The sequence below is a fragment of the Python bivittatus genome, unplaced genomic scaffold (assembly GCF_059951505.1).
Source record: "Python bivittatus isolate LINGU-HERP-01145 unplaced genomic scaffold, Pbiv_v1 ctg000090_np1212, whole genome shotgun sequence".
Taxonomy (NCBI): domain Eukaryota; kingdom Metazoa; phylum Chordata; class Lepidosauria; order Squamata; family Pythonidae; genus Python; species Python bivittatus.
In genome coordinates, this window is record NW_028277046.1 from 1823654 (window position 1) to 2368185 (window position 544532).

The 544532-nt window shown below is 43.9% G+C and overlaps 10 protein-coding genes and 2 long non-coding RNA genes across 26 annotated transcripts; 5 read left to right on the forward strand and 7 right to left on the reverse strand.

The window, feature by feature from the left end:
- Positions 1-10559: 10559 nt before the first annotated feature.
- PEX10 (peroxisomal biogenesis factor 10) lies at positions 10560-14828 on the forward strand. The gene is made up of 6 exons (XM_088136713.1): positions 10560-10756; positions 11182-11262; positions 11735-12141; positions 12599-12774; positions 13195-13327; positions 13768-14828. Exons 1-6 carry the CDS (start codon positions 10570-10572, stop codon positions 13834-13836), a joined length of 1053 nt encoding a protein of 350 aa, XP_087992839.1. The 5' UTR covers positions 10560-10569; the 3' UTR covers positions 13837-14828.
- Positions 14829-15379: 551 nt separating this feature from the next.
- RER1 (retention in endoplasmic reticulum sorting receptor 1) lies at positions 15380-25755 on the reverse strand. Of its 4 annotated transcripts, none has more exons than XM_007422558.4 (7): positions 25626-25755; positions 20590-20675; positions 20214-20318; positions 19274-19373; positions 17814-17892; positions 17046-17181; positions 15380-16439 (listed from the first exon to the last, which is right to left on the reverse strand). In XM_007422558.4, exons 2-7 carry the CDS (start codon positions 20668-20670, stop codon positions 16350-16352), a joined length of 591 nt encoding a protein of 196 aa, XP_007422620.2. In that variant the 5' UTR covers positions 20671-20675; positions 25626-25755; the 3' UTR covers positions 15380-16349. The 4 variants fall into 4 exon arrangements, with proteins under 4 accessions (XP_007422620.2, XP_025033524.2, XP_087992841.1 ...); XM_025177756.2 differs by lacking the exon at positions 25626-25755 and adding an exon at positions 25392-25410; XM_088136715.1 differs by lacking the exon at positions 25626-25755 and adding an exon at positions 24626-25009.
- A 99-nt stretch (positions 25756-25854) lies between these two features.
- On the forward strand, positions 25855-195526 carry MORN1 (MORN repeat containing 1). 7 transcript variants are annotated; one of them, XR_015795470.1, is made up of 17 exons: positions 25855-25988; positions 26966-27037; positions 28576-28674; positions 29770-29880; positions 31397-31487; positions 32585-32672; positions 45823-45919; positions 47407-47517; positions 50043-50166; positions 51663-51850; positions 67632-67762; positions 68272-68351; positions 84697-84770; positions 159648-159755; positions 188048-188305; positions 190083-190182; positions 195369-195526. XR_015795470.1 is itself a non-coding variant. In XM_088136711.1 (15 exons), exons 1-15 carry the CDS (start codon positions 25931-25933, stop codon positions 183176-183178), a joined length of 1488 nt encoding a protein of 495 aa, XP_087992837.1. In that variant the 5' UTR covers positions 25855-25930; the 3' UTR covers positions 183179-183325. The 7 variants fall into 7 exon arrangements, 4 of the variants coding, with proteins under 4 accessions (XP_087992837.1, XP_087992836.1, XP_025033522.2 ...); XR_015795469.1 differs by lacking the exon at positions 188048-188305 and having other exon boundaries at positions 195369-195523; XR_015795471.1 differs by lacking the exons at positions 159648-159755; positions 188048-188305 and having other exon boundaries at positions 195369-195523.
- LOC112543413 (uncharacterized) lies at positions 116874-132918 on the reverse strand. The gene is made up of 3 exons (XR_003086678.2): positions 132594-132918; positions 126321-126618; positions 116874-123792 (listed from the first exon to the last, which is right to left on the reverse strand). It is a non-coding gene; the product is annotated as an uncharacterized LOC112543413 (long non-coding RNA).
- Positions 166165-279486, reverse strand: SKI (SKI proto-oncogene). The gene is made up of 7 exons (XM_015891481.3): positions 277369-279486; positions 174435-174557; positions 173628-173743; positions 172583-172875; positions 171524-171831; positions 170244-170474; positions 166165-169175 (listed from the first exon to the last, which is right to left on the reverse strand). Exons 1-7 carry the CDS (start codon positions 278341-278343, stop codon positions 168987-168989), a joined length of 2235 nt encoding a protein of 744 aa, XP_015746967.2. The 5' UTR covers positions 278344-279486; the 3' UTR covers positions 166165-168986.
- Positions 279487-300227: 20741 nt separating this feature from the next.
- Positions 300228-306331, reverse strand: LOC112543415 (uncharacterized). The gene is made up of 3 exons (XR_015795472.1): positions 303493-306331; positions 302389-302466; positions 300228-300514 (listed from the first exon to the last, which is right to left on the reverse strand). It is a non-coding gene; the product is annotated as an uncharacterized LOC112543415 (long non-coding RNA).
- Positions 306332-310829: 4498 nt separating this feature from the next.
- On the reverse strand, positions 310830-373931 carry PRKCZ (protein kinase C zeta). 4 transcript variants are annotated; one of them, XM_025177757.2, is made up of 20 exons: positions 373855-373931; positions 373570-373632; positions 369936-370151; positions 366376-366497; positions 365649-365738; positions 364565-364615; positions 339295-339380; positions 333023-333154; positions 331132-331192; positions 329568-329620; positions 325507-325695; positions 325143-325240; positions 321795-321881; positions 320911-321046; positions 320223-320310; positions 319181-319300; positions 317787-317866; positions 317076-317165; positions 314323-314438; positions 310830-313438 (listed from the first exon to the last, which is right to left on the reverse strand). In XM_025177757.2, the coding sequence occupies exons 3-20, from the start codon at positions 370019-370021 to the stop codon at positions 313351-313353; spliced, it is 1773 nt and encodes a 590-aa protein (XP_025033525.1). In that variant the 5' UTR covers positions 370022-370151; positions 373570-373632; positions 373855-373931; the 3' UTR covers positions 310830-313350. The 4 variants fall into 4 exon arrangements, with proteins under 4 accessions (XP_025033525.1, XP_007422623.1, XP_087992834.1 ...); XM_007422561.4 differs by having other exon boundaries at positions 331132-331213; XM_088136708.1 differs by lacking the exon at positions 369936-370151 and having other exon boundaries at positions 331132-331213; positions 373855-373872.
- Positions 373932-383235: 9304 nt separating this feature from the next.
- Positions 383236-397214, reverse strand: GABRD (gamma-aminobutyric acid type A receptor subunit delta). The gene is given in 10 exon segments (XM_025177763.2): positions 383236-383535; positions 384256-384467; positions 385013-385168; positions 385800-385964; positions 387124-387206; positions 387469-387689; positions 388837-388904; positions 389234-389346; positions 396036-396239; positions 397162-397214. Coding segments are annotated over 10 exon segments (1575 nt in total).
- A 7708-nt stretch (positions 397215-404922) lies between these two features.
- Positions 404923-451729, forward strand: CFAP74 (cilia and flagella associated protein 74). Its single transcript, XM_025177758.2, has 40 exons — positions 404923-406010; positions 406506-406586; positions 408064-408231; positions 409351-409441; positions 409813-409956; positions 410811-410909; positions 414439-414543; positions 415917-416090; positions 416722-416832; positions 417662-417764; positions 418431-418588; positions 419474-419681; positions 420287-420457; positions 421317-421490; positions 422566-422684; positions 423455-423521; positions 424770-424859; positions 426009-426185; positions 427323-427497; positions 430275-430378; positions 430690-430812; positions 431638-431759; positions 434021-434149; positions 436514-436601; positions 437372-437545; positions 438101-438234; positions 439814-440090; positions 440710-440844; positions 441433-441569; positions 442080-442214; positions 443614-443723; positions 444526-444581; positions 445352-445471; positions 445572-445727; positions 447248-447374; positions 447933-448087; positions 448500-448635; positions 449200-449327; positions 451079-451213; positions 451344-451729. The coding sequence occupies exons 3-40, from the start codon at positions 408108-408110 to the stop codon at positions 451440-451442; spliced, it is 5070 nt and encodes a 1689-aa protein (XP_025033526.1). The 5' UTR covers positions 404923-406010; positions 406506-406586; positions 408064-408107; the 3' UTR covers positions 451443-451729.
- Positions 451730-464626: 12897 nt separating this feature from the next.
- On the forward strand, positions 464627-472211 carry TMEM52 (transmembrane protein 52). The gene is made up of 5 exons (XM_088136716.1): positions 464627-464855; positions 466172-466215; positions 466486-466530; positions 469818-469987; positions 470950-472211. Exons 1-5 carry the CDS (start codon positions 464790-464792, stop codon positions 471267-471269), a joined length of 645 nt encoding a protein of 214 aa, XP_087992842.1. The 5' UTR covers positions 464627-464789; the 3' UTR covers positions 471270-472211.
- Positions 472212-472368: 157 nt separating this feature from the next.
- Positions 472369-478561, reverse strand: CALML6 (calmodulin like 6). Of its 2 annotated transcripts, XM_025177761.2 has the most exons (5): positions 478052-478561; positions 476572-476746; positions 475244-475388; positions 475037-475137; positions 472369-473067 (listed from the first exon to the last, which is right to left on the reverse strand). In XM_025177761.2, exons 2-5 carry the CDS (start codon positions 476693-476695, stop codon positions 473021-473023), a joined length of 417 nt encoding a protein of 138 aa, XP_025033529.1. In that variant the 5' UTR covers positions 476696-476746; positions 478052-478561; the 3' UTR covers positions 472369-473020. The 2 variants fall into 2 exon arrangements, with proteins under 2 accessions (XP_025033529.1, XP_025033527.1); XM_025177759.2 differs by lacking the exon at positions 478052-478561 and having other exon boundaries at positions 476572-477071.
- A 17590-nt stretch (positions 478562-496151) lies between these two features.
- GNB1 (G protein subunit beta 1) lies at positions 496152-537822 on the forward strand. 2 transcript variants are annotated; one of them, XM_088136718.1, is made up of 11 exons: positions 496152-496731; positions 522799-522906; positions 525300-525338; positions 526959-527065; positions 528510-528573; positions 529489-529651; positions 533259-533325; positions 534353-534554; positions 534964-535180; positions 535568-535683; positions 536472-537822. In XM_088136718.1, the coding sequence occupies exons 2-10, from the start codon at positions 522850-522852 to the stop codon at positions 535672-535674; spliced, it is 1023 nt and encodes a 340-aa protein (XP_087992844.1). In that variant the 5' UTR covers positions 496152-496731; positions 522799-522849; the 3' UTR covers positions 535675-535683; positions 536472-537822. The 2 variants fall into 2 exon arrangements, with proteins under 2 accessions (XP_087992844.1, XP_087992843.1); XM_088136717.1 differs by having other exon boundaries at positions 535568-535679.
- Positions 537823-544532: the final 6710 nt, after the last annotated feature.

The following is a 544532-nucleotide window of genomic DNA, read 5'->3' on the forward strand; positions in this document are numbered from 1 at the left end:
CGTTTTCAGTTTCATCAGCCTGGGAGACCAATGGAATTAGATTGGCCTTTTGTTGCCTGAGTAAGATTTGCAGCCCTTTTTGCCTCAGATGAGATTGTGAGGAAAGGTTTTTAAAGTGCTTCTTGGAAGGCTAGCGTGTCCCTGACCGGCTGTGATTGTTCAGGTCAAAAATGAGGCCACTGGGACTTGCTTTGTTCAGACCTGATCCCCTGGAGAATCCAGTAAATCACCAACTGCTTGATTTAGTGGACTCTGTCTAGCTGAATGCTGCAATTCAGCTCCCAGTGGTGTACATAAACAAGGGATTAAGGTGTGCGTGAGAAGGGTAATTTGTCAGGAACACGGCTATTTGCAGATTATGGTACTGACATAACAATCATCTTACTATCTGTGACTTTCAGCAGTGAGTCATATGCAATGACAAACTGTTCCTCCCAAGTTCCAGATCGATGTCAAAATGTATAGATAGAACAAATTTAAGACATGGTTGTCTAAGGAAAAAAAGGTGCAAAGTCCACAGGCAGGCAAGGCCTTTATTAAGTCCAACTGCAATACTGTATAAACAAAACTATCTAACGGTAGCCTTTGAGATTTTTCTTATCAGGGGTTATTTTGTTTTATAAGCAACTTCAAAAATGGAATTCTACAGCTGGAAGAAAAGACATCCAATTTGGACTTTATTCCTTTTTTCCAACAACTAGCTAATGCAATTTTCTGATGTTAAATGCATTACTTAGAATTACTCTCCGGTTTTCACATGACCCAAGTTTGCTAATACAAAAGCTTCTGTCTCTGCCTACTCAGAATCTGTATCTAAGGGTGGAATGAAACCCATATAAAGCTACACTTTGCATCTGCAAAACTAAACCAGTTCCCTGGCTTTGCATGACACTCTGAACTACCAACTAACCAATTGTGCTTTAGCCTAATTTGTAATATGAACCAAAGTCTTTATATTTTCTAAACTGGGGGAATCAGCTACTGGGAGATTACTTCTGTTTGGAGTGCATTGGATAAAGTTGCTGAGTTTCTAAGAAGGTAGAACTGCCCTCAGGATGTTTTCTTCAATTGCCACCTTGCAGTCATAATGAAAAACCCCAATCAACGTAGTTCTAGACTTGATTATCTGGAAATCACTTCCTGCAAGTGAAGTGCGCTCTGTAAATGCAAGGGCTTAGCACTGCATCCTAGTCAGACTTCTCACTTTTATGCAAGGCTGAATAAAATTCTTTGGCATTTTATAAAAGAAGAAGAAAAATCCACTCCATTCATCGGGACTTCATTTCCATCTAATAAACATGCTGAGGACTACAGCCTAAAACATAAAGGAATCTTGTCCAAGCCTGGGAGTGCAAAGCAAGACTATTTACCAAGGGTAGTAATTTGGTCTATTCTTTTCTTAGCTTTGGGGACAAGTTGTGCCTGGTAGAGTTTTCCCCCTCTGTTGACTGTTCCTGCATTCCAATTCTAGGGACGTGCACTCAGATGTCTTACTGAACTGAAGTAAGCCAGCCTTAGCTCTCCTGTTTAAAAGACAGTTACTTGGTACAATTCCATTTTGCCTTTAGCCAGGATGTTAAGATATCTAGCTTTTAAATGCTTCAGCAGTGTCCTTCAGTTTTCTGCAACTTTCCCTGGATTGCTTTAAACCTCCAAAGGTCAAATTACTCATCTTGTATCTAAGAGTAATTGAACAGCTTTTTTTCCCCCCTCTCACAAGATAAAAAGGTACAAGAAAGGAGGAGGAGAACATAACTGCAAACGGTGAATCAGCTGGAAAGGATAATTAATTCAGCTATGGAAAGAAGCCTACAACATTTACTAACCTGCTTGTTTTTTTTTAAGGAAAAAAAAGTAACTTTCTTAGACGGGTAGGGAGAAGGCCAGGAGTTCTGCAGGCTATGACTGGTTTCTGTAACCCCTGTATTTAGTTGGGTTCCCATAATTGCTGATTTGTACCATAACATATGCTGAACAAACCATGATTTTATGGCTTGGTGTGGTGCATAGCCAGCCACCAAACCATTTGTGCAGGCTAAAGCATGGTTGGCTAATTTCTGACTCAATATGAATCCATGTAAAAGGTATAGTGTATCCAGGACCTGTAAAATATATTAAAAATCAAAGATATCATAACTAAGCTCCAGTAGAGAATATGGTTGAAATTGCTGAAGTTATGTGGATAATGCTGCAATAAATCTGCATTTGATGGGATACACCCAAGACAAGTGAATATAAAGTTACAATTTTTGAAGAGAATAAATGCTAATCAGCTCAGATGGACTTCTATGCAGAGTGATGGGGTGCGCCCAAGCAAAGAGGCTTGAACTGTGGTTTTGCGTGAATATGGAGCTGAAAGCTAGTTGCTAAATGTGATTGAATGGGATCAAAGTAAAATAGAACATCTGTGAAAATAAATGGAAGACTCCGGGAATGGTTTAGTACTGATGAGGGAATAAGACAAAGTTGCCCTTGGTTATCTAATGTATTTATGGATAAATGTATAAAGAATCCTCATGGTAAAGAGGTATTAGTTGAGGATCTGAAAGCGCATACAACTGAAGGCAGATGCTGCAGTGTTGTTAGCTAAGAACCAATGATTTGCAGCAGATACTAGATAGACTATAGGCTGCAACAAAGGGTATGGATCTGAAAATCTTTGCTGCCATCTAGTGGCTGTCAGCTTCCTGTAGTCAGATCTGGCACTGTTAAGTCCAAATCCTCCAGATATGTTGAAGTTCAATCTCCAAGCATGGACTTTTCATAAAATAGCAAGCAGAAATCTTACCAAAATCTGGAGGAGATTTCTCCTCAGACCTTCACCCAGATGAGCTTCCTTCATCACGGGGCAACAAAACACTTTGGCTGTAGTTATTTTTGTGTCTGTTTCTTTCTTCTACTGTTGCTGATCAACTGTGTTCCTGCTCCATCATTACGTATGCCTAATCAGGCTCAGATGAGAAATGGAAAGGCGAGGACATTTTCCAAATCAACTATTATTGTGAAAAGGTGAAGCTTGCTCAGTTACGCAGTTATTCAGAGGGAATATAAAATGGTTTCTGTAAACCATCCTGTAGTTTAATAAGTGCTCTGGAAGCCAATCTGGGACTGGTCACACTATGTTCTGCAGTGAGATGGGCAGTGACAATTTGGAATATGAATAAAATCAATAAAAATAAATGCTTATTTCTGGTTCATTGGACCATGGTTGCTATTATCATCATCTTCCATATTTTTTTTAGGTCCCTTCATGAGCTCCAGGTGGCTTCCATGGGGATTTTAGTCCTACAACAACCCTGCGAGGTCAGCTTGACTGCCAGAGAGCAATTGCCCCACCAGAGTTCCCCTTTGGTGACCTTCCAAGGATGAACTCTTGGACTTTTTCTTTTCTTTTGGTAATGCTTTGTATAGTTTCCATGTTTTATGTAATTTTGGATATATTTGTTGTTTTAACTGGTTTTGTGAGCCTCCCAGAGTCCCCCATTAGGGGGGGAGATGGGCGGAGAGAAATCTAATAAATAAAATAAAATAAAATTGTCAGAAAACGACAGACACGGGTTCGGTTATCCAGTAGACAGAAGTTTTTATTGGGCACGTTTGCAAAGGTGGGTCCCTCCCGCAGCAATGGAGGAACCCCGAAGCAAGGTCTGACAGGTTTTTATACCCCCTATCTGTCCTCCCCCTCCTACGAGGGCTTGGCTCACAATCTCACCTTTTTTACCGCCCCGGAGCGCCGCTAATTAACCGCAAAACCGCAGACATTCCACTTCCGAATCCAATCAGCGCAATACACATTGCAATCCCCACTTGACCCGACAGCCGCCCCCTGCCGCTTCTCTTCACTCTGGAGCGAACGTGCCTCTTGCCTGCAGTCTTTCCTCCCTCCTGCCGCCCCTCTCCACTCTGGTGCGAGTGTGCCTTCTGCCCATCCTCCCTCCTGCCGCCCCCCCAAGGCTGCCCCATGGTGCACAGCGCTCTCCCCTAGCAAACATGGTTCGTTTGAGGCCCTCACTTCTCCCTGCCTTCTCACAATCCCCCCTTTTTCTTTTCACGCCTCTGTTGGGCCTCAAACCTGGCTAACAGGATTGCTCCCTCGTCCCGGACCCGGGGCTTCACACACTGGGACAGGTAATTCCCACAAGCAGGGAGACATGCATTAAGCAACATACTAGGACCAGTAAGGCAATGAAACCAATGGCTAGTACAAAAAGTTGTTTTAACCAAGCAAAGTTAGGTAACCAACTAGTGAGCCACGACCAATTCCATCCCTCTGGATCCTCGGATATGCGAGAGGCTAAGGTCTTCAACTTGGCTAGTTTTGCTTCAATATAATTCTCATTGTTGGTTAGGTTAAAGCAACAAAGACCTTGAAAAGATTCACAGCCTTGTCCTGCCCTTAATAGGAGATAGTCTATAGCTATCCGATTTTGAATGACCGCCCTCCTGATCTCAGTGACTTCTTCAGTGAGGGCTGCAATGAGAGAGGATGTAAGGTTGACACTTTTAGCCAGGAGGCAGGCCACCTTCCTTAGGTCCAGATAAGTTCTTCCGCTTAGTGCAGGAACCCCTACTAAGGAGAGGGCCAGAGCCATGGCTTCTGTTTTGGACAAGAGTGTCACATCACTCTCACAATCAGATGGCAGCTCCCTTTTTCTTTTTTCTTTTGATGGGTGCGCTTGTATTGGAGGCAGGGCATATAGAGAGGTCAGGCGCCCTATGGCACAAGGGCCCCCTGAACTATAGGCTGGAACATAGGTGTAAGCTTCATGTCCACATAACAAAAAGAAACCTTTAGGTAGGTATAGAGGGGTTGAGGCGTAAGGGATATTATAGACCCCTCCACAAGTGAAAGCAGGACCTTTTGAGGGCAATGGGGGGTACGGTTCTGGGTATTGTTGAAATATACACATTGAGTTGCATTGGTTATCCCCAAGAGATTTAGAGCCATTTGCCTTTGATTAGTCCAGGGTCTTGGTATGGGAGAAGACCCAAAATGATAGAACATCCCCCCCCTCCCACGGGGATCATCCCCAGTGATCAAAGCTGTCTGTGCCAATTCTACGCCTTTATGTTGGTCATCTCCTCCCTGCCTTAGTTCAGTTCCTTTTAAGTTTTACTTTGAGTCCGTCTCCCGGTTGGGCAGTCCATGGTCGGGGGTCGGGAGCTCGCTTAACCCGATGGTAGTGGGTCCAACCCCCTGTCAGGTCCGAACCGCTGATTCAGTTGTCAGGAGAACTTGGTATGGTCCCTCCCAAGACGGCTTCAGCTTCTCATCCTTCCACGTCTTTATCAGGACCCAATCCTCTGGCTTGTGGGGGTGTTGGTCTTTCAGCAAGGGGGCCGTTGAGCGAGGAGTCCCTGTTTTCTTAGAGACAAGAGAGATTGTGACAGTACCAAGAGATACTTTCTCAGGAAGGCATCCTTTAGCTCGGGGATAGGCTCTCCCATTGGAGCCAGGAAAGGTCTTCCCATCATCAGCTCGAATGGGGAGACCCCCACATCCTTGCGAGGGGCTGTCCGCATTCGAAGCAGGGCAACCGGAAGTGTCTTTGTCCAAGGTAGCCCTGTTTCCAATCCCAGTTTGGTGAGATGTTGCTTCAACACCCCGTTGGCCCTTCCCACTTTCCCACTGGAGTCAGGATGCCAAGGGGTGTGGAGTTCCCATCGAACCCCCAGGCTCCAGTACCACGGCTTTACAGTGTCTATCAAAGCCTGCACCCCCCGTGAGACCCTTCGTGCAGTTTCTCCACCATCCCCCTCATGTCAGCACGGCTCACTACTGGGGTCCCCTCAATTGTAACCCAATGACCTGCTTCCTCCCTGCAACCTTCCCTTTCCAGCAGCTGTGAGTAAACCCCGTTCCAGCCAAATTTTCCCGAAAGTGTGCACTACTCCCCAGGCGTATCGCGAGTCTGTGTAGACAGTGAGGGACACTCCCTTTCCCAACTCTAGTGCCCGTTTCAAAGCGTGCACTTCACACAGCTGAGCCGACCAGTCCGCTGGTAGTGCCCCCTTCTCTATTGTCTCTCCCTCCGCCGTCACTATCGCATATCCTGACTTCCTTTGTCCCTGCTCTACTCGGCTAGACCCATCCACAAACCAGACCTCACCCTCCTCCAGCGGGACCGCCTGCAGGTCCTCCCGGGTCTTTGTTTGCAGCTGCAACAGGGTGGAGCACTCGTGCTCCGCCGGCTCCCATTCTTTCCGCTCCCCCGCAAGAAACTCCGCTGGGTTCAAATTCCTGTCTGTTCCTACCACCACATCAGGACTTATCCGGAGAACTGTCTCATATTTCAACATCCTTCCTTCTGTCATCCAAGCAGCCGCCTGCTGACTAAGCACACTTAAGATCTGATGGGTTGAATGGACAATCACGGGGCTCCCAAAAGTGAGTTTTTTCCCTTCTGTCACTAGCACAGCAGCGGCAGCCACTGCCTGCACACAAGTCGGCCATCCCCTCACCACTGGTTCTAGGGCTTTGCTCAGGAAGGCCACTGGTTGATATTTCCCAGCCCGTCTCTGAGTCAGCACTCCAATGGCGGTTCCCCCATGGGCTGTAACGTATAGGTGAAAGGGGGGGCCAAGTTCGGTAGAGCCAGAGCCGGGGCCGTCACCAGGCTCCTTCGTAATTCTCCCCACTTCTCTGTGTCCCCGTCTGTCCATTCTACCCTGTCAGATGATCCTTTCAACTTCTCATACAGAAACTGAGCCTTGCTCATGTACTCATCTATCCATAGCCGGCAATATCCTACTAGACCCAGAAACCGCCGCACCTCCGTTTTAGTATGAGGGGGCTTCAACTGCATTATCCCCTGTATCCGAGAAGGATCAATCAACTTCTCGCCCTTCCGGAGTACATGTTCTAAATACTTGACCTCCCTTTCCACAAATTGGACCTTCCCTTTTGACACCTTCAATCCTTCCTCAGCCAACCAGTTCAATAAAGCCACTGAGTCTTCTCTCACCTTTACTTCCTTCTCTCCAGACACCAACAAATCATCCACATACTGCAGCACCCGAGAACCCCCAGGGGCCCGGAACCCCTGGAGTTTCTCTTCCAATGCCTGTCCAAACAAGAGGGGGCTCTCGGTGTACCTCTGAGGCAGCACCGTCCATCTCAGTTGTTGCTTCAGCCCACGCCTCCCATCCCGGGACAGCGGGTATTGGGCTTGCCGCAAACCCGTCACCCCTGGTTTCAAGGGGATGCTAATTGGGGCGATGCGAAACCGACCCGCCCCCCCCTCCCCTGCCCATACCTCAGGGTTCACAACCTCCACATCCGCCTCTCGCAACAAACACATCCTTTCTGCCTGTTCCACATTCCACAGCTCCACTACTAGACTACCCATTAGATCCCTTCCCAGCAAGTTCACTCTCGCCTGTGGGATCAGTAACACATCTGCAGTTACCTCCTTCCCATTCCACTCCAGTCTCACTCCCTCCAGTACGTCTGCCTTGACCGGAGAGCCTCCCACCCCCATCCCCGATACCGACGTGCCCCGGGATTTTCGCAATCCCTGGGATCGGTTGGCACAGCGATGTTCGAGAGGCTCCGGTGTCCACGAGGAACTGCTGTTCCTCGCCAGTGGGACCCACCGTGATGTTTACCAAGGGTTCCCCGTGGGTCCCGGTTGGGGAACCATGACCCCCTAGTCGTACAGGGGGAAACTCCTCTCATGTTCTCCCGATGTTCAGCATTATTGGGATCCCAATTTGGGTCTGCCAGAGGGAATTTAGTATCTGCGGCCGGGGCATTTGGGACATTTGCATTCCTTTGCTCCCAAGCCCCGAGCGCAGCTCGCCAAATCTGGCCCCTCTCTTCTGGCGTATAGAGGTGGGCTAAAATGTAATTCAGTTCCCCCAGGAGTATTCCACCGGGCCGAGAAAAAGTTCCAATTGTTCGGCGGCGGTATGGGCGTTCTCTTGCATACGAGGGAGGGTCTTTTTTTTTTTAATTCCCTCAACTCACTGGGTTTGATGGGAACCGTTACGTAACTGGTGACGGTCACCCCCTGTGCATTCGTTCCGTTCGGGACTTCCCGGACGGGGAAGGCACTGGCCGACCTTAGAATAAAGGGCAAGTTCTGAATGTCTTGGTTCAGCTGGTCCAGCTCTTTCCGCAGCCCGGGATAGGGTGGGGGCGCCGGAGGGGGAGCGGTAGGAAGAGGAGGAGGAGGAGGAGGTGGCGGCCCCCATTGAGGTCTAGTCAGCCAGAGGTCCTCCTCCTCATCCTCCTGTTCTTTTTGGACAAAAATTTGGCTAACTTGGGTCGAGGCCCCTCCCAATGAACATGGAACCAGACTTCCACATAGGGTTCCTGTGTTAACATTTTATGCTCCACAATGTAGTCTTTTAGTTGGGTCACCCAGTAATTACTGGGGATTCCAAGAGTATCCCAATGGTAGGGGAATTCGGGGTCCACTAGTGGATATTTTGGCCATTCTTTAGTGCACAAAGTTATCATGGTCGGTTTTTCCAGACCCCTGGTGAATGGACACAACCAGGGTGTCTCCCATTGTTGCAACAATTGTCCTAATGGAGAATCCGTGGGGATTCCCCCTACTGCGTTTTTCCCACTGGCCCCTGGCCTTACACTCTTACTCTGCGCCTTACCCATCCTTCCTGACTACGTTTCCCACCTTACAGAAGGTCCCGGACTCTTCTGTCCCCTTGCGGCGTCCAACGCCTCGTAACCACGCTAATCTCCCCGAGATTATGGGTAGGCTGTACTCACCAGACCTCCCGGAGGTCTCCTCGTCGGCCGACTTCCTCTTTACTTCTGTCTGACTGGCGATTGGAGTCCCGTCCTGGACCCGACTCCGGGGAAAACGGGAGACACCTCAACGGGGTGTTACGGCCGATTACTCACCGGTTCCCCACAGTCCGGTCCACGTCGAGGACTCCTGGCTGGCTCGCCAATTTTGTCAGAAAACGACAGACACGGGTTCGGTTATCCAGTAGACAGAAGTTTTTATTGGGCACGTTTGCAAAGGTGGGTCCCTCCCGCAGCAATGGAGGAACCCCGAAGCACGGTCTGACAGGTTTTTATACCCCCTATCTGTCCTCCCCCTCCTACGAGGGCTTGGCTCACAATCTCACCTTTTTTACCGCCCCGGAGCGCCGCTAATTAACCGCAAAACCGCAGACATTCCACTTTCCGAATCCAATCAGCGCAATACACATTGCAATCCCCACTTGACCCGACAGCCGCCCCCTGCCGCTTCTCTTCACTCTGGAGCGAACGTGCCTCTTGCCTGCAGTCTTTCCTCCCTCCTGCCGCCCCTCTCCACTCTGGTGCGAGTGTGCCTTCTGCCCATCCTCCCTCCTGCCGCCCCCCCAAGGCTGCCCCATGGTGCACAGCGCTCTCCCCTAGCAAACATGGTTCGTTTGAGGCCCTCACTTCTCCCTGCCTTCTCACAAAATGAACTTGAACCCGAGTCTCCCTGCTCTTAAACCAGCATTTTTAGCCCCTACACCAAACAGGCTCTCAAGCTGACCCAACTCAGCCTATTTTTCTGGCTTCACAGGACTCTGAAGCCCAGAGAAGCTGCATTCGAAGCTGCCCTCCAACTAACCAGGGTTAGTTGGTAACCCAGTTTAGAGCATTGCACAAACTCAGCTCCACCTCCCTGGGGTGGGGTGGGGTGGGGTGGGGAACAAGGCTTTCTGCTTCAACCTGCCCTTCCTATTTACAAAATTCAAGGGCCAAAATGCCAGCCTCCCTCAGGCCTCTCATCCTCACAGGCCCTAAATCAATAAATCGATAAATAAATAGATAAGCCAGCGTTTGGCTGGCAGAGAGTAACACATATTTATGCTGTGCTGGTTAAGCTTCCCTGCTTCGTTACTTTTAAACGGCCCTCCTTTCTAAATGTATTCATTTACATTTACGAAAAGCGACAACCGACCAAGCAGCCGCCCGCCCTGAATTGGCGGGCGTTTTAAAAGCTGCCATGGCAATGACGCGAGTGCGCAAGCGCGAGGTTGCCATGGCGGCCAGGCTGACTCAGGGAAATAGTTTCGTGGGTTACGCTGGAGAGTGCGTCCTTTTCGTAAAGCCGACCGCAGCAGCCGCGGACTGCGTTCCGCTGACGTAATCGAGGATCATAGATTTACGAAATCTCTACAGAAATAGAGGAATTAGATTCCGAGGTCATTTATACAATTTATTTTTGTTACCATCCCGCATTTTTCGCGCTAGGACTAGTATACTAGCCTGCACGTTAGTCTAGTTAGTATAGTCTAAAGCTTCCGGAAGACAACCGTTGGGTCGTTGGAACGTGAGCCCGAGTGGTCTGAATTTAGCGGGCGTCTTTCGGAACGTATCTCTCTATGGGGTCGCCAAAAGTCGACATCGCCTTGCTGGCACGTAATCAATCCATCAATTTCCGAATAGGCAGGCGTACAATTGATCTACATTAGACGAACGCTAAAGGCCGTTCTTTGCCTTAGAGCGAGGTAGATTTCTAATTCCCGGAAGTCGCGTCTCTAACATTCGTAACTCTATAAAGGGAATCGCTTCCCTCTCGCGTTCTGATGACGCGAAGCCCTGCGCCGCGCCGGCACTTGATGACGCCCCAATCCGGCGACGATGAGAAGGGAAGAAGAACCCCGAGCGGCTGCGCCACTTCTTCCGCCGCGATGCCGCTGGCCGTGGAGGCCGGGCCGGCTCGCCTGGTCCGCTCCGCCCAGAAGGACGAGCTCTACCGGGGGGCGCTGAGGAACAGGGCCGGCGCCGCCGTGGCTGGCCTGGCGGGTGAGGCCCCTTCGCCTTCTCGCCCCCTTGACCCCCGGAGCCGTTTCTGGCACCCTTTTGCCTTAAATGGGACTTTAAATGTAAACAGATGCATAAATAAATATTCCTACAGTTCCTATCTGTCTAGAAGGCCAGATTTGCTTGCGAAGCAAGATGTTGGCCCTTCAAGCGAGAGGGAAGGAGCGAGCCCTGTTCAGTTTTAGAATTGCCTCTTTTGTCATTAATCAGGACCGTTAACCAGTATCATTTAATCAGTTCAATGTATAAAAAGTTCCATAACAAGCACCAGCAGTACACAGCAGGCTGCTATCCTTAATTTTGCATCGCTCATTGGAGGGGTGGCGGTGGTATTTCTTGAACACCCCATGTTGGTTGGAGAAACTGAACATTTTCTGGTAAGGTAATTCCATATTCTGGCTCCTTAGGTGCTAAAGTTTGGCTAGAATGGCAAAAAGAGATCGAGCTGCTCGCAGACGTCGCCTATTTCGCCCTTACTACCCTTTCAGGTAATGATCGTATCCAAATTGTTTGGCCTTGATGATCCGACTCAATATCTGACCGTTTGAAGTTTACTGAAAGTTGGAGGGGGCCATCAGGTCTAACCCTATACCCGGTACAGGAATCTAAATTAAAGAAGATGGCTGTCCAGCCTTTGTATGAAAGGGCGGCCTCTACCTCCCTGGAGAATTGGTTCCAGCCTCAAACCTTAACCCTCCCCATCCACCTTCTTTTCTCAAAGCTAAATACTCCAAATTCCTTCCCTCTCTCATCACGGGGTTTCAATTCCCGTCCCTCCGTCCTTGATTGCTTGTCAGAATCCTTTTTAAAATGCGTTCAAGGTGGGGTCTGACCAGCCCAAACTAAAGCTGATCAGATGCCCCACGATTAAGAGCTATGCTTCTGTTGATAGAGCCTAAACCTGCATTGGGAATAATCTCTTCAGGGTTTCCATTGTTTATTGCTTCCCCCCCCCCCCAGGTTATCAAACTCTTGGTGAAGAATATGTCAACGTTATCCAAGTAGATCCATCGAAGAGGAAAGTCCCTTCATTAACACGCAGGGCCATTTTGGTGTCTCTGCACACCGTCTTGCCTTACTTGTTAGACAAGGGATTGGCCCAACTCGAACAGGAGCTTGAGGCAAACTCCAGCGGGTTGCAAACTCTGCAGAGCAGGAACTTGGGTGGATTCCAAAGCCGGACATTGCTGCGAAGTTGGATGCAGAGACGGGTCAGCCGATTAATGGAGTGGCAGAGAGTATTTCTCGGTCGGGCTGTTCGTATCGTCAAGCAAAGTCTCCCAGTCCTCCGGAGGTTGCACTTAGCCGTCTTTTATATGAATGGCATCTTCTACCATTTGTCTAAAAGGACAACAGGAATCACATACGTGAGTGGTTCCCTATGCTTCTGTTTCTCAATTGGGCACGGTCACAAACGTACAGAATGGGGTGTTTACTCAGACACCGTTTTTCTTTCTGGAAGGTTCCTTAAATGACAAAACCGGGGATGTTACGTGTTCTAATGCTTACTTAAAAATACATTTTGCCTCGTTTTTCACTAGAAAAACCCCTAAATCACCAAATACCAGTAATGAAACGTTTGCATCTTCTGGCATAAAAATTATTGCAGTATGATTTCACTAACTGGGAGATACCCCACAAGATGAAAGCTAACACCTCAAAGCATTAATCTATTTGGGGGTAGCTGAAGCTCTAGAAAGGACTTGGTCTTTCCCACACACAAAACATTTGAACAGAGCCATTTCTGTGACAAAATCTCCCTAAAGTACTTAACTGTTAACTTACCATCAGTTGATGGCTTTGCTTGACTCTTCTGTTCTCCAGTTACGCTCTGTAGGATTCTCCGAAGATGACCAGGCCATTCGATCAAGTTACAAGCTACTTGGGATCATTTCACTCCTGCATCTGGGGCTGATGCTCAGCATCTACGCCTACAACTTCCAGCATCGACAGAGGGCGAGAAAAGAATGGAAGCTACACCATAACCTCTCCTATCAGATGTATAAAGTCTGGGCATTATTTGTAAAGGGGGAGGAGAATTGATAGCAATAGTGGCATCTAAGTCGCCTTTGAAATTCAGGGTTTGATCTTATAGTTGGGAGTTATGTAGTGTTAGAAATATAGACTTGTAGCCATTGTACTTTAAAATGTGTTATTCTAGAGGGCTTTTATTGTAGATGTAGAATCTGGATTTCCAGCCTATGGAATATTGAGTAATAAAATAGTAAAAATACATAACTAGAGTACATAATAAGACCAGAAGGAAGGCCTTGTTTGTAGATTCTGAGATTGCCTGGAAATAGCTTCCTAGTTCCCTGAAACTTTTCTCATTTCTTACACACACACCAACCACAGAATCCATCTCCCTTTCGGAGTTGCCCCAAAGGGGAAGAATAACTGTCTACCATCGTTTCCTTCAGACAACCTGAAGAGAGGATCCTTAACCGCAGCTCACGCTGCGCTCTGTGCTTAGAAGAACGCCGGCATGCCACGGCCACGCCATGCGGCCACCTCTTCTGCTGGGAATGTATTGCTGCATGGTGCAACACAAAGGTGTGTGCTGACTCCCTCAAGCATTGCCCAGAAGCACAATATACTTTTTCTTATTGTTGTAAATGTCTACAGCATGTATATACAGGCCTTAGTATTTCCCTTTTTCCTTGAGAGATAGAACTCTCTAGTACCTAGTGTCTTTGGTACAGGGAAAATAACTCAGTATTAGGTGATATTCTTTACAAGCAGAGAGTTACAAGTTTTGATCCCCAAATCTGCAGCTAAAAGTTGGAAATGTTTATCTGTAGCTCTGAAGAGCCACTGCTAGTCAGCTGTAGGACCACTGTTTTATAATGTAATATTACGTTTTAAATGGAAAGCCATACTGGTTTATGCTTTAAATCATGTGAAGAAGTAAATTCTTTACTGAAAGACCATGATGGTTTTTAAAGAAATTCAAGGGGTTTACATTTCCTAATACATTTTTTTTCTTCCCGCAGGCTGAGTGTCCTCTGTGTAGAGAGAAATTTCATCCCCAAAAGTTGATTTACTTACGACACTTCCGTTAAACTGCCGCCTGCCAGATTGCGAACTGCTAAGAGCCAACGAAAATACAAGCTTTGACCAAGCGCAAGACTTTATTTTGATATTAAATTGCTGTGACCGAACGGAAGCCAAACATTTGACTTGGGATACAAACCTATCCATTTATAACACAAACTGCTGTCGATCCACTTTTGTCTGAGAGGGTTTGAGGTCAGGGAGCGAGGAGCACCTGAGAAGCAGTTTGAAGTTCTTAGACCTTTACCCAGCCTAGGAAATTTGAATTCTGCAATTTTGCTTTAAGCATATTTTCAGAAACAATAGCAACCCCCCCAACCTTACACACTACCACATAACTAAATTCTACTTATGGTGGCGTTTAAAATGTTTCAAATCCAGAAGGGCTGTATAATGTAGCCATCTTGGATACCAGTCTTGTAAAACAGAGGCGTACAGGGCTTTGGATTCAATTCTACAGACACAGCTGCTTTTACAGTTCACAGATCTGGCTTCTGTAAGCACCTTTGGGGAATCGAATCTGAAGCACCGGACAGCTCTCTTGAAAAATCACTCTTCAAGCTTTGGTGCCCTTGTTGCATCTGCTGCTCAAAGTATACATGTTTGTGGGTCTTTCTCTATTGCTATCTTCTGAGTTTAATGCGCCTCGAGCTGGCAGAGGAGAATCTCTAAATTTGACACAGCAATCAGAGGAAATATCAATATTGATACCAAGAGACCATGAAATGCACCCTTCCTGGTACTTCCGACATACTGCCCCAGGCAGCAGGGAGGAATCTTGGAAGTCCAGCAACACCTGGAAGGCCACAGCTGATGTTCCCATCACCCAGGCTACCAAGCCTTAATTGTGTGGTTATGTCTGACTGGTTCCAATAGCATTTGCTTCTGAAAAGCTGATTAAAGATCCCATTTCTAAATGGAGGGGCACTGACACTTTGTCCCTTGTAGTCAAGCTGGAAAAAAGGACATGTTTCCTTTTTTTTTTTTTTTTACATAAGAAGCAAAATTTCCTATCGCATGAAGAGCCCACAACCTGCTTTTTTTAAAAAAATAATGCTGTAGGAGAAATCGACCTATATGGCACAGAAGATTTAAATATGTCATCACTCTGCCAAAATGCAATGTAAACATTTACTTTTGGAGTTGCCAGTAAGTTGCTACTTTACCTTTCAAGATAATATTTGTACAATAGTGCAAAGGGCTGTTTTTATTGAGACAGCTAAAATACAATATTCCACAAGATTAAATTATATGCGTTTAAGAAAGCAGGATGGAGAGAAAACTTTAAACGTAATACAGTTCTTTACATTGGTTTTATAAAGACTGCTGAACCCAAGAAAGGGACAATGTCTTTTAATAAAGTTTGGAATTTAAAAAGTCACTTAATAAAACCATTCATAGCTATATCACATCAAAAATGTTTTACATGCAGGTTGTTTATTTTTAGATTTCTCTCCATAGAAAATTAAAAGCTGGGTTAAAACCCCATAAAATTCAGTCTGCTGCGTCCAATCTAGATGCATCTTGGAAAGGGCTATGAAGCAAACTTTAAAAAAAAAAAAAACTCAAAGAAATGTGTCAAAATACTCTTTACCTAATATTATATATACATGTAATTATTATTCCAGGCCTTTTCCAAAATTTAAAAAAAAATCATGGTAGTTAAATTTTGAATAATTACAAAACAGCTGATGACTAAACAAAACCCCCCCAAAAACCACCCAACCCATCATCCACCTCTTCGCCCTAAAAGCCAAGTCCGATTCCTCCTCTCAGTCAATGAAGACAGGTTTATTTTAAATGCCCAAATTAAGTTATAATAGGCACAGGGGTATCAATTACCTCTCTAAATCCAAGGGATGTCAAAGTTGAACGTTTATCACTGCATCCCATTCTTGTATTCTGATTATCTCATTTCAGCAAGGTACAGGGTACGTACTGGATTGGAGAATAAAAAAGGACTCCCCCCCCCCAAAAAAAAACAACTCTCAGGATTCTTCCATTCCATACCAGCTGCAGACCTTCCAAAGAATATTCTGCTTCAAATTCCCTACCCACTTTGCTCTGCGTGCACGAACACACACGTTTGCAATACGCACAAGCGGCCCCTTCAAAAGCTTGCGAAACCACCAGCCAAACTTGGAAGTCCAAGATCCCAGGGCCCACACTGTGTGCTTCCTATGAAAGACACGCATGTGTGTAAATGTGCGATAGCTGCCTTTGCCGAACAAAGAAAATTGGGACGGGGGGGGAGAGCAGGCTGTGGACGGATAAAACAGCAGCTTGTTCCCACAGAGCAACACATTCAGAAGATGCAGTTAAAATGCAGAATTCTCCTGTGACACCGAAAGGAGTGAGAAACCAGACCCACAATCAACTGAAGAGACAGAAATGAATCTTCTTAATCACCGCCCTCTTATTGAAGACTTATTATGAAGGACAGAGGCATTGTTACAATGGCTCAAAACTGGTCTTTTAATTATAATGCAGGAAGTTGGTCAGCAGGTTCCAAATTGGATTTCTAGCTAGCAAAAGTCTTCCCCACGTCTTCTTTCCCTTTGTATTTCCTCTTGCCATGTGTGAAAGGTATATATCGATATTTTATCATATGCTGGAACAAAAAACACATTTCTTAGACACCCCCTACCTACCTCTCTATCTCCCTCCCTTCTCTCCTCCCATCTTCCACAATGCTAGAAGCACCTCCAAGTGCTGATCTATTAGACAAACAAGGGTTCTGTTCACACATTAAGCTACAGTTTTCTGTGCAGGACACACTTGATGAGGGTCATGAATTAAGCCACAATTTAAGATGCTCTATGAACTCAAGCCAATAAGGCTCACCCAACAGATCAGGGTGAAGCAATCTGCGACTTAGATTAATTTTGGCACAGTGCGATGCGCAGCCCCAAACAAGCTACGTTTTGGCAATGGGTGAAGCCAGCTAAATTTGCTTGGCATGAAAGGGGGTTCGAGAATTTTGTTACTTAGGATACGATCAGTCTCTGGCTGCGTTCACACATTCCTTAAACAGGAGGAGAACTTAGCAGCTGCGCTTGTCCAGCATGCAAAACCCTGTTAGGTATATTTATTTTGGTTCCAAATGCTGTGCCAGCCCCCCTATGGGCGAATTCAGTGATCACGTCCCCTGGCATTGCAGCCATGATGTCCCAACCATCTCCCCCTTGCTGCAGGGTCTAAAGCCTTCCGTCCTCACCTTGATTTGCCTCTTCATCGTGATGCAGAACAGCATAATGAAATACATCACAAGAATGGGCCAAAAAACTGGAACATTGAAAGCCTCGAAGAACGTGCACGTCATGGCAACAAGAATGCCTTTAGTGGCAGAATGCCTTTGGAAAAGAAATCAAGCCGGGGTTAGCACTTACAGGACATGTGCACCCCAAATCTTGCCTTGACACTTCTGGATCAGTAAGCTAACTTTAACCCCCACCAAAACCACTGTCCATAAGCAGATTTCAAACTGCTGTTCAGAAGTAGGAAAGAGCACATCCATTCAAAGAGGGCATTAAAATGAGCGGCCGCCACCAAGAAAGGGACAGCAATTTGATCAAAACTGTGGTTTGCTGATTAGTCACCGCAGGGCTTCCAAAGAGCTTCAACTCCATTAAATCTCACAACTGAAAGGTAACAGGAGAGAGACTGTGAACAGCCTCTTGTGTGTCAAGAAGCAATGCAAGGAATAACTGAGAGGGAGAGACGTTGACTAGGGCCCATGATGGAAGACATGAAGGGTGAGGTTGAGATCCAGCTGAGTGTCTCAACCTTGGTAACCTGAAGATGTATGGACTTCAACTCCCAGAATTCCCTAGCCAGCATGGCTGGCTGGGGAATTCTGGGAGTTGAAGTCCACATATCTTCAAGTCGCCAAGGTTGAAAAACAAAGCTCTATGGGAAGGTCAGAAGAGCACAAAAGGAAAAACCTATTCAAAAACCTATTTGAAACCTATTCAAATTCACTCACCAAAACTTGAATTCTGGCAGCCTGCGAATAAAGGGCCGAAATTCTTCGTTTTGTTTCGTGGGTAATGAAGGCCCTTCATCTGAAAAATGGAAACATAAGGATTTATAAACAGCAGCTCCCTCAAGGATTGATTTAATGACAACTAAGTTAGGATTTGTTCAAGATGACAACTTGGGGGGAGAGCCTGTTCAGCAGGCAAAGGTGGGTTCAGGACCTGAATTTTTTTTTGCACGATGTACGTTGCAAGTCCCAGGTTCCAGAACCCCAAATGGTATACCCATTTCACGTCCAAATAATGCTGGAATCTACAAAGCTTATTTAGAGAGCGGAGCGTCACAGGGATCAAGTCAAACAGTCAATGAGTTTTTTAGATTAGCATGTTGCATAAATACATCCTCCAGCAACAGAGATCTGAGCCCACAGACAGCTGTTTCCAATCTGATCCCCTAAGACTAGGCTATTAAATATACCATGATTGCCCTGAAGATAATGCCAGATCAATTTTATCCAAAATAAGGTACAAAGAATACAAAAGGATCAGCATGTTGCGTGGAAGGAAAACTGCAGTGCGGCTCCTTAGAAAACCCAAAACGTAAATTAGCCTCATCATTCAAAAGTGACAGAAAAGGGATTTTAATCCAATGGGGAGGTGGGGAGGAATAGAGAAATAAATAAATTAGGAATTCTAACAAAAGTTTGGTCAGCATTCTCCCTACTCATCCAATGATTAAAAATCAAATATGCAGTGGGACAGCGATAAACCAGTTCCTGTAGGGAACGTTACAATCCTGCCTTCCACAAAACATGCAGTGGGGCTGGCACAGAAAATAATCGAGTGACAACCCAAAAAAACACCACAATCATATCCCAAAAGTTGAATGTTCTAGGGCCAAATATATCCAGCTTCTCCACCTGGCGCTTCAACTACAACTTCCAGAACGTGCCCCTTGGTGAAGGCACCAAATTACCTTGGCCCACTTGGATTGTCCCAAGCTGTTTCATCTTGCTGGAAAAGCAGTTGGAGGGTGCCTGGCCTCCCATTGGAAGAGCTGAAGCACCAGAAGTTGAAGACAGAGCTCTTCTGAAGAGTCTTTAGGCCTGACACTTGTCTATTTTAGATGGTTCAAATACAATCAATCAATCATCTCCAGTCATCCACCACATTGAAGAAGGTTGCTGTAAAACTGCTGGGCTCCTCCACTACATTAAGCCATAGTCTGTGGAACTATGGTTTATAGAATCAAGCACAAGTTGCTGAGATTACACAGGACCCTAAGCCATAAACCATGGTTTAAAATCCAAGTGGAGGGGTACACACAAGATACTAAACCCAATGCCAAAGAAAAATCACTTTGTGGTTTATGTGAGGTGTACATCCAAACAACACAGTCCGGGAACAAACAAGATCAACCACAGCCATAGAAAATTTAAAAAAAATTGCCAATATTCTGGCTTTATACCTGAATCCTCCATGAGCGAGGGATCGACCTTTGGCGACAAGAAAGCTATGAACAGGTTTAGGTGGTAGATACCCAAGGCGTATGTCACAATATACCAACCCTGGGAACAAGAAGATGGATTTAAGAAGCAGGATGTCAGATGGGAACTTAGTTTCAAGGACAGAAGTCACAGACCCTGCCCCTACCCCAGAGAGTCCATAATTAGCAATGCACAAGGGTTCGTTGGAAGCAAGGAGCAGAGATCCTACAAGATCCCCAGCAGCACGGCTGATAGTACAGATTGTTGGAGTTGTACTCCAAAATATCTGGAGGCCCTTGAACCAGGAGGGAAGAATAATGGACATGAAGCAGGAGATAACAGAGGAACTATTAGTGCAGTGTTTCTCAACCTTGGCAACTTTAAGGTGTGTGGACTTCAACTCCCAGAATTCCCCAGCCAGCATAGAGTTGAAGTCCACACACCTTAAAGTGCCAAGGTTGAGAAACACTGCAACGGTGAGAATAATAATAATGAGGAACAGCCATTCTGATCACTGCGAGGGACAAAACGGCAAGGCTTTAACCCCAGAACTAAAGCAAGTAGATAAACAAGGAACAAAGCAAGGTAAGAATAAATGGCAGAAAAAGAAAGGATGTGATTTAGATTTCCATCCTCAAGCCTGCCTATTTCTGCCAGCAGATATATCTGCAGGTGAAATTCTCCAGAGCAAGATAAACAAATAAAAGCCTTTGTGTATCCCATAGCTACTTTTTCCAATTCCAAACAGGTTTCAGGGCTTGGAGGCAAGGTCCAAAGATTTAACCTGGGAAGCCAAGAACATGGGCAGAGAAACACATCTTGAACTGGCACAAAATGAAGCACGCCATGGATTAACCACCTGCTGGCCCTAATCAGCAACAGGGGTCTCAGATTAAGTCAGAGAGCCTCAGCTCTTCTTACCTGCAGTAGATAAACTCTAATCATGTAGATAAAACTTAAACCCAACGTTACGACCCATCGGACTGCAGTATATGGAGTAGATTTGTCTAGCCAGGACTGGTAAATCTAGGAGAAACACAGGTTAGATTTTCAGCACGTTCACTGATGGCTGAAAGTGGCATGTCAGTGTCTCAGCCTTACAAATCCCGCGACTGGGCCTAACCGTGGCTTGTGGAATAAGCCCCAGCTAGACAGATTCACCCAACGCGCTTCTTCCCACCTCCCGGCAGAGGCCAGAGAAGTCACTTCACTACTCTTTTTTTCTCTTTCTGCTTCAACTTATCGTTCAGGGGGTGCACCTTCCAGAGATATTTATGGATCTCTTTTGCCAACTCACCTGTCCAAGTCTTGTGAAAAATCTATAGACCACAGAAGGCTTGCCATGGATGGACTCACCGGTACTGTCCCCTTCTGACATTGTTGCTGTGGGAACAAAAACAAGAACATTTCAGCATATCACTCTTGCAATGCAAGTAGGGCATGCCCCTTTTTTGCTGCAATACACTTACTTGAATGGGCCTTCTCTAGAAGAGAGGGGTGAGTTTCTTATTTAGGCATGGCATGAGTTACCATTCTATAGCAAAATCTCTCTCTCTCTCTCTCTCTCTCTCTCTCTCTCTCTTTCTCTCTCTCTCCAGAGGAGAAGCTTGTATGCATGAGTAGTAAGCTAAGCTCCTCCTTGTGGCTTAAAGTATAAAGGGAATGGCACAGAATTAAAACCAGGGAGAGACAAGGAGAAAAACAAAGTCAGGTTTCCCGCCAGCTTCATAATATTTGCAAGGTTTTTAACCAGTTCCCAGTTTTTCTTGCAAATCACCCGCGGTAAGAAGAAATTCAGTTAACTCGGCGGAAGGGCTCACTGGCCTGTTTTTTTGGCAGAACGGAAAAATAGCCCCGCTTCTCTCCCCACTGGTTTCTGTGAAACCTTTCCCCACCGCTGTGATTTGGTTCATGAGCAAACTTTGCCCCACCCTGCCGGTGTAGAGAAGCTGTCTCCGATTTTAAAAACAGCACCTTGCCTAAAGCGAAGGCAACATGAGCAAAGAGGACATCAGAACATCCCTGCCTGAACTGCACGATGGCCCCGGCTTGATGCTTAAATGCCTACTTTTAGTCATGAAGAAAAAAGCTAATTGGCCCAGGGCAGTCATGCCAATCTAAAAGGCTTTACTGCTCTGTGTTGTGGTTTGATTCTGAGGAGGAAAGCCGTTCCGGAGACTGATCACAAGGCTGGGTGTGAAAACCTTTTAGAACCAATAAATCATGCATACTTCCCGCTTGGCTTTGCAGACCAGATGAAACACTAATACAATATCTCCTGTTCTTTTGACAGCTACATTTCACTCGGGGATGTGTCTGTAGAGTACTACAGTTCCTATCTGGAACACAACAGGCTTCAAAGCAAAATCCACTTTTCATTCAAAAGGGGAGAGATGAAACTTGATTGAAAACCTCTGATGGGCCCTAATCTTCTCTCCCAGACCAAAAAAAAAAAGTCTCCTGTGACTTGGTCTTGGACTGTAAATTAGCATTAAGACTTAGAAGAGTCTCCTATTCCTTAAAACCATTCTTTTGTAGCTTTGGGTTAGGAAAAGGGTGAAAAGCTGCATTTCTCTTTAAGCAACTCAGGGAATCTCTGTAGCCGCTGTGCCACATCAGCGAAAGCAATGATACAACTTCCTGGTATGTCATGCTTGGAGGGTGGAGCAAAAGGAAAACCAGTTTCATTCCAGGAATGCTAAAGCGACTGCCAATTTCACCAGTACAGTATGTTAAAAGCTGCATAACAGGGAAATATGACTGGGAAATCAAAGCGGAAAGAAACTTTGGCCCATAATTTGGAATCCGCTGGAACGTGAACCAGGGTACTCATGATTTCAGCTTGTAAATGGGGTAATTATAGCTTTTCAGTAAAGGTGAAAGGACCACCCAAGGAAAGAAGGCAAGTTATAGGACTATTAGGCAAACCAAAAATAATTCCCATGCCAGCCAGCAGTGAGAATATTCTCAGAATAGCTTAAAACAAAGAAGGAATCCATAATATGGCAATGAATAGAGAATTCCAAAAGGATAAACACCAATAAAGGTGAAGGTTAAATATAAAAGATCTTGGCTTGATACCAGGTTAAAAAAAAGGCTGAATTCACACATCACTCCAAATTGTAATTTAACTGTGACTATTGGTGGATCAACCATCAACTGTTATACGCTGGGTTTCACTCCACTCCACACAGCCAACAAACCATGTTTTACAACCAGAATAGCTGAGTTCATACATGTGAAACTGAAGTTACACCAATGGCAGAGAAAATTCTAGCCAGTGGGAAAGCGGTGAACTCAAGAGGATGAGAATAAAATGTGCATGCAATTTGTCACCTCCCAGCATACACTTTCTTGATTCAAGCTTAAAGACTTTTCTGGATGTTACTTTGAGCCCCTTGGAAAATGCAGCCATCTCAAATCCCAATATGACAAATGAGGGAGCTGTGTTAGGAAAAGAGTAGGAAGGAAACACATTAAAGCTATAATTCTACTAAAATGAGAGGATGCTGGATAAGGCTATAAAGTTTCTATAAACAGAGTTCCACTTTTAAAACAAATTAAACTGAGAAGTGCAACAGCTACGCTAGAGGAAGTATTCTCTTTCAAGGAGGCTGTCAAGCAAACTTGGCACTTCATAACAGTTCACACACAGTTCACTAAACATAGTCTTGAAATACTACCCTTTCCAGTCCAAAGCAGGTTTGGCTCTATCAATTTTGGAGGCCATTCAGGGCCAGTGATTAACTATTCCAGTTTCACTTTCCTTTAACTCTCTTCTTAGGCATTAACTGTTATAAACGTGCCAAGATTTTTCTTCCTACCAGGTACCTCAAGGCAAGCAAGTTGCAAAAGTTGTATGCAAGCCGTTGAACGTACCGATTCTCACCACCATCAAGCACTGCCCCAAAGTTGCACACGCTGTTCACCATTTTCCACCTGTGGACAAGTTAAGCTTGGACTAACGTAAGTGTTCTCGCCGCAAAGCCAGGGTTAGAATGTAGGTGCAAGCCCTTGTGTGTCCTACTCCTGAGCAACTACAGGAGCACTCACAAGAAAAGCAGAGGGGGGACTCTTAAGAATAATGGATTGGTGAAGATCACAGCAAAAAGATTCAGCCTGGCCCAGAGTTTCAACTTGATGTTCCGTTCACACACTACACCAAGCAATTATTTAAGGTTTATGAATCACAGCGGCTGCATTCTCACATAAAACTCATCCAAATGAACTTAATTATGGCTTAGGGTATCGTGTGAACCCAACCACCAATGTCTCCTAAGAGGAGACAAGCGGAAAGCATGATTTACAATCTATTAGCTGCAGGTTGTAGAAGAAACATTGAGAAAAAACTCCACAGGGTGTGAATTAAAGAAGTATCTCCCGGCTGATGGCTGTAGTTAGTTCATGCTCGATGTTCATACCATTCAGCAACCTGGCTGAAGGAAGAGTAATTCTTTTAAGATCACCCCCAGATTCAACCACCTCGACCAGCCACCTCCAAATTCCTTCCTCGAAACAGATGGCATCAATTGCTAGAAAATATGGATTAGCTCAAGCCATCTGTTATCAAGCCTGGCTGGTCAACTACTGTTGGCTGAGTTCCTCCCTTGGGCTAAGCCAAGATTGATGGATAAGGCACCCCTGGTTGGGCTAAAGCTTCACAGCTGGTTTTGTCGGCCAGAGGACTGGGCTTGAATGCCGGTTATCTTGGAATAAAAGATCCAGGTCACACGGGATGGAGCTCTCCTGGCGTTGCAGAAGGGAGAAAGAAAACTGCGCCACTTCGGCTAGCTGTGGAAGGGGGGGATAATGACAACCACCTCCAGCCCCCCATTAGAAACTTAGGGGGAGATCTGGGTGCAAATCTCCACGCCATCGTAAAGCTCACTGGGTGAGGCCAAGCCAGCTGCTCTCTCTCAGCCCGGCCTACCTCACAGGGTTGTGGGCTAACATGAGGTGGCCTTGAGGTCTCGGGTAAAAATGGGACACCCCTCATATAACATGAGGGACCAATATTCAGCTCCCTAATTCAAACCCAGCACTCAGAAACACCCCTCCCCATTTCTAGGCTGCAGTTCCCGCTGCCCCGGCCAATGCCGCTGGCTGGGGATGATGGAGGTCGGAGTCTAAGGGATTTGGTGGGAGAGAGTCTCCCCACCCCCCAAAAGGAGGACGCAGAGCCCCCCCGCTTGTCGGTGCGAGAGCCCCACTTTGGAAAACTGGGGAGGGGGCAGAAGCAGCCCAGCGCCCCCCCCCCGCTCCGGGGCATCAATGAAAGGCGGGTCCACTCAGCCCCCCCGCAAGCGCCCCGTATCTCCCCCGCCCCGGGAGACCTGGTTGCCAAGGCCGCGGCCGGGCCGAGCCGGGCCCGCGGGTAACTCACAAGGCCGCGCCGGGTGTCCCCTCCTTCCGCTTCCCGCCCCGCCTGACCAGGCAGAGGAGCCGCCGCCGATCCCGACTCCTCCTCCTCCTCCCGAGATGGCGGAGCCGCGCGGCCGGCGGAGGAGCTTCCGCTACCGGGGCGAAGAGGGGGTGGAGGGAGGCTGGCCAGGCAGCCGGGAGGCCGCCCACTGGGGCCCCTGCCCCGACAGGCGTCTCCGCGGGGAAGGGGAGGCAGGCCTGCTGGGCCAGAAGGAGCCTCGCCTCGGCTGGAAGGCCCTCACGCTCGGGGAACTACAAGTCCCAGAACGCCCCACTGCCCTTGCGGAGGCGCCGCACGGGTGGGAACTACCGCTCCCAGAGTGCCTCAGCCAGACAGGCCGGTTGAGGCATGCTGGGAGCGGTAGTCCCCAGCTCCCCGGAGAGGCCAATTGGGCCGCGGCCAGCCGGGTTCTATTTTCGACCCTTGGGACCGGCGCTCCCGCCGTCCCCGACCCTTGGCCCGGCCGGCGCGAGGGCGGAGCAGGGGGGTCCCCGCCCCGCCCCGGAAGCCGCGGCCGGCCCGCGCTCACGGGTTAGGACGGGCCAACCCAAGGCGATCGATCGACAGCCGGCCGTCCTCGGCCCGGGTCACCGCCGGGATCGAGGAGGCCCAGGCTCACGTGCTCGCTCCGCCGGGGAAGCGCTTTGGGCCGGTCGCGCTCTCTCCACCCGGCCTACCTCTCAGGGCGGTTGTGTCGACGAAGGGGAGGAGGAAAAGCGGAGAGAAGCGTTTCGAGCCGCTGCTGAGGACGCGCGGTTTAAGCGCTCGGCCGTCCAGCGCGTTTGCGGCCACGTGGCCCGCGAACGCGACTGGCGCTACGGGCGAGCCCGGCGCCCCCAGGCCAGCCCTTGTGGCTGGCTCCGCAAGCCAGGATGGTTTAGCGTGACGTGCAAACCCATCCTGCATTTTACCTGGGTTCTCTCTCAACCCGGGACCCTCCACACGGTTGGATTCCAACCTCCTCCACTCCCTGGACCATGCGGGATGGGGATTATGGGAGCTGCAGTCCCGCCCCGATGCCAAATTAAGGAAGGCATTAAGCCGCCCCTCTACTTCCTCCTCCCTTCTGGGCACACGGCCTCTCCGCGCACGCGCACCACGCGAAAGCCCCGGGCTTCTTCCCCCTCCCCTCCAGAAAAGGAAGCCCCGCCCCCTAGCAACGCGGCAACCAATCCGCGGCGGGATCCGGGCAGCGTCCCCTGAGGGAGACGGGCAAATGGCGGCTGAGCGGGCTGCCTCATACTATGGGGAAATGAAGGACCAGCGAAGGAATGGTGAGAGGGTCGCGGCTTCATGGAGGGTTATTGGTTCTGGAGGAGGCGAAGGAAAAGGAGGCCGGGAGGGGCGTCTCTCTGCGAAGGGCTCGGTCGGCTCTAAATGGAGCCTCCTTGGGCGGCAGCAGTCTACCAGGATGCGCGTCCGACGGCTGGAAGGGCAGGCCGTGGGCGGCAGGTGTCGGGCTGGGGGAATTACAATTCTCAGAATTCCCTGACGGGTTTTTAGTTTATTTAACGATTTGTTTGCTTGAAATTACGCGCTGAAGGCGTGCACGGGTTAGGGAAGCCTGCCATAGGATGCCAAGGGAGGCTGTTGGTGAGCTTCCCCGGGGGACATTTATTTATTCTTCATAAATATAAATAAATCTTTCTTCTCCTTCCTCGCTGTTTCCAAAAACCAGCCGTGCTGACGTACCTTTGAGGTTATTCCCTCAGCCGTTTTCAGGGGCCATCTTTAAGAAGAGTCTTTCTGAGGAACAAACACTTCCTAGCGGGGAAATGTTGGGCCGGGCCCTGTGGCAGGGGGAATTTTATAAACATTTTCAGCATTTCGTGATTTAGGATTCTAATTTGATATACACTCATGTCTAACTGCAGTACTTGTTTCCCCTCAGCACCACAACAACCCTGTGAGGTAGGTTAAGCTGAAAGAGAATGACTGGCCCCAAATCTCCCAGGGAGCTTCCATGGCTGAAGGGAGACTAGCACTTGTATCTCCCTGGTCCTAATCCAACATTTAACCACCATAATACAGTGTTTCTCCATTATAGCCCCTTGTGTACAGTAAAACACTTTTAGGTTGCCTCAACTGAACGTAAGGTTTATTTCCTTTTCTCCAACAACGCATTAGCCAAACTGGAGAACCAAAGCATTTCTATCAGCAGGTGTTGGGAAACTTGCTTGTTTATTTTATCCAAGTATCTGTGATAGTCCTGTCATTTTTGTATCTTTTATTTTACTTCTCTTGCCCTCAGGTTATGGACGTTACGTTTATCCCAACTCCTTTTTCAAGTACGAAGGACAGTGGAAGCGAGGGAAAAAACATGGTAAGGAATCAGAAGATTTCTTTCTCTCTGATTTATTCAGCAGGGAGCGTTAGACACGGCAAGTGTCTATAGCAACAAAAGTTGCTGTGTGAAGCATTTCTGCACAAGGTGCTAGTGCAAACCACAGAGACGTGAAAATGAAGAAAAGTGTGTTGTGAGGTCACCGTGCAAACTCCATCCTGTGCAGTGTCAGGATGCAAGTAGCTAAATTGGTGGAGTTTGAATCATGATACATCTTTTTTTATTTGCTCGCCCTTCTGCATACCCATGTTTCTGCATCAAGGTATCAGCTGGCCAGTCAGCCACCTGTGCCCTCTTCTGTAATACTCCACTGTACATACTTCCTCCCATTTTCCATTTCTCCTTCATCAAAAGAACTTCAGTATTTTGTGGCCACCGAGCTTTTTTTAAATACTTTTTAAGGTATGACCAAGAAATAGAGTCTCATCGGAGGTCAGCCAATACAGTGAATGGCTGAACACATTTCTGGAGTATCAGGTCTTTGAGTATTAATTGGCTGTACTGCATCTTTATTATTATTAAATATTTATTATTAATACACGTAGTCCCTGGGTTAAGAATGCCCAGGTTACAGATGACCCATAGGTAAGAACAGAGCCTACTGTAGCAAAATTTGAGTTAAATACACAACGGTTGGAGTTAATTACACAATGCTACTTAGACAGTATTATACAATAATTCTGTTCTGGCTTACATACAAATTTGACTTAAAGACCTCGGGAACGGAACTCGTTCTTAAACTGGGGACTACCTGTACATTTTAATTATTTATTCGATAGAAAATATGGTAAATGACTAGCAAGTTAAAAACAGTGAAAAGAGAATTAAAACATACTCTGGTTTCTCTTCAGATTATTTAAATTTTTCATCTTTAATATAGTCACTTTTTGCAGTTGATCAAGATTCCAAATTCCTGTTTTAACCTCAAAATAGAGTAAGGAATGGCCTTACCATTCAGTATTTCCAAAGAGAGATGTATTTGATGGAATATATTTATATTCTTGACCATTAGATGGCATCAGAGTGATAGCTTTTCACACCTACAGTATTTCATAATTTATTGCACTGCAATTGGTTAATCCTTAAGAAGCTGCAGAACTCCTTGGTTTTTTTGCCCCAATGGACTAATTTGACCCCTCACTGGAAATTTGATAAGCAGGTACCACACAGAACACAAGTATATTAATTTCTGTGTAAATTAAACTATTGACCACAGTGGTGTAAACTAAAAGGTGCAAGTTTTCTGTGAATCAACTTTATTAGTGACTTTATCACGTGCGAAATAGAACATTTCTGAAGACTGTCCGTCTTTGCAAAAAGAGTCCAATAAATTTAAGATTTCAAACCCCTGTCATGGCAAATGCCTTCTTTCAGAGAAGTGACATAGAATTGCACTGTTAATCTGAGTGTGTGTTTCTCTCTCTTCCTCATATTCTCCAATCCATTGAGTTCGTCAGTGTGTCAAGGCAACTTCTATTCTTTACCCAGAATGCATTTAAATGATCTTTGTTTTCCAGGACATGGGAAGTTACTGTTCAAAGATGGGAGTTATTATGAAGGCGAATTTGCGAATGGAGAAATTGTTGGCCACGGACTCAGATACTGGGCATCTACAGGTTAGAGTTGTGACTGGTGCCTATTATAAAACAAAAAAGATGGTGTGCAATCTGCTTCCATTAGTATTCCATTCAATATCCCCATTCCCAGATTTGGGATGTTTTGTTCCATTCTCCCTTTTCATGGATTTTCTATTTCTTACCCGCTTGGTCAGCCAACTAAACACCTTTAGTCCGCATTCAATATTTTGGAGCCTTTTCTGTTGAGTTTATTGTTGCTTTAAATTTTGGCATTCTTCCGAGCACGATGGGGGAAAAAATGCCTCTTTTATTGCCTCAAGTGTATTGGATTACGTACAATAAGAACCTCACGGCTGTCTGTGTCAGTCTCCAGGCGTGACACCATCGTTCCCATCATGTCAGCTAGAAATTGTAGGAGATGTGTCTTATACAAAAGGGCTCCCACGTAAGAAGTTGTGTTGCTGTGAGTTAATAAGCGCTCAAGCACACCTTCCTTCCCCAAGTATATGTGTTCAAAGCCGAAATGGAATGCTTTACAGCAAAGTCCTGCACAGCTACTGCCAGGCATTTCACACTGAAGCCCCAATTGTAATGGAATGTATGTTGCATAGTATGTGAAATGGCTAAAGCAACCCCGTGCTTAGCAGCATTATCTTGAGATAAGTCCCGCTATGTCCAAAAGGACTTGGGACTCTCCTTTAATTATATTCAGCATACCACCTTCTCCAAAATGGGGAATTTGAATGAACATGTGCCACTGAAAAGCTGTTAGGTTATCTATGAAATAAAAATATTTCTTCATCTCCTTAACCATAAAAAACAATCTTTGGATCTCTTTTATTCTGTTCCTTCTTTTTTTTAGCAGCACTAATGTCTTTTTAAGATACCTTGGTTGTAAAAACCTGACAGAATAGGGACTATGATTCCATTAGTTTGTAAGATAAAGACCCAATGAACACTTTCTTTGTTCTTGAAGCTGTCCTGATAATAAAAAAAGCAGCTGGTAATTACTCACTTGGAATGTCTCATGCTGAGAAAGGCACCATCAAAATCTTTATGGGAATAGCAAGGATTATTAAACTGCATTTGCCAGAACTTCCCCTGAGTTTTACTGTACTGTATTTTTGGTTCAAGGGAATACTTATTCCGGCCAATTCCTCTGTGGAGAACTTCACGGGCACGGGGTCTTTCGTTATGGAAATGGTGGAAAATATGAAGGAGAGTTCTCCTATGGGATACGAGAAGGTAAATTGGGCAGAATCCATGAAACCAGGGTGGGATTCATATATCATGCTAAGCTGTGCTTTATTTAAACATGGTTGCTCAACAAGCTGTGATGCCCACGTATGCACGCATGGTGAAGCCATCAAGAGATTTACGCACCATCTTTGGTGTGTTGCCAGCTCCAGCAGTGTGAACCCAAGCTAGCTGAATCCCTGGTGGTTGGAAAAGTGGGAGAGAAATCTCCCCCAGTGGCCTCTTGCACACATGTATTGGTGGGTTAGTTAATTAGCGGGGAAATGAGAACGTTCTTCTTCAGAATAGGTTTGAGTCTAGGAGCATTGCATTATCACTCCAGTCCGGTCAAGATACTGATTTGTAACCGGGGTGCAAGGAAACAAATATTTATGAAAAGCATATTTCCCAATTTGCTAATCCCTTCCACTGGCCATATCCCAGACTACAGCCAGGGTCCCACAGCTGTTAAAGAAAAGGCAGCAACATCTGTTACAAAGTGCAAAGGCACAAAAACAGTGACACACCCGCAATGCCTTGCTTGCATCATGACAACTGGCAAAGTACATAAGTCGTGGCCTTTGCCTGATGGTGTCGTCATGCGTATGTGACTCTTGGACCCACCTTTGCATAGTCCTGAGTGGAATAATGACTGCTTTCCGCCTGCGTCCGGTGTCAGTTCAGTCAGTAGTTAGTATCTTCCTGAGTCAGCAGCTGTCAGCCTTACTAGCTAGATCAGATAGGAAACAACCAGGTGAGCTAATTCTACTTTATGGTAAGGTTACATTAACAGAATCTTGCAAGTCTGAAAATACAGTTCTCCCCCGTCTCCTTTACAGCCTGAGAAACTAGGGAGGGTCCCTTCTGAGCCTCTTGCCCCACTCACTATCCAGCTGAGGGTTGTGCTGTCTCTTATCTGACCATTCCCTAAGCAGTGTCTCTTGGCCCAGTCTCCCAAGGTCTTTCCCACATACCATCACAGCAGCTTTCCTCTTGCACAAGTGCCTGTACTTCAGAAGAGAAAAAGTTGCTTTCTCCTAGTGGTCAAAGGATAAAACATAACAATCAGCAGGATTTTTCATTGGAGTCCTGTGAAGGAATGGTTGGGTGAAGGCCGCGCTCGAGGAGATAAGCATTCCCTTAGCCCTCAACAGGAGCGTGGGAAGTTTAAGAAGATGAGACTGGCACCACCCTAAGGAATTCACGGTGTTGTGGCTTGCTGGCTTGGGAAGTTAGATTCAGTCTGGACAGATTTCTGTCTTGAGGTAGAAGCTAAGAAACGCAACAGAACTGTATCTGCACTGTCTCGGGGAGTTCTTTGGGCTGAACCTGACAGGTCCTCTCCTTTCCTAAATAACTTTAGTTCTACCTTTCAAATCAGGTCCTTTAGAATAGCCAAGAAAATGTCAGCATTTATGCAGTAATTAGTGATATATTTTTTTAACCTTTGGCATTGTTTCTTTCTGTATAACATCTGCTTGTTTCAACCAGTTCCCTTTGTTTCCATGCAAAATCTTCTTCATAGGCTACGGATCACTGACTGGAAAGGACGGAGAGACTTACCAAGGATGCTTTCATAACAACAAAAAACACGGAGGAGGAAAAATGACTTTCCCGTGAGTTTTTCTGATTATTTTCTAGCCTGAAACCATTTAGCTGGTTTCAAGCTAGTGATTTTTCAGGAAGGGGCAGCAACCAAGATCCACAGCTAGTCACAGAACCCTGGAAGAGCAAGAACAGGAGAGAAGCTAGATGTGGCGTATAACCACTTAATATGAGTTAGTCTGATTTATTGAAGTGCGTTCTTTCCCTGGGTTCCCGTTGTGGGATTTGTGTCTGGCCTAGCACCGTGTGTGAGCCAAGCTAGAGAGACTCCGTTGTACATGTGAACAGGACCAGCATGACTTCAGAAGCCAAACAGAGCTAAAGAAACCTTTGCTTAATATTGTCTGCAAATGCTCCCAAGGTGTCAAAAAAGTAAATTCTCCTTCAGGTCAAGCTTCGCTCTTGACGACTTCGTGGAAGGGACCATTTGGTTTTCTGGGCGACGGTCTAGAAGTGGTTTGCCCTTGCTGTCTTCCAGAATATCTTTTCAACTTCTGGGTCAAGCTTATAGCCCTGGAATTTCCTGGCCGTGTCCCATCCAAGTGCTTAACCAGGCCTGATCCTGCTTGGCTTCTGAGCCCAGATAAGGCTGGGAGTTGCTGCTATCTATCTATTGAGGCAGCCAATGCGTGTGATGTGATGCTCAGTTTATTGCCAGCTGTTTTTCAGAATATATCACTGGTTATTTTTTAAATTTGTTTTGTTTAACGGCTCACTACTGTTTTAAGAAATCCACTCTAATTTCATTGATTGTGTTACAAAATCATAATGATCATGGGGTTTAGTTATATGATTTTCCTTATCTCTATCCTGTTTTTCCTCCAAGGAGGTCCGGGTTCATAGTTTTCCCCCTATTTTATTCTCATGGCAATCCTTTAGGGTAGAGTAGACAGAGAGTTGATGAGTAGGGCAACAGCGAAGGTAGAAATTTGAATCCAGATCTTTGTACTTCTAGGCTTCACCATTATATACCCAGCATTCATTTTTGTATGGTTCCCCCAGATGGAGGCCCTGGATACTTTTAGTCGGAGAAACGTGTGCATTTTTTTTCTTTAAAGTCCATGTACTGAGTCATCTAAAATAAATTCTCCTGGCTCTTCCTTTTTAGAAATGGGGATGAATTTGAAGGCGACTGGATCCTGGATCAGAGACAAGGCCATGGAATGCTTCACTGCCCTGATGGAACCCTGTATGAGGTATAAGAGAGAATGCAGTGGCATAAATTTGTTTCATAAACTGAATGAATTCCCTTTTCTAATCCTGTAGAAGTTGATGCCTTAGCTGTAATCCAATCTATCAGTTCTCTTACGCTTCTAATGATTACATTTAACTGGATTTGAATATTGTCTGGGTTGGAATACTGATGCCTCCCCTTGAATACAGGCAGCTTTCCCTATTGTAACCTCGGCTGTTTCAGGTTTTATGCAGAGTTTAGGCAACCCAATGTTTTAGCAAGGTTTTGGACTACAACACCCCATAATCCTGTGCCATTCATCCTGCTGGGTGGGACTGATGTGAACTGAAGGCCAAAGTTTCTGGCAGCACCCACGTTGCACACCCTTGTTTAGTGCCGAATCATCCAGAGATCGCTGCTTTTTGTGAGTTAAGCTGCCCTTTCTTTAGCATCCCCTTACAACACATGGCTTGTCTTGTCTCATTATTCAGAATATGCATAAATGGCATTCAGGCGTAATAATGCAGGAAATTAAAAAATAGGCCCCCGCTGATGATCTGTCTGCTAAGATGTCAGATGCTTTCAGACCAGCGCTCCCAAGGCCGGCTGAGTATCCGTCTATCTAAGCCGACAGAATTTCACAGCTTGTTGCAACGTTGGCCAAAACGGAAGGGCTTACTCAACGGATGTGTAGCCCTGCTCCAAATTGCCCCAAAGAACTGGATTTAACAGGATGCTGCTTTCTCCCTGCCTCCCTGAAGGACGGGGTGAACGTATAACAAGACGGCGGAGGCTTTCTGGAGAGTGACAAGACCAGGGGCCATTTTGCATTGTTCTCAAAGATGCAGGAAAAAAGGTCCATTGTACTCTTCCTTGGCATCTGATGCTGAGGTCATAATTCAGGCTCTGCCAAGGGCACCCCAAAAGTAACGCAGAAATTGGATTTTGTAAGGCCAAGTTGTCCTTTACCAACCAGCCCTCGGTTTTGGCAAGAGCGGCTGATTTTTCACCATGAGCATAATTGGCACGTTGAGTCATTCTCACTGCAAAGGTGAACATTGCCTATCTAGATCAGCATTTCATAGGGAAGCCCTGGGGTGCGCTCACACTGAGAGCCATTGTGGTGCAGTGGTAAAGGTGTTGGTTGGTCTAGGAGTAAGAAAACCAGGTTCTAGTTAGCTGGGGGACTTTGATTCAGTCTTTGTGTTACTCTAGCCTACCTCACAGGGATGTTGTTACAGTATAGGGGAAAATGGGAAGAGGGAGTGCTATGGCAATGCTGACTTATTAAATGTCTTCTATGAACCCAGCCAGCAGCTAAGGTTTCTATAAAAGTAGATACTTATTTTCTTCTGCCCTCCAAAATGGAGCCTGTTTGGTGCTTAAGGAAGAGTCTTCAGATTTTAGTTCAGAAAATCAGTATGTGGTAGCTATCAGAAATCTAAAGAGAGTGTTCTGGTCAGTTCCGGGTAGAATGTTTCCTAAATAATTTTTTGTATTTTGCCCCCAAATAATTCAGGGAATAGTTTTCAAGGTTGGAAGAAGTAGAACAGTGATGCTCAGTCTCACAAGTTTCATTTCATACTGTTTGTTGTTGTTGCTTTGGCTTAGCTCAATATCTGAATCAATGGGTTGTGGTCTGTAAGCCCTGATTTATGGCTCAGTGTGATATACCAAGCAAGGTGATTATAGTTTATTCAACAAACCATGGTTAAATGAATCCTGGCTTAGTGTGAAGTCTGAATGGGTGCCAGGAAGTTTCCACACAGAAGGGCAAATCAATTGCCCTCAAGTGTGACAATGAGAAAATATTATAATGCTCCTTATCAAGACTGCCTCTGCATCTGCTTAGACACTGAAGTTGACTCATATGCTCTTAAACTACCTTTTATATCCTGCCTGGCTTCCTGAACTTGTTGCACGTCTTGTAAATTCTCCGACCAAGCACCATCAGTAATTATAGATCAGCAATTGCAGGATCAATCTGCTGACAGTTCTAAAAAGGCTGCAAAATTTCTCATTGTTGCTCTTGCTGTCCTAAGCTGTTGGATATGCCTGAGAAGGAACTAAGTTTAGACTCTGTTTTGTACTTACCCTTATGTAAAACCTGAATGCTTTTGCCTTTGGGTTCTCTTTATCTTTTAATTTAATATAACGTTATCAAACCCTGCACGTGTTGTTGGTCTTTTCATGGCAATCTTTACTATAAGAAGTTAGATTGGTTCTATTTATAGTCGTGACTTGTTTCTTTGCTGGGGAGGTGGCCATGCTGTCTGAATGTTTCAATGTCATCTTTCATTTCATTTCATTTCAGTTTAGCGATAAATAAATAAAAGAGGCTGAGACCAGACATCAGGAGGCACTTCCTGATTGTACAGCCTGCTAGCCAGTGCCACAAGACATAGTGAGGCCTCCTGTGCTAGAAATCTTTAGCCAGAGGCGGGATGGACATCCATCAGAGATGTTCTAATAGATTCTGCACTAAGCAGGCAGATGACTTAGATGACCTCTGAGATCCCTTCCTATTCTATGACTGTGTACCTGTAAATCCCATTTTTCAATTTTTTTTGTTCCTAGTCGTTCAGATTTAACATGGTTTGGATGGGATTTTTGAAAGTGACGTTGTGTTTCTGATTTTTTAAAAACGCTTTCCTACATTCTTGTTTTCATGGCAGTCCTACTATTAGCAGATAGGGTTTTTTTCCCCCCTGCAGGCCTTGTCCTAGATATAATGTTTTGATTCAATAAGGATTAGTTATTCACCAACTTGAACTCTTGGGATGGCACACTAAAAATAGGTTTTTTTACAAATAAATCAAGGATAATGATCCTGTGAACATACTGGGGTGTTCATGTGTGGAACACGGCAATCGTGAAAACTTATTTACTGAAATACTGGTTTTGAAGCACTTCTAACTGGCAGTTGGGCAACAAGATTTAAAGTGTCCCACAGTGACTCTTTCTTGTTTTCTACCACTTGGTGGCTCCCTCATATTTGTTTAAAAGTTTTTGAACAGAGCAAAAAACGCCACATCTGAGATCCTGGAATCTCCCTGTATTTAAGCCTTAGACTGGAGGCAGGTAAGGCCAGGGAAAAAAAAAGAAAGAAGAATCCTCTTTTCAGAGAGCTGTCTTAAATTACGACTCGTACACTTCCAAACCAACATGACTGCTAATGGAGGAAACTTACAACATGGAAAAGGAGGATGTTGGGCAATGAATTTGTTTTTCCTCCAAGAAGCTCAGGAAGACAGAGAAAATCCTTCCCCCAGCATTTATTTGCTCCTCAAAACAATCCTGTGAAATAGGTTAGGCCAGTTCCAGGAGCAAAAAGGGGATTGGTCAAAAAGTCTTTTGAACTTTGCTTTCTCTGTCCGTTGAACGTCACCTTGAAAGGCTCTCCTCCCCCAAATGGGGTGAAGGCCACCAGGTCAGATGGTTTTTAAAAGGGTGAATTCCCATGAGAATTCCCTGATCTCTCTGTATTCCTAACCAAATGGAGCTTTCCATCTGCAGAGGCAATGCACCGTTGCTGCTGAGAGCGGGGTAGTAGTTGGGCACCCAATACCTCCATGCACTGCAGAGGCATTTGGTTGTCTGTTTTTGGAAAATGGAGGATGAATTTTTGGCAGATGGACTGACCGGGTAGGATTTGGAGGCAGAAATCCAGGCCTCCTTTGGCTGAATAAGCAAGGGGCCCGCTAAGCATAGCACAGCTGGCTTCGCACGTTTTGAATGTCATGCTCTGTCTACCTGAAGATTCCTTTCCCATAAACTACAACCTAAAGTGACCTGGGGGCCCCTCCAGATCCAGCAGATAAAGGGGGCACTGATGCTGGTAGGTAATAGCAGGAGACAACTGGACGATCAGTCAGAGAAAGAACGGTCAATTTAAAAACCACTGGAGAACCAGAATTCCCCAAGCCATTAGTCATCCTGTTGATGACTTCTACCACATCATAATGTATGTAAGCTAATGTTGGGTAACTCTGCCAACAGAAATACTTGGAGGATTGCTCAGGAGGAGGAGGAAGAAGGAGAGAAAGGTCTTATTCCTGTCTGTTCCCTGCATTTAAAGTCCATGGGAGGATGGGTAAGGGAGGACCCCAGCAAGACTGTCCCCTGGATGTATGTTCTAGCCCAAAACTTATAGTATTTTGAAATATAAGGTGTCCTACAAAAAGAAGCACTCTTTTTCTTTTTTCATGATCGAACTACCCTGATTCAGCCAGGCAGAGGTGCATAAGTTAAATTGCTCACAGCATCACTGTGATGTTTTTGGTACCTGAGAAAGGTCACCTTGCTATGTCATGTATTTGTTCCCCTGCGTAGCTCCCTGTCTTATCATGGCTTTTTTCAAACTCTCTGTTAAGCTACTCAGACCCAGACTCCTCACTATGTCATGGTGGGGCCTCTTTCTCCCCAGCTCCCAAAGTATCATATGTTGGGGGGAGCGTAGCATGAAAAGTGGGTACAGAAATTGTGTTTTCTTAGCCCCAGTTTAGGATTTGGCATGCTGTAGGAACCCTTGTTGGTGATGGCCAGGACATCTGGTCTGTGTGCAGAACCTCTCAAATTCCATTACATCTCCAGCTGACAGGAAAGGAACGGGGGTGGGAAAGGGGGATAGGTAATTTGATCTAACCCAAGGTTCCTAGGTTGGCTGAGTCTCTAGGAGTGCCCACAAGGATGCAGAATGGGCCACAAATGATGATTCCCATAGAATCCTAGTTGGAAGTAGATCTTGAGGGCATCATGTCCAGCCCCCTGCTTAATCCAGATTAAGGCATTCCAGGCAGATGGCAATCCAAACCCCGCCTGAATACATCAAGTGAAGAGGAACCCACCCCTTCTAAAGTTTCCTGGTTCCTTCAGACCCTCTTGGTAGGACTTATTTTCCAGTCTTTTGCTTATCCTGATGGCTGCTTATCTTGAAGGTTGAATCCTTCTGGAGATATGGCACCCAGAATAGGACGGGTGTGCTGGACTCAGAAGGGGGTCTTACCAATTCATTGGAAGTATAATTTCCCAATTGCCTTTGGCTTTGTTACAGCCATGTCTCGCTCCTGACCGATATTCAGCCTGTGATCAACCATAGTTCCCAGATCCTTTTTGCAACTCGCAGATAACATCACACCTACATCACATCATCTGTTTAGTTTTGCAGTTCCAACCTATTCATTCCAGTGCTTGTAGTCTACATAAAGTGTCACTGCTTCTATTATTATTATTAGCACATTTTCCAGATGTGTTTGAAGTGGCAGGACATTGCTCAGTTAGAATGTCGCCCTCGTTTGCATTTATTTATGTTTTTACAAATGTTGAGGATTGAGCATTTCTAGATCTGTTAGTCATGCTGTTGATGTCTTCCACTGTCTGTATGTATGATCTACAGCTCTGAAAGTCTGCCAAACACACTAGCTGTTTGGGATAACTGAGGGAGGCTACCACAGAAAATTCTTTCCTTTGGAAGTTAGTGTTCATTTTGCTGGACAGACTTGAGGAACAGAGCGAGGAGGACTCATCTCGTGTCTGAATTGCAGATTTAACTTCTTTGTGTGCTTAGCAGCTTGGAATCTGGTACAGGATAGAGACTTCCTGTGGGATGTTTATTTAAAAATATGTCTGGCATCTTTCTGATCCACATGGTGGGGGAGATGAGTGTTTTGAGTGCATCATTTTGAGCATAGCCGGGTGGTTTGGCATACAGAGAGTCCCAGGTTCAGTCTATAAGCATCTTCTGTTCAAAGCACTGGGAGCAGATGGCAAAGATCTTTCCCTGCTGAGACCATGATAGAAACTGAATCTAGCACTTTATACTTTCTCTCCTTTCTCCTCCAAGGATAATTGGAGGTGTTTATAGCTCACCTCTTCCATTTATCCTCCCAAAGACCCCTGAGATAGACTATGCTGGGCAGGGAAGGTTTGAGCAAGGCCACCAGGTTGAGGAGCATAAGGCTAGGTGGATTAATAATCTGAAGTATAACGTTGTTTGTTTGCCTTTAGCCTAGTGTAGCCCCTGAGTTTTTCTCTACTCTGTATCTGCAACTTGGTGATTTGAAGGAAACCAGCCAGTTTTGTCTCATTAAACCACAGTTTAATAAACCACAGTTGTAAAGATTTTTACCTTGCCTGAAATTAACCTTAATTATTGCGGCTTGTTTAACAAAGCAGGATCAAATCAATCAGGGATTAGCACAGTGCATGAACCAGCAATTTCCTACATTCCTGCTTTTCCACTAGCAGAATTTAAGAAGTGTTTCCAAAGCCTTTCCAGATTACCCTCGTTGCAGTGGCTGTTCCTTCAGAGCAAGTGGCAAGACATCCCCCGCCCCTTCCTGACAATATTTCTTTCCTTGCAGGTGGGGGAGAAGCCCATAAGGTGACCCACCTGTTTGGTGTTGTTAACAGGTGTCTCAAGCAGCAGGTCTTCCTCCAGGAAAGAAGACAAATGTGGCAATAGCCAAAATACACAAAGAAGCAACAAATAAGAAAAGGTGCCCTGGAGCATCTGCTAACTGAGAGTTGCGCTGAAGCCAGCGATTAGTGCAATAGTGTCAGGCAGGGGGACAGGGAGGTTGACAACCCCAACTATTTTTAGGAGAAGGGCACATGCTTCTGAATAAGGTTCCTGCTGTTTCCAGCCTCGAAGATCTCGGATAGTTGATCAGGGAAGAACTGGTGGTTGAAAAGTGAGGATGGAAATTATGGGGCTGTGGCTTCAACATGCAGAGGAGGCAGCAGGAGAAGGCAGGCTTTAGACCTTTCTGTTTGCCCCCTTGTCAGCACAGTTTGGGGGAAGGTGAAGGTGCATGGGTCACAGCCAGTTAATGGCGTTTGTTTGTGTGCAGGATCAATCAGACAGAAGCTTATGGAAATGATACGCTGTCAGAGGCTTCCACAATGCGCCTGAAGTATCCAAAATTAATTGCAATAAGAGGTATAATAGCTGCTCAGTTAGAAACAGAAACACTATCAATTAAGTGAAAATTGCTTCCTCAAAGTTAAATACATGTTTCTTGCCTTTAATTTCAAAACACCTTTTTCTTATTTATAAGCAAGAGACTCCCAAGCTGCTAGTCACACTGCACAGTTCTGAAAGATAGCAGTGAATATGTGTATACACACACATACACACACACACACATTTCACACGCATTTATCCATTTTGCATCAGAACCAGAAAAAAAATATCAATATAACTGCCCCAAATACAACACAATATAATACAACTGTCTCTCAAGAAGGTAGTATAGTAGTTTCCCATTCATAGCTCTTAATGCAGTTTAGTTGTAAATATATATTTATATCTCCATTTAAGGATTCGAAAGCTGAACTAACCAAGGCAGCTGGCCATCTTTTTTTTTTTTTAATGATTACATATATTTGAAACAAAGAAAAATGGCTGCTTTAAGAAAAACAGAAAAGAAAACTGGAGCAGAGGCAAGGAGCAGAGCAAATCGGCCCTAATTGTCTGAGGGACCACCTATCTCCATTTATTTCTGCCCATCCAGTAAGATTAGCCAGGGTTGGGTGTACTCCAGGTCCCCTCAATTCAATTATGACATGTATTGGCAAGCAGGCCTTTTCTTTCGCAGCACCTACCCTCTGGAATAGGATCTCCCCATAGTGGCTTCCACCCCGATGATCTTCCAAAAGGCTCTGAATCTTTGGCTGTTCTTCCAGGCCTTGGGATAGCATGGTTTTGAGTCCCTGTGGGTTTCTTTTTTTGCTGGAAGTGTATGTTTTTTTTCCCAGCTGGGCACACACGTTCTGTTTTTCTGTTTTATAGTTCCCTCCTTTCGAAAGCGTAAGCCACCTAGAGTCGTCCAGAATTAGGCAGCCTCTAAATCGTACAAATAAATAAAATCCTAAGAGTGAAACCAAGTGCCTGCTCAGATCAGACTATTTTCCACTGATGGCAGGTTACCTCAGCAATAGGACCAAGGAATTCTCTGGGGTGGGTGTTTGAAAGGCCAGAGACTTTCTCTGCCATTCCTTTCTTTGATGACCCTTGGTTTGGGATGAGACTGTAGAAGAGTCCTTCTCTTGTAGATCCCTTAAGGGAAGGCCAGATGGTGCTGCAGAAGCCCCCCTCCCCACTTTGCAGCCAATTTGTTTTCAGTGGAAGGAAGCTATTCAGGTGGGCTTTGCTGGGCAAGGGGCCCTGGCAATCCCCATTGCTTCTCTTGATTGTTTTGTATTCCTGTGCTCCCTGGAAGCTCTCAGAGATGGCTAAGTGCCTTTGTTTGTTTATTTCACAAGTTGATATGTCTCCTGATTCACTAGACTTTAGATGGCTTACATGGCTAGAGCAATAAGCTTAAATACATGTAAAAATGAAATAAAATCGCAGCATTGTGCCCCAAATGGCGCTCTCTGCAAGCAGAATCATCCTTGTCAAATGCTCTGCAAGAAAGGAATATTTTCACTGCTCTTCTGAAGAGTAACACAGTGGGTGACAGGCTGATCTTGAGGGGACAAAGCGTTGCATAGTGAGGGGACTGCCATGTCAAAGGTCATCCAAGTTCCTGCTCTCCCTGGGGCGCAAGTACTCGGAGCCTCCCCTCCCAGATGAATCTCATAAGGAGGGCAGATTCCACCTAGAGTAGATGGCTCCAAAGGTAGCAAGGACCCAAGCCATTTAGGTGATACATTCATGTATCTGAGTCACTGTTGTTTAACTATGGTTTATTGATTCAGCTGCAAATGACTGGATTCAAACGTCACTCTAAACCAGGAACTCTAATGGTGGGGTTCCCCTTGGGACTATCTTGGCTGATGCTCCTCCTGTTTGCTCCCAGAGGGAAGCAACCAAGCTGCTTCTTCATCTGGGTCAAGAGAGTGTTGTTTGAACATGATGAACTGGCCACTCGGTGGGTGGATCAGAGAAGCCCTGCAGCTCAGAAGAGCAGGTGAAGTTTTTCTCTGCTCTTCTGAGACCAGAAGGTCTTTCACTAGACCCAACGGCTAAGTGGAGACTAAGGCAGACGTATGCTTGGTGCGTGGTGTGATCCCCTGTATTCCTAACCGGCCATGTAGATTAACTTCATCAGCTTCCAGTGCACTTCTGGAGAAGTCCCTTTTGTTCTGGACACTATTCTGGACCAAGTGTCTTGTGTATTTTGGGATCTGTTAACACCTCTCTAAGTTGTCCCAGGCTTTCTAGACGATAGAGCTGAAGTTGGCCTTTGTATTGTGTGTTGTGGTCTCTCCTGGTCATGGAAAATGGCCTTGCCTTTGGATGGATGTGGCTTTATTTAAATCTCTCAAAGGCTCTTGGAGGAGAAAAGACAATATCTCATAGTCAGGAATGACAGGTCAAGAAATGGCAAGGTCATTGGATTAGCTGTGCCTAGTTGGTGCCGTCCCCAGAAGCATCTGACCCACAGCGGGGTTTGGCTCCCATGATTTAACATGGATCCCGGCTCATAGAGAAGAATGGATGGAGGATTTGCAAAACTAGTCTTCGGTAGTCCCCTTCTGACCAGCTTCATTGGTGTCTGTCACACTCCTACCCCTACTTCCTTGGGCCAGCTTATTTTATTAAGCTTCATACTAGCTTAACTACTACGGTCTTCCCTGTCCTTCCAAGCATGCTGGAAGTTGTGGTTTGAGGATGGCGCTGAGAAATTTGTACACCAGAGAACTTGCACCCTGTGGGCAGCCAGTGGCTGTACAGTTTGGTCCACTCTGTCCCAGGAAAGGCACTGAGAGTCCCAAACGAAAGGTGCTCCCTGGGATTTTCCTCCATGCACCAGCATGGTGGCCAGATGTCTGCAGCACTCCGGTGCTGCCATCGTAACAGCAGGAGAGGGAAGTGGGTCTGGTTGGTTCAGCCAAGCTGCATGGGGAAGCAGTGGGAGCTTAATTGAGCCTGTATAGTTCCTGTTCCCATAAGAGCTCCCGGATCCTCTCCCAGATGCAGAACCGGACCTCTTCTGAGACCTCCCCCTGCCCCCTCTCGTGCCTGTGGGGGTTTTTTGCTCCTTGGCTGCTTGATTAGACCAGGGGGATGTGCTTTGGAGCACAGCCCCAAGTGGATAGCAGTGTGCTTAGAGCCTTTGCTTGACCTTTAATTGGTGTTGGAAAAGACCAGATGGAAACCAAAGATTGATTGACTTTAATTGGAAATCCACAGCGTGAGATTGCCAGCTACCGAAAGGTTGTGGCGGCTGCTTCGCTGATTCTCCCCCCCACTCCTTTTTCTGTCTGGAGAGTGAGTGACTATACCATCACCCCGCCCTGTTCTCCCACCCTGCCCCAAGAGGCCTTCGTTAGCTCCGGTTGTTAGTATGTTTGGCGCTCTTTCCCCACACGCGACGAGCACAGAGGATGCTTACAGGAATGTCAGCATTTGCACACTTCTCCGTGTGTTACATTGCTAAGCAACTTTTAGAAACATTTACCCCCACTCTTCTCGCCATCTGGGAGAAGAAGAACTTGGTCTAGGCAGGCAACGGAGGGGGGGGCATTTAACAGAAAAAGGAGCCACGTTCTATGTTGGGGAACAGCCAGCGATTCGACTAATATATAAATGTGAGAAGAAGTGAAAAGCCAACACTGTTTTTTCGAAGGATGATGCAAATGCTTATGACAAAAGGAAAACTGATGATGCACCGACTGGCTCTTTTCCCACAGGCAGTCTGTCGCTTATGGGTGTTCGTCCTCCAGCCCAACTGGCTGGCTCCTGAGGATGCAACAGCTCTCCCTTTGGCGGGTTAAGAGCCCCCAAGCACCCATCTTCCCTTCTTTTTCTGCTGGGGGTGTCGCTGGCTAGAAGGAGGAGCCAAGGGTAGATTGGGATACAGTCCCCCAGGGTCTGTCACCCTCCTGGCCATTATTCCTGCTGGCCATCTCATTCCAGGATTGGCTCCCCTTAAAGGAGATCCTAAGCCTGTGTTGGACTACAGTTTCCCTTGTTCCCAGCCAAAAACCTCACCCCACAAGCCATCCTGGTCTGTGAGGCTTCCAGTCTGTGACAGCTGTCTGCTGTCTGACAGTATTGCCTCTTAAGGGGGTGGGAGGTTGTATGGGGAGGTTGGCTTCCATTTCTGATGTAAAAACCAGTTTCTAGGTACAAGGAATGTATTTTATTTCTGCACTGGGTCTGTTTCTTGTCTGATGAAAGCCACATCTGTTCACCTGGGTTCAGCATAAGCCATTCAGCCTGATTCCCGAACTAACCCACTTTGTGGGCTCGTCCAAGACGTTGAATCTTGAACTAGCCAAACAGCTTGAATCCACCCAACAGTCTTTAAGCTGCTAACCAGCATAGCAAAGGAGAATACTTACCAAGATTAGCACGTGCTTAAAGCCTCCCACCCCTTGGCAATTTTTAATTCATGGTATACCCATAGGTGGAGACTAACAAACTGACCAAAGGGAGCTACTTTATACCAGTGTTTCTCAGCCTTTTTTTGCCCATGGCCCCCTTCTGACCTTGTTTTTCTCCTAAGGCCACCCCCCGGCCAGGTCCCATTACCAGATGCAGGCATGGAATACTAACTGGTGCATTTTCTGGTGTCAGTAAAATAGTATTTGCAGTATAATACACTTTGATTTTTTGTGGCCCCCTCACAGATGCCACGGCCCCCCATTACATGTTTTTCCCCTGTGGCGCCCTTGAAATATTCTAGGACCCCCAGGGGGCTATATAGCCCGTGGTTGAGAACCGCTGCTTTATACCACATCAGGCATTGACTGGACTCCAAGATTATGCTAAGCCCTGTTTTGATTAAGCATGGTTTGTTGAATCAGTCGTGGTTAGCTGAGCTTATGTAACCTGGTCTGCCACCATAGTTCAGTTTGCAGTGATGTTCTCTGTGCAGTCCCTGGGACTCCTCCTAGAGAGGTATTAATAAGTGTGGCCTGGCAGGAATTAGTTAGCCTCTCCCAGTACCTGCAGAGAAGGAGAAGTGATGCACACACATGCACACGCGTGTGCATACTTGCACGGAACCCTCAGATCACTCTTGCCTTTTCATAACAGCCTCCTGAGTGAAAGTATTTTCCGTGGCATGCTGGGGAAGGAGTGATGGAAAAAGCAGAACAATCCCAGTTGCTGCAGCAACATGGTCCCCCCCTCTTCCCCCAGTGCCTGCTTTTCAGTGGCTTGGGCAGCTGCTCCCCTTCTCTCCCCACGTGTCCCCCTCCCCTCTATTTTGGAGACAAGTTGCTATGAGTGTAAAGAAGAGCTAGTGGCAGAATTGGAGTCTTTGGATCCATCTGGGATTTGCTGGCAGCTTGGATAAATTTAGAGTCATAGTAGCACTTTGTTCCACACGAGAGCCACCCTTCCGTCAGCCGTCAGCGCCTGGATCCCGGCTGTCACACACGTGCACCCACGCATGCGCAAGCCCGCCCGGTCGATCTGAATGGCCACGTGCAGCTGAAGCAGAGAACCAGTGGCTTGCGCTACCCTTCTGACTTGTGAAATGACTCACATGGTAGGCAAAGAGGGAATCACCTCCCACCCTCAGGTTTTCTAGCTCTGGTCTGCTCTCGGTTAGGGTTAGGGTGTGCGGTCACAAGCTCACAAGGGTCCGATTGTCTCTCTCCTCTAGACTTTTGCAGGTTGCAGTCCGGTCTTAGATCACCTGAGGCTGTGAAATGGGCACTGTTTTGTTGTTGTTGTTGTTGTTGTTGTTGTTGCAAGGACAAGCTCACCTTGGCAGACCCCAGGGGCTGAGAGTGCCCCAGCCACACCATGTTGCCGGGTCAAGCCAGGGGAGTCCTGAGACCTGCCCTGTCTGCACCTAAAGCAGGGCCATTCCTCAATGGGCCACATCCTGCCCCTTCCCTTCTGGACCACAGAAACGAGGTTCTCCCCAAATGTTCTCTTCACTGCTGTACTGCGTCATCTTGGGTTTTTCTTTGGACGGGCTTTCTCCACTGCCCCCTGCCTCACCTGCTGTTCCCACTTGAACACTTTCACAGCCCTTTTGGAAGCATGCTTCTAAAGAGCCCCAACCTGCCCCTCCCCTGGCCTGTCCATAGCCCCCCACTTGGCTCTTGGACACGTTTGACATAATCGTTTCTTTCTAGAGTCGCCCATGCTGCGATCTAAATTTGAAACCAATTCATATCTCTGCTCACTTTCTCTCTCTCTCTCTCTCTCTCTCTCTCTCTCTCTCTCTTTCATCCTTTTTCCCCCCTTCCTCTGTTTGAAGGGACAGTGGAGAAATGATACATTCAATGGACAAGGCTGTATGATCCATTGTTCGGGTGTCATCTACGATGGCCTCTGGCATAACGGCTCCCCTATGGGTACGTAGTCTTGTGCAATTTGGTCCATAATGAGACCCCGGAATAATGCCCTCCCTTTCACTTGATTGATTTGATTAGCATCGCCATCAATTCCATTCCCAGAACGTGTCAGGCCAAAGAGTTTAAAAGCACCAGTGAACCCAGGGTGGGGATTTCTCTAGGCCGGGGAATGGAATCTATTTTGAGCACAATTCTGAAGCCCCAGTTGAAACGCTGCTGGAGGAGTCCTCTTTTCATGCATCAGCCCCATTCTCGCCTCAGGAAAAGAAAAGGAAACTTTAGGAAAATTGCCAGGAGTTTGTGGTTATCCCAGCTAGGAATCCCTCTGGTGGGCAGTAATGCAGCACCTGCAAAAAATAAAAAACAAAGACTTCTCCCCAACGGGCAGCCATCACACTATGCCAAAGTTCAACAACCAGCCTTGGTGGAGAGAGAACTCCTTATTTTATTTCATACATATTTATTTATGTCTGAAAGGCTCCTGAGAATGGCTTGGTAAACAATTAATAAAAATAAGTTAGATTGGATCCCTCCTGTGGACACTGGGGACTCACACAGAGGGAAAAGGTAATAAGGGAGGTGGGGGAGGGGGTAAGAAAAGACCACCAGAAAATGCAGGCACCAGTTCTTAATGTAACAACCAAAGGAGCCAGAGTGAGTTTTGAGGGGGGGCCCAGTTGGTAAATTAACCCTCGCCCCGCAGATCCAGTGGTGGTTATTCCTACAAGGCAGTTGACTTCAGTCCAGCTAAAAACAGCAGCAGTGAACGGCAATGAAAGCGCCTTATTATCCGCAAGGATGCAGAACTAGTGATTTGTCAGATATACTGAGCTGTAACTCTCAGCGGTCCCAGGCAGCCTGGCTCGTGCTGAAGAATGCTGGGAGTTGTGGTTCCCAACATCTGGAGAGCCAGTGGTTCACCTTCCTTGAAGGAAGGATGGAATAGAAGAGAAAGGGTTTGTGAATTAAGGCTGCTACTCCAGAATGATGGGAATGTCAAGGACATCGGAGCTCGGCTTGAGAATGATACCATCTGAGTCTTAAAGCCTCACCTGGTGGAGTTACCATAAATACATAGGATGAGGTCTTCTGGTGCAAAAGGAATAAAACTGTGCAACACTGAGAACAGCATTTTTTAAAGGAAAGGTCATACCAGTACCCAGTAATGTTTGTCAAGGCATCCTCTGTCTAAAAAATTATTTCCACAACCAGTGGGAGCTGCTATCAAATTAATTTAATTTTTTCCATAAACTTTAGGAATTGTAGTTTTCTGTGAAAGAGACCAGATACATTCTTGAGGCAATGATGAGTACCACTTCAGTTGCTTCAAAATATTCGTTGTCTGCATTTGGAGGCTGCTTCTTGTGAGAAATGTTGCCCCAAAGTCCTGTCCCAGAACCCTAACTTTATGAAAAAAAATGATGTTTGAATGTCCTAGTTTGTTTTTTCAGAAGTGATAACCACCAAGGTTTGTTGAACATTTGCAGGGCAAGCAAAGACGATGGTGATTTTGGGACCAGAGGTGATGGATACAGGCCCAGGATCGGTTGTTACTTTTCATGTTCAACTGCAGACTGAAAAAGGAGAGATTTCTAAAAGTAAGAATGCTTTTCTGAAAGCTCTGCAGCACTCTGTAAAATAATTTCTCAGGATGGCCAGAAATATAGCCCTTTTTATTTCATAGGGTTAATGCCCGGTGTTCTTAGGGTTTTATGAGGATTTGAACTAAAAAAAATATGGTCCGTGCTGTTTTCATCTGCTGTGGACTCTTTTGGTTTTGATCAGGTGGAGATATCAAATGGTAGCCAATAACATTTGCAAATAAATATTCTCGCTTTCCTACAAATGTGAACAGAATCAAGCTAGTTTAGCATACAGCAGATGGCAGGATCAGACCTGGTTAATACTTCATGGGGAGCCCAGCAGAATATCCTAGGTCTAGACTCTGGCACTGAAAAAAGAAATACTAAAGAGGACAATGTCAGACTACTTCCATATTGTAAAGAGGAAATGAAAAGTTGAGCTCAACTCAGAGGAGACTTGACTTACCAACTTAATTTAATTTCTGATACCACAGTCTGGCAGTGTTGGAAGAGGGCTCGTAATTCTTTATTGGCAGCACCTACATGATGGTCTCTTGGATTTCTTGGCCAGGATTTATAATGAGTGAGTTTCAACCTGGTTTACATTTGCAGGGTGGGTGTATTTTTGGACTCGTACCAATCCATCACAAACTCATGTAATGAGTCTTGACAGCTTTGACTGTCTGAGAAGCGAGTGAGAAGATTCCCCATCATTTAGGGAATCTGATGATTTACCCCAAATACATACAGCCAACTTGCCCAGGGAAGCCCCAGCATGCTCAGAAGCCATAGAATTTTAACAGTGGCTTGAAAAAGTAAAGTAGGTTGATTGATTATATATCTTCAAAGTGGTGTCGACCCTTAGCTCCAAATAGATAGAGTTTCTCCAGGATGATCTTTCCCCAGGCTAGCCCCTCAGATCTTCCAGTGGTGAAATAAAGGAGACCAGAAAATAAATGTACTTTTTTGAGTATCTGTAACCACTTCTACATTCTGGAAGAGTCGGGGTAAGCCACGCTTACAGATTGACTGACATCCATTTCCAGGCAAGAAGGCATGAGGGTATTTTTTGTGGCTCCATCTTTTTCCCTGGCATGTTTTGCTGTTGAGCAGGAGACAACTGGGACATGGAGCTGCTATTTACATTTCTCCTAAGTGCTTCCTGCAAAGTTCTTCTAGGAGCATCATGGAAGTTTACAGCGGCAGTAATGTGGGCTGCCATTTTAATTTAACTTTTTACCATCCTCCAGACTGATGGAACCTTCAGGCCCAGGAGCACCCAGGTTTCCATGCACAAGGGTTTTCTTTCCTGTGTATTATTTCCTACCCAAGTTTCATTCTTCACAGATTAAGATTGCCCAGCCTTCTTCTTCCTGAAATAGGAATAACAACGGCCCTGTACAAACTAACACATTAGAAGTTGGGCAGTTCAAAGCCAAACTCAACCTAAATCATCTTTCTGTCTTTTTGTACTGTATACTGGTTCTAATTTTTCTTACTGGAGGCTCAAGAGAACCAGCACATATGCATCTCCCTTTCTTAAAGACTCTTTCTTTGGATCCAATGGCTGTTCTCCTTTGGGCTCCCTAGTCGTGCTTCTCTGTATTACTAATTTCCTCTTAATCCCAGATAACCACAGCCATTCTTGTTAGAAGATTCCTTCTTAGCCCTTTGCTAATTACTGATTGCTATTAAAAAACAGGAAGAAAAAAGAACAATTTTAATGAAGCAAGGGAAGCTCTGATTTAGAGAAAGAAAAGGAGAGGAAATTTTCTGTTGATCGCAGAAGAGGTGCTTGGACCTCCACGTTTTGTTTCAGATTATTGCAGGAGAAGTCAAGGCTGTCTGCGGCAGGTGGTGGTAATTAAATGACTGTACCTGCCTACGTTTTTCAGAAATGATGATGGTTCTGTTTGTGGGCTTGTTGTGAATGTGTTGTTTGTGTTATTTCTCTTCTCGCCTTCCCCTTCCCTGCAAAAAAATCTGGACCATGTTCTGATGCATCCCATGGGAAGAATGTCTTCTTCCATCCTTGGCTTTAGCGTTTGAATGGAAACATGCTTTGTTTTCTTTGACATAGAAATAGACCTTGTAGAAGCGTAGGGAGAAAGAAGATGTGCTGTCATAAAAGAACATTGAAAACAGGATGTTATATGATAGAAGATCATTCTGGGAACAGTAGAGTTCTTTCTGCCTATTGTTTGGGTTCTGTTGCATGTGGGTTCCAGACAGACCATGGCGAATGGAGTCTAAGAGAAGTCTTTTTCCTTCTTTCACAACATTAGTTCTTGGGAGCATCTGTTGAAACCAAATACAAGGAGATTCAGGACCAGTAAAAAGGTGGATTTCTTTACACAGTGCAGGTTGTTGGGAGGCAATTAATCTTCTACCCATGCTTGGGAGCTTCCCAAACATCTCTGGCTGAACTAGATGCTCCAGAAGTTTTTGCTTCTTTGTAGAACCCAACCTTAATCCTCAGAGCTGGCTGTAAGCAGCAGATTAAATAATGGCTTATTTTGCCTTGTTCTTTGATTGGTTAGGCGAAAGGGGTCGACTGCTGGAGATTACTGCTGAGATCAAAAAGTTCCAGTTTCCAGCAAGCTACAGAACCAGCTTCAATGAATTGCTTGAACCAACTGAGAAGCAGTTCTTCCAAAACTCTTTGTAAGTGACATGGAGAAAGTCATCATTTGGCTTTTCCTTGAGCCTCCAGTTTGGTTTCATTTTTTGTGGGCACGTTCTGGATCTCAAGGACTTCTAAGCCATGTTATGCTTAATCAGGGTTGGGTGAATATGACACAGATGGCTAATTCAGTGAAACCATGCCCCATAATTGACAAACCACAATGGGTGGGGTTAGCTAAATCCACAGCAACTCCTTCGGATTGGGAAAGACACCCATCTGAACCTCTGGAGCAGGCTAAGAATAGGTGGCCAGATCTCCTCCAACACTGATTCACACACCGTGTTAAGCTACTGCATTGTTTGTTCGAGTTTGGCTTAACACCATGGGCGAACCCAACATTATGGCTTATAAGCCCCAGTTTATGGTTTAGCTTATGTATGAACTAGGCTGCTACCAGTTTTTCAACAGGCCATCCTCAAAACCAACCATAGCTTTGCACAGGATAAGCAGCTTGGTGCCCACGAGCCTCAGTGTGCCCTCTGAAGCCTCATGGCCCATCAGTCCTTCTGCCCACCCAATTTTTGAAAAGATTTTTAAAATTAAAATAATTAAACAACTGGAACAGTCCACTATTCTCTGGCAATATTTGTTCCCAGGAATGCTTCCTAAGGGGTGGCTGGTAACTGTTTGTGCTCACGATGATGGATATTTTGTGAATAGAAACATCTCCCTTGGCAACCACTTTGTGACTGCCCTCACCTCATGCTTTCCAAATTCCAGATGTGCTCTCAGCCCAAAGGGTTGTCTACCTTGGCTCCGTCACCTTGGCTATTATTTGAAGTCTGCTTTGCCACAGCCAGCCCATGAATATCTTGTATGATTAGAGTCACTTTGGGTTGGCACCTCCTCCTTTGTCTCAGCTGAGTTTGGAAATCATCTCCCTGGTATCCAGATGTAGTGAATCAGAAAGCACAAAAGCCTGCACAGGCTGTAACACCGGAGAGGCATACGTTGATGCCTTCTGGCCTCCCGAAGAAGAGAATAAACCTGGCAGTCCATCAAGGCAGACTGTGTTTGAAAAACCCCGCACGAAAGGCAGTGCTCTACTCCATTAAGTAGAAGGCACTGACAGAACAAGAGGAATCATGTTTTTATGGGGAATTCCTGGAGGAGGGTTAGGCTGAACAAGGTTGTCACAACTGTTCCTTTAGCTGACAAAGCACTGAATCCTTACAAACAAGAGACAGGGTAGCCCAACCACCTTGTTAGAGCCACATGCCTTGTTTTCAAAAAGCCTGTTATCTGGCCTCAGTGTGTTTTGCCCATGAAGGGGCCACTGGCCAGTGAGAACTTTCTCCTACTTTGCACATGTCTCCTTTTGGAGAACAGTTCACTGTGAAAATCCTCTGGCCGGCCCCCCTCTTCCATCTCCGGCAGCGTGGATGTTCCACATCATATCACCCGCCTTGTGTTTATGGCTTCCAACCGTAACATCTGCGCCCAAGTCAGTCTTGGTTCTGTTTTCTTTTGGCAGGAAGTTTGGGAGCGTCGGCTATCCTTTGATGGCTGCTGTGTCTGGAAGCCTACCATTGCAAGACGCTCCACCAGTTGTCAGCAAATCTGGACACACTGGGCCTGAAGCACCAGCCTCCAAAGAAAGGAAGCCAGAACCCAAAACAAAGTTCCCGGCTGGTGCAGGAGGTGCCCTTAACAGCCGGAATAGTAAGTAGCAATAATGATGTTGGTTTGAGCATTTGCATTTCCACAATTAACCAAGAAAGGTTACAAACAAGTTAAGAAAGAAATCTGTTGTGGCTTTTGTATGCTAATGGACAGCTGTAAGAACATTTGATGGGGGGGGGGTGAAGTTTGTCACTGGCATCCTTCAGAAGAAATAAGAGTGGTTGATGGCTGAAGTTCTTGGATCAGTCCAAGCCTGCTTTTGAAACGGGATTCGGCAGAGACATGCTCGGTGGTAGCATTTCAGCAGCCCCTTTCCTTGTTGCTTTTGCCAAGCAAAGATGCCCATCTTTTGAAAGCAGAGAGAGAATAAAAATCACTTAGGGGAGAAAGCTGGTGTTTCTTGGTCGCTGACGCTTAAGTTGCAAGCTCAGGCATGACTGTCTGTAGGCCCAACCCTATCCTGTTTTGGCAGCTCCTAAGCTTTGCCTCACTCAAATGCTGCCGTGGCTAGGTCCTTGTCACTGAAGCAAGTGATATAAGAAGGCAACAAGTGAATGGATAATTCCTCTAACTCCCAAACTTCCTTTCATTCCACCTGCACCTCTGCCCCACTGAGAGACACTGAAGGCATTCTCAATTTCTGTTTCAGTGCCTGTTTTATAAGATCATGGAAAAGGAAACAATTGAGAAGGCACTGGTTTCTTAATTTGGGGGAACGTGAATCCAGAACAAAACCCAGGTTACTTGAAAGGCAGATCAGACTGTAGATTGGGGAAGAAGAATTCAACTTGTGCTAAAGGGGCTGATGAGCACAGCAGAGAGCTCTGCTTAGTTTTGTCCCCGAGTTTGAAGGCTACCTTTCATCAGGGGCCAAAGGAGCTTTTGTATTGTTAAAACAATTGTGCCCAACTGACTAGACTGTCAAGTCTGAGAGAGAGCTGATGGTCTAAACTGAGTCTAAACTAAATTCAACAGATGTGACTAAGCCTCCAACACTGTTTGGCTCTTTTGGGTAGCCAAACTGGATCTAACAAATTAACATTTTGTCCTTCCTCCAGAATGTTTTGGGCAACCTACTTAGGATAAGTCCACAGTCCTGTAAAATAAGATTAAGAGAAAGCCCTCCCTGCACCCTATGAATTTCTTGCCTGAGCCAGGATTTCCAACTGCATCTCTCTAGGGCAGTGTTTCTCAGCCTTGACAACTTTAAGATGTGTGGACTTTCACTCCCAGAATTCCCCAGCCAGCCATGGGGAATTCTGGGAGTTGAAGTCCACACGTCTTAAAATTGCCAAGGTTGAGAAACACTGCTTTAGGGTCTAATCTGACAGTCTGAGAAACTGGTTGTCGTACCTCCTAATGGTGCTTTAGGCCCTGATTCAAATTGCCCTCAGGATTTTGCCTGGAGAGAAAATGTTAATGCATGTGGGTGGAATGCAGCAAAAGAATTTCAGGAGAAAGCTGCAGCGATTTTGAAAAATGGAGGGAGCTTTCTTTGCCCATCATCCCTGGCTCGAGTTCCTCACCACCTTGCATGGGCCTCCCTTCCTTTCTCTCCAAATCCACCTACTCAGAATTGTGTCTCAAGGTTTATTATAATCCCCGTGAGTCAAAATTGCCAACTCATCTTTTATATAAATATACATTCACTACCTATATTGTTATTTTGGCTTCCTAAAGGGCTGAACTGACAGATGAGCTGACACTTTTCTTTATAAATACTCTGGTATTATTTTACAGGCCAGTTATTTCTGAAATTATTCATGGAAACCCGAACATTGAGATCTTGGGAGTTGAATCTGAGTTTAATCACTCTGGTTTATTGTGAGCCATAATATTAAATCCGCCCATATAACTTGATACATTGTAAATACATGATTTGAATCTTAATTCACTCGGCTCACTAGACAAATTAGGGAGAAGCTGAGCGGTTGTAAAAACAACCTCTATATTCGGGCTCAGGAAAGTTTATTTTGATAGCCCCAACATACGCAGAACGCTTTGCTTGTCCTTTTTTGCCGTTTCTGTTTTGGTCATATTAAATTTAGTTAGGCTTTGTTTCTACTCTCCAACCAAAATAAATGTTTATAAGGGCCTTATTTAACATCTGACCTCTGCTTTAAGTTACCGGAAGATTTAGAATAGTAAATAAACATGTCGTTTCTTGAGTCTTCCCTTTGGGGGAGTTTCTGGAGTAATATTCCTGATTTTGAACTGAAATATATTGAAGAAAAATAGGATGAAGCAACCCAAAGGGGGTAAGGTTCTCTTATCCAGCTGGTACAAGTAAATAACATTTGGGGCCCTGTAATTAATACTTGAGAGCCAATTGGTTGCAGTGGGGAAGTTGCTGGACAAGAAACAGGGTGAGTTATAGTCCTTCCTGAGGCATGAACGCCAGTGAGAGGACTTTGGGCCAGCCACTCTGTCTCAGCCCAAGCCACTTCACAGGGTTGCGGGGGAAAATAGGGGGAGGGAGCATTATGTACACTATTAAAGTCATGTATTCATCTAATAGTAATACTACTTAATAATAATAACAGCTCCAAAAATTTCAGCCAATATTGTTCGTAGTGGTCCTGGTCCAGAGCATCAGGTTGAAGAAGATGACTGCTGTGATTTTAGAATGAGACCTTAATTAGCTGGTAACATCTCTTCTTCCTTCCTTCCTTCCTTCCTTCCTCCCACCCACCCACCCACCCACCCATCCATCGGTTCTTTTTCCAGCAAGGTTTTGCAGCTGGCTGTTTGAGCAAAAGGTTGGCCCAGGATCAAAGCACCTCAGGAATAACTTCTGCTGATGGGTAAATTATGAGGTCCTTGAGGCTTTTGTTCACCCTGTTCTTTTAACATGGTGGTAATAACCTAGTGATAGAAATGTATCCAACCCTATGAACTATTGATGAACTGCCAACAAAATAGAATGCTGAAAGGTTCTGAGCGCAGGGCCTTTTTCCTTTAGAAGGGGGTGTGCTTGACTTTCTGGTTTTAAAGCAGTAATGACATCTGACACTGGATTAAAAGTCATTTCAGGGGAAGCTCCCCCTCCCTTAATAGCATTGACTACTTACCTTGACCGTGCTAGTTTCTTTCATCCCATACTGTGGAGGGAGATTTTCAGATGAACGTTACATCTACAGAATGAAATATATTATATGTTTCTCCAGGGAGCACAACACCCTACAGCAACCTGGTCCTCCTCTCTATTTTTTCTTTAGCATCTTCATAATCCCAGGAGAAATAGAAGAGGCCCAAGACCACTCATTGTCTAATTTAGCTTATTCCATCATCCTTGCCCATGAGGGTTATTCCTGGAGTTGGATTTAAGTTTGACTGAAATACCAATCCAGCTGGGATACACCACTTCATCTGTCCAGGGTGACCCATATACATCATTAGCCCTTGGCATTGTGGGATTGAAGGGACAGTGACAATGGCTTTAGTGCTGGGTTCTTTGGAGACTAGAGTTTTGGCAGGCACCCAAGGATGGTGATGCCCAGCCCAGTCATTCAGCCAACACATCTCCTCAGCTGCCCTAGTGCATGCTTCTGGCCATGTACATTGATGTATACTCAAGTTATTAAGAGTAGCATTATTCTGTTTTATCAGTTCCTTGTAAAGCTGCCCATAGTCTTATGGAGTTGGGCAGCCTCTAAATCAATCAATCAATCAATCAATCAATCAATCAATCAATCAAATAAATAAATAAATGGAAAAGAAAGGGGGCGTTTAATAAAGTCCACCCCAATTTTATCTGACTTCTTTTTCCTCTGCTCAAGTCCCAGCTGTCTCCTGTACACTTCTAAAATCCATAGTTGAACGAAAACATCACAGCAAATGAAGTGAGAACCTGGATCTGTCTGTCTTCCCGCTATTAATGGGAGAATTTGATCCCCAACATCCCCTTGGAGATAGAATAGCCTTTTGTAACATGGTAGAAGGGAGAATTATTAAGCAAATAGGAATCATATTAATTACCTTTTCATTGGATGCTACCAAATCTAGGTTTTTCCTGACTCCCAGCAGATTTTTTTGTCTTGCTCTCCTACATTTTTTTCAGGAATGTCTCCCTTGCTCTTCAATCCCCAAATGACTGTACATTTCTGCTGTAGTGTTATTAGAACCAGCGGTGTCATCCATTAAGATGACTGGCAGAAGTTTCAGACAGACCAATAGAAACCTTTCTGTGGAATTTACTATCATGAGATCAATTGGGATGGCTTTAGAAAGAGATGAGGTTGTCAGTGTCCCAGTTATCAGAGGTGGTAAGCTAGGGAGCCCAACTTACACTCATGTCCTGCTTTGAGGTTTCCATCCAAGTTCTTAAAGTTCTTAAGATGTGCTCATCAAACTCCTGCTTATCAAAGTTCCATCCATCTCAGGAGCAGAAGGAGATCAGCTGAGGGATGGGAATGCACTTCTGTTTTATCCACTCTGGTCACCAGGGAATTGCTTGCACGCCACCCAGAGTGAAAACAAAAATCTTGAACCCGATTGTCTCCTGTCACTTCTTCACAGGAAGAGAAGGTCTTTCTTTCTGGAATGCAAGTGAAGATGCCCAGAAATCGATATTGGAAATAATGAGACGACAACAAAAGCTGCCATTGTCTTCTGTATCAGAGAATAGCTTTAATTGGAAAAGAGACCTTTACCTGAAGGAAACCAAGATTTTTCTGTGGGCAAAGGTCATATTTTGAGCTTCAGTCTTTTTGTACTTGCATAGATGCCTTGCAAAAAAAACGTTCAGCCCGTGCTGGGGTATAAAGTCCCAGATTTCCCAGAATTTCTGCATCCTTTCTTACAAACTCTAACCATTGGCCCCTCTCCACCAATTTTAAGCACGGCCTTCCTGTCGTTCCCCCACAACTTGGAGAAAGCTGTCACCCACTAGCTTTGTGTTCCACTGGTGTGCTGTATACTTTGGTTCCCTATCTTAAAAAATGATTGTTTTTCAAGCATCCCCACCCCATTAATGCCTGGACTCCAAGCAACAATGCAGACGTATTTGTTTTAGCTTGACAATGCTCTTGTGGAATGAGACGCATGTTCCGTGAAGGACTCTTTCCCCATGCGGTCCTTGTGTTTTGTAAAGCAAAGTGCAACAACTCAGCCCGTTTCCAAGCACTGACAATAGCAACCTTGTGTTATTGACTGTCCAGTTCCTCCTAATCCATCTGTTTTAAAGTTTACTTTATATCATAGCGTTTTATGCCGCTTCAGCTAAAATGCTTCTCATTCTTCTGGACAGAAGATGGCTATTTTGTTACATGTCTTAAACTGTGTGGAATTTATGAGACGGGAAAATAAAAACTCAGCGGAAACCAGGCCTTCGAAACATGCGTATATTCAAAATCCACTTTGAGGTGGATTTTGTAGACGGTTTTAGATGCAGGCAGTTTGAGAAATGCTTCCAAAGAATGTAAAGCACTCCAGACAGTCCCTGACTCATGGCCGCCATGATGACAATTTGGTCCTTCTTTCTTCTTAAAGGCAAAAGACCGTGCTTCTTTACTTCTGCCCAGAGATTAAAAGGGTGACAGGAGGGCCAAGGGTATTTTTTCCTGTTCTCAAATTGAGTAATCAATGAACTCCACCACCCTACAAGCAGCTTGCAAAGTTTCAGAGGACATCTGGAATGCTGAGAGGTTTTGGTGGCTGTGAGGACTAGAGGAAAAGCCTTTTGCTTTGATCCAGTCTGGAACCTGCCCACCTTGACCAAACGAAACAATAGAACCAAAGGTGTTGACTTGCAAGCAAAGGAGACCAGATGGACAAAGGAGGACTCCCTTTTGTACTTTTTGGGGGCAGGGGCAACTCCTTGGAAAATATTCAAAGAGGACCAAAGAAGTCTTTGGGTAGCTGAGGGTTTTAAAACGGGAGGGATTCTTTAGAAAGCACTTGAGCGTTCTGTCCTTCTGCCCTGGAGGAATTCTTAGTAGGCATCAGCTGGTAGATTGAACATACGCTGCTCCCTGACTCTTTAATTTGGCATATGGAAGCTCTGCTAACTTTCATCGTGGTTGCTGTTCAGTGTTCGTCTTCCTGTGCTTTGGCCCATATTTAGAATATTCTTCCCCTCCCTCCCTCATTTTTCCCTCTCTCTCTCTTTATATGAAAGAAAGCTTAAATATTTGTGCAATTTACCCTGGGAATAGGATGGGCTATAAATCTGTAGCATAGAAATGCTATGCCTCATACAAATTGGCTTCAGGAATGCCTAGAAATACATTTAGCCTGCTGGTAAGGATTGCAGACTCGGAGAATGTAGGGCGATGAGACATTTGTTGCACCAAAGGGGGGCGGGGAGCACAGAACAAAAACTGAGACACAGTGGAGTATCTGCAGCTATCTCCAATATGTTTTGTTTAATCTGTGGGACAAAAATCTGGGCATTTGTTCTCTCCTGCCATTCATCTCATCAGATTTTGCAGTAATCAGCACAGAGGCTGCATTTGCTACAGATGTTGGTTTTTTAATATATACCTTTATTTATTTAAATTGTTTATTACTGCACTCTAGCCTGAAAGGCTCCCCGAGTGTCTTATAACATAATCATTCCATGTCTGTCTGTATAGTGCGGAACTGCCAAGAATAAAAAAGCAGAGAGCACATATGTTGAACAACCGTGGAATAACGGAATAGAATTTGCAACAGAAGTATTTCTCCCCCATCAGCCAACAAGCAGTAACGGCTAATAGTTTTGCAGAGTTAGGAAGTAGAGAGAGGATGTAAGACACAATTGGTATAAAAGGGTATCGGAGTAGCATTAAAGGAAGGTGAAGAATCCCTCAGGTCAAGCTCAGATGTTTCTGAGTAACATATTTTTGTAGGTAATTTGCCACTGTCTTCTTCCAAGATATCTGTTTGCTTTCCCAGGCTAGCCCACCCCTCTGATCTTCCCTGGTGGTCTCCCATTCAATTATAGACCAGACCTGATCCTGCTTAGTTTTCTGAGATCAACCAGGGCTGGCCAGGTGGGATGCAGTGGCTTAATCCACCGTATGGATTTAATGAATGAAACATCCCTTTGAAGGAAGATGTCTCTTACCCAGGACCAACTGGCTTTGTGTTCTCAATCCACACCCTATTCTTTCTCTTCCTTACTAATAGTAAACTGGAGATTTCTGATCTGAAGTGACCTTACAGTGACAGGCTCCACTTGGTCATAATAAGCAGAGAATCTGATGCTTTAGAAGGACTTCATCGCCTTCTAAGCTGAAAAAAGCAGGCTGGGTAGCTGCACCATATGTTTCGGGCTACGCTGCAATCTGGTGATTTTGAGGGTTGTCATCTCCCTGGTCATGTTCCTGTTTTGACACTGGGGCTGGGTTTTCCCAACAGGCTCAACCAGGTCAAGTAAAGAATAACTGGCAAGACTTGCGCAATATCCTGGGCTTAGCAAGCTTTAACCTTAGGTTGGACTTTTTGTAGTTTAGCCAGTTTGGTTAGTTGATGATTCAGTTTGTTCGGTGAGCCCATAAAGTAGGTGAGTTCAGGAACCTAGGCAAATGGAACCATAATGACTGATTTGCACATGGATTTTCGTTAACTCAGGCCTTGCTTCGCTGAGCCCTGCCCTCAGACTTGTGAAATGGTTGTCATCAGTTCAAATCCACAGGGTGGCCTCTCCATCAACTCCAGCATTAGCAGACTGTCCCTGGAAATTGTCCATCATGGACCACCAAAAGTGCTGAAATTCTTCTGGGAGCTACCCTGTCTAGGAGTCAATCAGGCATAGGTCTTTCAAGCTCACAGCAACTTTGGCAGGCAATCCAGGTCTGATTTCCAATCCATAAGGGAGTGGAACAAGAGTAGACTCACGATTTTTGAGCAGAGCCAAGGAAAGTCCATGAGTCAAGGCTACTGTGAGAACAAGGCAAAGACAAGTCAACTGAGCACATGCCAGGGATGGTGTGCTGGTCAACACCAAGAGTTTGCTGATTATTGAGAGTACTCATTGAATTCCTGGGACTCCTAAGACAAAACCAACTGGCCAGTGTTTCAAAGGCAGATGGAGATTTCTGTGTTTGGCCTCCTTCTCTTCCTTCTGAGGAGTCCTCAGTGGGGACCATGACAGGATCAGTTTCTGAAAACTTACAATGCTGGAATGGGAACATCTGGGTCACACACATACATGTGCACAATTACAACACGTGATTTCCTTCCCAGTTTGGTCACTTGAACCTCAAGAACTCCCACACCCACTTTTGCATTCAATTTAATTTGTGGCATGACCTAATATTCAATCCTCTGCCATTCATTTAACATTAATCTTTTGCAGTTGGAGGTCTGAAGCTGGTGCTGCCCTCATCACAGGTGGCCTTATTTCATCAGAGGGCTAATGCTTTTTTTCTCCCCATCCATCTGCATTTCTTCTGTTTCTTTTCCTTAAGCCTGTTCGAGGGTTAAGAAGTTCAGCTTCCATCTGTGGTTTACTTGGTCATAACATTTGTTTAAGTAAGGACAACGTAGTGCCGGGAAATCTCTGTAGCAGGCAAGCCATCTGCCCAAAGAGGAAGGGAGAACCCCAGCGTACAAGTTTCGGTCTTGAAAAGGCCAGAGGTCTTGGTGGCTTTGTCCTTCCCTTGCTGATCTGTCTGAAGGGATTAAACCTGTTGAGGCCCGGCGTGGTTTTCACAACACTGTGGTTGGGTTTGTCTTTATTTTCCCTTTGTTTGACACAATGTCCAAACAGGCTTGCAAGAGTTCCCCTGCCTACAGCCTTTGATGCGTTTTAGTAACCTCTTTTTCTCCACCAAAAAAATGTCACGGAGAGAAGAGGAATCTGTTTGCTCATTTTCATAATTAAGGTCATGTTGCTCAGACTGATTTTTTTTTTCTTTTAGCCTTACTTGACTCTCTTGCAGAGATATGTAAGAGGTTTGCAGGACCGAGAGTTAAAGATATAAGTGGGGCATTCACACAATATGCTAAACTTGGGTGGGGCTGGCAGTGTGCAGTGTTGGGTGAATCCAGCCTGTTTGGCTAGTTTATACTTCAAAAGCTGGGTGCCTATAGCTTAATCCTAAACTCAGGTTAGCAAAACAGTTGCTCTGTTCATACATATAAACCGAATGATGGCACTGCTCACAGAACATGCCAAGACAAGGGCTGGGTTTCCCATCACACACAAAACCACAAACTATCAAACCCTGTTTTACCCCTAGTCTAATGAACCCAGCCAAAATAGCCTGGGAAATCAGAAAATAGGTACTTAGAATACTAAAATAACCTCCTGGCTGAGTTAAAGCTTCTGGTGGGAACCCAGTTTTGGTCCTTCAGAGAGACATTTTCTTAGTTAGCACCATTTAATGAAGGGCTGTCTTTACTGGTAGCTTCCATCTAAAGCTCTCACTCAGCTTTTTGGGATTAGAACAGGGGTGTTGGTCAGTTCAGCTATTTCCTTTCTTCCTCTGGCCCACTTTTGGAACACACAGACTGAGTGTTCACAGTATGCTGAGCCAAAATGTAGTTTGGCTTAGTTGTGGTTTATTCACTAAACCATGGTTAAACAACCCAGAGCTTTAATGTGTTGTACATACATAGTCTGCTACCTGTGCTAGACTATGTCTGCTACCTGTGCTAGACCTAAAGCTCTCAGCTTGTTTGTTCTTAGCAGCAACCCCAGATCTCCTGCCCAAAGGACTCCCGGGGTTTACTTCTTGGGTTCTTCAAGACTGACCAGAATAATGCCGGGTCTGTGCTAATATCTCTGAGAAGATGTTGGAGAGTTGGAGAAGGTAGAGAAAAGAGAAAACTAAAATAATCCAGGAGGGTCAAGGGCCTTGTTAAAAAGTTGATAGGAACATCAGGGAGATTTACAAAATTATCCATAGCATGTAACAACCGAAAAATTCCTCTCCCCCCCCCTTTCCTCTTAAAACTAGAACCTAGATCTTAATCTGAGTAAGAAAGGATAGAGGTGGGGGTGAGGGCGGGTTTGCAATGCTTCTCTCTTCTTTGAGATGAGCGTTACAAGCACACATCTGGGCTGGAGCCCAGGGGATGTTGCCAGCATCTCTACAAAACACGCCTTTGGAATTTATGCATCGATGACTCCCTAATCTGGTGCAGATTGTGTGGGTGGGTTGGGGATTGGCGTGCAGTGAATATTTGTGCCCCCCTCAGCCTTATCCTGGGTCTCTTGTGCCTATCAGTGCACTTTGCTTGGTCTAAACACAGAGGAGTAAGTTAATGGTGCACCAATCAATTCCTCCTTTTCCAAGCAATCTTATTATAAAAGACATCAGAAAGTATCGGATGGATGATACATCCAGCATTAGGAAGAACCTCTACTAGAGAATCCTAAATAAACAGGATGTGATCTGATGATGATTAATTAGCTTATCTCCCCTCCCTCTCTCCCTTCCCACCCTACTTCCCTTTGGGCAGAGGTTCCCTGATTGGTTGTTCTCCATCTGGATCCTCTCCAGATATTTTAAAAACCCTATTTGGTTAAATTACAGTACCCAGTTTTTTCCTAACAAAACGCATTGATTTGATATTCAAAAACATTTTTATATTTAGTCTGTTAACCTTTTGTAATTCCCACCCACTGCTTTTAAACTGCAGAATGTGGTCGGGTTTTTTTTTTTTTTTTAATGCTAATTGTTGTCAGTAGGGTATCAGCCATGAGCCCTTAGCAATTTAAACGCATTGAATTGCAATGCAGGTGCTGATAATTGGAAGACTGCTATTGTTTTCCTGGCAATAGTGAATATGTTTCAAACAATTCCTTGCAAATTGGATTTGAGACCGTTTAAAAAAAAAAAAGAGCTTAAAGATAACTTTAGCTTCCAATTTAGCCTGGAGAGGGGGAGAAAGGGAGAAGTAAAACGCTGGGAAGCTTTGTCTTTCTCATTTAGGCTGAGTGAGCGTGTCAAAAAAGGACCTGCAGTGGCGTCTTTCAAACCACAAAGATGGTCCACGCGCACATGCAAATTTGCACGCTGTCAGAAGTACAGACCAATATCAGAACGGTTGGCGAAATCTCAGGCTAGTGTAGGTGGAGATGGGCACCGTAGTAAGAGATCCGTATCAGAAGCGTAGCACGCTCCCAGTAGAGTCACACCCCATGTTTCCACAAAATAGCGGAATGCTGTTTGGGGAATGACTAAGAATAATGAAATTCCATGGCTCCTTCAGATGCACACATCTTATGGCAAAAGCGTATGCCTTTTAGTTAAATGTGTTAGTCAGAAAAGGTGCTAGCAGACTTCTGATTTTTTGCCACCATGAGCTAACGCGGCTCTCCTCTGCCAGTGAAGCAGCCATGGAGGTCTAAAGCCTCAAACTTGAAATCATCTTGCTCAGAACTGGGGCCCTCCAGCGGCTTTAATGGTGGGAATTCAGGAGGATGTTTTTATACTCAAGTTACCCAAGGAGAAAAATGGCTTGGTTTGTAACCCCCTCTCCCAAGCTCATGGACTGGCATCCCAGTCCTACTTTGGAGATAAAGAAGAAACAGAAACCAGGGAAGCTAGGGTTTGCCAAATTCAGACTGGAAATGGGCACTCTAAAAATGGCAGGGGTTGCTATTTGCCGTAAAAGCTTCCACGGTGATGGAGCTGATTGGCCAAAAGTAAAAGGGCAAATTGAAAAATGGGAAGGAGAAGAAACAAAAATGATGCCTAAGTGATACTAATTGCCCGTTAGAAGAACTGAAAAGACTTGGCAATCTGATAGGCATTTGAGTAGCAAGCCGTTCCCTGGGAGTAAATCTTTTTAATAAATGGGAGGAAAGGTAAGGACCAAGTGGCTTTCAGAATAAAGTGGACTTTGGGGTTTTTTTGATAGTAATTTTATTAAAATTACAATTACAATTAAAAAGATAAAAACTAATACAAACTTTAAAAAAAAGAATAAAAAGAGAAAAAATGGTATTTTTTGGTGGTTGAACATGGAAAGTGTTGATCTGCTCTCTTCCCACCTTGCTCGCAGCCTGGCATGTTCCATATACCCCAAGCCAAGCTTTCCCATTTAATTCTGCCAGTTGTATATCCTTCACCTCTAATAGATTTCCTTTCCTCCCATGGTTTTCGATTTCCATATGTTCACTAAGATCCACGCAGACCAAACACTGTGAAGGTGGAACAGAAACATTAGCTGCTCTTGTTTTCTTGCTTTCAGCAAATGAGGCTGCTCCGAGCTCTGATACACCACTGGGGTTTCTTTTTAAGTTTATGGATGTTAGCTTGGATGGACCCGACTGAAGACAGCATTATAGAAGGAAGTTGGACTGACATCTTGCCTTCACTGCTTTATGCTTTTTTCAGCCAGCACTTAAAAGCCAAGGGTTTGTTAAATCCTTACTCTATATATTACAAAGAGGGGGAGGTTAGGATTTCCTATCTGGAAACCTGAATTTCCTTATGGAAAATGTAGCTGTTTTGCTTCAACAGTTCTGCATTAGAGGGATTACAGATGCAACCTGTAACCAAATGTTCTGGACGTCCTCCTGTCCTGAGAGTGATGCTCTCTGTTCATGGCTTCCCCGGGAAGTTCCATTCCATCCCTTTATCTTTTCTGTTCTTACAGGGGCTTTTACCCCCCCAATGGACACAAATATCCCATGGCTTCTGGTATGTCAGTTTCAGTTGAGCTAGGCAAACATGTTTGTGGGTTTGTGCATGTCTCCTTTGGCTGCATCAGAATCAGCATTATTTGAGGGAGTGCTAGAAGTTTAGGCTTGTCGTTGTTATTTTGATGTCAACATAAAATTTACCCAGCCTGGATATATATTGTGTTTACCTGTCCTCCTATAATATCAACTTAGCATTTTCCAGATTAGATGTATGTAGACAAAAAAGCAGCTGCCCCAATTTTTTTATTCCCTATTCTGAGAGAGAATGAGCCAGCACATTTTTTCACTTGTTTCTGCAGTTTGCTAAGGTGCTCTCCAATCTGCCTCATTTCCAGTTTTTCCAAAGCTTGGGGAGCTTTGAAATGTGCTGAGAATGGTCTACGGCTGGGGTTAATTTCTTGTTGATGGTTGTGACCTCCTGTAATGGTGTGTGGGAATGACCTTGGGAGACCGGTGGGGGCCAGGAAGAGATGCTGCCTAGGGAATGGTCAGATAAGAGGGGTCATAGCCCGTAGCTGCATAACGGCCAGAGAAAGACACTCAGAAAGGGACCTCCCTAAACTTATCAGGCTGTAAAAGAGACAGCGGGAGATTTGTACTTTCAGACTTGCAGGATTCTGTTAATGTAGCTTTACAATAAAGAAGTATTAGCACATCTGAAGCACATTGTGTTTCCTGCCTGGTCTACCTGGGAAGGCTGACACCTTCTGGCTCCTTTTGGACCTTTCGGACATTGTACAGTTTTACCCTTTCCGGCTGAGGATGATGCTGAGAGACGGAATAGGAACCATTTCCGAACGGTGCTGTTTTTTTTACATCTGCTCAGATTGGATTTTTTAGCATTATCTTAGAAAGAAAAGAACATCAGGCAATGGCAACTTTCTCCAGGTTCTGCTTATTCCAAGGGACGCATTTTATCTCAGTGGCATCACGTCATAATAAGGCCTGGAATGAAAGAGCCTCAAATGTGGCAGCTTCCAAGGAGCCGGAATGGCCCCACTGATCTCAGATAACAGATATCTCCCTCCCTTTGGGAAAAATTATTTGTAGGGCCTGGAGCCAAAGGACAAATCTGCCCTCCTTTGTGGAAGACAGGTTTTAAAAAGTGCTCAGACAGAGATCTGCTGCTCTGCCTCACTTCCTTTGCCCCCAGCTGATGTTCAAGGTTTAACTTCTTTGCTTTGAAGCTAGGAGAAGAAGAGGCCTGGTGCCACTTGATGTTCACCAGGACCCCGAGACCCAGGGCGGAAGCTTGTACAATCCAAATGGCCTCCGTTTCCTTCCTGTGGATGCTTGGTTGTGTTGAGGCCAGCCATCTCCTCCTTTCCCCACCTCCTACCTCGTTAATTACTGACATATATTGGTAATTGAATCAAGCATTAAAGGCTAATGAACGGTGTCTGGTCACCTTTAAAGGGAATACCTCTGCGGCTCTGAAGGACCCACCGATGAATCTTTTTCTTTCCCTCTTTTTTTCCGCCAGGAGAAGGCTGTATTTCGGCCTCGAGGTCAGCCCTGATCAGCCGGTAGCTCTTTATGCCGGTTAATAGAAACTGAGCCTGCAGCTTAACAATAATCACTCTTGTCATTCTCAGTTACAGGTGCTTATGGGTGATCCTGTTTCTCCCCTTTGGTTCCCTTCTTTTCCCTCCTCTTCTTTTCTTTTTAGTGCCCTACACAGGTGATTAGCATGTTGTAATTGAGTTGGTTGTAAAAAGGATAATTAATTGGCATTTCCCTCCTCCGGAGGTCAAACTGCCCCGTCTTCGGTCATTACCAAACTAGTCATCCTGCCCCTGACTGCACGCTCTTCCCCAAGGTGATGAGATGATCTTTATCTTGCTGATCAAGACATCGCTGTCATAATTAAAAGAGACATAGATGGAGGGTTTGAGGGGTGACACTTGGGCAGTAGGATTCTCCATGCTTGGTTGAATCATGGTGCCTGGGCTGAGCGATATTTAAAAAGGCCTGGTTGGCCATTGTATGGGAGAGCTTCCTTTGGAAACGTGGGGAAAAGGCATAGAAGCTACTGGAAAAGAAATCCATTTCTTACCCTTGAGCTGTGCAGTTTTGAGACTGGACCTTGGAGAACCTCAGCTGAACTGCCCATCTGAGGGACTGCGTTGCTGCACAAGCAGCCTGGAAGCCCTGGGTCGAAATGCACTTTCCCTGCCCCGCAGCTAACCAGGCAGGTCAGACATCAGCAGCTGCAGTGTCTTTATTGAAAACTATTAGTGCATTAAGAGATGGGAAATGATGCTATAAGCAATCTGGTTTCCATTCGTTGCTCAGAACATAAATGCGCCAGTGCAGCAAAAGCTAATGAAGAGAAATAGAGAGAGAGGTGTTAGAAATGGACGTCCTTGTAAAAAGCACAAGGCTAACTTTCTAAATGGAAGGCCATTTTCATGATCAGACAGAAGGCACCAGGGGGAAGAAGTCCAGCACTGAACAATGCCATTGTCTTTGTTTTAATGGGAGGAGACCTAGGAAAACGTTGAGTTTTCTGGAGAGAAGGTGCTGAAAGAAGAACCTGTGGTTTCTTTCAAAGGCCTGGGCCCTTTCCAACATAACTCTGAAAGTTTGCTTATTATGCATTCAGACCAACATATGGCAGGTCTTTGCCCCAAGGAGATTACAACTCTCCTGCTCTTCCTATTCAGAGACCACAAAGAGAAGGGGAGGGAAGGAAATGATAGGAGGAGATAAGAAAGTGTGAAGCAAACAGAAGCAGCCTATATTTGCAAGGCAGGCCCCATAGATATCTCCTCAGAAATGTGGCTTATTCACAAGTAAGGTTCTACAAAGTTGGCAGCCTTATGATTTGGAAATGAAGCTTTTGGACGTCTTGAGGCTCACTGGGCATCCTTCATTCAGTCCTACTCCTTGCAGATTAGGATAAAAGGAGGTGGGTGGGGGCAGGAAGGATAGGATATCAGGGTGTGGCAAGTAGATGACAAAGCCAACTGACCTGGCTGGAATGAACTATACTACTTGGGAAGCTGGTTAATTTTCCCCTGTCACCAAGATTATTCCAGGGGATTTTGATGAAGGAATCGAGCCCTGCGTTTGTACTTTGAGATTTACTGGGAAGGAGTACTTGTGGTAGGCCTCTGGTTTCCCCACCTCCCTGCAAGAAAGTTAACAAGATTTTGATTGTTGAATGGCCACTAAATAAAACAGGGTGTGAGAGGTGCCATCTTTAACTGTGGGTTGTTCTTCTTTATCCCACAGAAGGAAGCCATACCTACGGTTTTCCCCGTTTGCAAAGGAGCAAGCATGGCTGGGCCACTTTCAGAAACATCACCCTCGCCTCTCTTCTGGCCAGTCCGCACCCTGATCCACAGATGGGTGAACTGCTTGAAGTAAGAAAGACCAAATGTGCAGGGGGTAGGGCTGAGACCCAGATTGGAAAAAGGTTCCCCTTTTCTCCAAATCCCAGAATGCCCCCCCCCAGGATTTTCAACATGGGAGAGAGGAGTCCTCCCTCAACCCCTCTCTTTTCCTGGTTGTGTCCCTGCCAGCATCCTCTCTGCAAGCTGTGTGAATCTGCAGGAAGGTCAGATGGCCTGGCCAGCGCCCAAACCCAACATCCTCAAGGCTCTCAGTTGGGCTGGCTTTTGGCACCTGCCCTCGGTCCTCCTGTTTTAGGAAACAAAAAAAGAAATGGAAATCCATTGTTTTGCTCCAAGTGATGCCCGTTGGCCTAGGTACCATTTAAACTTTCCTCAGAACCATGCTTCTCCAGGATATCTCCAGAATTAATCTAATCAGTTAATCAATTGATGCTCCCTTTAAAAAAAAAACTCGGTATTGTAGTGCCTCTTTAATATTGATCTACTGTTTTTCATCCTCCCATCTCTCATCCCTGCAGAGAGAAGTTGAAAAGCAAAGTGCCCAGACCTCTACAGAGGAAATGGAAGCTTCTGCCTTGTTTATGGCCAGAAGTAGCAGGTATGTTCATCTTTCCTCTTTCTGAGAAATTGAAGCCGGCCCTGTTTTAAGGCAAACTGAGTTGGGGAGATGCAGATTTGGGTGAAATATGAAACTGCTGCACAAATGGGGCCAAAACATACTCGCTACCTGGAAAGGAGGCACTGGGTACCAAGCCCTTCTCTCCCTTACGATTTATTTCTGAAACTGCTTAGGTTACTTGCAGATTTATTTATTTTTTTATCTTCAGTGTGTCATAATGTGTTTATTGGTTTCTATAAGAAAATAGGTGTATTGTATCAATGTGACTTCCTGCAAAGGTCAAGTAGGATTCCTGTCAAGAGTGTTTGTGAAATTTCTCCATCTTTACAATCTTTCTCCCTCTCTCCCTCCTACAGTTTTTGTGGATAAGCTTGTAGTGACTCCATAATATTTATTCTCTATTTAAATACTTGGTATGCTGTTGTTGACATGTTAACCTGAAATCTCAGCTTTTGTGCACAAAGGCAACCTTCACCTATTCTTCTCCATGAAACCTTTTGTGCTTCTCATTATGAGAGTGCTGAAATTTGCCATAAATCTAGAGGAATTGTATAGGGAAAGGGTCAAACAACACGATGATAGCAAAATGGATTCACTTAACTTTGGTTCTCAACAGGCAAACATGTGACACAAAGCACTTGGCAGCAGCATAATTAAGTTCTGGAGACACCTTTGCAGAAGCAATATAGTTAGATCCTTGACCCACCTAGGATCTTCTGCATGACAGAATTCTTTCACTAACCATGATATCTTCATAGTCAACAGAGGAACCTGGCTTGTTCCAGAACAGAATTACCTGTTTGGTTTGGCTGCAATTTCCCAGTATTTCAGGGAAAGAATTTTCCCATCCTTCTAACTTAAAATGTCTGGACTGGAGCTCAGGAGCTTCAGCTGGCATGGTGACTTTGACTCAAGGCCCAGCTGTAGGTCGTGCTCTAAACCCTTTGTTTTATAGGCCTCTGCAAGCCCACCCATCCTTACAAATTTAGTTTTCCAAGACTCTGGCTCGTCGGTATAGAGATGCTCAGTTTTGGATTACATAGTCAAGATGTAATGTGATGGAAGATCCTTCTTTTTTGTTTATAGTTTTGCATATAGAGACATCAGGAAGAAGTCTAGTCTCACATCTTCCTCCTGGGGAGTTAATAATCTAAATGGAGGGTGATTCATTAATTTATTATAGGGAGAAGCATTCTGCCTGGGGGGGCCTGCAGCAGGTTGAGCCCTCTTGAGACCATGGAGTAGGAAAGATCTGCCTCCACCAATTTTTCACTGAGCTCTGTCGCACACTACCACAAGCATCCGACTGAACCAAGAACACAGAAGCGAGCGTTTTATAGTACCACTTTTAAGTCTTGTTTTTGATCCTGATATCCACTGGAATAACAGCTCATGGCCCTACGGCAGTGCCAGCCAATATTGAGACCAACTGGTTTAGAGGAGCAAGGTAACAGCAGGAAGATTAGTCATTACAGTTCTCTTCAGGAGGAAGAGAATGAGTGACTGGTGTGGCTCCAATTATGTTCCTGCTGGAAGAAAGGAAGGAAAATCACCAGGGAGATCTAATTGGTATCTCATCTGAGTGACAGAAGTGATTGGAGAGGCCTCCCTTTGGCACAAGCGTCCCGGTGATTTGGGCTCTGCGTGTCAGGCAGAAGAGAGCCCTCACCGTCTCTGCTGGGGTAAAGTGAAGAGTGGTTTCCCCTGTTTTGTTGGACAATCCAACCCCATCTGAAGGAGCTGTGTAATTTATGACCTGCTTCCCTCTCCATAAGGGATTCTCCACATTCATCATCTCAATAGTACCACGAAGCAGATCATCATTGCCTGTTTTGAGGAGGGAAAGGTTGTTAGCATCCTCCGTCCCTGAGGTACTCACACCGGTGAGAAAAATGAGGCAGGCTGATTTACTTTGCCGTATGACAAACTTCTGCAAACCAGTGCTACCTTTTTTCCAATCCTCACTGCTGCCTCCTGACTCAAGTCCCCATCATCCTTAGCAAGGATGGGCTGACGGGAGTTGCAAGCCACCATATCTGGAAGGCACCAAGTAGAAATATCAAATAATTCCAAAGTGATCCTCTCCAAGCGTGATCTGCATTCTTAATTTTTTATATTCTTATGTATAACACATGGGCAGCTGGACCAGAGGAAGGGAAATTCAACTGAACTGGCAACCCTTAAACTTCCTGGTCAGGGTGAAACGCCATAGTTACTTTGAAGGTTACAAAGTAACCCGGGTTTGTTTATTGGCTTATTTGTGTTCTATTGTAAATTATTATTATTATTATTATTATTATTATTATTATTATTATTATTATTCAACACCATCATGCAAATAAAACAGCCAACGATTTAAAAAACAAACAAAGCAAAAAAGGGCATGAGAGCAAAACCAGAAATCAACAAAACTATCGGTGATATCCTTCTCTCCGCACTTCCCCTTTGCTAGAAATTGACTGTGATGGAGGATTACACACAGTTCCAAGTTTCCTGCCTTCCAAATGGGATCACAAAAGCAAACCAGTGGAACATCAAACATCTCACATTCTGGTCGTCTCCATGTAACCAGTGGGAAAACAACCAAAGATTGTAGAGTTCTGAAACTTCTGTTCAGGGTTCCAGCCAGCCTATGCCCTTTTCCAAGATACTTGATTCCCATTTCCCCTCCTCCTGGTTTTCCATTTGCTTTCCACTCCAACTAACCTTTGGTATTCTCTGGCTCCTAAGCACTAGAATTTTTGAGGATTCTTGTTTCTTGTTATATTTTTTTCCCTAAGGTTTCTGCAATTGTTGTGATTCCACCAAGCCTAGGGTGGCCTCCCTTTGCTCTTTTGGTGGCCCGTTTTGGTTATAGCCTTTTTGGCCCTCACTGACAGAAAGAGGAAATATTCGAATATACAGGGTTTTTTATTGGGCACAACTCAGTTTGACACCTCTGCTTTTGTTGTGTAAGCTTTACTGCACATTTACATTATCTAATGTATAGTTATATTATCTTTGCTCCTTCTACTAAGCCATAATTTCTTAACTATGGTCTGTTAAAGAAGTAACATCTTGCATGGTTCATCGTCTTGTGTGAATTAAGCTACTTGTGGCCCACTACCCTCATTGTTTTTTGCATTTGACAACTGCACTCACTGTGCAGACTTCTCCTGAGCTCTTCATGGGGTGGAGGATCTGCAGAACATCAGACAGAGTTGTGTTTTGAAGAGTAGAGGGACTGCTGGAATAGATTGCTGTCCTGCTTCCCAATATATTAAATGAACAATAAGGAATAAGCCCCAATTTGAGTCTGTAATTTGTGCTGAGTTGAGGTAGTGCTCAAGTTGGAGAAGAAATGGAGAAGGACCATGAGGGGGAATGAAGGAATCCATGACCTCCGGACGATAACAGGGAGGAAGAAATCAACTTGCAATGGAATGTGGTCAGGAAGGCAAAAATCACTGGAAGAGTGATTGCCTGCTTAAAAGAAATCTACACGTAGATTATCCCAAAATGGTTTAAAAGCATAAAATGCACACACATACACAGGTTGGAAGATGAATGGGGAGAGCATAAATAAATGAGAAAGGCAGAAATGTCAATAGCAGCAGGAATGCTATTTAAACCATTTTTTGAAAAGGAGGAATGTCAAACATTAGGAAGTTTAGACAGGCTTGAGTCAACTTTCTTCTCTCTCAAGGGCCCGCTCTGATTTGGTTTAACCTCTCTGGGTGCACTTCTGGGTTCATCAGGTCCAGGGCTGATGTGAAGCAGCACCCTCAGACAACAGGTTTAATTTAATGAGGCATCTTGTCATAACTTAAAGCCCCTGCCCCAATCTCTCAAAGACACATCAGTTTCTCAGAGTCACTAGTTCAGCAAGATGTATTGTTGAGGAGGCTTGGAAGTGTTGCTAGCAAAAGTAGCTATAGCTATATCCAGATATGCAGGATGTGCCAGGCATAGGGGTGAAGGCCAGATTTGTGATAGTTATAAGTCCAGCCCGTGCAAGAGTTTAATTCCACCTCCCCGTTGCAGCATCCGAAATCACAAAGTTTCTCCCAAGTCTTGGCCAGTCTAAGTCTTCCATCTGCCTGCCAGCCACACCAACCCAGACACATCCTTTGGAAGACTTTCCAAAATGTTCCTGTGAAATCACAAGGACTCATGCATGGCCAGAGAAAGTCAGCTTCACCTGCTGGATCAATGTTTCCCCCAGGGCCATTCTTCACTTATCACCTGCTAGATTTCAAACAATGCAGGAGGCTTGGAACAGGAATTCCCACATTTCTGGCAAGATTAAGAGTGGCATACCACCATGCCATTTGGGGAGCCGTGTCATGACTCGATTGATTTGCATTAGAAGAGTTGGATTGTGCTGTGTTCTTCCACAGTGTAAGAAATGTAGATATAGAAGGTAATAAAGGGAAAAGCACACATTTCTGTGAAGCTCTGGAGCCTAATTTTAGATATAGTAAATTCCTTCTTTCCAAAATTAAACAGGATTATTTCAGCATTCCAGGCCAGGTTAAGGCACATGGGTTGGAACAACTGCTTTGAAAGTTACTACTTCCCAGATTAATTTCTCCGTGTACTAGCAGCATTGACTTTAAAAAAAAAATCTGTGATTGTTAAACACTGGCTTAACATTATGGGGGTTGTAATCTAGCCCATCTCCCCCTCAGTGGGGTTGGGGAAAACTTGATGGGAGATAAGCAGATAGATATGAAGCCTCAGATCTGGGTGCATGGTTCAGAAAAAATAGAGGGTTTAACAGAACAGAATCCAAATGAGAAGATAGACCTCTAAATGAGCTGTATTTATACCATAGCAGAAGGCCGAGGCCTGGTTTAGTGCAGTCCGTGAATATAAGTGTTAGGACCTCTCTGCAGAAAGAGACAGTTAAAATCAATTAATTTCGGCAACTGCTGTGCCACTTCCATCAAAAATGAATGTAAGTAGCTTACAAGTCCTATAACATAACACTGTGAGCGCATTAGTAATACTTGATTACAAGTTCGAAATGAAAGAATTTTCAGTAAATAAAATAAATCCTCATGCCCCAGTGCCCATCACTCATCTCAGGCTGACCGGTTGATAATTTATTAACTATATTCATTTGTTCAGATTGGCTCCAGAAATCAGGACAAGAAAAATTAGGTTTAAGTTTCAAGGAAATAGAGAGGTGAATATGTGTAGCTCAGGGTTGAACTGTGGAGTCCTTGGGGTTCTCTGAGCTTGGTTCAGCCTTGGTTTGCAAGAAAAGAACCAAGCTCAGAGAACCCCAAGGACTCCACAAGGAAATAGATTTCAGGAAGACTTTTCTAATGGGAAGAGCCGTTTCATAATGGAAGAGGCTACCTTGGGAAGTGGTGGCCCATCCTTCACAGGAGATGTTTAAACAGTGTCTGGATGGCCATTTATTGGGAATGCTGTTGTAATTCAATTTGGTTGGATCCATACATTAAGAAGAAGTTGAGTAGATGACCTCTAAGGTCCCTTCCAGCCCTTATATTCTCTGATCTATGGACTTACAAAGAAGCTGATTTTGGTTGGACATCAAGAAAAATATCCTCGTTGTAAAAGCTATCCAATAACAGAAGAAACTCTTTGGCCGTGGTGGCTCCTCCTTCACTTGGAGGTAAATAGATAAATTCACTTGGATGGCTACCAGGTAGAAATGCTGTGGTTCTGGATTCCTGCACTGGGCAAAGAGTATGGAATATATGATCTCCAAAGTCTCTTTCACTCATCTGTACTGTGATTTTCTGAAACTACAAGGAAGTTGATATTGGTTGGAAACTAGGAAGAATTTTCAAACAGAAGAGTTTGCCTCAGGAGAGGTGGCCTTTCCTTTACTGGAAGTGTTAAACAGGCTGGACAGCCAGGGATGCTGTACAAATGGCTTCCTAGAGCGGTCAGGGGTGGGACCAGATGATCTTCAAGGTCCCCTTTATTCTATGGATTCTATGACAGATTGCCTCACCATGGTCCTGCCCACATCAGCTTGTGGTTACTCTCGACAGGCCTTAGTGGTAGCTCTTCTGTCCTGGAATGTTCTCCTCAATTTCCATGAGCCTCTCCTTTTACTGCTTTCGGTCCTCTCTTAAAGACCCAAGGCACCTCCACGGAAGCATTCTACATGTGGCTTTGCTCTCCCTTCTGCTTTCTTTCACCATGTAATCAAAGGTCTCCTTTTATATTGCTTTATTCTCTTGATTGCATTGTGCATCATAGCTGATTGCCCATTGCCGGGAACCAACTACAAATATTTGAAAGAAATACAAGAAGTCCTTTAGGAGCAGGACCATGGGGACAATTTGCAGGAGAAGTCAATTAAAAAAAACTCACTTGGCTTGAATTGATGGCCTCAATAAGGTCAAGGATCCCAACTGAGAAAGGGAAAGACGCAGCCTTTGAAAGTGGCCTGGCTTCACAAACAAGCTTGCTTTCAGCACACCCATAACGTTTTTTCAGCCTCGCGGGGCGCCGTTCGAAAAGCAGGCATGGTTTTGACGTAAGTCACAGATGACTGGAACGTTGGCATGGTAGGTTCCCCAAGACATCTTTTCCCCATCGGCTCTTCAAAAATATATGTATTTCTGGAGCGGGGGGGAATTGGGGAATTCCCATCCCACTTTTTCCCCCCCATATATTGTTTTAAGAAAATTGGATTCAGCTGTGGCAGCTGAGGGCATTTGTTGTTTTTCCATTGCAACGATGGCTAAGCATCAGCCCTGCAAAATGTGGAGCCAATAACAGCTTGAGCCATCTCGCTCAGCTTTACGCTGCCATCTTATTTTGCTTTTTCAAATGTGATGTCTCCCTCCTTCCCTCTCACACATATATTCACATACACACACACACACTCACACACAACCAAGCACTCTGGAATTTTTGAAACATGATCAAGATCCCAGCAAGTTCCCAAATGATGTTCGTGGAGCAGCTGCTGCGGCTGTTCGAAGTTGATTTAATGAGCGCAGACTTGGGGAGTGGGGGGAGATGGCAGCACTTTCCCCTGGCTATCAAACCATGCACCTGCATTTGATCCCAGGCCAGGCTACGATCAGGGCGACCTGGGTTTCTTTCTGCCTCCTCTCAGCCCTGATCTTCCCTGGTTGACTCTGCTGCCTTCAGCTTCTCCTAAGGGCCAAACAGGACATCTTGTGATTGCTCTTGAGGTGGCTTTTGTGAGAGGTGACAAGGTGTGGATCATGCTGCCTTTTACTGTGCTTGGTGATGCTCCTGGAAGTAAAGGAGGAGGCACGTAAAGCCAGGATGAACGTGAGCATCCTGAGAGATGCTGGGCAGTTGCCAAGATTCAAAAGAGGTCCTCTTGTCAATTCCAGGGCCCCTTTGGCCTCTGCATCGTCATCTTCATGGTTATTCCTCCTTTTCGGTTGCTCTTTCTAAGGAATCTACGGTGAGCTTTATTTTCATGACTTATTTTAATCCTCTCGACACATTCGCCCCTTTCCTGAGCGTGCAGGACACCCTGAAGTATCAATTTATCAAAGCAGCCAGGTTCCCTTCGCATGCTGGGCCCCACACATCTCATCCTCACTCTCACAAAGCTTTGCTTGTCCTGCCAGTGCTGAACCCTAATCCTGACCTGTTAAGCATGTTGTGTGAACACAGCCAGAGAGGGGGATTTTGAAGATAACTCACCCAACGGCACCTCATATCTTTTCTGGGCCTCCTGTTAGCTTCATTTCAACCCTTTGGCAGGGACACCCTTCCTTCCCAAGGTTGCAGGCCCAGCTGGCTGTTGACAACGACATAGGATTTGCTTGTTCTCGGTGGCCTCTGATTACCTGTTTTTTTGCGGGGGTGAATGTTGTCCCTTGCAGAACCCCCTTGAGATCCAGAGTCTAATCCAATCAGCCTGCTGATCTATGCCCCCTCGCCTGTTAAAATACAGAAAATGACCTTGCAAGTAATTACTCATTTGATGACTGTTAGCGAATGACACCAACAAAATCTGACACGCGGTATAAGGCATTAATAGATGCTTTCCTCTTCCTCGTCCCTTTCACCCCTCCCCCATGCGCTTCTTGCTCAGAAAAAAAAATTAATTAAGACTTCCTTGATTAGTCATTTAATCAGTCTTTAAACCAATACAGATGGAGTCAATTAATTTTTTTTTTTTTTTGAACAGTTGAATAGATACTTGATGCCACTATGAAATGATGCATTCCCTTTCTTTCGTTGGTTCTGCTTGAATCTCGGCCGTTGGACTGAAAGAAACGGAACAAGATTCACTTCTGCTCCAAACTGCTGAACTGGAGTCTTGGACTAGAGCGGCCAGATTCTGTTGCTACATCTGAAACAGGATCAGTTGATGTATTTACGTTAATGGCCTCCCCCTAATGGGCTTTTATCTTCAGAACAACCCCTGCTATTGCTGCTCTACGTTCCCTGCACTTATTGGCCAGCTCTTCCTTTCGGGAGGCTTTCACTGGTCCAGCTTGTCCAAGAAGGCAGTGCATATAAACAGGGCAAATAATCAACAAACTTTTTGAGAAAAAGTCAGTTTCAAGTGGTTATTCAGACCTACCTTTTTTCTGCAGTGCAAGGGAAAGGTTTATTGAAAGAAAACCCTGCCGTATAAGAATTTGGAGAAGCCTTGGAAAAAGAACATTCGGATAAACCCAAGTTATTTTGCAGCCTGAACTAGAGCAGTAAATAATTCCTCATTATATCAAGGTGCATCACACCAAAGTGAGCCAAGTTATTTGGACACGTGAGGCAGAAGAAAACCCCAAAAGAGCTTCCTCACCTTCCCGCCAGTCAAGATATAACCATAATATCTTCATTTCAACAATGACAAAGATAATACTTTCATTTTTTGCCCTTTCACGGCCACTGAAGCAGTTGCCTCATGGTAGGGCTGGGATGAAACACACACACAAACACAAACACGCACCGGTCGAACAGGGCTGAGCTTGGCAAAAGAAACCTTCCAGAAGGAAAGCACGATGCGTACTTCTCATCTTTCTTATTGGGATGAAGGAGAAAGGATTGAAAATGTCAAGGGAAAAAAATGCTGCTAAAAAAAGTGATCATAATGACTGTGGACAGTGCCAGTTGCCACAACGGAAGTGTACAAAAAAGTAGCCAGTCATTCTTTTCTCCATTTGTTCACCCATGAGCAACGCATGTTGTTTGCGGATACCCATCTGCCGTGTTCTTGTTTCTGAACAAAAAATACTTTTTAAAAAAGTTGGATTTTTTGGTTGCCCAATTGTTTGGGATCTACACACGCAGCATCCTTTCCTTTTCCTTTTTCAGTTTTTTTAGGAGGAGGAAGAAGAAAAAAATCAATCTTTAGTTACCTTCTCCCTTTCTACCCCCATCATTGCCGTTCACTGCCAGCTTTTCCAGCACTGACACCAGCAAATCCTTAATAGAAGTGGTTTTGAACCAAACTTGTTTCTTCTACATGTGAAACATTATATCACAACTACTTTATTATACTTAGGGTGATTTATTCTTTACCATTAAAAAAAATCTTCCAGTTGGTTTACATACTATAGGCATCCATATTTTATTGTATACTGTTCCTTTTTTTCCCTGGATTTTGCTAATTGGTTTCAGAGGATAACTGCTAATCCAAAGGGTCTTGTATTTAGGATTAGGGAGGTTAATCCAAGGCCATGCCTTTGATCTTTTCCAAATTTAAGCTTGAGATGTATTTTTAAATAATGTATGGGGGGGGTTGTCTTCTAAATATATGGTTTAGATCAGGTTGCAGATATCTAGCCTGCAGAAATTATTGGCTCCAAATCCCATCAGCTCCAAACATGGTTAATGGTCAGCCACCTTCTGAAGAACTACAGAAAATCTTGAGAGCTAACCTACTTAATGGTCAGCAACCACCTGGGGAGCTGCAGAAACAACTGGAGAGTCAACATGGTTAATGGTCAGCAGCCATTTGAAGAGATACAAGAACGTCTTCAGAACCATGGTCAGAGAATATATGAAGGGTCCCAGATTTCTAACCTCCTTGGTTCTGATCAAGGAGATACTTCTTTCTAGATCTGTTCTTCTCTTCAGAACAAGATAATCTGTCATCACTTTGTAGGGAAAAAACTGCTAACCTCACACCTTGTAAATCATTAGAACAATTAGCTTCCTCATGTGCCAGCTCCAAGCAGAGCCCCTAGGGGAAATCCTTGGTAACCATTCCCAAGACATGGAGTTCCCTGGACTCCAAAAGAGAATGGAAGTCCACTCTTCTTCAGAGCACGGTTCCTTAAACTTGGAACTAGTTTTCTTGACATCAAGATTCCCTGGGGAATGGCTTCAGACAAAGGAAGTGGCTAGCAACGCTTAACTCTTGCATCTGTTGCCCATGAAGATCTGCCTTGGTAGCAGAACAAGGATAGTTGTGACTTCAGCTGGGATGCAGTGACTCAACCCACTCTAAAAAGGCACCCGAAGGAGTGATTTCTGCCACTTCTCACTGGATCTGAGATCCTGTCGTGTCAATAATTTTTAAAATCTCTTCTTGGGAGTTTCATCTTCAGAATGAGGCTGAAGAGAGCTGAAAGAATAGATGATAATGATCTTTTTTTTAAAAAAAAAAATCCCTGCTTCTATATACTTTTCTTAAGGAAAAAAAGGTTGAAAAATGAGCCCTGTCTTGTCTAAGCAAGGAATAATAAATAAAAGCAGGTGTGAAAGGTTGGAATCGAAAACAGATGGGTATGACGGATATGATCCGACTTCCCCACAGCTTCAGTCTTTAATCCCTGTGGCTTAGTGCGAATGCTTCCCCCCTGACGCAATGCAGAAATAATAAATGGAGCAGAGCATGTGGAGTGGGGTTCTCTTAATGGTGGCTGCTTGAGGGGTAGGGATTATTTGGGGGGGGGAGATTGGACTCAGTTGACCAGCTGCTCAACTCCCCTCGTTCACATAGTCATTTTTCCACCATACCTCTGGCTTCAGTCTCCCAGTCCTTGGTGGCACACAAGGTGAGGAAATGAAGGAGCAAGGATCCTTCTCAGGAAATCAAGAGCATTGCGGGGGATTTCTCCTTTTGTTGTGGTTGGTGTTTCCTGATTGGAAATCGGTCCCAATGGATGGAAACCCTCCTCCTTGATGGGAAGCACCGGAGGGGTGCTGTGGTTAGAATATTGCACATAGCTGAGATCAATCCAGCTTTGAACTCTAGTTACCTGTGAAGACCAATGCTTAGGCTAATGTTCCTTGTTGGCTTAGAACATAATTAGAGTCCTGAGGGTGAAGGCCCATCTAGTCTAACATCTCAGGAGCTCACAAGAATGGATTGGAGGGCAACAGCCTTCTTCCTCTGCAACTTCCCAGCAATCATTGTGGCATTGGATTCAGGGGGTTGCAAACACCCATCAAAACTAGTAGCCACTGGATAGCCTGATCCTCCAGAAATACCCCCATCTGAATTTGCCCCATCCAATGGCAGCAAATATTCCCCATTAGCTCTGCACCATCTATCTTCCAAAGGTGTTGTGAGGCTGCTAGCTGGAAATTCTGGCAGCGCACCAGGGAAGGAGGATGGGTCTGGGGCATGCCTGCTACACAAAAAGCCAGCCTGGCGTGACTCCTTCCAGGTTAATATAGGATTTCAGTTTAACGCAAATAAATTCAGTGAGATTTACTTCTGGGCCACATAGAAATGCAGTGTCTGACAGTCGATCGGTTCCAGGTGCATGAATTTTTAGATGAGATATTTTTGCCAATCCAAAGGAAGTAGCAATTAAGGCCAGTCCTCTGTGCTCTTCCTTAAGGTGAACCCTTTTGAATTTAAGGGGTGGCTTCGCACAACATGTGGATTAGGCTAAAATAACGGTTAGTTTGTAGTTCAGTGGATTGCAGGAACCTAACCATGCATTTTGCATGTCAACTAAACTGGACTATGGTGTGAAGCATAATATATTTCGTATGGTTATATCTTGTGGTTCAATAACTTGGGTTTAAGGCTATGGGTGTTGGATGAACTCAACCAGGAAGTTTTACTCCTGAGTAAACTTGTATGACACCCGTGGCCTCTGCTAGCCTGACCATTTAACTGGGGGCTTTATAATGCCCCAAACCTTAGTATTTTTCTGTAAAATGCCTCTGGATTTGAATCTGGAATGGTTTCACTAAAAGGAAAAGTTGGCTTTGCATATAAAATAAGTACTGTACTTGGATAACTCTCTGAAAGGAAAGCAATTTAGTTTCTTTAAAAGTTCTTTTTAAGGGAGTTGAAGAATGAGTGGTATAGCGTAATGAAGCCCTGTATTAATCCTGCATGTAAGTATGATTCAGGCAGCTAATATTCCCATTGCTGTCATCTCCGCCCGGAAGGGACCACTCCTTTCTGAATGCTATCCAGGGTAATGGAAAGAATAAGCCTGCCTTGGAAGAAAAGTTAATCTCAGGAAAGGGAAAATGCAACATTACATCACGGGAGAGGCAGAATTTATCCTATAGGCCTAACTGATTCCTGGATTGCAGAATTTTGTTTTGTTTTATTTATGCAATTTCTATAGCCACCCATCTCAGTCCATGTGACTATGTAATAGGCTTCAAAAGTTACTGAATTATAATGCAGCAGAATGAGTTGGTGGGATTTACCAAGATCAAAACCATTTCCTGTAGTACTCATCCAGCTTCCTTTTTGTTTCTTGGTGTTTTTACATTCTGACCTATCCCATAAAAACTTATCAAGTAACTTCCAACAGATCCAACAGAACCCTGTATATTGTCTGATTTGAACACTCGCTGAGCGCTAAACAAGTTATCCAGTTAAAGTCCAGTTATAATTCAGCCTCTGTGTTCCCAAAGTTGGATACATTCAACAGCAACTAATAAATAGTGCAGTCTTGGGAAGTCCTATAGTTAAAAGAATGCTTGTTCCAAATATTAATATTTATTGGATATAAGACCTCTACTTCCATACATTATTTATTTATGTCATTTCCCTCTCACTTTCCATTGACAAATATCAAAACAATTGCCCATAGAGTTTTACTTTCTAATAAATAGGAAGGCTGATCCAAACAAGCCAACTAACAGTGAATAAATGGCTGAGCTAAAGGATACAATTGCTTACATTAATTTAAATAATTTACAGTAGAAACACTCCACCTTGGAGATCCAGCTAAATTCCCAGGGATGGATGCTCCACACATGGTCTGCTACCAGAGAGAAGGCCACTTTTGAATATGGGCCACCACTGTGATCTGGTCAGCAGGACATCATCTCCAGAACATGAACATTTGAGTAGGCCTACAGAGGAAGAAGAAATTTCCTGGTCCCAAACTGTTTCCAACCTTAATGACCTACAGTAGTATCTTGAAAAAAGCTCAGCATCGAGACTTTCCCAGATATCAGCATTTAAATTATGGTGGAATGGCAGTTGAATATATTGTGAGTGGCTCAGAAGGTAAGTGTGGACATTATTTTCCATGCACATCAGTACAGTTGTACAGCACATGGGGTGATGGCAACCTACCATACGTTGTTAAAACTTGGACAGAGGTCATCACTATCCTGTTTGAAATTCAGAGAAGAGAAGGTTCCAGTGGTCCATATTCTAAGGAAACACCCAAACTCCTGACCGAGATGACATTCTTCCTTCAAAATGGCCCAGGCAGAGCCATGCATTTTTTTTTTAAACCTCTTGACTTCAAGAGTGTTTGTATGGAGAGCTTGAAAACCATCTTCTGCGGCTTCATTTGGTTCTGTGCAGGTCTCAGAGAGGGACCTCAAAACCCACAGTGGCTGGAACAAAATGGCGGGTGACGAAGAGAGGTCATGGTGGAATTTAAATCCAAGAGAGGGAGGGTGGGGGACACGTGCTCCCGGGGAGAAAGAATTTGCCCAGGAGGAAGAGTTAAAAGTGGAAGGCAGATATTTTGTATGTTTTCATAAGGGAATTGGGGATTTACTCAGATGAGTTAAGGCAGTATTATTTGGAGATTTAGAAGCAGTTGCTGGACAAACATTGCGAAAGCAGTTAAATATCTAAAAGGGGCCCAATTAAGTTGTTTTGATATTAGACAATGCTCGTTCATGGCAGGTGGTTAAGTCCATCTTAAAAGTTAGACATTCTTTTGAACAGTCTAAATAAAGCTTTAGGGTTTCTAGACCAGCCATACAAATAACCATTTATGTTCGTCTGTGTCCTTGCTGTAACTCAGAAGGAAAGCTTTGCGCTTAAGCAAAGAAAGGTTTCCAGAGGTCAACATTTTCCAAATTTCTGAAAATAATTTTTTGAATTTCTTTTCTCTTTCCCCCTCTCTCAACCTACACCGACGTGAGATCATCCATTGAACCTGGGGAGTATTGAAAATAGAGGAAGAGGTTAACTTTCTTGGTAAACACGCCATCATAATTTTCGGCATCTCCGAAAATTCAAAAGCAAGCAAAACAATCAAGCTAGATACTAATAAAATGTCCCCGTTCCATTTATAAGAGTGTGTCTGCCAGTGCCTCCAGTAAGCACCACTGAAATCATTTGTTTATGTTCCCGAAGTGGAGAGACTTGGGACTTTTAATGAAATACGTCAGCAGTGTTGCAAAAAAAGGGGGGTTACTACTTAAACTCTTAGGAAAAGAAGCAGATGCTTTGCTTAATTCTTCTCCTCATTCTTTGGCTTTTCATAAATAACATTTGAAAGCCTCATTATCGTTTGATGCAAGTACCAGAATATGGGCCCTCAGTCACTGCTGGGGGGGGGAGTTCTAAAGCCACTACAATCTGAGATTCAGTTTTATCTCCTTTATAAATAGACAAGAAACAATGAGGCCAACAGTTACGACTCTTCTATTATCTCAGTGAGTGTGTCTGAACCAGTCTCGGTCTTTCAGTGAGTCTCTTTCACAGGATTGTGGTGAAGATTAAAAATAGAAAAACTCATATCGCTGTGAGATAGATAAATAGATGCAGTACCAAGCAACTTGGAGCGCCTTGGTTTTTAGCTAATGGAATTCAACCATCCTAAGGATTTCATCTTCTAATCCTTCCCTTTATACTCCACTAATTCACATTACTTTTGAACTCTCTTTTTGTTTTGTATTTATTATTTTTAGCCCCCCAAAGGTTCTGTTTAAAAAAAAAAAAAAAAGCAGTTTCGTATAACTTTATTTCTTCTAATGCTGGCAAGCTATGAAGCTTTGGTTATTCTTAGCGCTAAATTATTTATCTTTGTTCCTCTTCTAGGCATGATTTCTGATTCTTTTATTTGTCCCCTGGGAGACAACCAGAGCCTGTTCCTCACCTCCTGGTTACCCTCTCCACCTTTTTAAAAATCGGGCAAAGGGTTGTGCAAAGAAAAGCAGAATAAATATTCAGTATTTCCTCCCAACAAGCAAGCGAGCAAGCAAAACACACAGCTCCGTCATGGACATGGCTATTTAAAAAGAAGTCCCAATGGGGTCATCGCATTTACTGTCCAGTAAGCAAGACTGTCACCTTATAACCATTACCTGGAGATAATTTCCATTGACCTTAATGGGATTACTTCAAAGTAGACCTGTGGAGCTTTATATACCAGTATCTCCACATAGAGTGCACAGATTGTTAGAAGCAAATCCACACCAATGGGGTGCGCTCTCTGTGAGATCCAGCTTCCCTTCTTGCAGAGGTTACTGTTACATTGGAATGCCGTGTCTGGTTGATTCTGCTATTTTTATCAATTATTTGTTTTGTATTTACCCATTGGCCTTTTGTCTGCGGTGTCAGGGGTTCCTTTAATCAAAGGAGGGAGCTCTCATTAGCCGCAAGTCCAGACTGCTTTCCAGGATACCTCCTGGAGGTTGGATGATGTCATGGACTGGGCCCCACCCTTGAAGTCTATTCCTTCCCCTCAAGAATATGTCTGTGGAGAAAAGGACTAGATTTCTTCCTTGATTGCCAAACCATTATGATTCTCCCTTTCTCTGAATATGGAAAGACATGGAGGAATCCCACCCACCCAGGTGGAACACGGGGAAGAGGGCCAGGTGGAGAGGTTTCCTGGGCCAAATTAGCCTGCAGGATCGATGTTCCCTACATCTTCTGGAAATTGCTGTCTTATTTTATTCTAGACTGAGGGAGAAGTCAGGAAATCCCCATTTGAATCTAGCGTCATCCGTGAACTCATTCAGTCACCTCAAATGAGCTGCCATGAATTCAATCAGGTGCAATGCAGATTCATTTGGCAGAGAAATAAACGTCTTGAAATGCTTTGCGTTCTTGGAAGCCTAGGGTTATGTATGACAGTGGTCTTTCTGTACTGATTTTCCAAGCAGTAACACCTTAAAAGCAATGCAACTGATTGATCTTAGTCCCTCACTTAAAATATCCTTTCTTTGTCTCTTCTAGATCAGGAATGGCCATTGAAGGATGGAAATCCAGGGCGAATGAAACTCCTCTGAACGTCACACCACCTCCACCAGGTAAGATTTCCCAGGCTTTGCCTCGTCATCTTGGGCAGATCGTTTTTTGTACCTGCAGCTGTTGAGCACAAAGTTACGAAGATCTGAATGCTCCTTGGGCGAAAAACTTATTTTCCTCAACGCACAGACTCTCTAGGGGTTTTGTATCCCAACACCTCTGTTCGCTGTCTCAATAAGGTGTTAGATTTGTCTTTCTGAGTTAATTTTAAGACATCAGGTTGGGAATCGTGCTTCTTGAATTGTTGCTTCGTCGTTCTCTCTGAAACCAATTTTTCTCTTCTTGGATTTGAGGAAGGCTTTTGGTGCATTTGAACTTTGGCATTTGTACGGCAAACAGTCGACGGGGCGGGCCATGGAAAAGGGCTAAAGCTACAGGGAGGGGGAATAATCTGGAAATCCCAGCAACTTTATCCAGGTTTCTAAACCATTCTCCCAAGCAAAGGGGAATATGTCTCCTCTTGGATAGAGGATATGCTTTCTGATCCTCCCACAATCTTACTTGCCTTTACCTCCATGTACATCCTCAACAAGAATGATTCTAGTTACCCATTACTCTGCTTTCCACAGTCCTCAGTAATAGGATTAATACATATCTCCCCACCCCCTCCATACACAGCTTCCCTAAGAATCCCTTAAGGTGAATAAATGCAATAAAAAAGCAGCATCTGGAACGGTGGAGCCGGACAGAATAGACAGGTCAGAATTGGAATAATTCCTCTTGAAATCCGTACCCGCACAGGAGGTATCTGTGTGGAGCGCATTCACTGAGGCGGCATAGTTCAGTGGAAGAGTAGTGGCATGCGTGCATAGGGACCCAGGTTTAGTTTGGGTGTCTCCAGCTAAAAGTGACAGGAAAATCCACTGCCAAAGAGACAGAGTCAACGGAACCCATTTCTGCCCCGGTTGGTCATCTCTGCAAATGCAGAAAGTCCCAGAATTCTCCCAGCCCATATGGCCATTGATGAGAATTCTGGGAATTGAATTCCATGCATTAGGAGGAGGCTGCCAGCTTGGGTAAGGTCTGAGTAAACCATTTGGGGCTCAGAGGAGTGGGAGATTATGCTCTGCAGGGCTTCTTGTCTCTCCCTGGGCTTGTAGAGACAAATATACAACAAACACACACTCACCAGATTTGCCCACAGAGCATTCTTCTATTCTCTTTGGGGAGAGCTCCTACAGTGCTTCTCCAGATCAGAGCAAAGGAAGGCTTATTCTGTTTGAGAGATTTCTCTTTCCTGTTTAATGACATCTAATAATACCTTCTCCCATCACTCCATAAGTGACCTTTGATGGTTCCTGCATCTCTCAAAATGTCATTAGCAAAAGAGAGGCCATATTCCATCTACCCTTCAGATTCTTGGTGATAGCAAATTTCATAAATGGTTTTTCCCTTCAACTGCAGCCATTTTTCCCTTTATGTTGCCTTTATCATTATTAACTATCTACCAGAGGGGTTCATTGTAGGGGAGGGAAGAAGGAGGGAGAAAAGGACATTGGATGTGGAATCTGTAGACCATTTTAATGTCTTCCTTATTAGGGGCTTACAAGAGTTTTCTTGTACAGTAAAATGGTGTGAATCTGCCAATATGGGCTCTCTTGCAGTTTCGGGGGACAGCGTTACATGGAGCCGGGTAGCCCCTGGCATTCTCAGCAAAACAAGTGTTGTACAAAATGGAGTATGTGAGAGAAAGTCACATACAGACTGGCATGTATATTACAGAGAATTGCATTAAAATGGCATATTTGATGGTTGGGGCTAAGCAGGCCTCTGTGACGATATGTGGAGTGTGCGTTCCTCTTTTGAAATCCCATCTTCTTACATGTCTTTGCTTTGGCAAATGTTTAAAAAGTCATATTGTCCTCCCTCCCTCCCTCCCTCCCTCCCTCCCTCCCTCCCTCCCTCCCTCCCTCCCTCTTCCTTTCTTTCTTTCTTTCTTTCTTTCTTTCTTTCTTTCTTTCTTTCTTTCTTTCTTTCTTTCTTTCTTTCTTTCTTTCTTTCTTTCTTTCTTTCCTGGTTCCTATAGACTTGAAGCCCAGGCTGGGTATGGATAGCTGTGACTTGACATTCTTTCTCTCCCTGTTATTTAAATGTCATCCTGTTTTTGGAACAGATGGGTGGGGAAGTAAGGGAGAGGAAGGCTTACTGCAAAATGGGAGGTGAAACAGCTGATAAGAAAGACAGATAGACAGACAGACACAGTCAGATTGCACTATCTCTCTACTCCAGGGCTTGTTCCAAGAGTAGGGTTTGGCCATTGAGAGGGAAACAGAGAGAGCAAGAATGCTTGTTATCAAAAGACAAGGATCTTCCATGTTCAGATGAAGTATATATTCTCCTGAAGGTGCGAAGCAAAGAAACTAACAGATCTCCTGCCTCCATTGCTCGGCTTGGACCAATGGGGTTTTCAGCCCAGTTGGCCCACCCATGGGCTAACTCAGCTCCATCTTTGCCATAGATAGCTCAGCCCGTGGTCTCATTCTCCTTAGCAGAGGGAGCAGACCTGTTCTCCCTCTGGTCCACTTGGCCAGTAAAAATGTGTCTCCTCTAAACTTCTCTGTCTCTTTCTCTCCTCCGCCCTCCACCTGTTGCAGGAATCCATCTGCAGGGTTAATCTGGGGCTGTACAGGAGGGGGGCTCTGAGTCTTGTGTTGCATTGGCCCCCTCAATTCCTTAAACCGGCAAACGCCCGGGGACTCCCTAGTGTTAGTTCTGGAACCTTAGTCTCCAGAATTCCAACTGAGGCAGTATAAACAGTGGAGGGTGTTGGTTTTGCTCCCGGTTTGTGATTTTCTTCTGAAGCAACTGGAATGGCCAATGCTGGAAAGGAGATGCTGGGACTCCTTTGTGTTCTTTTTATATTTGTGTTATTCAGGGCACTCAGTGTTCAGGGTGTCCGTGAAAAAAGACTCCGGGGGCTACTGATTCCAATGTTCTTTTGATTTAATCAGATTCCTAGTTTCCAAAAACTTTAGCTATCCTTCAAAGAAGGAAAAAAAGGCACTCTTTTCAGATTTCTTTTTTTTGGGGGGGTCTGCATAAAAAGACCATGCTAACCACCCTCGGACACCATCATCAACCGGAGGAAATGGTTTCAAACTGTTAGCCGCTCTTTGCCCCCTCTCCCCCATTAACAGAAGCAAAATAAATGCACGCAGATGCAATACACACACACACACACACACACACACACACAGCCTGTTTTCACCGGGGGGGGGGGTTAGCTCCTTTTGCATCAATTGTGAATTGCTTTTTGCCTCCCCTTCTTTTTAGAGAATTGTGATAAGGAGGAGAATGTCTGTCTGAGTTGCCCATTTGTGATTTCTTAAACCTTTCCTGGAATGAGGCCTTCCTCCCCCCCGCCCCCCCCCCCCCGTCGCCATTGACTGTATCTTTGGACTTTGATTTAGGCTACGGATTATAGTAGATGATATTAGCATGGGCCCATAGAAGTTGGATCTGATGCTTTGTAAGCCCCCTTACAACTAAGAAGTCTATGATTCCTCCAGTCTGGCTATGGAGAAAGCTTATATTTTCTGGTGCTTAGCACAGAAAGCTGAGGGGTTACCGGAAAAAGGAAAACCCACATGGGTTGCCTCTTATCTCCTGAGTGGTTCCGAAAACAAGGCTGTTCATGGGACAAAGTATCTACTGAATATTGATTGATTCCATCAAGTTAGTGTCAACTCTTGTGACTGGATAGATAGATTTCTTCCGTGATGATCTACCCCTAACCTGGTCTTTCAGATCTGCCAATGGTGCACTCATCGCCGCTGTAATTGAGTCCCTCCACCTTGCTGCTGGTCGTCTCTTCTTCTCTTTCCTTCCACCTTCCCCGGCATTAGAGCCTTCTCTAGAGAGCTTGGTCTTCACATCATGTATCTGAAGTTGGATCATTTGAGCCTGGTCATTTGTGCCTCAAGTGAGAACTCTGGGTTGATTTGTTTGATGATCCATTTGTTGTTTTCTTGACTGTCCATGGTCTTCTCAGGAGTCTTCTCCAACACCAAAGTTCAGAAGTGTATCTACTGAATATACTGCACAGCAAATCCATCTGTACAGGTAACAATGTCATCAGTTCACAGTGGGTCTTCTGGTGCAGATATTTACCTTCCCAAAGCACAATGAGCTGAACTCTCCCCACATTCCTTGGAAATACAGACCTTCCTCTGAAAATCAGAGCACTTTGGCTGCAGCCAAAGCATGTTCCTCCCTATTAAGACTAATCTCTATTGAGCAACTTCATGTACACTTTCCTCTGTTCATTCTGGGCATTGTGTCAGGCTGGTGCTTCATTTGAAGCACAATGGCAATATGTTCCCAACTTTTCCTACAGTTGCAGAGGTGTCTCCTTGTGCAATTTAGCCCTAGACTAAATAAGAAAAATCTTCTTGAATATTTCCCCTTTGAATTCAGGGGCTGCTAACCCAGGTGTCCTGGCCCCAGTCCAGCTCCATAATAACACGCTCATCATGTTAATCCTCTGAAATATTGATTGCGTGTTCTATTTTTGACTGCCAGGTTGAGAACCTTCCATAATGTTGCGTTTTGCAGCAGAGGAGTCCTTGTTTCATCCAAGTTTCACCCTGTACTTAAACCTTTTGTCAAACACGTTGACAACCTTCAGCAGAACGGCCATTGATATCTCTGGAGTTCCTGGTTCCCTCTGTGCTGGTTGGCAGCTTTGAGACCTGCATGGCTTTGCTTGACAAAGCACCTGGCAGTTTTCATCCTAGCGTGACTTCCAACAGAATAGGCTGTGGGCTGCAGAGTGACTATGTTGTCATGCAAGCACCACAACACTAATGTGGCGAGGTATTATTATGCAATTCCTTAATATACAAGCACGTGGCTGAAACCGGTGTGGTTGAATGAAGCCAAGTAATTATTGGACTGCTATCAGGTCAAGCGACAGGTGTGAAATTGCACTTTAGTGCTGGGGGGGGAGGTATCTGAGTGTGTCCCAGCTGCCAGTCAAGCAGAGGCAGAGGCAGGTTGTATAGCCGAAGGAGGAAGAGCTCAGATTCCCCACATGCTGACCAAGACCAGAAAGACCAGGAAAGAGGAGGTAATCCAAAAGAGACATAAATTTGTAGAATTGTGAGCAGCATGGGGAGCAACACCATACTCTCATATTCTCCCTCAAGATCCCTCTCTGAGACTGGTTTGGTAGAACTGGATGGGTTCCTTTGGCCAGTTGAAAATGTTAGGGAGAAGCACCTTATTCGCTCTTCAAGACCAGGTTTCGATCAAGTCTCCTGCATCTGGATTGGTTCCAGGCCCCAGAAACAAAGTCGGGGAGAAATATCATGCTCCGAATGAAAACGAGTGTCCAAAACCGGGTTTGGTGGAACTGGATTGGTTTCTTGGACCAGGAGGCGAAGTTAGCAGAGAATTACCATGTTCCAAATAATAATCTTTCTCCAAGACCAGGTTTAAATTCAACTTGCTGGAACTGGATTGGTTTCCTCTGGCCAGATGCCAAAGTTAAGGATGTGTTGAGCTCAGTGGAAAAGCAACTCCTTTGCATGCAGGAGGTCTTGGGTTCACTCCCTAGCATTTCCATCTGAAACTATTAGGATGAGTCAGTAATGGGAGAAATCCCCTCTCTGTCTAAAACAGAGTGGAATAAAATGGACCAGTAATCCAAGTTTATAGAAGTGGCGTTATAGCATAGGAAAGAACATCTTTGGAAGAAAGTGTTGGGATTTGTTTCTTCATCAGGGGAACAAACAGCAACTCAGATGGTCAAATGCCCATCAGGATCGACACTGAGCAGGGCTGAACAGATAGCAGCAATTTGTTTGTAACATTTGCTTTAAAAAAGCCATGAACTCCAGTAAGCGCCTAGCCAGGAGTGAGGATGTTGAATGACCCCCACAAAGCGTTGTCTTGGTCAATGGTGGTGATGAATGCTTAAATGAAAAGAAATGGGCTGGCGTAAGGCCTTGGTTGACGTCCTCCAGACTTCTGTTCTCAAAGTGTGTGGGACTTCAATCCCATTCTGGCTGTGGATGATGAGAAGTGCTCCAAATCATCTGGAAGACATCAGATTGGGGAAGTCTGCCTTAGAAACAGTGATACACTGGAGGAGACCAGGTCTGTCTCTCCGCAACTCCAAACAGGAGCATTCTTGGTGCTGCACTTTCTTCCCCTCTAACAAACTGACAATATCTTGGAAAGCATAATGGGAAAAGGGCAGTCTTTTCCTTTTTCAAAAGGCTGCTTTTGAAGAAGACTCTTCATGTGCCATCAAGTTCTGGGGACCTGCTCCAAGGTCAGAGCCCCAGAAGGCCCAGCAACATTAACCATTTTGAGTTGCAACCTTCCCCAAAGTGGTAGGGTCTCCCCCCCCCACCCGGCTGTGAAATCCCAGATTTAGTGTGAGGTTGTGTATATGTTTCTGGTGCCAAAAGATGTATGGGTCACAAAGGGACACTAATGGGAGCAGAGCCATTTCTAGGGCAACCAAACATTTCTCCCCCTCCTGCCCTTTTTTGTTTTAAGTCGTCTTTTCTCTTTTGTATTCTAACAATCCCTGTCGCTTTGAACCTTGCCAGTTACGTTGGAACCCATAAAAGGGGCAAAAATATTTCTTTCCTGAAGACTCTGCTGTCAGGCCTCCCTATCTAAACCAGGATGTTTCCACTTTCCATCAACAGAGGGGGCTTCCTCAGCACCTAGACAATTCTCTTAAAATCCATACTCCTTGGGGTTTTTAAAAACCTAACTTCTTCATCGCAATTTATGCAGTATGCTTTCATTTTGCACAGTCCTTTTTATTCCCAATTTTCTTTACAATGCTGGGGGGAGAGAGAGAAACTGGATGCTCGTCCAGCTACACATTCCTCGAACTTCAAACGTGACCTGGTCACGTTGGGCCAGTTGTCCTCTCTCTGAGCCCAACCTGTTCCCCAGGATTGTTGCTGTTGCGAGAGAAATGAAAGACAGAGTGCGACGCCTGCCAAGTTGACTTTTGACACATATTTCAATATATATGAGTAAGAACCTGAGCCTCCTTTCTCCAGGACATGCTAAGTTATCTATGTCCAAATACTTCGAGTTGTCTGGGTGTGATTTTGCCTGCCCGTGGTGTGAGCGCTTCAAGGGGAATGAAATCCTTTGCAAACCCAGTTGGAGCAGAAAATCTTATTTTACTAGTCAAGGGGTATATAACCTTGCAGGCTGCATGCAGAGGGTGGCCTTTAGCCTGCCATTCAAAGCCAAAAGGCCGCCTTCACTCTGAAAAAAGTCGACAGCGAAGAAGCGCCTTGTTTTTTCCCCTTGCCTTTGGGTCGCCTTGCCTTTTGAATGTTGCCAGCATCCCATTTTGTGGCAGGGCAGAGAGGCGGAATTGATTTCTGTCTCCCAGAGCACGCAGGAGAGCTAGCTTCGTGGAGACTGTTTGGAAACCAAGCGTCGGATTTGCCTTGTTGATGCAAAATATCTACTTGGCCATTACATTTGAAAATGAGTAGGCGGTTAAGCATGAGAGGCTGCGCTTTGAGCCCCCTGCCCTTGGCACATTTCTTCAATTAAAATACATGGATTTTCTATAATCAATTAGCAGGGCAGAGGAGTTTAGATTTTAACTCAGTTGGGGAAACACATTCCAGCCACCGGCCCTGGAAAGACATATGATCCGTGCTGCTTATGTAGGCCTTGCGGAGTCAGTCCACCATGTCAAAACCCTGGGAATTGTCCTCCAGGGCCCTATTCTGTAGCATGCTTAGGGTAACAGTTAATCCAGACCCGTCTGCTAATTCCCAGCTTTCCTTTATATCTTTCAGGAGAGTATGTAATTATGGTTCGTGAAGTGACATCACCTCCATTTCTAGGCCAACTTCTCCCACCTGTTTTCAAGCTTTTGAGAGTTCTGCCAAAGAAAGACATAGTTATTGGTTCCAGTAAAGAAATTCAGAAAGATCTTGGCAGTTAAAGGGGGAGGAAATCGATGGACCGCAACCAGGCTCCCACCTGAATTTAAGGGGAGATATATGCCCTTCACTGACATGGGAATCATTCATGCAACTTCACCTCTCAGTAATTTCTCTCTTTCTCTTAAAAAGGATCTACAGCATGGGAAACAAAATAGCAAAGAAACAAAATACAGCCACCTGCTTTATCTTTTCTTCTAGCCAATATTAATTTAGATGAACTGTAGATATTTAATCTTGCGTCGCGTTTGCAAGCGAGCGAGTTGGGGCAACAGTTTGGCCAGATGTCCAGAGATTGTCGAAGTCGATGAATCAGCTGGTCATCTAATCGCTGAAAACGCACATCACAAATTAAATGTATATCTGCTGGGCTTGTTTCGTTGATAGTCCATTTGTGACTGGATCATTTGGCTTGTTATAAAAAAGGAGCTCATCTTCATCCAGTACATTAAGAAAGAAAATAAAATACATTTAACAATCACCCACCGCAAGATGGCAAGCAGAAAAACAGCCAACAGTCTTGAAAAGTGCCTCCTGAAGCTAAGTTAATTATTTGCAAATAAAGCCCAAGTGGAACAGGCCAGCAACAGAGCAAAGCTGGAATGGTGGAGGAGGAAGGGTGGGCAGATCTGTTGGAAACATACTTCTGTCTGGCAGCAGTTGCTGTTGAAGATGCAGTGTGCTCCACCATGTGGGTTGAACAGCTTAAGGCGCAGGAGTGGCAAAGATAAGCTGTTTGAGAAAGCACTGGGAGGATAGATTTCTCCCAAGCTATTCCTCCCTAGATAGGTTGGACTTCTTTTCCTAGAATCCCTTAGCATTGCTGACTAGGGGGATTCTGGGAAAAGAAGTTGAATCTCCTTGAAGGGTACGTTCTTTTGGGAGCCCTGTGTCCATGAGTCGGATACCCCAGTTTGCAGAAGTGGCCCTCTCTTGTCTTCCTTTGTAGGCTAAAAAAGATGTGGTACACCGTTTATACGTGAAATAAATGCCAATAAATATATCACTTTACCCAGTGATAGGTCAATCAAACCTTTGCGTTTGGTCGCAGGCTGTCTCTGAATGCAGCCACAGGGAAAGCAGGAGCACATCTTGGTTATGGGCTCTTCAGAAACATCTTGCTAGCCACAGTGGGAAATTGGATGTCCAGATAGATGAACCTTTAGCTTCAGGGAGCCAGATTCTTCTTACATTCTTATATCACGTTCACGGCTACCTATGTAATTTTCCTTCCTTCCTTCCTTCCTTCCTTCCTTCCTTCCTTCCTTCCTTCCTTCCTTCCTTCCTTCCTTCCTTCCTTCCTTCCTTCCTTCCTTCCTTCCTTCCTCATCTTTAGTAATCCACAACTGTTCATATTTCCTTTTGTGTTGGGGCTATTTTTAAAATTTAAATGATCATAAAAGATGTGTTAGTTTTACAAGACTTCTGCAGGATTAAAGAATGCAGAAGTGAAGCCAAATCCATCCACACCCTTCAGTGCCACAAAAGAATAGCTGATAAAACAGCAAACCTCACTTGGCATGAGTTTATTCCACCTCCCCCCGAGCCTCACCTCCCATAATGGCCTGTGGCAACCTGCAGGTTGCGAGCCTTAACAGGTGGGCTTGTCTTTGTGGTCCCCCTCCCTAATGAGTTATTTGTGAGGGGTGTTTTGGGAGAAAGGAACAGCTACGATATTGCCTTGGTAGATATACATGTTTTCAAATTCTCTTGGCAACCAGGATTGTGTGGTTCTCTTTTGTTAATGTCTGCTGTCGGAATATGCAATGGAGGTTTTAAGGGGAGGAAACTTAAAACCCCTAACTACAAAATGGAAGCTGGAGGCCAAAATGATGCTGAAAAAACATGGGGGAGACCGGCAAAAGGTCTGGAACATGGCCTAGTCCATATTTTTTCTTGACAACGTCAGTGTAGACTCTGCAATGTTATTTATTGATTTGCTCTTAATAAGGGAGATTAACACACACACAAACACACACACACACACACACACACAGAGCAGTGCTCCAAAATTATTATTTGCTTCTATTTATTTATCTCTGCCATTTATATACCACTCAATTCTCCAAAGGCTCTGAGTGGCTTACAATAGTATAAAAATGAGGGAGGGAGGGAGGAAGCCCCCATTTTAATGACCCTCAATTTCCTAAGCATTAACACATACGCACCCCAGAAAAACATTTCTAGTAGCTCAGTCACCTCTTACTTCAATTTAGATTCCTGCACTGAGTAGAGTTAGACTGTGTGCCATAAGGACTCCTTCTAAATACTTCCGTGCAAGAACAACCCGCACTCAACCTCAAGATTTTAAGCAACATTTGATTTTGATTTGAAAATTAAATCTGGCCCCACTGTAATCCCTCTTTATGTAGTACAATGGGAGAGGCTGATGAAATTAGGACGTACGGTCTTACAGATTTTACTCAGATATTTTATGATCTTTATCCTGAAAGCTTGCTTGGGATGGTTTCTCCTAGACCTGGGGGGAATATGTTTGGGAAAGTAAAGCGGGCAAGGCACAGAAAATAACATCCATGCAGAAAGAAAACAGATGCCCTAGAAATGTTTTCATGTTACTGAATATTCCTCTGGATTGTCCTTCACATTCTTTCCCTTTCACCTCTCTTGGTCCTTAGATTGCTCTTCTCCCCCAGGTTTTCAGCCTCCCCCCTCGATAACACTGATCCGTATCTTGCCTTAGCTCTGCTTTCTCAATACAATAAGGACTCTCTTTGGACATTAGCCTAAGTGATCTGTCCCACATCCTAATAAGCTGCTGCTTTCCCGTGGACCCATGGAAGTCCCAGAATTCTGCTATGACGGATAACAGCCACTCTCTTGCTGGGGTTAGAATGCAGATCTACTGGCAGTGGTCACTCAGGAAATCACAGCTGAGATCTCTCTGATATTTTTGAAACAGTGCCATCATCGCTAAAACACAATTCTGTCTTCCATGCATGTCCCTCTTGGTCAGAAGGCTTTGCTTGTTCCCACTTTTTCCAACAAGATAGGATACAAATGGGGGTACGTCTTTTATTCTCTGACATACACACAAAGCCATTGCTGATGGTGCCTTTCTAAAAGATGGGTGCCAGGAGAGATTGTCTTCTCCTGTAAATAATGCTTGGGGAGAAGATTGCCATCCTGCTACCAAAACAAGCTCAAAGTTTTGGTTCCAATCTGTAAAGCTATCAACAACTTGGGCTATCTTCAATATAAATTGGCCCGACTCTTCTGATCATCAGTGGAGACCTTCTTGAGTATGTCATACCCTCCAAAGATGTGTCAACCAGCGCAAGAGGCTTGGTGGAACATGTTCCACCTAGGGAGGAAGCTCGTTCTAATCTTACTCTGTTTTAAGGGAATGCTGAGGGAAAAAAATCTGTATTCTCCCTGGCCTCTAGTCTCTGATGATGGTATTGTTCAACTATTCCTGGCCACTGATTTATACATGGAAAAAGAGAAATGTGGAGGAAAAGAGGTAGAAAAGAGAAGATACCTTAATGTTGTATGGAGAGGATTACATAGTGAAAGACATTATAATCGCACAAACCTTGTCCACTTCATCATGAAATCAGTGCAGAGATGCCAGATTCCTTTCTGAGAATTTCACCAACATTCTTGGGGGGGGGGGGACGTTTCCAAGCCAATGCCTTTTCCCCAAACTGAATGAGAATTTTTTGGTATGTGCTTAAAGAGGTAAAGGCTTGCCACAGAGAACAAGAATAGATAAATAAGGGGCACTGATTAATAAGAAGAGAAGGGATATTTAGAAACTGGTAAACAAGGTGTTCCAAAAGCAAGAACTGATACTCAGTGTGTGTGTGTGTGTATGTGTGTGTGTTTCCTACATGGCAAAGCTTTTTGTCTCTTAGGTAGCACATGGACACTGTGGTTGCCATGGTAAGGTACATGGGCTTTTTTTTTTTTTTTTAATTATAAGCACTATAAATAGGCATCTCTTTTCTTGGCCAAGAACATAAGTGAGAAATTTTAGTCAGGCAGGTGCTCCAGCAGTCAGAATTATGAAAGGTTACACGGCTGTTTACTGAAGCCGGTGATATTGGATGATGTGTTTGTCAGCTGATGCTCTGGTAGAAGGGCCTGGCCATTCCTGGATGAACATCACCAAGGCAATTGTCAGCGCAATGAACAAGGGTTGTGCTCACAAACAGGTGAAAGATGATTTTTCCTGCGGTTTCTCAGACAAGCAGGAAACAACCCAGAATTGGTATTGCAGACAAGCAGAAGAAGCCTAGTGGGTAGGGGCATTTCTTGCTTTGCTTCCCTTCCTCCATTTTTGGCCTTTGCACCTTGCTCTTCTGTGGTATGGTTAGAGGCTCCGTTGGGACATTAGAACACAGGAATAAGTTAGGAAGCCGCTATCCGTACTTCTGCACAGCACGGTCAAACAGCATTCCAGATGGGAAGCGGACAGCAAAGATGGATTTCAGATTGCTTTACTGCTCTAAAAAAGTGGTTCGCTCGTTCACTACACTTCACCATCACCAGTCACACAATGTGCTGAGCTGAAAACTAAGTGCACTGAGGCTTAGTGGGGCATGCAAACCCAACCAACAGTGGGCTCACAAAAAAACCATAAGGGTGATTCAGCATGTTCTGCTGGTGGTTTACAATTTGATGAATTGGTACGAATGCTGGACGCAGATCCAATATGGCAGACCAAGCCAGTTGGTTGACTTCTACTTTTCCTCCCTATAAAGACACATAAAAGCCAATCATAACCATATTGTTCATGGAATCATAGAGTTGAAAGGATCTCAGGAGTCACGTAATCCAGCTCCCTGCTCAGGGCAAGATTGCTAATACAAGGTTCATGGGGAAGGAAAAATAACCTCAAGATCCATATCAAGAAGCATTGTTAGGCACCATGTCATGACTCTCATTGATAAATCTCTCTTAAATCCATTTGGACTTCATCCCTGTTGGATTTGACTTTATCCTTGGTCTGTTCCTTATTAATGTTCAGATCTCCCTTTCCTGCATTTGCATCCTGTTGCAATAAGGTAAGACTTTTTCAGCTGTAAGTCCTGGCCTTAGTCCAGCTCATTCTATCTGACATGGCGATGTTCTGAAGTTCTTCGTCAGCTAATTCAAATCTCCGTGTAGCAGATAGGGTCTGGGTGACATCGAAGCAAAAGTAAAAAATTCCCCCAGGGACCACACTTTGGGTTATAACTGAATTGCGTCAGCCAACTCAAAAAAAGACAGGGGAATGTAATCAACTCCCACAATCCTGGTGCTTGTTCCAGTACCCAAGCAGAGATTTTGGAATGTAATTCTTCTGGTATCACTCTGAGACTGTTTCAGACTTGCCTCACTGTAAATCACATCCAAGCTGCAGCAACATCTGTAGAAAATTTGACAAAACTATTTGCTACAGAAACATTGGCCTAAATCATTCCCTCTCTCTTTCTCTTTCTCTTCCCACTGTTGGAGAAATTTATGAAAGCAGCTTGCCTCAGAGCATGATGCTGGGGGGGGGAGCATGAAAGGGGCACAGTCGCAAGATGGGTTGGAGTCCTGCAAGAAAAACATGTGGTGCATTTCATCCATGAGAAGTTGAAGCCAAAAACACCCTCAGCTTTAGAAGGTTGAATGACGCTTCCCCAAGGTTGATGCTAGCATACATCTCTTGCGCCAAGACCAAAGTTAGGCCCCAAGAATATGACATTGCCTTAAACCAAGTCAGACTGATCAACTGGCTTGACTCATGTGTAAGGTTTAAGCAGTAATGTGGTTGGTTTGCTTTTGGCTTAGCCTGATGTGTGATCTCCACTCATTCTGGCATAGCCTTGTGTGTGAACCAGGCTGCTCTGGTGTCTTCCATTACCCAATTTATAAAGTGAACCAGCCATGTTGGCTTATTCAACCGATTGTGCCAGAACAAACCATAGCCTGTGGCAGTATGTGACCCTAGCCACAATTAGAGGCTCACCGCCATGTTAAGTTAAATGTTCCATCTGCAACGCATTCAGCCCTCAACTAGGGTGTTTCCTGATGATTTGGCTCCACTAGCTTTTGACTAGTTTCCTTTAAAAAAAAAAGAAATCAATTACAGCCCAACGGAATTATTAGTTGCATATTTTGTCCTCTTGAACTTTTTTTGTGCCAGTGTAAATTTCCCAAGAAAAATCTCAAAACAAGCAGGAGGTGGAGATTTATGCGAAGGGAAAAATCTCCTCCTTTGGAGCACCATGATCGTTTTCCTACTTTCTTACTTTTTTACAATTTTTTCATTTGTTCTGAACAAATAGCTTTAGTGTGAATCAACAGGCTATAGTGGGGTTTTTTATTATTATTATTATTATTATTATCAGACTATGTTCCTGGAAAGGTTGGCAACAGTTTGTTTTCTTTTTATTCTTTCGTAACTGTTTTGGCTCACCAAGAAATGTTGTTAGAAAGGATAGTATAATATTAACATTTTAAATCAAATAGATGGTTATATATAATAAAACATATTCTCCAGCATATATGATTATATATTAATTATAACCGTATATAAGAACACCTGCAGAAGACAACAGGTTTGGGAAAAGCTTTGCAACCTATGTGTCTTTGGGGGGGGGGAAATCCCCTCCTCATCTTTTGTCTTCTAAATACTTCAAAAAATACGAGAGGGAGTAAAGGAAGAGTGGGAAGCATAATGATGCTTCCAAGAACCCATAAAGGAACATGACGTTCCTTTCTCTATATTCATCCCTTCCCCAGCTTTTTTCTGGACTTGGTTCTCAAGGTGGGAGCAAAACGCATTCCTTTTCTTTTGGCACTTGCTCCCACTTGTCCTGCTTGAAACAAAGAAATTGTATAGAACCAGCACTGCTTGCCAAAGTCAACCCTCCATTGTGTGCAGTCTGGTTTGGAGAGGCGAGAGCAGAAACTTGGAGGGGAAATTCTGACATCTGATCCCGTGGTTGGAGATCTCCATTCACATGGACCGAAGGGAAGCATTAGTAGAACAGTACTAACAACTTCATTAGGGAGTGTGAAGGTGGGACTTCTACTGCGTTAAAAAAAAAGGAAGTTAACCCTTTGCAAAGAATATGGAGCCAATTAAGTTCCTGTACCAGCCGTACCACGCTAGCAGATACAGAATCTCTTGTACATTGTTCCACACTAAATTTGGGGTCTTCACCTGTGAGAATGTGTGCTGGTCTGTGGGAATGGCCTTGGGAGACAGGGGGAAGCGCCTCAGCCAGGGGAACAGTCGGATAAGAGGCAGCTGAGCCCACAGCAGGAATGGGGCATGGAGAGCATCTCAGAAGGGAACCTTCCTAGTTTCTTGGACTGTAAAGGTGACAGGAGAGAAACGTACTTTCAGGCTTGCCAGATTGATGTCAGCGTTATGATGAACTAATTCTACTTTATTGGCAGACTACAGTAACAGAATCTTGCAAGTCTGAACGTACATTGGTTGTCCTTTACGCAGTCCATGCATGATTAAAAGAGGTTAGGCTTCAATTACATGGTTGTACCCACTGTCTTGACCTTGTGGAACAACCCCCGCCCCCCCCCTTCCCTGACCATTGGCTAATTCTTCCTGGATCAGGTTTGAATCGTTTTGGCATTCGCATGGAAGTTTCTTTATTTACTCTTCAGTTCAAATAACTGATAATCCCTACCCAAGGGCACACTTTTAGCCAGTCCTGACTATTTGCCTGAAAGGCAGAAAATAACTAGGAAGACCAATTTGTCCTGCAATTCTGTGTTCGCTCGGGGGAATGGCTTTCAAGCAGACCAATGCAGGGATTTTGTTGCGAGGGGGACGTCATTCATTCCAGCATTAAGAATTAACCCAGATGCATGTAAAGAAGAGGCAGATGTCTGGCCCCCTGACAAATATGTGCATATTTTTATTAATTTGCAGGATAGATGCCAGAATCCATGCTCCTTGCTTTTTTTTTCCTCCTCCGCATCTTGGTACAGCCCTTTTCTCTTCTAGTCCCCTGTCTGTTTAGCCTGAACTGAATAAAAAACCGAAGGGTGAGTTGTGAGCCGTTGTGGTTTTGTCCATGCCTGATTTCTTGATGCTATATTCCCTGACCTTGATGGGCTAATATATGGTCTGTTACTAGGTGAGCTCCCTTTCTGGAATTCCCCTCTTGGCACTTTCTCTTTCCAAATGGAGTCTTTGATTTCCCCCCCAGATCAGAGATCCTCAGTGTTCCCATCTGTGAAATGGGAAGCCACGAAGAGGGAGGCATATTTCCTCAATGCTTATCAAGCACCGTCTGGCTTCTTTTTGCCTCTTGATAGCTTCTCTTTTTCCTTCCCCTTTATTCTCATAGGTCCTGCTACCCAACTGTTCTTCCCGAGCACTAGGAAGAAAAGCGAAGTGGGATTTATGCCAGGATTAAAGACTTGTGGGCCTGCTTGTTTGAATCATCCTATTTAGCCAGCAAAAATTAGGGCAGGATGAAGGAAATTTAAAGGAAGCGGGCCTCCCTCCAGCTGCATTGGGTTTGCTAAATGCTTGCCGTTGGATTTTCACGTACCCCAAAACATTGTTCAGCTGTCTAGATTCGCAGTCTGAAGAACGGATCATTCTCCACATTCTGCCTCCTCTGTCCTGTTGTACTTCCTACCGAGATCTGGGCTTAGCGGATCTTTATGCGTTTAGGAGGTGTCCTTGCGTAAAGAGCAGAAGGGAAACCAGCAGTGTAAGGTTGCGGTTTTTCGAAGGAACACTCAAGTTGCAGCATGAATTAAAGGCCCAGGAGAAGATATGGTGGCTCGGATTTCTTTTATTCCCTTTGCCCACCTGAAAAACCCACTTACTTACTTATCAAAGCGGGTGAGCCGAAAGCATGGGGCAGTCCCAAACGGAGTAAACTATTGTACTTACCACATTCAGTGATAACCTGCTACTTTTATTCTTTGACCTCTGTTTTTCTTTCTCCAAGGATGGGTTTCCTCCCCACTGCAACCCCATTTTTCTGTTCACAACAGCCTTGCAAAGTAGGTTACGGGGGGAAATGTGGATTTGAAGCTGGGTCTCGGCACACAATATCCTAACCTTGGGCTGTGTTTGGATGGGGGAATAGAAGGACAGGCAGAGAGCCAGCTCTTAACCTTACAGCTCCTTTATTAGCTTTTTTGGAGCTGGGGTTTAAACATTTAAATTTATGTGAACTTTATTCTTGCCTTTCGTTCCCCGCTCCCCAATTTCATGCTTCTCGACCTCTCGAAGGCCATTTGCACATAAAGCCACGCCAGCAAAAATGAGAAGCCAAGAGCAAGCAGCGTGGATTTCTTCCCCTTTTCGGGAGTGTCATTAAGCCAAACCCATTTTTTTGGGCCCGACCCTGATGGCATTTGCAGGTTGAGGCCACTGGTTAGCATTCAGAAGAGGCGGTGGTTATGCAACGCATCTTTTTCTTTCGTGGAATTTTACTGGGGTAGCAAAGGAGGGAGAGTTGGAACGACATTGATGTCATCATCTGCCATTGATAGGCCTCCTGCGCTTTCTCATGGCTTCTCCATCTTCTTTCCATGCACAAAAAGGAACCGATCAGCTGCACAGGGCATTCAAGCTGGCAGGGCCCAGAGCCTTCCCTGCCTCCCCCCCACCCCGTCCTCCCCCCACCCCCGGAAGGCCCTCCACAATAGCACAGCAAAACAGCAGCTGGGTATATTGTATAATAGGTTTTGCAGAGCAATAAACTCCCAGTGACTCAGATGAGCTTAGCCATTCACTAGAAGAGAAAGCAAGATGGTTTGGGGGGAAGAACAATATTTTATTTGGATGTCGCTGAGGGTGGTTTTGGGGGGGGGGGGGGCTGCAGTAATTTCCCATTACTTGCAAAGCACACAGAGTTTCCACCTTACCGCAGTAAAGCTGCGGTTATTGACGATGCTTCGAGCATAGAGCAGCTGCAAGGGGCAGTTTGGGGTATGAAATTGCCTGGGGAAGGAAAAAAGATCAGCCTCCTTCTTCATGCTTCCCTAATACTAGCTGGACTCTTCTATTGAGATTAGCTAGGGTACTCTGAGGATGCAATTGATGTTTTCTTGATCTGCGCATTGCTGCAAAGTGTTATGTTTTTGAAAGAGGCAGATAAGGGGGAGAGAGAGAGAGAGAGAGAGAGAGAGAGAAGGTTTCTGGATTTTATTTGAATCCCGTACTTTTGCACACACCAATTTATTCTTTGATTATTGCATACCAAACTGTCATCAACTTTGGGGCTGGCTGGTGGACGGTTTGCCTCAAGGCTGGATTGGTGAAAACAGAAATGCCACCACCAGCGCCACGCTGTTTCTCTACCCAGATTATACGGGCACAAGCAACCCATACTTTGCGGATGAATTTTTAGAAAAGTGTCTCCATTTCTTAACTAACGGGACGCCATCAAAACAATTCACAAAATGACCGCTTTGCTTTAGCTGGGTACTTATTTGTCACGCTCAAACACACGCGCACAAAAGGAATGCCGATTCAGGGACTATAATTTGAGACTGATTGGCAGTGTTTTTGACTCTGTAATCTGGAACGTAAGGAAAAGCTGTTGCCTGGTTTGTTAGCTTATTAAAATGTTTCTTGGCTTTTCCTATTTTTTTAAAAGACACCCCCTTTATATTTCTCCAAAAGGTATAAGGCATCTTCTAAAATCTCAAGTCTAAAATCCCCATCTGATACTTTTTTTGAGTTGCCATGGATATTAATGGTTTTCTTGCATGTGGATATGTATTTTTTCCCAAAAAGTAGTAGGAAGAGAGGATGGGCGGGAGGGAAAAAGAGGAAGGAAGGAAGGAAGGAAGGAAGGAAGGAAGGAAGGAAGGAAGGAAGGAAGGAAGGAAGGAAGGAAGGAAGGAAGGAAGGAAGGAAGGGAATCTTGCATGTCACTGTTCTTATGCAACACGGTCTTGGATCCCTCTCTCCCTCTCTTTCTGTTTTTCTTTGCCATTGGCAGCAGAATTGTGTGTATATTTGTGTGTGCAAATCTGCGCGTTGGGAAAGCTTGTTGAGAAAATATCTCATTCACATCCGGCTTGGCTTTTTTCCTTCGGCCATGTTATATAAGCTCAAATATGGAAAAAGGCATTTTGCTTGCCATCACTGACTGACATCTTTTAACCTTTCCTACTCAGTTGCACGGGGTTGTGTATGTGTGTGTGTGTGTGTGTGGAATGGACCAGAGCAGAGGAGACGTGTTCCGTCATGTTTCAAACATCCTCGGATTGTTCCCGTGTATCGCTCTGACGAAGCACGCCCTGGTTTTCATTAAGAACCCAATTTGCTTACAAACCTGCTATTTTGGAGTGTTTTTCTTCCTGAATCCTCCTGCTTGTGGTTCTGATTTTTAAAAGCTGTTCCTCTGCATTCTTACTCACCTGCGGTGAAACGCTGAGGCTGGTGGAAGGGGGGAAAGTCACTTTTCACTTTATCAGCGGGAGATTCTTCCTTGGGGGGGGAAGAATTCAAGGACATCTGCCAAAGTCCTGTCCTCCCACCATTCTCTCTGCTTCTAATTGAAACTCAGTTTTCATCAGTCTTACTGGTTGAGAAACAGAGGTAGACAGAAGAAGGATCTTCTCCTTTCAAAATAAGGGATGAGACCATCCAGGATCCTTATACAGTATTATGACTTCTGTGTTTCCTTTCCAACGATATGTGAGAAGATCAACCAAAAGGAAAATTCCAATGCTCTGTTAGTTGTACTGTTAGTTGTTCCCCTACAACATAAATAGGTTGGACATTCTTTGAAAATACTAATTTCAATAGAAATACAATCCCCCCCCCCCCGCAAGAGCATGACACCTACTTCGCTGAATGCAGGAAGACTTAAAAATTGGAGTTGGGTGGTACATGTACCCTTCAGAAGACATGGTTGAAGGTGTGGGAGAGAGAATATGGTGGCTCTTTTTAAGGACCTGAAAGGGTTTCATTGGACAGTTGAGCATGACATTCAGCATCTCGAGGACTTATGTGAAAAAGAAGAACCTAATTTTCAAATCTGTTAAGATGCTTCATGAAAGGAGGGTCATATTAAGTTGGAACTTATAGTGACTGAAGGAATGCTGGTCTAGAGCTTACAGATGCTTACAGTAATAACCCTTCTGATTTGTATCCTGAGACGAGGATGAGCAGGTACAACAATTGGTCCAAGACCTGGGTTGGGACACTCCAGAAATCCCTCTACTTAGCTCCAAACCTGGAAAAAAATGAGGGAGTCTCTTGGGAAAATCTGAACTGGCTCCCCCCACAATCCAAGAGAGAAGGTACACACAGCCTAGCTTCACCATGTCAAGGAAGGCTGCTCTTTTCTTCCTCATTTGGATGTTTATTAGTAGTTGGATGGGAGACCACCAGGAGAAGCCGGAGCTGCCCGCTAGCTTGCAAACTTCCAAAAGCCTCCAGGAGTAAGCAGTGGGAAAGCATTGCCAAGAAACTACACCGGTGAAGGTATGAAGAGGAAACCAGCTCTACCTTTACAACAGAGGGCAGAACTATGGCATTCCAGAGGGGGGGTGTTGTAAGAAGCCAAGCCAGTAGTGGTGGATTTCTGGTTCAGGAACATTCAAAATCCTGGGGTAGAAGGTTGTGAGTCAGCAACAGAGTTGAGAGTGTTGCTTGGATCCCATCGTGAAAGCCACACCATAGGAGATGCATTTTATTTTATTTTATTTTATTTTATTTTATTTTATTTTATTTTATTTTATTTTATTTTATTTTATTTTATTTACTATTAAATTTGTTATTAAAGTTATATGCCGCCCATCTCCCCCATTTTATGCACTATGGCTAACGATGTTTGGAGGGGGGGACCGCAAAGCATCCTTAACTTTCTCTCTTCCTTCTATTTACCATTTAAAAATAGTTCCACCCGAAAGGCTTCCCGAGATTTAAACGGGGGTTGGGGGGGGAGGGAAAAAAAACTCAACCAACATCTGCCAGGCAGAAGTCCTGTGTCAGCAGACAGCACCAATTAAGTGCAGCCCGCACAACAGCTTAATTACTGATGAGACGGCTCTCCTGACAAAAGGGAGCCGCTGCGTGCCGTACCAGATCTCCAGCCCTTTGGAAGGCGGGCGGAGAGAAGCGTTTCTGCAATCCAGTGGCAACCATCTCTCTCGCCTTGGGCCTCTGGAAGTGGAGCCCAACGACAGAGACGCCCCCAGTCTGAAAGGGATGGGACCGGTGAGGATAAAACAGCTGGTGCCCCACTTACGAGAGACAAGGACATGGGAATTTCATACGGTCCAAAAGCCTTTGCATGTTAGCCATGAGTCTCCCGTAATTCACCCCTGGCCTGTGCACCATCATCTCAGCTCTGCTGTTAAGCTCCTGAGATAGCCCAACTCAGGCCCTCCATCCAGTAATAGAGAGGCTGGAAAAGCTGCTGTTTTTCACTCCAGGAGAAAACTTCTGAAAGGAAGGGGTAACTTCAGGGGCAGGGTGCCATCCCCTCATCTATTTGGGTCTTGAGGCACCGGGACAACCAAGACTTGCTGCCAAAGGAGGCTTCCCTGCCAGCGGGCTAACCACGAATGTCAGGATTTCGAGTCGAGCAATTTTGTGGAGAACGCAAAGACACTGCGGTTTCTAAGATCAGGAATCAAGCTTGCCCTGTTTTCTGGACGCCTTGCTTGAAGTGGACTTGCAGGAGAAATGGGAAAACTCTTTAGCCATCAACACAAGGCAACTTTCTCCAAGCCCTCCAACTGAATGAGAATTCTGGGACTCTCCAGCTAAGACAGATTTCTATTCCCAGAATCCTTTGCTAGTACAGTCATTGGCCAACCCAGTTTCCATGTTGCATCCCCTTCACTACATGGGCTTTAAGGCATTTGGACACTGGGAACCTAGGAGCTGGCCAGCTTTTCATTCATTCATTCATTCATTCATTCATTCATTCATTCATTCATTCATTGTAATTTTTTGATTACAAAAAGAAGAAAAGAAATACATAAAGAGGTTTAACAAAAAAGTGGGAAAAAACAAAGAGAAAAAAAGTGTTAATATATCATTATAACAATAAACAATTTCAATTCTATATATACTTACCTAATACAAATGTTGTTCAAGTACATATATATTTCTAATAGATTTATATGACTTTTTTTTTTAACCTAACTGTATTTTGTATAAATGAGCTGGCCAACTTTGTGGCTCTTCCTAACTTTGGAACTCCTTTTCAGTAGAACTTGCCCTGTTTCTATTCTTGTTGATCTCTGCCATTGGTCGTAGTTTGAAGTTTTACCTGCTTTGTTTTTAGTTGTTAGTGTATATGTTTTGGGTTTGTTCTGGTGTTCATGTTATATTTTATCATACTTTATTATACTGCTGTTACTAGCCACATTGAGCCCTGCTGGAAGGAGATCAGGATACCCCTTTAACAAAGGAAGAGAGGAGAGTTAGATTTGTAACTAAATAAGGAAGGCTTCAAGTGGGCTCCTCTCCATCTTCTTTTTAAATAGTTGTCTAATGTGAAAGCACACCATTTCTGCAAACAAATTGATAATCCATCTCTGGAAGAGGATAGAGACAAGAAAGTCAATATCTTAAGCAGCCAAATTTATGCTAGTCCTAAAACACTCAAGCACTCTTCATCCTCTCATGAACATAGCAAAATGCCCCCCTTTCTCTTTGGCTAATCCTCTCAGCAGCAATTACTCCTGGGTAGATACAGATCAGATGGCGTTGTAAGGTTGTGTTCATTAACTGAAACACAACTGACCGGTTTAACATTCTGTGTGTATTGTTTGAACATAGCCTAAAACATAGTTCTTTCTATATTTTATTTTATTTTATTTTATTTTATTTTATTTTATTTTATTTTATTTTATTTTATTTTATTTTATTTATTTTTTGTGCCTTTGAGTCAGTGTTGACTCCTGGCGACTGCCTGGATAAGTCCCTGCAGTTTTCTTGGCAAGATTTAGGAAGCGGTTTGCCATTGCCTCCTTCCTAGGGCTGAGAGAGAGGGACTGGCCTAAAGTCACCCAGCTGGCTTTGTGCCTAAGGTGGGACTAGAACTCACAGTCTCCCACTTTCTAGCTTCATGCCTTAAAAACTACACCAAACTGGCTCTTGGATGTATTTTATTTATATTTATTAATAATTTAGATTTTTTTAAAGCCACCCAACTCATCACTGACTCTGGGTGGCATCAAGTTAAAACCACCTAATGCAATGCAGTAAAAACTGAATATAAAAAAGAAATTAAAAAGGCCCATAATAGAGAGAATTGAGCATTGATGTGAGCTGGTTCTTTGTCAGCAGATGAAAACAACCTGACAGCAGATCTAATTGTGGCTAAAACAAAGGACAGGTGGAAAGTGGCCCCCATCCAAAAGAGGAATCTGTGCAGCCCATTACATAAGACAAGCAAGAGAAAGAAGCTCCACAGGTTTTGAATATTGATCTTATAAATAGGGCTTGCTCTTGAAACACAGCAGTCCCTAGAATTCTTTCACTATACCTTCTTAACTTTTCTTCAGTAACAACTCCTTATCAGAAATTCCTGAATTCCTGTGAGCTTGCCAGATAAATTCTAGTCCTACCTGCTGGTTGAACCCAGTAAGTGATGACTATGGGCAGTCCCTAGTGTTGACATGGTGCTGTGGTTGAAGTACCAAACTTGGTAAGACCTGTGAAGATGCCGCTGTTCACTTGTGGAGCTCACCAGCTATTTGGACCAGTCCCCTCTCCCAACTTACCTCCCAGGGCTGCAGTAGAGATAAAATCAGAGGAGAATCCAAGATAAGCTGCCTTGAGAGGATTCAAAGAAGAGGCAAGATGTGAACACAACCAAGCCCATCCTTATCCTCATCTTGCCAGATTCTTCCCATAGGTAAGTCTTGTTTGGAGGAAACAAGAAGCCTGTTTGAAGCCTGTCCTTCCCTTGTAAAAAGGAAAGAGGGATAGAACCGCAAACTGGCCACAAACACTGCTCCTTCCACAGCCGCACAGGACAATTATCTCATAAGGAGCAGCAATCAAGACAATTCAAACAGCTGGCACACCGCCTAGTTTCCGGATTCCGGCATCTGAGTCATTAACATTATGGATGGAGGGCGAGGATGCTGGACAAAGGGAGGGGGAGGAAGAGGAAGGGCAGCCCTTCTGAGGAAAAACCCATCCAGCAGAAAGAGAACATTGACTTTGAGGCCCTCTGGGAAGCTTGAAGAATCCATAGGGGGAGAGAGCCTTGGCAAGTCTCAGATCACCATTCAGTTTCCTCTCCCAACTCAAGAGTCAGCATCTCTAGAATGAAATCACCAAAGGGATGCTGGGTCTTTGGATGTTTCTAAAAAAAGGAAGACAGCTTGGGTTGCCAAGGGTGGAAATGGCAGTAGAAGAAAGATTCTTTCAAGAGAGAAAGAGGGAGAGAGGGAGGAGGTTGGGCAGACTGCCACATGTTGACTTTCATCATGGACAAGAGAATCGTACAAGCTCTGCTGGATAAGGAAAGACAGTGCAGCGGGGAGAAGCCTCTGCTTGGTAGCAGGGTGCATGGTTCCAGATTGAGTTCCTGGCATTTTCACTTAAAAGGATCAGGTCAAAAAGGGCGGCAAGAGCTCTTTCTGTGTAAAGCTCCAGAGAGTCACTGCCGGGCTGAGCTGGAAACTCCTGGCCCAAATGGAGAAATGGATCTGAAGAGAAGGCAGTTTCCAGTATTCTGTTGGATCTGTTCATGGAGAGGAGCCAAGGATCAATGGTTGAGCATCTGCTCTGCCTGCAGGAGCTCCCAGCTTCCTGGCTAAAATCACTGAGCGTCTTGTAGAGCCAGGCTAAGGGAAGTGCGAGGCTGGGAAGTGGCGTGGCGAGAGAAGCTGGCAGAACATCTGCTCCGAGAAAAGCAGCAGGAGGACTCAAGGCACACAGCCTCCTTGGCTAAGCCACAAAAGAGCCAGCTGAAATCCTGGCCCGATCAGGGCTTTCGAGCTCTGGATCCCACCCCAGGGACAAGATTCTCCAGCCTGCGTCGGACTGGCCAGCCTCATCCACAGGTTGCAGAGCTATTGAAAATCCCAAGGGGGAAGACGTTGGTACTGCGACTGAACTTTTGGAACCAGGCAGGGCTGGGTTCAGACACCTCTGCTTAAGCCCTCAAGAATACGACCAAGAGTGGAAATATTCTAGTTGGCTTTGGGCTTAAAGAACAATATCAGCATGAGCATCGTCATCAACCCCCCAAAGTGCTCAAGCCAGACTATTAAGTCTATGAAACCACAGTGCCAAAATATGAAATAATACAACAAAAGGATCAGAAGAAAATTAAGAGTTAAGAAGCTTTACAGCATGGTTCCTCTCACCGTGCTAATTCTGGATTGTTTCTTTGTTTTGGCTTGTCGGCTCGGGTGAACCAAGGTATTGGAGTTTTTAAATCTGTGGTTTAATATTTTCCAGCTTTTGTGAGTCCAACACAATAATTTAAGTTCATTGCAGTTTATTCCATAAACCATGGGTAAACAAATCATGGCTTAACATGAAACATGGAGGTGCCATCTGCTCCTGTGGAGGACCAAAATATTTACAATTACGTCTCCCTCGAGTTGAACTGAACTTCTGGTGATTTTATGGGCACATCCGAATAGTGTTCTTGGCAGTATTATGGGGTGCTTTCCCACCTTCTCAATCTAGCCTACAGCCCAGGGATTTCTGAGTACAGTAATCTCCATTCCAAGTACTAATCAGATCCAATCTTGCTTAGCTTTTTGAGGTCACTGAAGGTCGTATGGCTGGGCAAACGCTTACTCTTTAAAAGGCTTCACACGACTTTGGAGGAATAGAACTTGAATATACTTGCTGGAATTGGAAAGGAATCGTCACCACGGAACTCAAAGGCTGTGGTTCTGCTATTGATTCCCCCCCCCCCTTTCTGTTTTGTTTTGAACAAAACCATGTTGGCTGTGCTCATGACACACATGTACAATCTGTTGGCATCCAAGACTCATGGATATGTGCGAAACCCATCAGAACTGCAAAGGGGGGATGAGGGGAGCCAAGAAACTCTCCATTGACCATGAGTTGCACCAGAGGTGGGATCCTGATCAGACTTTGGGTTATTTGATTTAAGCTGCATTTGGAGTATCCACTGAAGTGACAGCAATAGCAAAAGGCCATCCCCTTCCTCACCCTAAATTAAACCCTTGAAACGAGGAAGGCTTGAGTAATTGAAAGGGAATCCTTGTGCAGAAAGATAATGAACAAGCTTCCTGAGATGACTGTTCAGCCCGATTTCAGAAGAGCTTTGCAGGTGACTGGGTGAAATGCCTGGCAAACAGAAAAGGGAAGGAAGGAAGGAAGGAAGGAAGGAAGGAAGGAAGGAAGGAAGGAAGGAAGGAAGGAAGGAAGGAAGGAAGGAAGGAAGGAAGGAAGGAAGGGAGGGAGGGAGGGAGGGAGGGAGGGAGGGAGGGAGGGAGGGAGGGAGGGAGGGAGGGAGGGAGGGAGCACTAATTTCTGACTCTGGTTCTGCTCACTGCTGTCCCTACTGGCTTCTCCTGCTTGATGAGGCCACCAACCAATTATTCCTGAATACCTTGGGGGATGGATAGAAGAGATTCCAGAGAATGAACTTGAACTCAGGATCATTCCAGTTCTCTTGTCCAGGCACCACTGATTTTCTTCCCCTTACCTGGATTTCTTTGCTTTAGCCAAGGCCCTTTGATGTGAGCTAACCCTGTCCATAATCACTCAGTATTGTGAGCTCTGCCTCCAATAGGCATCGTCCCTTCTGCACCTGAGCCTCTCCCAGTGGGCTTACTCAGAGACAACACTAAGGGTGGGGATCAGAAGGAGGTGGGTTCTTGGTGATGTTTCACTACCAGGCTACGTAACGTCATCAGTCTCAAGATACGACTGAGGATATTATCTACCCTGATAATGAACACCAGCAATTCAACCCTGAGGTGCATCTGTTCTCCGCTATCGCAGGAGAGTGGCCAGCCGCCTTCAGTGCTCCATTGTAGTTGTCCTCTAGTGGGTACATGGGCACTGCAGCCTCTTTAATTTCCCACAATGCCTTGCTGCAGGGCATTGTGGGAAAGATAAATGGTAGTCTGGCACAAGGAGGTGACATATTTAAGAATGGGGGGAATGTCAGAATTAAGCAACTCAGGACAGAACGTGGCATATAAGAGTTGCATAATTTGCCACCAAGCCATATTCCTCCTAATACATTGCTGTGTTCAATGTTGCATCACCGGGCTGCGTGTCTCTTTGTCTCCTCTGCCTCTGTTGTAAGGGAAGGGTAGTATATAAGATAGCAAATGACATTAAAGACTCTGCTGTTTTCAGGAAAAACATACCTACACAGCATTTTTAAATTTCTTGGCCTCCTTTCCGGTCGGAATCACCTCACTGTCCCTGCTTCTGCCCGTTTGTTCATTTGCAGGTAGAACTATCAGAACGAGAAAACGTAGATACGTTTTTTGCCTTTGAATGTTGGCATTACCGTTCCCCCTCTGCAAATGAGAAACATATGGCCTTGCAACTAGAATTAGCAATATTTGGAAGGAAATAGCTGAAGTCCTAAGACAAACAATATCTGTATGAATTCTACGAAATCCAATAATTTTCTTATTAGGATGCATGAATACCCGAGTGCCAATAAAAAGAATTTTGATATGGCAGTTCATTTCCGCATAGCAAAAGTTAACCAAATTTGCAAGCCAACAAGGTCGTCAATCTCGGCGTCAGTTAAACCAGAGCTGGAACACTATGAGTTCCTCGGATAAATTCATGTATTTAGAATGAAGAAAAGGGAAGGAATTTCTTGGCATAGAGTTTCAACTAGAATCTGTAAAAATTTGGGACCCCTTCTTCCTGTCAAAAATCCTGCTTTGTTGATTTGAGATTATTAACGATTCAATGTGAGAAGATACACTGTGACTGCTATGTTAATATGGCAGTCTTTAATGTTTAAAAAAGCGAATAAAAATTTGGGACTGTTCCTAGAGTCTAGGCAATTGTTCAATCTCTTCACCCTCCCCTCGAAAACTTTCTTCTTGGTTTGGGTCCAGTTTTCTCTCTCCAGTCATTCGTCCTTCCTTGCACTGGTACTCTCTTGCAGGGGAGGCTCATTGGGAGGGTCAAGAGAGCAATTTGTGACCCCTTAAATCTGAGCCTTGTGAGATAAGGGAGGTGCTCTTCCGGTATCCAACTGCTGTGGAGATATTGGAGCTGAGGATCTCATTTCTCTCCCCCCTCCCCAATGAAAAGTTCCATTGTCTGCAGCCCAGCCTGTGAAATATCTACTTGGTGAATGACAGTGAGTGGATGAACAGCTGGGAGAAAGAGGAGGAAGGGCCTCGTATTAAATTCCACCCCCCCCCACAAATACACGCACATATATGCACCGAAGCAGCAAGGTGGAAGAAGACTCAAGATCTCATTGGAAAGATCTCTACGTGGCCAGCTAAGAAAAAAAGCTAAGGCAGGGCACATCCCTCCTCCTAAACCATTGCTTGTTTAATCCATTGTTTATTAAATGCACTGCCGTTTGGCTGGCTTCACACGAGGCATGAAACTGAGATAAAAGGAGGCTTAGTGTAATTTGTGGGAACCTTGCTTGTGCCAAAGGTTTTATCCTGCTAGCATAATTTATGGTGAGAAAAGAGGCACTTCGTTTTCAAATAAGTTAGTATTACTGTTTATTTTGTCGGTATCCTGGAGGCAGATGAGTTGTTCCTCCTCGTCTTCCTTCTCTTAACATTCTTGTGATTGCAGATGGATAGGCAGCCTCCAGAGTTTTGAAGCAAGGTGCCCATACACCCCCTCACCTCAGCCATCCTGGCAAATGGTTGTCGTAGTTCAAACGGTCTGAAGAGCACCAAGTTACCTGTGCCTGGGATGGACAGAATTTCTGTCAGCCTTGCGAAATAGTCCAGACAAGAAGCACATCCAGCGTATCTATCTTTATTGTAAGGTTACATTAACAGATCTTGCAAGTCTGAAAGGACCTCTCTCCCCCCTCACCTTTACAGTCCAAGAAACTAGGGAAGGTCCCTTTTGAGATGCTTTCCACACTCCCATTCCTTCTGTGGGCTCAGCTGCCTCTTATCTGACCATTGCCTAGCCTGTGGCTCTTCCTCCTGTCTCCCGAGGTCATTCCCACAGACCATTACAATTTCTCACTGTTTAATTGCTATACTTCTCCTAGTAACATCTTCATGTACAAGTGTGGCGTGTGTTTGCTCTTTTTACCCCATTTCATTTCATATCATTGCCTAAGAGAAGCCCAGTTGACTAGCTTCTAACAGAGGCTCTTCAAGTAATTAGACAGGGAACCTTGTTCTTAATTTTTGGAGGTGCCAGCATCAGCTTGAGGGCTTTGTGCCCGCAGGATAAAGCTGCTGGATTGGGACTGGAAAAATCCAGATGATCCCTAGAGGGCTACAGAGAGAGATTTCGGTATCTGTGCCCTGTCATCTGTAACCATCTGGATTTTTCTGGTAGAGCTACCCCAGAATATATGTTCTGCCATCAAAGCCCATGCCCTCCCACAAGTCTTCATTAGTCTTTGAAAAATAGCAGGGTGGACTGTTGGTCCCACTACTTTGGAGCAATCCCTGGAGTGAATGTACTGCTCAGATAGACTGCCCTTACTCTTAAAGGAGGCAGAGGAAAAGCTTTATTATTACCACCATCTTGGAGGCAGGAGATGCAACCTATTTGTAGTCTTGGTGCCCTAGCCAGAGGATGTAGTATTTATTCCAAATGGTGTGTAATTTGCCCTTCCTTCCTTCCTTCCTTCCTTCCTTCCTTCCTTCCTTCCTTCCTTCCTTCCTTCCTTCCTTCCTTCTCTTCTCTTCTCTTCTCTTCTCTTCTCTTCTCTTCTCTTCTCTTCTCTTCTCTTCTCTTCTCTTCTCTCATTTTCTTTTCTCTTTCTCTCCTTCCTTCTGATTTCCTCCCTTTTCTCTTTTTACTTTTCCTCTCCATTTCTTTTTTCTTTCTTCTCCTTTCCCATTCCTTCCTTCTTTTTAATTTTTTGTTATGTTTTGCGGCCAGCAGCATTTCCCCATGACACCCCCGAGCTGAATGCACCCAACTTTCCGTAGGAGGAGAAAGAACAGCAAATTGACTGACACTGGTGTGATTTCTATGAATGAATAATAAATGGCGGGGGGTGGAGGGGAACCTCTAATAATGAAATTGAAATGAGTACCAAAACAAGCAGGCCAGATTTCCTCTCTTTCTAGCTGTTCACTGGTGGCAAATAGCCGGAGCCCTTCCCAAATCACCCCTTTGGCGTTGGGCTTCCAGGCACCTTGCTGTACGTCCTAGAATTCAGCAAGAGGGAACAAGTTGTGGTTTACAAGTTCCAGCAGGTAGGCAGAAGTGTATCTGGGGGGAAAACTGCCGAGAGGAGCCCCGTGTGTGCTTCTCCTTTTCATTTTAGGGTATTTTGAAGTTTTTCCTCTCTGTCGGTCCTGAGTTATGATGAGCTCAGAATAAAGTTAATTAACAGAAAGAGTGGTAATGAAGCTTCCTAATTGATTGGCAGCTGGTGCCCCATCTTGTAAAAGCAGGCACGGAGCAAAAACTAGAAAAAAAAGAGGACCGGCAGGCAAATGGGTAGAGCTTTGTGATCTCATAGGCCTCACTCTGACATGCACCCGAGCACGCATCTGCATGTGCGCGCACACACATACATCCTTGTCTATTGCGTTCTTGGAAAAGATCTGCCCTTTGGGCGATATGCAGTTTTTGCCCCTAAGGATGCAAACTTAGAAAAAAGGTCTTCCTCCCTCCCTCCCTCCCCCTTCCCCTTCCCTAAAATCAGTGTCTGCAGCTATGTTTCTCTAGAGAAAACCAAAATTAAAAAGCGCCCTCAAGAAGTATAAATATTCACCTGTAAATTCACAGGAACACTCTGTTATGAATAATGTAAAGGCTAAATATTTGTTATAAATGTTTGTCTTCTCTAAATGCCTATGGCCCCTCTGACTATTCAAAATGTCAGGAAATCCAATCATGGGATATGCCATCCATGGAGAAATGCAGAGATGCCCAACGGAGTAGGTAAGATAAACCTGTACACCTGCTTCAAGGAGGGCTCACTTTTGTCTCTGAATGGCCCCATCATCTGATTCACTTGAGCGCTCTCTCTCTCTCTCTCTCTAGGTTCATAATTAACCCGTAACCAATCCATGTTGTGTCTCCTTTGCATTGGATGTTCTTTTGGCAATAGGCAGCAGAGATTTGCCACTCCCCCTTCTGAGATTTTCCCCCCCCAATATCCCAGACGAGCAGCCATGGGATTTCCTAGTGGCCTCCCAAGTACAAACCCGGCCAAACTCTGTTAGGCTTTCTGAGATCAGACCAAGTTGGCTTGATGCTGCCATCTGCTGTGATGACCCTGGTAATGCATCCTTAGTTCAGAAAGTAGGATTGGGTTGAGGAACCTGTGGATGAATTGCAACTCCCAGCATCTCTCACCTTCTGGAGGGTCACGGAATCCTTCCCCCTAAAGCCGTGCAGAATCAGGCCAGCATCCACCTGGTCTCTTGAGAAATTTGAGCCCATTGCCAACCTCTCATTGCTGGCCACCAGAGGTCGATGAGGAGGCCAATTTTGCTCCACCCTTTCCCCAAGTTGATATCTTACAGATGTGTTGGGGCTACCACTTCCATAATTCATAGCCAACCATCATACTGGCTGGAATTTGGACTGCTGAAACCTTAATGCACATGGAAAGCTTCATCTTAAGGAAGGCCTTAAGTTGTCCTCCTCTTCTCCTCCTCCTCCTCCTCCTCCTCCTTTCTTTGATTTTCCTCCAGTGCGCTTTTAAGAATTAAGAAAAAAGTGTGCGTATTGTTGTGGGGGGTGGAAAGAAACTCAGATATTCTCCACCGCCTGGCCTGCCTCTCCTTTTCATGTGGCTAAATTGCTTGATTAAGCCAGCCCTCCAAAGAGAAAGGAAGAGGACGAAAGAAGTGGGATTAGCTTTTATTCCAGCTCCCCCTAGGTAAATCTCTGGGGATCTATTATGGCACAGAATGAGCAACTGCCTCTCATTTTGGGTTTGTTTGAAGCCATAATCCATTAATCTTCATCGTGAGTTGGTTGTTTTGCCTCCCACGGTACTCCCTCCCTCCCTCCCAGGTGTGCTCTGCTGAACCGGGCCTGCCAATGATAGCTCTCTGGGTGGCCAGCGGACCACAAAAGAGGCAGCCATGTTTTTTCCACACGATCTAATCCCGCCCCCCCCCTTAGACTTAATCTTTTTATATTTAATATTTTCCTGTGCAAATAATGCAGTTCCACGACAGTCCTTCCCGGGTAACAGAACCCAATCGTGACTTATTTCGGAATGCGTCACAACGGATCAGTCTTTGTGGGTCGATTTTGGGGAATGTCCTGTTTTGTTTGTGCCTGTGTGTGTGTGTGTGTTTCTGGTTCCTCTCTGGCAACTTTCTTTTGCTCTTCCTTGGGAAAAAGAAACGGCGTTATTGTTACTGCTGTCATTATTACTTTTATTTGTGCCTGTTGATCTGCATCATCCGAAAGCTAGGATTAGGCTGTGCTTTAGGGGTTGCGAAGCGGAAAATTTTGGAGCTCACAAGCAGAACAGGAAACAAACAAAGGAAAAAAAGTTGGCATAAATGTCAGTTTCTTGTACATGCGGGGGGGGAGAAGTAACAGTAACTTCCTGACTGCATAATGGGGGGGGGATTTTGAGTGGCCAAGTTGGGGGGCGCTACAGGCCGCAGTGGGCATGATGAGGAAACATGAGGTCTGGATGGGGAGGGACTTCTCATTTAGAAGAGGGTGTTTTCAATTTTTTGTCTTTTATGTTAACTGTGTTATGGCTGCATTCGGCATTCCTAATGCTTCCCGTGTGTGCCCCTGACTCAAAACATTTGGGGAACAGCAGCCACGGTTTCCAGCAAGTGCAGTTGGGGGGCCAGAGGGGAAGATGATGAAGATGATGATGATGATTTATGAAATTTCTAGGCCACAGAACCATCCAAGTCATGGCAGTTTACAACCACCTCAGTTACCATAAAACAGCCATGCTCAAAACAGTTAACTGACCTCCTCTATGACACCATAACAGAAGATAAACTTAGAGCAGATCAGAACCCCAAAGATCAAGTACAAGGCAAGATCAAAAGCATAAAAGACCAGCTGAAAGAGTCGTATCTTAAAGCCCCTTCCAAAACCTCTAGAAGGCCATTTCCAAATGTGGCGTTACAGACGGTCATCCTTCAGGGTTGTCTTCAGGTTAGGAAACAGACATCACAAGAATCACAAGAAATGCTACTTTCTTGTTGTAGGATATAATAACAGAATTTTAAAAGCCTATCCGAGTTTCCCTCTGCCCCCTCTTATACCAAACAGAATGCGGGAGGGGGTGTTTTGAGTCTCTTTGTCCACATTCCCTCCTATATTCTCATTTCCATTTTCCTTTATTACCCCTTAACGATTCTGTGAATGGTTCTTACATTCCTTTATAAGAGGATACGGGATGAGTGTTATGTTACATCACATCACATTATATTATGTTTCATTTTTCCCATGATGCCCCTTCTCAACTTGTTCATCTCCAAGGTGCCACAGGACAATTGCATTGGTTTCCTTTCTTTCAATTTTCCGATGGTATCTCAGAGGTGCCATGTCATATATCATCCAGCTGAAATCCCTGTATGATGACACACCAGTTCTCCCACGCAAAGTCCTTGCTGGCTTGGCGCCATCCTGGAGGCTGTTCTCGGAGGGAGCGTTAATAGGGTGGCCGTAAGGAGATTTTTTTTTCTTTAAGATTTGGTTTCATGGTGGGGGAAAAACACAGCTCCATTCAAATAGGACCTAATAACTGTTCAAGTGCCACATAAAATAACAGCACACCAGAGTGGAAAGGAGGAAGTGTATAAAAGTGGGAACTGCTGAAGATGACAAGCTGAAACCATATAAAGAATTCACATAATAAAGAACATGTGGCTGTGATTGTTACAAGACCTTAGCATCCTTTGCTTCTCTAAAGGAACCTCCATACAATGGTAGGCAAGCTATCTCAGTTTAAGCTGTAAGTGGTGGAAAGCACACCAGGTCAAGTTTGCCCTCTCCTCCCCAAAGAAAGCAATGAGATGGAATCCTGTGGGGATCTTAGAGCATAAATGCCACACAAGCCCACCTTGAAATCTCCCCAGCATCTTTCTGGAAAGGGATCCATTGCAAATATGGACATCTGCTCAGCTAGGAAGTCCCTCACATATGTAGAAATGGGAATTTCGGGGCAGCCTGTTTGCTTTTGTGGTGAAAGACATTCAATAGCCTGAGAAGCAGAGGGAAGGCAAAGTGATAGAAATTAAGCTGTTGTCCACGTCCAGGATACAAGCTTGGACAATGATGCTGAGGATTGCCAGATTCATAGACCTTTTCATCTTTGGATGTGACAACCACAGTTTCCCCGGATCTGTTGTACAGAGCTGGAAACCAATAGCCATTGGAACTTTTCCATCAGTGTCATGGCCCAGACTGAATTACTTTGAATTTCTGCAGAAGAAAAAGGAATTCTCCAAACATTTCTCAAGGACAGGATTCCTTCTGCTACTGAAAAACGTCTTGTGGGAAGTGTTCCTTTTAGGAAGCCAGAGCCTGCAAGCCTTAAGAGAAATGATTGACATTCCTCTTGACAAATAAGACATTCACCCCTACACACTTTGGCCATCTTGCCTCTCAGCAACACCAAGAATTCCACTTTCCATCCAAGGGAATTTATCCATAATGCTCTTTCCTTTGGACATCAATTTCTAAAGCAAATTCTCTTTCTTCAGATTGAAGGAGGATAGGTTGGGAAATTCCATGTTTGACTTCTACACAACTTCTTTTTTGCAGGCGTGAAGGAGACAGGTGCTCCATTCTCCTTTCAGCCTGCTCCCTCTGCCAGATTTCTTTTGCATGCACATATGGGCACCCCTATTCTGATATGCTGGAAGAAGCTCTTTTGAAGACTTGTGGTAACAGTTGATTTCATGGAAAATCTCAGCATGGGGCAGGCAGGGTTTTGAAGACAATAGAAAGCTGGGTCGTTCTTGAAGTCTTTGCAGTTACCCAGGCCTGTCTGCATATTAAACGCTTGCTCGAATCACTAAAGCAACAATCTGGATTCCAGGGAAGACCACACCAGCAAAGATGGGAAATCTGAATATATCCACTCTGCTTCTTTCTGAAGCTTTGGGTGTGGTCCAGATGGTAAACCAGTTATTTGGTGAAGAGTGGGGGACTCCAGTGGCCAATCCCAAATCTTGAGGAAGCACTCTTTCTCTGGCCTAGAGGGGAGCGCTCTGCTTTTCCTGGCCCCCGTCCCCCAGATTCTTAGGTTACCGGAATGAAGAACCCGAGGCCCTTTAAACTGAATTACAGTTCCCAGTATCCCTCCTGTGTGACCCAATTGCAGATTGTTTTTCAGCAGCATCCGGAGGGGCTGCGGGTTCCCCTGCTTGCTGTAAGGAAGTGAATTGGGAGGCCCAAAATATGAAGGCCATATTTAATTTCCAAAGAGGAGCCATACAACTCTGCCTGTGGTCTCTGTTCGCCATCCGCCAGGGACAATCTGAAAAAAGGCCTCCAAACCAAGTTGTGATAACTTCCTTTGAGTCAAGGGCCACGTTAGACCTTTGGGAAACAATAAGTACTGTAGATGCCTGCTTTAATTAAGTAAATCCGATACACCCGTATCTTCGAAAGCACCGTTGACATGGCTTCTCCGGCATCTTTTGTTCATTTCTGCCTTCCATCATATTAAAACGTATATTCTCAGCAACATTTGAAGAAGCTCTTGGGGGATACATTTGGCCCTGGGGCTCAAATTGCAAAGCTCTGATCCAGCCCATGTTGGAGAGCATGCCTGGTGCCAAGTTAATTTCTGCCCCGGACATACACAGAGAAGGGTTCAAAGTTATGCAGCAGAATTTCTGTGCTGTGAACCAGCAAGGTACAGATTCTGCAAAATGAGAAGTTCAGGCATTTCGCCATCTTTTCCCAACTGACAGCAAGTCCACTGCACATTTATTCTGAAGCAAGCCTTGTTCTGTTCAACAGGGTTTGCTGCCAGTAAGTGCACATAGGATGACTTCTGAGCAGATGTAGATAAGCTGTAATCTCAAATACTCTCCAGAGTGCTGATCTTAAAATCCCCTTCAATGTGTGCCCAGGAAATTGGAAAGTCTCCGGGCTTCACCCATCAGCTTGGCCAGTCTTTCACAATCCAAACCAGGCTTCAACCATTTCCCTCCTCAGTGGGAAGAGAGCAGCAGCATGATTTCTGCTCATTAAAAAGAGATGCTCCGTTTGCATATTGGGACAGTCCTGATAATTATAGTGAGTCCAGGACATAGCTGGATTTGTGTCTTTTTGGTTTGAAAATTTATGCTCCTGCAGAGCTTATATCTGGCACTCTAAACTCTCAAGTTTAGAAATATCCACCCGGATTGGTATATATTTCTATAAAAAGGAACCGTGTTTGCTCTGTATTTGGGGGAGGCGGAAGGGGGGGAAAAGGTATGCCCCCTTTGCTGAATTTTTAGTTCTGTACAAATTGCACAAGGTCCCCAATTTTGCATCATTTATGTTGGTTTCTGCCATTGTGGGCAGGGTATGCAGTCTCTCTAGATCAGTGTTTTTCAAACTTGGGAACTTTAAGAGGTGTGGGCTTCAGTTCCCAGAATTCCCCAGCCAGCATTGCCAAGTTTGAAAAATACTGATCTAGATTCTGGCCCTAAAGGCTAAGGAATTTTTTTAAAAACAAAAATGAGGAGATCTGGAATGTTGTGCCTTGAGGAATGATTTCTGAAGGGATACCAAGCATTGGTAAAATGCTGCTTGAAACTTCTCAGCTTTTGGAGAAGTGAGCAACCATAGGAATCCATGGAAAACTGAAATCATTCAGAAAGGCTTTTATATTTTATTAATGCAGCTTTCATAGTCCTCTGTGCATAGAAAGGAAAATCAACACACTGAAAGTAATGTTTCTAGTTGGAAAATCCGTGTTTGCAAAACCTTGGGATATTTTATAAACTTTTGTACTTCTGCAAAAATTATATTATTACAATGATATCCTGCTTTTTCCCTTGAGAGTACACAACAGTACACATGGGGGTCTTCTCTCCTTTTACCCTACAACCACCCTGTAAAGTTGGTTCAGCTGAGAGAGAGATTGGCTCAGAGTCATCAATTTATGGCTTCCCGATCAAATGGCAACTTGAACATGAGTGCAAAGTCAAACATCTTTCTCACAATACTACATTATAGTGGCTTGCAGGAATTTGCACTGCATTTAACCCACCACCAAGGACAGACTGGCAACATGGGGCCTGGGGTTGCCATATCCATCTTCCTCTAAAATCGCCTCTGAATCCCTCAGAATGATTTCTTTTTTCCCAAACCCCAAAAAACAGCTGAAATGTTATATAATCTCCATATTTTGCCCGACTTTGATAAGACTCATAAGAGATCAGCTGGTGTAAGCAGTAGGGATGTTTCTTTGATGAGAAAGCTCTGGCAATGCTTACTCAGGCCTTGCTCAGCTCCCGTTTGGTTCACCACAGTTTGCTTTAGGTGGGCAGAAGTGACTCTCTGTGCAAAATACACCCACTTGCTGATCGCTACAACCGATCAATATGGAGATATTGGGGCTTCAATCTCTTCAAGAGCAGGACATTCTACCCTCCAGATTTGTGTGGGATGAGATGTTCTAAAGAGCAGGAGCGGAGGTAGGCCTTCTCAGTTTGAAATAGTCCTGAAGTTAGAGCCACTCTTCGAATCATGTAGGGAGACGGTGAAGGCAGTGTGTGTTAGGAGCCTCTGGAGCCGAGGACAACACGACTGGTTGCTCAGGGTAGGGAGAAGTTGACTCGTCTTCAGTCAATGTTTTTGTTGGCAATGTTGTTTCGTTGGCTTTATTTCACTGTGCACGTAAAATAAACCAAATCATCCAGCCCAATTAGATGAGGGGGAACACCACTAAATGCTAAGAAAGCAAGAAAATATCAGCGTTCTTATATCATTCACAGGAGCTCTCAGGCAAGTTAGTGAAATTTTGCGAACTTTGAATCAACCCAGGCTATCATACAAGATCTCACTGCAACCTCGATATAGATCAACACTTGCTTGTTAGATGGAAGCTCGGGATGGCCCAAGGTACGTACCTGCTTGTCCGACCAGGCGGCCTGGCTTAGAACGAGAAGGGAATGTACGGTTACCTGCAAATTCTTTAAGTAACAACCACAAGAAGAGTTGAATCAGACGCTCTGCTCCGAGCATCTCTCCTCTCTCCCTGATAGCTTCACACTTAGTGCTCTTGGCAGCCGCCCTGTTTAGAAAATTATCTCAAACTGGGGACACAACGCAGACATTGCAGAGAGCTCTGTTTACATTCCTGCTGAGAGAGTTGCCACAAAAACTGCCAGAATGCACCGTACACTCGGATGGATGAGACGCTTGAGGTTCGCGGGTTTTTAAATATATTGCAGGGAGGTGGGGGGTTGGCTTTCTCCCCCTTCCCATTTTTTCTGGGGTTGCCTTTTTCCTACTGTTCGTCAGATGTGGTCAGATGCTGACGCCGGTGCTCAACATTTAGACCACAGTGTTGTTCTCCTGTGATCCGTGATGGAGAAAACTAACCCCTGTTGTGGTTTCTTAGGTCAGTGTTGGGCAACTGCAGGGATTATGTTTCTCATGTTTTAGATTTGAGAGATGAGAGATTTGGTGGCCGAGGAGACCAGACAAGATAAAGATCTGTTCCTTTTCTGCCTACGGGGGGACTATGAAGGATTTTTTGCATGAGAGAGTTGAATTTATTCCCCTCCTTTTCCTCCTCTTTATCACCTTGCTTGACTGCAAAGCACCCTCAAGAGCCTGAAAGCTAGACCACCATTTTTTGACATTCTGAGTCAACCTAATAAAGAGGGTGACGGTGGCTGTTGTAACATGAGGATTTGTTTCTGGCCCATTTGTGTTCAGCGGTCTGAAACAAATTATAGTCTTACCATCCTGCTCTTGTCCTATTAGCCCAAAGGTGGGTTTGAATTCTGGGATTTCTTGTCTTTCAGCCAGAGTTGGATGTGAGTATGATCCCCTCCAGATCTCTCAAAGAATCCGCTGGATTTTAAGCTGTGAAAATCAGAAGGAAAACAATCCTATTGATTATGGGGAGGGACACAGTCAAGCTTCCTATCACAGTTGCAGAATTGCTCCAGGCAAAGAATAGGGGCTGCTGCCAGCTTCCCCATTCTGCACGTTGCTTGTGGGTCGATCGGAAATCTCCCTGACTCTTAGAAGCGTACGGCTACTCAACTGCAACCAAGTCCGTAACCTTGTTCTAATTTCAGTTTGATTGCCTATTGAGAGCGTCTGATTATTCTTTAAGAGTCACTTTGGAACGGAGCCTGAAGGTACAATATAAAATAATTGAAGGGAGTGTAAAATCCCCAGCTGGCAGTCCTGTCAGTCAGCGGAGTGGAGGACTTGTCTCCATAAATTCAGAGAGCCACAGATGTGGAATGGAGTCCACCAACCCTGCTAATACACTCCTGTCCTCCCTGTTCCAACTTGTTCTCCTTCTGAACAAGCTCACTTTTGATCAAATCAGCGTATTGGTGGAATCCACTGACTCAAACAGCTACTTTGCCACTGGGATTTCATTTACTTCTCACATAATCACAGTGTGAATTTGAAGAAATACATTTCAGGAGATTAACTGGCTCATTATGCGAAACCATAGCCACCATGATGACAAACGGAGGAATGGATTTTCTTCCCGTCCCAACAGTCCTGCATTTATTATTTATTTATTTCGGGGGGCTGTTGAATTGGGTTTGATTTCTGACAGCTGCAAGGAAATGCTTTCCATCTTGGCTTATCTCTAATAATAACTTGGAGCTTTTCCAGGGAGAGTCTTGTACTCCTTAATCCCCCCTCAATCACCTTATCCATTATTTTTCCCTACTTTCCTCAACCTTGTCAAGCACGGTAGTTGTTCTAGCCCATCATTTGCTCATATCACACACTCCAAGTATGCGAGTTTTTACTGGTAGACCACAACCGCCAAGAGATATCACTCTTTATTTGGTCCAGGTCCAATTGATTGGTGGTTCTTGCAGTTCAGGGTAGTAACCACCTCCAGATCTGCAATTCAGAGATATCCTAATTCTTTCTCAATATTCAGTTCTCACCACCATATATTGCCACTGGGTAGATCTTTGCTTTAACTATCCTGATCTTTCCTAGAAATATCCTTATTTCTCATGAGACGTTAAGTTTATCATTGCCTTTCCCCTGGCCTTACTCTACTTCTCCAGCACATTGTCCGTCTTTATCTCTCCCATACCTTTCTCCGCTATCAATTGTGAAATTACTAGGCGTGCTGTTAGACATTCTCTTCTTCTTCTTAAATATTAACCCAGATTTTTCACTGTCCATTTTTGCTTTCATAATGAGCTCTTCTGAGTCATTGTTACTTTTAGCCCACAAAGCATCATCGTCCACATATCTCCAATTGCTTGCATTTTAGCCTCCAGTTTTGATTCCAGGAGTCATCTCTTGCAAAGTTGTCAGTTGTACAATGTAGTGCATTTTGTAATATATTCCCTGTAGAATTTAAACTTTTAAATTACACTCAGTTACATTGGCGATGAGTACACCTTTGGAAGACCTGAAGGACCAGGTTGGGGACAGATCGTCGTGGAGAAAATCTATGTGGTCGCTAATAATCGACACAGAATCAGTCGATCAATAAACAGATATGGGGATAATATGCATCCATGGCTTACCCCCTTTCCTATTCAGAACCACTCCAAATTCAGTTCTTACAATAACTTCTTGTTCATTTTCAGTGTTCCACAGAAGAAGAATCAGATGTGCCACACATAGAAATAGATCTGTTGACACAGAACTGTTAGCACTTTAACTGTCTCTTTCCCTGTAAACTTAAACAATTCAGTGCGTATTTCTTCTGTGTCTCATCCTTTCTTATTTGACAGCTGGCCTATTGCTTGTCATACTTCACTTTCTAATGGGATCTGTCCCTGAAGATATTCTCTGTCTGCAAATGTTTCTGTAATACCGCTCGTAAAGAGTTTCAGCCTGGTCTTTCCATTTGTATTTAACCTTCTTTCAGGTCTCTTTTTGTGATTACCCTTAAGAAGTCCTTCCTTAGCAGTAGATGTTCTGTTGATTTTTCTGATCATCTGAAAACATCTCTCATTATCCCTTTTGTTTTGTTTTTTGTCTAAGTCGGTGTTCTGTTGTCATACACCTTTCTTGCTACCCAATGTTTTCACCCTCTGTCTTTCTTTGATAAACTTGATAGTTTATTCTGAAACCCATTAGGTGCTTTCCTCTTTGAATTTTCCCCACTTTACAATGTCTTCTGGTCTTTTCCCCCTTAAGCTAAGCATATTGAATCCTGGTCAGTTCTTTGTGGGACACTTCATCTCATTTTTCTAAGCTTCATTTGTATCTTCAACTCTAGTAATTCAGGGCCTGTTCCTGAATACTCAGCTCTTAGGAGTTTCCTGTCTGGCTGGATTGCTTTTCCTCGTCTTCTCTTTCCTATTTGATACCAATATTTTGCTTCTGGTGATGATCGTGTATAAAGTCTGCCTTTACATCTCTTTTTAACCTATTTTCTGCATTCTTACCTTTATTCCAGCTCTCTCCATCTCTCCAGCTTCTGTATTCCAGTCCCTCTGTAGTGTGTCTTTGTTCTTTCATCTCCTGCATTCCTCAAGCAGTCTGTTTAAAGGCATACTTAAATATATATATAACCTTGATGTTCGCTTGGTCGTCTTCTGAACACGTATTTAGTGATGCCCTTTCTGAGTACCATCAACACTCCATGCCTTCATATGCCTTCCAAAAACATGCCATTTAGTATGCTTCATTTCCACTTTGACCATTTCAAGTTTTCCTCCGTTCGTTCTTCTCATATTCCAAGTCCTTGTAAAACAAAAAAGAAATCTTCTTTCAACACTGAAACCATCAGTAACTTTAGAGGGAGAGAGGGAGGGAGAGAGAGAGAGAAATTGATCCAAACATGTAAATAATAAAAGTTTTCTGCAATCCATGGGTCAAACAGTATGTTACTATGGTGTTTTTGGATGCCTCCTTATTTAGTAAAACGTTTTGTGGGTTGCTAAGATGCAGAACCGAAACACAGAAACAACTGGCCTGGTTGGGCTGGCAGAAACAAGGTCTGCAAATGCAAAATAGGAAGTAAGTGGGTGCGAGAAAGAATAAGAGAATTTTGCCACGAAATCGCCCCTCCACGAGAAGAAAGTTCTCCTCCTTTCCTGCCCCCCAGTTTAGTTTTTTGACTCTTTCCTTCTCTTCCCCTTCAAAAACCAAAACCACCAAACACATGTACAAATGCTCCCGTGAAAAAAGGAACATTCTGTTTTTACGCAGAGATCGAAGCGTTCACTGGCCACCCTCTGCTCTTCCAACCCAGGGCACAACATCAGCTGTGATTTGTACTTCTGAGTTTCCATGGAACGGGTTGGCCATTTTTTGCCTTCTCTTTGATGCCTCCCTCTATTCTATTCTATTCTATTCTATTCTATTCTATTCTATTCTATTCTATTCTATTCTATTCTATTCTATTCTATTCTATTCTATTCTATTCTATTCTATTCTATTCTATTCTATTCCTCTCTCGGTTCTTCCATCCCATTTACGGCAGGTTTCTGCAGCCTGGGGAGGTCCAAGTGACTAATCCAAGAGGGCTGAGAAGAAAGACATCCAATATCTGTACCAAGCTATATCAAGGCCTATGGGAGCTAAAATTACTTGGCTGAACTGTCCTACCTCCCTCCCTCTCTTCCTACCTATCTCCCTTTAATTAAAAAGAATTGGCAGCTACTTTTTTTCTCCTTCTAAGCGACTGTGGATATAGAAAGAATTGTCAAATAAGCAGGGGAAAGGCAGAAGAGAAATTGCAACTGGAAGAATACCATAGAGAGAGGCAAAGTTGTCTCTTGGCTTTCAGAGCGGCCCTTTTGGTCAAAGTCAGACCCACCCCAGTCGTTTCCTGTGTCCCGCTGACCCAAAGATGGGCAACATCAAGGAATCTCGTTCCAATTTCATTTTAACACCACCTCAGCTGGCCAGCTCCAGCACGACAGTCGAAGCCACAGAGGATACAGCTCTGAAGTCTTCTTCAGGCCAAACTCTGCTCCTGGGGATCTGCATGGTCTGTGCCATGTTCCCGGCAGCCTTGGTTTTTCATTGTCTGCTTCAAGGACGCCTTTCCCAGCCTACAGCCCTGGACAAGCAGAGAGTTTCCACATGAACCCCTTCAACCTTCTTCCATTGATCCATGATGGTTTTAGGAAGTTCTCAGCTGGGAGCCCTCCTCCCAAGCAGCGGCCACCTTGGATTCTTCCTTGCTTTGCTGGTCTCCCACCAGCTCCGCCGCCTTTTGCGGACCCCCTTTGAGGCAACGGCTGCTAGACATTCCCATTGATGCTGTTAAAACCATCTCCCCCATGATAGCCCCAGCTGGTACTTCTTGGAACTCTGCCCTGGGATGTCTGCCATGTATTCTTTGTGCCACTGCCATTTGCGATTCCTTCCACAAACCATTTCCATTAGTGCCTATTGTTATTCCTTGCTATTGTTAATTCCAGCTTGTTGGCTGCTTTTCTCCTCTGCCGGCTTGCTTCTTCCTCCCCTCCCCTCCCCTCCCCTCCCCTCCCCTTGAACTGTCTTCTGCAAAGGTGCACTTCCTTTGCTACTTCGCAATGTTCCTCTCACAAAGATCTCTTTGCCGTCGGGCTCAGACTGGGGGCCCTGCAGCCCCAGGGGAGCCCGCATTCAGCAGACACCTATCTTTAAAACAAAGGCAAAGAGCAAAGACCTTGCTCTTCCTTGTCACACTTTTCAGGAGAAACGAAAGAGGGAGGGAAAGGTGCTAACGCAAGGTAGTGGAGGGGGGGGAAAAAAAGAAATCAAGATCAACAGAGAGAGGTGGGAGACTGTGGAAGAGAGCAAGCCTTAAGAGATGGGAATTGGCAGGAAGAGAAACAGAGTATATAGGTTAAGACTCCCAAGGTATATGGATCATGACCTTCTCAATCTGGTAGCACCCCAGTTTCTGAATTAATTTGCATGCTGTGCTAAGCGTTTGCACATGGCACCCAACACACCCGTTGCCCAAGCTTGCTTCCCTTTGTTCCTTCATAATTGCTGTGCATCGAGTGCCTGACAGCTGGAGGTAGCCAGAGAAGCAAGCTTTTCTGCTGCTTTCTAAGACAGAGGGACCCCTCCAGAGTCTGGAGCCTGGAAAAGCCCTCTGCTCCCTCCTGGCCCATCCGTTTCCAGCTGAAGCCCCAGAGAGAGTTTCTAGCGCCAGCGAGGGATGAGCATTAACAATGTCTTAAGGGTGGTGAAATAGAGTAAAAGACACGGTGAAAACATCTGGAGGAGGGGGAGGGGGAGGAGATGATGTTTGCAAGGGTGAAAGGAGGCTGAAGAGAAGAACACCAGTAACTCCCTAGTGAGTCATGAAGTACAAGTTCCGTTAAAGAAGGAAAGCTCAAAGAAAGAGCAGCTGTTCTTTAAAAGAGTTTTTGGAAATTCCACCACCTGCTCTCCTTCTTTTCGGCCATGCAAAAGGCCTTCTCTTTGCCGCTTTGGTGGGGTGGTGATGGCTTGGCCTCATGGTCCTGGGAAAAAGGAAAACTGGAAGAGCTTCCAAAATGTGAATCAGTCTTCTAGGGGCATAGGATGCATCCTTTTCTTTTACTACTTTTACAGCCTCCAGACAGCTGCCTGTTAAAAAATGGGTTGGACCTGCTGTCTTTGTCAACCCCTGATTATTTAATCCAGGTTCATTGTGGATTGAAACTACTACTTCCATGGGGAAAGAAGGTGTCCAGCCACTATTCTTTCCTTAAAAAGTTAGAAAATGCTGGGACGTAGTGCTCTTGCAAGACCGCCATGGTTTTTCATAATCAGAGATTGGAGAATTGGGCCCTCAAAACTAAATGCAAATGTGTGGCTCTGTTCCCACGTGATGCAAAGCGGTGGTGTCTTTCATCATGGTTTCCTGATGGCTTGGTTTGCGCGGCATACTAAGCCAGAGCCCCAAAAAGCCGTGTTAGGTTTAGCATGGCATGGGGGCCCAGCCTCTGTGTACACGTTTTCCTCTGCAGATGGGTGAGAAAATTGGATGGAAAAGATGCACGGCAAAACAGTCAATTCATACATCCCCTTAAGATGTTTCTCCACCCCTTGGACTCTGGATGGCTCTCACCTGGCATCTGAAGCAGGTGGCTCTTTTTAAGCTCTCTGGCTTCCAAGCCTGAAAGCTTTGCCTGGGGAGGCAAAAGGAGGTGGGATACCCCTGGAATTACAAACTCAGTTGGTGGCCAGTAACCTGGCCCCAGCTACTCCCAAATTCCCAGATTCCTTTCAAAGGCAGCCCTGAACATAAAGTAACAATTCTTATTCTTGTGAAAGGCCGTGCCATGCTTAATGGAACTAAGGAAAGTGGTAGGGAGGGACGATGGTCCATGTTTAGCATTTCCAATAGGAATTTGTGACAGTTTTATGATTAACCCAGTGTTTCTCAAACTTGTCAAGGCTGGCTGGGGAATTCTGGGAGTTGAAGTCCACCCGTCTTAAAGTTGACAAGTTTGAGAAACACTGGGTTAACCAGTTAGTGAAAGAATGAAGTTGGCTTGTTTTCCTCCAAGGTGCCCGAGTGAGAGCTGGCAGACAGAAGGGGAACCACTCAGGCCCTTGGCTTTTCTGCCTTAATCCCATTTCTGGCTCTGTTAGGACCCTAACGCCAATTTGCAGTGGATATTATTGGATGGCTCGTCGTTGAAAGCAAGGCTGGAGGTCTTTCCTTTCACAGCCCCCTTGATGCTGGAGAAGGACGGGGCGTGGCAGCTTGGCATGCCATCCTAGGGCAATGCTGGGTTGCTTTTCCGGTGAGAACAGGGAGCCCTTCCTTCTCCCCTGCTTGGAGACCATACGCTGCTCTTCACTTCCAACCGATTGCATCTTTTCTATCTGGAGAGAAATGTATTGTGTGAACCCAACGCAGCCTGTCCCTCTGGCACCCCTTACCAGCTCCGGAAGTCGGTGCTTTTTTTTTCTCCCCCACCCCCCCACTTTCCCCTTCCAACCATGAGCGATCTTCGTGCTTTGGCAGGCCCCGAAATGCCAACAGATGCACTGGATGGCGAGAGACAGGTGGTACCGGTGCGTCAGGGACTTCCTCCAGAAACATGGCGCGAGCAGAGGCATGTGGGCTGCCCCAGCTTTCTGACATCTCTCCATCTTCTTGGAAGATGATTCTCCCTGCTCTTTTCCACAGGTGGTGGCTTTCAGAGGAGCAAAATAGATCGGTCTGTTTGCCTGGTGTTTCCAAGCCTCTTCCAACCCAACAGATTGAGGTTTTGTTTTCTGTTTTTCCTCCCTCTTTTATGACCGAGGCAACACGGTTTGTATTTGAACGCATCCCCTTTTTCAGAACAGGTCCTGTCGGGGGGGACACGATCCGGGAATGCTGAACGTTGGCCACACAGGTTACAGTTCGGGCTCCAGATTGGGCAGTTCAGAGCCTCCGGTTGAGAGACTGGCTGCATTGACCCTGGATACGGAATTAACCCATTTTCAGATTTTGCACCACCCGTCGAACCAGGCACTAGCCCGACAAACTGGGTTTGCGCAGCCCTCGAAGCCAGAAAAAAATCTGTCCAGGTTAAGAGGTTTGCCACTGACTTGACTGCAGGAACCCCTCTCTGTTGTCCAGAGGAAGAGTATAGAGCAGTGTTTCTCAACCTTGGCAACTTTGGCTGGCTGGAGAATTCTGGGAGTTGTAGTCCAGACAACATAAAGTTGCCAAGGTTGAGAAACACTGGTATAGAGCGTTGTAGCTCAGCCATCTCTCTGCAGCAGGAGGTTCCCCATGTCTGTTCAAGGTGGGCGGGCTTTGCGATTCCTATAGGGCTGAGCTAGGCTGCAAGTTGGCATATCAGGGCACCCTCCACTCTCCCTCCCTATTGCCCTGAGACTTGGAGGAATAGGAAAGGGAAGGCTTTGCCCTTCATTTTGATCAAGAGCCTGGCCTGGCCCATGCAGCCAACTCCTGGCAATCCCCACCATGCCAGGGGATCTCTGAAGCTATCATCATCATCATCATCTCCTCCTCCTCCTCCTCCTCTCCCAAGCCTTTGCTCACCCTCCTCCTCCACCACCGTCCCTGGAAGGGGCTGCTTCTGCCCCAGCTGCTCCCGGCTCTGCTTTGCAAAGCCCACCAGCTCTTGTGGCCTTGAAAGGTTCCAGGAACTGTAATTAACAGCAGAAGATCGTCTCCTGGAGCTTTCTGAGCAGTAAAGAGCACTCTGCCCCCCTTTCTTTCCCCAAAGCTCTCCATTCTTTTTCCCATAAAGATTTTTAATCGGTTGCTAAGGCAGAGGCTGGGCTGAAAAACACGGTGTTCTTTCTCTTTGGCTCTCACTTATTGTGTTTATGAGTAGGTGGGGTGGAAAGAGCTTGTTTTCCACACAAATAGGTAACAGGAGAGGGCTGAAAGGGAAATGAGGAGGTGGGGAAGAGAGAGGAGCCCCCTGCAACACGGGGGGGGGGGAGTGGTCCTCAAGTTGTAAGAACATCCCGGAACTTAAATGGCAGCTCCAGGAACGCTCGGACAGGGGACAGCTGAGGTGTGGCAGCCAGACGAGGGAAAGAAGAAAGGATCTGCGGCAGTAGGAAGGACAACCAATTACTAACAGGGCTTCTTTCGAAGGTCAGAGCCGTGCGGCGGTGAGGAAGAACAAGACACGTCGTCGGCGAGGTCCTTTTCTCTAATCGAACAAGGCCAGCCCAAGCCAACACAAGCTGTCTCCCCCCCCCCGCCATCCGCCCGAGTCCTCTCGCTTCTCTGCCAACGACGTCATTACCTTGACATCCGTGTGTGTTCCCAACAGCTCGACAAGCTGACGTTTGGCACGGCGTGTTTTCGCCATGTATTAGACACATTGCGCTGCGGAGGAAAACAAAAGCAGCTGAGGCGTGTGGGAGGAAAATGAATCACTGGGGGGGGGAGTGGGTGCATGTTTGTGTGTGTGTGAGTGTGTGTGTCAGGAGGCTCACTCGAGAATGGAGAAGAGCGTTGCTTTTCAAAAGATAAGATTATCCAGGAGCTAGGAACAAGATCACACTGCTTCGCAAGGTGGCTTTGTTTGGGTCATGTGGAAAGTGAGCCTTCTTTATTCTCGTCCCCTTAATTGTAGGAATTTCTTTTTCTCCCAGCTTGGTCAGAAAAGAGAAGCTGCCTTTTACCCCTAAGCAAAGCAGTTTTCTGCCCTCTTCTGTTGAAGAGTTGGGTGGGGGTTATCTTGGGTTTGAGCTGCTCTCTCCCCTCCCCTTAAAAAAGTAAGAACTCAAATAGTTTTCTTGGAATTTGGAGAGGAAGTTGAAGGCGTTTGTGCCAAGTTGCTGTGGGACAAGCCTGCAATAACCCCCACCCCCTTGATCAATCGCAAACCATTGAGGTTATTCCCAAACCACACTCGGTCTGTCTTTTTCGGTAGGAGGTGGCCATAATTTCCAGCAAAGTCATACACTTTGATACTGACCATTTTTGTGAGACTCCTGAGAATACTGTGGACAGCCACGAAAACAAACTGATGGATCATTGAACAAATCAACCCAGAGTTCTCACTCAAGGCGCAAATGACCAGGCTTAAATGATCCTACTTCAGACACATGATGTGAAGACCCAACTCCCTGGAGAAGGCTCTAGTGCTGGGAAAGGTGGAAGGAAAAAGAAGAGGACAACCTGCTCCAAGGAGGAGGGATTCAGTTACAGTGGCAATGAGGGCAGTGTTGGAAGGTCTGAAAGACACAGTTGGGGGCAGAGCCTCCTGGAGAAAATCTATCTGTGTGGTCACAAAGAGTTGACGTGGACTTGGTGGCACACGATCAATCAATGAATACAAAGACCCAACTCTCCAGAGAAGGCTCCGGTGCTGGGAAAGGTGGAAGGAAAGAGAAGAAGAGGATGACCAGCTGCAAGGTGGATGGACTCAGTTACAGTGGTGATGGGGGCACCGTTGGAAGATCTGGAAGACCATGTTGGGGACAGGTTGTCATGGAGGAAATCTATGTGGCCATTAAGAGTCGACAACCACTTGATGGCACATAATCAATCAAGCATGCCTTTGAGTGTCCACGGTCATTCTCACGTGATTCAGGAGGCTGATATTGAGCTTTGGAGCATGTTATTTTCCTGTTCTTTTTAAAATTTATCTAAAACTCACAAAGCAGATGGTGTAGGAAGTTTTGTGCAGAAGGGCCATCGTTACCTTGCTATTCAAGGACATTGGGTTGCATATCTCTTTTCACCTTAACACACACAAACACATACATGTACACCCATTGGCTACATGTTCTCTCTTCATCCAGAATGCCTGATATGCATCTGGTGATGAAGCTTTAAGGAAGCGCAACCCGCAGTAAAAGGGTAAAAGAGTGGGAACTCTTGGAAAACACCGTGCAGCTTTGTGATACACCTTCTTCTGAAGTCTCTACTGGACTTTAGTTGTTGTAGTCCTGGTTCCTGGTGAATAAATAAGAAAAACGGTCTTGGGGCCTGGGGATTCACAGTTAGGGAAGGCTTTTCATATAGCTGTGGGTCTTCAGCATTGTGTTGTGAGATTCATATTTCCAGAACCCCAGTTTAATCTTACTGTTTGCAGGAAAGTAGCAAGAGAGTCTCTACTGAATCGCAGACTTCATTATTTATTTATTTATTTAATTCACACAGCGGTTTTTGTTAATTAGCCTCTCCAAAGAGAATGCAAACTTTAAAAGCAAGCTGCTAGCCCTTATGATAGTCAGTGAAAAACCAAACCATGGCCCTTCCTTTTGAAGTGATTACATAGAATCACCTTCCCACCAGGAGCCCAAAGGGATCTCCCTTCAGATTATTCCCGTGACAACAGTCCTATGAAGTGGGTCGATTTGAGGGAGAGTGACTGACTCCTAATCTTCCAGGGAATTCCCATGTCTGAGGGTAGATTTGAACCTGGGTCTCTCCAGTGCTATTCTGACCTCTTAACCTCTTTGAAGTAGGCTAGCTTAGAAAACAGGAGCTGCTAGAATATACTTTAATGCAATTGCAATACTGTAATAGGTCTTGAAACCCTGTCAAAGTTCTTTCTCTACTCCAACTTATACCTAACCGATCAAGCTGAAGTTGTTCTCTCACACTTTCTGTTTTCTTAGGACACAAGAATCTTTTCGGTAACTGCTTGGCGTTCCCCTCCTGTTTCTCTGGGTTCCCATCTTTGTACACAGGGAGTTTTGCAATAAGGTTGTCTAATACTTTGAGGGCCGGGTAACAAGAAGATCTATCTTCTGGCTGCCTAAGGAACATCACCTATTAACTACCTTCTATCAACAAGCTCAGTCAGGAATATGTGAACCAGCAAATATGTCACAGAACCTGCTGTGATGTTGTTGTTTTTTTAAAAAAAATTATTTGGTAAAGAATACATTTTTACATGCTGATAAATGTTAAATTCTCTCATGCCATAAAGTTGCTGGAAGCTGCTTTGTTTGATACGTGATACACAAATTGTTCTACGCGATTCTCAAAAGGAAGGCCCATGGTTTGGTTTTTCACTGGCTGTCATAAGGGCTAGCAGCTTGCTTTCAAAGTTTGCATTCTCTTTGGAGAGGCTCATTAATGAAAACCTCTGTGTGAATTAAACTGGGGGAGAAAGAGAGTGGGAACTCCAGTTCCTGTTGTTAGAAGGCCATGAGATGAATTATTGGGGTAGAATTAAAGGGAACTAGGGATAAGGTTTGTGAATTTTATTAACCTCCCCTACTTCTGTAATTTTAGCACTCTGCTAGTAAGCTATTTCCAAGGAGAATAATCCATTTTAAAGTGCAATGTCTTGGCTGAGGCATAAAAACCCTTTCTGAGGTACCTTTTTTATTATTATTATTGCTTGCAATTTTCAAAGACAGGAGGGTGCTTCTTTCTGTACATCACCTCAGCTCAGAGAGGAAGTCTTTGTTACATTTTACTCTTGCAAATTAGAAAACTGTTTCTGAGAGTGTGCAACCTTCAATTTTTTAAAAAAAAGAGACATGGGAAAATGAATAAGAAAAACATTCCACTTCTTCCCTTCTACCTGTTCAAAAAACGGAAAAGAGGAAATTGGTGCCTTCAAGTCAGTTTTGACTCCTGGTGAGTCAAAGCAGAATTATTATTTTTTTTATTATTATTATACCTGGAGAAAGACCTCGAGCCCAAAGGGGTGATTTAGAGATACCTGAACTTGATATCAATGTGTTACCAAAGCTTTTCAGCCGCTCTCAGGAAATGCAATGATGGGCTTTGCTTTTCTTACATGGCAAAACAGCTAAGTGTGGTGTAATGACTGGTCCAAAATATCAGAATCTGGGTTGCTATATCTGGGTTAAAGATCTCCAGATAACACAAACAGGGAGAATGATCTGCATCTCTCTGCTGGCCACCTGGGCTTTTGGAGCCCAGACTTGGTCACCCTAATGCAGTGTTTCTCAACCTTGTCAACTTTAAGATGTGTGGACTTCAACTCCCAGAATTCCCCAGCCAGCCTGGGTTGGAATCCCATATAATGTTGGTGATTGAGACACAGTGGCACAGCAGTTAAGTTGAGAGCAATGCTAGTTTCTGATTTTCCCTTTTATTTAAAGAAATGTGCATTTTCTAGCTGGGTTCAGTGAACATGCCTCTGCTGAATTAATCTCTTTTCTGGGCTTGCAGAAAACGTGGAACCAAGGACATTTAAGGCCCCCACGGTTAATCCTGACCAAATTTCTTATGTCAGTTTTCTTAGTTTCTACCTAAGAGACCAGGTTTACATGCAAGGTTAGTGATCCCTGGTAAGTTCCCTGGGAAAAATAGCTCCTAATGTTTAAATAGTGCTTGAAATCTCCTTGAGCTTATAGAAGGATCAGTGGAAGTGAGGTATGGAAACTGCCAAGATGATGGTTTTTTAACACTTACATGAAGCAGACTGTTGGCTTTTGAATTGGCAAGCAACAGCGCTTGGGTGAATTGCTTCATGAAGTTAGAAGGAGTTTTTTAAGAAGGGAATCTCAAGTTGTGGGGAAGGGGTGGGAACCCAGCAGATTGTAAAGGGGGAAACACACCATGGTTTAGGGTGATGAATGAGAATGAGGCCAAGTGATTGCAGTGGGGATGGAAGTCCGTTTGGGGAAGCATCTACTGCCTTCTGACCACTGCTGGCTTCCAGTTGGTTGAGAAGTCCAAGCTGAAAAGGCACGAAAGAAGGGAATTTGGGAAAAGGAAGATGAGAGATCAGTGCTTTAAGGTGGCTTTTTTGAGAGGCCATATATACCCTGTTTGGGTTGCCCTTGCTGTTCTTTGCTAGACCAGCTCTCAGATAGCTTTGTAAACCAGGAGAGATCACCTTTGGGTGGCCTGAGGGCTTCAGCCAGGTTTGCCCTGAGTATCAAGAGTGACCCTTCAGAATTGCGGGGGGGGGGGGGGGCAGAGAATGCGATTCAGGGGTGTTATAGGATGAAATTGCTGTTTAATCTGGAAGTAGCTCCCGAGCTAAAGAAAGCTGGTTAATAGTAGTGTAGGTGAGGGGAAAAGAAGTACAGAGTTCTGATGATGTGATAAGTTTTTAAAAATGAATTTTAAATTAATTATAATGTATAAATGCAATAAAACATAATTTAAATTAATGGTTTAATTAAAGGAGGGATCTTGTTTTCTTAGCTTATTATTTTTTTCCTCAATAAGCCTTGAGGAGGTTGCTTGGCTTCAACCCATGTAAATAGCAGCCTCTCATGTGCTTCCCAAAATATTAATTTAGCTCTGACTGACTGTCTAACCATGATTGCAAGGAGGAGGCAAGTTTGGTGTGTGCTTGTGTGTTCTGATTAGGTGAATTTCTAGTTCTGCTGGGGGAGTGGAAATGGGTGGGAAGGCTAATAAATCACCTTTTCCCTATAGGGAATAGAGAAAACAATCCTGCCCAAAGCTAGCTTTTGCTATATTTCACTGCAACTTTATTACTTAAAAGAAAAAAGCCCTTCAGTTTTGGGAGGCTTATTTCTGGCTTTTCTTTTTCATTTGTTCCTAGATCTTTCCAACGTCAAGCTATCTCTCTGAGAAGATTTAAGCCAGAAGCTGTCTTTGACCAAGTTAACTTATTTCATATGTTAAGATAAAGTAAGGGTTCGCCACCAAGCAAAGTGGCAGTGTTATTTGATTGGTATTTAGGCTATTCTATAACTCTAGCTGTAGTTTATTCAACAAGCCATAATTAACAATAAGTAGCAGGAAATGGGACCCCATCCCATAGGCAGTTAGTTGGGTTGTAGCTTGGCATGTTTGGTGAATTTAGCAATTGTGGTTTTTTAAACCACAGTTGATGGCTTAGGGTGGGTAAAGTAAGCTAGTGTGGCTTATTCAGCAAGTCATGACTTGGAGCAGTGTGAGAAATGAGCCGGTGAACTTTTCTTTCCGTACCATTTGCTTGGCAACAACAACAGAGGTGGCTTGCCCTTGTTTTCCTCTGGCAGGTCGCTCGAACTTCCCGGTTCTGCTTATAGTCCTGGCATCGCTTGGTGGTCTCCCATCCAGATCGGACCTTGCTTAGCATTTTCCCAGCCCCGCCAAGGTTGGCTGGGTGCTGTTTCCTGCCGGGATAGCCGAAAACCCTCCCTCAAGTTGAACTAGGCTCCTGGGGGCATTGCAGCCTGGTTTGCTCTTCGCTTGCCTACAGTCCTGGAATTCTGTGCCTCTCCCAGGCAATCCTGGGGAAAACACGTCTCATAGCTAGAGAGCCATCACATTGTTTAAGCAAGGCAGCTTCCAGGCCGGAACAGAGGCAGCTCCTACGAGGCCTGGCTGGCTGGCTGGCCGGCCTCCATCAAATCAGTCGCCCTTGCTTTCCGAGGCTAAATTTACAGCTATCGGATTCCCCCAGGAATGTTAACCGTGCTGGCCACGACGTTGATCGTCCGAGCTACGCCCACAATACCAGTTATGTCTCGGCGGGTGAGAGAGTGTTTGGCACCACCAAGATTTGTGCAGCAAAGGAACCCTTGCAGTAAAAATAAGCTTTTTCTAAAAATGACCCCCAGCTATTTTAGAAGCCTGGAATAGCTCTCCCTGCTGCTGTGTTATCTCAAGCTATTTTTAAGACTCAACAGAGAAATTGTCTCTGGACTGTTTTGCAATTGGCCATTCATGGTCATTGATGAGCTGGTATCAGGGTTGACTTCTTTAATCGGCCTCTGTTCTGCACAGTAAGTGAAACTGGTGCGTGTTGATTTGGCGGTTGATTTTCCAGTGTTTGCTACATACCTGGAAGAAATTAGGTACTGTAAGGAGGAGGTACAGTATGGAGGTACTGAATCTCTTCTCTGCAGATCCCCTGTCCACTTGCATAGTTCTACAGATGTCCCTCCAGATTTCCAGAGTCTGCTTTTTCGGAATCATTTCCCCTCCAGCTGTAGAGTAATCCTCATAGTTCTTGGTGCTAATATTTTAACTTGCTTTTTTTCCCCCTCCTCCATCCCCTTCGTTCATTTCTTGCACGTTGTACTTGTTAGATCCTAACCCTGATGAGAAGAACAATCCTCCGGAGTTGTGGAGGTTTTCAAGAAAAGATTGGACAACCGTTTGTCCAGGATGGTCTGAGGACTCCTGCCTGGGGCAGGGGGGTGAACTAGAAGACCCCAAAGTCCCTCCCAACCCTGTGATTCTTGACGTTTGTCAGCCGCTGTGGCAGCTTCTTTCCCAAAAGACCCAGAATTGCAGAGAATTGCAGTAGATGAATTCTAATACTCCACTATGGCAATGCCACAGGTCAAGGAGTAAAACAAAAACCTCACTGACATTTCTTGCTCCCTTTCTGTCTCAACCAGCTTCCCTTTCGGATGTTCCTTCCTGCCCCGCCTTCCCAACCTGTTGGCTGCTTTCATACAATCCACCGAACCTGCCCAAATCAATCCATTGTCTGGGCTGGGAAAAGACATGGAATCACGGGCTTGCGGAACGAACCGGCTTGGCATAGCACATGTCAAACCACATAGAAAACGAAGTTAACATTAGCCAAGTTCAGCGTGTCATGCACCAGAACAGGTGTCCGGCTCTTTCAACAGGGAGCTTCTGGGGAATCAAAGAAGATTGGACGGGACTTCTGCTGAATTATTCTTTTGAAATTGGCAGGTGTCTCACCTTAAGGACACAGGTTACCAGACCTGGGGCCAGTGGTCCAAGCTGGTGGCACTAATATGAGGAAAGGGGTCCTTTCCAGCTCTAAGAATAAGAAAGCAAGGTGGGAAAGAAGTAAGTGATGCTGTTGTTACAACTGGGAAAAAATGCTGATTAGGGGCGGCGAGGCTAGAACAGGATTTCTGCTAAAGTGGTTAAAAACTAGTTAAAAAACAAACCCCAGCCCTGAATTTGCCCCACCTCTCCAGGCTGATGATTTCCTGGTGGTTTCCCATCCAAGTCCTAATCAAGTCTGTCCCTCCTTGCTTTTGCTGAGCTTCCTCTGTATTCCCTGGCCCGTTGTTAGAAAAGTCACTGTCAATTTGCTTGGTGACTCATATTCCTTAGTTGCATATATCTGTATCTTTCTCCTAAGGTGCCCTGTTCTGGAGTGACCCCAGTCGGAAGACAGCATAGAAAACTTGAATTGGCGAATCCCTTGTCCCAAGCAGAACTTCCTGCCCCACTGGCTGCGCACCGCTTTCCCAGTCCGCCCTGCTCGCTCGGCTTCATGTTGCGCGTGGGGCTAATGATGGACCCCCTTTTTGCCTCGGGGCACTTTCCTTCCCCCTTCCAGTTAAATTCCCACTGAGGCCACGTCGGTGCCCAAACCGTGGGGGCGTTTCTGGGCTCAGCAAGGGCTGCCCAGAAGATCTTCCCCGCCCGGCTCTTGCCGCCCCCGCGTGGCCTCGGTGTCCCAAATTGGCACTCGTGGCTTCCCTTCTACCTGCCCGGCTGCCGATTCCCACTTCTTCAGCGCACGAACAGATTGGATGTCATTAGGCACAGCTGAGGCTCAGTGGGGGAAGACAGACGCATATGCGTGAGTGCACACATGCGCGCGCGCACACACACACATTCTCAGTAAGAGAAGGGAGAACAGCAGACCGGAGTTAGGAAAAAATAGCTTTCTGCGCATTGGAAGAGACACTGCTCCTCTCTTCCCAACTCCAGGCGCCCTCCTTTAGTTGCCCCATCGGCCAAGAGGGTTGGGGATGAAAAGCCCATTCCGTTCGGAAGGTGGGGAAGAACTGGTTAAAAGTCTTCCTCCCTGCCCCTGTCAGGAGAAAGGGATGAAAAATGGCCCCTGCCAATATCAGACCAGTGTAGGAAGCGGTTCTGATTTGGGGCTGGGAGCCCCCCAACTTACCAAGGTGGCTTATGGGTCTCTCTCTGCTCCTGGATTCTAGTGGCTGGTGTGAGTCTCTGGCTCGCTGTGTGCCTAGTTAACTAAAATGTCAAACATCCGTGCCTGGCAGCTGTCACCCAATACCTGTCCTTGTCTCCCCCAGCCCATGCCCCAAAATGTCCAGCCGATCAACAGCCCTTCTGTCCAGCCTCGCAAAGCGTTTGACCCGAGCAGCGCAGGTTGCCAGTCGAAACCTTCACGGGCATCGATTCCGTCCCCCGAACCCTTAATAAACCTCAGGTTTTGCTACGTCAGAAGCCACAGAGCAGCCCCCTTTCCTTGGGGAAGGCCAAACGCCCACCGCGCTGTTCCCAGGGCGAAGTATTGAGAAAGGCTTCTGCAGGAAAATGGGACATTGGAGTTTGCAAGTTGCTTCCCCTGTAAACAATTCCAGCTTTGCTTTCTTTGTCCACCATTATTCTGAGAAGCGTACTTGATGCAAGAATAGCTTGGCTGCTTTGCCATTAAGATGAATTCCATTCTCCATCCCCTCTCTCTCTCTCTCTCTCTGTCCCAGGAGGGTTTTCCAGGCAGCAGGGCAGGAAGAAGGACCGAGGAACAGACTTCCAGCAAAGCAGCAGAACACAGTCCTCTGCGGCTAACCGTCAGGGGACTGTGCCCGGGTTTTCCGTCGCTAGCTTTTCCTTGGCTCCCATCCAGGGGTGAACTTGCAGCCAACTGTTGTCCAAGGGTCCTGAGACAAGTTCCTTTTCCCACAGTCCTTGTCGTTTGGGGGGGGTCAAAGGTCGGTGCTTTCAATTAGACGGAGTGGCTGGCCAGCCCTCCGTTTCATTTTTTGCTGGCCTCTTCCTCTGAGCCCCTGTGCCTTTGGAGAGAAATGCTTGGGTTGCTCCACGTGGGATTCCAAAGGGAAATGACGTCGTAGGGTCTGTTTCTCCCCGTTGTCTGTATGATTGCTAGGAAATGGGACCCGAAGCCCAGTGAGTGAGTCCTGTCCTTTTGCTGTCATGATCAGTTCCCATAATGCCCTGTAGGTAATAATTAAATTATTAATTTTCCTTGTGGGAAAATTAAAAGGACAGTTTCAAGAAGCTGCTCTCCAGCTTTGTACATTTCATGGAAGCAATCACAGATTCTTTCCATGCTCCCCCTTGTCCCTTTTCCTTTTTTTTGGAGGGTTTGCTTTTGAGTTTCAGAACTGCCCTTTCATTCTTCATAAAAATATATTGAACACGAGTGACGCCATGTAAACCATCTGAACAAAACCGAAGAAATGCCCTGTTTTAAGTCAGCCATGAGTGGGTCCACATAGTGCATTAAGCTGTAATGTTGGCTGGTTTGGTTTTGGCTTAAGGTGGAGCATGAACCCAAGCATTGTAGTTTGATTCACAATTTAGTGTTCCATGTCCTTTCAGACTTGCAAGATTCTGTTAATGTAGCTTTACAATAAAGTAGAATTAGTTCATTCGGTTGTGTTTCCTCTCTGGTCTACTTCATAAGGTTGGCGTGTGTGGACTTCAACTCCTAGAATTGCTGGCTGGGGAATTCTGGGAGTTGAAGTCCACCCATCTTAAGTTGCTGAGGGTGAGAAACACTAGCCTAAACCCTGGTTATTTGGTAAATGGCTGGAGATTATGCAAATTCTAGTCCAACCCTATCTAAAGGATGGCAGGTGGACATTTTCTTCCTCCACTGATTTTTTTAAATTGTTAAAAACACACACACGCACACACACACACACACTTTGGAAATCACTATATGAGCCATTGTTGCATTGTGGGAAATGAATAATATCAAATGCTTTTAAGGAGCCTGTGACAAGAGACAGGTAATTAACAAAACAATGGAGGGTGCTTGCTGAAGGAAGTCTGATCAAGAAAAGACAGAGAGAGAAATCATCTTTTGGAAGGAATGACTCATTTGAAAGGGCTCACGGAGATCCAGAAAGATGCTGTTTCTCGTGAAGTCTGTAACAAATGACTCTTCCATCACACCAGTGCTGGAGTCTGTGACACTGGCTAAATTTAGACCGAGGTTGAGCAAACAAACCAAATCCTTAGCCAAGGGTTGCTTGTCTCTCTAAATGTCTCTTTCCCGTTTTGTCCCACCTGTTCTGTGGTGATCCTGACGCTATGTCATTGGCACGGACCCAGGAGGATACCAACCTGAGCTTGGTGGCACCAGATCAAAAATGCACAGAAGCTTCTCCCACTACTATTCCATCCTGGGTCACCTCCATGCTGCTAACGAAACGCCCCTTACCCTTTCCAGACTCTATTTTATTTTCTAAATATGGGAGAACTCTAGGATCTCCAGAATCCTACAGTTGGAATTTGCTTGGAACAACCAACCCCAAAAATGGGGGGGACTAAGACGTTCATTGTTAAGTGCCTTCTCCCTTTTCCATCACCCTTTTAGGAAGCTTTCAGATGGAAGGAATTGCTGATGAGAGTTGAACAGCAGCTGCTGGATTGTTCCCACTAGGCCATCTACTAAATTGCAAAAAACAAAAAACAAAAAAACCCAAAAACCTGAAGCTCAGCCAACGTAATATACAAAATTGCATAGAAATCATGGCAGTTAATAAGCTAAATGGGTAAATTTTGCTTCTCTGAAAGCAGTATTCTTCTGGTTGGGGCTCCCGTAGGATTTTGGCGTAGGAGAATAAGTGAAAGGAACCCCAGGTGATGCCGGTTTCTCACACCTCAAAGTAATATTCATTACTGTCCCGAAATAGGGCCATGCCTTGGCGCTTAGTATCGCTGGGACGTTGCCCAGAAGGCCCATCAAGACAATTAAAAAAAAGAGAGAGAAAATTGAAAAATCGGAAAACAGATTAGGGCTGGTGTCATGTGTCCTACATGGGAGGGAACTTGTTCCCCTAATGGGATATACCCCCGACATAAATCATCTCTTAGGTATTAAATGAAGCAAGGCGTTCAAAACAATTAAATTGTTAAAGCTTATGCTGCTCCATGTAGCTTGGTGGTGTTGATGTCCGCGGGTGGCAGATTTCCCCTGTTCCAGACCGAAAATATTCCGGCCTTATTGGAAATATTGGGGACTGAGTCTTGAACTTTTTGCATTCTCAGCATCTGCTCATCCACTGAACCGGTCTAAACTGTCCTCCATTTCAAGACGCCTCCGGGTCCCTCTTATTTAAAATTAACTACTTGGTTCTCTGCCAATCCCCACTAGAGAAATAATGGTAGCAAATCGGGGGTGTTGCGATGCGTTTCGTGGTGTGGGGTTTTGTGCCTTCCTTTTTTCTTTTTTAAGTCCCTCCTTCTGTTTAGTGCTGAAATAAAATTCACCCATTTTGGGGAAGGGCGGGGGGAGAGGTTGGAAGGCGAAATATATTTAATCCCTTTAATATTTTAAAATTTAATTATTTCCAAATTGGGTTAGCGAGCCTGACAAGCATGCTGCATTCAAAATACGGAGCCCAGAGGCAGCTTTAGAAATTAGATGAGAAGAGAGAGAGAAATATGACTTTTTGCTTTAAGGCGGGGAGGTTGAAGGACTGACATTCCATTACTCCATCCGTCTGCTGAATTCATTTAACATCTGTGGCTTAAATGGAATAGCTCTAAAGAGACCGTCTGCAGGCTGCGCTTGGCTTGTTAAGGGATTTCTCAACCTGATCGGGCTGTTGCAATGGAAATAATGCCAGCTCACTGCTACCACAGCAAGGGAATCCAAACAAAAGGTTCCCAAGCTGAGTTTGCGCTCATCTGCTTGGTTTGTTTGGAACTAGGAAGCCTAACTTTGGGGTTTGTCAACCATGATTTATGGCTTAGCGTGTTCATAGAATCAGAGTCCGAAGGGAGCTCAGAGGACGTCTAGGCCAGCCTCCTGCTCTGTGCCGAATCTGCTGAAGCATTTCAGGCAGAAGGAGAATGCGCCACTTCACGTGGCAGCCTGCTGCACTGTCTCCCAGCTTATACAGCCCGGATGTTCCTCCTGAAGTCTAGCCTGGATGTCCTTCCTTGAGGTTTTAATCCATTGGTTCTAGTCCTGGCTTCTGGAGCAGCGGTTAAGAAGTGCACAGCAACCCTTCAAGATCACTGTCATCTCTCTCCTCCGTTGTCTCTTCTGTAGGCTAAAAGATACCCAGATCCTTTAACCATTCCTCCTAGGGCTTGCTTTCCAGATTCCTCATCACCTTGGTAGCCCACCCCTGAACTTGCTCTACTTGGGCACTGTTTTTCTTGAATTGTGGTGCTCGGAACTGGACAGATCTCCAAATTGGGTCTGACTGGGCAAGGAAGAGGGGGACACTAACTCATGTTGAGTAACTTCTTGATCGAGGGTGTATTTTCCATTGCTTTAGTAATCACAAAAACCTTTTAAGTGCTACACTGATGTAATGGCAAACCAGCAATGTCTACTAGAGGGAGTGGAACTAGAGTTTGTGTCCCATTTTAGGTTGGGAGGGTTTAGGCAATCAAATACTCCGTTTTAAGGGTTTTCCATCTCAGGAGAAGATGGGAGTGGAAACCTGTTGGGCTTCCTTTGTGGGAAAGAGACAGTCCCAAATTAAGTCCTTTGCATCTTCAGATAGGCTCGAAGATCCTGAAGAGGAAGGTTGGAACCAGCAAGATTTGGATGAATTGATGCTCTGACTCTGTATATGAGAGCTTCAGAAGTTCCTCATTCACATTGTCTTGAAAGGCAGGCAAACCTGGGTTTTAACTCAACACCCGTCCCCGTTGCAAGAGAGCAAAGGAGAGAATTATGATTCTTCTCTGTGTGCTCTCATATACTTTAATAGTGGTTTCTGTTGTCTGTTGATAAACCTTGGGAGAGCAGCCAGCGGAGATTGGTGGAGGAAGCTGGGCACGCTTGATCTTGGTGGGAGGTACTGCTGGTTATCTTTCATCTCCAGATGTTGCTGAAAATGCCCAGAAGTGAAACATTTGTAATTAAGTATGAATCTTTCTCTTCCCCACCCCCTGTTTTCCCACCCCCTTCCTTCCAATTGTCTGCCTTGTGTTTACAGGAGACTAAGGAAGGAAGAGCCTTCCAAGCCTTTTGTAATGTTTTGATGGCCCCAAATTGCCAACAATTTAAGCCAGGCTGAAACGGAACAATATTTGACAATCTCCAGTGGACTAAAAAAAATCAACCAGAGGTAGCAAGGAGGGAAGCTGAATTCTGGTCATGAGTTCTACGCTCCATCCCTGTTGAAAAAGTAATTATCTTTTTGAAGACAAGTCAACTCTTGGAGACTTCATGGGTGCAAACGGGTTTGAAGGGCAAGAATATAGAAACTGTTGTTGTTGCCTTTTGGAGTGTTGGCCTGGGCTTTCTTTCTCCAGGGTTGTTTAGCTTTTCTGAAATCAGCCAAGGTTGGCTTAGTGTGGTCACCTGAGCTGGGTGTCTGTCTGTATTAAGTGTACGTTAACTTTACAAAGCACCATGTCTTGAAAAAAGGCCTCATCCAGAGGCAGTCAGAGATTTCTTTGCGGCTTCTAGAGCCCTACCAAGATTGCAGTAGCCAAACTGGGTTTTTGAATCATTTTTTTTACAAGAATTAATGAGCTGCAGGATAGAAGCAACACCTGCTTTGAATAAGGACAGTGTGGAAGGGTGTGGCAGGAGAAAAGCAAACTTGGATTGCGCCGTGGAGGAAGTTAAAATGGTGCCTCTGTCTTCTCCGCAGTCAAAGCTGGCACGGCTGGCGAAGTGGCACGCCGGTGGGGGCTCGCGGGTGCCGAAACTTTGCAAAGGCACAGTGTGAAACGTGGAATGTAAGCTGACGCAGTGTTTCTAGAAGGATGAAGTCAGCTCGCAGCTGTACATTTCATGGATCCTAGTGTTTCCCCAGCCTTGTTGTCATCTAGCAAACCACAGGTGGTACGCACCCTGGAAAAAAACCAAAGTGGGCCACAGATGGTAGGAAAGGAAAGAAGGAGAGCTGCCTGCATTGTTTGGGGATTCTGAAAGGCAGGGATGGCAGCCGCTGCAGCTGTAGCTCAGGCCATCAAGGCCCGTGTTGTGTCGCTCCCAAAAGGTTTAATTTCATCCGTAGCTGGGAACTCCTCTGAGATCAAGTACAGGAATCTTAGCTAGGTGACCTATATAGGGTCATCTGCCTGGCTACTGCCTCACCTGCGCCATTTGTATTTCTCGATCCATCTCTCTTGCACTCTCCTGAGCGCCAACCCGTGTGTATCTGGGTGTGTTTCTGCTGTGCAGCTGAGATGTGCCACCGTGAGGTTGCCAAAAGGTCTGTGTCACTTCTGAGTGTAGATGTAACAGCCTGTGGGGATGGCCTTGGGAGACAGGAGGAAGAGCTGCAGACTAGGTAATGGTCGGATAAGAGGCAGCTGAGCCCACAGCAGGAATGGGACGTGGGAAGCATCTCAGAAGGGGCCCTCTCTGTAAAGGGGAGGGGGAGAGAGGTACTGAAAGTTTCTGTTCATGTCATTGTACCATAAAGATGGCGCTAGGGCTGTTGGGTGTGCTTCTTGGCTGGACTACCTCGCAAGGCTGACAGCCGTTATCAAAAAGGCTTTTTTGTGGGAGGGGGAAAGGTGTGTTCAGGCTATAGCAGTGCTCCTTCACCAAGTGTCTTTCTGGCTTTGCAACCTCTTTTCATTTCGGAAGGGGGAAAAGCAGCAGTATTTTTCCCCGCGTATATCGCTTTGAGCAGCCTGTTGCAATTCTCCTGCGCCTGGTATAATCCTGCAAAGCTTCCTTGAGAAGCCTGGTTTGTCCTAATTTCATAGGCTTTTCCAGCAGGTTTTTTGGCTGGCCAAAGCTTTTTTGGGAGCTGTCTGTTTCTGTGGTTGGTTTTACCTATCGTGGCCATCATCATCACTATCATCATCTATTCATCCAGTGAATATCAAGATCTTTAGACTGAGCCTTTTCTAATAATTCAGGTTCTAACCAAGAGCCTAGGCTGATTACTGTTATTATTATTACAACTATTACTAATCCACTATTGTATAGGATTGATGCTCAGTTGGTTTGCTGTAGCTTTGTTCTGTTTTGTTTTAAAACTTGTCTGCGAGTGATATTGATTTCCTTTTTATATACCTGTAAAGAAAACCAACCGATAAAATTTGAAAAATATTCAGGAAAGTAAAGCTGAGCGTGGCCACCCACCTCTTCCAGCCTTAATCGATGGTTCGCTTTGAGTTTGCATCAATAAATTGATTTAAATTTGAGACCAGTGGCTTAACTGTTCTTGCATAAGGCTTTGAATGTTCAGCTGAATTCACCTGAGTTGGCCCAATGCTTTGAACCATAAACTAACCAAATGGGTTGAATTCTTCCTGCAGCTAACCAAGATTAAAACTGGTCAAGTTTAACAAAGGCAGCTGCTTGGGTTTTAACTGACTTGGTTCAGTGTGTTGTGTGAACCCGGTTCTGGGGCTAAAAGGGGAGCAGCAGCCCCACCACCCATCATTAAACAACCCCATATCAGTCATGGAAATACCGCTCTATTTGCAAGGAAGTTGTTATTGCTATGATTAAGATTTAGTCCTAGCTGGCTAAATTAGATCCATGTAAAGTGGACTGTGGTCAGATTAATCTGGAGTAAGTTCAGGCTTCAAAGATAGGCATCATTGGTGCTATCGATCTCAATTTAGCCACAACCTGGATATCCAAGTGTAATCTGAAAGTATCCCCCCCCCCAGTGCAAAACTGCAAACTGAATTCTTCAAGAGAAAGCCTGCAAGAGGGTTACAACCCCAATTTCAATCTCTTTCCCAGCCTCAAAAGTAAGAGTCCCCCTGTCTAAATTTCTTTCCTAGATCTGCCACCTGAAGCCTTAACCTAATGCGAGAGAGGAGGAGTTCTTAAACTCCAAATAAAAGAGACCGTATAACCACTGTGTTGATTCTGGTGCGGGCACCGGGCAGGGGGTTGGACTAGACGGCCTCTGATTCTAAAACTTGCATTTCACCTGTGCCTAAGAGGAGCCTTTTAAGGTCCAGCCCTGTGTGTATCAGGGTCCAGAGTCCACAAACCCAGATCACATCCTTCTGCTATTCCCTGGCCCAGCCCCTTGCTGGATTGTAAGCTTTGCTACCGGGAGTTCTGCAAATAGGTTGCACTAACCAGGACTCATTTCCTTTGATTGTCCCCCCCCTTTCACACATTCCCTCAGTCCCCTTTGAAAAACCGCCCCAGTTGGTGGCGAATTCCCCATTGTAACTCTGGGTTCCCGCCGTTGTCCATGTGTCTAATGCAGGAAGCTTACTTATACGGTATATTTATTTGGTGTTGCGCGCCTGTTTATGCCCAACTGTGTTTTTATTTGAGTAAAGCAAACACCGCAAAAGACGCCACGCACGCACCTAATTTGATTGCTCACAGATGTCAGGTAAGAGTTCTCATTTACAAAAACGGTTGCTCTTTAAATGCAGGCGGTTGTTGGATGTAATCTCAATAGCTGCTAATCTTTTCAGGGAGGCTCTAAAGGTGTTTCCCCCTGGTTTTATTTTATTTGCTTAGAGACAAGGAAATTGCCTCGAAGGGTATAGAAAGGTAGAGGCTGATGTTGGCGGCCAGCCCACCAACCGCATCCTTGCAGCGGGCTAACCCTGGTTTATCTTAACCTTGATTCACGGGAGCGGGTGGGTTGCACGATCCCAAGCTTTGAGGCAAAGGTAGCCTTCAGTGCCTCGTGGTGGAAATTGGGTGGTTTTTGACAGCTCGAATCTGCCTTCCCCTCCTTCTGATGCCATTCGACTGGTCGCTGCCAGAATTCGAAACCCGACCCGACCAGATCTGGGAGCTGCAATCCCAGTTTGGAGGGTCACGGCTGGCGAAGCCGGCCTCTAATCCAGAAATGCCACCGGTTGTGTGGCCCAATATCTCCTGAAAGCCTTCCCCCCCATCTTCCAAATGACGATCCCAGATGTCGGATGGGCCCCCAGGGACCCCGTTGCTTTTGATATATGGTGCTCCTGAAATCTAGGCCTTAGTTTCTTCTCTTGGGCCTTGCTCCGCTCCGGCTCTATAATTCAAGAAAGCTCTGCAGATGCTCGCCAGATGTGGATGTCTTACGACGTTTCGGCATGTTTCCCCCATGGTGTTACTATGGTGATAACAGATTCACTAGAGGGATGAATTAATCGAGCAGGGTTGTCTGTTCAGATCTGCATGGTTACCATAGTGTTCATTCAAACAAACACACTGTTGCACGTGTGTGTGTGCGTGTGTGCGTTTCCACCCCACTTTTAGTTTCTAATGACCTAACTGATTATTTTACCACTGGGCCGTCTCCTTTTTCACCTGGATGGTATTTTGCCATCTGAGCACATCGAATCAAATTAGTAGATTTGTCCTGGGAGAGGCGGTGGGAGAATTGCTCCATCTTGCCTCTCTTCTGCCGTGGCGCTGGAACATCTGGCCGCATAATGGCGTGGCCGTTTCGGTGTTCAGGTGACAAGCCACTTCTGTACTCTTCCCAGCTTCGTCATCCCGGTAGCTGGATTCCCAGTCTCAACCCAGCTCAGCACGGTAGGCCCCGCATCAGACACAGCACCCTTCCAAATCAAGCTGATTACGGCTTAACATTAAGGGTGGAGTCACCCAACCCACTCACTGGCCCCTCAGTGTGAATGCAGGCATTTATTCACGTATTAAATCAATTGATGCTTTCTTAACCAGGATTAATGGTTTAGTGTGCCACATGAACACAGCCGCTGACTAACAAGCAGTCCAAAAAGCCTCTATTTTAATGCTGTCTCAGTGCCCCGCTTCCCAGCTCCTCAACAGCCCCACTTTTCTGTTCCCATTCTCAGCTGCCCCCCAAACCCCTCCTGGCCAGCCAGCTACAAAGCCCTAATCTTTTTTGATCTGCTCCTGTTTGCCTTCCAATCTCCTAGCCCCTCTTCCTTCAGCTTCGATCCCCTGCCCACAGAGGGCATTTGCTGCACGACATCATCAGCCGTCAGTGTCTAAACAAGCACCTATGATAGGAATCGCCGAGTTGCGGGTCATTTTCCTCTTTGTTGAGGGGGGGGACAAAAACTGGCCACGGCGGCATCTTATTTCAGCGCGAGCCAAGTGGGCATGTGGATGTTGCATTCCTTTACTTTGCACCCCCTTACTGCGCCAGCAAATGGGTGCCAACGGCAGAGGCCCTGGCCTTTTCAAGCCAGTACGGTGTCATTGCCAATTGCAGACGCTGGCTGGAAACGAAGGGGACAGCATGGACCCATCTGGAGGGCACCAGGTTGGAGAAGGTCCAGGTCCAAAGCAAGAGGCAAAAAGAGCCAAAGCAATGAACTGTTGCCAATATCTTTTGGCTTCCTCTGTTACAATTCCAAAACAAGCTGTTGGTGCTTCCCCCCCCTTTAAGTCACCCCCCTGCCCCAGCCCCTCCTCGCCCTTCTGCGATAACCATAATTGCCCCCTAGCTGGATGTGTGTCATTCATTTTGCCAGGCCCGGCCGGCGGCCCCTGGCAGACGCTTCATTGGTATTCTGAGCACCGCTGCGTCTGTCGCTGCTCTGCACGCTCCGGGTCCAAGATCCTCAGGGAGTTGTGCAGCTGTCAAATTGACTTCCATCATCCCCTCCCGGAGCCGAGAGACAAATTATCCAGCCGGCTGTCAGACGAGACTCTGCGATCAAACCTGCAATTTCTAAGTGATTTTTTTTTTCCAAAGCGCAAAGGAGAGCAGAGGAGAATCCAGCCTCCACGTGGCAGAACCAGGCCCGGTGGCACATTGCAAGAGGGCCTTTGTGGAGGACCGGGAGATATCTCAATCCCCGTTTTTAGAAAAGAATGATTTGGGGGCGGGAGGTAGGAAGAACAGTTTGGCAGAAAGTCCGGCTGATTCACCATCACCTGCTGGGAGACTTTTCTCTCTTGGAGGGATTTTCGGGGCTCACAGCCACAGGCTAATGGGGGGGAGCAGGTTTATTGCCCTCCAATCCCTGACCCTCTTTCAAGCCAGTGTGCACCGTATCTTCCCACTTGACCCCTTTCCACCCGTAAAGGAAGCTTTTTTTGTAAAGTGTACGTGGCAGGATAAACCTCTCCTTCCTCTTCACAACAGCCCTGTGAGGTGGTGGGTTTGACTGAAGGTTGGCCTCTGGCCTAAAGGCACCCGGTGATTTTCCCAGGTGAGTAGAGATTTGACGGCGGATCAGTCGAACCCCAAACTTTGTTCCCAAATCCGGAGTTTGGATTCTAAAGGAAAAAGAGAGCAGAAGTCCCGAAGGGCGCAGGTCACGTGTGGCTCTCCTGAACCTCAGGCGGGGAGATGGGAAAGGTGACATTCAAGTAGGGCGATCCGAGGGCTGTCCAGGCGCTCACCCCTGGTTCCCTTGGCTCTTCTGGCTTCCTGCCTTGTCCTCTGATTTGGGCTGAACGGCCTGTGTTTGGCCTTGGGTTTGGGACAGATATTTGTTGCTGCTGTCAGAGGGAAGGGAGTTGTAACGCCAGCCTCACGAGAATCCATAGATGGTTGCGGGCAAGTCGCTAATTCTCAGACTACCCTACCTCGCAGGGCTCTGGGGGGGATGATTAGAGGTAGCAGGTATCTGAATATCATTTGGAGTGGGGGAGGAGGAGCAGGAGGTTGTTCCCAGACTTGCGTTCTGCTTGCAGGTGCCAGACTAGTTTGGCTGAGTTGGATCCAGGCAGGAGAACTTTTCTCAGAAGTTTACAGTTGTGGAAGAGCTTGTAAAGCATCAAAGGAGAGAGTCATTCATTCATTCATTCATTCATTCATTCATTCATTCATTCATTCATTCATGGGAGAGCACAGAAATATTGCCTGCTTCAGCATTTGCAAGGAAGGTGGTGGAAAAACATGACTTTAGAGTCGAAATGATCTCTTTGTGTGTGGGGGGGTTGTCTAAAGGCATAACTGTGCTGTCTGTGGCAACATGTGGCTTAAAGCCCTGCACCAAGGGAGTCAGAGCAAAGATGTCCCCTTCTGAATCAGCTAAAGCAGGAAAGTTCTCTGCACATGCTCAGAGGGACTGGCAGCCTTTCCTTTGGAGACAGAAGCCAATGCAGACCCCCCCCACACACACACGGCCCTTGCAGAGCAAAGTATTAGACTGGTGTTTCTCAGCCTCGGCAATTTGAAGATGCGTGGACTTTGACTCCCAGAATTCCTCAGCCGGCATGCAGATTGGGGAATTCTGGGAGTTGCTGGCTGAGGATTTCTGGGAGTTGAAGTCCACGCATCTTAAAGTTGCCGAGGCTGAGAAACGCTGCATTGGGCCCTGCTGATTCCAGAATTACATCCCCGCCCGCAGCTCCCACTTTGCAAAGATTTCCCAAACGGCAGGAAATATTTTCCCTGGAGAGGAAGGGCGGGCGAGGTTGGGGGAAGCACGGCAGGGAGAAGGGAGAAGGGAAGCCCAGCCCTGCCTTCCCGCCCTGCTTCCCAAGGTTGCAGTTAACGCGCTCGAGTTGTCGGGGGCTGCCTCTCCCCAGAGAGGGGGCAGAGGAAGCGTCGGCTGCAGACACACGTGCACACCGGCTTTGTTCGTTCTTCCTCTTGGGGAGAAAGAATGAAAATCGGAACCGGGGACTTGCGGGGAGAGCCTTCAGCATCGGCTGTCCCAGCCTGTACGGGCCACTGAGACGCGGTTCTGCTGGCCCAGCTCTGTATGGCGTCCACCCTCTTTCTCTTTTCCAACTCGCGGGCCGCCGGTGCGACTTGAAATCCTGTGGCTGAGGGCAGGGGCTTCCTCCAGGTGACCCACCAGTGGGAGCAGGGACTGGAGGAGCCCTTCCTCTCGAGCACCCCCCGCCGCCGTCCCCTCCTCCCCTCGATTCCCCTTCTCCCGGCTGGCCGGCTGGCTTCCTCCTGCGTGTCTTGTGAAAAGTAGGTCAGAGCGATCGGAGCCACAGAGAACTTGAACTCGCTGTCTGTTTCGCTGCAGCCGCCATCTGGCACGGAAAGCAGCCAGTCCACCCGCTGCTTCCTTGCGGCAGGAAGAACCAAAACATTGATGCTTCCGTCGTGCTCACGAGTCTGCAGTCGGCCACCCCGCAAGACTGCATGCCGTCAGGAGAGGAAATGTGGGCACCGGGGAGGCCCTGTTGCGATGCGAAGGAATAGGCACTGACTTCCAAAGAGAGGATCCCTTTAACACAGACCCAGAGGCCGACTAAGGGCCCTGTTGAGGGTGCTCTGGGGCAGGTGACGCCTCGGTCCCCCTTGTGCTCTTTTCCTGCGATCCATGGTTGAAATCGGCTGTCTGAAATGTTTAAGAACCGGCAGCAAAGAGACTCAGGTCGTACTGATTGGATGGGGAGGCTCTTGTGGTTTGGGATCACCAAAAACAAGCTTGTTGTCTGACATTCTCTTGTGTGCACAGGGGTACACTGACCCCGTAAAGTCTAAACCAGTGTTTCTCAACCTCGTCAACTTTAAGATGGGTAGACTTCAACCCCCAGAATTCCCCAGCCAGCATGCTGACTGGGCAATTCTGGGATTGCTGACTGGGGAATTCTGGGAATTGAAGTCCACTCATCTCAAAGTTGCCGAGGTTGAGAAACCTTAAACCAGTCCAGGAAAAAGAGCTGGATGGAAAGAGTGTTTGAAAAAGTAATCCTCTCTCTCTATTGGCAGCCCGGAACACCCCTTCCAACACCAATTGGCTGCAGGGGCAAAGCCACGCCCACTGGGCCTCCCCTCCTCCAATGGAAAGGCAAAGGTGGTGCTTTCTAGTGCCAGGGCTCAAAGATGTTGATACAGGTCCAGTGAAGAGGAGACTGAATAGTCTTCAATTACAAAAGGCAGACTGTGAGCAAAAGTTTGCCCTTTTTGAATTTATCTACTTTCTGGAGCAGATTATATTCCCAAATCACCTCTTTAGACCTTTTTTTAAGTTGGTGCCAACGAGCCGATTACTGAGGCCGCTTTGCAGTGTTGCTACAGATGAGTAAATTAGGTCTTCTGTGCGCAAGAATCAATAACAATTCAATACCCACCTATCCAGTTTTAAACCAGTTTATTACTATTGATTGCCTCTTCACCTCCCCTCCCCTTTTCCCAGCACTGTTTAGGCTGAGAATTAATTAAAGAAGTCCATCTTCTCCGAGGCTGGTGCTCTTTTTTTGGAAAACGGCTTCTTGCCAGTTTGGAAAAGTCGGAGAAGGTGTCAGAAAGAGAGGGGGCCGGAACTGATGTCAGTTTTCGGACATGGCAATTGCCTCGCCCAAATCATGGTGACATGTTCTTGCCTTCTCTTGCTGGGGGAGGCGCTCTTGGGTGAGGTGGGAAGCAGGCGTGGGGACATGCTGCTCCGTGGAAAAAGACAGTGAACATTAGCTAATGGGAAAAGGGGAGAAGAGATGGGGTTGCATGCAAAAAACCTGGAAGAAATACAGCCTCCGTGCAGAGTTGGCAACTCATCTGTGCCAGTGCACAGGCTACGGTGGGCTAATGTGCCACCGATTAATTCTCTAATCAGGGATCATAAGCGGGAGGGGGATCAGATGGTATTTGCTCAGTGGGAGGGGAGAATTGATATTTTCGTTTCTTGGGGGGCGGTTGCAGCCCAAAACAGCCATTACGAACCAGAGGACCAAAGAGTCAAGTTGGTGTGGGGTCCAGATCAAAGGTGGTGCTTCCTCATGCAGCTGTGACTGCATTTAGCAGATGGAAAGAACAGCATTAAAACTCAGAATCATCTACTTTTATATTAGGAGGGGGTCTTGCATTCGCTGAAGGTGCAGTAAAAGAGGTAAACACTTAGTATCCTTCAGGAAATGGGGATCTTGTTGAAATCAGGTTTATCTTCTCTTTGGATATTTATGGCAAGGAATTCTGGGTGCTGTGGTTGAAAACATCTGGATGAGGCCTGATTTGTCTATCCCTGAAGAAGCATTTATGTCCCCTTTATGAGTGCCAAAAGCATCTCCTTTTTGTCACTGTTGAGCAGTTATTTATTTATTTTTTTAATATCCCACCTTCCTTCTGAAAGCAATAATCTTGTCAGGTAGGCTGTTTCAAGTTGCCCAGAGAGTTACATTTTTATCTTCCTAATCCTAGTCAAATGCTTCTCTGTTAAAGCATCTATTAGAGCAGTGTTTCTCAATCTCGGTAACTTTAAGATGTGTGGAGTTGAAGTCCACACATCTTAAAGTTGTCTAGGTTGAGAAATGCTGTGTTAGAGTAAAGGGGTTAGAGTTACAGAGTATGGCAACAATTTTTGATGCTCCCTTGATTGTTCAACCAATTTGGGGATAAATATATAGGACATTTTGCAATGATATTTGAGTTCCTTTTTCTTAATGCTTTGCACAGCGTGGCTAATCCCGAAAAGGCGTTGTGGATGATGGGTAAGGATGCATGTCTGTTATCCTCTGCTTATAAATTGCATCCTAGCTTTCCCATTCGATGCTCAGAGGCCTAGAATATTTCAGATCCTTCGCCGGTGTTTAATCATCTTACACCACACTTTCTCAAGGTAGCCGAACCGTTCCTGCCATTCTAAAAGCTAGACTGTTAAGTTGAAAAGACGTATCTTTCCACCGCTGGTGTTTTTCACGTTTATTGCTTTGGGCCGGTTTTGATGCGACAGTCTCCTTGGAACCCAAAATGGGGGAGATTGAAAGGCAGGAACAAGGTCATTAAAAAAGAGCTCCTTGCTTGCAGGGGTAAGGATGCCATAGCGTCCAGCTGTCCCACTACAACTCCCAGCATGCCTCACACTGGCTTTGCTGGCACTGCTGGGAATTGCAGATGTTCATCCACAAATTGCCTAGACATTTCCTCAAAGTTTTGTTTTCCCCCAGTATTTAGACGGAACAAAACCTTTCTGTGCCGCTGCAGCCCTTCCATATGTGAAATAATTCTGATGACAGTATTTTCACGGTCAACGGAATAATATTTTTATTAGAAAGCTGTGAGCCCTGGTTGTCGCCCGCTCCGCTCTTTTCCATCTTCTTGATCTTTGTCATCTTGGCATCCACCAAATATTTTTTCAGTCCACCCTCCCCACCCCAACAATTTTGCCCGGCTCCGTCTACAGCCTTACCAGAATTTTTCATTTGCTTTACTCATACTTCCATGGCCACATCAGCTTGGCAACCAACACTATTTCTTCTAAGTTAAATGGTGGCTGCAGATTTTTTTTTCCTCCAGCAGCTGAAGTTCTGAGCTTGCTCAACAAAGGCCTGGCAACAGAGCGGCCGAGGCCTCTTCATCCCATCCCACTGTTCGCCATTGGGAGTTAGTTTTCTTGCACCAAAGGCTGGAGGGAAATTCAACCGATGTAGTGTTTTGCTTCCCATCCCCCAGTGGGGAAAATAGCTGGGCTGAACCTTCCCCAGAGACCAGTCAAGACTGGAACCTATTAACCTGTGCAAAATCTATATTTTTGGCGTGGCAGTTGAGATTTGGAAATAATAATATATGTTTGGAAGAGAGGTTCTTGCCAAGAGACGCCCCAGGAAATCAGAAAAAGGGATTGTCTTCATAGCTGTGGCAGGATGAGAAATCTTTCCTTCTTAGGGAAACAGCAGTTAGGAAATAGGTACCTGGTGAACTCGAGAGACATTTGAGCAGAAGGATGACACCAGTGTCGTATTATGTCATTGAAAGTTTGAAGAGAGAGAAAGAAGTTGTATTCCCATGTCATGCGAAACTCTGGTGTGTTTTCACCCTGGTTAACAGAAGAAGCCAGAAACAAGGCAGAATTGGTTTCTGATAGAGAAGCAATGTAACCACGGCTTGTTTGGGTCACTCTACTAGTTTTCCTCACTGCTTTAGTGGTCATTTCCCCCCATGTCCCCACCTTCGATTCTGCATTTTTGGAAATGAATCAGCGGCTTTTTTTTTTCAATCAGGTTTTTCCCATTTGAATGAGTTAAAAGAGTGATTTTGAATCAGGGTTTAACTGTGGATGTGTGTTTTTGAATGGCTAGCCCCAGGGTCCTCTGGAAAGGGGGGCGTGATATAAGGAATGACGATGGCGATGATGATAACTTTTGAAAAAGAAAAAAGAAAACCCCGTAGGAGCATCACTGTTAAAAGGGAAGGAGAGCATATAGTTGGTTTGGTTTTTCAGGCCCCCACATCACTCAAATGTAGTTTTTACATCAAATATGAAGGCTTCTGTGGAGAAAAAAATGCAGAAGTCAAGCTGGGGTTAATGCTGCTTTTTAAAATATTCTTCCTCTTTTCTGAAAGACAGAAAAGCTGACGGGATGACCTCCCTTCCTCCCTCCCTCCCTCCTTCTGTACTCCCTTCCTTCCTTCCTTCCTTCCTTCCTTCCTTCCTTCCTTCCTTCCTTCCTTCCTTCCTTCCTTCCTTCCTTCCTTCCTTCCTTCCTTCCCAAACCCACGATTTTCCCCACTCCGGAGGACCCTGTGAGCAGCAGTGTTAAAAACTGAGAGATTTGTAAGAAGCCATCAAACATGGTACTCACAGGATCTCTCTCCTGGCAAAATTTTGCTGGGGTTTTCATAAATCAAATAGCTGGAATATTTGTGGCTTGTCCCTCTGAGGTATATGCAGGTGGGAGATTAGAACCAGTCGGTCGAAAAGCACACACACACACACACACACACACATCTACAGATGCAAACACACACTTGCTAGCGGGAGGCGAGACTGGAAAGGGGGGAGGGATGTGTATGCAGGCAAGCAGAAAGAGCAAAGAATTGATTTATAATAATATCCAAAGGTTATTTAGAAGTTCCAGAGAGGAATCATAAGGGAAGGGGAGAAGAAGTATTTTTGTCCCTTTGCTGCAAATTTGGAGTCTTTAGCTTACAAATGGGTGCATGGAGCATTTATCAAAACATGGTAGCTCTTGGGGTATCCCCTTGTCGAATCAGAAAGACCCTTTTGGGCACCGAGCAGTGTTTCTCAACCTCAGTAACTTTAAGATGTATGGACGTCAACTCCCAGAATTCAGTTGACGTCCACACATCTTAAAGTTGTCTAGATTGAGAAACACTGGCATAGAGGCTGACTGGTGTATTGGGACTGGTTAGGGGTAACCTACGGCACCCTTTATGACTAGCCTCAGGTTTGAAATGTCGGAAGAGCCCTTTGCTTTTTGCATAGCCTTTGGGAGCGTTTTCAGCGGCTGTCCCCAACCTTAGAACGACCTGCCAGTGAATTCATCACGGAGCGCAGCCATCACGGGTGTCGAACTAACCTCAGTAGCCGTCCAAAATAACTTAAAAGGGTATGCGAGCTTTTGAGTTCTCTGGACCTCTGCGTCAGGCAGGAGGTAACAAAACAAAACCAGGATGAAGAAGGAGTGTCCAAAAATGAACGTAAAGAGAAACCAGTTAATCCTTTGTCCAGGTGATCAAAATAGGTTATCATCTGTAACCGGAGCATCGCCATGGAAAACACCTTGTGCTCAAAGGAAGCAACGAGAGAGCAGGGTTTTTTGACAGACATTTGTACGTGAGAATCTTTTACCCCCAGCATCATCCTTTTGCAAAGAATGTCTTGTTTTGTCCCAAAGCAAACGACGACAACAACCTTTATACAAGTCTGACTGGAATAGCAGCAAATGTAGTTTTATAAGCAAAAGTTGCCATTTGATTCCAGAGAGATCTATAAGATTTTTCTTTTTTTCCTCTAGCAGTTAAAGTCAAGTCAGGACGGAAGGACGGAAGGAAGGAAGGAAGGAAGGAAGGAAGGAAGGAAGGAAGGAAGGAAGGAAGGAAGGACCCCTTAGCTTTCAGATGCAGTAAGTAAAATTTCCCTCTTTAACATCCAGCAAAGCTTTAGTTAATTAATTTACCAGCAGTCTGTATATCCCACATGAAGAAAAAGAAAAGGCTAAATCTTCAGAAGAATCAGCCCATATGAGGGATCCAATCTTTAGGAAAAGGAAAAAGAAAGAAATTACCTCTGCATTAGCTTTTCCATTTTTCTTTTTTCTGCTCCTTTGGCACCTTCCCCCTTAAAGACCTTCCCGGGTCTCGAGCAATTAAACAATTTAGTCCTCCCTTTAAGCCTTAAACACGCTGTGCAATTATGACTCATTTGGAACTTTTTTGTACTTTGTTTGAAGTTTTCACCCACTTCTGAGTCTTGGGCCAAATATCTCATTGGGACACTGATGTTGGCTGGGGGGGGGGGGGAGAGAAGGAGATGAATCCGCAGCCACGTGCCGTTCAGGCCCTTTTCCTGTCTCTGATTGTGCGGCTAGTTTGCCAGAGAGGTGATCATCACCCCCCACAGCACAAAAATGTTAATTTTAGCAGGAAGCATCCAAGATAAACGGGCAATTAAGCGTCTAGCAGACGGCCCACTCGGCAGGGCTCAGCGTGTCTCACCTTCCTTTAGCCTAATAAAGATATTGATTTTAGACCCCCTCCATCAGAATTTGCTGTTTAGCTGAATCAGGAACTGGAAACTACACTCCCCTGTGGATCACCATAGGTAACCCCCCCCCCCAAGTCCCCTGTCAATCTTCTCTGCGCCCCCATCACTCTGGGGGAAGTTGAAGAGGGTGTGAGATTGGAAGAACACCGAGTTTCAGGGACAATTTTTATTTTATCGAGCCTGCTCTCGTAGGAGGAATTGCCAAGATGATTTAAGGATTGTTGTTTTATTTGGCTGGTTTATAATCTGATAAATTCACGGAGCCTCAGGAGTGCTCGAGAGCCAGGCGAACCTGCCTCTCTGTGTATTTTGGTTCACACCTAGGCAAGACTTGGCATAAATCCTAACGCATTTGCTGGAGGAGCCCGGGTGTCGTAAAGGTGTCTGCTAAACAGATGTTAGACTGTCTGCAAATGCTGCGCAACTATGCATCTTTCAAAGCAGGAAGTGGAGGTAAATGGAAGTGCCAAGTCTTTGACTGCCAGCCCCGGGAGTTTAAATCAGAAAAAAATGGCCAGGAGGTTCTCAGCGCCTCCGAGAGATGCTTAGTGGATGAAGATCCTGCCCCACTCCTTTTTATGACTCCCCCCCCCTCCGCTCTGCTGAATCTTCTATGTCTCAAGCCTTTGGCATCACCACCCTGCTCTACCCCCCAAATTGTACACGTGCCCTGGGGTGACTCCCAACCCTCCTTTTCAGCGCAGAAGGAATTTGGATGTGGGTCTCTGCTCTCGAGTCAAATCTCAACCCCGTGTTGAGCTGAGAACGAGAACCATCCAAAATATAGGTCACTCGTCTTGAAGAGCTGTAATGGTACGATGAACGATGAGAGATGTGGTTTCGGATAGGTGTTTACTCACGTCCTCTTTCACAGAAAATTAGCTGCAAAGCTTTGCGCTGTCTTTCTCAACCCTGCCTGGAGCTCTCTCTTCCACCCCAAAACGCCTTAATAATTTCCATTTAGGTTGACAGAACTGAGGGCTTATTTAAGCGAAGCCCGCTTAACTTACGGAACTCCCTGCCACAAGGTTTTTAAAAAGAACCAGGCGGATCCCTGGGTGCCAAGCAGGATAGTGTCATGAGAACCTCTGTGGGATAATTTTGTGCCAATGTGATGAAAATGCTAAGGCCAGGCAGTCGGGCGATCTCTGGCCCCTTGTCAGATTTATAGGGCTGGATGATGTGAAATTTTACTCTGTTCCTCCATGGCTCTTCTTAGACGAATCAAGATTTCAAAAAGGTTAGTGAGAAAAACAAGGTACCTTTGCTTTGATTTCCCGTTCCGTTTTCTGAGGAAGGATGACCAGGGAGTAAAATCTCCAAATATCTTAAGTGTGGTCTGTGGTTCATGGAAGGGTTTTTCTTGAAATATATTAATCTTCAGTCATTTCCTTCGAACCACAAAGGCTCTTCCTACCTTGGGAAGTTTTAATTGATTGCGCAGGGTGATTAAGCAATCGAAAGATGCATCGGCAGATTAGAACAGGTCCTGGCGAGATGGAATTGAAGCTTCTGTTGATTCACCTCCATTGGGGATCCCATTCTCAGGCAAGGGATGCTGGGCGCTGTTTCTTTCTTCCCACGGAAGGCATTAGAGGTTGCCTCGTTCACCCCATCCTAATTCCATCCATAAAAAAAACTCTGCCCTTCCGGATGCAGACGTCAGCTTCCCCAACAGGCGGGTGCCCCAAATGCCCTTGAGTCAATTCAGCAAACTTGCTCTTCATTCAGACACATTTCTCCTAGTCCTTGGCCCGAATCCGCCCCCCCCCCCCCGGCAAAAGAACCTCATTTTCCATCAGAGAAGCACGGTCCTTGTTCTTTCTTTCTTTTTTCCCACCCTTGTTAATCCGATTGGGGTTTGATTCCTGCATCTGGGGCAGTATTGAGTCATTCACGTGATGCTTTTGCAGAACGTAAAACCCTGAATAGGTCACCCTCTTAACTTTCCCCAGATCAAGGGCGTTTTTCTCCCTTGGTTTGGGGCTAATTCACCTGACGGTAAATGGGCAGTTAGGAAAAATGGTCACCTCTCCTTCTGCAGCCTCCCCCCCCAAAATAAATAAATGAATAAATGAAAATGGGTTTGCCATAGATTGTGCGCAGTCTGTACGCGTGGTTGAAAATTGGATGGGTTACCTTACTTCAAAGCAGCAGAGAAGGTGACGAGAGCCAGGCCAGGGACAGAGCGGGGGTCCTAAAAAGTTTGTCCTATGATATTGGTATATGGGGAAGATGTTGGTTTGATCGATTAGGTTAGTCAGTTGTGCACTGCCTGGCTATCTTCAACCAAAAGGAAGGCATAGCAATAATGCAGAAATTAAACAAGCATTTGGAAATTCAAGGAAGAGGTTGGGGTGTCAGAAGCACCTTTGAACCCCCTTTAACTTGAGCAGCAACAAAGTTGTCACATTCACAAAACGCATTTAATCTGGATACTGAATTCTGGCTTGTTTGCACAATGCAGTGAACTGTAAACTAACCAAACAAGTTGGGTTGACATGAATATACGAAGTCAGACAAAACTAGCCAAACAGCAAACTGAAAACTAGCCCAGTTTAGTATACCGGAGATACAGGTTTGTGATGGGTCTGGTCATAAGTGTGGTGTGAACGTAACCGTCGCTCCCAGCTGTACTGGTGCTAAGCACGTTTAAGCAGAAGTATATTTTTGTGAGTCTGGATTGGGAAGTCAGTTCAGTTCCAATAGATACATTTGTGGGTGTAATTGAAAATGGGGATTTTGAGGTTACGTCGAACTACAAACCCAGGTTTGCTTGCCTCTGCCAGAACGTTCACAACACTAACCAACAGGTATCCGCTGAAATTAACATTGGTGTTTGGATTTCATTCTGCCCCATGCATTAGCAGTTGAAATCAGACTGGTCAAACATACTAGCAGGATCTCCGGTTTAAAGGAGGATCAAGCTGAACTTCACTTTAGAAGTTTATTTTTTTAAAAAAATGTGTTTTTATTTTAATTGTTTGCATGTAGCAGAAGCAGGAAACTGGGAATCAAGTGCAGTTTCATTTTTTCAATAGTATTTAGAGCTATTAACTCATTCTGGAGCGGGATGTAAGTTTCTGGAATGAACTTCCTTTCCATATTTTCAGAATAGACTTTTCTTCCATGGTGCCTTTCCTTAACACCCTTTTATTGTTAACCCCAACTAGGCATCTTATACCCCCAAACTGGTTTTTCTTAATCACGTTATGCAAAATAGTAGTAGTAAGTCTTTTAATAGTAAAATAAGATACTTTTACTGGGTTTGGACTTATTTTTCTGGACAATTTTATTTGAGATAATGAGTCTATACACTGTACATTCAGTCACTGTGATGTATATATAAGCATAGCTATTTTCATACATAATTTGATAAAAGTCCTTTATATTACAATATTATCTGTTTCCAGGTTGAAAAAAAGATGTGGGAAAGAGGACAAAGGATTTTCATTCTCCCCCCCGCCCTTTTCTCTAACTCAGGCATTTGTAAACAAGAAAGCACATTTAATTACATAAAAATAGTTCTAAAATAGGGAAATTATCAAATTGTTAGCAGCGGGGGGGGGTGAACAAAAAAGGCGCTGAAATGATTTTTAGCTGTTCTAAAAATGCAGCTTGATTCCCTCTGTTGAAAATTGAACTATTTTGTTTCTTCCAAAAGAGCTCCTCTCTCGTACACAGGCTGCTTGAGTCAGAAAAGGAAATGTCCATTTTATTTATTTTTGAACAATAAAATACTTTACAACGGAGAACAAAAATAAGATGCCAATAACGGGGCGAAAGAAAGATTTTAACCGACCATGAAACTCCGAAGAAAAGAATTTTGTATTTCTTTGTGGGGATTTTTTTCCCTAACAAACTTTCAATCTTTCTTCGTTTCAAAGCATAAGTTGTAAAACAAAACAGCCACAAATAATAATTAAAAAAAGACCTCAAAAAGTAAACCCCATATACACTTATTATACAGCTATAAAATGAAAAGAAGTATTTACAATGTTTTTTTTTTTTTTTACATTGGCTAGTTCCATTTGAAAAAGCAGATGATTATTATTATTATTTATAATTCTTAGCTGCTCCATAGATATCAATGTCTTATTGCTGTTGGTATTTCTTTTATACCCCGCCCTTGTTAAAATTTAGTTGAATATTTCTTTAAAAATTGAATTAAACTGAATATACAATTTATCTAGATTATATATATATATATATATATATATATATATATATAGTTATATATAGTTATATATATATATGTATATATATGTATATTTATTTATAGGTATATATAGTTATATATATATTTTTGATATAGAGGGAGAGGCAGTTGCCTGTGTAATAAACCCCCTTTCTCCCTTTTCAAAGACAGCTTTGTAAGGAAATGGGAGAGGAACAAGTTGTAGTGGGTAGGTAGTCACGTCGATAGCCCCCCTCCCCAAAATAAACCAGGTAGCTAAGAGAGCAAAACAAGAGGATGATTTAGACTTCAGTGTTTTTCAACCTTGGCAACTTTGTGATGGGTGGACTTCAACTCCCAGAATTCCCCAGCCAGCCATGCTGGCTGGGGAATTCTGGGAGTTGAAGTCCAGGCTTAAGTTGCCAAGAATGAGGAAGACTGCTCTAGGGAGACGCGGTGCCCTTTGCTCCTCTCTCCAGCAGTTGCTCTTCTCCATCTCGGCTGGCAGTTGGCACCGATGGCGGCACACGGGCCAGGGCAGAAGTTGGGGGCACTCAAAACGGCGGCGCTTCCAAGCAGATCGCAGCCCCCCGGGATGCTCCGGCTATGGTGGAATGGGAGTCTTTGCCACGTCTCCTCCGGAAGGCTGGTTGGGCCCCCTGGAGCCACTTCCGAGCGAGCGAGCGAGCGAGCGAGCCTGGGATTGCCGTTTTGAAGCTGTCTCCGGAACACACATGTGCACACCCCCACGGCCCATTTCGGAAGCTAGGCCTTTCGTTTTACCCAGGCAGGGCGAGGCTGCTGCTGCTGCTGAGCTCTGGAAGGGAAACGCAGGAGGGGGGGCGGTGCTGCGAAACTGAAAGGACCGTCCAAAGTGCAGGGGTGGGGGCCGGCCACCCCCGCCCCCATGTTTTTAAATTTGGAGGGGAAATGAGGACCTGGGAGCAATGAACAGAGAAAGATGTGAGACTGGAATTGTTTAAATTGCAAGAGTTTTTCTTCCTCAAAGCTAGGTTGCTGTGGAAGACCAGACCCTGTTTTGCTTTTAATTTTACTCCCCCCCGCAAAGGCTTAATTTGCATGTACAGCATTGCACTTCTGTGCCGTGGAGAAGATTTTAGAAATAGCAGCATGCAAAAGATGAGGAGGTCTGTCAACTGCCCACCCGCGGGACCCCGGGGGGGTGGGGAACACTGGCAGTCGCGCCCATCGCACCCTCAAGGGAACGGTGAATACCACCGGCACCGAGGACGAAACCGTTTCCTCGTTGACATGAGCATAAATTCTTGAATCTGCTTGAAGTCCCTTGGGGGGGGGATCCATGGGGAGTTTCCTCCCTGTTGAAACCCAACCAGAGAAGAGAAGACGAACTGGGCGTTGATGGAACCACCATCGGTTTGTGCCAAGAGGGGATCTTCCCCCTTCGTGAGTTTGAACAGCCAAAGGCAGCGCTGGAGTTAAACTGGAGCTAAGTCCTGTGCCGTTACCACAAAGCGATGCTGAAGGTGAAAATCCAGACAGCTAAGGGGTGAGGGGGGTGGGGGGGAAACCTTTATGCACTTTTACATAAGACACTAATAATGCCCATTAATTAATATATGTATGGTAAAAATTTTAATTCCATGCATATGTTCTTTTAATAACTGCAGAAAAAAACATACAAAGAAGCCATTTTTTAAAAAAAACCTCACATTAAAAAAATAACTGCATAAACACAATCAATATTCCTTTTTTTTTTTTTTGCATTGCACTTTAGAGCTGAACCCATTCATTGCAAATGAAGAAGGCCAGAAACCTCAAACTTAGACAACGTTGTATCATGCAAGCTAGTTCACGGAGCCGTTTCGTGCTTTTCATTTTTGCCTAAGTAACCTGATTCCTCCTCTAATAAATCTTCCTTTGTATTTATATGGTTTCTTAACCAGTCTCCCTCCCACTCCCATAAATGTACTTTCCTCCTTTTCAACATTCATGCTTACAATGGCTATTAGAATGGATAATAACAGCTTTTTTTAAAAAAAAATTAATACATTTTTTTCCTTTAGTGTACTGCAAATTAATACTTTAATTTTAGGACAGGCTGCCGCAATATGGATATGGGGAGGGGGACACGTTTCCCTCCGTGTTTGGGAACAGCGAGTGGAAATGGGAAGGAGGAGAATTTGGAGGAGGCTTGGTAAGTCGTAACGTGGTTGGTTAGATTTGGTTTTGGCATCATGCAATGTGCAAGCAGTGAAAAACCAAGGTTTGGCTAGGACAGTAAGCTTCAGCTTGAAACCCCCGTTTGTGGTCAGCTTCTCAGCTGCAGATATGGCTTTATGCAACGTGCAAATGAGAATGCAAATGACGTCTCGGCCTTCCTAGCTTAGTCCTGGTCTGTTTCTTTCTCCCGCCCCCGTCTGTAGTCAGACCAGAAGCGCAAGGGCAAGATCCGCAAAAATGGAGGGGAAGCAAACTAAACAAGCTAGGAGTGCGTTGCTCACTTGCACAGCTAATCCTTGCTTGTTCCACAAGCAGGTTGGGGTTAATGGGATGTGTGAATGCAGATCCTCCATCCTGGTCTAGACCGGTCCTTACAAAGCAGCTGTCGCTCCTCAGAACTGACCCCAGCAAGGCAAGCTGGTAAACGGGAAAAATGGCTCAGCGTCTTGGTGCTCTGAGCGCAAGCCGGGGTCGACGGCTGGCTTCGGAGCGTTTGTCGCCGATTCCTACGTTAGGGCCACCAACCTTTCAGGTATCCTCAGGAGCTTCCTGGCCGCCGGAGAGCCGACTCTAAGGAGCTCCAGACCCATCAGTGCTGTGCTTCTAACCCGTGACAATCTTGGAACATTGCAGCCAAGACGGGCTCCGGTCCGCTGCGGGGCTGAGTTACACGTGTCCCTTGCACCCCGACGGCTGCCAGGCATGGCAAACTCACGGGGGGCACTTGGTGGACGTGTCTCTCTACGTGGCGGTAGAAGAGGGGCCAGAGGACCAAGCGGCGGGACTTTACATGCTCCCCAAAAAGAAAATCCGGGGGGGGGACTTAAGATGGGGGCTCTGGCCAGGTAGGAGCAAAGCACCCCGAGTGTGTTACTCGCTGCATACTTACATGTCCGCTGCAGGGAAGGGGGAAGGCGGCGCCGTCGATCCCAAGATTAAAGTATTTGTCACATTAAAACAAACAAAACCACCCCGTGACCAAAAATATCCCTAAAGAATAAACAAAAGTAGGCTTATTCACAGCAGCAAAAGTCTTTTGTCTCTCTAATACCATGGCGAGTCTTCTTCGCAGGGGCACCAGACACTCACACGTGGCGGCAGGTAAGGAGTCCGTCCAACGCGGCAATTTCGGAGGCGTCGATCGAACTGGAATGAATTCGCGGAGCCAAACGGAAGGCAGGGTTTCTTTCCCAACACGTGCGCGCCATTCACTCTTTCCTGCTTCTTGTTCACAAGCAACTGGGCGATCCAGCTGTTTCTTTCAGGTTAAACTTGTTCCTTCTCTCTTTCTCTTTTTTTTTTTTCATTTTCGGTTTTGTTTACTAAAGCCGGAAGTGCTCTGGAGTAGAAGTGAGTCTTTGAAAGATGTATTTGTGATGAACAAACACTGAATTTCATAAGGCTGGGTTTATTTAGGAGATAGAGCTATTCCTAAATGTACAAACATCCTTTTTCCCCCCGCTGACTTTCTCTTTTTTTATGATCAAACATAGGAAAAACAAAGATGCTTAAACCTGGAGAAGGGGGAAAAAAATCCTAAATTTGAAATTCTCATAAAAATCACTTGATTTGAAATCATTCATGGCTATTTTCTTTCCTGCAACACTTTCCAACACCTGTACCAATTTACACATTAGGCATCAAAAGTACCCCCCCCACACATTTATATATAATATATTTTATTTTTTATTTTTAAAAAATCTTGTCAATGGTTTTAATACGTCGTCTTGACTAAATTGTTTGCATTTTGAAATAGCTTATAACAAAAGGGCTTGTTGGTGTGTGTGTATGTGTGTGTACACACACACACACACACACACGTATATTCGTAGCAGCCCTCGGTGCTTGTCCCTAATTTCCATGAATGCTGCTGACCGGACAAGTTTTCCCAGTACAAAAGAAAAATACATTTTTTTAATCCTTTTTTTTTTTTTTTTTGCTGCAGACTCAAAAGAGTAGTTTAGATTTATAAACACTTTTCACGTTATAGGCACAGGAAAATGTTGTGCTATACGGATTAAAAAAGAGGCAGAATTCAGTGCTTTTGTTATAAAGAGTAACATTTGCCCTCCAATTAATAACAAAATCCATGTTTAGCCACATGCAGGGGCGGGGAGTGCCTCTTCCCACACATTCTCGCTTACTACGCACGCATCGGCAACCTGGCCCACAGGCAAGAGCGCATTACTCCCTTGGTCTTCAGCCCGGCCCTTAGTTCTCTGGGTCGTTGGGGGGGTGTGCGCTGGTGGACAGGTCGTTATGCTTTGACCAGAGTTGCTCTTGAAGTTCCTTGACGGCTTTTTCCAAGTTCTCTCGCGCTTCACGCTCGTGCAATAGGTCGGCGCGCAGCTGTTCTCGATCCGCCTCTGCGTGTTGCAGCTTCACCTGCAGATCTTCGATCTAGGGCAAAGAGGTGACAGCAGGTGGGTTAGCAGCGTCCCCAGCCCAGGAGGGCAGCTCTCTTCCCCGTGAGCTACAATCCACAGGGTTCGGGCTCAGGCCCAGCACTAAACCGTAGGGCTTAGAGCAATCTGTGCATGTGCGCGGGCCCCCCGCTCTTCCTAGACTTTTGCAGGCTGTCTCTCTTAACAGGAGCAGACACGCTGTGGGTTTTGGTAAATTAGCAACCGGGGAATGAGACGCATCGTCACATTTGAGCACAGGCTTCCTCTGTTGGCGCAGCAGTTGGCCGCTGAGGCAGAAGGACTCGGAGCGTCATTTGTGCAGCCCCCAAACCGAGCCCCTTCCTCCTGTCCCTGCAACCGTGAAAAACTTAAAAACGGACCGAGCCAACTGCCAAGGCCCTGCCAAGGCAGCTGAGGCCCTGAGCAGGCAAAGGCCAGACGATGCCATCTGGGGGCTCCTGTCTGCCCCATCCCAGCTGCGCCAGTGGGAGCTGACACCTGGCGCACCAAGCCACCGTCTAACGCTTTGCGGCAGAGACGCCCTGCTCGGAGGGCAGTGCCTGCGTCGCTTCCTGCTTCGGCTCTCCTGAAGTCGGCAGGCCTCTCAAGAGGGACTTTTTCACCCGCGCCCCTTTCTGATAACCAGACCAGGTGAGGCTGGGAAAGAAATCCTGCTGGGGACAGGAGCCTCCAGCAGGGCGGATTCACGGTCTGACTCAACCCAGGAGAGTTTTCAGAGTCCGGAGACTCGGGAGAAGGAGATCCGCTAATTTGAACGTGAGATGCTCAGAGCCACCCTGAGCGCTTCTGCCAAGGCTCCGCCTGACCTTGTGAGGGCTGCCTCGACCGGTCTGGAACGCAGTGCTGCTTTTCTCAGTCGCTTCCTTGATTTTTCATTTTTTCGGCTTTTGCCCACTGGCAGAGAGGGTGGACACGAGGACCTCGCCTCTTGCGATCCCTCGCTTCCTCTTTGCCAGGGACTCCAAAGCCAAGGTGATCAGGAAGCCAAAGTGAAAAGTGACGCTCTGCAGCAGGGAGCAGGCCTCGCGGCTCCCACACTCACCTGGGCTGAGTATTTGGCTCGCAGACGGCCGGCTTCACACCCCTTGTCGCACACCCGGACCTGTCGGGCCTGCTCCAGTTCCCGCTTGAGGCGTATCCGGGACTCGTTGGCCTCTCTCATTTTCTTCTCATTCTCCGCGCGGAGGCGCTCAATCTCCTTCCTCAGGTTGCGCTTGGCTTCCGTCGCCTCCCTCAGCTTCTCCTTCTTGGCCACGCGTAGGAACTCGAGCTCCTGCAACAAGATGGCGTCTTAAGAGCGGAAGAAGCTCCGGGAGGGAAGAAGGGTGTTCGGGGAGCGGGAGCCGTGGGGAACGCTGCCTGTGCCGATCTACGCACGAGCCCAGGCTCCTTTTGGGGTGGCATTGATGGAATATTCCAGAGGGGAGGCGGAACTGGCAAGGAAGTGCTCAGGCCAACCGCCCCCTTTGGCTTATGCCGGTTTGGCTGGATAACCACCACGTGCTCAATTTTCTGGCCAGCTTTTAATTGAAGAGCAACGCTGATTGGCTTCTTGGAGGACTTGCCACCTCGCCTCAATGAAAACAGCCTTTGGACAAAAACCGGACCCCAACGGCGCCATCATCACTTTTTGCGGCGTTTTAAAGCCTGTGATTTCACGTGACATTTATAGCTGGCTTGTCCGATCCAACCCAGCCACTCAGGGCGACGTAATCTAACTTTGGATTCAGTGGCTATTATTTCTACCCATCCCCTCCTCAAAGCACGACCCCCTTTCCCCTTTCTTTCCCATATAAATTATCCTTACATCGATCCTAGCAGAAAGTGTGCTTCTCAATTTAGAGACATAAAAGATGGCTGCGAGCATGCCCAGTGTAACTGAGTATAACCTCCTAGGCACGTTCTTTGCATTACGCACATGATGCTAACCTTTGAGTCTCTCGAACTAAACAGCAGCAAGCCACACAGGGAACGCGCCCCTTGTTTTCGTGGCACATTTTCAAAGCAAACAGGAGCGTCCCTGCTTCAGCTACAGCCTTCTCCCCGTATGGAAATAAAGCAACTCCTACAAACTCCTACAATCAACATTCCTTTTGTGCGACTGCACCCTTTGGGAAGTTTACTTTCCAGACCTATGACTAATAATAATAAGGCAACATGAGGAAGTGGAGGGTGGCCCAGCCAGCCAATCTGAGCTTCAAACATCCAGGGGACCGTTAGAGGCAGCAAAGGGTTAAATGTGAGCACTGCCTAGACTTTTCACGCCGGTCTAGTGCCCCAGGGTCCACTCTATGGCGCTGGGCCGTGGCTGCACCCCATTACCTGGTGGAGACTGCGTTTGGCCTGCAAGGCAGCGTTGAGTTTTTCTTCCTGCTTCACCCTCATCTTCACGACTTCATGGAGGAATTTCTCTTTGGCTTCTTTTGTGTCCAGACCACCATCCAAGGCCTGCCTCAGATGCTCCAGCTCGGCTTCCAGCCCGTTGGGGCCATTCTGAGGCTCGGCGTGACTTGACGCTTCAAACACGTTGCTGGCGGCAGGCTGGACTTGCATGCTGGGGGAATTCATGTCCTTGGCTGAACTCGAAGAGGTGAAGGACGGGGAGGAGAGCGAGGAAAGGGAGGAAGTGACTGGAAGGAGAAGAAACGAAGCAGTGGTAACAGGCCATCCGCCCCCAGACGTTGTGTTAGAAAGCACAGCCTAGCCTGGATAGCAATATGACTTGTTTTGGGGGGGGGGGGAGTTTCCAGAGTTCATTCATCTAAGGTGTGGCAGGGCTGATGCATCATGCTAAGTGGAATTCATGCTGTTCGAGCCACGACGGCTGGATTCGCCTAAGTCCTCATTTGGGCTTCAGGCACGAGGCAACTCCAACCAGCAATTCCTCAGGCCAGATCCTGTCCCCTCACCTCAAAGCCCGCCTTCCTGTTTGTGGGGAGCCTGCCGGGGGTATACTGCTGAGTGGTGCAGCACGGGAAACCTTATTAAAACATGGTTTGTTCATCGTAATGCCCCATTACAGTAAAGGCGGGGTGTGTGTGTGAAAAGAAACGTAGGTCTTTCAAGCATTTGGGAAGCGCGTCCTGCACTTCAGAGCAGGGTATATTTTGTCTGTGTGAAAGCAAGACAAGAATTCCTTCAAGCTTACAGAACTGCGGGCATTTGACAACGCTCAAGAAGAACTGGCGGGGCCTCCAGAGACTCCTGAAGCACCAGGACTTCTTTCCAAAACCGAGCAGTTTGCTGAAGGAAGGCTTCAGCCAGTTGGAAGAACCGCTTTAACGCAAGGTTATTTGACCATGAATCGACTTCTCTGAACAGAGGAGGCCCAAAGCTCTCCTCTGCTGGGTCCCCAGAAAAGACCGGGCAAGTCACACTTACATTCTTCTCGTGTTTCCACTTCTATTTCTGCTTCGGATTCCTTGTCTTCTTCTGTGGCAGGGGCGGGAGCGGTGGTGGCGGGCACGGCGGCGGCGGTGGGCGGCGGTTCGGGGACGGCTGGATTTTCGGAGACGTGTTTCCTTTTCCTTAGCTGGGGAGGGCTGCTCAGGGGCTCGCTGCTCCGCAAGGCGGCTGGGGCGCACAGTGGGTGGCTCACGATCTTTGGCTGAGGAGGGGGGGCCAACGCCACGTTGGGAGCGACGGCATTCTCAAAACTTTTGTACGAATAGAAACTAGCAAACGGAAGGGCATAAAGAACATTTGGTTACCTTGCAGCCCCCACAGTGCTATTTTGGGGTGACTCACCCGCTCCACTTTGCAGGGTTTGAGAAGACGGCTCCTTGGGTGGATTTCCGTGCCACTTCTCATTAACGCAATGAATCATCTAAAGGCTTAATTGCCAGATTTGAAAAGTTCACCTCTTCATTGGGCAAGGTAATCTTATTTTTATGCTCCAGGTTTTAAGGAAGCAAAGCACTTGGGGAGATGGTGTTTTTTTTTAAATGTAGAAAATATACATCCTTTAGTACGCATATACAAATCATCAAGGAACTGCTAACCAGTAATTAACTAAATAATAAACGGTACTGTAGAGCTTCAAGTGGCTGAAGAGCAAAGGGAAGATTCAGGTCTAGAACTGGTCTAGACCCATCAACTGCCCAGCTCAACAACATGATTAGAAAACTACCTTCTCCTATACACAAAAGGTTTAATTTAATTTGTCACCGTGGGGTGACTCTGGGCAGCTCTTCACCTTTATACCCTGTTCTCTATATATTTTCTGAATGTTTGGGCATAGCCTACACACCCTGGTTGTGTATTTGGGGTTTTATTTCTGGCAGATTTGAAGATTTTGGGGTGTTGATACCTCCTATAGAATGCTTTTCAGAGCTCGTGTGCCAGATGACAGCCTGAACGTGCCTTGGTCTCCTGTTGGAATTAATGGCCTTAAAATTCAGGCTGGCGAAACTCCGGTTCTCCTTACCTGTCTCTGATCAACGTGGGGATGTGGTTGGAGACATCCTTCTCATTGGCTGAAACGGCGGGGGACCAGGGCCGGAACGCTGAAAGACGCTGCCGGGGATGGAGGCACCCGATGTTCTGCTCAAGAAAGGAAGGGAAAGGAAGGGTGAGAGACAAGCGGATGGAAGAGGAGCCGTGACAAGCTAGAAATAGGGCAACTGCTTGGGAGTGAGTTGGGAAGCGGGAAGGTGCCCAAAGCTGTGTGAGAGAGAGGTGGCTGACTCTGGAAGGAGAACTGGAAAGGGGTTGAGTTCTGCAGATTCAGGCTTCTGAAAAGTCGGTGAGCGTTGTGATCCGACGCACCAGACAGAAGCCAGGGTGCCTCCCCAGGTACAGATGCTGCTGGGTGGGCTGGACCCACCTCCACACTCTGTACGAAGCCAATCTCATAATCTTAACCCAGTGATCAAAGAAGCCTGCCTGTCTTTGTGCTGGAGCTGTCTCTTGCGGGAAAAGATTTCAACTGATTTTAGGAGAGATGCAGCTGCATCTCGGTAACAGGAGCCCTACACCTCAAATGACTAAAACAGAAGTTGGGGATTTACCGGGCAAAACTAAAAACAGTCACTGTGCCCCAAAGGCAGAGACTGCGTTCACTCAGCCAGTCTTGCTGGCTAAACTGTCAAATCCAAGCGCAGGCCATCCAGGGCTTCATCCACCCAACACGGTCAGGAGAGGGAGAACTTTGGGGTCCTGTGCGTTGCACCCTCTGGCCTTCTTCGAAACTTGAGACCATTCTTGTGCAGAGCCTCCATCACCAAAAACTCACCTTATTGGATGAATTAGACAAGGATCGTAACCAGCTGGACTGTTTCTCTTTATCGCCAAGTAGGGGAGACTGTAGGGCATCATCTACTTTGGGTTTCTTGGGGACAGGAGGATCGGATGGGACCTGAAAGAGAAGAGGGGACATTTTGATTTGGGCCATTTTCCACTGCATTAAAAAAAAAAAAAAAGTGTGTCAAAGGTCCCCAACATGGGATCCAGTTGTAGCCTCTTCTGCAAGCTCATTAAAGCTGCCCTTTCCTTATTTATTTCTGCTCAGAATGAATTTTGTCATTTACGAAAATACTAAATAGCTGGGCTGGGCTGTAACAGATTCGGTGTTATATATCTATTCTATACAGATGTTTGAGAGTCGCTTTTCCTAGCCCTGGCATGAGCCCTTCCAGAACCCAGATGAAGCCTGTTTCCCTCCCCCTGGCATTTTACTTTATTTATCATACTTTTGCTGGTGGTTTTAAGGTGATTTTAACTAGTGTTATTTGTGCACTGCCCGGGGAACGCAGATAAATGTCCCCAAGGAAGCCAGCCAGCTTTTGCCTTCACCAAAGATGTTAAAACAGGGAACAAGGAAGAGGAAGTTGGGCCTGACATTAAAACTCCAGCGTCTACCAGAATGTAAGCCTCTTAAAATGGTAGCTGTGCAGGCTTCATTAGTCCCTGCAGGGCGTTGAACAGACCATTTATGTTCATCAGCTTCCAAAAGCCTTGTTACCAAAAGCCTGTGTTCAATGTGAGGGATTCATCCACAACTTGAAGTCCAAACTTGTATCGATGCTGGAATATAGAAATTTCTCTCCCCTGGCAGGCAAAGTCCATTTTGAGTGCAAAGGAATTAAGGAATTAAATAAACCAGTTGCAGTTAGTCATATGGAAAAACCCAACCCACCCTTCCTTATTTCTAAAGGTGCTAAACTCTAGCCAATCCTGGATTATTGTTGTTCTTTTAAATCCCAGGACTGAAGGCTAGACTCGGAATTTTAAAAAAAATTGCAGGAAACAGTGATGACAAATCCATGGACATGTGTGCGCGAAGTCACCTGCAACTGTGTCCAGCTCAAAGAGGAGATTTATTTCCTTGCATTTCAGCAGAAACTTGTACCAGCTTGGGAGTTTCAAGTCCCCTCAAATTTTGGGAAATCTATTAAAATGATCATGCAGCTAGGTCTGATTGGGAGGTATTCAGTATCATTGAACAAAAGCACATCAGAGTTTCCCAAAACTAAATAGTTCTCAAAGATGCAATAATAAAATCATCCTCCTCCTCACTGCATGAGAGAAAGCGAGAGAGATTTTCCAAAAAATGCCTGCTAGAAAGCAGGCCATTCTTGAAGGATGACATTAACGAGAGAAAGGAAGGAAAAACGACACAGCCCAAGAATTTGCAAACTGCCTCGGCTAATTGGATGTGGAAAGGTAAGCCTTTAAAACGGTGGTTTTGGAATTGGAAAGAGGATCCGATGTGCGAACAGGCCAGACTTTGTTATTCTGTTTGCAGCGGTTGTTAGGGCAATGACTTCACAATGCCGCAGCTGCAGCAGATCCTGCTGGCCGGCTGCCGAGATTCTGCTTTGCCTTTTGCACAAGTCGCTCCTCTCGGCCTATAAATCACCCGCCAGGATAAGAAAGCGCTCTTGGCCACCTCCAACCTTTTCCAGGGCCAGCGGAGTTGAATTCCAAGGGCCCCAGCCTGACTGGGTATCTCTCGGGGCAGGAATAAAAAGCCCGTCTGTGCAAACGAGAATGCCGGGGAACGGAAGGAGGCCTGAGGAATCCAGCGGGCCTAAAACGCTCCATTTTCATTGTTCTCCTTTCCGTTTCAAGACAACCTGCTGGCTTCTCTGGATTCTGAGTGTGATCTATGAATGGATCCGGAGGCAAAAGATGCCACCCTGGATTCTGAGGGATCTACCACCACCACCCTCTCCTGGCTCGTGGGAGCGTGCCAGCCAAGAGATTGCATTTTCCAAGGTCACCTCCCAGACTCATCCTGTGCCCCCAGAGCGCGGTTCTAGGTTCCTCTTCCACAAAGAACAGCCAAAGCCAGATGCTTTGGGCCGGCAACTGCAGGCACAGAACTCATTTTCTGGAATACTGTGCCAAGTGCCGGCATGCTTGGCTTTGCAAAAGAGCAGTCCTCAAGGATGGCACTTTTAAACACTGCTTTTATTAAACAAACATGGTTTGTGTTTGGCTTCCTCGCCCCCCAGGGTTAATGCGGATCTCGGAGGAGGAGGAGGAGGAGAAGAGAGAGGAGTGCTGCTTTTGCATAGGAAAAAGGAAACCGTGACAACATCCGAATGATATTTGGCAAGTGCCGCAGATCCCAGCCCAGTCTGTTGGGGATGGCAAGCTGGGCGGGGGGAACGGGAGGCGGACAAGCAGGTGGCGGAGCTCAGAACAGGGGCCTGTTCTTTCTTTCCTCCCCGTTTCCCCTTTTGGGGTCTGATCCTCCCTCTTTTCCTCCACCTCTGTTCTGCAGAAAGGATATTTGGTGCAGATGGGAGTTTTGGGTTTTGTTTTTTGGGGTTTTTTTGGTGGGGGGAGTAGATGGCAACCCCGTGCCCTAGACAAAATACCCCAACAGCTCCTGCTGAAATTTTTCCTCACTGAAGTTTGGCCATTGTCTTTTGCCACCTTGAATGCCAACCAGGCTTTCCACTTAAGATTTTTTTTTTAAATCTTCTCGTAATTGTTTCTTTTTACTTTGTTACATCCTGTAACAAAGTGAAGTTTGTGGAAAATTCAGGCTCGGGAAGCTCGACCAATAAACAGGCCACCAACTAATTTATGTAAATAACCCACCAGCCAGAACGGATGTTCGAGGCCCCTTTTTACGAAGTAGAGTCTCCCCCATCAGAGGGGCCTGACGGTTGGCCACACGCGTGACGCAAACAGGCAGATGCGTTTCCAACACGACGCAAGATCAACGGCAGGGTCTACTGTCCAACACGCTACAGTCCTCATAATGCAGCCAAGGACAAGCACCTCTTGCGCACCTCCCCAAATGACACCGTCACCTACCCCGTCTGCATCATCCAGATAAAGGCTTCAACCCACCGTAATGCCACTGGGTGGGGGTCCAGAGGCCCCCTAGGTCCAAGGGTGTCCCTGCCACCCGGCTACAGGTGAGACCATGCTCGAACCCAGAAGGGTTACAGGAGAGAGCTGGAGCTGGAGCTGGAGCTGGAGCTGGAGCTGGAAGGAAGGAAGGAAGGAAGGAAGGAAGGAAGGAAGGAAGGAAGGAAGGAAGGAAGGAAGGAAGGAAGGAAGGAAGGAAGGAAGGAAGGAAGGAAGGAAGGAAGGAAGGAAAGGGTGTACTCAGAAACCCCATGAGGGTCTGCAGTGTCCTTGCCATCCAGTTGTTCCCATTCTAGTTCCAAGCAGATGTTCACTGGAATGCAGGGGCTGTTCATCGGAAGGTCACTCCCAGCACGCTGCTCTTAATGGGGCTAATTTCACCCCTCGTCAGCGCAGGTCCGCGCTTGACACGTCTGGCCAAACACGCTGGCTGGCCCCGTGCTGCGACGGCAAAGCTGAGCATGGCTGGAGGGAAGAGACGTTTCACCCTCCACCTCGTAGAACCACCTCGCCGTCTTCAGGCCGAGGCGTAATAATAAAATCAGCAGGCAAGGTGATAAGAGAGTTGGCACGAGCCAGCGCTTGGATTCTTTTCAAACAAACGCATCAGCAGAAATCTCAAGGCCTGGGCAGAGACTGCCACGCTCAGGGATTCGGTTGCAAGGCGGCATCTCGCCAACCCACCCCCTTCTGAAAGGTCTGGGACTACAGCATGGCCCTGGGCAGCTCCATGGGGCAGTGCCTCTGAACCAGACACGCCCCTTCTGGTAAAGCCCTGCAAACACTAGAGGTGTGAGGGCGAAGGGGGCTTCTGCATATGTATGCCTTGAAGCCCACACAACAAAAGAGAAGTGAGAAAGTGTCGAGCTTCATCTGGCCTGCTCACAGAAAGACGGCTGGTTTATGTGCCGGGCTGCATCTCAGCCAGGATCGAACTCTGGCCTCCCCTGGGTACAACTCCCCTTAACCTCCAAACTGAAGCAAGAGAAGAATCCAAGATTATCTGGAGGGCTGTACCTTCCCCACATCCACTTTAGGTCAAGCACCATTCCTCTCCCTGGAAGAACTACAATTCTGGTTTACGTGAACTATCTTCTGCCCTGACTTCCTTGTTATTCATACCCCAGGCGTTTCCTTTTCTCTCCTAACTCAACCCTCCCCTTGGCAGGTCTCCTCCTGGGCTGCTCAATCTATTCCTTTGTTTCTCCAGCAACTGTTATTCACATTTTTTCCTGTGCTCCCAAGTTCAGGTTCCTTGAAAATGCCTCCACGCCCCAGGGCTCAGGTAGGCTTTCTGAATCATGCAGGTAGCTCTGGCTATTGGCTGGCTAAAGGACTGTCCAGCTGCTTAACTTCAGACAATCTTTATGCATTTTTCTTTGCTTAAGGGGTGAAATGCTACAGGGGTCACCCATTACCCGTCTCTGCCCCTCTCTCATTTTCTGAAAGCACCTTTCCCACTTTCCTCTCCCCCAAAGAGGCAAAAATGTGAAAGGCCAGACGGGTAGACAAATCCCCCTTGCTTCCCAACTGGAGCGATTCCAGGGGTGCCCAAAACTTGCTTGACCTCTAGAGTGTTTTCCAATCCATGAAAGCATAAAGTAATTACTTTGCAAACATGCAAATAAATCACGCTTTCTGCAGTTGATGTCTGGCTGAGAATATGGACTTCCCAGCGCGAAAGTGACTCTTGCAAGCTGGCAAGAAGTATGTTGGAGAGACGGAGACGGAGAACGAAGCAGCCCACACTTGTGCCTTTGAAAACATCTGACAAACCAAGCAGGTGCAGCAACCACAAAATATGAGATTTTACTGGCTCAACTTTTCCGTAGCAACCGGGCTGTGAGAGTGAAGCAAAACACACACGCTGCAAAATCCTAGCCCTTTTCCACCCAAACTTTGGGCAGAGATTTTTGACTGAAGCCTGGGAGTCCACAACTGGTCGTGTCGCTGAGCCAGGTTTCCCCGGGAACAATGCACTAACATGGCAAAGCCGTTGGGAAGACGCAAGAAGCATTTCATTATCGACAGGAGGCCCTTCCTCTGCTTTGTGAAAAGAACTGGCGCTACTGGATTTCAATCCATGGTCTCTCCAGCACAGAAATACATTTTCAGCCGATTCTGAAATGCAGAAACTTTTAGACCCCATTTTATGGGAATATTTGAAATCAGCGGGGTTCCATCATTCACCGATTTGGGGATAATGAGAATACTTAAACAGGATGGTCAAGATAGTGGCCTGGTGGTGGTTCTGTCATAGAAGAGCATTTTATTGTCTATTCTTCAGACTCTGGGCCATTTTAATAATGGGGATGGGAGCATCAGCCCACCTTTCTCCAATGGAAATTCAACAGAATGTGGAATTCAAGAGTAGCAGGAAAAAAAACCGTCCAAGAATTAATCAATGAGCAATGGAAACAGCAACAAATAAAATAAAAGCTGGTATGTTGGTAGTTCGATTATCATCCCAATATCTGAGGGTTGGAAATCCCAAATGCTGGTGGTGCCATTTCCAAAAAGACTTTGCCATCTCTCTCTCTCTTTCTCGCGCACGCACACAGCCCTGTGCCACGCTCTGACAGTTGTGAGGCCCACAACCAACACACCATAGTCGATGACCTCAATGGGTAAGCCAAAGTAGACCCTGTTAATGAGGAACTGTGAGGTCCTGCTCAAGTTGCGCCCAATATGATTTACCAGCCTTGAGGATGGCTTTCCCTGATCCACCATGCGCACACATGCTCTTCTACACACAATGTTCAAAGTCAACTTGGTACAGCCAGGCAAACTCCTCCTCCACTGTTGCCAGTCAGTGCAACACTAGACTGGGTTGGACCAAGGATCTGACCCTGTTAAGGCAGACTTCTATACTCTTCCGTTTGCATACTGGGGAAAAGAGGGTGAAAACCGACCGGCGCAACCATAGCTCAACTCTACCCAAACGCATCGCAGGATCGCTGCGTTCTGACTGAATATATTCCCTGCCAAGGAATATATTCCTTTCATTCAAACAATCAGCCCTAGGAAATGCTTTGCTTCAACCTCGGGCAGCTTTGAACATGGCTCAGGTGACAGGGATCCAGATTCTTAGAGAGCAGCTCTTCTGAATTGGAACGGCCTTCCAGTATTGGCCTCTGCGTGATAATCTCAGGCACACATTGCTTTATATTAACAATATTACAACGGTGTGTTTTTTTTTAATGTTCTTCAGAAATGACGCCTAGGTGGTATCGTAACTTTATTGACAAGTTATGATGGAAAGGACATGACGAACCATGATGTACAAAGTGTGGGCTGCCTTGCGCAAGCTTGGTTTGCTATATTTACCCAACTGCTTTGAAACTCTCCCTTCCTCCCAACCTCTCAGACGTCCTAATCTCATTTCCCCTGCAAAATGTTTTCTGTGAAGTCTGCACAAGGAAGCAAAATTCATCTGCTTCGCTGGAAAAATCACAGCTGCGGCTCCAAATTCCAGACCTGGAGGAAACTTCTGTTTTTTGTTCTCTATCTCATTGCGACATTTGGCTCGGTTTCGGCCAACGGTGGACCGTAATCACACAACAGAAGAATGAGATTCAGGCATTGTATTTTAATGATTTCCCACACTATTACTTCACACGTTTGTTCCTTTAAACAATCTCATCTCCCCCGCCCACAAATGGTTCCAAGAGAGTGATTTCAGGTCATCCCACAACTAAAAGTCTCAACATTAAAACAAGGTATTTTCTTGGTTTTGCTTCTATGAAAAGTGCCTTTGTCTATTCTAGAGAGATTCTGATTTTTAAAAACAAAAACAAACCGGGATCTTGCATCACTAAGGAACATAACATAAAACCTGGAACTGCTTCCATTTGCTGGAAGGAAAGGGGAAAATATATTTATTGTGATAAACTCAGCTGAGATAATCCACAGAAGCGGTCCAGATTATGTTGCTCGTTACCACACCGAGTGCCACCCTTCTGAGATGGAGGGGCAGCAGGGCCTGGGGGAGGGCAACAGTTACTGGGGCTGTGGCCGAGCCGAGGCTGCAGGAATTAGGTTTGGCCAGCTAACGGTGAAGCTGGAGTGTCTCATCTTCACCTTGGTGGGTTTTTTTGCACCCGCTTCCCTCAAGTTCCTGTACTGTCATCATCTCCCCCCTTGACTGATGGGGAGAAGCACCCCACCCCTGTGCAGAGGCTGGCAATGCAGGGGAAGCCCCAGTTTCGACTGCAAGGCAGCTTCGGTGCCTGGCACAGCTGTGGTCTCAAACGTCTGCAATTAGGCGATCATCGAAGGGAGACTGGGCCAAGGGCGGAATGGTGGCCTGTCCCCCTTAATTCTCTCGCAAGAGCAAAGCGTCCTTTCTCTAACTTTCTCTCCCTGTCCTGGGGGAAACTATTAAGCCGTGCTCGGGAAGAAGGGAAAACGTTCCCTTCCTCTCCGTCCTTCAAAACAATGTGGCCTCCGCCGCCCCCCTCCATGCGGGCGGGCGGGCGGCCAGGGAGCGCAGCTACTCGGAAGCAGGAGAAGGGCCCAGGCAGGAAAGTGTCCCCCTTTCCTCTGGCAATTATCTTTGGCAACAGTTGTGTGGGAACTCTCTGAATGGGACCGCCAATGGGGATGCCGCGGAGCACGTGCGGGGGAATATTTGCTTGTAAGTTTGGAACAGGGAAGCGCCTGGAAACCATCTCGAGGACTGAAGGGGGCTCTGAATAGACCCGGAACTTGAACGGAGCCTTTGCGCACTCGCTCATATGCCAAGGAAGCCTCTGCTCGCTTGTTCACGTTTTTCCTTCCCTTCGCGTCCCAAGGGTTTAAGAGTGTCAGGGAGGCCTGGGAGCGGCAGCTAGAATCTCCAAGCCAAGTTTTCTGGCTGGGAATCATGGGAGCTGAAGTCCCACTTTCCTGATGAGCGCCTATGAAACTATGTCTAGGGCAGTGTTTCTCAACCTGAGCAACTTTAACGTGTGTGGACTTCAGCTCCCAGAATCCCATTGGTGAGGCCTTGCGCTACAAGTTTATTTGGGGACAGTTCAGAGTGCGCAGCTCATTTTCCATGGGTTCTTGTGGTTGGTTGGGCTTTTTTTGGGAGGGGGGAATAGTAGCGATCCATAATCCATGGATAATCCAAAATCCATAATCCATGAAACGTACACACAAATTGCTTTCAATTCAGAGCGGCTAACAAGGACACAAACTGGCAATCATCTGCCCACACTACCTGGAGGAATTAACCAGTCTCCAGGATTTTGTTTCACACAGTTGACTGCCAACTTATCTCCCTGGCTACCAAAAAATGTTGAGTTCAGAACATCCAGAGTTGCTTTAAAGGCCCAAAATTTCACAGTGGGGATGTCAAGTCAGCTGTTAAACTGGTAAGAGGCATCAAAAGAGGAGGGAAAAGGAGCATGGTGAGCAGGAAAGAAAAAGGTAATTCTAGCCTTTCTTTGACAAAAGAAAAAAAAAGGCCATGGCAATAAATTACAAGCAAAACAGAAGGAAGAATTGTATTTCGGAAAAGGATGAAAGTCAGAAAAGGTATACTCAAACTTTCAAAGCCACTGACCAATCTAAGTTTGAGATCTTTCCTTTTTCTTAAATGCAGCCTTACACGCTCCGGTAGATGGCCTGAAGATGCCGGGAGCTGTTTTAATTTTGCTGAGTTAAGCAGGCGGGGAATTGCTACCTGGATGGGAGCGCCTGAATTCCAGCATGGGAGATCATTCCTTCCATCAGCAACGGACAACGGCAAATGCCAAACCCGGGAAAGCCCCAGCGGCACCATCCGTTCACAAGGAGGAAGGAGGGTCCCCATGTTTGCAGAAGTACAACGAAATCCAAGATCCTCATGAAGAAGAAAACAAAACCGGATCTCTGGCCAGCGAGGCCTCTGCATCTTGAGTGTTGGAGTCGGGCATGGTATGGGAGATGCGAAAGGAGGACGTGGCCGGCCGGCCGGCCGCTATCCTGAACAGAAGCACTCAATGCTGAATCGTCCTGTTGGCAAAACTGACACACGCGCAAAAGCCTTTCTTCAAAAGCCACAGGAACGGAGTTATCTTGTGCTATCTGGCTACTGGATGTGCCTCGCTCACCACTCTTGATCTCAAGAATGTCTTACTTGAAGGTACCCAAACTGAACGCAGGGACTTCCTTCACACAGTACGCAAGCTGGGCTCGCCTCTGGAAGCCCCAGTCTCTTAAATGCTGTAGGATTAGAGCCGCCCCCGCCCCCCCCCCCCCACTTTATAGCACCACAGAAAGATGCCTGTCAAGTCTGCTGGTATCACAACCTTCCCTTTCTCAATGGTATCCAAGGTCAAGGGAGCTGCAGAGCAGGCTGAAGCAGGAATCAAGCTGACCACAGCCATTTTCAGATTCCTACCCCGGCATCATTCTCTTGCAGGGTTTTTGCTTCTAGCAGCCTTGATGGCTGCTGGGGCCTATCCAGATCTGCCGGACTAGAGCCCCCATAATTCCCAGTGACTGATGGTGGCAGTCCGACAGAATTGGGACGCACCTCGTTGGGGAAGGCTGGATTTCTAGCAGAGAGAAGTGGAATGGAACGGAGAATATTTGACTATAATGAGGGCGGTGGGATTTTTTTTCCTAGCAAGGGTTTTACATTCAAGAGCAAAAAGACTGCAAGGGACAGGAACAGCCCTTTGTGTGGTGTGCTCAATTCGGCCGGATCTCATCCAACCCTGCAGCCAAGGAAACTCTGCTCAGAGCAGAGAGGAAGGGTGCTTAGCTGTCCCTCATGTCTCCCCAGAATTTCTCTTCTGAAAACTATGAGCATTTCTCTGGCTTGGGAATCCAGACAGCACCCCCAGACAGAAATCAGAGTGAGCAAGCGTGTGTGACTGGCTTTGGAACCTTGCTGCTGAACAACCAAAGAAAAATCAAGGAAGGCGCTTTTAAATAAAATTCCCAGTGGGCTTCTGAAAATTTTTCAGGGATCCTGGGAGAAAGCCCATCAACAGGTGCTACTTTCAGTCTGGCCTGCGCCGCCTTTAAAAATCAGGGCTGTGCTCTTGCAACAGCAGGAACATCTGGAGAAGGAAGGCAAGGCAGAGGAGAGGCAGGGCAACTCACCTTCCATTGAAATTTCAACACACCTGATTCAAGGACTTTAAAAGGAGGGGGGGAACTACTCATAATGAGGAAGTTGCCCAGAAGACTGAGTTGAACTAAAAGGGGGGGAAATCAAGTTCCTCATTAGTGCTTTATCCCTGAGACTCCGGGATAGGTTTTCACTTTCACCGAGACTGGATTCAAAAGAGTGAAAATACAAGAACGCAGGGCAGGGCAGATGTAATGCTGGGGGTGAAGATGAACAAAGGTTGCAGTCTTGTGCACACGGGGAGGGCCAGAACGCTTTTTAAAAACAAATTCTAGATTTAGATGAAGTTGTGGGAGGGAACTTTTTTTTTTTTAAACTGTCTGACACCTTTAGGGCCTTACAGTTTTGCCTGTTCTCCATCTCCAAAAAGTGGTTGTGGAGGGAGATGGCTCCAAGGACATTCAGAGATCAGAAAAGCAGAGAGGGAACCTCCGGGTAATACTGGGTTGCAGAACTAGGCCAAAATCTCCTGGTCAGAACAGATCTTGTCCCCAATAACAGCCTATCGTAGCACAAAGTCTTCCTATTTTCAGTGTCCCTGGAAAGGAGCCCATTTGTCTGAGCCAAATGGGCAAACTGGCCAACAGGGAGAATTTGGACAGTCTGTTGGGGAAGAGGGGGGAGCAATCCCGGCTCTCTTCAGTCCTAAAATTCTAAAAAAAAAACCAACGCTGAGCTTCATCCTCCCATTTCTCACCAGACAGCATGTATATATTTTTTAAAAATAATAATAGGGGAAGCTGAAAATATTACAGCTGGCTGCTCCAACCTCCGGAATGCATGTGTTATCGTTTCAAGGAAGAGGTGTTTTAATAATAACCGAAATTCTTTTTAAAAAGGTGGGGGGGAGACAGGCCTGGCAGGAAGAAACTGGGCCCCATCTTTCGGCTCTCGTGTAACATGATGGATATGAAGCCTAGAGGGGGAGAACAGGGCGAGCATTACTTCAGTGCAGCGTGACTAAACAGCCACATGGAGTCTGTTCCTGCTCTATTAATAGGATAAAGCTGAGTCCAGAAAGGAAGGGCCGTCTGGCTGTACAAGCCACTCGCATCAGGAGGAATGAGGCGTTTCGGATCCCCCCCACCCCCCCGGCGGTCACATCCAGGGACCAGAGCTTCGATGTGCCACCCGGGGGACTCAAAGAGCAGGAGGTACTCTGGCGAGTGGGCAAGTGGCAGTGTGAAAAGAGGAAAGGCCCCCAAATGGATCGGGCCAGGACAAAACCTCGGCTTTGCCCAGAGATTTCGTTAAAGCCAAACGCAACGCACTCAGTGTGGTTCCGCACGACTGTTCCTCAAGTGGGGATTTGTCGTCTCCTTTTGCTGTATTAAAAATGACAATTTGAGAGACACCGGGGGGCGGGGGGCGGCAAATTGGGGATCCCAGAATGTCGAGCAGGGATGTACGTAGACAGACCAAGTCCCAAGCGGCTGCAGGCGCAGGGGGCACTGAGGACGGCGCACGGCAGCTGCCAGCACTGCCAGATTTGGGAGGGCTGCAGACCCAACAGATCTGGACGCTAGTGGGTGTGGAGGAACCTGGTTTGGGAGGACCATATTGCCCTGACTCCTGTTATTCAGAGAGAAACATTCCACACTCGGCTCCCTCTTCTTGCCTTGGCAAGCCTCAGCTTCCCAGGGGAAGCCGTCTCTTGCCCTGCTCAATTCAGAGCCGATCTGGACGGTCCTCACGCTGGCTGAGGAAAGGCCCAGCTCATGCCCCCCCTTCCCCGACCAGGGCTATTGTGGTTGTCCGAGCGCTCCAGCTACGTAGAGGCCCGTCCTTTATATGCAACTTGGCCCAACTAATTAGCAATGAAAATGGTAATTGTCTTGGACGGACCACAGTGTAGTCAGAGGTCTCCCCATCAAGACCTTGAGGTCACAGAGAGCGAAGCATCCATTTTGACGCCGAAATCCATGCATCTAATGGCTGCTGCTCCTATCGCTTTATTTCTGCAACTTGTTTCCTTGCCTCCCACCACAATCTCAAAAACAGGGATTCTCTATTTTATATAGGCGGGTGTATAAAATTTCTCTCTCTCTCTCTTTCCTGCTCTCTCCTGGTCTCGTACAAAGTTTGTCAAATAAATATCTGGTGACTGGAAAAAAATGTTTCAAATGATATGACCTCAAGGGCTTTGGCAATATCTATCCATTATTTTTAACTGCCTGAAAAATTCACGTTTATGTTTATTTTAAAAATGAGGCGGTGCTTTTTAGGTGAAAAGGCTTATTTTTGGCCTCCCCTGCTTCCCCCTTCAACAAAGACCCTAGTGACATGATCAGAAGGTCTGTTCCCCATCCTCCTGAAGGGGGAACTGAACTAAAGTTTTTGGTAACAGGAACCGATTCCACTGGATCTTGTGGGGCTGTCAGGTCCGGCTTCCTTCTACGTTTATTTGGGCTTGGAAATGAGATGGCCATTTAGGTTAGTCCAGAAACGTGCAGGACTGTCCCCTCCTTTTGGTTTGAATCACAAGAGATTACAAGCTGCATCTTGCCATCAACACTCAGGGACCCTCCTTGCTAATTTTTTTTCAAATTATCCTTTTTTATCTCCTCCCTTCCCATAAAAGGAGATCATCTCATCTGGATTCCACAAAAGAATCGATTCAATCTAAACGTCAACATTACATTAGCAATTTTCCACACAGATTGGGCCTCTTGGAATTACACTCTCATATGACAATGCTGAGAGGCTGAGGAGTGTGTGTTTGTGAGGGGGGGGTGTTTATTAATGATGGGGAAAAGGGGACCCATTCACTTTTCACCCTTAATCACTTTTAATTTAATTCTGAAAATAGCTTTGCTTAACCTATTCTCATAATAGGGCGTCCATCTTCTGCCCTTCCAAACGTTCTTGCCTGGACATCTTACTGTCATCTGCGCCACCCACATCTGTGCCTAAAAGTTTGCACTGCCTGTTAGAAATGCAGTTGAGAATCCACACTGCATTCTTCCAGCTAAGAAGAGAACATTTAAAAACGCTTGCAGAGAAAAAGAGCCCTGATGACATTTTTTTGCCTTTCGGGAGCTGCCGACGCTCCCATTTTGTTTGCTTCGGTGCTCCTCCTTGACACCAGACCTGCTAAACCAACAGTAGCCAGAACAGCCTTGTCACCTTGGCCCAGACGGTCTTGCTGGGACGTCCATCAAGGGGCCAAAGGTTGCGAGGGAGACCAAAAAAACAGCGAGCGCGTCAGGGGAAGAGTTTAGAAAAGGACAAAAAGATCAATTCACCGTCATCCTGGTTTTGTATGCCACAAAGCTCAGCCTTGCATCCTTCACGCAGGCGCCCGTACAATTAGCATGGGGAGCAGGGCACGGTCTCCAACAATAACTGCATCTGTTGCAATTGAGAGAGAAATGCCAGTCTCATAAATCACATCTGTCTGATCATGCCAACAGATCGCGTAATGTTCGCATAATCTGGGGAATATGAACAATCCGTTCCGTTCTGGAGAAAAACAGCAAAGGGGTAGTTGGTGGCTTGGATGAGGAGCGTCTGAAGGACAACTGCGTCTCTTCCACTGCGGTGGCAGGTCAGGGAGAGCGGTGTTCAGTTTAGCACAATGTTTGGACAGAGCTGCTCTGCCTCACCTCAACAAACCACGAGTCAAACAAGCCATCTCCCCCATTTCATCTCTGGAACAGCAACCCTGTGAGGTAGGACTGAGCTGAGAGAATGTGGGGACCATCCACACCCAACACCTTAAACCGCCATTTTGTTACAATGAGAAAGAGTGAGACGCCGTTGTTATTTCGATCAACTAGATTTAAGAAAACAAAAAAATGAGTTGCTTTTGAGGGCCTCCTTTTTAGTTGAGCCCCTTTGACAATTTGACAATTTGAGATAGAGCGTGTCTAAACAGTGCCACAATTTGCCTCCAGCTTTTTTTAAAATACACCCAGGTATTTTTCAGGAACAAGCAGCAATGCTGGCAACTAAGAAATGAGCCACTTCTCATCTGCTCTTTTGAAGGCGGGTGTTGTAGGAATGACGGGCACAAGATAAAAGATTAACTCCGCTAAGAAAAACTTGTATTCCCCTACAGAACCCTAAGAACCCTCCTTTAAGTCGAGGTCTTAGCAGGAAGAGATTTTTCTCGGTTACCTGTTTCCTGAGCATTTTCATTGGAGATGTTGAGGGTTGGGTCCCACAGGTACCCAATAAATACAACTTTATTTGTAAAAGGATTTGCTCTCCCCCACCCACCCACCCCCGCCTTGGTTTTCTGCCTTGTTGCCATCAGGATATTTATTTATTAACCTGGTTTATAAGGCCACCCAACTCAAACAATGTGACTCTGGGCAGCACACAGCACAAAAACAAAACCTTATAATATTAAAACATACATAAAACAAAAAATGGTTACCAAGCCGCACTGCATAACAACCAAAAGGGGACTCCACTGAACTGGCCCCTAGTGCCTGGGGAAGCTTGGGGGATCTGAGCCTGCCAGAAACTCCTAACGTGCTGAATACAATTAAATGTTTACTTCTGACTTCCTTTGGCCTGCAAAGATTTGCAGGATATGATCTGCAAATTAATATATCTTTTTTCTCCAATAAACTGGTCTATGTGCCTTAATATCTTAGCTTAACAGGCCAAAAGTGCCCTCCCAGGAACTAAGATGGAAAACCTTCCATCGAGAGTTTTAAGAATGTTATAAAAAAGTCATCTAAAAACTTTCAAAAGAAGGCGGGGAGAGGAAAAATGCTTGGAAATTCCAGGCTGTCCTCATTGCACCCACTAGCAACTGGCTAATCAAGGCCATCAGATCGGTCACGTGGGGCATTTCTACCACAGCAGGGCAAGGTGAGATGACACGAGGGCCACCGGGACGCTCACCCAATGCCCTGCTTCGCAATTTCCCAGGAAGGGTGGCTGGCACAATCGGATTATGAAGTTTCCTGCTTCCTCTTCCCCTTTCTTCCGGCACCCTGGTTTGTTCAGGGTTTTACTTCAAGGGGACTAATGGCCTAAAAGAACCAAACGTCAAACCTAGGAGGATTTTTTTTTTTTTAAGTGGGGGGGGGGATAGCCAAGCAGGAAGATAAGGTGTTTGACCCGAAAGGCTCTCTGGATTATTTACAACCCGCCAGATGCTGAAAAGCCAGGCACTTTTCAAGAAGTAAACAGAAGAGATGTAAAACTGGTCCAAAGCTAGAAACAAGCAGAAAGGTATTTCTTTAACCCAGAAGGTGGGCTACAGAATGAAACCCAGACACGTTACTCTCTAAGTTCTTATAGATGAGAGCTGGGCCAGATGGTTTTTACAGTTGTTTTTTTTTAAACCTTCAAGTTGACAGAAAAGAATAGCTTCTGTATCCACCATGTGGGTGCAGTTCCTTGGCCTTACACTCAAAAGGTCTAGAGGCTTCCAGGGAATCTCTAGGGAATTCCCATCCTAAGAGATTTCTCTCCCTTTTTCCACCCCAGATCAGAAAAACCAAGCTGCCCAGAAGCCTGCAGAATGATGGAGGCCCATAACAGAAAAAGAAAAACCGAAACCACGCTCCCCACCACTGGCAACGTTCAGGTAAGCTCAAACTCACTGCAGAAGTCTGAAAGGAATTTTAAAGTGAAAAATTTAAAGTGAAAAAGAGAAGCCTATGGGGAGCGGGGGAGAGTCTTTCAGGAAACAGGAAGATGGGTATCAAGACTGTATCAGCAGACAATTCCAGCCTATCTAGTTGAGCTGGATGAAAGCTGGACCTATGTTGGCGAGAAGGAAAACCTTAGCACATCTCTAGACTGCAGTACACAATGCTTTAATAGCATCTTTAGCTAACTGCAACTCCTTTGCTGATGGCAAAAGAGCTGGGCTCCCCAGTGGGATTCCACCAATGCCTTTTCATTTCTAAGGGTCTGGCTTCCTACGGGCTGTGAAGCAACCCAGATCTGAAAGGGAAAGGGAGGAACACTTTCCTTACCCCTGTTGTGGCAACTGCCTGAAAGCAGCTTCATCTGCTCCTCAGCTCATGGCTGTCAATCCCAGGAAAGATGCCACTTTTCCCACATTTTCTTTCAGAGCAATGAACATTATGGGTCCAGCAAAGCCAACATCAACACTAGGCTGAATGGTTTCATGGAGAAACCATGTTCTGGGTTGTGAATGACATCTGAAATGAAATCAGATGAAACGCAAGAGGGCAAGATATAAATGTTGGCTGAACTAAGAGGAAGCCAAGCTAAATGTCTACAAGAGGAGAAGATATTTTGAGAAAACAGCCCTGGTTCCTTGTAGAAACTACTCCGACTCTTCTATTTTTGAGCTGGCTGGCCTGCACAGGTCCTTCTCACCATGTCATACCAATTTCCCTGCAGCAAATATGTAGATGGAAGAGCCCGGACTGAACATTCAGTTCTCAAGCAAAAAGATCAAGTGACAGAAATAGAGTGGAAGAAGAAAAGCTGCTCTTAGCTCATTGCAGTTGAGAAGGGACCATTTTAGGAGTTGTTTCCTGAAACTTTTAGGGCTGGGGTCCTTGCTGTGGACCCCCCCCCCAATTCTTTACTCAAGCCTCACTTTTTATTATTTTATTGCTTTTAATTTTTTTATCAATTTGGAAGCTGTTCTGCTTCAAAGCAAAGTGTTTGCCCACTGGACCCTTGAAATGCCTCCTTTTGGGGGCCTATAAGCACTGTATAAACATGGTGCACCCCAAAGCATTGTTTGGAAACACCCCCAGATGCTAAGAAAAGAGAATTCAGTTGATAGGAGTTAAAATCTCCCTGGGGCTTTCGGAAGTGCTAAGAAGCAATCATGACTTTTTGGTAGCTCCACCAACCTGACCATCACCTAAGCAGAGTTGGTCCTAGTTAGAATTTGGAGTGGAGGGGGGCACCTGGGAATCCCAAGGATGGTGTCTAGACTGGGGAGTTGAAAAATTATCCCATAAAAATTATCCCAGTGTTATCACTTCTATAACACTGTCACAAAAACAGCATGGATGCAGGGAGTTGAACCTGGCCCAAAAATATCATGAAGGTGAACAAGTATTTCACAATTGTTCATGCCATGACCTCATTGTTTCAATGGCCCAAAGACCAATCATGATGGTAACTCCAATTTCAACCACTGTTTCTCAAGGAGGGACATTTCTCAAGGGCAGTCACTGTGGCTCTGTTGGACCAGGAGTGGGGAGACCCAGGTTCAAAACCACCCTGGGAGCTTTGGGCCAGTCCCTCTCTCTCAGCCCAACCTACTTCACTGACTTCCTCCTGTGAGAAAAACTTTAAGAAGACAATGCTATATATGCCACCTTGAGCTCCTGGAAGATATACTGTGAATCTAGCCTCAAAAATGAGAATAAAGAAAGAGGTGTGCTGTTTGGAGGGGAAAAAATGAATATTCCTGTCCCATCAGTATCAATAAAATAAAAGCTTGGGAAAGTACTTAGATACAATAAACTGTTTTTCATCTTTCCCTTGTCTGCTTGCAAGAATTATTATCTCGTGGACTCCAATACATTAAACGAAGGAACCTCAGGGTGGTAAGAGAGAGGCAGGGAAATGTCAGAATGGCCTAAGATTGTAAGAACTGGACAGAAGTGTTTTGGGCTAATGCAAAAGAGTCTAAATTTTTCTTGGAGTTGAAATTTGTGTATGTGAGAGTTGATACCTTACCGTAAGAGAAAAATTCACCTTGTTTTATATCTACCCTTCTTCCTATTTGATACGAATTCTGAACAGTTTGATCTCATTGGCCATTTGTGGCAGACTTTTGTTCAATATTAATGTTTTCAGTTAATAGTTAAAAGCCTTTATAATTTTTCTGCCATGTCCTGATTCTGAATTAGCCATCCTTCTGCAGGAAACACTTCAATATGTACTATGGAAAAGACGTCCACCCTAACAGGGAAACTTCTCCAAGGTAGCTCAATCTAAGCATGACACTTAATAGATTAATCTACAAAAAAATACATTTTAGCTCCAGGGGAAAAAAGGGGAATGAGGGGGATAGAAACCAATTAAAGGATCAAGAACCTACTGACACAATGGGCAAAGGACTTATGAATTAAGGAAAAGGGTGAATGCTTTTCAAAAGGAGTTCTCCAGCATAAGCCCTTACGAAACCAGGATAAAAATGAACAGGGGATCCTGCCTCAGGAAAACGACCAATTGTCCAATCTGTCTGAATGCCACAGGGAGTTATGCTAGGCAAAATCTTCCAAGGCAAGAGCTTCTAACCTATCTCATATTGTTCAGGCTATCAGATGTATTGAAATTCACATATACATACCAAATTTGGCATGGAGAAGGGGAAAAAAACCTATTAATTTTTTATGCAAGTTAGGCAAATTATATCAATATACACATATTTTCTGTACAAGAAATACATTTTGGTTAGATCGTTGCTTTCTGCTTCTGCTTTACTGGATCAGGTTAAGATTGAGTTGGTGCACAAGTGGGGTGGTGGTTTTGTTCTAATAGTTAATAGCTCATTGTGCAAATCCAGAAAAAGGGTGAATTCAGTAGCTAGGGTAACTGTGTTGTGTGAAGACAGCCTCAGGGGTCCCCTCTGTGCTGGAATATGCACCCTGGAGTTTCCCAAGGGAACCAAATGAAAGGCAGGAAGGGCGGTAAAGAAAACGGAACAACCGGGCCCACGTGGCTCACGTTCCAGTGCTCAAGGCAGCATCTCTGCTTCGGGGGCTCATTCCAGGTAGGGCTGACCTTGGCTGGAAGGAGGCAACCCCGTGCCCCTCCAGATCCTGGAAAGAACATTTCCACAGGCCCTTAGAAATGGCTCAACCTGGTTACTGGATGACCGCATTGTTTGAGTTTGCCCAACACGCTGAGCCATCAAGTAACTCTACAGGCTGGGTTTGTGCAACGCATGAAGCCGCGCATAAACAGATGAGAGTGAAGCTCACTAAGCCGAGCATGAGAGACAAATGTGGCCACTAAGTCTTTACCTGGGCAGGTTAAGCGTGTGTGTGAATTCAGCTCAGGAAAAAAAGATCCACGAGGGCCCCAACCTGTTCGTAATTCCCCTGCCGGAGTCCAGGCTGAAGGAACAAAATGTGGTTCATGCAGCGAGTCCTCCATTCTAATGTTCTTTTTCACCAGGTTTCTTTCTGGGGGGGAGAGACACACCTCAACCCACCAAGGCGAGATTTCAGCTTTCCCCCCAGCAACATAATCAGTTTCCAAGCAGATGGGGGACCTTCTCAAATAAAGACAGGCCCCATTAATCAGGATGGGGAGGAGGGGAACGGATTTGACAATGGGAAGCTTTGCTGCCCTTTCTGCTGTATATTATGGGGGGAGAGGGGGAAGGCCCTGAAATGCTTTGGGGGTGGCTCAGCTGTTTGGTGTGGCAGGTGTCCCAAAGCGTTCACCAGGCAATGATGGGAGTCACGGCTATTTAGCCCGCAGGACAGAAACAATGGCCCAGGAGCCTTTGTTAACCATTTCCATCCCCACACGTCATCTGCACTGGGCAAGAGGAGCAGGGGAGGGCTGGGTGGGGAGGCCTGCCTTTCCCCAACCTCGTGGGGCCTTTTACCAAAAGTGTAAAGAGAGCCAACGCCACCCCCACCCCAACCTCTCGGCTGCTTTGTCTAGTTTTGTCCCCAAGACTCTCAGTTGACAAGACTGGCTGCGGGAGGCCACTGTTTGCCAGTCACAAGGGCAAAATAACTGACCTCGACCCCAGGACTGACTTTTGGGATGGCGTTTTCTTTGCACTGCCCTTTGTCCGTTCATTCCCAGGGGTGGGATGGGGGGAGCAGGCTCCCGAACTCTTTCTCACTGCCGCTGTGACTTCGCACCACTTTGCGCTCCCATCTCAGGAACGGCAATCACGACAAAGGCGGCCAGAAAACACAGTGAGATAGATGATAGATAGATGATTGATTGATTGATTGATTGATTGATTGATTGACTGACAGACAGACAGACAGACAGACAGACAGACAGACAGACAGACAGATAGATAGCTATCTCCCCCAAATAATGCCAAAAATAATCTAACCACAATGACCACAGGCATTGCCTCTAAGAATACAACCTTTATGGCTCCTAAAACTCTCCCTTAGCAACTTCTGATCATCTATCCATCTTACAACTATAATAATCCAGACGCTTGTAGCTGCAAACATCCAGCAGTTTTGGAAATGCACATCCCAGAATTTCAAGCATGCTGGCAGGAACCCCTCAAGTTGTAGCCCCAGCATATCCACAAGTCACTATTGTGGGGAAGGCAGCTTTAGAGGCGCACCTGGGTGGTGACTCATTCCCCAGTATTGGTCTAAATTAATGGGAGTGCCTTTTAAGCAAGGCCTCTTAGACCCAGTAGCTGTTAACTATTTCCCTCGGCCAGACAAGCTGACTGATCATTTGGGACTTATTGATATGTCAGTGTTAGCTTGGAAGCTAAGCAGGATTAGGCCTGGCTAGTATTTGGATAGACACCTCCAAAAAGTCCCAGGGCTGTAGGCTATCCTGGAAGGAGGGAATGGCAAACTGCTTCCAGAGCGTTGTCAAAAAATGAAAACCCTACCTGCAGTCAACAGGAGCTGAACTCTACCAAAAAGAGACTGTGTTTATTATATTGCAGGTACATCTTAAGGGCCTGAAAGTCTGTCTGATGCCCAGCGAACAGCCTTCTGGTGCATCTCAAAAGCCTGCAATGATCCTGCAACCTTGTTTTATGCATGCATATAGGCTGCCTGATATCATCTGTTCTTAATCTCAGCCAATCTCATTTTTCTGCAGGGCAGCTTGTCAGAAGCCATCCGGCTGAGCTTATGCATCTGAGAAGTTGCATCTTCAGAAGAAGCCTGAATTAGCATGAAGACAGATGAGTTGGAGGTAGATTAAAACTTCCTTTCCACCAATCTGTCAGATCAAATTTTTCCTTTCTTTCGTCCCATGCGGCATCACCCAAACTTACCCACTTGCTCTGGGGCGGTGGGAATCACCAACACTCCATCCCACAGGTTGCAATCAGCATTTTGGGTTTCAATGTTCTCCTTCTCTGCAGTGAAGGAAAGCAGACAAACAAAGCTCCTTTTCCCACCTGGCTTACAGAGGCCTTAGAAATCACCTGCCAGGGAAGGAGCCAGGAGGCATCATGTAACAAGTGCATGGGGGGGGGGGAAAGTTCTGTAGGAAATTATACATGGCTCCTCCCTCGTAAGAGATATATGGAATATTCAGCAGCAGCAGCAGCAGCAGCAGCAGCAGCAGCAGCAGCAGCAGCAGCAGCAGCATCGAGGCCCGGGAAAGGAAGGAGGCAGATCAACTGAAGGAATAAAGGGGATAACATTGGGAGAAAATTCCATTCAGGAGGCCGCTACGTTATGGAGACTTTCTAAACATACATGCATCTCGAACTAGTTCACGCTACCGCCCACATTCTGCAACAAACCCCTCCCTGCCTCCTTGGATTTCTCTTTCCCCATCTGAGCTTGCGTGCAGGTGCAGCTTAAAAGTTTGTAGCCAGATTAATTTCCCATGCCCTGTGGCAGTACTGCATTCCCCAAACAAGGTCAGCTTCGGCAGTTTTAACGCCATGTAGCTGTGATGGATGCCAGACAGCCTGAGAAGGCCCATCCACACTCCAAAACTTGGTTAATTCAGTGAGCAAGTGGGCCATCCAGTGGGCCATCAATTCAGCCCCTATTTCGAGCCTCACTCCACCACTGACTCAGGGCAGCAAGATCAGCCCACCCTGCTGGTTGAAGGTCAGGCCTGGATTTAATTGGTTTCTTGTATGTCTTATGGGGGGGGGGCAAGCCCCATTGAGTTTTAGAATAAAATAATCTATTTTGAAAAATCCAAATAATGCAGTTTAGCATTTGTATTAGAGCTACTGCTCGGTGAATATAACAGGGTTTTGTCCAAACCAGGCTAAGCCATGGCATGTCACAGCGGCCCAGATACTGACACTCAATCTGTCAATTCAGGATCACCAGCCACTATCTGGGTGGTCATTTGGATCCCCCCCCCCTTAGCTGTGGGGTGCTGGATTTCTTCCAGAATTCCCTCCCTCGCTACTCTCTTTCACATAAAGGCATTCTTCTTTCAACAATGGCTAGCGGGGCAGCGCTTGTTCAAAAGCCGCTGGCCCCTAGAAAAGCAGGGGGAGGAAAGAGGAGAAAAATCCTGCCAGCAGCCGCAGGGCTTTTATGGAGGGAGGGTCGGAAGCGCGGCTGTCTCAAGAGCACGGTAGGTGCGAGGTCATTGGCAACGAAGGGCGGAAGGTGGGTGAAGGTGGAACAGCATCTCCAAGTTGATGCTTTCCATGCTGGCTGAAGCAAACGGGAACTGCCCCGCCAGGCGTGTGGGAAGCACAAAGTTGGGGAAAGCCGAGGAGCTGGCTGAAGTATGGACCCCAAGCAGGATGTTCAAACTAGTCCTTTTGGGGGGAGCTTTTTTATATATTTGGCACTCGCCCCATGGTTCGCTGACCGTGCTTTCAGAAGGGAGCGGAAACAAGGCCTCGCTTCCAGGTAACTCAGCCCACCGTGCCGAATATGTTAAGTTGCCTGAGTGAAGAAGGGGAACAATGAACAAAGATGCCTCTCTCGTACCAGCGCTCTTTCAGGGAGAGAGTTTTCCAGGAGGACTGACGTGAAGTATTTCCCAGTCTGGGGGAGAGTTCGTAACAATGCAGGACTTCTTGCTCCACACAAAGCTCACTCCCAGCGCTATCTGGGCTGCTTTAGACACAGCCCTTTTCCCGAATGTCTTGGAGGTCGTCTGCATTCACCTCCTGAATCTCCAGGGAAAAAAAAAGGGGGGGTGTCTTTCTGGTGCTTTTGTGAGATCCACAAGGCTCATACGAATCCCCTAATCCCAGTGGGTCAGCACGTCCTGCAACTGCTGCACCTCGCTGCCTTGCTCAAGGCTCTGGCCAAGCACCTCCTGTCCCAGTTGGTCTTCACGAATGAGCTGGAAGCTACCACTGGAGTCTGGTCAAACCAATCTTGTGTGGGTTATCTGTTTAAAGCTGCCTTTAAAGGGCCATGAGCAACTTTCTGTACTGCTTTTGGCTCTGCCTGTTCTAACAAGGCAAGATGCAAATGCAGAAACACACGGAGGATGCAGGTGTTTCACGCATCCTTCTCTACCCCAGCGCCCTCTCGATGGGACAAATGCGGCCGTCCTCCAAAATCTGGAGCGTGCATATATTCCATCGCTCGGTGAGCATCGGGCTAACCTTTTGCCCCTTAGAGTCTGAGCAAGCAATATAAACAAAAGTTTCATTTCAGAATTATTCCTTTTGACACTGCAAGGCTTTCCGTCCTCCAAGTGCCTAGGAAAAAAACAGCCAATGGCAAATGCGTCACACCTGGACGGGGTCAGCAATGCTTTCTGAAACGTCAGAAAATCTTAGAGGACGACAGCAGACGAGCCCTCACAAAAACTGCCGACACCCTGCTTCTTAAGATTAGGAGCCTAACGGCGAAATCTGCCCTGCCATTTTCAAGGGAAGAGTACGCAGTATCAAGAGGACAGTTAAACTGCGAGTGCTCTGGGATCGCTTGGATAAAGCTCAGTGACATGTCTGGTTTCCCAGTGCAATGGCGAGTGACCCTAAGAGAGGAGATGCTCAGAAGAAACAAGGTGTGGATGACCTTGTTCTCGTTAAGGAGAAGCAGAAAGACGGAGGATACCCAAAAGTATTGTTGCCGTCTCATGCTTGACCAACTTCCCATTGTCCTGGAAAGGATCCTGTGACATCCGCCTCCGAGAGAAATGGGGCAGCCACCCATTCTCAAGTGTCGGGGCCTGAATAATGCGATGCTGAGGTGCTCTCCCCCAAAGTCAAATTGGGTTAAACTAACAGCCCTTTCCTCTGCCTCCCCTCCTCTCCTTCCAACTTCCAGTGTTTAGGAAGAACTGGCCTCCTGCCAGGGATTCATCAACAGATCGGCCCCATCCATCCAACTGACTAACTTGGTGAGACAATATTCCCCCACCCTGGCACTTTCCTTTTTCTGTTGGCCAAACTCACATCGGCTGACATGGACTGTAGGTGCACCCAGAGAAAGAGAGGGGAGTGCAAACGCTCACCAAGAGGCTTACTTGTTTTTGGCAAGAAGACCGTCCTCCGAAAAAGGATCTACAGGAATGGCTAAGCCTAAAGTGGCAGGTCTCTGTACAGCTAACAGGACCGTGGAATCAAAGCTGATATTGACACACCCTAAAAGGGGGAAAAGCCCACATGGGCACATGAGGACCGCAAGGGAGAAAATGCTGTGCTTTCTCTCCAGCAAGCCTGCAGCCATTTTTAATCCTTCAAAGAAGCCTCGTGCATAATCCTTGTCAGAAACCACTTAACTCCCATCATGAGAATATTAAACCTTTGCTGACTTCCATAAGGAAAACCATCTCTCTAGAAAAATAAAACATGAATGGAGAGCCCGCTTTTTTAAAATCAAGTTGAGACAAAAGGTCAGAGAGGACAAGGGGGGCAGCAGTGTCAGTCCAAAAGAGAAACAGGATTAGACCAACCAGGGAAATAATGTTTGTTAATTCCCTGGGAAGCAGAGTAGAAAGTTGTGATTCAGAAAGAAATTAAAGCTAAAACCTAAAGGCATTACAATAAGAGCAGGGGGTGATAAAAAGTTTGGCTTATTTCAACAAGATTCTTTTTTTCCTTCCCTCCCTATGAAGAACTTATTTATCTCAAATGGAGGCAAATAAGCAAGCTGTTTGTAGCAAAGGAAAATGGGCAAATATTAAAATATTAAATGGGTTTTCACGGCTTCAGCACCAGCTTATTTTCTCCTAAGCAACTCCTTCGAGGAGAAACCTCAAAAGGAGCTGGATATAATTCGTCGTAGTTTGTACCATCCGAACAGGAGCCGGTCCCCTTTCCTGTGAAAGGCAGGAAGGTGTGCAGAAGCAATTAAGAAATGGGTAATTAATCCTGAATGGCAGCCCGGTCCTTAAAATTACTTTTAAGCAACTAGTGGTAGGTGGTCAAATTATACCTTTCCATCACATTTGGCGCTGCTGTAGATCACTTTTTCACATCGAAGGCAGAAAGGACTCAGAACAATTAAACCAAAGTACTGAGTAATTCCACCTACTTTGCGGGAGGGGGAAGTGAAACGGTATGCAATCATTCCTTAAGCAAGGCATTGAAATGCTTTGGAAAGGAAGGAAGGAAGGAAGGAAGGAAGGAAGGAAGGAAGGAAGGAAGGAAGGAAGGAAGGAAGGAAGGAAGGAAGGAAGGAAGGAAGGAAGGAAGGAAGGAAGGAAGGAAGGAAGGAAGGAAGGAAGGAAAGATTTCCAATATGTACTAAGTCAGACAACTTGTGTTTTTGGTTTTAGGAAGTTTTAAGGTAGCAGATCGTTTAAATTTCTCCCACACAAATAATACAGGAAATAGCAGGAAAAAAACTAGGGATAGTCAATAATTAAACAAAGTTTGGTTGAAGTTTTGTGTGTATGGGGGGGGGAGATTTCTAATCAGTGCAAGATTTTTAGCTGAGATCCCTTCGCTGTGATTGATCACTCATTTGCCTGTCCTTAAAATCGGGAGGCTGATGGCTGCCTCTGTCCCACCACTCTCAAACTTGGTAAACAGGTAGTGGACACCAAAGGGAAGATGGAATGATGATGATAATGATGATCGAAAAAATGGGAATATCCTTCATTATTTTCAAGGAGACACCAATGTTCTCCCATACCCTAAAATATTTCACGTGAATGGACGATGCCAGCTTTCTCAACTTGATTTCCTTCCCTACCATAGCCAGTATTGGAGAAACCAGGTCAGGAAGACTCATCCACCCTGAATGACAACACAATTCTCCCCAAAGTATCAGGCAAGATTCTTTCTCAGCTCTATCCAAAGAGGCCAGGGAGTCCTTTGCATGCAAAGCACCAACCTGCAACCCTTCCGTAATGCAGAGGGGGATTAATACATATCCTCATTGTATTGTGTCCTTACAGCAGCTCAGTGAGTCATGCTAAAGTAGAACACCTTGCATAAAGCTACCTAAACTTGCTTCATAGTTGGCTGGAACTTGAACCCATGCCCATGTTCAACCCTTGACTGAGAAACACACACCTGCCCCATCCCTATCACCCTTCTCTTTCGGTGAGATGGTGTGTGTGTGTGTTCTCTCACTCACTCATTCACTGATTCATTCCTCCAGACATTCATTCATTCCACGACTGGGGAAACCAACAGGTGAAGTCTCTTCCTGGAGTTTCTTGAGGTTCTTGGCAACTGTATGGATCGGCTACCTTTGCCTTCTTCCACCATGTTCTTCACCTTCTGCATCCAGGTCCTATCTTCGTGGCCTCCCACTGAAGTATTAACCCCACTTAGCTTCCAAGCCCAGACACTGTCCGCCAAGGGCTGCCTTTTGCTATGAGGAGGATCTGTGTGGATTTTATTTTTCATCACAAATCAAAACTTCCTGGCCTATACCTCAGCCCTCAAAGCTGTGTTTGAGATTTGCTCTCTTGAGAAATACTGAATAGGGGGGATTGGCTGCCATCTCCTAAACCCGACAGAGTGATGCAAAACATTCCAAAGATATGACTAGTCAGATATTGGGGGCAGTATGTGTGTCACACATGAGCTATGTGCGCTGGGTTCTTCGCCTGTTATCACAGTGGATCGATACAATGAGAGCAAACTTTTCCGCCCTAAATTGAGAGGAAACGTTTCAGGACAGCTGAAGGGGAGAAATGTAACGTTTTAACAATGATCTCCCCCCCCCCCACGCACACACACTCATGCACACAAATACAGGATGTTGTGGTTGTATTTGGAAAGTATATTTACTAAGGAATCTGAGTTAATTAAAAAGGAATGCCTTTTTTTTATACAAGGGGAAGACTACATATATAGCTGCTTGGTTTCTACCTGGAGCTTCTGAAAATCAAAAGGAGAGAGGAGAGGAGAGGAGAGGAGAGGAGAGGAGAGGAGAGGAGAGGAGAGGAGAGGAGAGGAGAGGAGAGGAGAGGAGAGGAGAGGTCAACTGCGGAGGGCGCTGGGCCCTTCTTTAGAGTTTATTTCATAAGTGAATTTGGAGCAGCATGTAATTGTAAAGTTTTGTTCCAATGTTTCTCTCCCAAGCAGCCCCTTTGGAATGAGGAGCTTTCATTTATAATTCTTAGAATGAGCTGAGAGGACAGATCTAAATGTGGATATTGTCTTGTTAAAGTATCTTGTTTTTTAAATATTTTTTTCCTAATCTGTACGTATGTGTGTGACTATGATAATTGTATGCATGGAGAGGTGAAATATACATTAGATAAATATGAATGAGAAAAATAAATGGCATTTTATTCCCATTTTGACCTAGGGATTTCATTGCTACACACAGCTCACAGTTCACCACCATAACCAATTACTTGGATCAGGAAAAAAAAAAAAAAAGATATTTTTGCCTCCTGGGAAAATGTTAGACTGAAGAGATCTAAACACCATGTGGTTCAAAAATGATGACTGGTTTAAGTTCTGTCCAGGCAAAGCATGTTTACCCTCAAAAACAGAGCCATTTATTTCAACTTTCCTGCTTCTCAATGGCTTCATCATTCAATGCAATTTGATGAATTATACGTTACAGTTTCGATCAGGATGAAATGTGCTGTGAGGAAACCAGAATCAAAAGCACATGGAGTGGGGGAAGGAATGAAGTATATGCAAGAGAGAAGAAGGTGAAGCAAAGAAAGAAAATGGGAGCATCTGAGAATACACTCAAGCAAAACTGAAGACATTTAAAATGTTGTAGATGTTACTGTTTTACTTCTGGGCTGAGACTAAGAGAACGACATACAACACCCACATTAGGGGCAAATAAGGCCACAGAGGATTTTATCCCTATTGTGACACCGATTAGAAAGGATTATGAATATGACTAGATCAGGTTCTTCGATAAGACTGGATTGTGCAATTAGCAAGAGAACAGGCAGAACGCCAAGGAAATACCAAGAGGGAGGGTGCTCCTAGTCTCTGCGGGCAAGGAAATATCGATCCAAAAAAAAAAAAAAAAAGGCAACCACATTGAATGCACAGGAGCGGAGGAACGATACTTTGAACCTGAGCCCTTTCACAGAAAATTGGACTAAAATCAAACACAGCAGCTTAAGCAGGGTGTGGGTCGTCAGATGTAGAGGGTGTTAAACCCTTCCTGCTTCTCCTGCAGGTAAGACAGGGCGTGAGCCTTACGTTCACATCCAAAGCACAACATCAAAAGAGGCAAGATTGTTATTAAGCGCTGCTGGGTTGGGGGCACTAGCAAGCAAGTTAGTTATAACAGAGAAGCAAAAATATGGCACCAGCGGGATGGGAATCCTATAAGAATAGGGTTTTATCGGATGCCAAAGTAATGTTCCGCTGAGAGAAGAGCTTGCCCAACTCTTGAGGAGAAGGCATGGCACCCCATCAACTTCTCTTCTGCACACCAAGCAACAATCGTATTTTAGAAATCTATGGCCAACATAACACTTAACACATTGACACTGATCTACTGCAGTTCCTGCCTGGAACCCTACACATCTCCTCTGTGAGCAAAGGTGCAGAAAAGCACACTTGGACTTAATTTCTGTAGTTGCAAAACATACTTTCTTTATGATGAGCTCAAAGGTTTTAACATTTATTTTAGATATCTAGTGTCCTTTCAGAGTTTTATCCCAAGGTCTTCCAAGGTATGTGCTAGGATAACAATGAACCCCTTAGAACATTTGGCTTCCCTAGGCAATTGTTTTAAATCTGCCTTACTCACTATATAATTTACTAACTTTTTTGATCAGAGACTTGAATGAACTTGTTTGCTATTCACTGGTATCACTCTTTTAGTTAGCGCACTGGTCCAGCATTGTTTCCTAACACAACAGGCACTAAACTACTGCAAAATACCATTGCCATTCCCAGCTAAATGGTAATACTTCGATGATTTCAAAAAATAAAGCAGGGACAGATCTGGTTAGTACATGCCACCATAAATTCTCAGGGTGGTAAGCTAGACCAAGAAGTCAAGATTCATGGTCCTGCTAAGAAAACCCCATGGATAGGTCTTTAAGAACTGCCAAGAATCAAGATCGATTTGAAGGAGCTTTTCCTACCCCAGCAGGTAAACGCTACAGTGAAGTACAAGGCTTGTCCTAAAATCATTACCAAGAATGGAAGTAAAAAGTAGTAAAGAAACCTGCCTTTATTTTTGCCTATGTAAAATCCAACATTGTCCTCCAAGTTAACACTGAAGGTGGGATTGCAAGCAGGCAAATATTCACTTGGTGGGTTCTTTTACTAAATGCATTTTCTAAGTGGGGGGGGAGCTCTCTGGAATATCTGTTAGACAAAACAGAAGCATTATTACCGGGAGACACCCGATAACACATCAGAAGTAGTTCCTTCACTGTCAAGGTTGGGCCATGTACAGCCAGATGGCTCTTGTGCCTGTGGTGTATTAGCTGTCCCAATATGTACAAGGAACAAATCGCGAGGCCTCCTCAATTCCCGAGCCATGTAAGGCGACGCATCTCGGGGGCAACAGAATGTCCTTTTTTACAGTTATCTAGAAACCCACGCTACTTCCAGTAACAAGTTACACCAAAGGGAAGACTCTGAAGAGCAACAAGTTGCTCAATTTGAACCAGATCGCTGGTCAAGTTCAGAGTATCAAAGCCAAAGAAACAAGCTAGGAAAAACATTTTATATAAAGTAGTCTTTTCTCTCTCTCTCTCTCTCTCACACACATCACTGATTAGCCCACTTTCCCAGACTACGTGCTGTCTGCAGTGACGACTTAAGACCTTGAAAAGAGTGAATATTCCAGACACAGAGACAAAATAAACTAAACCTTGCCGCCCAAACATTTGACACAATTAGACTAAATTGTTGATCATTCCAAAAGGGCTTGGAAAGGGGAATGGAGCCAAGGAAGAAACAACTTTAGAAAGAAGACTGAAGCCAGATGAGGCTTTGTAGCTTGTGGTCTCCAGAAAACCCTCCAAGGGAGGATCCTTCCCGTACCTCATGCGCATTTGCAAAGACAGGAACACTGAACCCTGGTCCACTGTTTAGATTGGGCCTAACGTTTAGTGTCCCCACCACAAAATTCATCCAGGAGCTACGCCAAGTCGTTTGTTTTTAGCTGCTTCCTTCAGCTCTGAAACACAACAGCAGTTTTCAAAACTGACGTTTTATTTAGGAATTCGGGAAAAACACACACATACATATACAAATCAACTCCAAACCATCAGTCTCTGCCTGGCTGGGCGCATTTAACAGGAAATTCACCTCCAAAATCTCACTGGTCACTGGGATAACTGGCCTAATTCAAGAAGTGGACGGGAAGAAAGTTTGGGAGAGTTCTGCCTCCTCCTCCCATCACTTTGGTTGCCAACTCTGGACAAGATACTGCATGATTATAACCCCACCTCTTTGCTTCCAAAAGTACAAACAATTTTAGATTAAGCATACGAGCCACATCCAGCCATGTTCCCCCATCCCCACCATGCTTCTTCATCTGCCCTGTGGGCAAGGTGGCAATGGGAAGAATGCAACCCTTGTGTCAACTGTGGAAAGCAAGGGTGACACCAAACGGGTTATGCTCTGTTCCAGATCCATCAGGATGTCTATAATATATTGCTTTTCCTGCAAGAACTCAAGGCACAATACTCCCTTCATCATTTTCCCCGGTTAATCAGAGGGGACTGAAAAAGAGTGGCTGGCCCCAAGTCAGTCAGGGCAGGTCCATGGCTCAAGGTAGACGTCAAGGTGGGTCTTCCACAATCCCAGGCCAACATCTGAAGTGTAAGGCATGTCCCCAAAACAGTCATGGAGGGAGGGGGCCCACCCCTCTCTCTGCATCCCCTTACATATAGTCTTTGGAGTCATTTCATAGTCATCTTTTTAAGACCTTACTCGTTATGAACAAGAATGAGTAACCCCATTGGCAAAAGGAGATCAACTCCCATGTCGCTTTATTCTTCCAGCTTATTTGCTTATAGGGCAGGGGGTAAACTGTCCCTCCCGCCTCTCTTCCGGTTCTTCAGCGCAAGCCAAAGCCTCTTTGAACTGCAAGCCAAAACCAAATCATCGCTCTTAAGCGCCTAGCTCTTCAGCAAAGTCTGTATAATTAGGCAGGGGAAAAAGAGTCAAATGTTCTTTAATTCTAAATATACCATATATTTAGTACCTTCAAAGTTGCACAACCATGACCTTTGTAACCACGTCAACTTACTCTCTAACTCTTTGCTTTCCCCTCACCCTTTCCCTCCCTTTGTTTATCTCAGTTACTGAGTCATATCTCAAAAGAGAATTTGTTTGCTTGATTTTTTTTTTAAAAAAAGAACAGCCTATTCCCTAGGCAATACGTTCTTCCTACATCCAGAAAGCTAGAAACAAGGAATATCGCTGCTTCCTGTGGAAAAGAGCATTTGCTGGCAAAAGCTGCCACGAAAAGCCAGCGGATAACATCTGTTCCATCAAGCAGGATGCAAGGCTGGAGTAATCCTTGCTTTGGCATACTGTATGTACAGTGCCACTGGCTGATGGAAAGCCACTCTTGAAAAATGAGGAACAGACGATTCGGGGATAGAGCCGCTTCTCCGTGGGGCAAGAATCTCTTCCCTGAGATTCCAGGGCTTTATGCTGGTTTGTTTGCTTTGCTCCATGTGGGAGAATGAGCGCCTCAAGCATGCTGGTTGGGGGATTCTGGGAGTTGAAGTCCACACAACTCAAAGTTGCCAAGGTTGAGAAACACTGCTTTACACGCTGAACGTACATAGTGTACTTTCTGAAATGGAGCCCAAACAATGAACACAGGCATGCTATGTTCCTGGCTTGAAGCAGCTGGTTTATTTTAGGGCAGTAGTCCCTGCAAAGGACTCCCAACTGATGGCCAGGGATGTGGAGACATCAGCTGATGGAATCTGGACAGTTCCTAGAAATCCAGAAGCTTCAGACTGCCCAGCCATGTTGCCATTCAAATAGCTCACTGATCAGGCAGCTTCCTTAGAGGCTCAAAAAATGGAAGATAACATTCAGGTCAACCATATCACAGGAATCAGGCCTCCAACGCTGGAAGCTTGGTATTAGCAAAAGAAGGATTCTTCCTCCTGCTATAGGAAACTTGGCCAAAGCTTCATCAAAGAATATCTGTGCTGGATTGAGTTGGAGATTTTAAATGCCTTGCTTTGTTTCTTCCGTCCACTGTCTGAACTGTGGTATAAACAGAGGGGAGGAAAGAAGGAAGGGAGAGCAAGGGAAAGAATCTTTGCTCTGTAATATTTCTGGAAAGCTTGAAAGACAATAAAAGGAAAATTAACTGGCCAGATTCCCCTACGGGCATAGTTTAGGTAGGAAAAGACAGGACAGCTAAGGCATTAGTTTTCACTCTGCAACTTTGTTGGGAGACGTGTGTAACAAGGTTTTCTTGTTAATGTCAGTGGATGTATTCCTTTCATGCTCCCTTACAGCAACGTCCGTAATTTGAAGTTACAGCAAGGGTGTTTTCATCCTGTAATGCTTACAGTGGGTTATGGCAGCAAATGGGGGCCCAGGCACAAATTTGGAAATGACTGCCTTACTTTGAGCATCTTTCAAGGGCTTGGTGAGGTCTGGCTGCTTAGGCATCTCTTGGTGGTGAGAATTCTTTCCAATGGTCAGCAAGGGCCCTGAAGGCTAGAAATCCCAGAGCCACCAAAATTGGGGAAGGCTACTTTATGAAGGCTAGAATTGGGAGCCCTCCATTCCATCTCGTCAATCTGGCAGTGTTTAAAGAAGGCCTTCAGGAGGTTTCTTGAAGGAGGTGCTATCTCTAGAGTGGTATTCCTCAACCATGGCAACTTGAAGACGTGTGGACTTCAACTCCCAGAATTCCTCAGTCAGCATGCTCTTGACAAGTATGCAGGGCCAGGCACGCTAGGATGGGAGATCGCCAGGGCTGGAAACTAGACTGGGAAGTTGAAAAAAAAAAAATCCCAGAAAAAGGGTCTAGGAAATCACTTTTATACTGTTGCCAGTAAACAAACAAGCGAACAAACATGCTTGTGAAGTCGAAATTCAGTTCAACTTGGAGACTTTACCTTTCAACTGAAAAGTCACAATGCTTCGGATAGAACAGAAACAACTGCATTCATACATACCAGACCAAAAGGGTGTCAAAAGGATGACCCACAATCAGGTTGCAGAACAGCAGCAATTAAATCAGAAACCAACATTTCCTGATTCCTAGTTCTCCGCCCCTCTTTGACCCCTCCATCGTCTGTCCCCTCCTCCCGGCAGCTAAGAATGCTGATGTATGTGTCTTTCGAAAGTTAACATTTAACAGCCATTTCTACTGAATTCCAAGAAATAAAAATAACTCTTGTCCTATTTAGCTGCCAACTGAGGCCAATGTTTGCAGGAAGGATCAGAGAGAACTGTTAGGGTGGAAATGTTCTAGAAGAGCGGCTACTTCACAACTCTCTCTCCACCTGACCTGCCCCCCCCCCCGAATTTCAGCCCTGACTTCCCCACTGTAGCCTTAACTGGCACCAGTCCCACTCTCCCCAGATTTAATTTTTGCTACTTCAAGTAATTTCTGAGCCAAAAAAAAATATATCACAAATTGGTCAACAGTTTGGCATGATTTAAAGTGTTTATCCTTTATTTTTGTTTGCCAGCACTATGGGTAGAAAGGCAGGGTAGAATGTAAATGATCCAATCCATGTCCATATTTTTTACAAGTCCCTAAACCACCCTTCCCTTCACTGTCACCCCCTTCTGATATGGGCAGATGTTATCTCCCAAATTCCCAGCATGGCAATGGATCAAGATAAAAATCCAACAGGCTAAGATAGAGATCTTGTTTCTGCTGTATTGTCTGCTTTTGATCCTAAGCTGCTGGCCACTGTAAAAATGGATATAAATTAAGTATCCTCAAGAACAGCAATATCTCTTTCCCCAGCTACAGAATATCAACATTCCCCATAATTGTCCATTATCATAGTCGCTACTGTGGTTTATTCCTTCTGGAAGGCAGTGATTTCACCACAATTCAGTCAACTCAAGAGCTGTACACCCATCCCCAACATTTGAGAGCCTGGCCTCATATGTACCAGGAGCGACACAGCTTGGCACAGCCATATGAAAAACCCAAGAAATATAAGAGGGAAATTTTGGAAACTATATTCCTACCTCTCCTAAGAGAAAGCCCTTGGATGCCTGGCATTAATCAAATGTATATTAAGCAGAAGCCAGATAGGATTATTAAAGGACAGAATGGATAGAAGTATGATGATGATGATTTACGATAAGAACGAAGAAATAAAGTCAAAAGGCACTGGGAAGGACGCTGGGTGTTAATTCCAAGTTGAAGAAGCAAATATACTTGAATCTGCTTCAGGCACCAAAGCGTCTCTGCCTCCCTTTTAGGAGGCCCAGGGGATTTTCTTTTCGAAAGAAGGCTTCTGCATCTGTGATGCTGGTATTTTTACTCCAGGGCACAGAATAGTAGGTAAAGGTGTACAAGCCTAATGGAGGGGGCCTAGAGATTGGCTCCCAGCCTATGGAAAGTGAACTTTTAACCTTTGCTCAAACAGCAGGCAGGCTTCCCCTTTCTCCGGATGGAACTGGAAATGTATTTGATGGCTGGCAATTTTTCTTGATTTAAGAAACCTTCAGGAGGGAATGGTTGATGAAGGACTTTTGGAATGACCTTCAGATGGCAACATGGCATTCCTTAAACAAGAACCCAACTAGTGATGGGGCGACTTCCAGAAAAATGCATCTCACAGGATTTGCATCTTTTCCAAAAGGAGTGAATTTCGGCCTTAAAATGAGGGAAACCATTTAGAATAGGAAATAAGCAAGGAGCTCAGCCCTTTCCTCCTTTCCTAGCTTCCTGATTTTACTAGAAGAAAGGGGGAAAAACACCCTTGTAAAAACAGCCTTTAGCCACAGAATTTTCCCTGGTTTCTGCCCAAGGAGAATCATAACAAAATCCCAGGCTGTAGGCTCAATTTAAGAAAAGAGAATGAACACTTCATCCAAGGTTTTGGAATTATAATGAAATCTAATATCTGGCAATGCATTTCTGGTTTAGCCTTTTGTTCCAGTTATATTCGACCCCCTTTTTTTTTTTCATCAAGCCTCTAAAGCGTTTCAGGAGGGATGTAAAGTCCTGGCTTCTAATAGAAGAGCTTCAAGTTTGGAGTTGTAAGCAAAACAAGGGCGTGGAGAACTGATATCCTGTTGGACAGCAGCCCGAAAGAACAAGAGAAGGAGTTGGATGCCAACCAAACTTGCAAAGAATTAAATAGGAGCATTTTGAAGATCAGTGGGCTTAGTAGCTGCAGATAGGTCATCTTTCCCTGATTTCCAGATTCTGTCTTAGAAGAAATCTTTCCGTTACCTTCCCATGTTCTTTTTATTAAATTCGTTCCCAGGAAGGCAGTACTATTTAAAAAAAAAAAAGAACAACCGTGAAAGAAAAAGTCAGTTTCATTAAATGTGGGTTCGACCTCCCACCCTCCAGCACACAGCTGCCATGGGAAGGGAGTAACCTAAAAACTGGGCAGCTATCTCAAGAAGGGAGGTGGAAACGGGGGACACTGAAACTTTTCTCCTGCAATCCAACCAATAACCCATATTTTGCCTTCAGAGTACAGTGGAATCATATTTCCCCTTTTTTTCCTTCCCCCTTCTCCTCTTCTCTGCTTTCATTTTTTTAAAAAAAATATTATTCCAGGCCTGGCAGACTTGTGTTTTCTTTCTTCCATAGAAACCGACAAAACAGCGAGTCTTAGCCAGGCCCCAGCAATACAAACAGTGAAGGGAAGGAGAGAAAGGACGCAGAAAGATCCAGAATGTGGCAAAATGCCGGGAGGGGGTGAAAACCACTTTGGTTTTCCTATCAAGACTCAATTAAAGTAATAAAAGAAACCTTCCATAAAAACCTGGGGGGGGGGGAGAAGAATGGCAAGTACAGAAGGAAACCGAAGGACTCATCCACCCACACCAGACCAAAAGTCACAGTTATATCAAAATTTCTTGCTTTTTTTCCCCCCTGGTGGTTGAAAATTTGAGGAACTGCAGTCCCACTGTAATCTAAAGGGCGTCAGGTTGTGGACAGCCCTTGAACCTACAATCTCATGTTAATAATGTACGATCGTGTGCTAACAAAGCTAAGAGGAGCTGCACCATTGCACTGCTCCCCTGCTTTGGAGGGTCCCGCTCTGAAAATCAGAGAAAATTAGCACTGTCAATGGCTCCTTAATCATCCAAACTTGATCATCCCACTTTTTTACTACTAGGGGGATTTAAAAAGCACATATAGGGGAGAAAAAAAGGTTGGAAGTGCCAAGATATTTCTTTTCTGTCTCTTAATGCTTTTTAGAGACAGCAGACAGGGAAGAAGCATAGAAGCAGCTCTGGGCGCAGATACGTGACCCTGTTTGCCTGTGGCCTGTAATATTGTTCTTTCATTCCCCTTTCTGTGAGAGCTGTAATGCCGTGATTGAAAGCAGCTGAAATGACAAGGAAAGAGGGGGTGTTTTTGAAGGGGGTGAGAAAAGATGCCAAAATCATCATTTCCCCCTGAGATCCTATATGCTCCACCAAGATCATCCAAGCGTACAGCTCCACGTCTGCTGTAAGAGCACATTTTTGCTTACACAAATGTCCTGGGTTCAAGAGAAGCATTTCTGAAACCCAACTGAATTTAGGCTGAAGGAAAATTTGGGACAACGCTTCAAATACTTTGAGTCTCAATCCCACTTGGCCGCAGAGAATTCTTCACACAGTGGTGCGCAAATGATTCCCACTCCAAGCTTGTTCTAAGGCTGTCGCAAGGGGTGGGCAACCATTTTTCTGTTTAAAGGCCACCCTCGTTCTGCAGGGCTACACCCAGGTTAGCCGAGTGAAAGCAGCAATAGGAGGGGTCTCTCTCTCTTTCAAACACTTCCTTTCCTTCCTTCCTCGCTCTACTGAAAAGCTAAATGCTCATTCCAGAAGTCTGAAATGACGAAATAGGGTTGTGGTCAAGAAGCCACAGGCTTCTCATCCTGAGCCTGTGCATGGCTTCACTCATTATTTACTTTCCTTGTTTAATAAATATACATACCACTGCTTGTACAAATCATGTCTCAAAGCAGTTTGCAATGAAAAACAAAAAACATCCAAATTGCATAAACTATCTAAGAATGATATCATAACCACCACGCCCACTGCTCTCTGAGATTTTATTCAAGCCATGTATTTCCCTGTTAAGAGTAAATTGAGGATTCGTTCAATTTGGTTTCTGGCCTGGTTTGAGACCTGAAATAGCCTCAATCACCCCAAAGCAGCCTTCCTTGACCTGAGGCTGCCCAGATGTTGCAATATTCACCCCAAACATCTGGAAGGTACCAGGCTCCGAGAGGCTGCGTTACTGGACAATGAAATCTTTTACATACTGTTTTCCTGAGAACTCAAAAGTGGGTTCCTTCAAACAGTGGCTAGATTTACCACAGTGAACTGCTAACTCTGATGTCTTGAATAAAATTATTTTGGCTTGGTTCACATGGCTATGCCCACATCTTGGTTGACAAATAATGACAGGATTCACTTAACCATGGGAAGCCAGAACCCAACCAACCACATTATGGCTCTGTGCAATGTGTGATACCAAAGAATTAGTTTATACTACAGACAAGCCAACAGTCAAGCCTCTGTGGATCAGAGATAGACTAAATAACATAGTTTATGATGAGGCAGGTAGACAGCCACGTTGCACCTTTCCATATTTTAAGGATAACCATTTCTTAATGATCTTCTAAACTGATCACACTTAAAAACATCCTAAAATAAATCTGCAACTGGTCTGGGGGAAAGAAATCTGGAGCAAGAAAGAGAGGGGTGGGGTGGGGAGAGGTCTTATCCTGTATTATTCCTGTTTTTCTTCAAATGTTTAAAAAGTGCCCAAGGAGAAAATGCTGGACTGCTTTCAGGACTTCCTCCCCCACCCTAAACATTATTCCAGCAGTTGCAGCTGGGGTATCACAAAGGCTATTTGTTTCTTTCTCCTTCTCTCTGCTTTCAAAACTCCCCTATATTTAGCAGAAAGGGGCAAAGGCAACACACCCATTTTAAGCTGGGTTCTAAGGCTCAAAACCCAGTTACATTCCAAGTCTTTCTTGGAAATCACAACAACCACATCCTTTTGAGACAAGTTGCAGGGGAATGGCTACATCACTTAAAAAAAAAAATCAAAATCTTTTTGAGGTTACCTCCAGGTTGTACTGGGCTATTCCCTCTGGTCCGTATAGCTGTATATAAAGTCACAATCAGCAATGCACTTGCTCCCTGCCAGAAATTCTCCATCCACCAGTGAACATGGAAATGACACTAAACAGACTGAATTCTTAATCCAAAGTGTCAGGTTTAGTCACCACTTACTGTCAAGGTAAAGTGCCCTTCGAGTTCAGCCTGGTTCTTGGTGACTTCCTGGACACTTACACACACACACACACACACACTACTTGGGAACTGTGGCCCTGGCAAGTAGCTGTTTGGAGCGGTCCTCATGAAAAGTGCCCCTTTCCCGTGCTCTCTAGAAAGGCTCACCTGGTGTTTATTTGATTATCATTGTAGCTCCAGCAAAAATATCTCTGACTTCTTCTCAAGCTTTTAATTTTCAGCCTCCATCCCTGCTGCAATGTGGTCCCCTAATTAATTTGATTTCTGCCATCCAGCACCTACTTTAATCAACCATATAACATTATCGTTCCAGTAGGTTGACACAGACCATCGCTGGTTGCTGCTGTTGGTCTTCAGTTGTAAAGGCTGTGTAGATACTGGCTTCAAAATATTTCATTTAGTTATTTAAATAATGTATTTCAATGTGCTTATTTATGTCATTATTAATTAATTTAATTAGTTAAAGTATCATTTATTTTAGCCTGCCTTGGGAAAACCTTTGTTCTGAAAAGTTACTGTATCTACTAAATAAACAGCATGAAAGTAAGACATACAGTCTCCTTCATTTTCAAGTCCTTTTTAACTCCTCCACAGCAAGGCTGATCAAAACTTACGCTGAAAACCCTTCATTTTGCTAAGATAGGCCTAGGTAACAGAGGATGTAGCCTTACGAGATGCACCGAGATGGTTGGGTTCAGATAACGTTCTCCTGCTATGTTCACATAACGGACTATGCCAAACCAGCTGATGACATAGTGGCTTACAGCAACAGTGTGGCTCCCACACTCTTGAAGACAACAGCTATGTTTCCCCAACAGACTATCCAATCCCCATTTTAGCCTTGTCCAAACCCAGCCCCAGACGCACGTTCATTCCTTTGCCAATGTCATGCATGAAAAGTCCCAAGGATACTATCCCAATTATTTCCATGTCAGCAGTGATGTTGGGTGGAAAGTATGCGGAAATACAACTCAGACAGAGAAAGTTGCGCCAGACGGTCTGTAGAGGAGAATGATAAAAATGCAACTAAGGCCTTGCCAATTTGGGCCAGTGCTGCTTCATTCATTTTCTAAGCCAAAGCAGCACTGTAGCGTCGAGCTGTCGGAAACCCACCCCAAATTTAAAAAGGCTCTCCGGGCGAAGGCACACCACTCCACTAGGAAGCCATTAAAAAGCCATCAGGGACAAGGAGCGCCCAGCCCAAAGCCAGGCGCTTTCTGCCTCCTGTCCTCTCCCTAACCCCATTCTGGGCCATTCCTTTCCAGATAAATATCTTGCACAAACAAAATTACCTTTGATTGCACCAGCCGCTGAACTTCTCCGGAGAAGTTCCCACTGCAGGGAGTGGCGTTGCCTTGCCACACAGACGTAAACAAAGGGGAGCAGACGAGAAAAACAAGTTTTAATTAAAGCCACTTTGGCATAATCAATTTTCCCTTTCTTCTCGTCGACACAATTTCTAATACACCTCTGAAGCCACGGTACAATACTATACTGATGAGGAAGAAAACGGGTGGACAACCTTGTATTTCCAAAGGGGAACTTCAGGATTTTCCTTTTAAGAAGAAACAAACAAACAGCCTCCAATCCCACACAGACAGCAGTGTGCTGGAGGGGAAAGTTTATTATTGAAAAGGGAGAAACATAGTTGGAGGTACAAAAATAAAAAAGTAGACAGCTACGTTACTCAGACAAAAACAAACACCACGATCCAGGATTAGGTATTAGAAGGAAGCTAAATGCATGCATTCTAAATAACTGCAGATCACATAGACCGACATCAGCCTTTTTTTTTCCTTAACCTTCCCACAATCTTTTGTTTTCTTCACTATTTTGCCTAATGAACAGTTCCAAATGTCTTCTTTGGGGACCCTAAACTGCTCCCCCGAGATGTTTGTATTTGGAATTCAGAAGCACAGCTCCATCATAATCCCAATTCCAAATAAAGTATTCTTCTTTTAAAAAGAAATTGAAAAGGAAGTCATTTGTACAATATGCTAGGCTGGGGAAGAAAGCCATATCATCAAAGAAACATGCTCAGCAAAAAAATGGGATTGGATCTTCTCCCGTCCACTTTAAAATTGGCAAAGCTTAATATGTTTGCGTGATATCAGACATGTATGTTGCCATGATCTATACTAGCTGGGGCTGCTGGAAGTTGACATCCCCCCCAGACACATATGGTTCCAAACTCACATTTTATCCGTGTTGTTAAAAAAACAACAATCCTGAATTAGCAAGGAAGGGAAGATTCCCATCTCTGAGTTTCTTTCTCTCCCACACCCCCAATTTCTTTACCCTGACTAACAATACCAACCCCAGACCATCGAGCCCCCATTCTCCTTCCATCTGCACCAGGTTTCCCAATGCAAGATGCCTGTATGACTTCCCTGTGTGCCACTTGCAGGCAAGATCACCGCGGAAGAGCATGACAAAACCAAAAATCTACTTCCACTTTCTCCCCCACCCGCCCCCGCTTTCCTAACATGCTGCATGCTAACAAGGTGGAGAGTAAGAAGTTTTGAAGTCTAGTCAAGAGGTGAAAAGCGCAGACTGGCTGTTCTGTCCTCAGAGCTCCCTCCCTCCCCTTCCTTGCAGCCACGGCCTCTGCTATCTTCATCTTCTTGGCCCGTCTGACGCCTTGCACTGACTCATTTTGCAGGCATTCTTAAAGTCACAGTGAGACATCTTGGAAGAAAAGCCATGCGTGCATGCATGCAGCCTTCCCCAGTAATGCACCTAGTACACACATGGGCACACGGGTGTCACCTATGCAAAACGGCAGAGTGAAATCAAATAAATCAATTTAGAAAACCTGTCCCCTTAACAGTCCTAGGTGGCTCTGAACATAAAGTAAGTACAAAAGCTAACAGGGGGACTGAAGTCCTGGGAAAACATATCTGTTTGAGCTCTCTCCTAAAAAGTCGTAAGGATGGGGGCATACTTCAACTCCAGAGGCAATTTATTCCATCCTAAGAATGGGTCCACCACGGAAAAGGCTGAACTGGACACTAAGGTCACGTGGGAGCCCAACAGGATTTGCAAAGATGACCTAAGAACGTGGGACGGATCGTACAGAAGCAAGCATTTGTGGGCAGCTAGGGAAGAAGGCACGGAGCAGATCCATACAAGGTTTCCATGAAGAAGATGCAAAATGGAGAACATTGTGGTGTGTTTTTAAAATCTGACGTTGTAACACCCAACGTATGTCAATTCATAGGGACAAGGCTATTGCTGCTGTCAGAACACACACGGAGGTGAGTATGTGAGCACTTGTCATTAAGTTCTTTTAGAGATACAGACACAGATCACTGCCAAAGTTTGCAACAAATTCTGGAATATGTTTTGGGGCCCTTGGAAATATGCAATGGGTTTGTGGGGCATCAGCTTTCATGCACTGGGCTCCACGCCAACAGATGTTGGAAGAATCTGATGCCACCGTCAAGCCCACTGTCCAATTTTTGACAGCCACAGATTTCTTTGGACTGCTCACCCCACTTTCTCCAACTCCCGTGCCCTCTGAGGGTGCTGGGACACAGCAATTCCCAAACTTTCCAGCCTTCACAGCTATACCTCTGGAGGGCAGCAAGCTGGGGAAAGCTGTGCAAAAACATACAGCAATTCTTCAACCTTTGCCAGCTAAATCTCTGAATTTTAAAGCTCTTCTCTCATGCTTGTCTGTGCCAGGAAACAACTGCTTGAAAAAAGCAAGTTGGATCTTGCAGGGATTCAGAAAGCAGCCTGCTGCCACCCATAACTACAACTCCCATAAATCCTTGCCAGATTGACATCCTCCCATGTTTATTTAGCTGGACCCTACAAACTTCAGAGGACTTTTTATCACCTTCTCCAAGGCAAGTAACCAGAAGAGAGAGGGCTTATCTTATGGACTTTTCAACTCCAGATGAAGATATTTTCAGTTTCCTAAGTATTTTAGAAATTACTGACTACAGCAGAGCTGATAAATACAGCAAAAAGAATCACAGTAAAGTTATTATCACAATTGTTGTCATGCCATTCGTTTTTATCTCTACTACGCAGCTATTTTGATTGCTTAATGTACAGTAGTTTCATTTTATAGCACATGGCTTTAACAGACTTGCACACCCAGCTGCCAGGAACACTAGTTGAGAAATATAACCAGAGAAATATAACCAACAAATGGAGTAATTTGGCTGAAGCTGATGGGTGTTATAGGCCAGAATGTCTGGAGTGTGTCAGGCTGCTGGACCAACTTTATGGGAAACCTAGCAATTGAGGCAGAAACACGGGTGTGTACAAAAACAGAGTGGAATAACTACCCTACCCCAACAAGAGTAAGAACAGTAGTAATCAGAAACTGAGCTCAACCTGAGGGAGTCTTTAGAGATGTGGCAGGTGGCAACTTAGCGTGCTGTGGCTGATCATGAAAAACCTAAGCAGGGTTGGACATGATCATGACCTGGATGGGAAACCACCAGGAATCTCAGAGCTAAAGTCTAGATGGGAAAGTGGGGAAAAAACCAACAAAATCCATGTTACTGCCATGCAAACTGCTTGAATGTGTTCATACAATTACCAGGAAGCTTGATTCAAGGAACTTTTGATATTTGACTTTTCTAAACAAATTGACTTGGAAAACTGAATTTATGCCAAATGAGAAAGTCAACTGCCCAGGGATGCATCAACACCGTGCCCTAGAGCTCAGAAAAGGATATTGTAGTTCAATCTTCTCCTACTTGGTACTCTCTACAAATCTAAAATTTCCATTCCCAGTGGCCAAAGTCAAGTCAATCCCCTTAAACCATGGCTTCAACCAGCCTTTGAGCACTAATGCTGTTGGAGACTTTTGCACAATCCGTATTTGCAAGCAACTGAGGCAACTCACTCTTCTATAGCATGTAAAATGAGAAACCGTCCTCTGTGAGATTCCGAGGTTCTGGATTTTGTGATGCAGTTCTTGGCTCAAAACCTATGCGCGAAGGGAAAGCTGAATGCACACGGGATCTTCTTGTGTTTTCCTTTGCATTCTAATTTGCAGGGTGGCGCTGGCAGCTGATGGCCCAGCTTGTATGGCTGAGGACACAAAAAATCTGTACTGGGCTATTCATTGGCGTGCACTTCCCTTGCAAGAAAACTCCAGGATTAAATCCAGAAGATCCTCCCCTCTGCATCTGTAATCCAGATGTGAGAATTAACTGTAGGAACACAGAGGCCAGAGGGTGGGATTCTCTGCCTGAGAAAGGGAAAGAGGCATGGACGAAACAAGACCAACACAGAAAAAGGACACTGGATTTTACCCTGGCATCCTAAGACCAGAGTTGCACCCCAAAAACATCTCCTCCAATTTTAATTGTAGAGCCTTAGCATTGCTCAGCTTGCGGGCAAAAAAAAAAAAAAAAAAGGCAGCCGCTGTTGCCAGCACAGAAAGCCACCCTAGAGACAACTCTGCCATGCCAGCCGGAGGAAGTGATTAAAAATTAAAGCAAGCTGGGAGATACAGAAAGCTGGAAGGGCGGGACTACCGAGCACTACTTTCAACTTCAGCTTTGTAAATGAATCTCTCCCTCTCCCCTCACCACACCAATCTCATGGAAAGCAACTGGGGGATGATCCCCCCTCCCCTGTTCTCAAAACCCACAGCCCTGGGCCTTCCATTCCCCACAATAAAGGGCTGAAAGCAAGAAGCAAGCACCGGACCCATCTTAAAAGGTGTTTTAGATTTCCTTCCAGGTTCATAGCTGGGGGCGGTGATTACAGGCCTTGGGCCCTGAAACAGCTTAACAATTATACTGCCAAACGTACTGGGGCGGAGAGGGGGGAGGCCCATCTTGAATCCAATTCTGAGAGCTCTCATTCTTCCTCTAACCCTGACCTTTTTTTTCTACTCGATTATCTGAAATACATCATTAAACCCCACTGAAAAGAAAGCTACAAGTCTCAAGGTTTTCCCTTCTCTGGCCGGGCAGCTGGGGTGTGCAGAAGAGAATGCAGAGGCGCAGCAGGGAAAGTGGGAAGGAGGCCTTGCACAGCTTGGCAGAAATAAAAAGAAAGGTTGTAGAGCCTCTCTACCCCCCCCTTTTCTTCAATGCAGCTAATTCTGTGGTAATAAAGCATTAACAATGACCGTGCCTCTCTCTGCCTCAAGCATCTGAGATTTAAGAGTTTCAGTGGCTGGAGTCACCCGCCCACACACCTCTTTCACTCTCCGTTACCTTTCTGAGGGCATTTCTTGGTGCCTTTACCTGCCCGTTTTTTTAAATATATATCAAGCTAAGCAAAGAGGAGGACAAGCAACCCACTCCACGCAACACACAGGTTTAGGTACTCTGCAAATGTCGCCACTGCGGTTTGTAAACTTTGTTTTATGTTTAGGGTTTTGTGCAAACGCAGCCAATTACAACTTCTTCAACAAGCCATGCTTAGCAGGATACAGAAACCCAGTCAGGAGGCGAGACCAAACACAATGCTTATCGCTTAACCTCAATATTCACACTCTAAAATGGAAAACAAAAACACGGTAACAAATGTTACTATGGTTTCTATAAAACAACAACAAGCGTTTTCTCTGATTTTCTTTTTTCCTCCCCCTTCCGGATAATTAGCAATTGGACCATACGGGGGCCATTTTCCAAGATCGTTTTACCCAAAGCCAGCTTTGCAAAATGAGTCTCAATTTGTTCTATGATGCTTAAAAAAAAAAAAAATTTTTTTTTGCCCTTCTAACTTGCATCAGGGTCACTTAAGCTGAAAGATGACTAATCTAAGGTTAACCACAGACACTATGCCACACCCTCTATCCACCATGGTATCATGCCAAAAAGGACTGCATTTTTGTTCCTCCTGACAGGGAGGAAAAATTTAAAAAGAAACAGACTCCTTCAGATGTCACTAGCACTTTGGGATTCTACATCCCTCACCACCTCCTTTTCTCCTATCTCCTCCCAAGGGGGCTTTTTTTTTTTAAAAAAAAACCATCATCCATTACAGTCATTTCCCTAACGAGTCAAAGCCGCTTCTGTTCGGCCTGCAGAAAGGTCTTGACCTGTGACCTTTGCCCCCCTCAAATCCCTCAGCAAACCCCCTCTTCCAGTATTTTATGGGGCTGCGTACTCTGGCGGGTAATAAAATTGCCGATAGGCTGGAGGCTTGCTCCGCTGTGAACGAGGGAGAAGTGCAGAGTGGATTCCCACATAAGAAAAGGCAAAGCTGGAGGGGCTTGTGGGGTTCAGACCCAGCAGAAAGTTTTAATGGAGCTCAGGAAAAGAAGAACCAAACGCTAACTGGCAAGATCCCCAGCCCAATTCTCACATGCGCAAAAATTCTCCTCTAAGCAAGAACCTCCCTTCAACGATACCCTGCTTACCTTGGCATATCAACCACAGCAGCTGGTAACCCCAATATCATATATTTAATTCTGCTTCTTCGCGCCCGGAACATTTAGCCTACAAAGGACTAGCAGAAATACTGCAGACCGTCTTATTGGGTAACATGGCGCAGGGTGCAAATCCTTTTTAAGAAGCGTCTTGCGTAAGTATCCGAAAGTTGCCATTCAAACAGCAGATGTTGTTAAAGCCAATCCCCAATAACCTTCTGTCCTCCTTCAATGCAATGGCTGTGTTTTATTTCATATTTATTGAAATATTTATACACTGCCTCAATCTACATGGTTATCCATGGTTTGCTTAGGCATGGATTATTCCATTAATCCAATTTTCTGGGTTTCTGCTGTACAGGGAACTCTAAAGTAACATACAGGCCAGGGATTCCTGCAGCCTTATAGTGGTTTCCCAACTTAAGCTGTCTCCCGCATGATCCCATCTTAATATGTCTTGTTTTTCGTTCTTTTAATTCCAGAAACGTTGTGCACGTGCTTTTCCCTCTACAAAAGAGAGAATTTGGTGGCGTCTTCCAGAATATATGCAGTGACATAGAACAGGCTGTTCAGTTTTCTTCCCATTTTGCCTCATCCTGCTTCCTTGCGCTAGCCAATGATTCACCAAAATCTCTAGCTGGCTATTTCCCACCCCTACTTCCGAATCCTTTTTTAGCGGCATGCCATTTTCTTCTGCAGGAAGAGCCTACCTGCTAAAATTGACCTGCGGTCTTTTCCTGATTATTTCAACCCATTGCTTTGGGGACGAGGACAACAGCTGGCGTTGTAGACAAAGTTCATCTGACAAGCATCAACTGCTGAGAAGCACTGTCTACTTAGACTATGCATCTTTATGAAGGGGGACTGACAATCCCCCTTCAATCTTCCTCCAAAGCCACTTTTGGAAAAGTGATTTGCAGCAATTATCAAACATTGCACCAAAGCTTCCATTGGGTTTTAGAGGAAAAATCTCACGGGCACTTGTTCATTCATTTGATTTTGATCCCACTTTCTTGTTCAGGAGCTCACAGAGGGATACATGAAGCTCCCTTCTTCCATTTTTCCCACAAGAACCCTGCAAGGTAGGCAGGGCTAAGAAAATGTGACTGGCTCCAAGTCATCCATGGAGTTTCTGTAGCTGAGGCAGATGTGAACCACTCAAGTCATTTTAATCAGGTCTGGATTACTGACACAATCCTGGAATAGCAACTAGGGTTTTTTCATAGCTGGCCAAAGCAGCTGCTTTTAAGGAAAAGTAGGGCTCTTTTTAATGGCTTGTGGATTCTTTTTCCATAATACGGTACAGGTTTTAATGTTGATACCAGAAAAGCGATTGAAAAACGTTTTGATTTGTAAAGGAACGAATGTTTATCAAGTGCACCTCCAAGCCCTCCAGAAAATTTTCAAGTGGTCTTGCAAAAGAAGTTTCAAGAACTGCTCAGGCAGTATTGTTTCACCACTCAGCTGGTGTAAATGTTCAAAAAGCGCACATTTTGCTAAATTAATTCAAACACGCTTTCCAATTCAAACATGAACTCGGCTTAATTGTTTATTGCCTAGTGTAGCACACCACTTAATTACTTCATGCCACTTTGAAATATTCATTTATTTTCAAGGATTTTAACAGCCCATTTATTTCTCTTTTTTCAGGTTTTAAAGACATACAACACAGGCGCACAAAAAGCAAATACGGGAAAATTTACTTTCCTCTCTCGGTGTGGGTCACCGGTGGAGTGTGACATCGTATCTGGTTCATGGTGATCTGTGCCATCAGCATTTGTCCTTTTTTTGCCTTCCTTACCTGGGACTTTATACTCAGGGCAACTATAAAGTGCAATCCCGTCTGTAACTTTTAATAAGACTTCGCAGAATTCCCTCCTGGTTGGTCAACAATTTCTTCGTTAACAACCCCCGCTTTGCTGGAAATGATCTTTTCATTTAACTTAATCATCTGTGAAATTCTCCTCTATCCCTTCCACTAACCAAATCCCAAGAGAAGAAAACGATGGTTCCCTTTGACCACATGTGAAGCCATTGGTTAAACCTGCCAAGGATTTCCTACATCCAAATCAATTCTGGACTCGAGTTTTGCAAAAAGAAACTGCTTCATGCAAGTCAGCCTATTTCCCGTCTAGCACAGGAAAGGCGCCTTTCAGATGTTTCAGTCTGCAATTCCTGTAAGACTTAGCCAATATGGCTGTGGTAAAGGCTTGCAGGAGTTCTTAACCACACCTTTTGTGACTGTTCTAGATATATCCCCATGCTGCAGAGATGGGAAACTTGAAATCTTCCAGATATTGTTCAACTACATCTTCCAGCTTCCTTCACCTTTGGCTAAGCTATTTGGGGCTGCTGGGAGTTGCAGTCCAGCAATCTTTCTAGGACTGTGGCCCTCTGCCCCTGCTTGCCTTCCCTTGGCATCTTCTTACCAAAGTCACTGGTCAAGGTGTGCATTTCTTACCATGTTGCAGATCAAGCTTCCTACTGTCTGTTTCTGGTTGGGCGGGGTCTTACAGCTGCTTCTGCCCCAGATATGCGGTGGCTGGGAATGGTGTTGCTCCAACATGGCAGAGGCAGAGCCGCACCAGCTAATCCCAGGGCCTTTTGCATGCAAAGAAGGGGTTTGCAGCTGTTTTTTTTTCTATCTCAGCTTGGAAGACCAAGACTAGCTGCAAAGGGCTGATACTGTTTGCTAAGATGATCTCGCTAAAAGACCACAAAACACGTCCCATATAAATCTGTCTCCCTCGAGGCCCAAATGCTTTGCCTTTAACCCCGATGTGCACATTACAGGCTTCAGAGTCTCACTGCCTTGCTCCCCATCCCCAGGGAACCATGTGTGATCCAAGCGGCGCATAGCCTGACAAGTTACTGCTGGAGCATGGCTGATTTCCCAGGAGGGAGCTGTTCTCAGAGGTATCCCTTTGGCAGCTGTGCAGGGCACTCCGGCAACCTAACAGCTGTTCTCTGCTCTAAAGTGATTTTGTGACTGTATAACGCAGTTGCATTGATCATATTTTGCCATAGCTTTTTTTTTTTTTTTTTAATCAGGGTATGCTGTACCATAAGCTCAGGGACAGGGCATCCAAAAATAGAATCACATTGGAATAAATCAAAGAAATTCTCCCCACTTAGAAATCTGGGCAGTTTCCACCATAAAGCTGGGATACTAGCTTTATACTTTATGAGAAAAAGGACCTCAGTTCAATCTGCAACATACTGTGTTTGCACTCTTAACCACCATTAGTTAAAAACCTAGCAGCTGTAATTGCCCGCTGTGTGTGACGCTGGGGTACTATTAAATTTGGTTGCTTTTTCGTGGTTTTATCCGATATTCAAAACTCAGCCTACCTGGTTACTCTAAGGTTTGTGGGATCTGCAAATTAGGAAATGGAATAACCAAGTTAACAAGGGCAAACACAGTCCTCCGGGTAGAGCACAAGTGGGAAACCCATTGACCACATGCCCACACATCGGGCCCCGTTTCATTTGCTATCAAAATTCTGCTAGAAAATACACATGGCAATAGGGAAGGTATTTGTAAAGGCGCTGTCCAAGTAATCTGGCCTTTACTGATCAATCAGTCCTCTACTAGCTGAAGCCCAACATATCTAGAAGACCAACTTGGAGAAAGCTGGAATAGACCACACTGGGCTGAAAACAGCCCATCAAGTCACACTGTCCAACCAGAGGCCTCTTCAGTCAATTCAAATAATTCTGGCTCATGTATAGATGTTTTTCCCAATTTCAAATCAAAGTGATGTTTATAATTCTGACTCTACCATTCAACTTGGATTTGGTGTAAATGGCGCACTCTCAATACCTACAACATACTGGAAGTTGCACTTGTTTACCATTTTGCTTGGGACAGCCCCCCAAGGCACATGCACAAAGGCAGATGAAAAGCTACCAATTCTGAAGTTGTAAATGGAGGAGTGGCTGACCAACCAACACTAAGGATCTTGTTTGGGTAACTTGCCTTTCCAAAGACCCCTAGGTCTCTGCAGGTTTCCAAAGAGCCCTAGGTCACATTCACAAGGGTAAGCAAAAGCCTATGCTAGGGGTGTGTGCATATCTACTGTCTGATCCCCCATTATTTTAGACAGTTACACCATTCTTGCAGACACCATGAACTTTCCCATGAAGTTCAGGAGCTCCAATTGTAAATGCATCACTTCTTCACCAGCACTGCAAACACCTCAAGTGCGAACTACAAACCAGTCTCTCATTATTTCAGCAAATCTAAGTTTCTGCCAAAATGCAGGCATTATTTCAAGACAATTTTTATTTTTTGCTCTCTAAGACAGTGATTCTCAAAGTGCGGTCTGGGAATCCCTGTGGGTGGGGGGTCCTCAAAGTTAAATAAATAATTTTTTTTAAATTTCTCAGTTTTAATTTCTCATACCGTAAATACTGATCATTATAACCCACATCAACCAAAGCTCTTTGGGGTCCTCAATCATTTTTAAGAATGTAAAGGGGTCCTGAGACCAAAATGTTTGAGAACTGCTGCTCTAGGAGAAACAAAAATGGCCTGTTTGGGACATACAGCACATGTTTTATTACTGCGAAGTGAGGGATACTACAGATTTGCTACAAAGTACTTTATGCAAATGATGTTAAACATAGGGTAACATCCACGGAGGTCCTGTATATAAGAATGACTGACATTAGATTTATTTGCAGGTAAGTGTACAATAACATGCTTTGCTTTCCATGACCTGGTGAATTCAGCTGTGTTAGTTTATAAACATAAATTGTCAATTCAATGACTTAAATCACAATTTATTCACCAATTGCTCTTTTAGCAGAATCGCTCAGATTAACTGTCATAAAAATGGAGGATGATCTTAGTACCAAGGAAGAAGATTTAACCCATCAGGATAGCACTGGTAGGGAAAGCTGACCAATTGGATTGCAACCTGCCAAAAGGCATTATCCAATGGAAAACAAAAGATGTTGATCAGAGAAGACAGGAGTCAAATAAACACAGTGCAGGCTTACAATGACACTTACCTGTGTGAGATCCAGCAGTCCAAAGAGAAGGAAAACACCATAGGCACATGGAGACAAAAAGAAGGGAGGAGGAAAGAGAAAGAAAACAAACTGAGTTATCTGGACAATGCAGGGTTCTATCAAGGACATCATTTTAACAGTGCAATCTATGTTACAGCAATTTTAGATCCACGAAGATTTGCAAAATCCCAGGCAATTGTGGGGAGTTTCTAGGAACTAATTAAACAAGAGTTCTTGGAAACTCCTGGTGCTGCATATCTTACTTCAATCCTGGGTTTGCTTAACAAAACCACTGATTAATAGGTAGGTGGATCTGGTTGTTTCTCAAGACCTCTATGGCCATGATCCATAGCGCCTACTCTTTTACTATTTTAAATAACCCAGGATACCAAACCAGCAATGAACCCTTCAGTCCATTGGATGGGCATGATGCAAAAATACTCAGAAGAAACCCAAGGTACTTATGAAACAATTTTTTCACGGGGTGGGGTGTTCTTACTTTTTCTTGCAAGTTATTTTTTAAATTAAAGAGAAATTTAAAAATTAGACTTAGGGCTTGGAAGCTAACGGAGCCAGATCTGAGACCACTGGGGAATGCCAGCATTTAAACTTTATTTAAACTCAGGGAGGCAGTGAAGGACAGGAAGGCCTGGCGCAATATGGTTCATGGGGTCACAAAGAGTCAGACACGACTTAACGACTGCACAACAACAACAACAAACTTTATCCAGGTTTCAAGAAGTTCTATTTCTTTATTGACAATATTTTTATATTGCTCACTCCAAAGATCTGTGTTTGGAACCCACATTTTAAAATAAAGACACCTCCATAATGCAGAGCAAACCAGCTTGCTACAGTGTGACTGCATTTTAAAAACTGCACTTATTGGAACAGCGACAGCAGATCTGGTCTCCCCCCATTCCCTCTGGAAGGTTTGGGAGGATGGGAGCCCCAATCCCTTGTTCCCTTGTCATTCTCTTTTGCTCCTGCTCCTTTAACTCGAGAGAAGGGGGGCTTAAAATCCAAGAACAATAGGTTTCAGGAGACTGTAACCCTCTTTTTTTTTCTTTCTTTCCTTCTTTCCTATCATCTCAGTTCTGAAGCACTTGGGCAAATAAGCAGCTCTCTCGCTTAAGTAACCCACAAATATGTCAAAGGCTGAGAGCTATTTAACCATACCAGGGAGGGTTGTAAAAAGAGAGAGAAAACACAGGGCCCATCTCTGACCCGTCTGGATGATGGTAATGAAATGCAAGATCCAAAACCCCAAGAGAAAGCAATAAAAGTAGAAGGGGAGAGCACGCAAAGGCTGTGACCTCCTGAACTTTGGGGGGCACTTTACAATGGCAGGAGTTGGGCAAGAGCATCTGACGGGCAAAAGGGGAGGCTCTGAGTGAAAGGGGGACGCTCCGAATGGATGGGAAACTCTAGCGTTCAAACAGGCATTGGGGATTGTTTCTCTCACCTCCCACCCTTTCGCACGTTTGATGTTTCTGGGGCATGCATCAAGGAAGGGGTGCTTTGTTGGATACTGAAAAGGCTTCTTTCAGGGGCTCTGGATAAAAAAAAAAGAGGGGAAAAAATCAGCATCATTCCAAGCTCCACTTGGAAAAAAAAAATGGGGGGGATTTTGCACGTGAACACGACAGGAAAAATCCTTTGGGTAGGCAATATCCTTTTTTTCTGTCATTTTGAGATCTTGATTTATGCTTGTCAAACCAAAACATCAGCTTGACAGCATACACCGCTTTCAAATTTTCTACCGTCAGCCAGAGAAATATGGTTTCTTACGCATGGTTGTTGATCACAAGTGGCAAGAGGTTTTAAAGGCCCACTCCCCAAGCAAAAGCAAGCATGGGGACTTTGGATGGCACATTTTCTACCCTAACAGCCGCACAGGATCGGACACCATAATAATGCTGACATTAACGCCTGTTTGTGGGATTTTAGCCTGCACCATGAGGACTATAAACTTAAGGGAGTGTTTAGTTTGGGCTTTTTTTTCCTTTTGGCAAAACTGACCATTGAAATTTTAAGGGGGTGGGGGGAGAAACTCTATCCACTAATTAAACAGCCAGAGCTCACACCAGTTCAAACCAGGAGCAGGAAGTAGCACCAGTGAGTTTGGGCGCTATAATTCACACGTTCCCCGAACCCTAACAAGGTCCTGCTGGATCAGAACAAAGGCCTATCTAGTTCAGCATCCTGTTCTCACAAGTGGCCCACCAGATGCCCAAGTGGGAAGACCGTTAATAGTGCCGTCTCACTGGGCTGCCTTTGAAAAAGGATGCGTCAAAGAAGTGCTGTGACTTCTGAATCAGAAGCAGATTAAGAAGTTTAGTGCTGACTCTCAGGCCCATCAAGGTGTGTTCTCATGTTATATAACGACACCTTTCCACTTTGGACCCACCATCTCTACCTACTCTTATAAACCTACATCGCATTCCCCTTGAACTTTTTTTTTAAATTTCTACTAAGCTAAAAAGGAGGGACGCCAGTATCATGCTTGAAAACAAGGCTGGCCTTGGAGATCCCATGTTTGCCTGTTGTTGGCCAAGCCAGATAATATCAGACTTCTCTGAAACAAAAAAAACACGCTGGTGGTTGACGCGGAAGGGTGAACTTTGTTCTGTTCATCAGGCTCTGAGACAGCACCTTTAGTCAGCAAAGGACTGCCTGCTCCTTTCAAGATTTTATTAACAAGAAACAAGCTGCCACAATAAAGGAAAGAGGGCAAATCACCTAGTCCCCTGGCTGTCAAGGCCATTTAATTATGTGTATTAAGGGGGGAACTGCATCGTTTGAGGTTTTTTACAGATCATAAGACCAATGGCCTGCTGTCTTGCAATGCCAGGCAAATTTCCTACCAGGTGCAATTGGTAAATCGCTAACTGAGTTTTGTGTACCTGTAGAAAAAAAGAGAAAGAGGGAGAGTGTGCAAGCAGGTCCAAGAAGAGCCATTAGCAGAGTCTTCAGCTAGATCATTCAAATGGAGCCACACATTTTTGAATATAAATAGGGCTGTTCAATCCCTCAAGAGAAAGAGTAGAAATCAGTTGTCATCAGCAAGAAAAAACTCAAGTCGCTTTAGAAATGCTTCAAGAGGAAAGGAACAGGGTGGCTTAAGACCAGCCTTCCCCATCCTTAATTCAGTCTCACACCTGGGGGGAGTCTTGGGGGGTGCTTTGGGGGAAACTACCCCAGACAGATGGCAATCTGCAATGTCCTTACTTCACAAAAAGTTTCTCACCTACAATGCATGTCATAAATAAATGCAAATGAAATGGCCAGTGATGCAAAATGTATCTATGGGGACTATATTAAAACTACAGAGCAATTTGAATTCTGACTCCCATTCTGAAAACGTTTTGTTTTCCCTGCTATTGGTTCCAAGCATCTATTGGCTGAGTAGGATCTTTCCTTGCAACCCTTGGCTAACAAAGCAGAATATGGGCAACCACTAGATGGCAGCCAAGAGTTGGTGTATTCTTTACTTCTTCACTGCCTTCTGGTGGTCATCCAGATGGTTACAGCCCAGATCTGGTAGCCTTATTACATGCCAAAGGATGCACGAATAGAGAAATTTGTGTACAGTATATCACCCTGCAAAAGTATGGGAACCAAAGTGGGGTTCGTTCAATTCCTTGATGCTTCACAGGACAATCGCAAACCCACTACTAGCCTAGCTTAATTGCTGTAGCAAATTTGAAAGACTGCTCGCTGTTTCCATACAATGGAACTCATTCAGAGTCCAAATGCCCAAACTTCTAACTTTTACAGAAATTTGGAAGGTCCAAGGATCTTAAGAAATTGACGCAGATCCGCAGAACGGCAAGAAGTCTAAAATGATTGTCCCCTTGATCATCTACAGGAAATCCCACAAACAAGTATATGATTTTCCACATTCTCTGGAGCCCTGTCATTAGGATACAGAAGCATAGGAGCCACCCCAGCATGGTGAAAAGGACTCATCCTCAAGGCCTCCAAGAGGTGGCCTTGGAGACCAACAGAACCTAGAAGCCAGCAGGACACACTGAGAACAACTCAGCAAGTCCAGACTGGGATTCCAATTCCTGCATGCATCTTCCAAGCCTCAGAGAGCAAGGACAAACTGACAGTCCAAAGACTGAGAGGAAGAGAAATGCTTCTTGGTAGTCCGTTACTCCTGAGTAGGCCTGTACGCTGAACAGAAACCAACGCAATCCAGCTAGGCTAAGGCAGGAAGCTTACAAAGGCCTCCCTGCCTGTCCAGCAGAAGCTTGGCCATAGAAAGAGGACCATTTACATCACTACTCATTTATTTCTTTGCAATATTTCTATACCGCTGACTTCATACAGACTCCTGGCGACGGTCTCGCACATAAAAATCCATACAATCATAAAACCATCCCCCGCCCCCAACAAAACAAACGCTGGCATCAAGAGTGACTTTTACATTCCTTCACGGTTAGAGGCTCAATGGAAGAGCTCTCTCAAGCCCCAACCGTGTGGGAAGTTCCTGCCATAGCTTCTCTCTGTCTCGGACTGCCTGTTTCCAGGAAATGTCCTTGCTTGAGCCACCAAAGTTGGCTTCTCCCCCACTCTTGCTGGGGCTCTTCATGTTATTTGGTTGTTTGGAAAGAAGAGAACCTGCACAACACTCACAGAACCAGAGAAGGTGAGGCAATGAATAGAGATATGGGGTGAAATGGACAGAACTGCACCATCTCTCACCGAGGAAATTCCATCTGCATCTTGTACCCTCTATTTCAGTGTTTCCTCAGTCTCAGCAACTTTCAGCTATGGGGATTTCAACTCCCAGAATTCTGTCTGAGGAATTCTGGGAGTTGAAGTCCACACAGCTTAAAGTTGCTGAGGTTGAGAAATACTGCTCTAGTCCATTGCAATCTGCCTTTGAGACTCTTTGCAGAATGCTTTGGTGAGTATGTTACGAGGGAGCCTTCCTGAAAGCACACTAGTGGGGCTTGCTTCAAAGAAAGCAACTGCAGATTCATACTGGAAGTCTCAAAAGCTATTGGGCATTGTTGTGTGGTGAGGGGGGAATGGTTTTGAAGAGGCAAAACATGTCAAATGCTCCCATTGGATCCCTGGCTCCAGATTCGGAGCGTTCTGGATTCCATCCGTTCTATGCTATCCTCCCCGCATCTCTACCCCAGTGTTCTTTTGGAGTACAGTACCTTATGCATTTCTTGGTCCTTGGTGCACCTTAAAGAAAGCACCTCAAAATGAACTGAAGGAAAGGAGGAGTCAGCAGAGTCTGGAAGGAGGCATGAACATGGATATGAGGGTGCTATAAAGGTTGGTCCACTGTTGACCTCCAGGAAGATGCCAGCTATGCTTTCTCCTCTTAGGCAGGCACATAAGAGAGCAGTGATTAGAAGCATCCTCTGGCACACTTTCTGGGACGTGTGGATTAGGATCAAAGAGATACTATAAACCCCAGAGAAGGGAGGGACTGTGGGGAAATAGCACATTCTCCATCCCAAACCCACTTATTCCTGTCTGTTCTTCTCATTCTCACCCTATCCAATGGTGCTGTCTCCTTTGTGTCAAACTCTAGACTGTAAACTCCCTGGGGGGCAGGGACCTGTCCATTAGTACTCTGGAAAGCTCCTTATTATGTGTCATGAATCATTAAATAATAACAATTTTGCTCAAGAGCCTCTCCACAAATCAAGAGTCACCGCTGAGGGTAAGAGCTGTGCCAAACCACTCAACGCTAAGGTATCAATCAATTCACACTCTCTTAAAGGCGTTGTTTCCTTCAAAAAAAATGGATCAAGTGAAGAATTTGGGGATTCAAGGACAGCCTCTCCACCATTCCTCTTTATGGCTCCTTTTCCCCTGCTAAAAGGCGGGAGGAGGTGGCAACAACAGCAGCAGAGACGTTGCCCAAATATGGCTCCTTGCTTCATCTTGGCTCCCATCGGGCCTGCATGTAGGCCATGTAACCACAGGCTGGAGACTTTCATTGCTCAGGTGTTCTTGCTCCAAACCAGGACCACACCTACACTCTCTGCCCAGCCTTGCCCTCTTCTGGGATGTGGCCAAAGATAGGCACACCTGGAAGACCACACTCCTTCCCCACCTAGACTCACCTGGTGTCTGGAGAAGCAAGAGCTCACACCTGGAGAAAACAAAACAAAACGCTAGGGCAGTTGGAACCTGGAGGAAATGTTTCCCACAAGTTTTCCTGAGAAGCAAAACCACAGAAGGGAGTTTCGCAGTGCTTCTAATTAAATGGAGGCCAGAAGGCCTGATGCCAACTTGGGGCTTGATGCATCTAAGTTTCCCCCGCCTAGCCAAGCCCATGCTAATGTACTTCTGCTGTGACCTGAAAGGAACTCCTTCTGCAAGCAAAGGAGTTGCCAAGCTTCTATAGTCCCAACTCCTCCAGCAGAGCACGCAAGGGGTGGGGAAAGCCAGCTACCCCACGAAGCAGAAGGGAAAGCGGCCATTGGCAAAGACGGAAGGAAACAGTCGGACGGGAAGCTGTCTCTTGGGCAAGAACGAAGCCCGTGTTGTGACTGGAGGTCTAAATGGAGAGATTAAGGCAGGGGTTTCTGTGGTTTCCGGCAGACAGTTGTGACTGACACAATGCAAAGAAAGCCAGCCAGCCCTCTTCCTTTTCCTGCTTTGCTAAGTTTCTACAGCAGTGTGGAAAGTGCCCTGCTTAAAAAGAAGACAGGGAATGGAAGAAAAAATATTCTGCTCCAGACTTCAGCCTGCAAAACTCCAACCTTGTGCTGCTTCTCCTAAAACCCCAGCCCTGCTTCCATAGAAAAGGAAACCAGGAGCAAAAGGCACTGAAAGAGATGGATCCAAACAAGGGCATGTCCACAGGGGAACTTGCATGGGGTATCTCAGGGTGGAAATGTCATGGCTGCTTCTCTCACCCACCTGCATTAAAATCCTCAAGACCTCAGGAACCAACCTGAGGTGTGCAAAAACGTTCTAACCACGCAGAAATCGAAGGTCTGTTTGTACCTCACTGCAGAGTTGCACTCAGAGGGAAAGCACAGCTCTACTGTCAGAAAGCAGAAAAAGATCCTTTCATAGAAAGTTGTTTTCTCTCTATGAACTTCACAACAAAAATTGCTTGCTGAGAGCCACCTTACCCCAACTTTTTCCTGCAGCCACACCAGAAGGCCTGGAAAATTTGCCTGGGCCTTGGGCTGATTCCTCCTGGGTAAAAAATGGATTTTGCGGTCCAGCTGAGGCATGAGGTCTGAATCCAACACATCTGGAGGCCCTGATTTAGGGAAGGCTGGTGTGAATTTTGACTGCAGTACACACACCCTTTTTCTCTCCCCATTCATACCTGAGCTACCTTTGTGTTGCCAAAGATTAACACGATTAAAATATCAGCTTGAAAACGTGCCTAGAGTCAGCTATCTCGGCCCATTAGAGAAAAAGGCGGGGTATCAGTTAGTGGAACAAATACCAGTAGATGAAATAAACTATCAATTTCCAAGTTGATGCAACAAACTGGAATTTATAGTTAAAAAACAAACAGAGTTATAGCCTCCTCTGCTTGGAGCAATCAGGTTTTCACCCTTGCTCTTTCTCGTGATGAGGGTGGGGAAAGCAGACTGAGATTATTGTAGAATCTTTACTATCAACCCCTTTAAAAAAAAAAAAAAAAACAATCAGCAGAAATTGTCTAATCCTCTGGGTACAGGAGTTTCTAACTTTCAATGGAATATGTCCTAGGTTGATTCTGCAGCCTAAGTCAGAACCATAGCATAGGAAACTCCAGCAGTTCACTTCGCTCCCCCCAAAGCCAGTCACATTTATTTGTGATTTTGCTTTCCTTTACAAAAAACTGCAGCAAAAGACAGAGATTTGTTTTTGTTTTACCAAAAAGGATTTTGATCCTGCTCTTCAGCAGAAAAAGTCCCTCAAGGCAATTTACAAAGATTCAAAAGAATAAAAAATGTGGCAACTCTACCTTCGAGTTGAAAGCCTCTGGAAACACAGCAATAGGACAAATTTTTAAAGCCATATTTATGTTGAGTTTAAGATATTAGACGTTTCCTCAACTACTCCCCCACCCTCCTTTCCTGCAAAATGTCTGAAACCACAAAAAAGGTGTGGTACTTAAATATTAATTTAAAGTCTAATGTAACAGTCACCTTCTGCTTAGTTTAGCTTCAGACCACTCTCAGAAACTGGGGACTGCTCTGAATTTTACATGGCCTTTTGAGAGTTCTTTCTCCATTATAAAGCACGAAGCACAAACAGTCTCTTTTAATAAAGATTGCTTGGCAACGGGATTTTGTGTATATTGCAAACATTTCAGTACGAAAACCCAAGGTGGCTCTCTGGGCAATTATGATAGAGGCCTGCAATAATGAAGTCCAGATGTGCAGCTGCACATTCCAGAAAAGACACACTGGAAAACCGGCATTTGCAAATAAAAACACTTGCCCAAATTTATGTTGCCAAAGTACTTGGGCTAGGTTGGCTCTAGGCACTTGTACAGCCACAGAAAAACATCACACCATTTACTTGATTTTGATTTTCGGGCAGCCTCTGAGAGGGTTGGGCACTACAGTTTCCAGGATTCCTAGCCAGGCTGGGAGTACTGTCTAGGAACACTGGTTTTTGTACAGCCAACACAGCTGGAGGAGAATAGGGCTTTTTACAGAAGAAATAACAACAACAAGATTGGCTCCAAGCACAGAAAACAGAGATTGTTGACTAACTTTAATTTGCAAAAGGAAGTTGAAACCTATCACCCGGAAGAAAGTGTTTATCCTTGCCAGGTTCTGCATGGGAATTTTTGCATCAAATCTGGACTTCTGAGAACTCCATGTTGTTGCGTTTGGTCTTTTCAACCTGCACATGCTCTGATCTAAACTTTCAAGAAAGAAACACAGTGGCCAGTGCTATAAACAGCCAGCTGGAGAATATCGGGAGGGATTTAGACAAGAAAATGGGGAGAGACAGGTAAAAGGGTCTTTGGGCTGGATTCAAACTCTGGGTTACCAACTGAAAAAGTATTTGTAAGCATTGTGAAAGGAGGGGAAGCAACGCTCAGTATCCTTTCACAACTTTCAGCATCTCTCACTACTGGCCATCTTGACTGAGGGCCACTGTGAGTTGTGGAAAAAGCATCTGGAGAACCACAAGTTCTCCAGATTTATGTCCCACACTATTGCAAATATCCCTTTGCACTATAAAACGGCAATGAAATTCCTGATCCTTTGATAAAGTTTCCTTTTTAAAAATCAAACTACAAATCTGCAGGAGAAAAACTAAAAGTTCCAGAGGACTGGCAATTTCCAGAGTCTTACCAGGGAGGCCAGATTTCTGGAACCTAGTGGGGGAGGACAATCCCCCCCCAAACACATTGTCAAGAGCTGAACCGTCTTGTTATACTTTAATAGTTGTGCACAAAACTGGGAGGAAAAGCTTACAAACAAAAATGTTGAACTTGCCAACTCATTGTTTTTAAAAGGAGGATGAGTTGGCTACTTTGGCAAATGGGTACATTTCAGATGTTCAAGGTATAGGTGTGTGTACATGTGCGTGTACATAAATAAAACTTTGTTCTCCAAGATTTTAACAATCAGATCTCTTCCTGAGTCTGACCTCCACCCATGTGTGAAGGAAGGAAAAGTCAAAGGAGCTGAGTGAAATCAGACTTGTTTGCATTCTGTCACCCTCCACCCCAGACGCATCAGTCCAACTCAGATCTTTTTTTTTCTTGTTTTTGGAGAGGGGTTTACAAAAAAATGGAAGGATTTAGCTGGACAGTGTGAACTTTTGACCCTCATTGTAAGACATCCCAGCCAGGGAAGAGAAAAAAGAATTCCAACCAAAAAAAAAAGGCGTCTGCCTGCTGTCTTGGAGTGCTCTTCTTGCCATTCCTCCCTCTTTAAAATGTGGATTGCCACTTTTACAATAGCCAGATGGTCTGGCCTCGTCAACTGCAAACCTTCTATCATCTTTGCTGACCGTTCGACCTTCCAACCCATAAAACTAGGAACTTGCTCTCGCTTGCTCCCCCCCCCCGCCGCCATCAAGCTACCCATTCTAATCTGGCAACAAAGCATGATATGAGACAAGATTGGCCATCAGAAGATAGATCAGGCCACCTGGATTTTAAAAATGGAAAGAAGTCACCACCTTGAGCTTGGAAACCAAGGGCCCCCATTTTTATGCCCTTAGTAACAGCTTCCCCCAAAGACACATAACATTCCGAAGAGCTACACAGCAAAGATATTGTACCGTTGCAAATATCCCTGAACTACAACTACCAGCATTCCCCATCCCTGGCTGGGGCAGCTGTGAGTGGAACTGCGGCAACATGGGGAGAGGGGCAGTCCCCACCTTTCAGCTACAGTGGAAGAGTTTTAAGTTTGCTATGTGGGAAGTTATGTGGAAAGTCCAAATTCATATCCTGGTGTTTCCAGTTAGAGTTAGAAAAGCCAACCAATCTATAAGACTAGATGAATGTTACTAATAGGGTTGCTACTTGTTCTGTTATTTATTTACTTGATCCAAAGCAGCATTGTTTCAATCCATACAAACAACATAGAATGCACCAAATCAAAGCAAATAAACCAAACCCAGCCAATAAAACCAGTGACTTGCCAAAGAGACAGCCCCTCAGATAGGCAGGCCCTTAGCCACTGAAAGGTTGAAAAGTCAGAACTAATACTATCTACTGTTCCTGGAAAGCAACTCATCTGGGGCAATTTTTCACCATAAGCAGGGTCACCTGCCTAGCCCTAATATCAACTTTTAGTGCAAGGTAGTCTCCTAAAGCAGATGAATTCCTTCCCTTCCCAGAGAAGAATCACTGAAAGACGCTGTAACACTGGAAATGAATCTTTTCTCCCCCACCCCCAAATTAGGGAAGCTCATGTTCAGACATCCAGAGGGCACCTGACCAACTCCAGCCTCCTCCCATTTTGGGCTCCTCCAGCTGTGTTGGGTTTCAGCTTCCACAAGTCTTAGGCAACATAGTCAGTGATGCTTTTGGTTGGGAAGTGCAGAAGTAGAAGTAGCAAGACATCTGGAGAACACCAGGTTGAGGAAGAATGCTCGAAATTAACTGCACAGAAAAATCCAGCCCATTAAAAGAATCCAGTGCAGCCCACCCAACTCTGAAAACCTTCTCTAAACTTCCTTCCCCCATGCACATTTCATTTATAGGAACCTTTTTTTGAATCCCTTTTCAATATGTCATCTCAGTTCAGAACACCAGCAAACCAACTCGCCTTTGCCAGCATAAATTCCTTTCCCTTGACTGCTTCTGAGTCAGTGCAAAATCAGCCGTCCCCATTCATTTTCTGTCATACTTGGCTTTCTTTCTCCCTGAAGCAGCCATTTTTTAAAATGAAAGTTAATCGCCTATTCTTCTCCCACCCAGGATGAAACCCCCTTTCTCAGAGGCACTAGACAGAGGGGTGATTTACAGCACAGTTTAATTGTACGTCTCCCCTTTCTTCCTCCGCACACAAACATACCAACAAGCCATAAAGTTTAGTCTGCCCCCTCCCCTTTGCAGGGGAGGAAGGGAAAGGTAGATGTTTACAGCCCAAACTGGTCGTAGCTTCTGTCTTGAACAGCAATCAAGGAGGACAGTTACACCCAACTGCTTTGAGCCATTCCCTAATGATGCCATTCCTTGTCTTTTTAATGGCTGCTTGCAGGGAAGGGAAAGAAGGATAAAGGGAACGAAAAAGGGGCAAAGGGGGAAATAACCCAGACTTGACTCTGTCTTTCTGAAGAAGATCCTCAAAATCTAAAGCCGAGTTTCCAAATTGACAGTGAAAAATATGAAGTTGGCCACCTGAGGAATTGGCTGGATACCTTTCAGCTTTTAAGATATTCTGAAAGGGTCTGGATTATTCTTCCACTCACAGAAAAATAATGGGGACTACTCACCCAGAATTGCTTGCAATGCCCAGTGAGATGGACACTGGGTCTGCTAGCTCTCAGTAGAGCTCTCTGCCTGACTAAATAGTACGGGTCAATTTATATAGATACTCTACATTAAGGACACTCCTATGCGTAACAGTTGACTGCATTCTGAAGCAAAGGTTCAAACTGATCTGCACTTGGAGACTAAAACTTCTCATGTCCTTGAAGGTGGCCACTACAGAAAGATTTGGGCCTCAATTACCAGCCAGGGAACAGGTAACCAATTCTACTGTGAGCACCCACTGAGCCATGGATGGCCTTCACACATCACTTACAGAAAAACCCATATTTGTCTTTTGCTCAGCTTCCAACAAAACCAAATCTGGGTGAGTTCTCTTGTGTTGCGCAACACCCCCATGTCTCCAGATGGTATGGCATTAATTGACTCTGCTTGCAATCAAGGGAAAGTAAGAGAAAGGGAAAGAAGGGGAACTAAACCAGAGCCAATGGCTTCTAACAAAATTATGGTGCACTTGGTAAACAGAGACCTGCATGGTTACATAGGCAACTTGAGAAGTAACTCCAGAAACCAGGCAAAGGATCTTTACCCAAACAGATCCTTTTGTTTCTTTTTTTTACAGAAACATGCAAAGCCTAATATTCCTGTTCATTTTTTTTTCCTAACCACCCTGTGGGATAGTCCAGCAGTTTTCTGGAAGCTCAATTCTTGAAGCGGTTCACTGTGCCCCAGACATGGTCCATCTCCAGAGCAGGCTAGTTTCATCCAGAACACCATGTCTGGAACACCGCAAACTGCTTCTGGTTCAGAAGATCAATTTCCGGAAAGCAGTAAAAGGTCATCTTCCCGGAAAGGTTCGTTTTGAAAATTTCTACTTATGTAACTGAAACAGGGTCCTTCTGTCCCTCCCCTCAATTTCTTTCTGTAGCTTGTTTTTCTTTCTTGCCATCATCTAACATCTGGTTAACAGAAGGGCTGGCTATCTACCACTTACTGGCCGAGCTTATATAATTCAGGTCTTTGCACTAAATCAAAACAGTGCCAAAGAGTCTAATACCCTTCAAAATTCTTATTAAAAACACAGGAAATTGTTTACTGATTTTAATATGCAGGTCAGCTTATAAATAAGTTAGCACCAGGGAGGGGGAAGCAGGGACTCCTTGTTAATTAAAACTTCACAGGCAATCTTTTCTGAAGACAGTTGAACAAAGTCTCCAGTACATTTTATGATGGTGCCTGTCAGATTCGCTTTCATTTCTAGCCACAGCCAATATTTGATTTTCAAATGCTATTTTGTCCTTTTCCTCTTTAGTTCCTCCAGAAAATAAGTTGCCCTAATGATGGCCAGGTGAAAAATGTGGCTTTCTTGCCAACTCTTTACTTTCTGATAAACTTGGGAACTGTCTGCTTAAAAGTCCTGGCCTTAATTCTTTTTGCCAGAAGGCCATTTTGGGAGTGAGCCAAAAGAGTTCAGTAATTCTCAGTGGGCTAGCTGCCAGTTCTGCCCTCTGCCCTCACCTTCATTTTGCCACTGTGAGGGCAACAGGAAGGAGAAAGGGCAAAAAACAGTTCCTAACTGCTCAAAGCTGGGATTAAATACATTCCACTAAGCTATCCCCCTGTCTGGGCCTCTCCCATTTCTAGCCTTGGTGATTTTGGAGAAGCATGGAGTGGAGACCTAAGAAAGTAGCGGCACAATCCTATAGGTGCCTACCTGAGTTAAGTCCTTCTGAGTGTGGGTGGCTTATGCTAAACTAAATGGGCCTGGGAATTAGAGCTTAAAAATAACCAAACGGCTGATACAGAACAAGGGAAGATCTTATAGGATGTAATCTATTTAAAAGTCCTAGTTATCCCTTATTTAAACAATGTGGATTGTTTCTTTGTCTTTCAAGTCAAGGTTTTAGAAGCAATTTTATCTTTGGGACAAACAAAGCAAGCATTTTGTGACTTGATTATTGTTGCAAATGTATACTCTTATCTCTTTTTGTCTTCTTAAAAGACTGCCTAGTAGCTGCCACATTTTCTAATTATGTTCTTCTCACTTCCACCTACCTGTTCTTCATCTTCAACTTCTGCCTAGACTCTCAGTCTAAAACAAGGAAGAAAACAAAGCAGTTCTACCCCAAACCCAATTCAAAGTAACTTCACTCGCAAGTAACTTTGCTCACAGTTACCACAGATCATTGACTGCACTAAACAATCATTATCAGGACCCAACAATAATAATCAATCAATAATAAAGTAAATTAGACACACAGTAAATTAAACTAAGGCCAAACACATGCTGGAACAAAGCTGCATTGGTTTGTTTGTGAAATAGCAGCAGGGACCAGCCTTGCTTTTGGAAGAGCCAGTGTTTTAAAGAGTGGGGAGGGGATACCACTAAGAAGGCTGACTGCTTGGTCCACATCCCACATTCCTGCAACAGGCCCTCTCTTTATGACCTGGCCAGAGAGGCAGATTTAATTCTGCAAGGCATTGCCTGTTATATTCTGGTAAAATGAGAAGTGTAAAGACTTCTGTGCAATAGATACTGTTAAAAATGGAGCTGTCTTTGATGATTAACCACAGTTGGTTGAATAAGCCATTAAGGCCTAATTGAGGCTTAATTCATGCTAAGTTGAAACCAAGCCTTATTATAACTTGACATGGTGTACGATCCTGTCACTCAGAAGGACTACGTTACTAGTACATAAGATACCAAGAGCTGGGCGGCTATAGAAATTGCATAATAAATTTTTAAAAATTGCTAAGAGGTTTCCTCTTTTTGCCATCTCCTTGCCCTGTGTAGTACTTTCTGACCTCTGACAGTTCAAGGTGTCGGGAACAAGCCTTTGTGATTACAAGTGTTCCTGTTTACACACACACATGTACTAATCAGCATCTCAAGGAGACAAACTGACAAGACAGGGAAACTTGACTAGATAGCATCCGCTCTGCACCTGTTAAATGGGATCTGTGATATAGCATGTGGAAGCAGTATTTTAGCTTTCTATGAGACAGAGCATATGGAAAATGGCTAGATTTCCTTGAGGACATACAAGTATGAAACATGCAAACATGCATGCAATATTACATGCACACACATATCACGCATGCACGTGCTCCATATAAACATTTCAAAAGGGCTATAGAGAAATTGAATCCCACAATTTGGAACTTCGAAATGCAAAACATTGCCCTGAGGAAAATTGTTTGCAAAAAGAAAAAAACAATTGTATCAACTATGCAAAATTTGCATGGCATGTCCTGAACCAAAACCAAGCAATTACTTTTCTCTCTCTTCCTCCCCCCCCCGCCCCGCCACACTTACAGAGAAGAAAAAGAAAAAGAAAAAGGAAGGGGACAAGAGAAATGGGAGTTCAGTGAGGAAGAATAACGAAGAGTATTCTTAACAGTTAGCAGATTTGCAAAAGACACAGAATTAGGACTCTTGCATGGAAGTTTCATTTTACTTCTGAATTTTCATTTTTTTAATAAATCCTCATAGCTCTCGGTTGCTTCTTGTGCAATACTGTTCACAGCCTGGGATTGATGGGACTGATAGTTTAATATATTTGGATAGTATCAAATCAGGGAAAATTGCTTTAGATGTACTGTTGGCCATGAACTTGGATGGTCTGAAACGATGATTAGACAAACTCAGGGAGATATGTCCAACTGACTACTCAACATGCTATTCATTACATTCAGTATTAAGAGTCTGTTTTTCTTTAAAAGAGGGTGCAACTGAGTCAGTGTCAACTAGATCAGGTAGGGACTACTTTTAAGGGGTTACGGGAACACAATTCACCCTCCCAACCTTTTGAAAGATCCCATACAGGTATTATGATATCAGAGAAGGGGCAAGACTGAAATTTTCCAGCCTGGAATGGAAGGTCTTTGGGAGGGAAAGCAATACCACTCCCATTCTTAAAACACCCCCAAATGGTTAATGAATTCTGATGTTATAGTCTCAAAGTACTAGAGAAGAATCTCCACTTTGCTTAGGGTTAAGCAGTCTGGGCTGCAAACATTCAGACAGCCACCAGATAGCAATAATTAGGATTTTCTGTCCAATGTCCAATTCTGTCCACCATATTGGTGGTCCAATGTCTTGCAAGAATATGCTGGTAATATTGGGATCTAATGAAGCCAACTAAAACTAACAAGCACATATAGAAAAGAGATGTAGCAGATGGAGTGAAATTAGTGAAACAGTGTCTAGAAAGAAAGAAAAAAGAGAGAGGGAGAGAGAGAGAAAGGTCACTGTTAAGGCTTAAACTATCTATTCATGCATGTACTGACTCACATAAGTGGGGGAGGAAAAAATGACAACCTGCCACATCCTGGAAAGAAAACTCATGATGAGCAAGATTTCACTTTCCCCAGAGATTGCAAGCAACTGTTTTTTTAAATATGCCTAAAAGCAACATCCCATTCTCTCTGTTATTCATAATTTGGAAATTCTGAATATGTGGAAGCTCTGCTCTACAAAAGGCCAAGAACCTGAGCAGCTGATTTCCCATGCAGAAAGTCTGCCTTTTCCACCCAAGTGACAACCCAAAGTTCATCCATCTCTTTGAAGTGGCCTTCAGTAGAGTTTCCCTACCTTGGCAACTTACTCCCAGGATTCTAATCAATGGCCATGCTGGCTGTGGAATTCTGGGATCTGAAGTCCACACACCTGGAAACTGTTGCGGTTGGGAAACACTGCCTTATAGGGATCTCCCAGGTACACCTGAAGAAAAATGGCATTGCTCTGTTGGAACCTTAATCTCTGATTAATGCTTAAATAGCACCCACATCTTTCACATGAGCAAGGAACTTTGAGGAAAAGGAAGCACCACTTTTCAATGTCTTTTGGAACTGGCTCTTGCACAACCTGGGTCTCTAGACATGCTGAGACCAGTTTTCAGGTTTCCCTACCACCATAGCCAAAGAAGAGAGTTCTAACCCCTCCCAATGGCACCAGGTGAGGAAGGGTGGCTTAACAACACATTTATAAGAAACATTATTTTAAAAGGGTAGGCTCTCTTATAAATAAAATAAATAAAAATCTGCAAATTTGTTGCAATGCCACATATGTTTCTAAGCTGTAAGAGAAATGAAATCAAAATGAAAGCTAGCATATTTTTTCAAGCTGCCCCAGACAGGTTTTTGGATCAGCCATGGAAGATCTACAAAGTGAATAAATAAACCCTGTGTACCTACTGTACTACTAGCAGTGAGGTATGGGTGTAGTAGTTCAGAGACGGCCTTGAAGAAGAAATTCAATGGTGGTTAAGTAAACACCAGCCTTGCCCTGGAAGGGAGAAGGGAGTGAGAAAGAAAGTCAAGGCTGCTTCACCTTGATTCTTTTTGATATAAGAGGGGGAAAGAGATTCTGCCAGGCTTTCAAAATTTTGTTATTATACCTTTAGTAATAAAATAGAGTTCCAGTAGTCCTAATGGAATCTGTTTCCAGAGCTGGCCTACTTTAAATGGCTGAAAATGGGTAAGTTTTAATTTAAATTTAAGAATTAATGTAAGTCTTTAACTTTTAATTTAGGAATTAAGGACCAAAGAAGAGAGAAGTTATTTCCTTTGATGGCAAACCAAACATGCTGAAGAAGTCTTCATAACCATCTCTACCGCCTGCCTTTGAGATTTGTTATATGGCCACATTTATCTAACACACTTGCCTTGGTTTGGTTTTGGTAAGCCACAAAACAAACAAAAAAATCTCCAACCAAGTTAACATTGACCAAGTTTAGTATGCTGGTGTATACGCAGCAGGTAGGTCTTTATCAAATCTGGTTAAACATGAGTGAACTGAACTATTCTCTATTCAATACCCCCACGCTAATCTGTAAAGTAGTTCCTTTTTTAATGACAGTCCCTCACTCCAAACTTCCTTCCTGATTTTCATAGCTAGCAAACACTAAGTCTGAACTAATCTGGCACAGGTAAGAACTTGAATCTGCAACCAACAGTAGCGAAGCTACATATGGGAGCAATCCCTTTGGGGTTTCCAGCCTGAGGCTGTTGACCCATGACTAAGTGGGAACCAACTGGTAAACATCTAGAGAGAAGTTCAGCAGTAGCTCTAAGCAAAATATATCTATTTTAAGATTTTGTTCTGATACCAGAGCAGATTTACAGAGAAAGAATCAACCTTGCTCCTCATTCCTCCTTCCCCTCTCTCTTCAGACTGTTTAACCACAGTTCCCCACCCACTGCACAGCAGAGGAAACTGGGAAAAAGCACTGTAAAAGAGGCAATGCTGATATAGCTATGCAGAAAAAGATAAAAGTCATCCTGCATCATAAGCTTATGGCAGTTCCGCTACATGCAATGGGAAAAGGGGGTGGATCAGCTAAGTGCCAAGAGCGTGGGAAGAGCTGAGAAGCCATGAAAACAGAGCTGCAGGGAGAGTGGGTGGGGCTTCAGAAGAGGATGAAGGCCAGATGGGGAAGCTTGGTAGGCCACATCTGGCCCATGGCTGGAAGTTTCCCTCTTTTGACACATATACCACCCCCCCACACACTAAGTTGGGGATGACTGCAGCAGATTAATCCATCAGTTCGCTAAAATCTATCTAAATAAGCCACCAGAAGTTAATTACATCAGCCCTCCCCTTGTATATGGGTAAGGAAAGGCCCCCAACTCAAGCATCACCAAAGGTTTAGATGGGTTTGAACATGGGAAAATAGCAAAGCGCACGGGTAGTGCTGTGGAACCAAAATGTGGGCCATGCTGAATGCATGTCAGCTTGACCTCCTCTCTTGAAAAGAAAAACTTCATAAACCTTCCCAGACATCATCAAGGGAGGAGACACAACACAAGAGGCAGCTCATCTAAGTTGCCTGAGATGAACCTTCCTTGGTTTCAGAGGCAGTTGTGCAAGTCCCTACAAGAAATCGAGAGCCAAGGCAGCAAAACTAAGGCTCCTTTCACATGAGCGAAAGTAAAAATAGCTTATTCTGTGTGGGGTTCAGGGTCAAGTGGCTCCAGTCTGTTTTGTGTTCTCTTTTCTTCATACATCTCTATTTTTTTTAGGAAGGAAGTTGCTTAAATGGAGAACATTTTCCTACAATTACTTCTCCCTAATTCCAGAAGAAATAAAAAGAGTACAACCTCTTCCCAAATAAGCCATATTCCGGACTCAGGCAGAAAAATAAGTCATTGTTAAGCAACCTAACATCCATAAACCACCAAAAAATTATGGTTCTAAATGGTGGTTCACTTCATAATTCTAAGAGAGAAAAATGTGATTATATGCAGAGCAGGCCTGTCATTTTTTCCTCTAATGAATTCCCAAGCAAGAAAGACTTTTTTTTCCTATCCCCCACTCCTTGGAGATGAAGATAGAATTTGGGACTCTTCATGTACAAAGCAAGAGTTTCTACCTCTGAGCTATGGTTCTTTCCCCTCACGCTGAAATCCCTACACAGGAGAGAAATTCAGAAAGGTTTTGCCTTTCTATCTTCTGATCTACCTTCTGAAGGTAGAGGCCAATTCATCCATCTGGAGGCCACCTTGCAACGTGTTCCAGGGAGATGCAGCCTTCTTGTCCTATCTGAAACTACAAGGGAGCAGAATTTTTGCCATATTCTGAAAAATGTCTTCCTCTGCTGCTCCACCCTCTCCAACCAGCCCAGCCGAAACAAGAGGCTGCCTCCCTGCCTGCCTGCTGTGTTTTATGGAGTATGCAGAGCTGTTAAAAGCCAGGAGGTTCAAAGCGAGGGTTACTATTCACAGGGACATGCTGTGAGTAAATCCCACCCCCCTGCCCAAGTCTCAAGCCCCTGCACGCCAGAGTGGCCACAAAATGCATTCCCATTCAGGCTTGACCTTAATTGCAAGCTACTTCCAGAAGATGCTGGGACACAGATGTGGGGAAATGCCTTTTTAAGGATTTCAGCGGGGGGAGAGAGAGCGAGAGCACGCAAGCACTGCTCTGTGGGTAATTAAATTAATGGTTTAGCCTCCAATGTGATGTTTTAATTCTTTCCTCTCATCAGGTTCAGACTTCGCAGAAATCCAAGGGAAGGAGGAGGAGATGGGGAAAAAGAATCCGCACCCATTGTTTATTGCCCCTAGTGTTTACTGCCCTATCTGTACGCAAGGTCAGAAACAGGCATGTTTTCCCTACCTTTTAAGCTTCCATTCCCCCCCACAACAAAACAAAATAAAACAAAACCAAACCAGATGTAGCAGCCTGAGCTCTTGATCTTATACAACATATAATGCCACAGCACTTACTCTACCAGTGATAATTTAGGTGCCAATAAGATGTTAAAAATAGGACACTGCTTTCAAGAAGTTAGCTCCACTTAAGGGACTGCAAAAAAAAAAAAAAAAACCCACTCTTGATCCAGATGGCATTTCAATCTTGCCCAGAGATTCTCTCCTCTGATGGAGAGATTACAGAGAAAGCTCTACTAAACACCAAGGTTGTCTACAGATAAAAATATGGGACCAACTGAGAAGATTCCAGGATCCTTGAGATTACATAATGAACTGGTCATTATTCCATTGCAGGAACAAAGTGATCACCACTTTCTGACCGACAGCCCAAAGCTCTCTTTAGCCTTTATGATGGGCAAAAGGGCAGGGAGGACTACACAGAAGGCCTGATTCAGCACAATAATTCTCTGATCCTGACCATCAACCATTTATCTGATAATCCTAAAAATCTACACCAACCAATTTCCCCTGGCATCAGAATAAAGAGAGGCCAAGCTACTTTTTGCTTCATCTCACAATGAAGAGACATGATTTAGCAACAGAAAAATGTGTCAATATTCCAGGTTGGATTTCCCTGTCAGGATAAGAGCAAATGTTGAAAAAATGGTATTGCTTCTAAATCCCTTTATAGATGTGTTATTAACTGACAGTTAATACATAGGGACACAAATCCACATTTGTGCTCAAACCCACATCTGGAGAATTGACTACTGCTGGATGCTTTGCAGAACAAACCACCTGAGCTAGTAATTGGTAAGCCAAGACCTGCAAATGGGCCTTCTTGGTGCCCCCCTGCCCTTCTGCGTTAGGCCAATAATACCATCCTGCTTTGCAGAGCCATTGTGCAGATTACCAGACTACACTGCCAATACAGCACCTTCTGTACATCAGTGTGTTTGCTATACGGATTTTAACTGTTCTTAATTTGGAGAGTGAGGCCAAAAACTGCTCCCACTGTTTTCCAACCTCAAAGAAAGCTGCCATGTGTAATTACGCAGCTTTCGGTTCTCTTTAAAGGGAAGACGTCTTCCCATGCATGCTCCGTCTCTCTCTCTCTCTCACACACACACACAACACACTTCAACCTCATTTCCATCTGGCTAATGCGGTATTAATACTGAAACCTCCAGCTGGATCCAGAGCCAGCGTCTGCTCAGAGGTCTGCTCAGAGGGCTTTCGTCTCCTTGCAAAAAGCTTAATGGCTCGGCTAAAAGCAAACCCTGAATGCACAAAACAGAAGCTTTTGTGTGGGGGGTGGGGGTGAGGCCAGCAGAATGCCCCAGAAACCAGGAGAGAGACACCCCGCCATGCTGTACCCTTGGTTTTGGTTCCTTCAAGAAAAGAACAAGGAGACTTTTTTTGGCTCAACTACAAATCATGTCACTGCTAAGGAAGTACACTGCTGCACCGGCTATTCCAAGCTAGTGCCAGACTATAATTACCATCCTCCCTGACCACTGGGGCGGATGCAAATTGAAGTCCAGGTCTCAGGCAGGAAGCCTTTCACATCAGTCGACCTTTCAAGGAGAGCGACAACTCCACCTCCCCTTTCCAGACTCTTGCATAATTCTTGCTCATTTCAACCCAACACGCTCAACAAAAGATTCCACCCAGGCTACTCACAAAAAAAGACATCCTGGGTTCCGTCCTGACAAACAAGGTTTTAAACAGGGACATTGACTTAGACACAACCAAGTCTTTTCAACAATAATTGTCTGATTGCACCAATACAGTGTAGCTTTCTGCATTTCCAGATCTTTCCAATATGGTGCCTACCAGATGCTTCAAGACTGGGACCTGCCATTCAATTACACTTGAGAGTGGCATGACAGGGCAGGAGGATATATTTCATTGACTTAAAGAAAAAGTTCAAAGAAAAAGTGGTCCTACCACCTGTCATGGAAAAGCAAGAATACTTCTGATTAAAGAGAGGCAAGTTTGTTGTGGATGCTGTCAAGAAGCCGAAAGGAGTTTACAGAGTTGTTGTAGTGCTTGACCCTTTTTTGTAAAATTACTTTGTAAATTTCATGGACATCTGAATTCTTGGGGGAGAAGAGGAACAAGTCTTGTTTATATTGTCAGCTGCTTTGATGGAAAAGCGTGGCAGAAATAAAATTAAAAAAAAATAGGGCAAAGACGCTGGGGTTTGTTTCTGCTGAACATCTCCTTCCCATTATGAACAAGGTGCATGTTCATTCATGATGTTTGGGAAGCAAGGGAAGAGATCACTGGAGCAAGAACTGCACAATCAAAGGGGATTCACAAACACACCTAGGCTGCAGGATCACATAGACAAATACACGCAAGAGGACCGCCATCTATTTATGAACATTTCATTGAAATATTCAGGGAAGGGGGAAGAGAATCCAAGGAAATTTACAGCAAAGCGCTATTCTTGTTACTTACTATATGGAGATGCCAAGGACTGAATCTGGGACATTTTGGAACCCATAGACGTAAGCTATCTATGGGTTCTACTAACTGAGGCATAGAGACTTCTCCAAGTTATACCAAGACTGTCCTTACATCCAGAGTTCTCACAGAGTTGGATGGCCTTGTAAATATAATAAATTAAATTAATAAAATGGTTTTTTTAATAACATCTGCATTGAGAATATCTGTAGAAACTGTGAACAACCCTGCATTCTTGACTTACAGTATGACGTTTCAAAAGAAAGAAGTGAATTCCAAAATACCTGTCCCTTATACTTTCAAGGCCACAGCTAAAGAAATAACTGCCCCTTCTCACCAACTGCAGCCTTCAGACATGAACATGATTACCCCCATCATATCAGCCCACTCAGAAGTTACAGCTCGCTGCAAGCAGCTTGCACGGGGTTAAAAAAAAAAAGCAGTTATGGTACAGAACAAGGCTGTCTTATTGACAGCAGGAGTCTTCTGGGACTTGTAACCTTTGCAATAAGTTACTACTTCTGGTAGGAAATCTCAACCTGGCTAGGAGGCAGCATGTCCACCTCACACTAGAGACAAATGACCCACTTCTGAGTTTCACTGACCCACTTATCTGATGTCAGGAGCTCAGTTCTTATAATGCCTGTTTTATCCTCTACAAAATCAGAAAGTTATCTGGCGAACATTTCTACTCAAACGTCCTCCAGCACAAGGTAGAACCCCATTACTGACAGTTTCATGTAGGTGCAATCTTCATAAATACATCCTGAGAACAATTGCATCCTGTTTTCCTTTGAGCAATTCTTTTGTATTAAGAAAATTCTTGGAAGAGCAGTAGAAGCAAACACAGGAAGGCCACAGTCAAGAAAGTGAAGAAGAGAGATAAAATGTTATTATTTTATCTTTGATAACCTTTATTTAAAGGTGATCATAATGCCCAATGCATTTTGGAAGAGAACTGGGATGCAGGAGAGAACAGAGGGAACTAAAATATGTCAAGAGCATCATTAAAGGGTATATTTTTTGCTTTTGTTAATGAAGCACAGCCCCACTTTCTGAGGCAATCTGTTCTAAATATTCTTTCCAATATTTAGCCCAGTTATTTCCATGTGTGTCGGACTTCACCTCCCATAATCCTTTGGCAACCTTGGCTAGGGACAAAAGAAGCTGAAGTCAAAAAAACAGGGGGCGGAGGCACCAGGCTGGAAAAGGGTGGCCCAGACAATACACTGAAAGCCTACAAATTTAAAGCAAGCTCAGCTGAGTCAGCTGCACTTGTGGCTGCGCGGTTCACACATGAGGATTCTGCAAAAGTTATCCATCTAGCTCAGCCATGTTGCAAAAGGCATGTGCCCCATGCAATCCTCCTGACACATACCTTTTCTTGTTCTTGTTCTTCAGTTGCTTTTTACTTTTTATTTTAAAAGAGGAAGTTTTTCCTCTGGCGCCTCTGAGGCAATTGTTGCGCCTTGTATAAGCACTCCGTGGGACTGTTTTCAGTTCTTCTAGCCAATTTGTCTCCTGCCAGGGCACCAATGAATAAAAACAGAAAGTACAACTTTCTATATTAGCAATACCTTCATGTCTTTGGAGAGGCACTACTGCTCAACCATCAGGCAGATGCCTTGCATAGAGGATTGTGGGTTCAAGCTATGCTATTCCCACTTAGAAGGAAATGACCAGGCCTCAATCAAAGCAGACAATTCCAAACTAACAACCATCTGGCACAAGGCTACTTCCTATGTTCTCTCCTTTGTCAGACATTTTTCTGAAAATTATTTTCAGAAAAGTGGATGAACTGGATTCCCATGCGGTTAAAAGCTGAGTGCACCTTGCCAAGGGCAATCCTGCAGATGGAACATAAAAGTTTACCATCCCAACTTGTCAAAGGACCCCAAAAAAATCCACCAAAGCTTTTTGTAAAGCGATCATGTAGTCTATCACTGTCCACTTCTCTCTCCTGCCACAGAAATCCAGATCAAATTAAAAACTGTAGAAGAAGCTGATGAAGGATCAGGGCTTAACCCTAAAGGCTTTTAAATATTGTTCCAGGGAGAACCCTGGGGTTACTTGGAACCTTATCAGGGATTCCTCTAACAGAAGATCAATAGGAGCAGACAAGATTCCAAGAAGAGACAGCTTGTCCACAATTACTGATTGCCCACAAAATGTACTGCCCGGGACATTCAGGGTCAGTTTGAGATTCAACAGGTCCACTCAACACTCATTTTGTCCAAAACTACAAAATCATGTGCCATTTGAAACAGGCCTATCACTGCGCAGACCTCTCAGATACGAAGCTTGAAATCCAAAACTACTAATACAAATGCAATGGATGACCTGAGCATGTAATGTATTATAGGGAAAGAGTTGTTCCTTCAACATTTTCTCAAAATCACCTTTTGTTTGGGTATATGTGTGTGTTGCTTCAACATCATTTCCCCAAAGCTAAGCATTATTATTTGATCCTTAAAACACTTGCTTTGAGCTGTAATTGTATATCAAGGTGGTCTCGCAACAATGAGTTTTCTTAAAAATAACACAGGAACAGGGATGTCCCTTTCGTGCCAGGTTAAATTTCAAGATGGGAGTGAGGGAATTAACTAAACTACTGACTTTGATCCTGCCTAGACATGAAAGTCAGCACAGGAATTCTTGGGTTTTAGTACACAGGTTGCCTACATGCACGTGCAAACTGAAACATACAGCAAAACACTGAATGTTTTTTAAAAATCCCTTGTCCCTAGAAAAATTGAGCTGCCTCTGAAGAGACACGCATGCTCTTCAAATCCTGTATTGCAGCAAAGAACTCGAAGAGTCATGCCCACAAGCTACAAGAGCAAGAAGAGACTTGATCTCCAAAGTACCTCAAGATGCCTTTCAAAAAAGAAGGCCTGCATGTTTGAGCTGCTTTTTTTTTTTCATTTGTAGTAAACCCCTACCTTTCAGTCTGAGTTTTCACCCTTTTCCAAGCCTTTGCAACCCAATGTGCAAAAATTCGAGTTGGGAAAACTTTCTTAGCAGTAAAATGCAACAAATGGGCCAAGTGACATCCAACAAACTTCCACTAAAAACATATTAAAGCTTAAGAAAGGGCAATTTTACCCAGTCAGTTTTACTGCTAAAATGATGGCATTTTACAAAAATACATACGTATACTTCCAAATGAGTCTCCACTTCTGGGGCCCATTCATTCCCTTGTAATTTCTTGCCACTTGATTTGAACACCCTGCTCTGTGCTTTTGAGACTGAGAAGCACCTTGGCATCTCTAAACCACTGAAAGATCAATGACCCATTCTGTAGAAGAGGAAAATTTCTCATACAAATTGCCATGCCCACCCAGGCTTCCTTGGGAATATAAAAATGCTTAGTGAAGTCCAAATGTATCTTCCCTTGCTCAATTCAACTTCACACAACTATTCCAGCAAAGATCAAACTCTCCCTAACCACCTACATCATTCATTCATTCATTTATTAGATTTATATAGCCGCCCATCTGATGCAACATAACCCTGGACAGCTCACAAACAATAAAAACAGTAACAACATTTTAAAAAACCCACACAGAAACTCCTGACACCCCAAAACACAATACATCCCCACACATCCGCCAACAACTTTACTGAGCTCTAGCCTTACACTATCCCAACTACCCTTATCTCTTTCCTTCTTCCCAACTGCTAAAGCCCAACTACAATTTTTCTCAAATAGCTGGCCTGAATGAAGCACCAGTTGATTCTTCCCCTAAGGTTAAGTTTGGAACATACTTGACATTCCCAGAGAAAATTTGTTAACATTATTGTTACAAACAGTATTTCTATAACACTGTGACAGCATTTAAAAAGAATAAGGTGGCACATCTCTGCCCCAAGAAGTCTACAAGTTGGAAAATAGACACCAACAGGGAATATTGATGTCTATTTTCTAGCCTTTTAATAAAATGTGTTAGTCTGAAAAGCTGCGACCAGACTCCTCCTGATTTTCAACAGGGGAAGGAATGTGTAAATTGAAGAAGTGAATGGAAACTATACAGTTATTTCTTTATTGCCTGCCTTTCTGCTCTGAGGAGCACTCAATCCATCAAACAAAATTTTGAAAATGCAATATAAAAGATTAAACCAAAATATTGGGAATACTAAAATGAATGGAATTTTCTCCAAATCAGGAAACATCAAAGGTTCAAATGAGGTGTACCAAAAAGTGTGACAGGGAGGGCTGCGGATCTGACCCTGCAACTGAAGTGAAGAAATTTTAGAACTCTAGAGCTTATTTAAATTAATCCCCTCCCACTGTGAGCAGTGGGAAGGATTCGGGTTTTTTTTCAACAGACACCAGAAAGATAGCAAATGCTGTATCTACTTCACTTCTGCCCTGCCTGGTCTGTTGCAGTTCAGAATTGGGGCAAGTTGGAAGGCTCTAACATGGCAAAGGGTTGCTCTGTGCAGTTTACAAACCCAGGAGTCAGATCACCTGAGTGGGAGTCACTGAGAATCACTATAGCTCCCCTGACTGTTTCTAATTTTGCCTGAAAATCTCAAACAAAATTTTGAAAATGCAATATAAAAGATTAAACCAAAATATTGGGAATACTAAAATGAATGGAATTTTCTCCAAATCAGGAAACATCAAAGCTTTCCTTCAAAACAAAGTAAAAAAACAAGTGTTCTCCAAGTCGAGCTCAACTTCTGGTGACCTCATAGAGTTCTCCTGGTCACGATACAAAAATGTTTTACTGTTGTCTTCTTTTGGGACTGTTCTTCGACTTCCCAACCTAGTTCATATTTCAAGGCAATCTCCTATCTGAATACTATTTAGGTCCAACTGTATTTAAACTTTTTGAGATCAACCCGGATCAGCCAGCACTGTCACCAAGAAACAAATCTTCAATTTGGAAAAGACTCGGGCAAGTGGAAACAGGCAACTTTTGTTCAGAAAACTCTTACATTTGATGAAATTGCTACGGCAATAGTCCTCCCTACCTCCAAAGGCTAAATCATGCTTTTTATAATAAATATTCAAGGGAAGAAAAAAGGTAACAGCCTTCTACAATCTGGGGCACTCCAGATGTGTTAGTTGAGAATTCTAGTTGCCAATTTTCACAGCAGTCACCAGCTTGGGAAGATTTAAAATCCCACTGGCCTGACTCACATCTTAGGGCTGAATGTCTGAATGTATTGTTCAAACCAGGCAGCTGCTGCTTATCCAATGAGCCACAATTAAACAAACCAGAGCTTAGTGCTATGTGTGAAGCCTGCCATTCTGCCTACCAAGTGTGGATGACAGTATCAGCTGCTTTAATGGAAAAAAATAATTTGAGAGGCTAACCACTTTTATCAGATAGTCTTAAACTAACAGATTAGCAGCCACTGCTTGGCACCCAACTGAACACTTTCCATTTGGCCTGTTTGCCCTAGCACTTCCCTTCTCTTTGGAAACCTAATATTCTTGTATGATGCTTAATTTTTATTTTTTCCTTTTAAGCTCTAGGACTTTCTATTCTTGTTATAAAACTTCTCAGAGGCATCTCTAAAGCCTGCTAGAGTTTGGAATAGCATAAAATCTGCAGATGAAAAAGAGAGAGAGGGCTGCATTATTTCTTTAAATCTCTATCCAAGCTGACATTTAACCCAACTGTTACCAGGGCTTGGAGCTGGCAATCTAAGGAAGAACTCCATTGATAAAAATAAAAAAAGAAAAGCTCCCCTGTTTGAGAGTGAGATTCGAAACTTGCATCCTGATCAGCATATTCTCATTCCTACCGCCACGCCAGCATTAATATTCAGCAGTTTGACACAATGTAGAAACAAAGAACGGGCAACCCCAGTTCCCAGCAACTGCATTAATCTTTCTAAATACCACCAGCCTAGCCTCTCAACTTCAGTCAAGTGGAGGGAGAGGGGAGATTTAGAATTCAACTTTCTAGTTCAAGGGACAATCATTTTTTTAAAGCCAACCACTCCACTTGGTCTGGGATCAGACATCCAACCAAAATTAGTAGGGCCAGGAAAAAAATATATTTAACTTCACTGACATTAATCAAAACTGTAAGTAGTTATGATTATTCCCCAGTTAAGAATTTCCTCCTTCCATCACTTTAAAAACTGCAATTGACTGGCAATTTCTTAAGTCTCTGGAAGATGTTTACAAGCCATGAGTACTTTGGAATGTGAATATGTATCCCTCTGCTTTAGTTTGACACACTGGGCAACAGAAAACTTATTTATCTGGGCATTGCAACACAGACTTTTTTTTTGTAAACCTAGGTTTAGGAGATTGAAGCAAGCCATATATAGCTCTGCACAACATAAGGACCTCTCAGGACACTATGACCTCCCTTCCATTATCTCCCCAGGACAGCAACAACTACCACACATTAATTTCATGCCTTTCATCAGAGGAACCCACGCATGAAGACAGGCCACACCCAGAGATCTTTCAGGACTGAAACTCAATTGCCTCTGGGGTTCAGGTGCAAGAATCCATATTCCATTTTGCTAAGGTTAGTGGCAGCAGTAAAGAGACCCACTTTAATGCAAATTTGGGTCATTTATTCATTTAAAGAAAACCAGACAAGAATAAAAAGCAGCCAGAAAAAGAGGAATAATATATTTACCCTCATGGAAAAGGATGATTTGGACTAGTGCATGTGGCAAGCTTGTTTGCAAATCAAGGTTAGGGGTTTCTTGGTTCTGCAGAGAAATCTTTCCAACAGTCATGCACCTTATATCTCATCTTCCCACCAACTTTTCCTTTGTCCAGTCACCATCTTGGATACTTAGGGATATTTCTATTTCGCGGAATAGTAATTGTTTTAACCAGACACCCGCAGCTTCCACTTAGTGGTCCAATGTGCAAGGCATGAGCTCCTCAGGAGGTCCATGAGACGAACCAATTTGGGCTTACTGAGCTTTTGGAGAATGCCACTGCTACCTCATGCCAAGATGCCCATGGAATCCCTCTGTAGGCAGCAATTCACTTGGGACGTCAAAAGGAGGAGCCTGCACAGCAACAGCCAAATGGAATGTGAAAATTCAGGCAGCAAATCTTCAAAGATCTACCCAAGTCAATTCATAGTCTGTGGAGGTTGGCTGAGGACGATGACAACTGTAGCCAAGTACCTTTGGAGGGCATGAGTCAGAGAAGGGTGCTCTCTGGTACCATAAAAATAATTGTTAGCCACAGCATCTTGGAGACAAACCAGCTTTTTGCTAGGGAAGCACTACTTTCTTTAGGTATGAAAGTCACTAAGGGAAGGGAAGCTGGGTAGAGCTGTTGGAAAGGTGTCCTGTGTATTCTCTTGTCCCATAAGAACGAATGATCCTTTCTTCCCCTTGCTTTTGGTTCTAGCTTGATTTTTTTTAAGAGTAACAAACCCAACCTTGCATTAAAAATGCAGTCAAGACCTAGCTCTGCCAACTGGCATGGGGCGCAAAAAAGGGCAACCAACCCTAGGGATGGCTAGCACCTTGAAGATGCTCCCATATGTTAACATCTTACTGACCATCAACATCTTGGAAGTTATTGCGTGTTGGGTTTTATTCTATTTTTACTGCATTTTATATTGTTTTATTGTATTTTAATATTTCTTGCTGTTTTATTGTGAACCGCCCAGAGTCACTTTTTGTGAGATGGGCGGCATCTAAATTTGAAATATAAATAAATAAAATAAAAAGAGGTGAAAAAATAACCCAAGGTCAGCTATAGCTTCTTCCACCTTCAAAACAGATGCTGTGTTAATAATAAGGCAAGTATTTGCAGTATAGGAACTAAAAGAATCAATTCACAAGGTAAGTTACCTCTTGTTGTGATGTTTGCATGAACAATAAGGCCACCCTTCAACAAATCACTCATACTTGTTACTAATCTAACATTACTGGTGTTGTGTAAGATGAGTGGGAGACATAAGGTTCAGAGGTGGCCCAAGTCTCCTTTTTTTTGTAATCCTCAAGAGCTTCCTCAAACTATGATTGCTGAAAAATGAAGGCATGGCTTCCCACCATTGTTAAGCAGGAAACTCGTAAAGACTGCAGCATAAACCAAATTTTTTTTTTAAAGAACCCAAGCTTCTGTAAAATAAAATCTCTGAACGCATTTTTAAGCATCATCTTTCCTTTTGGAGCAAAACTCACAAACGAAACATGACTGCTTCAGTGCAGGAGCAGATTTCTTCTTTAAACAAACGGGGAAGTCAGAGAGAGAACACATGCACGCACACACGCGGACAGGCAATGCTTAAGGTGTGCCTGAGAAACAGGGAAGACAAAGCCTCTGCCCCCCCCCCTTCACTTCCCATTCTTGTTTACCATCTGGGCTCTGAAAAGACAAGTGATGGGTGGCTGCGTGACAGCTCTGGCAGGAGAAGGGTATTCAAGATTTGGGAAGGGGAGGGAACACAGAGATGGCGTCCTTTGACCAAGCATGAGAACCACGCTCCAGGAGGGCTGATGACAAAAGGTCTTGTCCCCTTCAACTCAGCCAAAAATGTTGCCCTGGAAGGTGCTGGCACCAAAGTGCCTGTCCTTACTTTCAGAATGTAGTGCTTGTTTCAGTTCATACTGGATATTAAAGAAAGCTAGACAGGCAGTGGACTCAAGATAACAAAAACCAACTGGAAAGAAGGCTGTGAGTATAATTTATTTGGGGAAAGAGTTGGATTTTATTTACATAAGCTTGTTTTAAGAAGCAAAACTTGGACAACCCACGTGTAGGCCAGCAAATCCATTATTCTTCAGCGAATAGTTCCAATTATGTAATATTTACTTGGCTTTGAAGCCCCCCCCCATTTTTTCTCTCCTTTTTTTTTCTGTGTATCCAAATTATTCTGACATTATATTCTAGGAGCAAACTTTCTTAGAGAACATTTTGGTCCATTCTTCATATAATGACAAATTTTGACTAAGAGATAAAGTTAATTCTTTTAGTTGAAGAGAATCAAGATTTTAACTCAGTCTTTTTCTCTCACTTGCTTATTTGGTCTCTCCAGGAATTGAGTCCTACATTCCAAATTTTGGGTGCACATGAGAATTGGAGGGTTTTTTAAAATGTTAAGAAATCACCATGTAGCAACCTACCCAAACTGGGGCAAAGAAAACCACTTCACAGTCCAAACAGAAAGTAGCGTAATGTTGACAGTTACATCAAATATGGGAATTGACATCCATTGCATCTAGAAAGCCACCAGGTTCAGAAATCAGGAGCAAGCACACTGATTCATTTACAGTAAGCCAGAAAATCTGGTTTTTGGTAATATGTGAAACTGACCTGTGGTTTTTCCCTCAGTTCCTTTTCTCTTTCCCTTGTGTGATTCAAAATATGCTCTGAAAAATCAGACTGAGGTTCCGCTATGGAATTTGGTCCTGACTTAGCATATTCTGAGAACCTGGCTTTTCCTGGCTTGGTCAACAAACCGCACTAAAATAAATCACAGCTTAGCAGAAAGGACCCTGATCGCAAACTGTTCCATCTACCATCTTACTTCTACTGGGAAAGGGAACCTGCACAGCCCAGCTTCTCGAGATTTTTTCAATTACTCTCATGATTTCCCAGGATGAGACTGACTCACTGCTCCTGAGCACTAATGGCTGCAGAGAGACAGAGAGAGGGTGAGAGAAACCGTGGGCAGAGAAACTCAATTATCAAGCAAGGTTTTGAAGAAGTTCCCTCTTCCCATTTCTCTTTCGTTCTTAGGTGGCCTTCTTGAGAACTGAGACTCTTACCCACTGTGGAGAGCTACTGTAACTCTTTTAAACAGGATCCCTTCACCCAAATGACATGACGGGAGATTGAATACAAGCTTGTCATTCTTTTGGCCAGACTGTCTGTCTGCTGGTTGAGCGTTTCCTGCTCTCGGTTGCTGCAGACGCCACTCTCTGCATTGGTTAAATTATTTAAAATCCATAGCTGTGCAACTGTGCTGCGGGGGGGGGGGTTGCTAGCAGAATGAATGCCAAGAGTATCTCTTCCCCTTAGCTCTTCCACTCTTTCCTTTTTTTATTTTATCCACATGTTCCCTCAAGCACACTGCTCATCAAAGCCAACTTCATTCAGACTAAAAGCTTTTCTTTCTTTTTTTTCTTTTTTTAATTATTGGCATACCTATCCAATGCAGTGAAAGTTAATGGAGGTTTGCATATGGGGAGTTGGGGGAGGATGTTTTCAGGAGCGGTGGCAAAAGCTACGAAGGACAATCCCAGCTCAAATCACTGCTACCTCTTGGCAAGTTTCAACTTCACAGACATCTCTTCTTGCAATGTAGAACAACCCCCCATCCCATGGTAGGTACAACCAAGTTTCAACCAAGTCAACCAAAACCGTGAACTTTTATGAGAAAACAGATCTAGGCTGACAGTTCTGCGCAACTTTCTGATGTGGACTGGCTTAAGTTTAGCTGCACACGGTGTGCAAACACAGTGTGGTGGTTTGAACACCATGCTTTCTGGCTCAGGGCAATGAGTGCACACAACCACCTGGGGGTTATTCCCCAAACCATGGATAAACTAATGGTGGCACTGTGCAGTGTATGAACCCAAGTCTCCTTTGTTCTCCCCAAGCTGGTGAGTGGGTTCTATGCTTCTGAACTTTTAAAAATCCAGACCCTTCCACCGTTTATTGGGATTAAAATGAAAGCTGATGCTTGTTAAAGTCAGCATACAGAGACACACCAGCAAGAACATTTGATGTATTGTCAGTATAACACATATATCAAAAGGAGCTTCTTTCCCTCCCCCACTTTGGGAATTATAGTCAGCAAGGCATGGAAGAAAATAAAAGAGTCTTGTGAGGCCATCTGCTGTAGAGGACCAGGGTGAGGTCAGGTCACACAATTAAACCTGTCCTGGGACACATTTAAATAAAGACGGTATTTACATTTTTTTCCAAAGCAGGGAGATATAAAGCATACAAAACATTGTTCTCTTCTCCACCATCTGCCCCTCGCCCAATTTTATTTTATTTTTTTGCACGGGGGCATGCTTAGCAACTACGATTTCTAAAAAGCAAAAACAGACTGTTGTCTACAAGAAAAAAACACTTGATCTCATGGCACTAGCGGACTGCTTTCTCTACATTTTTATTTTTTAAAAAAAGTTTGATAAAATATGTACGGCAAACTTCTTCAAGAAGTTTGAGTTTGGCAGAGATGAAGATGATAGTACTTCTATCAAATACTATTAATTTGGCAGCTCTTTAAAGATTTAACCTCATCAAGATGCACTTTCTTTAATATCTAAGATTCCGTCAAACTATAAATTTGGGTGGAGGGAGAACTCAGTCCTTCTCCTGGAAGTTGCTTCATAATTTCTACAACTCCAGCACAAAATCAGAAATATCCCAAATATTTCTATTGCTAAAATACTCCAAAACTGTATTCATCTACATTTTCTATCTGCATATTTATTATACTTCCCATGTCTTTGCATGTCTCTATAAGGTCACTGTATCCTTTATTCTAACCACCATGGAATGAGCAAAGAAATGCTTCAAGTACTGTCTAAAAAAGCAATATGAGCTTTTATGTTCGCTTGTGAACAGCAACTCACCCAACTTTGTTCAGCCAAGAGTGAGCCACTAAAAAGGTGATGCCTTTATAAATAATGAGAACATTGGTTTTATTTTATTCATTTTGGGACATCAAATACAATACAAACAATCAACAGAAACCTGCATGGAATGAAAATATATGTGAACTTATTGACAAAGATGGCTAGCGACTTGAATGTTGGCTGTGAATCTTGGGAATAGCAGATATTAATGTATCTCATTTTATATTTGTGATACTATCAATCCAAGATGACATAAAAGAAATGTATGTGCTTTTGGGTCTACCAGAACTCTCCATCAGGCAAGGTGTCATAAAAAACAAGGGATATGGCAAAATTCAAGTGAAGCCAGGTATTTCAGCCATGAGCTTTGCAGGTGCTCTGTGGGATGGCACATCACTTTGGATAAACTTGGAACAGGACTTCATTCCTGTTCTGTCAGCTTTAGCAGATAAACAAGAGGACTTCCTTCCTTAAGTTCTACTCAGTTAATATAAATTCCCCTTCCTTTTTGAAGGAGGATAGATCACAGTAAGGACAAAATCTGACAGGTGAGCTAGGGAACATTTGTGGACCCCTGCATATATTACTTCCCCACATCTTCTTAAGTGCTTGGTTTCTGCAGCAATTTCAATGGAATTGCTGTGATTTTACTTGTAATGGGACAAAGCAGGAAGTCTGACCATTTGCACCCAGATTAACTGCAAATTATGGCTAAATGGAGCTGGCAGATGTCCTCTCATTTTCATAGGCAACACCAAATTCAAAATGGGGGAGGCAGAAGGATTTTATTTAAAAGATGTCATTTTTTTATATGGGACATACATAAAATCAACTCCAGCAGTATTTCCAGAGACAAAGCAATGGGATTTCCCATTGTAAATGCAACTTTAAAAAATAAGAAAAAAATTACACAAGGCATGTTCCCCCCAATGAACAGTTATCAGTTTAAAGCAGGACACAGCACTTTTCAAAATCCATCAGTCTGATCAATTACCTGCTGCGGTTCAAGCTAAGAACAAGAAGTTTCTTCTGCCAATGTGTCCTAAATGAACAGTGGATAGAAATTTCATTTTTATATTTCCCAAGAAGTAAGAAAGGAAAGAAGCTGGGGCATCAATAAATCCTCTCTTCTCCTAAGTGTCTTCAGCCCAAAGCGAAATAAAACAGATGGGGAGATAAAGCCCTCCAAAGGAGGGGAGTCACAGCTGTGTTTTCTTTTGTTTCTTAATGGGAAAAGCAACTGAGCTTTAACTATAATTAAGCTGCTGGACACCATTTTAATGATGACTTGAAGTTAAAATGATCTGGAAAAGATAGCTTCTGATCATAGCAAGAGAGGTCCTGGAATGATGGTGGAAGCTCCTAACTGCCATGAGAGAGAAAGAAAGAAAGAGATAAGAGAGTTTGACATCTTGGATACGCGACTTGGATGTGCGACTTGGAAAGGACCAGACAGCATGTAGCATAGCATGACTTGGCTACTTAGGCCTGCAGGTCCATCACTTAAGGCAATGAAAGGGTGGGGTAAGGAAGATGTCCCTGTCCCAATTTCACCTTGCTTTTAGCAGCAATTTGCAACAGAAATCAACCTCCTAAAGAAGAACTTCCTACAGAAGATTCTCTGGAAGTCAGGTGATGTACAAATTCAATAATAAAATAACATGTGGAAGTTGCCACTGGCTCAACAGAAACACCCTATATCAGCCTGGCCCAAGCTGGCCAGAGATGATGGGAGCCGGCATCCAGCACACCTAGCAGAGCCATTCCGGATGATACCATCAACACATAAGAGCAAATTCTATCACTCTATTATATTTAAAAGGTCTTACTAAACCAAGAAAGTTTCTTGGGTTTAGACTTCAGTGTGCCAGGGAGGCGTGGACTAAATGTGAATCAGCCCCTCAAAAAAAGCTGTTTCCATTTCTGACTTCAGCCAGATGGTCACCTGACCGAAGACCTTCTTAGGAATGACCCCAAATCAAGGGTCCCTTCAGGGGATTTCACTTCTGTGCTAGGAGGAATGCAACATGCCTCTCACTTTTAATATACTGAAGACCTTTATGTCTCTTTTAATTGTGGAGTAATGGCTTAATCTGATCTCTACTTCAAGATGATTTGGCAATGCTCAATTGCAAGTTACTGAGCCACACAATTAAATAAGGAACATGTATCCTAAAAGGACGTTCAAAAGTTCTGCAGCACAGAAAACAAAACATTGCTTTCCCATTTGGAAATCTTGGAGAGCTGAGTGGGTAGCCTGATGGGAATTTTTCCTCAATGATGCCAAGAACTGAACTACGTGATAATTTTCCAGCAGTGCATTTCTTTAGTTAATGCTACCCAATCTTTGTCCTAGGAATGCTGGTTTTATCATCATCACCAATCACTATTATTAAGCTATCATGATATAATGGATAGTGTTTGACTAGGACCCAGGAAATCTGTATTCAAGTTCACAGTCCTTCTTAGAAACTCACCAGCAGATACTGAGCCAGTCACTTTCTCTCAGCTCAGCCTACCTCCCAAGATTGTTTTACTCTGTATGGCAAACTGAACTCCTGAAGAAAAGGTGAGCTGTAATTCCAATAAATGTATAAATATAAACCAAAAATCTGCAGCATTGCAAATTTCACCAAATGGTGTTACCCCATTAGGTCAATCCAAACCAAGTTACACTGGACACTAGTACCTCAAAATGCTGGTCAAAATGAGTGAAAGCAATGCAGTTCTGTAGTATAAAAACCGTGGGGGAGGAGGAATTTGATACACCTAAGCCCTCCATTAATTCTAAAAAGAGAATGAAAGCAATATTTTAATTAGAGGCAATTAACAGGCACAATTTACCTCTTCTGCACAGTTTTGAAAGAGCTTTATGAATGGAGAAACAGAAGCAGGAAGGTCAAATGCACAGAGTGATTCTCAAGGAATTTAACAATGTTACTAAAAAAATCACAGTTTTGATAGTTGAGTTGGAGGGGGACTTCACAAATTTACAACAAAACTGTCAAGCAATTAAGGCAAGATACTTTGCACATGAACTTTAACTGCTAATTAAAACCCCCTTGCTTAATTGACTGCATTTGCATAGCATTCAACTGAAATGCATAAACGGTTTGGGTAACACTCAATATGCCTCCCAGCATCAAGTAAGGCTGCAGGTAAAAAAACAAACAGGAGGCATGGAGCAAGAGGAAAACCTTCCCAAGGGAAAGGAAGGTGTTGTAATCTTGTATATTCATAATTTTTTCTTCAACAGCAAGAGGGATGTCTCTAACATTAAGATACTGGCAATACTGCTTTTGAAAAGAAAAAAAAAAAAGTGGAATAAACTTCATAAAAAGCCGCTAAAGCCACTAACATACCCAGCTGTGTATGCCTATTCACAACCTCCTTTGTCATCATACAATGTCTTTCTACTAGGAAGGTTTATTTTTCCTTCCCTCCCACAAGGATCTCCTTAATTCTGCATTGCAGAACATCTTTCCTCATCCAACTATCCCGCAGATGGACTACAAATCCCATCACCCTGAACAAGTATGTCCAATAAAAGAGACACAGTTAACAATCTCAGTAATCACATTTATTTCTAATTTAGATTTCTAGGGTCTCCCAACTCAACAGTGGGCAGCCTACAAATGAAAAACAAACCCACAGTATATTAACCCCCCCAATAAGATTTACGTATTTATTTATAAATCATAAAGCCTCCTGTCTCCAGATGACTCTAGGCAGTGAACAACAATAAGTATAAACCATCAACCAGGAGGATCAAACATACACCATGAACAAACCCAACATAATTCAGGCAGATACACCTCCCTGAGGACAATTTTTCTGATTCCAGTTTACATTCCCTTCCTTCCAAGCAATTCAAGGTGGTGCATTTAGGACAATCCTGCTTATTCTTGTGGAAGTCCTAAAAGTAGATTAGGTCAAAGAGCTTTTTATTCACTTGGGTATCTCAAAGTGAAGCCTTCTATCTGCTCTAACTGGAGATTCGTGCTAATGGTTCAAGAAAAACACATGACAAATGCAAATACATTTTCACCAGATCATTATGTGTTGGAGAGAAATAAAAAGATAAACATCTCCTTCAAGTTCACCTCAACATCCGTGCAGGCTTTGGCAACGATGAACAGTTTGCTACTGCCTACTTCCAAGTCTATATAGCCCTGGGGCTTTCTGATGGTCTCCCATCTAAAGGCTCATCCTTTAAAATAATTTAGCAATGTACTGCCACTTACAGAATGTTCTCAGCCTAGTATGAGGAAGACTAGAAATTTGAGCACATTCACACTCACAGACCACATAAATGTCTACAACTGAGGAGGGCCAAGGATTCAGCAAAAAAACAAACAAACCCTCAAAAACATTATTGCACATCTAACTCCAGAGTTGCATAAATGGCTTCTAATTGTCCCAGCTGGAGCAAAGGAACGGCAAAAGCCACATGAAAAGGGCAAGATTGCATCTGAAGCCCTGATTCAGCCATTGTTCCAATGTAAATCAAGAGAGTTTTGTTTGAAGTTGACAGCATTGCACCATCCCAAATCAAACATTCTGAAGATTGGGGTTAGGGTCTGTGGTTTCCAATTTAACATTTTGTCTTTTCATCTCTCAACAGGCATAAACATGCCTTCTCTTCCAAGTGTTCTAGGTGCAACTAGTTTTCCAGCAACTGCCAGGCTAATGAACGAGCTCTGGGGCACCAGAGAACTAGTGGTAAATGCTAGTGTTTGGCCCAAACATTCTTGGGTATTAAAAAAACCAAACCATTCTCCCCCAGTGAGATGGGAAACAAATTTCCCTCAAAGCAAGAAAAAGGTTGAAATTCTGCCACTCAGCTATGAGATGTCCAAGTACAGTTATGTTTAATGGCTTGTCTTATATTGTATCCATAGTGTCCATTAAATCCCAAAGACAGACCTGATGGGGAATTCTTCCTCTGGAGCTCAGGAAGCATGGACAATCAGGGAATCTCCAAAGGAAAAAAGAAATGCAATAGCATTTGGTCAGTTTGCCACAATAAAGTGAGCCCAAAACCATCACTGAAAGGAATTCCCTCAGAATGAGGAAGAAAAACAGCAGAGTCTTTGCAGCAGAGGCAGAAAACTCTCTAAGGAAATTGGAAGACTGGTTTGGCACAGAATTTGTAAAAAAAAAAAAAAAAACTGCTGCAGTCTCTGTGCAAGGCAGGATGCCCCTTCAATAACACGCCTCTCTCATCTTGTTCTGCCTTTGCTCTCCTCTTTCCTAGCTCCTCTCCAACAGACTTTGCTTCCACTCCCTTTTATAAACAGCTCATTCAGCAAAAGGGAAATCCCAGGATGCACCAAGCTGCGCTCCATGCAGAGCCTGGAAGGGGAAAGAGGAGGCTGGCGGGGGGAGGCAAACTTTAAGACTGAGTCCAGATGAGCAGGAAGAGAACAGAGGAGACAACTGAAATTGGCAACTGAACCTCACAGTTTTCAGAGGGATTGCTGATGCCGAGCTATTGTTAAAAAAATAAAATAAAATTAAGTGGAGAAATGCTGGTGGCTGGGAGAGAGAAAAAGCTTTCCAAGGAAACAAATTCTGGTTTGTGACTGACCACAAAATATTTAACAGCAGCCTCTCTCCATGGCAAATGGTGCCAAAGCTGAAACAGACCCTAAAAGCATCTTCCGTTATAATGAACAGTCCAAATTTGGCAAGCCACTGTATGTTGTGGCAGATCATCACAAGAATCTAATACAAGGAATTTCATCCACTGGCACCTCCTGGGGGAAGGAAAAAACAAAGCATTGGGGGGAAGCTGAATTCTCTCCTCCTCTCTATTTACTCCTCCCAAGCTATGACATCCCAAGCCTTAAGCAACTCAGGAAGATATTGTACTGGAAAAAGCCCTTTTGCCATTCCATCTGCCTCTTTCTTCTTGCCTTGTGACATCACAATGGTTTCTGAGCGAACTAATTGTGATGTCACAGGGGATTATGCTCAGAGGCAGGGAAATCCAGAGGGTTGGGGTTAATAAAAGGAGCTGTTTTCATGCAAATATCGCTGCACAAAGTAGAAGGTGCCTCTTTTCACAGCCTGTGAATGACAGGCATGAACTACCCCTGAAGAGCCAAGACAGTTAAATGTACAACTCTCTAGCAGTCCTTATAGGAAACCACACCTCTCCTTGTGTGAAAATCTCTCCTCTTGGACCAACTTTAGTTAGGCTCCATTCATGAATTCTCAACGACTGGAACAGACAGCTGCTCAACTTTCCCTTATGTAATACCAGTTTACCAGTGTGTTCTTTTGGGGCATCACTAGATTCACAGCCCAGGCTTAGGAGAAAGAGATTCAACTCAAACTGCATAGATTTTATTGGGAGAACAGAAAGGGGCTTTCCAATGAATGTGTTTAAAAGAGATACTGTCAGTCTTCACACCAGACTGGGCTGTAAATCAGCTCTCCAAACACTTAACCCCTTATCAGAAATTGGCTGACTTGGTAGAAGGCTCTCAGACACAATTCAGCAAGATTAGTCACCTTACTGAAGACAAGAATGACATCATATTTGCAGAAGGGTTGCAAACTGCAGCACTGGGAAATCAAAGCTTTTACTATAGGTCTGTGCTCCAAGGTTTCAATTATCTGCTTTTTTCTTCTCTCTCTCTCTCTCCTGCTTTTCCAAGTCAGTGGGCCCTTGGCCATTCTTTGGACTGTCTTGGAAGGCCCCTGATCTAAATCGACAGAATAGTTCTCTCTAGCCTGGGATGCGGAGCACTGGTTCCTGTCTCACTAGATTCATTCCTTACAGAGACACTTTTATTTTGCCTGGTATTACCTTATTTTCGTAAACGTTTTGATGGCAAGGGAATGCCACTACAAGATGCTCTACAAATGGAAAAGAAACTCAAAACAAAACAGAACAAAAGTTGCAAGGCCTGGTTTCCAAAAACAAATTTATAATTCCTGTATAGGACTTCTTACCAAACCACTGAAAATGGTAGTCAAATATTGCAGCAATGGTATAAAACAAAAGGCTATAAACACTGAATCTACTAGTGCTAGCAAAATGGTTTTGCCAATGCCTTCGGTCAGGATTTTTTTAAAAAATCCAGTCTATAAAGTATAAGCCAGCCCAATTTACATTTCTGGGCACGTTCTCCCCATTTTCTGACCCAGCTGGAGAGAATGTCTAAACTTTGTCCTTCTTGTAATTTTTTTTAAACAACCCTAAACTGCATCTTTTACAATTGAAAACCACACCAGAGGAACTGCGTGCGGCAATCTCAAGTTTGATTTTTGTGCACTGCTCTTCAAAACCAGCTTACAACACTCTAAAAATCACCAAATGCAGACAATGACATTTTCCAGAAAAAAAGAAAGCAATGTATTTCATCACACTGACTTCACAGAAGGCAAGCTTAACCCCTATTAGCCCTCATTCAGAACCACGCACACTCTCCAGTAAATGTTTTATGTGCAGTATAGTATTTTCCAACATTGCTTAAAAGACTCCATCATGTATAAAGGCAGAGCACGCAAAATAAGAACTTGTAGCTAAAAATCTGGGTGATTAAAAAAGCACTGGAAAAACAGCAAAACTGAGATCAGTTGAAGCTCCCTGAAGAATGGGGGGGGGGGCGCTGTCATTCAGAAGCAGGGCACCCACTCTGCACATCAATAGTCCCAGATTTAATCTGGCTTTTTAGCACAGGGCTAGAAAAAAAATTCCTGAAACTCTGGAAAGCCAGTCAGTATCAACAATACTGATTCCATGTAAGATAGCTTCCTATTTAGTTATGTGTTTGCATTTTTAATAAAAATTGTTTGACTTGCTGGAAAAGTAGCTTCCACTTTTTGCCCAAAGAGAAAAAGTGCTGACATTCCCATTATTAGGGTGTCACTCCTCTAACTCCTTTAGTCATTAAGTGACTAAGAGCGATGGGTGAGCATCCTGTGTTTCTCTGAAAAATCCTCTTTCCTTGGTCTCTACAGCTTCCGATGGTTTCTCATCCTTCCGCTAAATCTTAAGGGAAGATCACGGAAATCCTCAAGTAGATGGTTTTTTCCCCCAGATCAGAAAGCAAGGGCAGCCAGTGTGGTTCTTTTGGTGGGGAACAGAAAAAATAGCAATACCTCAACTCAGAAGCACTACCCAACAAAGCTTCTTTCTCAACAGGAAACAACATCCAGGAAGTTGGAGGATAGGTTTCAGCACACCGTAAGTTCCTGCCTCACTTCAGATGGCAGAAAGGTCTGCAAAAGTGGGTCTCCAAAGAGAATTTGAATCCTCTGCTGATTTATGTAGGAAATGGACATACCTCCAAACCTTCATCCATTCTGAAAATGTGCACACACTTATCAATAGCCCAAAGGAAGCCCTGTAACTAACCAAACAAAAAAGGATTCTATTAACCCCACTGGAAGCAGAGTGCAGCTTGACTGATTAAGTGCCATCTTGTCAGTGTCAACTCTTAGCAACCACACAGACACTTTCTCCAAGATGATCTGTCCTCACCCTGGCCCTTTAGGACTCTCAATGGTGCATTCATTGCTGCTGTAATTGAGTCCATCCGCCTTGCTGCTGGTTGCCCTCTTCTCCTTCCTTCCACTTTTCCCAGCATTATGGGAACTGGGTATTCGCATAATGTGTCCAAAATATGATAGTCTGAGCCTGGTCATTTGTGCTTCAAGTGAGAACTCAGGACTGATTTGTTCTATCTGCATGTTTTCCTGGCTATCCATGGTATTCTTAAGAGTCTTCTCCAACACCAAATTCAAAGGTGTTAATGCTCTTTCTATCCTGCTTTTTCAAAATCCACGTTTTGCCTCCACAGAGTGTCACAGAGAAACCCAATGTCTACAGTATAGCTAACCAGAAGAAAGGGTTTCTAATAATCTCACCAGAGGCAGGAAGTGGGCTTGCCCACAACTCAGTTGCATAGTTATAGGGCTTCAAACTAGGGTTTTTCTCAGAGATTTGCTCCCACTATGCGGGAAAACTCAAACTTCATGCTTGCTGGTTTTACCACATTAATTTTCTCAATAACAGGCCCTGCTTAGAGGGCAGTGACAAAGATGAGAACTGAGAGAGAGGAAGACAGAGTGTATCTTATTGCTACAGCCTATTAATTAAGGGTATATTGCATGATTATAAAGGGGATGCAGAAAATGCTACAATAGCATTTGCTGTTGCTACTTTTCCTATTTATACATACAAACTTAGGAATTTACATCTGAAGGTGAGATTAGGGCTATCAGACCTGGGGTGCAAAAATCCACATAGCTATTAGATGGCAGTGAACAAATACTGTACAGAAAAAATCTAACTCATTATTGTTCTCTAGGATTATAGATTATTGCAGATCAGAACAGATCGCTCTGGGTAAGGTATAAAGAAAAGAATACAGGTAAGTACTGAAGAGGCACATACTACCATGGCTATTTTCCCTTTGAACTCTTCCAAACCTCTCCACTCAAAATCTTTAAAGTCTCAGTACAATGCTTCTAAAAAGTAATTCATATAGCAAAGAGCGTATTTGACATCTGAAGACACTCAGAATCTACAATGTGCTACATCTGGGTTATCAGTGTATCTGAAACACTGCCCAGGGTGCTAGACTTTGCTTTCAACTTTCAGAAAAATAATAAATTAAATGGGAAGCAGCAGCATTTTATTTCCATAAAGGCCTCTGGGCACCCACAGAAAATAAAAATACTGAGTGGCTGTGGCCCATGTCTGTATCTGGAAGTTTCCCCACCTGCCCAGAAAAATAAGGTAAGCTGGGTGTGGCAGAGAATATCCTGGGACAGAGGGCTTATTGACAGGAAATTTGCCAACCTTGCTATCGCAGGTCTCCATATTATACTGCTTACAATTATTTTTGATGCTCTTCTGAATTTCAAAACAACTAGCTGAGATTCACAACAGGAGCCATAACCCTAGTTTACAAAGTACAATGGCTGGGTTGATTCAAGCCAAACCCAAACAAACATACTATAGCCTAATGTGAAATCCTAGCTACCACAATAAACCAGTTAAAGCATACTGTCTGTGTCTTTAATTCACTCATGACAATCAACCTGTCCCTTATAAAATTACATGAGGAGACATGAATATTAAACAGAATAGAATGCAAGTGAATCAGATTTTTAAATCTTCTGCTGCTTGCAAAGCCAAAATGCAGCTTCAGCTTTACAGTTTAAACCCATGACATCCACAAAATGCCAAAAAGCAGTGTACTGTTTATTTTGGTTTAAAGTTTCCATCATTTAACAATGAAAGAGGTGGAAGCAAATGATGCAAGCCTTAAGAAAATGAGAAGGTTGTTACAGTTTATGCAACCATTTCAGTGAACAGAGGAGGAAAAGAAGGGAAAATAAGAGTGATAGAGACCCCAGAAATCAAAATTGGAAAGCTGGCCTAAAATTAGTCATTCCAAAATTCTAAGGCAGCTAACCTGCACCTGAAACTGGAAGGGTTAGTCCTGTACCCTTCAACATACTGGATCTTCTGTTATATTCCACCCAGACTTCCTAACACTTAATATCCTGTCTGCTGCTTCAATGCCCTTACTCAACTTTTTCAGACAGACATTACACAAACTGGCTGGCCAAAAAAAGGGGTTGGGAAACCAAGAGGCAATTAAGAGTCCATGACCTTATCCTTTTAACATGATACCACTGACTTGAGCAGAACTTTGCAGAACAAACAGGAGGAGGAGGAGGAGGAGGAGGAGGAAAGGAAGGAAGGAAGGAAGGAAGGAAGGAAGGAAGGAAGGAAGGAAGGAAGGAAGGAAGGAAGGAAGGAAGGAAGGAAGGAAGGAAGGAAGGAAGGAAGGAAGGAAGGAAGGAAGGAAATTTGATCTGATTGCCAGTGGAATCCAACACACTATTTTTCTTGTGTCTTCTTAACTGTTATTTTATAATTATTTATTGGTGACCGATGCTGATTATTCAATTCAAAAGACACAAGCAAAAAAATTCTGTCATTCCATCTGGGCATTTTTCCACACCTCAATCATAAAAATGCAAGAGATCCCTAACCGTTTCCTTTGAACCTTTTGGAAAGAAAGCCATGCTTCAGACATTAAAACAAATGCTTATATTCTATTATATTCTCTGAACAAGGTCCTTGGAAGTAAAATAGAATATCCTGACAGGTAAGTACTAATTTTCCCTGTATATTTGGATATAAGCATAAATGTTTCCAATGCTCTATGGACCTTCTTTACTCTGACACTTTCCCATTAAGAATTCTAGGAGCTGCAGTCCAAACTATCCAAAGGGCATCAAATTGGATAAATTTAGTCAAATCAGGGATGCGTCTCAGCTAAAGAAATAGTAATTGATTGACCATCTTAATCACGCTAAATTGTTTATTAAATCTACATATGGGTAAAAAAAAACATTCTCCCAAGCTGGTTTATTTAGGGATTATTAATGGAAATAAATGGCACCTCTGGAAGAGACTTTTTTATTCACAAAGAGAAAATTCTGGATTTCTGAAACAAGAAGTTTACTTCCTCTATCCTTAATCTGATAAACTAATGTTCTAGGAGATATTCCATCCACCGTAACAGAGAATGTCTCTTTCATGATAGTGCCATTTTTAAATGCACTTAGATCACATTTATTCATTAGATTAAATGTTGCATTCCTGCATATAAAATGATCACAGTATTCAGGCTTCTCTATAACATTCATTCAAATGCAAAATAAAATGATGCTAAGTAAGACCAGGGATGCACCCTTCAACAATAGCTTGTACTTTCACAATTTGAAAACCAAGTTATTTTTTTTTTAACTTGATGCTCTCCAGATATACTGACTCTGGTACAGGGTACATTGGCTAGAGATTCAAAGACTTGCAATCCTGACATTTGGAGAGTGCCAGATTGGAGAAGGGTGCATGGGTTCGCATCTCACACCAAGCACAAACACGGGTTGTCTGTCAATAGCCTCATTAAAAAAAACACGCAGTCAATACACACCAGTAAAGCACAGGGTGAGCATCCTGCATTTTAAGGTAACTTGCTCATCAAAATGCATGAGCTTTCCACTCCAGTCACCATCCACTGAAACTTTTTTCTGAAAAACCATCTACCATGTTGTACTGGAAGACTTTTCTTCAAAAGACAGGCCCTCCTTTAAGGCGTATGCTACATATAAATGTGCACTCACCTTTGGCAATGCATGGAGCAGCTCCAAGGTTATACTGGGTGTAAGCTTGTGGTGCACTCTGGTTTTTTTCCCTCCCTCCACCAACATTAATTTCCAGGTGGCCGGATAACTGCTACTACTACAAAAAATGCAAACAGTCTCTGTCTCACAAGATCACTCCAAAAACTACATTCCCTCCAGCAGGAATTGGTTTCCGCTCTTTGATCTCTCACAGACTCCTTCCCTTAGCGAAGAGAGGATGGGCTATTGGTATGAATCAGAAACAAAATTTCTTGGCTGTACTTGTTTGTATAGGACAATCCAGCACATTCCTCCTCTGGAGATACTGAAATGTGTAGACAATTTCTTATTTTTCCTTATGAATGCCGCCATATAGAACTTTTCTCCATATGGTTACATACATAAAATGGAATAAATGTATTCAGCTGCAACCCTTACCCACAGGAAAAGATTATACATGTAATTACTTGATCATACAACTTGACCTAGGGCAATGCATTTTCAAGAAGAATACATCGATATTTCCCACCTGGTAGCCTCTGGATGCATGGGGACTGCACTTCCCATGATTCTCCATCAATATGGCCATGGGAATTCTGAGAACTGCAATCCCAGTATGCCTGAAATGTGCCAGGTTGAGGGAGGATTATACATACATACAAAAGTAATCTGACTGTGATCGTCATACGTTACTCTCTACCAGCTATTGTCCTTCTTGCAGACCCATGTAGGACAATTAAAGCCTGTAAAAAGAGCCATCTTGGGTCTTGAAAGTTTTGCTAAGCAGGCACATTCTGAAAAAAGGGGAGGCAAGAAGAAAAATTAACTTGCAAAAGAGGGAATTCCAATAGTATGGTCCTTACTGTATACATGCAAAGCCACAAACATATGTTTTGGTTTAACACAATGGCACACCATTACAGCTTGACAGAGTAAACCAAGCTGGAGTTGCACATTCCATTCAGTCCAAATAGCCTGGTTTATACATAACTAAGCTATAAATCATGGCTTACAAAACATAATGACCAAGTTTGCACAATACACTAAGCCAAACCTCATTACAGCTCAGTGCAAAATAAATCCCAGCCTAGTGTTGTTCAACAAGCTATAGTTAAAAAGTATCCTGGCTTAGTGTTAGATGCAGATTCAGTATGGCCTGGTGATCAGTCAGCACCCATAAGGCTTCAGAGTTCTTATGGTGATGTAGGTTGCAGGAAAGCACATACAGATTAGTTCAAAAGTAGACAGCCTGGGATCTTTTTGATGTCTTAGACATCCACTTTAAACTCCCTTAGCCAGCATGCCCAATGACAAAAGATTGTAAAGCCAAAATAATTTAACATATCTAGAAACTGCTGACTGTTCCACAACAGAGGGTTTTTTTCATATACATCAAACAAATACAAAGTAGGAACCAGACAGCTCTTGTCTGCATTTGGTCATCATTACACCTACCTTCCTGAGAAAAAGTAAGCATATTATGGGAAGGGGAGAAAAACCAAGAAAAAGAGGCAGGGGGAAAAGAAATGTACAATGCATTTTTTTGTGGGGAGGGGGAACCACAGAAGAACACAGTCCAGAAGATGAAGTGGCTTTGAGAGATTTGTAAAGTCCATATAGGAAAGATTAATGCCAAGAAAAATAAAGAAATAAAATGTTAAAACAGGGGTAGGAAGTGCCAAGAAAAATGGACGTGCCTCCAACGATCGATAGACAGACAGACAGACAGACATGAGTTTCTAAGTACCACTGAATGAAGGAGAGCAGGGAAACCAGATACGCCTAGGCTGCTATTCCCTTCTTTCCTGATCACTGGCCATAATGGCTGAGACTGATAGGTACTGGACTCCACTAACTTCTAGCAGGCCACCAACTCCCCACTTTGGCATCCAGAAAGATAATTTATATATGATTTTTATCATCTGGCACACAACAATACATACTGTCCATGAATATGGAAAGAAGATGAAATTATAAGCTGTGTCAGCTTCTGTGTCATGCAAGCAGAAGTAAAAGGGAGCAAATGTTGATCCAGAAAAGAAAGCTCCTTCCCAAAACTTGCCAAGGAGACATTACCACCCATTCTATCTTTGCCACATCCAGTTAGCATTACCAACCTCCCACTATCCAGCCCCAGTTAACCACACAGATCCCTTGCCAAAAAAACCCACGACATGCCATCTGCTTGTCACAAAACATGTTCTCCATATCCATTGAAGCAGTTAAGAATTGCTTCAAAGAGGCAGCCCCAGCACAATGCAACCCCCCCCCCCCCAGAAGCACATGTGGCTTTGCAGACAGTCACAAGCAATACAACAGCACTTAGCTAGGGGTAAAACAGAAAACAGAAGTTAGCAGAGCCAAAACTCAGGCAGCCCAATGCAAGATTGAGTGGGATTTTCCCCCCTGCCCCGCCCACCACCATTTCCTCTCTAGCAGACCTCAACTTTATTTCAATGTTATTTGTCTCTAGCCACAACCTTACACACAGGTTTATTCTCTAGATGGTTGCTTGCTGCAATAAAAACAACTGTAACAAATATTCTCTTGGCTCTGTTGGATAGAAACAGGATTTGAGTGAGCAGAAGGAGAAAATCATGGAAGATGGTAAGCAGGTGTCAAGGTCTTCCCAAAATACACGCATTTACAGCCGAATTCAAGCGTTTGAACAAAGCCCGGCTCTGCAGAGGAACAAGCTAAAGCTAGCCTTTAAAGGCCACTTAAATTCTGGGGTCCACCTGTCTCACTTTTACTTCTGCAAACCAAAACAAATGCTATCAATTCTAGAATCACAGGAGGGACAGTACTTCTAGCAATGTTCACGGACACTTCCTAAAAGAGAAAGATCCACAAGCTTTATTGCACATAGAGAGAAAATGAGAGAGGGGAAATGGTTTTAAATGCTACAAAGATCCCCAGGCCTCAAAAAATACTGCTTGCTTTTTATCTGAAATAAGAGTACACATGTTGGATTAGATGACCTCACAGATACTTCCAGTGATATTGGTTCATTTTCAAACCCCAAGTCATTCCCACCATTTTTGGATTTATTTTGCAGCTCAAAAACCTCTTTAAAAAGCTAGCCCTGGCAAGGTAGTCTCTGAAAGCGATGGCTTATGTGGCAGAGCTAGAAATATATTACAGCTAGGATTCATATGATGCTACATAATGCTTATTCAAAAGTTTGGACTCAGGGTCCTAGGTCACCAAAGAGATTTCTGGCAACCCCACCCACTTTCAAAAAAATGCTCAGACTTAAAATGAAAGTACCCCCCCCACACACACACACTCATTTTCACTGTTCCTCCTCTTCCTATTCATACCCAGGAAGGGCACTCGGCAACTGCTACTTTTAGCACATGATTAGCCAAAGAGAGACAGGCTATTAACACTGCATCCAGCCTGGTCTATGAGAGATAATGTGCAGTCTTTAGACTCCAATGTTCCAACAATAGCTCTCACATTGAAGCTCTGGGGGATGGGGGTGGAGGAAAGGAAAAGAAGGGGGGGAAGCCCCCAGAAAATGGCTTCCTCTTCTTCAAAAAGTGGAAATTGAAGAGCAAACACAAGGAGGAAGCAAGGAAAATTTTAATTTGTCCCTTTGTTCTGCCTTTTTAAATTTATTTGGCTCCTTTGTGGTACATGCATTCAGCAGGCTAGTTGCCTGAAAGGAAAAGTTGTGGGTGGGTGTGCATTTTTCTCCAAAATAGATGTGTAGGAATTTAAAGAGAAAAAGCCTTCACTGAACATTTCCCCACCTCCACCTGTGAGCATTCAGTGATTTTCAGATTTGTAAATCCCCATGATTCAGAGGCAACTCAATAATCCTGCACAATTATGGAGCTAACTTAAGATTTCTCACATTTAGCACCACATTACATTTTGCTGTTGTTTTTAAGGCAATAGGGTTACAGACTGAACTGCTGGACCATCCACCATTTTTTCAAGAGGCCCATAACCTTTCTACTTTATCCACCAGGCCTGGTGCCAAGGCATGGCTTCCGCACCGCACCACTTTCTCACCCAACCACCAACCCCAGGGATTCTGGGAACTGAACACGGCTGCAGATTAAATAAAGAGGATATTGTACCAATGTACTCTCAAGCTGTCTGGCTGGGCAGACTCCCCAGTTGCCTGGCATGGTTGAAAAGTAACTGCAGCAGCATAGACTAGGGCACATTGATTTCCTGAGTGTATATATAACCCATGCACAAACATTGTTGGCACGGCTGAAGGGAAAGGACAGCTACAACCAGACAATACTGGGCATCAAAAACAAACAGTCTGTGCACACATCCTAAACACCAATACTATTTACAAGCGCACTGAATTAGTACAATCGGAATCGCTCTGATTATATGTTTGTTTATTGATGGTTAAATTTTCTTCCTATGTGAAATTCCAAGGAGACAGCCTACAGGAGGAAAAAACACCTTGGATTTCTTCAAATCAGCAATCATGTATAGTGTGGCAATACCCCCCACCCCCGCTTACTGTTTGGCAAGGTGGGAGGGCAAGCAATTAATTAACTACTTCTTTCTTTTAAAGTTCATGCACTTTATAGAGTCACTGAGATTTACTACAGATCAATGAAAACTACAGACAGAACACATCATGCAACATAATTCTCCATTTTTAAGAAATGCCACTGCAGCAGGGCAGACCTTTCTGTGTGCCCTATGTAAATTTAACCATAAAATACAACATAAAGAGAGAGAACTGCCCAGAAACAAGAAAGGCAAGTGCATGTAAGAATGCAGAAAGACAGAATGGCTAATCACATATCTTTCTTTGATCCAAGGACACAGGCACAACTGATTCCAGTTTTGAGAATCCTGCTACATTTCCTAAATTAAAGAAGATAAAGGATTTATTTTGATAGAAAAAGTCACCACATTCAGTTGACTACCGAAGATGGACAAAACACCCTATGTAGAGCCCCACAAATCTGTATCTTTCCATTTAATGTTTTATTCCGAACCTCATCCAGAGTTCTGATGCATCCTTTTTTGCACATCTGTAAACCCCATTTACACACCAAGAGTTATGCTTCACCCACGCTACTGCAAACTGAGTTTTGGCATGATATAAGCATCTGCTATGTGCACAAAGCCAGTTTTTGAGATTCACACACACAGACACAAGCCTCGTCCAAGAGGTACAGCTGCACACTTACTTAAAAATCAGCCCTTCCCATACCAAGCAAAGGCGTCTATGTTGGATTTATACTCCATCTTTCTACTCAAGCAAGTACTCAAGGCAACTTGCTTCCAAATGGAAAAGAGACCATCTGGCGGCACAGTTCCTTAAGCAGATCCAAGAATATTATCTATGTATTTCTTTCAAGATACATTCACAGTCCTCACACAAGTCATGTTAACTCCAGAGAGGTTGGATTCCCACAATCCCCAACCAGGTAGCAGGCTACAAAATTTGACCTAAGCGTGATTACTTAGAAGCTTGACTGACTGGATATATCACCTGTGCCAAGATGTAAACCAACTGTGTCCCAAGCACAAGCAACCTCACCCCTTCCAGGGGTTTGGGGTTACAGCTCCTAATATCTCTTTGACTTCAGCCACGCCAGCCCCAACTGAGGACTGCTGAAACCCCAGTCACCTGGCATCCCCTGAGTCTCCAGTCATCAGCAAAGCTGGCCTCCTCCTTTGAAGGAGCAACCTGGACCAACTCCAGTACAAGTCCCAACCAACCAGGGCCCCTTGCCTCCCACAGGGCACAGCCCAAGCCCTTGCTCACCCTGGGCGCCTTCCTCTTGTACCGATGGCTGTAGTCAAACTTCTCCTTCATCTCGTCCAGGCACTGGCTCAGCCTGGCTTTCTCCTCCTTGCCGGCATAATCCTGGCTAAGGAGGATGTACGCTCGCCAGTTGGCAGAGTCGAAGCCCCAGTGGCAAGTTCGGTTCTCCAGGGCTTTGTGCGAATGGATGACAAACTTGTGCGGCGGGTACATGAGCCGGCAGTCGAGGCACTGGATGCAGGGGGCGCTGGGGTTGCTGTAGAGCTCGGGCACCAGGAGGCCCTTACACTTGCCAAAGCACTCGTGGTAGACTTTGAAGCTCCGCTCGGTCAGCTCCAGCTCCAGTTCCAGCGCGCCGCCGCCAGCGCCGGCCAGCTCCTTCTTGCAACGGCCGGGAGGGAAGGCGCCACCGTAGAGTAAGGCGTTGCAGAGGCGCTCGGCGTCGGTCTTGGTGATGAGGCCGCAGGAGGGCGCCGAGAAGGGCAGGATGCCCATGACTTTGAGGATTTCCAGCTGGTCGGCGGTGCAGCGGGAGCAGTAGACGTGAAGCTCGTCGCAGACGGCGTTGATCTGCTGTAGCGAGAAGTCGCGCAGGACCGAGTTGAGGATCTGGGGCAGGCAGAGCCGCTTCTCGCCGCCCACCACGAAGCACGAGATGGTCTCGCCTTCCAGGACGGTCTCGCAGCGCTCCGTCGAGCGGTCCGACGGCATGAAGAACGGGCCGGGCATCACCGGCGGCGGGGGCGGCGGGATGGGCGGTAGGGGCGGCAGCGGCGGCTCGGCGGGCACGGCCGCGGCGGACGAGGCCGCCGCCGCCGCCTCCTTGGCACTCTCGCGCTTGTACAGCTCCTGCGCCCAGCGCGCCGAGAAGGCGGCCGGCCCGCCCAGCGAGCTCATGGAGCTGAGATGAAACTGCTCCAAGGTTTTCTGCAGCCCCGGGTGAGGCTGGAAGCCGCTCCGAGGCACCGTCTCCATCTTAGGCGGCTTGCCGGCCCCCCCGCGTCCCTGGTTCCTGCGGCGCCGAATCTTTCCTTTCGCCTTTGGCCCCCCCGGAAAACGCGCCTGAATTCCAGCCTCGGGGAAGACCGTCTTCTCGGGGCTTGCTCCTTCAAGGAGGGGAGGAAGGCGAGCGAAAGGTAGAGGGGGGGGAAAGGAAGCTCAAAAGCCGCCCTCCTTTTCAGATGGGACGCCGCTGTCCTCTAACGCCGGAGGGGAGAGCGCCACCAAATCTCATATTTCCCGTCTTTCTTCCTCTGGATGCGCGGCGCTTCTTTCGATCCGCTCTTCCCCAACGCCCCTTTTCTACAAGTTTCTTAAAAGAATTTTTCTTTCGGCCCCGGAGCCAAAAAAGAAAAAGAGCCAAAACAGGGGAGGGGAAAGTGAGAGAACTAGATCTTCAGGGAAGGGGCGGGGGGAAAAGTTATAAAAAGAAGGGAAGAGAGAAAGCGCACCGCTTGCTCCCGGCCAAGCCCCCGGGCGAGCTAGCAAGGTTCACGACGCGGGGGACGCGCACTCGCTCCCGCTGCCCCCGCGGAAAAACCCTCTCCCCCCACCCCCCAAAAGTAAGGATGAGGGTAGTAATCGCGAACCAATTTGGAACCCCGAAACGGGAGGAAAAGAAGAGGCTGGAGAAAGGCAGTTAGCAACCCTGGGGCGCGTCGTCCGAGGTCCAAGCAGCAACTCCTGGCGGCGGGGAAGCCGGCTCCTCTCTGTCCATGTCCGCCAACCCGGCCCCCTCCCAAAGGAGGAAAGGAGAGCTTGGGAGGGGGAGGCAGCGGGGCGAAGAGCCGCGGCGGGACTGTCCCCTTCCCCGGCCGCGGAGCAGCGAGAGCTTCCTCCGCCGGCCGCCGCCTCCGAGGGGTCTCCGAAAAGCAAGGAGCGCGCGGCTGTCTGGCGCGGACGAGGTGGCCTTTGATCGCGGCTGCGCCTTCCGCCCCTCCGCCTTGGCGACCGTGCGAACCGCGTCCGGCCCTGCTCACCTTCGCTAGTCTGCCCGCTCCAGCCCGGACTGAGGACGCTTGGGCGCTGAGCTCATGCAGGCGGGCTGGCGGGGCGCTGCTGCTGCTGCTCCTGCTGCTGCTCCTGCTGCCGCCGCCGCCGCCGCTGCTCCTCCTCCTCCTCGTCCGCCGCCGCCGCCGCCTCCGCCTCCTCTCTGTTTGTTGGTGTCTGCTCAGCTCTTGAATGCCAGCCAAGAATGTGACCAACTCCCCAGGCTGGGCTCTTCCAGGAACCGGCGCCGCCTCCCCCGGCTCGCTTCTCCTCCTCCTCCTCCTCGCCGTTCTGCAAAAGGCGAGCGAAGCCACGCACATGCGCGCGGGCGCACACAGACAGAGCGAAAGGGGAGGGGGGAGCAGCCCGACTGGCCTGCGAAAGCTGCCAGAGGGCGGGTAAAGCGTGTGGTTCCCAGACCTCAGGGCTGCGCAGAAAGACGGGCGGCAGGGCAGGCTTTGGGCTTGACTTCCTAAAGGCAGATTTGAAAGGAAGTCTTTGCGAGCGGAGGTGGAAACATCTGGGGCCCCAAGTTGGACGATAAGGCATCCAGGCCCAGGGGACTGCCCACAGCCCAGTTGTGACGGGGACAGGTGGGTAACCCCAGGCCCCTCGGCTGACTGGCCAAGGCTAGCCCAGGGTGGTATTGTGCACATGATATCCTTTGGCAGGGTATTCATCCTGGCCCTTACTCAGAACCTCCCCCGGGCGGGAAAGAAATCCAGAAGGAAGAAAGACCAAATATCTGCTGCTCTTTCAGGATGGATGCCAAAGCAGCTACCGTGTGGCAGAGCCGGTTCTACAACTGACACATACATACAGATGTAGGCATCCTAACAGCCACCTTTGAAAAAGGTGCTGGGGGCAGGAAGGGATGGCTGGGGGAGCGGATGGGAAATCAGTCGCAAATATCTGGTCAAGGCCAGCCAAGCACTACTTGGGAGTAGCAAGGCGTAGTGGTTAGACACAGGTCCAGGTCCCCGCTCAGCCACAGAAAACTCCTTGGAGGGCTCTGATGCCTTTCAACCTACCTCACAGGGCTGTTGCTGAATAGCTCACTCACGAGCATTGCCTTGAGTTCCTGGAGAAAAAGCAAACCAGGAATGAATGGCCGATGAATGAATGAATGAATGAATGAATGAATGAATGAATGAATGAACTGCAGGATATATACGGTGGAGCATAACTCGACACAGCGGGTATATATTATGAACCGCATTGCAACGTGCCTCTAGCCTTACTCGTACTACTGGAACTCAATTCAGGAAGGGCAATGTGTGAAAGAGAACCCACAGAGGATAGTCTGTGAATTGCTAAGATCTCTGATGCCTATTTCTCCCTCCAGCCCAGATTTTTGGGCAGAAATTTTGGGCAGAAATTCAAGACGCAGAGAGCTCTTGAATTCGCCTGGTTTGTCATAGGCAGACTTTAGAAGTGACCCGCTACAGTTCTTATACTGGCTATTTCTGCAATATTTCTAAGGATCAAAGAGCAATGAATATCCATCGGTGTAAAACGTCCATAAAATCAAGTGCAGGCTGTCTTGATTTCCAGTGCTGGAGCCAAACACTTCCTTGAAAGAGCCATATACAGGCATAAATTTGGTTCACAGGATACCCCAAGATGTAACAAGGGTGACTTGATTTGGTTTGCCATCTTGTGTGGCCAGCCATGATGGTTCGTGACCCATGTGTCGTATACGGCACAGGAAAACCAACTTCAGCTTGGCACAGGGTTATCTTATAAAGTCAGTGCTGTAAAGCTTTAAATTTACTAACTTATTCATCAGATCAAGATGTTTTAATCCATTAATCCAGCTACATGTTGTCTGTTACAGCCTCAAAAAAGCACAGCCACAGTTTCAGCATAACATCATTATAGTATAGTTTTATCATGTATCATTGTCTCACCAAAAAAAAAGCAACATTTTATGTTCTGTAGGAACTTTCTTGGCCCCAGATAAACAAACTCTACATATTCTTTTTAAATGTTACACTGACAACTATTTATTTATTAGGCAGCTATAAAAAACAAATGCAAAGATTTTGTTGTTTGTTAAAGGCTAGGCAAAACGGGAGCAAAACATTTGTAGATGAAATTTGCCACGGGGGAAGAGGATTAAGGTAGTAAACTGAACATTCTTTTTTAAGGTAATGTAATTAATTTTCCCATTCTCCCAATATTTAATATTAAGAGATGCTCACCTTTCTTATCTCAATTTATATGATACTCATAGGAAAGATCACCCCCTACTGGTGTGGGTTTCAAATTGTGAGTTTCTGCGTGTATTTATATCTTTTCTTCCTCTTCCTTCTGGAAATACAAATCAGTTACATGATATAATTATTTAATGCCGATACTATTTAACAATGTTTTAATCACCTAGTGGAATTTTTATCTTTCTTTGGTTCATATCCAAGGAAAAGCCATAATGCTAGTTTCTGAAATCTTCAAAACTTAAAACATCAACAACCAGTGGAGAAAAAAGATGAAAACCTAGCCTCAGAGAAACTGCTTTAAATGATCTTTTAAGAGGCTGGAATTTTGCATAATTCCATTTTATCAGATAACGAAGATCCATGACTCCAACCCAACTTTCTTTTTGCCACTTAAACTTGACTTTCAACATCTGGTGTGCCAAGAAACCACAAATGTACAAATATACCACAATTCAATGAGATAAACAGTCCCAATATCTGGACCTACAAATCCAACTATTGGATTTAAGAACAGACTCTCTGGATCAGAAGAAATAGAATGAAGGTTTCAATCCACATTTTCTGTTGTCTTTGAACCAAGTGGCATTCATTTGAATTGAGAGCACAAAACATCTGAACTCACAGATACCACAATGCGGTTTTTGTTTTGATAACAATCCCAAACTGAAGTCCAGGAGGAAAACAACAGATATTTTTTCCCAACACAAATTTAATGCCCTGAAGAAACTGCAGCAATTGATGGAAAAGATATTTGTAGCCTAGCAAACTGATTTTAGGAGGGGCATCTCAGTTAATGTCATTGAGCAAACAGGGCCCATCCATCCAGCTTTAAAACTTTGCTCAAACGAGAAGCTAAAATAACACGGAATCTGCCCCACATTTGGGAATGTTTATTCTCAAAGCTATCCAGATTTCAATGACTTGGAGGCAGCAACACTTTGGAGGATTTATGGAGGTAGCCACAACTACAGCCATATTTAAGTCTTTCCACACTCAATTCCTGTTATTAAAAAGTCTAATCTTCCATTTCCAGCACTCTGCAATTAAGCTAAATGTGATGCACTTTCTGCACAGGACATGATCAAATGCAACAGCTGGAGAGGTATGCGCTTCCCCCCTTCTTTTTGGCACAAAACTTTCTCAACATGGCTTACAGACATGCACAGGGAAGTGGCCCTTGCTTTTCACCTTAAAATCCGAAAGATATGACACACAAGGAAATAGTAAAGGGTAGGGAGAAGGAGAAGGCACAAATAATTAAAGCTGCCATTACAGCTGGTTAGGATGAGAATGAGGGAATGGCTACCCACAACAGAAAAGCAGACAAACAAACAGACTTCACTTGTCTATCTCTGCTGCACAGAAAGTTGGAAGAGCTGCTGCTAAATGGGCCAGAGGGACCCATTTCTCAAAAGTACCCCTCCTGTGGGGTTCAGCACCATACTCATAAATCCCATGACATCTAGTCTGGTGGACAGAATGCACCACTTTGTGAAAGAGCACCTATTCTTAAAGAAATGTCAAGACTTCAGTTGGAACCTTCATGCCTCCTCTTCCTTTCTCTTGATTATTATTCATGTATCTTGAATTAAAAAAAAAAAAAAGAAGGATGCCTTGGAGGAAGGGTTCTAGCACCAGAATACTATTATCTTTCCTCCTTCTTGGCTCCATAGCCAACCACTTCTGGCACACAAACAGTCTAGTAAACTTCTGAACTATTCAACCTTGTGGTTGGTGGGTGCTCTCTCTCTGCCTGCCAGCTCCAGTCCACCCACAGATTCCTAAAAGCCCAGAACAAAACAAAGCCAGAAAGACTCATTTTTCCCGTATCTAACAAGCTGTTTGTTTCTTGGGTTCTTCATTTCCCTTGTTTGCCGGCAAAACAACAAGCTCTACCCTGGAACGTCTGCAACCCCTTGCCCCTTCCGTACCTCCAATGAGGAAAATGAACATATTTCTATAGGCCTTGTCTTGTTTAAAGGACGTGGGTGGGGCGGGGTGGGAGCATTCTCTCAAGCTGACCTTCTGCTCTACCAGATGTTCAAAGTGATGAGAAGGGCTGACAAGATGATTGGGCTGTTTTTTGCGATTACCCTGCAGAGCAGAGGGAGGCAGGAAAAATATCTGGGAAATAAGGGGCAACATTCTGCCATCCCTCCCTTTAAGAAAGACTTTAACCCACAGAGTGGTCATGTTTGAAAAGCCAACAAATGTATCGGTAGAGCATTCCAATTTCATGCATGTTTACTCAAAAATAGCTCCCATATATTTTATGTTCCACAGGCTGCAGTCCTATGATTTAGAAGTCCAACCCCACCTGAGCTCAGGGGATCTCCTTCTGAAGTGCAACCCAGCATAAGACTGCACAGTAAAGAAGTAACTGCAGCATTGTTCCCACATACAGTTCAAAATAAGTCAGAGTTTGGCTGCCTTCACAGAAGACAGCAAACCTTAAATTAGCCAAGCGTATTTTACATAGCATGGTGAGCAAACACAGACTCTGTGAGACCAGGTACGTACATGGATGGACTAAGGATAGAAGGAGGCAAAATCAAATCCTTGCTAGATTATGTTGGCTAGTCACTATTTCTCACAGCAGAACGGTTGTGAGAATGACACAGTAGTGAACGTTAACCAAATCTAGAAGACCATGAATAGCCAAGTGTATTTAAGTCTACAGCATTTTGAAAGCCCAGCATATACAGTTAGTGGTTCAGTATGTCATGCAAACCCAGAAATTTGGTTAAATGAGCAAGCTATGGTTTAAGTTAATCAAGGGTAAGTGTGTTACAGGATTGCAGCCAGAGGCAGCAAAAGAGCACTGACTTAATCTCAGTATTAATAGAGATTAATAGAATAATAGAAACATATGCCTATCTAACAGAATTAAATCATCTGCTACAGGGCACTATCATCTTTTTTTAAAACATGTATCTATTTTTCACCTTAAAAGCGTTTCTGGAAGAAAAAAGAAATAAGTCATATAGGCTTTACTACTTAAAAGATGAGTTTGATTTAAAGGAGAGCTTTACTGCTCGCAAGGTGAGCTTTATTCAAGGGAAAGCTGTATTATTTACAAGCCCTCTGCTAGTCATTTTGTGATTTTGGACATGATCGGGGCAAAAATATCTAAAAAAAGAAACTATACAGAATAGGGTTGTCATTGTTCACAACTAGGAGGAACGTTCTCCCTCCAGAGATCAGGTTGGCCCCAACCCTGCTGGCCTGGGGCCCTGAATGTATGAAGGGACCCATCTCCTGTCAATGAGGATGATTATTCTGGTTTTCTCAACTGCAGTGTAGTTTAATTTGTTGTATATGTATCTGTTTTTATTTTTTAGCACTGTTTGCTGCCCAGAGTAATTTGTTGAAATGGGTGGCTATATAAATAGATTAAATTTAAAAAACGATTAAATAAATAAATAAAGTGGTTTCTTAAAAAGAAAATATTGGGGCCACAATGAAGCATTGTGAAGAAATAGGCTGGCTAATTATCAAGGTCATGAAGTGCTCTGCAAGAAAAGCCGAAGTCTAACTTCTATCATTAAAAAAGGTAAAGGTGCCTTGAGCCAAATTTTGACTTTTGTGATTTCATGGAGACACCCATGCAGTTTTCTTGGCAACTGTACAGAAGTGGTTTGCCATTGATTTCAACCTTTTTTTTTTTTTTTTTGATAACCCAGTTTTCTGGCCTCATGGTTGTAATAAATGATTTTCTTTTCTTTTGATTTGATTTGATTATGCAGTCTAGCCTATAGTCCTGGGGTTTCCTGGTTGGTTTCTCATCCCAGAACTAACCTTACTTAGCTTTTAAGCCAAGACAAGGTTCACTAGATCTCACCACCCGCTTTCTGGCTTAAAAAATGATCAGGCAGGAGAAGATGGGAAACATTTATGACTAAAGCTCTGAGAATGGCTACAAATCAAAACAAGAAACATTGGATTAGATAGCTACAAAAAAAAGTATCTGATCTGGTCTCAAGTGCCTTCCTGTTGTGGCTACAGCCTCTAAAGCAGCTGTTATGGTTTCAGAGATTTCCAATCCAAGAGGCATAGTAACCCCTGGTGGAGGAGACTTTTCTCAGCATGGCCATTCCATGTCACTTGCTTGCCTAAATTTCTGAGCAGCTGGCCCCTTCTTTTAACAATATGCCCGGGGAGAGAAAGTCATCGCCATTTGGTCCTTCTCTAACCACCGAGAACATACAGCTGCTGCTGGGAAGACTGGAGGGGAATTTCCAAAACGTATCTGCAACTTGCAGTTGCAGATAGCTGTGTCACAGTCACCTGGAGCCTTCTAGCTGCAGCCCTCCCCAAGATTTAGTTATCTGAAGCATTTTTACCCTGCTTTTGGAATCCAGAAAGCTCCCACATCACCCACCCAGCAGCTTTCTGAGGGAAGACAGATCCTGCCTCAGGCTAACCATTCTGGAGACAGGAGCACCCCAGGAAAGCGGATGGGGAGGGAAAAGGAAGACAACAAGCGCCAGGACAGCTTCTCCTCTTGGAGGCTCCTTGCAAACTGGGCCCTCTCATCACTGCTTTGGGAACCATCTCATTTCGCTGCAACATTTCCAGAATAGCTGTCATTAGAAGAGAGGAGCAACTGCACCTTTTCCACCTCTCCGACTGACCCCATTCTGTGCTCAGGGTACCTTTTAGTGTGTCTATAACTAGTAGGCATATTGCATTTATGATATAGTCGGCATCTGAGTGACATGCTTATCCATGGTTAACCAAGTCATGGTTTCCTCAGCCCAACCACCTGGATTCACACCGCAAAGTCAGCTCTAAGTTAACTGCATGGACTGGGTCTAACCAATGAAACAACTTCCTGGATGTCTGGCTAGATAACTTTCTTTCAGCCCTTCCTCCCTTGTTAACTGCCCATCTGGCCTGCTTTGCTGATCACTTTGTTGCTGATGTGACCAGGTGACTCCTAGGGCTACTGCAGGCTGATATGATCCGTCCCCTCCTTTCCAGTCCCAGGGTACTGGTCCTTCAGGGCAGCCGAAAGAAGGCTGTGTGGCAAAGCAGAAGAAGAGCCGGGCTACTTTTGAACATGGTTGTCAAGAATAACATTTGTCCCGTGTTCAGTTCCTTTTCAATGTGGGTTTAGTGGTTTTCTGGAATAGCAGTAATTCCATATCCAAAAGGAGACCCTTTGGATGAACCCACACAAAACACAAATCAGAGTAAGTTTTGAAAGATTATGACTAAAGCTGGCAGTCGAGCCGTTTGTCAAAATTCACCTCCTCCATAGCCCTAGACCAAGCCCCATCCTACATCACAGGGTGCTGCTGATGTACACTTTCCCACTGGCTACAGATGTTGGATGGGAGGGGAGGGAAACAAAGCCAGGCGAATACACCCCTCTCCTTAATATGCCCTAAGGACACCCCTATTTGCCGGAAACATGCCTGTGACAAAATAGGGATCACATCTTTTATAATCTTCCAGCTCAAGGACTGGTAGGTAGCATTTTAACTTGGCCGTGAGGAATAGCTCTCTTCCTAACCCCAGCCCCCCATCAGCCAGCAAGGGGCAAAAGCCCAGATTTGCTAAATTAACTTAAATTAACACCAAAATAACCTCAATTTTCCTCTGTCTTCCACCTGAGGCTTTATAGTAGGATCACTTGATGGTTTGTTTTTAAGCTCATGACAGGTGACCCAATGCCTTGGCTCTACCTACATGTGCAAGTCCGTTTTCTTGCAAGGCTTCAGTCTATTTATTTGCAAAATGATTCAGCACGACTTTTCATCTCTAAAACAGGGCCTCTGAAGGGACTGACATAAAAATGAAAAGTATAATAAAAACGAGTTCATGCACAATAAAACTGAAAAATGGGGTAACTAAGAAAGGGAGACCACCATTTATAACTGGAAAGTTAGCCTTACTTTTTAAAAAATGCCTTAATTTAACATTATTAAATTAATTTAAAATTAGCAATGGTAGGAAATCTTCAGCCCTCCAAATATAGAAGAACTACATAACTTCCACTGCAATCCCATCCGGCATGGAACTGGGATGTTGGGAGATGGTTAACATCTGTTGAGCTGTAGTTTTCCTACTCTGGCCTGAAGTTTAAAAGGGAGGGAGCAAACCATATCACTATGGGGAACGAATTCCCTTAAGAGAAAAAAAAATCCTCCTTTGTATCTCATCAACTGCACCATAAGTTATATTTGGTTCTTTTCTTATGGTTCCATTTGATTTCATTATACTACAAGACCCTAACAGAAGTAACAATTCACATTCAGAAAACTATAAACTGCCCTTAATGAAGGAGACAGCCTGAGATATAACTCACAGGGACATAATATGGAGAATATTCAATCACTATGCAGGAATATGCTATGAGAAGATGTAATCTCTCCCTTCTCAGGCTGTCTCTCCTTATCATGGAGAAGACCACTTTCTATTCCGAAAGTTTTTGGAAAAGTCTTTGAACATGGCCTTTCTGACATGGAAAAAGTACATATTGCAGAACTAGCTTTAGCAGCTCCAAGAGGATTGTAACCAGCACTGGACTTCAACTTTCTTCTCCCCACCTCTGCTTTCTCTTGCTGGCTAGTAGAAAACCCTGCGGGCTGATATTAAATTATTCAGGTCCTTTGCTAATGAATGCAACTTGAAATGAATGTAGCAATTTTTGTAAAGCCAGTAGGCCAATATTTCACATTTCTCACCATAAATCTGCATAACACTTTATTTTAATTACAATGATATTATTACAAAAAAACGTTTACTGTTTCTGGCAGAGCCCTACAAAATAAGCTCATTCATTTTAAAAAAAGGTGTGTAAGCAATTTAGCAATTTCTTTGGGATACACAGCAGACCAACAGTCCAGAAATGGAGACAGTTCTGTGTACTTTTAACATCCCTATTCTCATACTGTCTGACCACATGCCTCACCCAGCTCGGATTTTAACTACGACAAAAGCTCTGTTGTGTTTTTCTCTTTCTCTCTAAAATTGCTTGCTGTACACTGTCTTTTGAAACAGATTGTATTGGTTAAAACTAGCCTTAATGGAGTTTTATTTTTTCCTTTTAAAGGTAGTGTTTGAATTCCACGATGGATCTGGTGCACCTTTTATGGATTAACAGTGATTTTGAGGCTTAGGTTTCCAGGACACTCTGGGCCACAAAGCAGACAACTATATTTTAGCCTTAGCGTGTCCTGGTTAAGCGTGCATAAGTAGATTGTGCAAACAGAGCCCAAATTACCAGTGATGTTTACTATCTGGATAAAATTGCTGCAGCAAAGAAAGGAAGTGCAAAATAACCAATGTTTAACTGCGGCTTTTACAAGGTATCCTCAACAATGGGAAGTTAGCATTAGGAAAAAAAAAGTCTCCTGTACAGCAAGCTTAGCTCCTGATGACCTTATGGACAGTCCTTGTAGCTTTGTTGCCTACTTTTGGGATGGTCAGCTGAGCCTCCAGCCCTAGGATCTCCTGGTCGTTTTCCATCCAAGTGCTAACAAGGTTCTGCTTAGCTTTTCAAGAACCAGCCAAAATCCTCTGAATTCTGCCTCCTAGCTGGATGACTACTGTGTTTTCTGTTGAAACATGTCAGGTGCGCACACGTTTAAATCTACTAGTAAGGGGTGCCAAACTGGCTGCGTTCACATCTCCCAACACAAGTCATGTGGCTTGCTTTATTCTGGCTTAGTGTGTTGTGTGAACACAGCACACTAAACCACAAACGAACTTAATTTTGACATGGCACAATGCTGGAACCCAGTCGGAAAACTGAAAAGGGACCTGCGAGTGGTCTAACTTTTGACTCACTGCAAGAATCACAGAGCTGCAAGAGGGCACTGGGGACATCTAGTCCAGCCCCCCGTTCAGTGCGGGACCCCAACTAAAGCATCTCTGACAGATTGCAGTCCAGCTTCTGCTTGGAAATATCCATGATTCAGCAAGGAGATGCTAAACCCAAACTGTTCTGATCATAAGAGGGAGAAGGATTGACCTCCAAGGTACATGGCAGTTCCAGCTTGGATCAAGGCATCTTGCAAACGCAGTCCAGAAAAAAGAGAAGGAGTAAAAATTCCATCCAGAAGATTTAAGGATACATTGAGAACCAGCATCTCATGCTGCTTGATGCCCTTGATTCACACAGCTAGGGTCCCTTTGAAAATACTGGCCTCTGACCCAGTGAAACTTTAATGCAAACAGATTCCTAATTGAAAATCCACGCAAATTCTACTCTGGCATATTCCAGAACTCACAAACGGTGTTTTTGCTCAAGAGGGAGTGGAATGCTGAGCAAAAATTTAAAAATGGAATTTTTTAGTAACACCCATGACGATATGTTACCATCTGTTCCAGTTTTACACACGCACACACACACAAACACACATACATAGACAGCTTAAATTACTGTGGTATAAAAGCTTCCTTGGTTTATATATGAAGTGCGAGCTTGTGGACTGGAAGTATAGAACACAAAGAGACCCATTTTTTCTCCACTGACCTGCGCATTTAGCAGAATGTGAAAAAAGCAGACATTAAATGATTTTTAAAAAAAATCTTTCATTTTATATGATCCAGACAGGAGAAGGAAAAGCATGGGGAAAGTTTTCAAGAAGTTAGCCTGAGCAGTTTCTAAAGGATATGCAAAGTTCCAAGGTGTTTTGAGAAGTTATGATGTGACCAAATCTGCATTCTTTTTCTCTTTCTTGGAACCAAGCCATTAACTAGTCAGATAGCATGCTCACTGCAACAAATGTACACTTCCCCATGTTTAATTTGGAGGAAACGAAAAAACAACAACAGTTGTTCTATCCCACTGCCATCCTTGTGCAAAGCACATATCCCCAAACACACACACACAGAGCATATTTTCTTTAAATTTCTTCAGCCTCTGCCCTTTTCTTTATTTAAAAAAAAATGCCAGGAAAGAGTGACTTTTCTGCTGGGATTTTTCTGCAATAAGCTCCATTATTTGGACTGGAAAGCTAAGTAAGGTCAATCCACGTAAGTACTTGGAAGGGAGATTATCAGAAAATAATAGGGATGTAGGAGAGACAGAGACATAAAAAAAAATCACAGAAGAAGGAAATGGCATTATATCATTGCAAACAATATTATATGGATGTGTCTATGAAGTCTCCAAGAGTGAAGCTCAACTCAAACAAGACTTAAGAACATAAGACCTGCTAAATTAACTCAAAGACCAATCTAATACATCATCTGATTTCTCACTATGGTCAGTAAGATGCTGTCTCCCAATAGCTGATCTTGACTAGTAACCACTAAAGATTTTTGTGGCTGGACCTAATCCACATTCAAAGCCATCCATCGCTACATCTCATGGCAGCAAATTCCACAGGTCAGCTCTGTCCTCTCAATTCTTTATTTTATCTGGCCTGAAAATCCCACAGCCAAGCCTTGTAAGACTAGGTTCTAAAATCTGGAGAGGGAAGAAAATTATTCTTCTCATCATGCAGGATTTTAGCGTGCTGTAGCATGCCTCTCCCCCTATTACTGTTCTAAAATGAAAAAGCCCAAATGTGGTAAGCTCTGTACCCACCCTGTGCCTTTCTGTTTCCATGGAGTTTCATCAAAACATTGGATTTCAGTTCCTAATGACATAATTGTCCTATTTTCCTTCCTGCACTCAATTTTCCACTTACTCTCCAAGATTTCAGTAACATTTTTCCTCCCTCCTTTAATGTTTTTCTCATCTTTTTTTCTTCTTTGCTCTCTGTTTGCAATGCTGCTGGGATATAGTTCACATTCCTGAACAGTCCTATTTGTCAAAAATCAGATAGATCAAGTCTATCTAAAACAAGAATGCATGTAGTGGGTAGAAATGTCGTGATCATGATGGACATGGTCAGTTCTCCATTACCAGCAGGTACTCTTTCGCAACCCATGCAAAACATTGTGCAGCTCACAGTGCTTGTGCAGTAAGGAAGATATCTCTGAAGTTATGGTAATTCAGGACATCATCTTTTCCAGTTCATTGGGAAGGTAGAATGGAGCTCAGTTAAGTACTGTTGAAAGGCATCTCCACTGAGTTCAACGCAGAATGTTTTGATCATGGGGCGTTACGTGCAGTCATATGAATTTTTCAGCACCGTCTTTTATTACGCCATATGCATGGTGTGTCAGTTGACCAAATATTGTGGTTTTCTATCCTGGATACTTCATAGGGTTGTGAGATGTACTGGATGAGGGTCCTGGCAGGTCCCATGAGTAGCAGTCTGGCAAGCAACTCTGCCAGGTTCTCTCAGTTTGTTGTTGTTGTTCTAGATGGTGGCTGGGAGTAGTCTAAACTTTCCTCTTCAAGTGTCTCAAATTGGCCCCAGTTGCTGACCCCTACACAAGTTCTCCTACACAGATATAGTGTAGCGATGAGAATGCTGGACATGGAGGAGACAACTCGAATTCCAATCTCTTGTTGGCTTTCCTCTGCTTATCCACAAAGCTTATTGAATACTGTTCTGAACAGAACCTGATGTTCCCATTGTGTTACCAACCACAACATTGGCAGAAGGGCCACAAAGTCCAGTCAATTCATTTCTAGGAAACACCTAAGTGTATCATGCAGAGATGTTTTCTCTTAAAAAGACGGCATGCGCATACTTTAAGCAGTATTGAAACAGTCAGCATTTTTTGTGATCTCAAAGCATCATCTCATGTGTGCTGTGAACTCCATGCCCTTCTGCCTTGCCAAAACTGCTCAACCCAGCATTGTTTTTCAGGTCTGGCTAAACAAACATACTGTGAAAATACAGCAGAAACCATCACCAGCTGGATCTCTCTAGTCCTCACATTTGGTCATGACCATCACCCCTTAATGGACATTTCTCTCTCTCTTTTTTTTCACCTTCAGCCAGAAGCAAGTGCCAAGCATGCTCTAATTTCCATCTGCAGTGTTTTAGTTGGAAAAGATCAGTGACAACTGCAAGGCAGAAGCGAACAACCAGCTTCAATTGCTTTGAGCGAGCCAGTGCCAGGAGTTGTAGGTAGAAAGGGAAGAAGGGAATCTTACAAAAGTCAAGCCAAGAGAGTGAAAAATGTAATTAAAGAAATGGAGAGATGAAAACAGCTAGGGCTTCAGTGCAACCCCACCTTTGAGGCCCAGAAGTCCTCTCCTTCCCCAAATTAAAAAGAAATCAGTAAAAGTGATTCTTTACTTTTTAAAGTGAGCACTCTTTAAAAAATAGATGTTGCCTTCCAAGAGTTGCAGGAGTTATGATAGAAGCTTAATAATATATATTTGGGGGGGGGGCTTATATTTTTGGTATTTTCATCCTGGCTTTTAGGGTGTCTGACACAGTGACTGTTTCTTACCCCTAGAAAAAATCATGCCACTGAACTGTAATATGTTCCAGCAACCACAAATATGGGCTGGTTGTGGCATGTGGGCTGCTCACTTCTCATGGCAGATGTCAAAGACGGATTTCAGAACCAAAATATAAAAGTACCCAACAACTAATTAGTCAGTCTGATTCAGACAAAAACTCCCTGTTGAAAATAGATTGATCTTATTGTGACACAAAATAAGAACAGATCTTCACCATAACTTCGGCCCAAAGAGTTTGTAAGGGGGCCCACATTTGCTTTCAGTGACTAATGTCACACGGATGCCACCTCATATAGAGAAAACTGGCATAATTCACTCTATTGAAATTTACTCTATTGAAACAGCCAGCTCACCCTCAAAGAGGATGCCCTAAGAGCATCAAACTGGGAAGACAACATTGTTTTTCGTGGAGTGGGTCTTATTTCCAAAGTTAATGAAGCAAACATGTTCCTGGTTTTGTTATCCTTTGCTTCCAAAAGGGAACCTTAAATTGGGTCAGTGCTCATAGAAAAAAGATTTGGTAAGAATTGCACTTTTGCAACTACTTTAAGAGTATCAATTTTATTTTTCATTGGCTGTTGCGTATGACAGGGAATGTTAAACTTAGATCTCAACTTATGGTGACATATCACTTCAAAGCAGTATAAAGATGGACAAGTGCCAATTTAGATTCACTCTGCCACTTCCTTAAGTCACATTTTCATACAGGAAGCTAGGTTTTGCAGTTTCCTGTTCTCACACCCATCTAATTTTTGTCTTTTTTTTTTTTCAGATAAAGTGATGGGAAAAAAACACTCTCTTCACATGGCACTGTTACTGGACTTCCTTGAAAATTCATTTGGGTTGGTCCTAATGGATTTATTGCTCTTCTTATGGATGTAAATAAGATTTATTTCCTGCTGCATAAGGTTCTTGTCTCATTCTCCCTTCTTAAAGCAGCAATATATTCCCAGTTGTTTGTGAGACTGTAGAGTAAAGGACATTTACTTAAAATACATTTACAGCACTGGCTGAGAATTGCATTCCCCCTCTGTGGTGGGATTAGATCAGATTTCAAATCATTCCCAAGGTAGGTCATATGGCAAGCATGTTACTGTCTCTTCAAATCAGTTTCCCACTGATGAGTGACAATCAGACTCTGTGTGCTTCACTTAGAAGTCATATGGTGAAAATCAGTTATTTTTTGTTATTGTTCAGTTTCCATATAAAAAGATGAAGTTTCTTTCAAGTCAGCCTTCACGGACTGTATAATTTTCTTGCCAACATTATGGAAGTGCTTTGCCATTGCATCCCCTTAATATTTTTTTCCCCTTGCTAATGTAATCTACAGTCCAGGGATCCCTGAAATCCCCCATCTAAGTACTAACCAGGCCTGGCCCTGCTTAGCTTCTGAGCCAAGACATCCAGTTAATTAAAAGTGGAGAACATAATATTTCAGGTACAGAAATATCATTTGATCATTAAAAACCTTGGGGAAAAGAACACCAGTCATTGTTCAAATATCGGTTTGTAATGGGAAGAAGGAATAACCTTGAGGGACAGGAGGAAGAGCCACAACCAAGACAAAAGTCAGATAAAAGAAATCTGAGTCTGGGGAAGAAATGTAATTTGAGAAAGCATCTCAGACATGACCCTCCCTAGTTCTAAAGGGAGAGAGGGGGAAGTGCATTCCGACTTGCAAGATTCTGTTACTACTGTATAACCTTATAATAAAAGTAGTATTAGCTTGCGCGTCTTTGGTTTCCAAGTTTAGTCTACTTTGGAGGGCTGGCATGGTTAAAATGCTTGGTATTCAAAAAACAGGATAGTGAATATTTCTTCTAGCAGACTGGAATGTAGATGTATATTTATTCAAATGCTAATGGTATATTTTCTGAAAAATAAGATTCATATCAGTTTTCAGCCATGACCAGTTAAGTGGCTCTGATGTCAATTAATCATAGTTTAGCATAATAAATTGCAATTCACTGACTCAACCACGGTTTAATGTTATATGAGAATGCAGCTTGTGTGTTGTTAGGCCAAAGCGCTCATTAAACAGTGTGTAGCAGACACAGAGCATCAACTGGATCTAGCCAGGACCCCAACCTTTATTGCCAGTGAATCCAACAGGCTCTCTGCCTCCCCATACTTAACTAAACTTGAAGTACCTAAACACTCCAGGGCCTTTACTCTGGCACAAGGTCGTGTCCCCCCCTCAGATATCCTTGAAGGCTGATACAAGAAGTTTCCTTACCCAGAGTGACAATGCCCCTGTGACTCTAGACACCCAGAAACCACAGAGCATGTGCTTCTCCATCGCCTGTATTACAGAGACATTCGTACTAGCCTTATCTCACCATTACTGCAAAAATACCCAGGGTGCACAGGACAACTGTACACCTCCCGGCTACTTTCAGATACTAACCCTGCTACAACATACAATGTTGCCAGGTTCCATGCAGCAGTGCTTAAAATTCATCAGATGACGACCTGTGCCATAAACTAGACTTAATGAGCATCTAGTTTGCCATACTAGAGTGCTCTGTAATTTGATAGTCTTCCACGCATTAACCTTTATGCCTACACCCCTACACCCATCTAATGCTTCTACCCCTCCTTTTAGACTCTCGTTTTTTGTATATACTTTCTGTTTTAATACATACATTTGTATATCTTCTAGCTTTTCATATTTTTTAAGAGTCTGATGTATCTTCTATGCTTTTTAATTGACTGTACCCTGCCCTCCTTATGCTGGTCTATGATCATAATAAAGATTTGATTGATTGTTAGTCCTTTGTTCAGCTGTTTATATGCTGTTTTTTTGGATCTGAAAGCATAGATGGAAACTTCTAGGCAAAAATAACAAAGTAGGTATGATCTTTGTTTCTGTTCTTGATCAATTTTACTGACTGCAACTTTGCAGACTGATACCTTTTCTAAAAATAAGAGACAGATTCCACTGAGCTAGTGGAATGAAACATTTGCTATTTACCTTTTTCTATTCAAGTTCATGTTAAGGATGCTATTTTTTAATTGAAGGAGAGAAATTCTTTCCTATTTCCCTCAGCTGTGCTCTTTGTTAACGAAATGATCCTATTTCCCCATGCACAGACTGGACAAAGGTGCCTTTTAATAGGTTTGGGAATATGCTATAGGTCTTAAGAATTGTGCATTAACTATGAGAGGTGAAGTTGTTGCATGTAGCAATAAACAATCATTTAGCATTTATACGTCCATTTGTACACAGCTGTAAAATCAAACAAGTTCATTTCCTAGCTGTATAAGGGCGATGTTCTGAGCAGGTGCAAAGATCTTATTCAAACTAAAAGCTAAGCAATTTTGCCCCATATCGAATTCAAGAGATGTGAAGATGGGAAACGTGTCTTCGTTATCTTGAAGATTCCAAAAGCTCAGACATGCTGTGGGGCTGGTAGATAAGAGAACCATGATGATTCATATTTAGAATCAGTATAAAGCCACACTCTGGGTTCACCTGACAAACTGAATCACAAAATAGCTAACTAGATTTTAGCTTACAGTGTTGCCCCAGACTATGTGGATTATAGTCCAGAATGTGCAGAGCCAGAAAACAGAACAAACAGAGTAAATCAGGGTATGATGTGCAAAAACATCAAGAAGTTACTAAACTGATTACGAAAGGGGAACAGCCAGCTTAACATTCCAGAAACTTCATATGGATGTAGACAGAGATTTAAATAACCTGATCACAAATCATTAAGGGCATAAAAAGATCAGTAACTCTATTGTGAACTGCTTGTGAAGCTTATGCAGAATTACCCTATTATAGTCCACAGAGTTAATTACCATTAGTCACGTCCCTGCATTCTCAACCAGGTAAAATTGTTGAACTTAAATGCGGCGTTGTTTGTATTCAGCACACAAAATAACAAAAAGTAGTATTTGTTGCAAAATATAAGTAGTCAATGTGTTTGGCCTTCATTCCCACCCAACATGGCTTCAATCCTGACAACTGGGAGATAAAGAAGAATGTACTCCAAGATCTCAAAAGTGTTCAGTTGTTTTGCAACATAAATTACTTCTGGGATTTTAAACTGGATGAATGGTTCTAGCAGCTTAAAAGCATAAAGGAAACAAGGAGGAGGGGAAAAATTGAATCATTTTTAGCCTGTGAGTGGTTAATTATTGTCAGCAATGCATGTATTTATTATTTCTACAGAAAATTATATCAAGGTATGTCTTATCAAGTACAAACACTCAAAAACCTGGGCACTTTCCCCCCACTTTCTTCCAAATCTAATGCTAACTTACCTGCCAGAAACGAGCTAGGTGAGCTTTTCATTTCAGACAGATTTTAATTAAGAGGGTGCCAGGTTAGTGATTTTACTCTCACTATTTTGGGGAAAACAGCCTGATGGAATGGGCTGACTTGAAATAATACAATCTGTGCTTTTTATTTTTCTCATAGTTTAATCATTCTTTCTAAGATTGAGGATTGTTTAAAAAAGGTTTTATTTTATGTGCCATTGAGAAAACATTGTTCTTTGAAAGCCAGCTTATAAAACCCTCATAGAAACTTGCATTCCAACAAGCTTGGGAGAAAGAAGGAAAAGGCCCATGTAGTAATGTCAGAGGGAGATAGATATACAGGCGACTGTCTCTGGAATTTTTCAGTCCAAATCAGACAAGCCCAAGATGATTTATGAGACTGATACTTACTGCTAACACATGCAAAATGCATTAGATGGCTATTCTAACAGATGGAAGGTAAAAGCCGCATGTAGCTAAGTGTATGCTTGCTGTTAGGAACACTGTTGTGGTGCCAAGGCACGTTTCCCAGACTGCGTTTTGTTTGCTATCACCCACTGATACCCTTTACTAGCCAGGCGATACTTGGAGAAGGCATGACAAATCACGCAATTCCCCACCTTGAGAAAGAACAAAATCAGGGTTTAAAAGTCTGAAGAAGAGAGAGAAGATATGCAAAACAATGGTAAATGTATGGCCTTCGGGAACACTCACAAGAACTAAGTTCCGTTTACAGTCAGCAAAGGAATGTGAAAACAGATGGTTTGACTGGAGCATCCCACAATTGGTTTATATGCAGCCAGAGAACTTCAGCTGGAGGTTCAGATATTTGTGGCTCTTGAGACCATCTATGACTCAGCCACCCATGCCAAGCATGGTTACTCAGAACATTTTCATTTCATTTCAATTCCTCTTCAGCTGTTACAACTCTAATCTGGATTCAGCTTTTGCTTATCTGTCTGGATGATTCCAATTTTTATGACCACTGGGAATGTTGCTAAGTTTCTAGGTACTGTTAGTAAGGCAAGACTGCTAACAGCAACTTGGAATTTGTTCACTTTGCACTGCTGGTGATGGGCTAAAAAACCCTGACAGATTCTTGACTTTTGCACACCATGTTGTATTTCATCTGTTAACAGAACATATGTACCTGTGTTCATGTAAAACAAAAATAATTCCAAGTGCCATTCATGGAAACAACTGGCAGAGAAACAATCTACACAAACATAGCTGAATCAAAGTTAACAAGGTTTGTTATTTTAATTTCGCAAGCTCCACTATCAGCACATTTGACTTCAAAGGAACAAAATCTGTATAACATTTCATGATTTCATCCCTATGCTTTTAAAAACCAAGACCTCTAAACTAGCTTACGCTGATTTTTAGGAAGCAATCCAATGCAAACTAATTGGGGACTATTTGCACTATTAATATCCTCCTCCCCAATAGATAAAGCTATCTATGCATTAGGTAAGTTAGCATCCTCAAATTACATTAGCCAATCCCTTGAGAAATAGTAAAACCTTATTTGCAGTTCAATCTTTTGCATATTTTTGCATCTCTGGAGGAGATGGGTGGCATATCAATTTAATAAATAAATGAATAAATAAATTTACTCAGAAATAAATCCTACTGAGGCTAAAGGACCTTACTCCTAAGTAAGCAAGCACAGAAAAGCAACCATTGATTTCCCTGATGGATAAAACAAATTTGGGTCATGAATCCAAAGGACACCCTGAAAATTAGTGTCTAGAAGTTAAAAAGCTGCTTGCAGTGTTTATACTATTGTAAAAGAACAATGATTTCCATATCTCTTTTGCACACATAGAGAAAACTGAATCTAACCCTTCGTATAAAATTAGGATCTCAGTTATAAGGCCCAGGTGGCACAAGCTTTAGAGATTTATTCATATTATTTAGAAGCTTTGTCTATTTTTGTTTTAATATTCTAGTTACAACTGAAGGTCCCAACTGCCATTGTTAAAGACAAGCTTAGTGGACAGAAAGAAAACAGTCTGCTTTTTCAGATTTCAATCATCTCAGAACAACAGGTACAGTGGGGCAAAAAAGTATTTAGTCAGCCACCAATTGTGCAAGTTCTCCCACTTAAAAAGATGAGAGAGGCCTGTAATTTTCATCATAGGTATACCTCAACTATGAGAGACAAAATGGGGGAAAAAATCCAGAAAATCACATTGTCTGATTTTTAAAGAATTTATTTGCAAATCATGGTGGAAAATAAGTATTTGGTCAATATCAAAAGTTCATCTCAATACTTTGTTATATATCCTTTGTTGGCAATGACAGAGGTCAAACGTTTTCTGTAAGTCTTCACAAGGTTTTCACACACTGTTGCTGGTATTTTGGCCCATTCCTCCATGCAGATCTCCTCTAGAGCAGTGATGTTTTGGGGCTGTCGCTGGGCAACACGGACTTTCAACTCCCTCCAAAGGTTTTCCATGGGGTTGAGATCTGGAGACTGGCTAGGCCACTCCAGGACCTTGAAATGCTTCTTACGAAGCCACTCCTTCGTTGCCCGGGCGGTGTGTTTGGGATCATTGTCATGCTGAAAGACCCAGCCACGTTTCATCTTCAATGCCCTTGCTGATGGAAGGAGGTGTTCACTCAAAATCTCACGATACATGGCCCCATTCATTCTTTCCTTTACACGGATCAGTCGTCCTGGTCCCTTTGCAGAAAAACAGCCCCAAAGCATGATGTTTCCACCCCCATGCTTCACAGTAGGTATGGTGTTCTTTGGATGCAACTCAGCATTCTCTCTCCTCCAAACACAACGAGTTGAGCTTAGACCAAAACGTTCTACTTTGGTTTCATCTGACCATATGACATTCTCCCAATCCTCTTCTGGATCATCCAAATGCTCTCTAGCAAACTTCAGATGGGCCCGGACATGTACTGGCTTAAGCAGGGGGACACATCTGGCACTGCAGGATTTGAGTCCCTGGCGGCATAGTGTGTTACTGATGGTAGCCTTTGTTACTTTGGTCCCGGCTCTCTGCAGGTCATTCACTAGGTCCCCCCGTGTGGTTCTGGGATTTTTGCTCACTGTTCTTGTGATCATTTTGACCCCACAGGGTGAGATCTTGCGTGGAGCCCCAGATCGAGGGAGATTATCAGTGGTCTTGTATGTCTTCCATTTTCTAATTATTGCTCCCACAGTTGATTTCTTCACACCAAGCTGCTTGCCTATTGCAGATTCAGTCTTCCCAGCCTGGTGCAGGTCTACAATTTTGTTTCTGGTGTCCTTCAACAGCTCTTTGATCTTGGCCATAGTGGAGTTTGGAGTGTGACTGTTTGAGGTTGTGGACAGGTGTCTTTTATACTGATAACAAAGTCAAACAGGTGCCATTACTACAGGTAACAAGTGGAGGACAGAGGAGCCTCTTAAAGAAGTAGTTACAGGTCTGTGAGAGCCAGACATCTTGCTTGTTTGTAGGTGACCAAATACTTATTTTCCACCATGATTTGCAAATAAATTCTTTAAAAATCAGACAATGTGATTTTCTGGATTTTTTCCACCATTTTGTCTTTCATAGTTGAGGTATACCTATGATGAAAATTACAGGCCTCTCTCATCTTTTTAAGTGGGAGAACTTGCACAATTGGTGGCTGACTAAATACTTTTTTGTCCCACTGTATGGGGCTCTGTGGATATCAGCTATGTAGACATGTGTTTTTAAAGCAACATATGGCAATTTTAATCAGCAACTTTAATTTTTAAGTGTGTGTGTGATCTTTATTTTGATGGAGCACAAGCTGCACATAATGGATGCTGCTTTTGATGTGTAAAGCTATCAAAAAATAGAAGCAGGCTGGCATTTAGAAAAAAGGTTCTTTCTTCAGGTAGTCCCCTATAATGCTTTTGTTCACCTGCTCAGCTTCCCTGATTCATTGCAAGATTATCATATTTAACTTGACTACCAGTATTGTAGTTATAAAATAAAATCCCACTGCTTCAGACTTCAGGTCAGTGTTGAAATCACTGTGTGAACTCTCCTTAATGTTTATCTCCAGGTTTGGGGTTTTCTTTCAGCTTCAGTATAACGCCAGCAACAGTGTTGAAGGCATCTGTCTTCAACTGAAATAACCTCTATCCTGCCAAGAGCTTATTCTGATAAATAGAATTATATAACACTACTCTGAAGCCCAGTCAGTGTCCTTCTCAGCAATAAAGGCAAGAGTACAACAGGCCTATATGCTAAATGTGAATTAGGCAATTCTTTGCACTCTTTCTCTAGAGTAAGCTCTATTTTAGCCTTCCCCAACTTGCTCAGCTTAAGGCAGGGGTCCTTTTCTTCTTACTACTTGCATAGTAGTAACTTGCAGGTTGCAGATACTTGACTTAAATGTGAATATTAGATAACAGTGCTGTGTAATGGTTAAATGTTGGACTACAACTGGGGAGAACCAGGTTCAAATCCACCCTCTGCCTGGAAGGCCAATGAGTAACTTTGGGCCAATTGCTTTCTTGCAGCCCAGTCTACCTCACAGGGTTGTCATTCTAAGGAAGAATTGAAGGAGGAAATGTGATATATGCCATGCTGAGCTTCTGGAGGAAAGATGGGACATAAATCTAACAAATTAATAACAAAAATTAAACATGTTCTAGGAAATGTCAATTTATTTTCTTTCTTGCTAACAACAAAATAGGCTCAAACAAATCAAGAGAATTGAGCACCACTGATCTTAGCTATGATTCTTTCCATGGTTTATTGAATAAGCCATAAATTGGCTGGATTCATTCAACATGGGAAGGCCAAACCAAATTATGGCCTCATTAGATGGGGGCACCTGGCCAATCTTTCTTACAATCTTACCAGGATTGTAAGCTAGACTGGGTGTCTCAAAACTCCCCAGAAAAAGACTAGGTTAAACCACTTTCATGCTGTTTCCAAGAAAAAAAACTGCCTGGCTCCATCTGTGATGTCATATAAGTCAAGCAAAACATGAGAGAGACATCGCACGTTGTCTTCTGTCATCATAAAACTGAGCCCTTGTGCTCTGAAACACTTCCAGGAAAAAAAGGACTACTTTGGCATGTGTATTTAAAAAATAAAATTCAACCCCCAACCTTTGCAATGAGCTACGTATACCTTTTGATAAATTAGTCAACTCATTATTTTTCACCTGGACATGTTTCCTATTAAACACTTTAACAGTTTCTTTTATTACAGAAAATATACTACCTTACCTTACCTCCTATTATTAGAACTTCCATTTATGTTTTCTTCATTTTTGTGCCGTCTGTAGATATAAAATTGCTTTTTCTTCCACCTTGACAAGAAAGAAAAATGATTGTTTATACAGGCTGGAATATATCACTCATCTTTGAGTTTTACAATCTTCAAACAGAAGTATTTTTCCAGTATAGTTTCCTCCACCCTTCAACATCAGAGATACACAAATTATGCAATGTATTATAGACATAAAAGTGATGTGCTCATTATTACTGTAAATGTACATTGTAACAATAGAAAGGTAAAAAAAAGACTTCATTTTTGCAAGCTTTCTAAGGGGATTTATTTGCCCACATGTTGCATATGGTTCCATAAACACATACTGCAATGATTCAATTTTGTGCAACACTATCACAAAATATTCTAAAGAACTATTTACAGTTCAGGCAAACATAACTGTTCCTAATCATGATCATGTATGATTATACACATGGAAAAGCCTCCAGATGTTTGACTCCCAGTTAAAAACACAAAATAAAAAAGTTTAAAATGTATTTTTGGTGCCCCCAAGTGGTAAGGAGTAACATCCCAATTTAAAGGGGATCTACTGTGAAAACATGGTGGGAGCTAGAAGTGAAACACTTGCTTTTGTTTTCACAGCTGTAACTTTAAGGCAATGAAACAATTATTTTCTGATGTCAAGTTTTCCTTCTATGCTTTCTTTTTCTTCTTGCCATGTCTAGACTTTTCTCTTTTTCTCTAGCCTTACACAAGAAAGTGTTTTTCAGCTGCAAAAATCAAACTTAAAAACCTAATAATCTTTAGAATAGTATTCCCAGTGGCCCGATAAGAGCTATGATTTAAAAAATGGCAAGAGGCAGGGTTTTTTTCATTCATAAAAGCAACTGCTTCAGTATCCTGTTAATTTACCACATCATGTGTGAATTGAAATGCTTAAAAAATTGAATATTCTTAAAACATATTGTGTGCAGAGGTTTTATTTCTTATTCTTACTAATGTTCTTAAAATATTCTTTTTCCTCTGGCAATATTACTATCCATCTAGATTGTAAGATTATTTGAACAAGTTGTATGTATTTAAACAAAGCAAGATATGAACTAACCTCACAGAATATATGAGACCATCAGTACTAGTAATCAACGTGCAGGCATGTTGTCTGCCCATGTCAATGAGAAACAAGGCCTCAAACTGTCTTCCAGTTTCCAGAATCCAAAGATCCCCTAAAACATAAAAGAGGTCATTTAACAAGATGTTCAGATAAGGAGGGGAATCAATATAGTGTATCTGAAAAGCTACATGGTTGTACTGTACTAATTCACAGAACATGCTTTAGCATAGCTTTAGTGTAGAATCATACAGTCTAAGGAAAGGCCTTGAAGATCATCTAGCCCAACCTTCTGGGCAGTCTAGGTGTCCATCACTACATCATCCCTCATAAACGACCAGCCAACCTATTCAAACACTTCTGAGAATCCAACACCTCCTGAGGCAATCTGTTCCATTATGTAACCTGGTTGGTTTTATCTTTGCTTAGCACATTGTATGACTCCATTCCCGTGTTTTGTATAGCTATGTTGTGCAAACCAAGCCAATTCAATAAACCATGACTAATGAAGGAATAGCCAAGTCATTGAAAATAACAAATATCTGCCTTATTAGCAATACAGGTACTGAATTTTTTAAAAAATACATTGATTCCATCGGTTTTCTAAGCAGTTTTGTAGTAAAATTAGGATCGGCCTTCCTCTTGACGTACCCTATAAATAAATTCAATGTTTGAACTGTGCTCAAACAGTTACTCATGGCTCCCTGAACCACAATTTGGTCAATCAAGTCAATATTCTGGGTTTGCCCAGCATCAAATCCCAGCTATCACTCAGGCTGGATTCTCACAACTTGACTAAATTTGGTTGGCTCATTTAGGCATCACATGTCATGTGAACAATTAAGATAAAAATTAAGGGGCGACTGATTTCCTTCTCCAGTTGCACCAAGGCCAAATCTTCCTTTAAGCAATATGAATTTGCACACAGAAGGCAGACCAGTCAGATAGGCATACTGCTTGTTTCTAAGCAGCCATCCTTGAAAGACTGTCAGATACTGGCTGTGTTCAAGGATAGACTGAACCATAAAAGCTGATCAGATTTTAGCCTAGCATGTCAGGCAAATCAAGCTGCCAGGTTTAGTTCTGTTTCAGTGAATCTGTTGGGAAAAACTGGGTTGATTGAACAAACCACAGGTAAGAATCAGGAGAAAATATACCTTAGCACCAAAATCCTACAATTATTCACTTAGAAATAAATTATGCTATAAATTTGCATGCTGTCTGCAAGACAACCAAAGTAAAAAATACTTTTTGTTGCTTCTGCTGTGTTAAACATAGAATAATGATAATAATAATCTTTAACACCATCAAACAACATCTGCCTATCCCAGATCCTTGGGAAGGCTCGATAGGTGGATAAAAATGCGAAATCCAGTCTAAACATCTGGCTGACTGTACAGCCAATGCTGCTGCTGCTGCTACTATTACTACTACTACTACTACTAATAGTAATAATAATAATAAGCTTGGGGGTCTCAAAGCAGTGGTAAATTAACGATTAGCCATAACAATAATTTTCTCTGCTACTCCATTATTAGTAACTTCCATTGTGTTTTAATTGTTGAATTTTTAATTGTTAGTTTTTACAATTGTCTTTTTTATTGTACGCTGCCCAAAGTCACAAATCTGTGAAATGGGCAGCTATATAAATATGATCTATAAATAAATTAATAAACACATAATGTCATATCAATATATTAAATATGTTACTTTCATATTATTGATCTGCAATCATTATTTTAAGGTGGAGTAGATTTGGTAGTATGTACATGGAATAAATAAATATAAATATGATTAAGAGCAACTTCTTAAGCACAAGTAGACTAATCTTTAATGCAAAAGCAAAAGGCTGTACTTATTTCCTTTCAGCCTCTCCAGGTAGGCTGCCTGGATCATAACGACAGGCCTGATGATTACCTATTTATTTTAAATGTACTGATAGATAATATTATTATTAACTATTAACAAGGAGGCTGTTAGGGCTGCTGCTGTCAAACCAAATGTTGACCAGCCAATGCTATGCACGTTTTACACAGGTCTGTTTATCATACCACGTTGTATTTCGTATCTAGTATAATATTGAATATCATAGATATTATATATAATATGATATTTTGTGGGTTTTAGTCCTTTGTGTATTTTTATTTTTATTGTACCTTTACGTGGCTAATTGTGAAGGTTACCAATCTAATAAATGAATGGAATAGAATTTAGTTTGGCTTTCTGCATGTTTTTGTACTTTCATTTCTGTATTTTTTATTGTACCTATAAGCCACCGAGAACCTGTTGGAAAGTGGTGGGATGAAAAAAAACCCAGAGAGGAAACAAAATGCAAGATAAACCCATGTTACCATAAAATTTAAAATAAAATCAAAGTTAAAATGATTTCTAAGCTCTTTTGGTTTTATTGTACCTGTACCCAGAACCTGTAAGACTACAGCAGGGTAAAAGTCTAATAAATTTATGACAACATATGGTACTCTATATCACATCCTACCATACCCTGTAATAATATAATAATAATCACATCATATATATAATATTTTGTACTGTAATACAATATATACTATAACACCACATAGAACAATAAATACGAAGATGAAGCTGAGGTAAATTCCCGCCCAGGGCACCCCCCCCCCCCCGTGCTCAGCGCCGTCAGCAGTCCGAGGCCCGCCCGGGGGCGGGGGACTCCAGCCCCATCCTCCCCGGCCCCTTCCCGCCACCGTAGCGGAGAGGAGGCGCGGCCCGGCGGAGGATGGCCGGGCCGCAGGCGGGCGGCGGGAAGCTGAGCCTCAAGCGGCGGCGGGGAGACCGCGTGGGCGGCGCGGGGTGAGGCGGCGTCTCGGCGGGCGCGGGAGGGGCGGCGCGGGGGGCGCGCGGGCCTCGCGGCTCGTCTGGTTACGCCAGCCCGCCTCTCGCCCGGGCACTGGAGAGGGCCTCGGCCTCGTCCCTCCTCTTCCTCTCGCTAGTTCTTCCCTCCTTTCTCCCCCGCCATTCCTTTCTCTTTCTCTCTCTCTCTGCCTCTATTTTCCTTTCTCTCACACACTTCCTATTTCTCTTTTCCTTTCTCTCTCTCTCTCCAACTGTTTTTCTTTCTCTTTTACACTGATTCTCTCTCCATTTTTTTCTCTTTCACTGCATTCCTTTCTCCTTCCCTAGTTCGTTTCCTTCCCTCCTTTCTTTCTCCTTCCTTCCTCCCTCCCTTCTTCTGCCTTTCTTCCTCCCTCCCTCCCCCTTTTCCTTCCTTCCTTCCTTCCTTCCTTCCCTCTTTCCTTCCTCTTCTGCCTTTCTCCTTCGTTCCTTCCTGTCTCTTTCCTTCCTTCCTTCCCTCCCTTTCACTTTTCCTTCCTCCCTCCCTCCCTGCCTGTATCTGTCTCTCCTTCCTCCCTCCCTCCACTGCTCCCACAATACACACCCTGTAGTACAACCCTGCAAAAGAGCCATCCTGGGAGGGGCATCCAGTTGCCAGTCCCTGCTTTGCAGAGTTTAGAGTGCCATTTGAGATCTTCAGACTGGCACTGACGTTTGCATCAGGCAAAGCCCTTGTAAGTTTGGATCAGCAATAGCTAGCGGTGGAACCCCGGGGGCTTTGGCCCGTGCTGAGTAGAGGGGAAGGAGACGCATCCATTTGAAATCCAGAGCTTTCCTGATCCAAAAGACACTTTTGATCCCAGGTAAAACACTACACAGAGAACCTCGAACACTGTTCAGGTGTTTAAAATTTATGGTTTATTTTGTGGATTGCAAGTCATCTGTAACCTAGAAAAAACTGGGTGGAATACAAGATTATGCCATAAATAAGTTATGTAAAGTCTCTCCAGCCAGTCTAGCTTTTCTCTTGGTGGATTCTTGGAAACATCTATGCAGGTTTTTTGGCAATAAAATGGGAGTGGGTTGCGATTGACTTCTTCCAAGATGTTTTTTCAACATCCCAGCCTAGTCTGCAATCCTGGAGCTTATTGGTAGTCTCCCATCCAAGTACCATCCAGACCTAGCCCTGCTTAGCCAACATCAGGCAACCCTTTATTCAGTTCTTTTTCTATAGCAGATGAATGACTACTGCGTACCCTGATCACCCAAAAGGAAGATTCTTTCTACTGTGTATAGGGTAATTCGATATTTGGGTTATGTTTGATTCTAGAATTTCTAAACAGCTAGACTCCTTGTTGTACAATTAGAATTCCACAAAGAAGGGAATGAAGAACTCTCTTTTACAAGCTTTTTATATTGGCTTTGCTCTGACAAGATGGAACAGTTAAAATTGTGCTTTTCTATTCTGTAGAACATTTTCCACCAAAGCTTCCTGGTTTGAAAATCAAGATCTAAGTGATGCTGAAACTTCATGGATTATGTTACTCAGGGCTGTGGATCCACATCTGAATTGCTCGAGTTTAGAAAAGTTTGTCAACCTCCCAGAATTCCTTCCAAAGGTATTAGAAAAAGGCAACTGACACTGTCTCAAAGAGAATCTTTATAAAATGAAGTCTTCCTTTTGCTGAATATCATCAGGTTTAAATTTCCAGTTAGTTAAAGTTTATTTGTAGTCGAAAGTTTAAATATCAAATGCTTTACAACAAGTAGATAAAAATGGGGGGGGGGGGACTAGGACATTAATAAAGTTTCAGACAATCTAGTTAAAACCAAATCTTTCCTCAAAACAGTCGTAATCAAAGATAAAGTGACTACTATTCCAGAATATTAGTTTTTACTGGTGATGTCACCCCATTTCATAGGTGGAGGTTGGCCAAGGATCAGAATGTTTTTTATGTTCACTGCAAGCAAGGCAGGTTAAAATGAGAAAAAGGAAATTTAAACTCATTTTTTCCCTAACTTTGGGAGTAATGTCTGATACACACACACACACACACAGTATTTATATACATACATACATACTACATACATACACATACATTGTATAATTTCACTTTGAGAAACGGAATTTCCTCTACCTTCCAAACTGCCTCCTTTAACATCATTCTTGCTAAGGGCACATTCCTATCATCCAGAAGCCTTGGAGGCCAGTAACTTACCAATGTCCTCAATGAGATTTCTATTTATTGATACATATATGGTTGCCCAACCCCATAATGACTCTTTTTCTGCTACTTCGCCTTGCATGTCTGACATTGAAATCCTAGTATCATAATAGCCCTTCTTATAAAGCGCTGACCTCTTTGTTTCTTCTCTGTTACAGAGCTCTCAGACTGCAAATCCACAACCACAACTCGAAACATTTAATAGTGGAACGAAGACATTTGAATGGGTTCCATTTCCAGCTTATTGCAGAGATGACGCCACAGATTCAGGAAGGCGTCAAAACTCTGCCCCTGAAAAAATCAGTTCAGCAGGAGAAAATGATGAAGGTGAGGCACTCAAACCCATTTCCTTGCTTCCTAAGCAAAAATCTCAAACAGCCAAGGAATATACTGCTGAAGATGCAAACTGTAGCCTGAGACATTCTATTAAGCTGGAAGATGAAGCAGGGTTTGAGATGTGTTAGCCCACGAGACATTCTTCACTAACAGATGTTCTGAACTATCCCAAAAAGTTTGAGTTTCAAAGTTATGGAAAAGAACTCCTATGCAGAGTGAAAGAACCGCTAGAAGAAAAAAATGAAAGGTAGCCCATCAACAGTTGGATGATACAAGATTACTTTAATTAACAAGGCCTCATCTGTGTTATCTCCACAAGAGACACCTGCTGTTTCTCCCATCAGCGGCCAAGCGGATCGGAGTGGCAAGTCCAAGTCGTCCAATGTTACGGAAGTTAATCTTTCAGCGTAATCTGATTTTAAGAAAGAAATGGGAGCTATGTGCATCATCAATAAATTTGGGGAGGGGGGCAGACATAAAAGAGGAATTAATACTATAATTGAGTGACCACTGCTCATGCTAGGGTGTTAAACAACATAGTAAATAGAAAATCAGTGATTTCCCCTGACAAAGGCACCCAATACTGAAACGTCTTGGGAATTATTTTATAACATTGGGAGCTTTTCAAGACCATGAAAACATGTCCATGTACCCACTGACTGGGTTTTTTCCCCTCATTTAAATGTGAAGTCCAAAGCTATCCCTCCATATATAAATGTGAATGAATCATCAACCAGATAAATAGAAAAGAAAAACCTGGAAATAATTTATATAAATAATAGATTGACATTAAGCGCCAGCTTCAAAAGCAGGAGGAGGAGCTGACTCACATTCTTGGATAATCTTTGCAAAGGAATAAATTGAAACACTCAAATTTTTGTAATATTAATGGTTAGAAACTAGGTAAAAAAATAATTAACCAAGGTTTTATAGCCAACAACATATTCAGAAATTATGCAACTCCATTTGGCTCCGTTAAAAATTTAATGAGACATCACAGTAAGGATTTTTCTTTTAGGTATTAAACTAGGTGAAGAACATGGCAGAGAATTAGTGGTTACCTAGACATATAATAGATTTTTGTATTGGTACGTACTGGTTTTATCTGCAGGTCAAATTACGTTAATTGTTTCCGATTCATAGATACTCCAAACTGGATCTTGATAGTTGTTTTGCTAAGCAAAGATGATGGGATTTGATAACCAAGAATAAATGAATAATATAAACAGGCAATGAGTAATGGCATTTGCAAAAAAGCTACAAAAAACTCTTGAAGCAGGTCTTAAAGTTTCATTATTCTTTAGCTATTCTTCCTAGACTCAAAGGATACATTATAATTCTAACACAATATATAGTGAAATCTAGACTGGTATTTGATTATATAGGCCTGTGTAATTAAAGTACTGCTGAAGAATTCCTATCTAAAAGAAAATTTCCATGGAGTATTCCATAAAATCCAGCAAAGGAAAGAGAGGGTTTTTTTTTAATGTATTTCAGTAACTGGAGGAATGGAGTTCCATATGATCAGCTTGTTGGAAATGAAATAGGGCAAGTGTATTGAATTGTCAGGAAGAGCTTTAAATAAACATTTGGAAATACTGTACCGTAATTTTCTTGTGTTTATGCAAAATGCTCTCATGTTCTTTAATGTGCACTTCATTCAGATAGTCAAACAATTTTAAAATATAGCAAAATGAACACAAGTGCACCAACAGCTGGAACTTCAAGCAGACTGAACTTAGCCACCTTTGCACAGTTGCAGATACAGGTTCTTGTAAAGTAACAAAGAGTTCAAATTTGAACTGTGTTTTTGTGATAACAGAGTTCTTTTTTGAAGAGATCAAATGCAACAAATCCATTTGGTACGTGGAATGTATGGAACCGAACACATTAGTAGAACATTGTAATTCCATCTGAAGAAAGTAAATTACATTATTTTTGCTTAGTGAAACAGTCAGAACATTTTCATTAAAGTCTTTAATAGATGTGCAAGAATATAAATGATCTTAGCTGTTTAACTGGTTAGGATACCATCTTTTGCACAAATAAAACTGGCCAAAGATCTCAACTAGTTAATTATACAAAACTACAAGAACATATTTACTGTTTTACAATCATTAAATTAGCTAGAGTGTTTTCATTTACATTTCATTTACATACTAAGACAATTATATCATTACCAGCTCCATTTGCAATATATTAGGATTTTTTTTTAAACCACACATTTAATTACATCCTTCATTTTTCTTTAATTTATAAAACAAGAACTTTATATAAAAAAATTTCCCCTTCGTCATGGACAGAACATTATACATTGCACACGAGCAGCAACCAACTTGTAACCAGTAACTTATTTGGCAACACAGCAACATTGTAAATGCCTTAAATTGTAAATAAATCAAGGACTTGTTTTTTATGCCTGTTGATCAAGTGTGTATCCACGTCCTAGTCCTGCTCTGATGTTCTGACAGTATACAAGTTCAGAGCAAAGTATTCTTTCTCACGGTTTTGGCAAACCCTTTGCCCCAGAATCAGATGGCATTTGGTGGTCACATGGCCCTGCAAAACCAGCTGCTCGGCTGTAAATCCAAGGGGAAGAGAGAGACAAGTCAGGGAATACTGAATTGGTCGCTGAGAAGGGGGAAAAAAAATAGGATACTCAAAAGTATTTTCAGGGATTGCTTAAAAGCAAAGAACTTCTCAACTAGGTATCTTGGTTATTTAAACCCCAAGCATTTGAGGAAAGTAACTGACTGAATTACTAAGTGCTGGTTAGAATAGAACTAAGAACCTTGCTCAAAATAAAACAGCGAGTTTCAAGAACTCTGCATGGGAGTGCTAACATTTTGTTATCATACATGTGCTTTAATTAGTGGCCAAGGGAAGGGAAGAGTCCAAAACAAAATTGCAATCAATGGTTCTTTGCCAGATTTATCAGTCTTTCAGATTTGGCCGTCTTATCCTAGCATCTCACGGCTGCAAACGCAACTAAGGTTTCCTGTGCAGCAGCCAATGCAGGGTTATATTCTGAGAAACCCAGACGAGAGAAGCAGCGTAGAAATGGTTGCAAGTCATTTGACGTCTACCAAATCGTGACATGTGGCATTTTTCTACCTGCTGCAGAATGTTGTTCTCCAAAACTGCAACTGACCCAATCGAATTTGGAAAGGGTTACTGTATTAGATTAGCAATATGCACTAGTTCAATCTGAAATGCACTGAATTTTCTTTAAATTCCAAAAACTGACAAGCAATTAGCCTGATGAAACACCCCACAGTTCTCCAAAGAGGAAATATGGACATTTTTATATCCATATAGCATTTATATCTGTGGTCCCTTTTCCCATCACGAAGTTGCTGCTTTGATAGTGTTTCATTTATCAAGACGATCTCTGGGAGAGCTAATCGGTGATACACGGCAAACATTTCAAAGCAGTCATTTTTAAGTAGGAGGTGTGCTTTATCAGAAAAAAAATGTAGTATGTTGATGGATATCCTAGAATTCTTTTAAGGCTAAGATCTATTACGTTCCTATTGTTCCTTTTGAATATTGCATTGATAAAAATATTATTCAAAAATCTAGTATACAACATAAGTCATTGTAGGCACTGCTCAAGTATTTTCATAAATCCACCATGTGCAAATTTAAATTTTCGGATGAGATTTTCATAGTATTTTTTTTCTCCCACATTCAGCATAATCCAAATTTTTTAGATGCTAAATTCTAATTTGGAATTGTTATTGCTAAGATTCCTGTCCATTCTGAAAGTTCTATGCAGACAATTATGAATATTAGATAGCAGCTGTTAGTTGTAGGTTCCATGTGTAAAATACTTTTCCTTTTTTTAAATAACCAGAACTTACAGGGTTCATCAAATGTTCCAAATATGGAATATTTTAATGTAGTTTATCCATTTAGGCACTTAAACACTGTACCCAAATTTGTTATCATTGCTAATAAAACACAACTCCTTTCTATTTATTTACCAAGTGTGTGTATCCGTGTGTGCATACATAGATATGTATGTACACACACACGTGCATACCCACGCACACACACAGACGTTTAGGATAGGTACCACTTGTGAAAAAAGGCATCTAAAGAAAGCTTCAACATCACTAGCAATTGTATTCTGGATGTTCCACCATTCTAGGAGGCTGTTGCATGGAAATGTCCATTAAAAGTGAGTTACTTTCAAAGCCGTCTGGAATCTCTCCCCAGGATGCAACAACCGTTACTGACCCCTTGTTGAAGCAGGCACGAAGTGCGGCATTCTTCATGAAGCCAGCTCTGCCAGTTCCCCCAGACTTAAAAAAAAGAGAGGAAGCCACCCACCCAAATCATGTGTTTTGATTTTTCTCAGCGGCCGTTTTATCATTGGTCTCCATTCAGAACCTTATGGTTACCCCCAGCCTTGCATGCATATACTGTAGTTCAGGATTAAATGTCCAAGTGCATTCACATTTTTCTCTGTGCCTCTTTCTCATACTGTTTCCTCAGTTGATAGCATCAACGGGTTAATATATTCAAATCCTTCAAACTCCGACTGGTCTATTCTTTTTATTACATCTCTGGAGACAGAAGGAGAGAAAGACATACACACAAAATTAACTCTTGTCTGCAACTGTTTTATCGGAGGCCTACAAACTGAATACTCGGCTGAGTGGACAAGCCTGATCAAAACTGATGAAGCCTGTGCAGAAGAACTTGTTCTCCTTGAAATAAAGGGTGCTTGTGTGTCTGTGCGCTTCCAGTTTGTGGGTAAGCAGTGAAACTGGAGGAAAACACAACCCAGGAAGTACAGAGAGAGGCACGTTAGGAAAACTGTTTCCAAAACAAGGAATAGGAACTTCTCTATTCCAATCTTTACAGTTAGGACAGCACAGCCTGCATCTGACGCAGTGGGTCGACCTCAGGAACAATTCCTTATGGCTGAACAGAAGAACACTGCCAAGCAGTTTCCTTTTGCTTTACAAATCCTCTCAGATCTGAGTTTGAGCACTCTTCTGCATTATATAGACAGGCAGAAGATAGGGCAGAATGATTTAGAATTGTTCTAGAACAGGGTTCCTCAACCTCAGCAACTTTAAGATGGGTGGACTTCAACTCCCAGAATTCCCCAGCCAGCCATGCTGGCTGGGGAATTCTGGGAGCTGAAGTCCACCCATCTTAAAGTTGCTAAGGTTGAGGAACCCTGTTCTTGAAGACAAAGCGAGAAGCCAGGGGCTTCAATGGCAAGGAAGCATAACCAATTTCCTGCAATTTTTCAGGAAAGAAGTCCCAACCGGCATAGTTCTTTCACAATGGAAGAGGTGGTCTTGCGGGGGGGGCATTCCTTCAGTTTAAGTGGGGAATCCTGCATTGAGAAAAAGTCGGACGAGATCTCTCCAAGGTCCTTTCCCACCTCTGACTGAATGCTACATTTCTTAACCACGTATTTAACAATGACACATACTCATCATCTGGAGTCAGCTGCACCGGTTCACTGGTGAACTGGGTGTCAAAGTTATCCAAGCCATAATCATCTGTGATCTGAGGCTGAAATGGTGGGGTGGCTTGCTTCTTTTCCAGCTGAGTCGAGAGCAGGGCGAAAAGGAGAGAAAGAGTGGAGATGATGTATTACGAAAAAGACACTAAATTAACCCCCAGCTAGTTAACATCCTATAGCCAGCGAAACAGGCATTCCAAGGTCAGCATTGGGAGTCTTCTAACACTGCAGTGCAGCATATTTTGTCCATGTCTTCTGAGGACCCTTTCTGCTTCTGATCAATACCGAGGGGAGCCAGGAACAGGCTGTGTCTGTCAAAACCTAGAAATCAGGTCTAGAAATCTATTTTTATTATTTTCATTTATTATTAAGTTGATATGCCGTCCATCTCCCCCAGAGGGTAACGCTGGGCGGCTTACAATTAAAATGAAGAATTCATCTGGGCAAGAGAGAATTTTGATACCACCCAGTCTTGGGATTCACATTACTTTACTCCTTCCTACAACACATTTTGAGAAAGTACAAATTTGCCCTTATAAACGTTTCAGTCATTCTAAAAGAGAAAATGTTCCCCAGATATTATAATTCATAGGCTTCCCTGTGTTACTTTGCAAGTTTGGTTTTCTCCACTAAAGGCTTCACATCTTTAGTGCTGCATCTATGAGGTGAACTCTAACCTCAACAAGCGTATAACTGAATTGAGGCATTCATTTTTAAGGAGCCAAAAATGTTCCTATCATTTTTGCCTCAACGCACTGACACAGATATTCTTTCTGGAACATCATCATCTTTTGCAAAGAGTTTTCCATCATCCTCATCCTCATTTGTTCCCTAATAGCCAGTCTAATGTTATCTAATATCTGCAATTATGGGAGGTAATAAAAATAAAATAGATACATCTGAAAATGGTTTAAATAATTTCTGAAGCACATCAAACTTGCAGGAAATAATGCTAGCTGTTAAACAAAAAGAATGTACTTCAGGAGCCAAGCAAAAATCTCTTGTGTCTTTGTCATGTAAACACAGCCTTCAAAATGAAGTATTTTCTCAGGTTCTTGGCCATTTTTTGGAGCGGGGGGAGAATCCCTGTGGCATGTAATATCTCAAACTCCTCTTTTCAACCACCAAAATAAAAAAAGGGGGGGGGCAAACCAATAATTATTTAACAATTATACCATCCAAAAGCTAAAAAGGCACTAAGTTAAGAATTTTCATTAGCAGACCTGGATCATCAGAGTTAAACATTCATATATATATAGTCTGCAAGCCTGTCAGATGTATCATACTGACTCTCCCATCCTCTCAATGGTGGCTGAGGATTATGGAGTTGTAGTTCAAAACATCCAAGGAGCCCAGGTTGCTTGCCTAGAGTGAAGTCAGAGAATCACATCCCTCAAAACAACAGCTTTTTTTTTAAAGCTGGTTATCTGCCTTGACTTTTTATGGATAACAAACACTGAATTTAACAAGCAAGGAAAAAGCTACTTGGATTAATTCTGAACTTGTAAGCGATCAAAGTGGTGAGAAGTGAAATCAAACGCTATCTGACAAGAGAGATCTCCATCTCTCCTTTATAATCTCAAGCTTCTTCCCTGGGCGTCAGGCAGCAGAATGAATGTCCTGGTTCCTTGCGCATTTCTGGAGAACTTACAGAGCGTGCAGGACATGTACACATTCTCTGCATTGAAACTAGTTGTTCAGACTTGGAACTAAGGTCGCACGTCTGTCGGTGCTGCTGTGTAATTTGAGCAAGTGAGAAAGCCTTCATGACCATTTGTCATTTAACACCTGCTGACTCTGTCTTTCTCCAAGGGACCTGTGGCCGTCCCATTTTATCCTTGAAATACAGTGACAGATTCAGGGTCATCCAAGGAGTTCCACAGCTGAGCGCGGATCTGAAACCATGGATGTCTTCTAAGCCCATCTAGCCACCTGACAACAGCTCCTTGTTGACAACCTCCCGTCAAATTGGCTTTGAAAGAGAACAGGGGAATTTTGCTCCTCCTCATTCTTTGACTCACAGAATCAAAGAATAGGCAAATGTATCAACTGAGGACTGGATAGCTTAACAATGGTTTGATGTCCCATCTCAGGTGACAATGGAGGCTTCTGCACATCAGCAAACAAAACAGAATCAGACTCTATAATTCTGATTCTGCATCCACCCAACACCCTTCCAGCACCAACTTAGATCTTGCCAAACACTGGGTTCTCCTAGTTGTCCTTAAAAGCTCAGGCACCATCCCCAAGCAGATCTGAGGGGAGTGTGGAAAGATGGGGAGAAGAGAAAGAGAAACTCCCACAAAATGAAGAAGAACTAGGTTTGCCCAATGTGGGAGCTAGTCCTTTGACTGAAGGGTTTTGCAAAGCTTTAGGCTGATTTATAGTGGGTCTAACTGAATAACCAGAATGATAAAAACAGCCTGACCATTCTATACTATTATTCCTCACTCATTCTGCTAGGTCACCGGTGTTTGTAGTAAATTATAATATCACATGATCCTTGATGTTCTCACACAAATGACACAAATGATCTTAGCAGATGGCATTATGATACATGTGACATCACTGGCCCATCCTTCCCCCTCCCGTAAGTGACACGCCCCCTTTTTGAAAGAATTGCCCATTTGCAAAAGTGACTTCTACCAAGATTATTTAGCAGGTGCACAAGAATGGCTCATATACACATGCATACAACTGAAGAAAAAAAAATACTTTACCAGATCCCAGTCTATGCTGCGGAAAAATGTGTGTGACTTGATCTCAGAAAATCCTGTTTGGGGTTGGCATCCAAGCCTCTCTTTGGGATCCTAAGAAGAAGAAGAAAATTAATTTTCCCCTTACTAAATGACAGACGTGTGAGGCCAAAGTGTGAAGACAAGATTTTTTAAAAACAAACAAACTTTCCTTCTTCTAAGCTTATCTAGCAACTCTATCTCCCTATTTACGCTTTGCAAATTTTCTTAGCGTGTTTTGCTCTGGTTCACACACTGTTCAAAACAAGGTTTAATGAATAAACCACAGTCACACAACAAATCAGCTACAACAAAATGAACTGCATTATAGCTTAGCATGGCCTGTGAATTCAGCCAGAGGACACATTCTGCTGAATTCATCTGCAATTACTTATGAGTCAACAAGGTTTATGACAATATATCATATTTCACTATAAAAGTTCAAATGTATATAATTGATACAAATTAAATAAAAAGAGAAAGATTTAGACAATTTATTGTACCCTTCATGCCTTAATAAATGAACCAACCACAACTTGTGTTTGCTCCTAAAAAACTGTTTTCTTAAAAACAGAAATATTTAACAAGCTCAGACAGCAGCAGTGGCAGCATGGCTAACAGAGGGGGCAGAGAGCCAAAAAGTGGTTTTGTGCTTAATTGGTGAGAAAACCAAAAGACAAAATATTATAGACCTACCTTATTTAAAAATCCTTTCAAAACATGAGAGGCCTTAACAGAAAGGAATCGTGGAATTCGGATTGGTTTTTCAAGGATAACTGTTAAAAGGAGTTTTGGAAAGAGAACACATTATATTCTCCAATATATCAGTACATTAAACCCCTGGTTTAGCGGACTTCAAACACAACACAATTTCCTCTCCAGCTTCACCCTCATTTAACAGACTATTAAATGGAGGGTTTTGCCTGTTAAATCGAGGTTACTGCAAATGATGCCATTTATGTCACTTGCATAATTACTCAAATTATAGAAATTGTCACAGATGACAAATTCCCATTTAACAGACATTTGGATTTAACGGACGCTGAGGTTTTACTACCTATGAAAATTTGTACTAACATGGACCATATAGATGGACTAACTGAAGACTATGTAGGGATGGAGGCAGGGCTGTAATTGGTGAAGAGATATTACCGGATCAAATAAGGAAAGAACCATGGTGAGCTACAGTTTTTAAACTAAAGCTGAATAGAAAGAGATTCAGTGTTTTAGACACCTTTAATTAATGAGTGCCGAACTGCTGGCACACTCAGATAAGACCTATATGGCAACAATACAGTCAAGAAGGATATTTAAAAATCTGATGCAGCCCCAGAATTTCAAGAAGCAGCCTTAACAAGAATGCCTTCTACCAACATCAGCTAGTATTTCAACAGGAGGTGCTTCCTAGTGTATGAACATCTGACCCCTTTGGTAGATCTTTCAGGACTCCGTAAGCTGAACTTATGTCAAGCACTTCGTATTAGGCTCCCTTTGAAGTCTATGCAGAAACCAAAAACTAAACCACAACCTGATACCTCTTTTAATTAATGGGATTGTGCTAATATCAGCATGGTAATTGTGGTGCTGAAGTAACTACAGTACATGGGCTCCCTGTTCACTCCTTGGCACAATTCAAAAGCCAATTCTACCCAGAGCGATCCTTTTCACCTTTTAGAAATTAGCAAAATCTGGAGGAAGGATGTACTGAATAATCTTCCATATTAAATAAAGAAATCTTCAGTCCTAAATAAAGAATATGAAGTATTAAAAAATCAGTAGCTGGTGTGTAAAAGTTCAAGATGAAGTCTGCTAGCCCCAGCAGACAATTCTTGGCTAGATAAATATTGAATAGAGCATTTTTCTATCTGTCCTACATTTTCATTTCAAGAAGCATTAGGAAAGCCAGCTGGATATATGATTTTGACCCAGTTCAGGATTTCTTAGCAACTATATAAGAGGTTGAATTTTGTTTTCAAAATAATTTTGATTTTGATCTTAAGTGAAACCTTATTCTGGATCTGAACACTCTAGCAAGCGTACCAGACCATCTTGTTGGGTACAAATCTGTCAGTCTCATTAGATAAAAATACCTTGGAAGAGGTAATCTTCAGTGTTCATATCTGGATTGTCGGTAATAATATCAAAGGGAGATCTTCCTGCCATCATTTCAAACATGAGGACCCCAAGGGCCCACCAATCCACACTGAATCCTGTAAAAATATTAGAAAATCATGCTTTCAATAAAAAATTTCAGGTTAAGGATCTGACTCTTTCTGCCTTGATATGCAGAACAGCCCTCAAGGACTGGGGACTCTCCAGAGGAGATTCTAGTGGTGTAAAAGCGGGGTGTAACGTGGAACAGGAAGGCAAACGCATACAAACACTCAGGACAAAAAATTAATTCAGATTCCCTGGGCTGTTACTTTGCAACAATGCAATGAACAATTGGATCAAAGTAACAGGATAAAATTAAGGATTTCTGGAATTATTAACTGCTAAAAATTTAAACACAACAGCAAATGTTAATGCCATAAGCATTGTGGCTATTAGAAGTGCCCCAGACCAAATTTCTAATCCCGCTTTCCAACACTCAAGTTTGGCTTGTGAAAGGACATTTTCTAGAACATCCAAAAAGAATACATACAAAAGGGGATGTGATGTACTCCATACAATGGAATTAAATACAGAAGCGCTTTATCTCTGAAGCCTTTTACAATGAAAATGTGATAGCAACTGTATGAAATTCCATAAAATACGATTAGGCTTAGTGAGCAATAATTCATCTGACAAGGACATTCAACAACACTGACCAATGTTCCAAAGTTCATTATTTGAGGTTCCCTCAAAATTGATTCAAGGGTGCCTTGAAGCAAACGACCACCTGACCTCCATCACTAAGTACAGATGAGGGCCAGTTTCTCCATTCTTCTCCATGAAGCACATTTTCAACACTACTCAACTGTTTTCTGCTCAGCATAATAAGGAATGCACAGATTCTTCCCTTTAGTCTGACCTCTGCTTAATGGCATAAAAATATTAACATAAATAAGCAGCACATCCGTAATCGCTCTAGATTAGAACACTAATGCTCTGCAGTCACTACATAATTACACGCTCTATATAGCAACTCACCATATTCTTCTCCTCGGAGGATCTCCGGGGCAATGTAATTTGGCGTTCCACAGAAAGTGCTTGTAGTATCACCAGGGCCCAATCCTTCCTACAAAAATGAAACACTGCAGTGCATCTATGAAAGAGAAAAATGGCTTGCAGGAGTTCCCCTTCAGGCTTAACAGGGGACACCCCAAAGCCTGCCAAAATCTACCCTTTCAGGGTTTAGAAATACACCCCTTGTTAATTCAGGTCATCTTACAGCTCTCAGGAACTAAGCAACATTACTAACTCAACTATACAGTAAAAATACAGTTGCTAGAAGCATGGCAATGGTGTCCCTGATGCTCTGGTTATCCTTTTTTGTCCTTGAAGTCATATATAGGACTTGTCCTTGACTAACTATGGACCCTCTCTGTCCTCGTCAATATTCTATAAGTCTCCTTCCAATCTGGGCCAATTTTCTTCTCTTCATCTTCCATCACACTCTAAAGAACAGGGAACCTCTCCTGTCCGTCGGCTCCCCAACAGAGGAGACTCCTTTCAATACCAGAGTGAGAATCTCTTCAGTGAGGCAAACGGGAAGGATGAGCTCTTTTGATTCCAGAAAAGGAAGAAGTGAATCTTCGGACTTGCCCCACGCATAATCAGATTCTGATCCTCAGGGAGAAATGTCAAGAGGATCTATTAATCTGGAAAGCAAATTTACCTTACACATGCCATAGTCTGTTAGCTTGATATGACCCTCTGTATCCAGGAGAACATTATCCAGTTTTAAATCTCTGTAGATGATGCCTCTCTCATGGAGGAAGTTGAGAGCAATACAGATTTCAGCAGCATAAAACCTTAAAGGAAAATGTAATTTCGCTCCGTTAGCAGCAGGGCCATTTAACAGCTGCTATTAATTTCATTTGTTTGCAGGCTTTCAATGTCCCCACATAACCAACCTTCTCTGGACAGCATGCATACTAATACACTCACATTTTCTAGCCCAGCTAGAATACAGGCATTCTCCGAGTACTGTACAGTAAACCTGCCTCATTCCTCTATGCTAATGTGAGATAATATGCCTTTGATCACACTTAAAATAAGACATAGTAATCTCTTGCTACCTTCTTATATTTATTTATTTATTTATATTTCAAATTTGTCACCATCCATCTCACTGTAGAGCGACTCTGGGCGATTTACAATAAAAAGAATAAACAGTAATTAAAATAGAATAAGCATTCATGAAAATACAATTAAAACACCACAAGATTCCACTATAAAAATAAATAAATAGCTTCCAAGGAACTGACGTTAACTATTAGACTGCATATATGCTAGGAAACTGTCTTCAGATGTGCTCACAGCAATAACTTGGCTATATTTAAACCAAATAAAAGGCAGTATGCCACAGAGACAGAGCAGCAGAGGACAAAGGAGAGCAATCCCGTCTCTGCAGTTGCGAGATTAGCACTGTGTATGCTAAGGAAGAAAAAAAATAAGGAAAATTAGAAAACGTTTTGGCTGGCATCGCCTGCTTTTAAGAGAGCTAGACTGATTCCACCACAGAGAGAAAGAGAGACTTAGATCAAAGGATCACTATACCTTGCGTGTTCTTCTGGGAGTTTTCTTTGCCGTTGCATATGAAACATGAGGTCACCCCCATTCACATATTCTATAACAAGAAACAACCTGCAAGTAAAATAACAAGTTCCGTTATTCAGCTGGGGGAGGGGGGACTATACACAAATACAAGCCCGACAGTGTCCACGGAGGGAGGGCAGGGGCAAACGGACAAAAATCGTGCCAGTGCCAACGTAATGTAAACGCCACCCCTGTGGTATGTTCATCATAATATCGCACACTCGTATAAATGAGGCGGAGCTTGTGTGAGGATGCTGTAATGTTGCCTTTGTCATTTTGACAGAAGTACTGAATCCTGCAGACGGTTCTGCACCAACCAGTCCACATGAAGTTGTCACACGGGCGGCTGCTGGCATGATCACTTTTTTCCCAGGACACCAGGTTGGGCGGGAGGGTGGGAAGAAACAGCAAAAGGAAGGTTTTTCCATTCATGGAGCCAAGATGATCTTTTAACCTCTACATAAGTCCAATTGGGAGCTGGATCCAGCTTGGGAACAGAACTTGTTCTTAAGCTGGGGACTACCTGTACTTTTGAATTCCTGGATTAGATCAGGAAATGCAAATTGGGCATTAGAAAGAAGGCCTTTGGGGTTTTCCTTGGGGGAAGAACGGCTGCCCCCAAAACTGTATGACTTTTGAAAGCATTTTTTGGAGCATGAAATACTGCGATATCAGCCCTCCCAAAGAGAAAGCACGGCTGAGAAGGAAGCTTTTTGAAAACAGAACTCCACAAAAACAGTCCAGTTAACAAGTAGTCTTTAGCAGGGTGCCAAGACCAATCTCAAGGCTATTTACATTCATTTCCAAATTAGCTATTTGGGGAAGGATTTTCTAAGCCTCAGAAGCTAGACAATGTGAATTAACTAAGGCACGCTCACGTTCACGTGCTTCATTTTCAAAACATTTAAAGTCTCTTATGGGGCTGGTACACAGACGTGCTTCATTCTGCCAAGCTAATCAATGACTGAAAGAGCTCTTCCATGGATCAAAAAGGCAGTGCTTTTCCTGACCAAAGGGATACCAGTAGCAAATTAAGCAGCTTGACCTCTTTATGGGGAAAATGTCACTTGAGAAACAAAAAAATCCACTTGGACATTCCTATTTTTCTAACTAAGAAGACATTTTGCTTGGAATGTTATGATTAGATGGCTAAAAGAAAAACCTGAAGTATTTCAGCTACTGCAGACAAAGGGGAAAATCCATTAGTACATAAAAGCAGCTTAAATTTACTACACTCCTAAAAGAGCCAAAATTGTTTATCAATCTAGATCGTGTGCAATGATGCTATCCTGATGTAATAGAAGGCACCATTAATAAATAAACACTCTCACACTCATGCCAATATAGCCTCTAAAAGAGAAATAACTAAGAGCCGTTTAATTGTCTGCATTACTATCCTCTTTGGTGATTTGTTAAACGCGCACAATGGGTTTTAAAGTCTTTGTTTTGGGATCAACAGATCAATCATCGAGTTACTGCTAGCCGCCCTCAGGCCAGAAGCAGAAAAGTTCCAAATATCCTCCTCCTCTTTCAGGAACAGAGATTAAAGGGGGGGGGGGTGGCTGTTGTCCCACCACTGGTTTCTGGAGACAGTTATGCAAAATGACATTGGGCTTCATCCCCTTCATGGAGAGAGACTTAGCCCTTCTGGCTACTTCTGCAGTGTTTCTGCTCCTTATTCGGATGTCTAGTGGACCATGGCTGATACCAACAAGAAAAGCAGGGCCAGACAGGATTAGTACTTGGAATGGAAGGCCACCAAAAACTCAACTTGACTTGAAGGGGACCTTCTCACCTCCTTTAAATAGGACTAAAGTGGTAGAGGCTCTTCCCACTAGAGAAGGCACTGTGCATGGAGTCCTTGGCATAGCCCTGCCTCCAAAGTGACTGAGAGCAGTAGCTCATCTTTGGATCATCTCCAGGACAGAAGGACAGCCAGAAGCTCTTGAAGATGATGTCATCCCAGACATAAGCATTGTTTTCCAGAGAAAACCCTACATAAAAGATCACAAATTCTCTTTGGACCTACTAGCCTTCCTGACCAGGAATTGCTTATGACTCTGTCAGTTCACTAATTAATGAAGTCTTTCCCAATCTGGGACCTTCTGGATGTACTGAGACTTTGACTCTAGAAGCACTCTTGGAGAGACCCAGGTGGAAGAAAGAGATCCGATGAAGAAAGGAAGCTTTGTTAATTCCAATCCTGCGATCCTATACCTTTATGTTAGCTGTACTCAAGACCATTTGAACCCACCACACTGTTGATGAACCCCTCAAGACATTTCCACAAAAGGGAACAACAAATCTTACTCTGCTGCCATCAATTATGGCGACTGGGCCAGAATTCATGGTTCTGGTCTTTCATTCCTCCAGTCACCATTTTCCCCTCTCCATCATCTGTAAATGCTAGCAAATTAGGACAGGATTCATGTATAGCGGTGTTTCTTAAACATTTTTCTCTCACCCCTATCTACTACTAAAAATTACGGAGGATCCCAAAAGAGCTTTTGTTTGTATGAGTTATATTTATCAATATTTACCATATTAAAAATTAAAACTGATGCATTCGCTGCCACCTCCACTTCTCATGTTTGAAGGGATTTTAATATTACATTATTTTTCAGCACATGCTGGCAAATAATTTTGATTTCTCAGACCACTGAGAGGGTCTTGGGGGAGCCCCATGGGTCCTAGGACCACACTTTAAGAAACACTGATCTATGGGATACACTAACATCTTTGATTGTCATGGAAAAACAAGAGTGTCTCAGCCTGCAGAACACTCGGAAGGGGGAAAAGCTAAATCTTCCCTTTATAATCTAGTCAAGGCAATCCCCTGAGCTCCAAGCACTTGAAGGGCTGTTATGCAGAAGACAGGGCAGAAATGTTCAGAATTGTCCCAGAAGACAAGACAAGAAATCAGGGTTTAAGACTACATCAGGAAGAATTTCTTAACGGTAAGAGCTGTTCCATACTGAACAGCCTGTCTTTGGAGGTGCAGACTTCCCTTTGCTGGAGGTGTTTAAACAGAAGATGAGGGCCATCTGCTGGGGTTGCTTTGGTGGTGGGGTTGCACTGGGCAGGGTGTTGAACAAGATCCCTTTCAAACCTAGCATGCTATGATTCACTGATAGTAAGCTCAGAGCAAGCAGTGCAGATACATGGCTTCTTGCACTCAAAAAAAGCATACATTCTTCACTGGCCTCCATGGTTTGGACGCTGCTATGAAGCAGGCAGAAACAGGCATGTCCATTAAGATCCAGGCAAACAGTATCTGAGTTTCTAAAAAAGAAGGATCTGCTTACTTACCGACTTGTTGTTTGAAAGCAGGAATGTAAGCCAACTAGGAAAGGGTTACTGGATGCCTGTTCAAACACATGCTTTTCGGTTTGCACCCAATCAATATCCTGAAAGAGAGTAATTGGAGAATCCAAAGGGATGCTGTAGAACAGGCTGCGGACAAGAAAAGCCAGACACAAACGCAAACACGCACACACACACACACACACTTGCACACATACAAATCCTCTAAAATGTTAATAAACATTCACAAAGACTGTTGGGCTTTGGCAAAGGCTGGAAGTTTTAATCATATTAATATAGATTTCCCCCCCCTTAGAATCCATGATGCTCAACAAGATTAGGCTTGTAATGTGTTGAACCAGCTTCTTACCTCATCATCATGAACTAATTCCTTCTTTACAACTTTCATTGCATAAATTTGATCATTCTTTTTTAACCGCACTAAAAGAACTTTGGCATAGCTTCCTCGCCCAATAACTCTGATCAGATCAAAGTCCTGTAGGCCAAGCCCCTGAGAGATCTTGATCCCATCCATTCCATCAATAACTGGCTTGAGTTCCTATATGAAGAAATATGGAAGACATCACATCATATTTCAGAGAGTTCCAAAAAACACCCACTTTGCAATCAGAAAAGGAGATTGACCCCAACAGTTATAAAACAATTTGAGAAACTACCTGAGTAACTAGAAACCATCTTTGGAATAGAAATTGGTACTGAAGACAGAAGCAAAGTGGGCAACTCTACCAAAGATTTGGGTGAACGTTTCTTCCCTGGGTCATTCCATTGAAAAACATTTATGACCTACTGAGCTCTTTGGGTACAAGTTTAACTTCTAAACTAAGCTTCCTTTGGTACTCTCAGAAGCAGAGATTTCCAAGATTGATGCAGGACATCCCCATTTGGGAAGCTAAAGAAGAGGATCAGGCTGAAAAACACACAATTGTCATGATGCTGACATAGCCTAACAGGCCAGCAATTGTAACCACAGCAGCTAAATCTATTCAGATCTATTCCTGCTTTCTGTCACTTTCTAAGTAGCTATGACATCTCTATAGTTAAATAGAAGCGTGCAAGGCATTCTGTCAGGGCAGCCTGAAGGTTTTCAAAGTCATCCAATTATGAAAGAGGACTTCTCTATGTTTTCCAGAAATAAGCTGATCTTGGAATCGCTTTTGGAATTGCCCTGTTTTGAAGGTGGGCTACTTCAAATTTGGCACAACCCATTTCAAGATCGGCATAATCTGTCAAATCTCTTGCACACCCCCTACCACTGAAGTTCACTATGTTGCCTTCTTTCTGAGCTCTTAGGTATAATTAGTTTTCTAAAAATCGGTGAATCTGGCAAATACCCGCTGTGTTATGAAGTGCAATGGTATGGAATGCACTTATTGAAAATGGAATTCAATACCAGGTCAATACCAACATCACCCAACCCAATCATGTAATTGTGATACTGTGCACAATAGATTCATAATTTTCTAGCTTAATTTATAGTGATGGAGATGACCTTTAAATCCTTGAGCATTTTAGTGTCAGAATCTCAGGATGTCTTCCTTCAAACACACTTGATTGCTACTATTAGCTTCAGGGGTCTGGTTTCCTGATCCATTATTACTACAGGTAGTCCTTGACTTATGACCACAATAGGGACCAGAAACTCATCGTTAAGCGGTGCGATGTGAGGCAATGCCTCACATGACTACACCTGATTTTATTACCTTTTTTGCCATGGTCATTAAGCAAATCACTGCAATCATTAAGCGAGGCATCACATAACAATTTCCAAAGTTCCCTGCCAGCTTCCCCATTGACTCTGCTTGTCAGAAGCCAACTGGGAAGATTGTAAATGGCAACCACATGACCGCAGGATGCTGCAACCATTGTAAATGCAGGATGGTACCAAGTGCCCAAATCATGATCATGTGACCACAGGGACACTGCGATGGTCGTAAGTCGAGGACTACCTATGCATAGCTAGGCAGCTAAGAATAGCGCCTTTTCCATGACAAAGCCCACACCCCAAAACTCCTTGTCTAGAGAAATCCACTGGCTACCTTTTCTTAGCTTTTAGGTGACCTGAAGACACATTTATTTAAAAGAAGTTTTAATCATTTAATGCCCTGCTATATATGTTTTATCACAAACATTCCTGCTTAAAATATATGTGTCCTGAACTTGAGTTCAAGTATAATTCCTAATGGAAAAACACATCATTATTAATAACAATACACCACACTTACTTATGACTCATTCTGATGTGGGGTAACCATTCAGTTCTGAAACTAAGCCAGTTTCAGAACTTAGCACGCTGCCCAAGATCACCACAGATGAAAAAGACAGCATTTGTCCCACAAGAAAGGATTCTCCTCTCTGGACGGAATCCGAAAGCGGTTACACAATTGGGTGCATGGTTTGTTTTGCCCACCAAGTCCAGTTTGTGACTTTCATTTTCTTTTCCAACTATGCAGAATGTTCAACAGCTTATCCCTCTCGCTTTGTTTGATCTCGTGAGACCACCGTTCTCACCAGATCAAAGCGGAAAGAGGGAAAGCTCTGACGGACGGACTCCTGATCTGGGATTGATATCTATTTACAGGCGAATGAGTGGAGCTTAAACAGTCCAGCAAATGGGGCAATCAACTGATCAGGACATATTGTTTCAATGGCTGGGAAATGAGAATCACCCGTGGTCAGAACAGTAACAGAACAATTAATGTCTGAATATGAGATCCACTGGACATCAAGCTGATTTTTTTCCACTGCAAGTATTTGCATGTATCAAAGCCACCTTTGCATTTCAGCTCAAGACTGCAGAAATAATCTTCACGTAAGACAACTAACATGGAAGCAGAAAACAAAAACAATCTGCTCAACTGCAGAAGTCATTCGTCCTTGCAATATTAGAGCTGTTGGCAAAGACAGAAGAAATGTTAAGGTGCCACTTCCGGTAGGGTTTCTAGGCATTCAAGATTTTTCCAGCCTCTTTTTGTTCTTTAAAATCATGGTTTTGAAAAACCCTTGCGGATCATTTGAAGCATTTCAGGATTGATCAAGCTAATGCCAGAGGGGAAGAAGAACTGCTTTGGTTTGCTGAAATGACCTCTACAAAAGAGCAATGAAATAACTTACAATACTCTACATTGATTTCCTTGGGGGCCAAAACAATTGAGGTTATAGCATTTATTTACATACCTCTAAGACTCCCAGTTTACAAAGAGAAAAAACAAGAAACTAATATGACAGTCCTGTGGGTGTTCACATGATCAAATCCCATTGAATACGAGGGTATTTAACCCCAAATAAATGAATGGAGGATTGCATCCTAAGATTTTAAATCCTTCAACATTTGACAAGTGAAAAAACAGATGTACTTGGTCCAAAATTCCTATTCCTACAGCAACAGTTAATGACTGATCTCTACCCACCCTGCTCCATATAAATGAAGTCAGTTTATTATTCTGAGTAGAAAAGTTTAGCTTTTTAAAAAAGAAAAAAATTAAATGATTAATTAAATTAAATAATTAATTAAATGACATTAAATGATAGAATCAATATTAACACCATGCTCATTCATTCATGAAGATTTTGAATGAAGATCTTAGGGAGGAGAATGACACCATATTTCTAGAATCATGTTATAAAGATTTTTATGGAAACGTATTAGGGTCAAGATGGAGCTACTTCTCACTCAGAGAGTGACTTCTGAGAGATCCAGCATCCTCCCCGAAACAGTGCTTGACCCAGAGACAGAAAGTAAATTTTTATCCTCAATAAATGAGGCCAGTTAATGTGCAATTATGTTATTACCAGGTGTGCATATTTGCAGAAAAGGGATTTTTGGAGGCAAAAGATTCCACAAAGCTGGAAAGGAGGGTCAACCTCACTCAACAACCATCTCAATCAAGTCCTTCCAACAACTATCACTTTGCAGGAGCCGCTGGCAGAAACTGCTCTACAGTCAGCTTGAAATAATGGCTGAAGCCAATGGGAAGTGGGCTCCCTCTTTTGACTTCTGCTCCCCCTCAACTCTTTCCCCTCCAGCTCATCACTTTAAGAACTTTTTAAGTAAGAATTGGTATTTTTGCTGCTTTCTTCTAGGCCCTTTTCCGATTATCTCATGTTTTCCAGACTGGGCAGCCAATCAAGGGATTTTTAAATGAGACACACTGAGTTTTTTTTTCAGAAAAGAGTACAAATATAAAGGAAGAATGGAGAGAATATGCTCTAAACCAATGTTTCTCAACCTCATGAACATTACGAGGCATGTACTTCACCTCCCAGGATTTCCCAACCAGCATGCTTGGGAATTCTGCGAGTTGAAGTCTATGCATAACAGTGAGGAGAATCTAAACCTTACTTTGTCTAGTGGACCTGTTACAACTAAAATAAATGGTTCTATTAACTGTTGTACTGAAAAAAGAGACCTACCTCAGAATCATCTTTAATATTATCATGTTTCCGAGTTGAAGAAATGTAAGATACTGCAGGATAAAACAAAGCAGAATCACAAAACAATCAATCAGCGTTTTTGATATAAAAATAGCAGCAAAGATATGAGACCTTACATTTAGCCAGCCAACTGGCCAATCTAACCACCTGGTGTCAAATGAACAATGGAATTTTGAAAATAGTTTAATTCTACCGTATAATTTTCCTGGGAAGGAAAATCTTTAAAACACATTTTAGTTCACTTACCCAATGTTTTTCCACAAATTATTTCTTCTTCTCCGTGGCAAATGGCCAGCTAGATATCCAAAATTAAGTCATTGGGTCACCTTAACTCTACCCCAGAAAAAGTCCTGAGCAGTGTAAAATTAACGGAATACACACAAGAGGGCATTCTGTCATGGTATTTTCCTAGGCACTTTCTAATATAGCCTGAGTAGAAAAGTTTTGCTATTCTCAGACAAAAGTCCCTGAAACATACCTATTCTTTATTGAGGCCATTATTGTTGTCGTTGTTTTTTAAATGTGCAAGTTCAATTTTCTTAATGCTCAGGGCAGCTAACAATCTAACAGTCCAAGAGAAAATCAAATCATTGAGCAGGCTTAATTTCTTTCAGACAACCAGGAGAAAGAAAGAAAGAAAGAAAGAAAGAAAGAAAGAAAGAAAGAAAGAAAGAAAGAAAGAAAGAAAGAAAGAAAGAAAGAAAGAAAGAAAGAAAGAAAGAAAGAAAGAAAGAAAGAAAGAAAGAAAGAAAGAAAGAAAGAAAGAAAGAAAGACGGACACCAGACATCTTCCACCAAGAATATCGAAAATAACCTGGTTGTGAGCCAGAACACAGACCCACCAAGGTCTGTAATATCAAAAACTTGTCCTGTTCAAGCCTTTTTTGACAGAGGACACATTGCTGTATTTCCTGAAGCCTTGATCCCTTCTCCTTCTCCCTGCCTCTAAATTATAAACCAACAGCTGGATCCAAAATTGGAAAGTTACAATCTGAAGTTAATCCAGCAGCCAGAGATAAGATCAGTGTTGCTGATTCTCACTGTATCTCATTGATCCTAGGGGTCAAAGAGCCCCAGTTAAAGAAACTGGCCTATGTTAATTTCTTCATTCGATTTGATAACCCACCTTTGATACAGGAGCTCAAGGCAGTGTATATAAGGTTCCCTCCTCCTATTTCTCCCCACAACAGCATCCCTCACCCAAAGTTGCCTGTGGCTGAGGCTGGACTAGACCCTTGGTCTCCCCATGCCTAGTCCTACACCTTAACTGCTACACCACATTGACTAATAGTCCTTGAATATACTCAGGAATAAACCAGGGAGCTTCCTGTATTATAAATAATTGATCCTTCCACTGGGCTATGGCTTGGCAAATGGTACCTCAGCTGTTCTTTCTTCTGCATGGCCCCCTTGAGAAACCTAACAGTCATTTTCCTTAGGGATGTTTGAAGTTTAAGAATAGTGTATGGGGATACCTGAACTGGCATCCTCCCACCTCCCAACACCTTTCCCAAGTTTAGATTCAGAAGGAAATAACACGCACTTCCATCAGTTTCTTCTGTAGGGACGTCAGCTTCATCATTCTTATCATCTAATTGAGGTTCCTGGGAAGGCATCACAGAATCCTGTAAGAATATGGATCAGGGAAAACTCAAAGGACACGTTTTGCATAACTGGCCAGTTTCCTTGAAGACCAAACAGGAAATTGACCAAGAATTGACTTGCCAACTAACTAGAATGGGGTTAACATGACTGTACCGCCAGTACAGTCACAGCATAAACCAAATTTCTGACTATAAATTACCATTTAAAAGTAAAATCAACACATTTTGCTTTATTTCACATACAAGTGCAAGCAGAAAGAAAGGTTTCTAAGGCTTTGTGAGGCAAACAGTCACAACCCAGGGCAATCAAAAGTACGTAAGGATGGACCGTTTATGTGGGAAGAGCTTAAGAGAAAAATGGCTGCAATCCATCCATCCAACTAACTAACTATCAAGGCAAAAATGAGCAATTTTCAGTCCCAGGAAACATCTAAAGGATGTCAGGGGAGGGTTTTTAAATTCTTCTATATTCTAGATATCTGCATTTTTGTATTGAACATTTTAAATTTACATTTAGAAACCAGTTAAATAATTATTGAACAATTTCAATCCAGGAGTTCTAGAGATCACTTGACCATGGATAAGCACACTTGTTACTGAAACATCTATCCAAGACCTGGGAATAATAGTAACTGCTAGTTCATGTTTATATACTTTCATTTAAGGAATCTTGAAAATTGCCCCTTGAAATTGTTCAGAGAGAAGATATGAGTGGGCAGTTTTTCACTGGATGACTAAGTTATAATACTCTCTGAAAAAAGAGTTGCCACCCGTGATAAAAATGGTTCAGAGGTACGAAAGAATTCCACATTGCCTGAAGAAGATAGGACAATATCCTCAAGGAATTCTTCTGGAGGAGTTCCATCAATGTGAGTACAATTTGCACAAAAGCATAGATTTAAGGATGGGTAGGAAAAGCTAATTTTTCTGAAGAGTTCAATGCCTCAGACCGAAATCTGATGTGAGGTCAATCTCAGCAGAAAAGACTGATTCCCTAGAATAACTGTGCAAGATAGATTTATCTACACTATGGCTGGGTTTGCAGTACTCATTTAATTTGGTGACTGAAACAACTCAACATCTACATCGTAAACTAAGCAAAAGAGTTGAGTTCGCACAGCATGTAAAGACCCACTCAAAGCATCCTGACCCAAATGAAGTCTTCACAACTGTGGAACACAACCTACCAAGGGCTCACTGCAACACTATTATTACATGGCATGAAAAAATAGATCCACCACATTAAAGGAAAAGGTTCTTTTTTAAACCATATGTTTTGTCAAATGCCAGTTCAGCTCAATACTGAAAGGAATACCTTTACAATTCATCTTTAGTAGAGATGTTTTCTCCAAACAACAGGGATTATACATAGATTTTGTTTAAAAAAAAATAGCTAAATGTCAATTGTACAGATGCTCTGTGTTGAAATATTAGCCAACTGCTCTTTGTAACAGAATCCCCAAATCTGCTCAGAGGGGCTCGATGATTGGGAACTATTTGAAATAGACAAAACATTACATGTAGCATTGGGGGAAATCTAAGGACAGAAGTGACTCTAAGGCCAGAACAATAAGTACATACATTGTTTAACTTTGGAATTCTGGTTGGTTGTTTTTGTAGTTTTCCCAAAATTAGAATACAAATTCAGTTCTTCCTCATCAGTAAAAAAGAATTAAGTTGTGACAGAGCCCATTGATTTAATCTATCTCTCACAAATCAGCGGATGTTGGGGAGAAAACCTTGAAAGCTGTATATCTCGACCAACATCATTACGTTATGCTCTCATTCTAACACAGTCTAGTTAAAGCTTCTTGCAAGAACCCAACTTACCATATGCCTTTTGCAGGTCAGTGGGACAAGAATGTGACAGCGTTTATGGACCAACAACTTGCAGTTGATGCACTTGTATCCTTGCCTTCCCAGACCCCATATCCTTTCACTGCACTGGCCACAGTATGCTCTCTAGAACAGAAATGGAACCACTTCTGAAGTTACACCCAGTCCTCCAGATCAACAAAACAGCATTTTGAAAGTGAAAGTGAAAAACACCCAAACACTTTCTTACAGGACTGATACAAGGGTCCCCTTGTGCATCTATGTCAGTGTTGTCCAAACTTGGCCACTTTAAGATGAGTGGACTTCAACCCCCATGCTGGCTGGGGAATTCTGGGAGTTGAAAGCTGTATATCTTTCACTTCTGAAAGTTCACAGCTGTATATCCGCTCATCTTAAAGTGGCCAAGTTTGGACAACACTGATCTATGTTGTCTCCCTGATGGCCAGGATAGCCCTTTAATTTCAGGCTGGATCGTTTGTTAACCTACCATCATTTTGTCTGAGAATGACAGAAAGAATTCCCCCCTCATCGGCTATTTAAGCCTTTGAACTAGAAATACCAACATCAAATCTAGCGTCTTTTGCATAGGAAGCAGATACAGTAGTAGTGGATTGTAAGTCCACCTAAAAGGTTGTGTCGTCATCCATTCTCATATTCAACATGCTGAAGAAGACGCTTCCATTTTCATCACTACAGTACCCTGAATCTGAGAATTCAGGACAACAAATACTTTTGAGTGGACCGGCAACTCTCTAGTACAACATGGTGACCCACTGTTCTGCTTTTTTAAATCCACCTGGCTTGTTAAGTAAACCAACTCCTTTTAATTTTTGTTACCCAGTATTATATCCATTACATGTACGTTTGCAACGCCAGCTGAAAAATGCTAATTAAAAATGAATTCTTCGGCACCCCAACTCCTAGTTTCCATACAAAGAAACCAGAATTGTTCACTCGCTCACATTAAAGCCAAGGAAGGAGTTCATTTATTTTCCCTTGCCAAACACAGAGATAGAAAAAATGGAACAAGTTCTGCATTAGCAGATAGAAATTACCCTCTGAAGCGATTGCAAAAGATAAAGAACATAGTTTGCAATCAGAAAGGAAAGAGTAGGTCACCCTAAGAACAGAGGCGTGTGTTAGATCAAATTGTAATCACGGAGAACCTCTTTGCCTGAAAGGGAGATTTTTTTTTTCCAGGTCACTGGACGAAGTAAATGCCTTCCCACTGTTAGATTGTGAGATGCTGAAGAAAAATGTGCATCTCTACAGACGTGTGCTGGCAGACTACGATGAGGGTTATTAGCTTTTAAAGCAAATAATGCGATTTCCACTCTGGGGTGTCCCTCAGATTCCGTTGGTTAGGAGCAGCATATAGGCCCTAGTAAATCAATAAATTTTAAAAAGCTAGTGTTTTTTTCTTCCGACATACACTGAGTTTTGAGCTGCTACATTAAAATATTCCTTGGTTTCATTTGCCCAATGAACACTGAGGCAAACAAGATGACCCTTTTCCAGGTTTTGCAGACTAACACAGCTCTCCCTCTGGGAAGCCCTGAAAAAAACCCTTGGTAGATGTTATGGGCTCTTGAGTAGCACCATGACAGCTCCTCTGGCAACAATGGTTCTAAATCCTAAGGGTTTGCAATCCAAAGCTGAAGTATTTAAAAAAAAAAAAGGCAAACATGTTGATATTCTCGCACATCAAATGCTGAAGAATTCCCACTGAGGTGCATTAAGAATCAAAAGGATCTGATTACCGTGGAGATTTTTAACTTAGCAGGGACACTTTATAAGGCAAGAGACCTCAGAGCGAGAAGCTCAGCACTGGGTTTATGATGTTAGGGCCAGAAAGCATACACTCATTAATCCTGGAATATTTTTTAAGGAGTTTGGCAAACCAAAAGCCTCTAATCTTTCACTGGTTGGGCTTACAGTCCTAAAACTTGACTTTCAAACCCAAGTCAAGTCGTTACAGACAAGAACAAAATATTACACGATCTCAAAGAGAAGCTTAACTGTTAAGGGTTTGTTTTAAGCCGAGCATGCAAAGATGGCTTCCCTGCTTTTTTTTTTTTTTTAAAGAGAATATTTTTTAAATCATCGCTTCGCAAAGATTACTGTCAGTGTTCTGATTGTTTTCAGGCCTAAACTGTCCATTGCTTTTTGAATCCAAAACACTAACACGTTTTTCCAAGTCATGCAATTAGAATTTCATCCCCTCTGAGGCTTTCTGCAAAAAAAAAAAAAAACCCAGAAAGAAGCTTTCCAGCAGACAAGCTTTTCAGAAACAGCTGTCCAAACATTCTGGTTGGCATGAACTGATGCTACCCACCACCTATAATCACTGAGTTAAACTTTATTTTCTTCTGGTCGTTTTCTGGTCATGGACTATCCTGCAAGGAAATCTGGCTACAGAACTAAACTGTAGTAACTGACATAATTAAATGTAATGGCATTTGGTTTTAGAGCAAAGTAGTCTTCTCCTTTAAAATAGGCACATGGAATGACTTGGAAATAAAAGATGCAACAGCATTATGGAAACTAAGCTGGTATGAACTGGATATGTTTCATATATAAATATAAACTTGATTTAGTTATGGTCCCAGATCAGTATAAATAGCAAAATCTATAGCTAAGAGTTTGGTTACAATAATCTAACCCTTCCTCCATCCCACAGGGAAGCCTCCAAAGTCCATGCTTCTCTGACAGATAAATCTTGCAGAGCTTTTGAAATGTTTCACAATTCAAATTCCTTTTGGGGGGCAAAAATATTACTTTAATCTTGCTGCGATCTTCGTACTGTTCCGGAAAGTGAAAGTTTAAGTTCTTTCGATTCTTCTCTTTTTTAATTTGTCAGCAGAGTCACCCTACTTTGCTTTCTCCAGAAGGCAAAGTGAGCAGAGTCAGGACTGAATTCTCCATTGTAACTTACTCTGAAAGAGAGCAGTGTTCGAATCTACTGAACCCAACTTGACTTTGCTTACAACTTTGCCCTTGTAAATCCAGCTTCATTTTACATCCATTTTTCAAAGTTCCAGGTCAGATTGTTTTTGATGGTGTAAATCATTAATGGCGTTATACGATGACTTGGGATTTATAAACAATCCTACCCAATGCTTAAATTGCAGGCAAAGAGATAAAGGCCCATTAATGAATTCTACAGTTCTTGCCCAATTTTAACTGAATTATATCCCTGCATACCCTTCTTAAGCTATGAGCTAATGGGATCAGGACCCTTCTGGCTCTTTTCCCAAACAAAATAACATACTCACAATGGGAAAAAATGAACCGCTTATAAAGCGAGACTGAAAAAAATGTCAACGGTTCCGCTATAATAGCCCAGCGATGAGATTTGCTCCAGTAAGACTACTGCTGAAAATGACGGGTAGATTATCAAGAATTTCAGCTTTGTATTTGGGGGGCTGTCACTCTTCTACGTGAATAAAGAAGTTTACAATATACCAGATTTCATTATTTTTGAATCCCCCGGGAAGAGAATGAAGGCCAATTGACAGAACGGAAAATTATATATAATTGAGACCGCTGTAGAATTGTAGCTAAGCTACCCAGCACAAAAAGTGTTTTTGTTTCTTTGCAAAAACCTTAATTTTCAGGCTGCAGTAGCAATCACAGGAACAGAAGCGCCTGGCTGAGTACCCCCGAACGTCTTAGCAGAAGTTACGATGGCCCAGTTCACACATTCTTCATACCACGTGGGAGGCCGTTTGAAATGGAATTGAGTGGGAGCAAGTATTTTCAGCAAGCCATTTGTGTGAAAGCTGTTCCCCGTGTGGTCTGGACAATGCCATCAGCGCAGCGCCCCTGCAGCCAACTGAAATGACCCACGCTTTGTGGAAAGCGGTTTTGCATCAAGAACTTGCACCGTGGAAAGGCACCCAAGTGCTTTCGCTTAAAAAAAAATAAAAACACGCCTGGGCGATCAGGAGTCTGGAGTGCTCTTAAGGGCAAAGTCATGCGTAGAGTGTTTAGATCGCCAGCACGTCTCACCAGTCCCCACGAGCATCTGCATCACGAGATGTGGCTTGGTTTGGCAACAGGCTGCAGCTGAGCAAGGGAGTGTAAAAGTGTAGGACTTAATGCAGCATTTTACAGTGTTCCCCTCCAATGTTGTGTGAGTGCCCCTATGCAAAGCATATGATTTCACTGGCATTAGGGCTGGGCAAAAAATAAATATATCATTGATTTTCAATGACGGTGTTTAAATTTCTAGATCATAAAGGGATGTAAAATGCAGGAGGAGCCCAACTCAGAGGGAGCTTTGAAACTGTTTCTGCTCTGCCCCCACAAGCCTTTTAGCTTGTTTAAAAAACTGTGACACCCCCAAGTTGTTTGCAACCCCCCCATAGATGCCAAGCCATAACTTGAGAATAATATTAAAGCCCTAAGACTTTTGTTAGTCTTTTTAAAGTATTATGAGACTCTGTTTTTGCTGCAACAAACTCTTCTTTTCAAAATCTTGTTTTATGCACTCAAATAGAAAAGGGGTGTTTTTAAAAAAAAAATAGCCCTTAAAGCTGACAAGATACAGAAGGATAAACCGAAACAGAAGACCTCACTGCCAGATGTAGGCAGGCTTTAACAACATACGTGATCTAAGCAGACTGTGCAGGCCCAATCTTTCTGAAATTTAATTATGAAACTGTTGTGATGCTGATTTAATTTCTTAATTGCTACTGTAGCAGATCTTTGAATCAAACATGCACAGCAGTGTCATTATAGGGTTTATTAAAATGAATAAACAGATGAATCCACAAGTATGTATTTGTTCTGTAGGGCAAAATACTTGTAATGTACACATTTTATGCAGAACTTTTATTTTTCTGAGATGTGCAATTTGACTTGTCCCGGTTGGATTAACGTTCAGCTTAATGTTCTAGACTTCTAAGTCTAGTTTCCTTAGGCACACATAATTAGTTGCATTTTTAAGCCTACCAACATTATTAAAGAAACACATTTTTAAACATCTTTGTACCTAGTAATCTGATATAGATGCATGAGAGGTTTGCAAAACAGAGAACTTTTCTTTAAAAAAATTGACACTCTGAAGCTAGGGAATGACAAGAGCTATGCATTCCAATAAATATAACTCAGAATACATCAGGAATAGCTTTTTCTTGACTGTTTTAACCAACCCCCCATTTTCTGTTGAAAAACACTGTTAAAATCCATGTGTTTTAATAACACTGCACACCGTCCAGGTCCAGCGTTTGTGGTTCATGAAACTATCAAAAATTGCTAATTCAAACCTTCTGCCTTAATTGCTTCCTAAAATACCATGGTAATATTAAAACAAAGGCATATCAACATGTGACAATTCTCAGGAACCTGTACAGCTGTCTATATCGAGACTAGAATCAGGAAAGATTTTGATCACCGGGAATGAGATTAAAAGATGTGACCTGCCATCAAAAATCTAATTTTCCTCTGAACCCCTTCAGCTGATGGAGACCGAGAAGTCTCTTGCATGCGAGATAACAAGTGTGCATTTGTTGAGGGCACCCACAACCAGCATACCAACCTCCTCCTGTATCAAGAAGTAGTGACAGCTGTATCGTCCTGATAGTTAAATAAACCTTTAATCCAACCTTTCCTCCATTTATCAAAATGCACAAATCTTTACCAAAAAATGGATTATGTACTGATTACATTCTGCAGCATTAAAGGGCTGGGTTAAGAAAGGAGGGGGAGCTTGCTTTATAGATGAAGTCAGATCCTTAACACAGCTGTACCTCCAACACACGCGGCCGTTCAACAGATAAAAATATTTATGGTGTCGTTAATTAGGTCAGATCTATTTCGCTCCTGTGCATTTTAAAAGCATTCTAAGCATTTTGACGCTAATCCAGACAAACCATAAGGAAAAAAAGGAAGCAGGAAAAGACAATCTGTGTGTTCAGGGAGAGTATTCCCATCAATGCAGATGAGCTGGGAAGCCAGCATGAAAAAAATATCCCTCTGCACACACACACACACACACACAAATGCACACACACACACGCATTTGAGGGGGAAACCGCGCTTGTATTTTCCCTCTCCAGAGTGCACGATTTCAAGCTTGTTATTCAATAATCGTGCTGCATAAACTGAATCGACTCTTTCTTTTTTCCCTTCCAGGGTAGGAAAAGGATCACCTGGGAGAAAAGGAGCTACTCATTTTCTTTCCTCCCCACCCATCCGTGTACCCATCACACCTCTCCCCTGCCTCGGGCCCCTCTGGCGTCTCTTTCGGCCACAGTACTCACTCTGTTAAAGCGTTTGGCTTGAAACAGATGCCCGTTCACTCGGTACAGCTTCCTCCATCTTCTGGCTCCCCGCCGGTAGATTGATTCTGAGAAGGATATTAAAAAGGTGTAAAGCAGGAGCATATTAATCCTGGGGCCTCTCTACGAGCAAGTGGCGATTGGACCGGGCTTTTCTGAACGTCCACGCATCGCTGGGAAGCTCTGCCGGCACCTGCTGTCAAAATGCATCTGAAGGATGCGTTTCCCCATCACCCCTGCCTCTCCCATCCCTCCGTCTCCCCCCCCCCGGCTCAATTCCCCCTCACATGATTGTGATCTCGTTACAGGTCTCTGGCTGCAGGCGGCTTCCAGCTCAGGTGAGATGGAGGGAGGCCACAGGGCTCAAGGAATGGCATCTGTCTTTGAGCCGGGGTGGCACGTGCAGACCCACGCCAACGAGGCAAGTTAGCTGGGAAGCACCGCAGACAATACACAGTTGCACAATTATGGTTCCCATTCTCATTTTCTCCCTCCTGTAAGATGATGTCACCAGGATCCTTCTGAGTCAAGAGGAAACAGTTCTAGGGGGCTTTCAGCAGCCGTCGAGAAAAGACAAATATTCTAACTCAGGAACTTGGTCCAAATGGAATTCAGACCCCGGTTAAGAACATTCCCAGACCACATTCATTTTTTTTTTTTTAATTATTTCACTTGGTTTTCAAAGCGTGCCCTAAAGCTATTTCAACAGAAGCACTGTAGCTTTCCTAATATGAGTATTTTTCAGAACCAGGCTTGGCTGCAGGCGGGGAGCGTAATGTGGGGTCCCCTTTTCCAGAATCAATTTCCCCTCTCTCGAGGAAGAAGATAAAGTAGGGGAATCCAGGTTACAAAAGAAATACAAACAGATCAAACTTATCATTTACTCAGAAATCACCAAACACCATTTCTTCTTTCGGAAACATAGCCCTCTATCCAAATATGCATCGGGAATCAAAGAACTCCCCAAAATGGCTGAGTTCTACCCAATCGGCTTTTCCTTGAATACGATTCCCCCGTTTCCAAAAAACCCTTCCATTTCATTATCATCTTGTTGAGCTGCACAAGCTTTACTATGTGAGATGCAAAAGTCCTACATTGCCTTGAGTCCAGAGAACTCATTGTGTGATCTCTGGGCTCCTAAGAATTTCAATGTATGCAGCTGGAGAAAAAGGATTTATATGATCTGAAGAGAAACCAGAGCATAAAAAGGATTTTTTTTATCAAACCAAAAGCATACCAAGCTTTATTTTAAATACATGCAATATTTCAGCTTGGAAAACTCCCAGGGGAGTTGAAAAGCTAAAGACAGAATAAAGATCAATAAAAGATTAAATTAGAAGAATGAAAGATCTGGGGGGGGGGGGAACTATCAATTCTATAAATAAAAGCAGATTAAGGGTCTTGCACCACTTAGGAATCAGATACTTATTGGAATTGGATTCAGAACTTTTTTATCACCAATTGCTACCTAATTTATGAATGATTTGATGTAAGGTCTTTTTGCAGGTATCTTCTAAGGAGCAAGGTAGGAACCAAAGAGAGAGGACTTCCCACCAATGATGTTTGAGACTAGAAAAAAAGGACACAGAATGGACATCTCAGAGGAACCTAATGTACCTACAGGTCCAACAATTCACATCTGTCACAGTGCAGACATATCTCAAATAATCTAATCAAGGCTAGACGGAGGTCAACCAAGTCAATACCTTCAAGGGTTCTTAACAAAGGTTTCAATGGATCTTTGGTGCAAGAGCTGTTCTCTAGAGATTCTACTTTTCCATACTGATGCCTTGACAAAGATTGTCCATGTAACAGTTTAGGCTGAGAGGACTTTCCACGTGTGAAAAATCATTACTGCTTTGCAGAAATAAGCCCTTTCTCCACATTCACAAGAACCAGCCAAGTCAACCTTATCAGTCAGAAGCTGAAGGTTCCAACAAGACCAAAAGATCTTGAGGTAGACTTTTATTTCAGTGGTTTTTATTAGAGAACATGGAAAGGAATGTCACTGTTTCTATGACAACTGGATGCCCAAAACACATTCAAGACTTGAAATAAATAAAGTACGTGAGACATACACATAAACACACATGCACAGAGAACACCTGGAAGACAATCCTAAAATTAAAATCGCTATCCAAATAGATGATTTGTACTCAAAGTCAAAGAGCAAAAAGCCCCAAAATCATTTGCTTGCCTATCAATTCTTCAGAGCATTCTTCAGAAGCCATTTTCGGTTCTTAAAATCTCTACCATATTGTTGCACAGCGTAGGACTGTTGCTGCATTTGTATCCTTCAGAGAATCAGACCTCAGAAGTCCATGACAGCTTAACCCATGACACCCTAGCCAAACTGTCTCGCTTCCTCTCTCAGAAAATCTCTTCTAATGTTTTTAGTAGGCGGGAAAAGCTCCAATACATCAAAGAACACACCTTCCTCTAGCTATTCTTGTACATTTCAATATAAGCAGTGAGTTAATAAACTTTTTGAGATAAGAATCCTGCACATTTCTCTCCTTCATAGAGTTTGTAATTTTATCCAGAGTTGTGGAGCATTAGAATGAAACTGCAATCTAACATTGTAGCATGAAAAAACAGAGTAGAATATAAGAATCCTGTAGGATATTCATTATTATACTCCTACTGAAGTTGGAGGACTATACTGTATAGAGAAAATATTCACAGCAGCCCTACAATGAATCCATGGTTACTATTCCTGATCAAAAACAGGGATGAGATTGATTTGGATTCCTGGTCAGTTACAACTTAATACTTCTCTGATCAGAAGTTGTGCTATTAAATCTTAGAAGTACTGAAATACATTTTAAACTTAATGGAAGGTCCAATTAAGTCCAAGCTCTACACCATTCCATATAATAATGGTGCCCATCAAGGTGCTTTTGAAAGGAAAGGGAGAGTTTGGTACAGTGGTTACGGTGCTGGACTACAAACCAGACCATGAGTTCTAGTCCTCCCAACTGGATGACCCTGGGCCAGTCACTCTCTCTTAGCCCACCCATCTCACAGGATTGTTGTTCTGGGGACAATACAAGGAGGGAGCACTATGGACCTAACCCTAACCCTTGAGCTGTACAAAAAAGGTGGGATACATATCAAATAAATAAATACATTGTGATGGGGATTTCACACATACACACACCTCTAAAGCAGAATGCTTCCAATCTACCAATTGTATAGACGTATGTCCCCGCATGTAAGGAAGATACTATGGAGTTCGTCTGATGCTTATGAGTCTCTCAAAGGCTGTTCCATAATCATTGTAAAAGAAGAAATCTGGAGTGCATAATGACACCTTTCTCATGTTCTTGCAGAATATATGATTACCTCCACAAACCTTTTAGAATTTCTATCCATAAGAAAGCAATTCTCAAGTACGTATTCTTACCTGCTCTTCAATACATTCTACTTTAGAAATAATTTGATAGCGTGTCCTTGCTAATGGTTCCTGATAAATCATTCCTCTATACAACTGTTCAATACCATGTTCTACTTAATTTTCTTCAGGACCCTTAATTCTTTAAAAGCAAGCTTCTCTGAGATAACTATTCGCTATTTACACAGTCTAGAAATGAACCTGTTAATAGTTGCAAAGGGAAAAGAAAATTAAATTCATTCTGGTCTCTAAATAGCAAGAAAGATTTAAACAAGTTATAAATGATACCATCAGAGATTCTGGAATCTGATCTTGAAACTTGAGACTTACTCCAACAAGTTATCCAGGACTGGGAATAGAAGCATATACTGTAATGCCAATTACTGCAAACGAAGCTGATTGATTTTGACACTAAGGGACATGTTATTGCCTTGAGAAGATAGTCAGTCAACAGCAGTAGTAAAGCGTAAGATTTTGGATTGGAGTTTGCCACTGGCTGGTACTAACTGTGGCAGTTATATTGGCCGTGCTGGACGTTTTTTGTAGATCAGCTTTCCAGGCAGATGTAGATGCTCTGAATTAAAGGACTAAGAGAAAAGGGAGATTAATCCATTGACAGGCATGTCTGCAGTAAAAGATCACCACTGAAAGGAACCATAAGCCAGGCTAGAAGGCACCACAGCCAATGAAAAAGCAGCACATTTATGAGGACAGTGCCGCAAAACACACGCAGCTATGCTCCAAACCGAGATTTAAACAAGCTTTCCACTGAGTTTTAGAACAAAGATCTGACTCATGCTCGATAGACCTAATCCCTCCCACAATTGAATCTTCCACTCTGGAATATTTGCTGAGTCGTAATTCCACTTGGAGCCTGGCCTCAAATAGTAACACCCCTCCAACATCTACAGTTAGCCTTCAAAGCAAGCTGGAAAAATGAGGAGCTAAAATGAAATTTGCCTTAAAAAAAAAAAAGAAAATCAGTACAATAGTATTGTAACACTGCTAACTTTCCTCTCCTGCACACAGGTAAACCCAAAACTTCCCATCAGAGGAACATCTGGCAAACCCTTGAGAAGTGAATATGGATAAGGCCTCTCAAGTCAAATTACAAGGCTTGGTGATAGTACGAGAGGAGAACCATATTAGTCTATGGGAGCTGATGATCAGAAGGAGTCTGGGGGCCCTTTTTCCAACTCACAAATTTTATTCAAAGGCAGAAGCCTTTATGAGCTGCAGCTCAGTTCATCAGATGCAGAGAGTGGCTAGACTGATGCAGGATCTGGCCTGGCATGATAGTGTAAGAGTTTCCAAATCCACTCCCTGTTGCCACGTAATGGATAACCACAGGCTGTAGTTGCGAGTCAGGAGTCAAAGGATTCACCCATAAAAAAGGACAGGGGTGAACAAATACGTAGGAGAAAGAAAAGTTTACCAAGCATTCTGAACAACGCAACCAAGCTCAACTTTAAGAATAAATTGCTCTTTAATCCTTCCGTAGCCAACCTCTCGTCAGGTAATTACTCTGCTTCAGTCAACATCCAAGATCAGTGGCAATCCATTCATGTTGCTACCAAGAAAAAAAAGCCCTTCTAGGGTTTTCCTGTCATGCTGAACCCAGAGAAACTTTATAACATTTTCTAAAAATAGGACATTTGCTGATCAGATGCTCTCCTGCTGGCTGTGATTTTATAAACCCGCAGGGCATCCCCGTGCATTACATACAACCTTGTCTTCCAGCACTCTGTTTATGCCCTGCAATGCTTTTAACTAAACATCATAAAATAGCATTGTTCTTCCCTTTCAAACACAGAGAAGACAATAGCTTTAAAAGCTATAGCTGACAGGGCCGTGTGGTGCTTCAGAAAGAAAAGGTGCTATGGAGCATATAGGAAGGCAAACACTGCCCATGTCTACAGCTTTCCAAGGCAGCCACATCTTTCCCTGGAATCGTATGGCAGCTCCCCAGGGCAGCCATGCTGAACTTGGAAAAGTTGCGGCTGCCCTCAAGAGCTGCAGATGGTTGAACTGCAAAGCAGCTTTGGTTAACCAGATGCAGAGGACCGCACAGCCCTCACAGCTGACCTAAAAGAGGGCCCACATTCAAATTGCGGTTCAGAAAAAGATGAGGATGGAGTGGCATACTGACTTTTTCACCGCTTTCCCGTTGGAATGGGCTTTCATGCTGAATGCTTTTTCACACCAGTTGGTGAAAAGGCATGAAATGCTTCACAGAGGGGCTATGTTACAGGACAGAAAGAATGTCTCTTCTGCCCAGATGCTGTTGAGCAGAGTGTAAATTATAAATATTTTTGTTTGTGTAGAGTGCAGCCCCCATCTAGTCATGATTCTTTGCCCCCATCTAGTCATACACTGTTGCTTTGCTGAGCAGAGAATGCAGGGATGGACATGTGAATGCACTTCCACGTTCTGACCCAAAGAATGGCTTGTATTCACATGTTCTGCTGCACAACAGAGAATATCAGTTTGGCTCCCAAAGAAACAGGGATACACATCCTTTACGCCTCACCCCTCAGTAAAGGCAATGGGAGAACTTCTCAGGCCAAACAGGATCTGCTACAGAGTGCTAAGGTCAAAAAGTTCACTTCAGGATCCCTGTCTTGGGGAGATGAGACCATGATGAAGCCCTTCCAGATGACAACAGCACCAGAAAAAGAAATGCAGACCTGGTAAGATAAGGATTTCTAAGCAGAAGCTTGCCTGTTTCAATCAAAACTGCAACTTTCTTATTAAAAGTTGAACATCTCTTGAAATATATACAGTTCAAATCTCTAAAATTGTTTTAAGAAATAATCATGACAGACATGGGTTCTGTCTTCTCAAAAAAGAATAGGAAACCACACCCAGTCTTCTCCAAGTTTTTTCAGACTAACTTCTATCATCCCCAGACACTACAATCATTCAACTTCCTAGAAATCTAAAACCCTAAGGAATAAGGGATTGCAAGTCAGCCATTCTTGCTGGCTGAAAATGATGGAAGATATCATCTAACCCTTCTTGAGGGCATAATATTCACAGGCCCAGATAAGACATTTGAGACTCAATTACAAGTGTTGTAGTTCCTTCTTCACTCTTGAAATCATACATTAAGGAGAACAGGATACTTATCTGTGCTGGGAGTGTTTTATGAGAGAGTTATTGTATTCAAAAACATTGAGAAGTTTAGCTGTCCAGAATTACGCTAGTGGAGTTCAACGACTAAATGCCTTCTTCTTGCCATCAACAAATCACTGGACAATACAGCTTTGAATGGGCCCATAAAATATCAGGAACCAAGTTCAATCAATTCTTAATCTTCTTGAATATGCTTGACAATTGTCACTGCATGCTTAGCTTCAGGAAAGCAGTGTGCCAGCCTGCAAGTTTTTAAAAAAAGATAAGCTAATGCATCTTCTCACAAGTGATCTGGAATACTTCCACTGCTTAAACAACGTAACAAGCAACAGAGAACAAATTAGAAAAGAGGCACCTAGAGAGGAAAAATCAGCTTCAGAACCACTTTGAGGGAAAACACACACTTGCTAAAATATTTTAATTTACCTCTTTCTCCTTCTAGCAAAACGACACCATAAAAATGCTCTTAAGTTATCTTGAAGGAACTGTATTTTAGGAGAACACTTGGTTTATTCTATGGAGGACCAGAAAAGCTGTTGACTGAATGGGAGTTGGGGCAGGTGTTCTCTTGAATTAGCCAAAACTAGTAAGTGTTATTTCCAAGTACCGAAACACATGAAGAGAAATTGCTGAATGCTGTTCATTAAACTATTGATATAGGCTAAGTAAAAACCAGCCCAACCATGGTAGGAAATCCTGCTGTCAGATTTCTGTAAGGAAAAATAATGATAAGGCAAGATGTAAACTTAGCACCTCATCAAAACCTTCCCTACTCAATTCAGAAATATTACACATGATTTTGACTTGTTTCCATCCTTCCCTTTACTCCCCCAACTCCAAATTGTCATGGTCAGCTGATCTTTTCTTCTTCTTAGCATCCCTCTTTGCAAACAAAACCCAAAGTTGTTCTTATTATAGTTTTAGACAGGTCAGATTTTCATTCCCAAAGCTTCATTCATATTCTTATCAGGTTTTTTCCCCCTGACATTTAATTGTAAACAAAGAGGAGACAGTGAAACAATGTGGATAATTTTCATTGTGCTATGTATCCAAAATTGCTTTCAATTATCAACAAATGCTGTAATAGGTAGGCATGGAAAGTCCCTACAAGGTAAAGACATTGGGGGGGGGGGTTCTTAATGAATTCCTTTTCAGATCTTTCAACAAAATTTTCCAGGGTGATTCATGTTGTGTCATAAGATAAACAAAACAATCAACGAAACTGTAAAATAAATATTATACCTTAAAAAAATAAATGCCTAGAAAAATAAAGTTCTTTTTAGCTTCACACCAGAGACACTAATATGGGACACTAGGCAAACTCCAACTTTTTTCTCCCAAAGAACAGATTTAGTTGGCGGTTTAGCATCTACATTTTGAAATAACAGCAATACCCAATTTTCAAAGGAAGCTCTGAACAACACATAGTAGTAATCCAACAAGGTGATTAGTGGCAGGTCGGTAAACTTTTCAAATTATCTTCTATACTGCAAAATGGGATGTTGAAGGGACGGGGAGAAGGCAACCTTTTTACGAGCTCTTACATTTCTAACTTTCAGAAAGTTCCACATAGTAGTCAGAGCAGAAGCTAAAAAGGGAAGAAAGAGAAGGAGAGAAGAAGACGGAGTTCCCATGTCTCTGAGTTTTAGCAATTACAACTGACGCACAACACTCCGAATGTAAAAGGAAGGCCACACAAACATGACCAATACTGGTGAAACGGGGTCATGCAAATACAACTTCTTTACTAGTTGAAGCTTAAGGGCTTCTCTGTGTTCAGTAAACTACGGGAATTAAATTCAAAGGTTACCGAGGACCGAGTGAGTTACAAGAAACCAAAACCTGGTTCCTGTATTTGCACTAATCCAAAATGTGAACCGTTAGGTTTTGGCTTAGCACCCAGATATTTGGGTTTATTGCTCAATAAACTGTGGTTAAGCAAATCATGGCTTGAGCATGCTGTCTGAGTCTAGCAGCTGCTTTCTCCCACCAAAGAAAAGGAGCCACAGCATCCATCTGAAATTTCAACACTGCCTCAAAAGCATCTTTATCCTGTGTCCTGGACGCAGGTATTTCAAGCCCTGCCAAACACTCATCTCTGGATCTTCAGAAGGACCAGCCACCATTACAGGCTAGGAAGTGCTCAGTGCCCAATTATAACCAACCACTGGAAGTGAAGACTTTCAAGGAGAAACATCTCTCATAGTTTCAGATAGCATTCCCTATACTGATGGTTGAGATAGTATTTATGTGAGACTGATCTTATACATTCCATCCACTGATGTTTCGTTTCATTTGCTTGGCCTTATGCGACTGGTTCTCCTGGGACCACTTTTAAGATGCTGTTTCACAATTTACTATTTTATTTCTGTTTACTTCTTGACATTTTCCTGCTGTTTTCTCTCATTATACTGAGTCTTTGAAAAGCTGAATACACATAATATTGAGAGATGCTGGTGAGCAAGTTCTGAAAATAAAGGAGACATGCTAAAAATGGTATTGCAACCCTAATCTTCCCAGGATTTCATTCAGGGACTTCATGTATACTGTAAAGCCACAGAGGATCCTGATGAGAAACCACTACACGTCCCATCGAAGAGACTTATTGGAGCTTAGTTTTGCAAATAGTCACAATACCAGGCTTCTGTTTCATTAGCCTCACTTGATGACTTGGTTCTAAAAAGCTGAAAAGGTCCAGTAAGATCAGACAGATACAATTTCCACCACTTACAACATGGCCAACAAATCAAAACTTAATTCTGAGTACAGAGCATTTCATTGTGAGAGCAAGGAAAAGACAGCCAACCATTTGTGGACTGGAAGTGATCCATGAAACATTCCATCTCCAACAGCACTGAGAAAATATCAATTTGTTTTTAAAAAGAGCCCTTTTTGCTCAGTTACTGAGAATTGTTTTGAGCAGTTAAGAATATAATGTTACAACTGTGTCTTTTGCATATAAGACTACTTGCCTTAGAAGTAGTCAGAGACTTTACAGTACTACAGATATGCTCAAACATCCATCTGGGAGTCAACCCAAGCTTGCTTGGCTGCCAGACCACTAACTGAAATTCCCTTCAAGACTACTGAAATTTGTAAGCCTAAATATAAACTGTAAATATTTATGAAAACTAAAGCTCAAGCTCATCAACTACACAGTGTTTGAAGAACATACAGTATACAACTCCATACTTCCAGTTACAATGACCACAAAGTCCAATCAGTAACTCTTAAATTTGTGTGGCAACTTCAGCATTAAAACACTGACCAGAATAGCTTTGGGAAATCCGAAACAGTGTTAAGGGGAATCAAGATCAGAACCTCTTTCAAGCAAGTTTCCAAAACAGTGAGGCTGAAAGGTCTAGCAATCTCCATGGTGGGCAGTAGGCAATTTTTTCTCATGTGTTCTTTCTAACCACACCCATCTTGAAAACAGGGCACAGCAATCACGCTTAGTTTTACAGCCAATCATACATAAACATTTCAAGTCAATCTCCCACTACATCCACATGAGATGGGACGAAATGTCAATGTCTGGGAGGGCACAGGGGTCCTGCACCCTTTAAGTTGGTCCACATTGCTCATGAATCGTTGAAGGCACTGTTCTCTTGACAGTGCTGAGGACACAACTGCAATGGGAAGAGGCAGAGATGGGAATTTTGTTCTTCGCTTCAGGACAGAAAATGTCTTGGTTTGGCCCGGGCGGGGAATGAAAGCTGAAATCATAAATGAAAAACTATGTTTGGGTACCACATCCTTGGAAAAGTCACTTTTTAGGATCTGTCCAAGGAAGCACCCCAGAACAGCAACCTTTGTTAAAAGGCTAAAATCCAAATGTTGGACACAAGAGAATATGAGAAATGTAACAGAATCTCTCCCTTCCATGCTCAATCCCTTCCAGACGAATCATTTGACAGGGAACATTCTTAAACTGCCACATGTGCCTTGCTATGCCTTAAAGGAGGTGCTTAGCTAGATAAACTACCTTCTTCCCTTAAATTACCATCGTTACCCATTTCTTACATTTATATTCCTCTGTCTTGTACAGTGATCAAGGAGCAACCACAGATGTTGATGATAAAAATGAGATCTAACATTCTTCACAGCAGTTACCAAAGTGATGATGATGTACAAAGGGCATTAGAGAATCAATGCTTCATTATCCAAGAGGGAAATATTAGACAATTCGCAGTTGAAAGGAATTAATCGCATGCCTTTAATGGAGTCACATCTCGTCTTCTTAGCCAGATCTCTCTATTACTAATCTCCAAGTTGGCCACTTTTGTTCTTTGCTGTTCTTGTATTACTCTAAAGGCCACCACATTCATTAATCAAAGCTAACTATTAGTACAAAGTTTGATGCCCTGTAGGACATGCATTATAGACATGCTGCTCGGTATTTCCCAACATATCACTTAGCTAAATGTACATACCACATCTTAGTTGACAAATTAGCATTCTTATCAATTGTTTCACACGGGCTGACTAATCAATTTGCCATTTCGAATATAACTGCAGATTATAATTTGCCCCACATCAAGAAAGAGCTAAGTAGAACATACGTTAACATCAAGTCAAATCAAATCAAACCTTTATTATGGCCTATGGGCCAGAAAGCACAACAATAAAATACATAGACCTGTAGTCATTAATAAGACTTTCCAAAAAATGCAATAAAATTACATAAAGATACATTATTATAGTAGCTGTAGTATAAATAGCAGTGGCAATCACCAAAATTTGTGCTAAACTTCAGCCGTAGGTCTGACGGATGCAACGAAATTGGGCAACCTGGAAAGATATGTCAGGGTCCTGGTCAGATAAAAGCAGTGAAAGATAGACATTTTGCTCTCTACCAGGCTGGTTCTTTAAAATAGGATAAATTTATATCTTCCTTGATTCCCTATATAGAGAGCAACAAAGGAGCATATGGCTTAGGGATTCCACAGAGCCATCTCCGCGTGGACATAAGCGCTCCTGAAAAGGGATGTTTTTATAGCATTCCCACAGAACTGCAGAGGGTAGAGTATCCAACCTGGCAAGGTGAAAGCCCAATGAAATTTCAGAATTAGAACTGAAGAGAGATAAGATGACGGCACATGTCCATTTGAGAAGAATCTATCAACTGTAGGGTTGGATATTAGGCTTAAACTGGTTTGAAAATCAATATCCCAGATACGTTGTTTAAGTTGACTCCTGGCATTTTCAAGCCCTAATGGATAGAGACTTTCCAAAGAAAGTCCTAAGGACTGGAATTTGCTATTAGCTTTCATTGGCCAGGTTGATTTAAAACCATCTCTGAGAACCAGTGGAGCCAAACCCACAGGAGCAAAAATCAATTTCAACCAGAAATTAAGGAGATAAAACCAGGCTCTTGCACCCACAGAAACCAAACCTGTCTCTAACTGTCTAACAGCATTCGTGACACATCTTGGAACTGCAAGTATTGCTCTTATAAATTTGAACTGGACAGCTTTCAGGATATTCAACTTTGTAAAAATGCAAATTGGAACCCCGTAAAGAAGCTGAGAGATTACCTTAGCAACAAAAACCTTGCAAGCTGCAGGAATAAAATGTGCCCTCTTTGAATAGAAGAATCTTAAGACAGCCGTGGGCCACACTAGCCCGATAAGAGAAATGTGGACTCCAAGATAAGGAAGCCTTGAACTGCACCCCAAGATATTTATAAGTACGTACCTCCTCTATTGGGGTCCCATTAATTTGCCATTTATGTAACCTACTATTGCATCGTCACTTTAGTTTTTTGATAATTTACTACAAGTTGTTCTTTTAGACAAAAGGAAGCCAGTGCCCTCAATGCTCTTCTCATTCCCACCTGGGAGACAGACAAAATTACTACATCGTCTGCATATAACAAGGCTAGAATTGCACGATCTACCAACACTGGAGTGTGATGATTAGAAGATGAGGGAGCCCGAAGTACTGAACTGACGTACAAATTAAAAAGTAAAGGGGCTAGAATATACCCTTGCCTTACCCTTCTTTTGGTGGAAACAGCTCCAGAAAGGTGCCCCCAAGGGGAACATCTGACTCTCAATGAAGTGTTAGAATAAAGAGTCTGAGTAAGGAGAAGAAATCTTTTGTCCACTGAGGATTCCTGAAGTTTTTGCCATAGCCTCTCCCTTGGGATCAGATCAAAAGCTGATTTAAAATCCCCAAAAGCTGCCAAAGGGGGACCTTTGGGTGGTGAAGTGTTAGTATCAAACTCGCTCTTGTCATACCACTCACCATTTGGCTTTTACTACTCATAATATTACGGACCTTGTAATACATTTGTTAGCTCTTTGGTAAGACTAACTAAGAAGTTTCTTCCATCATCTTTTGGTCTTGGACACATTACTATGATGATATACCTCGACAACTAAATCTCTTTTTGCAGATGCTTGAGACATCTTACGTGTTGTAAGGCAAGATACAAATGCAAGATAAAATAAATCTCTCCACTAGCAGAGCCTCCTTGGACAAGTATATCTAATATAGTCCTATCTCCAAGACAACAAGAGGTAATATGGTCTTTTGTCCTCCAGGGAAAGAATTCCAAAATAACCCTTCATGAGTTCTAATCTACACAAAGTGGCAGCAGAATAATTTGCCACTGTTAACTTTTCAAAAGGTATGCATAATTAGAAATGCTTTGTGAATATTCTGAAACTACGAGTGGGTGAGTCAGTCCTTCCACATACATGCCCAGAGTCTCTGACTGAGGGTACCTATCCCATTTTGAATCTTAGGTAAAAAGCAAGAGAATTTTTCACTTGTTTTCACTGAAAAAAGTTTACGTGATGAATTAAAAGATTTCCTGATAACCACTGAACAAATAAAGACTGCTTTATTACCATGGGCATTAACCTGAAGTCTCATGCGTGGTTATTTTGAACTGTCTTCTCAGTTACAGGGCTAATGAAAATATAATACTTTTCTCTTATTCAAGATCATGGGGAGCCATTCTTCTCAACCCTTTTTTCACTTGCCTTAAACCCAGCTATAGATTAAGCCAGGGTTCACTCCCAATGAGACTGAAGCCAGCATCTAATTTTAGTTAGGAGCAAAACCTTATCTGGGTTATGTTTGTATACCAAACGGGAATGCTGAAAACAGATCATGAAAAATAACGTCCAGGAATATAACAGAAAGGCCTCAAAGCTATGTGGATATTCTTTAGGAGGGTCAGGAAAAGACACACAAACACAAATCGTATGAACCAGGCCAAATCCCGAGCAGAGTTTATCACCTGCATTTCAGTCATTCCATCTCCCTTTAAGCTTATCTGTTACTGTTAAATCTCTCCTGTAATTATTCTTGAGCATTCCTAGCTTAGTGGTACATTTTCAGTGATTTTTCTAATCTCTCATCTCCTCTTTCCTTTCCCGATTACCTTCTTGAATGAGCTACCTTGTCTTCTCCTTGACACTAGACGTCTGCATTGAGTCATTGTATATCCTTCTTGTCATCTAAGGCCTTCCTTTTCCATCTTTCTTCAGCTATTATGAAAGCTTATTCTAAAAGCCACTTGGATCTTTTCCTCTTTGAAATTTTAGGATTCTTTTTTCCATCTGGATTTTGTGTCTCTTATCTCTTTCCTTAGCTTCCCAGTTTCTCTTTCACGTAAGTTATGTATGATGAATCTGTTTGACCTTATATTCTGACTGCATGTCCTGCAGGTCAAATCTTTCTGGCCCATCTACTCTCATAATGTTTTTCTAAGTATTTCTATGGATTTAAAACTATCAGGGTCTGTTCCATAATCTGCAACTGGAAGCATCTTAGCTGCTGGATCGCATTTTTCCATTGTCCACTTCCTCACATACATTCCCACTCATTCCCATGTTAGATACCTGCAGATGTCCATGGATTGCTTGAAGCAGATGCTGACAAAAAATGAAGAATTCTCCTCACAAAATTCTATTAACTTACTTCCAACATTACTGTATTTATCTAATCCATATCTTCTTTCCAATCACAAATTAGCAGTCTCTTCTTGATGTTGCATTTTGCACCTCTTTCAACTTGCTAAATAATTCCTGATATATATTGCATGTCCATGATGTTCAATGGATATCCATCTCTTCATTGTAATTGATATGATCCTCTGTTTACTGGGTAAAACCCAAGTACATACTTAACAATGTCTCTGTATGGCCTCAAGTCTTGAATCACGTAATCATGTAATTTAAAGTGGCCTACGCTGGTCCCTCTGTGTTCACTTATTCTAATACATTCAGTTCAATATATTTCGTTTCCATTTTGTATTCTTGCTGAAAGTTCTATTAATCTTTCACGCTTACAACTACCCACGCTTTTGCACTATCACAGTATTTGCATTTGTTTAACCATGTCAATACTGGCTTCCCAGAACATAGTTTCTCCCCCTGAGTAATTCACATATGCATCAGATTTCCCTGGAATATTCAAGGTCTGCTTCAGTCATACCCTGAATACATATAAAAGCAAGAATTACAGATGTTAATAGTCATGCATCACTCTCGTGTTGCACAATACTAGTTTGTTCATCTGAAGGTTCACCTCATGCAGGAAAGCCTATTGTATTGCTAAGTTCCTTCTTTGGGGTAACACAAGATCAGAACGCTACCCCAAAGTAATTTCTCTTAATGACTTACATCAATGCATCTGTAGCAAAGCAACACACCTTACATGTTACATCACACAAATGGGTTATGCAGTGACTCATGGGATGTTTTCTAAAGAAGCAACAATAGAGATGGGCAGTTTTTAGGTCACACTTTTAGACAACTGATTTTCACACCTGTTTCTTCCACTCCAGAAGCGCAGAGCCCACTGCCTCTGCTTCTCCTGACTTCACAGAACTCTCAAAACTGTGTAGGATGAATTAGAGATGGGCCATCAGATTTACCCTTATCACCCTTTTACAACTATGGCAAGTAACCTTGAGATTCCGATTCATTTCCAGAGCAGAGCGTTCATGATTCTACTGCATATAAAGGAAAAAGACTTTAAAAAAAAAAAGGAGATTCAACATAGCTACCAGTTGAAATAACTGACAATCTAGCGAGTTATGATCAAATTTGACAAAAGGGCATTCAAGAAACAATGGAAACCTAAAAATGAGAGAGCTGTATAATCTTTAACAGAGCTGACTTAGAAGCTCAGATGGGAACATAAGAGTCACAATACAACACAGATGTAACAATCCTGTTTCCCTAACCATGATTTGAAAGATGGAGAATGTTATATGCCTGTAAGGATCGCCACTCATGAACACCTCATGAACACCTAACCTGTTCATCAATGAAAAGTGGAGCTGAAATGTAATAAGGAAACCAATTCCTCTTTCTTACGATCAGCACCAAAGTTAACCAGAGTTGGCATAACTAGGATTTCACTCTCAACCAGGCTTGGAAACCAACCCCTGCCAGTTAAAGTTAAAAGGAATAATTAAACATCAGAAAAAGTTATTTACATCCTGGGCCCTGGAAGACAGAACTAACATGCTTGGAATTTTAAAAAACCATTATGCAGCTTTAGCACCTAATTGTACATAGCGGGGTTTATAAAAGCCACACCCCAAGACATGCTAGAACTAACCATACTGCCTCCATACCATTGCTCTAAGTTCAAAGTGTAAAAATTGGGATAGATGTGTCCTCTGAAAATTCGAAACCAACAATGGTCCTTTCAAGAACCAACCACACACATTCCAGGGTCCAAAAAGCTTGGGCTTGATTAGTGCTATTTTTTTCCTTCTCTCATGTCACGATCACTGTCCAGTTCTGAAAGCCCTTGGGATTCCAAAAGCAGATATCCTTGGGGAAGAAATCCAGTCGTTTGGGGGGAAAGAGGGAAAAAGAATGACAGCCATTTCACTTTTGCCCCAAACCTAAACAATTCTAACCAGGTAACCAGACCCAGACACAAATATCTGAGGAAATTATCCTCTTAAAAGCCTGCCTTTCTTTTTCAGATCAAAGAGTGTGTTTCAATGAGGGGGAAAGCAGACTTGGAATTACAAGCACTCCTGAGAAGCTGCAATACCGCTAGTAAATATGCATTTTTTATTTATTTTTTTACAAAGATGCCGGTTCAATTTCCCTTGCACACTCAGTCACACCAATCACAACCTCTTGCCTTCCTAGTTGTAGTACAAAAGATTTACTCTCTGCAAGCAAAGCTCCATCTCCAGAGTTGCCTCATCATCACTCACACTCCTTCCTTTCTTCAGGGGGATGGGCTTCATTCACATGCTCTGAATAACCTAAGCGTTGCTGCTAATACAGCAACAAATGAAGGAAAAACCTATGAGTTGCACAATATTTACAGGCCACCAGCCGAGAGACAATTCATACACTGTACTGTGCTATTACTTTCTTCCCTCTGAGATAACAATGCATAGCGTCCTCTGTAAGATACAACCAAAATTCCCGGGGGAAAATAATGACTAAACACCAGAAAAGCATGCAAGGACCTATGATTTCATTTTCACTCAAAGCAATCTGAAAAAAGGGATACAGATTACTGACGCGGTCACCTAAGGCAAATATCAAACGTAAAACTGTATCCGACAAAGCAAGACAGACTCAGAAACACATAAACAGGCCAAAGACTTCTGCCAACGGATCCAGTTAGATTCCCTGATCGCATTCAGCGAGCCAATGTCTACAAAGGACATTAGTCAGAAAACCCTGCTATACCCAGCAAACAGCAGCCCAAAGCATCTCCCCTTCGGCTTCTCGGCTGAAAAATAAGCCGGATAAAACCGTGGCTGTGGGTTAGCACCAGTTCCCGCACAAGATCCAATCTGTCCACTAAACATATTGATTCAGCCTGATGTAGCAATGCAGTACCATCCTATTTCTCCTTGACGTGACGATGGAACACACCGGTTCCTTTTCAGGCTGCTTGGGGAATGTAAGAAATCCAACCAGAACGAAAATGATCCCCTCTCGCCATAAACAGGCCCCAGCACACACATACCGTCAGGTTTTTTGGGGTACATATCCTTCATTAGCCCTGCTGAGCAGCATCACTCCGCATACGCCTCTGTCTGATCTCTCCCCCCTCCCCAAAGCCCGTCACCTGGCAAGAGCACGTCTTTTCAGGGCAAATCCCCCCGCCCCCCGACCCCCACCCCCGTATTTCTCAGAGCTCTCTCAGCCACATCCCAGGACGCCTGCAAGAGAGAGCGGCGAAAATTTGTGTCGGTCGCAACCGCGGTGGCCAGAGTGGGCTGGCGAGTCGGGCACTCGACCACCCAGATGCATGACTGCTTCTATTATCGCTCACCCTGCGTGCCCAGACAGACTGCATCACCGGCCTCGGCTCGTAACAATTGCAGTAAAAGCACGGAAAATCTCGGGGGGGGGAGGCATTACTCACTGGATTTTAGTCTTTTCCTTCCTCCGCATGTAAGTCGTTATGTTTTACAATGCAGCAGGGATGCAGCGAGGCTCCCCCTTGCCCTCTAATTCATTGATGCTGCTCTCTGACTGGTTCTAGACACCAAAAAGGACGGCAGGCAGAGCGAGCCGGAATATTAAGCGCCAATATTTTAATGGAAGGCTGGTTATCCTGTTCTCTCCCTTTCGCATCTCTGCCTCATGTATCCAGGCACGGGTTGGACTGGCCCCCTTGGGAGGCTGTAGCTCTCAGCCGAGGCACAAACTAAAACACGGCATGGATGCTGAGGAGGTGAGGAGAGAAAGCGCAAATCTGTTCCCCAAATATTACAGAGACGTTCCTTAGGAAGTATACGCTAACCAGGCCGCGGCGAGAGGGGAGGACAGGGGAGGATTGTTTCGGTTCTGGGGAGACGAGGCGTCAGACGCGCTGCCAGCCAGCTCAAGACTGCATTTAGAAGTGATCTGTAGAGCAGGCTGTCAAGGGCTCTCTCTCCTCTCTCCAATGCACGGGGCGGAAAACACCCAGATAAAACACTGCATACGTCTGACATGCCTCGGTATACAGATTTCCCAAATTTTCAGTCTCCATCCCTGGCTCTTAGGCCCCCGTAGGTAAGCAGGTGATCCTGACTCTGCCTGAGACAGACCGTTCTGCCTTCCATCCAATGAACCCAACGGCGGCCATGAGCCCATTCCCAGGAAGCCCCCCCCCTTATTCTAGTACAGTCTTATCCTAAAAATCAGAATGTGCATTTTCGTCTGCATACTTATCATCCTCAGCTCTGATTAAGGGAACTTGTGGTCATGCACAGAACCTTGGAGGAAAGAGCATCTTCACACACTTGAGAAGCCAAACAGGAAGTGGAAGGGAGGGAATACAGACAGGATCACAGGGAGTCCGGGGGCTGAGCAACTGGGAACTCTGCTTTACCTGAGGACAGCATCGCTGCAAATGTATTGCCCCAAGGACAAAAAGAAAGCCCTGAAAACAACAACAATAAAATGGGGGGGTTTTTTTAGTCTCTGAAGCACAAGGCAATTCATAAAATTTTACAGTACAAGCACAGCCTGGGACATCAGTTGACCAATGTCTGAGAATGCCCTGGAAATATGGCATGCATTTAAAGCCGAGTTGTATCTTTTGCCATGCAGCCCTATCAAAAGAAAACCACTGGTCTGTATTCAAAAATCACACTACAGGTAGTCCTCGCTTAACGAATGTTCACTTAGCAACCTTTCAAAGTTATGATGGCACTAAAAAGCGACTTATGCCCAGTGCCTGAAGTTACAAGCGTCACAGTGCCCCCGCGATCATGTGATCACAATCTGGGTGCTTGGCAACCAGCTTGCACTTATGACGGTTGCAGCGTCCTGGGTTCATGCGATCACTGTTTGCACCCTTCCCAGCAAGCAAAATCAATGGGGAACCGCGTGATTCACTTAACACCCATGTGATCCACTTAATGACCATGCCAATTTGCTTAACAACTGCTGCCAAAAAAGTTTGTAAAATCAGGTCTGGTCACATGATTCATTTAATGACCGCATCGCTTAGCAACCTAAATTCCAGTCCCAGTTGTGGTTGTTAAGCAAGGACTACCTGTATGGCGAGGATCACTGTTCTTTCCGTGCATTCAAAGGTCTGCAAGAAATTTAGATGAAGTGACCCTTAAAAATGCAACCAGAAAAGATTGTTTACTTCACAAAGCAGTAAATGTAAGCATTGTGTTACGGCCTAATACAAACAAGATGTGCTTTCATGATAAAGAGGGGAGGGACAATTAACCAAATACTGTCTATTCAATTCATTCCAGAATGTCCATATTTTCTGCAATTGTAGAAAATTAGCATGTACTAACAGATTGCTAATTTAAGTGGCAGCCTATTTTGAGTGAACAGAGAATTGAAATTTCTCACTCTTGTCTCTGAAAATAATTTCCAGGCACAGAAATTTAAATATGGCTCATTGTAAACACCAGACAGAAGAATGAGTGAGAATTTTAGGATCAATTAAAACAAGGTTTACAAAAGGTTTTCAAAGCCTCAAGTTATTTTCAGTGAGAGCTGAATGATTGAGCACAAACTATTCCATAGACGGATATATAGGGCATACAGGAGGAGATTATTTGGATGTTTAAAAGCCTCTAGTGACACGAATTGAAACAAACTGATTCATATGCAACCACTGCAGATATTAGCTGCTAATAGTTAAAAATTAATGCCATTTATCAGTTGATTCCTGAATATAGCTACCTTTCTCAGTATCAGAGGAAGATGAAATATATGGGATTCATTCAGTGAATCTCAAAGACATTCATCAACTGTCTTCTTCCAAGCAGGCTTTTCGAATATCTCATGTGTAATTCAGCCTGACCACTAAAACAGCAGGAGAGCATGCATTCTACATATCAGTGAGGAATTAGGTCAACCGAGTTACACTAATCTATACAAATCCATAATTTATAATGTGACTGTCAAATCGGGAGACTTTATGAGTTAATAATATGGAGATATCTTTAATAAGTGTAGTCGATCTACTGTGACTGCCGCAGTATGCTAGCGTTTCAACTCTAGACTAGGTTGGTCAACCTGTGGCTGTAAAGCCCTCTTTACAGACCTGATTCTTTTTTCACTATTCCTACTGAAAGCTGGTATCACAATTCCTCACCATCCTGTGGCAAGACGCACATCCAAACTGTAGCACAACATCTACCACAGGCTCAACAGATGTTTAAAAACCCAGACCTCTTCAAAATCATGCCACGCCCTTTGGATCATTGAATGGTTTCTTTAAATATATTAAATGTGGTCCCCAGAGGTTGCTTATCCCTGCCCTAGAGCAGTGAGAACCTTGCCTATCCTTGAGATGAACATTTGAAAATGACTAAAGTACTCATACATTGAGATTATTCTAAAAGCTGCGACTGCTGTAACTATCTGTTTGAAGAAGCCAAATTTGGTTGGCTTTGACTCGACAGTGGAAAGGATGGCTTGTAACAAGCCACAAAGCCATTGGTTTCAGTGTTTTAAATCTATGTAGCTGCAGATTTATAGAAGCATATTTTACATTTAGCTGTTGGAAGTGTTTCCTTCCATTTATTTCTGAGCAGAGCACAAAAACAGTTCTCCATCTACAGTCATTAATAAAGATTCATAGTATATAATATGTACTACAAGAATAAAGCTGTAAAAGCTTTCGTAGTTCATTTATTATTATATAACCCTATAAATAAACTATGGAAGCAAGAAGCTCCTTGCTATGCATTTGTTGCAAAATATAGACATTCAGGGTTTTTACTGTAAACTTTGTCGTAAGACAGTGACATGTTGAAAAACCATACCAAGATGGCCTGCCTGCCTCTATAGAGTTGTACCTCCAGTTTTTTGGGCAGAAGGAGCATACTTATATGCAAAAACATAGTTGTTTTACAATATAAACTTGCAATCTCTCATTTTGGAGGGCTAATTCAAGGTAATCTCAAGATATCATCAAAGGAACCAAAGGATGGAAGGTAGACTTCAACCCAACCAAGGTTCATGCAGATGTCTGAATTTCATCCCAAATTTCATCTAGTTCAATACAAGTATTAGCAATGGTTCGTGTGAAGAGGCACAAGCTTAGTATTGCATCTCGTGAAGCATCCACCACAGGCCAACTTCCACTGGAGATCCTGCACAAGTGATAACCAATCAGGCATATTTAAGTATTCAAGATATTGATAATTTTCACCGATGATAATTCACTTCTTTTTCATGTAGTTATCTACCTTGGTACAGTATGTGGCTGAATTACAACTTATTTAAGGGAATTCCAAGTCAAACCAGAGTTTCAACTAGATCTTCACTGCACTGTCACTCAGGAACAGCACAATTGCTTACAAACGCTAGAGAGAGATATACTGTATATGTTTACTGAATTACCCTTTCTTTCACACACCATATAGTAATCTGCTTTGGAACTCAGGAGGAAAAGGAATAGTATCTTTAATCATACAAGCATAACTTTTCAAATGTCCCTAAATGTTTTTGTGAAAAGTATCAATGTCGCATCATGGTCAGATATGAACACAGAAAAACTCCATTATATATCTTTCAAAGTGCTAAATACCATGGAAGGCTGTAAAACAGTCTTATTTTTACACCCTAGGAGTCAATCTAAGCATCAAAGCTGGACAAAAGATCAACTTGTCAAGTGAGTTTTTTTCCTGCAGATCACTTATCCAATACCACCCCAGTAGCTCAAATAAAATTGTATATTTGTCCCACTTACCTTTATTCTATTTGTCAATGACACTGCTTTATGTATTAGTAATGACATTTTCCCAGCCAAATTATGTGAGAAAAATCAGTCCTTTCTCCTTGGTGCCAAGGACATGTTTGATATCTCTTATACCCAAGTTGGATTGTGTAGTCTTTTAGACAAAGATTCCCCCCAAACTCACTAGCTAACACAGTAAAGCTAAAATTATTAGTATTGGTCAAAAGTCTTTGAAACATAAGCAGAAAACTGTCCCATATCACAGAGCAGTTTCTTGTTTCATATCACTTGGAAGAGCCATTTTATGCACATGACACCTCTATAATCAATCTCAACAATTCATTTGGTTTTTTTAATACATACTAAATACAAATACAGTCACTGCATGTTTTTCCTTCCATGAGAAAGAATTGGGACTAAAAGTCTCCTCAAACGTTGAATATTTTCAAAACAAATTGCTGGGGATAATTCTGGGGGAATCCAGCTCCCCCCCCCCCCATTCGTTTCTCCATGCTGAAGCTAGTCTTATACCAATTAGATTTACATGATAATCAGATTATTCAATTTTTGGCTGAAGCTGTTTTTCCGCCAGACATTAGATTAGCTAACCTCTGTTTCCTGCAGCAAGCAAGATTTACACCAGTAAAATACTTGGCAGTTCCAGAAGTGAGTATTTCATATCTAGCATTACAGCTTCCCCTTAGAGATTTTTTTCCCTTTGAGTTCTTCTCCTGCCAACAAATGTTAAAGATTGGATCTACAGCATTTCCGTCCAATCTGGTTTAAGTGCTCTTGCAAATGGATTGACCATTGCAAGGAGTGAACACAGGTCTGAATGCGAATATTATTAGGGGCCTATTCCCATTCCTACTCTTAGAACTTCTTTAACTTGACTAAGGAAGCAGGAGAGCCCCGCGGCAATTTTGGGAAGCTGATTTAAGAAAATGCCACATGACTTCTGACTCTATCTAGGTGGCAGTGGTTGAAAGAAGATATGCTGTATTAACAGTTTTAATTGACCTGATTTTTTTCTGGCATATGATCCAAGCTTTAGATTTAGGTCTTAAGGGAAAACTTACTGGCCAGAGTATGTAATCTTACATACAAAATAAACTTTGGCCTGTTAGCCTGGGCTAAATTATTAGAGTCCCAGTACATTAACAAATTAAATAGGATTAAAGTATTGCGGACACTTTTTCTCATATAATCCTTTAGTCCTTTTGTAAGGTATGATAACCCTCTTTCCTTCCTTTTTCTTGCAACTTGCGATTGAAACAATAGCGTTCAACGATAGCTGAAAGTAAAGAACACTTCCAAACAACTGCTCCACAAAATCAGTGGATGCAATTCGGAACTATTTCGTCTCACCAAAAATTGCTTGGGTTTTTTGTTTTTTGTTTTTATTTATTTCCATGCTGCTCCTAATGAAAAGCAAATGGAAATTAGGACAGAGCTATAAGCAATATCTTGTCAAGTATTCTCTCGCAGGAATTACCTCGAGAGGGAAGATTTACATACATTGGATTCTCTTTCCTCATTTTAATCCATAATTTATTAATATAGATATGTGTGGAGGGGTTGGCTAGCTAGTTACAAAATAGGCTGGAACATCTTCAATCGAATCTATAGATATCTACTCAAGCAAGGTGACCTTATAGCTTGACAAAAGTTCTGCGTAACTCACAAAACTACACAATAGACCGCACTGGGTATGATGTAACTGCAGAACTAATCTGTTTCTGTGGAAAATACTGCAGAATAGCCTGAGAGTTTATTTATTCACTCAGAATGGTGAACTCCTCTACATGGACTGTGACAAATGATTTAAAAACCTCCCCTTGGCTTTAAAACTTGTCATATGGCAGCTGAATCTGCTCTTTCAGAAATATACCAAAAACACCCATGGATGCTAAAGCAGTTATTTTGACCCAGGCCAAAATTTTGACAAGTTCTGAGATGCTACACTTTTTTGTGTGTATCTATCGCTACCAACACATGTTCTTTTTTTGTATATATTTATCAGACAAACAAAATGTGTGTCCCGGAATAAAATTACTCAGCAACTTCATTGCGTGGTAGAAATCCACAGTTAGTTGTTTCTATGCAATCAGTACAGGCAGATAAAATGGGTAAGGCCCAGATTAAATTGGAATTAATTCCCAATGAAATTAAAGGCTATATTTGAACAAAGCAGATTGCTAAGCTTCAAAACAATTCAGTCTGACTCACCAAAACTGAAAGTAGGAAAGTGTTGTTTAATACAGGAATCATAAACAGCCTGGGGAACTGTTTATGAATCAAAATTGCAACCTGTAAGAGGGGTGCCCTACGCCAGGTCTCTTAATTTGAATGACACATTAACAGGGTTGTCAGACTAGCGTTAGTGACCATGCAATTGAAGCCCTGTCTTTTCTGTTCATGTATCAACATTACACACATGTACAAAGGGATGTGGCTTTGATCACACAGCGGTGACCAACATCTTTACTTTTCTGGCCCTCCCCCACGGATGCCACTGTATACCCAGCTTTCTGCTTCCAATTACATTAGGAGCTATCAAACAGGAGCAAAATAATCTAAAATGAATAACAGCCTGCTTGCCTTTCCAAGTTTGAGGCTGTTAGTATTCATCTTCACTGAGATAAATCCATAGTTGGGAAAATAAGGTATGCAAATAAAGATGAAGGCATTGTATTAATACTGAATAAGAGTCTGCAGTTCTTTGGAGCCAAAGGCAAAAGGGTACTTCAGAGAACGCAGACACAACGCGCCTCTCTGCATCTTTTCCTAGAATCTCACTATCATGGTGTAAACAACCACACACTCGAGTGAAAAAAAAAATGCTGCTTTAAAGAAATGCAGACAAATGCTACAGTAATGCCTTGATATAATTTAAATAAAACATTGTACTATTTAAATATTATTTTCATATGAGAGGATTTCTGCCTAGCAATACATCACAACTACACTGCAGTTCTCCTTTGCAGACCAGTAATATTTTGAAGGAAAATAAGAAGGGAGGATGTGCTAAATTTTTTTAAAACCCAAATCCTGTCCCCCAATACTTACGATCTTCTCCTGGGCACGGCATGCCTGGTTGTTCTGGAATGCTGGGGAAGACTGCATCAAAACATAAAATATGCATAATAAATATATATTTCCTACAGCGGTCTTTCTAGCTGTTCAGTCTTTCGAATAAATCGCCAGTGGCAGGTTACTTCCGTAATCACAAATTTTGGGACTGTTGTGTTTTAAGCAGTTCCTTGCAGGCTTTATTGCAAGACTAGGGTCTCTAAAGACACCCAAATTACTGAAAGTAAAGTCAAGTTCAGGGTGACCATTTGCCAAAGCAAATGTACAAAAGGACACATTTATAGTGTGAATAATCCTTGAAAAAGGGAAGGATGTGCAAGGAATGCTGTAATACAAGAAGCACACATTCAAGAGAAGAAATATAAAAAAGATCCAGGTGAGCTTGCAAATCAGAACAATACTGTTAATGGGCAGAAGTTGCAGAAGATAAATTCCTGTGATCTTTTTTGTTTTCAAACCACAGCTTATAATTATAACTACATCTCATTTATTTATCATTTAAGACATTTATATACCACTTCTGCTTAATCAAAGTGTGACGTGGCTTATATCAAGACAGAAAGCTGTGAGACAAGAAAACAGCAATGAAACACTCCAGGGACAATTAACAAGCATTGAAAGCTCATAAAAGAGTAATCTGATTAAAACGAGCAAGACAGTCCTACACTGAAGACCCTCCCCCAAAAGTGAAAATCTTCACCAAGTTCTTGAAGAGAGTTTATAGCAAAAAAGGCCTTCTCAGAAAAATGTTCCAGAGCTTTTCCAGAGGGAAAAGAAATATCACCAATGGCTTCAGTACCAAAGAGCCAGTAAAGTAGATCTTCTGGTTATTTGTTGCTGTATGTAGACAGGATTATGTTATGGTAAATGTAAAATGGGTAAGGATCAGACCCTTGTTGTCCAGAACCAACCCAGAGAAGAGGCCGGATCACGCCTCCAAACCGCATTTTGAGTTTGCTTCAGAAAGAAGACAGAAAGGAAGAAAAGGAGGATCTCTGATCTGAGAAGATACAGTTCAAACGATTGCTAAACTACAATTCCCAGATAGCACAAAACTTGCCATGAATAATAAGCCCTTCATCCCTGTATTGACAATACAAACGGAAGGCTTCTTCCAGTTCCATCTGAGATGAAATGGTACATGGATCACCTATTTAAAAAAAAAAAAAGGAAAGAAATAAGGTCATTTATGGAAGCAACCTGTGTATACAACTCTCTGATTTAAAGTTTTTTTTTTTCTGTCTGATTTTCAAACAGTGCAGCTTGGAGATCAAGTGAATTCATTTATACATTTCAGAACAGTGAAGACAAGAATTATTCTTATGACTGAGGCTGGGATCCAGAGACCCTTCCATTCATAAATGTGAGTGTAGCTCAATCTCACAGCTGTTATTCACTGGATGGGCTATGGGAAGATGGTAGCCCTGTGTTTCACCCCGGCATAAAAATAAAACACTGAAAATCAGAATAGCACACAGTAGAGCCGGATGTAAATTGCATCTGTCAGAATTTTTTCCCTCTAATTAGCAGAGTAAACCTTCAAAAGAATGGCAAGTACTCCATTATTAAGTCTTCATTAGTTGGTGAACGCCCTTTCCCTACAGCAAATTCTCAACAGACGATTGATGGATCCTGTGTCTGTTTACTCAGAAAAGGCCACTTAGTTCAATTTCGCTTATTCCAAGGGAAGTATGGGATGAGATCTCCAAAAGAATATGGTGAATTTATAGTGTGAAACCAACAAAAGTTCGGGTTCTTGCTAACACGGTTACAAAAGCCTGAAATACCTTCATTATCAATCCACTTCAGGGTAATTGGTTGTTCCTGTGATAAAATGCACATTTTTCTCACTTCATCACAAAGTTCATCATAGTTCATTGATGCACCCAAGTTTGTGATAAGGATGTCCCTGAAAGAGATGAATTCACAAATTAAGTAAGTGCATGCTTAAACTGCCTGGTGTTTGTAAAGACAGACTATCTCAGTCAGGATCCTCAGCAGCTTCCTCGTTCAAGATATTGGAAGTAAGCTTTGAAACTATGCAACATTTGTCCACAGGTAAATAAATATAAGTAAATAATACTTGGCTTGAAAAAGGATTGATCCCTCAGAATGTAATTGGGCAGCTAAAGTGAACGAATGTACTGAACCCACGAAAAGAAGTTAGAGCAAGATGGATACATTTTCCTAATAACCTTGCTTAGCTGTTTAGCTTACTGCAATGCAAAGTTCCCTTACTCTGAATATTTACTTACTCCTTCAAACTGCAGTGGAGCAGGATCATACACTGCCACAACAGCTTGATACACACATACACTAAGACAGAATGTGACTCAGGTCTAGTTTATTAAATTGTGTGAACCTAACCAATGGTGAGATCCAACAAATCGCATGTAAGTGGAATGCATGAATTCTGTCAATATATAGGTTGTTTGTACAACAGGGCAAAGGAACAAGTTCATTCCTGCATGTGGACACAGGCCTGTCAAATAAAAAACTACAGAAAGCTCCTTAAAATCTATCCCCTCATCCTTTCTACAGGAAGATAGACTGTAGGAACCAACTAATACACATTAGCCTCATTCAAAGTGCTAAATGTACTGGAAGGCTGTAAAATAGTCTCATTTTTATACCTGACCAGCTACACAACCTAAGCACCTAATCTCTTCCCATTTCAAAAACAAGAAGATCTTAAGGGAGTAATCCGAGAAGCGTCCTAAGATACGCAAAAGTCAGATATAATTCCAGAAATTTCTAGACAAACAAATTACTATATGGCAATTAGCTACATATGCACATTACACGTTCATCCTTTACATTTTAGATGGCTACTGGATGCCTCAGAAAAGTATAAAATGTATCATATCTCAAAGCCAAATTATTACTCAATGTTACCCTAATTTCTGCCATTTACTGATAAATAAAAATATTGGATATTTTGCACTCAGGTCACTGAATGACCATCTTGGTGATTCTGTTTGCTGACATTTACTGGCCTATCTCAAGAGCCATCAAATTTCTTGAGGAATTTCTTGAGGAAAAAGCAGCATCCTTATTTTCAGTTGCAAAACAGTGAAATGGAAACTCTCATTCCCATTTTTGGTTAAGAAAGTATAAACTGGGTGGGGGTAGGGGGGGTGGGATTATTCAATTTGGAAACAATGAATCAAGAAGAAATAATCACTCAAACATAACATAGCAGCTACAACAAAGCAGTTTTAAAAACTAGCATTAAACAGCAGCAATCTAGATCAAATGTACACTACAGAAAGGACAGGTAATGAGTTTTCAAGTTATGGAAATGAATAACTGTTAAGAAAGATTTGAGATGTTGCAGGAGATGAGAGAAAAGGCCTCATACTTAGAAGAACTGCCTTTTACTCAAAATTTCGAATTATTCCATCATGAAGTGTCGTCTTTGGCAAATTTAATTAAAACACCACACTCAACAGATTTCATTCCTAAAGGAAGATTATATTACTGCAACCTGTACTTTAGTCATTCAGCACGAACACTTATGCTACTTTAAGCAATTAATTTGTCACACCCAAGATGTACAAATACCCACCTTTTAAGCATCCAAGGATACACATTAGCAAACATGAATAGTACAACTTCCTCATGCTTATATTACAAGACTTCAATTTAGTCATACTATCAAAGGTGTTGTGTACCAGAAATAGACACCTTAAATAATTTAGCACCTTCCCGAATAATTCTTGACACTAATTTTATATTTTGATGATCTGCATTTTCACAGATCGTATAAAAATAGGAATCCTTCGCACATACCGGCAATCTTTCATTCTATGTTTTATACCGTGATTTGATAAATTATTATTTATACAACTCTTTGCGTGTGATCCATAAATCCAGACTGAGTAATTAAAGACTTCTACACTCCAAGCGTCAGCTTAAACCCCTTCCCATTGAAGGTGGTAGTAAACAAAGCTTCCAGTGTTGGTGGGTGAGGATTTTCACCAAATCCATTTTACAATATGCGAAACTAAGAGAAGGGTGAAACTTGGATTTGCCCCAAATTATCATTACATGAGGACATGAAGGAGATCCAGAAATGCTGTCCGAATGCCATTTATTAACAGCCACCAAAAGCCCATGCCACGGAAGAGTAAGAGGCCGCTGACAATTCAGTTAAGCCTAAATCACTCTGAGAGGAAGCTAAGGGATTTTTTTTTTCATGCAAACCTTACAGCGTTACCCAAACTGGTTAGGAGTGGGCCCAAAACTGCACTTCTAAAAACTGTTTTTCTCATTATGATAAACTGCGTTTTAAAGCTGCTGTCCTTTAATCTCTCTCCCACATTATTTGTATCTTATAAATGTGTTCTTAATGTGAAGATGGGCTTAAATGTTCTTTTAAGGTTAAGGTTTTTTATTATATTCCCCATGCACTATAACAGCAATGAGGTATTTCATTCACAGGTATACCAATAAAGGTATAAAATAACATTACACTACCTTTACAAGCAAATCTGCCAACATGTCTGATTGCCGGTGTCATTAAAACTAATAAGGCCAAATCTGATATTCAAGCAGCCTATGGCTGAGTTATGGGATGATTCTAAGCTAGATGTACACTGTCAAAAGAGGTACACACAATGGCAATTCTCGAAGGGGCTTTAAATGAAACTTTCACCAATCTCCCTTAGTGCCTGTACATCTTTTTTAAAAATATATTTTTGGAATCCAAAAAAACAGTTTGCTATGTAACATTTGAGAGAATCTATAGTTCAAAAGTAGCCAGACAATTCCACTAAGACAGCTCGGATACATCTGAATGAACATTATTTGAGATCTTAAACCATGTTCAGAGACAGCAATGTAACCCCTGGCCTGACAGGGTTAGGATTTCTGCAATTCCCTCCCTTGCCCCCCTTCCAGGCTCAAGTACCAAAATTGTTTCCAAAGTTCAAGTTTCCAAAACTGGGAACCACAAATGCACACAAGGAGAGGTGGCCGAAGTAGTCTAGATTAAATTATCTCTCTTCATTCCTATGTCCATTCTGCCAGGCTATCACAAGCAGTTCAGTCTGACTTTTAGTTCATCTTCCACAGTCCATCTTCCACTTTAGTCCATCTTCCACAGTCTAGATTCTGCAATTCCTCTTTATTGCTCCCTAAAAGAGCTTCAGTCACATTGGTGATGTTTAAGAAAGCAAGACAGCTGAAGGATGCAAACCACACCTCCAAAATTTCATTAGGCCAACTACAATTGGTACAAGGCAATTCCATTTGCAATGAAAAAAAAGGGGAATACAAAAATGACCTGAACAAAATGAACAGACAAAGAAGAATGCAGTGCATAAAAACTCTTAATATAACTTACCCATTGTAATGAGTTTTTACTCTAATGAAGTCTCTCCTCATGTTCATTTTCGATCCCATTCTGCTAGGCATGATACTATGCAACATTCAAATTGGGAAACAACGTCCTGCTTTTTTTTATAGACTTGTCTTCCAAATCATTCAGAGAGAGATGGGGGGTTGTAATAAATGAACAGGCAACATTTTTATGCTTCTTCCCAGTAAAAACTTCATTAGACTGCATGCACACAAAAGTATAAATAGACAAAAAAACAGCAAACAAATGAATGGAAAACAACAAATATTGTGTTAACCTAGTACATGCCCTAAAAAGACATGTGAAGTCAAACAAATCAACAAAACAATTCATGCTCATCTTTCCCCAGCACCTTACCTTTCCTTGTTACAACATTAAAGTTCTATAAAGTTGCTTAAAGTCACCCCCTAAGAATAAAGACCAACTTTGTAAAATGCAGGTGCAATCACATTTAAATTGTTTACATTCTAGAATAGAAGTTGCGTCGGCCAAAACATTGGATTTCTGCGCAAATGCAACCCTAGAACGACACGTTCTGCAGTGCTGTTAGGCTCTCTCTCAGCTCCAGAATATGCATTTGGCTACCTGTCACTCAATTACATGAAATGGTCTTCTTTTCACACACCAGGCAGCTCAGTTTTCCCAGAAATTATCTCTACAACTCCCCCCACCCCTTTAAAAGAATATTGTTCTGTTCCTGGATCTCCCAAAGTAGCAATGCAATTGATGTATATTTATTTAGAAATGAACTCCTCCCTGTTCAAAAACTCTTATTTTTAAGCGTGCAAAGGGCTACAGCCCTTCCCATTTTCTGTGCGCTGCCTCTAACTTCAGCCATCCTGTAATTTCCAGGCTGACAGACAGACATGCATTCTTCACATACCACCTATGCCCTCTTCAGATTACAATTCAAGACACGGCAAAACACACCCTTCTCACCTTCTACTCCCAATACCTCATCCACTTATCGCACATGCTCACCTTCTTAAAAAGGCTTCCTGTTCCTACAGCATCAACTTTACCTCTTGGCCCAATATCCCAATACTATAATTTAGCCCAATTATATTTAATTGAAATCCCTGCATCTTTTTCATTACCCATGGTACCAATTCCTCTATTTTCTTAGTTGTAATGCTCATGGTGGGACAAAGACTCCTCCCCTCCAGCCTGACAACCCTGAACACAGATGGCACCATATTAATTAATACAGGACCAGCTCACTTTTTTCCAGCCCTGGCTTCCCAACACCTTCAATTCACACAAATAGGGTATGCCTTTGTTTGTGCCACACACTAAATTACAAACCAACCAACCATAGGTAGCCTATCTGGAGGCTGAGTCATGGCAACTGGACTTCTTTTCTTCTGGTTAGATACGTTTCACTGCTTGTCCAAGCAGCTTCTTCAGTCTAGAAAGTTGGTTAGGGAGGACCCCATAAATGTCTTCCAGGGTGGCTGCATTTCTCACTAACATGACGGGCTTGTTGAAGGGACAACAGGAGATGTTCACAAGTTCACCAGGGAGGCAGCACTTAAAGACCCACTTGGGGATGAGTGAGGGATTAGGAGTAAGACATCCACATCCCAAAGACTCTACTAATCACACCTCCTATTGTCCCTTCCCTTCAGTCCCAAGCTAGACTGAAGAAGCTGCTTGGACAAGCAGCGAAACGTATCTAACCAACAGAAAAGAAGTCCAGTTGCCATGACTCAGCCTCCAGATAATTCCACCTCAATGACTGAGAATCTTCATCAACATAGGTAGCCTACCAAACCAGACTCTCAGACTGAAGTCCACATTCAGCCAAGAAAGCTCGCTGTTATTGTAGGAGAAAATGGCTTCAAGGACCACAATTTAAGCCAAAGGTGGGATACAAATCAAATCAATCAGTAAACAAACTCTCAACTATTCTTTCCTTCTACTCCTTCCCAGCAAAGTAGACCCCATACATCTTTTCCATTAATACTGTCAACCCCTCAAAAAAGGGATCTAGTTATATTTGCTGCAAAACTGCCAGGTAAGATGCAATTACAACAGACTGCTACGTATGATGGTGATGATAATACATTCATCCTCTCTCAAGCCTGTCCTTTGACACTTTAAACTTGTGTGTGGGTGTCTACATGCAGGGACACTGGTGGGTCTTTCTTATGATACAGCACTCCCCCAGTCCCACTTGGTACAAATCCTTGATAGCAGCTGGTGGATTGCAAGGTGTCATGTCAGAGGGAAGTACTGCAAGAAGTATTAACAAATAACATTTATGCCTTTCACTGTGGAATAATATAACGTAACTATATGAATTATTAATATAATCTAACAGTAAACTGATCTAATAATATACATCTAAAAGCTATGTTAATAAAGTTCATACACATAAACAGTATAGACAATATTAACATTCATGATAATATACAGCTAAACAGCACACTGCATATCATCACAATAATGGCGATATACATATACATATGTGTACATATATCTAAATATAATTGTAACACTATTCCTAGTCATTGGCTTTCTACCACTTTAACACCTCTCTATTTAAATGCAGAATCATATGGTAACTCCCGGCACACAGAACTTGTTTTTCCACACCACAGTTTGGAAGCAATTCAATGCCAATGGGGTATTTCACTGCCTTCCCAGGCAAGCCCAGAGCCCTAACATTTCAAGGTGGTCTCCCATCCCACTAGTAACTGGCTCCAAATCTTAGTCTTTTAAGGTTAGCCCAGGTCAGCTAAATTCTAACACCTGCTGTGGCAAGTACAGAATGACTCTGTGTATATGTGTGAAAGTCTGTGTGTATACACTGTGATAAAATATTAGATTTACCATACTTTTATGTATATGTTATGGTTTGCCATCATTTGCTACTGTTGTTCTTCGTGCGCTCCTCAGAGCTGTAAGCCTGAAGGAGTTTATATGTAATAGAGAGTATAATAATAATAAAAACCAACAGTAACTCCCACAGTCTTTGTATCCTCTCCATCCATTCTCTGCCACTCTAATCTCTCTAGCTAAAGAATATGATCTAATTATGTACAATACATATATACGCACAAACACACAATAATTACTGCAACTTATATGCCTCAAAAGTAGTGGAGCAGAAATAGACTTTAAGCAGCTTATGGGGTTACCATAATAAAATTAAACACAAATCAATACACTGAGAGAATTCTAATAGTAACTAGTAATAGTAAACAGAGGCTACACTCTCTCCTAGCCTGTTGGCTCTGTCCCACGTGAACCTCTACTAAATGTCGATTAATTAATCTATATTCAACTAAAGAATATGATTTAGTTAGATATGTGGAGAGAGAGAACCCTAATAATATTGATGATAGGGGAAAGTCCCTCTCCTATCCTTCTCTGTCGACTCTAACAACAGAATGTTGTTGTCGCTGCTGTTGTTACGGCCCTTCGAGTCTATCCTGACTCCTGGTGACGACAGGAACAAATCCACGGAGCTTTCTGGCCAACATTGTTCAGAAGCGGCTTGCCAATACTTCATTGTTCAGAAGCGGCTTGCCAATACTTTCTCCCAGAGAAGAGAAAGAGCCACCGGCGGGAAGCCGCCCAGCTGGCTTTCGGCCGAGGGAGGATTAGAACTCACCTCTTCCAGCTTTGAATCCAGCACCTGACAACCAACTGGGTCTCAGCTATAAAATAATACGACCTAATTAGAGAGAGAGAAAGAGAATATTAATAAAACCAGCAATGGCCTGGCCCACCTCTCCCTGGGGTCCCCACTAGTTTAGCTTCCTTGAGTGACAGGGGGGCTGTTTGGGGGTCTTTTCTGCCTTGCCCACTCCCCTCCCCCCATCCCAGGCCTCCTGTTTGCCCCCTTCCCTCCCTCTCCTCCCCACTCCCAGCCTCCTGGTCCCCCCAGGAAGCTCACCTGCTTCGGGGTTTCCCCCCTACAGGTTTCTCCCCGCTGCCAGGCTCAAGGTGAGGTGAGGGGGGGCGACTCCACACTTGGCGCCAGAGTCTCTCTCCTGCGAGGCTCGCACTCCGCGGAAGTTTGGCTCTAACTTCCCGAAGGAGGAGGCAGATGGACGGGCTCAAAGTCGCATTTCGCGTCCGCCCCTTTCTGAGAGGGTTTTCTTTCGTTTCGGGTTTCCCCCCCGCGGGGAAAAAGGCGCGCTCGTGTGTGCGCGGGCGCACGCAGGTAGAGGTGGCGCGCTCCCGCTACCTCCCTCACCCCTCAGCGCCCCCCAGCCGTCCTCTGCGCAGCCGCTCTCTGGCCTCCCAACATGGCGGCCGCCACCCCACCACGGAATGAGTCCCTCTCTGCCCCGACCGCTCCGCCACCTCCGCGCGCGCCCGCCTCCAACCCCTGCCAGCCAATGGCTTGTTCCTCAGCTCCCGCCTCTCTGCACCTGCCCGACCTATCGGAAGCCAGGATCGGGCTGGCTTTTCACCTGGAGCCATTGCCCTCCCCCCGGAGCAGGGATGGGCCAATCAGGGCTCGGCAGGATGTCCTTACCTGGCGACAAGTAGAGGGCGGGATTGCGGCGAGCCAATGGCGGGAGCGGGACCCGAGAAGGGGTGGAGAAGGCTCACCTGTCACCAATGGGGATTGCAAATGGAGCTAATTCCCCTAGCAACGAGGTGGACAGGGGCTGAGGTAAAAAGAAGCGCGGGCGAGAGTCCAAGTCCAAGTCTCCAGGTTGGCGGAGGCGGCTCTGTGTGACGCTTTTACTTCAAAAGTGTATGTTAAGCCTCTGATAAAGGAGGGTGGAGTTTATGAGAGGTTATCCATTAAAAAAAAGTTAGCCTGCAGGGCGCCACATCGCTGACTCACGTAATTATTCAGACCCAAGTCGACTATGTCACATATTTACTTAACTTAAGCTTATTTTACCGTATTTTTAGTTTAAACTGAAGCATCGGTACCGAGACACTTTATGTGTCCTTAGTCTGGTGGGATAAAACTTACAGCATAGAAGGAAGAAAGGATGGGGAGGGAAGAAGAAAAAAAATTGTTCCTTATGTTTTTATCCCACTGACTAGGTCAGAGTAGCAAAAAGCAAAAGCTATGAAATGGCTCTCTTTTCTCTGGGCTGTGTTCCCACAATATGCTTAACCGAGTTGGCTGCCTTTGCATGACTTGCTAAACTTGGTTAATGCTGACCTTAGTTAACTTTTTTAGTGGTTATTGTGCAAATGCAGAGATTGGGATTAATTCAGGAACCAGATTAAGAATCTTTGCAACCAATAGCCAGATAAAACATGCTGCCCTCTTTCCCTGTCTATTTCCTGTTTGAATGGATGGTTAGGCAGACCAAGATACAGTGGTACCTCTAGTTACGAACTTAATCCATTCCATGACTCTGGTTGCAACTCGAGTTGGTCTCAAGTCGAGGTAAAGTTTCCCATAAGGTTCAATGTAAATACGGTTAATCCATTCCGCCCTCCGAATTTGGTCGCACCACGAGGCAAATTTTCCCATAAGGTTCAATGTAAATATGGCTAATCCGCCCTCCGAATTTGGTCGCACCCCGAGGTAAATTTCCCCCGTAAGGTTCAATGTAAATACGGCTAAACAGTTCTGAAACATATGCATTTTATTTTTAAACCTCAAAAACCTTCCAAACGCCACAAAAACCTTCCAAACGCCACAAAACACACCACAAGCCTCATCAAACGTCTCCTTGCTACCGCGATCTCACCCACAGGAAGCCGCAACCGCGTGGCAGTAGGGAAAATGGCCGTGGATCTGGTTCGTAAGTAGAGGCGGAGTTCACAAGTAGAGGTGAATTTTTGGGGCCGGAGCTGGTCGTATCTTGAAAAATTCGTAAGGAGGGGCGTTCGTAACTAGACGTACCACTGTATATATAAATATATTTATCAAAACTGGTTCAATCAGAATTTTCAACCAGTTTCTACTGATAAATCTTACATTTTACCTTTATTTTCTGCTTTATTTCGTTCTGGTTCAATTTCCTTGCCTCTCTAGAAAAGTGTCTCATATTTACATGTACATTAATGTATTTTATTTTTTCTTCCATAAAAGTTGCAGATTCTTCAAGGTTAACTTCTTTGTATTCTTTGTACTCTTACAAGATAATTGGAGACATCAAAATACAACCATGTGCAAAAGAAGCTTCTTTTCAGCTTGAGTCGCATGTTGCACTAAGCTTTAGGAAAGGTTTGTATAACAGATATAAGAACTGAACTATGGTTTACTGAATTAACCCAGGTTCATGCAACACACTAAAACATAAAATAATCACCTTATCTAGATTTGCATAACACATTGGGCCATAAAGCAGCCAACCACAGTTTAGCCTTGCATTCTGTAATCCCAGCCATCGTGTGATTTGCTTTGGTTAATCATGTGAACACAATAAATGTGGCTTATAAACAAACCATGGTTTAGCACAATGCACAAGTCTGATCATATTTTTACAGTACAAAAGCATCATTTTAAGGCACCTTCAAAAGTAAAGATTTATGGTAGAACGAGCTACAAAAATGTAGTCTGTGGCTTTATTTTAGGCCAAACACAATACCAGGTTTCTGTACAGAAGGAACCTATACATTATTGTTTTCTTCCAGCAGAGGGCAAGAGAACATTAGCTAAATTTTAGTGAAAAAAAATATTTCAGCCAATCATCTGATTTGATTCTGTTTTTGAATTTCAGAGACTATTATGAAAAAAGCAAAAGAAAAGACAAATGTAAGTGACCTTTGGACAACAGAGTATTCATGGTTTTGTAAGGGGGTATCTCTGTATTTGCAAATATTAGAGAATAAGCCTTAATAGTGACAAGGGAGTCTAATTTTGTTGCTGTAGCGAAAATGTGTTGTACTGCTACTGGAAAAGTGCAAGTATGCCAGTTTGCTCTGTTGCAAAAAATAAAAATAGAGGTTAAAACAAGGAATGGATTTAAATCCAGTATTTTATTAACCCAGTATTTTATTAAGCAGACAGCCAGTCTGGTATAGTGGTTAAGGCAGCAGGCTAGAAAGTGGGAGACTGTGAGTTCTGTTTTCGCCTTAGGCACAAAACCAGATGGGTGACCTTGGGCCAGTCACTCTTTCTCAGTCCTAGGAAGCAGGCAATGGCAAACCACTTCCGAAATCTTGCCAAGAGAAACGTCAGGGACTTGTCTAGGCAGTCGCCAGGAGTCAACACTGACTCAAAGGCACAAATAAAAATAAAAATGTTATTAACCAGTGTGTTTGGTTTGTCCTAAAGTGTAGTGAAATGTAATCCCACCCAGTTGCTGTCCTCTATCTGTCCATGTCATTTTGTGAGGAACAAGTCCTTAGAATATTGGAGGATGGTTTTTAAAGGGCAAGTCTGACAGATACTATTTGATGCAGAGATTCAGTTTGAATCTCTCATTCAAACTGGATTTTTGAATGTAATCAGCAAAATCCAATGAATCATTCTATCAGATGCCTTTGAATCAATCAACCATCATCAGGCAGATAATCTGGATGGTTTCTGTTCATGTACAGAATTTTTCTTTAATTAAGATATCTGAACTGAATCAGATTGATTTTCTGAATCCTATTGGGACTTTGAGTCAGGTAGCAAATAAAATTATACCTGATTTGTATACCATAGAGCCAGTTTGGTGTAGTGGTTAAAGTATAATGCTAGAAACTGGGAGACCATGAGTTCTAGCCCCACCTTAGGTTACAAAACCAGCTGGGTGACCTTGGACCAGTCACTCTCTCTCTCTCAGCCCTGGGAAGCAGGCAATGGCAAATCACTTCCGAAATCTTGCCAAGAGAAACGGCAGGGACTTGTCTAGGCAGTCTCCAGAAATCAAAAACTGATTCGAAGGCAAAAAAAAATTGTATGCTCCAGTGTCCGAATAGCAGAGTACATCTATTGCAAAGCATGCCCTTCTCTTGCCACCCCTGTACGGTATACATTCTTTCTAGGTATTGACAATATAATCATTTGTTCTGTTCAGATAACACGCAAAGCCTTTAATGTAGTTGATGTGCTTATGGCTTAATATTTGGTGTGAACCAGGCCAGTGTGATTTGTAAAGGATGCTTTAGAGCTGACCATGTTAAGGCATGGTTTGTATAAAAATTGGCAGATCTGGCTTAACATAGTATCTGTGCATGTTATGTGAACCCAGCCAATGAACTTAGTACAGAAAACCCCAATTGGCATGTTGTGTGAATATTTCTATCAAATAAAATTGCCCTGTTAATAGCATTAAGCCATTTCTCTTCATCAGTTGGAATTCTCTAAATAAAAAAGCCACATTATTTCCAAAGATTTAAAAGCAACCAAGGTTTATTTTGATAACTGAGGCAGAAAAGTGCAAAAGTACTTCTCCGCTCCCTTGCTATACAGGTAGTTCTTGTTTAGCAACTGCCTCATACAGTGACCGTTTGCAATTATGACAAAGATGAAAAAGTAACTTTGTGACTAATCCTCGCATTTATGACCTTCACAGGTCTGTAAAGCAAAGGAAATCTGAAGTAAGATAATAAGCATAGTTGTGGTTTCACTTAGTGACCACTTCACTTAGCGACCAAGTAGCTGGTCCCAATTGTGGTCACTAAATGAGGACTACCTGTATATTACAGTCATAGCAAATTATCATTTGCTGCCTTTTTAAGACTATCACTTGTGTCTAGAAGGCTATTTTGTGTTAATGGACAGAGCTTTTTGAACTGACTATTTTTGGCTTGTGATTAATATGTTATAAAAAGGCTTCAGGCTAATTTGTTCTTCTAAACATGTACCTTATTTCTGAGCATTTTATCCTGAATGTCATGTCATTCCCCATGTATTCTGTTGGATTCCTTTTTCTAGATAGAAGGGACGTGGCTGGTCATATGATTAATTATTAAGCGCTTTAGTATTTTGGAAAAAGAGATGTCCTGAATTTTTTTTAAGGAAAGAAAGGTTTACGTACTTTCAGGTTTGAAGGTCAGTGCAACCATGGACAGAAAGTAGAGAGAGCAGATTCTCACTTAGTGTACCAAAAACTGGATGTGAGCCAATCTGGCATAGAGACCATAAACTAACGATGTATGAAAAAAAACTGATCTCCATGGTAATTCCTTTGCAACTAAGCATGATAGATGGCACACCGATATTATTTAGCTGCTGCTTAATATAGACTGCATCTATGTTTAACACTTACAGGAAGAAATCTTTTCTCCAAAGAGAAATGTTAAAGTATTGTTCAGTTCCGTGACCTGTGTATATTAGAAACTCAGGTGAGCCACAATCATTTAATGTACTACTAATGGAAAAAAATTGCCTCATTTTCCAGGAATTATTGAGTCCAGGACATTTCTTCACAGCTTCTACCAATCTAGAATTTGGCCTCTAAAAATAAGGACAAGGTAGGTTTAGTTCGTATTTGAAGATATGTTCTAATTTCATGATAAGCCTAATTACTTTCAGTTTTTGAAATAATCCACAAATCAAAGATATCTTTCAAAATGCACAGTTTTCCTAAGTAATGTAATTCACTAGAAAAAAGCAATATATATATTGGAGTAAGGGCTGCACAAAAATATTTTACAGTGTACAAAATATATTACAGTTGGGAAAATTAGGTTAGGCAGTCCTGCATACACAATGTGTACATTTGAAGGAACATGTGTAAAAATATGGATGGATTTGGATACAGACTGCTAGGAAGCCAAGTTGTGTGATTGACCAAATTTATAACTGGGAAAATGGGAAACTGAAGTTGATACTGTAGGAGGAGAGCTGTGTTACTCTATGGTAGCAAAAAATCAGGTGGTGTCTGGGAGCATCTTTTCTGACTAACAAATTTTATTAAAAGGAATAAGAGTTCATGAAAGCTTCAGAATATGTACTAAGACTTCTTCTGAAACTGACAGAATTGCAACCATGAAAAACTAAGAGGAAAGTTAAGCCAGTAGATGGATCTTTAACATGAACCATTCATTGCTACTCCTGAGCATGTTTAGATATATAAAATGTAGAGTTTTTTATGCAGATTGAGGGCACCTCTATACATCCGGTGATATGTTTCTGGTGGAGAAGACGCATCCGTGCATTTCTCACCCTCCATGAGAGGAAAAGGCCGAGCTGAACCAAGCTACAGCACCAGATGTCTTACAGATTGTACTCAGTTGGCCAACTGTCTTTGCTTAATCTCTCTGACTGTTGGGACTCTTACAAATACCACAAAATACAGTTTTCCCCACCTCCTACAGTATCTACACCAGATGGGGTGTGAGTGGGGGAAGAAAACTATCTTTCCTACATTTAGCATCAACAGACTCCCTGTCCTTCCAGCACAGTTGTTCAGGATCCATTCAGGCAGAGTCAAAACAATCTTATTTCCTTACAACTAAATAAAGATTTGATGTCACCAAATCCAAGATATGTTTCTTTTGAGGTAGGAAAGAAAGAAAAAGGAGCCACATAAGACAGACAGGGCTCCTGTGATGTTATTTAACACTGTTTTTAAGTCCTGGAGTTATATGTGTGCTGTCATGTATTCCTATTAGCTTTTTCTTAAAATTCTTTTTTAAGAATGGGGTGTGGGTGAGGAATTACTAAACACTTTAAATGCACACATAAATTACACTCTTTGGCACGCATTCAGCTATCTAACAGACTTTCCTGCTACCCCGATTGTCCTTCAAAATCAGTTAAACAGGTAGGCAAATAATAACATTGAAAGCAAGCAGAGATGTGCTCAGTGCCTAGTGTTGTAAAATGTAACATGAGATCTCCATACATCATGCCAAACCCAAACCCGTTCAAGCCACATTATCACTTAGCGGTGGTGCCCCACACTCACTTGTTCACTGAGTTCATAGATCTAAGCCAAAACAGGGTTTTAAATGGTATGGATATCCAGCCAATTGCGTTAGTTATCCTAGGATGTAGGAGAGATCTAAGGTTTGCAGACCAGCCCTTTAACAAATGTGTATGTTAATTTGAAAAAAAAAACAATCTAGACAGAACAAAAATGGGAAAGCAACAAGAAAAAAAATTAGGACATTGGAAATCCCTAGGATTAATGATTCTTAGGAGAAGTTGACTGGCAATATCACTTATCCCCTAGGGCCCTCCAAGGGAGGGGTAAAAAAAAGTCAAGGTGGCTGGTTCAATAATCTGGGTCAGGAAAACAATCTGGTACAATAAAACTGGTTCCCTAATCAGGCAGCAGCTGATAGCAAGAGACAGAAGAAAATGCAGCAGGAAAAAAAAGGGGGGGGGGGAGAGCAGAATAGACAGAGCATGGGTGGCTGGCCCCAAAAACATCTTGTGTGCAATCTTTGGGGAGGTTCCATTGATTAATTCCTCCCCACTCCATTTAATTGTGCTGGCACAGAGGAAAGACAGACAACGGGGTGGATGTTAGTTCTTGCTTCTAACATAAAAAGTGTTTCAATTCCTTTGCCTAACAACAGAAGCTATTAGCTGTAAGCAGCTCAAGGATTGAATAGAGCCTGGTGCTCCTGGAGAAGGAGACTTACTGGATCGGCACTGATATTTTGTTAAGTTCATTATCTGCTGGTAGAAAACAATTCCCTTTAAGGACCAAAGAGGGACTCTTTTCAAGGCCCATCTTCATCAGCTTCAGTGAGCCCACTTTCCCCTCGCCTCACATTTTTTCTGTCTGAGATCCAACGGTGTAGTTCATACCACCATCCCCTTCGTCAAGGACATCTCGTGCTAGCCAGGTTCTGTTCTTTAACCAGAAATAGAAAAGGAACCTCTGCACCCCTCTCTTTTTCACCTGCTCTGGTTTTGTTCCAGCCAGGTTAGCATCTAGGCTCCCTGCCATGGTCTTTGACACTGAGACAGGCAATTCTATATTTTTCTGCCTGGCCCTACTTCTTTTTCAGCTGATCAAAAGTCTTGTGTTCTTCCACTGTCTAAAAACTCACTGGAAGAATATTGCACAAATATTCATGCCTGTTTCCTCCTTGCTTCTCCTGACACCCTCATTTTTATACAGACCTTCACTTATCTATTGTGCACGAGCACTTATCTATATATATATCTATATATATAACCTATGCTGTATGCATTTTTGTGTCAACTGCATATGTTTGCTATTAAAGGGAAACGCGTGCAACTCACTGTTTGCAAATTAATCGCAGTAATAAGTCATAATATAACCGGACTCCCAATTGCAAAGGAAATGCTTTTGAAACAATGTGCACTTCTCGATTTTAGGTAAGGCATTCAGGCTAGAAATTTCAGACATCCTTACATGTCTCCAGTAAAAAAACGATTACTTGTGATATGAATAAGATTCAATTGTCTTGTTATCATAGTGTATTTAAAAATAATTGCAACACATGATTTTACAGTGTTAAAAGAATTGTCAGGATTTTGATTCTTGCAGTGAACTACATTTCAGTAGGCTTTGTTTCATATTCTCTGCTAGATTTTTTTAAAGTGTTCGAAATCCTTTATCCAAGGCAAAACGTACATGAAAAAATACAAAACCCCAAATCAGAACATTATCTTTGCTGCTCAAATTCAAAAGTAATTTAGAACTAATAAATAATTAAGGATGGGGAAACAATTTGTTAGCCAACGTATACATGCCCTATCCCCCCAGCCTTCAAAATTACCAAATATAAATTATAATTCCATTCATGGTATGGTAACTGTGTAGCCAAGGGGGGGAAAGACCATGGCAATGCTGCAGATAAAAAAAATAAAGATAAATTCTCCAAAATGCCAACCAGCCAACCTTTGAGTAGCTGAACCTGTAAATGATCAAGGCTTTAAAATCTGGCAAAATCCAGAGCAGCCGCTCCAAGCTCCAGCCCATTCATCTTGAAAATTGCTTCATTTCATCCCATGCATGTTGTCCCACCTGCCTTCTGAAGAAATTGTGTCCTACTGTCAGAACAAATCATTTCAGATGTATTCCTGATATATCAGATGCTCCAAGAGCATTCTTCTTAATTCAGAAATTGGCATAATTAATGGAGAAGCAAAAGACAGTCTTGCTACACAGGCTTAGGTGCTGATAAAACCTTGGCAGAGCTGTCTTGCCGTTCTGGGGAAAATACCGTCATTTGGGTTCTCCGAGAAAGCTAAAGCAAACAAAATCAAATTATAAAGTGAACCGTCCTTCCGTTGCTTTCGTCGTTAACACAACTTTTTCCCGTCGGTGGTAGAAAAGGCAGAAAGACAAACATTTGTGTCCATGAAAGATCAGTTTGGCTTTGGAACAGCTGTGCTGAAAAAGTGCTCCCAAGCTTGGCTCACTCCTGCGATGTTCCCTAGGTTGTCCTCAAGCTTTTCAGGGAATAAAGAATTGGCTGCTATTTGGAATCTTCACATTGTGTAGGCCACCCAGTAGATGACGTTGACTGCCGCAAAGGCAGCTGGGAAAACTGCCCTTGCATAGATGTCGATGGTATCGGCATCAATAGGTTTGAAGAGAGACTTGAGGCCATTTTTCGGCTTGGATTCCACCCCCTGTTGCTTCTTGGTCTCCCCTGCTTCTACTTCAGCTGAGCCAAACAAGCCAGGCAGGTTGGGGGGGGCTCGGCGGTGCCTACTGGACACAGCGAGCTCCTGGTTGACTCCAGCTATCGAAAGGGAGAACATAACTATAGCGTTTTTCACATTGACCTGAAAGGGGAAAGAGAGCAGGTAGAATTGGGAAGATGATCAACAGGAGGTCCAGCCTCCCCCAGACTGGGTTCTTCCAGATGTTTTGGCCTACAAATTAGACCTGGAACACATGGAACAATATGGCTGCGTGAATAGTTTAGCAGAAAGTTACAGAAAGAGAAATAGAGGCTGAGTTCACACACTAGCTTATGCCGTGTGCATAAGCCGGAATGGCTGAGTTCATACACCCTCCCGAAACCAAGCTTTATTTTACCAATGACTTGCCCCACACAACACATACCACGTTAAGCCACATACCATGTTAAACAAACTACGGCATTCTTTTTAGCAACATTGTTTGGAAGAAGAAAACAGTCAGACTAGGAGGAATTAAACATCCTTTCTGGTCAGCTCTACAGATCTACAAGGAAATTCAGGCTGATCTTATTTCTGCCAAATTAAGCCACACCTTTTGCTGTAACACACCTTGGCTGGCTTCACACATCACCTGAAGTCATGCAGTGGTGTGTTGTGTGGACTTGGCCATTGGGGCTTGTCGGGCTGAGTTTAGGGTTTGTGCATGTTGTACAACTAGGCATTAGTCTAATGAACAGTCTGTACGGCTAACTGAGCGTGGTATGTGAACTCCATCAAAAGCTAGAGCATCTCTTTTAGCTGTGTGCCCCATTCAAGCTAACTGATGGATCTCGGCCAGGACCCACCAAAGATTGTACTGACCTCTTCTGCCTGTCTGTGGGTCTTCAGCTTGTCTTTTTGTTTCTTCATATAGTCAGCATTGAAATGGGCAAAGGCGTATTCCACCAGCGCAGCAAAGACAAAGACATAACAGATCCAGAAGTAGACATCCAAAGCTTTTATGGCCGAAGCCCTGGGAAGGGAAGAACGAGCGCTCACCATCAGGGTGGTCATGGTAAGGACTGTGGTTATGCCTGCAAGAAACAAGGAAAATGTTATTGCACACAAAAAATAATAACAACGTGCAGAAATTCTTTCCGCTTGGAGCAGTGAGAATAACCTTATTTATGTCAGTTCCTCAAAATGTGTAGAACTTCACATGGCCTGTGTGCTAATCTAGATGAACTAACAGCCTGACTTGCTGTAAGACATTTTGTCTGGGTTCAAACACCATGGTTTATTTAACCAATTTGCAGTTGGTTCATGATGTCTTTGCATGTGGTATAAACCCCCATCTTTGATCTACTGCTGACTAATGCTAGCCCAAGAACACAGAAGATTACTTAGTTGCTTTTCCACCCTTGGATTCTCAGGAGCTTAAGGTAGCTCACACATCACACTCACTCTCCTCACAACAAGCTGTGAGGCAGGTGGCCCTAAGGTACTCTATGAGCTTCATGGCTGAGTGAAGTTTCAACTCAAGCCTCCAGTGTCTAATCTTGCATTCTAATCCCTATGCCACGCCAGCTCCAAGGGGTTCACTCTGTTTTTGTAAAGATTGGGCAAGGTCCTCTTTTACCTAGAGAGACCCGGGCAGGCACAGCTGACTGGCTGATCCAGAAGGAAACCCATGACATGGCCACCAAGAGGATCGAAGGCACGTAGGACTGTATGATGTAGACACCTCGGTTCCGCCGCAGGTGGAAATGGAGACTCAGGCGGGGGAACTGGCCAGCTGCAGGATGGAGATTTTTTAAAAGAAAGTATCTTTTTTAGTTGACCTGGTTACCCTGTCCCCAGTATGGCTTCCATCATCCCCCTTCCCCACCCCTGCATTTTTTTCAGCCACTTACTTTGACCTCGCAACCTCTTCCCCGCCTGTGTGAAGGAGCAGAACGAGGCTTCTGAGCAGGTTTCATATTTCCTTGTGCTTTTTTAATTCCTCCACTTTTAAACAGAGAATTCATATGCCACACTAACTCATGGATTGTTTTAACCATGGTTTGTTAACATGCTCAGTTGGGTTCGCTAACACACCAACCCACAAACCGTGAATTACAAACCACAGTAGAACGATTCAGGTCACGCTAACCCATCATAGAGTTAAATTTCTGCTTACCACAGTGTGAAACCCCACTTTTATACTTTGTAAATCATTGCTTGCACCTTAGTGTATTATGTGAACTTAGCTAAATAAAGAACAATCCATGATTAAAACTTATTTATCACAATGAGTGAGCCCCAGCCCAAGATTTATCTTTTAAAATGCAAGCTTACCCCTCTGGGTGAATTGGGCCCTCATAGCTCAATTAACCCAGTTAGTTTCCTGTCTCCTTAAGAAAATATGTCACCGGTAACTATCCAACCATTAAACAGCCAATTGCTTCATTTACCAGATTTGAAGTTCATGAGTTCAGTAGCGAATCGATAATTGATGATGGTGAACTGAGCCAGCTGCAGCTTGTCCAAGCCGTGAATTTGCTCTTGATTCTCAGACCAGTGGTAGACAATGTCCTCGGAGGAGTAACCATCTATTTAAAAAAATCCTGAATAAATACAGGTGGATAAGGAGCAAGGTAAAGATCTGGGTTCACATAATAGGCTAAGCTGGCTTTGTTTTAAATAAACCATTGCAAGTAAAAGTAAAGTTTCTGTGATGGAATGGTTTGATGAAGGCCGTGCTCGGGGAGATAAGCATTTCCTTAGCCCCCAGCAGCAGCCTGGGAAGATTAAGAAGATGAGACTGGCACCACCCTAAGGAATTCACGGTGTTTTGGCTTGCTGGCTTGGGAAGTTTAGATTGAGTCGGGAGGGTCAGGTTCAGCCCAAAGAACTCCACGAGACAGTACAGATACAGTTCTGTTGCATTTATTAGCTTCCACCTCCAAGACAAAATCTCTCCAGACTGAATCTAAACATCCCAAGCCAGCAAGCCAAAACACCGTGAATTCCTTAGGGTGGTGCCAGTCTCATCTTCTTAACCTTCCCACGCTCCTGCTGGGGGCTAAGGAAATACTTATCTCCCTGAGCGCGGCCTTCATCAAACCATTCCATCACAGTTTCCTTCAAGTCAGGCCCAACTCCTGGTGACTGCCTGGACATCTCCATGTTGTTTTCTTGGCTGCTATCCAAAAATGGTTGGCTCTTAATGACTTTGATGGTTCTTCCACTTCCCAGACTCAGGCTGAGTCTGACTCTTCCACTCTTGGCCCTGGTCTGTAAGCTGTCTGCCACTGCCCTCTTCCAGGATTTCCCTTCCCATTTCCCTCCTTAGCCTACAAACCTGGGATCTTCCATCCTATTCCTAATCAGATCCAGAAATCAGTCCTTAAAAATCCTGTGGATGAGATTCACAGATCATGTGAAGTCATGATTTGGTTAACTCTGATTTGTTGGGAAAACTACAAGGCCTGGGACCCGTACCGCACATTAAAGCCCCAATCCATGATTGAGAAACTACCAAGGTGAGATTCACCAAATTAACCACCATTAATCCAAACCCAACCGAACCCCATTAGATTTTAGCATAATGTGTCAACCTGGCCCTGTTTTCTTTTCCCCTTTCTAGGTTTTCCTAATAAACTTGATTCAACAACATGGCAAAAGCATATGAAGTCATATCCCTCCCTTCTTTCCTCCAAACTTCCTATTTGAGATTGCTCCTTACAGTCATCCCAGGGTTAAACTCACAGCTCTCCAAGTCCAGCATGCATTCCTGCTCATCCATTGGATACTTGGTCAGGTCCATGTCACAGGCCACTGTAGAAGTAACCCTACTCCAAATGAAGAGAGCAAAAAAACACAACTCTTACATTCAAGCACCTTTCTGCTTACCCTGCACCACTTAGGGCAATTTTTCCCAACCTTGGCAATTTCTAGGGATGTGGACTTCAAACCCTAGAATTCCACAGCCAGCATGGCCATTAATGAAGACATTGGCAAGGTTGGGAAACACTGGTATAGAGGAAGTGCCTGCTGTTTTACTGCCTGGTGAATGCAGCTGAATGCACCTCTGGCCACGAAATTGCCGTTTACCTGATACTGTAAAGAATGACTCCATCCGGCTGCAACCTGATGAGCTTATTCTCCACTGTCACATCATGAAACCAGGCTGACTTAGCATTGACTATAAATGTATCTGGCAGCCAGAGTTTGTCCACAAAACGGCTATCCAAACCCAGAGTTTCATTGGTCCGGTTGTACGACAGCCGGTCATCCCGCCAGCTTTGATGCAGAAAGACAGTCATTGTATATTCCTAAGGACAGGAATAGAATTAGCAGAGCAGATTTTTAAACAATTCTGACACCAAAAGGGTAGCTGTGACAACTCTGAACCTAACAGGAGCATTTTCCATTTCTTCTCCATTCTGTCGTATTCCTAACAGCTTATTCTTAAATTAGATTTGCAGTTTATTTGTCACAACTTAAGAGTCATGATCTAGGTATGCATATTAAACAACATTTTGCATGTTATCCGTCCATAGTCACACAGGGATAGTTTATTTAGAATCAGGCTGGTGTGGCAGTTAGAAGCAAACTGCAGTCACAGCAACCTCTTCTGCAATCACACGTTATACCAAACCATGTTAGTTTGTTTCTGGCTAAATGTGTTATCCTAGCTACTGGAAATTATTCAGCCATCCTTGGTTTAATTTAACATGTGAACTTGGCTCCAGTTTTAAATCTCCACTGAATGATGGTTGCTGTTCAACCACTTTTTCTTGCTACTTCCCAAAATTGTTGTGAAAATAAAGGGGGAGGTATAATTGAGCTCTTAGGTCAACAAATAGGATATCAATATATTAATTGTTAAATGACAACACGGTGAAGAATGTATTTTTGCTTTACCTTTTGAATGTATGAGCCCCTGTCAGTAGTGGCCTCGCTATCTGCACTGAAACCCAGCCATACCAACCGCTTTGAAATCTTACTGCTTGGGAACACATTATCGGCAGGAAGTGTTCCAGCAAACCTTGCTTTCTTCAGGCCCACTGATCCCAGCTTCTCAGGAGCACCATTTTGACTGCATTTAGTGCTTCTCAGTGGTCTGCAGCCATATCTGCAGTTTCCCACAGCCAAAGCAGAGTGGAAGGTTGGTAGCATGCTAAGGCTGTTGAGTAATTCCTTTCGGGAGGTCAGATCAGAGCCTCTGTCTCCCCTTAATTGCAAGCAAGTCTCATAAAACCCCAAAATCTAGTCAAAATCAGTAGAACGTATTCCCAGATTATCGGTTGCATAGAGGACAGACTCTTAAAATACTGAGATGGAAGCTTTAAAAAACATTAAAATGCTGGTCACTCTTGTTGGCAACTCTGTGCAATCTAAAAACAATTACTACTCGCCCCATCAGTAGAACAAAGGCTTGGGGTCACAATGTCTGTCTTAGCTCTAGTGCTCACTTACCATGTTGACTTCTGAGATGTGGTCGATGCTAGCCACTTCAATAGCCAAAGCGACATTAACAGGAGGCCCTGGATTGAAAAGAGGCAGAGAGAGAGGTTAAAACAGAGGCACTGAAATTTACTTTGATCCTAGGCCAGTCTATTTCTCTGTCTACATGAATTAGTACAAAAAGTTATACTGAGGCCTCGAACCAGATCAGATTAGCACTGGCTCATCTCAAAGTGCTTATTTTAATGTGTTTTTTATCAATTTTATTTGTCAAATTTCTATCTCAACACCATTTTTATGACTCTTCCCTGACAAAAGTAGGTGATGGGAAGGAATTAAAAAGTGCAACCCAACATTATATATATATAAGTCACACATCCTTTAGTTGCTCTGTGCTGAAGAGCCTTACCTCCAACTCCTGGCCTAAAATTCCGGGCGTATCCTTTCATCAAGTCATCCAAGTTGGGCAACCAAGATATTTCTATGTTTGACCCGATATAATCTCCAATGTCATTCAGGGCTCTCCATTAAAAGAAAGAAAGAGACAAGAGGGAAGGCATTGGAAAGAAAACCAAACAGAAACATTTTATTTATTGTTAACAGATTTCAAAACAGCAGCTTTCTGTTATAAAGATTAAAGCTTGGCTGGATATTTAGGAATTACTGTTAACTGACTTTAATTGAAATTAAACCCAAAGGCCAATTTAGTGATGGGGGAGGACCAAAGGGAGTTAAGAAAACATTAAATTGATGAACAAGATGTTAAAAAGCAGGACAAGAGCACAAGGTCTCTGCCCAAAAACTCTTACAATCTTAGTTTCAGTTAATGTTGGAAGAGAATAGAGGGGAGGGAAGAGACATTTGTCAGCCTTTGACAAAGGGTCCGGATTAGAGTTATGGCTGGGGAGTTCTGGAGATTGTCAAAGATTGATCTGGGAACAGCTTACAGCAGAACCAAGCAACCTTTTTGAGCTGGGGCAATGTTTTAAATTTTGAGTGCCTGTGGTGGCTACTCTTACAAAATAGCAGCCGTAGGCCCCATTAAATTATAATTCTAACATAATGAAAAGGGACTGATTAGTCAAGAAATATGTAGTGAGCAATCGTATTTCCTGACAGCACATCGTTATAATCAAGTACGGCTCTTCTTCTCCCTCCCACCCCTTCCAATTACACAGCCTAACATACCCTTTTGCCCTCACATTCAAGTAAGGCTGTTCCATTTCCCACCTTTTTATTCATGGTTGGTCTCACTTCTCCCACCTCCACCCCCTTTCGGGACTTGCTCCAACTGATGGTGTTAAACTGGAACCTCCTTGGGACAGGGACCTGTCTGGGACTCTTGATGTAAAATAATCATAAAATCTATAACCACGCTAAGAGGGAGAAAAAGAGAAAACAAGATCTGCAGCCCACCTCCTTTTGCAAAACACATATTGCAAGCATAAGTTAAAACTGTATCTGAGGAAAAATGACTCATCTCTACTCAATTACTGTATCAGGGTTTAATAAGTCACTGTGTGAAGAGCTGCCAGAAACCATGGAGTCATTTGGGGGGGTGGTTTAGGAGGAGGAAAAGAGAGAGGCAGAGAAACACCCCTTTGTTTTTTGCTCTGGCATGTGTTTTCCTCCTTTTAAAAGGCTTGGGGAATCTCTCATTTCTTCACAGGCAAACTTATCCACATGTTAGTATCCAACAGGCACGCTCCCCACCGAAGCCAAGCAATGCAATCAGTTGGTGGGTAGAGCTGCATCTGAAAAGAATTCCGGTCCACAACATCTAAGGTGGGGATTTTTTTTTTTAAATCTCCTTCCCCATCTATAGAACAATCAATAAATACCGGGGAGTATCATCAGAAATTGCAAACAGGTGATGGTCAACATTTGGTGGCAGAAGGAGACGAGAGGGTCTCTCTTTTTCTCTCACCTGCACACACCTGTCACGTAAAATAATCCAATGCAATGGACTGCAGTCCACAAAGGTTTATGCTGAAACACATTTATTTATTTATTTGTCACATTTATATAGCCACCCATCTCACAGAACGTGACAGCGTACCATAAAAACACATAATAAAAACAAATTAAAAAGCATTCTACAATTAAAAACACCAGTCAAAGTTACCAACGACAGGGTGGCAGAGAGAGGTATCGTGATAGGCAATACAGCCACCTCACTAATTCACCACTTCCTTGAGATCCCCAAGCCTGATGACACAACCATGTGTTAAGGGACTTCTGGAAGGGTGTCAGGGCAGGGACAGTCTCACCTTGGGGGGGGGGAGCCATGACAGAAAAGGCCTGTCTCCAAGGTCCCGCCAGGTGTAACTCCTTCACAGACGGGACCCAGACCATACCTCTTCTGCCAGACCTAATGAGACAGGCACATGTAATCAGGTAGAGGTGGTCCCTCAAGTAACCTGGCCCCATGCCATGAAGAGCTTTAAAGGTCAAAACCAGCACCTTGAATTGGACCCAGAAGCAAACTGGCAGCCAATGCAGCTCACGGAGCAGAGGTGTAACGTGTGCCATTCTAGAGGCGCACATAACTGCCTGCGCTGCCACATTTTCTACCAGCTGAAGCTTCCAAGTACTCTTCAAGGGCAGCCCCATGTAGACCACATTGCAATAGTCTATCCGGGCGGTGACCAGGGCATGAGTGACTGTGGGGAGAGCCTCCCTCCCAGTCCAGGAACGGGCACAACTGGCGCACGACATGAAGCTGTGCAAGGCCCTCCTAGGGCCTCTTTGAGCAGGAGTTGAGAGTCCCGGAGGACCCCCAGAATGGGCACCTGGTCTGTTTGGGCAGCACAACCCCATCCAGGACCAAAGATGGCACAGTCCCTGAACCAGAGGGCCCCAAACCCAGAGCACTAATTATGACGAATGGGCTCACTTTGCACTAAAACCAGGTCAGCATCTTCTGTGTGAAAAACTTTTCTTTAGGAAGTTTTGAGAGATGTCACCTGACATTTCATCAAGGCCCATAACTTGCTTTAAAAAAAAAATAGAGTTAGAAGAGGGCATTTTAAGCCACTAATCTGTCCAATCCTCTCTATCCCCCACCATTCATATTAAAGCATCTTTGATCAGTGTCTATCCAGATCCGCTTGAAGGCATTTAACAAAGAGAAGACAACCCCCCGCCTCTATGCAGGAAGAGCAAAGCCCGCGTGTTTGCCCCAGTTTCCTTCCTCCTCTGTTCGTTTCCTTTTCTGTGGTGCCTTTTAGACTGCCATCCCAAGGGAATGGATTGTCTAATTCTGGAGTTTTTAAAAACTGCTCTTGGAGCCTGTTTGATTGAAGAGTTGGGTATCAATGTTTTATATGAGGGAACCAAGGCAGAAGGGTGCTGTAGAAACACTGTAAGCAGTGGAGCCTGAACTAAATGACATGCAAGAAACTAAGGCCCTAACAACCACTGATTGATTATGTGCTATCAAGTCACTGTCGACTCCTAGCAACCACACAGATATTCTCCATGATGATCTGTCCCTAACCTGTTCTTTCAAGTCTCCCAACAGCGTGCTCATTGCCACTGTAAAGTTTAAGGTAAGTTACAGTGAAAAATTACATCTGGATTAGCCGAACTCTGGTTCACAAACCACATTGTGTGTTAAGACCTCACAAAAAGCCAAAATGTGGCTTGCCTGCTTGTAACTGAACATTGGTTGATGGCTGAATGTTGTATGAATCCCAAATTGGGGTTTATTTAGGAAACCTTTTAATGCATACCCACACGACATGCCAAAGCCACCAACAAGGAAGCCACATTTTAATTTAGAGTGGCGTCTAAGCCCAGCTACAGTCTGACATTGTGCTAAACCATGATTGGCTTAGCCATAACTGAATAAACTGCCATTGGCTGAGTTCATCTTTTGTATTAAGTCATGACTTGTTAAGCCCTGGCTTACTAGATACAAAACCACAGTGATTGAGACTGCTCAGTCCACTAAAACATTATAGGGTCTGAACTCAAAACCATGAGTGATGTTCAGAATTGTTATTTTAAAAAAAGATATCAGTCCCCTTTGAAATATAATTATTTGTAACAACTCATTGGCCGGGACCTAGTTACTGAAGCCTCAGGTGTCACCTACACAGCCCCTACAGAAAAAAATCAAAACAGTAATCGTGATTATGTCAAAAGGGGGAAATTGTTAAATATATGGGGGCAATTATTGTGTTTAATAAAATTGCCTTTATACCAGTCAAGCCCAATTTTTTACATGTGGCTTCCAGCAGGTCATTCAAAAGCCAAAGGCTTTAAAAGATTTGTAGAGTTGCTTGAGCAATCATCAGAATGATATAACATGGCAAAGTTCTGCTCTACAAATGTTCCTTCGTTGCAATCGTTGTTTTCTTAGCTGCAAGCAGAGAAGGGCCAAAATGTTTAGATCCATCTTTCAGAATCTGAAAAAGTAGAATCGTTCCTTGTTTACATCTAGAATGTAAATTGGTATTCTATCAAACTGCAGAGTAGACCAAGAGATTGGTGAAGGGTTTTGCAAAAGTACTTTTGACTGCATTTTTGTAGGGTATTGATACTGTTTCTTACATTGCTTAGTTGCTGAGTAAAAGTCTAAAACAGTATTAGAAGTGAAAAAGATATGCTTAGCAATTAATCCAGATTCCTTTTCGTTTTCTTTTTAAATAAAATGCCAACATGATGATGTTACCATAGTGCTATAGCAGGGAAAGAGGGAGATTTGGGGTCTGGAAAAGAACAGAATCTTGTGCCACCTTAAAGGCTGATAGATTTGATATCTCATTAGCTTTTGAGGACTGTATCCACTTCATCAGAACATTTGGTGCATCTGTTCAAGAGATTGCCAGACCTGTTAGTTCTTAAGGGCTCGAAGACTCTGAAGCTGGGTCCGCAAAACTCACCAAGCCATCACGGCCACATCTTGGCGGTTGGTTGACCATGTTGTGTGAACCCATTCCTTGTGCCCACAGTTTACTCTTTCCTGTACTGTGGAAGACCAGCTAATCATGGCTTATTCCACAAGCCATGATCAAACAACAGTGGTTAAACAATGTGTGAACCAAGGCTTTGTTGTTTTTAAAGCAACAAGCTGCAAGGTTCCTCTCTCCAAAGTGCAGGTAGCTGTTTGTGAGCATTTAATGGCAAACCTTTGAGAATGCCGCAACATAGCTTCCAGTGGGATGGAGACTGTAAAACTTAGAACACCTCCATCCGTCTGGAAACGTTGGAAATCCTTTACAGGGCAGTTCATCCTGTAAAGCTGGAGTTCAGGGGAAAAGTATTGCTAGGAGAATCGCTCCCCCCTTCCCAGTTTAAACTTTCAGAATGTTGCCCGCATGCCGAAGAGAGAGAAAAAGCTTGACTGAAGTTGAAACGATGTGTTCAGTGCCAGAGGCTGAGCTTGTCCCAGTTTACTCAGAAGCAAATGCCTAAACCCAGTTGGGAGGGGAATCGTATCCCCCTCCCCAGGAAAAAAAGAACCTGTTTAACTCAAGGAAGAGGCCTCTCTCGCTCTTCCCATTTCGTATCACCCAGTGCCTCCAAAAGTGATGGAGAGAAAGGAAGTGCACCGTTGCCTCATTTGAAACCACCCCCTAAGGATGTTCAGCTTGTTATTAAGGGTCCCTCTGGAATAATAGCAAGTAGGACATCATATATTTTGGTTCTCCAGCAAGAAACTCTTCTGCCTTGCCCTTTGTCAGCATAACCCACATTCTTTAGACCAAGCAGAAGGAAAACCATGGCATTTTGCTGTCAGCAGAGGCAGTGATGACCGCCTATTTAAAAGGGGGCTAGACCACTCCATGGGCAATCAAGCTCTCATAGCATTCAATCACAGAGACCATGCCTGAATACCAACAGCTGCTGAGGAGCCACAGGAAAAAGAGCATCCCTGATGCATCTGGTTAGCAACTAGACGGGCCCTTGGCCTGATCCAGCCTCAGGGGGTGGCCTTAATGCACCACCATTCCAAGTGAAGCAGTGAGTTTCAGGACAAAGACCTTACAACACTGGAGGCCCTGTTCAAATCCCAAGCTGAACGCCTTTTTAAAAAGCCAGAGCAAAGAAGCCAACTTTTCCTCTTTTTCCAAACAAAAAGGGGTCAGTTCTCTATGTGTGTGTTCAGAGCCACACATACAGTTTCACAAATGCTGGCCTGCGGTTAAAAAGTGCAAAGAGTCCCACCAGATGCCTAGTGCCCCCAGCAAAACACCCCAAGTGGTTGCAATGCAAGTGGGGACGCCAGCAGATCCCTTTCTAAACGGGATGAAGCTCTGGTTTGGGCTCCAGTTCTTCTGAGTAAACCTGCAGGCTGCATCGCCTGGAAGAAAGGCTGTCAGGAGATGAAACCCCTTCCCCAAGGTATACAGATCGTGGCTGCCCTTTGTGCATGTTCAGAGGAAACCTGTTAGAGGGAAATTGGGGGGATCCAGGGTTTAGATTGGTTTGAATCCAGTACCCCCAGTAACCCTTGCCACTTGGCCAGGCCACCCTCTTGTGCCAAAAGTAAAAAACGGGGGATTTCAGAGCAGATGCGGGGCTGATGTCTTGGGGAGGCCAGCCCCTTCTTCCAGAAACAGCCGAGGCCAGGATCCCGACGTCCCCTCCTTTCTACACTAAGCCCTTGGCTCCTTTCCAACAAGCGAGCGCCGGGCTCTTCCAAAGCTTCCTTGGCTCCGGAAAGCTGGCTGCGCCGCGAAACTGGAACGAGGACCCGGCTCGACATTTCCCGCCTGTGATGCCAGCAAGGTCTGGCTTCCGAATAGCCCCGTGCGGGGTGATTGCGCCAGAAGCGCTGCGCACCCCGATCCTCCTGCTTGTCCGCGCGTCAGGAGGCTTCCTCCCACGGCGGATTGGATCCGAGGCTAGGGAGGGACGGGCCGGTAATCTTCGCCCCTGCTGAAATGTCGCCCCCCAAACGTAGCTTTCGCCCGGGAGCGCAGGGTGGCGCGCAAAGGGACTCCTTCCTTTTATCGTCCAGCCCCCGGAGATAGTGCCTGGCTCGAAACCAGGACGGTTCGCAGCGGGACCGCTCTCCCTTCCAACGGCCCGCTCCAGCGGCTGCCTTTTGCAAGCCAGATAGCACCTGGGGCGCACACGCAGGACGAGGCCAGCCTCGGCCGCGACAGTAGCCCACGCGCACCAGGCAGGCGCGGAAAGCGTGCCCAGGCGCAGGCTAGGATAGCCCCGGAGGCTGCTCTCGCTCGCTCGCTCGCTCTTACCTGGTCCAGGTGTGCTGCTGGGCGCAGAGCAGCAGCAACGAGGGGAAAACCCAGGTGAGCGATTCCATCTTTGGCCGAGAGGCAGAGTCAGGGACATTGACTGAAGGGGCGAGAGAGCGATGTAGGGCAGGGAGTTCTCGAGAGTCCCTTCGGGTGCGGGGCGACGGGTGCAGCTCGGAGGGCAGCGCGGCGCGAAGGTCGGTCCTGCTCCGCACAACGAAAGTAAAGGGAGGGGGGAAGGGGGGGAGCCCCCGAGAAGTTGCAGGCTCCGCTGCCTCTCCAAGCGACGTGGCTCCGCAGCAAGCAGAGGCGCGCACGTTCGCAAACTGGAAGTGAAGCGGAGTAGGAAGGGAGAGGGAGAGAAGGGCCGGGCGCTACCCCGGGCGGCCTCCTCTCCCTCCCGCGTGCCTGCCAAGGGCACCCTCGGGAGCGCCAAATAAAATTCGAGGGCAGTTGTTCCTCCTCCTCCTCCTCTCCTAGCTCTCCATCCCTCCCTCGCTGGTTCGGCCACTCCGGAAAACGAGGCAGCGGCTGCCGCTTTAAATAAGGAAAAAAAGAAAGAAGCTAGGCACAGAACTGCACAAAGCTGGTGGCCGAAAATAAACCCCTTCGGAAATTACAGATTTTGAGTGTTACCAAAGGAGCGCAACAGCTGGAGGAGGAGGAAGAGAGGAGGAGGAAGCACGTTTACACGTGTTCACTGAGAGCCTAGATTGAGATGGAGAGACCCAAGCGGGGGGTGGGGAGAGAAAGGAAAAAGGGAGAATGATGGAAAGACTGAAAAGGAAGGGAGGGAGGAAAAGTGCAAGAGAAAGGGAAGGAAGATCAGCCAACAGAGGTGAAACAAAACAGTTGCATTTGGAAAAAAGAAACGAGGAGGGTGAACTGCAGAGAAGAAGGTTCTGAAGAGCAAAAAGCAGGGACAGGCTGAGGACAAGCCGTGAAAACCCAGGATGAGCTTTTTCCTTCTTTCCCAGAAGATGGCAAGCTGTTTTAGGCATGCTGGCCGGCATGGAGGTGAAATACAATGCTTCTCTTCCCCTCCTCTCCCCCCATTTTCTTTCAACTCCCAAAGTCGGCTGGAGGGGGGCAGGAATAACTCAGAATGCCCAATCGCATTTTCTACCAAATCTCTAACTCAACCTTTGGCAGCTGCCGTTCAATGACATGCTGAGCCATGCTTCATAGAGCTGGGGTTGGTTCAATCTAATTTTCTGGGTGCACAGGCTCCCCTGAACTATAAACTAGCTTTCTAGACCAGGTTCCCACAAATTGTGATGGGTTAGTTTGTAGCTTTGAGGTATGGGACCTGCGTGGCATACCTGCCGGACAAGAAATGGGCAGTCTGGGTGCTTAGGAAAAAGGGGCAGGGCTGAGAAATTCCTGCAGAAGTCTTGACCCGCCTAACCTTTGAAAACAATTACCCCAAAGGTATTAACCTGTTTTTTGTTTGTTTGTTTTTAATAATCCTGGAAAGATTCATGGGACAATCACTTTCAGACAAACTACTTCATAGGATTGTGGTTATGAGGAAAAATAGAGGGAACATAGTGTATGCTGTGCCTCTTAGCATGGTTTCAGAAGTTGATAGGGTGCATTCTGTGTCTTTTCCAAAAATCTGTCGTGTGTATAAAAAGGCAGTGTCAGAAACCCAAATGTCAAAATGTGATGGCCAAGTTCATAGGCTGTGTTAAGCCATAGCTTGATTTAGCCATGGGGACCTCCATTCACATATTACATCAAGCCATAAACCTTGGTTTGCACATTACAGCTTATAAATTCTACTATTGCAATACTCCAAAACTTGGCAAAAGGCCTAATAATTTAGCATGATGTATGAATAGCCTGAGATATCCCATCTCTCACTTGGTTTGAACTCACCCACCTATTAGCAAGTAGCCCCCAATGAGAGAATCCTGGCTCTATGAAGAAAGGGTTTCGATCCCCAATTTAGGCTCAGCTAACCCAACATCCTGAGCTGTGATTAACATATGGTTCAGTGGGCCAGGCAGATCCAGAAAAGTGGCTTGAGAACACAGATAAAAGATTGGGCAGTCTAGTTTGTTGTTTTAAGAAGAGCACATTCTGACTGATGTGCCTATCCTGTTTTTTGGGGGTTTTTTGGTCTAGCTTTTGTAACGGGAGGAAATGTTGCATCGACTGAGGAGTTCGTGTGAATGTTTGGAAATTTAGAGCAGATGTGAGCTCACTGGATAAAATAAATTAATAAGGAGGATGAATTACATCTGGCAGAAGCTGGGAGGAACTCATGGGCCCCTGGGGTGTCCTTTGTTTCAGCCAAGTAAACCGGAGTCACACCTCATAAGTCATTTTTGGGCCCTAGAGTCAAATCTCTTTCAGTTCATTGTTTTCTAAATCTTTAAGAAGCTATGGGGATTGGTTTACTATTCTCTTTTCAGCCAGATGGCCGGTATCTTTGGAACCAGCATTTGCAGGATAAAACCTGCCCCATCCTGGATGCATTTACTACTAACCAAATGCCTGAGAATTTCATTTAATTATTTATCAGACAACTTCTCTTTCGAAGTGGTGCACAGGACCGTTGCCACATGGCTGAGAATGCTTCCCTTGGAGCCAGGCTTCCTAACTTACCTGATGAAACATTTTTAAAGTTTCCTTTAATTAAAAATTTCAATAAATGGAAACAGAATTCTGCACAGCCAAGCATCTGTCCCCAGCATCATCTTGATTTCCAAGAATGCCTCAGGGCCCCATGCTGGCCTCATAGATCTTTTGAGAACATAAAAATAGTGTCTAGTGCTTAGTTTGAAAGTCTGACCTCTTGCCCCCTCTCCCCAAAAGACTGAGCTGGCACACTGGAGGTCATTCTGAGGGCTCGGTGTCATAGCCTGAGAGAAGATATTGCCAGCCAGATGTAGAATATGATGAATGCCAGGTTCTCTTTACGTGCCCTTTGGAGAGCTCAGACAATGACTCTTCTGTAGGCCTTTGGAGTTCCCCAGCCACACATGAGTCAGCGATATCAGAAATGGCCAAGGGCATTTGAAATGTAGGATCATTAGAAGTAGAGCTGAAGAACCAACTTCCAATTTTTATTTTTATTTTTTAGCCCTCCTTGGCTACAAGCCCTGCTGGAGCAACTCTTCCATTCTTCAGAGAGTGAAGGCAGGCTTGGGAACTATGTGTGGTGAGCTCTCCAGGGTCCTGAAAGGCTACAGTCCAGACCTGTTGGCGCGTTGTCCACTCTGCGGCTGGCTTTGCCTAGCACACTTAGCTCGGCTATTGAATTAACCCATTTTCTGGGTTCACAGAGTACATGGACCTACAGATGAAGCAAATGGGCTGGCTTCATACAATGCACTAAGCCTCCTCCTCCCCTCTCCCCAAAGTCACTAACCACATATAGCATGATGGACAATATAATATAAATAATGGATAGCAGCCGTTGGGTTTCCAACTAATTTGTATAAATGTGGAGTTAGCTTTCTTGAAGTCTTCAGGGTGGCCAGAAGGAGGGTGGGAATGACCATGGCTGGCAGATTACATGGACACACGCGTGCAGTTCTGTTGCCAACAGTACAGAAGTGGTCTGCCATTGTCTTCCTTTAGGGTGTTTTTCAAATTTGCCATCTAGTTGACAACTCTGGATCTTCTGATGGTCTCCTATCCAAGTACTAGCCAGATCTGACCCCAATTAGCTTTTTTCTCAAATCAGCTGTGGTTGACTATGGGTTGCCACTTAGCTGAGCAGCGTGCAATTTCGTTCCTAATTATCGGACAACTCTTGTAGAATTCCATTCCATTGCAGGACATATGCTTTCTTCATCTGAGAAGATGTTTCCAAAGGCTTGAGGATTTCTGAGATAGGTTTCAGAAGGCTTTGCCTCTTTTTTATTGAAATATAAAAGTCTACTGCAGCTGTTTTAGCTTTTGCTAATGGAGCATTTTCCAAGAAGTGCCTTCCTCTTGACATCCTGACAGCCAATCCAGTGAGGAAATAAATTAAATACCTCCTTCTGCCCACTCAATGCAGACCATCAATAATTAGTGTTGCTCTATAGATGCCCAAGTGGGTGATTGCTGTGTGGCAGTGTCTCCAAATGCCTGTGAACACTGAACCCTCATGCCTATTTTTATATGCCAAGCTGGAGAGATCAATAGGGCTTTCTCTCCCAGACAGAGGATTTAGATCCCTTTCAGGAGAGGATGTCTCCAGAGGGAATTGCCTCCAATTTTACATTTAAGATCAGCATCCCTTGAAGAATATTTCCATGAACCTGTCCTTTTAATCATGGTCAGGAATGCCAAGAGGAATGGAGTCAAAATTAGGATATTGAGGGGGAAAAAAAAGAATCCCAACACTTGGCAGAACCTTGAAGCTCGCAGATGTACAAAATATCTTTGCTATTTTTAAGTTGGCTCATAAAACAGCTCTGTAAAAATTAAGAGCAAAGTCAAAATGTGCAATTGTGGTCAAAGTGACTGTTGCTATGAAGGCATTGCCTGAATTTATTGTCTAATTATGGCAAAGAAATGGCTGTGCTTTCTAGTTACAGCAGCACCTGACAAGAACCTAGGACTTGATGAAAGTATGTTAATGGTTGGGTGGGTTCTCACCCTACATTAAGCCATTATTTAAAAATAGCTTTCTGAATACATCATAATTGGCCATGTTCACCCCAAAGCCATAAGCCATGATTGAGAAACCAACAGTAGGTTCACATATTGCACTCAGCAAAAAGCAAACAAACCACTTTATAGCTTAGCATTGGCACTTTATGCTAAGTGTAAGCACAACCGTAGCACTGTGCTTTGTAATCCGTGGTTTATAGCTGAGTGAGTTGTGTGAACCCAGGCGATAATGGTTTAGTCAGTGGGCCCCAACCACACCATAGCTTAGCAGAGTGCAGGAGTGAATCCTGGGATTATATTGCAATCATCCAGAGAAGTAGTTCAGGCCACACTTTGAGACACTCTACCTGCCGTTAAAAAGCCAACTCTACGTTGCAATTTTCCTTCCTAAACTGCCCAAAACGTGCCATTCTAAGAATGGAAGCAGCATGCAACGATATTCCATATTTGTAATGGCATTGAACAGTATCACCCTCCCTCGCAGGGTCGCTGTGTGGATGCAAAAACTTGGAAGTGTTTTTTTTAAAAGTGCACCAAAGGACAGGCACACTGGAATTAAAGGCCATAGAGAGCAGGAGGCAGTTTTTTGACTTCGTAATAGTACTGTATATAGCTGTATATATAATACCACTGTTTACAGATATATGTTCTCTCTTCCTTTCAGCGTTTCCAAGGTGACAGCTACTCAAATAAGCTAAAAATTTCTATCCCTGGCAGAAAGGAGGGGGTGTAATAAAGATCCAACTAGTGTTTTGTTGTTATTGTCCTTGCTGTTCCCCTAGGGTGAGCTGTCTTAAACAGAAGGTTAACCTCTCTTGCCCTTGGCCAGCACAAGCCAACTACCATGACATTCCTCTTTAAAATTTGAGGGCGGGAATAAAAGAGAGAAAAGGAGAGCAGATCCTTAAAATAAAAGAACAATAAAGCTTGATTAACACTTTTTCAGGCATTTCTACTAAGGTGTTACAAAGTGAAATAGGAGAGAAGTTCCCCCTCATTTATGGCTTCCAGATATAAAAGGTCCCCGTGTGGTGGGAGAGGGGGCAAAAACATAGTTTGTAGATGACCCATCCTTGTATCAATTCTTCTCCTTTATCTCCTCCAGTACTTGATTTATTTTGCCCTTATGTGCACTAAGCCACAGTTTGTTGAATCATGGTTTATCATATCAACCACAATTGGCTGAGGCCACATAACCTCTTAACCCTAAAGCAAACAGAGCACGTCCTGGCTTAGGACAATGGGCAAACCTAGCCAACGGTGGCTAATGTGAGAAATCACAATGAACCCTACATTGTCAGTCTTAAACCCTGGTTTATGGCTTTGTGCCTTATGCAATCCCAGCCAATGGCGGTTTACTCAATCCATTAACCGAACCATGGTTTAGCAGGATGTGGACATAATCGGAGAGCAGCCTGGGTTCAGGCTTGGGTCTTTCCTAGCCCTGCTTAGAGGCCAAGAAACAGGAGCTTGTACGCTGGAGTTTTAGCTGCTCTTCTCCCAACTAGGCCTTTACATAACATTTCTTTTATGCAATGCTTACCACCTCCACAAAGCAGAAAGCCATCTTTATAGCGTTCCAATTATTTCAGTTATTCCCACCCCACATACACCTCCCAGCAATCCTTTTAATAGCTGCTTTGCTCTCAGCACTCCTGGGAAATCTGTGACACTTCTAGCAAGAGATTTGTAGGCTTTTGCGGAGTTCCTCCCTCTTCTCTGAAAGTTGTTTGCCTGTTTACCTGCATGGTTTCTCTTCCAAGCCCCCTCTCTTTCCACTGCTGGTTCCAAAACGCGTGAAGGGGCTGGTAGGCACGACGAACAGAGCACGAGAGAAATGAAATAAGACTGAACACCAGGTCAGCTGCAGAATTAGGTCCATGAACATTCACAAGGGCATCTTTGCCATTTCAGAATCTTACCGTGCTTGGGATAATGTCACTACTACAGATTCCATAAAATCTTTCATTTGAACCAAACAAGTCTAGTGTGAAATATAGCAGGGGCAAGCAAGTGGGATTTAGTGTGGAGCTAGTATGTTCAGAATTATGCTGTTACTCTAAAAATGTTCAAAGTCTTTTAAATGTTCCCTGCCATATATAGCATTGGTAATATAAGACATGTAATTTAGTATTAATCTCGCATACATCCAAGAGTGGGTGTGAGTGATGTGGCTAGAATAACCCTTGTCTCACAGGAAGATCTGAATCTCTGATCTGTGAGGCAGCTGAGCAGAGCTAGGTCAATAGAAAACGTTGCAACAAGTAATTAATCAGAATATGAACATTCTTCTGGAGTCTTGAAAGGACCAGAAAATTACGTTTCCCTGCTGATTTGCAGGCGTGCGCGTTGAGAATGTGGGAAGAATGAAAGCAATCGCATTACTTTTTTGGGGGGGGCATAATGCTTGGAGAAGGGTGCAGTATTTTACCCCAGTTTTGAATTTTTGATGTGGGTCATGGATATTCTCAGAAAATGGCAGCTGGGATGGCAATGGCCAATCCCCAAATAGCCCTTTATTAAAAGACAGGCTGGTGCAGTAGTTCTCTGCTACCCATTTAGCCTCCCATGATGCTGGAAGTCCTTTTTTCCTTCCAAGTCTTTTTTTTGGAATGGGGGGGATAAATGGTTCCATTCATTTCCAAGTAAGTCCTTTGTTGCTGACATTTTCTAGGAGCATCTCCTTGAGGTATTTTTAACAAAATGAACCAAGATATTGGCTGTGGTTAAAGGTGGTTACTTCTGTTGTTTGAATGCAAGTCAGATAGAGCTTAATACCCATGGACCCAACACTATCTATAGATGCAACCATGTCCAGCTGTACACACCCCACAGTGCTCTCCACTCCATTTGCAAGTGAGACACTTATACCAGCGATCTCCATTTTCTGCCTCCGCGTAGCCTGTGGCAAACAGGAAAAATGAGCTAGGAACCTTCTGAGTCGAACACTTGATTTGACTCCTCCAGGATTGTGCCCAGGTGCGTTGAGAGACACTAAACCACAAACTAGCCAGCCTTGTTTTGTCTGAGTGTATTGTGCAGAGTCAGTTTGTGTCATTTCTAGTTCAGGGTGTCCTTTAGACCCCAACAACTGGGTTAATTGAATCAAATTATTCCCTTCTTGAAAGTGCCAAAGGCTGAACCAGTGTGCTCTGGCAGTCCAAGTAAGTGTTCCACCACTGTCTTCTTATTAGCAGCATTTAAAACAGAATAGTTTCTTCTGGTAGGAAGTGAAACAGCAACCAGTGAAGATTAGGCCAGGCTGGCCTTCTCCTTGCCATGAAGGTCCTCCACGGAAGCAGGATGATCACTTCCAGGTCTCCCTTCCCTCCCGTTGATGTCCCACAGTTGTTCACACATTGCATCTAAATCAGATACTGTAGATCAAAGAGCCACTCAGGAGAAGTAAGCAGACAAACAACTGGAGTCAGATTTGTGCATGCAGGCTTAATCTCTAGATGTAATAAGTATGTTATATATTGATCTTCAGATCCTCTGATTTACCCCTCTCTGAGGAGGGTTGAACCAAAAAGGTCCTTGCTCCGTACTGCTGACTTTAAGGCTAAAACTGCAATTTTTAGGATGTTGTCACTGAGCTGAGCTGTGAAAAGTACTTCTTCTTAGTATAGTGATAGTACCATAAATCCTTAAGAGAGGGCAAACAGTATTAACACCAGTGCAATAACGTCTTAGAAGGTAAATAAAATGGTTGCATTTGAGGAAGCACTTTGAAGAAGAGAATATATTTACTCATAGAAGATGGTCTGTTAGAACTGATCGTATATGAAGGTAATAAGAAATAAAATCACTAAGTTCCATAGAGTGGAGGGGAAAATGTTTTGCCCCCTGCTTGTGTGGGTGGAGGTGTAGGGAATGCGAAATCCAACTTAAAACGATCACAAAAGAACTGTCATTCAGCTGAAACACAAGAATTAATTTTTAGAGGCGCTGCCAACTCTAAAAATAGAAAAGGGGAAGAAGGAGCCAAAAGGAACAGCTTAGAGAATTAGAGCAACTGGAGTCCTCTAAATAAGAATTTATCTGAATGTTTTGAATCAGGCATATTTCTTAGTAACTGGCAGGCGGTTCCTTGCCAGCCGGTTGGCAGACGAATGAAAAACGTCTTCATACTGTTGAGAAAATTACTGGTGACCAGGTTATTTGCTTGTTCCTGCCATACTGTACGGATGTCATTATCCTCAAGATATTCCAGTTTGTCCTTGAGCAAAATTCAAACCTTGTTGTTGTCATTCAGAACTCTGAAGGCCTCGCATTAGGGCATCTAAAGAGTCACTTTGTGGTAGTGAGGAAGAGCAAGTGAATGAAAACTGGTGCCTTCCCTTTGCTTTGGACTATCGCTCCCACAAGCCTCCCACGCCGGCTGGTGCAGATGGGAGTGGTGGTCCAAAACATCTGGCGGAGCACTGGATTGCTTATCTTGGCTAGGGCTGCAACAATTGAGCCAACCCCAAGATGGCAGCAAAGAATTAACTTTTTTTTTTTAATTTCTACCCTGCCCACTAGCGGTCACCTGTATTTTTGCTCCCAGATCTGATACCCTCAACTTCTGCATTACGCTGGCTGCAGCTGTCTTCAACTGGGGCTTGAAACCCCCACTAGCCAGCATCCCGTGGAGCCCAACCCAAACTGCAGAATGGCTGACCAGGATGAGTCAACCAGGCCGCTCTTAGCCTTGCCTACCTCAAAGGGCCGGGGAGAGAAATATGCATTGAATTGGACTTCAAGGGAGAATCAGGCACTCTGCCGGAGAATCTTGTGCCAACATCAGGCCTCACAGCAGACCCGCAACCCTTTTTTCCCCACGTGGCTCACACAGCAGAAGACGGCCAGCCACGTGAGCATCTCTATTGGAGGTTGGAGCCCCAACGCCGGCAGTGACTTCAGGGCTTCGATCCACGCGCCCGAGATTAAACTCTTCCCTTCCTGCCATTCCAAGTGAATGGATCCGTGGCAGTTTCTATGCCGGCTTCGGCAGCTCAGACCTGTTTACCTGTTCTTTCCAGGCCTTTTTTCTTTTTTTCCCCCAGATAACCCATCATCTGAAATAACACGAAGTTAAATAACATGGGCCCTGAGTGCTTGGGCCAAGAAGCGGTTCTCTTCCTGCCCTTAGCAGTCATAGAGGTGGTGATCATGAGCAACAGTCATCAGGAACTGTAACTCTGATTTCTTCTGCTGCGACTTGAAGGTTAAATCATCTGATTTTAGCCCAACGGTTCTCCTCGCTGGGGGTCTTCGGCCAGCCTTCCCGCGGCTAAGCTGCTCGACGTTTGGCACTGGAGGAAATCCTTCAAGAACAGCTCCGCAGAACTCTGGACCTGGCCAGCACCCCCCTCCCAGGTAGGCCTGCTAGAGGCTGATTTTTGCACACACACACCCCTTGGATGGCTAGTGGGGTGGTGAGAAACAGTTGAGGCTTTGCGCAGGGTGGAAGCAACCTAGGCTTTATTTGGTGGGCCTGTCTGTTGATTCGGCTTTGCTGTCTGCCCTCTGCAATTCTGCTTTTCTTGCACGACTGTGGCAACGGCAACCCAGCAGGTTTCCGAAAGAGGCGCCTGCTCCTTTAAGAGCTACCTGGCCGGAAATTTAGACCGGCCGCCGCCTCTCGTGAGCCTCCATCGAGAGACGACTAGAATTGCTTGGAATGTACCATTCGCTCCCTAGAAGAGGGGAGCGAGAGCGCTTTTTCCCCGGCATCTCGCAAATTAAGCGAGCGGGCGGACGCTTTCCGCTCTGCAGACGTCAAGGGAGGGGGCAGACGCCCTTATTTTCCCTCCTTTCGAAAAAGCTGGGTCACCCGCTTCTCTCTCAAATTGGTTGTCTCCGTTGCCTTAGGAGCTATCCCAAACGGACGCCCGGAGACGGGGAGGAAAAGTTGCGAAGCGAGTTTGCTGGACGCCTTCCCGAGTTGATACCGTAAGCGGAAGGGAATGGGGTGATCCGACGGGACGGTGGTGTGAATGTAGGGCGCTGACCTGCCCAAAGCGTGCATTGGCGCTATAATAACTAGGATGGTTATTCTGCCTTAAGTGGAAGCACTCAGGTTCGTGATGATGCCCCTGACGTTCAACAGAGAGCGTTTGCCCTGATAACCTGGATAAAAGAAGAGCAATGCAATAGAGTATGGCTGAGTTGCACAACCTGGTGACTGAATTCATCCAGTTTTTATTAATGAATCCGATGCACAATACACCCGCCCTAAAAAGAAGCCTCACGAACTTAGCCTGTTGGGCAAATGTAATTACTAAGATTGTAACTGACTGTTAGGTGAGTACCAGCTCATGCATTAAGCCTGGAAGCGGCTTGCTTAGTTGGGTTTAGCTTGCTGGGTGATTCCAGCCATTGTAGCTCACGGATGTTACTGTTGGCTCAGCTGGTTGGATGACCTCAGGTTGTGTTGTTTTGCCTCTACTGTACCAAAAATCCATGTTTTTGCCGCTGTTTCTGGCTGCTACTTTTCACTGAAGCATTTTAAATTCCCATGCAGACCATGCAGATACCTAGTTCATCTATTGCCATAATATGTTTAGCCCTGGTTTTCTGAAAAAAAACACGGCTGGATCCCAGCTACACTCAGCCATAACACATGATATATAAATTATAGTTGACACAACATACAAGGCCATTTCAAACAAACCGACTTCGTTTTTGGAACGTTTGGTACTCAATTTTGGTCTGGATGTACTGCCTTTGCCTTTGAATTTGCCGTGTTATGACTTTCGTGGATCGTAGGCACTTTTGCCTTCCTCCATAAAAATAATATTAAAGATATTATTTTCAATATTTTGTTCATATTTTTACAGAGAAATAGTAAATAGATTTGTCTTTGATTTATTGCATACATTTTCAAGGCAAGGCATAAAATAAATAACGTCTTTATTTTTATTCTTTCTGATTAAAAAAAAACTAAAACATGCTCATGGGCCCTAGGCAATTGTGCCTAATGTGGCTAATGGAAAAGACAGCCTTGGTTCTGGGATGTATCCCCCCACTTGAGTTGGTGGCCCTCATCCAACTCAGATAATGGACTTTCCTTTGTTCTCAAAAGGTAGATTGGAATAGGCAATGCTTTTACTACAGGATCATCTGCTCTGGCCTTTTATTTATTTTATTTATATTTATACATCACATTTATATAGCTGCCCATCTCACACCAAGCAACATTTATATTTATGTATAAACATCTGCACACCACCTTTTGACCTTTCAAAGGCTCCCCATAGTACCTCTGAAAGAGATTTTAAGAAATGTCTAAGAACTGGGATAGGTGAGTTGGGAGCACTGAGAATTTTGGCACGCGCTAGGAGTAAAAGGTGGACTAATAGGACTTATCGCTGATCAAGAAGGAATCCTTTCATTATTTTTGTTCCAAGTCGTTCATATTATTTTGTAGTTAAATGCCGTTTGAGAAGAGGAGAGCTCCCCCAAATTAGCGGAATGGAATGCCGTACTATTTCAGAAGAGGACCGGGCTCCTGATTTATATTCCATCATGGAAGAGAACAAGGAAGAAGAAACCGATATCCTTGATGAACTTGAGCAAGACAAGGAAAGTTGGAAAGGTTAAGCTGTAAAAGACTATTTTATTTTGCAAAGCTAGTCTGTATCGTGTCTCCCCAGGTGGCAGAGTCTAGGGGCCTTGGCTGATCTTGGAGAAGCAAAACAGGGTCAAACCTGGTTAATGCTTGGCTAAGAGATCACCCAGGGCATCCCATGCTTATAGGGTATGCTGGGAAGTGGAAAAAAAAATCCCAGTAGGAAAATACTCCTGAATAATACCCAAGAATAGATGGACAATATCAGGAGGTTCAGTTCAGTTTAATGGAGACTTTATACCCTACGTTCTAGAACGTTTGTGAATGTGAACTATCAAACTAGCGGGGTGACCGTGTCCTTTTGGGCTCATCTTCTGTCTAAGCCAAGCAATCATTTTTTTACATTCTCACCAAGGAAAATGGAGGCTCCCTCAATATTTAGCAGAGATGTTGATTCTGGCAAGCTAGTAGAAACGGACTCATGCCATCCTTCGGCTCTGCCTCTGACGTGACCCCAGCTGCTGTGATTTATTAAATAAACGAGCATTAAGCCGCCTGGCTTAGAGCAACGTGAGAACTCAGCCATGGTTGCAGATGCAGAGCAAGACCTGGCTCCTGTTTCTCCTACCTTTCAGAGGAAGCAAAAAGTAGACCTAGATGGCCCCTGAGCAGCTTTTCAATTCTGTGGTTTAATGACTACCACTTACTTCAGGGTTTTTCAAACTTGGCAACTTTAAGATGTGTGGCGTGCTGACTGGGGAATTCTGGGAGTTGTAGTCCACACATCTTAAAGTTGCCAAGTTTAAAAAACACTGGCTTACATCTACCCCCTTTGCTTCTGTTCACCACATCAGAAATCTCTGAGTGTCCTATTGCTGTTTGCTGTGCCAGAGTGCCTTCAGAAAGCTCTTTCAGCTGATCGGCTCTGACAGCCGGGTCACCCAGGTGGAATGCTTTGTCTTCTTAAAGTTCCTGCCTGTAAAATTGTCCCTGTGTATATTTTTTGGCACAATACTCCCCTTTCCCTCCTCCAGTTACACCCAGCAGCGAAGCTTTTAGCACATTGCATCCCTGACCTCTTGTCTTGCAAGCAGAGGGAGCAAAGGTTTAGCTCTTTTAACAGGAAAAATCTCTGATTTCCATCAGAACTAGGACTTGAGGAAGAAACTAGGGAGGAAGCCCGCCTAACCAATGAAGGTTCTTTGGAAGAAACTGAAGAGAGTATGGATATTAGCAAGTGAGTCTGTATCTATATCTTTACTGTAAACCGCCCCAAGAGCTCCAGGATGATTTTAAAAATTTAATAAAATAAATATATCTAGTGGGCTGTTTTTTAAAACAAGGGGGCTGGGGAAAAAAACCCCAAAGCGAAATTTGGAAATGTTGACCCTTAAAATCTCCCAGGTGAAAAAGCTGAGCTGAATTCTGGGTCTTCACAGAAACTGAGAAGCTGCAAAAAGGGGAACCGGAAGGGGGCACGTAGCGTGCTGGGCCTTTATCCTAGCCTAAGGCATCCCTCGATGTATTTATTTAAATAATTTATAGGCTACCCCAGCTTATCACAACGGTCTGTTGCTTGATGTCGATACGTTCCTTTCTAACTAATAGGAAAAGTTCCGAACAATTCCTGGTGCAGCGCCGAGGACGGATCATGAACTACACAGATCGAGTTCGTGTCCTCAACTTGCGCCGAAACCTGAATCAACTTGATAGTCTTACTAAACAAAAAGAGATGCTCATTCAAAAAACAAGGTCAGTTTCCCCACTGTTGCCTGCCTTTTTCTGCTGTTTATAGAGCAACGCTCAGAAATTAATTTTGGCTCTGGCAATTTTTGCAGATGGCGCAGATGCTGATGAGGAAACAACTACATCAGGGCTCTAAATACCAACAAAAAAAAAGTCCAAACTTGTGCAAATCACCAAATCCAAAACAGCATATTTATTCACTGATTGCTGTTTCAGGGTCTCACAACCAGTATGGCATCTCTGGGTGCAGCAAGGGGGTAGAGAAGTTGGATGCGAAGGCTCTTAAAGAAAAAGTGAGATCTAAATTGAACAAATATATACGCGAAGTTCCTGTAACTGCTTCCAAATGTGTTGGAGTGTAACTTTCATCATCCCCAGCTACCACAGCCAGTGACTCTGCTGGCTGGGATAATGGAAGGGATGGTTCATGACATCTGGAGGACAACAAGGTTCAAGTAGAAATGCTCCCATCTTGGTTGGGTGAATCAGGCCTTGTTAATTAAAATTATACGTAGCTGACTAGCCTTCCTAGTCCTTTACCGGTGAGATGGCAGATCTAAAGGATGATCTGAGAAAGGTTCATGGTAAAGGGGAAATTAGCACTTCTTTTCCTTTTCTCTCCTCCTTTTTTTTTTCTTTTCCTTTTGTGTAGCATCCCTTCAATTGTGAACCTTTGAACTGGGCTAATTTTTCCTTTTAATCCATGCATGGTATTAAAGGATTATAGAAACCTTAGGTGCTTTATAAGCATGGAATGAGGAGCAAAGCCAAGGAGCGATGCTGCAGATGTCCGGGAAGAACACAGGGCTGAAACGGACTGTGCCAACTGCCCTGGCTGAATCCTGTTCTCCTGTTTTCAGAGAAGAGTTGAATGCTTGCCATTCTCGGCTGGACACGCTCAGCGAGCAGCAGAGGAATGTGGAGAAAGAAATTGAGAACGAGAAGAAGGCTGGGAATAAGTATGTAACTCTACCTGCTTATCAGAGGTTTCTCCTCTTCTCCAAGATGTTTCCAAGGGCTGGATTTGGCTCCTTTCTGTCACTTGTCGCTGCTGAAGCTGAAAACCCCCAATAGTGCTATCTGCCCCCTCTTTGATTTCTTCTCTTTAAAGGTATTTAATGAGTTGGTGATTAAGATGTTTGATCAACAAAGGCAACCCAGTTAACCCCAGAGATCCCAGGCTGCTGCGGGAGGAGTTAACCTTTTGCTGGGTGCAGGCAAAACCAAGGAAGTCTGTTTCTTGATGCCATCTTTTATCTGTCCCACAAGTTATTAGTGCGTGAGAGTGGGCTTTTATTCAGCAAATCTAGGTCCATGCAATAGCTTTGAAACAGCTCGCTCTTCTTCGCTTCTACCTCAGAGGCAAGAGTCCACCCAGAAGCAGTTAGAACTAGTACTGGACCAAACAAGGTTTCTTCATTTTCATTCCATTTACTGGCAAAGAAATTGCTGTGGGTCATTCCCTTCCCCACCCTTCAAGGCAAAGCATTGGTAAAATGTTTGTGGATGGAGTTGCAAAATTCTTGCACTGAGTTCAGTCATGAGTTGGCTTTATGTGCAAGTCCCATCTTTTACTTTATAAGCCCCTCTTTGTCGGTTTGCAGCTTCCTCTATCTCTGTTAAATGTCAGTGAGAAGGTAATCTTAGATTTGGAAAGTCAGCGTCAGCCACGGGAGCTGCAGAATGATGGCTAGACATAGTGGGGGAACAATTACACTTGTCACAATTAAAAGGGTTCAAAACTATTTAATACATGGGTTTGTTTCACATCCAAAATTTGGGTTTTTTTATGCATAGAGCCCATATTTCAATTTTGCAGGATACCTAAATGAGAACAGACTCTTAGGAACATGGATTGCATTTGCTGTAGCCCATAATCTTACTTGGTGATTCATACTCTGTTAGCTCAGAGCTTAATAGCAAGTTTTGATCTTTAAAAACAATATATTTAGTTCCTCATAAATAATAATATACTAGAAAACTATAATGGCTATGATATTTTAAAATTCCTAGCTTATTCATCTGTATGCTATTCCTTTATTGTTTTTCTTGTTTCTTTTCTAAAATGTCTAAGAAAAAAAAGAAACGCAAACAAAGGTTCAAAAACACCATTCAGAGAGATTTTTAAATGAGACGGAAAAATGAAAGCCTCTTTTTCAGAGGAAATTAGCATATATATTTCAACGTACTATTAATCCAACTATGATGCACTAAATACATTATGATATAATACTGACGATAATATGATGCCCTAAAGCAAATTCTGTCTTTCTATGAGTAATGGGAAACAAAAAATTGGTGTAACGCTTGGGTTGAGATCCGTTAACAGAAAAATGCCATGTAAATAAGGCCGATTCTAGGAATAATAATGTTTCCCAATGCTCCGTCCCTAATTCCAGCTCGTAAAAGAGAAGAGGGCAAGGCTGCACCAAACGTTCTCCTTCTGGGAGTAATTAAAATGTGTGAGTAATAAGATTGCAGCCATCTTTTTACATCAAGTTCTTTCTGGCTGGTTTTGTATCAGAGAGGTGGCCTGTGATTAACTTAGGAGACCCAACTTGTTCTTAGACTAGAGCAAGCCTAGAGGAATTTCACTGATCCGTTTTGGTGTCCCCCTCTTCCCAGAGCTGGTACTATTGAGAAGAGCTATGGTTGAGGGATGTTCTTATTTTATTCTCTTCAGACCACGATTGATGCTCTCCTTCTCGGAGACTTGCTGCAGTTTGCGGAGCTCTCAGATTGTTGGAGAGATGGTGAACCTCCTCGGTCGTTGCAGAAATAGTTCAAGCGTCCCAAAATGGCTTGTAGAGATGCTTCTCCCAGAAAGGAGATACTCAGTTTTCACAGCATCGGATTTTTCCGTGTGATTTGCAGCCCAAAGGCTTGCTTTCATCCGTCATTCAAGAGAATCAATTTTCTTACTTTGCAAATGCTGTTGTGCTATCAACAGTGCCAGCCGATATTAAGATTATTGTCATTTGTTTCTTTTGGGAGGGTGCAGGTTCTGTACCCCTGTGTGGGTTGCCAAATGTTAGCACATCAGTCTCGAACACTTGGGGCTACAAATCAGTCTTTTCTTTTTCTTTCTGATCTGCTATTTAGAAACCTGTTACTATATTTGGGATATTTTCTCTGCAACGATTTTTCATCCCCTCCCTGACAAACATCCCAGAACTTGGCTGCATTTCATGGACTCGCGACTCAGATTTTTTTTAAACATTTTTTTTCTCTCTCTCTCTGTCTTTCTTTGTCTTCCAGTGTTTGGAAAGTATGCAAATACAACACAATGCTGGCACTGGGTTTGGGAGACCGCAAGCAATTGTTGTCCTGGCTCCGCTCCCCCGATTTGCTTGAATTAAAAGCTGCCGGTGGCTTGTGTGCGGCAGATCAACTACATTTACAGCCACCCCTGTTCCTTCTTGCAATTAATTGAGTTAATATAATTGTGCCAAGGCGGAACGCATTATGTGCCGACTGGCAAAATACTTGCCGATCAGCAAAATAAAGCCTCGTTATGTGCTGGCGAGCAAAACGAACGGGCTAAGGTGCCAAAAATGCCTAAATTCAAAAGAAGCAATTGGAGGCAGGACTGGATAAGAGTCATATTCAGTTGAAATAAACCATGATCCTCTCGCAGGGAAAATGCCCTCAATTTTTCCCTAACAGCTAGAGGCATCACATTTGGGAAAGCTGGCCTCAAGGAACAGAAAGATTCTTGCCTCTGGTATATTTTTCCATTATAATCCAGATGAGGAAGCTTCTCTCATGTTTCAAAGCACTAGGATCAGATTGGGCTTAAGGAATTCATTTAGGGCCACCAATCAAAGCAGAGGCTCTGTACAAGAGTGTGAATTTCCTGTGTCCCGTTTCTTGAACTTCCAAACGTGACTGATTTCTAGAGATGTCTCAGCACCTGGAAAATGCCTCCCCCATCCCACCCCATCCCCAACACTGTTGCCTTGTCGTCTTTCTGCCCGATTCTGCTTTCCAGTCACTCTCTCTTGGGGTTCACCGTTCCTCCTGCCCCTTCTCAAAGAGAGTAGACGCACAATGGAAACGTTGAAGTGGCAGAAGAGCAGAACCAGAATATGAATGTTAATTTCTCCGTGATATGCAGGGCTCTGTGTACACCTAAGAACCTACGTTCTTTGGGGTTCAGGTAACACCAGTTACGTGGGTTGTAATGATTTCCTATTATTCTAATTCCAAGAGTTGGCTATGACGAAAACAGCTCTTATTTTAGGCATTGCCAGTCAACTGGTATCGAGGTTTTAAAAGAGATTGAAAGGAGAACAGATACTTTTAGAGTATAATTGAAAACCATTCCATGAATACAAAGCTGCAGAAGTTTGGAAAACGACTGCCTGTACTTCTCAAGGCACCCTGATTGGTTAGGGCTGAGTTTTAACAATTCATTATTTCCAATTTTCTTCTCCTTCCTTTCTTTTTTCTCTTCCTCTCCCCGCTCCCCCTCTTTTAATGTATCAGCACTGCCGTGTTCCGCCTCCAGGCCTTGCATCGGCGCTTGTGTGGTGAACTGGGAAATGAAAAGGACCTCGAATCAAAAATCAGTGCAATGCTGAAGGAAAACGTGTAAGTTAAAGACGACAGAGGGAACGGTGGGCAGATTGATCCTTCCGCTTTTCTCTTAATGCAGCTTAGCTGTTTGGCCCCGACTTTGGGGAGAAATCTCTACTTAATGTTTTCTACTTCTTTTCTTTTGAGAGCAGGGTGAAGGGAGAATGGATCAATAAATACGCAAATGCATTAAGATTTTAAAGTTGGCAGCAGCCTCATTAGGGAAGTGTGGGCTTCAACAAGGAAGCCTTTTTTTTCCCCCTCTAACCTTAACTCTAACCCAAACTGAAATGCCTAAACATTCCTCCTTCCTTCCGGAATTCACGATGTCATATTAGTACCCCCTCCCATTTTTTCCCCATGACAACAACCTTGTAAGGCAGGCTGACCTAAGAGAAAGCAGCCAGCTTGAAGTTGCCTTGTGTGTTTTCCTGGCTGAGGGTGGACTTGAACCTGCATCTCCCCAGTCTTAATTCCAGTGCCTTCACCGCTACGCCACGCTGTCTGTCTGTGTAGGACTGTGCTAATATTTCCAGGTTATTATGTAACACTTCACTGTCCCCTGCATAGTGGGGAAGTCTACAATGGCGCAGGGATTGGCTGGAATGAAACTGAAGGCAGTGTTCCATAGTGGTTAGATATTACAGTAACAGTTGTACTGTAATCCCCTTTTTCAGGATCTCTATGAATTCGGTAAGGCTGAGGGGTTAGCTGCTGCCTTTCCAGCTAGCCTACCTTGCAGGGTTGTGGTGGAACAATATTGTCACCCTTGAGTATCCTGGAGGAGAAATAGAATCTAATAAAATAAACTGACCATGCGCTAGTTAGGAGGGCATCTTAAGGGAAATGAAAGGATGGGTCTCCTTACCCACTGAAATTAATTATGATTAACAAGTTTTCCCATCTGTCAACCCTTTTTTGAAGAACAGCACGCAACCACAAGAGAGTCACGTATGCTTTTTGAGAGCGATGTATATTTTTTAAAGCTATGGTTTGGTTCTGGTTTCTTGGAGTAAAGGTAAGGTAGAATCTCCCTCCAACCTAGCTTGATACAGAAGGAGGTTGCCCTGGCCTTTTCCCACTTTTTCTTTTCCCACTCTTTTCCTCAATCTAGCCTGTAGTTTGGGATTTCCTTGTGTTCTCCCATCCGAGTCCTAACCAGGCCCTAACCTGTTTTGAGATCCGTTAAAGTCAAGTATGGGCTACCCACAAGGCCCTAAATGGCTGATTAACAACCATGTGGAAACTAACCCAGCCTTAGAGAACTTGTCCCTGGAAACACCTTCCATACTAAGGGGTTCTGGGGCCAACAGAGGCTGCCTCAAAGTGTAATGTGGATGGATGGCGCCAAAGCAGGTTGATTACTGATGCGGCCTCCCTTCGTCAAGGTTCGAGATGTGGAAGATTGAAATAGAGCAAGGGAATTTTGCGGAGCTCCGCAAACAAATCAAGGTGGATGAGGCGGAACTTGACCAACAGCACCTAGAACAAGCAGAGGAACGGCTCCAGAAACAGAATGAGAGGGCCCAGCTCTTGAACCAGAGGTGGCTGAGCACAGAAAGGTAGGCTGGATTTCCACGCCCTCTTAGGGACGCTTCCAAATTCCCACTAGAGTCCGGTATAATCTCTTCTCGTTTCCAGAAGTGGATCCGTGCATCCTGGCCCTTCCCCACTGTTGTGATTTTGATGGCTAAATGCTGTCGAGCATAGGGAGAAGGCAGTTGGGTATGCCCGCTCCAAGAATGGCCTGCTGTTGGGCCCACGGGCTATGCATGATAGGAGTTATAGTCCCAAATGGACTTGGGGGGTGTTTGATGATACATAGGCACCTGCTCTTGTTAACTCAAGAATGAGTTATTTATTTGAAGTATCTCTACCCTGGTTTTTTCAGACTTAGAAAGTTCCTGGTGTGACTTGCAAAGACTGCAGGAAGGCAACCCCCTACAGTCTGGCTTACAATCTGAAAAGTATGGTGTACAAAGGAAAAGGGGCAGGGAGGGAAGAGAAAAATGGCAAATTTGGGCCGCGGTTTTTAACCCCAGCCAGAGAGAAAATAGTTGAGGTAACCTGACAGGATGGCTGATGACTAAGAATCTGTTTGGAAGATCCTCTTTCTCTTTTCTCCCTTCCATCTATAAGCTGTTGGGATTTTGCAACCCCATTTGAAAGAATCCTGCTTTTATTTCTCTATAGAAAAATACAGGAAGCTAGCAAGGCTTACGAAGAAAATCTTGCCAAAGTGTTGGACGATTCTCAGAGGAACCATACAAAGGCAGTCCAGTTTCTGAAGGACAGTTTAGGAAAGTATGTCATTGACTTTTCCCCCTCTGATTCTACTTTTAAAGAATACAAGGTCTGGTCCATTAACCTTTTGAATGGCCTTCTCCAATGTGTGGCTCCAGATATCTTGCTCTTCAACTCCGAGACTTAGTTCAGAGCCACAAAGTAGGTTGTTTGGTTAGGATTATGTACTATGAGCTTGTAAAATGTGTTACAATGGAAGACAGCAGGTTGGGGAGGGGGGATGGCATAGACTCCATTGCAAGTAAAAATTATTTCTCTCATGCAGCACAGTTAGATCTTTCCCCTACCAATAGCAGAAGACAGCGTCATTTGAAAAGCAGAGTATTTACTTCTGGAATTGAGGAATGGCTGGGCATGTCTTGGCAGTTTTTGATTTTCCCTGCTCATTCACTAGGAATCCCCAGGTTGGGGATTGACTAAACACTGGGAGGAAGTGGGAAACACACAACCGCTGCCAAGGGAAATCCCTGCCTCTAAAAAGACACATTCTTTGAATCCCAAATATCTCCAGTTTTGACATGGACCATTTCCTGTAGGGGATCTGAGTAGGAGGTGGAGTGATGCTACTGTGTTTGAACTCCTGAATGAGATCAAGGCTGCCTGCTCCCCTAGGTCCCATTGCAAAAGTCCTCAGCTAGCCTGCTGTAGGAAAATAGAGGCGAGAGTTGACAAATCAGGTTAGCCATGGTTTGCTAACCCTGGTTTGTTTAATACATTAAGCAGCTAGGCTCCCACAGCATGCTAAGCTCTACCCCTTATCAGAATGGCTGGGTTTGCGTAACCCACTGGACCAAAACCGGACAAGTTTGACCCTGTGCTTTCCCAACAGGGTTCGTGAGAAGGAATTGGAGGAGGAACAGGCCCGTCAGGAACTCCTGCAAAGAAGGATGGAAACGGTGTTGTCTTTGAAAAACAGCATCACTTCCAATCGGGTAAGGGCAAACTGCTTGAGAAGAACATACCGCTGCCTTTACGATAAACCTATCAAAATTGGGCCTTCCAGTTTTAATTAAACTCTGGGGGTGGGGGGACCCTGCCCCAGGGTTTTTCTTCTTCCTAGCCTGGAAAGAAGGAGGTTGCAAAGAGCTGGAGAAATTTGTGTTGGTAACACCATGCCACTAGCAATAGTTTGCACTTGCCGTTTGGCAAAAAAAGGAACATGTTGGCCAAAACACCAAAAGAAGTTCAGAAGCCTCCAGAGAATGAGGTAGAAAAGAGAGCGTCATTTGGAAAGCAGAGGGTTTACTTCTGGAATTAAGGAATGGCTGGGCAAGCCTCTGTCGTAAGGACAGGTTTTGGAACACCGTAGCCTCATTCTTCTATCAAGCTAAGCCATGATTTTAACTGTGCTTTACTGACTAAACCCCAAGCGCCTTTATGCAACATCCTGAGCCAGATTCCAGATCAATCAAACTGTGTGATGGCTTTGAACATAATTGTTAGAATTTTTTTTGTGCAGGGGGGGCAGGGGGAATAACTTTTGAAAGCAGTTGAAATCTGGAGTGTGACTCTGCCGGGCAATTGCTGACTTCTACCCTCAGGAACCTCTCTGCAGTGGATCCAAAAACAAAAGTATTTTTTTTAATACTCTTGTCTAGGAAAATCTCCGAACCCGTCAAGCCCTGGGCAAAATAATTGCATTTGATGCTCAACAGCAAGACCAGAAAATAAAGGAAGCCATTCAGGCTGAAGGACACAATGTGACCCGGGAGTTTTTTTGCCAGAAGCGACAGATGGAGTTTGAAAAGCGGAAAAAGTGAGCTGCTAATTTTCATAAAATATCATTTTGAGGGTGGCTCCTTCATTGAGTGCTGATAAAGTAACAGCCTTATGGGTTATTTCCCCCTAAGTCATTCATTTGTCAGACATCAGTTGCAAAGGATATGTTATGCAGGGGAAAAAAAAAGTTAAAACAGACATTGAGACTTTAATTCCCTGCCACAGAAGTTATTGTGTGCACTATGTTGGCTGGGAATTAAGAACTCTTCCTGTCATTTCAGGACAATTTTCTACCAGGAGGTCCTTGAAATGATTCCTATTTTTTAATAGTTGAAAAGTCATTTTAAAAGTAGTGATGTGGTTAGGTATGTGTGTAGGTTTTTTTTTTCTTTCTGTATTTTTTTTTTTAAGATACAGTTAAAAAGATTAAACCAATCCAGAAGAAAGGTGCCTAGAAATGCAAGAATCAAGCCCTCAGATTGAGAGCAGTAGATTTGGAAACTAGCATCGGGATTAACGCCCCCTCCAGCAGCCCCCTCTCCTGGTAGCGTGTCGTTTGAGGCTTCCTTTCTGACATCTTCTTGCTAACAACGTGGAAGCTCTTTTTCCTTTATTAATTATAGTCAACCAGGAGAAAGGTTTTCAAACAGGTGAGATGAGGCCTACATTTCAGCAGCGAATAGCCACCAGCTATCCGAGTTCTTTTATTAGCCCTCTCTACAGTAACTTTCAAAGGAGGATATTTGCAAATGCAATGAGAATGCAGGTCACAAAATAAGCCTGTACTTTCCCTTTTCATACATTCTTAAAAAGCACAAGAGCGGTTAATCCCTTTGGTCTCCGATGTCACCGTTTTGTCCCTCTGTTTCCCTGGTATCCGTTTCCAGTTTGTCTCAATTGTCAGCCATGGCTTCACCCACAGGGAGTTTCTGGAGCAGCAGAAAGCAAGCAAAGTGGAAATAGTCGGTCGGATTTTGAAAGAAGAAGCCCAGACGGAGAAACTGAGAGCGCAGTCTCATCCCCGGAAACCGAAAGGCCGGGACAAACTCTCCGACGCCGTCAGGTGGCGCATGAAAACGTGGCGCTACATTGAGGAAGCGTGTAATGATAAAGTGGCGCCTGTCGTGCAGGTGAGAAAAACCAGGGAGGGCTGTTAGCTTTGCAGACCCGGTGAGCTGAGGGAACTGTTAGACTGGGTCAAAATCCTTGTACTTCCATCCTTCACTTAGCACCCTGGAAGGTAGCTCTGTGAAATGGGTCAGAAATGAAACTCTCCTAATTGGAATATTGTCGTATTTCATGGCCATGAACGTCAGCCTGGATGGGCCATGCAGAGTTATGTATCTTAAATGTATTTCTTTTGCATAAGTAGCAGGTGCAAATGGGAGGAATAGATATGGATCTGGCTTGGTTTGCAGACCCCAGTGGTCAGGGCAAGGCATATTAATCCAGGAGCAAACACATAGTCACATAGTGCCACCTTTATTTAGAAACAAGAAGGAAGCAACTTATTTGGAAGTAGTAATGGGTCCATTCCAAATTACTGGGGCTTTTCCGTCCCCATTTTGCAGTGTTCAGTTTCCGGGAGTTTCAGTGTGTTTTCTCATAGTCTTTCCAAAGATTTTGCAACTAATTCACCTGGCCAAATCGCCCTTTGATTTTTTGCTCCGATAAAATGGGAAGCCTTCCAACCTCTGTTGAAAAATGTATCGTGAATGTCTCTGTTCTGCGGCAGAAACGTTGGCGCACCCCTTCGCCTTCCCTCTCGCTGGATGACAAAAGTCGTATCACCTCTCCAGAGATCATCCCGGAAAGCAAAGTCGTAGGCGAAGAGGAAGACGCAGATAATATTCTCGCAGAGCCAGAATTTATGGGGATTTGGGACCAAGAATACAATCTATTGCAGGTTCAGAATCCGTCTTTCTTGCTTTTCCATTTGTTTATTCCCTGTCTTTTCTTGTTGGGGTGAACGTGAGGTCCATCCTACCCATTGGGTTTGTGGCTTATTGTTTTTTTCTTTTTTAAAAACTCTGCTTTTTTTTTCAACTTAAAAGATCAGATCGCTATCCCTTTTGCACCTGACCTTAGCCGTGACAGCCACCCTGCAGTGTTAACCCCTCAATGCTGGGCTAAGCCATGTTCCACTGATGGCAACTCTTCCCCATTTCCTCTTTTCTCCACTTGCCCTGTTCCTGCCGAAGTCAAGACCCTGGAATGCCGTGCTACCATTTTCACAGGTTTAAACTCAGCAGCACGTTAGCATTTTCCTTTGCTGCAAAAACAGACTTGACAAGGCAAGATGTCAGCAGGTGCCAGTTTTTGCTCTCTCCAGCTTTGTTCCGGGGTAGATGGCAACAGTCACAAAATACACATTTGCCAGGAGATTAACTCAATCTGTCACCCTGCGCTCTGCCATCTCTGTGGAGCCCAAAGAAATAGGAGGCTAGAAAACGGGACTTGGCTTTGTAGGAGAACAGATCCCTGTTTAATGTATTTTTAGATTTTAAAAACTCTCCTTTAAAAACATCGGTTGGGGCAAAGAGCTGGTGGGCATCAAAAAACACCATGTTGCCAACCCCGTACTTTAGCTGAAGAGAGAGATTCCCTTTATAAGGAGTACAGGAAGTAAATGGACAAACCCACTATTTTCCTGCAAATCTGCTGATTCCAGCACTTTTAAATCAAAAGCCTCATTTATCAGCCTGCTTTATTTTATAAGTACTGTTCGTCCACCCTGTCTGAAACCATAATTGCATGCCTCTCAGGAACTGGATGACAAAATTGATTCCAAACCCCTCGGGGTATCGAAACTAGAAAAGGACATTTTTGCCCGGAACTTGGAGAAGCTACATGCTGGAGTCATTCGCAAACACCGTGTCTGTGGGCGTGAGTTTAAAGGGTGTCCTTTTTACAGCAAGCCGAGCCTCATTCATTTCAAGGTTAGATATGAATTGATCAACTGCATTCACACAGCGTGCTGAAGTTGGATTACTTTAATCCGGATTACGCTTGGTGTCTTTGTTTTTGTGAATTAGCCTGATGTGCAAACCCATACTGTTTGGTTAGTTTATGGTTCAGCCCATTGTGCAAAGCTAGGACATGAGTTCATGATTGAATGGATTAATTGACATTGAATGTGTTCACAAACAGAGTCAGTTTGTGAAAAGGAGGATTACCTTTCTTTGGCCAAATTAACATTTTGTGGTGGTGAGGATGATGGTGAGGATGACAAGAACATGGTCATTTTAATAGCTTTAATCTAACTTTGTAACTTAGTCTTTGCCAACATGGACGCCCTCTGTTTGTAAGGACCAATCCCCCAGGTTCTCAGCCAACATATCTATTGTTGGTAATTCAGAGTTTTATACACATTTGGATACACATCTAGGTTGGGAAAAATTGCTCTACCTCCATACTATCTGGCTTTCTAATCCTTCATCATCTTTCATTGCCTTTAACCCATTAAAGAAGGTTAGCTGATCAATAGCAAATGTGCCCAGATTTGCAAATCTTCTGGTACAAATAGAGTTGTGATTGTTTTAAAATATTTTTTTTTTTATTTTAAAATGAAAAACACAAGGTTCTGGTATTTCAGGTGCACAGCACATTGACACAAAGACATTTTTAAAACTTATAACATATTAAAATACAGTTGTGATTATTTGTTTTTTAGTGTACCATTTGGGAACAGGCATTTCTTCAGAGTGAAAAAAAAAGGGAATGCTGTTTTTAATTTCTAGTTATCCGCTTTTTAAAAAGAATTAAAGAGCGTGTTACCCAGTTAACTGGAAGAACTTTTTAAAAGCCCATCAGAAAATAATTTAAAAAGTATGCAATCAATTAAACATTGCAGCCTGATTTCTGACCCAAAGAAATACATTCTATCTCCTTCAATGCTCCCTAGTTTAGCAATTGTGTTGCACTGATCAAATCATCATGCTTTCTGTGACACCTCTTTCCTGCACTTTTTTTAAAAATAGAGCTAATATTATCTTAAAAAAAAATTATTTCCAGGACTTTGATGTTGGAAAAACCTATAAAAAGAAGGTGACTTTGATCAATGCCTTCTATAGTATCAACTACTGCAAGTTGGTTGGCGTCAGCGAACATTTGAAAGATTTCTTCACTGTGCTGTAAGTCAATATATGCTAGTCATTTGACCTGGGTTTGCGGATTGTATGGCTACCTTGGCATTCTGGAAGCACCGGAGGGAGAAAGAAGGTTGTCTGTAAAATAATGGTAATAAGAGGGCCGTAAGCATGCCAACATTTTAACTTTTCAAGAAGCTAAGAATTCTTAGAAATATATGTTGAAATGAGCAGTACTGGGGAATGGTTGGGAAATCTATTCATCCTTCATAGTGCAGGGAATAGTGGTGAACTTTTCTCATTGCCCGTTCGGCTTCTGGGCCTACAGTTTGTATCTACAGAATGGCTTTGTTCAGATAACGTGCTTCACTGGGTTACTGAATTTACCCATTTTTTGGCTTCTGTCATTACACTAAACCACTGAATAATATCCTCTTGCTTTGTCATGTTTTCTTCTCAGACTATAAAAATAGGTGAGTGATAATTTAGGCTGACTGCTACTTACCATCCGGCCTGTACAATCATTAGCCAACTGGATGATTTTTAAAACATTTATTGAAAATAAAAAAAATAAAATATTTATTTTGTCCAAGCAGGCTACAAAAGGAATGCTTTGCTGTTGCTTCACTGTTCACCATAAATGTTGAAAAACATTGAATGAGTGGTGTCTTTCTGCTCTGAAGTAAAGTTGGATTTCTACTCCGTGAACATCTAACCAGCAACTAATAAATATACGTCTTACGGTGAACAATATTTTTCCTGCTTTCATTAGCAATACTGCCGTGATCTAATTCTCTCTTTCCTTTCCCTCGCAGCTTTGATCCCCCCGGCCCAATGTCTGCAGGGATGTCTTGTGAAGTTGGGGTGACCTTTAAACCTATGGTAGGAGGAATGTACAGTCAGCCTGATTAAATGGCGACAGTTTGTAAATTTCACAATAGCTGAGAATATCACGCTTGGTTGACAGGGTGATAGAACCATGAAATTCCACTGCTCTGCTATATAACTGTGCTGGCCTTGAAGTCAAGATTTTTGAAAACGGTGGGAAGAGGAGAGGGGGAAGAAATATAGGAAACTAAGAGGCAGTTTATTCATTTCAGCCCAATATTGTTGATTTTCTCTGGCCGCAGTTTGTTAGGGCAAGGAGAGCATTTTCCATCCCTTGCAGTCTAATTTTTTTAAATGGTTTCAAATGAAGTTCAGCCTCTCAGTGGAAAGGGCTGCGGCGGACTGTTCCCCAGTGTTTCTATTTAAAACCGTGGCAAGGATCCCAAGATTTTCTTCAGTTGGTGTGCTAACAGTGATTCTTTCCAACCAAATATTTCATTATTTCTCTAGGACTAGGATAATTTGTTAACAGCTCTGGGGGCTCTCCAGGGGCTGTACCTTAGATCTTCATGGTGGCATACAATACCGACTTGAACTATTTTAACTTTGAAAAGGCATTTCTCCCTTTTATATTTCTGCCAATTATCTCAGTTGGGGACAGCACCTTGTCTGGGCTTGGAATCTACCCAGGGTCAGGTGTTTGGATGGGAGACCATCAGGCGATCCCAGGGCTGTAGTCTAGACTAGGAAACTAAAAAAAAATTCTGGGAGAAAACAAAGGCCAACCACTTTGGTCCTGTTGCCAAGAAAATGTAATGGCTGTTTCTACAAAATTAGTAGGAGTCAAACACAATTCAAGGGTATCCTTACCTTTTTTCTTCAAATGGTTAAACTAAGGCCATTCCCTTCTAGCACACACTTTTAATTTTTAGTATTTCTATTAGTTGTTTTTTTTTAAAATTTATTGCTGATTTTTCAAATGTTTGATCTCTTGTTCTATTGTCCATCAAGCTGAGGCTGGAACTTTGCCTTGCAGCGTGCCGGCTTCCTATTCGATTTTTAAAATAAAAATAATATATTTTTAAAAATAATCAGGTAGGACAGGGGTTTGGGGCAAAACAAAGGAAATACCTGTAGGTGAAATGGTGCCCCTATTATAGAAAAGGGTGGAGGAGAGAAATCAATTGTTTTAGCTTTACAGTACAGAGGAAGATAAATGTTACATTCTATTCATTAAATGAATTTCTTAGGCCCTTCAGATGTTTAATTGGCTGTTAAAGGAGTCTACTTGTTTTCTTTCAGATAAATGAAGATCTTGAAGGAGAAGTCACCTTTTTATCCCAGATCGGTTCCTTTTCCATTCCCCTGAAATGTTCAACCAAGAAGTGTGTGGTAGGTCCAGATGTTGGCTTAGAATTGGAGAGGAAAACATACCTCCTTTGGTATACAGAAGGGCAAAGAAACACATTAGCAGGAAAAGCGCAGAAGTGGGGAGGTGCCTTGGAGAATTCAAACGAACGGTGGTCTAGCAGCATTTTAAATAAATAAAGTACATACTTTTTTTCTCTTGCAATAAATCCACAAATCATTTACTCTGCAGTCAGTGGTGTATATTGGATGACACTGCTGTGAAATGGCACTCTGGCAAGTGTATGGATACGTCATTTGGTTTAGATGGCAAGCGTCATATTAAATAAACCCACAGACGTTTAAGTCGTCACACATGGAAGGAAATGCCTTTTTAATATATTTAAAAGTGAAGCCAAGTAAAGGAATAAATGATATAGAAATCAGGGACAGAGACTTTTTCTCCCTCTGTCAGTGTCATTTTATTTCTTTGTTAGATTTCTATCCTGCCTTTCCTCCAGGGGCTCAAGGTGAGGCCTGTGCCCCTTCCTCCGCCAGTTTTTCCCTACCACAACCCTGCAAGGTAGACTGGGCTGAGGCAGAATGACTGGCAGAAGAAGTTTCCATGGCTGAGGATACGGGGTTTTTTTAATTGGAAGCGTTGGTTCTTACTGGCTTTTCTCCCCCTATCAAATGAGTTGTGATGAATTCTTAGGGCTTGGCTTAAATTCCATATCGTCAGCTAACTTGGCCCTCGACGGGCAGGAACCAAATTGCTTGATGAATCCGTTGTTTCTTTGCCACCGCATGTTAGATGTGGCAGGACAGCAAATGGATCTGAACAATGGAATAACTAAAAGCATTAAGCGAATGCCTGGTCCCAAAGCAGGATGTCCCCAAAGAAGGGCCTGGCTTGGCCTTGAGGGGTCAAAATGAAGTTGGAATGGAAAGCAGAACCAAAACTGGAGCTGATCTTGTCCTCCTTACAGCACCATTCAGACATTCACTGAGGGACCTCACCGAAATTCCTGACCTGTAATGGAGTTCAAAGCAGCCTTGCCTTTTGAAGAGGCAGTGAAGATGTATAAGGCCTTGTGCTGACGTGGTGTCCTTCACTGAACCAATATGATTGCCCACATAGCACAGAATTAAATTATTTCCCTGTCCCCTCCTTTTTCCTTCTCTTTTTTTCAGCTGGCCCTAGATAAAGAACTCATTGATTTCGGCATGCACGTGGTCGGGGAGACCATTTCACGGACCATTACCTTGACAAATGGTGGGGCCCTGGGGACACGGTTCCGGCTTCGAAAGTTGGGTGACATCGAGGCTCCGTGCGCAGAGGAGGTGGTCCTGCCTTCCACTGAGAGGATGGTAATTCTGCATTAATGTCTTCTGTTCATCAGTCAAGCTAAAAATAGCCGGTAATAGTCACTCTCCCCCAGGAAAGGACCAATTTGAAGGTCCTTTTTGACTGCTTGGGAGCTCTTTCTAAAGTGTTAGGCCTTGCAGCTGTCTTCTAACTAAAGAAAAGAAAGGTGTCTTTCATTCTGTATTTTAGCCAGAAAGGTGCCATTCCCAGCTCCTTAAATTGTCCCTGCCCTGGGGCTCACAAACAAGGCAGAAGGCTAAAGGGATTGGTGAGAAAAGAACAGAAATATTCTAGGACCAGTTTGGAATGTGAAACAGATTTTCTGATAGGTCTCTTTCCTGGGCTTCAGACTCAGCAAACCCATTTTTCCCAATGAAACAATAGCCCTCAAACTGTCTGGAGCAAGGTTTTTGAGAGAAGCAAAGCATCCAATTTTGAAGTGTTTGGGTGGAAATGGTCTGCCCAACCGTTTTTCTTACACTGAACGTTTTTGGGAAAATGAATGAAAGTTTCCTGGCATGGTGGGAGGCGTGTGTGGCCGTTTGAGGGATCACGTTCATTTTCAAGCTGAAGAAAAATCGGGTCAGAAGATTTGCATTTGGGATTCCCATCTGCCTCTCGCTGGGGTTGGAGGAGCAATTCATCTAGCCAGGCTTCTGGGGGGCATCAGCATTTTGTCTGGCTGTTTTGTGATTCCGGGATAGGAAGAAACAAAGGTTTTGCTACTGTTTCTTTGTAGGATTCCAGAATCTAGGCAGCAAGAGATGCCTCCCCAAGCTTGGCGTGAGCTTGCAATCCTAATTTTTATATTTCCTCTCCTTCAGCACATGCAGTTCTTTGCCTGGTTGATGTAGCACGCTCAGTCATAATGCGGTTTGTTGGGTTTGGCTTAGTATTCGTGCAAACCCAAACACTTGAGATATTCTGATTTTTTATTTTTATTTTTTTGGACCCCTTAAAAATGTCCATTCTGGGACGCAAAGTGTTAGGCTGGTGCTGGTGGTTCTCCAGGAATCATCTTCTGTCTTCACAATGGGAGGCACAATCCAGTCTAGAGACACGTAACCTCAACCCTTGTGAGTCCATCTGGAAAAATAATTGGAATTGGGCTCAAGTCATCCTTCCCATCTTCTAATTAGGTCTGCACTCCTACGAGTGAATTATTCAGCAAAGAAAAAAGGAGCAACTACAGCATCGGAACTGTTGCCTTTGAGAAGGAAGCTGTCTCTGTGTCCCACTCAGAAGAAATTATCCAGCTCACTGCCCTGCCGGAGAAACAGCGCAGCGATATCACTATGACCATCAGCATGAATGGTATGGAGGCTGTTTCCTTCCTTCTCAGCTGGGAGAGCCAGTTTGAGGGTAGTGGTTAAAGCATCAGGCTAGAAACCAGAAAACCGTGAGTTCTAGTCCCACCTAGGCACGAAGCCAGCTGGGTGACCTTGGGCCAGTCACTCTGTCTCAGCCCTGGGAAGGAGGCAATGGCAACCCACTTCTGAAATCTTGCCAAGGAAACGGCAGAGACTCGTCCAGGCAGTTGCCAGGAGTCAAGACTACTTGAAGGGTTAGGGTTAGGGTACATGAACACCACTGGGGTAGCACAAGGGTGAGGAGCATCAAACAAAGCCACCAGCTGGTTTTTACAAGCCAGAAAGGCTGGATTCACACGTTACATCAGAGCATAACCCAAATGAACCCCAATCAGATGCTGTGGGAGACATGAACCCAGCAATAGGGTTTGTAAACCACAATGAAAGGACTGTACACTAAGCTGACCTGTGTTTTGGATGTTGAGTGAATCCAGGTTCCAAGAAGTAGCTTAAAAATGAGCTGGTCAGGATTCCAATTCAGTCCGCAGAGATGACTAGGGATGAGAGGTTCTCACATTACAGAAAGCCTGTAAAGACCTGGTCTTAGGAATGAGTAAGGGGGTGGGGTGGGGCTTTCTGAAAAGATTTCACAGTCCTGAGAAGGAAGATGAAAGATGGGGCAGGGAGACTCCCTGACAGAGTTTCTCTCCTATTTTCCCCATAACCAGAGTTAGGTTTAGGGTTGGGCTGAGCTGAGAGAGGGACTGGCCCAAAGCCACCCCATGGGCTTCCATGGCTGAGGGCAGATTACAGCCTGAGTCTCCCCAGTGCCAATCCAACACTTTAACTATTACACCCCACTGGCTCCCAAACCATCCTGTGATTTGTTTGCTTTTAATTTAGCATAACAGGAACTCAGCCACTGGGATATATAGACCAAAGTTTGAGGCGTAGTTGTTGCATGAACAAGGCCATTATTCCTTGTTCAACAACCCCCAGTTTAAATAAACCCTGACTTGGTTTGATGTGTGAATTCAGCCAATGCGACGGCTCTGTTTAAAATTCCTTCCTGCTCCCCTGGTCTTAGGGGGGAAAGATGCTTAGCAGGAATTCTGGGAATCAAACCTCCAACACATCTGGAAAATGCTAGGTTGAGGGGAGGTTGTTCTAGACTATGCCTTGTATCTATGCTGGACATGCATATGAGTTTTCTCCCGGTTTTGATTTTTTTCAACGAATCCTGGCAATTGTTTTTGGGTGCAGGAATATGTCCCTGTTCCACTTTCCATGCAGAAATACAATTCCAGGATGCTGCAGTGATGCCAAAGGTCTCTCGGACAGTTTTAAATCCATTCTTTAACTCTAAAGTGCACTCTGATGCCATCACCAGCCTTTCTCTTGCTCAGCCCATCTGGTTTTTCTGTAAACCCAAAGGCCCCAAACCCAGACATGAAAAACCAGCTATGTTTGTTCACCGGCGGCTTTACCTCCAAAATGCAACCTCCCCAGTCTCTCTGGATTTTTATTCCAACGTTCAACTGAATATTGTTCTCCATCCTTGCTATCCAAACACCCACCTTTCAAAAGAGAGAAAGCGCCACATGACAAGTTTATTTTTATAACTGGTAATTTTTGCGAACAGAATGACGCTGAGATGAGAATTATTTTTCTCTTCCCCTCTCAGCATTTTCATGTTCCAGGAAGCATTGGAGGGAGAGAGAAGGAAGCAATTGAATTTGGACATGTTAGATTTCTGCCCAGACAGTGTTACTGGTGCTCCCTTCACAGGGTGGCTACCCACGACTTCATAAGTATGCTTTCCTTGAAGACTGGCCTGTAGTTTGAACTTTGAACTAAAGCCAGTCATTGGTCACCAGGGAGAAAGTTACTACTTCATCTGAACTCCACCATCTTTCCTGAAAGCAGAGTTGGGGATTTATGTGTTAGATTAGGGTAGATGCCAGTTCAATTCCACTTTCAGCCATGAAGTTCATCAGGTGGCTTTAGATCCATCTGCGTTCTTGCATCATGCTAAACCAAAATGTGGTTGGTTTGGTTCTAACAGGAAGTTGGGCGTAAGCCCAGCCATTGCGAGTTGTTTAGAAAATACTGGCTAGTGTAAATCTCAGCCCAACCTACCTTATAGGGTTGTTGCAATCATGAAAATAGACAAGAGAGTCCTTTGTAGGCTGATAGGACTCCTGGCATGAAGAAGGAATATACATGTGCAGTGCAAATCATCCAGGCCTCCATAGTTTAATAGAGCTATTCAGCCCCTTGATAGAAGCTGGGCCTAAGTTCTTTGGCTGTTGGCCTGCAACTGGTTAAGGTGGGTGCAATTGAATTTCCCAAACCATGGAGAGTCAAAGCCCCTGGACAGATCATGCCTGAGGAGGACAGATTTTGAGACTGGTTTGGTGCATCTGACCAAGCTGTTGTTAGGGACAAGGTACTGGGAGAGAAAAGTCTCCCCACCTCCCTTTTTTCCTACCATCCCCACGCCCTACCTGACTTGAAAAAAGATTATTTTTATATAAAATGCAGCGATGATTGTTGGGTTTTGCTGTGCGCCACCCAGAGTCACATTGTTTGAGTTGGGCAGCCCTTATACATCCCTTAAAATCAATAAGTGTGTAGGGCACTGGGCTGTGCAAGAGTGCCCTGAGCCACCCAAAAGTCCCCCTGGGACACCTGATGCCTTCTGGTTAATGGTGTTTTATGATTGGCAGAGCCCCGGGGTGGATGTAATGTCTCTGATCCTCATCCGTTTGCCTTTTCTAGGGCACCAGGCAGCATCTGAGGTGGACATCCCTGGAGAAATCCCACAGAGTTCACCAGATCTTAGCCTGCCGGAAGAGCCCCCGGAAGAACTAAAATTGGGCAAGGTGACAAAGCGAGGGAGAACGTGTTCAATCTGTCTTGAGCAACCTCCCCCCAAAGGTGGCACTAACGTGTGGTTACAGGTGGTGTGACTCCCAAGGGGGCAGTCACAGAGCAGAGGTTGATAGGGTAACCCCAGTCTCTTTTTCTACCCCTGACTTCACAATAAGAAAATGGTAGCATGAAACCATTTTAAAAATCCATGACTTTTTTTCAACCATCTGAACAAAGACACCTTACTGAAAGTTACCTATCAGCCGAGGCACTCAAGTGCCAGAAAATGTCTTTGATTGCTGCTCCTTTTGCTTGCTCGCAGGTAACGGAGGGCGACATCGGGCCCTTCAGCTCTGTCAAACTTCAGATTATTTTCACTCCAGTGGTTCCTGGGACTGTTCAAGCCGATTTCGAGATTACTTTTGACAACCCAGATTGCAAACCGGTGAGTGGTGGGATCAGTTTGTCTCCCCCTCCCCTGCAGACGTGTCGAGAACCGAACCTGCCAGTGGCGTGACGGTGTGGCGTGCTCTGCAAACTCTGACATTCCCCTTTGCTCTTCTCAACACGCTTCTCATCACTTTCCCAGTCCTGATACTACAAAAGAGGGATCCAAATGTCCTTCCTACCCCAGGTGGGAGAAACAAGATCTACCCTGTTAATAAACTAGGTAGATTTTCTCCTTTCTGTGATGCTTTTCCTGGACGGCGAAGGAACTTCACACCGCTGTTTTTTGGCCCTCTTTCTAAAAACCAGAGCCAAGTGAGCGGATATTTGTTTCAGACTAGAGGTTTGTCATGTCTTTGGCAAGCTTGCCCAACCAGGTGCCCACTAGGATGACAGTTCCCAGAATCCCTTGCTTCGCTGGCAAGAAATTCTGGGCGTTGTTCTCCCAATACAACTGGCAGATTGGAGGAAGTTGATACACAAGTGTCAGAACCTCCTGTTGTTGTACCCCCCACCATTGTACGAATGAGGATCTGAACTCTCCTTAATTTGCACTATAGGGTTATGCTACAAAAGTGGCATAAACAATACAAAATTTCTTTAAGCTAAGGAAAGTAGCTTAAAACAAAAGACAGAGTAGTAGTAGCACGGGAGCTTAGAAATGACCTTACTCACCCACAGCCAGGCTATGAAAGAAAAATGAAAAAGTGTTGTTTGTTTGTAGGAACGATGGTGGGTATGAATTGGGGGTGGCCCTTTTTGAAAAAAAACATGCCAGCGTTCGCACCTGTGGCCATTGAGTTTTACATGGGTTCACCTTTAGTTGCAGATCGGGGTCATCGCTGTATCAATGCCCGTGCCGGTGAGGGTGTGCAATCCCACAATTGATCTGAAAATCTGCATGTATGATCGGCTTTATCAGGACTGCATTGTGGTTGAAAGCAGGTGAGCGGTCTCTGATATATTTCCAGCACGGTGCAATGCCATTTCTAAGGACGGGAGTACAGTTTTTGGCTGCTTGACAGAAGCATCATTTTACAGAACTGGGGGGAATTGTAGGGTTACCAACAAGCAGGGGGCTGGGTTTCCGAAGAAATGAAGCCTGCGTGCTGAATATTTGCTTTTTTTGACAAGCATTGCCTCCTTTGCGGGCCCACACCAATTCCTACCTTTCTTTCAATCTGCAGCTTCAGCTAGCGAGATGTTCTGAGCTATTTTTAAGTTCCTTTTCATCCTCACTGTTTTGATGTTCTGTTTTAAATGCAAGCAAATAGGATTGGCTTTTTAAAAATGTATGTTATATGATTCTCTTTTCCTTTGTTTCCTTTGTTTTTTTAAACAATATCTCTTGGAAGGCATGCATTCTCTCAATTCCTTACTAGACATTAAACACTGCCAAGATTTTCCACAGTTGGAAACGAATGAAGATGTTATCTCAAAAATTCAGCTTACAAACATGACAAATAGCTGAGAGATTGTTTCGATCCTTCCACCCACCCCTGTGACCAAAGATAGGATTATAAGTACAGAAGCAGGGTGGGTTTTTTTTCTGTTGGTTCCACTGGATTAATCTCATGCTAGATTTTGAGGGCCTGAAATTCAGCTTTCTGATTGTGGGAAGCACCCCTGCTCACACCTTCTCGAATCACACTCTTGCACGCAGCAGCAGAGTGAAGTCTGGCCGTTGATGTCCACCGATAGAAGAATGTCTGGTTCGGAGAGGCTATGTTTGACCATGAGCACAAAACATTTTTTTAAATAAAGAAAAGCGTTTGGATCCTGGGCAGTGGGTCAAGATTGTCTGTGCTTGGAGAAAGGAAGAGAAGTGTATGGTCCAAAGAGAAAAGGGGGCCTGTCTAACTAAAATTTTTCTTACATTCCTTTGATATTTTTAAAATGCTTTTGTCAGGATCTACGCAAACCAGATTCTTCAATTGTTTTAATATGCTTTAATTACTAATTATACTTTTGCTTTAATTGCTAATCATAGATCAATAGTGTAATGCTGGGAATGTTATTCTAACCGTTTGCTTGACCTGCCATAAAGGGGGGAAGGAGGAAGCCAGGTGCCGTTATCTCTATCTTGAGCCAGACATCCAAGGCCAGGAGGTGTGAGAACTGGAGCAAGGCACGAAGAGCTGAAAGCGGGAATAGAAACCTAGAAGGGGGGGAAGTTGGGCTTAAAAAGACAAGGCTTTGCTATGTTGAGGCAGACTCAACAAACTATGGTGCTGTACGCTTCTCCTGAATAAAGAAATCTGTGATGGAACTCTTTGGACTCCAGAGGATTTACTGAACTTTGGGATTGAGTGTGCAGACTCTGACAGCTTTATTCTCACATTCATACATTTCTGTTTCATTCAGTTTTAAAAGGGCTAAGTTTCACACGCTGCAGGAGTTAGAGTGGAGGGCCAATGGTGGACTTACAGTTTTAACAAGCAATAGTGTAGATTTCTTGCTCAGAGCCGATAGCAATATCATTTGTGGTGCCTCTGCTGGTGAACTTGGTTTTATTAAGGCAATTGCTGATTCTTACAAATCAGGAAGGAGGAGAGAAAGAATGTTGCCCGTTGTGTATTTGAAAGTGGTTTCAATGGCAGCACCTAGCTGAGTGTGGCTGATCTTGAAAAGCTATGCAGGGTCAGAAGTCGTTATCATGTGGATGGGAGACCACCAGGAAATCATGCAGTGTAGGCTGCATTGGGACTTTGAAAAAAGCACTGTGGAAGAAGCCAGTAGCAAGCCATTTGCATATTGTTGCCAAGAAAACCACGTCCCTGAAGCCCACAGGAATTAAATTCAAGAGAAACCTTATTTTTACTTTTAATTAACTTGTTTTGTGTGGGTTATGCCATTCCCTTGTCCCAGCAGGGTATCTTCCCTGTGCCTGTGAGCATTATAGAACAGATTGGACTGTAATTCATATTACCAGAGTTCACTCAGCGCACCTACCCTGGTTAACTGAGCCACATACTCTCTTAACCGCAAATGCCATACTGGCTCAGTTTGTCTCACCTCCTAGGCCAAGACACCTTGGGCTAATTTGTGATTCAATTTCTGGCCACTTTCCATCTCATTTCACCCTCTGCAGCGCAGGCATGGCTGCGTGTTTAGGGGAGAGCAGGAGAAAAGGAGCTGCAATCCCTGGTTAAAACTACTCAGCCGCTAGAATTGAGCACTCCCTCCTGCCTGTCTTCTCTCTGCAGAGCGACCAGCGCCTTGCGCCTGAAGTTTGAAGTTTGTAAGGAACTGGACAGCTATGTGGAACTGCTCCCCAAAACAGGCTATATCCAAGCCCAGTCTTCCTTCAGCGTGCAGCTGAAATTCCTGCCGAGGTAAGGAACGCCCTGGCTCCTTTCTGTATGCCCCGCGTTCATTTCCTGATGGCAAATGCATTTCCCAGCCGCCATTCTGCTTCAGGAGAGCCTCAGAATTGCACGCAAAACCCTACCTCTTTCTTCAGCAATTTGGGAAACTAGAGTTGCAACGCCACTGGAAGGCCAAAGGAATATTTCTGGGCATGGCTCTGCTACTCAGGGTTGGAGTAGCATTAGACTGGGACAATAGACCTCTAGTGCTGATCATGTTTTTGGAGTCCAACCCGCCTTGCAGGGTTGTTGTGGAAATAAAATAGGGGAGATTGACCGTGGAGCTCCTAGATAAAGGTGGGATAGCGTAGTGCAGCCTAATCAGGAGAGAAGGACCTACATTGTGAATCCCATTTACACAGGAGGTTTGGGGGAACCAGGGAGAGCCAGGTTCAAGTCCACCCTCCTCCTTGGAAGCTCAGTGGGTGACTTGGGGCCAGTCACCGTCAGCCCATCCTACCTCACAGGGTGGTTGTGTGGAAATAGGAGGAGGGAGCAATCATACACAGGGCCTTGAGCTCCTGAGTGAAAGGTAGGAAGGTCAGTCAAATCAATAAATAGGACCTCATCTTACGCTCCCCCACCCCTTTTTTTAAACTTAGGATTGTGAATTATTTTCTACATTTGAGGTCCTTGTTCAAAAGGAGTGAAGCCCCTTTTGTTTCACCTCCCTTTTCTTCTCCTTTCAGGGTGGGCAGTTAGAGGGCATTTGAATTTGAATAGCAAATCCTTTTCTGTCCACTTGAGTGAGAACAGTTGAGGGGTGAGCGAGATGCCAAGACATTGGGGGGCCCAGCCCTGCTTGATCTGCGTGGCACAGCTCTCCCACCGAGAGTGACTCAGAAATGCTGGTAATTAATTCACATCAATGTCAAAATGAACAGATTGCCCAAGATGGGCGCCTTGTCTTTGCTCCTAACTACAGCTGGGACCTAGGAAGCTAACATACTGATTACTATGCAAGTTTAAGTTCTATTTATAACCAACAGTATTTTCCTGGAAGAAGAGCAATATATTGGTCTTAAAAAAATGGTACAGACAGTATCGGCTTGTCATTGGCTCCAATTTAATATCACAAGCTGACAGAGCCTAACAGAAGGATTTCCTGGCATCATGGGCAGAGAAAAGCAGCAGGCAAGATCCACGTGAAAACATTGCTTTGAAATCGCCATGCAGAATGGATACTGAAAAATCTGCTTTGCCACTAAATCAGACTAATAATCTGCGTTGCAAAGAAAGAAAGAAAGAAAGAAAGAAAGAGAAAGAAAGAAAGAAAGAAAGAAAGAAAGAAAGAAAGAAAGAAAGAAAGAAAGAAAGAAAATCCTGCTCTTACATCATAGTTGTTGGAATGGGAAGTTGTCACGTTAAAATATATAATACAGAATTATTTTGCAGGTTGTAAATTTGATGGCTCCATTCCTGCTTTATGTTAAGCCATGCTTTGCTGTGGGATATTGAATGAACCAGTATTGCTGGTTTCCATAATTCAGCCAGTGGGAAGCTATGGTATGCAAATGACTTTGGATGGGCTCATACAAGTTGCTAAGCCAAACCACAATGCAGGATCCAGCCTGGCTTTAAAATTGTTTCGTGAGCCCTCAGTGCCAGGCAGAATGCATTTCAACCACACGTCATTAGAACCAAAGAGAAGGGTGTATGTGTTTTATGACGCAGTTTGCAAAGGTTCTGCAAAAAGTCTCCTATATTTTATGAGCTGAAAGAAACAAGGATTTTCTAGGATCTTGAGATAGGTTTTCCTGAAGTTCTCAATAAGGTTAGGCTCAAAAACTGAAAAAAATCCAATCGATTATTGATTCATTTAGCTGAAAGTATGAGTTTCATTGAATATTTGTCAAACTTTTATATTTGCTCTTTAAAGAGTTACTCACCCAGCAGCTAAAAACTGGTAATCTGGTTGATTATTTACTATGAAGACAGTAATATATTTGCTTAAATAATTGATACCCCTGTCTTAGCAAAAGATTGGCTCCCAGACAAGTGTATTAAAATTTAATACAAAAACAATTGTTACCTTCACCTTATCTAAAAGTTGCAGCATAAAAGAAACAGGGATCAGGAGGGAAGAGGAAAAAGCAGTCTCAAGCCAAAGCTCACAATTGCAATATTCAATAAAATGTTTTTTTCTCTCTTGCCCAGAGATACTTTCCCCCAAATTCCAGCACTTACCTAGATACCTGAATAAATTTAAATCTGGATTTCTCTGAGGAACACATAAGCAACCGGGCAACACTTTAGGAATATCCTTAAAGTTCTTTTATGAAGCTGACTCAAGGTCATTCAGCCTGGCCTCCCTGCTCTGTTCTGTTTCAGAGTCTCTCTTTCAGAAGATGCAAAGAAGTACTTTGATGAGAAAACCCGAGTTTTGGAAGCCCCAATGACTATCAAAGTTTCTGATCAGGTCAGCCAGGCCAATCTGAGCTTTTTGCTCTGTAAGCATGAACGAGGCGATGTCTTATTCTGGGCAAGACGGGATTCTGCTGAGAACCGGGCAAGAACAGGGAAAGTGGGAGAATGAGAGACAGCAAAAGAATGCATATGTCACTTCCCCTGCCCTGTCCTGGGGTCCTACAGATGAATTAATCTTCCATCCTATCAGCCCGAACCATTGTAGTCTGTGTGGGCCAGGAATGCTGGACGACATCCTGCTCCAACCTGGGAATGAGTTAGAATGGAGGGGGTTTTTTTCCCCCAGGACCAAGGACAGCTCCAAAAGTAGAACCATTCCTGCCAGGTTTGGAATATAATGTACTCAGGATAAGGAGTTAAGGACTTGTTAATACGAAATAGCTATGTGCACAGACACGCGTGTGTGTATGTCTTGCTGGTCTCGGGCATCACTACCGGCAGAGGCAGACTCTGGAATACAGCAAGTGGGTGGGAAAATGGCTCTTTTCAAAGCCATGAACGAGTCGAAGAGTTTGGATATTCTGTATGAAAATTGTACCGAATAAAAACATCGAGGAATTGTTCTGACAGTGGGGTGTACTGGGAAACAGAGATTTGTAACAAAATTATTTGGAACCCCATTGAGATGCAGTTCCCAAGGTGTGAGCTGTGCCAGCCAAGGCTGATATAGAATTGGTAGGGTTTTTGTTTTTTTTTTGATGTGGTGCTTCAAATGTAATATTGTGACCAGTTTACCACACCGGCTCATTTTCTGTTTTTTAGAGCAAGCCAGTTGAATTCACCATGCACGCAATCCTTACCACCTCGGATATAGAGATCAGCCCAACAGAAGTGGATTTTGGATACTGTTCTATCTATGAAGCTGTTCGGACAACAGTCACCCTCACCAACAAAGCCATTCTTCCTCAGGAGTTTGGTTTCGTCGAGCTCCCTAAGGTAAAGATCTGCTGTTTGTCCAAGATGGCATTCCTGGGAAATTTGCACCCCAGGTGGGAATTGTGCTCAACTGTTTATGATCAACACTTTTCGTATGTCATGCTTAGAGAGCGACCTGCATCAGAAAATTGGAATTTCTTCCATCTTCATACACTGTGCAAAATGGGTATACCTATACCTCCTAGTGTGATCTGTGATAATTTCTGATGTTTTACTCCTCCTGGAGTAAATATATATACTCCATATTTTAAAGCATATATTTTTACAGCCCTGAGGGCTAGAAACTTAGTTTATTTAGAATGGAGGCAGCAGACGTCCATAGTCAATGCCACATTCAAAACTTCTTTTTTTTTTGCTTTGTAATCTCAACACCTGTAAAAATTCTGGTTAGGATGAGAGCGAGTCTAGGACCAAGTTCAAAATACCCTTTTGGATAAGGTAGAACTTATATAACTGGGTCAGTACGTTAGAAATGATATGACGTGTGATTTTTCTTTTTAACCTTGTCTATTTCCTAATACTTTTCCTTTGTCTTTTTTCTCCTGATTTGGAAAGTTTATAGAAGTTCAGCCCAATGATGGGTTTGGAATACTCTTGCCTCTGGAAAGCTTGACCCTGGATGTCATCTTCAAGGCCAAGACAGCTAAGCTATACAGCTTTGAACTCATTTGCAAGACGGAGATCAACAGGTATGTGTGGAATTTCAAGCCCGGGGAGGGAGTGGTGTTCCAGTTGCCAATTCCATTATGTAATTGGGCAGAATGATTTGGGGGAATCATTGAATTGGAGTGGACTATACCCTAGGTCAACTAGAACAGAAGACTCCATTCTTAGCTTCTGGCACTGGGCTGGGGGTTGGCTAGATGACCCCTAGGATCCTTTCCAGCCCTTCCACTCTATGATCATTCGTTTGAATATGATGCAAACACAGCACTTACATTTGTTAACCTGGGCTCAGAGCATTTGAAGACACCGACCTGACTACCAACCGGTTTCAGCTTTTCAGTGGCTCGAATCTCACATTGTGCCAAGCTACTATTATTTATCTATTTTATTGGCAAACAGCTCTTCCTTCCCCCCAAAGCCCAGAGTGTTATACAAACAGGAGTAAACAGTTCAGGACACCGTTCAACAATAAAAACGGTTTCCCGTAGAACATGACAATCGAACCCATGCAACTAAAACATAATAACGTGCTTTGATTCTGTTGGCTTGCCGTGAGGTTGAAATGGGAGTCAGGGCATAAACCGCATTTGTTTTAAGATGCTAAGTCCCAGTTTGAAACCGTAATTTGGTGATTACAACTATGGTTTAAGCTGTAAACTTCAGAATCATGTCCAAATAGGGATCTGTGTTTCATTTATTTACGGATAATTCCTGGTTTGTTTTTACACAACCCATCCGAGCCACTAATCACTCTCCAGACAAGGAAGACAAAAACGGTGTTAAAAACATGGCAAAACAAGCCGAGAACAGGCCAAACAAGTGCCAATTACTGTCATCGTTTACAAAAGTGATGCTGTCTGGTTCAAGCGATCATGTTTAAAACAAAACAGGATTATGAAGAACGTTTGCCAGCTAGAGGGGCCCAAGCCCTGTGTATTCCAGGCCTATACATGAGCACCGAAACCACACTTAACAGTCTTAGCTAACCAAGGACGCTCTAGGGGGTTCAACTACAGTTCCCATTGTCATTAGCTGTGTTTGGGTGGGAGTGCTGGGAGCTGTAGTCCAACTTCACCAGAAAGCACTACATTAGCAAGACTGGACTAGACTTAAAGCTGGGCTCGCATCAGTGAAGTAACCTATTTTCTAGGTTTTTATAAGAGGTTGAACCATAATCCAAAGCAAAAGGTTAGGTTTGCCTAATGCACTAAAGCCAAATAAAGCAAGTTTAAAAAGTAAGACATTTAGCACGCAAATGCACCTGCTGGATAATTCTTTGACTTGTTAACGTGTTTTGCATGAATCCATCCAACGCTTAGGAGGTTTGCTGCTGTTTATGTAACGATATTACTGGATCATCACGCTGGGATTACATTTTCTTAGCCTCCGTATGAGTTTTTTTCCTTTAAAAGCAGCATGCAGACCTCTCGTTTAAATCTCATGACAACCCTGTGCCACGCAGATGCCACAAAGCAGTGGGAATTTCCTCCTTATTTGCAGGAGGAGGTGACAAACTGCCAAGTTGTCCCACAGCTTCTTATCAAATCAGGCAAAGAGTCCGATGGGGACCCTGAGACATTTCAGTCATGTTTCCAATTTTAGGGAGTTCAAGCTGTCGTGCAAGGCTGTTGGCGTCCACCCGCCCCTTGTGCTTTCTCACTCCTTCGTCCAGTTTCCTGCCACGGCTCTGGACGATGTGTCGGCCGCTACACTCTTCATTATCAACCCTCACGAAAGGATCAGCCACTTCACTCACTCCATGCCGAGAATCGGTGAGGGAGAAATTGCTCCTGTCGGACCCACTTCCTTCCAATTCCTCGTGCCTGAAGACTCTCCCATCATAATCATTCCATGTGTGGGGACTGTCCTGCCCGGGAAGGTAAACTCTGAACTGTTTAAATAAAATTATCACTAAAGTTGCCACCACCATCCTCCAGCCAGTGCTAGGAACTTTTTCCTTTTGACAGCGATTCCTGGAGGTGGATCCGTAATTTGAAAACTGGATGCCATGTCTGAAGGGCCTTTGCCACCAAGAGCCTCGGGGCAGCCTAAAAATTAGCAAATGGATTCCTTCCCTCTTAATTTGACTTTTAAAAATCTTGAAAAGACAGCTGCACTGAAACCCCGTTTTTGTTTTTTTATTCTTGAAATAAGGTTTCCGGCCCCTTACTGTCTATCCACCATCTACTTCTCGACCTACTGTTCTCTGCCCAATCCTTTATATTCCCTGGGTGGATTAAAAAATTATCCCAAATAATGAAATGATAAGCTACCATTAATATGCAGCCCAGGAAAAGTCCACCTCCCCCAGCATGGCAGCAGAGTTTCTGTTCTTCTTTCCAACTTGTAATATAGAGAATGGGCAATTTTCATGGGCTGCAGTCATTTCATTTGCAGCCTGATTTCTGGATCACCAGCTTCATGACCTCAGTCATTTCTGCTTTCTGTGAGATGCTTTCTCTTTTTTTCTTTCTCTTCTGGCCGCTTCTGATGTCCAGAAGTGCTTGCTCGATGTCTCCTTCCACCCAGTGCTGTCCGATCAATTGATCAGGCAAGAGGCGGTTAATATACTGTGCCAAAACGCTGAGATGAAAGCTCAGATGGAGAAAAAGGCCCGAGAACTGGAAATACAGGTAAACAGAAGAGTGATCCTGACCACCTCCTGTTAGTTCTTTGTGGCCAAAGAAACGTATCGCAGGGCCACAACCTGGAGAAGCAGGTTGCAAAGATGCAGACACCCCCCCCTTAGCTGGTGGGGATCAGGGGAGCTGAACTTTTAAACAACGGAAGAGCAGCATCAGGCTGAGGAAGGGGACTTTGTGCAAAGATTAGAGACTAGCAATTCATCACAGTAGTCATCAAGTGGAAGTAATAGAGTCCAGTGTTGTAATTAAGTGAGTCACAGGATGGCCTGGATGGATGGATGGATGGATGGATGGATGGATGGATGGATGGATGGATGGGAAGGAAGGAAGGAAGGAAGGAAGGAAGGAAGGAAGGAAGGAAGGAAGGAAGGAAGGAAGGAAGGAAGGAAGGAAGGAAGGAAGGAAAGAAGCTTTTCTAATCCAGGCTGAAAAAACCTGGTGGCCCCAGTCTCTCAGATTCATCTCCAGGAGCAAGACTAGGATTCAAGGGAACGTCCAGAGCTCCTGTGGTCTGTTTTGCTTGCTGCTGTTCGGACAGAAGGTTTTGACTTTCCCATCTGTTTTGCTTGGTGGCAGAGGAGGAAGGAGGAGGCCATGTTGGGACGGAAAGATGGGAAGAGGATGAACAGCATCTCCTTCCTGGCTGAACTCTCGAAGGACAAGTACACCTCAAAGCCCTTCGAAGTGCCCAACCCAGAAGACATCTCTACAGAGTGAGGATGCAAAAATCACTTTCTGTTCCTGGCCAATGCTCAGCCTCCGTGGCTACAATTTTGCTCTACTTTAGGGGTGCAAGTCCAAGATGCTCCCCTTCCATATCACTTCCTCCTCTTATTTGGCCACAAGGGAGGCTGGCTCACTACGGATCGCCCTTCTTAATGTGTATCTTCCTGCTTTCTCCATTCTTTTCCCTTTTCATTAAAAGAATTTATTTTCAAAGGAGAGAAACACGTTTGGCAAAATTCTTGGGAGGGATTGGATGCAAAAGAAGGGAAGCCAAACTGTCTCATGGTTCTGGCCATCTCCCCTTCCCCTTCCCCTACCACTGGTATTTAGAGATACGCTGCCCCTGAACATGGAAGTTTGACAGCAGCTGTAGCTGGGAACTTTTGAGGGAAGCCCACTCCGCTAAAGATTTCTTTTGACGCCAGGGAGCTGCGTGTGCTAGATCAGTCTGCTTTGGGGGTGATCAAATTTTTGTTTCTTTGTTCTCCTACCTCTAGCTCTGAAGAGTACATTGCTGCCCACTTATCCTTAGTTCGCAGTTTCACCAACCGTTTCGATAAATACATCATACCCTGCCTTGTCGCGAGTGGAGACATCGATGAGAAGAGGGGGACTGAAAATATGAGCTTCAGGTACACCGTTTGCAGAAACCGGAGACCCACAGCGTGCCAAGGGGTGCTTCTCCCCTGTGCTAGCATGGGGGGGGGTGTTGCGTGTGTGTGAATGCTGCTTTGGCTACATCCATAGCTGCTAAAGTCTCCCTCTTGCTTGCGATGGACACTATTTAATTTGCATCCACATGCAATTAAAGGCTAGGCTTGCTTTACTGTGATTTAAACCGATAGCCTGGTTTAAATTACAGGCATAGATTTAGTAGGAGTGAAATGGGAACTGGAGCAAGGGCACTCAGAATTTATTTTGGCGTGGCTTCATTTCGCAGCAACATCTTGCTGCTTTCTGGTTGGCTAAAATATGTAGAAATCACCCACTTGGAATATGTGATACCACCAGTTAACCCTTCTCACTCCCCTGAACTTCAGCTAATGTCACTAACATTTATTTTAGGTACTGTATTTATCTGAAAAAAATCACATTTTCTTTTCCCAATAATTTTACCCTTAAAGTAAAATGAACTTAATTTTGTTAGAAGTTAACTGCATTCCATTAACGGTAGTTTATATAGAAGTAGTCATGATTTATTAACTCTTAGAATGATAAATTTCAGGATATATGTTGTTATTGTTAGATTTTCAAAAGCAACCATTTTCTGTATCTTCCGTCTTTCTTTCTTTCTTTCTTTCTTTCTTTCTTTCTTTCTTTCTTTCTTTCTTTCTTTCTTTCTTTCTTTCTTTCTTGTCTATCTATCTATCTATCTATCTATCTATCTATCTATCTATCTTTTTTAAAGAGAGAAAAGAACATAATTCAGAGAAGCTATTCTCAATTAACTTTAAGATCAGTGTGCATTTTGGGGGAAATTAAACATTCCTACTTTGCAGGGCTGGTGTTAGGAATATTGATAGTAACTTATTTATGAAATATCTAGTTTTCTGGATCCTATGCAGAATTTAAGAATACAGCTCCCTTATTGCCTGTAGGCTTCTAGGGAACAAATAATTGTTTAAGGTTAGGAGCCAGAATTCCTGTTTGCAAGTATCCCATTTAATATATTTGACCAAAAAGGAAAAAAATAAGTAGGAATGGAGCAGGAAATCATGCAGTCTCAAGCCGAAAATTATTCAGAAGGTTTCTGAGTGCCAGTAGAGGGGATGGTTGATGCTATGTTACAAACATTCAGATATTTTTCTTTTTTAATTAACAACAAGGACTGGGAATCCAGATTTTCATTGGAATAGCTCCAGAAAAAAAAAAATCTCTGAGTTCAGAATCTTCTCTCGAGCCCAAAGTTTGCCTTTTTAAAAGCTACCTTTGCCGAATAAATAAAGCTTCTGGGGATCATGTGGCGATCATGGCCCACTATGCTTTCTCTGCAGAAAACATGGGGCATTTGTATGCATTTTCCCTCTACAGTCCTTACAATACCTTGTACTTGGAGCTTGACTGCCCGTCCGTCACCCCCGTCGTGGTGGTAACTTCAAATAATGGGAGAACTTTCTTCAACTTCGGGGACATTGCAGTCGGTATGAAATGTTGGCTTTGAATTATCTTTTTTTCCTCTCCTTGGCAGAATTTAATTCATAAACCTCCGCGTTTTCTGGTGGAAATCTACAAATATTCTCAGGGGCCTTATAAGCCTGTATTTTAACAGAGGGTCACAAACAAGGTCTGTTTCTTATTTTGGGGTAGTACAGCAATACAAGGGTTTGTACAGAGCAGGCCAAAGGTGAATGTCCTGTGATTTCTGCCGATTCACCTGTAAATCAGATGATTAATCTTAGCAGGAGCCGGGAGCAGAAACTCCAACATAGAGGCTGGAGCTGCAGTCATGCTAAGCCATGGTTTATTTAACCTTGCTTATTATGAATTGGTTGGCTTCACCCTACAGGTTGAGCCATCAATCATGGTTTACAGATCCCAGTAGCTGGGTTTGCCTGATTGTCTAAGGCAAAATGAAACAAGCCGCATGTTGGCTTAGCATATAGCCTGAATCAGGCCACGCTGATCTCTGTTCTTACTGCAAAAGAACCTGTGATACACAGACACAAACATATATAAAGATAGTTGTGGCTAAGCTGTAATTTGTAGAAACTGTAGGCAACATTGCCAGTGGCGAAGGATGCTTTGAATTGTAGGTTAACAGCATTTCGTGGGCTGCAGGCCTCCCAAAGTAGGTTTGGTGGAACAAGATGCATATGCGCAGTGAGAATTCTGTCTTTAGATTTTATATTTCTCTGGACCGATGTGAAAACGGCTCCTTGATGTTGTCCTCCTTTTAAAATTGTTTTATATTGGCTTTATTACACGGGCTGTCTCATTCCTCAGGGCATAGAATCAAGAAAGAAGTAGAGATCCAGAATATATCCGACGAACACCTAGTGGTATCCTTTAAATTGAACCAGTCCCTGTTGCTTCACCATTTTCCCCACTAGATTACTTTTCTTTTAAAAAAGGAATAATTTGTCTAGCTATTTTTTTTTTTTAACCAGAAAGCTCCTCTCTCAGCGATTTAGAAATACGAATAGTGAGACAAACCCTCACCTGCAGGCTTACAATTGAAAAGTCATAACACGCATGGAAAAGGGGTGGTGAGGGAGGAGGAGAAAGGAAAGATGCATGCTCAGCTTTGAGTTTTTAAAGCTCCAGTTCTCATTAGTATCCATTTGGAAGAAAAAGCTTCAGGGGCCCTGGATGAAAGGGCCATGGAGTAGCTGAGAACTGGAGAATCAGCAGAGGCAATGCCTCTCGATACTTTTTTATTCGTTTTATTTATTATTCAATTTGTAGGCCGCCCATCTCCCCCCACAGGTTACTCTGGATATTCCCTCCAATTTGCTACTCGGTCTCGTAGAGAGTGGTATATTCACAGTCATTCACCCTGACTGAACAAGTTGCTCCCAAGAATCCAGTCTCACTATAATCTATCTATCTATCTATGAGTTCTCAGTCCAAGACCCAATCTTCATTACAAGAGGGTCCAGGAAAATAAACCTGCTTCTGAGCTGAGCTTCCATAGTCCTGGAAGGAAGGGCCTGCATAGGTCATCCGGTACTTCCCCATTGGCAGTGCAAGCTTGTTTGTGTAGTTGGCCCGAGGTTAGGAATAGGGTGTTTTTCTTTGACCTGTGGGTTCTTTGAACTGAATTTTTCAGCTGCGATATTCCCTTCTCGATCCCTTTGGACCCTTCCTGCTGGCAAATCCAATTTGTTCGCTGGGGGAAGGGGAATCCCGGGACCTTGTTCTTACCTTCTGCCCAGAGGAGAGTAAGTCGGTGAGTCTCTTCGTTCCCATGTCACACTGTCACCTGAATGTCCCACACGGTGTCCCCCCGGCCATTTCATCCATTCTTTCCATGAAATGTCTCTTTCTAGTATTTTGAAATCCTGGAAATCCGAACTGAGAAAGCCACCCTGACTCTTACTCTGACGGGCAGGGGAGTGATCACGTCCATTGCGTGCTCGTTGGAAGAAGATGTGCTGAATATGGGATATGTGGTTTCCAAGGAAACCGCCACATCTGTCTTCAAGGTACTCTGCTACCACACTAAGAAAGAGGTTCCCTTTCAAGGAAATCAAAGTATTATCGTATTGCTGTTTCCCGAGCCATCAGTGAGCCCAAATTGGTGGGGGAATTACTGTGATGTTATACAACCTTTATTAGCAGGGAAATACCCCCACTTGGTAAACCAACCTTCAACGAATGGCTAAGAAACTGAATAGAGAAATTCCATTTTGAATTAGGCCCCTTGGGTTACTTAGTGTCTCTAAATGCATCAGTCGCTCTCCAGGTTCACACAGTGTTTGTTTAAGCAACGAATATACCCTCATTGGTTGTCTCTGCTCAAGAGGCTGAGCCACAAACGGTGATTGACAAACTCCAAACCTTATACAACCCATCAAGGCTAAGTGTTACATGGGAAAACCGGTTGCTGTTCCTCCACTACAGTCTCCCTCGAGTCTTCTAGAAAGGGTCATAATGATTCATTTTGCAGGATTCTGGTCGTGGCGGCTGGCAAATATGTATGCCATCGGAAGCTGTGCAGTGCTCTCAAAACATGGCTTTCGGGGTTGTGACTCTGGGAATCATGCTCAGCTCCTGGTATTTTCACGCAGACACCTGTGTTGTTTTCTTGGCAACAGAATGGAAGACGTTTGCCAGTGATGTTTTCCAGGATTTTTTTTTATTATGATTATTAACTTCCCAGTCCTGTGTCTCGGGAATTTTCTGGTAGTTTCCCAGAAAACTACTATTTTTAATTATTATTATTGGTTGCACAGTCAGCCAGATGTTTAGACTGGTTTTGGCATTTTTATCTGCCTATCGAGTCCTTCCCAAGGACCTGGGATAGGCAGATGTTATTATTATTATTATTATTATTAAGATTTATTCTAGCCACCCCACTCTAATCCTACTTAGCTTCTTAAGATACGCCAAAGTCAGCCTGCTGCCCCCATCTGCTGTGATCTAGCAATTCTTGATCAAATAAATTAGTTAATCCTTGGGGGATTTAAAACAAATCCTATCTAAAGTTTGCAGGGTCCTCTTTAAAATCAGGATTGGAAAAAACGACAAGAGACAGGCAGCCTAAATAGTTTCTAAAGACCAATCTAGACAACATGGCAAAATTATCTTGGCAGATTTTGCATAAAAGCAAACAAGCATAAGATTAGAAACAAAATTCATCAAGCAACGTATATTGTTATGACCTGGTAAACTTTCACAGCTTATCTTTTTTATGGTGGCCAGTCTTCCCAGATTAGAGACGGTCCATTTCGGGAACAGAGGTTCGATGAAATGTTTAACATCTAAACCATATTGCTGTTCTGATCCTTGACAGCTAGCAAAGAGCTAGGTTTCTTGATCCCACAAAGGAAGACACGCTGTATTCACAATTCCTTTTCCACTGCTATTTTCTTTCTTTCTGAATCCACAAGGGAAAGGAAAAAGTTTCCACATTTTTTGCCAAAAGCCAACAACGTTTGTACTGTGCTATCTAGAAAAAATGGCCTAAATGAGCGTAATTTTAAGATGACCAATTCTTTTGCAGATCGAGAACATTTCTCCCTTGCCCTTGAAATATTCTATCGTCCTGGATTCTCTTTCCCCGGACAGATATCAAGAGCTGCAGAAGTTTCCCCCATTCCTTAACACACCAAGAGAAACACATATAGTTGGTAAGATAACTGCCCTGTCGTGAGTGCTATTTCATGCTAGATATGGGGGCGACGAACTGTTTGCTGCATTCTGGATGATTATGGTTCATGGTTGAACAAATTCTCCCGAAAGATACACGTTCCAGTTACATGGTAGATCAGGGTAGATTATCTTTTTTATGGCTTTTTGGGGGGATCCCCAAGTGTCATGGTAAAAAACATGGCAGTGCTCATGAATTTTCATCCATCCATCTAAAAACAGAACAAAACTTTGAGAGCCTTGCAAGAGCTTTTAAAAAGTGAAATATGTACCTATACACCAGTTAAATGGGAAGGAGAATAAGGCATTTGTCAGAAGCTAAGAGAGGAATTGATACCGTTTCAACAGCAAATGAATAATGACTAGGATCCCTAATAGGTATCAGTTTGGTTCCCTGATTGGTTGGGTCCTGAGTGTTTTTGCTGGGGCTAAACTGGTTAATATCGAGGTTTTCCTACTTCATTCTTGGGTTTTTCAGTACTGCCGTAGAAAGGGCAGAGTCTATTTCCTACCGCTCTGTTTACCAATTCTTTTCTCAGGTACACAAAACTACAGTGGCCTGAGTGTGTTCAGTATCTTCCCGATGCAAGGTGTCATTGGTCTCGGGAAGTCTCAGGAGTTCACAGTCACCTTCAGTCCTGATCATGAAAGCTTATATTATTCCGACCGCATCCAGATCTTGCTTTTTGATAAGGTGAGGTTGGTTTGGGGTCAGGTGCACAGTCCCTGAGTGCTTAAACAGAGCAGGTGCTTAAACAGAGCAGTGTTCCTGCCTTCCGAGAAGTAATGAAGACTATGCGACATAAAAGGAAAAGTGCACGAAGTGGGCAGAGGAAAACATTCTCATTGGAATCCCCAGACTTTCCAGTTTCAAAATGATGAGACTGGTTTTTCCTAGCCTGACATTCTCCAATTGGGTTGCTCAGAATTTCCCCTTAGATGACCTCCAAGAGGCCCAGGGGCTGAGGAATGAGATGTGTAGGTGGGTTTTCAGGGATTTCTGAACCTCTAGAGGGTCATCCAATCTTGGAAGGGTCATGGGAATGCCACAGGGGGGTTATCGAGAGAGATTTGAGAAACCTCAGGCTGCTTGAAACTCCTTGCAGGAAATTATCCGGGTGATACAGCTGAAAGGGGCAGCAAGGAACCACATCATGTACGTGGAAGGTGGCGAGTCGTTGGACGTGCCCTTTGAGTCGCTGGCGGTGTTGACTTCCATGTCCGAGGAAGCATCCAAAGCAGGTGAGGCAGCCTGAGAGGGCTGAACTCAGCCCTGCTTTGGCTTGGAAGCTTCAGGTGCAAAAGATCGGGGTCTGGCGGGCAGAGGATGGGAAGGAATGCTGAGCTATCCCAAAGAAGTCTGTCCCGAGCTGTCCCATCTTACCTCACAGGGTTGTTGTATTTTGCCTTCAAATGATGATGATGGTAACGATAACAATAGGATCTCGCTGGACAACCAGCTGAATTTCATTTCAAGACGGGAGGTTGTAGAACATCCCCCCACTCCATACCCAAGTGAATAGATTTGGGGGCACAGAGTCAGCTGGATTCACATCTGTTAGCCCTGATGTGCTTTGCTTCCTATTATTTACATGTTGGGCCAAACCAGCCAATGGTGGCTTATTCAGTAAACCATGGCAGAAGCAACAGGGCCATCCCTTCTACTTAAAGGAGGGGAAAGAAATGTTTTAGGTAAACTCCACTCATTTCTTTAATATTTAGTGGGAATCCCAATTACTGGTTGGTTTTTAACCTGACCTGTTCCTTATTCTCCCACCACTGATGCGCAACATTGCATCTCTGCAGAAACTGAGAAAGTCACCAATTCCATCTTGGTCAGCCTGAAGTGTGTACAGTCAGAGACTTTTGTTATCCCAGCGGTGCGGGAGTTGAAAGTCGGAGCCATACGGACCGCTCAGTTCGCATCAAAGAAGGTACAGCCGTCTTGGGGGTGGCAAGCATTTGTCCACCGCTAATCGTGGGGTTCAGGAGAGGACTTGGTCAAAAATAGAACGTGTGATGGAATGGAATTATGAAGGCCAAGCTCAGGGAGATAAACATTTTCTTAGCTCGCCAGAACCACGTGAGAGGAACAAGAGGACGAGACTGGCACCTCCCTGAGGAATTCACACTGTTGTGGCTGGAGGACTTTGGGAGCTGGGGTTTTAGTCTGGGAAGATTCTTGCTAGAGGTTGTAGCTAATAAACATAGCTGGACTGAATTGGCATTGTCTCTTGGAGTTCCTTGGGTTAGTCCTGACATCAATCAAAATGTTTATCTCCCTGAGCTTGGCCTTCATAATTCCATTCCACCACAAGCAGGACTGGGGGGAACCTTCACCGTATTCAGTAGGTGGACTACACTGAAACGATGGGGGGCGGGAATCAGTGAGCTGGTGGCCTGTGTGGGTGGGGTAAGGAAGTGAGAAGGTGTGGTCAAAGCAAAATGGGTGTGGCCAAAGTGAAAGTGGGAACCGTCCCCTGGGCTGCCTGTTTTCTTAAACCTGTTCTGTTTTGTTCCCCCCCTTGATTCTTCCTCTTCCTGACTGCCTCCTCCCCGCTGTTCATCACAACCTTGCGGGGGGCCCTCACCGATGGGGTGCCCATGTTCAGGAAGGAAAGTTAAAATGAATCCAGAGAAACTTTTGTTTCCTTGTGTTCTGACATTTGTGCACTTACCTTCTTGCAACGGAGGGAAGATCCCATGGCAGGCCGGGCCATTGCATTCTGGCTGATTTCCCTTGTTAAAATCTTAGCACGTGCCCTTCCCTAGAGGAACCACAAAAGAAGGAGACAATTGAAGAGACGTTGAACGCCGTCTTTCAGATCTGTTTGGTTGCCTATGCGTGTCTGCGTGGGGTTATCCATCTGTACTACAGATGTTTTTTGGAAACCCCCAGCAAAGTTGCAATGTCAATCCCACATCTCAGTCTCTTCTGAAATATTTGGGGGCAATTGTCAGCGACTTCTAAAAAGAAATCTGCCTTGCAAAAAAATTATGGCTTCCAGACCAACTTACAGGTGTGACTCCCTGGGGGAATCGTAAGAATTTGACCGCTGGAACCCCGAGAATTCTTTGGGAAATTATTGCGTGACCCCCCGCACCAACCCAGAGGGGTTTGGCTTTTAAAATCACGTTCCATCCTGACATCCCAGTTCATCACTTTTTATTTTTTAAGAGCCCCGAGCTGAAGTGATCTGGTTTGGGGGGAAATTGCATTGCCAGGCCTGGAGGTTTTCACCCATCCCACGTTATCGACGTAATGAAATTTTCTTCTTGATTTTCTCCTTTCGGATAAGGAACCGTTTATTACATACAATGTTACTAGAACTTGCCTAGAAGATATTAAAGTTTGCAAATAGATAATTGAGAGTACTGGGCATGGGTAAACTTGCTGAGATTTCCTCCTTTACTCAATTTCTTTTTCACCTTTACTCGCCTTTCCATCTTTTTTGTGGCCTCCCCTGTAGTCTGCGCTCTTTGTACGGACATTAAGAGTTTTCACAGAAATGTTTCAGTGTTTAACTTTATCGTGTTGTGCTAGCAGTCCTCGCTTTCAATCACCTTTTACCCCTTATAAGTTTCAGTGGAACGGGGGTCATTTTTCTTGCTGGTATTTAACGCTGGCCGACTGAGCGAGGGCTTCACGCACTGATCGGATGTTGCAACCCTTGCTTTTCCGCAGAATGTCGAGTTCAGCTGGGAAGGCTTGCAGGCTCTGCAGCTGAAAGGATTCAGCGTAGACCAGGTCAAAGGAATGGTGGAGCGTGGGCAGACCAAATCCATCGTCGTTTCTTGGGTGCCCCCTGCTGGCTCAGATGTAAGTTGACGGGCTTCAAAGCCTATTTGATTCCGTAGCATCCTCGTTCCCCTTAAAGGGAGCAGGGTCTAACCCTCCTAGTCCTTCAGAAGCCCCCAAATTCAGGGCCTCCTCTGTCTCATCCCCGCAGCCCAATCAGCCTATAACCGGATCGGCCACACTGAACGTCAAAGGGGACGTGAAGGAAGTTTACGGCGTTTACTTTATGGGCCGGATCGTGGCCAAATAAACTCACAGCCCAGAGCCTTCCCAGGAGAAGAATCAAGTGGAGGCTGTGAAACTCAGACAGTTCTGAAAAGCCCTCAGAACACTGGAGGTTTTAACCCAGAATAGAATTCTAATTTTATGCATGTATTACTTCTTTTAAGGCTTGGCTTTGGGGCCATACTGTATCTGCTGTACTGTATCTGCTTCTCATAAAACGTTTTTTTCTGAATATGCACACGAGGCTCCAAGCTTGATTGGAAAAATTGCTTTTCTGTTCCTTTTTCTTCCTTGCTGTTGTTGGCAAATAAAACTGGCCTTCCTAGCCTGCTTGAATGTTTCACCTTTTGGGATAAGGATGGATTGAAAGAAGGAGAAATGCTGTCTACGATCGTGCTTGGGTTTGTATGTAATCTGAACTACAGATCATAGAGTGCTTAACTGTGGCTTTTGGGCTCAGCCACCGTGGGCTAAGCACACTCGGCACCATAAACCGTGGGTTTGCAATCCATGTTGGCTTGTTTTCTGCAGGATGCAAAGTCACGTAGCGCAGTAGGTGGGACCAGCCATGTGCTCCAGCCCTTTTAGAAACAATGCTGCGTGTTGCTTTTACAAAAGTTCATCTCTTCAAGTTATTCCCGGCCTTTTGTGGATAGATATCCATCACCACCGAGAGCAACTAATGATTGTTTATCTGTGCTGGCTGATCTGGGAGGACATTGCATCCCAAACCCTGGACCAATGAGATGGGCTCCAGGGGGTAATTGCACACTTTGGATGGTGCTATAAAAGACAATAATTATATAGTTGGAACAGCCTACACCATCGCTTACATGGCCTCTGCATACAAATTGCTCCAGCAGCCAGTTGTGACAATGAATGTGCAAGACGTGATTTTTTTCTTTTAATGGAAAGATTTGCAGGCACGGCCTGCTTTCTTGGTCATAACCAGCCCAAGCCCAACCAGCCCAACCAGCTTAAATCCGACCAACTCCTTTGCTCAAATATCTCGCTGTCCATTAGACATTTTCAGGTTTAAATAAGTTCTGGTGGCACCAGGCTGACATCCACCATGGCGGGGCTAAAAAGGAGGTTGTACGTGTTACCCAGACCCGATCAATTGCGTCAGGTCATACTTAAGCAAACAAGCATTGTGTCGAAATCCGCCCGGTAACATCTCAAATGTTTTCTTTCTCTGCAAAAGGTTTCTGTTTTTCTTTCTTTCTTCTTGAGCCGCTTGAGCACTTCCTTCACCTTTCTCTTTGTGGTGTTTTCCAGCTTTGCTTTCTCCTTGCAAGGAAGCAGAGGGTGACCACGCTGAAGCCTCCCTTGTGTTCGTGCTTCCCAGTCTGAAAAGGGTCCTGCAACCAGGTCCCTTCCGAAGCCTTGCTTTGGGCTTGAACCGGAGCGAGGGAAGCCGTGGAGGCCACAGACCCCTCGAGAGAAGGTTGCACAGTGAAAGATAGGCCATTTGCACCCACACCTACACACCCTTGGTTACTTCATCCCTCAAAAACTGCCAGCACACTCTACCTGGGATAAGTGCACTGACACTCTCCCCTCCTTCGAAAAGAAACTTCCAAAGCAGATTCTCGCTCATCAGATCAAATGAGAACTGGTAAGAGGGGGAAAGAGCTAGACGCTGGGTACCTGTCAGGTGAGTGCAGAGAGACAAATTGGAGGCCCAGAGCGGGCTTCGTTGCCTGCTTTCGGGGCCTGCTTTACATTAGTGATGCCGGCCGATTTCGACTCCTGACCTGCTTTCTTCCTCGTGGCCAATTCTGTGCCTCCTCTGAGCATGGTGTTGAAAGAGAGGAAACCCGGCTGAATTGCGCATCCCGTTAAGGCGGACGTGGTTCATTAGCGTGGCTGGCTTGGTTGAAGCTCCGGGTGGGGTCTGAGCCTGGCCAGCATCGTTTGCAGGCTACAAGGTGGTGTGAATCCAGCCGGTTTGGGTTATTCAGGAAACCATGTCCAAGCTATGCTTAGTGTAGTGCGTGAATGCAGTGGCTGCATTGCAACCTTGTAATTGTAACCTTGAAGGTTTAGCAGAACAATATGTGAGTAGGCTTGGGTTATACACGGGTCTTTAGAATCAGCATCAGAAGGGGAATTGAAGATCATCCGATCCAACCCATTGCTCAGCATAGGATCCACTAGAGCGTCACGGACCATCTACCCCTGCTTGAAGGCCTGGGTGGGTGACAGCCGAGACCTGACACAGCTAGGGGGTTCCTCCTGATGTCTAGCCTGAAGCTGCTTCCTCATACTTTCAGCCCACTGTTTTTGTTCCTGCCCTCTGGGATGAGAGTCCTCTTGATGCATCTCTCTCAAGATCAGAGTGGAAAAACCCCTGCAGGGCTTATGCAGCTCCAGAAGAGAACTCAAAAGGTTCTCCTCTCAGCGTTGCCTCCGGATCCTGATAGTATCTCCTCTTGTTTAAGGCAGATACACCAACTGGAGCCAAGATGTGGATTCCAGATGGTATGTAACTAGGGTGCTAAATAAACAGGAGCGCGTGCAGAAGATCTCTCTCTCTCTCTCTCTCTCTCTCTCTGTCCCTCCAATTTCATCCAGACTGCCAGTGGTATTTCAGTGGGCTGAAAGTATTAGTGGAAACTGCCCGACGGAACTCTTTGCAAAATTTCTGTACCTCCCTGAATGCAAACCTTGAGCCGAGCCATCCTCTCTTTTGCTTTGGTTGCTTTTGCATATTGTGGTTTCTGAATCCCCAAAGTTGCACTTAAACAAGCCAGGGCTTAACCCATTCTCTGCGCCTGGTCACAGTCCACGTGCGTTTGGAAGTTTAAGCTCAGCAGTTTTTCTTTAAACAATAGGCCCTCCTGCCACCCTTTACTAGTCTGAATGTGGCTTTTGAGGTGAGTTTGGGGAGGCCTGTGAGATAGAAACAGTCGTTCTGCTGATGTAAGGACTGGGACTGAAAAGTGATCATAGAGTCACCATTATAGGACGAGAGCCCTGTTAGTCTGGTGGCAAAAAATCAGGAATCTGGTAGCCCCTTCTCTGACAAACACATTTTATTAAAAGGCAGAAGCTTTCATCCCAAAAGTTGCTGCCTTTTAATAAAATGTGCTTGTCAGAAAAGGGGCTACCAGATTCCTTCCTTCCTTCCTTCCTTCCTTCCTTCCTTCCTTCCTTCCTTCCTTCCTTCCTTCCTTCCTTCCTTCCTTCCTTCCTTCCTTCCTTCCTTCCTTCCTCTATTAAACCTCTCTTCTGGTTTTGAGTTATTGCAATCTGTAGACCATTGATTTATGTCTTGGAAGTTATTGCGTGCTTTCAGAGAGGTCTGGGGGCTGTTATTCCACTCCCCTCTCCCCTGAACTGGGAGGAATTTCAAGCCAGCCGCTGCAAAGTTTTGCTCCTTATAGGTTAGGAAACACAGGCGTGCCGGGTACAAACTCAGCAGAAGGGTGGCTGCAGAGCAGCCCGGCTGTGAATTCTTCCCCAAGACGCTTGGATCCACCCCTTCTCCAAGCTCACCATTCCAAGGAATTTGACGTTTCCTCTCCAGGTGACTTGAAGCAGCCGTAAGCTTCTCGATGCCAACTGAAAATGGCCTCTGGGCTGCTATTCTGTCCCAGCTGTTAGCCAAAGAGGCCAGAATCAGTTTATTCCAGGTAGTGGGACAGCTTCCAGGTGTCCGGGAAGCATCTTCTGCACTGCAGGAGGGACATTTTATATCCAAAAAATCTGCAACTGAATGCACAACCCAGCAGTGACATAAAGGGTCCTCCCTTAGATCTCCAGGGGACTGATCCTTGCACAATTCTAACGAGGATCATCTTAACATTTCCAGTTGCCCAAACAGTCGCATGAAAGAAAGGATTGAAGGAATCCCCTCCTGGTTGCCACTGGTGTGCTTTTCCCCAGGCTGAGCACCTGGGCTGAACTTGTGCTTAATTTGGTTCCTGGATTTGATTGAAATACGCTCCCGGCAGCCGCCTTTCCCCATCCCCTATCTTGAAGGACCATCCTAGACTTACAAGCTTGGAGAAGCAAGCATTTGATCGCTGTTCCCAGTGCGTGTGGGTTTGGAGATGGCGACTGGCAGGAATCTGAAGATGCTGATGGCTGCCTCCAGACCCCCATCCAGGCAAAGCTTTGCTCAAGCAGATTCTGGCATTGGAAGAACCCAGCGCCCTAACTGATCTCATCTCCTTGTGCCACGATGTCCTCCCAAGCCACAATGCCACGATGACCTTGTATCCTGGTAGGAGCCCATTGTTAGAGACTCAGCCTTCTGCAAGCATCTCAGATTTCCCACTCCCTCCTTGGGAGGAGGAAACATACTCTGGATAAGGACTGGAGGAGAAGCCAGGAGAACAGGACACACCTTTCCTCAACCTGGTGGATTACATTCCTATGATGCCCAGGCTGTGTGGCCCTCGGAGGTTATGTCTGAACAGGACTGGCAAGCCCCAGGTTGGACGAAGCTGCTCCCTGCCATCTTTTGTCAGTCAGCCAAGTGCCCACAAGGGCCTGTGTTGCTTCTGTTCTCGCAACTTTGGTGCGCTTGCCTCCTGCTGTGTTTTCCTGATCATTTGGCCTGCAGGGCTGCCAGCCTGCCCGAGCACCTCTTCCCATCCACGGTAAGCTGTGCCACTTGTTCAAGTCGTACAACAATTCCCAGGCACTTCCCTGAGACTCCATCCAGCTGGCGGGGCAGGTTTTAAGAGTGCTGAAACACATCTGGGAACAGATGGCCAGCGCGTTCCAAGGCAGCTGAGAAAAATGCGGCTGCCCAAGGACGTTTGCAACCTTCTGCAATCCCATAATAATGTCGTTCAAGCTAAATGAGAGAGCCATACATTCACCCAGAAATTGCCTGCCTCTTCGCCAGTCCCCCAACCTGGAGAATCGTATTAGGACAAAACGATTCTGAGCAATTCTTCTATGCTCGCATCCCGGCTTCTGGCTGAATTTGGTGATAACACGAGAGAGAGAAGATTGCTTGCTCTTCCTCAAATCCAATTCCTATTCAAGAACTCACCGACAGAGATAATTTCCCCCCCATTTACTCCTTCGTTCAGGCAGAGGGCCTCGTGGACAGTTCTGCACGAAAAAAAATGGAGCAGTGGAAAGTCAGAAATATCTGAAACATTTTGGAAAAGGCAAACCTCTCACCTTTTCTCCCCTAAGGGGCCATTTTATCGACTAACATGTTTCAGATTAAACGGTGATTGCTTTTTTTCCCTTTCCTCTTCCACCCAACGCTAGGCTGTGTCTCCACAAATGTCAGGGGCACGCCCGCCTATTTTGCAGGACTGGGGAGGGAGACTGCAGTTCCCCCAAAGCTGGCATGGTCAGCCAGGACAAAACTTGGATTGAAAATAAACGGTATTAATCAGATGGCTGGTGTGGGTCTTCCGGGCTTAATCAGAGTTAAAATTAAACAATTGCATTAAGATTGCAAATTTAAGTTAACACAAATATTCCTTGTCTCGTTCCCAGTTTCCTCGTCTCGTCATGTTAGTACTTCCAGTTTCTCAGCAGGAGAGGAAAAATCCAGGTCAATTGCGTATGCTTTGCCTGTGGTTGCTCACGAGGAGCATAATTGCAAACCAAAAACAAGAATGATGATATAATAGCTCTAAGGCTTTGCTAATGTCTCCGGTTGGGAGCAGGCTCCCTTCTTAGATACCACTTGGCCAGAAATGTCACAGGATCTATTCCATTCTGTAATCACTCCTTTGGCCTTCCGTTTTCCAGCTTTGATAGCTTATCCGGTTAAAATAACGTTTTTCTTCTTTTCTGTGGACTAGAATGCTGCATTGTAGGTGGGTTTTTTTTAGTGGGAAAACTGCTCCAGAGAATGATCGGCAGCCAAGCAACCACCGATCAAATCTATGCAAAGGAAGTTTCTTGCAGGTTCTTACCAAACTGGTAAGTGTTCTTCAGTAGTGATCAGATCACTGTAGTCAGTTATCTGTAGGCATCTCCATCTCAGCCTGTTAGGAAATGTCTCTCCTGTTCCAAATGATTGATGGCCTCGATAATTCGGTGAGCAGATGTTATTAACCCTTTACAGATTTTTTTTTTAAGTGGAGAGGCTGGGAATTACAGGGATCTATGATGGAGGAGAAGGCAAACACCTTCCTTGCATGCCACCTGTTTGAATCCTCTTTCGCACCAGCAATTTTGTCTGACATTTCTCAGAAACCCATGTTGCCTGAGGACTAGAAACATTTTCATGTTTTTCTAACCCAGATAGGGAGGTATACTGGAAGAAACGTTGTGTTTCTTTCCCCTCAGAAAACCTGATAAAATACACATTTTAAAAAATAGAATAGAATAGAATAGAATAGAATAGAATAGAATAGAATAGAATAGAATAGAATAGAATAGAATAGAATAGAATAGAATAGAATAGAATAGAATAGAATTTACTCAACTGGTGTCCACTGGATATGTTGAGATAAAACTCATGGAATTTGTGCTTGGTGGCCGCTGATATAGCAGCTGAGAATTTCTATTAGCTAAGAAATTCAGGTCACCTCCAGTTTCACAAGACAAGGTATAAATAGTACATTGTATACATTTGGGTAGATGTGAATCAGCTTTCTTTAATGACATAATCTAAATAATATTTACCTGTAGCGATTGCTTGCTTTCCTCCTATTGTCGTTTCTTTTGATCAAACATCTTGCTCATTAAAAAAATATATATCATCATGACTTTTACTCAGCATTTCCTTCGACATTGCAGAGTGCCCCTTGAGTTTAAAGTTTTGGAAACACAAATAAATGATTAACGCTGAAGCCACCGATCAGTCAAAAGACCCATTTTTTTTCCTTTCATATGATCTTAAAGCAGATGCTCTGTTTAGAAATAATTCCGATTGAATTCAGGGACTATTTCCAGGGAAATGGATAGAGAATGGAGGTGCAAGTTGGAGTGTGTCTTTTATGCCAGCGCTGAGACTTGGAATAAGAGCAAAAGGCTTCTGAGCGTGTGCAGAGGATCTTTCCAGAATCTCTCAATAAATTCAGGCTCTGGTTGATGTGGTGGGAAATGTCGAAGCATACAGAACAATGATCCCCAGAAAAAATCTGGGCCACTCCTCCATGGATCCACAGACACACAAATCCTTCGTTTTGTTGCACACAAAATTGTTAGTACTCTGTTTAAAAATCCAGTTTAAAGTTCAAATCTCCAATTACCAATGAAAGATTGTGTGAGAGGGGCGGCTATATAAATAGGATAGATAGATAGATAGATAGATAGATAGATAGATAGATAGATAGATAGATAGATAGATAAAAAAAAAACATTGGACCTAACTGCAATCCTATATATAGTTAGCCGAGAATAAAATCTATTGAAATCAGATGAGGTTGGGCTAGTAAAAACATATGGGATTGTCAGCCAATTAAAAATGCAGCCTTTTCATTTTGACTTTTTGCAATCAGTGGTACCTTTAAAAGCTGCTGGAGCGTTAAAAACCCCCTCAAACAAATGGGAAGAAATCATTTCACCATGCTTCATTATTAACTTTCTCTATGATAATGTGACACTAAGAATTATAAACTTTGAAAGCCGTAACACCGCTGCTTTAGCGTGTCTGTCAATTACTGTGACAAGTGACATCACAGCTCTTTCGTTTGAAAAAAAAAAAGTCCCCAAATGATGCTTCCTATATTTGTTCATTTCTTCGCTCATTCCCTCTCCTGTCCTATTGCTGGGTTGAAGAACAAGATACTTAATGCTATAGTCCTAAGATAGAAAAGAACCGCCTGGCATCATTTTAATCTCAAGCCACTCCTCTGCTGAACGATAACTTCATGAGGACTAGAATGCTGGCGTCTCTACCACTCAGGCTCAGTCAGTAGAACTCCAAGAGTTGCTTTCAAAATCTGAAATTTCAAAAATGAGAAGCAGAGATATTCCAAAGGGCCGTATAAAAACAGCCATCTGGAACGCTGATGAGAAGCGGTTTGCATCTTCCCGATCTTGTTTATTTTAGATATAACATGCTCTTTCCTTTTGTGGTGCCCCTGGTAACACCTCATTAATATTTTCTCTTGTGTGTACCTTTTCATAAGCCATTAACTTTTTGCGCCGGTCTGTAAATGGAGCAAAAGTCCCCTTGTCTATCTCATGATCTCGCAGCCGCTCGCTCGTTTTAGCACAGGAATCTCTCCAGAAGAAACTCGCAGCCTGATGAACCAAGATTAGAAGACCAGCTCTGTTGCTTAATCACCCCGTCATAAGCCAAGAGACTCACATTTAGGGGCTCAAACAGATGCCAGACAAAACCACCCAGCGTGGGATGGAGCTAGGATGGAATCAGAATGCTTAGCATAGAAATTGAAAGAGCTTTGCAGAAACCTGGCTTGTATTCTTCAACTGTGTGCAGAACCTGGGTTTCAGACCTGGAATGCAGGCAGGGCCAAGTTTAGCTCCCCCCCCCATCAGCCCCAGGTATAGATACCTGAATCAAGGCAGAAAACTAGGCAAGATGTAAACCCATCTCTTTCCCCATTTAATACATGCTTCTTACATATCTTACATTTCTTTTTCTCTGTGAAGATCCCAAGGTTGGAAATAATGCAGCAAGAATGCCATCATCTCTCTTTAGACCTACAGTGTGATTTGCGGAGATTGGCACTTCCACAGTTCCCTGCTGGAAATCCTTTATTCTTGAGAAGCTGTCTGAAACTCGTAGCAGAGTGACTGGGTAGGTGGCAGTTTTAATGGAATTCCTTTTGAATATCCCTCTGTTGATTTTACAGTATGCAAATCCAAGTTCCTGTTCAGCAGACAAAGAGACATCAGCCTGCTCAAGTCTGGCACGTGCCTGTCCAGGACTCTGTTTCCCCATTTCCTTGTTTTTGAAAGAATCCTGAGCAGCAGAACAGGTTCAGGGGAATATTCAAACCTAGGAAAATAGTTTATTATCAGGTGTTTTTCCATTGCGTTTTAGTTAGCTCAGTTCCTGCCTGCCCCAGCCCACAATAAGATCTGTGCCACTTTTTCAAAGGGCAACCAGATATAAAATGTGCATTTCTGGGGGTGGGAATTGTAAAATGACAGGCACGTACTTTAGAAAGAACACGCTGGGGCTTTTTTCACACGGGCAGCCAGAAACAAAAGGCGTAGTTTTAGGGGAATGAAAGAGTAGTTTTGAGACTATTTGGGCAGTTCCAAATACCTAAAAATTTAATGGGCTATTTATGGCTCCGTGTGTGAAAATACGCAATTGGGTTAATTCAAGTACAGCCTGATTAGCTTCTAATGCACACTCATCCTTTTAGCAGTGTTAACAAAGTAGGCAAGGAGAGAGAAACGCTTCGGACGCTCCCCAAAATGGAGAGTGTTTTTGTGTTCTAGAAAAGCAGGAGTAACAGGTTGCTATTCACAATTGTGCAGGACCAGAGAGGCTGCCACTTAAATATATATATTTTTTTAAAAAAGGCATTTTACATGGGAACCTGTAAAACGGATGAAATGAGGCAGGCAGAACTGACTTGCGATGGCCGATGACTTTGCTTGAATGCTTTTGAAAGAATGGGCATGAGCGATGATACCAGACAATTCAGATTATTGCTTTGCACAGCTTTTCCCAAACTGGGTGTCTTGTAGGTGGCTGGACTTTGTCTCTCAGTGTTCTCAGCAATAGCCATGTTTGTTGGAAGACTCTGGAAGTTAAAAGTGGAGCACAGACATTTTGGGGAAGGCTGGATTAGCCCAATCTTGGGCTGTATACCCCTGTTAGATATCCAGAAGCTGGTCTTCTTGAGAACAAGTAAAACATTAGCACCAAGCCCCACACTCACTTTGCGTGTACTAATTAGCCCCCTCCCCAGGCATCCAGCCATAAGCTGCATTTACAAGGCATGATTCACAAACTGCATTTAATTGATTTAAATTTTGAAGACATACCTACATAAAATTAATTCGAATTTAGTCCCGGCCCTGCCCACAGCAGATCACAGATCATAGCTGACCTTCACAGATCTTGAAAGAGCTAAGCAAGTGTGGGCTTGGTTGGGAGAGCCCCAGAAGATCCCAGGGCTGTGGCTTAGACTGGGAAGTCGGGAAAAAAAGTCTTTAAAGAAGGCAGGGATAAACTACTTCCACATTATGGCCAAGGAAACTACACAGCAAGTCTGTAAATTCAGCAAGGGTCAAGCTCGACTCAAGGAAGACTTTATAACATTCTGTAACTGGGGACAGCATCTACTCAACCGTAGTTCAGCTCAAAAAGCTAATCAAGGTTGAACCTGCTAGCATGGGCGGAAAGCCACAAAGAAATCTAAGGGCAATAGGATTCTAAATATAGTACAAGGCCCAGAAATTTAAAAGGCAGGTGTAGTCTGCCTCATGCTTTCCAAATATAATTATTGCCTACATTTGTGGGCATTGTAGTTGAGCAACTTCCGATGACACTTTCAGGACCAGGTTCCAGTCCCCACTTGGCCAATGTTAGAGCCGGCAACTTTGGCATGGTCACTTTCTCTCACTTTTACTCTCTCTCTCTGCTGCCTCGAGGGGTTGTTTCATATCAACAGGCAGGGAGGAGAAAAATCAGGGCTGAGGTTGCTGGAAGGCAGGTGGGCTAATAAATAAAAGAGAACAGCGTGGTGTTGGAAGAACAGTTTATCCCTGCCTTTTAGAAAAATGGACAAGGGTGCTCTTATCAAAAATAGCTTTCGCTCTGTATGCTTTGCTGCCTGGCCCAATATGGTCTTCGTAAAAAACAAACGGAAAGGACAATAGAAAAAAAATGGAAAAGCGTGCCTGCCTCTCCAGATTGGGACTAAACAATGCATTAAGCCGGAAAGAAACTAAGCATTATGGCTTAGCATTACTCTCAACCCAGTCCCCTGGCCGCAACGGTTAGCACTTGCTCCGGTTTGTCTCTATGACAAATGGTGGCAAAAATAGATTCAAGGATGGGAAAATACGGGGAGGAAAAAACACCACCCAGTTGAGCATAATCTATGTTATGGAATTGGGGTGAATTTTCCCCCTCATTTAAGTTTGGCTGTCGAGCCTTGCCGAGTCACTGTGTCAGATCTTGGCCTTAATTGCAAAGGGCTGTGATTCTTGTTCTTCCTCTCTCTCTAATCCCAGCTCTTGATGTGCAAATTTCCTTTCCATCAAGGGCCGCCTTAGGAAAGATTTCCGGCTTGTGAATCAGCGGCCTTCTGACCCCCAAAGCAGAGAGGTGAGCTTTTTCTGAACCAGAGAGAGAATGCTTTTAAAGCCCCATCTAGGGACAGGAGTAACTGCCTTATCAGCACAGACTTTGTTTTGGCCTTGAAAGTGCACAATTAAAGGCTTCCTTAATGGACCTCCAATTTCACTGAATTAACCCTGAGGGACTAAAACATTTCTCTTTTAAAAGGTGGAGAGGGCGGTGGCTGTAGAAGGTTCAAAGATGTCAAGAACTGACAGCATCTGCTTGAAAAAGACCCCACTGCCCCTCCAGTGTGTTGCTGGAAACCCCGTTCGGACATGCTAGATTTCTTGAACGGAGATCCATACAGTCCTGTTAGCCCTGCTAGCTAAGTAGTACCGTTTGGCTATAAGGAGTCTCAGGTGACTATGGTTTCTTGAACCAGCCATGAATGGTTGGGTTCCCCACAAGGCAGAGCTGAAAATGGGGGCCAGCAGATTACAATGGTGGGTGGCCTCACAGTTCATGCTAAGCCAGAAACAAGCAAATGACGCTTGGCCTTGATTTATTTATTAAGTGTACACACCAGTTGGACTCTAGGCACTTCTTCTTCTTCTTCTTCTTCTTCTTCTTCTTCTTCTTCTTCTTCTTCTTCTTCTTCTTCTTCTTCTTCTTCTTCTTCTTCTTCTTCTTCCTCTTCCTCTTCCTCTTCCTCTTCCTCTTCCTGAATCAATCCAATCCAATTCAGTTTCTTCACTGAAGGTTGATCTACCATCTTGGTCCAGCACATGTTGATAGATCAATGTTTTTGGACTCCCCAGAACAGGGAGGGACCAGCCCAAAGTCACCCAGCTGGCTTTGGTGCTAAGGAGGGATTGGAACCTGAGTCTCCTTGGTCCTAGTCCAGCACCGCACTGGTTCTCATATATAATTATGCAATAATATAAGTAACATATAAACCCAGTAAATCTAAATCTTACATGAATAGCTCCAGAATCAGTCTTAGGGATGAAGGCTAGACTGTGGCAAACTGCGTTGGGAACAATCTTCAGGGACTTATCCGTGATTTCACCAATGAGTTGCCACAAAGGGCGCCTCTGGCTTTATTATGTGAAATATGCATTCAGGAGTCTGGCTGGGTGTAATATTTCCAAGCCAATAGGCTTCTTGGGCATCTCTAAATCAGGGGAAAATCCTTCAGGGATGTGTCTGGCTGTCCTTGTCTGCGTGATGAAGTGAAGCCGAGCAGGGCTTGCTTATCCATCACTGAATCGTTGCTTTCTTTTGGACGCCCCGTGCTTTGTAAACTGGATTATGTGGCCTTGTGTGAACCCAGTTTACTGTGGATTATTCAGTAAAATGATACAGGAACGTGATCATAATATTCCTGGTACCATCGGCCGGCAACTGGATGAGCTGGACAGCTGGTTTGAGAAATACAGATGTTTCCAATAGAAGAGAATAGCAGTAGCTCAGGGATGAACCATGGAGTCCTTGGGGCTCTCTGAGCTTGGCGGTTGGCTTGCAGACGTTTCACGACCGACTAGGTAATGTCATCAGTGCACAGGGCATCGTCAGGGCACTGATGACGTCACCTAGCTGGGCCATGAAACGTCTGCAAGCCAACCGCCATGCTCAGAGAGCCCCAAGGACTCCACATGCCTATTGATGTTTCTGGATGGCAGGGGCGCGCCTGTCTGTATGGATAGGAGGAGAGCCGGGTCAGTCTATGTAGCCAAAAATCGGGAGGAGTCTGGTCGCACCTTTTCCAGACCTCATTTTAGCATCAGGGTGGACACGTAGGAACCGGGCCTTGGCCAACACGCATCATCCCCGCCCCCTCCTGGGCTGATTAAAGCGGAGAAGGGCCCACGCCGAGTAGAAATCCCTGGAGCTCGCTGGCCTAGCCCGCTTGGGTCGGGGGGCGCCGGGTAGGAGAAGCCGGCCGGCTCCCCTGCAGCGAGCCCGGGAGAACAAAGCCGGCGGGGAGGGCGGGAGGAGCCGGGGAGGGGCGTGGCCGAGGAGGGGGAGGGCGTGGCCTCCCGCCGAGCGCTATCACTTCGCCAAGCTGGCGCCTCCTTTCCGCTTTCTCGCTGGAGCCGCCGGTTCTGTGCGGAGACGGAGCCGCGCTCTTCGCTCGTTTCGCAGACAAAGGCGGCCTCGGCGGCCCCGCAGGCGGCTGAGCCGAGCCGAGCCGGGCCGGGCCGGGCCGCTTCCTCCCCGCCGCCCATGGCTTCAGCCCAGCGAGCCAGCCCCGTCTCTTGCCGCCTCGTGGCAGCCGCGATCTGGTGGCAGGTGAGTGGCTGCGCCCTGGCGCCCCGTTGGGTTTGCGTCCCTTGGGAGGCGGCCGCTGGGGTCCGGCTCAACGTGTCCAGAAATCCGGTCCGTAAGCAAACTGCTGTAGAGTCCGGGAGAAGGCGGGAGGGGGCTTAAGTCTGCCCGCCGGCCAGCCTTCTCAATGCACCTTTTTCTCCAACCTGGCGCCCCATGGATTGAATCGGCACCGAGCCTGCCTTTATTTAAGCCTGGCTTTGGGAACAGTTCGCCGTTGGCTGAGTTCGCCCCCTGTCCTGAGTCAGAAAGGCTAGTTTGTAAACCAGCATATGGTTGGGCCTTACAGGAAAAGTGAAAAAGCCACGTTTTAGATGTTGCGGGCTCTCTAAACTCAGCTGCTCATTTACTAGCCCGGGTGAGAATCCTAAAAATGCGCGCTCTGGGGAAAAAAAATGCTTTTTTTTTTAGCCGCGCTGGGTGCGTTTGCCTGACGATCCTAAAGCATTTTCTCTTTCCTGGGCACACAAGCGATCTTGTAGTCCAAGCTGAATAAATGTGTTCAAGATTCCCTCTCTTCTTATTTTTTTGTACAGCGGTGAAGAATAGGCATTTCGGGGTAGTGAACTGGAGCACGTTTTTCTTTGTAATAAAGCCAGTCTTTGGTTAGGGAAGAATTTGGGGGCAGAATAAACAGGGCTTGGAGTCAAGAATAAAATTATGAATTTGAATTAAAGTTCCGTAGTGCATAGGTGCTGTGTTCATGCAACATTTTTGAACTTCTTGTCAGGCTAGTGTCTGCATTTATGCTATGCGTGTTGCTTGGTTGATTTTAACTTTGGCTTGTTTTGGGGGCGATTCTTCAGCCTGGTTGTGAACTCCGGTTACTCTGTACTTCAGGGTATGGTGTCAATCCAGAAAGTAATTTAAGGCAGGGAATCTTGAATATAAGGGTATAGTTTTGTGAACTTCTCAGGGGGTTCCGAGTGGCGGATTATTAGTACTGTAGTACTTGAGTCTGATTCTCAAATCAATCTGATTCGGCCCTCTTGTTTTATCTTTTTTTTATCCGTTCGATTGTACCCAATTCTCAGAGTCTGCCTATAGAAGTCCCTGCCGTTTTCTTGGCGAGGTTTTTCAGACGTGGTTTGCCGTTGCTGCCTTCCTAGGGCTGAGAGAAAGTGACTGGCCCAAGGTCACCCAGCTGGTTTTGTGCCTAGGCAGGACTAGAACTCGCCGTCTCCTAGTTTCTAGCCTGGTGCCTTCACCACTACACTAAACTGGTCCTTTTCTTGTTTTACTATCCTGTACTAAGTGTCCTGTCTTTCTCCTTTCCCCAGGCAGCACCTTCCTTTTCTGAGATCTTCTGCACTGGCCATCAAGAGTAAGTTCAATTTAAGTATCTCCTTGGGGTAGGAATGTCTCCCTTTCGAATACTTAAAAGGTGGTGTTGAGCTGGTCCATGAGGACAACCTCCCTGGTGGTTTTTCTGCTGTCCAGCTGCTCACCTCCAAATTGGAGATGACAAGATTGGCCTACCTTTTCTGTGTGTTGTGGGAATTAGAGAGCAGCTGTGTGTGAGCTGAATCAAGTTCCTGTGTTGTAAGCTGGATCAAGTTCTTGAGCAGTGACTGGCAACTTCCTTCTCTTCCAGATGTTCCCAGCAAGGAACTAGCTGGACAAGCTTGTGGTATGTTTGGTAAGTTTTATTGTATCATTCCTGAAGCATCGCTTTCTTTGTTTCAGCAGCCCAAATGCAAATCCTGCCGCCATCTCCATGTCTCTCACAGAGGGTGCTAAAATGTGGTTTGTTTTCACCATGCCTTTGGGAATAAGCCATAGTTTGAATCCAGAGTCTCAGGAAGAAGACTTCTGATACTTAGCCAGCAAATATCCTGTTCCAGCTGGGGGCTGCCTCTAAATTTTGGGCCACACAAACTATGGTTGAAAACAATCGTCTGCTACATTTGAAAGTTTTAGTATCCTATGGGTCAGTGCAAAAAAGGCCAGATTTTACACACTACAGTTCTTGCATCCGTCGTTCGATTAGGTGGATTTAAAGGTGCCTCTCAATATTTAAAGAACCAAAAGAGGATGCTGTGAAACTACGGCTTGCCCAGAAAGAAGGCAGCTGTTTGGTTTTGATGTATTTAATTTCTTCCCCTTGTACGCCTGATCATCCCAGTGCCAGGAACAGGCGAACTACTAGGGTGGAAGAAGTTATGCTTTTATGCGTGATTGGGTATGTCTATACATACATAGAGATTCAGAGAGAAACATACGCATTGATTGTGGAATTACAGTTCCCAGTAGTGCTGGTTGGGGATCCTGGAAGTTGTAATTCCTCAACCTAGGCAGGAACAGAGGCCACTCTGGGGGAGTTTGGAAGATCTAGAGGTGTGTTTTTAATGGATGATTCATCCTGGCCCAGCCTACCTGCCCCACGGTTGCGAGGAGAGTTTCCTTCTTCTAAGGGCCCCTCTCCACATCTTCCTTTGTTCTTTGGATAAATTCATCAGTTCTCTTCTCATTGGCCAACATCTTTCCCAGCTGCGGGTGTGACTCAGAAACACTACCGTGTTAGTGGGTCAACCTTCTGGAAACTTGAGAACTGGCCTCACCCAGAAACAGTGGGTGGATTTTCCTCCTAACCGTGATTCAGATGGTGGTGTTAGTTAAGTCAAGAGGAGGGCAGGCGTTTGTTCTACTCATCCTGACTTAGCATTTTGGGGTGTTTGGCATACTTGAGGATGAGGTCAGATTTCCGCCTAGTTCTCTTGCTCGGTTTGGCCATAAAATAGCCTCTCAGCCAGGCAGGAATCATTTAGCACAGTGTTTCTCCACCTTGGCAACTTTAAGACATCTGGACTTCAACTCCCAGAATTCCCCAGCCAGCATGCCAAGGTGGAGAAACACTGGCTTAGCAGTTAAGTAGGACTGCTTGGCAGGTTATATACTGCAACTTTCTGGGCATCAGCCTCTAATTTGTAGAAGCCACATAAGTTAAGGAGCAGTTGAGTTCACAGTTTCATGGCAATCCAGCCGTTGCCTTCACAGGCAGTGTAAACCATGTCGTTCCATTCAGCCATGATGGGCTTTACCTGTTCAGGGATCACAGGTTATGTGAATGTGGAAATCGTGTTTTGCCAAGCCAGGTTTAGCACATTGTGTGAATTTTATGGCGTCAGGGCCCTACAATTTTGTCCTTTCTGAGCTGGAGATGGCATTTCAGGAACTTCCCAGCAGCTGCCCTTCAAAAGGGTTTGGAGCCAGGACAAAAACAAATTTTGATTCTGTTACAAACCGATTACCTCATACAGGTAATAGGATTATCCCCCAGATTCCCACAGCTTCCCCTTCTGTCCCAATTGAAAATTCCAGTTCGGGGTTGATTTTTGAAAGGTCTACAGAAGCTGCAGGCTAAAGTTTTTGAAAGTCACAGTTGTATACCCCACTACAACCTATGCAGATAAACAAGCTGCCTTCATTCCTGATTATTAGCCGTCCTGGCTGTGGCTGATGGGAGGTGAAGTTCAGCCACTGCTGGATAGCCACCATTTTTCCTTCACTTGTTGGGGGGGGAAACGCCCTTGTTGGCTAAAAATTATTCCTTGGCCTAGGAAGATAAATCAGATGATAAAATTACGAAGCGTAGGTCTTTTGTGTGAATCATTGTGGAAGATCTAGGGAATGTTTTACCTAGAAATGTTAAATCACTAACTTTCTGGGTGCCCGTTTTTCTTCTCTCGTCTTCCGGCGATATGCTTTACTGCCCTATGAACGGATTGCTTAATCTTATTGTGAAAGTTTTATGAGCATTTTTCCCAAGCCGAGCAGGCATTCAGAACTGTAATGGGGGTGAGGGAGGAAATGTATGTTTGCATAATTACGCTTGCATTTTTAAAAATGTTTTGCATACGAAAGAATAGTACAAGGTTGCACGTATATATTTCATCTCAGCGATTACTCAGGAGAGAAAGAATAATACCCGGGGCTCCTTTTGGAGTTGAAACGTCCCCACGTGGGGCAAAATTGCTCCAGAAGGGAATATACAGTTCCCTCAATGCACAAATGCCTCATGTGGTTTGCCTGACTTTCTCTTCATATGAAGCCAGTCAACTGTGGTTTATTTAACCATCTGGGATTAAACCAACTTTGGCTTAGTGTCATGCATGACCCCAGCTACTGTTGGTACCTCATTTGAACCCTCAACGGATGTTTATCTTACCTACAGGAAGTGAAAACAATGTAAATCGTAACTGGAATCCGGTGTGTTTCCACAAATCCCAATAAAAATTACCACTTGTGTGTTTGCCAAATGTAGCACGCTGTGATTTTTATCCAAACCTGCAGCCGGCGCTTACGAATCCTCCCAATTGCCCTAGAGAGAGGAGGGTGTAAGCCTTGAGTAAAGTGGTACGGGGCGGGTAGGATTGTCCTTTCAACCCCCAACTTTTGCTAGTTTCTCAAACTTGGGTCATTGTATGGTAGGCTATCCACCTTATCTTTACTGGGACGATGGAATTGTAGTCCACTAGCACCTCTGGAATCAAGGCTGGAAGCTGCTGGAATTGAAATGCAATCTTCCTTCCTTTTTCTTTTTCTTTTTCTTTTTCTTTTTCTTTTTCTTTTTCTTTTTTCTCTCCCCTTCTCCTTCCTTTCTCCCTTGCTTCCTCCCTCCCTCCCTTCCTTTTTTCTTTTTTCTCTCTCTCTCTCCTTCCTTCCTTCCTTTTTTCTCTCTCCTTCTCCTTCCTTTTTCCCTCCCTCCCTCCCTCCCTCCCTCCCTCCCTCCCTTTTTTTCTCTCCTTCCTTCCTTCCTTCCTTCCTTCCTTCCTTCCTTCCTTCCTTCCTTCCTTCCTTCCTTCCTTCCTTCCTTCCTTCCTTCCTTCCTTCCTTCCTTCCTCTTTTTTCTCTCCCCTTCTTCCTCCCTCCCTCCCAATCCCACTTATTAACATGAAGTTCCCCTCTTCCCCTTTTCTCCCCCAGGCTTATCCTGCTCACAGTGTTCTTGCTCCTGATGTGCGGGATTGGGACCAGCTGTGCCAAGTTCTGCTGCCGTACCAAGCGACCGCTCCGCCAAGCTTTTCCGCCCCACGCTCCCGACCTCACTGTCATCCCCATGGAGCATGACAGCACAGCCCACAGCACCATTACCTGTAAGTAAACAGCGCCCGGGTTCTCCTTTTCTGATGTTTGGGGAAGGCCAGAGTTTTAGGCATGACTTGTGGAGACCAAACTCCATTTCATTTGTTTGGTTCCTAGCTGTTTGAAAAAGCTTCTGATAACCTTAAGAGTATGCATACAAAAGGGGAAAAGTTGGCATGGCGAACTAAGTAGGCTTATCTGGGTCCTTGTTGACAATGCTGGAGTTTCCTGTTCTTGAGGCTGTTGCAGGGAGAGAGTGAATTATTCTTACTATTATTTAGATTTAGAGTCCACCACACTCCAGAGTGATTTAGGTTGTTTTTTTTAAATTATCACTGCATGCTTTGTTAGGGGAGAACCTGTCAAATAAAGGGCTTAAATGAGCCCCACCTTCCCCTTGTTTCTCCATTTTCTCGAGTCTTGCACTAAGTCCTGGTTTATGGCGTCAACCCTAGTTCACCAGCTGCAACTAGCATGTGAAATGTTGAACCAGAGAGTCCCCCCATTCGCAAACCCCTTTCCAGCATCCCAAGATCACATCATAATTTTTCATGTTTTTTTTTTAATAAAAACAAATCTCACCTTTAAACATACGGCCACATAATTCAACGTTGGCCTTTTCAGGTCAATTTTGGCCTCTTGGGGTTATTTTTTCTCAGAATGTCACGATGGGAAAGGGGGTAGTTTGCCTCTTGAATTGGTTCCACCCCTAACTCCTCTGGATAAAGTCCAACTAGGAGGCCCCAACTTATCTAATCAGTTAGCCTCCTGCAACCTGTGGAAGGTTGACAGACTGAGTTGAAACCCATCTCCTCCAACGCTGTCCCTGTTCTAAACCATGGCTTCCGGCCCAGAGTGGCTGGATTAATCCTAAGTCCAAACCACGCGCACCACTTGAAACTGCTTAATGAACCAGTCCTGCTTATCATGTTGACTCAGGAAAGCTTCATCTTTCCGCTTCACTGTTTTGCAGCCTACAGCTCTCTCCAGTATCCTCCCAACGTCTCCGTTTCACTGCCTTTTGGAGACACGGACAGGAACATGGCGTGTCCCCCAGCCTACAGCCTCTATGCCATAGAAATGCCGCCCTCCTACGATGAGGCCATCCGAATGGCCAAGTCTCATCTCGAGACTCCGTCGATGGACCAGAAATCGGACGGCAATGCCTGTGAACCAGCAGCCTCGCAGGAGCAGAACGAAACCCAAACGTTGCCTGAGTCATCTGGAGGCAGCCCCATGGAGGTGCAAGAGAACCCAGGAGGTCCATCTATTTCCTCCCAAGAGCAATCATAGTGGTCTCTTTGAGACGGGAACAGGCGAATATGGACAGAAGTAATGGTGGAGAAAGGAAATATGATCACATGTACTTGGCTACCCTCGCCTTGATGGGCCTCTACCACGATCCGTCTCCAGGATCTCCTCCTGCCATTTCTGATAACATTCCATTTGACATTTCAAGAGAATTGGGCGTGTCTTAATTATCCAAGCTGAAAAATAAAGCTTTTGGAGTAGCACAGCCACCCTTTGGGGGTTAACTGCCTTGAGTGCATTGGACATAACAGAAAATAGCTGGCTTCTGGACTTAAAGGGGGTCGAAAGGTCTGTCTTCTGCACCTTGCAGCTGGGAAAAAAAAATGAGAGCAAGTACAAATTAATCTCTCTTCTGGGAAGACTGGACTTTCTAGCAAATTGCTGAAATATGGGATTCGTTGCTATGTAACGGCCAAGCTTGGACCCAGAGCCTGTTTTTAATTTTTCCTATTTTCTCTTTCAATAGACTGGGCAATGGAGTCATGGTTACTAAGGTGGAAACCCTTTCAGAAAGGCCAAATCATTTGTTGATCCTAATTCAAACCGGAATGTGGTTTCCCAGTTTCTGCTGCCTGATTCCTTGCCTCCTCCAAGAACAATTGCTGTGTCCAATTGGAATGTAAAATATATGTTGGGATATTAGCACATCTGCTGTGGATTTGCAGAATAATGTAATCGTTTGCCAAGAGGCCGTTGATTTCTTACTTTTCATCTAGCAGTATTCTGCTGGACCACGAAGTGTTTTTTGTATTTTAGGTACTCTTCTTAAAAAATAACGTCTATGTTTATATCTGTGTGTGCGTGTTTGTATATATAGAAGCTCAGCATATTGGGAGAATTCTGATATCAATGTCCCCCAGGTTAGTTTTCTCCCACTGATCTAATTTTTCATAGATAATCGGCAGAAATTTTGGAACGAATCTGAAATAGTCTCTAATAATACTAGTAACCTTTCAGAAATTTGTGTGTTCTGTTGTTTCTTTCTGTTTGAATCATTCATTGCCCCTGGAGAGCCCCTGTTTCACAGCCCAAACTCCTGCTGGTGCTGGAGGTTCCTCCTTGTAAGGTAGAGGAGAAAAATTCCTAGCCTTGTGACTTGTTTAGCCCTGGCATTTTCGAGGGCTGGAGGTAAAGAAATAATAACTAACTACTCATCTCTTTGGGAAACGTTTCTTTCTCATCTCAACTCTCCTGACTTTTGCAGAAAACAGTAATGTAACCAAAAGGTGCGTCGATTTAAAACAGAAGTGGCTGGGTTGAAGCCATAATCCTGGTTTAATACCAAAATGGCAGCTTTACACAACCCACTGAGCCAGCACCTAGCAAACCAGGTTACAATTTAGCAGAAGACCCGATGTTTCAGTTGAGCATCTCCTGGGGAGCTTAGAAGCACACACAGCCTGGAAAGTACCAAATTTACCCCATTTTTTTCTGAAACCTCGTTTGTTGAATTTGACCCAAGCTTTATTGATCAGACTGCTCGACGAGGGTAAAGCGTCCAGTTCTGGCTTGTCCCGAATGTAGCTGGAGGTTGAAATCACGTAGACTCAGCTCAAGAAGGAAGATTTGTCTCACGGCTCTCTCAGCTTAAGGACTCTCGATGTTGCCAAGGCTGTGATTTTGCGTGTTGCTGTTTGACGTCCAGGTTCTGCCACGATTACCCATTTGGCATCTTGGCATCATCGAAGGGAGAGAAAGCAGACAGAGGTGAACCGAAAAGTTTCTTGAAGGTCTTACTGGGTCAGTTTGAAGGATTCACCCGTCATCATGGCCACGAATTCTAGGAAGGGAAAACAGATGTATTGCACGAAGGTAGAAGTGTGTCTTTTTTTCCCTTCCTCCCTTCCCTTCACCCCCCAAACAGGATGACAGGATGCTGCAAAAGCTGATACTCAGCAGAATGGGCCATTTTTCCATTCAGGACTAGCCCTTTTGTTGGGCAAAGCGAGACAACATGTGGCCAATGTAGTGGAGCAGCTGTGAGGTCCTGGAAGACTGAATTATGAACTGCAGGTGACCCAGATCTCCACGCAACCTTGTTCACCTTCCGTGGGGTGGAGATAGGATTTTATGTGTAGAGGCAGAACAGATGACCTCCAGAGTCTCTTACAATACTGTGATCAGATGATCAGTTAGGCTGTGCCCAGTGTTTCCAAGTGGGTCATGGAAATATTGGGGTGGGGGAATTGTGCATACTCCTGCGAAATCAGCCTGTGTTGCACGCCCTCCGATGAACAAACCCAAAGTTAAGAGTAGCATGAAATCCAATTGTAAAGAAGCGAAAATCCTCCCACCACCACCTCCATTTGAAATCTCAGGACAAGCTTCAGAGGGTCCGGGGGCGTTCAAGCCAATGTGTTTGTTGCAAAATAAATAAATGCTGTTTTTTGCTGGGGATAAATTGGAGTTATTATCCAAATGGCATCTTCTAGTGGACGATCTGAGGAAGTGCGGGCCTCTTTGCTCTCATGCTTTCCCAGTTAAGTTCCAGGAAGGTTGGAAATTCATCTCCCAAAGTTTCCCAGCTTTTAACCAGGCTGCTGGGGAATTCTGGGATTTGACCTCTTGTGGGGAAGACCATTCTGTGTCTTTGCATAAGATAAAACATGCAATTAAGCCACTTGTTTATGGCAAACAGAGGCAGATAACTTGGTTTCATTTGTGACTCTTATTTTTAAAACTAAAGTCTACAAGCGGAGCTCGATGCAAAGATGGAGCTGGAAGATGGAGCTAAGTTTAAAATGGAGGAGCAAATGTGCAGCATTAACAGTTTCTCACGATAACCAGCAGTACAACAGGCCAACATCTAAATTCCTCCAGAAGAAGAGATTCTAACAGGCAGTTTGGAGAAGTAAGAGCTTTTAATTCTTAACTAACTGGGGGGGGGGGGAGATGTTGCCAGTATTTTTCTTATCCAGAGAAACCCCCTAATTTATCTTCCCTTAGTTTGACTTAAGAAATTTCCTTCTGGAGTGTAAATGAAGGCTAGTGTTTTTAACATGCCCAAACACTCCTTTTTTGGATTGAGATAAGACCTGTTGTACAAATATGACTGAAATGTTCATAAAAACTCTGTATTTGCACAAGTTTAAAAATGTTTTCAGGGTGTCAGCTTTGGGAGGTGGGGGGAGAATTCAGCCAAGAAAGGGATAAAAGCAGCATAGAATTATTGCCAGTGTGGGGAGAAGGTGTGCGCTGTGTATGTTTTGTATAAAGAAAGTAACGTTAAACAAGTTATTACCCTCTAATTATGCTGTGTAAATATTAAAAAGTAAATAGTAGATGGCAGCAGCTCGCTGACAGCAGGTCTACTTAGTACTTGGATAGGAGACCACAAGGAAATTGCAAGCTGAAAAAAACATTCTAGAAGCAGTAGCAGCAATGTTCATATTGTTGCCAAGAAAACTGCACAGATGCATCCATATTGTCTCCTGAAGACCATCTCTATTTGCAAGCACTGTTATCTTTACCTTTCCAATGTTAAGAACTAGAGCTTCCATTTTCCTTTTCCCTCCCCATCCTCTTTCCTTCCGTGTCAGGACATTTGAAATTGTCAACCTGCAGGCCAGGAATCGTCTAAACCATTCCGGGAGCCTGACGCGCTTTCAATAAATTAAACATATTGACAGAATGCAATGCAGTCTTGATTTACATAGAACTGACTCTAAACTGTACTTTCTTCAATGCAACCTTCTAGCCCGCTTAGTGGGTGCATCACTGGACGGTGTGCAGGATCATGCTTCCGATACCTTCGTAATCAATGGTCCCGTCGCCATCCTTGTCTGCTTCTTTCATCATGAGTTCGGCTTCCTGTTCGTTCAATGGTTCTCCGGCGTTCATCAATACGTACCTAAAAAGGCAGAGAACATGAGAAGCCTTGAAGTACCACTCCCAGTCTCTTGTTGGGCCACAGCTTCTGAACTCGGAGGCTCCGCTTAATGCCTTTGACTGCTTACTTAAGTGTGTTCCACTCGATGTAGCCCTTATGTTCTTTATCAAAGACTTTAAAGGCTGCTCTGAGTTCTTCGTCCTGGTTTTTTGCCTTCTCGTGGTAAATTCCCATCAACACCAGAAACCCGTCACAGTTGAAGGTACCTTTATCTGGAGGAAAAAAAGAGAAGAGACACTGGGGTCAAATCTGCAAAGACTCGCTTCTGATCGACTTTCTCCATTTATTCATTTTTTTTAGGGTGGGGTGGCTGGCATCTTTTTGCAGCCAGAAATGGATTCTTCCCTCAACACAGAAGTTTGGGGCACTCGGAAGGATGCAGGAAGGAAAGTAGCGATGTTATGAAGTCCCTAGATGGAGCAGAGAGGAATTTTAAGCCTATTTTAAAGCAGTTATGGCTGATCTCAGTTATAGCTGTTCTCAGAAAGCAAAGAAGGCTGGAGGATGGGAGACCACCAGGACATTTTGGGTGGTCCACTGGGTGGTAAAAGAGAATAAAAGCCACAGAAAGCAACAACAAACCGCGTGGGTGTGTCCACAAAGTCTTCAGGAGTTGAGCGGCCCTCAAAGGAGATTTTAAGCACGAGTACTCAGAAGTACCCTGCAAAAGAGCTGTAGCCTATTCCTGCTTGCAAGGCCTTTGGCCCTTCTGCAACGTCATTTGATTTTTTTGAGATCATTTTAGCATTAAAATTAAAAGTTCCCATTTTCTTTAAAATGAGAAGGTTTCCACGCTGTTAAGCAAGGTGCCTCTCTATTTTTCGTCATCCTTCAGCACCAGAGATATTCTCACTTATTTTGCCTTCCGAGAAATGGTGGTGTGATTAATTTTGCTTATCTGGCCCAAAAAGTGGAAGGGGGCTTTGCTGTCTACAGTTTCCAGTAAGTTCCATATTAGATGAAATTTGCATAAACTTCCTCAAAGAAGCCACAAATTGTCCTCAATGGGGGGACTTTTTCTAAAAGAAACTGCCTGTTTGCATAATAATCCATTTACAGTCATACCGTTGGGCTGTGTCTAGCTATAAACGCAACTCAAGTGATCAGGAATGGAAGGAGATCAGCCAAAGGAACAAGCAGTTCAGTTTCCAAAACTGGAAAAGTCTTTACGCATAGGAGGGAGAAGAAAACCGCATCAGAAGAATGTGCGGGGCTCAGGCAGATGGGTTTTGTATATGGGACTCCTGAGAGTCCTAGCGAAGAAGCTGAAATGGCCAGATTATCAGGCCTGGGTCAAGAGAATGGTGAAGGACACAAAATTCTGGAGGACACCATCAGTGCTGGGCCAGAACTTTTGGAAACCCAAAGTCACCCTTGGAAAGGCAGCCGTCTTACTCTCTTTGTCGACATCCTTGGCCATCGTGACCAGTTCTCGCTTGGTGGGGTTGATGCCAATCAAACTCATGAGGCTTTCCAATTCGTTCGTCTTCACCAAGCCGTTCCCCTCTTCATCAAACATCTCGAAGATGCCCTTGTATTCAGTGATCTGCTCTGGTGTCAGAGTTCCTGCCTGGGTGGGAAGGAAGGTGGCGTGAAATTTGGGGGAGAATCAGGAGGAGGACAATTTAGACCTCAGGTTGAATGACATGCTGCTTCTCCTAGTGGCTCTTGGAGATGAGGAAAAAGAAGAGTAAGGAAATGGGAGCCAAGATACTTAAAATGATGGACAACATGGAGAAATTGGGAATGCTGATGTTATGTCAGAACATGTTACCTTTTGCCAGTGATGGAGAACAGGACATTCAGAGTACGTTCATAGATGGACTTTTGCAAGATATAGTAACAGCCGAGAAGCTTACAGGACTTAGTAGTGAATTCACAGGGGCAATAGCTACTTATTACAAATTAGTACAGTTGTTCCAAATACTGGTTGACATGAACTACACTGGACTACATTCACGCAACCCATCCTGTAAATGACTTAATCCATTCTGGATTCACCAGTATAATGAATCATAAACTCACCGAACAGGCTGGGTTGGCAAATCAGATACAGCCAACTCTAGCCATAGTTAATACTAGTAAAATATAGTCTATTTTATAAATGCATTAGCGAGGTCTTTTCCTGGCGCTGTGTGAATCCAATCTGCCTGTTTGGGGAGATGTATTGTCTCCAGATCAAATCGAACTGTTATTATGGCCATAATAAAAATATATAAAGCTACAAGTTAAGGAAATTAGAACAAATGTTCAGACCCCTGGACTAGAGAAGACTGCATAGAGAGGCACAGAACGGTACAACCTGATCAGACAGGAGAAGTAACATTTAGAAGCCAGGAAATTTCTCTGCAGAGGATAAATAAAAATCATCTGGGATTTTCTATAGAGAAACCAGTGAAGGAGGATTGTACGGCAAAGGAACTCCACTCAGGACATACACGTTGATGAAGGAAAATAATTTTACAGGGTTTCTCTTCCAGCCGTTTTAGAATGTCATAGTTAGGGCAAAAATTCATTTTTAAAGAATCTGCCAGTTGACTAGAAAGGAGACAGAGCGAGCACGAACCTGAAGATATGCAAAGCCCACACACAGCAGGAACAGCCTGATGTTCCTCTCCAGAGATAAATCATTAAAGTTATAGCTGGTTAGAAACTCACCATTTCCTTGGTATTTCCAGCCTGGGACGGTGCCCTTCAGCTAACTGGTGACGGAGTAGGACATACGGGCAGGAATGGTGGGGAAGCTACACCCTTATACAGTTAAGAAGAGAGTGCATGAGCCTTTGGCCCCAGGGGAGTAAGGATATTGGCAGCCTTTTATGGGAATGAAAGGTGGCTGATCCTATTTCTGGGGGAAGAATTTGTCTAACCGTACCTGCAAAGTCTAGAAGAAGATTGTCAGTCTTGCACTGAAATGGCGCCTCTGCTTTGCATGTGAAGAAAACTGGAGCTCTCTTGGCAGGTCCCAAAATGCTCACTCCTTCCGTCCTTCCGTCAAAATATAGACTGAAAACTTCATCACCACTAATAGGCCTCTCCCCCTAGAAAGATGCAGTTTGTCTGTCAGGAGGAGAAGGAACGCAAAGGTAAGCAGACAAAGGAAAAATAAGAGCAAGAAGATGTTGGCAAGGGTCTCCATCACAGCCAGTAGGATTAGTCCTGGGCAACATGTGGAGAAAGGAACAGATAGCAGGCATTTGGCTGGAACGTTAGCCTGGGCTGCTCGGAAAATGAAAGCAAAGTCTGAGCACTCAAGCAGAGTGGAAATTGGAAGAGAGGAAAGAAAGAGGACAGAGAAACATTTTCCCACTTTGGGGTAAAAATTAAGCAGGGGATTGCTGCTATTCTGCCTGGGCCAGGCTGACTGCTGAATGCAGTGCAGAGATTTGCTCTTGAGGTCCTCACATGGCATTTATGGTGACAACAGGTCTGTCCGCCTGGACAGAATTGCTCCAAAGGTGGGAGATTTGGTTCGTGGTGAAGCCGAAGGATTTAGAGCTGCAGAGCCTCACCCATGGGAAGAGACAGGCGTTGCAGATGGCTGAGGCGTCTGCAAAGTTCAGCCCCAGTCCTTGGTGCCAGAGGTGGGTGATTTCTTCCCCCTCCATTCTCCAGGGATGCAGGGAAGGGATATTTGGATGGGAGGAGATGCTGTCGTTGGGTGAGGCCAGAAAAGCACCTTTTCTCCTCCGCTCGAGTGCACTAAATTGTGGGAGATGGCCTCTCCTGCTTCGGAAGCATGGCTTCCATTGCAGTTGAGGCTGCCATTTTGACTTTTTATACAATCACACAAACATATATGTGCATATGTACAGAGAAACAAAAAAGAAAAGAAAAAAATGCAAAGCTGTAATAAGTGGACAGAGAAATGGCAAAAGTTGTATAGCTGATGCTCAGGATATTGTTGATGAAGGATTAACCATGACAAGCAGAGTTATTTTTAACAAAAGACAAAAGGGTTTTAAAGGTCTTTTTAATTCTCTGAGCTGAATGTCAGTATCTCCACTGTTTGATTGTTTAGAGAAACCACCTAACCCTGGCTCTGGTTCCTCTTCAGGTCGTCTAAATCTTTTACCATCTTGACAACTTATTTTACCAAATAAAGGTCTAGCCATAAACACATTTATAAAAAAAAAAACCTTATGGAGCACATGGGGCTTTAGCTCACCATGGAGAGGACTTAAAGGTAGGTCTCCAAATCTAAGTCCTCTCCACGGCGAGCCAATTTTAAGCGCCTGCCCTCTAAATATAATTCTCTGCCCCATTATATTATTTTCCTTCCAACCGTCCAATCTGTGCCATCATTCTTAACCAGGGAAAAAGGGGTAGTTTCTTAAAGAAGTAGAAGCCACATATGGTTAATAAGTCATTCCCTTGCCAGTGTAGAATTCGGAAAAGTCGGGCTGTGAACGGCCCCATCTTTTTTCCAGCCTCCTCCAACTGTCATTAATAAAACAGTGGCCCAGTTTTTCACCCTTTTGAAGCGGGCAACGTGTAGAAACGAAGCATGGGCTGTCAAATTGCCTGAATGTAGTTTAGAAGAAAATATTCAAAGTGGAGAGGGGCCTAAACCCCCCCGAGATTCCTTCCATTTTGCTCTGTGGCCCCAACAATTGAGATTCTTGTTCCTTTCCCCCAACATGAAGTATGGAAAGCTACTTGCTCCTGAGAAGGGCAGTTATTCCTCTCATTTGGAATTTTCCAGCCAAAGGGGAGACTTTCACGGCGACCGCACTCAAACGAAGCCGAGAACTGATTTGGTTTTGAACGCCTGCCATTGCTTCGCGTGCATCGAGCCCCAAATTGATTGAAGACGTCTCTGGGGAAGGGTGTTTCTTATGGCTCCAGCAAGAAAACAAAATGATACGGTGGCCACCTGTTCTTGTCTCTAAAAAGAGTTAGCTGCAGACCCCATGCCAAATGGCGAGAGGCTCCCTCGAGCCCCAGACTTCATCATTTCTACACCAAATAAGGGTATCTCTTTGGGCCAAGTGTATTTTGAATACCGCCTCGGGGTTTGGAAGCTATGAAATGACCCCTGGAAAAAAATCATGTGGATTAAGGAGGCTTCCAGCCTGGGAATCTTAAAAGCGAAAGGGTTGGTTTTCTCCAAAAGTCCTTGGGAACGCAACTCCATTGGTGCTTTGTATCGAAAAGTAGCTCAAGAGAACTTCCTTTGCTTAAAATGCTACACGTGGTGTGGCTACGCGTCCTGCCAGTCAGTAGAGGCAGAGAAAGGCAGATATCTCTGGTAGGCCAGGCCAAGAAATAACCTCTCCGTTTCTTTTTCGTTAAGGAGAAAGGCCCAGCTACAAAAAAGAGAAAGAAAGAAGATTAAGCTAGACCTGATCCAGTGTCTCGGCAGGGTTGGCTTCTCCACACCGCCTGTTCTTTTGAAAGTGCTGTTGAATGCTGGAGAGGGTTTTTGGCCAGAAAGCAGGCAGGGAAAAGTTTCCATTTCTGTTAGTGATTCTCCAGAGCACTAATGGTAGAAAGCAAAACCAAACGGTGCCCGAGAAACAAAGAGGGGGCTTGTTCGGATCACAGTGCGGCGAGCGAGACCTGCGGCAAAATGTCACAATCCAGGTGTCCCCACGTTTCAGCCAGCTGTTCCTTCTCCAGAATCATAGAGGCTGTTGAAAATTAACCACTCCTCTCCTCCAGCTTTTCTTCCCCGGGTCCTGTTCCCCTAATATGCCCACACACTTCTAACCGACCACCTTTTTGCTGAATAAAACACCCTCAGCTGGGCTCGTCCAAGCCGCTGAGCCATAAATCATGGCTTACCAACCACACTGGGCGGGTTGACGCAATAGGCAAAGCCACAACTGATCAGCAACCTTTGGACTCTGTGTGTGTGTGTGTGTGTGTGTGTGTGACAGAGAATCCAGCCTTGTCTGCAAGTCTGCAAGGAAGCAGTTGTGTCTCAGCTCAGCCGATGCCTGAGTTCATACCACATACTGGGCCGTTGTGAAATAAATTCACATGGCAAACGAAGCTCAGACTGGCCAAGCCGTAGGATGGCTAAATGCAATGCGTGAGCCTCACCAGTATGTCCATTCAGGCTTCTCTTCTTTGATGGCTACAGTCTGTCCAGGTATTAGCTGCTCTTTTTATTAAAGGGGGGAATTCAGATCTGGATTTTTTGGCGTGGATTGTCACTGGAGTGAGGAAATGCCAGATGATGTCGGAGGGTGCCCCAAATTGCTTCTATTATCTCTGCTAGTGTTCCTCAGGAAGCACGTGGATCCTGTATTTATGCTAGAGGCCACATTACGTGTGGGTGGGTGTGCGCGCATTGCGTTGCATAGCATGCTTGCTCATCCGTTTCCCAGATTGCGCCGTATCACAGCTCCCGTTCCTTCCTTTCTTTGCTTTGGAGAGCCAACCCTCCGCTCCGACTCTTAGGCCGCCCTACTTCTGCAGCCGCAAACCCCAGGCGCTTCCCCGCTGCTCTTTCTGCCAAGGGAGGGGCTGAGCAAAATTGCATTGTGTGGCGAAATGGACGCACGTGCGCCCTCCCAGGGATGCACGCATCTGATTTGCCAGGAGCTAAAAATAGCTCTCATGCTCGCTCTGATTTTCCACATCTGTGGTCTCCCGTCTCTTCTAGCTGGTTGGCGATGCTCACTTCTGGCCTGGCTTGCAAGCTCTGTTAACATCGAGGGAGGGAGGGAGGGAGGGAGCACCAGGACAGCCCCCTATTTCTCTCCTTAACTTCATCTTCTCTCCTCCATCCCCATCAGAGGGGTGTTGTGTAGAGCAGAAAATAAATCTAGCAAACAAACTGGTGGTGTGTACCTTTCCCTCCCTGCCCCCGTCTTTTAGATATGACCAAACCCCAAACTAGGTCAAACCTAGTTCATTGGGCCCAAATTGACCCTCCCTGCCCCCAGACAAAGCCCCTGCCATCCCATCAAAACCAACGAACACAAGCCTCCTCACCCACTCACAGCACAGCCTGAGGGCAACCTTACGAGGAAATTGCACCATAGAGAAACCCCAAAGGTCCCATCCCCAGTTGGGACACCCCCACCCATTATCTCAACATTCAACCCTTTCATGAGGTCTTCCCCAGCTCCGCTGCCCTCCTGAAAGGCCCATTTTTCCTAACAATGGATCTAACCCCAGGTACACGGACAAGGACCTGCTTAGCTTCCCCAAACTGGCCAGCCCTGAGATTTCCCACCTTGTAGCCCTCAACTTCTATAAAACTCTTTGCTTTCCCATGGCTCAGGGTCTCTCTTTCTTGTAAAACAGGCACCCAAGGATAAACATGGCTCTTCTCCTCTGCGTTGGGCTCCTTGCGTCGGCCACGGTTGGGAGGCTTTACATTTCCGAGTGACGTTTCTGCTTCTAGAATCGGAGTTCCCCTTTCAGGGAGTTGGCAGTCCAATTGGGAGGCACTGGAACGCTCCAGCTTAAAAGCTTTCTGTTCTGGCTGCTGTTCGCTGGAACTGTTTTTGCCTCCCTGATCCCATTGGTCTCTCCCATTCCCTGTGGGTTTGTTATTTCTGTGTTTGGACTTTGGTTTTGAGGATCGGGGTAATGATGTGCAAAAGAAGGTTGCCAACGAGAAGGCAATTGCCTGGGCCAGCTCTGGGATCGATATGTTTTATCCCTCCAGACTTTAGGTGAAGAACTGTTGGTTTCTAACGTTGTAGTACTGAAGGCATGATTAAACAGCCTCGGGGTGGCCCAAATGGGTAGTTCCCATTTCTCAGTTCTGGGGGCACGGATAGTTCCAAAAGTGGAGGTACCCCCTTTTTCTGCACCCTTCTGCCTTTTCCCCTCTCATACAGACGGAGAAGCAGAGAGAAGAGAATCTGGCCGATGAAGGGGAAAAGAATACGGCATTTTTCAAGCCAATTTAATTTAGGGGGAAAGCTCTGCCATGCTGGAAGAGAGAGGGGGGAAAAAAGGATTCTCCCACCCACAAGCTACATCAAGGGGAGGTTTCCACCCCGTCCCATTCTTCCCGCCTTTTCAGCAGGGAAATTGCTTCTTATTCCAGTAACTTAGCCAGGAATGACATTGAGGCACATGTGGAGGCCACCAGATGTCAATAGAATAAACATTAACAGTTAGCCGTTGAAACCGATCCTCACCCTGTTAGGATTTCTTGCCTTCTGTTAAGGTGGCAGTAGGGGACCCAATTGCTTCCTTGGCAGGACACATATGGAATAAAAAGGGACCGTTCCAGCTCCCGTAGCTGCTTTTCCAGGAGGGAGCCCTTCCTCTTGACCTCAACTCTTAATTTGCTCCCTCTAAGTCCAGCTTGGAAGCCCCCTTGCCAGCAGCCAGGACCTTTTGGGGAGAGCAAAAGGCTACATCAGTCTCCCAAAGGTCCCCTCTCCTTGGAGTGCCCCTTTGCAGAATCAGAGGCGCTTCATCGGGATCATGGCACCCTCTTCCCCAAGCGCAAAAAGGTGGCGCTTGGAAGGTCGTCTGGTTTTCTTTGGAAAAAGAGACGGTAGACTGTAAAGTTCTCTCACGGTGCTTCCCGTCAGTTTTTCCCTTTCTTTGGCGCTCTCCTTGGTCCTGCAGAGCTGGCCCCTTTCTGAAACCGATTTCACCATGGCAGGAGTGTGCCTTCAGTGTGGCATCTGGCCAGTGTGAGGGATGTTGGGATTTTAAGTTCGAGGATAGCCCTTGTTGTATTCAGAGGTGTCCTGGCCTAGATAACTTGAGCGAGGTCAACAAGGTCTGTGTGTGATTGATTGATTACGTGCCATCAAGTTGTTGCTGACTCTAGTGACCACATAGACAGATGTTCTCCATAACGATCTGTCTCCAACCTGGTCCTTCAGGTCTTCCAACAGTCCACCCATCGCCACTGTAACTGAGTCCCTCCACCTTGCTGCTGGTCATCTTCTCTTTCCTTACACCTTTCCCAACATCAGAGCCTTTTCCAGAGAGCTGGATCTTTGCATAATGTGTCCAAAAACTAGATCTGTAGGAGTCAACATTACAGCCTCAACCTGTGAGACACAACCTTTGGTCTTCTTCCCAGTTAGCAGCAACTTGACTTTGGGTGATCTTGCAAAATTAAAAGGGATCAGATATGGTGAATGCTTGAATGGGAGACCACGAGGAAATGCCAGGGCTGCAGGCCGGAAGAAGGCAGTGACATAGTTCTATTCCAATGTAAGAATTTGCCTTAGGGCAGGCCAGGATATTTATCCACCTGGTACAGATTGGTTAAAATGTGATGCATAGGTGAGACCTAGTGGATATTTCCCCACTTTGTTTAGTGTGCTCCCCCAAAGTTGTCCTTTGCAAAGACGACAAATGTATTTTGATATCTTGACACCTTCTTGCATGCAGTTCCCATACCCCCTGTGGACTAGAGATGGTTGCTTGAAATCCGTCATGCAAATCCTCCTTAAATCTGCACTGCACATCCCCTTGGGGGGATTTCTGCTCTCTTGCCTACCGGTCCAATGCGACAGAAACCTTCACCCCATTTTTGTGGAGCGCAGCGAAATAATCCAGAGACGCCATGGCAGGCCGCTAGCCTCTTGGGAACGTGGCATGGAGGCAATCAATCCTGTTTACGGCGGAAAATGCCGCCAGCAAACCACTGGGCTGCTTATCCCACCCCCACCCCATTGCACCAGCAAGTTTGTCACTGCAGCATCTTGCAAGAGCCATCGTTTTTGCACGCAGGGATATTGCAATTCTGCAACGCTGGCAAGCGCATTTGTTTCTTTCTCTGCCTTCAGTGAGAGGACTGGCTGAAGGGAGCCACAGAAAGATGGCTCATAGGGCTAATAAAGAAACTGGGGGTGGGGGAGAGGCCAAGGTAGCCAAGATGGTGCAACAAGGCATCTCTGATTCCAAGGAGGCTTGCCGAAGCCGCTGCAAAGAATATTTCCCGTGCCTGAAACACACCTTGAGCAAGGCTGGTATTTTAACTTGACGTTTTTCCTTTGTAGGAGAAAAGCCATGTTGGTCTATGGCGGCAAGGAAAATCAGGAGAAGTCTGGGAGCATCTCTAACATAGCATTTGTTAGAAAAGATGCTACCAGACTCCTTCCAGTTTTTCTGTTCATCTCATCCCCCAAACTTTCTGCATCAAGGGCTTGGGGTACGGCAACAGAAGGCGAGGTTTTAGTCCCCTGCCTTTCTTTAATCCCCCCCCCCCAGCTTCTTACTCCCAGCTAGCCTTCTAGGTGCACATTGGCCCCATCCAGTCGAAACCCATCCATTCCCAAGGGACCCGGGGATGGGATCCCCATTGCTACACCATCCGTTGCGATGGAGGCCAAAACAGCTGGTTTCACATCTGTAGTTGCTGCTGAAGGGCAGTGTGTTGAAGCAGCTTGGCTGGGGTGAAACCAAAGCGTGAAAGAGGGTGTGTCTGACCTGCTGGTGAAAGAGAAAAGAAAACCCCTTCCTCATGAGCCTCATGTGTGCATGGGTGTGAAGTCTGGCCCCACCCAACCTTACCCCCCCCCCTTCTGAACAGAAAGTCCTACGCTTTGGTTTCCTGGCTTCCTAAAAAGGAAGAAGTGGCTGAGCTCATCCAGCATGCAAAGCCAAAACGTTGCGTAAAACCACTCAATGGTGGTTTATTCATTTCTCCCTGGTTAAGTCACTTGTGAGTTTGCACAAGACTGCGAAACAGGCCGTCAAAAGTGATTAACCTAGATGGAAGCTTACCTCCCTCACCAGTAAGAGTCACTTCCAAGAAACAATGGAGGAGAGCTACTTTCTGCATTTGCAGACTCCCCAAATTCATCTGTTTGGCCACTTGGTGGCACCAAGTTCCTGGCCAGATCCTGGTTTGATTTAGCAGGCTTCCCCCCCCCCCCTCATTCTAAGCAAGGAAATTTAACAGTGAGATCTGCAGGTCGGAGGCCCCTGATTAAGGTCCGGCATTAAGATTCTGCTGCCTGGGTTTCGTAGTAGGATAAAAAATATATGGAAGCTTTACGGGGCTATCGGCTCCCTGGCGCTGTCTTGAAACCGAATGAAAGATCAGGCAGGTGGGAAGAAATGTGTTTTCTGTTCTTGCCATTTATGCGTCCATGCCACCCACTCCCCAGAAGGAAAAAGAGAATAACTCACCCTGGGCCCTTTGAGCATGTTCCTGCTGCTAAGGCACGATAAATAATAAATAACGCGACGCCGGTGCTAGCAAAATGCCAAGGAATTCTGCAGTGCTTCACCATGGATCTGTCGCGCTCACAGATCGGCCCCGGAAAACGCCTGCTGAGGTAGCTGATGGGCTCTCCGAGTTTGGAGTCTCTTCATCAGGCCAGAAGGGAAGATCTTCCATTCGTGATTGCGTGGCGAGGGTAGGAAACCACAGTGGCTCCATTTCTGCTCTAACGGTTCCACCCCAGCCTTTTTAAAGGGAGCTATTAGCCTAGAGACCTGAATCAAGGAACCCAGAACTGCAGCTGGAGGGATTGCAAAAAGAACTCTTTCCCCCCACGGTTCAAAAGAACTCTACACCAAGGAGCAAAACTCTATACGCCTCTATGTTGGGGATCCCAGGCCCCCTCGCGTCCTTTTTAATGCTCGGCCCTGTATCGGCGGTACGGGATCAGCGGCAGCCGTCCACCGACAAGGAATCCAGTCACAGAGAAAAGAGGAAGCTTTGTGCAAAGGATCCCACCCCGCTATCAAAGCCGTGCTATTCACAGGACGCACGTTTCTGCCTTCCAGCAACGTTGCACGGAAAACAAGAGGCAAATTCAAACAGTCTTCCTGGGGTCTGTTTTGATTTGCCTGGCGCATGCCAGCGGTGTTTGTACATGGCTCAACCAAAGTGGTAGCTCTACCATGACATTTTTGATCAGTTAATTAGTTCCCGCGGCATCATGGATACCCCTTCCCCGCCGTGCCCAGAGTGATGAGGCTTTTCAAACCCTTGTTTAGAGAATCGGGGACTACACGCTAAGCCATCCTCTGATTTGGTCGGGGTCCAGTCTGATGGGTGAACTTTCCTATTATGGCTTAGCGTTACACGTGAACCAGCGTACTGGACCTTGTTCAGGCAATCTTGTTAAATCCTCATGCGGCAGAGATGATGATTCTGAATTCTGCTTGCTTATTTCTAGCAATGTTAGTTTGCCCATCCACACTGACGACGACTGTTTTGTTCATGCTATCGCTAATCTTTTTTTAAAATAGTTGGAAACAGCTTATGATTCTTTCTGTAGTCTTCCCAATCCTCTAATTTGACAAATTATGCTTAACTTACTCAAGTCAGTTATGTCTTGATTTAGATTATGGATGTTTCGTCGTTCAGCTTGTCAACTTTCTCTTTTCCCTTTGTCTTTGAGGATCGTTAATTTCTAAATGTGATTTTTAAATAACGTACTAATGTTATTCAGACTTATTTTGTTGGGTATATTTTGGAGCCATGCTCCATAATGTTTTAAACTCTTTCTTAACATAATCATTTGAACAGGCAAAAACAGGCACTCTTATTTAACAAAGTTGCTGCCTGTTCTGGTTTAAATCTACAGCTGGCTTTTGTGGAGCTTTTAGTTCAAGTTTGATTGCTTGTTGAGATTGCTAGACCAGCAGCCTCCTGGAGTTGTGATACGAAAAGATAAGATAGTGTGGGGTTTTTTTTTGTTTTAACTGGGTTAAGTGTTTTTTAAATAAAACTTTGACCAAGTCAGAGCTAGAAATAAGTTGAGGCACTCAACAATTCTCATAACAAACAATCTTTGGTGCTCTCTAGCCTCCCCCCCAACTTCTATTAAAAACCAAGTTGGAGAATGTGGTTTGGCTTATCCCTCCTTGGCCCCAGGGAAGTGGAAATGAAGGATTTTTTTACCCTTGAGTATTACCCCAGATCTTCTTTGGGGCCGTTCTTCAAAGTCATTCCCAAAACAGAGAATTTGGAACCTCAGACTGGCTCCAAGGATTTATCTGAAAGCAGATCGATTCTGAGGAGTTGTAAGCGTGGAGGTTCCTTCGGCCTAACTCTGCTCAGGGATGATAGGAGCCGACTGGTTTTGACGGCCGACGATCCCAAAGTCAGTGGTTCCGCCTTCTTCCCTACATCACTATGGATTTAAGGGATGGAGAAGCATGGTGGCCTGGTGGAGACTTCTACCCATTTGCCAGAAAGCAAGGGAGTAAATAGGTTTATTTGCAAGCCAGGTTCTGCATTTCTGGAAACAAGCCACAAGGAAAAGGAAGGGTTTAGCTCAGCCAGGACTGCAGGCAGGCCAGCTGCTTTGTCAGAAAGGTAAAAGTTGTTGTTGAGCAAGAAATAGCAAGGAAGGAAATGCATCAGTCAGAGATCTCAGGGAGATTGCTAAAGGAAAGTTGAAGACACCTCTCAGAAAACCGTGATGTGTAAGGCTTTCTGTCTTTAAGACAAAGTTGCTGACTTCCTAGAGGAATGGGGAAAGCATAGGTTTTCTGTAGGAACAGAAAAATCTGGATATTCTGATTAAAAAAAAAAAACTTTTAAAATCATTTCTGTTCAAAATCGCTGAACATATGACTAATTTCTTAGCCAAATAAAATCTCATTCGTTTCCACTAGTCAACACTCTGACTATCTAGTATGTTGTATCCTTCCATCAATCAGTTTTATATCAGGGGAAAAAAAGGGCAAGAAGTCAAACTCATCGCCAAAAACTGTTTGAATACATATGGAATTAAAACCAGACTTCATTCATATTTTTCTACATTTAAACCCATCATTTCCTTCTGACAGTTCAAAGCAATGGGGACAGTTTAAAGCAAAAAAAGTACTAAATTTTAGAACACCCAAATGCAAAAGCAGCCGAATATAAAGTCACAACAGGAATCAAACGATTAAAAATAGATATTTTGGGGAGGAATGCTTATGAATCAGATCCTTTCCTTCACTTAACAAGAAGGATTCTGTTAGATCTGATCAGAGGACCACAGAAGACTGCAGCGTCCTGCTTAATAAAAACATAAATAATCAGATCATAAAGCCTGAGTCTCAGCTAAACCCACAAGAGAAATGAAACAATTAATTCACTGCAGCAATTAGTAAGATTTGGACGGTGATTAAAAATGCTTCGGGACGTTAAGAACAGAAACGGAGAATGAGAGTTCTAGATAGAATTGCTCCTGTCTGGATAATGTTTGCCATGGAACAAGCAGGGCTGTTGTAGACACTTGTAAATCCCAGCCAGATTGAACTGGCATAATTTATAAAACCATCTATTCCCAATGAAATTGCGAACTGCCACCCAGTCGCTCTTTCCAAGTTATTACGCTGGAAGGGCGAGAATGCCCTTCCTTTCTGAATGCCTCCTGCCTTTCTGAAACGTTTTGCTCCGGATTTTTAACCTTTTTTTTAAAAAAAAAAAAGCCGACATCCCCATTGAAAAATCCCCTTCTTTTAATAAGCTCCCCTTTTAATGAATCCCATTGCGGTGGTGCTCAAACTTTTGAGCGAAAAATCATGCTTTATTGTGGAATCGTTTACGTGCCTGGCCCCAAGGGGGGCACCTTTGGGGACGTTCTCGCGTTGGCTCTGGGGCGGTTGCGTGGAAACATCCAATTTCTGGAGCAACAGGTGCTTTGGGAGGGTCTGTAGCCAAACAGTGTTCCCCTGTCAATAGGGGTGTCGTTAGTTCCTCAAGGGACTCCCGCAAGCCCTTCGGGGTGGGGGGTATGTTTTGCTGTAAACTGCCAAGAGACTTCTGTTGTTGGTGGTATAACCTGTTTAATAAGGAAAATAAAACGGAGACTGTTAAGCGCAGGGCCCTGTACATTTTGAAGTGCTCGACTATCATTTGTAAGCCGCTGAGAGTCGATCGATCAAAGCAGGGTATAAATCCAATATCTATCGATGTTGGAAAGAGAGAGAGAGAGAGAGAGAGAGAGAGAGAGAGAGATATTTATGCTTCTTCGTCATCCTCCACTCTAATGCAGCTTGTTGATTTTTTGGGCTGGGTGCAATGTGGGAACAGACAGCAAGACTTAAATCATGGTTTGTCGTAGGGCGGGAAGCCCCAGGGGGTGATGGCTTAGTGATCGCAACTGGGCTTAGGGTGGTTTACAAAGATGGGCTAGTAGCTTGGATCTGGGCTCGTCCCAAGCCTCTACTAGTTTTGTGCAAAGGAAAAAGAAACCAGATTTTGGGAAGAGGAACAGAGAGACATCAGAGGTGTCCAGATTAAAAAAAACAGGTAGATCACATCATTGTGGCTACCATTGGCTTTTCTGATTATACCTGAGGCTCAGGGCTGGGAAAGGCGTGTATATTAGTCCTCAGACAGATAGCTTTTACATTTTCCAGTTCTAAGGTATCCCCGTCACCCCTCCCACAGTGCTGAAGCTTATCGCACAAGCCGCGGCCCACGGTCTGTAAAACAGGTCCTGATCTCCAGAAGCACCCTGCCCACTTAGAAAAAAAGTGGGTTGGCAAGCTTGGAAGATCCCTAGGTTTAAAGGAAAACCGACTGTTGGGGGGGGGAATGTAGAAAAGACTCCAGCCGTCCAAACATGGCAGGGAGCATTGTGCACAGGGGCAAAGGAGGGACTGAAAAATGAGAAAGATGGATCGAAACAGCCAGAAAAAGCGTGGAATGTTTTGCTGTAGGTCATGCCTGTCGTATGTAACATGATATCTAGCCTTTCCACCCTTATACTCAAATAGTTCTGTTGATTTCACAGATGGATAAGTGAAAATACGTGCGTGAATAGGAAGAAAGGGACAGAAAGTGAGTTTCGTTGAAATGCTCCCTGATGGCCTTTGGAGGAAGAAGCTTATTGTATACACGCCCATTCCAAAGAAATCCTCAAAACCAAGATGCTGTTGCTAAATTCTCTGCTTTCAAGAAGTATTGAAGATTGCCTCACTCGGTTCAGCAGAAATACTCAAGCGGAGAGGGAAAATGAAGATTTTAAGAACGTAACTAGAGGGACGTGTCACTCCTCTCCTTTCTCCACTCCCTGAATATTGATGAGGATTCAGTAAATAAAGAGGAACCGTTAACATGCTAAGAAGGCGAGCTCGGTAATTGCTTTTCTGACCTCTTCCTAAAGTTTTGCTCAGGACGCATACAGAGATCGCAACTCGGAAGGGTGCTTCAGAAAGCAGAAGGCTTAAAAAATGAGAATATCGGAACAGGGCTTTGTATATGGAAAACACAGGGGGCAGTGGTCTCCGTTGCTAAGCAGGATTCAAAATTCAGAGCGAGAGCCATCCAACTCCATCCTCTCTGTGGTCTTGTGTGGAAGCCACGGGCACAGAGTCAAACCGGATTCCTTCCGCACAGACCCCTGCTTTAAAATGCTTTCACGCTCGGTGTGGATTGTGGGCAGAGGGCTGTTTTGTTCCACCAAGGTGGTGAACGTCTGAAGAGTTGTGTCCCAGGCACTTTCCCTCTATTATTCATTTCATTCATTTCTCTGTTGATCTGATTCGTACCTGCCACGATCGGCTGGATTCTTGGTAGCTCACGACAGATGTCTTCAGTGATATAAGGTAGTCCTTTGGGTTCGAAAAAGACATGCTGTTGTGACGTTCATTTCTGGACACGGCGGTGGCTCCACGGTCCCGGTCTGGCACAACGGGGGCAACTGGAAGTCCCTTGTGTCATCGTGTGACACTGCTCACGGTTTTCTATCAGTTTTTCTATCAGTTTATTATTCAATAATAGCAATACACTACACCAGCCACAGGGTAAAGCTACATTAAACTAGTATTATGGAATAATGACATCATCATCGCCGTCATTCAATTCACATCAAATTCTTTATTACAGGTCAGTGGCCCAGACGAAATAAAACTTGCAAAAGAGAACGTGCAAAATAAAATGCACCGTATGCGCTTAAAAAAAAAAAATACAATTAGCTTGCAGTATTTTGCGATCAGCCAGAGGAGGCTTCCAAAAACAAACGTTGCAATGGCAAACATTACCGGCGAGTCCTTCTCAGCTAGTAAAAACTGAACATAAAATTCTTCAGTCCGTCCCAAAAAGGGGCTAGAAGTGGCGTTAGAAGCTCTTTGCGTACGTCTTGATAAAAGAACATAAGTTCATTTTTCAGTATGATCCTCTTTACAAGGGCAGACCCTTTCCGCATATGGAATTTCTGCTGATGGTGTAATACTGACCTGTAATAAATAATAAAAAGTCCTCATTCGCTGGCGTAATCTCAGTCACTGTAGGCCTTCCAAAGCACATTTTAAACAGCTGGCTGGGGAATTCTGGGAGTTGAAGTCCACGCCTCTTAAAGTTGCCAAGGCTGAGAAACACCGCCTAATAATATTAGCAATGTTGCGCCTTCTCTCCCTGATGGAATAAGTGCAGATTGTAGTACTTTAGACGTAAGTCGATGAAAGGACACGGGATGGCATCTTCCTTGATGCCACCCTCCTGCCGGGCCTGGAGGTCACCAAGTGAACGTGGAAGGGGGTCTTTCGTCCATGCCTTTGGGTGGGGGGGACCCGTCCCATCGCCTCGGTGTTGCAACCAGAGCTTTCATTCATGCCGCAGAAGTTCAAATGATGTGTGTTTTCTCCAAGAAAGCAACTCATATAACCCGTGACAGCAAGGCTGAGTTCTGTTCCCATTACGACCGATTGCTCACTTCCGATTCCCCTGTTTTGATTGTGCAGTCGGCTAGAGAGGGTGCGCTGTAATTCCCCAGTTGCTCAAGAGAAGATGCTGTTTGCTACGGGGCCTCCTCTTCCTCCTTCGCGGCAGGTCGGTGCCCTCTTTAACTTGGATTGCTTGTCAAGCAAGGTGCTTCCTCCCCAAACGCCCAGCGCCCCTCCTTCTTTCCTTCCATCTCGATCTCTGCGAAACTCCCGCTCTAACTTCTTTTAAGGTTGCCTTTCAGCCACTTTTCCAAGCCCCAAGCAGTGAAGGTCTGTGTTTCCATTGAAAGCCACCCGGGTTGACTTCGACCTGCAAATGCCATTTGTCGTTTTATCTGTAACGTTCCCCCCTTTCTTGTCCCGGCGGTGGTGCTCATCAAAAAGCAGGAGTCAAATCAGGGCAAAATCACAGCACTGCCAGATTGTAAAGCAGGGCCACACAACGGCATTTGCATCATTCCTGTGGTTTTTTTGGAGGGGTTGGGCTCCTGGGGACACTCTTGGGGGTGGTTTAGGCTGCTCTCAGGGCCTAAACCCATTTCAATTTCTCTCTTCCAGAAATTCTTTTTTTTTAAATTGGGAGACTGATTCACACATCCCCCTAAGCCACAATGTGGGCTGTTGAGGTTCAGTGTATTTTAAAATTTTATTTCTCCTCCTCCTTTTAGCAATTATTTAAAGGGGTGTAAACCAAGGTTTACGGCTCAGCACCGTGTACCTACCCAGCTAACTGGGGTTTGCTCCCACTGTGGTCAAACAAATAGTGGTTTACCACAAAAGGTGACCAGGCCCCACTTTGTTCTTGCTAACAGTTGGAGATTATTTGCAGAAGGCGTTTCAATTAGTACGAGAAACTCAGGGTCCTTAAGCTCTCAAAATAGGGAGTTTGTCTTTTTAGATCCCAGGATGCTGAGTTGGGTATCACAAAATGCATTTTTCTGCTTGCAAATGGCTAATTGCTTAACTTTAGCATTTCCTTGCAAAGGGCTGTTTGTAAAATAGCAAAATACGCAGAGCTCTCTGTTGTGGTTCATTTTATAATTTCCCTTTTCTCCTCATTTGCTTCTCCCGTATTATTACATGTAGCCTGAGTATGCTAAGCTTGTCTAAAATTAACCCTGGTTAGTTGGTTTGTTCTCTGCTTTGTATATTTATAGCCAAAGAATTGTGTGAAGGGGTATACCACAAGGTATTTTCCCTATCCTTTTCTGGCCATTACTCCTCTGCCCTCTGTACATTCTCAGAAACGTGTCTTCTTTTAACTTATCTCAATTTGTGTAAAGGGGTTGCTGGGTGTTGAATGTATAAAATCAATTCAAGTATGTTTAATTTGGCCCTGCCACCCTTTAAAAGAAATATTATCATGGGAAACTGTTTTTCCTTGCATTTTTTTGCGGGATGTGCTGCCTTATTATGGTGCTTTAAGAAATTGTGTACAGTATCTTCAACATCTGCAAGGAATGCATTTAGTATTTTCATTTTCAGTATTTACGATTCCTCTTTTTTTCTTCCTCTCTACAAATGAGTGAGCTTCTTGTATTTTTATATAATGCTGGTCCTTGGTGGCCTTTATTTTTTTTTACGCTTTTCTTTCTCATTTTATTTTTTTCCGAATGTTTGCCCTTGGTCTTCTAAATGGTTGTCCCTCAAATCATCATCGAGATTCAATTTTTTGCTTTTGTTGTAACATGAGACACGCGTACACCCCAAGGTTGAGAGAATCAGATGGCCAACCTTGGCTGATTTCAACAGTCTAAGCAAAATTGGACCTGATGAAGACTCAGATGGAAGATCAAGTCCAGGGGCTGTGGTCCAAAAAAAGTATCGATGCTTTTGAACGTTGGTATTGGAGAAAATTCCCGAGAATATCACGAATGGCACAAGCGATCAGAGTCAGACTGTGATATTTTGGAAACAGTGACGTGAAGAACCCGCTTCCTTAAGTCCATCATGCTGGGAAAAGTGGAAGGAAAGAGAAGAGGACAATCAGCGGCAAGGTGGAGGGACTCCGTTACGGTGGTGATGGGTCCACTTTTGAAAGATGTCCTTATGTCACTTTGCAGAAGACCTATCCATGCGGCTGCTGAGAGTTGATGCCAACTTGACGGGAGATGATCAATCAACTAATCAATGGTAAGGAAAGACCAGCAGCAAGGTGGGGGGACTTATTTATTGCATCAATGGGTGCCCTGTGGGAAGACTTGGAGGGCCACATTGGGACAGATCATCCTGGACGAGTCGACACTGATGTGATGGCCCTTAATCGCTCCCCCGATATACACACAGGCACCCTATCTACGTGTGTAGATAGGCCTGGGGTGGGGAGGGAATACTTCAAGCATGGGGACGGCTAGCCCCATAGAGGCCTGCTGTCTTCAGCCCGATTCTTCATCTTCTGGGACTCTCCTTTTCCTTTTTTCCGGTAATGTTTTTTAAATTTGGATGTTTTACGTATTTATATGTATTTATGGTTTTAATGTTTGGTGTGAGTGGCCCAGAGTCCCTCATTGGGGGGAGATGGGCGGGGGAGAAATCCAGTAAATAAATACATACATACATACTCTTTTTAGTCTTTGGGGAGTTATTTTGGTTAATACGACCTAACCTAGTTAAATGCGTGCATCTGTTATGGTTTTTATGAAACGGTACAGAAATCAGATAGACGGCCTGGCTTTGAAGAAGAAGTAAGAGTTTGGTAAACTGTTCACAAATATGTGCATATACTTCATATGTGTGTGTGTGTTTGTGTTAGTTAAATAAATATCTGGACGTTTCGGAGACTTGGAAGACATTTGTTCTTCTGGGGTGCTGAGAGGGAGCAAGAGGAACAATCAATACATCTTCCCAGGATGAGCTTTGCTGGCAGTGGGAAGACTTATTTCCATACACAATTGATGCATTTTATTTGTGTGTGTGTGTGTGTGTGTGTGTGTGTGTGTGTAATGTGCAGCCGTACAAATTCCTCCTTTGGATTTCTATCCTGCCTTTCCTCGGGGAGGGTTAGTATGTCGCGATAAACGTGCGACCTGCCTCTATTCACGCGTACAGAGCGATATGCATTGGTACATACGCGCGATCCATACGTCTGCGCACACATTGATGGGTTAACGGACACGTGTCTACAGATACACACGCACACACGCCCAAAGACAGCTGTGCCTAGATTTCCAGAGGCGAGATTCACGGTCAGCAGCACCCAGGCCCCCCTTCGCCGCCTTTGCCTCCCCCCCGCGGCAGCACCCCTCTCCCCCCGGCGCCGGAGGGCCGGCACGGCGCAGCCGCCTCAGCGCGGGCGGCGAGGGAGGGCGGAGGGAGAGACAGAGAGAGACCCGGAGGCCTGAGGGGCGGGGCCGCGGCGGGGTTTCCCGGCCGCGGCCGCAGGGGCGGGGCCCGCGCGTGCGCGCCGGCCGGGAACGCCCTCCCCCGCCCGCCCGCCTGTTTGCCTGCCTGCCTGCCTGCCTGCCTGCCGCGCCCAGGCGAGACGCCGCCGCCGCCGCCGCTGCCCTTTTCCTCGCGCCGCTCCGGCCTCGTCTTCGTCTTCGTCTTCGTCTTCCCCGCCGGCCGCGCAGGGCGGGACGCCCGTGAGGAGGACTGCGCGCGCGGCGGGCGAGCCAGCGAGCGAGCGAGCGCCCCCGGCCGCCCCCGCCCCGCCCCGCCCCGCCTCGCCTGCCCCGCGGGCCCCTTCCGCCCGCGCCGCCGCTGCGGAGGTTGCCGCGGCCGCCGCCCTCGTTCCTCCGCGGCGGGGGTCTCGGCCGGGCGAGCGGAGCCGCGCGGCCTCCCGGCTGGTCCCTCCGCCTCGCCTCGCCTCGCCGCTTCGCCCGCCGCCCCTCACGTCGCCCGGCCGGGGGAGGCGAGAGGCGCCGCGGAGGCGGGCGGGCAGCGCCGGGAGAAGGTCGCCCGCGGCCGGGCAGCCGGGCCGGCGGGGGTCGCCCGGGGGCGCCGCAGCAGCAGCAGCAGGAGGAGGAGGAGGAGGAGCCGCGGCCGCCCGGGAAGGTGAGACCGGGGAGGGGTGACGTTCGCCTTCCCCTCCCATCCCATAATACCCCGTCCCCCGAGGAGCAGCCGGCCTCCTGCGGCCCCCTCCTCGCCCCCCACAGCAACCCCTTCGCCCCCCGCAGTGAGCCCCCCGCCGCTTCGTAATCGCCCCATTCAGTCCTCTCCCCCAAGGCAGAGCCTCCCTGTGGACCCTGCCCCCCTTAAAAACCCCATAATAATCTCCCAGGCTGAAAGCCTTGGACCCTCGCCCCGTGAAAGCCCCCCCATCCAAGCCCCCCGCCATCCCTTCCCTTTCGGGCCGAGACGAGCCCCCGTTGCCCCCTCAGTCCCAGGCGCTGCGCCCCAAATCGATCCCACGCCCCGAGGACAGAATATTCTTCTTATTTTCTTCCTCCTCCGGTTACACCCGCCGGCTCATATCCTCAGGGCCCCTCGCGTGAGGAAGACGAATAAGAATACGGATGATCTGCTTTTCCCCGGGAGCCTCTTTAGGTCCAAAATGCAACTTTCCCCCCAAACCGTCCTGATGCTCAGGGCAGCTCCTTCCCACCCAGGGACCCTCACGCTTCTATCAGACAGTAATACATTCAATACCCCCTCCCCAGATCCCATCACTCCCCCCCACTCGTCCAATCCTACAAGGATTTCCTTCTCCCCATCTCCCGACCCCCGACCCCCTTCGGCAGACCACAGCACCTTTCCCACCGCCCAGACCACCCCTTCCAATTAATGATTTCATTTACGGGTCCCGGGCAGCCATCAATCCGCACCTCCACCACGATCCCTGCCTTTGATTTTTTGGCCTGGCCCTGCTGGAGAGGGCGTCTCCTTATGGAGATTCACCAGCCCCCCCTCCCATTTTAGCCAAATCATGCTCCCTGGTTTTCTAAAATGGGGGGGGGAGAAGCACAGGCAGGAAGGCTGCCCCCTGGTCCTTCAGGCCCACCTCCCCTTCCCATCTGCTTTGCTCTTTCCCCCCACATATTTTCCTCTTTCATTTCTAGTCTTTCTTCCTTTTTTTTAACCCTTCCCCCCTCCCCCCGGGGTGACTAAAATGTTCTTCCTTTCTCTTCTCCTTTTCCCCCCCCTCCTTTCCTGTTTTCCCCCTTCTGCCGCCACCGTGTCTTTCCCTCCCTTCTTCCTTTGGCCATTTTCCCCCGTCTGCCACTTCTGCTTTTCTTCTCCTTTTCAAATCCTCCCCCCCCAGCTGCTGCACATCCTTTCTCTAGGCAGTCCCTCCATTTTGCTCTCTCTTCTCTTCCCCTCCTCCCTGAATCTCGCTGCATCCAAAATGTGGTCCTCTTTGATCCCCTCTTTCGGGCGAGGGGAAGAGCCCAGCCCTTTTCGGATTGCTGACACGGGGAAATCGAGAAATCACACCCGAGAAATCACACACACCGCCCTGCTGCCCCCTTTTCTTTCATTGTCTTCATCCCTGTCCCACCCATTTCAGAGCATCAGGGAGGGGAGTCTTTCCCTGTAGGCAGAGATAGGAAAAGGGGGGGGGTCTTTTCTGCCCTGAAAGGGCAGGAGGAGTGGGAAGGAAGAGAAGCCAGACCACAGGGAGAATGCTTGGGATAAATTTTCCACAGCATTATGTCCACTTGGTGTAATGGTGGAAGATTGATTGCTTGAAAGGAGCCGAAACCAAGGGCACCATTCTAAGTTTTGGCTGAAGGAAGGGCTAAAAAATGAGATTTTGCTGCTCCTTGCCTTCCCATGGTAGGAAAAGATGCTGGGGGGGGGCTGGGGGAGGTGAGAAACAGTTTTCGGTTGTCTTAATTGAGCAATTTGGTTTTTTTTTTTTATTAATTCCTTGTTTAAAGTTGCTTCTCTGTTTTGATAGGCATTGTGTAATTTTTGCCATGAATGTTTCAGCTCGTGGTTGCTAAGGGGATGCCGAACGATCATGTTTAGGGCTTTTTTTTTTTAAGTAGCACTTTGGGGGGAGCAGGGTCCCCCTTTAAAAAAAATGTTTTTTTTAAAATGATGGATAATGAGGAAAAAGAGGCAGGGAGTTCTGTGTGGCTTTAAAGGAACAGTAAATCTGGAGGACGCTGTTCTTCCAGCAGAAAAGGAGTGAAGATAAAGCGGCAAGGAAAAGATTAGAATGACATACAGCCTGTTCTAGGCTGCCAATTTCTCATTTCTGACGATTAGCTGAAATTTTAATGTGTGTGATCTTTTCTCACAATCGCCTCCGCCAATCTCTTTCTCGGGGCATGTTTTATGTAAAAGGCGAACCATGGTACTGCTTCTCTCTGCTGCTCTAGCCATGGCAAATGTTTCTTTGGCAAAAGAAAGCCTTTCTGGAAAATGGGAGCCAGCAGGTGGCTGGCTGCTTCTGGGGATCTGGAGGTGGGGAGAAAGCCTGGGACCCCAGAATTGAACCCAGGCTGCCTTTTTTCATGGTCTTTGGGTGTGCAACCTGAAACCAGGCTGTGGCCCTTTTTTAATGCTTCCCTCATCAGCCCAAGCTTGTAAATAAAACTCCTCTGTTGCTGGCTTTGGAAAATGAATATGCACACGAGACCGATCTCGTCTTAACCCGTGTTGCCTTTCCTCTCCTTTCTGTGATTTTCGGGAGGAAGAATCGAACAAGTTAATTGTCTTGGTCGCTGCAGATCAGAAAGCGTGAGCTTTGCTGGCCCTCACTTTTTTTCATTTTTCTTTTCTGGAAATGAATGGATGTTTTGTGCCTGGAACCGGGAACTGCAACAAGATGGCGTTTGCAGGAAAGCAACTCTGCGTTTTCAACTCAGCATCACAGCTTTGCCAAGCTAAACCTCGCGGCTGGAGAGAGCTTTCTTAACTTTGGTTGCCCTTTTTTCGGTCATGAACAGATATCGCTTGGATGGGGAATTGACAAACGTTCTGATTTTGTTTTTTTAACTTTCATTTTCGGTTCTCTAATAGCAATTGGGTGGGTGGAGCAGTTGACTGAAATTGTTACAGGCTGGATAATGTATCCAAGGCTCGAGGAGGGGGGTTATTCATGAGTATCCCTTCATAAAAGGTTGCAGTTATTTATTTTGCAAAGGTTAGCTCAGTGTGGCATAAGCGTTTTTTTGAGAATGGTAGGTTTTGTAGCATCTGTAGAAAATGCATTTCTGTCCTTTGCCAGTATGTGTCAGCTTCTGTAACAGCAGTTGACCTGAAATTATTTCATTAGATAAATATCAATAGATAAAAATCCCTTTTTGGTCACTTTTCCCAAATCATCCATATTTGATCTGTTGCTTTGTTGGAAAACCAGAGGGGCAGTATACAATCTGTATAGCTGCCCTTGAATTCAGTGGGCCTTCCTTGCTTAAAGCCCAAATTGACATCATTGGGCTTAAGTAAGGGCAGCAGATTTTAAACAAAAAGTGAGATTTATTTCAAAACACTTTGCATTTTTATTTACAGTCTGACTGCTGTTTGGGGTCATATTGCTGCCCTGAATACTTTCTTTGGAAGTATGACTGTTGGGATGGAATTGCTATTCTTCATTTAAAAATCAAACTATTTTAATTGTATTGGTTGGATTTCTAGCCCCAACCTGAAGACTCATTAAGGCTTAAATGTTTATTTAGTAAACTCAAATCCTGACCCTTCAACAGTACTGTGGCCAAAATAGTGAACAGCCAGCAAAGGCAAAACTCATTTAATTGAATCAATATAAATAAACAAAAATAATGGTGTTTTTTTTAAGAAGGCCTGAAAGATCTAGCATTTCTCGAATAATTTAGAAATGGTTAAATATTTATTTTACTGCACTTTGATCTTATGTTGAAGTATGGAACTGATTAGATCCTGAAAGAAATACATTAACACAGCTTTTCATGACTTGAACCATTTTCAAGTTCTTTTAACCAAACAGTCTACATTAGGTTTTAAAATATTATGGACCAGTAGAATAGAAGCTGTTGATTAAAACACCCTCTTTTATTGGCTTTGAGTTTGGAATCAGGTGTACTTTTCAGGGTCTGTTTCTCTTCCTTCCTTTTCCTTTTTAGTACTTTGTGGTTAAGATGCATATCTTGCATACATATGTTCGTGTTTTCTATTTTCCTGGCTTGGCTCTTGCCATATAAGAACAGGCACGACCTAATGTGAAGGTTTGTAATCCAGGTGCTATGAATAGTAGATTTTACCCCCATATATTTTTTATAGCTGTTCACTCAGCTTGCACCAAGCAGGGTCTAACATACATGTCTGGTCTGGAATCTCAGTTGTTAAATCTAATTGGAAAGCTTTGCATTTTGAAAAGAATAATGTCAGCTCTTGCTGAAAACTAGGGTTTATGAAAAACACGCTTGTCAGCCATCTGCCCTGGAAAAGGCGTGTGCACTATTGCCTGTGCTAAACCTCAAACATAATCGAATGGTGTTTTGCATCAGAATGTTCTGTGGAGACAGTCTCTTTAACCTAATTGATCTGAATTGTGCTAGATAAAAAGGAAACCAGAAGAGTGGGTTGGGTACATTTTTTGGACTAGATCAACACTGATAGGTTGTGATGTTTATTCTGCAGGCTGTCCTTCCTTTTAAGAGGTTCAGTCAACAGTTAGCAACCAGCTTTGTGAAACACCGGGAAGTTAGTTCCTCATTGCATGAGCAGCAAACTTCTCCAGAAGGTACACATTTTCAAGTCCAGTGGAGAAGTGGGAGGAGACTACTACTTAGACTGATCTAGAACTCAGTTTTGAAAATTAGCATTGCCTCTTCTTGAGAAGCGATCGTCTCAAATACAGCTGAGCTAATGCAATTGGCTTCATTAATAATGTGCCCCCCAAACACACACACACTGCTTGTGAGAACTTTTTTGGCCAAATAATCATGCTGCTTGAAAGCACTGTAGATTTCCCTCCATGCCTGTTGCAATTGGCTCAGGTTTCAGTCCCTGAATAGGATTAAATTCTTACTGTCCACGGATTTTGGCTTTGCATTAATGGATTGGTAATTGATATTCTCAATTTTAATATCCAGATGTAGCTGTATGCCATTCTGGGTTGTTTTGAGGGTGCTGTTAACACTAGCCTCGCAAAGGAGGATGAATAATCTCAGATGGCAGAGTTCCTGATTTTTTTGGGGGGGATCCTCAATACTACTCACCCCACCAGGAAATAAAAAGGATAATGGGGATTAGAGGCATGGACTCCAGTGCTATTATCTTGAAAACATTTTGAAATAATTTCAGAGGGTTTGCTTTTAGTATTTTGAGTGTTGGATGGTTTTTATGTGGGTGCTTCTGAAGGGGTTATTACAAGTGGATTCTAAATAGAAGTGTAGTAAGGCAATATTGGAGAAGGAAGGAGGCAGGGAGAGAGGGAGAAAGAAAGACTGAATGAATGAATGGTGGCTTAGGGAAGGCTTTGTTGAAAGGTAGGTCCTAAGATGTGAAGAGAATGTGTGACTGGAGGTTAAGGGAAGGGGATTAAAGTTGCCATTGGATTTTATTTTCCTTGGATTGAAGGCCTGTTCAGGAGCATAGCATTATCTAGCTTCAAGCTTGAATCTCATGGTTGCCCAAAGCTGGTGGTGAATGTCTAGGCCAGGGTTTCTCAACCCTGGCAACTTAAAGATGTCTGGACCAAGTCCCAGAATTCCCCTGCCAGCATGCTGGGGAATTGTGGGAGTTGAAGTCCAGACATCTTCAAGTTGCTAAGGTTGAGAAACACTGGCCCTGGAGCTTCTTCCAGAAAAGCTGTGGGTTGATCTGTGCTACAAAATTTGAATGGGGTAAAATGAGGATGACAAAAATTACCATTTAGTCTGGGTGCGGTGAGCTGCTCATGATTTCTCGGCTTCTTGGAATAACTGCTCTTTGAAAGGAAGCAAAGATAATTCTGTCAGGCTGCAGCTAGAGAGAGGAGAGAGGCGTGATTGAGTCTCTTTTGACTTTTTTTTTTTAAAGCAACAGTGTATTTGGTTGGGACCAGTCCCCATCCCCACACATGTATATGCACACTTTTCTCTAGTGAAATCCCCCCTCGTTTGTAAAAGACACATTTTGCTCTGTGGGCCAAGTAGCAATTTTTGGAAGACGTAACCTGGGGAATAGCTGACTTCCAAATACTGGGCAATGGGAGTTCTCCCTGCCATGAACCTAGTATAACACCTTCTCCCCATTCATTGCTGTTTTTGCTCTTTAAGGAATCCACAATTTTCTCCCAAATCCAGATGTCTTCTCAGCCTGCTTCCAAACCCATTTAGTTGCCAGAGAGTTTCATGTGTCTTGTTGAATTTTTTTTTTTCAGTGCTGATTAAAGGGGCACTTTATCAGAGCCTAGACTATGAAAATGCTGTGTGACCATACATGGATAATCTTGATTTTCCATTACTTGCATAATTCATAGTATTGAGAAGCTGGGGAAATATTTGAATTTCTGGGGTAGCATTTATAGAATTCCTGTTAGCTTCTTCTGTCATTTAAGCTTCATAGGTGGACATCTTGTGTCTTCTGTGCCTACCAATTGAAGACAATGTCCCATTGGCAGCAGAAAAAAAAAATCTTTTTGGCTCCATAGATATTTTTAAAAAAACCACTGTAATGCAATCATCTTTAAAAGGAAAAAAATGGATGGGAAAGCTGTTGAAAGAAGGGCAAAGACCAGAAATTCAAGATGGTGGCCACAATGGTGCGAGTGAAGCTCCACCCACTTTTATATGCAATACCTATTAAAAAATAGGCAGAACTTAGATCGCATCACCCCCATCTTGAATTTTTGGACCATACCTTGTGGATGCCCCTGGCAAAGATGCATCAATTTGCCGCTAATTTTGCAGTTCATATCACTGCTTCTTCTATAAGATGTTCTTACGCACTGTTTAGGCAACTGAAAAAGGCACTATTGACCAAAATATGTCTTAAGATAAAATACATATGAAGATAGACTTGTAAGCTGATTATCAACTGATCTGAAGCTTATCTTCTGCAAGTTGTTATAGCAATTTTGCTCCTGCAGGCTTGTAGGCACAATATGTGAAAAGACAGTTTCATATTTTCTTTATCATGGGTGGGGTGGTGGCACCATTCTTGGTTGTCCAACTTGTGGGTCCCCCCACCCTCATTGTGAGGTTCCGGAAGAAGTACAGAGTTGTTAGGTGGGGAATTATTGTTTTTCCCCTAAGAAGTATCAAAGGAAGCACTACCTCTTTGTCACTGCTTGCAAGTCAGAAGATTGGTGACTTGAACTGTGGTAGAAGTTGCCATTTCAAGATTGCACTTGAAGAGCATGCCTGTATATCATAAATAGGCGGTACCATTGCCTGTTCATTTAGTCCTTGTTTTGGGGGTGGATTGTCACCGTTTTGGAAAAGAGCTTTTGTCGTGTTGCTTAAACTTGGACAAGGATGATAAAACTGTCCATCAGCAAGAAAAAGCATTTGTGTTGAAACCAGGCAACAGTTGCTGGGGTGTCTTATTTTTGATCACAGAGGGGAACTGAAAGCTTGTCAATGCTTCTGTTCTCCTGAAAAGATGAGTTGGGCCACCAAGTTAAGCTCCTGTAAAGGTGAGATATATTTGCCTGCTAGCTGACTTAAAATCAGCATTCTTTGGTCAACTGGATGGGTGGTGCCGGATGAGTAGAAATCCGTGGCAGGTTTTTCCCATGACATCTTCCCCATCTTTTGCAAACATCAAATGATAATTTGGACCAAAGGAGGATTGTCTAGCAGTTGGGCGCACAGATGGGCAGGTATGAATGGTTGGGTAAATATTAGACTTTTCCCCCTTCTAAAATAAGAATGGTTTATTTTGTTCTCTAATGACAAGGGAGCTCCCTCAAATGTTCCATTCAGATTAGCAGAAGAACTTTTGGATCTATTTCTGGGTTAGTTTCCTCCCCCCCCCCCCGCATGTCACTTAGAAGGCTAAAATTATGCAAACAGACTTTTGTATGAATGTGTTCACATCTTCATATGCATTCACCACTTAATACTGCATAGGGCATCCATAAGTTTGTATTTATGTCTTTATATAAACAGCAGCTATTGGCCACTCGCTCAGCATTGTTTGTCCTGATTGGTTACCATTCTCTGGGATTTTAAAAAGGTTGCTTCCTCAGTCTTGCTTGAAGATACCAAAGCTTGAACTGGGGGTTTTCTGTGTACAAAGCAGGTGCTCTCTAGATGATAAATATTATAATCTATCCTTCAGGTGTGAGTGTTTTTGTGTCCAGCCTTGTCAAATAAATGAATGAGTGTTGTGATGCATGAAAAAACAAAGATTAAGTATGAATCCAGGAGGATGGTTAATGGTTTATAAACTCATCAGCAACTAGGCGTTTGCGGGGGTTGTTGGGGCTTGTGATGGTCTAAGGTTTTTACCAGTTGATAGCATGTTGTCTCAGAAAATCATTTTTCCCCCCCAGTTGGAGGAATTGTAGATACATCTGTCATGGTTTTGCCAATAGTACAGCTGTCCTGCCATCTGTCAATATAGAATAATTGAAAGGATAGAGGCGATTTGGGCCCCTTCTTGTTCAGTAATTAGAATGTAAGGTGATGTGCGGAGGCTGAAGAACATTATAAATGACAACTGATGTCAGGAGGTGTTGGGGCAAAGCTCAACCTCTTGTTTAATGTTTATAGGCAGCTATATCTCTTATCTTAAGTTTTAAAGGCAGGTTATTAAGTCCTGGCTTTATTATTACGGCAGTGGGTTTGTTGCTTATCATTTCTAATTTTAATTCTTTGTGAAATCTGTACTCTATTGTCCCAGGAGTGTGTTCTTTAACTTTCATAATTTTATGGAGGGAGTGGATTGTTATTTTCTGAGATCCTTAAAATGGGGGGGGGGGGGTTGAAACTTGTAAGTCTTCTGCAGCCTCCCGAGCCCCAGTTGTGATTATTAGAATTTTAGTCATTTTACTGGATAATAGGGGGAAAAGGGAAATTAGGCATTTAAATGAGTATAAACAGTCCAAATGTCTAAATCATCCACCAGATGGGACTCTTTAGTAATAAAATACTTGTTATTATTTAAATATTAAAAAAGGAGATGAGCTCTCTCTATATATAATGTGTGTGTGTGTGTGTGTACACACACACACACACACACACACAATGGACTAGCAATGAGTGTCCTTCCAGCTTTATAGTATTATTTTTGTGAAATCATAAATTCATGTATCGTATATTTTCACTATCCCGTTTTCCAAATCAAAGCTATAATGTTCAAAAGAACATACAAACCAATAAAAAAAGGAATTTGTTTCCCAGAACAAAATTAATAGGTGAACGAAATTCTGTTTAAAAGGTAGCACATAGTACTGCTTGATGTGAACCAACATGAATCCCTTTTGAGCACGCCTCTAGCAATTACTGAATCAATATGTATATCTATTAAATTGAAAATAACTTCTCCTGCCATGCTATGCAATTATATTGACATTAAGAATCAGCTTGATCTTTTTTAAAAAAATGGGGTCTGTAAAATAAGTGCCAGTCAAATATCCTAACCTTGTTTTATGCTTACGTTTCTGGGGAAAATAGGAAGCAGATGTTAACACTTGTTTGACCTTCATTAAGGAATTGTGTCGTCTCCAAAACCTGAGAATGGGTTCTCAGTAGTTCCTCGGCATTGGATTCTAGTGCCCACCATGTATTTTTTGCTCCTTGTTGATTCCAGTTAAGTTTTTATGGCATCAGTGCTGATAAACTACTTTTTTTGTGTGGAAAATAATATTTCAGAACCTGAATGATGTAGTGCTAGGTAACTATGTTTCCCCTCCCTTCAACTCAAGACATTGATTGCTAATCAGAATCAAAATGAAAACAAGAAAATGGTGTTTCCAGAGAGTGAATGAAGAGGATCACAGAGTTTTAAGGAGAAGCCTTTTAAGTCTTGGTGGCCAACTCCTTTTTCCATGAAGGAGTCCAGATTAAAGCCTCCCAGATAGATGGCGGTTTCACCTCCACTTAGCTCCTCCAGGGAAGGGGAGCCCACCATCTCTCTTGATCTTTGGCCATTATTTAATTTTAGGATGTAAGAAGCTGATGGTTTCCTCCTTAAAGTCTAGAGCCCTCAAAGCCAAGTTGCTTCTGCTTTCACGTGCTCACACGTGCACCCTCACACAGAAGCCTTCGGCATTACAGGAAGCTAAGCAGTTGGAAACACCTGCTCTAAACAGGAAGTGGCTTACAGAGTTTGCCAGATAGACAAGCTAAAACTTGTCTTCCTTTCCCTATTTTTGGTTTGGTTGAAAAGACCATCTCTCCTCATGCGGGAATATTGAATGTGGCCAAGAACCATAGTCCACAGCATGTAAGACACAAGGAGAAGGTAGCAGCATAGGATAATAGGCTATTTGCTCTCTAATTTGGATTTGTCTTGCGTTATGTTGTATGGGTTTCACATCAATTAGAGTGGAGGTTCTGAGCTCGTACAATGGAGCTTCCGTGTTTTATTCTGTTCATGTGACCCCAATGTTTTGGGATGTGTTTTGAGAGCAACCTGTAAAACTGAGTAGGAATCATTGAACAATAAGAGGATTTTCATATTCACATGTTCATATTCTTACCTAATTCTGGTTGAAACCTTCATGAAAGGCCAGTCATCTTTTTCTGCACAAATGTTGCCCAACTGCCTTCATCTGTTGCATGTTGTATTAATAAAAGGGTAAAACTCAGCTTTTCAACTCAACATTGTGTAAACCACTCCCTTCCAGCGCCTTGCCCCTTCCTTCAAAAATACTTCCACCAGTTGCATAAACACAGGATGTTTCATTTCTTACAAGAACAGGGCCATTCCCATAAATGGTGAGACTCCTGGCAATGCAATCTGGTTCACCTCTTTGGAGGCTCCAGAAACCTCCCTCTAACAAGTCAGGGTGGAGAAATGTTTGTGACTGTGTACTCTGAATCACTGAAAAAAAGGGTTTTCCTGTTGTGGTCAGGGTTATCTTAGATTGGCTGAGGGTATCTTTTCTTCCAGGTCATTCATGGCCAGATCACACTTTCTAGTTTTTGGTCTTCCCACTCACATTGTGGGGCTGTGGAGATGTCCACAAGGGCCAAGAAGAGGAACAATGCTGGATTTCCACCTTGGACATTGGATCTTTCTCAGTAACCCTCAAGGAAGATATTGTTAAAATGTAGGTCTTCAGCTCCTTAAAAGGAGTTTAAAAATTCTCATCCAAAAATTCTTGCTGAGCTCCATAAGAGCCATTGTATTGTTTAATGTCTGAAAGGTATGCGTGTCTGGAAACTATAGTCAAAATAATTTTCATGGCTTCTTCCCCTTTTAGTGTTTTATGACCCAAAGGCATCTTCCCACCATTGTGACCTTTGCTTTCCCAGTAGTATTTCACTGTAGGTGGATAACACATAGGAGAGGAAATGACATATACTCTGACTTTTCTCCATAAGCCCATTTCAAAATGGCAGGCGTGTTCGATTGCATCGTTGGACTGCAACTCAAATGCTACTTCCATTTGCAAATGTTATTAAGTGCTAGTTTGCCAATGGGGAATAGGGTTTTTAGTAACAATCATATACAAGTGAAGTTTACAAATCCACTTGGTACAGTGGAATTGTGTAGATAAACACACGCAACTGATGAAGTGGATTGTACTCTGTGTTCTCTTCCTTTGCACCAAATATTTTTCCACCACAAATATTCTCCCATCTCAACATCTTTGGTTAGAAGAAACTTCAGGAAGAGTTCAACCACGGTTGGTTTGGGTCATTCTCAAAGCTGGCTGGGGAATTCTGGGAGTTGAAGTTCATACATCTTAAAGTCGCCAAGTTTGAAAAACACTGATCCAGATTGATTCTTCTTTACAATCTTAAAACTTCTTTCAAGACAAAAGGAAAAGTGAAATCCAGTGTGGGTTCTCTCTTTCCCTCCCTCCCTGTGTTAAATGACTGTGCTATATTTTGAAACAAAACTTGGGGGTTCCCTTATTTTCCCCCTTTCTTTCAGGGAAAAGAGACTTAAGTGCAGTCTTCTAGCAAGAATAAAACTCACCCAGTCTTGGGTTCAGATCTGTTTGTAAGTCACAGTAAATTGATTGTGTTTATTCTCAAAGTGAGCGCCTGTGAAGGCGTGTATGATAAATGTGTGTGAGCGAAATGCTAAATGGCATTAATGTCACATGTTATGATATTTATGGGACCAAATGACCAAGATGTGCAGAAAGGCAGACCGACATGAGATCTTCACAGGTCTGAAAGGGGAGCAGAGTTTGGCTAAACCTTAGGAAGTTATTCCATGTAACCCCCAAATACTAGTAAATATGCTTGATATGCACAGGTACACATTTGCTCTGAAACTGACGCAGGCTGAATAAAAATCATTCCATGCTTGCTTCAGGTTTACACAGCTGCTGGGCCACAGCTGGGAGCCAAGTGGTTGATCTAAGCAGTTTATCACAGACTGCTTCCACTTTTTTGAGTCTTTCAGTGCATTTTTAAAAATTTTTTAATGAAGTGTATTGCTGCTGGCATTTGCTTCCTGGCCTCGTGATGCCGTTAGCTGATCTAATGATTCTTTCAAGACGCATCGCTATAGAGAATGCTTTGGCGTACCTTCCAAAATCCAAATGTAAATCAGTGGTTTCTATTTAGAGGTGGTTACTAACTGGGCATTTAGCAGTGTGCATCCAGACACGGTCCTGCTCCCGACCTCCCTTTTAACCGTACAAATTAAATGGTAAGACACTTCTGCCATTTTAGTGTTTCCATTGAATTTCCTGTTTCCTAGCTGGATGCCATTCCTGTTTTCTCTTACATTTTAGGTCCTTGAGTGCAAAAGTGTGCGCGCACGCATGTGTGCTTGAAAGATTATGCAAGTCAGAAGGCAATTCTCTATAGTTTCTTTGTTCTAGTATATTCTCTATAGATGCCTCCAGCCTGGTATTTGGTCTATAGCTGCTGTTATGAGCCACTGTCTCATGAAGGCCAAGGAATTGGGGTGAGATGTTCTTCATCACCTCTGAAGAGCGTCAGATTTGGGGAACGCTGATGTGATGTGCTCCTTGCATCTTTGTGGTCCCCCAAAACGATGCCAGCTCTTTTCCTTTTGGAGGCACTTTTGATATGATTATAATCAGTGCATGCTGAAAGCGAGTGGAGGATGGGGAGAAAATCCAAGCCACGTTATGTGGTCTTTTCTGTGAGCCAGAAAAGACTGGGATGAGTGCGGTCTGAAACTGTATACAGGGCGCGGCTTCCTTTTTGTTCTGATTACTAATGAAAACTGGAAAGGAATCGTGAATTTTTTTTTTTTTTTTTTTTGCCTTAATTTCATGCAGGCTTCCTTCCTCTGAGGTTTTTTTTTTTTTTTTTTTAAACCTTGCAACTGGGTGAGCAAGAAAAAAGTGTTTATTTTTACAACAATAAGTGGGTTAGCGAAGGTTTCAAGTTTATGTTAATCAAATGCTTAGTCATCGCCTTGTGTTGGAAATAATGCTATTTTATCTTTGTTCTGTTCTCTTTGCTCGCCACGCAGTATACACATTTCTGCTTTACCCATTCTAGATGTAATGCTGTTAATCAGTCCAATAACCAGTAAAATAATGTCTGTTTCATAAAGAAGCTGAACATACGGTAGTTAGAAAGCTAACAAACCCCAGTTGATGGACATTTCGTCTTTTGTGTGCATTCCGTGTGTGTCCAGAGTGACTTAAAAAACACTTTAAGCAACAACAGTCGTGTCTCTTGTTTGGGAAAATATTATAAGTTGATGAAGTCTGGTTGCTAATGCCATTAGCTGGAAAGTCCCTGATCTAGATCTCATCCTAGTGGTAAAACTACATAGTTAAGGCAAGTCCATCTGGCCCTATTGCTAATTTATTCCGCAGGGTGTCGAAACTAATATGAGAAACCTTAGAAAGAGTTAAAATGCAACAAGAATGCTAAATCTGGGTCTGTGTGTGAGAGAGAGCTTTTGTGCTCTTCTCTAAGACAAACAGGCAGTACAGCTGATTTAGCGCAAAGTCAGAATATGGACAGCAGGATGGGTTAATTGGACTCCCTTCCTGCAACTTCAGCATCATTGCGTACAGATTCAGTTCAGCTCTTCCTTTGATTGAAGAAATTCTTAGGACATTTTGGATGGTCCTTTTCATTCCCTCTCTTTCTTTTGCCTCATTAACCTCCTTATATGTTCTCCTTTCTCCTTCTTAAACCTTCATGGTTTCAGTATTTCACTTAATTTGGGTTCTATGAAAAGTCATGTAGGAGGGCTTGATAAAGCTGAGATTTTATTTGTGGGAAGCGGTGGCAACTCTAGCTATGTGATTTATATACCTGGATTTGTACTAGTGTGTCAACCACGTTAAGCTTGTGGCTGGATGAAAAAGTGGAACATGCATGTATGAAACAGGATGCTCTGAAAAAGAAAATAAAGAAACGGATTATTCGTCTCTCTAGAAAGAACTAAAGGCCTATACAGTAGAAGGATCTGCATCTTGTTTTTCATCTTATTTTTCTCTTTGCCCATGGTAAACAGGAGTGAGGCATTTGGATTTAATTGGAGATTTTGCTCACTGGAGGGTTGATAGCTGTTGACAAAGAAAGCACTTGGGATTAAGGTAATGAGCAGTAAGTTCTGCACCTATGAAGATATGTGTATATATACATTTTTTAAAAAATACAAATGTAACACTTGCCTTTTATCCTGAGAAATTTGGTGTAAAGGACTGCACTTTTGGAAAATTTTGGAAAAGCTGACTGCAGCCAGCCTGGAAAGGGTGGGATATTGCTTGTTGACAATGCTGCTGGGAATTTCCCCAAGGGAAGGACGGAAGTGCCTTGGTGCAGAACAGTTTAAGAGCATGCTAGGCCAACTGGTTACCTAGTTGCCCTTAACTACAGCATCTCTTGGAAGGGTGCATTGCGTGGGAGGAGGCATTACTTTAAATAGGCACAGCACCACTGCTGAGTGCGTGTCCAGATGTAACTCAAAAGGAACACAGAATTATCTTTTTGAGGACTCATAGCCTATTCAGTGTCCTTCCCCAATGTGGTACCTTCCAGACCAATGTTTCTCAACCTTGGCCGCTTGAAGATGCGGGGACTTCAACTCCCAGAATTCCTCAGCCCGCAAGGCGGGCTGAGGAATTCTAGGAGTTGAAGTCCCCGCATCTTCAAGCGGCCAAGGTTGAGAACACTGTTCCAGATGCTTCAGATAAGAAAGTTCCCTCCTTATCCCCACAACATGGTTGTTAAAACAGGTGTGTAAAAAGACCAGTGGGGTACCATGTTGGGTCCTGCATAAATCTCCTGCATTATATGTGTATAGTTCATTGAAATTGCTCTCTTTCAAGAGGCTAAATTATGGATGAGTGAAGCAGAATATTCTGACCCACAGCTAACTAGGTTCCAATACATTGCAATGCCTAGTTTGATGACAGCACACGGCACTCTGTTGAGAACTTGCATATTTTTATGAAAATGTTCTCTCCCCTTCTGGATTGGACACCCAACCGTAGACCTATAGATGTTAGCTACACCAACTCATTGAAGAAAGGCAGAATGAGATACGGCTCAAAGAAAGAAATCACTGTCATAAAATGGCAGGCGCTACTTAATGCTTTCTGTAGTCTGTCCCATCAAAAACCAGAGTACCCTAGATTGAATACTAGAAATGTGGCTTGATTGCCCCTTTTCTCTATCCATGGCATATCAAGGGCTCATTTGAGTCAAGACCATTTTTAACATCTGGCTTTACACATTTATATTCATCATTTCCAGGCTGCAGTAGAACATTGTGCTGCCTGAATAAGTGGTGACTTTTCTTCCAAGAGTCACAAAGTGAGCCACACAAATATTTTCAGATAGCAAGGAGATTTGAACCACCTGGTTGTTGTATGTCAATTTAAGGCAATAAGCAACATATAACTCTGGTTTTTACTGTGGTCTGTTTATCAGTTGTAAGCGTTCACTCTTCCAGAAAAACTCACCCATTGTGGTTGAAGTGATAAAACTGTCCTACCATAGGGCATATCATGTGGAAGCTGTGTTTTCTGAAAGGGGGTTTTGGATTCTTTCTTATCCAAACCACATCTTGTAGTAAAGGCATCCAAATTTAATTAGACAGGTGCCCCCACCCAACAACCTAAAGCAGATTCCCTTATTCAGAAGTTGAATCAAGACTGTTGCCTTCTACCTGAGCCTTGTAATATCCCATAGTAGACCCCCAAATGGGATTATTCGCAGCAAAACAGGCCTCCAGTCCAAATTGTGGTTGATTATTTTGAACAAGTTTGGCACTCTGTCTACAGTTTCTTTCACCCTTCTTCCCTCGATCTTTCTCTTTCTTCTGAATGCTTCCTTTAGGAGTTCTGTCTTTGGGGTTATTGTCCTTCCCCTTTACTACTGCTGTCCATCCCTCCCCTCTTTTTTGAGGTATGAAAAATCACTGCAGGGCTGCTTTCATCCCAGTCCAAACAAACAAAAATCCACACTGTTTTGCAGTGTAAATTCTTGACTGTCCCTTACTCTTTATGGAAAATAGCTGGGGCTTTGCGTGTGTCAGTACCTGAAACTGCAAGGCCCTAATGCTGAAACCTGCAACTTGCTGGGTACCCCTTTTGAACTTCAGTTGCTCCATGAGTCTTTTCGGTTTCCATGAGTCTTTTCTGGATTGGAAATTCATGTCAGCAAGTGAAATCTGAATTAAAATTGGGCATTTGGAGTCCTCGCCTACATGTTAATACCCATAGAATCCTTCTGACTTGCAGCTGCTTCATCAAATCATTTGCGTTGGAACACTTGGCTCAAACCAGTAATTTGGAGAACTGGGTTGTACTCAGCAGGACCTTTCAACATGATCTGAGAAAGCAAGGGAATTTAAAAAGTACTTCTTTGTTCAAAGACGACTCTTCTTTCGGGCTTGCAAGAAAGCGGGGGGGAATAATCCCCATAGCTCTGTAACTCTTAGAAACATCACTGGGATTTTATTGCCCTTCAATATTAAAGTGAAAGTGAATGCTTTTGAAAGTCGACATGATTTTTTCATAGCCTAGAAGATGGGAGAGAATGAAACTGCATAGTTAACAAATGTAGTTATTTTTTGCGACGTCGTTAAAGAAGGCACGGTTCCAGATTTCTAGGGATGGTAATGAATGAACCATAGAAGATACTGTCCTTCTGATCAGAAATCAGCCTCTGTTTCTCTGTTTTCTCTTCTCAATCAGTTGGCTGCAACTGAACAAGTACAAAAGATGTATTTTCATGATTTGATTGATTGGTTATATGCCATCAAGTCCATGTCAGCTCATTGTGACCACATAGATTTTCTCCATGATATCCCTAACTTGGTCCTTCAGGTCTTCCAACAGTCCACCCATTGCCACTGTAACCGAGTCCCTCCACCTTGCTGCTGGTCATCCTCTCCTTTCCTTCCACCTTTCCCAGCATCAGAGCCTTCTCCAGAGAGCTGGGTCTTTGTATAATGTATTCAAAGTATGATATCCACTATTCAGCTACTGTACCACTTTTCAGTTACATACCTCCAAAGAAACTTTGCAGTGCATTTATGTGGTCCCTCGAAATGTAAAAGGAAGCTCCCATTCTTCATAAATATGTTTTTTAAAGATCTGACATACTCTGTTGCCACAAATGGCATGATGTTCAAATGTTCAAATGCCAAGTTTGGATATACTTCTGTCCATGAGTTGGTCTTTGGGACTGATGGATCCCCTAGAAATGGAATGCTTACCTTGTGTTTGGAGAGGATTTCGATCTAGTAGTGTTGGAATCCAATACTTGGCTTCGAAATAACCAGAGGGGAGTGGTAAAAGGTCAAAACTGGGGGCTGTCATTTAGTAGACATCACACTCTTGAACCACTTGCTCCTGTAGATCTACCCTTCCATCACCAGTCATAGCTTGGATGGCTAGTTAGTCTTTCCCGGTGTCTGGAGAAAGGGAGAGATCTTCGAAGCCTGGAGTATTTGGTTTGCAAGGGAAATTTCTTGCTGCAACTCTCTCGCTCAGCTCGTTGCTTTTTGGGGGAGCAGGGGAAGAACAGTCTCACGTTCCCAAAGCGGAAAAAAGGGTGGTCTCTCTTTGTGTTCTTTGTACCACAATCCAGGAGAAAGGCATCTGAATATTGAGGCCGAGCAAGGGAAGAGCAATCGCTCAAGCTATGATCCATCCTGGGGGCTGCATTTGCCAGAAGCTATCAAGCAGGAGGTAGCATAGCAGTCCCCCACTTTCTTGCTTAGAACTGAAATTTGGGAGAGGTAGGATCCCCAGTATTAGAGGCGACAAGAAGTCAACGTGGCCAGTAGCCACCAGTAACCATAGTTTCATCCGGGGGACAACCTCTGCCATCCAGGTGCGTCAACTTCCCCTGTTTTTTCATTTGTCTTCTCTTCTTCTCACCGGTAGGTGTCCTTTTCCCGTTCTGTGGGTGTATCTGGGCAAAGCACCTGTTCTTTCAGGGGTCAGGGACACTTGGCACTGATAGCCAGAACAGCAGTAATAACTGGAAACCAGTTAAGGAAGAATGGAGAAATCAGTGGGGGAGAGGCTAGGAGTAAAGCATGCAGAACAGACACTCAGCATTGAGCTCCCTGGACTGCTTGGGCAAAATATTGCAGAGTTTGGGGGTTCAGTTGGCTTATTTATTTTGTTTCCTTTGCTCTCAAGCTATGGAAATACGTTGCCATACCCACTCCTGTGTTTTCTTCTTTTTTTAAGATGAGCGCTAAAATTACAGTCCTGCCGCCACCACACTTTTGGCCCCGTGGAACGAGAATAACTCTCCTTTTTTCAATGCTCAAATTCCAGCGGCATTGTTTCACACCATTTAACTCAGTCTAGCCTGTGTGTTAAGGGAGCTTTCTGTAGTGACAGCAAATAACTTTATTTTTCTTTTGAAAAAATCGCCTAGGGATTTCTCCCTGAAATTTGCACAGCGCTGCAGTAAAGGGGTTTGTTTTGGAGTACATTCTGTCTTTGGTCGTCACTGGGCCGAAGAAAGAAGGTGGCGTTGTGCCTTTGACCTGGCCAGACTGTCACAAATTTTTGGTCTGGTCAAGCTGACCAGAGGCTGCCTCACGATCTAGGAACGTTACTGAGATGGCACGTAGGCAAGTGTGGTTGAAAGCAGGCTCGCAAATGAATGCCATTTTGGGCAACCCATTACATGGCTCAGTTTGCCCAAGGGAAAAAAAACCCCAAAGCTGTAAGAAAGCACCTCTCTTTGCAAGCTTGCCTCTAGTTCGAGTTCATTGCCATTCACCGTTCCCTGCATTTATTTTTTTTTTTGTAGTTGAGGATGACATTGCAGTCTCCGTCTTGTGGGGTGATGGTGAGGGTTAAACAATATTGTGCAAGGAGGACTTCAACCTGCTTTATTAATGCTTTTATAGCCCTAATTTACAGACTAGCTAATACAGATTAAACAAGTCGGTGTTGTATGGTTTCATCCTACCTTCATTTTGCAGCTCCTGTTTCTAACTGGCCTCAAAGGGGTGAATTGTTCCTGTTTCATCTGTGCTAAATACCTTGGAACAAATTGAACTTCCTTTCTATAAAGCCTCTATTTTCTATTTCCTACAGAAGCAGTGCAGGTAGCAGGAATTTGAGACAAACGCTACTGATAGAAATTATAGGCCAATACTGCAAGCACAGGAAAATAAATCCAGAGGAAAACAGGAGAATGAAGCATATAGAAGTAGCTTATTACCCACCTTTTGGTCTGTTAAAATGGGCCGTCCAAACACCTGGGCAGATTGGTGCTGGTGTAACTTACCTAAATCTGAACAAGAAGATGACAGAGTTGTAGCCAAGAACGGAGGCACGCTTGTATAGAAATTCATAATTTCCAGGGCAGAAAAGAATTCAACTGCACACTGTTGAGTGTTGGCCTCCAGATGTTACTCCAGAATAGAAAAGAAATTGATTACAACTCCCTCCCCAACCATAATTCATTTTACCAGTATTTAAGCACATGTTAAAAACAAGCTTTTGCCCCCTTTACGGGTATCTATTCAGAGAAAGGTGGTGAATCATCCTTGGGTTCCCATTGTATTCTTTAATACACGAAAAATGTGTTTCCAAACTAAATAATGATTTTCAGGCATTTTAAATGAAATATTTGGCACTCAACTCGTTTGGAGGTTAAGCAAAAGACTTACGGAAATTATTTCTAGTACTGCATATCATTATTATGCTGCTAATTCTTCTCCTCGCTTTAAATTAGTTCATCGTAGTTTTTTACTTGTCCATTTTATGATCCATGCATCTATATCTAATGAAGCAGAAAATGTTAGCATCGTGGGTTAAGCTAGATCATCACTTAAAAGCCACTTTGTTTCTGTTTTGCATTTGATGGTCCTGATCTCCCCATTTAGAAGTTCCAGCATTCAGAAGGAGAATTTAGAAATTCTCAGTTGAATTATGACAGTTGACTGTATGGTCAATGGAGAACTTTTCCTGCTGCCTGATTGTATGCTAAAGAGAAGCTGTGGCGTCAGAATCTATCCCTGGACATTACTGCCTTGTTAATGTTATTTTTTAGCGCCTTGTTTAGGCAGATCAGGGGTTCTCATGGTTTCAAAAGCATATTCGTACTGAGAATATTGTTTCAAACAAATCGGTACAAATGTTTACCAGCCGCTGGATCATATCTCCGAGGAATCATGTCTGTGATGCTTTTAAACCTATTGTGAATTGGGTGAGATTATATGTGTGTGTTTCATTTAGAAACCTTACGAGATGTGTAGGAAGCCATGAATCTCCAAGACAAAATAAGGTTGGAGTGGGAAGTTGTTCTCTTCCGGGGCCAGGCTAACACAGCCGTGACACTTTTCCCATCTTTTCTCCTGATAATCAGTATTCTTGATCAGTATTCCTATTGCTGATTTTCAATTCCTTCATTGGCTGCAGCCTTTCCTGAATAAGGACAACCTGGCTAGCGTGGTCCATGCTGTGGGGTTTCTGGGCTGGATTACTGTAAAGAATCCTACATGGGGCTGACCTTGGAAACAATTCCGAAGTCTTTGAATTTCTGGGACTCAGGCTAATTAATGGAACCACGTTACAGTTCCGGATCAGTGGCTGGTTTGCAAGTGGGGTCCACTTCATGGAGCGGGTGGGTGTAAATGACATCCCAGAGGATCCTTCTCTATTTTTCTTTGGGGAAAGAGTGTTAGGCATCTGTGAAAGAGGAGATCTTCACTTTGGGGTGGCCTCTCCAGGTCTGGTGCTGAGGTTTTTTTGTTATTCTTGGTCCAGCACTTTAAATTACTGCGGGTGAGGTTTTTCTATCAAGTTAATTATTTATTCCTCTCTGTTCTAATGCCTTATCGATTTGCATTGTCTTCAGTTGTTAACAGTGGGTAGATTTCAAATTTTTATGAGATCCAGGTTGGGATGAAGGTTTCTCCTTCCAGGTCCATTTGTGTAGGTTGGCATATGCACCCATCTCAGTTGCTGCAGCAAAAAATACACATTTTAAAATCAAACCGTAAATACACCACCACCAGCCTGACTTCTTCCCATATAGCATACCGAGAACTATAACTTTAGAGAGATGGGTATGGTTTTCTAGCCAGAAAAACCTCTTTAAACACAGGAAGATTTCAGTGTCCATTACGTTAAATACAATAACTGCAAATATTTATATATGTAAATACTGGAAACATAACATCTGAAATTTTTGAAGAAAAACAGGGAAGTCAGAGTGTTCCTTAAAAAGGCATTCCCAGTTATGAGACTGGAGGGACATACCTTGGAATATAAAACCTTTTTTTGAATTTTGATCTGGGGAGGTCATAAGAACCCCCACCTTTCCCACATAGCTTCTGTGGGGCAGAAAAATACCACTGTTATATTTTGGGGCATCCAGAGAAATAAAGCTGCAATCCTTTTGCTGCTTCGTAAATTAGCCAATCTGCATGCTATTTAATGGCATCAGTAATTGTTTGGTGCGGGTGGGCAGGAGCAGACACCCCACCACTAAACTTGCAACCATCACCCCATTAAAACAGCTTTACCCTGTTAATTGTGGTGTGAGCAGTGCTTGATTAATTTCATTTTTAAGCAAAATGTGTAAGCGTTTGGGCAGCTCCTCTGGGGTTTTAAGATGAAGCCCAGGAAGAACTAATGGTGCGAATATTTGCACAGCATGGTTAGCTATAAATAATTAGAACTTAATTTCGGCGTGTTAATAACAGTTAACTAGGTCAGTTTAAGTAATTAGCATCACTTTCTTTAATTTGGTACTGGGTAGTATCCTTTGATTAAGTTAGCCATCCTTTTTCCGTTTGTAGCGTCATTTGTCTAAGAGACAGAAAACCAGTTCAATTCTGTTAAATGGGGGGAGGCACAATAGTGCCATTGAAAAAAAAGCACGCTAGCTAAAATGCCGCTGTTCACCCAAGAAAATATTTTCCAGGTTGACTACATCTCCTGTTTGGTTCGTTGCAAGTTACCGTTAAAATGGCGATTTTTCTTTTAACAGTTCTGTTTGGATATAAAAATTGCCTTTCTGTTCAAGTGAGGAAGACGAAGTAATTTGGAAATACCATATTGCTGAATCATGAAAGTACTCTTGAATATGCTTTCTAGATCCTTGCCTGTAGAATTTGTTGGTGAACTATTTATTTGATTTGTATCCACCTTTCATTCGGGAACTCATGGTGAGGTACAGAGCACCCTCCTCCCGTTTTCCCCTCTCAACAAGCCTGTTTGTTAGGTAGGGCTGAGAGAGAGGAACTGGCCCCAAGTCAATTGAGCCTTCATAGCCAGGGGGGGATTAGAACCTGGTCTCCCTACTTCTAGTCCAGCAGCTTCACCATTACACCTCCCTGGCTCTGAAGCTGAGAGAGAGGGACTGGCCCAAAGTCACCTGGGGACCTTTGGTGGGTAAGGGTGGAGTTGAACTTGGATCTCCTATTCCTAGTTCACCACTTTCACTCAATTTAGGACCCCAATGGGACCAGAACTTCCATTGCTAAGCAATGCAGTTTTGTTAAGTGAATGGTGCCTGATTTTACGACCTTTTTGCCATGGTTGTTGAGCGAATCTGGCTTCCCCTATTGACTTTGCTTGTTGAAAGCCCCTGGGAAAGTCATAAATGGTGATCACGTGACCCCGGGATGTTGCAACCATAGCTGCTGGTTGCCAAGTGCCTGCATTTTGATCACGTGACTGTGGGGACGCTGCAATGGTCATAACTCACTTTTTTCAGTACCATCGTAACTTTGAACAGTCATTAAGTGAATGGTCGTAAGTCGAGGACTACCTACATCTCCTCCTCCTCCTCCTCTCCTGGTTCTTCTACCAGTATCTAGGCATTCCTTGGAGAACATATCTATTTTATTGCCTCCATAGTGAGTCCCTCTCAATGCTAAGATTCAGTGTATTCAGCTGAATGGTGGTGTGTGGTCAAAAGATGTGCCTGCCCTCTCTCTTAGTGAAAACCACATTCTCTTCTGAATGTTTATTGTTTTAAGCATTTGTGCCACAACACGCCCAAATCTGAGGGATGTGCAGACGTTGCAATGTAATAAAAGAATGGAGTTAATAAGGATTTGGTATTTTCTATCTCTGTGTATTTGGGGAGATTTGTAGGTATCCTGGAGACAGGAAACTTGTTTTGTTTCATTGGATGAAGCAATCAGCAATGAAAATATTAAAAAAAGATTCTTTTGTACATCCCAACTTCCTTCCAGCTCTGGTTTGTTCCAGTAAGGAACAAACCAGTTTAGCTAGATATAATTATGCCACTTATTTTTGTTCTTGGTGTTTATATCTTACGTTTCAGGGTAGCTCATATAATAAGGATACAATAAAGAAGAAAAAATAGATGATGATAATGATAATATATTAAATTTATATACCACCCCATCCTAGTGACATACTCAACAGTGGTCACGTTACAGCATGTGTAATTAATTAAAATCTGCTTATTTATAAGCAAGACAAATCAGTCTGTCTTCAGTATAAAATAAGGGAGAATCAGAATGGAAGTTTGGGAATGTCAGTGTGTACGTAATTGGTTGTCTTATTGATTAGTTGATTGACTATGTGCCATCAAGTTGGTGTCAGTTCTTCGTGATCACAAGATACATTTTCTCCAGGATGGTCTGTTCCTAACCTGGGTCCTTCAGCTCTTCCCACGGTATATCTATCATCCTGTAATTGAGCCCATCCACCTTGCTGGTCCTCTTATACATCAGTATCAATAGGGCAGATCTTGGGCACTGATGGAGGCTATGGCATTTACATTTTGGAGACATTCCTCTCTCTGCTGGCCATGTATCTTGGAACTCTTTACATTCACGTAGGACTTTTCACTAAGCAATTCTTGGAAAATAAGATGGGCAAACAAGATCATCTGAACCTTGGGCCAGCTAGAACGTCCACAATCTGTGGTGCTGTGTATAGGAAAGCTGGAACCAGAGAGAAAAAGAGAGTCTCTCTCACGCTTGCTCAGAATTTCTTGGAGTAAGGCAAAATACCTTGTTTATACAGCAAGAATTTCACCCATGTACAATAATGGAATTGCACAGGCCACCTGCTGCTTTTGTTAGGTGAATTGAAATTGGGTAGCAAATTAGATGTCTGTCCAGTAATTAGATAACCTTGAAAGGGCCTTTTCTGTGTAGGTTATCCATAATGCTAGTCATCTTATAATGGGACTGAGAGTATAAGTGGTTCATCTCTGTCAAATATTGGTATTAAATAATGGCTTCAGGCATTTTAAATAAATTAGGGGCTCAGCATTTGAGATGGGGAGCCTGGAGGTGGTATTTGCTGCAGGTCTCCAGCTGTTTGTTAAATGCAGGCAGGGCTGTTTGGTGACCTGGATCCGGTTTTATTCATCGCCTCAGTTCGGATGCAGACTTCAAGCTTGCCAGCCTCAGAACATTGCAGCATCCCATAATTATAAGCCATGTAGCTCATTATACGTATCCTTGGGATAAAGGAGCTGGTGATTTTTGCATTAACAGAAAGCTAGTGGAGAAGGGCTAGAAATGGGTTACTTTTTCTCTTTCACCCCTCCGCGCTCGCCACCAGTTTTCTAGAACTGGAGAAGCCAGTGAGGTCTGCAAAGGACCAAGATGTAGTTCTTTGCTGACCTTGTTTGCTCTCCCAGGAATGGCCACCGAGATGCTGTTCTTGTGATGAAAGAACTGGAATGACGTCTGGTCCTAACTCATGATTTCCAGAAGAGCCGGCTGGAGACAATTCAGAAGGAACGCTTAGCTGTCTTGAATTGTGTCAAGTCTGGAAGAGCTGCCCCACAACTCTGTGCCCTGGGGTTCCTTTATCATTGGCAGCCTCCCCCTGGCGCTGGCCTTCTGAAACAACTGCCAGGAGACCAGATTGAGGGTAGACTCTTATAAGACAGCACCCAGGCATTATCTGAATTGGATTTGCACAAATGGCTAACCTGAATCGGGAGATTATTACGGATTAGCAATGATACCACAACCTAGAAACCAAAAATTCAGAGTTGTTTCTGGGTATAGAAGTAGTAGGGCTGGAGGTTATAGGTTCAGTCTGGGGTAGTTGCTGAAAATGGACTGTTGAATTATTTATTGCTTAGATAGAGTTACATCCTGCCTTTGATTCAAGAGCTCAGGGTGGTGTGTGCCCCTCCTGTTCTTCCTCCCAACCACAAATTTCTTGGGCTGAGAAAGGGATTGCCCCAAAGTGGGCTTATGTGGCTGAAAGGAGATGAACCTGGGTCTCCCCTGGGCCATTCCAGCACCTTCACCATCACATGGCCCCAGATAATGGGGAACTTGGATGCTGGTTGTCTCTGAAGCCTAAGCAGAACCACATCAGAACGTTAGTGCTGGAAGGTTGAACTGTAATTGTACTAATATTATCTTTTGGCATCGTGGAAGTTTGCCAGTTTCACAGATGAACTAGATCAGCTTTGGAATTGATCTTTTGTCTCTACGCTTCTGGGGTCCTGGGTAGCGAAAGAAAAGTAATTGGTGGGTGAAGTTAAAGCAGCAGTTACAACTCTCTAAGCCAGTGTTTCTCAACCTTGGCAGCTTGAAGATGTGTGGACTTCAACTCCCAGAATTCCCCAGCCAGCATTGGAAATGGGCTGCTTCGGTTAAGTTGACTTTAACTTTATTTATGTATTTATGTTTCAGGTTTTTAAGCTTCTGAGGGGTGTCAGAGCTGCACACCTTTAGCAAGGGAAGATGAGTGAACTTGACCAGCTACGCCAGGAGGCTGACCAACTAAAAAATCAAATCAGAGTATGTATTGTCTTGTTTTCTCTCTTTCCCCAGTGAGATATTCTTGAGACCTGCATCTCTGTGGTCTATAGAACTTGCAAAGATTTGGGTTTGGGGTGGGAACCTAAGTCCATTTTTCAGCATCTTTGATACCCTGCGCCCTGTTTAAGCCACCGCATTACTGTTTTAAGTACAACTCTGCAATGACTCTAGGTGGCACAGAATGACAACGCCAACAAAATGCAGATCATGCCCCCCCCATGTGTGGGAAAAACAGCCAACCTTGCAAAAGAAAAAAAAATCAATTAAAAAAAAAACACGGAGGACCCATCACTCACAAATATGGGGGGAAGAGCCACGTTTTCCATTTTTTTCAAACATCCCAAAGTGGGAGCCAGAAAAATCCCCCCCCAAATCCCACCTGAAAGGGGTGCCTGTGTATACCTGTTCAGTTCCAATTTCCTGCATGCAAGGAGGCCATTGAAATGCAAATTGTCTTGCTGATTTGATCATTGGTTAAGATGGGGAAGTTGGTAAACATCCCGCCGGATTAGACCAAATCCTGCCTGAACCCGTGTCCTGCTTGCCTCATTCATTTCATTGGGGTTACTCTATGTGTGACTGAAGACATCAAAACGTTGCTTGGTGTAAATAAGTGTGATTTATTTCCATCTCTGTCTTTTTGTTTGTCGGGAACTGAATGTATTGGTTAAAGAAAGCTGCATAGACTTGTGCTCTTGTGAACTGAAGAATATACTGCATATACTCAAAATGGGAGGAAAAAATTATAAATTTGTCAGAGAGATGTTTTTATGGGAATGGAGGGCGAAGCTTCCAAAGTCATACACCAGAAAGCAGCGTCCTTTCTATTGTATGTATTTTTGTTGTATGTATCTCTTTGGGATCCTTAGAATGGATCTCCTTTAAATAGATCCACTTTGCATGAAATTTTCGTCTGAATTTTATTCTGCATTGAGAAAGCCCTTGAGCTCTTGTTTCCTTACAGCATACAAGCTAGACCTTGAGTATATTCTGCAAAACCAGCTTATGTAATGTTTATACCATCCGTACCTACCCGTCCAAACTAAATAAAATCCCCTAATGTGAAATCCATCCCTTATAAATGTCTGTCGTGGGACCTCTTACAAATTATCTTGCTGCTGTATACACAACTGGCTGAAGAAATTAATAACCATGTCTTCCTGCCTTCATTAATTCTACATTTCTTTAAACATAAGGAAAGGATTTGGCTGTATCAGGGAGATGTTTGCCTTCCTATGGGGTTCTCTGTTTAAAATCAGGGGAAGAAAAAATCCTGCAACGTTGGTTGTATAGCGTGCGGGAGAATGGTATTGGAGCACCTTTTTGAAGACCTTTCCAATCTATTTATTGGGCCGGCTAGTTTCCACATCTCAGGCAGAACAAGAGTGGTAATAAAACCCACCTATATTAACATCCCCCGTGCAAGAAAGCCCGTTTTCTGTTTTCAACTTTACCTCCTGCTAAAAGCATTTTGAAATAAATGTTAAGGAGCATCGTAGCTGATACTGGGGGAATATGGCAACTTACCCTGTGCCATAAAATTTGGACTACAATTTGCATCATTCCTTGTTGCCCATAGCTGAAGGCATTGGATTGAGGAAAGATAAATTGATTTATCTTACATTGGTATGCCTAAATAGGCCGTGTGTGTATCTTGAAACTATCTGTGGTGGGAGTGAGAATGAAAATCAACAGCAGAGCCTTTGGGAAAACCCTTTCTGGATCTCAGATCTACTGTCTCTAAAAGGATGAGTGGTCACCTCTAACCAGCATTGAATATACTGCTATATATTAAGGCGATGACGGTTCATTATCGACGGACGTATTGCATTAAGCTCTAACGCTTCAGTCGGGTGAACAGGACAATTGCCTTTCAATCTGCTCCGCTGCATCCAAGTCCGCTGTGGAATTCCCTGGTAACTGTGACCGACGTCTTAGAGTAACAAGATAAATGTTGAGTAGCTGGTTAACATTTATACAAATGTGGGCAGGGCAGCTCGATGTGCTGTGCCCAGCAGAAGGGGTGTCACAAAGGGATTATCCGGCTTAGCTTGCCTGAAACCTCCTATCACTCATCATAATACCATCCTTGCTATTTGATCGAGGCAGATGTTCCTCCTGGCAGTTGCTCTAATAGGCTTTCTAAAGTCTTAGCAGATTATAGGCTTCTGATAAATACGGGGCTTTCTTCCTTGCAGGTATGTATTTATTCCCTTTCCCTATTTGTACGCTGCCCTGGGACAGCTAACAGTCACTGTTTTAAAACAGAAGCGGACGAACACGCCAGCCATAAAAACGTTCTTCTGGTTTCTCCTTGGGCACCTCCTCTGCAGACATCTCTAATTCGCTTTCTCTTTTCTTCCTTATTCCAGGATGCTAGGAAAGCTTGTGCTGACGCTACATTGGCCCAGGTAGGTCTGCTCCCGGGTGCAAATGCAATCAAAGCGTTGGGTGGCCAGTGAGAATGGCTTGCATTTAAAAGATTGCCATCTGTTCGTCTTTTTGGACGTGTTGGCCATGGGCAGTCCGCTTAGGTAGCATTACTGACTCCTTATGTTATCTTGGTTGCTGCGCAGGGTCTGGTCCCCTCTTTCGAAATGACGGGCACCAGTAACGGTTGGTCCCTTGGGGCTCAGCATCTCCCCCTTGTTCCCTGAAGCTTCCCTTCAGCGGCCAGCTGTAGTTACGGTATTGAACGAAGCCTTAACCCTGATTATGGCTGACCTGAGCATTGCTGCTGGGTGGGTTCAGACGGCAAAGTCAGATGAGCCAGGATCCTGCTGGGCACGGGGAAGGAAAGGGGGTTGGGTACCTGCGAAGCATCCGGTTTTAGCACATTTCCGGAGTTCACCAGAATGTCGTATCCTTGCGATGGGGCTTTTGTGTGCCCCTGAAATAGAATTCTTCTCCCTCCTTCCCTTTTCTTTTCCTTTTCTTTAATTGATTTTTATTCAAAGTTTTTACATGGCTAAAAGACAAAGAAAAAGAGAAAATGAGCAAAGAAAAGTGCAGGAAAGAATACAGTGAAAGAAAAATAACAGATAAAGAAGCGACTTTCGCCTTTCTTTACAACAGTGACAAACTCACTATCCTTAATATTGCAACAGTCCCTTCCACCCCTTATTCAATCTTTTTTTCAATCGTCAGACTCCAAAATCACCATCCCACTTTTTTCCATTTTCAACCAAAAGCCCATCCAAGGTTTCCAGTCTTTTATAAAAACACTTACTGTTTTGTCCCTGACCAAACAGGTCAGCTTTACCATCTCTGCCAGTTCTGCCATCTTCACAACCCATTCCTCCAATGTGGGTATTTCAGTATTTCTCCACCTTTGGGCATAGAATAGCCTTGCTGCAGTTGCCATGTATAAAATCAGTCTTCCATAAATCTTTTCCAGTTGACTATCCGTAAGTCCCTAACCCTTGATGGTGATTTAAGTGGCTTTCTCCAATCCGGCGTGCTCCTGGGGTGCTGCAACTGAGAGGTTCCCATTTTACCCTCCTCAAACTAGGTTTGGGAGTGTGCACTTGCAGAACCAGGAATGCTATTTATGTGGGGATCCAAGATCCAGAAAGCAGCCTGCATTTGACTAAGCCACCTCAACAGATTGGAAGAGAAAAAAGGGGAATTCTGTTTCTGGGTCAGGGAGCTACGTAATTGCGTCGTATGGAGACAGCGCAAATATGCAGACATATTTTTTTTTCCCCGTTGTGTTTATACGACAAACTTCCATGGTTTGATTGCAGTATACCGAAAAACGAGGCTTTATATTTACTTAGCCTCATTACGAGGAAACGTGTTAAAAGCTGCTTGCTTTTACAAGTGGTTTCTAGAAAGCGGGTTTATTTTGGGCAGCAGAACATTTTGTTAACACCTTCAGGGTTTAACCAGTTCCCCTGGGCCATCAGTGTTCTGCAATACTAAGACCCTTGCAGCCATACAACCCTTTTACTATTATTCATCCCCCCAAACACACACAGACATTGGAGTAGTTGCTGCCGCTGATAGACCTGTGCAATTTTCCCTTTTAGATCACAGCCAACATTGATCCCGTGGGTCGTATTCAGATGCGTACTAGAAGAACACTGCGGGGACACTTGGCCAAAATTTACGCAATGCATTGGGGGACTGATTCCAGGTGAGTTCCCGTGCTGGACAGGCTGTCGCCCACAAGGCTGGGTACTAAACTTTGACCGTCACCTCTGGAATCCTTTCCTCTCTCCGTCATGAGAAGAGGGAAGAACTGGCCACAAAAAAGGGAGACGGAAGGAAAATGGGAAGAATGGGTTGACAGTGTCCTTTGCACAACACAACAGGTGGCCAGCTATGGAATCTCCCCTTCTGTTTTGGCCCAGCTATTTTTTTCTTGGGTTGTGTCTATGGTGTGTCACCAAAGAGCTTACAGACGCTTTGTAAGGGGGCAGGTGGGGTTTAAAAGCCTCAAATGGAGGAGGCAAGAATAACACAGAACTGCTAAAAACGGTGGGGCTGGAGGTGCAGCGCAGCACCGATGTCCGTGCCCAGGTGGGCTTGCTGTTTTCCCGCAGCATCGTCAGACCCGCTTAAAAATAACTCGTTTTTGGAGACGTCCCACGTTTTGCATTGAGCCGGCTGATGGGAAGTGGGCAAGAGCTGCTGGTCAGTTAATTTTTTTTGTATGGAAATAGGCCGGCCTCTGAAGCATGGCAGGAAAAGATTTATTTAAATGAAGACACCGTTGCCATTATTTCATAGGAAGTCTTGTAATTGTGCTTTCCTGCTCCAGAACTGAGAATATTGAGCGATGCTGACAAGTATTGTTAACATTTATTCTTCTTTGTTGACGAGAACTAATTTTTTTTTTTCAAAAATACAGCAGGCCTTTTCTTTTTAAATTGACCCAAGCTATCTTGGAAGGGGTGTTTTTCATCCAAGGAAAGGAATCTTATTAATTACTTGAGAGAGTTTATTCAAATCAAATAATCTGTGTTACTCTTTTTTAAAAACTGATCTTTATTTTGTTAACTGTGCCACAATAGTATTCAAACATAAAACAAGCTGAAACTTAACAAGTTAATATATAGACAATAAAGTTTACAAACACCATTTAAAATACATAAATTCAGTGTAGCACATGCAGTGCAGTAATACTATACAATGAAATGCTATAATCTGTGTTACTCTTAAGTGCTTTACAGATTCCTGGATGTTGTAATCTCACAGAAAAGATCTGAGAAGAAATACCAGCTGATATAACCCAGTTACTTACAGATCAAGTCTTGTTTATTTTGACTGATCCACTTCCCCAGGGTTGGCATTCTATAATACAAGTTTCCGGTGGCTCAGATTGGATTGTTAAATGGCAGTTTAATAAATCAGGATATGCACAGGTTTTCTGCACTCAAAGCCCCAAGGTTTAAAATGGTGCAGAAGCAATTGAAACAATTCCTGGTGAGCAGGAATAAAAGCGAGGAGATGGGGTTTGTTTGGAAACTCTCCTGAAGGGTCTGTGTGCAGGATTTCGACGTTTGAATGAGGCCAGTCTGGACCAGTTCGCTGTACGTTGAGCAAAACCCCTCTTTTCTTCCTTATCTGCCTTCTAGGCTTCTGGTTAGTGCATCACAGGATGGAAAGCTGATCATTTGGGACAGCTACACCACGAACAAGGTGAGAGGCTAACCGGTTTTCTTCTTCTTGCTGAATTGCAGCATGGCTAAAAGAAGAAAATTGCAGCAGAGGAAGAAATACATTGCACTGGGATGGAGGGGCGGGGGGTGGTCTGGCTTTTGTTGCCTTGAAGAATTTTACAGTAGGACGGTTTTATTTTGCTGGCTGGTGAAAAGGGGGAAAACCCCATAACGCAACTTTGCCCCATAGACGTGTGTCGTGTACGGCCCTGCTTTTGCCCAAGTGAAGAGTTAAGATACACACCCTTGACTCCTTCAGTTGCAAACGACAACCAATTATTTCTGTAAGCCACAGACAAGTTTAGCATCCGCTGCTGGCCGTAATCACATATTGCATTTAAAGTCTAGCTGGGCGAAAAATAGGGCATGTCTAGAAAGAAGTAGAAATTGCTAATTGTGTGCAACGTTACGGGGGGCTGCTTGTGTTTTTTCTGCAGATTTCCCCAAATTTCCCCCCATCCCCATGTTTTCTCAAAGTTCCCCACTTGTACCCCACAGAGCTGTCTTACCAAAAGTTTGGGAGCTTCTTGGTTGCGGTATGTTTACTCCCAAAACTTATAAAATTAGAGGGAACCAGCCTGGTAGAGTAACTCAAGTAGTTAAGACTAAGGGCAGGGAGACCCAGGTTCTGGTGCCCCCCCCTCCCTTAGCCACAGAAGCTCCCGGAGGGACTTCAAGACGCTCAGTGAATCTCCACCCAACCAACCTTGCAAGGTTGTTGTAGGGAAAAGTAGGAGGAGGGAAGCAGCACATTTGCAAGCACTTCTGCCTTATTTTCTCTTGCCTTATTTCAATAAGGCAGGATAATTAAATAAATAGAAACATCTACTAGCTCAACTAACTCCATGTGTTTGGCTGAGCAAGGACTAATTGAGCATGTTTTCATTTTTGCCAGGTCCATGCCATTCCTTTGCGTTCCTCCTGGGTCATGACCTGCGCATACGCCCCTTCTGGAAACTACGTGGCCTGTGGTGGTCTCGATAACATTTGTTCCATTTACAACTTGAAAACACGCGAAGGCAATGTCCGAGTTAGCCGTGAGCTGGCTGGCCACACAGGTACATCCATCTCCCATCCAGATTCAGTGCCCTCGGCCTCTAGGTTACGTATGCTACATCCTTGGAAATCATCAGCTCATTGGTTGAGTGGCTTCAGTATATATCCCGGGATCTGTGTAATTTTTGTGCCATTAAAGTGAAGGCTAACCTTGCGTCGGGTGGTAATTCCTGGGCAGAGCTTGTGGGGCAGGTAGATGCTCAACTCGGCGTTTTGCCTTTCCCAGAGATGTGGACTTCAGCTTCCAGAGTCCCCAAGTCAGCATAGCCATCTCTGGGACGCTGGGAATTTAAGTCTCCCGATCCCGAGAGCGGCCAGCTTTTAAAAAAAGGCTGCTGAATGGGCTCCCTCCTTGTTCTGTGGTTGTATAAACTTCTCCAGGTTGAATATAGCATCATAGCAGGGAGTTTGCCTGTGATGTCTGGAGGGTCTCAGAGGGGCTGGTTAGGCCTGCTTCTGCAAGATGCTACTTAATGGCTGGGTGGTATTTTATACCCCCAATCATAGAGGAACAGAGAGAGAGAGCAGAATACGCCTGCCCCAAGATATTAATCTGTTCAATATGCTGAACAGCTGCTTTTTTCCGGGGGCCAGGGGGAAAAAAGACTATAATCTCACTTTTGTCATAATAGACTTTAGTCACCATGATTATCCAGACAAATGCTTCATCCAAGGGGGTGTTGGGAGTATCTCTGGGTCTGCATCTGACCCCTTACAGATCGTTAAACAAAATGTAGTGTTACTAAGTTCCGAGTGCCAATGAAAATGGTGAATTTTTAAGAGGATAAGCGGATAGAATAGGACCTCAGTTTCGGGCGTCAGGTTTTAAGGGGGTGCCAAAAGTAAGGCCAGTGCCCCCTTTGAAGTCATTCTGGTTTGTGTGAGATTCCTTTGGAAATTGGATTGAGTTAGGGTTGTGTAGAGGCAGTGAGGTAATACACCTCGAGGGTGGAAAACGATTTTGAAAAGAAAACTCTGTAGCTGTGGTTGCCTTCCTGTAGATTAACAGAGGCATTTTCACTGTTTTATCATATTCTCTGAGGATCCAGTTTGCCATTAGTTTTCTGCACCAGCTCAAACATTCCTCGCGCGGTTTTCTTTCCAGCCAGAAGTGTTTTGCCGGTAATCTTCCATGATTGCCGAAGATCCAAGTTAGCAATATTATTATCCCTGAGGTCAATAAGAGGTGGTTTCTGCTAGGTGCTCTGCTTGAACAAAAAGGATGAGGGTTTTGTTTGTTTTAGAGTTCTTTCCCGGTCAAGCATGCATGCATGCATGCGCGCGCGCACACACACAGATCAGGTTTCAGAGGTTTTATTTAGGTTTAAGAAGTACAGACAGAGCAGGAAAAGCGCGTGTGCATCCAGACAGACGTCACAGCAAAGTTCCAAAGATACATGAATCCAAAGGAGTAGGCAGAGACAATGTTGGGTTGCTGTTCAAACATCTAGGCCTTTGTGGGCAGGTCATCTGCCCACCCAGGGTCAAAGGGACTATATTGGTGGTGCTTACTTGGTGCCTTTGCTGAGTGGAAACCCTCAAGGCTGGGAACGTTGCATAGAGTGCCTTTGTTCTGCCCAGCACAGAGCACTGCCCAAGGGCCAGGAATCGGTTCCTTGTCATCTCCAGGCTGAGCTGCTCTGGATGATTGAGGGCAGAACCAACCCTCAAGCAGGCTGAGTCTGAGCTGGCCGTTCCAGTACGAAAGTTCCTTGTGATCAAATGATCTATGATGCAGGAAAAGAGAGAGTCTCTGAAATACACTGCTGTAATGTCAGCGTTACTAGGTAGGCCAGACAGGAAACACAACCAGATGAGCTAATTCTACTTTATTGTAAAGCTACATTAACAGAATCTTGCAAGTCTGAAAGGACAAATCTCCCACCGTCTCCTTCACAGCCTGAGAAACTAGGGAGGGTCTCTTCTGAGCCTCTTGCCCAGCCCATTATCCGGCTGAGGGCTATGCTGTCTCTTATCTGACCGTTCCCTAGGCAGCATCTCTTTCCCCAAGATCTTTCCCATATACCATTACATGTGGTGACCCAGGTCACGCATGGAGAAGATCCTGATTGAAACCCCACTTGTCCTCAGAAGTTCATTAGCTGATTGGGCTAGTTGGCATCTCTCAGCCAAAAAAGCTGTCACATGTCTTCCGCTCACACGGCTGCCCTCCAGAGTTGATGGAGAAAACACCTTTGGGTTAAGATGCTCCCAACTGATGCTGTGACCTCCAAATTACAGTTTGTCCTTTGAATTGGGATCTTTCCACCTTCTAGAGGAAAAACAGAGTATAAATCTAACAATCATTGACTAAAGACGGATGCCACTCCTACAGAGTTATTGTAACTGGATGCAAACTATTTATCTGTATGCATTTAACAATATTCAGGTGGAGGATCTGTTACGCCCGGAGCTCCCCCTCCGTCAATGTATTTATTTTGATCCAATTTCAGATTCTCCAGGAAAATCCAGTTCTAAAAAACTTTAAAAAAAAATTACAGTCAAAAAGAAGAAACAGCAGCTCCTTTGCAGATAAGCAATAACAAAGGCTAGGTTTGTTTTAATGAATCCTAGCAGAGCGCAGTGGCAGTGAGAATTTTGCATCCTTATGGTCTCAGGGCGCTGGTCCGAGAAATAGCATAACCCACCTCTGTTCTGCGGGGCCCATTAAGTACGGAGTTGCAAGGTTGGAGCCTGAACCTTCTCAAAAGCGAAGAAGCCCGCTTGCTGACTGGGACATCCAGCACCCCACCATTGCTGCATTTTACCCTGCCCTTTGTGTTTGCGAAAAACAGAGCCTGAAGGTGCAGCTCAGCCGAGAGACTCTTCCTCCCACTTGCCAGCTTGGCTCCGGAAAAACCTTTGGCAGTTCTTAAAAGAGACCCTCTAGCAAAGCTTTGCGTCCTGCTGATTTCTCACTGCTGCAGGCTTTTTGGATAGAGGCTAAAAGGAGCTCTCGGAAAACAGCTCCCGGGGGGCGGGGAGGGGGGAACTGAGGTTATATGGCAGCAAAGAGTTATTTATAAATCCGGCAGATTGGGCACCAATTTAACACACTCACAGGTGATAGTCAAATGGGAGCATTTTCTAAATAAGTCTGACTTGAAGCTATTCATCGGCTGCAAAGGTGGCTTGAGGGTAGTAGGAAAAAGATTTATGGCAAAGGGCTGTAGCTATTTTCCCCCAACCTTTGGTTAGTTTTCACAGCCGGATCTCACTGGATCAGATCCTGTCCTGAGACACCCTGGGGTCACTCGTCCCTCCTCATTGAAATGGGGGTGGCGGCTGATGAACCAAGGCTGTGGATGTGGAAGTTCCCACGGTGACCGAAACATATTTGCCTGCAGTGGGCTGTGAGAATAACCTTGGGAGACAGGAGGAGGAGCCCACCTAGACAGTGGTCAGATAAGCAGTAGCTGAGCCCGCAGAAGGAATGGGGGCATGGGAAGCATCTCAGAAGGGAAAGTAAAGGCAAGGGAGTGGAAAAATGCTTTCAGTCTTGCAAGACTCTGTTACTGTAACCTTGCAGTAAAGGTAAAGTTAGTGCTCGTGGTTTGGGTTTCTTGTCTGGAGAAGGGTTGACAATGCCTCTCGCTTTCTCTTTTGCAGGCTATTTGTCCTGTTGCCGGTTTGTGGATGATAATCAGATTGTGACCAGCTCTGGAGATACCACTTGGTAAGATCCAGACTCGGTAGCATGACTGTCAAGAGATGGGTTTGTGTATTCAACAAATTTAGGAAGAATTTTGAAATTCGGTGGAAAGATTCCGCCCGCCCCCCCGCCAGCCCTGAAATCCTGCAGAAGCATAACATGGAAGGGTGAGGCTGTTCTGAGCACGTGCTCAAGCAGAGATTTATTTTTAGTACCCCCAAATCAGGAGGGGTTTTGTGATGAAAGCTTCTGCCTTTTAAAAAAGATGGTTAGTCGAAAAGGTGTGACCAGACTCCTCCTGATCTTTTGCCTCCCTCTATAGACTAACCCAGCTCTCCTCCTGCAATTTTTGGTGCCAAGATCAGCTTCCACACCCAGATATTTCCTTATCCCCCTTCTCACACCTTTCTGGATTTTAGCAACCTAATTTTGGAAGGGGAGATCTTACATTGGGATGACTATCAAACCATGAGGAGTCACAACCCCTGTTGAATCCACCGCCAGTCCCCTCTTGATAATCCCATAAATACTAGGACAAAAAACAGCCCTCTTCCCCAGTTTTAATCAAGATGTTTATTGTGGTCTACACTTGCAGGAAAAGAAGAGCCAATCCGTTTCTATTCTGCTTGGCATAGAATGACCATCTTTTTCTTTTAATGTGGAGATTGAGGATAGAAAAGTTCTCAATCCCCGCTTTGATTTCCGTAGATCGATGGGGGTATCAGGTTCTCTAATGTGCGCACACGCTTTCTGCAGTCCTTAGCTTTGAATGTTGGGATCAAAGCAGTTCTGTAATGTTCAGGCGGCCTATACAGCATTGACCTCTTTTAAGCCACTTCAGATAATGGGGATATCTGGGTTTTTTTTTCTTTTGAAGAAAAGATAGGTCTTTTAAGGCCTGTGAGTCAGAGAACGGGAGAACTAGACCTTGCAGGCAGACTTGCAAATTTTATTTGTGTCCGCAAATCCAGCGCACAGATCTAAGGTGGGGGGGAAACCTGTAGAATACTAACTCAGTTGTTCTGAAGGCTGCCTTCTCATTCCCCCCCAGCGCCCTCTGGGACATAGAAACCGGACAGCAAACTACTACATTTACCGGCCACACCGGCGATGTCATGAGCTTGTCCCTTGCTCCCGACTCCAAGTGTTTCGTGTCTGGTGCCTGCGATGCCTCGGCCAAGCTGTGGGACGTCCGAGAAGGGATGTGTAGGCAGACCTTCACCGGCCACGAGTCGGACATCAATGCCATTTGTGTACGTAAGAATGCGGTGGGCGACGGGACGGTGAGGCTGTCGTTGCGGCAGCAAATGCCTTGAAGTCATTGAGGTCCCTCAATGCAGAGCTTTCCAAGTGGAGATGAAGCTTTTGACAGGCAGGGCTCTTTTTTCCCTGGAAGTAGGAAATCCTGCCCCCCCCGAGATCTGGATGCCCCCCACTCTGCTATTCAGAAGAGCCATGGGAACCTGGCCTTTGGTGAGGGAGAGCGAGACCCTCCCTTCATCGTGCTTGCCATCTTTTAATTGATTTGTCATTTCTCCGTTTGATTCTTGCAAGCTGCCCAGCGTTGTTGAGAGTTGGGTGGCATACAGGTTTAATAAATAATATACGTTGTCGTCATCATCGTTTCATGCCACCTTTCTTTGTCCCTCCCCCCCTGCCCAGTTCTTCCCAAACGGCAACGCGTTTGCCACTGGCTCCGATGACGCCACGTGCCGGCTTTTTGATCTCCGCGCTGACCAAGAGCTCATGGTTTATTCCCACGACAACATCATTTGTGGCATCACCTCTGTAGCATTCTCCAAGAGCGGGCGTCTCCTGCTAGCTGGTTACGACGACTTCAACTGCAACGTGTGGGACACGCTCAAAGCGGACAGAGCAGGTCAGGCAACCACCCCTTTGTCTAAAGATAAGGGGCAGGGGGAAAAGCGGGGCACGAGCTTGGGAAGGACGTCGAGAACGGAAAAGATGAGAGCATCAAGATGGCGGGAAGAAAGGATAAGAAACTGGGGCAGGAAGTCAGAGGCAGAGGAGTGCCTCTGGAAAATCGGATCCTGGTGCAAACTCAAGGGGTCTGTGCGTGAGGACGTAACCCTGTATATTTCACTAAAACTGGAGTGATAGAAGCCAGGCATTGACCAGAGAAATCCAACCCCTCGCGATTCTTTTTCTGAGTCTGTATTTCTTTTTGCAACGGTGATCGCTCAGCTGTGTTGAAACGCTTCTCCCATGTCATATTCCCCTCTCCTCTTCTCTTTCCCGTGTGCAGGCGTCTTAGCTGGCCACGACAACCGCGTCAGTTGCTTAGGTGTGACCGACGATGGCATGGCGGTGGCAACAGGATCCTGGGATAGCTTCCTCAAGATCTGGAACTGAAGCCTGTAGGTAACCTCCCCCCCTCCAAAAAAGCAGCAGGGTGGGAAAACATATTGACATCTGCCTCCGTCTTTACCCAAAGCGAAGCATTGGGTGGGACCGGTTCCACAGCTTCCATTCATCTTTTTTTGCAGAAGATGCCAATAGGTTATCTTCTGCAAGAAATCCTTGCCTGATCTGCGTCCAGGCCTCTATGCGCAGGCAGGCAGGGAAACCAGCAGTGTAGTGGTTCCTCTCATCGGGGCTTCTATATAGGGACAAGGCATTCTGGTTTAAGGGATGTTACGTCCTTAGCTGCTAATAAATTGCTCCCTGTCGGTCTCTCTGTCCTGGGCTTCGTTTGGGGACGTGGCTCACTGGAGGGTAAAGCTGTCAGCGGCTGTGTTATTTTCCCTCCCTCACCAGACCCAGCGTGCTGGGAAAGGCACCTCGCCCGAGTCCAGCTGCTGTTCATCGCTGCAGGAAACCCTTAAAAGCAGCCTTTGACGTTCTTAACTCACTCTCTGTACGCACAAGACTATGATCCAGCTTGTTTGCTCCATCTTGCGTAACCCAGGATGGTGCAGGAGATCTGCCTAGTAGCGACCACAACCAGGAGTGACTCCATATTAGCCAATCCAGATTCAGCCTCTTCGTCCTGGCGGGCGCAAGTTAAGGCCGACGTCTCAGGCTTGGGGCGATGTGAGGCCTTTCCGAAAGCAGCCCCCCCCCAATCCACTGAGGGCAGAGGGGGAGTTGGGAACATCCCCAATGGCTTGGCGGGCCTAACCAAGTGTTTTCTGTGTATTCTCTGGCAGGACAGTCTGTGGACTCCCCGCTGACCGGAAGACGTTTCCAACGGTTGAAAGTTTAAAATAATGTATCCAACTCAATATACTAACTTGGATCCCCTCCCTGCCTCCTCCCTGTCCCCCCCTTCCTACCCCACCACCAAAGGGCAAGATCTTTTCACGTCTCTTGTTCGCCGAAGCAAAGAGCACAATTCTCTCTCAAAGAGGAATGACCACGGTTGTTACACAAATAGCAAAAGAGATTAAAATTGTGCATTCCATTGGGGACCACTTTTTTTTTTTGTCTAGAGAAAAGAAAAAAAAAACTAAAGAAACCACACGCTTGTGTAAGCATGCCCAGCAAAAATAAATGATGATAAATAAATAAGGAAAACGAACACATCGTGAAGCAAGATAACCTTTAAGTTTCACTGTAGTTTAAAAATGGCAAATCATACTGACTTTATGGGTTTATAGTGGGAAGGCCTCGTTTTAATCTCATTTTCAAACTTAGAAGTCGTGTTCGTAGCAAGATCGGTATCCCCTTTTTGGTCCATATTTCCATTTCCTTTCCTTTTTTTTTTAATTTCAATTTTTCCTTTTTTTTTAAAAAAAAATGCAATTTGCTTTTTATGGTCCAACTTTGAGCCAAGACAAAGGAGGAGTCAGAACCCAGACGCTTCTGGGGTTGTTAATGCTGTAAATTTACTCCCTGAATTTTCTTTTTTCTTCCTTCCTTCCTTCCTTCCTTCCTTCCTTCCTTCCTTCCTTCCTTCCTTCCTTCCTTCCTTCCTTCCTTCCTTCCTTCCTTCCTCTTTTCTTTTCTTTTCTTTTCTTTTCTTTTCTTTTCTTTTCTTTTCTTTTCTTTTCTTTTCTTTTTAAATTTCTGTCTTAATGTCACAAATCGTTGCACAAATATTGCATATATATGATAATGTTAAGAAGATAACCAAGCACACTCTGTACATGGTATTGAATGTTAAAAAAAAAAACCTTTCACTTTTATTGGTAACAAAAATGCAACCCCTCCTTTCCCCCCCATCTCGCCTCACGCGGCCTTTCTTTTTCATTTTTTATCTGCTTTGATTTACTAATGCCGAAGACTCTCCCATAATCAGAATCGACAACAAGAATTGATGGATTTGGGTTCCAGGAGCAGGGCCGCAAAGAAAACCAGTTTTAACACTTGGCTATTCCATCAAGGCTGTGTCTGAAGCAACCTCCAAATTAACGTTTTTTCGAAAACCGCGATCTCAGACTTTCTAACAAGTAGAAGGGAAAGATGGGGGGAAAAAAGAAGTTTTTGGTTTGCCATATTGGGTTGGATTAGAATCGCATGCTGTAGAAACGCTGAAGTGCATAATAAAACTAAGACGTCCTTCTATGTGTTTTCTTTTGAGAAATAACCTAATCCTTTTCTTAAAAAACAAAAACAAAAAACAGCTGTAACCCTTGCTGATTTTCCTTACTGCCGCTATTCCGTGCATAAAACGGATTCAACGAAGAGTGAAAAGTCCCCAGGTTATGCACATCTGGAAGTAGGGTGATAAGTCGCTATTCTTTAATACTTTCCCCCCCCTCCAAAAAAAAAAAATTGAAAGCAAAAAGCCATCTGTTTAAACAATCATTCAGATTCGATTCTGGGGTGGAGAAGGGAGAAGAAAACACAGCTCGGTCGAAACCCATCCGATTAAGCCTTTTTCTGGCTTTGTGTGTCTTGAAAGTCAGAGAAACGAGTTTAAACCCTTCGGAGCAAATTGTTGGGATCAGCTTTTGATTCTTCCTTTCGCCCCGTCAGGATTTCCCTCCCTCCCCCCTTTTGCGGCAGCAGTGATTTTCAATCCATTTCCTTTTCTCTCTCTTTCGTTCCCCCCTGCAACATTCTGTACAAAATGTGCTGTAATTGTGCATTTTTAGGCCTGGATTTGGCATCTTGAATTTTTTTATTTTGGTTTTGTTTTTTTAATCGCCCTCTTTCCTCTCCCCTTGCCCCCATGAGATTATTCTCTGTAGAGCTTCCTCCACACCCTTATTCCTTCACTTTTTGTATTTAATTTTAAAGTCGGTGTACTTCAAGAAAGCTGGATGCAAGATAGATCCTATATTAAAATGTACTGTTATTTAAGATGTAATAAAGCAGTTTGACATGAATTGTCGGGGGGCCCTTGTTGTTTTTCCTGGAAGCTGGAACTGGAACCAACCTTTATTTTCTTCTATGCAAAGGATGGCTTTGGTTTAAATTTCACCAACAGGCAGTAGCAATGGTTTTTCCCGTTTTGCGGGGTGCAGGGCAATTGGAATTCCCTTCCCTGCTGATACTTTCCTATCCACCTGTGTCAGATTTCATTTAAGGGGATTATTTGGGGTGGTTTCACGGAACAAAGGTATTGAGGCCCATTTTTCTCCCCCCCCCCCCAAGGACAAGGGTCTTTGTCCAAAGTGGCTAAAAATAAAACTCTGTTCCCATTGTATGACTTTTGCATTAGAAAATATCCCAAGCAAATGACTGTATTTGCAAACTCTCCATAAAGCATTTGGTGGGTCCGCTTCTCCCTTCAAAGGTTTAGCGGCAGAGAGACCGTGATGAGTGAGATTTGGGGCAGATCATCCCAGCCGTATTAGTCTACCCTCTTCATCAATTTGAGATGGGGGCAAGAAGGTGAATGTCTTAATTACCCCTCTGAGGGTATTGAAGAAATGCAATTTGGCTTCCCTCTGAATTTCCAAACTGCAAAGTAATAAACTCATCCCCACGGTTGCTCAGATTGGCTGAATAACCCCCCCCCCCCGACTTTACAGACTTTACAATTCCTCTGGTCAATCCTAAGCCACAAATCATAATTTCCAAGGTAACGAAGATGGAAAATTATTAAATAGATGGGGAACTGTCATCATAACGAAAGTAGAATCAATTGCATCAAAGTAGAATTTAAGTGGCCTGGTTACTCCAGCGGTGGAGAAAATGTTACATGCCATAAACCATTGTTTGCAACCTCAGTTGGGTTTGCACAGTGCACTGAGCCAGAGCCAACCGGGTTTAGATGCAGTGGGATAGGTAAGCACACTTGGTGTGCGGGTTGCACAAGACACCGTAGTATTTGGTATCGTTTCAGTATCCCAAAGCACAGAAGAGCTTGAATGTGGACGTTCAAGGGCGACTTCAAGAAGTTACTTCCAACTCTGAATTTTTAAGGGGGAAATCTGAACCGTCTGTATGCACGCAGCATGGCTGGCTGGGGAATTCTGGGAATTGAAGTCCCCTATCTTAAAGTTGCCATGGTTGAGAGACATTGATATAGAGGGAGAGTTGAAATCTGTAGCAAAGCATGATCTCCCCAGTTGTGCCAAGTGTGTGCTGTGAAAATTTGGGGTGCAATCTGGTTTTTCCCCTCTCTGGGCGGTTCTCTGTCCATATGGAATAGGATTGTGGCTTGGAAAAGCATTACATCCCCGTAGGAGAAAAAATTCTTGTAGCACAGTGGAATCACCTTTGCATGGGAGAGATGTCCAGTTCAGTTCCCAGTAAGAATGGGGGGGGGGGCATGGATGCCTTTATGGGGCTGAAGGGGGCCTTGGGTTTTAAGGAGCAGGGCAAAATGGGTTATTTCTTCAAGTTCAAAACGAATTCAGGCAGGAGATTGTAACAGGACAATCGTCGTTGGGGTTGTTAGCCCTTGTCTCAGCAGGCTGTGTGAACCTACTCATGTTGGGACGCCACGTTGGGGTGCAATGCGTGATGTGGGTTTATCTTTAATTGGGTCAATCAAGACTTGGGGATGTAATCCCACTACCCACTAAACTTGGTTAGAACTAACCTTGAGCTCTCTTTGATGTCCAAACCCAGGCCGTTGAGAAATTTGAAGTGGAAAACAGGACTTAAATCCTGCAAAAAAGGGGGGGGGCTTGTTTTCATTGACTGAATGTTACGACATTCTTATTTTTTCAGTTGTCTGCAAAGATGATTTTTGCAGTCTCAGCGTCTCAGCCTAAAATAATTCCCGCTTCCATTTGTTTAAAGGGGGGCACCCAGGATGGTGGCTAATCACACAAGCCACGAGCCTGCTAGTTGGGGGGGGGGTGATGGGTGCTGAAATCCCACACCTTTGGAGGGGCCAGGATGGAGAAAACATGTTTACGCTACCGAGGGCCGTTCATGCAGAAGTTGGTGATCTTGGCAAAGTCATGGGAAAACTGAAAAGGAATGACAAAGCTCTTTCTAAAATGTGGGTCCGTATGTTGTGCCGTACATACCCACAGAGCACAATTAAACTAACCAGAGTACTGACCCCAGCGGGAAGATTAATTTAAAGATTACATTTCTCACCTCCGTCCTCACGAGAGGGAAATTGGACGGGGAAATCACACGTTTCTTTCTTTGCCAAGGCACGGTGCTAACTCACGAGCCCTTTCCCGGACTGTTAATAAGTTGGATCCAGGTCCATCAGGGACCGATGCAAAAATCACAGCCTCCTTTAGGTGTCTGGGAGGGACGGTGTCTCCGCTGTGGTCCCCCCCCCCCCCCAGGAAATCCCAGTGTTAAAAATGCAATGGCAGTTGAGCCAAGGAATAAATTTGGGGCAGGGGCTGGCTCTGGTCCAGAATGAGTCATCCCTGCTTTTATACGGAATTACGTTTGCTTATTCAAAACACCTCTGAGTTCAGTAGCCTTTCTCAACTGGTTTTTGAAATGATTGGCTTCTCGAAGCTGCGTTCAGCTGAGTAGCGAGGGAAACACATCAGCTGAAAAACAAGCGCTTGGCAGGAGGAGGAGGAGGCCTGGGTGATCTGAGGGGCACGCTTTCCTGGCGACAGCTTTGAAGCAGTGTGGTACCGCCTCTTCCTGTCTCACCAATGTGGAATCACCTGGTGGTCTCCCATCCAAGTACTAACCAGCCCCAGCTCTGATTAGTTTCTGGGTCCACACAAAGGTGGCAACGGACCGCCTCTTATTTGCATTAAAATGTTCTACGTGCCAAGCTCCGTCGACCTTCCCTTTTTTGACACTTCTGGGTTAGATTTTTTTAAAATTCCACATGATGGCTTAAGGTGGGTATGAGTCTCACCATTGGCCCACAAAATCTGTCTAAAAAATAAAATTCATCTTTGTTTTGTTAGTCACTCTCCCTAGCAGGCTCTAATGTCTCAAATGCCATTCGATGCTTTTAAAATGCTCTTTGTGTATGGATGGGGGGAGTTGCTTGTGCCCTTAGAGGCAGCTTAGCATTACATATCGTGGGCCTTTATTCTCAGAAACGGAGATGATGCGATAAATTTATTAGCCTGGAAGAAGAGTCTTAGCTCCTGAGACAGATTTCTGTGTTTATCAACGTTATTTATATCCCTTATAGTAGTCAGGAAATAGAGATCCGTTTTCAAAAATGGAAAGATGATTAAAAATCCACGGGTGTGTATGGAAAGGTAATTATCTCGCAGAATTAGGAAAAGCTGCTCCCCTTTTGAAATTATTAATTGTGAATTCCATCAATTACTTAGCTCTTTTTATTCTCCCGCAAACATGGGTTGGTCTCAAATTCTGGCACTCTCCCAGTCATAAAATCTCTTTCTTTATTCCCTTAGCTTAACCTCAGTCTTCTCTTTTTAAAACCTAACAATTTGCTTAGCCCAAGTGACGCAACTCTGGACAGTTAAGCGAAAGTTAAAAAAAAAAGACTTAAAATGCCCTTACCACGTTTGAACCACTAGAGGGCGCCCTTTCAACACAGCTTTATCCAAAGGACTGGCTGAAACTTTTGTATTTTGCAAACCAAAAATAATCTGGCCTCTTTTCTTCATTTTTATTTCACTTCTGCAATGATACTGCCAAGACTGAACATGGCCCTGGTCATAATCATCCCGCTGCATCTTCATTTCTCCAAGGCACGCATCAGAGTCTCCGAGAAGGAAGGGGCAGAACAGATACCTGTGGTCTGTAAATCCAGGTGAGATGTGAAATGTCAGAGAAATGGAAAGGTTCCAGAAAAGTGAGGCAGAAAAACGGAAGCCCCTTTGGGAGGGGAAGAAAAAAACTGAGAAACTGCAACAGGGGTTTCAACACAGCATAAATTGGGATCCAAGGTAATGGGGAGGAGGTGCTAGGGTTCCCTCCCTCTCCAAATCAAGAAGCATTTTTAGCAGATACTTGTAGACATGTTCTCCAATCAAATAATCCAGTCTAAAAATCATCATTCGGGCTAATTTTGCAGCTATTTCATCAAGCGGCTGGCGTGGTCTGCCATGTTTTACTGATTACGGAAAGAAGCATGAGGACTAACAACCTATTTTTGCGATCGGGGCTTTAACTACCTAGTTAATTAATTAATTACCTGGTTAATTAATTAATTAACTACCTGAGTCTTTCCTAATTGACATGAGCTTAAGTTAGGGGGTTTTTGAAAATGCAGGATGGAGATTCTTTGCTCATTTTAGAAGGAGCTACAACAGTGAAGGCTACAACATTTCGTCATTCTCCCATTCCCTTTGTTTGTGGGCCTCCGAGCTTGAAAAAAAAATGGCTTTCTTTCTCTCCTTCTCTTGCCAATGCTTTCAAAAACACCGGTGATCTCTGCCAGCTGGGGCTTACAGGTATAAAAATAGATATAGATGAAAAGAATATTAATGCGCAGAGCAGGCGGGGAGACCAAAGTCTATTGATGTTCAATGCATGTGCAAATTCCTAGTCATCTGGATCTGATGGCTGGCAGATGAAACCTGCATTGATTAGCATTAATAGGGGAAATAAACAGAATTTGATTAACCGGATCTTTATTGGCAAAGCTCAGTCTGTAGCAGGAATTATGTTTGAAGTATTAGCCATCCTTGTCCGAACATTCAAAGTTTGGGGGGTGTTTACTGCCCTTTCAGAGAGTTTGTGAATATTTGAGAAAACAGACTTTTTTCTGTTATACATTTTGAACTCTTGTCTTTCAGCATGTGAAATATTTGATATCTGTCCACAAGTAACCATGTTTTGAGCTGATGAAGTGAAAGGCAACTTAGTATTTGATAACAGCCATTTAGCAATTGGAATAAAGTTCAGTTTAACTCAGTCAACCAGCAGAGAGCTTTTGTTTCCGAGAGCATATGAATGTTGCAAATAAACCAGCACTATATTTTTTAAAAGGGGGCCCTCGGTGCATTGATAAAGTTGCCACCGATTCATGGCTTGAAATAAGAACTTGGGATGCAAAATCATATTATGATGATGATGATGATGATGATGATTATAATATTCTGAGTCTGCACTATGCTTAGATAGACTCCACTGGAGTTGGGCAGCCAATACATTTAAATAAATAAATGTAAAATCAAAGAGTTGCCTTAATTTGGCGAACATTTTAAACAGGTTCCCAAAGGAGCTTTGCTGAAAGGTTTTGAAGCAACATAAAATAATTCTTACGTCAGCCCAATTCGTATCTGCTTTGGAGAAGCTGCTCCTTGTTGATGGCGTTTGCAATCACGCCTTGACTATAGTTTATTGAACAAGCCACTGTTGGTGGGTGCGCCAGGCACGAAGGCTTAGGGGGCAAGTCTGAGAGCATGCTCGGCAAGTCACACCCTGTTCCCCATGTTTGGCTAAATCCAAACAAGCCATGTTATTCCTTCCCACATTATGCAGAGCCAGGCAAAGTCTGCGACGTTGAGGGCTGAGAACGTGACCCCCTGAGCAAGCCAGTTTAATGTACGCAGGAGGGCCTGGTGATCAAGCCTGGAGACCCCGTGGGATCGCTAATATCAGAAGACCGAAACCTGGTTTATCAAGAGCTCATCCAAACGCCGGGATCGGCCTGGCTTAATGATGGTCCTTCTGGATCTCGAAGGGCATCCAACCTCTCCTGGCCTGGAAAGTTTTGAAGTGTTCACCTTTTCCCAGGAGGCATCAAGCAGCTCTGCAATGGAATATGGGGGCGGGGTCAAAAAAGTCACAATGGCAGCCCTCCTCCCTTTTTTACGTGCCTCGAAATGTTGAATTTGAATTTTTCTGTATTGAGGGACATGGGGTTTTTTAGGCAGTTTTTTCTCTCACCTCATGGCTGTGCTTTCACTCCGGCTGTCCTGCCGTTGTTTTCTCCTTCCTATTTTTAACGTCTG

Bases quoted from the DNA above. Each gene is read 5' to 3' on its own strand.
- PEX10 (XM_088136713.1), top strand. From the start codon at position 10,570: ATGACGCCCCAATCCGGCGACGATGAGAAGGGAAGAAGAACCCCGAGC. The intron at 10,757-11,181 runs GTGAGGCCCCTT...CTGGCTCCTTAG, and splicing joins CGCCGTGGCTGGCCTGGCGG to GTGCTAAAGTTTGGCTAGAA. The intron at 13,328-13,767 runs GTGTGTGCTGAC...TTCTTCCCGCAG, and splicing joins CTGCATGGTGCAACACAAAG to GCTGAGTGTCCTCTGTGTAG.
- RER1 (XM_007422558.4), bottom strand. From the start codon at position 20,670: ATGTCAGAAGGGGACAGTACCGGTGAGTCCATCCATGGCAAGCCTTCT. The intron at 20,319-20,589 runs GTGAGTTGGCAA...TGTTTCTCCTAG, and splicing joins TTTTCACAAGACTTGGACAG to ATTTACCAGTCCTGGCTAGA. The intron at 17,893-19,273 runs GTATAAAGCCAG...TCCATTTTTCAG, and splicing joins CTCGCTCATGGAGGATTCAG to ATGAAGGGCCTTCATTACCC.
- MORN1 (XM_088136710.1), top strand. From the start codon at position 25,931: ATGGCGGCTGAGCGGGCTGCCTCATACTATGGGGAAATGAAGGACCAG. The intron at 28,675-29,769 runs GTTAGAGTTGTG...TTTTGGTTCAAG, and splicing joins CAGATACTGGGCATCTACAG to GGAATACTTATTCCGGCCAA. The intron at 68,352-84,696 runs GTATGTTCATCT...TGTCTCTTCTAG, and splicing joins TTTATGGCCAGAAGTAGCAG to ATCAGGAATGGCCATTGAAG.
- SKI (XM_015891481.3), bottom strand. From the start codon at position 278,343: ATGGAGACGGTGCCTCGGAGCGGCTTCCAGCCTCACCCGGGGCTGCAG. The intron at 174,558-277,368 runs GTGAGCAAGGGC...CTTCTCTTTCAG, and splicing joins ACAAGAGGAAGGCGCCCAGG to GTCCCATCCGATCCTCCTGT. The intron at 171,832-172,582 runs GTAAGTGTGACT...TTCTCCTTCCAG, and splicing joins AGTGGAAACACGAGAAGAAT to TCACTTCCTCCCTTTCCTCG.
- PRKCZ (XM_007422561.4), bottom strand. From the start codon at position 370,021: ATGTTGCATAGTATCATGCCTAGCAGAATGGGATCGAAAATGAACATG. The intron at 366,498-369,935 runs GTAAGTTATATT...CATCTCTTTCAG, and splicing joins GTAAAAACTCATTACAATGG to GGACATCCTTATCACAAACT. The intron at 321,047-321,794 runs GTATAGTGATCC...TTTTCCTTTAAG, and splicing joins CTCCCAGAAGAACACGCAAG to GTTTTATGCTGCTGAAATCT.
- CFAP74 (XM_025177758.2), top strand. From the start codon at position 408,108: ATGGAATGCCGTACTATTTCAGAAGAGGACCGGGCTCCTGATTTATAT. The intron at 408,232-409,350 runs GTTAAGCTGTAA...GATTTCCATCAG, and splicing joins AGACAAGGAAAGTTGGAAAG to AACTAGGACTTGAGGAAGAA. The intron at 443,724-444,525 runs GTATGAAATGTT...CTCATTCCTCAG, and splicing joins CTTCGGGGACATTGCAGTCG to GGCATAGAATCAAGAAAGAA.
- TMEM52 (XM_088136716.1), top strand. From the start codon at position 464,790: ATGGCTTCAGCCCAGCGAGCCAGCCCCGTCTCTTGCCGCCTCGTGGCA. The intron at 464,856-466,171 runs GTGAGTGGCTGC...TCCTTTCCCCAG, and splicing joins CAGCCGCGATCTGGTGGCAG to GCAGCACCTTCCTTTTCTGA. The intron at 466,531-469,817 runs GTAAGTTTTATT...TTTCTCCCCCAG, and splicing joins ACAAGCTTGTGGTATGTTTG to GCTTATCCTGCTCACAGTGT.
- CALML6 (XM_025177761.2), bottom strand. From the start codon at position 476,695: ATGTTTGATGAAGAGGGGAACGGCTTGGTGAAGACGAACGAATTGGAA. The intron at 475,138-475,243 runs GTAAGCAGTCAA...CTGCCTTTTTAG, and splicing joins ATCGAGTGGAACACACTTAA to GTACGTATTGATGAACGCCG. The intron at 473,068-475,036 runs GTATCGGAAGCA...TTCCCTTCCTAG, and splicing joins CGGGACCATTGATTACGAAG to AATTCGTGGCCATGATGACG.
- GNB1 (XM_088136718.1), top strand. From the start codon at position 522,850: ATGAGTGAACTTGACCAGCTACGCCAGGAGGCTGACCAACTAAAAAAT. The intron at 525,339-526,958 runs GTAGGTCTGCTC...TTTCCCTTTTAG, and splicing joins CTGACGCTACATTGGCCCAG to ATCACAGCCAACATTGATCC. The intron at 529,652-533,258 runs GTACATCCATCT...TCTCTTTTGCAG, and splicing joins TGAGCTGGCTGGCCACACAG to GCTATTTGTCCTGTTGCCGG.